This window comes from Loxodonta africana, chromosome 8 (assembly GCF_030014295.1).
Source record: "Loxodonta africana isolate mLoxAfr1 chromosome 8, mLoxAfr1.hap2, whole genome shotgun sequence".
Classification (NCBI taxonomy): domain Eukaryota; kingdom Metazoa; phylum Chordata; class Mammalia; order Proboscidea; family Elephantidae; genus Loxodonta; species Loxodonta africana.
Window position 1 is genome coordinate 103,134,270 of NC_087349.1, and position 576,716 is coordinate 103,710,985.

Sequence of the window (576,716 nt, forward strand, 5' to 3'; positions counted from 1 at the left end):
AATGCAAATCAAAACTACAATGAGATTCCATCTCACTTCAACAAGGCTGGCATTAATCCAATAAACACAAAATAATAAATATTGGAGAGGTTGTGGAGAGACTGGAACACTTATACATTGCTGGTGGGAATGTAAAATGGTACAACCACTTTGGAAATCGACGTGGCACTTCCTTAAAAAGCTAGAAATAGAAGTACCATATAATCCAGCAATCCCACTCCTTGGAATATATCCTAGAGAAATAAGAGCCTTTACATAAACAGATATATGCACACCCATGTTCATCGCAGCACTGTTTACAATAGCAAAAAGATGGAAGCAACCAAGGTGCTCATCAATGGATGAATGGATAAATTATGGTATATTCACACAATGGGATACTATACATCGATAAAGAACAATGATGAATCCATGAAACATTTCATAACATGGAGGAATTTGGAAGGCATTATGCTGAGTGAAATTAGTCATTTGCAAAAGGACAAATATTATATGAGACTACTATTATAAAATTTTTTTTTTTATAAGAACTCGAAAAATAACTGAAACAGAGAAGAAAATATTCTTTGATCGTGACGAGAGTGGGGAGGGAGGTGGGGAGAGGGGTTTTCACTAATTAGATAGTAGATAAGAACTATTTTAGGTGAAGGGAAAGATAACACACAATACAGGGGAGGTCAGCACAACTGGACTAAACCAAAAGCAAAAAAGTTTCTTGAATAAACTGAACATTTCGAAAGCCAGTGTAGCAGGGGCAGAGGTTTGGGGGCCATGGTTTCAGGGAACATCTAAGACAATTGGCATAACAAAATCTATTAAGAAAACATCCTGCATCCCACTTTGAAGAGTGGTGTCTGGGGTCTTAAATGCTAGCAAGAGGCCATCAATTGGTCTCAACCCACCTGAATCAAAGGAGAATGAAGAACACCAAAGACACACGGTAATTATGAGCCCAAGAGACAGAAAAGACCACAGAAACCAGAGACTGCATCAGCCTGAGACCAGGAGAACTAGATGGTGCCGGGCTACAACCTAACAGAGAACACAACAGAGAACCCCTGAGGGAGCAGGAAAGCAGTGGGATGCAGACCCAAAATTCTGGTAAAAGGACCAGACTTAACAGTCTGACTGAGACTAGAAGTACCCCAGAGGTCATGGTCCCCAGACCTTCTGCTAGCCCAAGACAGGAACCATTCTCAAAGCCATATCTTCAGATAGGGATGGGACTGGACTATGGGTTAGAAAATGATACTGGTGAAGAGTGAGCATCTTGGATCAAGTAGACACATGAGACTATGTGGGTAGCTCCTGTCTGGAGGAGAGATGAGAGGGCAGAGGGGGTCAGAAGCTGGCCAAATGGACATGAAAACAGAGAGTGGAGGGAATGAGTGTGCTGTCTTATTAGGGGGAGAGCAATTTGGAGTATAAAACAAGGTGTATGTAAGTTTTTGTATGAGAGACTGACTTGATTTGTAAACTTTCACTTAAAGCACAATAAAAAAAAAATACCATCCGATAGGCTTATAAAAACTAGTTTCTGCAACTATGGTAAAAACGCTGGCTACTGGAAAAATGAATGATTTATGTTAAAAAATAAACAGAAGGTTTCCACCTCAAAGGGGAAAAAAAAAAGATTGGCAATTTTGAAGCAAGTAGATAGAACCTTCTGGTAACAAAAATGAAACACTCTGTGCTACCCCCTAATATGTTTAAATATTCCCTCCAAGTAATTCTTAAATTTGGAAGAAATATGTAAGGAATACTATTAAGCTTTCTAATCCATGATATGCTATTATATATGGTATAGCAATTCCTACAAGTGGTAAGGGACTTGAAGTGTGTTGGATGTGCACATTACATGTCCTTGCTGGTTTCAGCGTCTGTTTATATTTGTACTGAAATATAGTTCTGGTTTTCTTTTGGATGGTTAAATGTCCTTGAAATTAAAAATAAAATCACAGTGTTCTCTACATGAAAAGAGAAAATAATAAAAATGTGATTTGCCATATTTTCCCACATCTAAACATATTAATTTCCTTTTAAAAAAGAAAATGCATAAGTAAAGGAACAATTTAGAGTCAGATTGTTTAAAATGAATCATTTTATTTGAGGCAAATTCTCATCTAAAATGAAAAAAAGAACATTTAGCTTTACTGCCAGTGTTTTCTGAAATCATCTCCTCCAAAAGAAATTACTCTGAATGGAATAAATATTTTAATTTCTTTTCTTTGAGGATTATAGAAAGACAAAAAAGTGGCTTCAGTATTTATTTTCCCTTGTCCTACTGAATACTGAACTTGGAGTTAGTGTCTCTTAACATAGCAAGGTGATTGCATTTTACCTTTTCCCTTACTCTGTTTAGACTTTCCTGGAGGGTAAACCTTCTGATTCTTCCGCTTTATATCTAGTGGCTATGTATTTTTGTTGTTGTTGTTAGGTGCCATAGAGTTGGTTCCTACACACAGCAACCCTATGTACAACAGAAGGAAACACTGCCCGGTCCTGTGCTATTGTCGTTGTCATGCTTGAGCCCATTGTTGCAGCGGGTGTGTCAATCCATCTTGTTGAGGATCTTCCTCTTTTTTGCTGACCCTCTGCTTTTCCAAGCATGATGTCTGTCTCCAGGGACTGATCCCTCCAGGTAACATGCCCAAGGTGTGTGAGACATAGTCTCACCACCCTTGCTTCCAAGGAGCATTCTGGCTGTACTTTCACACAGTTCATCAAGTTACCAAAACTGAAAAAAAAAAAAAAAAACTCCTTGCCATCAAGTAGATTCCCACTTCCGGCAACGCTATTTAAGTTTTCTGCAAATAAAAGGAAACATATTTAATTCTGATGCTTTGATGGCTCCATCTGAAGATGTTCGCACCCTCTTCTTTGCAAGAGTAATAATATCTCCTAATTCAAGTCGTTCTCCCAACCCAAACAGTCCACACATACACAGATACACGCACATTCACAGTATACGGATAAACATACCCTCATTAACAATGAATTCCCTGAACTATGGAAGCAAACAGCATACCTTATTCCATGTCTCAAAACGTAAGAAGCAATTAACGATAACCCAATTCTTCATCTGCTCTGTGGATCAAAATGTCTACCCAAAGCCTTTCACAAAAAAAATGAAAGAAAAGGGCAGTGCCAGTCTGCGTTTTTACTTTAAGCACATATTCTCATTACCTCTACGTCCCACACCTGTTTCCTTGCTTTGTGATGAGTCTTTTTGCTGGACCTTTTTTTTTTTCTTCTCACAAGATCTTTCATTTCAGCTGACCTCAGTAATTGCGTATGTGTGTCATGAATATATATGTAACAAAAGATTTGTTATTTCAACATTCTTCACACGTACAATCAGTGACCTTAATTGCGCTCCTCACACTGTGCAGCCATCATTTTGCGAAACTGCTGCTAGTGAATTCCAAAACCAGAAACCAAACCTGTTGCCGTCAAGGCGATTCCGATTCAGAGACTCTGTAGGACAGAGTAGAACTCCCCCACAGGGTTTCCAGTGAGAGGCTGGTGGATTCAAACTGATGACCTTTTGGTTAGCAGCTGAAGTTTTAGCCACTGCACCTCCAGGGCTCCACTAGTGAATCAGGGAGTGTAAAATGTGGTATCTTGAGATATGGGACATGAAAAAATTTTTAATTTATGAAGAAAATTCTACAACTTTTATCCATAGTGTTTGAAAATTACCAAATTGGTTTTCTTATTTCTCCTCTGTCTTAATTAAACATCTTCTTGATATAAAATTAATATCTGAACAATATGTATAGTCAGCAGATAGAGATTATTAAGTAGAAAATATCATTTATGATCCCACATAGAAGAGATAATATTTGTAACATTTTCGACAAGTCTCTTATCTGTTTTAGTTGATAACATTGTGTAGAAACAATTTCATAATGTGCTTTGACCCAGTCAGCATTTCGATTCATTAAAAATTGTAAATCTCTGTGGTTTTTCATGTTTTTGATTTAGCTTTTACAAATTATGAAAGAAAAATACAATTAGGAAAAATTTAGATGTAATTATAAAAAAAATAAAATACGCATAATACTACCATTCTGAGGTAACAGCTGTTAGCACATTAGTATATTTTCTTTCAAACTTTTATAAATATATTTTTCTTTTGCATAGCTTGTATATGTTTTTGTATATCATTGAGTTGATTTCTACATATAGCAACCCCATGTGACAGAGTAGAACTGCCCCATAGGGTTTTCTAACTTGTAATCATTACTGGACAGAACAAGGGGATACTGTGTGTTTTAAAATCAGGACAGGTATGCATCAGGGTTATATCCTTTCACCGTACTTATTCAATCTGTATGCTGAGCAAATAATCTGAGAAGCTGGACTATATGAAGAAGAATGCGACATGAGGACTGGAGAGAGATTCATTAACGACCTACAATATGCAGATAACACGACCTTGGTTGCTGAAATCAAAGAGAACCTGAAGTACTTACGGATGAAGATCAAAGATTATAGCCTTCAGTATGGAGTACACATCAAAATAAAAAAGAAAATAAAAATCCTCACAACTGGACCAATAAGCAGCGTCACGATAAATGGAGAAAATTTTGAAGTTGTCAAGGGTTTCATTTTACTAAGATCCACAGTCAATGTCCATGGAAGAAGCAGTCAAGAAATCAAACAATGTATTGCATTGGGCAAATCTGCCTCAAAAGACCTCTTTCAAGTGCTGAAAAGCAAAGATGTCACTTTGAGAACTAAGATGTGCCTGACCCAACCCAGGGTATTTTCAATTGACTTATGTGCATGTGAAAACTGGACAATAAATAAGCAAGACCGAAGAAGAATTGATACATTTGAATTATGGTGTTGGTGAAGAATATTGAATATACCATGGACTGCCAGAAGAATGAATAAATCTGTTTTGGAAGAAGTGCAGCAGAGTGTTCCTTAGAAAGGAGGATGGTGAGACTCCACCTCTTGTATTTTGGACATGTTATCAGGGGGGACCAGTCCCTGGAGAAGGACATTATGCTTGGTATAGGAACAGCGAAAAAGAGGAAGAACCTTAACGAGATGGACTGACATGGTGGCTGCAACAATGGGTTCAAACATAGCAATGATTGTGAGGATGCCACAGGACTGGGCAATGTTTTGTTCCGTTGCACATAGGGTTGCTACGAGTGGAACCAACTCAAGGGTACCTAACGACAACACAACAACAAGCATTACTGGAGCAGATCACCAGGTCTCTCACCCTTATATACTTCTCTGTATATCCTTTATTTTCACTTTAGATTATAAAATTTTCCCATGTTGTTAAAATTTTACATTGTCTCTTCATAAACATTTTTCATGGCTGCATCATAATTTAGTATACCATAATTAGTAAGCCATTTGGAACTTCATTTTTTAATAGTTGATGTTATTTGATACAGGTAAATTTTGAGAGCTTACAGGTAAACCCCTTTCCTTTAACTGTTTAAAATAGGAATTCTTTAAGAGGCAAATGAATAAAGGGTATCCCAGGTAACTGAGAAAACAGGGTAAATTCTCGGTAGAGGGCCAGGCAGTCATGCGTGAAGGGAGGACAGCTGGAGTGAATGCAGGGAAGGTGTTTGTCCATCCAGCACAGTAAACTGCTGCAGGACACCAATCTGTCCTCCCCGAGCTCTTGTGCCAACATGCCGCAGAGAGCTGAGTCAGAGGGCTGGAATTGCTGTATCCATTTTTAAACGCAGTTTTGTAATCTGAAGATTGCACCGTAAAGCTGAAGGGACTGACTGAATCTGCAACACCTTAGCAAATTGTCATGCTGTAGAGGAGAGGAAAAAGTTTTGGAAAGAGAAAATTTTCAAATAAAGGTACCCTAGAGTTATCAACAAAGACATCAACGTGAGATTGCTCGAAGGTCAGCATTGAGCTTGGTTAGTTGTAAAACCAGAGGATGAATTTGGCAGGTTGAAGGGTTTATCTTGGATAGTTAGCATTAGACATACATTAGCGCATTTCTTTTTATTGTAACTTTCTCTTCAAAAAATGTTTTCATATTATGAGGTGCCCAGCCACTGCTTTTATTGGCTGTCAAAGTACTGTCAGAGGTACTGTCAGTTAATCTTTGTGATTTTAACAGTCATGTTGGTGTTTAGATAGCTTCACCGTCTTTTTTCTCTTTCTTCATTCTTCTCTTTCCTTCTCACTCTCTTTCTCCACTTCTTCTATCTTTCTGTCCTCCCTTCTTTTTCTCATTTTTTCTTCTTTCCTTCCATCTTTTTTTCCTTCCTTTCTTTCTTTTTTGGTTCATACTATAAAAAAGCCTTCTCTATTTAAAGCTAATGGGGTTAGAATCTGAAAACTAGTACAAAAATGTAGACTTCTGGTTTGAGATAGTAATTTGAGACCACATGTTTAAAACCCTCCACTTTAATACTGCCATTGAAATGACCAAAAGGGGAAAAAATCAGATTGGGTGCTCAATAACAGAGAAAACCACCAAAAACCCCACTGCTGTCGAGTCGATTCCGACTCACAGTGACCCTATAGGACACAGTAGAACTGCCCCATAGAGTTTCCAAGGAGCGCCTGGCGGATTCAAATAACAGAGAGGATGCCTACTATTTACAAAAGAGAAATCTGGAGGAAATTTAGGAACAAAGGTTCCAGGTGAGACCTAACCTAGGTGAAGAACGATCAGCCTGAATTTACCTTGTGCAAAAGAAAAGCCAATGTGGAACTTAAAAGGAAAAAGACCCACAAACACTCCTAGGATAAGAGAGAGACTGGAGGTAACAGTAGGCCACGGGGAGGCTGACAGGGGTACTTTTAACTTTGCAGTTTCCTATGCTCAGAACTGTGAGTCACAGCCCTCATCCTGGCCTACGCTTTGCCTGAATGGTGTCCCAACCAATGAAAGGACATTGAGATCATTGGTTCCAGTTAAAAGCAGTTGTTTGCAATTAGAGAAAGGGAGCAATGTCCAGCTACTTTGGGAAGTTGCAAGAAATATGACTGCAAAAAAATGAGAGTACATTTTTCCCTTAGCCAAAACCTTGGGAACTGCCAGTCCTGCCTTTCATTTGGTGAGGCAGGCCTGCTGAGTGAACCAGGAGCTTTGCTACAGGGGCTGCTCATTAAGACCATCATGCTAATTAGAGCAGTAGGGTGGTGTCCAGTAACACTAGGTTCCAACCATCAATATGGTGCAATAGTGAGTCCCTCTGGTTATAGTTCCCCTCACTACTAATCACAACTGGAAAATGGACTTCAAATAAAATAAAGCTCTTAAAAGTAACCCTCTCCTCTCTTGTTTGAAACTATAAGTTGTATACTGGGACAATTTCTGGTACAACTCATTTTAACTAACTGACCTGGACATGGGTTGCCATGTTAAGGGTGACTAACCTGCAAGAAGGAAAAAAAAAAAAAAAAAAAAACCTATCATTCTTATGGAAACATTTGTTAGTTCCAAACACAGACACCAATCTAGGGAATTTAGAGCAAATATCTTCCAAAGAAATAAACTTACTAAAAGATTAACAGGAAAATACCTTAAAATATACCCAATTATTTTCTCAGTTGATACTCAACTGAATCAATTAAAACAGATTAAGTTAAACTTGCTTTCAGATTTTTTAAATTTCCCAAATTAAAATGCAATAGAATTAGTGAAGAGTAAATCTGATACTTCAGAAAAACAAATAATGAAATAGAAGTCCAGCTCTCAAAATTTTTCTGTAACGTAGAAGTAAAGAATGAAATAATTACGATGGAGAAAAACTAAGGGACAATGAGGAAATATCTAGGAGATAAACTTATTTATAATAGAAATCCATATTATTCACAAAGCACATGAAAAATTATTAAACCACTAAAAAAAATTTTCTAAGTTGAGAAGTAGATTTTTAGGATATGTCAGAGGTAAAAAAATAATGAAGAGGATTGGACATAGACATACTCAGGGGAAATATTTTAGTTCCTAAGATAATGTAAACATTCTATAAATTTCCAACAGGCAGAAACAGTTGTTACAAAAACAAGAAGGAAAAGTCAGATTAGCGTCAGACATCTCAGTAACAATAACTGCCATTAGGCAGTAGGAGTAGTGCCTGTGGATTTTGTGAAAATAAAGTATTCTGAATCTAGAATTCTATATCGACTGAAATTATCATTTAGCAAGAATTTTCAGATTGAGCTTTAATCTCTTTTCTTATATCAGTTTGAACAGCCTCTTGTTCCTGGATATCCACTACACTCTACCACAGGGAAACAATCAGCCATCTCTTTTCAAAGGTGCTGCCGTGGTTCATAGTCTGTGATTAATATATACAGCTCAGAAAAGCAGGTCAAGATAAGGTGGGTCGGACCAGGGATAGAAGTTGACATGGGCAAGACTGAAGTCAGGGCCAACATCACTTTTAGGTACAAAGTCTCTAAGTGCATTCTCTCATCGAATATTGTTATTATCCAAAACATTCTTCTCAAAAGGGCATGGTCATTATATTATTCTAGGAAAAATTAGTTCCATTTCATACAGAAGTGGACACATTAGGTTTTAGTAATCTCTGGGATAACTCCACACACCAGTTCCTCTTTCTATATTCCTTTCTTTGTGACTGGACCAGCCGTTCATCCAATCCTCACAACAGAAAACTTGAGAGTCTCTTTTTTTTTGGCACACACACACCATGAATCACCAAGGCATATCTCCAAGGTCTCTCTGTGCCCACTGCCCCTCTCCAGCTCTAGGCCACTCGCCCAGATTACTGTTCTTACTTGTAGTTTTGCCCTCACTCCAGTCTATCCTCCGCCCCACAACAAGAGCAGCGTTCTTTTGAAAATTCAAATCAGATCATGTCATTTCCTTACTTAAAATACTATTTGGCTCCCCACTGCCAACATTCAAAAATCTCAACACACTTAAAATCTTGCTGGCTTACCTCTCCAACTTAACCTTTCACTATTCACCCTGTTATACCAGGCCTCACATCTATTTAAATACATTTAGTAACCTGAAGATTCTGGCTTCTCTTAGCCTCTGGGCCTTTGATGTCATTATCTCTGCATGGAACAGAGGGTAAGTGATGGCTAAGTGTTGTCACTTGAATCACAGACCTCAGTACAGAGGTGCCTTAGATTCTTTTGGTTGTATTGAACAAGAACCATTCACACGCATTCAAGTTTAACCCATAAGCTTATTTTATTACCAGCTCCCTCACCCAGAAAGGAAGGAGTTCCCAGGAGCAGAGCCCTGATGAGTTGCTCCAAAGTAAAGCCTGAAATTTTCTTATATCACTGGATGTAGTTCTCATTCTTATTGGTTCCCACTAAATGTCTCCAGCTGGTCTGATTCAACCTCATCAGCTAAACATATACATGTAAAATTTAAGCTAACACATTATCAGAACAAATACTATTTTTAGCTCTAGAAATTTCTAGTAATTCAACCAGTCATCTGTTGACCATATACAAAAGGTCTTAAAAAACCAGTTGCCATTGAGTTGATTCCAGCTCATGGTGACCCTATGTGTCTCAGAGTAAAACTGTGCTCCATAGGGTTTTTGATGGATGATGTTTTGGAAGTAGATCTCCAGGTCTTTCTTCTGAGGCACTGCTGTGTGGACTCATACCTCCAAACTTCTGGTTTGTAGCCGAATGAGTTAAGCCAGGTTCAGACAGAATTTCTCAGGATTTCCTCTGATTTAGCATTCTCCCTTCCCCCACTCCTCACCTGGCTACTAGTCCCTGGAGTCTCAGTTTTGATGTTCCCTTCATCCAGGATGGCTTTCCTGATGCCTCTCATACCCCAGTCCTGTTAGGTTCCCACACTATGTGATATTAAATACCTTTTACTTCTCAGTGACATTCTGTATGCAGATACCCTGCTTCCTGCCTGTGCCCAGAGCTTCTTGAAGGCAGAGGGGGTATTTGTCAGATTCTCTGTATCCACAGAGCCTGGCATATGGTGGCTGCACAATAATAAATATTGCCAAACAAATAGAAGAATTTAATTGTGGTGGGAATAGAGATTGCATTAGAAAGTTTATCTCCCCTTTTCCTCTTTATCCCCAGGAGACCCCATCTTTCAGAATTCAAAGAAGAAAGTTGAACCCTTCTCACATTAAGCCTATCTTAAAGGCTGCATTTAGAAGCTCCAGTGCACACTCACACACCATTATATGTTATTTCAGGCTGGTGTAATAATAAAACTGTCAATCCTATGAATAAGAACTGTTTCTTTACTTGGATTCTTGCTCATGTTCGTGTATATTTATGTATTACTAGAAAAGCAGCATTCTTAAGATTTTTTAGATTGTTTTCATAAGATATGACTCTACTTTTCCCAGCCTTTATTATAAGAATATTTAACAAGCTCTTTAAACAGTTTGCTCATGCTGTCTTACATTGTGATGTGATGCAAAGTTTAGGGAGATCCTTCTAGAAAAAAAAAAAAAGCTTTTCTTCATATAATGTTTATATAATGAAACTATTTCTGCTTATGTAATGCTGTTTGCTCAAATAGACAAGTTGCCAATATTATGCATGGATTACACCATTTCTTTAGTTTCTGGTGAGGAACAATTATCAATAATTAGTATCATAGGACAGGGTTTTTAATTATGTGTGTTTAATTTAAAATACTTCTTGTATTTAGGAGTAGTAACTACAAGATCCTTTTTTTGTTGCTGTTAGCAAAAAAAGGTTATGGTGTTTGCTAATCTAACAATTTACTTAACGTTTAAATTCATGTGGCCTAAAAAAAAAAAAACAGTTTATAGTATTAAGGGAAGACGTGTGGCTCTACAAAGGGCAAAAGTCTTATGTGTAAGACCACAGGGAACAGTTAACTCACTCAGTGACCTGTCTCCATCAGCCCCCATGACCATCTCTGGCTTATTGATCTCAGCTAGAAAACCGGGCAAAAGGTCGCAGTTTGTACTGAGTGATCTAGTAGAAGCCTGCTTAACACAGTGTGATTCAGGGGAAAATAGAAACAAAGTGCTCTTTTTCCATTAAAAAATGAAACAGGATAGGGGAAGAAAAAAAGAAGACAAAGAAAAAAGAACACAGAGAATTTCAGAAAACTGGTTTAGTCTTGGCTCTCCCATCTTCCCCACCCCACTCCTCTATCTCTTTTTTTACCCTTTCCCCTCCTGCTGCTGTTAACATTGAACTTATGCTTTGTAAGTGAGGTTCCATAGGACCATGGAGCACGCAGGTGAGCAGAGGAGTTGTGTGTGTCTGTGGTTCCTTATGCCCATTCGCATATAGCATTTGTGCCCAGCACAGCATAGGGTGGCTGTGGACCCATGACATATGGGAGTTAATGAGACTCGAAGGGAGTACCAGGTAAGTGTGTTATGTTACCAACTGATGTTGTTATGTAAGTAGAGGCTCTGACAGTCCCAAGAAGCCACGCTTTCTGTTCAAACCACAACTTGGCTTGGAATGCAAAAAAAGGCAATGGTGTTCTAGGAATCACAAACAACAGAGGAGCACTATTATATCCTTTTTTACTTGTGTTACTTCCCGGTAGTTAACCAACCACTTATACTGAAAATGATGACATAGAAGGAAAAGAAAAACTAGAGAAATCCATAATTCCTTTCCTTTCAGTTCTTCCTTACTCATCATTTAACCAAAGGTAAGAGAGTGTTGGTAGAATGTGTGCATATCAGTAAGTGAAATAAATACAGTTTAGTTTTGCTCAGGGTTTCTGCTGTTCTGATAAGAATGAAACATGAATTGTGTACTTTCGGTGAGTCTACACACAAGTTAAATACTCTTATATTTGCATCAAAGCTGGCATTGCACAATGGTAAAATTCATGATGACAATTACGATTTTTAATTCAGTTTACTTTTAAGAACGTTAAATAGCAAATAAAAAACACGACAACAAATCAAGGAGACTATGATAGAAAGAAAAAAGCTTTATATTTTAATGGCACATTTTTCACTGCTTTTTGAACAAGGAGTACCACATTCTTATTTTGCACAGAGACCTACAAATCATGTAGTTGGTCCTGCTTGTGAAGAAAGAGGAAGGAAAAGGCAGAGTTCCACTATGGTAGGTCCAGATATGGGCTGTAACCCAATGGCTTCTGTATGGCTTCAGCATTCTCTATGCTGCCATTTTGGCCTTTAACTTTCCAGTCCCCTTCACTCTCAATCTTGATCCCTCAGCAGCTCCTGAGCTCTTTGTCTCCTCTTGGCTGGGGGAGGACATACTTATTTTGATGCTGGAGCACTCCCTCTGTTTCTGATTCTAGTAGCTGACTTAGCAACTTCAAAAGGAGCACAGAGATTTCTGGACATTTTGCATTCATTCATTCACTAAGAATGTGTCGAGAGACTTCAATGTGCCAAGCACTATCCCGTGTGAACAAATGTGGCCCTTGCCTTTATGGGAGAGATAGACATTAACCAAATAAACACAAAATAAAGCTGTGGAAAGTGCTGTTGGAAAAAAAAAAAAAAGTGCCAAAGAAAAATAAGAGTGCGACTTCACTGAGATTGGGGAGTCAGGAAAAGATGGTGACAATTGAGGGAATATTCCTTCAGGCAGAAGGAACAACATGTGTGAAAGTGGGGAAGATTTTAGTGTAGAGAAAACTGGCAGAAAGCCTATGTGTCTGTAAACATAAATACCAGTGAATGCTGGGTGGAATCTTGTTGTCCTTTTTTTTTTCCCTGAAATTCTGTTTGATTTTATAACTTTTAATACCTAGCTGTAGTTGTATATGATAAAGTAAATCTTGGTAGATAAAGTATAGAGTAACCATCATTTCTGAACTCAAATCCAAGGCACAAGATCAGTCAAGTACAAATACCCATAAGGACTGGGGAACTTTGCAAGTGATTGGGGACAAATCATTATTTTACCTGTAACATGTATATAACAATGTTGCTGTTAACTGCCCTTGAGTTGGCCCTTGACTCATGGTGACCCCATGCATACCAATGGGAATACATTGTTGTGACCCACAGAATTTTCATTGGCTGATATTTCAGAAGGAGATCACCCTTGTTTGTCTTCTTTTGGAAGGTCCACTGAAGCCTGTTCAGTATCATTGCAACACTCAAGCCCCCACTAACAGATGGGTGGTAATTGCGCATGAGTGCATTGGCTCCCACATGGAAGGTGAGAATTCTACCACTGTTTAAAATGAGATATGCTACAAATGAAGCTTCTGGCACAGGGGTCCACAAAAAATAAGTGCTCATTAGATGATAGCTAATATTAACATTATGAGGAGGTCAGAACAGAATATTTGAAATCTAAACTATCCTCATAGCTTGCATGTTTAGTATTGAGAAGAGCCAAATCGATTTTAAAATAAAGCTATTTGGAAAGCATGGACATTGCAAATCCAATTTCAAATGCTAACACGAAGTAACAGAATCAGGCCCACCACTCCAAAACTTGGATGCACATTGTGCTTAATATGGTTATGCTGTTATGCACTGAAGACTCTAATGCCAATTAGCCAGTTTATTTTTATAGGTTGAAACACTTACATTATTGAAAGGGATAAAAAATAACTTCCCAAAGTATGTTTTCGTTACTGAGCATCTGCTTAACCTGAGTTAAATTATTTTAGAAGGATATCTTTCCAAATGGAAATAGCCTGGTGTGCTCAATAATACCCACCACAAGCTATGAGAATTGTCCCATCGTATTTCTCAGGTTCTTTATGTGTTAAATACAGACAATGTCCTCCCTTCCTCTTAACTAAACATTGACTGATTCATTCATTCATCTAGTTGCTCAACAAATATTTATTGAATACTATGCGCTGGGCACTACTGTTCTAGGTGCTAGAGGTAGAGCATTACATCATCATTCCAAAAGTCCCTAACTTCTGAACCTATATTGTTCTTAGAAATCAAAGCACTGACTTCCAATAGAAACACAGGTTATGTTTCCAGAAAGCTCGACAATGGAGCTGAAAAGGAAGAAAGCAGAGATCACTATGGGTTAATTTCTGATTCAGTTAAAAAACAAATACATATAATATTCTGATGTCATGCAAGGTTTATTCTTCACATAGCAGTGAAGGCCATGAGCTGAAACAAAATTTATTCTCTATGATATTATTTTATAGTATTTTCTGTAGATGACTGAGATATTCTTCTCCTTTTTGCCTGCTTGGCAAACTTCTTCTTCAAGGCTAATTTTGTTTGTGAGTTGCTCAGCTGAGTCTTTCTCAGTTCCTCTGGATTAAATATCTCTTCTTTTACCCTCCCGTGTCAAACTAGCCACTCTTTCTTTATAAAACTTATCACATTGTATTACTCAGAATAAAAGCCACTTAAAACACTGTTATACCCAGTGCACCCCACTCGGGAAATACTTTAGAAATGTTTGGAGACTCAAGGGATAATAGAAAATTAATGATTGATGAATAAGTTTGCTCAACATTGAGATATACATCCCCAAGTACACAACCTAACCTCCCAAGTAACTTGAACATATAACCAAGCAAGTTGTCCCTGAGACTACTTCACTTTTGCTCAATAAGCTATACCCAGAATTTCCATACGAAAAAGTCAGTGTTATCCTGGAAAAAGGAAAGTCAACAGAGGTCATGTAGCTGTTGGCAAAAACCGCCTCCAAATTTATGCAAGTTAAGATAAATCCACCAAAATAAGAAAATTTTGAAAAGGAACTAGCATGTCTGTTTTATAAACAAAGCTTAAAATGCTTCATAAAATTTTTTAAACAAATTTTTTAAAAGCAATGAATTAAACTGCTTAAGAAAGGTGTGCAAAATGAAAGCATTAAACCAAATTAGCAAGCAGAAGAGTTTTATTTCTCATATTATTAAAAAAATTACATTTGAATGTTTTAGGTAACATCTGTCAATGCACTTACTGCTGCAACCATTTTTTGATTTATCTTCAGCAAAATTTTACTTGCGTGTGATATTAATGACATTGCTTGATAATTTCTACGTTCTGTTGGATCACCTTTCTTTGGAATGGGTACAATATGGATCTCCTCTAATCAGTTGGCCAGGTACCTGTCTTTCAAATTTCTTGGCATGGATGAGTAAGCACTTCCAAAAATGCATTTATTTGTTGAAGCATCTCAATTGGTATTCCATCAATCCCTGGAGCCCTATTTTTCTTCTATGCTTTCAGTGCAGCTTGGACTTCTTCCCTCAGTATCATTGGTTCCTGATCATGTGGTACCTGCTGAAATGGTTGAACATGGTACTGTGACTATGTATATTCCTTCCATCTTCTTCTGATGGTTCCTGTATTGTTCAATATTTTGTCTGTAGAAGCCTTCACTATTGCAACTCGAGGCTCGAGATTTTTCTTCAGTTCTTTCAGCTTTAGAAATGCTGAGTGCATTCTTCTTTTTTATTTTACTAACTTCACTTCTTTGCACTTTTCATTAAAATACTTTGTCTTCCGGAGCCCCACTTTGAAATCTTCTGTTCAGCTCTTTTATTTCATTATTTCTTTCATTCTGTTTAGCTACTGTATGTACAAGAGCAAGTTTCAGAGTCTCTTTCAACATCCGTTTTGGTCTTTTCTTTCTTTCCTGTTTTTTAATGACCTTTGGCTTTCTTCATGTATGATATCCTTGATGTCCTCTCACGACTCTTCTGGTCTTCGGTCATTAGTGTTCAATTCATCAAATCTATTCATGAAAATATCTCTAAATTCAGGTGGGATACACTCAAGTTTGTACTTTGACTCTTGTGTACTTGTTTTAATTTTCTTCAGCTTCAATTTGAACGTGCACATGAGCAACCCTGGTGGCATAGTGGTTAAGAGCTATGGCTGCTAACCAAATGGTTAGTAGTTCAAATCCACCAGGAGCTCCTTAGAAACCCTATGGGGCAGTTCTAGTACGTTCTACAGGGTCACTATGAGTTGGAATCGACTCAGTGGCAAAGGGTTTGTTTTGTTTATGAGCAACTGATGTCTGTTCCACAGTCAGCCTTTGGCCTTGTTCCTACCAATGATACTGAGCTTTTTTTCCAGCATCTTGTTCCGCAGATGTAGTTGATTTGATTCCTGTGTTTTACATCTGGTGAGATCCATGCGTATAGTTGCTGTTTATGTTCTTGAGAAAAAGTATTTGTGATAAATAAGTCTTTGTCTTGCAAAATTCTGTCATGTTATCTTCAGCATCTTTTCTATCACCAAGGCCATATTTTCCAACTACTAATCCATCTTCTTTGTTTCCAACTTTCTCATTCCAATCACCAGCAATTATCAATGCATCTTGATTGCATATTTGGTCAATTTCATACTGCAGAAGTTGTTAAATATCTTCTATTTCTTCATCTTTGGCCTTAGTGGTTAGTGCATAAATTTAAATAATAGTCGTATTACATGGTCTTCCTTGTAGATGTATGGATATTATCCTATCAAAAACAGTTGTAGCAGTGTACCAACAGGGAAATGCCAGAAATTCAAGCCAGATTCAGAAGAGGACATGGGATGAGGGATATCATTGTTGATGTCAGATGAATCTTGACTAAAAGCAGAGAATACCAGAAAGATGTTTACCTGTATTTCATTGACTATGCAAAGGCATTCGACTGTGTGGATCATAACAAATTATGGATAACACTGTGAAGAATGGGAATTCCAAAACACTTAATTGTGCTCATGTGCAACCTGTACATAGACCAAGAGGCAATTATTCCAACAGAACAAGGGGATACAGTGTGGTTTAAAATCAGGAAAAGTGTGCAACAAGGTTGTATACTTTCACCATACTTATTCAATCTGTATGCTGAGCAAATAATCCGAGAAGATGGGCTATATGAAGAACAACAGGGAATCAGGATTTGAGGAAGACTCATTAATAACCTGCAATATGCAGATGACACAACCTTGCTTGCTGGAAGCAAAGAGGATTTGAAGTACTTACTGATGAAAGTCAGAAACTACAACCTTCAGAATGTATTACAATTCAACATAAAGAGAATATAAATCCTCACAACTGGACCAATAAGCAACATCATGATAAACAGAGAAAAGGTTGAAGTTGTCAAGGATTTCATTTTACTTAGATCCACAATCAGTGCCCATGGAAGCAGCAGTCAAGAAATCAAGTGATGTATTTCGTTTGGCAAATCTGCTGCAAAAGATCTCTTTAAAGTGTTAAAAACAAAGACGTTTCTTTAAAGACTAAGGTGTGCCTCACCCAAGCCATGGTATTTTCAATTGTCTCATATCCATGGGAAACCTGGACAGTGAATAAGGAAGACCAAAGAAGAATTGATGCATTTAAATTATGGTGTTCATAAAGAATATTGAATATACTACGGACTGCCAGAAGAATGAACACATCTGTCTTGGAAGAAATACACCCAGAATGCTCCCTAGAAGCAAGAATGGCAAGAGTTCATCTCACATACTTCAGAGATGTTATCAGAACGGACCAGTCTCTGGAGAAGGACATGATGCTTTGTAAAGCAGAGGGTCAGTGAAAAGGAGGAATACGCTCAATGAGATGGATTGACACAGTGACTGCAACAATCGGCTCAAACAAAGCAATGTTTGTGAGGATGGCACAGGGCCCAACACTGTTTTGTTATGTTGTACATAGGGTCACTATGAGTCGGAACTGACTGGATGGCACCTAACAACAACAACAAGGCAGCATCTGAAATCCCTTCCTCTACCATTCCCCATCGCCTTTAACTTTGCCATTTTTGTTGCTGCCTGGACCCTAAAAGCATTTTCACTGGGTCTGGTGCCTTAAACTTCCTGTCTGTCTTAGAGCTAAAAGATGCCCCATTTCATATTGCAAATATAAGGAGAAGTTAGCATTATCCCATAACTTAAAATAAAGCTATACCTAATTAAAGTGGAAAGGACTTCGTGCTTGGTGCAGGACCAAAGAAAATGAGGGAAGCTCTCAATGAGATGAATTGACACAATCGCCACAATCGTGGACTCAAACATACCAGCAGTCATGAAGATGGAGCAGGACCAGGTATCATTTCTTTCTGTTTTTCATAAGGTCTTTGTGAGCTACAGCCAACTTGATGACACCTAGTAACAAAACAAAGTGAAGGAAGTTGGCTTGTTCAGTTTACATCAGGATTTGGAAAGAGAGGACATATACATGAATCCTTTCCCCATAACAAAACATTAAAAAAAAAAAATCTAGGTGTTAAAAGCTTTAATTCTCTAAACTTCTAAAATGTTAATAAAACCACAAGGCTTTGTAATCAATATTTTATCTATAGAACTCCCTACTTCTGAAGTGAAGTCATTTATTAAATCATAACCTCCAGACAGAGCCCTGCTTTGTATCGATGCAGCGGAGATGGGTTTTGGTTTCTGGTTTGTTGGTTAAAGAGATTGCACTGATTAGGAGGTTTGAGAGGCTACATGTACCAGTGGACCTTTACTGCAAGGTCAGTAAAAAAAACAAAAACCAAACCCACTGCCATCGAGTCGATTCCTAAAGGACAGAGTAGAACTGCCCCATAGAGTTTCCAAGGAGTGCCTGGCGGATTTAAACTGCCGACCTCTTGGTTAGCAGCTGTAGCACTTAACCACTACGCCACCAGGGTTTCCAGGTCAGTAAAAGGTGTGTGCAAATGGAAGTCCCAGCAGCAGCCCACTGTCCAAACCTCAAAATGCTGCCCTCTCACCTGTGTTGAACGATCCCCTCATCTTGTTCTCCCACCAGCCCCAGGAAAGTCCCTGGGCCCAGTGTGCCTTCCCACCAGGTAATGACACCACCAAATTTGCAGGTATTTAGCCGTTCATGGTCAAACAGCCTGGACTCTGATTCACCTCCCTTTTCCCCCTACCCCGTGCAGGTTTTGTTTTGGCTACCCATGATACTCAGCTGATTCCTGGTCTTAGTCCGTCTTCCAGTTTTAGCCCAGTTTTTTTTTTTTTTCTGCCCATACAGGCACCCTGCTAACTGGCATATGTTTCCACTTCTTTTTTTTTTTTTCCTTCTGACTCCTGGTTTGTTTTACAATTATATTTTTATGCTTTGGAAAACCAGTGTAGTTAGTTATTTTGTTCCTAGCTGTCAGAAAGCTCCTAGATGGGAAAGCTTCTTCTCGAGAGACTGATACTACAACATTTCAGAAACGTGACAGGGTGCCCCTGGATTGTAAAACACACAAAAGTGAGATAGAACCAAGAGAGGTCTATTTTATACATTTATTCAGGTATAACTACTAGCACCATTTAAAGGTTGGGGGTAGTAATGTATACCTAGTTCACTGCACCTGTGACATTCAATTTTTACAAATTTTACATGGGCTTTCATAGAATTGAACCTAACTGGTTTGAACATAAAGGACTTATTCACTTATTGGGACCAACCAGTGGGCCTTCCACCACCTGAGGCAGTGCGAAGGGCAAAGATTTTCTGCAGGGACAGAAGTTCAGGTGAGGTAATGAGTAAAAATAACAGTACAGCCATGACTCTACCATATAATTATATTTTCTTGAGCATGGTACTGGCTATTATGCCGGTCTCAGTTTCCTAGTGTTGCTGTAACAGAAGTACCACAAGTGAGCGGCTTTAAAGGACAGAAATTATTTTCTCACAGCTCAAGAGGCTAGACATCCAAATTCAGGATGCAGCTCTAGGGGGAGGTCCTTCTTTGTCTATTTCAGCTTCTAAACAAACCAAAACCAAACCCACTGCCACTGAGTCAACTCCAACATATAGTGATCCTATAGTACAGAGTAGAATAGCCCCATAGGGTTTCCAAGGAGCACCTGCCAGATTTGAACTGGTGACCTTTTGGATCTTAACCACTACACCACCAGGGTTTCCCTTCAGCTTTTAGTAGCCAATAATCCTTGTAGTTCCTGGGCTTATAGATTTATTTGCCTCCATTGCCGTCAGATAGTGTCTAACTTCCACTTGTGTGTCTTTACTTTCGTGTCTAATGTGTTCTTTCTGTAAGTCAGAAGTGATTAGGTTTAGGGCATACCCTACACTGGTATGGTCTCATTAACATAACATTAGATTGCATTATGGAACGTGATTACATCAAATTATATTACTTTACATTACATCCATAGGTATAGAGGTTAGGATTCTAACACTTAATGTTGGGAGAACACAATTCAATCCATAACAGTGTCTAAAGTCTAAAAGTAATTGAGAACAATGACTTAGGAAAGCCTGAATCTAACACCATGTAGGAAAAGTCAGGCATAATAATAATAATAATTGCAATTATAATAATAGCTGCCACTGTTTACTAAGCACTTACTACATATTAGGAATTATACTAGGCATTTTTTGTATTTCATTTTCTGAACATCATCAAAATGCTACGGAATCGAGATTACTGTCATTGTTTTACAGAAAAGGAGACTTCCACCACATAGCAAAGCCGAGATTCATGTACAGGTCTCCTTGGCATCAGAATCCATGTGCCTTCAACTTCACTGGGCTGCCCCATTTCTATTTACAATTTAAAAATCGTGGTACTGGGAGCTGGGGAAGGAAAACATTCAATTGATTGTGATCCAAACACCAGAAAGTCTAGAAAAATGAAGAGGAAGGAGGAAGGCAGAATAGAGGGCAGGCTAGGCATTGGGGAAAATCACAAAAATAGAAGCAAGACTAAACTGATATCTTCCAAAATGATCTGGACTCACACACACCTACAGCCTGGGCAGCTCTGTTTTATCTCATTAAATGTCTGGTTATGGATGGGCAGGTTTGCCATCTGTTTAAATAATAGTTTTCTGTTCTCTGTGAACTGAGGGACAGTGTGGAGGACAATTAGAGCATCATTTCCACAGCCATCTCACTCTCGGCTGGAACTCGGATATTGCAGGACCATCATGCTACCGACACACTTGGCATCTGCTCCCAGCTACAATTTTACTGCTTCCTCACCCAACATTCCCGCCAGAGACAGACCTTCCTGGCCAGGATGCCGAGTGCACAAGTGTGAATGCTCACTTAGGAAGAGCAGGGTACAGATTAGGAATAGGTCCAGCACTCTTCTTTTTGGCAGTTCCAGAGTGATGGACGTGACTTCCTATAAATCTGGTGATAAGCTATTTTCAAAATTAACTTTAAAATTAATGGGCAACCACGGGCTTTGTTTCAAAAGAACTGCTTAGAACTGGAACTGGGAGTGAAGCCAGGTGGCAGCACCTCTGACAAAGGAAAGATCGAGATCAAAATTCCTTTGGGGGACAAGCCAAGAGAGTGACTGAGAGGGTGGCTGCACGTGGAGGGGATGAGAAGATGGACATCTCAGGATGTGGCTTTTCTTCAGGAAGATGGGCTCTTGTGCCACCTGTTTTAAATCATGAAAACATCACATGGTGATAATAAAAATAATGTTTAATATTTATTTGTCACTGCGTACCAAGCACTGTGCTAAGTACTTTTTCTAAGTTAAAGGTATAGAATCTTCACAAAAACCCTGGGGTATTAAAAAAAAAAAAAACATTGCCATCGAGTAGATTCCAACTCATGGCAAACCTATAGGACAGAGTAGAACTGCTCCATAGAGTTTTCAAGGAGCACCTAGTGGATTCAAACTGCCAATCTTTTGGTTAGCAGCCATAGCACTTAACCACTACACCACCAGGAGTATAGGTATTATTATTATTGAGGTATAGGTATTACTATTGTTGTTGTTGTTATTTCTATTTTTCTCATGAGGAAACTGAGGTTTAGTGTGTAATTGACCTATCTGATGAGTGGAGAAAGTGGAATATAGGCTCTAGCAGTTTGTCTTCAGATCCTCTATCAGTTAGGTAGCCATATAGTTCATTGTCCAAACCAGGATACTTTTAAAAGTAAAGTGGAATGCTATTAATAATAGTCTGGTGGTACGGTGATTAGGACCTATGGCTGCTAAGAAAAGGGTGACAGTTTGAATCTACCAGCGATTCCTCGGAAACCCTATAGGGCAGTTCTACTCTGTCCTATAGGGTTGCCATGAGATGGAATCAACTCAATGGCAATGGGTCATTAGTAATTACGCCAGGATAACAAGCATAAACTGGAATCGCCCTTGGCAAAGTGGAATCAGAGGTTAAGTATTGTTACAGATTGAATCGTGTCACCCAAAAATATACCTGTGGTTATCCCATTTGGGAATGGATTTTCTCTCTTATGCTAAAGACGCAGTATTAGTGTAGGGTGTGCCTTAAGTCAATCTCTTTTGAGGTATAAAAAGATCAGATTGAGCAAGCAATCAAGAAATAGAGCAGAGAAGGGGGAGGACAGATCTCTTGCCACATGAAGCTCACCAAGGAACCCAGGAACAGGAGCTGAAAAGAGACAAGGACCTTCCCCTAGAACGGACAGAGAAAGAGAGCCTTCTCTGAATTTGGATGTCCAGCCACCTAAACTGTGAGAAAATAAAGCTCAGTTTGTTAAAGCCACCTGCTTGTGGCATTTCTGACATAGCAGCAGTAGACAACTCAGACAAGTAGGTAACGAGACACCAATACCTCACAAAAGTTCACATTTACTCTTGCCTGGTGAATTGCTGTATTCTCAATTAATTTTTAGTAAGTAAATTCTTCTCAAGGATCCAGACCCCTTAAAGTTGCATGCCTTAGCCCACAGCCCTCCTCCAGAAAAGCATCTCACTCCATTCAACCCTGGAAGCAGGCAAGGAAGTTCTGACAACACTAGGAAATTTAAGAATAATCTGTGTCCCCATTTGCATGTTTTCTGAGACTTGGCACCCCAATCCTTTGGATTAGTTTATATGTGTTTATATGTATGTGTATATATATTATACATAAAAAAATAAATATATATTCATATATACATACCTGTACATATATGCATGCAAACATACATATACACCTACATATTATATACATATTATACATGATTTACGTATAAATGTATATATTTATACATATATATTTTATATATTTGTGTGTGTATACATATTTGGAGGCACACTTTTTACAAAGTTTACCATATTAATAACTCTAATTTCCACTATATTTTAAACATGATTTGGGCTATTCAGACATCTTTCAACAAATTATTAAATGGGGGCTCTACTCACTTGTTTAATTTAGTGCAGATTTCTTTCTGTTTTGTTTGTGTACCTAGTACATTCTCCCAAATACTTCTAAGATCTATATACAAAGTTCCAGTGTTCCAGAGTGAGCACCCACTAATGTTCGTACCACAAGAAACTCATTGTCAACGAGACCCAATGGAAAAAAATACATCGGAGGGGAAAAAAATGACAATGCCATAAGTACCAATATCATTATAATTTGTATCAGCTGGGTATTCTTTAAGTTTATTTTCTTTGTCACCAAAATTCCTTTTTAAAAGTCTGAATTCATTTACAAATTGATCAATCTGTCTTTTTCCATGGGGCACTGATATCCAGTCATTTATTTTACTTTGAAACTATTTTGTCCTGATTCACCTTCTGGCTTGATTTTTTTTCTGTTTGGAGGTTCATCACATTCTCAGTGATTTCTTTTCAACATTATATCCACTGGCAGTAATGTTGAGTTGATGCAAAAGTCATACAAAAAAACAAGAAATGAGGAATTAAAAGGAAACTTGTAGTAATATGTTTTCTTTGCAATAAAATACAAACTAGTGCATCAACCGAATTGTCTGTTTTATTAAGTAGAGATGACAGGCAATACATGAACTCACGATCAAGAAAATAACTGTGCCGTCATTCCAGGCATCCCCATGGCCCTTCAGGGCATCTTCACACTGTTTGCTCATGGGAACAGTGGAGCATCCACAAGTTGAGTGGTGTTCATTTTGAGAACCTCGAACTACACGAATTGTTTATAAGATAAGATGCTTGCAATGATTCTGTTGTTGTTGTTAGGTGCCATCCGCTTGGCACCAACTCGTAGCAACCTATGAAACGTTGCCCAGTCCTGCACCAACTCACAATTTAAGTATATTTGACCCCATTTTGCAGCCCCTGTGTCAACCTATCTCATTGCAGATCTTCCTCTTTTTGTTGACCCTCCACTTTACCAAGCATGATGTTCAGTCTATAAATCTTGATAGTGATATTGCTTATCTGTGATGGACAAGCTGAAGTAGGTTGCTAATCGTTCTTGCTGCTCTCTACTCAGTCATTGATTACTATCCTGTCCTCCCATAACCTACATACTAATCACTGGCCATGATTGTGTTATGTGATATCATTATTATCCTCATCAGCACTTCCAACCCATTCTAAACCCGTTGCTGTTGAATTGATTCTGACTCTTAACAACTCTACAGGACAAAGTAGAGCTGCCCCATAGGGTTTCCAAGAAGCAACTGGTGGATTCAAACTGCCAACTTTTTGGTTAGCAGCCAGCTCTTTACAGTGCACCATCAGGGCTACGTACCAACCCATTTTAGATGATGGCCAATGGTGCTAGTCTTAGATTTCTAGATGGGAAGGGGAGATTTTAAGCAAAATATCTGTAATGCCTGCCTGATGAATTATGTCAGAAAGTAGGTTCTAAGAAAGCAAAATCAGAAAGGAAAATTTTTTTTTCCTATTAAAAACCGTTAGGATAAATATCTTCAATAAACAAACAAAATGTGGCTTCCAAGAGCTTTCTCATTATGATATTAAATAAGACCAGTTTACCCTAAGCTCTGAATGCAATAATAAAAAAGCGAAAAAGAAGATATATTTGCTTAGTATTTTTTTTTTTTTTTTGCTTTGCTCCAAGCTTAGCACACCTGTTTGTATCTACCATATTTTGCTAGGTTGAAAGATTTTTAAACAATCTGGTGTTGAGCGGAATATATAACAAAAAGATATTTCTCCCTGTGTGTTTGCCTTATATTATGATTCTAAGCTCAAGCATGATATTATATGATTATTACATAACCGATTCAAGCCATGCTAGGCTTAGTCAGCAAACCCTAATTGTTCATTTCATAAAGAGCTAGGAACGATATAGAGAGCCCCAGTGGCGCAATGGTTAAGTGCTTGGCCAAAGTTCCAACTCACCAGCCACTCCGCAGGAGAAAAGACCTGGCCAATGTCTGCTCCCATAAAGATTACAACTAGAAAACCCTGTGGGGCAGTTCTATTCTGTCCTATAGGATCACTATGAGTCAGGAACAACTCAATTGCACACAACAGCAACAACAACAAGGAATGATATAACAGACACCTGAGTATCTGAGACCTGTCTATGATTCAAAGTGTAAGGCAGCACCTGTGATCAACAGGGCACTCCTTATCCCTTGCCTCTTGTGCCCAGAAAAACTATTTTTAAAAATCCAACTTACCGTGTAAAATAAAAACTCTGATAAGATAACATAAGAGTGTAATTCAAGAACAGTCATGTGTGTGTGGTGGTGCGGTGGAAATACCAGGAAAAGAATTGCATTTGACATAAGCAGATTTCTGTGACCTCTGGGGTTGTTATAATTTGACACAAGACAAGACAATATATTAAATGGTCTTTACCTGGCTTCCCCTGGCTGAGACTAGACAAAGGTTTAGGCACAAGTAGTTTACTTTCGGGAAGTCATCCCAGGGATCATTAGTGAGGAACATGGAAGAGTAAAACAGGGAAGAAGGTAAAATGAGTACAAGGGGTTATTTTCAAATTGGTTACTGGTGAGATCAGCTAGGGCTGGGTCTTGCCAGGACTTTCTGAGATCATTGAAATGTGACTCAGAACTGTCTGCTGAAGAGACAGAAGAATGGAACATTTATCCGCTGGTTGTTATTTCCCATTAACTAAGGGTTGTCCATGATGCATTACCACCATCATCACCAGTTGCCATAGTGTCAGTTCTGGCTCATGGCAACCCCATGTTTTGCAGAATAAAACTGTGCTCCATAGAGTTTTCAAGGCTGTGACTTTTTGAAAGCAGATTTCGAGGCCTTTCCTCCTAAGTGGTTCTGGGTGTGTTTGAACTGCAAACCGTTCAGTTAGTAGTCAAGTATTTAATTGTATGTGCCACCCAGAAAATTCTAGGCGGTGTATATATGAGTCCCAAGGAGATCCCCCAGGTGTCTTACATCACAGAAAAAAAGGAGCTCCAGGGAAGAAAGCTAGGAGGACAACGTGCAACTGAGGTGGCATGTTATCAAGTTGTGCTTGAGTGAAGTTGGTTGCCATAGCAATGGTGGGAGTAAATGATGGACCTTGAAGATAGGAAGCGTGGGATTCAAGAGGTGTCCAGTGCTGGCCACAATCCCCCTGCTCAGATCCACTCGTACTCTCCATAAAGTCTATTTATCTCTAAGTCTTCAAGGTGGAAGCCAGCCGCATTTTGTAAAAAGCCCTACTGCAGGAAGGTTAATGCAACAAGCTACAATTCCATCTGCTACAACTAATCTTGAAATTTTAATTGATAGTCACATCACCCTACACTGCTGCTCATTCTAGATTTCCTTCATTCTTGGCCAACACTTCATCTGATCTAGGCTGCTTTCCAGCTGGGGAGACACGGACCTTCATCCCTAAATGTTTTAATCTTTTGCCATGACAGTGCCTGGCTATGCTTGCTACAGTTGTCCCTTTCTAGTTACCTTTAGGCCCGGAAAAAGCAAGAAACACCCAAGAAAATTCCCTGGGTTCCATATGTGCTGTTTTATCCTTAACTGTGTCATAGCATCTCTAGCTTTTCATGGCAACAAAGGTCAATTACCCCACTAATACAACAATTCTTTTCTTGGCCTGAAGCCAGCCCCCTCCACAATCCTTGTAATTATCTTTGCTCAGGTATAACTAAAGTGGCATAGCTACCACATAATCCAATGTGGTGAGCCCCAAATGATCATTGTATATACTTGCAGCATCATGGTTCTCAAGGGACTGAGCTTTCTCTTAAGTCAGTGGGCTCTGGATCTATGGACTTCCTTAGAATTGGAAATTGGGCAAGAGCTCATAAATTCTCAGTGTAGCACATGATATCAGCCTTCTGCCCTCTAACTCTCAATATTTCAGTAATACTATTCAGCTGCCCATCTACCTCATTGCTTGCAACACCGTGGTCCAAGAATCATCACCACTCTGCATATGAACACCTTTGTGCCCACTATGGTAATTATAAACATCTTACTAGCTGGCCTCATGTCTTTCCAGAATCCTATCATCCCCATTGATACTACTGCTGCGGCTCTGTGATTACATTTCCTGTCATCAATTCTGGCCTACAAAACAGCCATCATTGAGTTTCTCAGCAAAGGCAGGATGGCTTCTCTAGTTTCACATAACAGCATTTTAATATTCTCCTATCCCTGAGCTTTCTGACCCTTTCGTCATGATCTACAAGACAGTTCCATTTTCTCTAGGCTGTAAATGTGCCAAAACTTTAGGAAGCTATCTCAGCAGTGTATTGGAAGTAACTCCTGGTGTCCTTGCTAGGACATTAAATCCCAAATCATGGGAGAGCATTCCCATGTCATAAATTCTTTCCTAGCCAGCATTATAGATGGCCCTCCCTTTTCCAGCACCCTCAAGACACCAAAAAAAAAAAAAAAATTTTTTTTTTCAAGACACCTTCCCATATGTATTTCCTTACCATACCATACCCACACCCATTGCCGTCGAGTTGGTCCTGACTCATAGTGACCCTATAGGACAGAGTAGAACTGGCCCTTAGAGTTTCCAAGGAGTGCCTAGTGGATTCGAACTGTTGACCTTTTGGTTAGCAGCCGTAGCACTTAACCACTATGCCACCAGGGTTTCCATGTATTTCCTTAGTTCCTCTTAAAAACCAAAAACCAGATCCATTGCCGTAGAGTCAATTCTGACTCATAGCTATCCTATAGGACAGAACAGAACTGCCTCATAGGGCTTCCAAGGAGCGGCAGGTAGATTTGAAATGATGACCTTTTGGTTAGCAGCCAAACAGTTAAACACTATGCCACCAGGGCTCCAGTTCCTATTACTAAACATTAATTGTGTCTTGCAGTCCTTCGGGTGTATATGCAAGTTCTGGTCAGAGAAAGAACTTTATTTCTCAGTTACAACTGCACTGCAACCTAGGAGAACCATTGAGAGGAATCAGGAGCAGAAGGAGGACAAGCATCTGCTCCAGGTGAGGTTTTAACAGAATTTCCAGGTAAGAGAGTGCTGCTGTTCCCCAGGTAGAGAGAAAGGCTGCTTCTGCCAGCCTAGAAGGTACAGGGGAATTTGGAAGGTCATTTTTTTTTTTTTTTTCCAGCATATCCACTAAATGTCTCCATCCTAGGCCTCAGGGTGCCACTCTTCCACACAGGGCCCCTAAAACTCAAACCAAACTCACTGCCGTTGAGTCTAGTTCAACTTATAGTGACCTTGTAGGACAGAGTAGAACTGCCCCACTGGGTTACCAAGGCTGTAAATCATTACAGAAGCAGACCGATACATCTTTATGCTGCAGAGTGGCTGGTGGGTTTGAACCGCTAATCTTTCAGTTAGAAGCTGAGTGCTTAACCACCACTCTGCTAGACTCCTTAAATTCTGGTTCTGGCATAGGCAACCTACTGAGGAGGTATATTCAGTCCTTCTTTTGTTTTCTTTCTTTTTCAGTTCTACTACTCTTATAATTAAATTCTAAGCCCACTTTGCAGCTACAACAATTAAGATATTTTAAAATGGTGCTATGGATCCCTTCTGATTTGATAGCTTGTTTCGAGTTAATTGTTCACTATTGTCTTAGTTATCTAGTGCTACTATAACAGAAATACCGAAAGTGAATTGCTTTAACAAACAAATTTATTCTCTCACACTTTAGGAGGCTAGAAGTCCAAATTCACAGTGTTAACTCCAGGCTTCCTCTCTCTGTTGGCTCTGGGGGAAAGTCCTTGTCATCAATCTTCTCCAGTCAAAGAGCTTCTCAGCACAGGGACCCCAGGTCCAAAGGATGCACTCTTCTTCTGGCTCTTGTTTCTTGGTGGTATGAGGTACCACATCTCTCTGCTCACATCTCTCATTTATGTCTCAAAAGAGATTGACTTAAGGCACAACCTTATCTTGTAGATTGAGGCCTGCCTCACTAACATAAGTGCCTCTAATCCTGCGTCATTAACATCATAGAGGTAGGATTTACAACACATAGGAAAATCACATCAGATGACAAAATGGTGACTGGGAATCAGGGCCTAGCCAAGTTGAAGTGTATTTTGGGGGGACACAATTCAATCCATAACACCTATCATGAACCATTTTATTTATTTGTTCTTTAAAATTTTCAAAGCAGTTAAAGAAGCCAGCCCCCTCCACAATCCTTGTAATTATCTTTCTCAGGTATAATTAAAGTGGCATAGCTACCACATAATCCAAGGTTTCACTTTTTTAATGTACTTCATCCTCGTCCCCACCACTGACCTGTCAGTTTATCATGCTGTGGTGGTTTGCATGCTGCTATGATGCCAAAAGCTATGCCACTGGTATTTCAAATATCAGCAGGGTCACCCATGGTAGACAGGTTTAAGTGGAGATTCCGGACTACAACAGATTAGGAAGAAAAGCCTGGAAATCTACTTCAGAAAATTAACCAATAGAAACCTTATGGATTGTAATAGAACATTGCCTGACTCACTTTCTTTGGACATATCGTCAGGAGGGATCAATTGCTAGTGGAAGACATAGTATTTGGTGAAGTAGAGGGCCAGGGAGGGCAAGGAGGTCCTTGGCGGAATGGATTGGCATAGTAGCCACAACAGTGAACACAAACATGCTAGCAGTTGTGAAGATAATGCAGGACTGGGTAATGTTTCATTTTGTTGTACATAAGGTCACCATGAATTGAAGTTGACTTGATGGCAGCTAACAACTGCAACATCCCCTTCCCCACTCCTGAGAGATTTAGTGATTGTGTTCCTACTGCAGGCCAGGATTTACTCCCACTCCACCAACACCAGCAATGTAGCCACTGTCACCACCTAACTGGGAGGATATCCCAATCCAGAGTCCCATCCTGAGGGTCTTTGCCTGAGTTTGCCCAAAAAGCAGAGCTGGGGTGAAGGGATATGTGTGTATAGTTTGTTTTAGGAAATGAACCCAGGGAGCAATAGTGGAGACTGAACGCAGAGTAGTTCAAGCAAGAGTGTTCTCGAATTGATCATTGCTGAGTGCTGCTGAGGCTCCCTTCCTTAGGACCTCCAAAGGAGCCTTACAGAATTAACCTCAGAATTGCCACTGGAAGAATGAAAGAGGGGAACATTTGTCCACAGGCTCTGTTCACCCACTGGCCAAGGGCATTGATCGCTGCATTTCCAAGCTGCCTACTTGTGAGTGCAAGGTAGGTTCCCACACACACCCCATCCTATGATAAAAAAATAAAAATAAAAAAATTCCCAGGGCAAAAAGTGAGAAGTTGATGGTGTTGCTGAGACCAGTTTGAAGCTGGTTGCCATAGCCACGGCTGGAGAAAAGCTGGACTGAAAGAATGTAAAGCAAGCACAACAATTGTCCGTTATAGATGGCGACCCCACTTTTAGGGGCTATGTGTTAATCTCTAGGCCATCAAAAAAAGAAGGAAACAATTCCAGGAAATTGCTACCGGTATTTTATAGAGCAGGTTTTGTTTTTATATGTAAACCTATCAGCTGTTACTAAGATTAAATTTTATTGTCTTTTGCTAAAATGAAACCTACATATTATTCTTTTTTTTTACATAATTTTTATTGTGCTTTTTAAGTGAAAGTTTACAAATAAGTCAGTCTCTTACACAAAAACCCATATACACCACGCTATACACTCCCAATTACTCTCCCCCTAATGAGACAGCCCTGCTCCCTCCCTCCACTCTCTCTTTTCGTGTCCTTTTCTCCAGCTTCTAACCCCCTCCACCCTCTCATCTCCCCTCCAGGCAGGAGATGCCAACATAGTCTTAAGTGTCCACCTGATCCAAGAAGTTCACTCCTCACCAGCATCCCTCGCCAATCTATTGTCCAGTCCAATCCATGTCTGGAGAGTTGGCTTCGGGAATGGTTCCTGTCCTGGGCCAGCAGAAGGTCTGGGGGCCATGACCATCAGGGTCCTTCCAGTCTCAGTCGGACCATTAAGTCTGGTCTCTTTATGAGAATTTGGGATCTGCATCCCACTGGCCTCCTGCTCCCTCAGCGGTTTCCTGTCAGGGCAGTCATCAGTTGTAGCCAGGCACCATCTAGTTCTTCTGGTCTCAGGATGATGTAGTCGCTGGTTCATGTGGCCCTTTCTGTCTCTTAGGCTCATAATCACCTTGTGTTCCTGGTGTTCTTCATTTTCCTTTGATCCAGGTGGGTTGAGACCAATTGATGCATCTCAGATGGCTGCTTGCTAGCGTTTAAGACCCCAGAAGCCACTCTTCAAAGTGGGATGCAGAATGTTTTCTTAATAGATTTTATTATGCCAATTGACTTAGATGTCCCCTGAAACCATGGTCCCCAGGCCCCTGCCCCTGCTACGCTGGCCTTCGAACCATTCAGTTTATTCAGGAAACATCTTTGCTTTTGGTTTAGTCCAATTGTGCTGACCTCCCCTGCATTGTGTGCTGTGTTTCCCTTCACCTAAAGTAGTTCTTATCTTTTATCTAATTAGTGAATACCCCTCTCCCACCTTGCCTCCCTCCCCTTCTCATAACCACAAAAGGATGTTTTCTTCTCAGTTGAAACTATTTCTCAAGTTCTTATAATAGTGGTCTTATACAATATTTGTCCTTTTGCAACTGACTAATTTCACTCAGCATAATGCCTTCCAGGTTCCTCCATGTTATGAAATGTTTCACAGATTCCTCACCTTTCTTTATCAATGCATAGTATTCCATTGTGTGAATGTACCATAATTTATCGATGCATTCATCCGTTGATGGGCAACTTGGTTGCTTCCATCTTTTTCCTATTGTAAACAGTGCTGCAATAAACATAGGTGTGCATATATCTGTTCGTGTAAAGGCTGTTATTTCTCTAGGATATATTCCAAGGAGTGGGATTGCTGGATCATATGATAGTTCTATTTCTAGCTTTATAAGGAAGCTGCAAATAAATTTCCAAAGTGGTTGCACCATTTGACATTCCCACCAGCAGTGTGGAAGTATTCCAATCTCTCCACAGCCCCTTCAACATTTATTATTTTGTGTGTTTTGGATTAATGCCAGCCCTTTTTTTTTTGTTGGAGTGAGATGAAATCTCATTGTAGTTTTGATCTGCATTTCTCTAATGGCTAATGATCATGAACATTTCCTCATATATCTGTTAGGTACCTGAATGTCTTCTTTAGTGAAGTGTCTATTCATATCTTTTGCCCATTTTTTAATTGGGTTATTTGTCCTTTTGCAGTTGAGTTTTTGCAGTATCATGTAGATTTTAGAGATCAGGGGCTGATCAGAAATGTCATAGCTAAAAACTTTTTCCCAGTCTGTAGGCTGTCTTTTTACTCTTTTGGTGAAGTCTTTGGATGAGCATAAGTGTTTGATTTTTAGGAGCTCCCAGTTACCTAGTTTTTCTTCTACATTGTTTATAATGTTTTGTATACTGTTTATGCCATGTATTAGGGCTCCTAACATTGTCCCTATTTTTTCTTCCATGATCTTCATCATTTTAGATTTTATATTTAGGTCTTTGATCCATTTTGAGTTAGTTTTTGTGCATGGAGTGAGGTATGGGTCTTGTTTCATTTTTTTGCAGACGGATATCCAGTTATGCCAGCACCGTTTGTTAAAAAGACTGTCTTTTCCCCATTTAACTGTTTTGGGGCCTTTGTCAAATATCAACTGCTCATATGTGGATGGATTTATGTCTGGATTCTCAATTCTGTTCCATTGGTCCATGTATCTGTTGTTGTACCAGTACCAGGGTGTTTTGACTACTGTGGCGGTATAACAGATTCTAAAATCAGGTAAAGTAAGGCCTCCCACTTTGTTCTTCTTTTTCAGTGATGCCTTATTTATCCGGGACCTCTTTCCCTTCCATATGAAATTGGTGATTTGTTTCTCCATCTCATTAAAGAATGTCATTGGGATTTGGATCGGAATTGCATTAAATGTATAGATCGTTTTTGGTAGAATAGGCATTTATATAATGTTAAGTCTTCCTATCCACGAGCAAGGTATGGTCTTCCACTTACGTAAGTCTCTTTTGGTTTCTTGCAGAAGTATACTGTAGTTTTCTTTGTATAAGTCTTTTACATCTCTGGTAAGATTTATTCCTAAGTATTTTATCTTCTTGGGGGCTACTGTAAATGACATTGATTTGGTGATTTCCTCTTTGATGTTCTTTTTGTTGGTGTAGAGGAATCCAACTGATTTTTGTATGTTTATCTTGTATCCCGATACTCTGCTGAACTCTTCTATTAGTTTCAGTAGTTTTCTGGAGGATTCCTTAGGGTTTTCTGTATATAAGATCATGTCATCTGCAAATAGAGATACTTTGACTTCTTCCTTGCCAAACTGGATGCCCTTTGTTTCTTTATCTAGCCTAATTGCTCTGGTTAGGACTTCCAACACAATGTTGAATAAGAGTGGTGATAAAGGGCATCCTTGTCTGGTTCCCGATCTCAATAGGAATGTTTTCAGGCTCTCTCCATTTGGGGTAATGTTGGCTGTTGGGTTTGTATAAATGCCCTTTATTATGTTGAGAAATTTTCCTTCTATTCCTATTTTGCTGAGAGTTTTTATCATGAATGAGTGTTGAACTTTGTCAAATGTCTTTTCTGCATCAATTGATAAAATCATGTGATTCTTGTCTTGTTTTATTTATGTGATGAGTAACATTAATTGTTTTTCTAATGTTGAACCATCCCTGCATGCCTGGTATGAATCCCACTTGGTCATGGTGAATTATTTTTTTGATATGTTGTTGAATTCTATTGGCTAGAATTTTGTTGAGGATTTTTGCATCTACATTGATGAGTCATATAGGTCTATAATTTTCTTTTCTTGTGGTATCTTTACCTGGTTTTGGTATCAGGGATATGGTGGCTTCATAGAATGAGTTTGGTAGTATTCCGTCCTTTTCTATGCTCTGAAATACCTTTAGTAGTACTGGCGTTAACTCTTCTCTGAAAGTTTGGTAGAACTCTGCAGAGAAGCCACCCAGACCAGGGCTTGTTTTTTGTTGGGAGTTTTTTTTATTACCTTTTCAATCTCTTCTTTCGTTATGGGTCTATTTAGTTGTTCTACCTCTGTTTGTGTTAGTTTAGGCAGGTAGTGTGTTTCTAGGAATTCATTAATTTCTTCTAGGTTTTCCAATTGGAGTATACTTTTTCATAGTAATCTGATATGATTCTTTTAATTTCAGTTGGGCCTGCTGTAATATCGCCCATCTCATTTCTTATTTAGGTTATTTGTTTCCTCTCCTGTTTTTTTTTAATCAGTTTGGCCAGTGATTTATCAATTTTTTTGAGTTTTTCAAAAAACCAGCTTTTGGTCTTATTAACTCTTTCAATTGTTTTTCTGTTTTTTTATTTCATCTAGTTCAGCTCAATTTTTATTATTTGTTTTCTTCTGGTGCTTGTGGGTTTCTTTTGTTGCTCTCTTTCTATTTGTTCAAGTTTTAGGGATAATTCTTTGATTTTGGCCCTTCCTTCTTTTTGTATGTGTGCATTAATTGATATAAATTGGTCTCTGAGCACCGCTTTTGCTGTGTCCCAAGGGTTCTGGTAAAGATTCTATGAGTTTCTTTATCCCATCCTTAATGTCTTCTATAATCCAGTCTTTTTTGAGCAGGGTATTGTTCAGTTTCCAAGTGTTTGATTTCTTTTCCCTGCTTTTCCTGTTATTGATTTCCACTTTTATGGCCTTATGGTCATAGAAGATGCTTTGTAATATTTCAATGTTTTGGATTCTGCTAAGGCTTGCTTTATGACCTAATACGTGGTCTATTCTAGAGAATGTTCCATGTGCACTAGAAAAGAAAGTATAGTTGGTTGCTGTTGAGTGGAGTGTTCTGTATATGTCTATGAGGTCAAGTTGGTTGATTGTGGCATTTAGATCTTCCGTGTCTTTATTGAGCTTCTTTCTGGATGTCCTGTCCTTCACCGAAAGTGGTGTGTTGAAGTCTCCTACTATTATTGTGGAGCTGTCTATCTCACTTTTCAATGCTGATTGAGTGTGTTTTATGTATCTTGCAACCCTGTCATGGGGTGCTTAAATATTTAACATGGTTATATCTTCTTGGTATATTGTCCCTTTAATCATTGTATAGTGTCCTTCCTTATCCTTTCTGATGGATTTAACTTTAAAGACTATTTTGTCAGAAATTAATATTGCCACTCTTGCTCTTTTTTGATTGTTGTTTGCTTCATATATTTTTTTCCATCCTTTGAGTTTTAGTTTGTTTGTGTCTCTAAGTCTAAGGTGTGTCTCTTGTAGGCAGCATATAGACAGATCTTGTTTTTTAATCCATTCTGCCACTTTTCTGTCTCTTTATTGATGCATTTAGTCCATTTACATTCAGGGTAATTATGGATAGATATGAATTTAGTGCTATCACCTTTTTTTGTGTGTTGACAGTTTCTTTTTCCCACTGGAATTTATGTGCTGAGTAGATTTTCTTTATATACTGTCCTTTCCTCATATTTGTTGTTGTTAATTTTGTTTCTGCCGAGTCTGTATTTTTCCCTTGTATTTTATTTTGATGAGTAGGATAGTTTGTCTCCTTTGTGGTTACCTTATTATTTACCCCTATTTTTCTGAATTCAAAATTAACTTTTATTTCTTTGTATCGCCATATCTTCCTCTCCGTATAGAAGGTGTATGATTACATTCCTTACTTCCTCTTTGTTATTTTAATGTTGTCTTCTTTTATATAATAACATCACCGTTACCCTGTGTTGGGCTTTTTTGTTTGTTTGTTTGTTTGTTTGGATTTCCCTGTCTGGGTTGTCTTCTGGTTGCTCTGCCCAGTGCTCTAGTCTTGGACTGATACCTGATATTATTGATTTCCTAGCCAAAGAACTCCCTTTAGTATTTCTTGTAGTTTTGGTTTGGTTTTTACGAATTCCCTCAACTTGTGTTTATCTGGAAATGTCTTAATTTCACCTTCATGTTTAAGAGACAGTTTTGCTGGATATATGATTCTTTGAAGGCAATTTTTTCCTTCAATTTTTTAAATATGTCATCCCATTGCCTTCTTGCCTGCATGGTTTCTGCTGAGTAATTCGAGCTTATTCTTATTGGCTCTCCTTCGTAGGTGACTTTTCTTTTATCCCTCACTGCTCTTATAACTATCGCTTTATCTTTGGTTTGGGCAAGCTTGATTATAATATGTCTTGATGACTTTAACATCTACCTTATGTGGAGTTCGATGAGCATCTTGGAAGGGTATCTTCTCATCTTTCACAATATCAGGGAAGTTTTCTGCCAACAAATCCTCAACAATTTTCTCTGTATTTTCTGTTATCTCTCCCTATTCTGGTAGTCCAATCACTATTAGGTTATTTCTCTTGATAGAGTCCCACATGATTCTTAAGGTTTCTTCATTTTTTTTAATTCTTTCATCTGATTTTTCTTCAAATATATTAGTGCCAAGTGATTTATCTTCGAGTTTAAAAATTCTGGTTTCTACTTGCTCAATTCTGCTCCTCTGACTTTCTATTGAGTTATCTAATTCTGTAATTTTATTGTTAATCTTCTGAATTTCTAATTGCTGTCTGTCTATGGATTTTTCCAGCTTATTAAACTTTTCATTATGTTCCTGAATAATCTTTCTAATTTCTTCAGTTGCTTTATCTGTGTGTTCCTTGGTTTGTTCTGCGTATTGCCTCATTTGCTTCCTCATGTCTTGAAGAGTTCTGTATATTAAATTTTCATATTCTGCATCTGGTAATTCCAGGAATGCACTCCCATCTAAAAGATCCCTGGATTCTTTGTTTTGAGAGACTGTTTAGGTGATCATGGCCTGTTTCTTTATGTGACTTGATATTGACTGTTGTCTCCGAGCCATCTATGTTATTGTATTAGTTTATGCTTGCTTACTGTATCGTAGCTGCTTGCTTTGTTTTGTTTTGGTATACCACTATGGGTTGCTTGAGTGAGCTAGCTTGATTATTTTTGCCTTTGGAGTTCTGGTGTCCTGTCCCCAGCTGGCTAGAGCTGTTATCAGGTATATCAGTCTAGGAGTCCATTCAGTTTTCTTGTATGAATTCAGCTCAGGTTTCCAGGTAGCTGATCATCAAGTGTGCGGTATAGGTTCTGTCCTACAGTCTTAGAGGGGCAGGGGTGATTGGCGTATATACCAGTATCTGATTGCAGCAGGGGGTCATGCTATGAACAAGACAGGGGGCTGTGAACCAACCCCCAAGTGTCTCTGAGGAAAACGCGTCTCTGTTCCCTAGAGTGTGCTGGTGGGTGGGTTCTGCAGAGGGACCATGGGCACCCAACGTTTTTGGTCATAAGGACTGGGAGGTACCATTTATCTTTAGACTCCTGTCACCGGTGGCTGGATGAACTGAGTGGAGCTACCAGTCCTTAGGTCCCTGTTGTGGGTAGGTGAGGACCTTGTTTAATACGCAAAGCAATACCAAACATCAAACACCCTCCTCTCCACCTCACAGCTGAAATGGTTGCAGTTTGCCAACAAGGGCCTATTCTCCCAAAATAGGCCCACACAGGTCTATGCAGAAGGGAAAGTTGCTCAAGGTCCATGGGCAGTTTATGCCTGTACAGGAGCTGCTTCTGTCCTGAGCTCCCCCAGTTAAGGGGCTAGCAAATTATCTTTACCCCCCAGTTGCAAATTTTTTCCTTTCCCAAGGCTGGGAGGACGGCTGTAGGTGCTCTCCAGGGTCTATCTCAGGCCCAGAGATTCAGCCGCTGAAACTGGCTTGGGGATGGGGGGTGCAGTAAAATACATGCAAGTACTTAGCTTTTTCTGGGAGCGCACAGTTCTCCTCAGGTTCCGGAGGTGTGAGTAGGCTGTGTGGCTGGTGCTTCCCCCCGAGGAAACTGTGACCGAACGCTAGTACCAGCCCGCTGCCGCCGCCGCCACCGCCACTCCAGGAATGGTGCCTGAGGGCTCCCCGCGATGCAGGTCCAGTAACTCCTCTCCATTTCTGAACAGCCTCTTCCTCCCCCTGCCCCTCAGTTCATTGTCTAAGCTTGCCTTTGATGTTCAGGTGTCCCAGTTTGTCACAAATATACTCGTTTCACTTGTTTTTTTGGGTCTTTGTTGTAAACAGGGCTAGACGGAAGCATCTGCTTATTCCGCCATCTTGGCTCCCACATTATTCTTCAATATATACTTTGCTTAGAACCAACTGAACTAGACACAAAAAGGAACAAAAGAACACCAATCTTCTGCAAACTGACTCAAGCTAAAAGCCAACTGTACTTTCCCGTGGCACTAAATCGGTAAAGGATGAGATGCTTTCTCTTTCTTTGCAATGTGTTTGAATCAGAGAAACAAGATCAGCCTATTTCATTATTTGAAATAATACTGCTTTCCCCTAGTCAGGATCCATTTTCTCCTTTCTAGGCCTAAGGGGGCCCACCTGCTTCTCCCGTGTCTCTATCTAGCATTTCACACAATCTAACATAAAGTCTCTCAATTCCAGAACCGTGAAGGTGATAACTTTGCACAACACCAAAGGAAGTTATTTGTAAATACAAAAAAAAAAATCTGTGAAGTTTTTTTTTTTTTGAATATGCTTCATGTTATTTAGTTAATTAATGTAAGTGAAGCATTTAGAGCAGTTCTGAGCACATAAGAGCTCAATAAATGTTAGCTGCTTAATCATCCTCATCATCGCAGCAAAATCTCAGAAATTAAGCATTAGTTTAGGAGTTCTGTTTTATAGTTTTGGCTTCCTGAGACTCCGTACGCTTATCTCTGGAAGAGGGGTATTAAATTCCATTTCACAGCTTTGTTATTATGATGAAACAGGATAAATGATAGGTGCTCTACCAGGATGGAAATTTGCAACACGTGTTAGGTCTGATCAGTGCTCTTTCTAGTGTCAGTGGAGGTGGCCAAGAGCAGGGCCTGGATTCTGAAAAACTCCAAATATCTCTGTTGTATGAAGTGACTTTTTTTTCCTTCTCACTCTTAATTTTTTGTGTGTGTGCAATATATACTTTATCCATTTAGTTATTTGGTTCCTCCTCCCAGCCCCCAAATATGCACAGATTATTCTTTATCTCCCAGAATTCTCTCTTTCTCGTTGAAGGAATCTAATGCTAAATTTAAGGAGCCCTGGTAGTGCAGTGGTTCAGAGCTCTGGTGCTCACCAAAAAGGTCACCACTTCTAATCCAGCAGCCGCTCCTTGGAAACCTCATAGAGCAGTTCTACTATACTACTATAGGGTCGTTATGAGTCGGAATCAACTTGAAAGCAATGAGTTTTGTTTCTTTTTGTACTTCTTTATTCTATTTGGGACATTTCAGATTCTCCAGAATGAGAATGCAATATTTTTATAATCAGAAAAAAAAATATTTAATGAAAAAAAATTAAAGGTCAATAGGCATTTTATTTACATATACGGATCATTTCTAACAAGAAACTTCAGGAGTAACTGCTCTGAAATAAAAATCTGCAGATGAGACAGAGTATAGTTTTTGAACAGCAAGTCTATAGAACATCCAATAAGAAGATAATACAGGCCCACTTAGCTGAACCCCCAAATTTCCCCTTCTGACTTCTTCTTTGCCTTCTGACTCTTCTTATCCTTTTACTTCTGTGAATGAAAGAAATTACTTTTTTAAAGTTAAATTACAAAAGACATTTGGTTTATATTCTCCATGCAATGCGTAACTAAATCAGGCAGCTTACCACCCCAGTGGTAGTATTTTTTCCCTAAGTTTTCTCAGTTTTTAGATTGAATTGTTCAGGAATAACTCCTTTTATAAACTTCTGAGATTAATGAATTTTTTTTTTTCCTAATTTTGTAAAGACTGACCCTTTTGGATTTCAGCTGTCAACACAGGGAATATAATAAATGGCTAATTAGAAAGAGGATGAGAAGACGGCTCTAGGTTTCACTCAGAAATATTGCATTTGTTATTGCCTGTTGTGTGACCTTCCTACAAGACAACAAATTACCTCCCAATCAACTGAAATCATGTTAAGCAGAAGTCCAGACTCCAAGTGAGAGCAAGTAAAGACAAGATGGGATCCTGGAAAATCTGAGAAGACCAGTGGTCCAATTCAATTTATAGCAATTATTAATAAAGTATCCAAATATATAGCTTGAAGGACCATTTCCATTCAAATCCTATGGGATGAACACAAGCAAAACTTATAAAATAATATTCTTCTCTCTCTATCCTTTGCTGTTTATACATGGGATATGGATTTATTTGGTTTTATTCTTCTTTTGCCTTTCCTAGCTGACCTTTAAAAAGAGGATGATAAAGGCAATTGACTTTCTATGATTATTTAAAAAAAAATGTTTTGAAGAATATGAATAATAATTTGTTTTCCAGAGTTTTCATAAAAGCACTTTAAAGGGTATTCTTAGTGATTTAAGTAACTGTTATAGATTGGATTTTGTCCCCCCAAATTATGTGTTGGAATCCTAACCCTTATACCAGTAAACTTAATTCCATTTGGGAATAGGGTTTTCTTTGTTATGTTAGTGAGACCTCATCAGTGTAGAATGTGTCTTAAACCTATTGACTTTTGAGGCATAAAAAGAGCAGATTAGACACTGAGAAAAGTAAGCACCAGTAGGGGGAAAATAGGTACCACATGGAGATCTCCAAGCAACTCAGGAATACCAAGGCTATAGTAGCTGAGATGAGGATTTTTTCCCAGAGTGGACAGAGAGAAAGACTTCCCTAGAGCCAGTGCCCACAATTAGGACTTCTAGCCTCTTACACTGTGGGAAAATCAATTTCTGTTTGTTAAAACCACCCACGTGAGGTATTTCTGTTACAGCAGCACTAGGAAGCTAAGACAGGGATCCTGGGCTCTGGAGTCAGACATGGGAGAAGTAATCAAGTCAACATTTTAAATCACAATTTCTTTTCCCATAAAATAAGATACTAAAAGTACATACCTTGTAGTTCTGCAGTGTTTTAAATTGAATAAGATAAAATACTCAAAATGCCCAGTTGTTTGTATTTTTATTTACTTAGTCAATAACTTATATTCACTGGCCATCATTTCCAGGCACCATAATAGAAATTGGAGATAGAAAGTCAAATAATATACAGTCCCTGTCTTTAAGGTGCTTGCTGCCTGATAGATCAGAATACAGAGTTATTCTGTGGATGTATTTGTGGTAGTTTTGAATTATTTTTACAGAGTAGTCATATGTTTCTGAAATAAATTCACACCTTTATTTGTCAATCTCTGTGACACTATATGTCAAAAGGTAGGAACTGTAACCCCTTAGTTCCTCTCAAATTTCCCTTGCCATTTGAAAATTAGACCTTTTTAATGAAGAACTTCCATATTTCTGCACTTTGTTATTTTGCAGCAAAAAACACACTACTACCCATTTTCTTTTTTTACCAATTCATCTTGGACTCTTTAAACAATGACCCCTTCTATGAGGTCATTCCTCATAGAATCCCATTTGAAAAATTAAATCAAGCCTTGACAATGGAAAGGATTATTTCAGTACCTTAGGAGGAGGTGTTTATTGAACACCACCACCAGCATTGAGAGGGGCTTGACCTTAAGCAACCTGAAAATTGGCTGGAAGGAAAAAAAAATGTGCCTTCTACTAAGGATCTGTGAAATAGCAATTACTGTGAATACTAATCAAGGTGCTACTATACTGATTCTAGTAGATGGTGTCAAATGACTAAGACAGATCGTATGCAAGGGTGTAGGTGGACGGAGGGCGGGTGCAAAGAATTAATTGGGAAGTGAGCAAATGGCAGTTACAGAAGAAGCAAGAGAGATACTATGCCTGAGTTAATTCTGCAGGCTTCAGGTATTCCTGGTATTTTCTCTTGAGAATAATTTGAAATGAGAACCAAATCGAGAACCCTTTCAAAGGATCAAGTATCACACGGAGTGAATGCCTGTGAGAAGAATTGCTACCGTGTAGATTTACTGCAAGTAGGAAGAAACATACCTGAATCTATTTTTAGGGACTCTGTGATTTCACTTATTTCAGTAACCATTGTTCATGTATAATCTTGCAAAGTTAATGAATATGGCCTCCCAGTAGGAAGCAGAGCTCTGTGGCAATGTGTCTCTCTCTGTGACTGTCATTAAAAACTCAGATACATACTTAGCTCATAGTTGAATAAAATAGATGAATTCTTGCGACAAAATAAGAGGGCTAAATAGTGAACCATACATGCAAATAAAGCCATTATAAGGATTTTTCCATATAAATGCAAAGGTATGTAGTTTATCTCAATGTCATGTTCTATTCTTAGCATTAAACCTGCTACAGAGTTGGAAATTAAGGGAAGGTACTCAAGTTTCAAATATCTCTTTAAAGATGTCAATCAACTTAACAGATATATGATTAAATTGTAACATGGGGCTTATAAGGGTCAAATCACAGAAAGGAAGGTTTCTTAGTGATTTTCTTGAATATCTCCCTAAAAGTCACACAGCAAGAGAAAAAAAAAAAAAAAAAAACAGTTCACTAAGCACCTGTCTGGCTCACATCCTCAGCACTAAACAGTATGAACCCACATCTCACTGTGCCTGGTCTTATGTTCAGCACAATCCATATTGCTTGCTGACTGGCTCCTAAAGTCTAGTAGATTCTACTCCAAGTACTCATGTCACCAAAACCACACGGATTGTTCAATCTGAATGATGTCAGAGTTATCAATCACGTTATCTATAAATTTTACTCTCTTTACTTCAGTTAAAAAAAGAAACTAGTTGCCATTGAGTCAATTCCAACTCCTGGTGACCGTGTGTATATCAGAGTAGGGCTTTCAATGGCTGACCTTTTGAATGTCAATCTCTCAGCCTTTCTTCTGAGGTAAATCTGGGTGGACTCTAACTTCAAACCTTTAGGTTAGCAACAAGTGCATGAAATGTGTGACCACCCAGGGACTCCTTCTTTACTCCAAGACACCCTTTTTTTCAAGAAAGAAATCATTTATATATTTATATTTAATAAATATATTTATATATAATAAATATATTCATATAAAACTTGGAGAACTATTTTGCTAATTTTGAAAGCTTTATTAGTAATAGTTAACCAGGGTTCTCAAATCTTTTGTGGAAAGAAAACCAAAAAGAAAAACCAAGAAGCAAGGCATAAATACATAATTTACTTAAACATTTAACTGAACTTGACTAATAACTGTATATGAGTAGCTACTTTCAGGTGATACTGGCACTTCAATTCCACCACAGCCATAATTTGCTGTAATCAAATGTGCAGTGAGAATCACGAAATCATGAGCTGCCTTGCTAAAATGTGTCACATATTAAAGCCATTAGAAGGGCCAGAGGAGGGGATGGCTTCCTGGGATAGTGACACCTCAGCCAAGATGGAAAACCAGACATGATGACTTTGCTCCATCTCACAGGCCAGCTCTGATTGGCGATGACTGCTGGGTGTTGTGATAAGAATGATTCTCAGAGCAGGGAAGAATTCCTCATGAATTCAAAATGGAGGGATTGAATGTGGCCTCTATAGAGACAGCAAAGACAGGGCATTGTGGTAAGAGAAAGGAGAACTGTCCCTTGAGGCAGAGTTCTATGATGTGTAAAGGACAACACTTCCACTCTTCTGAGAAGTAGCCAGGAGCCAGAGAATTTAGATGAGAAAGAAATAGATAATGACCTTAAATAAATAAGTGGAAGTTCTGACATGAATCAGTCCATACAAAATTCTTCCCTCCCTCTTTTCCTTCTCTTTTCCTCCTTCCCTCCCTCCTTCCTTCTCCCTTCTTTCCTTCCCATCCATCCATCCATCCATCCACCCATCCACCCACCCATCCATCCACCCATCCATCCATCCATCCATCTACCCATCCATCCATCCATCTACCTACACACTCAGCCACCTTTACCCAGCCACTCATCCGTCCATCCATCCATCCATCCATCCATCCATCCATCCATCCATCCATCCATCATCCATCCATCCACCCACCCACCCGTCCGTCCGTCCATCCATCCATCCATCCATCCATGATCTACCTACCTATCTATCTAGCTATCTATCAATCATCGATTATCTATCTATCTATCTATCATTTATCATATATCTATCTATCATAAGTATGTTTCGCTATCACCATCTTGTTCTCAAAGGGTATGATGTAGCTTATACAGATAAAAATTAAGTAACTGGGAAAATTGGGCACCTAGGTTGGTCAGGGGGAAGACTGGGAGATGGAAGATAAACAATAAAAGTGTAATAGAAACAAAGATAATGATATGGCCAACACGTACTAAAGGTTTACAGTCTTGCAGGCAATAAATGATGTATATGTATTAATTCCTTTAATCTTCATAACAACCCTGTGAAGGAAGTTCTATTATTACTCTCATTTATAGGTGAAGAAACTGAGGCACAAAGAAGTCTCATAGCTAATAAGTGGCAGAACTGAGATTTGAACCAGCCATTCGTTGGAGCCTGCCCTCTTTTCCACCTGCTCTCTCTCTTGAAACAGGGACAGATTGTAGCCACAATACATGGTAGAAAGTCTGTAGTCTTATACAGGTAGACATCAAATTTTACTCTCAGAAGTCAGGGCAAAGAGAAACACAGTCTTTAAGACTATACACCAGAGAGCCTCCATGCCTTTGTTTACACATGGGGCCAGATGCAGAGCTCTCATAAACAGGCACTCAGGAGTATAGGTGCTCCTGCTGTGGGTGGCCAAGCCCTTCCGTGGCCACTCCTGAGGGTCATGCCAGTCCACGGCTCTGAGAAAGCCTGTGAGTCAGCACCTCTCAGGTCGCTTTCCCTCCATCCCACTGAAGGATCTGCACAGATAAACTCAGCGTGTAGGCTGTTTGAAAAAGTCATGCATGATTCAAGCAGATGACAAAGAATATAAATGACACAAATTGTACTTACACCTTTTGGGTAACCTTATGACAAAATCCAGATTACACACTAAAGCATTGATTTCTTGCTATTTAAAAAGTTATAAGAAGAAAATGTTCTACATTCTACTTTGGTGAGTAGTGTCTGGGGTCTTAAAAGCCTGTGAGCAGCCATCTAAGATATTCCACTGATCTCACTCCTTCAGGAGCAAGGGAGAATGAAGAAAACTAAAGATACAAGGGAAAGATTAGTCCAAAGGACTAATGGACCACAATTACCATGGCCTCCACCAGACTGAGTTAAGCACAGCTAGATGGTGCCTGGCTACCACCACTGACTGCTCTGACAGACACTGAAAAAAAGAGGGTTCTGGACAGACCTGGAGAAAAATGTAGAAAAAAAATTCTAACTTACCAAAAAAAGGCCAGACTTATTGGTCTGACAGAGACTGGAGAAACCTCAGAGTATGACCCCTAGACACCCTTTTAGCTTGGTAAGGAAGTCACTTCTGAGGTTCACCTTTCAGCCAAAGATTAGACAGGCCCCTAATACAAAATAGGACTAAAGGAGCAAGGACTGGAAGGCAGGAGGGGACAGGAAAGCTGATAATAGAAAATCTAAGGTCAAGAAGGGAGAGTGTTGACATGCCGTGTGGTTATCAACCAATGTCATAAAACAATATGTGTGTTAACTCTTTAATGAGAAGCTAGTTTGTTCTGTAAACATCATCTAAAGTACAAGTAAAAAAAAATTATGAGGTAATCAGGTAGGAATAACTATGAACCTTTGACTGAGAATTTAGAATGCTGTGGGATTATTAAAAAAAAAAGGCACATTTGAAAATGCATACTATAGAGTTTATGGTCTAAAAGAGAAAGACAAAAAAACTACACATTTAAAAGCAAATTAAAAAAAAAAAAACTAAGAAATAGAGAGCTTAGATACAGGTTTACCAATTACCATTGAGTTGATACCAACTAATGGTATCCCCACGGGTGTCAGAGTAGAGCTGTGCTCCAAAGAGTTTTCAATGGCTGATTTTTTTGGAAGTAGATCACCAGATATTTCTTCCCAGGTGCCTCTGGGTGGACTCAAACCTCCAACCTTTCAGTTAGCAGCTGAATGCTGTAACTGTTCTTACCATCTAGGAATTGCTGCAAATTTGAATGCCTTTTTTTTTTTTTTTCTAAGGGTTGTGTCATCTGCATATTGCAGGTTGTTAAGGAATCTTCCTCCAATTCTGGTGCTGTGTTCTTCATATAATCCAACTTATCAAATTATTTTTTCAGCACAACCCTGACACACACCTTTCCTGACTGAACCACACAGTATCCCCTTGTTCTGTTTGAATGACTGCCTCTTGGTGTATGTGCAGTTTCCTTATGAGCACAAGTAAGTATTCTGGATTTCTCATTCTGTGCAACGTTATCCACAATTTGTTATGATTCACACACTCAAATGCCTTTGCATAGTCAATGAAACACAGGTAAACATCTTTCTTGTATTCTCTGCTTTCAGCCAGGATCCATCTGACATTAACAATGAGATCTCTCATTTTATGTCCTTTTCTGAATTTGGCTTGAAGTTCTGGCAGTTCCCTGTCCATATATTGCTGCAACCATTTTTGAATGCTCTTCAGCAAAATTTTACTTGTGTGACTTTAATATTGTTCTATAATTTCCACTTTCCACTGGATCACCTTTATTTGGAAAGGGCACATAATATGGATCTCTTCCAGCCTATATGCTGAACAAATAATCCAAGCAGCTGGACTATGTGAAGAAGAAGGTGTCATCAGGATTGGAGGAAGACTCATTAACAGCTTCCAACGTGTAGATGACACAACCTTGCTTGCTGAAAGTGAAGAGGACATGAAGCAGTTACTGATGAAGATCAAAGACCACAGCCTTCAGTATGAATTGCACCTCAGCATAAAGAAATAAAAAATCCTCACAACTGGGCCAATAAAGCAACATCATAAAAGATGGAGAAATTACTTGGATCCACAGTTAACGCCCATGGAAGCAGCATTCAAGCAACCAAACAACATATTACATTGGACAAATCTGCTGCAAAAGACTTCTTTAAAGTGTTAAAAAGCAAAGATGTACTTTAAGGACTAAGATGTGCCTGGCCCAAGCCATGGTATTTCCGATTGCCTCATATGCATGTGAAAGTTGGACAGTGAATAAGAAGACTGAAGAAGAAATGATTATGTGTTAGTCAAGGATGTCGAATATATCATGGACTGCCAGAAGAAGAAACACATCTGTCTTGGAAGAATTGCAGCCAGAATGCTCCTTAGAAATGTATCTTCTGTACATTGGACATGTTATCAGGTAGGACCGGTCCCTGGAGAAGGACATCATACTCAGTAGAGGGTCAGCGAAAAAGAGGAAGACCCTCAATGAGATGGACTGACACAGTGGCCGCAACAATGGGCTTAAGCATAACAATGATTGTGAATATTGTTAGGATGGACCGGGCGGTGCTTTGTTCTGTTGTACATAGGGTCGCTATGAGTTGGAAGTGACTCAATGGCACCTAACAGGTTCTGAGAGAAGATGGGGCAATAGGCGACTGAAGCCACACAGGTGTATAGCCTGAATTTGTGAGTTGGGTGCCTGGAATATAACCATCCTTCTCTGGCCTTCATCAGACCTAAAACCTTAGAGCTTTCACCTAAGTTCTCTTGGGACTGACTTTTGTGACCTTGTTCAACACCTCTAAGGAATTTGTGGGGGCTCTGATGAAAGAAGAGCCCTGTTTGCACAGTGGCTAAGAGCTCAGCTGCTAACCAAAAGGTCGGCAGTTTGAATTCACCAGCTACTCCTTGGAAACCCCGTGGGTAGCAATATTAAAATCAGAAAAAATATAATTCAATGATCAATTGAAACAAGTAAATTCTGCCAGCTAAAATACAAGAAACTCAAAACTTCTTAAAATACCATAAAACTCATATTTATTCTGGAAGACTTTTAACAAATTTCCTTTTTTTTTTTTTTTTTTTGCCCTACCAAGCAGACCCCCATGTGTCTGTCAGTTTGTCCTACTGTGGGGGCTTGCATGTTGCTGTGATGCTGGAAGCTATGGCACTGTTGTTCAAAGACTAGCAGGGTCAACCAGAGAACAGGTTTCAGCTGAGCTTCCAGACTAAGACAGACTAGAAAGAAGGACCCAGAAGTCTAATTCTGAAGAGATTTAGCCAGTAAAAACCTTATGAATAGCAGTGGAACATTGTTTGATATAGTGCCAGAAGAAGAGCCCCTCAAGTTGGAAGGCACTCAAAAGATGACTGGGGAAGAGCTGCCTTCTCAAAGTAGAGCCGACCTTAATGACATGGATGGAATCAAGCTTTCTGGACCTTCATTTGCTGATGTGGCACAACTCAAAATGAGAAGAAATAGCAGCAAACATCTATTAACACTCAGAAAGTTGAATATATGAAGTATGAACCTAGGAAAATTGGAAGTAGTCAAAAAAATGAAATGGAACACATTAACATTGATATCCTAGGCATCAGTGAGCTGAAATGGACTGCTCTCAATCACTTTGATTCCGACAATCATATGATTTACTACGATGGGAATAACAGATTGAAGGGGACTGGCATTGCATTCATTGTCAAAAAAAATTCCAAGATCTATCCTGAAGTACAACACTGTCAGTGATAGGATAATATCTATATGCCTACAAGGAAGACCAGTTAAAACAATTATTATTCAAATTTACACACCAACTACTAAGGCCAAAGATGAAGAAATTGAAGATTTTTACCACTTTCTGCATTCTGAAATTGATTGAACATGCAATCAGGATGCATTGATAATTACTGGTGATTGGAATGCAAAAGTTGGAAACAAGGAAGGATCGGTAGTAGGAAAATATGGCCTTGGTGATAGAAACAATGCTGGAGATCCCATGATAGAATTTTGCAAGACCAACGACTTCATTACAAATACCTTTTTTCACCAACATAAATGGCGACTCTTTTTTTTTTCTACATGTGGACCTCACCAGATAGGATACACAGGAATCAAATCGACTTATCTGTGGGAACAGACTATGGAAAAGCTCAATACCAGCAGTCAGAACATGGCCAGGGGCCGACTGCAGAATAGATCATCAATCGCTCATTTGCAAGTTCAAGCTGAAACTGAAGAAAACTAGAACAATTCCACAACAGTCAAAGTATGACCTAGAGTATATCCCACCTGAATTTAGAGACCATCTCAAGATCAGATTTGACACGTTGAACACTAATGACTGAAGACCAGACGAGTTGTGGAATAATATCAAGGTAATCACACATGAAGGAAGCAAGAGGTCATTAAAAAGACAGGAAAGAAAGAAAAGACTAAAATGGATGTCAGGAGAGACTCTGAAACTTGCTCTTGAACATCAAGTAGCTAAAGCAAGAGGAAGAAATGAAGTAAAACAGTTAAAAAGAAGATTTCAAAGGGCAGCTCTAGAAGACAAAGTATTATAACGACATGTGCAGAGACCTGGAGATGGAAAACTAAACGGGAAGAACACACTCTGCATTTCTTAAGCTGAAAGAACTGAAGGAAAAAAACAAGCCTCGAGTTGCAATACTGAAGGTTTCTATGGTGAAAATATTAAATGACTCAGGAAGCTTCAAAAGAAGATGGAAGGAATATATAGAGTCATTACAGCAAAAAGAATTTGTCAAAATTCAACCATTTTAGGAGGTACCATATGATCAGGAACCAATGGTACTAAAGGACGAAGTCCAAGCTGCACTGAAGGCATTGGTGAAAAACAAGGCACCAGGAATTGACAGAATAACAACTGAGATGTTTCAACAAATGGATGAAGCTCTGGAAATGCTTACTCGTCTATGCCAAGAAATTTGGAAGAAGCTACCTGGCCAACTGACTGGAAGAGATCTATATTTATGCCTATTCCCAAGAAAGGTGATCCCACCAAATGCAGAAATTATCGAACAATATCATTAATATCACATACAAGAGAAATTTTGCTGAAGATTATTCAAAAGCAGCTGCCGGAATATATCTACAGGGAGTTGCCAGAAATTCAGGCTGGATTCAGAAGAGGACGTGGAACCAGGGATATCATTGCTGATGTCAGATGGATCTTGCCTGAAAGCAGAGGTTCCCAGAAAGATGTTTACTAGTGCTTTATTGACTATGCAAAAGCATTCGACTCTGTAGATCATAACAAATCATGGATAACATTGTAAAGAATGGGAATTCCAGAACATTCAATCGCACTCTTGAGGAACCTCTATATAGATCAGGAGGCAGTCATTTTAACAGAACAAGGAGAAACTCCATGGTTTAAAGTTGAAAAGGTGTACATCAGGGTTGTATCCTTTCATCATACCTACTCAATACGTATGCTGAGCAAATAATCCGAGAAGCTGGACTATATGAAGAAGAACAGGGCATCAGGATTGGAGGAAGACTCATTAACAACCTTCGTTTTGCAGATGACACAACTTTGATTCCTGAAAATGAAGAGGACTTGAAACACATGCTGATGAAGATCAAAGATCACAGCCTTCAGTATGGATTACACCTCAGCATAAAGAAAACAACATTCCTCACAACTGGACCAATAAGCAACATCATGATAAACAGGGAAAAGATTGAAGTTGTCAAGGATTTCACTTTACCTGGATCCACAATCAACATCCACGGAAGTAGCAGTCAAAAAATGAAAAGACACATTGCGTTGGGCAAATCTGCTGCAAACGACCTCTTTAGAGCATTGAAAAAGCAGAGATGTCACCTTGAAGACTAAGATGCACCTGACTCAAACCATGGTGTTTTCAATCACCTTCTATACTTATGAAATCCAGACAATGAATAAAGAAGACCGAAGAAGAATTGATGACTGAATTGTGGTATTGGAGAAGAATATTGAATATGCTATGGACTGCCAAAACAATGAACAAATCTCTCTTGGAAAAAGTACAGCCACAACGCCCCTTAGAAGCAAGGATGGCGAGACTACGTCTCACATACTTTGGACATGTTGTCAGGAGGGATCAGTCCCTGGAGAAGGACATCATGCTTGATAAAGCAGAGGGTCAGCGAAAAAGAGGAAGACCATGAAGGAGATGGATTGACACAGTGACTGCAACAATGGGCTTAAGCATAACAATGATTGTGCGAGTGGCACAGGACCAGGCAGTGTTTTGTTCTGGTGTACATAGGGTCGCTATGAGTCAGAACCGACTTGATGGCACCTAACAATGACAACAAAGTAGAACTAAAATATATATGGTTATATCTAATTTAAGTAATATAATTAGTACTTGTTGCATTTGGGGCCCTGGTGGCACAGTGGTTAAGAGCTTGGATGCTAATCAAAAGTTTGAATCCACCAGCTACTCCTTGAAAACCCTATGGGGCACTTTTACTCTGGCCTATAGGCCGCTATTAGTCAGAATCAACTCGAAGGCAAAGGGTTTGGTTTTGTTTACTCGGGAATTCTTAACTTTTCCTGTAAAGAACCAGATAGCAAATAGTTTAGACAGCAACTTTTAAGGCTTTACAGGCCACATGTCATCTCTGTAGCATATTCTTCTTTGTTTTCTTATAATCTGTTAAAAATGTAAAGACCATAATTAGCTCAAGGGCCATACCATGGGCCAGCATGCCATAGTCTGCTAACTTCTATATTATGTGTATAATCTATGAAAATATCTATATATTTCATATTACATTTAAATAATTAATATTATATTTACGTTGATAAGTTACAGATATAATTCTCTATGAACACCTTTTTTCTTTTCAAGGGCACCTGGGACATTAACAAAACTTGACTAAATAGTATACCAAAAAGAAATACTACATTTTTCCTAGAGCATTGGTTTTCAATATGTGGTCTGGGAGTCCCTAGGGACCCCCAAGATCCTTTCATGGAGTAAGGTCAAATCTAGTTTCATACAAATATAATATGTTATATGCCTTTTTCACTCTCAATCTCTCGCACAAGTACGTTGGGTTTTTCCAGACATTACATCAATATGCCATCTCGACTGACTGAATTCAGAAGCAGATATGAGAATCCAGCTGTGTTCTACTGAGCCAGACATTAAAGAGATTTCCAAAATGTAAAAAATGCTACTTTTTTTTTTTGGAAAATATGGTCATTTTTTCCTCAAAATGTGTTGTACCTTTTGTGCTAAGAGGTAATGGGTGTATTACTGATACTTTTAAAAGAATTAATAAATATATATTTTAAAAATCTTTCCATTTATTTTTAATATGGTAAATATTAATGAATATAACCATCATAAACCAAAGTTCCTTGGTGGTCTTCTATAATGTTTAAGAGTGTGAGAAGGTTTTGAGACCCCAAAGTTTGAGAACCACAGTCCTAGAGATAAGTGTACAGGCCATACTCTTTTACTACAATACGTTGTTGTTTTTAATTGCCATCAAGTAGGCTCTGAGTCGTGGGGATCTTACGTTTAACAGAATGAAACATTGACCAGTCCTGAGACATTTTCATGATTGTTGATATGGTCAAGTCTATTCTTGTGGCCACTGTGTATTTTGAATGCCTTCCAACCTAGAGGGCTCATCTTCCAGCACAATATCAGATAATATTCTGTTGTGACTCATAAAAATTTTATTTGCTAACTTTTGGAAGTAGATCACCAGTCTTTCTTTCTATTCTGTCTTAGCCTGGAAGTGCCTCTGAAACGTGTCCACTATGGGTGACCCTGCCAGTATTTAAAATAACAGTGGCATAGATTCCAGCATCACAGCAAAGTGCAAGTCACCACAGCATGAAAAACTAACCAATGCGGGTGGACAACACAATATATCTACACATTAATTAGATATGTTCCATTTTTTTTTTAATCGATAAATTTTTAGGCCTCTTTTCACACCAAACCTTTGGCATGTACAGATACAAAAACAAAGATAGTAATTACCCTCAAGGAACTCACAATCTAATTGGAGAAGAAAGACGTATTTTGTTTGTTTTGTTGTGCTTTAGGTGAAAGTTTACATACCAGGTTAATTTCTCATTCAAAAGTTCATACGCGTGTTGTTTTTGACACTAATTGCAAACCCCACAACGTGACAGCAAGCTGCTCCATTCCACCAAGGGTTACCTGTTTCCACTTGACCAGTTCCTATCACTTCCTGCCTTCTAATCCTGCTTTTGGACAGAAGCTGTCTACTTGGTCTCATCGTATATCTGGTTAAACTAAGAAGCATATTCCTCACATACTTTTTGTTTTGTTTTACAGTACTGTCTAATCTTTGTCTGGAGAGTGGGCTTCAGAAATTGTTTCAATTCTGGGTTAATAGTGCGTTCGGGGGCCATAGTTTCTCGGGTTCCTCAGGTCTCTGTCAGACATTAAGTCTGGTCTTTTTACATGAATTTCAGTTCTGTTCTACCTTTCTCTCCTGCTGTGTTTGGGACTGTCTGTGTGTTCCCTGTCAGGGCAGTCATTGGCGGTTGCCCAGCACTGTCTAGTTCTTCTAGGCTCAGGCTAGTAGAGCCTCTGATTCATTTAGTCCTTTAGTCCTTTGGGCTAATATTTTCCCTGTGTCTGGTTTTCTTCATTCTCCTTTGCTCCAAGTAGGATGGGACCAATTGATATGTCTTAGATGGCCACTCACAAACTTTTAAGACCCCAGGCACCACTCACCAAAGTGAGATGTAGAATATTTTCTTTATAAACTATGTTATGCCAATTGATCTGGATGTCTCCTAAAACTATGGTCCCCAGGCCCCAACCCCAGCTACTCTGACCCTTGAAGCATTTGGTTGTATCCAGCAAACTTCTTTGTTTTTGCTTTGGTCCAGTTGTGCTGACTTCCCCTGTACTGTGTGTTGTCCTTCCCTTCACTGAAGTTGATTCTTATCTACCATCTACTGATTTCCTTTCCCCCTCCCTCCCCATCCTTGAAACCATCAAATAATGCTTTTTTCTATGTTTAAGCCTTTTCTGGAGTCCTTATAGTAGTGGTCTCGTATAATATTTGCCCTTCTGTAACTGACTTATTTCACTAAGCATAATGCCTTCCAGATTCATCCATGTTGTGACATGTTTCAAGGATACATCATTGTTCTTTACAGTTACATAGTATTCCATTGTGTGTATGTACTATAATTTGTTTATCCATTCATCTGTTGATGGGTCTTTAGGTGGTTTCCATCTTTTTGCCACTGTGAATAATGTTGCAGTGAACATTGGTATACATATATCTATTCGTGTGATGGCTCTAATTTCTCTTGGGTATTTTCCTAGCAGTGGGGTTGCTGGATCATATGGTATTTCTATTTTTTGCTTTTTAAGAAAATGCCATACCATTTTCTGAAGTGCTTGTACCATTTTACATTCCCACCAGCAAGACATAAGAGTTCCAATCTCTCTACAACCTCTCCAACATTTCTTATTTTGTGCTTTTTGGATTAGTGCCAGCCTTGCTGGGGTGAGGTGGTATCTCATTGTAGTTTTGATTTGCATTTCTCTAATGGGTAGTGAGCAAGAGCATTTCCTCATGTGTCTGTTAGCCATCTGAAAGTCTTCTTCCATGAAGTGGCTGTTCATATTCTTTCCCCTTTTTTTTAATTGGGTTATTTGTCTTTTTGTTGTTGAGGTGTTGCAGTATCTTATAGATTTTAGAGATTAGACCCTTTTTGGAAATGCCATAGCCAAAATTTTTTTCCCAGTCTGTGGGTTCTCTTTTTACTCTTTTGGTGAAGTCTTTTGATGAGCATAAGTGTTTGATTTTTAGGAGCTCCCAGTTATTAGTTTATCTTCTGGTGTTTTAGCATTGTTAGTTATGGTTTGTATAATATTTATGCCATGTATTAGGGCCACTAGCATTTTCCCTGTTTTTTCTTCCATGATGTTTTTTTGTTTTAAATTTTCTATTTATGTCTTTGATCCATTTTGAGTTAGTTTTTGCATATGGTATGAGGTATGGCTCCTGTTTCTTTTCTTCTTTTTTTTTTTTTAACAGATGAATATCCATTTATGCTGGCATCATTTGTTAAAGAGACTGCCTTTTCTTCATTTAACAGAATTTGGGACTTTGTCAAATATCAGATGCTTATAGATGGTTGGATTTATGTCTGAGTTCTCAATTCTGTTCCATTGGTCTATGTGTCTGTTGTTGTCTCACTATCAGGCTATTTTGACTACTGTGACAGTATAATAGGTTCTAAGATATGTTTAATCTTTAAATAATGAACTATCACAGACCTGAAATTTCCTCAAAAAGAACCGTCCTCTATCACCATCAGTAACAAACCCTGGGCAAAAATCATCACCTCCCAGTATCCTTTTCCAAAGATTTCTGACATATTCAGTAGAGTTAGTCCATGTGGAATGAGGCAGAGTCTAAAATTCAAGTAAAAGGAAAACACGTAACTAGGATGTAGAGACAGAGAATAGGGAGAATAGGGAGTAGCTAACAAAGGATAAACCATGGGAGTTATATTAATTCAAGATGGGAAAGTGAAACCAAATGAGAAATCTTGATTTCATTTTTAATTGGATTAACTATCCTTCAACAGCCTTGCAAACGTTCACTTTCATTTTCAAAGCTCAAGGAAGTGATATTCATCTTAAGACCTAAGGCAGCTTTTAAAATAATCAATTGGAAAAGAAAAGAAAAGAAAAAGCCCCTAGATCTAATCAACTGCTAGCAGTTTAATGGCTTAGAAAACTGGTTGTTGTCATTGTTGAAAAATATAAAAATAAACGCATTATTTGTGGATTTAACTTCTTATTTTGTAAGTGAACCTTTCATCGAAGTATGAAATATACTCAGGAATGTATACAACTTAATGTGTGCAACTTGTGAATTTTTACAAAGTGAACAAAGCTGAATAACCGCCACCCAGAGCAAGAAACAGAATGCTACCATCACCCGTGAAAACCTCCTAGTCACTAGACTCTCTTTTCTCCCTAATAATCATTATTTCCACTTTTAACACCACGTATTAGTTGTCTCCCTTTTAGAAATTTATATAAATGGAATCATTCGTTATGTATTCCTTTGCTTCTGACATACTTTGCTCAACGTTATGTTTGTGAAATTCATCCGTGTCATTAGGTAATTATTGATTTTCATTATTGTTAAGTATTTGATGTACAAATATTTCACAATTTATTTATTCATTTTAGTTATTCATAGTAAGTTTTTTCCAAGCTTTCAGCTGTTACAGATAGTTCTGCCAAGAACATTCTTGAACATTTTTGTTTTCTTTTTTGGTGTACATTAGGCATATCTAGGAATGAAATTGCTGGGTCATGTGACTAGTATAAGTGGTAGATACTTCTAGTTCCCTAAGTGGTTACAATAATTTACACTCCACACAGAACTTTATGAGAATTCTAGTTGTTCCATTCTTCTCAACATTTCAGATTATCAGCTTTTTTAATTTTAGCCACTCTAGTTGGGATTTCATGGCATCTTCTTCTTGTTTTATTTTCCATTTCCCCTATGTTTGAGGTCAAGCACCTTTTTCCAGATTTTATTGGCAAATTAGATATCTTTTTTTGTGATGTTGTTGTTCATTACTGCATTTTTTAATTGAGTTGTCTGTATTTTTTTAATTGATTTATAGTTCTTCATATATGTTCTAAATATGAGTCTTTCATTAGATATATTCATTGCAGATATTGTCTTCACATCTGTGGGTTGCTTTTTTATTCTCTCAAGCATATCTTTTGATAAATAATTTTTTTTCTTTTAATGCAATCCAGCTAATACATCTTTTACATTTCACTTTGTATATTTTATTTAAAAACTCTTTGTCTCTCCAGAAATTACAAAGATAATCTCCTGTTTCCCAGAAATTGTATCATTTTACCTTTCATATTTAGATAACAATCTATTTGGAGTTGATTTTTTGTTTGTTTATGGTTTGAGGAAGGGTTCAAGAATCATTTTTTCCTATTTAGAAATTCAACTGATGAGTATCATTTATTGAAAAGACTGTTCATTCACTCTGAAGTGCCATATTTATAATAAAATAGGTGTCCATATGTAGGTGTATCTTCTGAATTCTTTATTCTGTTTCATTTATCTAAACTTGAACCACTGCCACATGTATTAAATGTTCTCCCATTATATTAATTTTTAATGTGTTGGTATAAGTCTTTTCACTTTATTCTTCTTCTAGTTTATCTAAGATAATCTTATTCTTTTGCATTGTCGTATGAATATTAACTGTGACTCTGAGTATTCCTTCCATCTCCTTTGTATGCTTCCTGCATTTCAGATGGTAGCATATGATTAAGAAACAACGGTACCGAAAAAAGAAGTCCAATCTGCACTGAAGACATTGGCAAACAACAAGCCTCCAGGAATTGACAGAATATCGATTGAGATGTTTCAACAAAAGGATGCAGCACTGGGAGTGCTCACTCAACTATGCCAAGAAATTTGGAAGATAGTTGACCAACCAGCTGGAAGAGATCCATATTTATGCTTATTCTGAAGAAAGGTTATCCAACAGAATGCAGAAATTATTGAACAATATCATCAATATCACATTCAAGGAAAATTGTGCCGAAGATAATTTAAAAGCGGTTGCAGCAGTACATCAACAAAGAACTGCCAGAATTTCAAGCTAGATTCAGAAGAGAACATACAAGGAGGGAGATCATTGCTGATGTCAGATGGATCCTGACTGAAAGCAGAGAATACAAGAAAGATGTTTACCTGTGTTTTATTGAGTATGCAAAGGCATTCAACTGTGTTTATCATAACAAACTATGGGTAACATTGCAAAGAATAGGAATTTCAGAACACTTAATTGTGCTCATGAGGAATCTGTATATAGACTAAGAGGCAGTCCTTCAAACAGAACAAGGAGATAATGCCTGGTTTAAAGTCAGGAAAGCCGTACATCAGGGTTGTACTTTTTCAGTATACTTATTCAATCTGTACTCTGAGCAAATAATCCAAGAACCTGAACTGTACGAAGAAGAACGGGGCATCAGGATTGGAGGAAGACTCATTAACAACCTTTGATACCCAGATGATACAACCTTTCTTAATGAAAGTGAAGAGGACTTGAAACACTTACTGATGAAGATCAAAGACTACAACCTTCAGTATGGATCACACCTCAACATGAAGAAAACAAAAATCCTCGCAACTGGACCAATAAGCAACATCATGATAAACAGAGAAATGATTGAAGCTGTCAAGGATTTCATTTTACTAGAATCCACAATCAACATCCATGAAAGCAGAAGTCAAGAAATCAAAAGATGCGTTGCATTGGGCGAACCTGCTGTAAAGACCTCTTTAAAGTGTTCAAAACAAAGACATCACTTTGAGGACTAAGGTGTGCCTTACTCAAGCCATGGTGTTTTCAATCACCTCATACACATTGGAAAGCCAGAAAAGGAAAATAGAAGAAGAACTGACACCTTTGAATTATAGTGTTGGCAAAGAATATTGAATATCCCATGGATTGCCAAAAGAATAAGCAAATCTGTCTTAGAAGAAGCACAGCCAGAGGCTCCTTAGAAGCAAGGATGGCGAGACTTCATCTCCTGTATTTTGGATATTTTACTGGGAGGGATCAGTCCCTGGAGAAGGACATCATGCTTGGTAAAGTAGAGGGTCAGCGAAAAAGAAGAAGAGCCTCAATGTGATGGATTGACACAGTGGATGCAACAGTGGGCTCAAGCATAACAACGATTATGAGGACAGAGCAGTGTTTCATTCTGTTGTGCATAGGGTCACTATGAGTTGGAACTGACTAGACAGCACCTAACAACAACAACATGAATGTTTGGATTAATTTGTCAACTTTCACTAAAGTAAAAAAGCTGCTGAGATCCTGATTGGGATTACATTGAATCTGTAGGTCGATTTGGGGAAATTGGCATTTTAAAAACAATACCCAGAATAGCTCTTCTAATTCATGAGGAGTGTTTATTATTCCATTTATTTAGGTGTTCCTTTTATAGCTCTCAGTAATGTTTTGTGATTTACTACATAGATTTTATGCATCTTTTGTTAAATTTATCCCTAAATATTTGATGTTTGGTGATGGCAGCATAAATGTTAACTTTATCATTAAATTTTATTTTCTAATTCTTTATTTGGGAATTGTTTATCAAGAAATATCATTGATTTTTGTATATTTTATTCACAAGCTTGCTGTATTCATTTAGTAAATATGATATTTTATCACAGAAAAACTGGCACCTAATTTGATTTCACTATATTCAGAGAATATTTTATAGATGAGTTCAATATTTTGCAATTTTTTTGAGCACTACTTATGGCCCTGCAATTCACTGATTTTGGTGAACATTCCAACATTTAGATAAACAACCTATTTCAAGTCCATTTGAAGAAAATCAGCATAGTACATAGTTGTAGTATTAGATTTTACAGTGCTGGACAAGAAAATGTGCAAATTAACACTTAGCTTTAATAATTTCTATAAATTGAGCACTCGTGCCACTTAAAATATTAATCCCCTCTAAGTGGTTTTAGAAGCCCTGGTGGCACAGTGGTTAAGAGCAAGACTGCTAACCAAAAGGTCGGCAGTTTGAATTCACCAGCAGCTCTTTGGAAACCTTATGGTGCAATTCTACTGTATCCTATAGGGTTGCTATGAGTCAGAATCGACTCAGTGGCAATGGATTTGGTTTTGGTAAGTGGCTTTAACAGAGAAAATAAATCACATATGTTCAAACAGTGTTCTTTTCAAGCCTGTGGTTGTTATTTCATAATCTTCAAAGTCTTTTTCAGTTGTATGACTTTGACCTAAAACTCTGTTTCTGATATGAATCCATTTTAATTAAATCCTAAATATAAATGGACATGATGAACTATAGAAATCAGACAGTCCTACCCCTTAGATGGAGCCAGGCCATCTGTCTCTCGTAGTACAAATTCTTCATTCAAAATACTTATTTTTTATGTTTTCTGGAGTTGTAAATGCATTTGTCAAATACCTGTAAATTTCAAATAAGAATGGCCTTAGGGTAGCATCTGATGTAGTTCTCTTATCCAACTAGATTCTTTTTTTTTTTTTGGCCAAGCTCTTTTAAATAAAATGAGATGTAATACAAGCGTATGAGACTAATCTTTTAAATTCATATCCACTGAAATATTCAACTATGTGTTTCTGTGTAAAATGAGAGTGTAACTGACATCATCTTTATGTGATAGTCATCCTCTATTTGTCTGAACCTTGAACAATCTCCCTCTATTTTCACTGCCTTCTTTACACCTTGCCTCTTCCCTGACTTTCCAATGACATGAAGTCTTCCATAGTTTTTTCTTAGTCTGGCTGGTGTCCCATAGAGAGAGTGAGTTACTTGCAATGGGTCTTAGAAAGGCAAGGATTTGTTTAGATGCCCCCTTAGCTTTCCCCTCATGCCTCTGTGATTTTTCCCATAGGAGAAATTTCAATTATACAAATGTTCTTGGATCTCTAAAAGGAATTTATCAATCATCTCATTTCTTCACAGATACAGAACTACATTCGTAGGACCTCAACAGGTTGCTATAAAAGAAGATTGGTACACATTGAAGGTCACATGGAGCTAAGGAGCTCAGGAATCTTTCTCTTACCAACTCTCTTCGTGGTAAGAATTTCTGCCATTTTGATTAGGGAGCACTTTGCCTCTGCAAATGCATATTTTTAGTTCCTTGCCCTATTATTTAATTTGATTGGAAGAAAAGGTTTTGTAAGGACTCAATCTTTCAATAAACTCTTAGGTGAATTGACTGGCCTTCCTAGTTTTTTTTTTTTTTTTTTTTTTAGAATTCCCTTTTTGTGACTACAGGGAAGGGTATAAAATCCACTGGCTATCCCAAGCTTTTTCAATACAGTCAGCATGGGAGTGGGTATGCAATTTCAGCCTGACCTCTGGATTTCCTGACCAGTTCTTTTCCAATTGACTCCAAAAGTTAGTTTTCCAAGGAGGGCCCCAAATTTCATAGGAATAATTTCCTCAGATATTTTAAAAGTAGAAGTGATTCATAGTTTTTTTTATATTTCAGATTTAACATGGGAAATTGCTTTCTACAACTTTCTCTGTAGCTTTGCTCCATTTTGTCTATAATAACCCAGTGTTCTAAGGCATTGATACCAAGTTAGAAGTTTCTTTAAAAAAAATTTTTTTGTGTGTGTGATATATATCACTAAATCAACTTCATACAAAACATTTTGAACATCTATGGAGAACAGACAGCCCTATAAAATTAGGAGCTTAAATGAAAATATTCTTGTAATGTAAACACCACCTCCTTTATTGCTCTCTCTTCGAATTTGGGTTCTTAAGCAAATATGCTTTATTAGATCCATATCTCAAGAGTAAATAGCCTACTTGTTACACATATTGTAAGTTACTGTTTCCTCAGCTTTCTTCCAAAAAGGAACTTCAATACCCAAGACTAACATTCATCAACCAACCCGGTTTTATAGGAATATAATCTATCAGTAGTGTGGAAGTTTCCTCTTGTGGTTAGACTATTAACATGTTAGAAGTATGGCCACCAATGAATTATTTTGACCTGGGGCTGACTTAATCCTACAGTATCAGGAAACCAGTGACTAATGAACCATTTCTTCTCACAATTTGCTGATTATGGGAGAAACAGGGCCTCATTTTCTTGCAACTTGGCAAAGCCCATTGCTTCAGTTTGGTTTGGATTTATTTGGTCATTGACATTGACTTGTGGACCACTGGGAATTTACATAAGATTGGCAAAAAAAAGTTTGCTCATATGAAAGAAACTTAACTTTTTTTAATTGTTCAGGGAGGGAGAAGGAGGCCTAATAGAACTCACTGAAGGTGGGAGGGTTGGAGGGTCCAATGACTAAAGCTCTCCCCAAAAGTCATTCCTCTCTTCTGACATTGAATCTGTGGAGCTTAAGTTTTTTTCATATAAAATACATGGAAGAAGAAGTACATATTAAATACTAATGGGCTCTCAATGTATCATGATGGCATGTTACATTTAAAATGGTGCCATGGGAGAGTGAAATGAGAAAGCCAGTTAAAATGCAGCTCCCAGGGAAAATTAACCGCTAATACCTTAGAGTATGTATTGTATGTAATAAATTAACTTCTCTTCCATGATACAGAATTGTACTAGCGCATACCATCCTTGGGAGACTTGAAAAAAAATGTCACTCAAATAATTTTCTGTGTTCTGTGGTACACATGAGGAACCCCAGTTGAAAAAGATGACCTAAGCTATTAACCGTTTTTCAAGCTTTTAAAATTCAAAACATATTACCAGGAAATGAAAAGTTCAACATGATTGTTTTGTTTCATTAAATACTAAATAGAAAGCTCTCTATTAACTGTTTTTTTCATGCCTCTAAAGACGTTAAAATCAATTAAAGACATATTATATCTTCAAAGACTTCTGATTTTATTTTATTCTATTACAATTCATTATATTTGTGCCTAAGTGTTTTAAATTATTTAAAAAAAAAAATCATGATGGTATTTTAGAAAAGTCCAGACCAGTGTATTTTGAAAGGCTGTTTTTTTGGAGTTGACGAAGGAAAGGTGGATTCCTAAGAATTTTGGAAAAAGTTAAAAGAGTCTTAAATCTGATTTTAAGCTCCTCTTTGGGAAAGACAAGTTATTTTATATTAGGTAGCTTTTCTTTTTCAAGTGAAGCCACAGACATTTTTCCCAGAAAGTAAAATGTAATACTGATATCTTTTTTTCTACCTTTGAGGGCTTTTTCATTTTACCAGAACTTTAGAATACCTGGTAAAATTCAACCTTTTTGGGTTAAGAAACTTAAGCTGACATTGCTCTCCCAGTACCACTGAGAGCAGCAAGACTGGTAGTCATGGTTCTTTAGAGAAATGCTATTATCTTCTTTATTAAACCACCAGCTCTCCCAGTCTCACTCAGAAATAATATCTGGGAGCATCCTTCACCAGGACACTAGTTACTGCAATGGCTCACCCTCCAATGTGTTCATAAACTTTAATTTGTTTGGAAAGGTTAAAATGAATATGAAATATGAAAAAGATACTTAATCCTCTTGATGGTTCTATGTATTACAGTAATGTCTTATAAACTCTCTGAAAATAATGGGGCCTCCAATTTATTTCTTTTGGTTTCCAAGCCAAATTGTGAAACTCTTGGATTGGTGACATACAATCTCCTATTAGCTACCTTCAACAGCCTGCTGCTAAAATGTAATCAAACGCAGGAAACTTAGTGGAAACCAAGGAAGGCCACTTGGGTGGTCTTACACTGCACTGGCGAGGTGGACTGTTCTAATTCAGATTACTGATCCATTATAAACCCATAGAAAGTGACTCTAATGTTAACTATAACACCCTTCTCTCCTGAAGAAAACACATTCAATTTACAAAGTAGTCCCACAGACACACACGTATACAAAACTTGGAATTCTTATGAAAATAAGCAACGCAATTTCACTTAGTTGGACCATCAGCAAGTTAGTGATTTTGTGGTTTGACCTTCGTATGGTACATCAATCATGGCAAATCTCTTTCTCTCTCCTTTCCAAGTAAAACCACTACTTCCCACGCAACATGTCATTACCATCACAATAGGATCTGCTGGGTAATAGAGTTTGGATTCTATCCTTAACTTTAAAGCCTTATTTGAAATCACAGCTTCCTTCCTGTTGCAAGTCAGCTTTAAAACAGATTTCTAGTGATCTTGGCTGATCACTCTTTCTTTTCCTTTCAGTTTTTGGTTCTATTACCTTGCAAGTCAGTTTGGATTTGCTGTTTTCCCACAAGAGACGAGTACCATCATTTTTCTATGTCTTTCTTAAGATAAGGAAAGAAGAATCAGGAGAATGGAAATAAAGTGCCCATGGTTCCATGGGACAGGCATTTAAGTGCTCGATCTAACAGAAGCATAATTTGTATTTACCCAACTTGATGACAATCTAACCCCAGTAAATGTACTAAATCATACGAATAAGCATTAAACCATCAGAAACACTTTAAAATAATGTTTGTCATCAAATTGAAAATATAAATTTTTATATTGAAGATAAGTAAAGGTGATTCTACACAATGCAGAAATGATCAAACAATGTCATTGATATCACATGCAAGTAAAATTATGCTAAAGATCATCCAGAATCAGCTGCAGCAGTACATTGACAGGGAGCTGCCAGAAAGTCAAGCCAGATTCAGAAGACACGGAACAGAGGAATATTATTGTTGATGTCAGATGGATCTTGGCTGAAAGCAGAGAAAATACCAGAAAAATGTTTACTTGTATTTTATTGACTATGCTAAGGTATTTAACTGTGTGGATCATAAAGAATTAACATTGCAGAGAATGGGAATTCCAGAAAACTTAATGGTCCTCATGAGGCAACTGTATATAGATCAAGAGGTAGTTGTTTGAACAGAACAAGGGGATACTACGTTTTTTAAGTCAGGATAGGTGTATATCAGGGTGGTATCCTTTCACTGTACCTATTCAATCTGTATACTAAGCAAATAATCTGAGAAGCTGGACTATATGAAGAAGAACATGGATCAGGACTGGAGGAAGACTCATAAACTACCTGCAATACGCAGATGACACAACATTGCTCACTGAAGTACTTCAAAAGGACTTTAAAAGTAGTTAGTTGTAGTATTAGATTTTACAGGAGTGTTTATTATTCCATTTATTTAGGTGTACTTCAAGTACTCCAAGAGGACTTGAAGTACTTATTGATGAAGATAAAATACTACAGGCTTCAGTATGGATTACACCTTAACATAAAGGAAGCAAAAGTCCTCACAACTGGACCAATAAGCAACATCATGAAAAATGGAGAAAAGATTGAAGTTGTCAAGGATTTCATTTTACTTGGATCCACAATCAATGCCCATGGAAGCAGCAGTCAAGAAATCAAATGACATATTGCATTGGGCAAATCTGCTCTAAATGACCTCTTTAAAGTGTTAAAAAGCTAAGATGTCACCTTGAAGACTAAGGTGTGCTTGACCCAAGCCATGGTGTTTGCAATCTCCTCATATGCATGTGAAAGCTGGACAATGAATAAAGAAGACCCAAGAAGAATTGATGCCTTTGAATTATGGTATTGGTGAAGAATATTGAATATACCATGGACTACCAGAAGAATGAACGTATCTGTCTTAGAAGAAGTACAGCCAGAATGCTCCTTAGAAGCAAGGATGGCAAGACTTCATCTCGCATACTTTGGACATATTATCAGGAGAGACCAGTTCCTGGAGAAGGACATTATGCCTGGTAAAGTAGAGGGACATCAAAAAAGAGGAAGACCCTCAAGGAGATGGACTGAAACAGTGACTGCAACAATGGGCTCAAGCATAACTGATTGTGAGAATGGCACAGGACAGGGCAGTGTTTTGTTCTGGTATACACAGGGTCGCTATGAGTGGGAACTGACTTGATGGACCTAACCACAAAATATCTTATATTTAATATGACTATTCAGACAGTTGATTTTAAATTTAAATCCAAATCCAACATACTCTTGAGGGTTCCAACTATTTTCATACACATTAACAGACATTGGCAGGTACCATTATTTCAATTTTTGCAAGGAGAAATTAAGTGACCAGTTTTATACTTCTTGGCAGGATTCCAATGAGTAAAAATACCTTCTCCTCTAACTTCTTTTTTCCACTTCGTTTGATTTTACTCCTAAAATTCAATTAATTAGATATATATTCTGGTTTCGAAACATCTTTTAAATGAAACTAATCTGTGTCTTACAGCCTTTCAAGGAGGTTCTTTAGAAATTCATAAATTTAGATAATTTAGTTTAAGCAGATTTTTTTTCTTAATACAACATGAGATAATGACATTAACAATATTAAGTTTTGTATCTTAGCGGTTTCCACCTTGAAATTCACTTTTATATCAATTTTCTCATTAAGTTTCCAGCCTCATCCTGTGATATAAAAACTATTCACAACATTGTTTTTGATGTGTGTCTTAGTTTCCTCCCTCTGCTGTGACAGAAATACCACAAGTGGGTGATTTTAAACAACAGGCATTTATTTTCTCAACCATGGTGATTCTTTCCATGTAGGTAGTCCTGGGTGTTCCTTAGTTCCTTTGTAGACGGTCTTCACATGGCATCCATCTTCCCCCATGTGTGGTTCTTTGCCTTTTCTGGTCTTTTTATAACTCAGAAGTGATTAGATTTAGAACGCAGCCTATTTGAGTCTGATCTAATTTGCATAACAAAGGATATAATCCAAACATGATTATATCCACAGGTATAGGGGTAGGATTTCAAAATATATTGGAGGGGGTGGGGCACTACTTAATCCATAACAATATGGCACTGAAATTCTAAATTTGGTATAAGATGCGTTCGCTAGTTGAATCCAGGTCTTCTGGTTTCAAATACCATGTGCTTTCAGCTCTACCACAGAGCCTCAGTTCTGTCTCTTGCTGGGAAGAAAGGAGTTGTGGACAGGTGCAGAGAAGGTGATGATGTCTAAACCTGTTGCAACAAACAAATGGGAAGTGCAGACTTGGATGTGGCCACATAGTCTTGGGGCTGCTCCTGGCTATTCGTATGGCCTATGGAGAGTGGCCCTGTAAACTGAGATGGTTCCATTTTTTTTTTTTTTCTTCTCTATTTCACCTAGGAAAGCAAACAGACGCTTAATTTCCTCTGTCTTTTCCTCCTTGCCTGCCTCGTCTTTCCCAGGGAGTCTTGCACCACGGAACCTGACTTCAGTTTCACAGTAAACTAGATCAACTGTTTTTAAAGGAGATTTTTGTTGAATAGCCTGGAAATCTAACCAGCATTAGATTTAAAAAAAAAAAAAAAAAAATCCCCTTGGAAAGATGACTCTTAAATTCTAAATAATTGACTTACATGTATCTATAAGAATTTATTTTATTTCATCACAGAAAGAACCCTGCATATTAGTTACTTTCACTTTTTACTTAAAAGTATCTCAGCAAGGATCAGGGAAAACTAAAATTTCCAAGTAATTTTTCTGTAAAATATTTGCTTCCCAGCCATCCCCCCCCTCCTCTTTTTTCCTTTTTTTTTTTTCTTCTACTTGCTGGCTGACCTAGGATGTTTCCATGGCACCTGGTCCCATCTGCTCTATGCTGAACTCTTTCAAATGCAGGTATAAATTACTTTTTCAACACATTTCTGCTACTCATTCTATGACGTGCCCCAACCAAATATAAGTTTCTGTTGCCCTAAAAATAGATCTCCTACCATCTGGAGTCCTAAGTTTCTGCATTTTCTCTTTCACCTCGGAGCAACTCCAGCAGTCATAAAAGAACTTCACCTGATGTAATTGTGTCTGCTTCCAACTGCTTCTACCGCATTCTGGAGCTTTCGTTCTGAGTGAATAATTCTCTCGTGCTATCACCAGGCTTCCTGAAGGGATCAGATGCTCATTCATTTGGATATTTTCAAATCATCAAGAAAAAACTTAACAAATCCTGGGGCTGGATTTTCACTTTAGTCTTACCAGTTTATTAAGCTTCTTATAATATACATATGTAAACTAGCTCAAAAAGCTCTCAAATTAAAACCTCCACACTCCCTACAATTCTTAAAAGTAAAGTATGTGAAAGAGGCCAAGTAATTTTTTAAAGTTTTCATTCTACTAAAATGCATGAAAACCGAAGTGCATACTTAAGACCATGCTGGAATTTGCCTGTTTGCTAACAAAATGCATTATAGAAATTCCACAAAACATATAACATGTTTGCATTCAACAGGGCAAAGGGCAGCAAGGATACTGATACCAGATTTCAGAAAATTTCCCAAATTTCATGAATAACAAGGATGGGAAAATATATTTCAGAATGTTGAGTGTAGGTATTTTTCAACACTTGGCAAGTTCCAAGGTTGGCAAATTCCCCTTGATTCTTTTTGAGTAGTCCTCAGCTTTTCTTCCTGTGTCCTCTCTTCTTGTTCACAATATTTTTTGGGGAAACCTGATCCTCTCCACCAAATTCCCTCATTTCTGGAGTGTATATCCCTCAAATCTCATCTTCCAACTCTTCTGAATTCCAGACACAAATTTTCAGATAACTCCTCAGCCCCTGTCCTTGGGAGTACTGTGGCTTGTCAAAGGAAACTCCAATACATTTGCAGTCCCCGCCCTTTACCCCACCCCTACTGTCCCAGAAGTGCACTTGCTCCTGTGGCTCTGAACCAAGTGTATGGTCACACCCCCACATAAGCCACCACAGCTAAGGCCCACATAAGCAACTCTCTTCCTCCCATTTTCCAAAATCAAGAGATCAGGAGGCCCTATCAGCTGTATGTCCTTGATGGCTCCCTCATCTAATCTCTTTTTATCAACTAGGCGGGCTTCATTTCAATGGCTTCCAGCCTCTTCTGGCTTCAAGTTTCCATTCTGAAATATGGATTCAACTTTGCTTTTTTTCCCCTCTAACTAAAACAAACTAAAAATTCCTGAGCTTGGATTTCCCATATATTTTATAATTTGGCTACAATCTTTTTTTGTTACCTGGTCTTTTAAAACTCTCCAACCAATATCAACTTTCATATATAGTCCTGTGGTTGTCAAAATAGCCATGTTAGCATCACCTGGGAACTATAGGGTCGCTATGAGTCAAAAGAGACTCAATGGGAATGGGTTTGGTTTGGGGTTTTGGGTGAGGGGGAACTTCTTAGAAACCAAATTCTTGAACTCCACCCCGGATCTATCCATCAGCCCTCTGGCAGTGGGACCCAGCTATCTGTTGGGGTCGGGGGTAGTGAATAAACCTGCCAGGTGATCCTTATGCAGGCTAATGTTTTCAAACTACTGCTCTAGGCATAGAAGTTTATCATTTCTACAAGCCAGGGCTTCCAATCAGTTCATTTCATTCCAACAAGTTCCCAGGAAATTATACATAAGAATCACCTGGGGGGTTGATAAAATGTAGATTCTGATTCAGTATATCTGGGGTGGAAATACAATTTATTAGCAAGGAACTTGTTAGAAATGCAAATTCTCAACAGGGGTTCCAACCAGAATGAACCAGTTCAAAGTCCTGCTACAAACCTGCCACTTCCTTTCATACCGTCATACCTTACCCATTGCCGTGGAGCCGATTCCCACTCATAGTCACCCAATAGAACAGAGTAGAAATGCCCCACAGGGTTTCCAAAAACCAGCTGGTGGATTCAAACTGCTGACTTTTTGGTTAGCAGCTGACCTCTTAACCACTGCACCACCGGGGCTTCCTTCATACCTTAGTTTTAGGTATTTCCTTTTTTTTTTTTTTCTTTATCTGGAATGCCATTCTTCTGCTTAACTGTTTATGAATGCCTACTCGTTCTTCAGGAATCAGTTTAAAAATACCCACTTCTTAAGACTTCTCCAATTTCCCCAGGAAGAGCTAATTTTTTTTTTTCCCCCTCCAAGGTACTTTATATCTTTTCTATAGTATAATCTGACTTACAGTTAGTTAAAAATAGATTTGTTTCTTTTAATAAATTATGAACCCCATGAGAGCTCCAAAGTTGATTTTCCTTAGTAAATGCTAGCAGGGAAGGAGTTGAATCTTACTTAACAACCATCATAAGTACTCAATAAATAAAAATCAAATTAATTTGATTATTAATATAATCCTTTACTCTGTATTCTGTGATAAAAAAAATAAGGCACTTACTAATCCAATACCATTTATATAATTTTGGTTTTAAATATTTGTTTCATAAGACATTTTAATGGGAATACATGAAAAATATTACATTCAAAGACTGTAGTGGTATGCGCAAGCAACCGGTTCATACAAAGGTTGAACAGAATAATTTGCAAAATTTCTGAACTAGAATTTATGACCCATTAAATTTAAACTCTTAAGAATTATTCTCAAGATAATCACATTATAAAATAAATAAATATGATTTGGTAAACATAAAATTTATTCCTTCCAGAGTTTTGATTCTAATAGCTTTAGATATTTTCTTAAATTTGAAGAAAATTGATTTTTTTTCTGACAAAATCTATGATCTTTTTTACCATCTCTTATTAAAGAAAAACAATTGTTAATGATTCACATATGGGATTGTTTCTGCTATTATTTTTAGGGTATAGCTTCCAGATTAATAACCAATAAACATCCAAAAGAAACATAAATTGGAAAGTTTATTATTGAATAATTCTATGGCTAGCTTTATAACTACTTGGCTATGTAGCCTCATAATTCAAAGATCTGAAAATAATGCAAAAAAAAAAAAAAAAATAGTATCTTCCATGAAGGCAAATAGCATTTAATTGTGCTACTCAGAAGCCATTTTCATATCATTTAACTGATTTAATTATTGTAATAACACTTTTAGTCTCAGAAAGTATTTATTTTTCCTGTTTTACAGATAACTGAACTCTGGTCTGAATTCAAAGTTCTGGGCCAAAGACATGCAGCTAGTAAGTTCATTTATTTACTTGTCTGTTCGTGGTCTTCAAAGTGTATACTGAATGTTGACTACAAAAGAGACATCGTTCTTTGTACTGAACATTCCCTAACTCCAAGGAGCTTACCGTCCAGAAAGGCGTATGGGTCATGAGCATGGAGTGATGAGCACTTTGATGGACAGAAGGATAGCTTCCTAAGAAAACTAAAAAAAGAGACACATGATCTAAACCAAACCCATTTTTCTCGAGTTGATTCTGACTCATACAAGCATTTAACGAAAGCTTATTGGACATAGGAGCTACTCAGAAGGAAGGGAGGGGAATAAGGAGGAAGAGGTTCTAGATAGACTAACCAGCATGTGTGTGGGCATGGGCTGTCTATTCAAGTAGGTTAGTACTGTTGGAGCAAAGAGTGAGATGGAAAGGTTTAGGCCTGAAATAGACATTTGGAAATTATCAAAGTAAAAATGGTAACTAGAACTATGGGGTTGGGGGAGGTTAAATTACCCAGGCAAAGTGTGTTGAGTGGGAGGAGAAGCTGTTCAGGAATGGAACCCTGGGAAGCACTGACAATGAAGGAATTAGAGAGGACGACTAGACAGAGAAAGATGCTAGGGAGTGGCCAGAGGGGTGGGAAGAAACTGAAACCAGAAGAACACTTTAAAGAACAGGATCATCACTGCCAAATGCTGTGGAGAGGTTAAGTGAGGACTAAAGAGTATGCTACGATGGAAGAAGAGATGGCTATCCCTCCGCAGGTGAATGTGCAGACGGGAGGGAAAGAAGCTGATGGAGTTCCCAACCGAAGCTTCTATTTTCTCAGCAAAGTAGGAGGCAAGACCATCTGCTGAAAGTGAGGGGCTGTGGGTGGGGTGAGAGGGCTGAGGAGGTGAGAGGTTGGAAATAACCACTGTGAAAAATGGTAGCATGAACTCACCACACACTTGGAATTGGGGACAACAGTGAGGACTTAGTTTGAGGTGGAAATTGTGAATATTTAATGCATCTGATCTGTGAAACTGTAAGATTTATCTCCAGCATGACATAGAAGCAGCAAAGGTGAACGGTTTATTGTCATGGACTTAGGCTTTTGCACAGAGGGTGTAAAAAAAGGATAACAGGCCAACAATCCAGATGAAATAGAATCATGGCCTGAACTACAGTGAAGTGGGTGAAGCAAATACAGTACACAAAATGTTAGGAGTCACTTACTCTCAGGGTGCTACAAGTGACTAGAATAAATGTGTTGAAAATAATGAAGGAAGACAGCTGTAAGAGTGGAGGATTACAGTCAGAGAAAGGAGCTTCAGATGACAACAGAGACTCTAGTTCTGTCAAGGAGAGGGTGATTGGATGAGGATGAAAATATTTCAAATTACGGACATAAAAGAGGTGGATGTGTTGACTTTGCAGGCCCTGAAGCCACCTGAGTTGATGGCAGGAATGGAGAAGAGGAAGGCTGTGAACCTGGCCTCAAAGACTGCAGTGGATAAGGACAAGAACTAGGAAGTCTGTCCACAATGGTAAGAAGCTTCTACCTGGACAACAGGATCTCAAGTGAACAGGGACAGTATATAATAGAAGAGTGATGGGTGCAGTAGCAGAAAGGAAAGGGAAGCTGATTGATACCATCACTTAATTGAGTTTTATGTGGGTCATGGGAATCTGAGCTGTTTTGAAGGTCATGGCGCCTCCAAAGCCAAGTCAACATGCTTGAAGCAGGGAGTTAGTGGGACAAGCAGTAAAGAGATTACCAGGTCAAAGAGAACTGGTTACCACGAAACTGTGGTTCCAAGGGCACAGTGGCAAGGAATGGAAATCAGTGAAAGGATGAAGAGCAAAGCGGTAAGGGTGATATTGTGGAAGAGGGTCCATGACCAGATAGATAGAGGTCCTCACAGTTTAGTGACTAAATCCAACAAGTGAATAATTAAATATGCTACAGTGGTGTGTGTATTTGGGTTTATAATGCTTCAGATGAAGTCAGAAAAATCATAGTTGTTCCCAAAGGGCAAAGACAGAGCCATGGTAATAGGAAACACTGTATATATTTAGAATGTCTTATCTGCAAGAAAAATTCACTCTTTTGAAAGGGTGGTGACTTCAGTGGTTACTTAGTCAAGAAACTGAAACCCACAGAAATCAGGGAATGAACAGAGCCTGAACAAGAACTGTAGAATCTACACATAAGTATTCTGACGATTAGATCCTCTCCCCCCACCCCTCCCAAGACACTGAGCTGTCAGGAAAGAAAATACACCATTAGCCATCTGACAGAGGCTCGGGGACAAATAAATGCAGAAAGGAACCAAGAAGATGGAACCTCATCCTGTGGAAAGGGGTGAGGCCCTCCTGCGGGAGGAGGTGGAGTTGCTGAACCTGAAGACAGATTCATGTGCTATATGGGGTGGACTGAGACAGGCCAAGAGTGGAAGCCCTGTCCTGAATTTATACCTTCTCGTAAGGGCCACTAGAAATTACTTTCCCTTGGGTTTTGCCTAAATGAGTTAGAACATTAATTTCTGTTCCTCTTACTTTAGAACGTCCTGTGTCCTTTAAGAATAGTCCGTTTCTAGCCTTTTAAGAAAGAGATTTTCATATGAAATGGAACCATAAATTTACTTTCATTTTACTCGGATGTGCCCCCCCCCCCCCCAAAAGGATCTCCTTTTCTTTTCAGTCTTTGAAAGGCGGGGGCGGGGAGGGGGATGGGGAGCATCTAAATTTCAATTCAAAGCCATGCAAAACAATAGATTTAACCCAATGCAATAGTTAAGCAGTCCCTTTAACATGGATAAATGCAGCACCCCTTTCGGTAAAATGCATAGTCTCTCAGGTTCTCTCTCCTTACCCTGTTTTCTCTCCAAAATGGTATCTGGGTTTTCAGCGTGGCTTAAATTGACCCCTAATGATGGAATTAAAGAAGTTTTCAGATCTGCATTGGATGCCCATGGACTCTTCTGGGTGTTTGCACAGTCCTGTTCTAAAGGGAATGGCTTAAGTAACAACCAGATTGGTGACCTCTCAGGAAGGACTGGTCCCTCTGAGTTTCAGGATAACGATCTGGCATCTATTGCCAAGATGCATAGTCATAGCCATTCACCTCTACTCTGGAGTTCCCACCACTGGCATCTGCTTTAGCCAGATTTCTAAGCTCTGCATATTCCCTGGCACTTCCAGCAACTCCATGTCTTCTCAGAGCACACAAAACCTCTGACTTCTTTCTGTCCTTTGTAGACCTTGGAACCCAGGAGAACTGCCTTAGACTCACCTGTCTACCCATCCTCTACACCTGTAGAAATGGCTGTTTTCAGGGCTTCAGAGTTAACACTGGTCAGACCTTAGAAAACATGCCACTATCACAGAAGCCCTTTTACTCCTTCAAAGCTAACTTGTTTCTAACAGCCTAGATTAGTTTTCTGGCTTTTGTACCTTATATGAACTACATCATACACACACCCTTTGGGGTATGGCGTGTTTCACTCAACATTATTTGTTAGATTCGTCTGTATTGCTAGATGTAGATAGTTAATTATCATTGCTATAAGTGTACATTGTGTATAATTTAGAGTTTTAAATCTGAGGTCCAGGAATTGAGCAATGGGTTTGGAAGAATACAAAATCAGCCAGACCCATTTTTTCTGCTCCAGAGTCGATAAAAATTTCTTTGGCCTAGGAGTTGGGGGTGGGTCAAGAAAGAGTTTGATTCTAATATGGACCCCTGAGAAGAGGGCTGAGTCCCAAGTAAGGAAGTTGGAGGAAGTGGGTGGAAATATTAGAACTACAGATAGATTTGGCAACAAGCATGCCTGGGGCCTCTTTCCTTGGCATGACCCCAGTGTTCACCACATCGTGGGTTTCACTGTACCTTAGTGTTGCAATCTTTCATAATGTGGAAAATCTAACTGTAGAGCTCGCATTTTTATGCTGTGTTCTTATTTCTCACTGTAGCACAAGAATATCTTTATGATTACCTCAGCCTCTCTTTATCCATTTGAAAATACTGGTTGTGAACCCTTTTGGCCAAGTGGATTTAACTACAATAATTCTTTCCTCAAAAGCTTCCAACCATCTTCTCTACCAAACACAAATCTAATTCTTAGATTTAAGAATATTGCTATATGAACCCCTGAATAAGTAAATCATTATTGAAAAAGAAGAACAAAGTAGGAGGCCTCAGACTTCCTGATCTCAGAACCTATAACACAGCCACAGTAGTCAAAACAGCCTGGTACTGGTACAAAGACAGACACATAGACCAAAGGAACAGAATCAAGAACCCAGATGTAAATCCATCCACCTATGGATACCTTCTCTTCTACAAAGAGTCAAGATCCATTTAATGGGGAAAAGAAAAATCCCTTCAACAGTGTTGATGAAACTGGATATACATTTACAGAAAAATTAAACAGGATCCATACCTCTCAACATACACAAAAACCAACTCAAAATGGATCAAAGACTTAGATGTAAAACCTAAAACGTAAAGATCATGAAAGACAACGTAGGGACAATGCTAGGGGCCCTAATCTACGGCATAAGTAGAATACCAAGCATGACTGAAAATGTACGGACTCGAGAAGATAAACTAGATAATTGGGACCTCCTAAAAATTAAAGATTTATGCTCATGAAAAGACTTTACCAAGAGAGTAGAAAGAGAACCTACAGACTGGGAAAAATATCTTTGGCAATGATACATCTGATAAAGGCTTAATCTCTAAAATATATAGAAAACTTTTAACAACTCAGCAACAAAAAGACAACCCAATCACAAAGTCGGCAAAGTACATGAACAGACAGTTTACCAAAGAGGACATTTAGGAGGCCAAAAAATACATGAAAAGGTGTTTGCAATCATAAGTTATCACCAAAAAAAAAAAAAAAAACCCAAACCTGATTGCTGTCAATTCTGACTTATAGTGACACTATAGTGACCCTATAGGACAGAGTAGAACTGCTCCCATAGAGTTTCCAAGGAGTGCCTGGTGGATTCAAATTGCCAACCTTTTGGTTAGCAGCTGTAGCACTTAACCACTATGCCACATTAGTCATTAGGGAGATACAAATCAAAACTACGATGAAATAGCATCTTACCCCTGCAAGAATGACCCAGATCAAATAAATAAGTGCTGATGAGGTTGTGGTGAGACTGGAACTCTTATATAGTGCTGGTGGGAATGAAAAATGGTAACCACTGTGAAAAACGATATGGAGAGCTTCCTTAAAAAGCTAGAAATAAAAATACCATATGATCCAGCAATCCCACTCCTAGGAATACATCCTAGAGAAATAAGAGCTCTCACACGAATAGACAAATGCATACCCATGTTCACTGCAGCATTATTCACAATAGCAAAAAGATGGAAACAACTTGCGTGCCCATCAACCAACAAAGTGATGAGCTATGGTACATACAATGGAATACCACATGACAATAAAGCACAATGATGAATCTGTGAAACATCTCACAGCGTGGATGAATCTGGAGATATTATGGTTAGTGAAATAAGTCAATCACAAAAGGACAAATTTTGTATGAAACCTCTATTACAAAAAGTCAAGAAAAGGTTTACACACAGAAACAAACAATCTTTGATGGTTACCAGGGAGGGAAGGGGTGGGGAAATCACTATATAGTAGACATGTGGTAACTTTGGTAAAAAGAAAGGCAATACCCAATATAGGGGTAGTCAACACAACTTGACCAAGGCAAAGGAAGACCAAGGCAAAAGCAACAACAGTAAATACTTAACATATATAACCCTAAAACAACAGTAAAAACAAACAATAATTTACAGGCACATACACAGGTAGACATGTATGCTGAATAGGAGTAGAAGGGAGTATAGAGTATACATATACAAAAAGAATATATATATATACACACACACACATATAGATTTGGCTGTGGATAGTTTTGCCCACATATTTGTATGTGCAGTATGCATATTCATATATATAGTAGAGCACACAGTGGGCACAATCATAGGAGCTTTCTAGACACAACCAAACACCTCACAGCACCAAGTTGCTGAGGATGACACCATTCCTCCCAATTTTCCATTCCTGGCATAGTAAACCGTATGATTATTTGATTCAAAATGGCCAATAGCAGTCCATTTCATCTCATTAATGCCTAGAGTATTGACGTTTATGTGTTCCATTTCATTTTTGATGATTTCCAATTTTCCTACATTTGTAGTTCATACCTTCCACATTCTGATTATTAATGGACGTTTGCAGCTGTTTCTTCTTATTTTGAATTGTGCCACATCAGCAGATAAAGGTCCTGAAAGCTTCATTCCATCCACATTAAGGTCAACTCATCTTTGAGGAGGCAGCTCTTCCTCAGTCATATGCTGAGTGCCTTCCAACCTGAGGGGCTCATATTCCGGCACTATATCAAACAATGTCCTGCTGCTATACCTAAGGATTTCACTGCCTAATTTTTTCAGAAGCAGACCACCAGGTCCTTCTTCCTACTGTATCTTAGTTTGGAGGCTCGGCTCAAACCTGTCCACTATGGGTGACCCTGCTGGTATTTGAAATACCGGTGGCATAGCTTCCAGTATCACAGCAACAAGCGAGCCACCACAGTGTGACAAACTGACAGACACATGGGGTCAAGGGGACCTAAAGTGTGTAATTTTTATTTCTTCAAGTTCTCATTAGAACCGTTTGAATGCAGGAGTTAGTCTGCAAAATCTTTGGAATGGTAATCAGAAATTTTAAAGTAAGGGTATGTTTTCCTTTAAGCAAATATGAGTAAGGGTAGGGTACATGAGAATAGAGCAGTGTGAAAAGAATTGTCTCAAGAAGAGAGATTGATGATGAAAGCTAAAGAATTTAATTTCTTTAAATTAAATATTTTTATTCATAGATGGAAGTGGGAAACTCTAAATTGTAATCAACCCATCAACTAATTAGTATGTCAACACCCTTCCTAAATAATCAAAGACTTGAAGCCTTTCAATCAGATCACCACATCTTAATTCTGCTGTCCTTTTTTTTTTTAATTAATCACATGAATTTAACATTACCTTTATATTATCTTACACAGACAATATATGGTTAGATTTGCCTGTATTTTTCCTCATCATTATTTCTTATATCTCAGATCATTCTGGGAATTTTTTTTTTCTTTCTGTAATGCAATCTTCAGCAGTTCCTTAGTGTAGGTTTATTGGTGTTAAGTTCTCTTATTTTTTAATTCATCAGAAAATGTCTATGTCATGGCCATTATTGAAAATTCATTTTTGTCTGAGTATAGACCAACAGGTATTTTCCCTCAACATATTTTATACAGATAAAAATATGATTGCACTATTTCCAAAGTAGCTGTCAATCTAAATGTCATTTCTTATTGATGACCTATCCATTTACCCCTTCCCACAGCCTGTTTGTTACTGTTATACTATAGTAATACAATGATATGTGTAGGTACGGATGGATACCCTTTTACTTATACCTTGTGCTTTCTATAAACATGAATTTATCTTTCACCAGGTTTGGAAAAAAAAAAAAAACTCAGCCATTTTTCCTTCAAATATTGCTCCTCCTCCATTCTCTTCTTTTGGGGCCTCAATCGAAAAAGTATCAGACCTTATCATTCTTGTTCAATGCCTCTTAATATTTCTCACGTAGTTGACCTTGCCTCTCTGTGCTACATTCTATATAATCTATTCAAGATTTAACTAACAGCTTTTTTTAATTCTCTCTTTATCTGTGTCTAACCAGCTGTTTAATTCAGCAGTTGGGTTTTTTAATTTGGATTTATGTTTCAGTTCTAAAACTCCTTTTTGGTTATTTTCCCACCCAGTTTGGATGTTTGTTAATAGTCTCTTGTCCCTTGCTTATTTGTTAAATCTTAAATTGCATTTCATTAAACATTTCTTCATAATAATTGTGTAATATTTTATTTTACAGTATGATATTTTATCATAGTTTCAAGTTTTTCATCTGGTAATTCAGAACATTTGGAGATTTAGATGTATTGTTCGCAATTTCTGGTAGCCTCAATCATAGCGTCTTGTTTCATTCTCTGTGTGTTACATATAATTTAACGTGTCAGAATCCACAACATGGCCCTCAAGTTTCTCACAGGTTATATTACATTCAACATACATACAATGAAACAAGACACTATGATCACGACTAGCAGAAATTGTATGAGAATCTTGAGGCTGAACTTGTAGATAAAGAGCCCTGGCGGCACGATGGTTAAGTGCTTGGCTGCTAAGGAAAGGTGGACAGCTTGAACCCACCCAGCGGCTCTGCGGGAGAAAGACCTGGCAATTGGCTCTCAAAAAGATTACAGCCTACAAAACTCTGGTGGGGCAATTTCATTCTTTCACATGGGGTCTCTATGAGTTGGAACTGACTAGACAGCAGCCAGCAATGACAGCAACTGAAGATCTGGGCTTAATGGGGAATATTTGGGTTTAGCTTTTCCTCTCCAGATCAACAGAAGGCTTAGTCTTAAGATGCATTTCTGATGGAAGAATGTGTTTTCAGGGCAATCATGCATTTCTTGCTCACTGTTCACTACGTACCACTACCTGCTTACAGCTATCTACTCTGATTTCAGTTTTCTGGGTTTGCGTGTGTGCGTGTTTGGCTCTTGGAGGTTTACTTCATTTTCCAATGAGCCCAGAAATACACTTTAAATTATATGTGCAGTAATTTATGCAGAATCTTTTGGAGGGAGAGGCATGTCAGCATTACCTGGTATGTATTACCTATGAGTCCTGCACCCCCCGGTTTCCATCTCTGTAGGAATCATTCTCATGATGACCACCAAGCCTGTGATTATATCTTATCTTCTAAGTATGCTGGGAGGAAAATGAAAACACGGAATACAAGAGGATTCTTTATATACCGTAAGTTCAAGAACCTTCACCATCCTTGGTATTACGCCCTACATAAACTTTGAAAATACGGTAAACATATAGCCTTTGTGTGTGTTGTGTGCGTGAGGTGGGGAGGTGACATATCTTGTCTTTTATTTGTATCTATTTATTTATTTTTGCCATATGTTTTGACCGGAACATGCTATAAGTATGTGTATGTAACTTCAGATTATACTGAGCTGTGCCCCTCACCCCCATTAGCTTATATGGAGCTAGCAGAGATCTAAAAGTCCAGGATTTAAAATATTTTAACCACAGTTATTTTGCTATTGACTATAAGCAGTTTTGCTTCTTTTGTTAGTTTAAATCCATCGCTTTAGGCCTTCTATACCTTTTGAATCCCAATTCTGCCATATATATTATTATATTTGCACTACTTGCAAATATAATGAGAATGTCTTTTCGAGTTATTAGTAAAAATTTTGAACAATAGATGACCGAATTTAGAACTCTGCAACTCACCACATCAATGAATTGATCAAAGCCCTCTCCATCCTTCAAATGGTTGCAGTTAACACTGCTGTCAACCAGCCCACCAGCCACCATCTTATTGATAAGTGTAGCGTGTTAAATGTCATGCTGAATATTAAGACACAGAGCATTCAAGTCATTTCCTTTATCTAATCTGAAATCCACATAGAAAAGGGAGATGAAACTAAGTTTGCAGAAGATGTTGCTGGGAATCGGCGTTCATCCTCAGGAGTCAATGTCTCCTTTTCTTATTGCACAAAAACTGCATATTCTGGGTATAAGAACAAGCATACAAATTTGTTGTTTCTACACTCTAAAGTCTTTTTTTCACACAGAGGACCCCAGGGAAAGATTAAGTTTGATATCCTAGAAAATGACAATATTTCCATAGAATCAGTACACCATACACCACTTACTTTAATATTAAAAAAGTTCATTCTAATAATTCTTTTATCCACTAACTAAACATTATTGTAGTTCACTGAAGTAATAAACAATAATACTTAATGATCATTTTGACCTCAGGCTGTGTTAGCTATTAATTTTAAAATGTTCAACTAAACTCTTAATAATTAAATAAAATGTCAGAACATCTTTAAATTAAGCAAACAATATAAAATTTCTTAAAGTGCTTTCTCTGAACTTAAATTTAAAAGTGGTATATAATTTGCTTTGAAGAATAGGTAATATTCCAGATTGTTGGGCTAGTGAAGAAAAAGAAAAGAAGTTTGAGCTTGTTTAAAAAAATAATCATAATCCTATTTTTGCGAATTAAGAAATAAATCCATATTGGAGCCCTGGTGGCATAATGGTTAAGAGCTATGACTGCTAACCAAAAGGTCAGCAGTTTGAATCCACCAGCAGATCCTTGGAAACTCTACAGGGCAGTTCTACTCAGTCCTATAGGGTCACTTTTAGCAATTATTAGAGAGGAAACTCACCCCTATTGCCACAACCCATGTCTCCCCAAAGGTAATCCCAGCTTTAATAGCAATGGAAAGTGACAAGGCCCTGCCCAGTTCCCTTGTATCATGTATAGTTACACACCAGTTACTTGCCCTCAATAGATCCAAATATTGTTGGAAGTCAAGGTCAACACTGAAAGTTTTAACTAGTGTTGGCTAAACAGTATGGACAGAAAGTATCTAAATAACTTGTTGTTGTCAGTTGCAGTCAAATAAATTCTGACTTGTGGTGACCCCCTGTGCACGGAGCAGAACTGCTCCAGAGGGTTTTCAAGGCTGGGACCTTTCAGAAGCAGATCCCCAGGCCTGCCTTTTGAGGTGTCCCTTGGTGTGTTTGAACTGTCAACCTTTCAGCTAGTAGTAGAGCACTTAACCCTTTGCACCATGGAGGAGATTATAATTGAATGCTGGATACTACAGTACCAGAAGGCACCAAGATATGGAGGCACTAGATGCATGAGAAGATATTCTAAGACTCCCCTCCTGTGTTCATCTTTCTCTAACCACTCATCTCTAAGGCACTTAGAAGATAGATGAAACCTGCAGAACTAGGGACCAGCATCTTGGAAAAAATGAGATCTCGTCTTCCAGATAGAGAGTAGAATGAAAGTCTGATTTTTTAAATAGCTTGTAACTTTCTTAAGCAAACCTGCTCATTTATAGTCCCAAACAGAAAGAGATAGTCCGACTTTATAATTCTCTGTAACTTGGCATTAGAGACATCAAGATGGGAGACATAAGGCTGTTATTTTAACTGAGGTTGGATTATAGCAAGATGTTTGAGCAGAATTGAAAGTGCTTCACTGGAGCCAACCAAAAGAAGATGTTTTGCACCTGCTTGTCATCTTATTTGTCGGAATTGACTGGACAGCACTAGGTTTGGTTTGGTTTTTGTCATCCTACTGTGTGCACAGTGTATGTTGTGCCCTTACTCTGCTGGAAGGCTAACAGGCCTCAGAACAGCAGGCTGAGATTTTTCTTTTCTGCCTATAAAGACATCTCTATCATTTTAACAGACACGTAATTTTTCTTTGTACCTCAGTTTTCTTACTTGGTGTTTGTAGATAATAAGGATATGCTACTGAACTACACTGCCTCTCATAGTGGGGAAATGGATAAGTCAGCTCATACCTCTATTTCTCTTCCTCCCTCCCTCCCTCCCTCTCTCCCTTCCTTCTTTCCTCCCTTTCTCTTTCTCTTCTTCCTCCCTTCCTCCTTTCTTTTCCTTTTTCTTTTACACATAAATCTTTCTCAGGAATAATATAGGGTTTCTGATTTCAAATGAAATTGTGGAATGTAAGGAATTCTATAAGGACAACTTTTAATTATTCAAGAAGCACAAATTCAAGGCACCACTCAGAAGTTAATGGATCACTGATTGCAATTAGTTAAAGAAAATATAAGGATAAGCAATCTCTTACTCTATTTTCTCACTACATGTTATAGCAGAACTGCTAAAGCTATTTAATCAAAGTTCCTTGCTATGATTTTCCAAGCTTGGTCCTGGGAGCACCTGCACCAGAATCCACCTGGGTTGTTTGTTTAAAACAGAGGTTTCTGACTCCTCCCCCAGGGCCACAGTATCTGATCTCTGTAGGTACTGGGGATAGGGGAGTAGGAAATAGGAGAACCTACATTGTTAACAAGATCGTGGGTGATTTTTAAGAACGAACATGTCTATGGTCTCTACAATTTATAGCTCATCTTTTCATCACTTTGAAATAATGAGTGGGTAAGAAAGGAAAGAAAAAAAAGCTATCCACAAAATGAATAATTAGCCCTTAGATATTATATAATTGGCCACATACACTTTTCTGGAAAATCTTTTACAAAGTTAATAGCTCAATTTGTTACAAGTGAATAACAATTAAAAGGTATGACTCCTAGGAGACTTTAGCATTATATGTAAGCATGAGAGGGAGCAGATTTGTAATAATTAGAGTTGTTTGATAAATAGTCTCCAGGTCCTAATAATGCAGTGAACTTACAGTTGCCTCCAGCAAATCTGGGTTTGTACTCTTGCTTTCCTATCACATAATCTACTCAATTAACTCCATTGACATCATCACCATCTCCGTTTATTTAGACTTCTCTTGAGTTTATCTTTCTGGGTTCCCAGGACTCTCAAGACACAATGGGATGGCCTTATAATTCATATCAGTGCTGTTTATTTGCTACATGTGTAACCTGGTTGCCTCATGTTATACCACGGGGTACAAAATATGACCTCCTCATAGTGACCAGCGTAAACACCAGAGAGCTCCCATTTATCTGCCCAGATTGGCAGCAATCCAAGCACATTCTGGCTTCTTTCCTCCACACTCCAGTAATTTAGGAATAGTACCCTTGGTATTTAAAAATATCCAAAGAGCTATCCTGTTTCTCCTTGCCACTCTGGGAAATCTGAAAGTCATTCTCACTTGCTCCCACTTGAAATTAACTCCTTAACCACTATTTGCTACAACCATTGATGATGCATACTTCTGAGTATGAGTGTTTGGGGCAGGGCTCTTGTGCCTGCTGCTGCCACAACAGCCCCAGAGTTGCTCCCTCTCAAGGCCACAATGACTCTTGCAGGTGTGAGGGCTAAGGAGCCCTCCTCCCTGAAATTCCCCTCAGCCAAGGGTGCTCATCAGCAAATTGGCCAGGGCCACCTATATGACAGCTCTCCAGATCCTCTCACCCAGCCCATTCCTCAGGGGCAAAGCAGCTCCTAGGAGCATGGGGGTCATGATCTATTCCAAAACCCTCCCTCTCAAAACATATAGCTATGTGTCTAACTGGGTTGCCTCATGTTATGCCACAGGATACAAAATATGACCTCCTCATAGTGACTGGTGTAAACACCAGAGCCTTCGCATCTATCTGCCTAGATTGGCAGCAATCCAAACTCACTCTCACTCCTTTCCTCCCCACTCCAATAATTTAGGAATAGTACCCATGATATTTAAGAATATCCAAAAAGTATTCCTATTTCTCCTTGCCACGCTGGGGAATCTGAAAGCCATTCTCACTCTGCCCCCTGATCACAAACTCAGGCCCAATGCAGGCTGTGCCTAGGCCTCTATCTATTTTATGATTTAATTTTAGGATCTTTATTTGTCTTCCTATTTATAATTATTTAATATCAGAGGGTCAGAGGGTAGAAATCTTATTCTTTCCCAAATCAGAAAACTTGACAGCTTCTCTAACCATACTCCCCCTCATTCCCAGCAACCTTTAAATTCTCCATATCAAAAGTAATTTCTTTGTATTAACCTCTCCACACCAAGAAAAAAATAAATAAAATTCAACTTATTCCTAAACACACTATACTTAAACTACCTTACTACTATGCATCATGGGATCAAAAATATACATCAGATATTTTTAGCAGTATCGAAATCATACAATTATAAATATTTCTGCAGCCTATATACTCTATCAGAGTAAGGAAAAAATATATATTAAGAGAATTCTATTTTTTTTTTTTTTTTTATGCCTAAGGCTCTGTGCCTGGCCTGGTGAAATAGATTATAAATGTAGCTGAACAGTTCTTAGGCCAGTTCTTTCTTTTTAATTACTTTCTTAGCTTCCCAGAAATCATGCAAAGCCCACTCTAGCTTGAAGGTAGAAGAGTCTTCATTTGGAAGAGCCAGAGGCACGTTGGTCTTAGGCCAGCTCTAGCAGTTTACCCAATAAACCAACCAACTTAATGCGGAAGGACAAGAGAGCTTACAGTTTATTCACGTAGAAGTTCTCTTCAGGATTCTGTAAACAAACAAACAAAAAAACAGTTGTTGTCAAGTTGACTGTTACTCGTGGGTACACACGTGTGTCAAAGTAGAACCGTGCTCCATAGGTTTTCAATGGCTGAATTTTCAGAAGTATATTGCCAGGCCTTTCTTTCAAGGCACCTCTGGGTAGACTCAAACCACCAACCTTTCAGTAAGCAGACGAGCACATTAACAATTTGCACCTCTCAGGGACTCCATATTCCTTCCCACTACAAGACTAAATTCATATAACTATCTTTCAATAACCCTCACAATCTGTACTCCTCCTAAATTCCACTGTGATTTCATAAGATACTTATAGTTCAAATGTTTTGCCATGCTGGGTTGTCTTCTCACCACTCAACATTCTTATAAGACCTAATTCCACTGCTTTGCCTTCTCCGAGAACACTCTCTCTCTGTCAGTACAAACCATGCCCTCCTTTGTCGGCTTACTTAATGCTTCCTCAGTGAAGGTTTCTGCACAACCATAAATCACTCTGTCCACTAATGAATATAATTTATTCAGCACAATTTAGTGCTAAATAGGCACACATTTGGGACAGTATTTAATAATTTGTACAATACAATGCTGATTTTATTTGGGATATGATAGACCCTTGGGATTCAAAGATTCTGCATACTAAATTTTATGGTACTCATGAGTGATCATCAGTCCTCACCAAGTAGGGGTTCCTGCTTTGCTGCAGCAAAAGCAGCAGTTATGGTGCTGTATACTGAGGGTCAGAGGATCTCTAGTGCAGGGAGAGAGCAGAGCAGGACAGCGCAGCCTCCAAGCCTCCCCAGGTCTTCACAGTTCTCTTCCTGTGATTGCTCACATAACAGTAACTTAAATGACTTAAGCCGTTTTTGTTCCTCTTTGAAAAAATGTTAATAACAGTTGTGGATTGAATTGTGTCCCCCAAAAATATGCGTTTTAAATCCTAACCTCTATGCCTGTGGTTATAATCCCATTTGGGAATGCATAGTCTTTGTTATGCTAATAATGCAGGCTTAGTGTAGGGTGTTTTTGAGTCAATTTCTTTTAAGATAAAAGAGACATTAAACAAACAAGCAGAGATAGGGGTAAGAGAGATACCAGCCCACATGAAGATTGCCCAGGAGCAAAAGCTCAAAGAGACCAGAACCTTTCTACGGAACTGACAGAGAAAGCCTTCCCCTATAGCTGGCCTCCTGACTTTGAATTTCTAGCCCCCTAAACTGTGAGAAAATGAGTTTCTGTTTGTTAAAGCCACCTATATGTAATGTTTCTGTTATAGCTGCACTAGAAAAACCAAACGAGAATTTAGTACCAGGAGTGGGGTGCTGCTCCAACAAATAACTAAAATGTAGAAGTGCTTTTGGAATTGGACAATTGGTAGAGGCTGGAAGAATTTTAAAGTGCCTGATACTAAAAGTCTAGATTGTCTTGAAGAGACTGTTAGTAGAATTACAGACATCAAAGGCAATTCTGGTGAGGACTCAAAAGGAAGTGAGGAGAACTATAGAGAAAGCCTCTATCATCTTAAAAGAATATATATGGCACCAACAACAGAATGTTGCTAGAAATGTGGACATTAAATGTGCTTCTAGTGAGACTCTAAAAGAAAATGATGAATGTGTGATTGGACAATGCAGGAAGGGTAAAGCTTTTTATGCAGTGACAAAGATCTTGCTTGAGTTATGTTCAAATGTTTGGTGGAAGGTAGAACATGTAAGTGATGAACTTGGCTGAGATGATTTTTAAGCAAAATCTGAAAGGGGCCATGTGCTTTTTCCTTGCTGCTTATAGCAAAAGGCAAGAGGAAAGAGATGGACTGTGCAAAATGGAAACAGAATTTAAAGATTTGGGAAATTCTGTTGTACAAACTAAGGGCACATGTCCTGGAATGTTCACCAAGGGTGTGGCTATATAATCTTTTATTAAAGAGATTAAATCTGTGACTGACTGATGGATCTAAACAACTACCACAGCAGAAAAACCATCAGCTTAGAATGAACAGGACAGAGAAAGAATGAAAGGAAAGAACACTGTCTACCTCCTGGAATTCTACAGGCAGAAAATAGGCAAGGGTACTACATTTGTTGTCCTCCAAGAAAATAAAAGAACCATTCCTGAAGCAGCTCAGAGATCAGCAGAACTGTCAGAAGGAGTACAGGAAGCCAGGCCTTCTTGGTTTCAAAGGGTGGGGCCACAGTATCTTTGATCTCAGAAGATGGGGCCATGGCCTCTTAGGTTTCAAAGAGTCAGTCGAATCTTCACCAACTTTGTTCTGGAATCTGAGATTCCAGGAGAATAGGGCCACTGCTCAAAGTTGAGGGGGTGGGATGGTCAAGACCAAGGGGTGGAAGAATGGAGCCTGCCAGGGCCAAAGGGGCGGGGTTGCCACTCAGATGGACTAGGATAATGGGGCTGCCCTAAGCTGAGAGAGTAAATTTGCCATGCCAGTGAGCCTGGAAGGTGGAGCTGAAGTCCAAGGCCAAGGGGCCTCCAATCAGAATCCAGAGAGTGTGGCCAACAGAGTCTGGGGCTCAGGGCCATTGCCCAGATGGTTTCAGAGAATGAAGGATTATTTTCAAGCCTTGAGAGATAATGTAAATTGTTCTGCTGATTTTGAACTTTCTTAGTGTCCATTAGCTCTTTTTTCCCTCCAATTTCTCCCACTTGTAGTGGAAATGTCTACTTTGTTCCTGTTCTTCCATTTTACCTTGGAAGCAGATAACTTGAAGTCTAGATTTCCCAGGTTCACAAATGAAGAGAAATTTTGTCACAGGATGAAACATGCCTAAAGTCTCACCCATATTTGATTTAGATGATTGAGAAGATGAAAGTTTGGACTTGAAATTGATTAAGACTTTGGGGATAATATTATGGGATGAATGTATTTTGCATATGGCAAAGACATGAATTTTGGGGGGCCAAAGGGTAGAATGTTATGGATTAATTGTGTTCCCCTAAAATATGTGTAGTAAATCCTGACTTCCATGGCTGTGATTATAATCCCATTTGAGAATGGGTTGTCTTTGTTATATTCATGAGACAGATTAGTGTAAGGAGTGTCTTAAATCAATCTTTTTTGAGGTCTTGTGGTGCAGTGAACTATTTAATATGGTCTTTCTAGCCATAGACTTTGAAACTTTCACCAAATGACTGCATGAGACTATACAAATGAGGTACTTATGGTCCACCAATGGGATTAGATAACTTGCTATTATTATAAATAATGTAGGGATGGGGCTATGCAAATAAGGTGTATGGAACCCTAATGAGGGAATTGGTCAGTTTTGCCATCCCACTAGCCTTAAAATGAGCCATCTCAGAGGCGGGAAGGGAGGATCTCACCACTATCAAGAAAGAAAAGCCAGGAGTGGAGCATATCCTTTGTACCAAGGATACCAGCGCTGAGAAGCTCCTGGGACCAGGAGACCAAGAGAGAGAGCTGTAGCACCAAAGACGGTGAAAAGCATTGGCAGAGAAATGGCAGCAGCAGAGGCAGAAGACCAGCAGGAAACTGGCTTCCAGCCCACAGAGAGAGAAAGCTGACTGTCTTTGGGCAGAAGGTTTACTGGTAGAGCGGAATGCCTCTGAGCACTTACTGGCAGAACTAAAAGAGCTCTGCCCAAGCAGGGCAGAGGCCGGGCTGGCCCAAGAGGTTTCACAGGGTGTCAAGGGCCAGAGAGAGGCCTACCTGTGGCACAGCTAAGAAGAAGCTGCCCTGATCAAAGAATTGTATACTGAGTGTTCCTGAACCTGAATTATAACCCGTTACTTCCCTAATAAAATCCAGTTGGTCTGTGAGTATGGTCTATGAGTTCTGTGTGCCCACTGGAATGGATTATTGAAGCAGAGAAGTACAAAGTGTCATGGTTGATGTCAGAAATGGTAAAGATGGTGGAGAGAGGAGGTATGTCTGACCTCTGTCTTGTAGGAATGAGGCTTGGGCCAATGCTGATGGTGATCCTCTCTTTCCCTCATGAAGTTAGAGTAGGTTAGATATATATACATATATATTGCCATTTTTACAGATATAAAAGAGATTAAACAAGCAAGCAGAGATGGGGAAGAGAGATGCCAAGCCACATGAAGATCACCCAGGAGCAGAGGCTCAAGGAAGCAAGGATATTCCTCCAGAGTCGACAGAGAGAGAAAACCTTCCTTTAGAGCCGGCACCCTGAATTCATACTTCGAGCCTTCTAAACTGTGCGAAAATAAATTTCAGTTTATGCCATTTGTGGTATTTCTGTTAGAGTAGCACTAGATAACTAACAATAACTTTAATCCTGTATTAGCAAAATCATTAAGATTCTAAAGGGGTTGATTGAATTGTTCATTTATTCTCTACAAAATGTTATAGGGCAAGTTATGTGTACTTTTTTATAGTGATAAAAATATATATAACAGAAATGTAAATGCAGGAGGCGGGGCCAAGATGGCTGACTAGGTAGAAGCTACCTCGGACCCCTCTTGCAACAAAGACTCAGAAAAACAAGTGAATCGATCACATACATGACAATCTACAAACCCTGACCATCAAACACAGATCTAAAGAGTTGACCTGAGTGACAGGTGAGTGAAAAGCTGCGTCCTGAAGCAGCAACTGCCTCTGAAGCTGGTCACTGGCACCACAGCCTTGAGCCCTTGCGGTTACCTGGTGCTGAGTGACCAGGCTGATAGCGGCTTTCTGAGGTGGGGCAGGCACGGGACACAGCCCTAACCCCAGCCCCCTGGGGTAACCTCCATAGAGACTCAGCCAGTGCAAGCAGGCTGCACACTGACGTGGCTAACAAGAGAACGAGCAACCACGGGGAAGCAGCGACTGTTTTCGGAGCCTGGAGCCAGCATCCCAGTCAGAAAACCTTGGTGCCGGGCTTTGGACTGGGCGCAGGGGAGCTGAGCACAGCATCCTGAGACGGCACAAACATGGGATGCAGCCCTAGCCCCCAGAAGTGACCTCAGGGGAAGCCCAGCCAGTGCATGCAGGCAGCGCAGCGATGCAGCTGAGAGGAGGAGAAGTCACCGGGAGGCTGCAACTGGTTTTGGAGCCTGGAGTGCAGCGTCCCCAGCCGGGGAAACTTGGCGCTGGGCTTTGGACTGGGAGTGGAGGTACTGACCACGACTTCTGTGACAGCACAAGCACAGGACATGGGCCTGACCCTCGGGGGAAGTCTCGACCTAGCCAATGCACACAGGCTACACACCCCTCCTCCTCGGGAATCTCAGATAAAACAGTCATCACCAAGCAAGATAAGTTACTTTGTCTATATTCCTGGGTGCTACTCTCTCCTATCTATCTGATCCCTTCCCTCCCCTTCCCAGGCAGCTTCATTAACAGTGGAATTTCCTGGGTCAGAGAGTGAAGTGCTCTGAGGTTTTTTTTTTTTTTTCTGTCTTTTCCTAACTGATTCTCCTGGCCTGAGAGAAGCAGCTACAAAAAACGCAGGGACCAAGAATCCTTCCTTGACTTCCCAAAATTGGACTAAAAATACAGAACCAGCTCTAGCCAAGCATATGAGGTCCACAGTCTTGGGCTTTCATCCCTACAGGCAACAAGGTGGCTATTATAATGCAAAGGCAATTCTTATAGTGATCTGACTGTAATTGTTTTAGCAGATTACTGGAAAGACAAGTTCCCAGGTCTGATAACTCTACCTATTAAACAGAGCCCTCAGTGACCCACAACGGGGAACAGAGGGCTGAAGCTCCACCCAAACCACCTAACCTCCTGCCATAGGGGTCTGAGGATAGTGACATCTACCAATCTGTAGAGATACATGCATTGGGTGCCTAAGGTACAGTGCAGAGCCCACCCACCAAAGTGCTTTAGGAATAGAGACACACCTACCTCACTGGCACTTGGGGGAAGCCTGTCAGCATCCTGCCCCCCCCCCCGGAATGTGACCCCTTGCTGCTACTAGAATCTGGTGCACACAACTATCACCACTACTCCTCTAAGTGAATGGGTGACGGTCCACCCCACAGACTTGGTGACCTAAAATCAGATTCTACTCAAGAATAGTGAATGGACTCTTAGGCTTATATATCTGGTAACAGCCCAAACCAGTTGGTAAGAGGACATAAGTGATTCAAAGGCTACAACAATCAAGACAGTGCAATCTAGTAGCTCATCTAAGTATATTGAAAGAAAACAAAACGAGATAAGACTCAGTGAGCAAATATGAAATAAATCATTACAATACCTTATAGATGGCTCAGAGACAGCAGCCGATATCAAACCACATAAAGAGGCAGACCATGATTGCTTCTACAACTCCCCAAATTAAAGAATCAAAAACTTTCCCAAACGAAGATACAATCCTGGAATTGCCAGATGCAGAATATAAAAAACTAGTTTACAGAATACTTCAAGGCATCAGGGATGGCCTCAAAAATGAAATCAGGCAATCTACAAAAAAGACAAGGAACACACTGAAAAAACAGTTGAAGAAATCAAAAAGATTATTCAAGAACATAATGGAAAAATTAATAATTGCAAGAACCCACAGAGAGACAGCATTCAGAAATCCAAAAGATTAACAGTAAAATTACAGAATTAGACAAGTCAATAGGAATTCAGAGAAGTAGAATTGAGCAATTGGAATGCAGAGTGGGGGAGTTAGAGGATAAAGCAATTGACCAATAGAGTTGAAGAAAAATCAGATAAAGGAATTAAAAAAAATGAAGAAACCCTAAGAATCATGTGGGACTCTATCAAGAAGAATAACTTGCATGTGATTGGAGTTCCAGAACAAGGAGGGATAACAGAAAAGACAGAGAGAATAGTTGAAGATCTGTTGGCAGAAAACTTCCCTGATATCATGAAAGATGAAAGGATATCTATCCAAGATGTTCATCGAACCCCACATAAGACTGATCCAAAAAGAAAATCACCAAGACATATTATCATCAAACTTGCCAAAACCAGAGATAAAAAGAAAATTTTAAAAGCAGCCAGGGATAAAAGAAAGGTCTCCTACAAAGGAGAATCAATAAGTTCAGACTACTCAGCAGAAACCATGCAGTCAAGAAGGCAATGGGATGACATATATAGAGCACTGAAGGAGAAAAACTGCCAACCAAGGATCATATATCCAGCAAAACTCTCTCTCAAATATGAAGGTGAAATTAAAACATTTACAGATAAACACAAGCTTAGAGAATTTGCAAAAACCAAGTCAAAGCTACAAGAAATACTAAAGGAAATTGTTTGGTCAGAAAATCAATAACATCAGATACCAACACAACACAAAGTCACAGAACAGAACATCCTGATATCAACTCAAATAAGGAAATCACAAAAAACAAATCAAGATTAATTTTAAAAAGAAAAAAATGCTCAAAACAGGGAATCATTGAAGTCATGATGTAAAAGATCACAATAATCAAAAAGAGGGACTAAATACAGGAGGCATAGAACTGCCATATGGAGGGGAAAACAAGGTGATATAGGGCAATACAAGTTAGGTTTTAACTTAGAAAAATAGGGGTAAATATTAAGGTAACCACAAAGAGGTCTAACAATTCCATAACTCAAAATAAAAAGCAAGAAAAACATAAAGACTCAGCAAACATAAATTCAACTACTATGAAAATGAGGAACACACAATTTACAAAGATTAACTTCTCAGCACAAAAAAGTAAGTGGGAAAATGAAATTGTCAACAACACACACGAAAAAGCATCACAATGACAGCACTAAACACATACTTATCTATAATTATACTGAATGTAAATGGACTAAATGCACCAATAAAGAGACAGAGAGGCTCAGACTGGATAAAGAAACACGATCCGTCTATATGCTGCCTACAAGAGACACACCTTAGACTTAGAGACACAAACAAACTAAAACTCAAAGGATGGAAAAAAAATATATCTAGCAAACAACAATCAAAAAAAAAGCAGGAGTAGCAATATTAATTTCTGAAAAAATAGACTTTAAAGTTAAATCCACCACAAAGGATAAAGAAGGACACTACATAATGATTAAAGGAACAATTGACCAGGAAGACACAACCATATTAAATATTTACGCACCCAATGACAGGGGTGCAAGATACATAAAACTAACTTTAACAGAACTGAAAAGTGAGATAGACACTTCCACAATTATAGTAGGAGACTTCAACACACCACATTCGGAGAAGGATAAGACTTCCAATAAGAAGCTCAATAGAGACACAGAAGACCTAATTGCTACAATCAACCAACTTGACCTCATAGACTTATGCAGGACACTCCACCCAACAGCTGCAAAGTATACTTTTTTTTCTAGTGCACATGGAACATTCTCTAGAACAGATCACATATTAGGTCATAAAACAAACCTCTGCAGAATCCAAAACATCGAAATATTACAAAGCATCTTCCCGGACCGCAAGGCCATAAAAGTAGAAATCAATGAGAGAAAAATCAGGGAAAAGAAATCAAATACTTGGAAACTGAACAATACCCTGGTCAAAAAAGACTGGGTTATACAAGATATTAAGGAGGGAATAGATAAATTGATAGAATGCAAAGAGAATGAAAACACTTCCTATCAAAACCTCTGGGGCATAGCAAAAGCAGTGCTCAGAGGTCAATTTATAGCAACAAATGCACATACACATAAAGAAGAAAGAGCCAAAATCAGAGAACTGTCTCTACAACTTGAACAAATAGAAAGAGAGTAACAAAAGAATCCATCAGGCACCAGAAGAAAACAAATAATAAAAATTAGAGCTGAACTAAATGAATTAGAGAACAGAAAAACAATTGAAAGAATTAACAAAGCCAAAAGCAGCTTCTTTGAAAAAATTAACAAAATTGATAAATCATTGGCAAGACTGACTAAAGAAATACAGGAAAGGAAACAAATAACCTGAATAAGAAACGAAATAGGCCATATCACAACAGACCAAACTGAAATTAAAAGAATCATATCAGATTATTATGAAAAATTGTACTCTAACAAATTTGTAAACCTAGAAGAAATGGATGAATTCTTGGAAAAACACTACCTACCTAAACTAACACAATCAGAGGTAGAACAACTAAATAGACCCATAACAAAAAAAGAGATTGAAAAGGTAATCAAAAAACTCCCAACAAAAAAAAAAGCCCTGGCCCGGACGGCTTCACTGGAGAGTTCTACCAAACTTTCAAAGAAGAGTTAACACCACTACTACTAAAGGTATTTCAAAGCATAGAAAATGACGGAATACTACCCAACTCATTCTATGAAGCCACCATATCCCTGATATCAAAACCAGGTAAAGACACCACAAAAAAAGAAAATTACAGACCTATATCCCTCATGAACATAGATGCAAAAATCCTCAACAAAATTCTAGCCAATAGAATTCAACAACATATCAAAAAAATAATCCACCATGACCAAGTGGGATTTTTTTATGCAAGGCTGGTTTAATATTAGAAAAACCATTAATGTAATCCACCATATAAATAAAACAAAAGACAAAAACCACATGATCTTATCAATTGATGCAGAAAAGGCATTTGACAAAGTCCAACACCCATTCATGATAAAAACTTTCAGCAAAATAGGAATTGAAGGAAAATACCTCAACATAATAAAGGGCATCTATACAAAGCCAGCAGCCAACATCATTCTAAATGAAGAGAGCCTGAAAGCATTTTCCTTGAGGACGGGAACCAGACAATGATGCCCTTTATCACTGCTCTTATTAAACATTGTGCTAGAGGTCCTAGCCAGGCCAATTAGCCTAGACAAACAAATAAAGGGCACCCGGATTGGCAAGGAAGAAGTAAAATTATCTCTATTTGCAGATGACATGATCTTACACAGGAAACCCTAAGGAATCCTCCAGAAAACTACTGAAACTAATAGAAGAGTTTGGCAGAGTCTCAGGTTATAAGATAAACATACAAAAATCACTTGGATTCCTCTACATCAACAAAAAGAACATCGAAGAGGAAATCACCAAATCAATACCATTCACAGTAGCCCCCAAGAAGATAAAGTACTTAGGAATAAATCTTACCAAAGATGTAAAAGACCTACACAAAGAAAACTACAAAGTACTACTGCAAGAAACTAAAAGGGACCTACATAAGTGGAAAAACATACCTTGCTCATGGATGGGAAGACTTAACATAGTAAAAATGTCTATTCTACCAAAAGCCATCTATGCATACAATGCACTTCCGATCCAAATTCTAATGACATTTTTTAATGTGATGGAGAAACAAATCACTAACTTCATACAGAAGGGAAAGAAGCCCCAGATAAGTAAAGCATTACTGAAAAAGAAGAAGAAAGTGGGAGGCCTCACTCTATCTGATTTTAGAACCTATTATACAGCCACAGTACTCAAAACAGCCTGGTACTGGTACAACAACAGGCACATAGACCAGTCGAACAGAATTGAGAACCCAAATATAAATCCATCCACATATGAGCAGCTGATATTTGACAAAGGCCCAGTGTCAGTTAATTGGGGAAAAGATAGTCTTTTTAACAAATGGTGCTGGCATAACTGGATATCCATTTGCAAAAACATGAAACAGGACCCATACCTCACACCATGCACAAAAACTAACTCCAAGTGGATCAAAGACCTAAACATAAAGACTAAAACGATAAGATCATGGAAGAAAAAATAGGGACAATGTTAGGAGCCCTAATACAAGGCATAAACAGAATACAAAACATTACCAAAAATGACAAAGAGAAACCAGATAACTGGGAGCTCCTAAAAATCAAACACCTATGCTCATCTAAAGACTTCACCAAAAGAGTAAAAAGACCACCTACAGACTGGGAAAAAAATTTTAGCTATGACATCTCTGACCAGTGCCTGATCTCTAAAATCTATATGATTCTGTTAAAACTCAACCACAAAAAGACAAACAACCCAATCAAAAATTGGGCAAAAGATATGAACACGCACTTCACTAAAGAAGATATTCAGGCAGCTAACAGATACATGAGAAAATGCTCTCGATCATTAGTCATTAGAGAAATGCAAATTAAAACTACGATGAAATTCCATCTCACTCCAACAAGGCTGGCATTAATCCAAAAAACACAAAATAATAAATGTTGGAGAGGCTGTGGAGAGATTGGAACTCTTATACACTGCTGGCGGGAATGTCAAATGGTACAACCACTTTGGAAATCTATCTGGCGTTTTCTTAAAAAGTTAGAAATAGAACTACCATACAACCCAGAAATCCCACTCCTTGGAATATACCCTAGAGACATAAGAGTCTTTACACTAACAGATATACGCACACCCATGTTTATTGCAGCACTGTTTACAATAGCAAAAAGCTGGAAGCAACCAAGATGTCCATCAATGGATGAATGGTTAAATAAATTATGGTATATTCATACAATGGAATACTAGGCATTGATAAAGAACAGTGACGAATCTGTGAAACATTTCATAACATGGAGGAACCTGGAAGGCATTATGCTGAGTGAAATTAGTCAGAGGCAAAAAGACCAATACTGTATAAGACCACTATTATAAGATCTTGAGAAATAGTATAAACTGAGAACAACACATTCTTTTGTGGTTACGAGAGGGGGGAGGGAGGGAGGGTTGGAGAGGGTTATTTACTGATTAATTAGTAGATAAGAACTACTTTAGGTGAAGGGAAGGACAATGCTCAATACATGGAAGGTCAGCTCAAGTGGACTGGACCAAAAGCAAAGAAGTTTCTGGGATAAACTGAATGCTTCGAAGGTCAGTGGAGCAAGGGCGGGGGTTTGGGGACTATGGCTTAAGGGGACTTCTAAACCAGTTGGCAGAATAAATTCTATTATGAAAACATTCTGCATCCCACTTTGAAGTGTGGCATCTGGGGTCTTAAATGCTAACAAGCGGCCATCTAAGATGCATCAATTGGTCTCATCCCACCTGGATCAAAGGAGAATGAAGAACACCAAGGTCACACGATAACTATGAGCCCAGGAGACAGAAAGGGCCACATAAACTAGAGACTTACATCATCCTGAGACCAGAAGAACTAGATGGTGCCCGGCCACAACCGATGACTGCCCTGACAGGGAACACAACAGAGAACCCCTGAGGGAGCAGGAGATCAGTGGGATGCAGACCCCAAATTCTCATAAAAAAAACATACTTAATGGTCTGACTGAGACTAGACGAATCCTGGCGGTCGTGGACCCCAAACCTTCTGTTGGCCCAGGACAGGAACCATTCCCAAAGACAACTCATCAGACATAGAAGGGACTGGACAATGGGCTGGAGAGAGATGCTGATGAAGAGTGAGCTACTTGTATCCGGTGGACACTTTAGACTGTGTTGGTGTCTCCTGTCTGGAGGGGAGATGGGAGGGTAGAGTGGATTAGAAACTGGCAAAACAGTCATGAAAGGAGAGACTGGAAGAAGGGAGCAGGCAGACCCATTAGGGGAGAGTAAATGGGAGTATGTAGTAAGGTGTATATAAGCTTATATGTGACAGACTGATTTGGTTTGTAAACTTTCACTTAAAGCACAATAAAATTATTTAAAAAAATATGTATATATAACAAAACATTTGCCAATTTAATCAATTTTTCATGAACAATTCAGTGACATTATGTTCATCATGTTTTGCAACTATCACCACTAAACCTTTTCAAATTATTTCACCACCAGTAATAGAAATTCAGTGCCTCGTGAACAATGACTCCTTTCCCCTTCTTCCCTCATACCCCTGATAACCACTAATAATCTTTGGTCTCTGTGTATTTGTTTATTTCATGTAAGTGGCATCATAAAATATTTATTCTTTTGTGACCAACTTGTTTCATGTTCATGTTTCAGGTTTATCTATTTTGTAGCATGCATCAGGACTTAATTTCTCTATATGACTGAGAAATATTCCATTGTATGTGTATACCACATTTTGTTTATCCATTCATCTGTTGTTGGATATGGAGGTTGTTTCCACCTCTTGGCTGTTGTGAATAGTCTGCAGTGAACATTGGTGTACAAATTTCTGCTTGCATCCTCGCTTTCAGTTCTTTTGGGTATATACCAAGGATTAAGATTTATGTATAGTATTTTAATACGCTCACCAATTCGAAATCTCAACTTTGATTATGTCCTGAATATTTTACTAGTTGGTTTGCTGATTGGTTTGTGTGTGTTTGACTATATAATCATGTAGAAAGGGGCTTCAAAAATGTTATTCTCGTGTAACAATAGCAGATTTTCTGTCAAAATAATTCAAATTGGACCGCTGAACTGGTAGCAAGAGGAGAAGCAGGTAAAAACGGAAGTAAGGAAATACCCAGGGAACTAGCTATCTTTCACAGAAGAATGCTAGAAAATTATCAACAATGTCCTGCCACTGAGGACAGCAGAAGCTAGCCTGGTCCTCATGCTGCCTGAGGCTCAAAAGACTTTTATGCCTCAATCCAGGAGGTCCCACTCCCCTGTGACCTCTGTTTTCCTGTAAATCCTGAATGCTTGCCTTTCCAGGCCTGGGCTCCACATGAAGGAGAGCTCTGATATCTTACTTCCTTCCTTAGGCATATAAGAAACATCCCCTTTCTAAGACATATCAGCGATTCTCTTTTTTTGGCATCAAAAAAGCCCAAAACAAGAGTCATTCTGCGATCATCTGTCTTAAAGGATGACTTTAGGACGATGAGAAGAATTTTCTCATTTATACTTATTTTGAAATAGTTAACAATGTTGCCATGATCCAGAGTAATTGTTGTTGTAATTGTTGTTGTTGTTAGGTGCCATGGAATCATGTCCGACTCATAGTGACGCCACGTATAACAGAACGAAACTCTGCCTGGTCCTGCGCCATCCTCATGACTGTTGTTATGCTTGAGCCCATTGTTTGAGCCACTGTGCCAATTCATCTTGTTAAGGGTCTTCCTCTTTAGCTGACCCTGTACTTTAAGAAGCATGATGTTCTTCTCAAGGGACTGATCTCTCCTGATAACACGTCTGAAGTATGTGAGACGAAGTCTCGCCATTCTTGCTTTTAAAGAACATTCTGGCTGTACTTCTTTCAACAGAGATTAGTTCATTGTCTTGGCAGTCCATGGTATATTCAATATTCTTTGTCAACACCGTAAATCAAAGGTGTCGATTCTTCTTCAGTCTTCCCTATTCAATGCCCAGTTTTCACATGCATATGAGGTTATTGAGAACACCTTGGCTTCATTCGGGTGCACCTTAGCCCTCAAAGTGACATTTTTGTTTTTTAACACTTTAAAGAGGTCTTTTGCAGCAGATTTGCCCAATGCAATGCATCATTTGATTTCTTGACTGCTGCTCCAATGGATGTTGATGGTTGTGTAAAATGAAGTCCTTGAAAACTTCAATCTTTTCTCCATTTATCATGATATTGCTTATTGGTCCAGTTGTGACAATTTTTGTTTTATTTATGTTGAGGTATAATTCATACTGAGGGCTGTAGTCTTTGCTCTTGATCAGTAAGTGCTTCAAGTCCTCTTTACTTTCAGCAAGCAACATTGTTATCTGCATATCACAGATTGTTAATGAAACTTCCTCCAATCCTGGTGCCCTGTTCTTCTTCATGTAGTCCAACTTCTCAGATTATTTGCTCAGCATATAGATTGAATAACTATGGTGAAAGGTTACAAGCCTGATGTGCACCTTTCTGAAGTTAAACCACGCAGTATCCCTTTCTTCTGTTAGAACGACTGACTCTTGATCTGTGTAGTTTCCTCATGAGCACAATTAAGCATTCTGAAATTACCACTCTTCACAATGTTATTCATAATTTCTTATGATTCATATTGTGGATGCCTTTACATAGTCAATAAGACACAGGTTAACATCTTTCTGGCATTTTCTGCTGTCAGCCAGGATCCATCTGATATCAGCAGTGATTTCCCTTATTCTACACTCTCTTCTAAATCTGGCTTGAATTTCTGAAAGTTACCTGTCAATGCACTGCTGCAACTGCTTTTGAATTATCTTTAGTAAAATTTGATTTGCATGTGGTGCTAATGATATTGTTTGACAATTTCTACATTCGGTTGGATCACTTTTCTTTGGAATAGGCATAAATACGGGTATCTTCCAGTAGGTTGGCCAGGTGGCTGTCTTCCAAATTTCCTGTCGCAGAGAACTAAGCACTTCCAGTGCTGCATCTGTATGTTGAAACACCTCAACTAGTATTCCATCAATTGCTGCAGCCTTATTTTTCACCAATGTCTTCAGTGCAACTTGGTCTTCTTCCTTCATTACAATCGGTTCTTAATCATATGCTACCTCCTGAAATGATTGAAGGTCAACTAATTCTTTTTGATACAGCGACTGTGTGTATTCCTTCCATCTTCTTTTGATACTTCCTACATCGTTCAGTATTTTGCGAATTGAATCCTTCCATATTGCTACTGGAGGCTTGAATTTTTTTCAAACTGAAAGAACCGAAGGAAAAAAAAAAATCAGGGCAGAGTAATTAGTCTTCTGAAAATCATGTCTATGCTTAAAGGGATTTACAAAAAAAAATTTCCTGTTAACGTGTCACTTCCTTCTTGGCTCAAAGGAATTTGGTGGAGGATAGCAAGTTCCTAAATACAATGATAACCAATAACTACGATAACTTTTCCCCACTGACTTAACAGTGGAATTCTATTGAATATTACAGGCACAGAAAGTCTTTTGGGATGAGACCCTTTGATTCCTTACGACATTTGTGGATTTAACTTAAACCCTGGGGTGTGGGAAGGAATGCCCTGTTGAACTCTATTCTGTTGGGATTATAGAATATGTCCAAAGGTTATGCTTATGTTGACAAATCCACTCCTTCAAGTTCTCACGCCAACATCTTCAATATTTAAAACACACATATATAGACTTTCTCTCTTTCTTTTCTGCCTCTCCTCGTCTCCTCTTTCTTCCCCTCTCCTTCCTTTAACTCCTTTCTTTTATTCTCCTTCCCTTTCCTTCCTGCCCTTCTCTTCCCTTCTTTCACTTTTTCTTTATTTCCCTAACCCTCTTTGTTGCAAAAAGTGCTTACTGAAAACATGTGCTGTTTTTACTTTCTGCTGAAAGATAATTCCTCTAGATGAATTATTGTTGTATTTTATAGTGAGATCATTGCTCTAAAGCCATAAGATTAATATGTGTTGCTTGGCCATATTTGAACTAGCTTTCATCTCTGGAATTTCCTCAATTCAGAGAAAGGGTTTTGAAGCTCTTTAAGTGAAGCAACTTCAGAGCTTCCTTTGGTAAGTCTTAATATAGACCCTCGAAACACAGTAAGAATTTTTTCCCCCATGGAAATCTCCTCCCCACAAGGCACCTGGAGCCCTGGTGGTGCAGTAGTTAAGAGCTCAGGTTGTTAATCAAAAGGTCAGTAATTCAAATCCACTAGCCACTCTTTGAAAACCCTATGGGGCAGCTCTACTCTGTCCTATAGGTTCACCATGAGTCAGAATCAACTCAATGACAATGGGTTTGGTTTTAGTTTATGGCACCAAGGCCAGGGTTCAAGTTCACCTCTTGTCCTTCTGGCTTATTCCTCAAGACAATTCACTAGGTTATTGTAGAACTTCAGAGTGACTTACAAGGTGTCAAACCTGTACCACTATGTTGTTACCTGCTGTTACGTCAGCTCCTGACTCATGGAGACCCCATGCACAACAGGAGAAAACACCACTCATCATTGGTTGTGGCTCAGACCATTGGGATCCACAGGGCTTTCATTGGCTGGGTTCCTGAAGTAGATCCCTAGACCTTTCTTCATAGTCCATCTTAGTCTGGACTTTCTGCTGAAACCTGTTCAGCATCCTAGAAATACATTAGTCTCCACTGCCAAATGGGTGGTGGCTGCATATGGGAGGCAAGAATTCAACCACTGAGCCACCAGTGCCCCCATCTAAAGCACTATTCTTTGGCTTGTATGTGCATCACTCCAATCTCTGCCTCTGGCTACACATGGCCTCTATGTCTGTCTTTTCTCCTTTTTTTTATAAGGGTATACTGAGATTAGGACTCACCCTACTTTAGTGTGACATTATGTTAACTTAACTGCTAACAGTCTCTGTTAATTTTTTCCAAAGGCTCTAGTCCCAAACAAGTACCAAGGGTACCAAGGCTTAGGACTTCAACATATAATTTGTGGAACACAATTCAATCTATAACAATACTACCCAAAGTAATCTACATATTGAATGCAATCCCTATCAAAATTCTGACGATGTTTTTTGCAGAAATAGAAAAACCCATCCTTAAATCCATATGAAATTTCAAAGGACCCCTAAATAGCAAAAGCAACCTGGAGTAAGAACAAAGGTGGAAGACAGACAGTTCCTGATTTCAGAACTTATTACAAAAGCTACAGTAATCAAAAGAGTGTGGTATTGGCATAGGTATAGACATAAAAACCAATGGAATAGAATAGGGAGCCCTCCAATAAAACCAGACATCTATGGTCAATTGATTTTCAACAAAGGTATCAGTACCATTTGTGATGGTTAAAATTGTGTGTCAACTTGGCTAAGCCATGATTCTCAGTGTTGGTATGTGATCACTCCCATGATGGAATCTGCTGTGAGTAGCCAATCAGTTGAAAGGGTGTTTCATTGGGGGTGTGGCCTGCATCCAAACACAAGCACATATTCTGGCTTTTTACGCACTCTGGATCCTGTGGCCGCCTCCTGTTCGTCTTAACCTCTGGTTCTTGCGACTTGAGCTATCAGCTTACCTGCCAATCTTGGAATTCCTTGATCTCCAGCCTGAGCAAGAGCCCTGTTTTCTAGTCTGCTAATCTTAGGTTCACCAGCCCCTGCAGCTATGTGAATTGGGAGAAGCCTTTATTCTGATCCATGGACTTGGGATGTTCCAGCCTCTACAATCACGTGAGCCATTTACTTATATAAATCTCTCTCTGTATATATTTATACACTTACTGGTTTTGCTTCTCTAGAGAACCAGCCTAAGACACCATTTGATAAAAAGAGGACAATCTCTTCAACAAATGGTGGTAGGAAAACATGATTTCCACATGCAAAAAAATTAAGTTGGATCCTTACCTTACACCATACACAAAAATTAATTCAAAACGGATCAAATACCTGAATTTAAGAATCAAAGCTATACAATTCTTATAAGAAAACATAGGAAAAAATCTTTAAGACCTTGAATTTGGCAATAGTTTCTTAAATACGAGACCAGGAGCACAGGCAACAAAAGAAAAAAAAAATTAGACAATCAAAATTAAAAATTTTTGTACTTCAAAGGACACTTTTAATTTAGTGAAAAGACAACCTGCAGAATGGGAGAAAGTAATTACAAATCCTGTATCTGAAAGGGGTTTAATATCCAAACTATATAAAGGATTCCTACAACTCAACAACAAAAACAAACAAACAAACAAAACAATTAAAAAATGGACAAAAGACTTTAATAGACGTTTCTTTGGAGATGTACAAATGGCCAATAAGAGCATGAAAAGATGCTTATTGTTCTTAGTCATCGCCAAACCAAAAACCAAACCAGTTGCTGTGGAATCAATCGGACTCATTAGGGAAATATAAATAAAAGCCACAATAAGATACTACCTCACGCCCACTAGGATGACTATTTTCAGAAAAATTAAAAAGATGTGTTGGCAAAGCAAGGATATGGAGAAATTGGAAACTGTGCATTTCTGGTAGAAATTAAAATGGTGTAGCCACTCCACTGCAGAAAACAGTTTGGCAGTTCCTAAAAAAGTTAAACACAGAATTACCATATGATAAGCAATCCCAGTCATAGTAATACCCAAAAGACTTGAAAACAGGGACTCAGACACTTGTACACCAATATTCATTGCAGTATTATTCACATTAGCTAAAAGTTGGAAAAACCCGAGTCTCCATCAACAGATAAATAGATAAAATGTGGTCTATGCACACAATGGAATATTTTTTAGTCGTATAAAGGTATGAAGTTCTGATTCATGCTACAATATTGATAAACCTTGAAAGTATTATGTTAAGTGAAATAATCTAGACAGAAAATGATAAGTATTATATAATTACCTCATAAGAAAAATGTATGCTAGGCAAATTCAGAGAGACAGAAAATAGATTAGAGGTTACCAGAGATGGGGAGGAGGAGAAATGAGGAGTTATTGCCTCATGGGTATAGACTTTCTATTTGAGATGATGAAAAACTTCTGGAAAATGATAAAAGCAATGGTTACATCATGAATGTACTTAATGCTAATAAATCGTACACTTAAATATAGTTAAAATGGTAAATTTTATGTTACTTACATTATACCATAATAAAAAAAGTTAGATTTGAACAATAAAATACATTGGGTGAAATTTTGTCTTGTTTTGGTAAAAAATAAAATCAGTAAACTATAAAGAAAAAACTTGGATGGATTCAATTACATAAATATAATTGCTTGCGCGTCAACAGCACTATATCAAGATTGTTGTTTTTAGGTGCCTTCGAGCTGGTCCCATCAAGAGAACTAAACACTGCCTGGTCCTACTCCATCCTTACCCACTGTTGCACCCACTGTATCAGTCCATCTTGTTGAGGGTCTTCCTCTTCTTCACTTACTCTCTACTTTATCAAGCATGATGACCTTCTCCAAGAACTGGTCCCTCCTCATAACATGTCCAAAGTATACAAGACTAAGTCTTGCCATCCTTGCTTCAAAGGAACATTCTGGCTATATTTCTTCCTAGACAGATTAGTTCATGCTTCTGGCAGTCTACGGTATATTCAATATTCTTTGCCAATACCAGGAAACCCTGGTAGCGTAGTGGTTAACTGCTACAGCTGTTAACCAAAGGGTCAGCCGTTTGAATCTACCAGGCGCTCCTTGGAAACTCTATGGGGCAGTTCTACCCTGTCCTAAAGGGTCATTATGAGTCGGAATCAGCTCGATGGCTCTGGGTTTGGTTTTTGTCTGGTTTTGCCAACACCATAATTCAAATGTGTCAATTCTACTTTGGGCTTCCTTATTATACAGCTTTCGCATGTGTATGAGGTGCTTGAAAGTACCATGGCTTGGGTCAGGTGCACGTAGTCCCCAGTACTCAAAACAACATCTTTGCTTTTTAACACTTTATAGAGGTCTTTTGCAGCAGATTTGCCCAATGCAATGCTTCCTTTGATTTCTTGACTGCTGCTTCCATGGGCGTTGATTATGAATTCAAGAAAAAAGAAATCCTTGACAATTTTGATATTTTCTCTGTTTATCATGATGTTGGTTATTGATCCAGTTGTAGAGATTTTTGTTTTCTTTATGTTGAGGTGTAATCCATGCTGAAGACTTTAGTTGTTGATCTTCATCAGTAAGTGCTTCACATCCTCTGCTTTCAGCAAACAAGGTTCTGTCATCTGCATATCACAGGTTGTTAATAAGTCTTCCTCCTGTCCTGATGCTGTGTTCTTCTTCATATGGCCCAGCTTCTTGTGTTATTTGCTCAGCAAACAGAGTGAATGAGTATGGTGAAAGGATACAACCCTGATGCATACCTTTCCTGATTTTAAACCACAAGGCATCCCCTTGTTCTGTTAGAATGACTGCCTCTTGGTCTAGTTACAGGTTTTGCATAAGTACAATTATGTATTCTGGAATTCCCATTCTTCACAATGTTATCCATAATCTGTTACTATCCACACAGTTGTTTGCCTTTGCACAGTCAATAAAACACAGGAAAACATCTTTCTGGTATTCTCTGCTTTCATTCAAGAGCCATCTGATATCAGCAATGATAAAACTTGTTCTATTCCTCTTCTGAATCTGGCTTGAATTTCTGGCAGTTCATTGTTGATGTACTGCTGCAGCTGTTTTTGAATTATCTTCAGCAAAATTTTACTTGCATGTGATATTAATGATATCGTTTGATAGTTTCTGCATTCTATTGGATTGCCTTTTTTTGGAATGGATACAATTTCTTGGCATAGATGAGTGAGTGCTTCCAGAGTTGCATCCCTTTGTTGAAACATCTCCATTGGTCTAACATTAATGCCTGGAGCCATGCTTTTCACCAATGCCTTCAGTGCAGCTTGGACTTCTTCCCTCACTACCATCAGTTCTTGATCATAAGCTACCACCTGAAATGGCTGAATGCTGACCGGTTATTTTTGGTACAGTGGCTCTGTGTATTCCTTCCATCTTCTTTTGATGCTTCCTGTGTCATTCAGTGGAAAACTCTGGTGGCATAGTAGTTAAGAGCTAAGGCGGCTAACCAAAAGGTTGGCAGTTCAAATCCACAAGGTGCTTCTTGGAAACTCTATGGGGCATTTCTACTCTGTCCCATAGAGTCGCTATGAGTCCGAATTGACTTGATGGCAACAGATTTGGATTTTTTGGTTTTGGGTGTCATTCAATATCTTCCCTGTAGAATTCTTCAGTATTGGAACTTGAGGTTTGAATTTTTTTTCATCAGTTCTTTCAGCTTGAGAAATGCCAAATGTGTTCTTACCTTCTGGTTTTCTAACTGTAGGTCTTCGCATATTTCATTGTAATACTTTATTTTGTCTTCACTAGCACCCTTTGAGATTTTCTGTTCAAATTTTTTATGTCATCATTTCTTCCATTCACTTTTGATACTCTACATTCCATAACATGTTTCAGAGTCTCTTCTGACATCCATTTTGGTCTTTACTTTCTTTCCTGTCCTTTTAATAACTTTTGCCTTTTTGATGTCCTTGATGTCATTCCACAACTCCTCTGGTCTTTGGTCATTAGTGTTCAATGAACCAAGTCTATTCTTTAGATGATCTCTAAATTCAGGTGGGATATGCTCAAAGTCATACTTTGGCTCTAGTGAACTTGTATTAATTTTCTTCAGGTTCAATTTCAACTTCCATAAGAACAATTGATGTTTTGTTCTGCAGTCAGCCCCTGCCTTGTTCAGACTTATGATATTGAGCTTCTCCATTGTCTCCTCCCATAGATGTAATCAGTCCAATTCCTGTGTATTCCATATGGTGAGATCCACATGTATAGTTGCCACTTATGCTGTTGAAAAATTGTATTTCCAATGAGTAGGTCATTGCAAAATTTTATCATGCAATCTCTGGCATTGCTTCTTTTACCAAAATTAAAACAAAATTAATAGATATTTTTTGCAACATAGTAACAGAGCTTTTCCAAGTCCATAAGAAAAGAGGATCAGCACAATAGAAAAATATGACAAGAGAAGAAACAAACACTAATACAGATATAAAAAAAAAATACAGATATAGGTATATCTATTTTTTTTATATAGATATATTTTAAATTGCCTCATTAATGATCAAAGAAATGTAAAGTAAAACAATAAGATATTATTTTCAGTTCTTGTCTTGGTAAATATTTTAAATGTGATAACACAGTTTGGGCAAAGATATGAGGAAACAGGCACTTTCTGATACCTCCGTTGTAATGAATCTGGCATTTTATTGGATAATATTATTTTTTTTATTGCCTTTAGGAAACCCATCGCCATATGATACTATCTCTGTTGGTATGATGCCTTGCTGATTATCATTTTACTAAAAAGTAAGCACCACCAGAGCAGGGACCCTGATAGTCTTACTTACCACTCTGTCTTTTCTCTTTCTGGGTGGCAGTATGGATTTGTCTGTCTGTTCTTTACCCTGAAACATTGCTGGTATATCTGGAGAGTTATTGGACAATATGTATTTAGAATTAAAACACATGAAATGGGCCTATAAAGTACCCTGACCAGAAATTCAACATCTAGAATTTGCTTTTAATGAAATGATCAGTTTTCAATACAGTATAATGTATAATAGCAAAATTTGAAAAAAAAAAATAGCTAAATGCTTATCAATAAGAAGTTGGATAAATAAATATTTGTAGGCAGAATTTCAAAAAATCATTAAAATATGAATATATAAATACATGGAGAAATGATTAGATTAAATTACTCAGCTATAAAGTTCTGTGTACAGTGTTATCCAGATTCTGTAAAATAACAGCAAAAATAAAAAAGCTATTTTGTATAATACATACATGTGTTAGCTATGTAATAAGGAAAAAAAAAACAAGAAATATATATGTTTCTTTAAAAAAAACTCATGAATGCAGCCTCACACAAGTATTTTACTTCTTTTTTTTTTTCTGTTTTCTTCACACATCAATTATGCTTTCGTGGTCTAACGTTGGAAAGAAGCTTGCCCATTTTTACCTTCCCATTTTCCGTTCCCACCCCTAACATCTCCCTCCTGAATTTTCCAAATGGTCGTTGTGAACCTGCCCATTTTATTCATGATGACAGTCCCAGCCAAGAGTCCAAATGGAGTCCTTGTGATGTGCAAGTAACAGCAGCCAAAAGGGAGCCTCTCTTGGATAAAGCAACTTAAAGAATCAGGCTGGCAGGCAGTAGCTAAAAGCATCCCTGCATAACTCGCCATCTCAAGAGTTTCAGCCAGGTAAATGAAATGGGGCATTTCAAAATGTATTTTACCAAATAAGCCTTATTTTTAAAATACGTCCTTCTCTTTGCAGTTTCCCTGAGTGGTTCCATTGTGATGAATGCTACTATTTTCAATATCCGATAGAAAGTTCTTCTCCAAATAAATTGAGAAATCTCAGCTTACATGTGTAACTTTTTCCTATTGCTAATATGGGAGCTAGGTACTTGCCTTAAAGCAATTTCCATTACCCCTTTTATGGACTGGACCTCATGCATTTAATATTTATCTCAACAAAGATTGCCATGAAACACTATCTAGGGAGCTGGATGACTGCATGTGAATATATTCTATAAGAGCAGCAGTTCATGCACAGCTCCAGACATGTTAAAATGCTTAGAGTGATTAGGTGGTATGAAAAGATGGAATAGCCCATTTTGGGGGCGGGGAGGAATACACTTACTGGACTGTTTGGCATGTCTGTCAAGAATCTCAACTGAAGGAGTGTTCCAGAAATGTCCCCAAGAGATGTAGTGAGAGAAACATTTTAATGGAATGAGTTATGGATATAGAAGGAAATATCCTTATAGGATTAGATAAATAATAATTAAATAATAAGGAATATCAAAGTGAATATGGATCTCCAAACTTCTTGCCAATTTCTATATGGCCCTCTGTGATGTTTCCCTAATACTATTCCCCCTCATTCATCACACTTAAGTTACTCCAGTCATATTTTGGAATCCAGAACCTTTGACTCTGCCTGTCATCCTTTACTATCTGCCCAGAAAGCTCTTCCTCCAGATAGCCCCATAATGGTTTCTTCTCTGCCTTTGAGTCTCTGCTCAGAAGACACTAACTTCTGAGATCTTCCCTGGTTATACTACCTAAAGTAGCTTCTTTTCCCTTCACCTAGCCACAACCAACCACCAACAACAGTCTATCATTGCCCTTGGTATTGACTTCAGGGCAGTTATCACCATTGTTTGCTGATGTGTTTCTTTTTGACTATTTATGTCATTTCACCCAATTGCAAGCCCCAGCCAGAGCGGGGTCCTAGCCTATCTTTCTTACCTCTCTATCCTCAGTACTTACAACAGAGTCTAGAACATTGTAGACACTTTTAATTATATCTTGAATAAATAAATCAATAAACCATATCTCATACCTGGTACTATTTCAGCATTAAATGGTGATGGATTATATCATGTGTCAACAAGTAATTTTGAAATTCCAGTGTTAAAATTTAAAAACAGTTCTTTACTACAGGGTTTACTACCTTCAGTCATTAATGCATATTTTATTGACAATTTCCTTTTCCCTAGCTTCCCCTTTTTTCTTCCAACAAACGTCTATTTAATGCTAGTCTCATGTCAGATGCTACAAATGGTTCAGCACTGGGCTACTTACCAAAAGATTGGCAGTTCGAACCCACCCTGAGGCACCTCAGAATAAGGACTTGGCCATCTACTCCCAAAGACACTGAAAATCCTATGGAACACAGTTCTACTCTGAAACATATGGAGTTGCCATAAGTTGGAATCAACTTCAAGGCAACTGGCTTGGTTTTGGCTTAGTTTAGTGTCATGTTAGGGTTGAGGATGCAAAGGTAAACATGAAATAAATCCTACATTCCAGTGTTAATAGTTTAGTGGAGGACTCATTTAAAAAGTAAATAAATAAGTACAAATAAAAAGAAAAGTACAATAAGAGCACAGTGATAGAACAATGGAAGTTAAGAATTGCACTGAAACACAGACACACAGACACGCACACACACACACACCGGTAGCTCCATTCAGAAATTGTTACACTAGGCAACAAATACCTTTACTAGATCAACATGGAACAACTTCAGCAGTGTAGAGGGTGGTAAAAGACAACAAACCACATTTCTCACACATTCTTAGTGAGTACAAGGACGTATACAAAGACAACTTCATCTCAACTCAGCCACAGCACCTCTAGGCTGATTGTACATCCTAAACAAATGTCTTGAGAGTGGATGAGAAGAAAGGCTATTAAGGCTAGTGGGTGGCTGGAGGGTAGATGCACTCTTTGATGAGATTCTTTGGACAAAAGATTGTATTAATACTTTCGATTTTATTTGCATGTTCTACCACTTCTTTCCATCACCCATCTGTCACTTTGTCATACTGTGGCAGCTGGCATGTTGCAAGATGCTGAGAGCTATGCCAACAGTATCTCAGATACCAGTAGGGTCTCTCATGGTGGACAGGTTTCAGCAGGGCTCCTATACTAAGAGAGACTAGAAAAATATCTGATGATCTACTTCTGAAAGTTAGCCAATGAAAACCTTATGGATAACAAAAGGACATTATCCAATATAGTGCTGGATGATGAGCATGTTAGAAGGCACTCAAAATATGACTGAGGAAGATCTGCCTCCTCAGAGTAGAGTTGAACTTAATGACATGGTGGAGTAAAGCCTTCTGGGCCTTTATCTGATGATGTGGCATGACTCAAAATGAGAATCAACAGCTATAAACATTCGTTAATAATCAGAACATGGAACGTATGAAGTATGAATCAAGAAAAGTTAACAGTTGTCAGAAATGAAATGGAACTTTTTGAAAATTGATATCGTAGGCATCAGGGAGCTGAAATGGACTGCTATCTGCCATTTTGATTCTGACAATCATATGGTCTACTATGCTGAGAACAACAAATTGAAAAGGACTGGAATTGCATTCATTGTCAAAAAGAACATTTCAAGATCTATCCTGAAGTACAATGCTGTCAGGGACAGATTAATATTCATATGCCTACAAGGAGACCAGTTAGTAGAACTATTATTCAAATTTACACATCAACCACGAACGCTAAAGATTAAAAAAATTGAAGATTTTTATGAACAGCTGGAGTCCAAATTTGATCAAATATGAAATATGCGTTGATAATTGGAATGCAAAAGTTGGAAAGAAGAGAGGATGAGTAGTTAGAAATGCGGCCTTGGTGATGAGAACGATGCTGGAGATGCATGACAAAATTATGCAAGATCAATGATTTATTCATCAGAAATACTTTTTTTCAACAACACAAACTATGACTATACACAGGACCTCAACAAATGGTTTACACAGGAACCAAATTGCTAAATCTGTGAAAAGAGATGGTAAGGAAGGTCAGCCTTAACAGTTAAGACAAAGCTAGGGGCCAACCACAGGATAGACCATCATTTGCTCATATGCAAGTTGAAGTTGAAGAAAATCAAAGCAAGTCCAAGAAAGCCAAAGTATTACCTGAATATATCCGGCTTGAATTCAGAGAAAATCTCAAGAATAGATTTGATACACTGAACATTAATGCCTGAAGACCATAGTAATCGTGGGATGACATCAATGACATCATACGTGAAGAAAGCAAAAGATCATTAAAAAAGACAGGAAAGAAAGAAAAGATGAAAATGGATGTCAGAAGAGTCTCTGAAACTTGCTCTTATGCACAGAACAGCTAAACTGAACAGAAGAAGTGAAGAAGTAAAGACCTGAACAGAAGATTTCCAAGAGTGTCTGAGAAGACAAGGTAGAGTACTATGATTAAACATGCAAAGACCTAAAATTAAAAAATCAAAAAGGAAGAACATGATTGGTATTTCTCAAGCTAAAAGAACTGAGGAGAAAATTCAAGCCTTGAGTTCAATATTGAAGGGTTCTACGGGGAAAAAAAAAATTGAATGATACAGACAGCATCAAAATAAAGTGGAAAGAATACACAGAGTCACTGCACCAAAAAGAACTGGTTAATGTTTCAATATATAGCCTATGATTAAGAACTGCTGGTGCCAAAAGAAGAAGTCCAAGCCCCACTTAAAACACTGATGAATAACAAGACTCCAGGAATTGACTGAATACCAACTGAAATGTTTCAATACATCCAAACTGGTAAGAAAGATGTAAAACCGTCCCTATTTGTGCATGACATGATACTATAAATAGAAAACCCAAATGACTCCACAAGAAAACTACTGTAACTAATAGATTCAGCAGAGTGGCAGGATACAAGATATACATACAAAAATCAGTTGCATTCGGATACACCAATAAAGAGAACTATGAAAAGGAAATCAGGAAAATAATACCATTTATAAAAACACACAAAAAATAAAATACTTAGAAATAAATCTAACCAGGGATATAAAAGACCTATGCAAAGAAAACTACAAAACACTACAGCAAGAAATCAAAAGAGACATACGTAAAAGGAAAAATATACCATGCTCATGGATAGGAAGACAACATCATGAAAATGTCAATTCTACCCAAAGCGATCTACAAATACAATGCAATCCCAATCCAAATACCAAAAGCATTCTTTAAAAAGTTGGAAAAACTAATCATTAACTTTATATGGAAAGGCAAGAGGACCGGGGTGAGTAAAGCACTACAGAAAAAGAAGAATAAAGTAGGAGGACTCGCACCACCTAACCTCAGAACCTAATATACTGCTACGGTAGTCAAAAGAGCCTGGTACTGGTACAACGATAGACACACTGACCAATGGGAACAGTGTTGAGAACCCATATGTAAAACCATCCACCTACGGTCACCTGATCTTCAACAAATGCTTGAAGTCCATCAAATGGGGAAAACCATCCACCTACGGTCACCTGATCTTCAACAAATGCTTGAAGTCCATCAAATGGGGAAAAGATGGTCTTTTTAACAAATCGTGCTGGCAAAACTGGATGTCCATCTGCCAAAAAATGATACAGGACCCATACCTCACACCAGACACAAAAACTAATTCAAAATGGATCAAAGACCTAAATATAAAATCAAAAACTATAAAGATCATAGAAAAATAAAATCGGTTCAAGGCTAGAGGCCATAATACACAGCATAAACAGGATACAAACCATAACTAACAATACCCAAACACCAGAAGATAAGCTAAATAAATGGGATCTTCTAAAAATTAAACATTTCACCAAAAGAATAATAAAAGAACCTACAGACTGGGAAAAAAAAATTTGGCTATGACAAATCTAATAAAGGTTTAAATTCTAAAATCTACAAGAAAATCAAACACCTCTACAACAAGAATACAAATAATCCAATTAAAAAATGGGTGAAGAATATGAACAGACACTTCACCAAAGACGATACTCAGGCAGATAGCAGACACAGTGCTTATTCCCCAATGTCAAGAATTTGGAAGAGAGCTACTTGGCCAATTGAAAGGAACAGATCCATATTCAAACCCATTCAAAAGAGGGGCAATCAAGCAGAATGCAGATATTATCAAATAATACTAATATCACATGATAGCAAAATTTTCCTAAAGGTAATTCAAAAAATGCTATAGCCATACATCTACAGGGAACCGTCAGAAGTTCAATCTGGATTTAGTAGAGGACCTATAAGAATAGATATCATTGTGATTATCATGCGGAACTTGGCCAAAAGTAGAGAATACCAAAAGTGTGTTTGCCTATGTTTTATCAACTATGTGAAGGCATTCGACTCTGTGTATCATAACAAATTATGGATAACATTGTGAAGAATGGGAATTCCAGAACACTTAATTGTGCTCTCATAGAACCTGTACATAGATGGCAGTCTTTCAAACAGAACAAGGGCATTCTGTGTGGTTTAAAATTGGAAAAGGTGTGAGGAAGGATTATATTCTTTCACCAGAAATTAGGCAGTTTGAATCAACCAGCCACCCCCTGGGAAACCCTATGCGACAGTTCTACTCTGTCTATAGGGTCGATATAAACCGAAATGGCAATGGGTTTTTATATTGTATTTTTACGCAAATAAAGCACACCTTCTACATTTGTTTGCCAACCTCGCCCTTCCCCCTGAAGGTATTCTCATAAGCACTGCTATGCCAATTTTTTTTTACATGTTGCTGGAAAAAAAAAAAAAAAAAAACTAGCACAGAGGAGCTTACAGAAAGCCCTCACAGGGGGAGGGCACCACTGGCAAATGAGCTTAAAGGAGCATGTTATTTGCATAAAAATACAGTACATTGAACAAATAATCTGAGAAACTAGGCTATATAAAGAAATATGGGGCATCAGGATTGACAGAAGACTCATTAACAACCTTCAATATGCATATGACACAATCTTGCTTGCCTAAAGTGAAGACAACCTGAAGTATTTACAGATGAAGGTAAAAGACTACAGTCTTCAGAAGAGATTACACCTAAATATAAAGAAAACTAAAATTTTTACAATTGGACCAACAAACTAAATCATGATAAATGGCAAAGAATATTGAAGTTGTCAAGGATTTCATTCTTCTTAGATCAATAATCAATGACCAGGGAAGCAGCAATCAAAAAATCGGAAGACATATTGCATTGGACAAATCTGCTACAAAAGACGTCTTTAAAGTGTTAAAAGTAAAGACATCCCTTTGATGAACAAAGTGTGCATGCCCAAACCATGGTCTTTTCAATCGCCTCCTATACAAATTAAGGGAGAAATGAAAAAGGAAGACTGAAGAAGAACTGACACATTTGAATTACGGTGTTGGCAAAGAATATCAAACAGACATTGAAGTGCCAGAAGAAAGAACATATCTGTCTTGGTGGAAGTATAGCCAGAATGCTCCTTAGAAACTAGGATGGTGAAACTTGTCTCACATCCTTTCAACATAAAAAGGGATGAATTGCTAGAGAAAGGCATTATACTTGGAAAAACAGAGGGCCAGTGTAAAAGAGGGAGATGGATTGGCACAATGGCTGCAACAATGAACTCAAACATAGCAGCAATTGTAAGAATGCCACAAGACTAGGCAACGTTTTGTTTTGTTATACCTAAGACTGCTATGAAATGACTGACACAATGGCTGCAACAATGGACTCAAACATAACAACAATTGTAAGGATGGTACAAAATCAGCCAATGTTTTGTCCTGTTATACATAAGGCTGCTGTGAGTAGATTGGCTGGAGGGCTTCTAACGACAACGACAATACTTCTTTATCATTATGTAGAATGAGGAGATTAGTTTGGCTGACTTAGTTTGGTGTCCTTTTGTCATCTTTTTTTTTTTTTATTAACTTTTATTGAGCTTCAAGTGAACGTTTACAAATCAAGTCAGTCTGTCACATATAAGTTTACATACATCTTACTCCCTACTCCCACTTGCTCTCCCCCTAATGAGTCAGCCCTTCCAGTCTCTCCTTTCATGACAGTTTTGCCAGCTTCCAACTCTCTCTATCCTCCCATCCCCCCTCCAGACAGGAGATGCCAGCACAATCTCAAGTGTCCACCTGATATAATTAGCTCACTCTTCATCAGCGTCTCTCTCCCATCCGCTGACCAGTCCCTTTCATGTCTGATGAGTTGTCTTCGGGGATGGTTCCTGTCCTGTGCCAACAGAAGGTCTGGGGACCATGGCCGCCGGGATTCCTCTAGTCTCAGTCAGACCATTAAGTATGGTCTTTTCATGAGAATTTGGGGTCTGCATCCCACTGATCTCCTGCTCCCTCAGGGGTTCTCTGTTGTGCTCCCTGTCAGGGCAGTCATCGATTGTGGCCAGGCACCAACTAGTTCTTCTGGTCTCAGGATGATGTAGGTCTCTGGTTCATGTAGCCCTTTCTGTCTCTTGGGCTCTTAGTTGTTGTGTGACCTTGGTGTTCTTCATTCTCCTTTGATCCAGGTGGGTTGAGACCAATTGATGCATCTTAGATGGCCGCTTGTTAGCATTTAAGACCCCAGACGCCACATTTCAAAGTGGGATGCAGAATGTTTTCATAATAGAATTATTTTGCCAATTGACTTAGAAGTCCCCTTAAACCATGGTCCCCAAACCCCCGCCCTTACTCCACTGACCTTTGAAGCATTCATTTTATCCCGGAAACTTCTTTGCTTTTGGTCCAGTCCAATTGAGCTGACCTTCCATGTATTGAGTGTTGTCCTTCCCTTCACCTAAAGCAGTTCTTATCTACTAATTAATCAGTAAAAAACCCTCTCCCTCCTTCCCTCCCTCCCCGCCTCGTATCCACAAAAGTATGTGTTCTTCTCAGTTCTTACTATTTCTCAAGGTCTTATAATAGTGGTCTTATACAATATTTGTCCTTTTGCCTCTGACCAATTTCACTCAGCATAATGCCTTCCAGGTTCCTCCATGTTATGAAATGTTTCACAGATTCGTCACTGTTCTTTATCGATGCGTAGTATTCCATTGTGTGAATATACCACAATTTATTTAGCCATTCATCCGTTGATGGACACCTTGGTTGCTTCCAGCTTTTTGCTATTGTAAACAGAGCTGCAATAAACATGGGTGTGCATATATCTGTTTGTGTGAAGGCTCTTGTTTCTCTAGGGTATATTCCGAGGAGTGGGATTTCTGGGTTGTATGGTAGTTCTATTTCTAACTGTTTAAGATAATGCCAGATAGATTTCCAAAGTGGTTGTACCATTTGACATTCCCACCAGCAGTGTATAAGAGTTCCAATCTCTCCACAGCCTCTCCAACATTTATTATTTTGTGTTTTTTGGATTAATGCCAGCCTTGTTGGAGTGAGATGGAATCTCATCGTAGTTTTAATTTGCGTTTCTCTAATGGCTAATGATCGAGAGCATTTTCTCATGTATCTGTTAGCTGCCTGAATATCTTCTTTAGTGAAGTGCGTGTTCATATCCTTTGCCCACTTCTTGATTGGGTTGTTTGTCTTTTTGTGGTTGAGTTTTGACAGAATCATGTAGATTTTAGAGATCAGGTGCTGGTCGGAGATGTCATAGCTAAAAATTTTTTCCCAGTCTGTAGGTGGTCTTTTTACTTTTTTGGTGAAGTCTTTAGATGAGCATAGGTGTTTGATTTTTAGGAGCTCCCAGTTATCGGGTTTCTCTTCGTCATTTTTGGTAATGTTTTGTATTCTGTTTATGCCTTGTATTAGGGCTCCTAACGTTGTCCCTATTTTTTCTTCCATGATCTTTATCGTTTTAGTCTTTATGTTTAGGTCTTTGATCCACTTGGAGTTAGTTTTTGTGCATGGTGTGAGGTATGGGTCCTGTTTCATGTTTTTGCAAATGGATATCCAGTTATGCCAGCACCATTTGTTAAAAAGACTATCTTTTCCCCAATTAACTGACATTGGTCCTTTGTCAAATATCAGCTGCTCATACGTGGATGGATTTATATCTGGGTTCTCAATTCTGTTCCATTGGTCTATGTGCCTGTTGTTGTACCAGTACCAGGCTGTTTTGACTACTGTGGCTGTATAATAGCTTCTGAAATCAGGTAGAGTGAGGCCTCCCACTTTCTTCTTCTTTTTCAGTAATGCTTTGCTTATCCGAAGCTTTTTTCCATTCCATATGAAATTGGTGATTTGTTTCTCTATCACCTTAAAAAATGTCATTGGAATTTGGATCGGAAGTGCGTTATATGTATAGATGGCTTTTGGTAGAATAGACATTTTTACTATGTAGAGTCTTCCTATCCATGAGCAAGGTATATTTTTCCACTTAAGTATGTCCTTTTGAATTTCTTGTGGTAGAGCTTTGTAGTTTTCTTTGTATAGGTCTTTTACATCCTTGGTAAGATTTATTCCTAAGTATTTTATCTTCTTGGGGGCTACTGTGAATGGTATTGATTTGGTTATTTCCTCTTCGGTGTTCTTTTTGTTGATGTAGAGGAATCCAAGTGATTTTTGTATGTTTATCTTATAACTTGAGACTCTGCCAAACTCTTCTATTAGTTTCAGTAGTTTTCTGGAGGATTCCTTAGGGTTTTCTGTGTATAAGATCATGTCATCTGCAAATAGAGATAATTTTACTTCCTCCTTGCCAATCCGGATGCCTTTTATTTCTTTGTCTAGCCTAATTGCCCTGGCTAGGACTTCTAGCACGACGTTGAATAAGAGCGGTGATAAAGGGCATCCTTGTCTGGTTCCCGTTCTGAAGGGAAATGCTTTCAGGTTCTCTCCATTTAGAGTGATATTGGCTGTTGGCTTTGCATAGATGCCCTTTATTATGTTGAGGAATTTTCCTTCAATTCCTATTTTGGTGAGAGTTTTTATCATAAATGGGTGTTGGAATTTTTCGAATGCCTTTTCTGCATCAATTGATAAGATCATGTGGTTTTTGTCTTTTGTTTTATTTATGTGATGGATTACATTAATGGTTTTTCTGATATTAAACCAGCCTTGCATACCTGGTATAAATCCCACTTGATCGTGGTGAATTATTTTTTTGATGTGTTGTTGGATTCTATTGGCTAGAATTTTGTTGAGGATTTTTGCATCTATGTTCATGAGGGATATAGGTCTGTAATTTTCTTTTTTTGTAATGTCTTTACCTGGTTTTGGTATCAGGGAAATGGTGGCTTCATAGAATGAGTTGGGTAGTATTCTGTCATTTTCTATGCTCTGAAATACCTTCAGTAGTAGTGGTGTTAACTCTTCTCTGAAAGTTTGGTAGAACTCTGCAGTGAAGCCGTCCGGGCCAGGGCTTTTTTTTGTTGGGAGTTTTTTGATTACCTTTTCAATCTCTTTTTTTGTTATGGGTCTATTTAGTTGTTCTACTTCTGAATGTGTTAGTTTAGGTAGGTAGTGTTTTTCCAGGAATTCATCCATTTCTTCTAGGTTTACAAATTTGTTAGAGTACGATTTTTCGTAATAATCTGATATGATTCTTTTAATTTCAGTTGGTTCTGTTGTGATGTGGTCCTTCTCATTTCTTATTCGGGTTATTTGTTTCCTTTCCTGTATTTCTTTAGTCAGTCTAGCCAATGGTTTATCAATTTTGTTAATTTTTTCCAAGAACCAGCTTTTGGCTTTGTTAATTCTTTCAATTGGTTTTCTGTTCTCTAATTCATTTAGTTCAGCTCTAATTTTTATTATTTGTTTTCTTCGGGTGCCTGATGGATTCTTTTGTTGCTCACTTTCTATTTGTTCAAGTTGTAGGGACAGTTCTCTGATTTGGGCTCTTTCTTCTTTTTGTATGTGTGCATTTATCGATATAAATTGGCCTCTGAGCACTGCTTTTGCTGTGTCCCAGAGGTTTTCATAGGAAGTATTTTCATTCTCATTGCATTCTATGAATTTCCTTATTCCCTCCTTGATGTCTTCTATAACCCAGTCTTTTTTCAGGAGGGTATTGTTCATTTTCCAAGTATTTGATTTCTTTTCCCTAGTTTTTCTGTTATTGATTTCTAGTTTTATTGCCTTGTGGTCTGAGAAGATGCTTTGTAATATTTCGATGTTTTGGACTCTGCAAAGGTTTGTTTTATGACCTAATATGTGGTCTATTCTAGAGAATGTTCCATGTGTGCTAGAGAAAAAAGTATACTTTGCAGCAGTTGGGTGGAGAGTTCTGTATAAGTCAATGAGGTCAAGTTGGTTGATTGTTGTAATTAGGTCTTCCGTGTCTCTATTGAGCTTCTTACTGGATGTCCTGTCCTTCTCCGAAAGTGGTGTGTTGAAGTCTCCTACTATAATTGTGGAGGTGTCTATCTCACTTTTCAATTCTGTTAAAATTTGATTTATGTGTCTTGCGGCCCTGTCATTGGGTGCATAAATATTTAATATGGTTATGTCTTCCTGATCAATTGTCCCTTTTATCATTATATAGTGTCCTTCTTTATCCTTTGTGGTGGATTTAAGTCTAAAGTCTATTTTGTCAGAAATTAATATTGCTACTCCTCTTCTTTTTTGCTTATTGTTTGCTTGATATATTTTTTTCCATCCTTTGAGTTTTAGTTTGTTTGTGTCTCTAAGTCTAAGGTGTGTCTCTTGTAGGCAGCATATAGATGGATCGTGTTTCTTTATCCAGTCCGAGACTCTCTGTCTCTTTATTGGTGCATTTAGTCCATTTACATTCAGCGTAATTATAGATAAATTAGTGTTTAGTGCTGTCATTTTGATGCCTTTTTATGTGTGTTGTTGACAATTTCATTTTTCCACATACTTTTTTGTGCTGAGACGTTTTTCTTAGTAAATTGTGAGATCCTCATTTTTGTAGTGTTTGACTTTATGTTTGTTGAGTTGTTATGTTTTTCTTGGCTTTTATCTTGAGTTATGGAGTTGTTATACCTCTTTGTGGTTACCTTATTATTTACCCCTATTTTTCTAAGTAAAAACCTAACTTGTATTGTTCTATATTACCTTGTATCACTCTCCATATGGCAGTTCTATGCCTCCTGTATTTAGTCCCTCTTTTTGATTATTGTGATCTTTTACATATTGACTTCCATGATTCCCTGTTATGAGTATTTTTTTTTTAATTAATCTTAATTTGTTTTTGTGATTTCCCTATTTGAGTTGATATCAGGATGTTCTGTTTTGTGACCTTGTGTTGTGCTGATATCTGTTATTATTGTTTTTCTGACCAAACAATGTCCTTTAGTATTTGTTGTAGCTTTGGTTTGGTTTTTGCGAATTCTCTAAACTTGTGTTTATCTGTAAATATCTTAATTTCACCTTCATATTTCAGAGAGAGTTTTGCTGGATATATGATCCTTGGCTGGCAGTTTTTCTCCTTCAGTGCTCTGTATATGTCGTCCCATTCCCTTCTTGCCTGCGTGGTTTCTGCTGAGTAGTCTGAACTTATTCTTATTGATTCTCCCTTGAAGGAAACCTTTCTTTTCTGCCTGGCTGCTTTTAAAATTTTCTCTTTATCTTTGGTTTTGGCAAGTTTGATGATAATATGTCTTGGTGTTTTTCTTTTTGGATCAATCTTAAATGGGGTTCGATGAGCATCTTGGATAGATATCCTTTAGTCTTTCATGATGTCAGGGAAGTTTTCTGTCAGTAGTTCTTCAAGTATTTTCTCTGTGTTTTCTGTCCCCCCTCCCTGTTCTGGGACTCCAATCACACGCAAGTTATCCTTCTTGATAGAGTCCCACATGATTCTTAGGGTTTCTTCATTTTTTTTAATTCTTTTATCTGATTTTTTTTCAGCTATGTTGGTGTTAATTCCCTGGTCCTCCAGATGTCCCAGTCTGCATTCTAATTGCTCGAGTCTGCTCCTCTGACTTCCTATTGCGTTGTCTAATTCTGTAATTTTATTGTTAATCTTTTGGATTTCTACATGCTGTCTCTCTATGGATTCTTGCAACTTATTAATTTTTCCACTATGTTCTTGAATAATCTTTTTGAGTTCTTCAACTGTTTTATGAGTGTGTTCCTTGGCTTTTTCTGCAGTTTGCCTTATGTTGTTTCTGATGTCTTGAAGCATTCTTTAAATTAGTTTTTTATATTCCGTATCTGATAATTCCAGGATTGTATCTTCATTTGGGAAAGATTTTGATTCTTTTGTTTGGGGGGTTATAGAAGCTGTCGTGGTCTGCTTCTTTATGTGGTTTGATATGGACTGCTGTCTCCGAGCCATCACTGGGAAACTAGTTTTTCCAGAATATCCGCTGACTGGGACGCTGGCTCCAGGCTCTGAAAACAATCGCTGCTTCCCCGTATTTGTTTGTTTTCCTTCTCTAAATCTGTGTTTGTTGTTCAGGGTTCGTAGATTGTTATGTACTTGATCGATTCACTTGTTTTTCCGAGTCTTTGTTGCAAGAGGGATCCGAGGTAGCGTCTACCTAGTCCGCCATCTTGGCCCTGCCTCCCTTTTGTCATCTTTAAATTGTTGCTCTTTATCTGAAAGGACCCCTGGCAGCTCAGTGGTTAAGAGCTATGATGAGATGAGCTATGGCTGCTAACCAAAAGGTCAGCAGCTCAAATCCATCAGTTGCTCCTTGGAAACCCTACGGAGCAGTTTTCCTCTGTCCTTTAAGGTCGCTATGAGTTGGAATTGATTCGATGGCAATGGGTTTTTTTTGGCTTATCTGGAATTCTATTTGGAAACAATGAAGGAAGAGAGCAAAAATGAGTCGTTGAAGCTATACATTCAGAATCCCACATTTCTACCATAATCTCCCATTCTGCTGTAGACATGCTTCCTGATAGTACCAAAGAGATGAAGAATAAAGTATTTTACATGGATTCTTTCCTCCAAGATTTTCGCTTATCTTTCTCAAATCCTTTGTAGAATAAAAAAAAAAAAAATTGTCATCAAGTAGTTCCCAAATGATAGCAACCCTATAGTATAGGACAGAGTGGAACTGTCCCATATGGTTTCCAAGGCTATAATCTTTATGAAAGCAGACTGCCACATCTTTCTCCTGCATAGCGGCTGATGGATTCAAACTGCCAACCATTCATTTTTAGCAGCTGAAAGCTTAACCGCTAAAACACCAGAGCTCCATTTCATAGAATAGATAGAGTACAAAAATATAATTATACGTAGCAGGTAATCTTGACAGAATTGATGTAACTGCAAAAATACTGGGACATTATTAGCAATGTGAGCTTGGGCAAGTTCCAGGCTTTCTCTTACATCCAGTTTCTCCATTTGTAAAGTAAGGATAACAAATACCAACCTTAAGGGGTGTGCAAAAATTAAAGGAGAGAATGATTTTGAAAAGTGCTAGAACGGTTTATAAATTGAACTGTGTCCCCCACGAATGTGTGTCAACTAAGCTAGGCCGTGATTCCCGGTATTGTGTGGTTGTCCACCATTTTGTGATCTGATGTGATTTTCCTATGTGTTGTAAATCCTACCTTTATGATGCTAATTAGGCAGAATTAGAGGCAGTTATGTTAATGAGACAGGACTTAATTTATAGGATTAGGTTGTATGTTGACTTAATCTCTTTTGAGATATAAAAGAGAATCCAGTAGAGAGGAAAGAGAACTCATACCACCAAGAAAGAAGTGCTAGGAGTAGAGCGTGTCCTTTGGGCCCAGGGTCCCCACACTGAGAAGCCCCTCAGTCAGAGGAAGATTGCTGACAAGGACCTTTCCCTAGAACCAACAGAGGGAAAAAGCTTTTCGCTAGAGCTGGAGTACTGAATTCAGACGTCCAGCCCTAAGAATAAATTTCTGTTAAAGCCATCCACGTGAGGTATTTGTGTTACAGCAGCACTAGATAACTAAGACAAATGTTCACTATGCAAAGAAGGAGGAACACAGCAGGAGGTAATTCCAACCTCTTGCTTGTCTATAGAGCCCTCTGTGAAGACTTGAAAATTGGTGTGACCCATAGAGTCATCAGCTTCTCACTTTAGGGAAACACTAACTGGAAACAGTCCAGGGTAAGTTAATTCACTCCTCTTTGGGTAGTTTGTGTTCCCATGTGTTTAAGGGGTTGTTGTTGTTGTTAGTTGCCATCAAATCAATTCCGACTCATGGCAATGCCATATGTGCAGAGTATTACAGCACTTGATAGGGTTTTCAAGGCTGTGACATTTCAGAAGCAGATGGCCAGGCCAGTCTTCTGAGGCAGCTCTGGATAGATTCAAACCACTGAACTTTTGGCTAATAGTCAAATGCTTAACCATTTGTTCTATTACAGAGTCCTATATTTTTTGTCTACAGAAGATCAAGATTAATTTGGAAAGATGCAGTCTGGAAGGAACTCTGCCTCTGCCACTCATGCTATTAGGATGGCAAATCACATTTTACTTTAACATTAGAACCATAGGGATGCTAAGCTCCTCTCCACTAGTCTAGTGGTGTTTACGGTTTGAAAAAATAAAAATTGCCTTTATGAAGACTGAATTTGCCCATAGTACTCTTGTCTTTTTCTATGTAACTATTGGTAAACAAGCTTTACAGATTTTTTTTTTAATTTTAATTAACCCACAAATTTTTGGAAAATCATTTATAAAATTTATATTTTAAATGGTTTTTGAGAGTGAAAAGCCATTTATAGGCAGAATCTGTAATAATGGAGATTAGATAGTACCAGAGGTTCAGCATGCTTTCTTGAAATACCTGGAAGGTGGCCCTCAAACCCCTCTCTTGGGAAAACTCAGAATGGCATTCTTCCTGAGAGATGGACCTTATTCAATGTAAATGTACCTTCTGACCTGAGTTCTTAGATGTGTTAATTGTTATCAGCTTGGGACCTTGTTTTGGTAGCTTTGGATTTTTTTCCAGAAGTGTAACAACAATCAACTTCCTCCACTCCCAAATCCTTTATTCTTTGACACTGATTTGTGTTCATTTCAGTGCCTCCCACCCAGTGGTAATGAATGTGTGTTTTTGTTTTGTTTAAGGATATGACTTACTCATTCTAGATACAGCACACTGTTTTATCATGCACTTTTCTAAAACATATTCTTTTAGACAAGAAAAAACCTGTGTCCATTCCAACACACACAGCAGTAAATATCTATGCATCTCTGTCACTTTATCTTTATAAATATGACTCATATTAGCTTACTGAAGCAAAGAAGATAAATATTAATTATAAAACAGAAAAATTCTGATAATCTCAAGGCAAGGAAGAGAAATTGTTTGCCCAAGTGACTGTTAAAAATTTTGCTTCAATTTTGCATATGGTGGAAACTAAAAGCTTCCTAACTTTTTCCTGCTAAACCTTTCACCTCCATTTCTTCTCCTGCCAGCAAAAGTAAAGCAAATGCTGACATCCCATGCTTAAGTGGGCTTTTGAAGCTCCAGGCAATTATTGGGAACTTGATAGTGAATGTGTCTTATAGGAAATATTAAAACACCTTACATTCTAATAGAAGGAATTGGTGACTTGCTTTCTAGAAAGGTCAAAGGCCCTGGAAAGGATTGTAGCTATGTTCAAAGGTAAAAGAAGCATCTTGGGAAGGGGAAAGCCCAAAATGATAAGGTCAATGTCACCTGTTTTAAGGTTCCTGGATAACCCAAATGGTTTGCACTAGACTACTAACCTAAAGGTTGCTGGCTAGAACTTACCCCGTGGCACCAGGAAAGAAAGGCCTGGTGATCTGCTTCCGTAAAAATTATAGACAAGAAAATCCTGTGGAGCACAGTTCTACTCTGTAATATATGGGGTTGCCATGAGTCAAAATTGACTCAAAGGCAACTAAACAAGACTGATTTCTCACTGTGACAAGGTTTAACTCATACCCACTCAATGTTACCAGTTTAACTGTGGCCCAATGGGTAAGTTCTGTGAACTGAGTCTGCTTGCTTTTTTTTTTTTTTTCCCCAGTTACACAGCCCATAAGATAGACTTGAACCAGCAGTCTTGAGCACTGGGGTTTCCAAGGAGCAACTAGTGGATTTGAACTGCCGACCCTTTGTTTAGCAGCCAAGCTCTTAACCACTGTACCACCAGGGCTCCATTGTAGAATGTAAGTAACCTGCAAATTAACTATACTTCATTTCTGTATTTATTATTTGTGTTAACAGTTTTAAGTATTAAAGCACATACTTCCACATGCCAACATTCACATAGATGTACAATATTTAAACAGAGAAAAGCGGTGACAGGGGACACCTACCTGTTTACCACTCTGATGATTCTTAAGCAAATTGAGTGTTTAAAGTGGCACCTCTCAAATTTGCCTAAGTGGCAGACAACTGTTTTATAGGAAATGTGTATCTGGATACTGTGTCACCTAGGTGGATCCTGCCCACCATGGGTGACCCCACCGGTATTCAAAAGACCTATGGCATAGCTTCCAGCATCACAGGAACACACAAGCCACCACTGCATGACAAACCGGCAGGTGGGTGGTGGGTTAAACAGGTAAAGCTGACCTTATCACTTTGGGCTTCTGCCTCCCTAAAATACCTCTCCCATCTTCTCACATAATTACAGTTCTTTCCAACTTCTTCTGAGAGTTGCTTCAGATTCATTGTGAGGAATTTTTACTGGGCTATGACGGCAGTGGGATGGGGGCTGTGTGAAGAAATAGCAAGAAAAGGTATTTCCTTGGAGATCAATGATGAAGATAATTAAGATTTTTCTTATGGATGATGGTTGACAGCAATGTATGTTGTGAAATATCTTTCAGGCCGTTTCCAAAAAAAAAACTATACCATGATTTTAAAGGAGAAGATACCATTTTTTTCCCTTCCTCAATTCTTGAAATTTTCATGCCATTGATGAGTGTTTGGGGATGTATATAATCCAAGCAAGTTTGAGAAAGGGATTGGAGTATTTCAATTAGCAATTGGTAAAGTATTGGGGGGATAGGCAATTGTGGAAGGATCAGTTAATGTTTCTTTAGGCAGATAACCGAAGAGTTGTGACTTTGTAGAAAATGTAAATATGTATGAAGCTCCCCCTCGAGAATCAGGACTAAGCTCAAAAAAAAAAAAAAGCTCAAGGAAGTGTCATATTTCAGTATCACATCTTACCCTTTCAATAAAGTCAAAATGCAGAGTTTGATAATAATCTATCAATATATAACAATAATCATAGTATGTTGTCTTATCTGGGTTACTTTTAGTAACATTTTGGAGCCTTTATATTTTATTGAATGTCATATTTTAGCATCATTGAGCCCTATATTTCCTTGCCTCTGAGACGAATTTTTTTAAAACATTATTCTTTCCAAAATTGGGTCATCTCCTACAAAGACTGTCAAAAGAAGCTGCCTGGGCACCAGAGAAGGAGAAGGGTGAGATATAGTTAGTATTGCCTGAATATGTTCAAACTCATCTGTGTAGAGACAAGCTCTGATCACCTGACTGTAACTTTGGTGGAGTTAGTTGCACTAGTAGAGCAACATGTTGGGTTTTAACTCATACTTTTGTTACTCATTGTCATTTAAAATATTTTCCTAGAGATTGCACTGTAATGAGCTGCAGTATACCTCTGGAGCTAGGCTCTGGAGCTAGCCTTCCTGAGTCAGAGCTCAGGCCCACTCCCAACCAGGCCCGTGACCTCTCTAAAATAGGAAATAGGATATCTACCTCATTGAGTGCTGTGAAGATCAACTAACCAGTTGCCATCAAGTTGACTCCCACTCATGGGAACCTCATATGTGCCAGGGTAGAACTGTGCTCTGTAGCGTTTTCAATGGCTGTGACTTTTAGGAAGTAGATCACCAGACCTTTCTCCCGAGGTGCATCTGGGTGGACTCAACCTTTTGGCTTACAATTGAGGGTGTTAACTGTTTGTACCACCCAGGGACTTCTGCTGCGAAAATCAGAATGAGTTAATCTATGTGAAGCATTTTTCACAGTTCCCAGTACTCCAATTACTCATTTGTTCAACAGATATACAGAGTTCCTACTATACCTGCTGGAGATAGAGAGATGAATTAAGTAGATAAGATTGTGTTGGCACTCATGTTTCATTGTCTACCAAGTAAAGGTCATTTCTGATGCTGATGAGTGCTACAAAGACAAAAAGGAGAGTGGGAGGTGACTGGATGGGAGCTGCTTCCATTGGGGGTGACTAGGGAACAATTCTGTGAGGAGATGACATTGGGCTGAGAACTCATCTTGAGAAGGAGCTGGCTATGAGTAGAGAGGAGAAGTGCTTTCCAAACACAAGACACGGAGCTCAAAGGGTCACAGTAGAAAGTGAGGTCAGAGACTCCGGTAGACAGCCCAGTCAGGTAGAACATGGGGTCAGGTCATGGGGTTGGGATTTTATTCTGAGGGCAGAGTAAAGTCTTTGGAGAGGTGTAAGTAGGAGAATGATATACATTTTACACAACCATTTTGGATGCTATTGTGGAAAACTGACAAATATAGAATAGGAAGCTGGAAAGGCACAAGGAGGGAGAACTTTGAGGAGGCTACTGGGGTAATCCAAAGAGAACTGAAGGTGGCTTGGACCAAGGTGGTAGCAATGAAGATGGAAAGAAGCAGATGGCAAAAGAAACCTCTGTATGTTTGAGTAACAAAAACAAATTCAGGATGGCTGGGTCCATGGAAAGGGTAACTTGTAGATGACAATAACGACATCATCACACTTCTACAACATTTGTCTTATTTACATCCAGGGCTTCATGAAAGAAAATTTGCTATCTGGTCAAACAAAACAAAATATATCATCGGGTATCTGCTCAAAGTCAATAAGGAACTTAGAAAACATTTGTTTATGCATGTGTAGCGGCAGGGGAATTTAATGTGGGAGAAGTTGAGATGCCCTAGAGATTAGCAGCAGTCAAAAGTACACGAGACAAAGTCTTGCTACTGAACTTTCTGAGGAGCATTCTGGCCATACTTCTTCCAAGACAGATTTGTTCATTCTTCTGGCAGTCCTTGATGTATTCAGTATTCTTTACCAATGTCGTAATTCAAAGGCATCAATTCTTAGGTCTTCCTTATTCATTGTCCAGCTTTCATCTCATGTACCTTGAACACGTTATCAGGAAGGACCAGTCCCTGAAGGACATCATGCTTGGTAAAGTAGAGAGTCAGCAAAAAAGAGAAAGACCCTCAATGAGATGGATTGACACAGTGGCTGCAACAGTGGGCTCAAAAGTAGCAACTATTTTGAGGGTGACGCAGGACTGGGTGGTGTTTTGTTCTATTGTACATAGCATCTTTATGAGTCAGAACTGACTGGAGGGCACCTAAAAACAACTACAACATACAGATTGAGTAAGCGTGGTGAAAGTATACAACTCTGACGCACACCTTTCTTGGCTGTAAACCTGTAGTATCCCCTGTTCTGTTCAAATGACTGTCTCTTGGTCTATGTACAGGCTCTGCATGAGCACAAATCAGTGTTCTGGAATTCCCATTCTTTGAAATGTTATCCACAGTTTGTTATGATCCATCCAGTCAAACTCCTTTGCATAGTCAACAAAACACAGGTGAACATCTTTCTGATATTCTCGGCTTTCAGAAAAGATCCATCTGACATCAGCAATGATATCCCTGGTTCCATGTCCTCTTCTGAATCTGGCTGCAAACCAAGAGGTTGGTTCAAAACCACCCAGCAGCTCCTTGCAAGAAAGACCTGAAGATCTGCCCCTGTAAAGATTATAGCCAAGAAAATCCTATGGGGAATTTCTACTCTGTCACCTGGGGTCGTTATGAGTCAAAATCAACTAACAGCACATACCAACAATAACAGTAGAAGAGGAAATGTAATCTCTCCAAGTCCTTCATTTTTGCCTCCTATTGCCTTGTTTCTCCAGCGGTCTTTATCCTACTCACCCACTCTGCCCAACCTTGCAGCATGCATCTATTTGCAGGTTGCCGAGAGAGAGGGTATCAGCCTACTTTCTCCACATGAAAACAAAAACATATCACCTCTCCCCACTTAGAACACACAATTTCAGCAGAACAAGTCTGTGTGATAAGACTTGAAAATATAAACACTTCAGCCTGAGGGCCTGATGGGGGAATTCCGGGCTCAGACTCATTAGCCACTTATACTACATCACTTCAACCGTTACTTTTAAAAAAAAGGTATCGCCTGTTGAATGAGATTCTTGAGCACATTAGCATCTAATTTTCTCAATGATAATACGATGTGCTAGCGTTTTAGGCTGAGTCTACAATAGGCAATATGTGGTGTACACTTAAAGCAATTTTTAGTGCAGAGAAAAAGAGTCTGGACTGAGGATTGGGAACTTGGGGGGTTAGTCCCAGGTGTAACTGCCCAGCTGCATGGTCTTATACACAAGACTTACCCTTCCAGGATTTGGTTATTTTATCTCTAAAATAGTGATTTTTGACTTTTGATTCCATAGTCCAAAGAAATCAGATTATACTAGTCCAGCCTTTAACTGAAGATAAAAAAATGGAGCTGAATAAATTCACATTGGTAAATTTGTACTTGGAAATTTGAAGAGAATTATGCAGATCTATTGGTGAGATCTAATGTGAGGCATAGGGAGTCTATCATGCAGATCAGGACAGTTTTGCAAGTTGAAAAGACCCACTATTAGTAATTACACCTGACAACAGGCCTAAATAGAGACTCTCATGGGCAAGCTGGGACATATGGTCCCTCCAGCTACCAACCTCATTTTGCAGAGGAGAAAACTGGGAAGGGAGAAGCAAAGTCACTTTCCTGAGGCCATTTCCCAATACAAGGATTAGATTTGATTCAGGCTTCTCCAACTTCAAGACCTAGCATTTATCCACAATACCCCAAGATAGACCAGTTCCTGGTACTCAAGCACCTGTTCTCAAACATCCTTCCCCTGCTTTGGGAATGACCTAACTGTTCTTGCTCCTGCTTTGGCTGAAGATACTGAAATTATTTTCTAGTTTGTGTCAGTCAATCAGTATGCCCTTTAAAGGCGAATTCCCCTGTATTTGATCATTGTACTACTATCAGTCACTTTAGAGATAAGCGGATGCTAAAGATCTGTGAAAGGAGGGCTATACTTCACTGGCAGTGCTCACAATAGCAGTTTTTTTTTTTTTTTTTTTGCAAGAAGGAGAGTGTAATTACCTTTCGAAATTCCAAAAATGTCAAACTGATTACGGTGTATGCTTTTTTTATAACATCGCATGCACTGAAGTTATTTTGGGATAATGAGCAATTTTAATCTTGCTTAATAAAAGCTATTCACAGGGCGCTTTAGAAGGGGATCTGCATATAAGTAGTTTTACTAAACCACTTTCCCCTCTTCCTTGGCATTTATTCAAGAGTGTGCAAATACTTCTAAAACCAGTAACTAAATTTAGAAATGAGAAGGGCAGAGCTATGGACTTAATTGAATAGTAAATTTTGTTTTTATTTTATTTTTTAAGAAAATATCTGATAAAGAGAAAGTAAAAGTGAATCTTGAATTTCATATCTCATAAAAACAGAGATGTGTTGAGTTTTGAATTAAACTGTGGTCTACAAGCCTTGAATTAAAAAAAAAAAGATTTCTTTAAGTCATTTTGCTCAATATAATGGAATAAGAATCACCAAAACATAATTTAAAAAGGAAAAAAAATGCTTAGAAAACTTTTAAAAAATAATTTCAACTTAGCTTTTCAGCAAAAAGGAATTGGAAATTTTTATGCCAATACTCTAATCACAAAAATCAAGTTGAAAATGAGCATTTTAAATTGTGAGAGATTCCCCTTGCTGGTCAAGTAATAAGAACCTAGGGAACAATAGCAATAAGTAAAGTTTGATCCAGTAGCCACTGAGCTGATTCTGAATCATGGTGACCCCACGTGTGTCAGAGTAGAACTGTGTTCCATAGGGTTTTCAATGGTTGATTTTTGGGAAGTAGATTGCCAGGCTTTTCTTCTGAAGCACCTTTGGGTAGACTTGAACTTCCAACTTTTTGGTTTAGCAGCTCAATGTATTAACCATTTGTACCACCCAGAGAGACAAGCTAAGTAACAAGATAAGCGATAAGATCATTCAAGCTCTAACCAGTGCTAGCAAAGACAGCAGCAGATCGACCTGTCCATGACTTGGTCTTTGAGTTGGAGAGGAGAAATGGGCTCACTTCAAAGTTCCCATGGCTCACACAAGTTTTCTACTGATATCCTCTGCCTACTCTTTGCTCTATCTCTTCATTCCTTGGAATTATACCAATACCAGTGCCCAACTCTGACCAATAGAGACAGGTTTGAGAAAATGAAAACCATGATGGTTCAGTTCAGATCTATGTGGTCTGATGGAGGTAGCATGGAGCATGATTTTGTCATGAAACCTTGATGTTCTACCAAAGATTTCTGCCTCAAACAATAATAGATAAGTCCAAGCAACTGACAAAGGAAAGTGATGGGATATTTCTGTGACTTCTTATCCCGCCGTATTTCTGTTTTCAGGGAACTTAATATAATTGCTGATCTGATCATTTAAGGTGTTCTCATCATTTTCTTCCTTCCTTCTCCCAATTATTTTTTCTGTTTTTATAGCTATCTTTATTTCAAGACAAGATTATTTTCTTTTTTTAAGGAGTCATGCTTACACTCACTGCCCATGGTGTCCCCTCTTCCACCTTTATTCATTAAAAAGAATTTATTTATGTCTGCTATGATAGAGGCTCTTTGACCCCAAGAAGCTATGGTGAACAGAAAATAGACCCTGCCCTTAGTAAATTACAGTTAGGATTTTCCACATCTTGCTTTCTAAAGGCATATTCCTTGTTTCCTTCCTTTCAATATGCACAGGGTTACCAGAGTACCTGGATTATACAAGTGGTTAACACGCTTTGCTGCTAACCCAAAGATCGAATGTGAGTCCACTCAGAGGTGCTTTGAAAGAAAGGCCTGGTGATCTATTTCCAAAAATCAGCCATTGACAACCTTATGGAGCAGAGTTCTATTCTGACACTCATGGAATCCTCATAAGTGGAGTCAACTCAAAGCAATTGGTATTACTGCATGTATAAAAATCATCCTGTGAAAAGAGGCCCTGGATAAGCAAAGCGTTGTTGAAGAAAAAGAACTGAGTAGGAGGCCTCACACTACCTGATCTCAGAACCTACTATATAGTCACAGTAGTAGAAACAGGCAGGTACTGGTACAACAGACACATAGACCAATGGAATGGAATCAAGAACCCAGATGTAAATTCATCCACCTATGGTTAGTTGATTTTGACAAAGGACCAAACCAAAGTTCATTAAGTGGAGAAAATACAGTCTTTTTAACAAATGGTGCTGGCAAGACTGAATGGCCCTCTGTAAAAAAAATGAAACCGGACCCGGACTTCATAGCATACACAAAAACTTATCAAAATGAATCAAAGGCCTAAATACAAAATAATAAAAAAAAAAGGCCATGGAAGAAAATTAGGGTCAATGCTAGGGGCCCTAATACATGGCATAAATACAATACAAAATATAACTAACAATGCACAAACACCAGAAGATAGACTAGATAACTGGTAGCTCCTAAGAATTAAACACTTAAGCTCATCAAAAGACTCCACCAAAAGAGTAAAAAGAGAACCTACAGACTAGGAAAAAATTTTGACTACAATATATCCAAGAAGGGCCCAATCTCTGAAATCTATGGAATACTTCGACACCTCAGTAACGAGAAGAGAAATAATCCAGTCGAAAAATGGGCAAAGGATACGAACAGACACTTCACCAAAGAAAACATTCTGTTAGCTAACAGACACGAGGAAACATTCTCGAGCATTAGACATTAGAGAAATGCAAGTCAAAACTGCCTACCCTCACCCCTACATTACTGGCACTAATCAAAAAACAGAAAATAATAAATGTTGGAGAGGTTTCAGGGAGATTGGAGCTGTTACACATTACTCGTGTGAATGCAAAATGGTACAACCACTATGGAAAATGACATGGTGCCTCCTTAAAAAGCTAGAAATGAAAGAACCATACAATCCAGCAATCCCATTCCTTGGAATATATCCTAGAGAAATAAGAGCCATCACATGGATAGACATATGTACACCATGTTCACTGCAGCATTATTCACTATAGGAAAAAGATGTAAGCAATCTAAGGGCCCATCAACAGATGAGTGAGTAAACGCATTATGGTACATACATGCAATGATAAAGAACAAGGATGAATCTGCAAAACATCTCACTACATGGATGAATCTGGTTGGCATTATACTGAATGAAATAAGTCAATATCACAAAAGGACAAATATTATACGAGACCACTATTATAAAAACCCAAGAAAAGGTTTAAGCACAGCAAACGAAACAATCTTTGATGGTTTCAAGGGACAGAAGGGGTGAGGATGGGAAATTACTAACTAGATAGCAGACAAGTGTTAACTTTGGTGAAGGGAAAGACAACACACGAAATAGGGGAATTCAGCACAACTTGACAACGCAAAGTTATAGAAGCTTCCTAGACACATCCAAACAACTTGAGGAACCACATTACTAGGACGTTGCAACGGCTGTGGACCATGGTCTTGGGGGGACATCTAGGTCAATTGGCATAACATAGTTCACAAAGAAAGTGTTATACATCCTACTCTGGTGAACAGCATCTGGGGTCTTAAAAGCTTGCTAGCAACCATCTAAGATACAACTATTGGTCCCATCACATTTGGAGCAAAGAAGAAGGAAGAAAACCAAAGACATAAGGGAAATAGAAGTTCAAAGGACTAATTGACCACATAAACCTCAGCCTCCATCAGCCTAAGTCCAGAAGATCTAGATGTTGCCTGTCTACAACCACCAACCCCACTGACACGGATCACAATAGAGGGTCCTGGACAGAGTATGAGAAAAATGTAGAACAAATTCAAATTCACAAAAATAGACCAGACTTACTGGTCTGACAGAGACTGGAGGAATCCCTGAGACTATGGCCTCCAGAAATTCTGCTAACTCAAAACTAAAGCCACTCTCAAAGTACATCTTTCAGGCAAAGATTAGACAGTCCTATAAAATAAATGATAACAAATGTGAGGAACGTGTTTCTTAGTTTAATCAAGTATACGTGACCAGATGGTCAACACCTGCACAAAAGCAAAATCAAGAAGGCAGGAAAGGACAGGAAAACAGGACGAATAGACAGAGAGAACCCAAGGTAGGAAGGGAAAGGTGGAGAGTGTTGACATCTTGCAGGGATTGTAACCAATGTCACAAAACAATTTCTGTGTAAATTTTTGAATGAGATACTAATTTGTGCTGTCTACTTTCACCTAAACCACAATAAAATTAAAAATATGTATATTCCCTCGACCTTCATTCTGTCCTATGGTCAAAATAAAATTTTTCTCTTTTCATTTCCCCTCAATGACTGCCTCTGTTTAAGGACCTGGAGTATTTGTCCCACCTATTTTACCCCCTCAGTTCTGTTTATGATCAGTGACTTCCTTCTTGCCAAAAAGCGCACACTAAAAGTAATTTTAGGTTAGTAGAATCTCCAGAGGTCATTGGATTTTCAAAATGTTCCACAGGAGGAAAGTAAGTTCATAACTTTACCCATGCAACTAATTAGTGGAAGAAGATCAGCAGTGTTAGAAAGCGCTTCCAACCATGCCCTGGATATTTTTTATTGATCGTCTCGTAACATTATTGAACAACAACTTTCAGAAAGGCAAGCATGACAAAACACTGGGGCCTTAGATCAGCAAAGTGATTTTTGCCCAAAGTCTCACAGCATTATAGTGGGAAGAGGTGAACTTGTCTCCAGATTTCCTGGTTGAAGGGCCTCCTTCCTCTTTGATTTATATCCAGTTCTCTGTCTTGGTTCTTCCTTGGACAGGTTTCCTGAAAGCCACTGAAAATATGGCATATGTCTTCTTGGTCCACTGTTTTTCCCTCAAAGGCTTTTTACAAAGAGAGTTCTCCCCAAGCAATGAAACACACTGTTCTTGATCTCAATATTCCTGCTGATGCTCCCTCCCTCAGAGAACTCACATACTCACACTTGTTTTCACCAGGACCATTATCTGTACACATTTGCACTAGACATCTTATTACCACTGAGTCCTAAATTTTTAGACCACTGGTGAGATGAGTAGGATATTAGCTGGTGATGGAATCACCACCAGCTCTTCTTACCATCTTCACTCGTAGTGACCGCAGAAAGGCCTTTCCTTGTATTCCTTCGTGTGAGCTTCTAAAGAACCTTGTATGAGAATCAAAGTCCAGAAAGATTAGGACCTTGCCAAAGATTACACAACTAGTAAGAAATGAGCTGGAATTTGAACCACGTCTTCAGTTCTGGCTCTTTCAACAATATCAGTAGCAAACTTTGTCCAAAATTTATTTCAAACAATTATTGTGCCTCCCTTGATTCCCTCTATGGGAAACAACACCTTTCATTCCCATATGTCACTTATAACAAGTGAGGCTTCTTAGTCCATCTTTCCCTCAAATCTCACTCTTTTCACATGGACTCCCACACTTAATCAATTGCCAAGTTATCCAGAGCTAAAATGAAGGACCTAAAATGAAGAATCAGGCAAGCAAACACACTTACCTGTGAGCCTGGCATGTAGCTAGTCCTCGGTGAGGATTCATTTGGCCATAGTCCAAAAAGAAAGTCTTTAAAGAAAAAGAAAAGTGGGGAGGGAGGAATCCTCTAATTTACTAAAGTGAACAACACCACCCATCATTGCAAAATGTATAGACTAGATATCAATATACCTTGATGGGGAAATCTAACAGGTCAAGTTTCATTTTTTTTATTTCAATAGAATTGTTTTTATTACTATCATTTTTATTTGTAAAAGCAAGCATGTTCATCGGAAACGAAATTGGAAAATTCTGGATAAATACATAATATCCTTCCCCTCAAACAAAACAAAAAGAAATTGTTGCTGTTTGGTAGACTCATTACAGACTCTTTCTCACTCTCTGTAGATAACAGAGAGGCTGCCATGCTCAGCTTTGCAAGTTGTGCACCACGAGACCCAGGAAGTATCATCCGCATAAACTGATCTGGGATTGGCACCCTCTGGAGTTGTGCAGTATTACGCACCATGTATTACACGTGAGATATATCTGTATACATGTGCATTGTCATCTTTTTTTTATAGTTGTAAAAACTGTTCAAATGATACTGCATTTTTCTAATTTCGCTTAACATGATAGTTCAAGTGTTTGACGTCCTATAAGAACTGATTCAAGAACATTTTTTAAGACCAAATAATATCCCTTTAAGTAGTCACATGATTTACTTGTTACATAATTTTTAGAACTTTAGCATGATTTTAAATTTCTGCTGCGAGCAATACCACAATGATAAACATCATTGCATAGAAAGCTTTTCCCCTATATTTTAATAGGGGCTTCTTTAGTACACGTTACTGTGGATCCAGGGCATACATTTGTTACAGCATGTAAGACATAGTACCAGATAGCTTTTCAAAGGAGTCATACCTATTTATACTCCTGGCAGAGGGGTACATGGAGGCCTCATATCAGTAAATTCCAATGTCTCCTTGAGTCAATAACTACTTTAGCTTTGGAATAATTTTTTTTAAAGCAAACTTGGCTTGTCATACTAGAACAAAGAGGGAAAAACTGCCCAGAAAAATAGTGTGTCATAGTATATTGGACTTGAAGTCAAAACCTAAAGGACTTAAAAATCCTGGTAAAAAGATGTTAGCTCACTTGACCAATGCAAACCTTCCTCTGTACTTGAAGGGCAAATATTTTCAGATACAAAGAGAAAAATAAATTAATAACAGTCCCCTCCCTGCCCAATGTTAATATTATCAAGATGTATTTATAAACACAAGCCTGCCTAGGTTTGAGAAAGATTTATTTGCTGTTTTGGAGATTTAGGGACAAATTCTAGGAGAGGCTGAAATAGCAGGCACAAACCAATAGTGCAGTTCTCACCCTTACTACTCAGAGTAGGGTCCTGGACCAGCAGCATCGGCGTCACTTGGCAGCTGGCTGGAAATACAGAATCTCAGGCCCCATTCCCAACTTACAGAATCAGAGTCTGCATTTTAACAAGATCCCCAATGACTCATATACACATTAAATCTTAAGGAACACTGGTTTATACGTCCAAGAGGAATTACGCACAAATTGAGTAACGACAAAGTGCCTGTTTGGAGATGACCCGGATGTTCAAGTTCTCACTTTGCTCTGGGTTAGATGCCCCTTCTTGAGAATCTCACAGCACGAGGTACAATTATAGGGGAAAAAAAAATCATGTTTTGCAGAGTAGAATTGGGCTCCATAAGGTTTTCAAGGGTGTGACCTTTTGGAAACAAATAGCCAGGCCTTTCTTTAGAGAGTTTGATCTGACTCTGGATGGGTTTGATCTGCCAACCTTTCAGTTAGCAGCCAAGTGCTTAATTGTTTGTGCCATTCAGGGACTCCACAATTATAGGAGCCTGTCTCATGTGCGTGATTGTTTTCTTGGTATTGCAGGAGTATTTTTTCTTGCTTTGCACTCAGTAACCGTTGAAGGGTGGTACTAAACCAGAGTACTACAAATTGAACACTCTTTTTGCTGAGCAATAAGCTATTTCCTTTTCTTTATTTCCAAAGGCTGCTTGAGAGAGAAAGTAAAGTGAAAATTTCAAGTGGTAAAACTTTTTTATTGGGTGAGTCTTTACTTCTCCAACAAAAACAGGTCTGCCTTCACCTTCTTTTCAGTTTTAACACAGTTAAATCTTACGCTTAATCACCAGCAAAATCAACTTTTGTTAATATTCTATTTCATATTTTAACATCTTATTTGACAGGTGTGGTTGAGTTCCCGGCAAGCCTCTAATTTGTGTCAAATCTAATATTACTTCTTAGAGTAGAAGCTTTTCCAGTCTTACAGCAATCCTAATGTAATACATATATTTTTTCTTTTCTTTTTAGGAAGAAGACAGATTGTGAAAGCAAAGTTGAATAACATATATTAAAAGTTGTTGTGAGGAAGCAAAATGTATCACACTTATTCAAAAACACTTGTAAAGGATACATATAGGCACATGTATCTCCTAGGGATAACTTAGAAATGGCTGAACAGTGACTAAACATTAAATATAAAACAATTTCCAAGTGTCTGATTTTAACCAAAACCAAATCTTCTAAGTAATTTGAGACGGGGGAGAAAATGGAGATGGAAGTTTTTGCAGGAGGTTATTTTTGCTCAGGCCCAGTTCAAATTTGTCACCTCATTTAGTTGTATTGCTATTTCTACAACCCTAAAGCCTCAGGAACATACCCAGTTCTTCTTGCTGGATCCCCTTAGATAGAGTATCTAGCCATGGTGGTAGACAACAGTGTTGTTAAAATGGAAGGCTAAGTATTTCAGGAAATCAAAGAAAGCAGCAGGTGTTAGTTGATCACCTACTAGATGCTGGGCAACGCATAGCCGTGTCGTGCGTCATATGCTTAATGTCATCAGAATAGTCCCCTATTGTGTTTTATTGTCTCCCTTTTCACAGATAAAATAACTGATGATCAGAGCAGTAAGTTTCCATAAACTTATACATTTTAAGTGGGAGAAACAAGAATTTAAAAAACAGATATATTTGTTTAATTCTAAAGGCTCATGTGTCTCTACCACAAGGGTGCAAACATTATGCCATCCCTAACATCAAATGTCTCTGGCATTTCTGTTGGTAAATTGAGAATGAAGGTTCTTATTTACATAGGGAGTTAGTTAGGGGATTCATTATTTGACTTGTCCCTTCGAGGTTTCTTTGGCCACAAGTGAAAAATCTTCAGGCTTAGCGCTATCATTCAGGATTTCCACGTGCTAGGGACTCCAGAAAGCTTCTACTCTACCTGAACTTAACCAAATTATTATTATTTACTATTTTCTTTGACTAGTCTTACTTTTCAAAAGGATTCACTATTGTTAGGAAGCTGCCTATAAATTTTAACTCCTATATGCTTTCTGAAGAGAATTATTACAAATATTCAATGACCATGCTCATGTTGCCAAATCCCAACCCTGGAGGCTGGCTTTCACGACCACTGTGGCTCATGACCTGTACGCTAGAGAATGTTGGAATACCCCAGGGACTGACACACAAGTATTAAGGGGTCACCATTATATTTGTCAGTGCTTGGGAATTTAGTCTTCAGTAAACAAGCACGTATTTCTCTCCAGTTGCCATCAAGTTCATTCAAACTCATGACAACTTCATGGATGTCAGAGTAGAACTATGCTGCACAGAGTTTTCAAGGCTGTGAACTTTTGAAATTACATCACCAGGCCTTTCTTCCAAGGCACCTCTGGGTGGACTGAAACCACCAATCTTTTGGTTAGCAGCCAAACTTGTTAACTGTACCTCCTAGGGACTCCAAGGAGCCCTAGTGGCATAGTGGTTAAACATTCAGCTGCTAACCAAAAGGTCAACAGTTTGAATCCACCAGCTGCTCCTTGGAAACCCTATGGGGACGTTCTACTTTGTCCTGTAGGGTTGCTGTGACTCTTTGGCTCCATGGCAACAGGTTTTTGTTGTCATTGTGTGTTTGTTTTTAGGGACTCCAAGCACACATTTAGCCTTTTACAAACAAAAGGCTTGATGGTATTAATAAAACCCAAACCCACTGTTGTCGAATCAATTCTGACTCATAGCAATCCTATAGGACAGAGTAGAACTGTCCCATAGTTTCCCAGTCTATAATCTTTATGGAAGCAGACTGCCACATCCTTCTCCCACAGAGCAGCCAGTGGGTTCAAACTACCTACCTTTTGGTTAGCAACCTAGTGTTTAACCACTGTCCCGTTGGGGCTTCTTGGTGGTATTAATACTCACTTTATTTACAGCTTCACAGATTTTGGGCTACATTAGGGAGGCATCCAAGATAATCCTCCCCAAGAACCCTTCTCAACTAAGAAATAATTTTCTCAAGCCTTTAGCACCCACTTGAATCTGACAAACACTTGCTGAACTAGGGATTGGTTGTACTACCTTTTTAAAAGTCATCTAAACAACAATTTCAAAGTTTGATTATCTAGCAAGTCCTCCAAACTGGGGCACTGTTTTGCTTCTTTTACTTTAATTTAAGCCAGAGATGTTCATGGATTAAATTTACATGCATTCAGACCAGGTTTTTGCACAAATGTCTTCCAAACACCTAAAAGCATACCCTCCCATCCTCTGAGCTGACTCAAGTAGGCAAGCATATCCCAAAGAATGAGATGCCCATTAGCACCTACTTTGTAGCAGTTAGTTGCCATTGAGCCAGCTCTAACTCTTGGCGACCCTATGTATAATGGAATGAAGCATTGTCCAGGCCCGCACCATTTTCGTGACTGTTGGTATGTTTGAATCCATTGACGTAGTTAATCCACCTCATTAAGGGTTTCCCTTAACACCCACTTTAGAGATGGAGAAATCAAAACGTAAGTTAGATCAAATAACTGTTGTCAGAAGCTTATGTAGAAAACCACAAGACTGATAGAAAAGTCAGTCTCAATTTAATACAGGCAGAATACTTTACTAGAATCCTTTCAGGTTTATTGATAATTGATTAACAATTAACCTTGGTCAAATTACTTAATTTCTCTAAGCCCTGGTATCACCGTCGGTAAAAGAGGGATACTAACTGTAGTTCCTCAGAAATTCATCTTCTTGATTAAATGATGTAATCCACGCCAAGTGCTAAGCTCAGTGCCTCAAGCAAAGGAAGCAGCTGAGAGATGTCAGCTATTGCATTCCTCTCTGATACTGTTGGTCATGCTAAGGTGAAGAAAACTTAAAAAAAAAAAACATCAGTGAAGTCAAGATTATTCTCCTTTAGTCCTCAGGGATACACTTTACAAACTTGGCTGGGTATCAGAATCAGGGTATTCTTATTAAGAATGTATGTTCCCAGGCCCTAACCCCAGACCTCCAGATTCAGAGCCTGAGAATCTGTATTTTTAATTCCTCAGGTGATGCCAGTGTATCTGACTGGCAGGGCTGACACCCACTTCCCTACTGTTCTGTAGAGCAGGGCAGGGGCAGGGAGCTCTTCAGGTAGGAACAAAGGAAAGTTTAAGCATCCTCTCTCCCTACCTTTAAAGTTCTTGGGTGCCAGGAACAGTTTGCGCTCGCTCATCTTACTAACATAAAGGTTGATGGTTCAAACCCACACAACTGCAACACACACACACACACACACCCACACAAAAGTCCTGAGAATCTGCTTTGGTAAAAATAACAGCCAAGAAAGCCCTATGGAGCTGTTCTACCCTGTAAGACATGGGGTGGCCATGAGTTGGAATTGACTTGATGGCAACAGGTTTTCCCTACCTCTGGAGTCCCTGGGAGGTGCATATGGAACGCACTTGGCTGCTAACTGAAAGGTTGGGGGCTCAAGTAACCCGAAGTGCCTCAGAATAAAGGCCTGGATGTCTACTTCCAAAAATTAGCCATTAAAAATCCTATGGAGCCCAGTTCTACTCTGACACACATAGGGTCACCATGAGTCAGAGTTGGCTCAACAGCAATTGGTTTTCCCTTTCTCTACTTGAAACTGATGATTCTTTTACCCAGAATTACCCAACTGAGGTTAGCCACTCCCTTCCCTGAATATAACCTTGTTGTGTGAGGCCCCTAAAAGACAATGAACCAGACCCATAGATTCTGAAGTTGGGCTGGGTCCAGAGCCTCATCCTCTGACCTTCAGTTTTCTGGGGCTTTGAATAGTATCAACTTACCTGAAGTGCCACAGAGAGAGATGACTGTGAATTCTTTCTTTGTGATTCTCGATGGTCTGCTCTGGCAAGACCAAAACTTATTTTACATCTGGAAAATGAGGGTCAGTAAGACCCAGGCTCACAGGGCTGTCTTGAATATTAAAGCAGTTAATACATGTCAAGCACTCAGCACCGTGCCCAGGCTTGGAGAACTCCCATTCAGCACCGGGAACCATTAAAACTACAAAATTTTACCTAAAACTAATTTTGGCTTGTTGATATAAACATGATAGATTGTTTTTAATATAAATAACCTACAACTTAGACATGTTTATTTACTTTGCTTTGTTTTGTACTCTTCACTCTAGGGAACCCCAACCAGTGAAGGGTTCTCCTTTCACGATCAGTCACATCCTTCCCAGAGGCCTTGCTGCTCTCTCTTCCCTTTCTACAATGCCAGTTCTCTCGTTTGTCTTCTCAGTCTTCCTTAACCCCCTGGACAGACTCCCCCAGGCATGGCCCCAGCCCCAGCCCTCCTATGCTCCTCTCAATGTGACAGCTTGGCTGGCCTTCAACTCCTTCAAGGGTTGCCTCTGGTCTCCTGACCAGAGAAAACAGAGGAAGGGGTACGAGATCCTGCAACCCCAAAGGGACTCTTTCTACGAAGTTAGCTGAGTCTTAAGGTTTAAGGGAAAGAGGCTTTTTTCCAGGTGTTAAACTTTGACTTTTTTTTTTTTTCTGTAAGAACTGATATTCCTTTTTATTTTGCCACTGCCTTCAAAATACTATGAAGGTTTTCTCTCTGGCCTTGGAGTTGCCTTAGTTATTAATTCTAAAATTATAAATTTCTTGATCACCTGTTGTGGCAAGAACATAACTTATTTTGCATCTGTCTCCTTTCCTCCCTGGGGACACCATATGTCCATTTTTGGCTTCTATCCTCTTTTATAAACACAAGAGTGGAAAGAGTTGGCTTTATTCAGTGAGGGTCTTTGATATTAGTAAATTATATGTGTCCCTCTGTTGCAATCTTGGTTGTCTTTCCTTAAGCCATATATCTTCCATATTTGAAATGTCTCATTTATCCTGTTTATGCAACTGAGCTTTTACTGAACACCTTGCGTTCTTAAAAAATAAATTTGCTGTTTCTAATCTTTCTAAGATTTTGCTCTTTTACTAGCTCTCAAGAGGTTATTTGTTTATTAGGAGCCCTGGTGGCATAGTGGTTAAGAGCTCAGCTGCTAACTAAAAGGTCAGCAGTTTGAATCCACCAGCCGATCCTTTGAGACCCTATAGAGCAGTTCTACTCTGTCCTATAGGGTTGTATGAGTCGGAACCGACTCAACGCAAATGGGTCTTTTTTTTTTTTTTTTTTTTGGTATTGTGTTCATTCTGTATTCAAACAAAGAAGTGGCATTGTGTAAATTTAAAATGACATATGTGGCTCATTTATGGCTCACAATCTATTACTCGGTGCTGTTATAGGTACTAAACGTTCAGAGGTGGAATAAGGAATGCCTATGGTTTTTTTAATGGTTTAGGAAAGGTCCCTGAGTGGCACAAACAGTTAAGCACTCAACCATTAACCTAAAGTTTGGCAGTTTGAACCCATGCAGCACCACCATGGAAGAAAAGCTTGGTTATCTGTTTCCATAAAAATTACAGCCAAGAAAATCCTATGGAACAGTTCTACTCTGTAACACACAATGTCATGTGGAGTCTAATTCAACTCGATGGCAATGAGTTGTTTTTTGTTTTTGTTTTTTGTATTTTGGTGATGTAGGAGGCAAACAAGAAGGGTGGGTGCCACAGAAACCAAGGTAAACCCTGGTCCCCATCTTCTTCCAGGTAATCGCCTATGTGAAAGTGGGCATAATAAATAGTTATAAACAGGAGATACACAATGGGATGCTAAATGTTTGATGATGAGGGTATTCATTTCTGAACAGGGTAGTCACGGAAGGTTAAGGCAAAGAAGGACACTTTTGAATTGGACCATGAAGATTGCCCAGAATTTTGTTGGGTAAGACCAGGTGGGAGAGGTCTCCTGCCTTCCTGGCAATTGCCCGTGTGTGAGAGGATCATTTCTAAATTTGTTTGATAGGCCATTGCTATAATGCCATAAATCAGGATCTCCTTTGGAAATTCCCTGCCTTTAGGGAAAAAAAAGATGATGACATCATCTATAGTCTAGAGAAGGAAAAAAAAAAAAATCACCGCAATCAAGACAACACTTAGAGCTCTTTTGACATAAAAAAAAAAAGAAACATATCTACTGTTAATTAAAGAGATAAAATCTATTACCAATTAAAACAGAAGGTGTTAAAGTTTGAAAGGATATTATCTTACAGGGAAGAAAACAGAGTCCCAGAAGAAATGGGAAAAGGGGGGAAAATGATCTCTATGTGGCAAGCCCTGTGCAAGAAGCTTTATACGTTCATGTAATTCCTCCCTGTGAAGTACGTAGCTGTAGGTGGGAAACTGAGGAATACTTAATGATGTCATCAGGGCAAACACTGGTTAGTCAGAACAGGTGGTGACTTCTTTTATTTTAATTCCCAACAATCTTTCCACCATACCTTTTAGGGGCACATTCAACTTTATCTTAAGTTGGTCATGATTTATGTCTTCGGAATCTGCAGCTAAGGCATTAGTTGGCTAATCCTACGTATAGGCAGGTGTTGCCTTGATTTTGAATACAGTGAGGAAGGTCTGATTTATCTTCAATGGCAGGAGGGAAGAATCGCCAGAATCTCTGAGTTCAAGCGACCTGGGCTACTTTCATTTGTTAAAACTCCAGGTATGTTTAAACATGAAGGTACACCAGAAGGGTAGTGTAAGGATTGTGGTGCATTTTACATGTTTACATTGAACAAATTACATTTGCAAAAAAAAATAAATAAAACAAAATACATTATACTGTTCACAAGATAACCAGGACTTATGAAAATATTGACCTTTCCTGCACTACAGGAAAGATCTGTAGTCTTAGGAATAGGATAAGTTTTAAAGAACATCTTCAGTCAACATGGCCACTGTATCTCACTGGCTAAATAAATAAGCTCATTTGGAGATAAAATCAAAAGTCTAGATTTGAGTGCTAGACTAAATTAGCCTCCCCGCCCTCTCGGAGAGGCCCCTTATCTGCATTTCTTCAAGTCCCTGCCCTTTCTGGGAAACCCCCATCCTAGCTGGCAGCCTCTGCACTCTCCAGCGGGCAACTGCTCTGACCACATGGCTTGACATTGCCCCTCTTTCTGGCTTTGCGCTGAGCCCATTCTGGCTGTTATCAGTTCTTACCAGGGCATGCTCACACCTCTGCATAATTCTTCATGACCCTAACGTCCTTGCTTTCCTATCAGCAGATTGCTTGTCCTCTCTCCAGTATCTCTTATGCAAAGCAAGGCTGATAAACGAGGAAGAGAAAGAGCTTCGTGGGGCAGAGGAACACCCGGGGGGCGGCAGCAAGCCAGATGTCAGGCATTCTCTGGCTTGCAGTCTATCCCTGGGCAGGGCTGGCTCTGGTCTGTGGAGTCTCCCCACTTCCAATCTCATGGCTGTGTTCAGGTGTCCATGCAGGGGGTCCCCATCACCAAAGTCACTGTTCCCCTGGACTCTGAGACATGTTAGATCTGGAATACCAGCTCCTCCAAGGAAGACTCATGTGCATCAAGAATTTAAGTATCTCCATCCCAAACACCCCAGCTCCCAAACAGGTTGTAGTGTAGGCATTCAGAACTACTTCCCAACACGTCCCTTGGGGATGCTCTAACAGGACAGCCAGACCTTCTCCCCACCCATGACTGGGAACTACCTGGAGTCCAGCCGAGTCCGGTGGAGGCTGGAGTCCAATCCACAGTGGCTGCCATCTGCCCTCTATTTATACCCAGAAAGCCCATGCAAGTGGATGACAGAGTGCTAACTGTGTGTTAATAAGCAGTTATTAAAGATGAAAGCATTCCACTCTGCCTCTAATAACTCACAGACCCAGGCTTTATGGGAAGAAGCTGCGTGTTCAGAGGCTCCACTCTGCCCACCAACACTTCAGCCATGCTGATATTCAGGAGTACATTACAAAGTGGCCAAACATCAAGTTTCTTTTAATACCCATCTTTTTCATGGCAAGCTGATGTGATCTGTGTCTCTGTTTAAACATTTTCAGATTTAGGTGGACTTGCCTTTTCCAGGCTCATATGAATAGCCAGGACAACTCGGCTTGCATCATCCGTGCGTGAGATGCGCTTGTATGCAGAGGCTCCTGTCTAAGGCTGAGTTCTCGCTCTTCCTACGTGTCGCCCCCTAGGGAGACAAAGTAACTGCAGATTCCCTGCAACCAGCACACCTCGGTGCAGAGGAACAAGGAGGGGATGTAAGGTCGGGTCCAATCAACCTGCCAACCCCAGTCCCACAGTGGGCACAGCTGCCATCCAACCTGAGGGCGGCCCCCTCTGCCTGAGTCACCAGGCTGCCTTTGTTTTCATCGTGATTCTTGCACGCTCATCCTTACATGATGCCCCAGTGGCGTTGGACTGGGTCTCTGGCAGAAAGAAGTGGCATCTGCCATCTGCCTCCCCAAGACTCCACCTCAGAACCAGCCCCTGGCATACACTTCCCTCATCATGTTTATTCCTGCTGGCTGGCTGGGTTATGGATCACACTGTTCTGTGCCATGGGGTGGGTTACACTCAGTCGCTCCCCAGGCAGTTCTGCATAACCCATCTCCTGGAGCCAAGCTGAATTCCTCAGTAGTGTAAAACAAATTTGAATATTCATAGAAGAAAACAGTCAAAACACACTAGCAGTCATCCACTGGAAGATACTGAAAAGGTTAAAGGTAAATGGTTACGATAGCAGCAAGTTTTAGGGTCTCTACATGTGGTTAAAGGACCCTCCCGTCCAATACCATCCACAAACCAGGAAGACGCTAAGGGAAGAACCACGGTCTAGAGGAAATATCTTATGTGTTGGTGTTGAACCCGGATCTGCACAATTCAAGTGGGCACAACTTGCTTGCTCTCAAATGTTCTTCATCATGATCCTACCTCCACCCACTTCTCCACAGCCATTACCCTAGGGTCGGTCTCTCTAATGCTAATCCATCCCAAGTGCTGCTGTTAAATTATTCTCCTAAAATGCAATTCCAATGCTAATGTCATGAAAGTCTGATTATATTGCTTCCTAACACACACACACATTCCCTGCACTTAAAACCCTTCAATAACTTCTCACCACCCTTAGCATGTGGTCAAATACCTTGAATTGAGTTACAAAGCCATCCTTGACCAGCCATTGTCAATTTTTCTTGCCTCAGCTTCGCTTGCTCGCTTTCCCACTTTGTACCACCTGTTTTTCTTGTTGTTGTTAGTGGTGGTAATGGTTTGTGTGTGTTTCCAGGTTGTAATTTTGTTTGTATCTCCAGTTTGTTTTTAAACTGAGACATATTGAACCCTTTCAATTCCCACTCACACTTCTGGGCCTCCTCTTGCTCTTCTTGCTCCTCTGTATTTCTGGAATATCTCTGCTTCTCTTCACCTAGTGAACTACTGTTGATCCTCTGGATTTTAAGTGCTACTTACTTCCTCTTTCAATCTCTGTGTTCTATGCTCAGACATCTCATTTTGCTGTAATTATTTAACAATACTCTTCCCCACTACAGGAGCTGTTAGGTCAGGGATTGTTTCTATCTTGTTGCCACTGTATTTCCATTGCTCAGCACAGTGCCTGGCAAGCTGTGGGGGCACCAAGAGCATTTGGCCGGATGGCTGGTTGAATAACAGAATGGATGGGCCTTTGTTTCCCAGCTATACAGGCAATCACTTGGCTTTAGTGTTCTGCCACAGAATTTTTTAACGCTTTTACTTTTCTCCTTTCCTTTCTGCTTAAAACTATCATTTTTCAGAGTTAAGGCTGCTAACAAAATGGTCAGCAGTTCAAATCTACCAGCCACTCTTTGGAAATCCTATAGGGCAGTTCTACTCTGTCCCATAGGGTTGCTGTGAGTTGGACTTGACTCAATGGCAATGGTTTTGTTTTTGTTTTGGGGGAGGGGGGAGATTAGCACATCAAAAACAGCTGCTCAAACGTTTAACCACCTATCTAGCAAGTATGCTGAAACTGCCTTCTTATGTGCTGATGGACTGACTACATGTCAGCTTCATCATTCTCTGAGCAGATAGTGCACGGTCCTTTCAGTATGGCTAACCACAGAGATATGAAATAATTTTAGGATATGAGGCTATCGTTTTTGTTTGTTTGTTTTTAAGATATGAGGTCATTGTTTTTTTGTTTTTTGTTTGTGTTTTTTAGTATTCTGTCACCTGAAAAGTGGTGGCATGGATGCAATTTTCAATCTTTGATAATTCTATATTTATCTCATAGGTAGAAGAGAAATCTGTTTAAATGATATATATCATCTCTGTTTACATAGCCCAACTGAACTGCTACCAAATATTGGAAATTCACCTTCTCTGTTTTCTAGAACAGTGGCAACCACTTTAAAACATGGAGGGAAAACATAATTATTTTCCATTGACTTGTTCACATTAAGAGTCAGGTCTGATTCAGCATCAATCACAAGAAAACCAAAGCTGCTAGAGACATATTAACTCATTTTTATGTTTCGTCTTAAACCAAATCAAACCAGTTGCTGTCAAGTTGATTCTGGCCCATGGCGACCCCATGAGTTGCAGAGTAAAACTGCTCCATAAGGTTTTTAAGATTGTGACCTTTTAGAAGCAGATCACTAGGCCTTTCTTTCGAGATACCTCTAGTTGGGTTCAAACCACCAATCTTTTGGTTAGTAACGAGGTTAACCATTTGCACCACCCACACTTAACTTTTTCCCCCCTCTCAGAGAAATAGCCCAAGGCTATTCTTCCTTCTTCCCGAGGCTAATATCTCCTATACACACTAGACCTCTTCTCATTATCACAGAGCGCTCCCACCTTGCCATCAGTGGGGTTTTTCCACCAGTTACCATCTATATCTTCAACCTCTCCCTTTCCACTCTATCCTTTCCTCAGTCTACAAGAAACATAAAATATCCATTATTTTTAAAAACTAAGTGTTAAATATTCACACTGTATACCATCCAATTTGCTTCCTCAACTTCCTAACTCTTCAACCCTCTTTGCTCTAGCTTTGGTATCAAGTACACCCGAAATGCAAAAATACAGAAACTGCTCCTGCCAATATTATCAGTGACTTGATGATTGCCAAAGGCAATGACCTGATTTCAGGCCTCTTCCCTCTTGACCGGTACTGATGTTCAGCCCCCTGAAGCTCTCTCCTGCTTCTCCTAATTCCTCTTTATCTTAAACTAACTCTTCTTTTATTTCACCTACCACCCTTATAAATGCAGTGTCTTACTAGTGTTCTAGTTTTGGGCTTATTATTCTGCATTTCCCTTGGAGAGAACTTTTTTTAGGCACTTGAACTCTCTTATACCATGCATAGATGGACCTCAGCTGTTATCTCCAGACCAAATAACTTCTCTGAGAAACACAGCCTGATTTCCTTTAGCCAATGGGTATCTATCCTTCAACACCTACACTTCACCGAACACCTGGAATGCTGTATCTGGTGAGTCACCTGAAATCACATCTTTGCTTGGCTTCTTCTTCTATTTGATCCCCCTTCCCTCACTTTCTCATAAGTTTCTTCTAAACAAATAATTTGTTCAAGAATACTCACCTTAGGGTCTGCTTCTAGAGAAGCTGACCTAAGACAAACACTTGCTTGAGTAATTTTCCACACAGCTTTTTCTCTTTAACATAGATGGGCATCTTTTGGATAATGCATGTCTTCATTTGGGCTGTAAAGCTTATCTAGGTGGTTGTTGTTAGTTACTGTCAAGTGGATTCTGACTCCTAGTGACCTAGGTGACAGGGTAGAACTGCCCCATAGGGTTTTGTAGGTTGTAATCTTTACGGCAACAGATTGCCAAGGTCTTTCTCCCATGGAGTCACTGAGTGGGTTCAAACAGCCAGCCCTTCAGTTAGTAGTCAAGCACTTCACTGTTGTAAGACCAGGGCTCCTTTTATCTAGGTTAGTGGTCGTGACTGTGCTTTTTTTCTCCCCCTCTGGTCTCAAGACTCACAGTCTTTGCAAAACATCATTAGCCTTATTGTAGGGGTCTTTTTTAGTTAAAGCATCCTTTTCATTAAAGGACCTCAGGGAATATTATTTGTTAATGTCTGTGAAATTGAAACTTGGATGGCATGCAATATCAAGATTTTTTTATTAGATGTACATATTGATATATGCAGAATGGAAGTCTTTATTTCAGCAAGACAGCTTAGATTTGGGCATTGTTGTTCAGTATCCTCAACACTTTGCTTTTGAGTGGAGTGGGCGATAGTAGATGAAAATTTGAATCCACGACCTGAAGTATGTCATTTGGTGGCATAGAGAAAGCTAATATCTACCTGCTTGCTACATCTTATTCTTGAGTACAGCTATAAGCAGAAGCTTGTGACTTATTTGAAACAAAGAGGATCATAGTTTCAGAAGCTAAGATAGTCTGGTCACTTTCCCCTGCCTGATTGTCAGTATGTGAATTCAGATTCCCCATGACAATTCCTCTCCTGGTTTTGCCAAAACTATGACATCATTTCAGATCACCATTAGATTCTTTTTCCACATCCTTGATTGCCACTATGCATTCAAGCCTATTGGTTGTAGTCAGGAGATGCTTTAGGGGAGGATATACAGTACTCATGGAAGTATAAATTGAGAACATCTTTTGTTGAGGAAATTAGTCAATACTAAAATTTTACATGTGCTGCCTTTTTATTTAGCAAGATCCATTGCAGAAATCTATATAAAGGAGATACTCGGACAAATATAAAGGTGTATATACAAGACTAGATGTCATCCCATCAGTATTTATAATATGAAAAATGGAAGAATTTCATTGTTCATCAATAAGAAACTGGTTAAATGTATTGTGATAACCCACACAATAGATTACTATATGGCTCTTAAAAAAGATTTTGTGTGTGTGTACGTGTGTCACTACACTGTCTTAAAAAATCTTTTTGGCATATTGTTGAAAGAAAAAACAGCTTGTAAAACAGCATGTATATTATGATCACATTTATGTACAAATTACATACATATATGGTCATACATATATATCCATATATTATAAACTTTGGAAGTGTGTCCATCAAAGTATTGATAGTAGCTACCTCTTAGTGGTTAGAATCTTGGAATTTTTTTTTTTTTTTTTTTTTTGTATTTTGTCAATGAAAACAAAAACTAGCACATTTTGTCTTTGTAAGTGGTAAAACAGTAAACATAATTGCTTTGAGGTCAACATATAGTTATTTGTGATTTTAAGTCGGTTTGAGAACTTGGAAGCAAATAATTTACTCATTACAAATATGTATTTTTAATGTAATTATTTATAATTTAGCACAATATATATTCAATAAATTTATATATACGTGTCACTTAGCATCCATGATACAGTTTGTAAAATGGGATGTTGTTACATGATTGGACGTTGTGCAAACACCATATTATATACTTAGCAAAGCTATATGGGGTACCTTTTGTTTCACTTCCAAAACAATACTTCTCCTTTGCTTCTTCCTGCTGCTATCACTAGCACTGGTTTTGCTGCATTTGGGAGCCATGGCGCATTTCATGGTAATATTTTGAAAGAAAATTAAACAGAGAGATAACGCTACAACACTCAAGAGATATGCAAGACATGAGATTGGATGCTGCTCCTAAGAGTCAAGGAATACACTGTCATACGGTAAATGCTTTATTTGTAAGTGGGGAAAGTTCACATTAAAATAATGATAGAAAGTACAGTACCGTACATATATAAACCAGTAACATAGGCATTTATCGTGACTATGAGTACATACCTGTTATAAGTTATATATGTGCTGTACCATTATACACCTGGCAGTGCAGTCACTTTGTGTACAACAGACTTGAGATACATGTGTTCACTACGTCTGGTTATGTCTACTATGTCCTGAACGACGGACATTATGTGGCACATGGCTGCGTGTGTGTGTGTGTATGTATGTGTATATTTAAAAAAGGATTTTCCAAAGTTTCTTAATGAATCTTCACATAAGTCCTGTGATGTGGGTCCTATTATCTCAATTAATAAAGCTGAGAGAATAGTGGTTGTGATGTTGGCCTCATAGACATCTAAGTTTATCTATCTGGTTTCTGCAAGAGGAAGAAGGTTGGCCCTGGGAATGGTTGATATTCACAGGACCATAATTCTTTGGTTGAGTGCTGAATGCCCAACCCATTGTTTGATAGCCCTTTGCAACTGATAGGATTTCTTCTTGATTCTAGCCAGAGACACCTGCCTCCCCCGTGATGTTCTTGCAAATGTCATTTATTGTTTTGACTTTGGATAGGCCAAATATTGACTAGATTGGTCATTTTATAGTTTTGGATTTGGATTATTGGCAGCTTCAGACTTTCTGGATGGAGGTGAACCCTCCACATAGACCCTTATTGTTAGTTGCTGTCAAGTTGGCTCCAGCTAGTGAAGACCTTATATATAATGGAACAAAACATCGTCCGGTCCCGTTCCATCTTCACGACTATTGGTATGTTTGAGTCCATTGTTGTGGCTATGTCATCAACTGTACAACTTTATGGCACCCCAGCATTCCCCCAACACATGAGCACACCACACATTTATCTCATGCCTGCCATTTTCCACACCACCAATCGCCCAACCCATGTCCCTAGTTTCTTCCTACCACTTTTCTTTCTGTGTGTCCTAACCTTCTCTTGAACATCATGTGTAGGTTAGGGAGGGTGGGGAGGGGCCTCCTCTGTACACACCCTCTGCCTGTTTGCCATGCATGCACATATTAGTCCAGCAAAAAGTTTACCTGCTTGTGATTTTGTTTACATGCAATTTACCTAATTTTCAAAGTAATTCAAGTCTCTTGGAGAAAAAAGAGACATAAACAATTCTGCCTCATTACATAGAGGCTCTGGTGGGGCCTGGACCATGCTCCGTTTTTAGCTTATTATCTAAAGCATTCAGAGTCCCTTGTAACTCTATAGGAAAAATAGATCCCATGCTCCTTGCAGCTGCTTGAGGGTTACTCCAACATTTTAAAGTCTTTCTGACATCCTTGTAGAAGTAAACTAAAGTCTTTGCTTAGCATTATTTATGTATATACAATCACCCTAAGGTATTAGCATAGCAAGTTCCATTTTGCTCTGTTAAAATAGGACCAAGGAGACCTGGTGGCACAGATGGTTAAGCACTGGGCTGCTAACTGAAAGGTTGGCAGCTCTAACCCACCCAGTCATTCCACAGGACAAAGATCTGGCAATCTGTCTATTTAAACATTACAGCCAAGAAAATCCTATAGGGCAGTTCTACTCTGTCATCTGGGGTCTCAGTGAGGCAGATATGACTCAATGGCATCTAACAACAACAACAATGACAGCGAAATAGGACCAGAGTTTGGCTTATTTGACTGCTTATAGCAGTCGGCACTCATAAATGATGAATAAATATCATTATTTAGATAGACTATCAATGCTGCTCTCAGCAGAGTCTCAAACTTCTGGTTCAGTTGGCCAAGCTACAAACTGTTATTCTTGAAATCTCTTCCTACTTACCTTCCATAAATTTAGAAAATTTTGAAGTGACACACTAATTATTTCTCTTGGGAACCTGTGAAAACCTTTATGTTCATTGTTTCTAATAAGTTGCTTGGAATTGGAAAGAACACATACTGTGAAGGAATTTTTCAGGTAACATTTCTTAACGTCTTCATCACCTTTTAAAATGCAACTCAGATGGTTTCAAGACCATGAGAAATCACATTATCAAAATATAACTAGATGATGTTACATTCATTTTGCATATCATTTATGCAATTTTCATGTCAAGACCTGAGCCTAATCCTAATTGAGCTTTTAAAATAGCATCTGACTAGCAGTCCCTGATACAACTGCTTTCGATGTATCTCACTATAATAGCTCTGAAGACACAGAAAAATCACAAATCTGAAAACAAAGACTGGCCAATGTAATATCAAAATCTGGGCAGAACTCTCCCTATCAATAAAATCAAAGAAACTAGATAGGGAAGAAAAAAAAAAAAATCAATGGATTGCCTACATTTTTGTGTAATAAACCAAACCTTCCAGAGTGAAACAAGCAAAAAATTTTACCCATTATCTACTAACTCAGACACCCAGGTTTAGTAAGAGCCAAAAATTAGAGCAACTCCATAGAGATCTTTATTGAGGTAAAACAACCAACCAGTGGCCTTCAAGTCAATTCTGACTCCTGGTGACCCCATGTGTATCAGAGCAGAACTGTGCTCCATAGGGTTTTCAATGGCTGATTTTTCAGAAGTCGATCTCCAAGCCTTTCTTCCGCAGCACCTCTGGATGGACTCGAACTTCCAACCTTTTGGCTAGCAGCTGAGCATGTTAAATGTTTGTACCACCCCGGGATTCCTTACTGAGGTAGCTATCTTTTTCTTCCTTTATCTCTCCTATTTATTTTATATTATTTATTAATATGCAAAAAATAATTTGATGGGCGTGGACTTCTCATATACACAGAAACAAAAAATACGCTGCAATATTAATTTCAAGCGAAATTGTTTTAAGCAGAAGAAATAAGGACTGAAGACTATTCTGTTTTGCTGAGTATAATTTAAAATTGATATATTATGAAATGTGTGCTTTAAAATATAGCAACAAATATCTAAAATGGTGTATTTGACAGATTCATGATCATTAATTATGTTCTCACACAGATCTCCCAGCCTTAGAAAAATCAACTAAGACATTCTGAACATTATAATTAATAAGTTTGAATGAACATTGAAGAGATATTTCTCCGTTTTCAGTCACCCATGAAATATTTACAACAGTTCATCATATATTCAGGCACAAAGTAAAAATTCTGAAATTTTCCAACACTAGAATATTTTTTTATTAGAATATGGTATGCCAACTTTTCTGAGCATAATGCAATAAAACTAACAATTGGTAACACAAGTTTAAGCAAACAAAGAGTCACACCCAGTAGAATTCTAACCACATTAAAAGGAGGAAGTTTCTTTAATATTCACTATTCTAAGAAAAAATTATAATTACAGTTTTAGCTCCCTCCACCCATAGGAGAAGACAATGCTTAGCACATGGGTGTCAAATGAAGTCACTTAATGAATGATGATTATTTAAAAACATAATGAAAATAAAAATCCTTTTCTATCAACACACTGGGCTCAAATTTATAGCCTTCTCTGTGTTTACTTATACATGAAAGACTAAATAAAAATGAATAAGCATTCAACCCCAACATTGGAGAAATGAGAAGAAATTAAATAAATAAATCAGAGGAAGGAAATAATGTTAAAAAGAGAAATCAATACCTCTGTGGGAAGAGAGAAGAAATAAAAAGACACACCTCTAGTAATTTTAATTAAAAAAAAAAAAAGAAAATACTCTGAAAGCAGAGACGTGAACACAGACACATGTACACCAACGTTCCTTGCAACGCTACTCAAAAAAACCAAGATGGAAACAACCGAAATGTCCATCGACTGATGAATGGATAAGCAAAATGTGGTTTATCCATACAATGGAATATTACTCAGCCATATTTTTATAATGAGGAATGAAGTCTTGACATGGATGAACCTTCAGGACACTATGCTGAGTGAAGTAAGTGAGACACAAAAGGACAAATACTGTATGATATTACTTATACGAAATAAGTAATAGATAGAAACCAAGAGTGATTAGTGGTTGCCAGGTATGGGAGGGATGAGGAGGGAGTTTTTTGTTTGGAGTGCTTTGTAGGTATATTAAGGGTAGTGGGATAGTTCAGAAAAAGAGGGAAAAATGGATGCATAACTTGAAGGACGTAATCAATGTCACTGAAGTAAACACGTAGAAATTGAAGATGTGTTGTATATGTTCTAGTGTGTATATTACAATAAAAAATAGAAAATACAATGGGAAAGAATTAAAACTGAGATAGGCCCTATACGCAAAAGACACATGATTTTTTTTTAAATACAGAAGAGCACAATATGCTATTATCTAACAGTATGATGATCAATTTGAGAATTTCAGTAGAAAAGACAATCTATAAAAAAAAAATAAGTGGGGAACATTGACTAGTGAACAATTAGAAAACCAGAATATATGGAATAACCAGAGAGAACATGAAGAAAAATAAAAGATATGAAAGCATTATTTCCACAAAAGACTCCAGTGCTTGTTGATCAGGCTTTCAAGGATTAGGCTTTGTAAATTGTTCCAGGTCATAGATAGAGTTTGAAAGCTAACCAGGTCTTTTTATAAAATAAAATAAAAGCAAAACTAGACAGAAATAGCACAAGAAAATTATAGACCAATAAAATATTAGCAAATTAAATCCAACTATATACAATAAAAGAAAAATCCACCTATATCAAAGAGTGTTCATGCTAGGAATAGATGGAAGCTAAACATTAGGACATCTCTTCATGTAGCCCAATCAGAAAAACCACATTTAGAATCTAGATAGAGGCTTTAAAGGTATTTAATAAATCTAAATATCCATCACAGATTTAAAAAAAAAAAGTCACTTTAGCAATTAGGACTAGAAAGATGCTTCCCTAGTGTGATAGAGACCGTCTATGTTAAGCAATCAACATCATATCCTCAGTGAAATACTAGAAATACTCCTTTTTAAACAAAGAGTGGGACAAGGGAGTCTGCTAGTCCCGTTATTACTAAACACTGTCTTGAATTCTGGCCAATCAATGGAGGTATAAAGCAAAACAGGAGAAAAAGGAAAAGACAACATTTTTAATAATATCCCTGAAAATCCAAGATACTTTACAGCAACGTTCTTAAATCTTCATGAATGTAGCTGGTTTAAGGGAAAAAAAGAAATATCAAAAAGAACATTCTTTTCCACACACCAGTGGTTACTGAGTGGAAGGTACATTAGGGGGAAATAGTCTCATAAATAAAAATAAAATAATGCAAGAGAAATAATAATCTTAACAAAAAATGTGAACAATCATGATCAACTGCTAGGCACATGTACACGTTTAAGTACATACACACATACCTAATACATATATTTTAAAACTACACATACAGGTTGTGTGATTTCAGTTCAGTCTTTAAATGTTTCTGAAGTCCAACGTTTTTTACCTGTAAAATGAGTAGATTAGACAAGATGCCAGATATGGTCTTTGAGTAAATAAAATATCGATGTGATTTTCTGTTGTGTGCCTGTGGTATATATCTCTGCATGTATCTATCTCTGTATACATATATATGCCCATACAAGCACCCACATCTTTATGAAGTTGAAAGTGTCTGTGTCCCTGTGTACTTGTATGCAAATCCAAGTGGCAGCATCCTGCCTTTCTTGGCCACACTAGGTGTGTCTGTATATCAGGAAAATTTGTCACCAGCCCGTGTTAGTTCAGTAGCATTACAGCACCTAGACAGTTGTCAATGGCAGTAGTTACACATTATGAACAAAAACATTCCATATTGAGTTACATGCATTAAAAAAAAAAAAAAGCTGACTCTCAGCCGAAATGTTGTGCCACTTGTAATTATAAAGAGCCAACTGTACTTGGTTCCTGTGCGTTGTCGCTGCCGGCTCCACGCGGCGCCATGCTGCGCGCTCCACGTTTTGTGTTCCAAATTCCGCGTTCTGATTTGGAGCTCCAAGACCTGAATGCCGGGTGTGCTGTGTGCACGGTAAATGTGGTGCATTTTATTAACTTGCTTTTTTTTTTTTTTTTTTTGGAAGCTTCAGCTAAAAGAGCAAGCTAATTTATATGGAAACAGATCATTTAGCACGCTGAAATTGACTAAAGCTATTACATAAAAAAGAAAAAAAAAGTTTTTTAAATTTTTTTTTGCTTGATTTTGATCATAGCTCCTGGGCTAACTTTTCCACTGGGGCTTAACTAAATTCCTTCTGTTTTTCTTTTCCTTTTTTTTTTTTTCTCCCCACTTTTGAACTCTGTGTCCAAGTTTGAAAATGACTATGTTATTTCTTTTCAGTGGAAGAGGATGCTGGTTTGAGCATAAAGAATCATCTTCAGCTTCTACTTTGTACCGTAGCCACGTTTATACCGAACCTAGTGAGATCACACTACACAGACTTGGTACGATGGTTCTCCTGGGAGCCAGCACTTACCCGCCCTCATATTGCCAAGAACAATGCAATAATGCTTATGAACAAGGGTTATTCGCTAGCGACGCCAGTAATTGCAGTAACTTCTCCAGTGGGATAGCTGCTCAGCTGCGGCCAGAAAAGTACAGGCAGGTATCGCTAAGGTGCCCACGCGACGTCTTGTAAAATGAAGGCGACTTCTCATTTGAGCTCCTCCCCCTGTCAGGGTAAGTGTTAGGGTTAGTTGCCTGGCACACGAAAGACCCAGAACAACTTCTTCCGCTTTTCCTCCTCCAGGCTTCCTCGCCATCTTTTTCAGTGTCATTCACTTTTTTCATCACCAGACAGTTCACCTTAGAGAAAGGATACAGTTCTACTTAGCTTTTTGATCGTCCAAACGGCAACATACTCACAGAACAAAGGTAATATTAGAGATCAAAGATATCTAGGAAGTCATTTAGTCCCGTGTCTCATGGCCTAGTAGTGGTTAAGTGCTATGGCTGCCAAGCCAAAAGATCGGCAGTTCGAATACCGTCAGCCGCTCCTTGGAAAAACCCTATGGATCAGTTCTACTCTGTCCTGTAGGGTCACTAAGACTGGAAATAAACTCGATGGCAACGGATTTGGTTTTTTGGTTCTCGTGCCGCCAGGAAGGAATGCAATCTTACCCAGTGAATAGTCATTTAGACTGATTTAGACTGCTGACACTCTAAACTAGCTTCCATTCTAACTCCTCTTGGAGGCTTATTGAAAATTCCATTTGCCCATTTTACAAGCTTGAGGTTGTGCCTAGCCCTCCACATGGCAGAATTGCTCCTTGGTTTACTCTCGTTTGTTCACACCAGTTACCATCAAGTTAATTCTGACTCATGGCGACCCCATGTGTATCAGAGTAGAATTGTGCTCCATGGGGTTTTCAAAAAGCTGACTTTTTGGAAGTAGATCACCAGGCTAGACTTGAACCTCCAACCTTTCAGGTAGCAGTGAAGCACTTTAACCGTTTGCATCACTCAGGAATTTCCATTTTTTCCTCATAGTTTAACGTATGGCACCTGAGGATGGGGGCCACACTCACAGGTAAGGAGTCATCCAGAGGTCACACCCATGGGCAAAAAAGAGGTGAGGATGACACAGTGAGAGAAATACAGCATCAGATGAGGTCTTGTGAGAACTTTCACGTAACAACTGTACATGCATTTGCCCATTTCCCTTTTGTATAGAATCAGCTTTTCCTTAAAAACATAATCTCTTTTTTTTTTTAAATTGAATTTTAGATCATGGCTTACAGAACAAACTAGTTTCTCATTAAACAGTACACATATTCTTTTATGACACTGGTTAACAACCCCACCATATGTCAACGCTCTCCCTTCTCAACCTTGGGTTCCCTGTTACCAGCTTCCCTGTTCCCTCCTGCCTTCCAGTCCTTGCCCCAGGACTGGTGTGTCCCTTTAGTCTGTTTTGTTTTATAGGCCTGTCCAATCTTTGGCTTAAACATAACCTCTTTGAGAATAAATCAGACCTTGTCATGATGGCATAATTCTTGGATAAATGTTTAAAAGGAAATCATCTATCTTCCAACTTTAGGGTAAAATACAGTGAGCTTTGTAGCCAGCCCTGGCAAAACTGTTTTCTTCAGCACTAAGTTAAAGTGAAAATGTAATTATTGTGACTTCCAGATCTTTCTATTCCTACTGCAATCTGCTTTTCTTACTGGCTTCCTTTCATACTTTTTGGTACTTCTGGTGTTTTCATCGGCTCATCTTGGCTACATAAGGTCTTTGCAGAAGGAAGAGACATGGTCAATTAAAGGTTGAGTGGTAGGGGATAAGAGGAATACAATAATTTGAATTTACTGGCTCCTTTTTATGCTATCACTAAGCCAAGTGTTAATAGTGGAAAATAATTTGAAAAATTACATTTATTCTACAAATTAAAAATATTTAATATTTAAAAAATATTATATAAATATTTAAAAATATTTATAGTAAACTGATGTTAAATACAATGACCTCACTATACATTTCACAAAAATAAATGAGCATAATTATAGTTATTCAGTATGCAAGCATGATATATTTGCCTATTTACCTGGCTGGACTATTTGGAAATCAAATCCAGAATCAAATGTAAGATTCATTATGATACATAACCCAGCCAACAGTGTAAATTTAGAGTTAGATGAAACATTTCACCTTTATTAAATTTGGAAGTCTAAATGTTTTTTCCCACCCCAAAAGACCGTCTTCACATGTTTAGCAACTGGATGTTAACACTAGTTTTCTAAAAAGTATTAGAGATATTCCCAGAGGCGCGCTCACACCTTTGTGAACTCCTGTAAATGCGCCTGGAAGAGTATGCAGGAGTGTTTGTGTCAGGATAGCCAGCCTAAAGCCAGGATAAGAATTGGCGAATTGAATTTTTTTTTTTTTTTTGATCTTGGGCAGATGGTGCAGTGGATGGAAACCCTGTCTATAAGACCTGTGCTGTAGTCACTGGTGTGGTGGTAAGTGTTTAACGACTGGAGGAGAAAAAAAAAAGGTGGGGGGGAGCACTAATTTGTCATGTTTGCCCATTTCCATATTGTCTTAGTCATCTAGTGCTGCTATAACAGAAATACCACAAGTGGATGGCTTTAACAAAGAGAAGTTTATTCTCTCACTGTCCAGTAGGGTACAAGTCTGAATTCAGGGTACTGGCTCCAGGGGAAGGCTTTCTCTCTGTCTGCTCTGGAGGAAGGTCCTTGTCATCAGTCTTCCCTTGGTCTGGGAGCATCTCCGTGCAGGAACCTCAGGTCCCAAGGACATGCTCTGCTCCCAGCACTGCTTTCTTGATGGTATGATGTCCCTGTTTCTCTCTGCTCACTTCTCTCTTTTATATCTCAAAAGAGTTTGGCTTAAGACACTATCTAATCTTGTAGATCTCATCAATATAACTGCCACTTTTTAATCCATCTTATTGCATCATAGTGATAGGATTTACGACACATAGGGAAATCAGATCAGAAGATAAAATGGTAGACAATCGTACAAGGAAATCATGACCTAGCCAAGTGGACAGATATTTTGGGGGAACACAATCCAATCCGTGATACATGCATAAATATTTCCACTGTGTCCAGTCCTAAGCCACCAAGCTGACGCCACTGAACGTGAAGTTGAGAGGAGATGTATACACTTGCTTCTCAGGGGCCTGCACACCACTGTGCTGTCCTTTGCTATGCCTTGTAGGTAGCTGAGAAGCCTCAAGAAAGTCATACACTCTTTGATATTTGGGTTTCCCACCTCTAAAATGAAGACAATCCTATCCATCCCTTCCTCATGTCATTTTTTGTAAGGATAAGATGAGGTAGTGGATGTGAAATCACTTCCTAAGTTCTTCGGTAAGGGTTATAGGATTTCATGAGCCACTTGACTGTTAAAGTCTCTGTTATGGTGGAGACTGAGTCCAAAGATGCAGGTTCATTTGTCCGTTTATTCACCAGCCCAGGCTAGCCCTGTGATTCTCCTCTCATTACAAAGGAACATATATTTGGAAAATAGTTCTAAGAAATGTTTTCTTTTATTAACCCCATTTATATACCACAGAACACCCACCGATGGGTCTTCTAAGAATATTTATTCATTTGTGTTCTTTTCTGTATTCTGAAAAGTTTTATGTATATTATACAAATTTTGTAGATCTTGCCCCTTTTATGTTTCATTATCAATCTTTATATGATTATCTGTCTTCGCATTAACACTTTGCACCATTCCCAATGCCTAGGATTCTTTCGCTATCTAAAGTTGCTCTGACTTGACAGTAATGTTTTTGTTTTATGGGCCAGGAAACTAGATTTAATTTTCACATTTTTCTCCATGGTATTAAATGCACTTACTTTGTCATTAGATTTTTAACCCTATAAGTCCCAAGAAGAACTTCCCACTCCCTATAAAATGACCTTCTCTGGATTCCTTAGTATGCCAAAATCTCCCAATTTTTTTACATTTGTTTAGTACTTATAAACTGCACACCTCATCTTGCAATTATTACATAAATTGCATGAAATCTAAAAATTAGAATGAACTTAAACAGACATTTCTTCTGTCTGGCTACATTAGCATTTCAAATGGAAAAAACTTCACTGGTAAGTTGGAATAACGCCAGGAGAGGTTGGGTAACTACCGATAGGTCTCCCCAGGTGGATTTTACCTTAATCTGGTCACTTACTTTTTATGTCTCTAAAATTTGAATTTGTTAGCACACAGAAAGAAGGTGTGCTTTTCAAAGTCAGACTCACATTGACCAAACTTACAGGCTAATGTATAAACCAAAATGCCAGTATGTTAATATGTACTGATAACTATCACTTGGACCTGAGCACTCAAATTGGCATAACTCATTTTTCTTCCTATTGGCAGGTGCTCAGGAGAAGCTGCCTCATAATCAGGAGGATGAGGGATGCTTGGTGAGCCCCGAACCAGGCCAAGGGGTATTGGTAGTATATTTCATTTGTTAAGGTCATTCCAAGGTGTGATATCAATGTGCATTAATCTTCAATGAAGATTCATTTTTTAAAGAGATTGTGGCCCATGGATTGAATCTCTCTGCCTTTGACTATGCTGGGATAAAGCCTGCAGACTGATGCCTCTACGAATGATTTTCTAGGTGCTTTCATATTTGGAGGATCAGCTCCATTCATAAAGCAGTATCTGGTCTAAAACCCATTCTTTCCATTAGGGTAGCTTTACATGTTTCTGCTCTATTCTAATCTGTGTTGGTTTTGTAGTTGCAGTAGATAACAGTCCTATTTCTGTTATTTCAAAATTTCCCCTGATTGCACCTCCAAAGGCTATTGTTATAAAGCCAACCACCCCAAAACGTCATGGTTTTATACAGAAATTGTGTATTCTCACTCATGTGAGGCTAGACAGCTTTGTTTCAAGCTGTGGCTCCAGCTGGCCTTATCTCTTTCCTGTTGGCTGGCCTCCGGTCAGTTTCATGTGTGCCTACTCTGGGGCTTATGCTGAAGGAACAGAAAACTCCCGGGAAGCTCTTCATGTGGCAAGGGGACAAGCCCAACCACAAAAGCGCATTTCAATTCTCTTTTGGTAACGCATCTGCTAAAGCCCCATTAGTCGAGCCAAGTCAAACGGCGAAGCCAAAGTCAAAGTTCAGGGAAGTACACTCTGCCCATCAATAGACCAAAGCATATCACGTGGCTAAGTGTCAATGGGCAGGGAGATATGCTTCTTTCGTGGAAGTAGAGGGATTACTGTTCAAAAATAATAAGCGAATCTACTACCCACCGCCCATCTGTTGCTTTGTTGTACTGTACAGGCTTGCATGTTGCTGTGATGCTGGAAGCTATATCACCAGTATTTCAGTTACCAGCAAGGTTATTCATGGTGGTCATGTTTTAGTGGCACATCCAGACTAAGACAGACTAGGAAGAAAGGCCTGATGGTCTCCTTCTGAAAATTAGCCAATGAAAACCCTATGGATCATAACAGAATATTGTCCAATATAGTCCTGGAAGATGAGCCTGCTAGGTTAGATGGCAATATATAACATCTCCAAACCAAAAACAAACAAAGAAACAAACAAACCCATTGCCACCAAGTCGATTCTGACTCATAGTGACCCTATAGGACAGGGTAGAACTGTCCCATAGCATTTCTAAGGAGCATCTGGTGGCTTCAAACTGCTGACCTTTTGCTTAGCAGCCATAGCTCTTAACCACCGCGGCACCAGGGTTTATGATTGCCATCTGCTATTTGAACAGTTTTAGGTGTTTTGTTAATTTGTTTTATTTGTTTAACTAGAGTACAACATCCCTGAAGATTCAGGTTTTATAGAACAAAACAAAACCATATAAGAATTAAATCCTATAAGAATTAAAATTGAGGTGATATAAGAATTAAAACCCAAGAATCACATGATCTAGGTATGTGACATTTAATAAGTTATTTAGTATTTGTGACTCAAGGTCTATAGCTACATGGTTTCACATATAGGCTTGACACAGTGTCTATGCCTAATAAATGCTGTTTATTTCATGTTGCATCATCTGTAATTCTAAAGTAATGTCTTGTTCATACATCTTTTCAGTACATACAGACTCATTAGCTGTACCATCTCTGTTATGCAAAGTCACATCACAGCGTCTGGAACAATTTTGGGGCCATAGGGCTTATTAACTTTTAATTATATAAACCAAATGTTTTTTCTAATTTTAAACATCATATCATTGTCCCATCCATTTTGAATTATGCAGAGCAATTGTTCTCAGCTCTTCCGTCTGCAGATGACTTTGGTCTTGCAAAATATCTTGTGGATTACCTACTCCGTCTGCTTCCATTCACTCCAGCAAGAACAATCCAACCAGAATTAATGGGCAATGGGGCCTCACTCTTATTGGGAGCATCTGTTTCTTATTAAATATCATAAGTAATTTATTAATTCTTGCCAGAAACAAAAGTAAAGACATTGTCATACTAAAAAGCATTACCAGCACAAAAGACCAGCCGGCAGAACACCTGGAGGACTCTCCCAGACAGCCCTCAGGGTATCATTAATCTGGGGACACAAAATGTCAGCTTTCTTCTGTTTTCTCACTGAGGAAGACAGAGCCAGAGTCTGTCTGAACTGCAGAGTCTACTCTTCAGTAGTTGATTTGTGTGGTTGGGCTGTAATAGGGATGGATGGGTTAGTAGCTAGTGGGATGACCACACAAACCCACTGCAGATTGTGACAGAGCTCATAAAATGTGCACACTGGAAAGGACATGAGAGAGGACTGGGGCTAGTTCAACAATGTACAGATTTGCACTCAGGTCCAGAAAGGTGAAACCACTACTTCAATGTCATCTACCCAGTGGTGGCAAAGCTAGGCCAAGAATCCAGATCCCCTAATGCCTGTGTATTCTGTGCACAAAGTCACTCAAAAATGGATCCTTTTCCATTGATATCCAGTTTAAGATGATTGAATTATCAGCGATTCATATACACTGTTTTAGAGTGTTTTACAAAGTGTGTACTTTCCCTGTGGCTTGGAATTTGGAATGATATCAGTATATGACTTCTATAATTACCATTATAAAGTAATAATGGTTAATATCTTTTGAGCCACCAAGGGGATACTACATGGCTTAACATCAGGGAAGCTGGATTGTATCCTTTCACCATATTTATTCAATCTGTATGCTGTATGCTGAGCAAATAATTCAAGAAACCAGACTATTAAAGAACGAGGCATCAGGGCACCAGGACTGGAGGAAGGCTCATTAGCAACCTGCAATATGCAGATGACACAAGCTTGCTTGCTGAAAGTGAAGAGGACTTGAAGCACTTACTGATGAAGATCAATGACTACAGCCTTCAGTATGGATTGCATCTCAACATAAAGAACACAAAAATCCTCACAAGTGGACCAATAAGCAACATGTGATAAACGAAGAAAAGATTGAAATTGTCAAAGATTTCATTTTACTTGGATCCACAATCAACGCCCATGGAAGCAAGAGTCGAGAAATCAAATGACACATTTTATTGGGCAAATCTGCTGCAAAAGACCTCTTTAAGTTAGGTCTTTTAAAGCAAAGATGTCACCTTGAAGACTAAGGTATACCTGATCTGAACCCTGGTGTTTTCAATCACCTCATATGCATGCGAAAGCTGGGCAATGAATAAGGAAGATAGAAGAAGAACTGACACATTTGAATTATGGTGTTGGCAAAGAATATTGTGTATACCATGCTTTGTCAAAAGAATGAACAAATTTGTCTTGGAAGAAATACAACCAGAATGCTCCTCAGAACCTAGGATGGCAAGCTTTCGTCTTACATACTTTGGACATGTTATAAGGAAGGACCAGTCCCTGGAGAAGGACATCATGCTTGGTAAAGTAGAAGTTCAGCAAAAAAAGAGGAAGATCCTCAATGAGATAGATTGATACAGTGGTTGCAACAATAGGCTGAAGCATAACAACAATCACGGGGATGGTGTCGGACGGGGCAGTGTTTTGTTCCGTTGCACATAGGGTTGCTATGACTCAGAACTGACTCAGCACCTAACAACAACAACGACATCTTTTTAGTCCTTGTTATGTGCCAGAAGCTATTTTAAGCATTTTGCATGCATTTTCTTGTTTAACCCCCCAAAACCAAATTAAGTAGATACTTTAATATCCCATTTTGTGGATGAGAAAAGTGCTGCTCAAAGTGATTAAGTAATTTTCACAGATTATACAGTAAGTAAGTATTAGAGCCAGGATATAAACCAGGTTGCTTGTAACTTTTATGCCAGCTAGTTTGTCAGTTTCTGCCTGAAAATGTTTTCTTCCTTAGTGCATATGAGACACTTTTATGCAAATGAATTAATTTAATATATTTATTTATTCCCTAAAGATATATCTAAAGTATTTTGTATCTCTTAGTTTATCTTCAAACTTTGGCAAGATAAAATCTACGAGGGTTCATATGTATTGTTCTTCTCTATGGATCGATGCCTTGATAAGGAGCCCTGGGATAATTATCTCCCTGGTACCCTGCCTTTCCCTACTGCCTCTCCCCAAGCACATCACTTTGAACTTTTACATTTTTATCTGTGAAAATAGGTTGAAGCACAATAGCTGTGTATATGAGGAGAGCTGAAACAACCCGTTCTGAATGCACCACCCTGAATTCCAGCACCCATGCCTTGACTAAAATATAGGATGTGATGAACATTTAGTTCTAGGTTTTAAACATGAGTGGATTACTTTTTTTATGAGTAGTTCCTAAATTCCTGTGCACTTTCAATAAACGTCAGTATTGCATCCAGCTGGGTCCAAAGGAGGCAAGACTTCACAACCCATACCATTTCTCTGCTCAGTGCCCATTGAAACCTGCTGATGGCAATGCTGCTGCTTTGACAAGTTAAAGTAAAACCCCATTTCCTTCCCATTCGTCTGCCCTTAGTCCAATGTGCTTCGTCTTTTCAATTTTACATCTTCTAATAGTTGTGTGTAGTGGTATGCCATCATAATTTAATTTGCATTTTCTCAACAACTCATGTTGTTGAACATCTTGTCATATGCTTATTTGTTGCCATCTTTGGTGAAGTATCTGTCCAAGTCTTTTATCCATTTTTTAAATGTGTTGCTTGTTTTCTTATTGTTAAATTTGTGCCTTCTAGATACAAGTGCTTTGCAAAATATTTGATGTGCAAGTGTTTTCTCCTGGTCTGTAACTTTTTTTTTCTTCGCTTAAGAAATATTTTTCACACAACAAAAGTGTGTTGTAAAGAGTGGAATTTGTACAAAGTTCAATTTGTCATTTTTTTTTTTTTTTTCTCTGATGGAACATGCTTTTGATGTCAAGTCTAAGAGCTCCAGGTCCCAAAGATTTTCTCCCAAATTTTTTCTAAAATGTTTAGAGCTTTTTGTTTTGCATTTAGATCTATAATCTACTTTGAGTTAATTTTTGTATAAGGTGTGAGGTAAGTATCAAGTTTCATTATTTTATTTGTAGATATAAGCAGAGAGACTAACGGGCTTATTTAGGTATTTTCTTTATTCCCTGTTAGGAAACCCTGGTGCCTTAGTGGTTAAGAGCTACAGCTGCTAACCAAAATCGACAGTTGAAATCTTACATTGTTGTTGTTAGTTGCCGTTAAGTTGATTCCAACTCATGGCAACCAATGTGTGCAGAGTAGAACTGTTTCATAGGATTTCCAAGATGGTGAACTTTTGGAAGCAGATCACCAGACCTGTCTTCGGAAATGCCTCCAGGTGGGTTCGAACTGCCCATTTCAGCTAGTAGTTGAGTACTTTGCACAATCCCAGGACTCTTTCTTATGTTATAGTTGTCATATATTACATTTACATACATTGTAAACCCCAGTAGTCAATGGTATAATTTTTGCTTTAACTGTCAAACATGTTCTAAAGAATTCAAGAGGAGAATAATAGTCTGATATTTACCATTTTTATTGCTTTTCCCCGTTTCTGATCATCTAAATTTCCTTCTCACATCATTTCCCTTCTGTCTGAAGGATTTCCTTTAACAATTCTTTAAGAGCAAATGTGCTGACAATGAATTATTTTAGTTTTCCTTCATCAGGAAATGTCTTTATTTAATCTTCATTCCTGAAGCCAATTTTCTCTGGATATAGAACTTTGGAGTGGCGGCTATTTACTTACAACACTTGAAAACTATCGTGCCACTTCTGGCCTCCAGAATTTAGGATGAGAAATTCAGTTATTCAAATCATTGCTCACCTATAGATAAAGTATTGTTTTTCTCTGTCCACTTTCAAGATATATTTCCTTGTCTTAAGTTTTCAGGAGTTTGATTATGACATGTCTTAGCATGGATTTCATTGAATTTATTCTTTTTGAGGCTCACACAACTTCTTGAATCTGCAAGTTTATGTCTTGACTAAACTTGGGAAGTTTTCTTCCATCATAGTTTCAAGTATTTTTTCATCACTGTGTTCTTTCTTCTTTCCTTCTGGATGACACAAATGTTAGACCTTTTGTTTTGAGCCACAAGTCCCTGAGGTTTTGTTCATTTTTATTTAATTCTTTTGTGTCTGTTATTCAGATTGGATAATTTCTATTGCTCTGTCATCAAGTTTACTGATCCTTTCTTCTTCATCTCCTTTCTGCAGTTGAGCCTATCTAGTGAGTTCCCCCCTTCCCCCCCTCACCCCTCCCCCCAAGTTATGGGTTTTCCAGCTCTAATTTTATTTTTTCAGTTTGTTCTTTATATCTTCATTTATTTGCTAAGACTTTTAATTATTCCATTGGTTTTAAGAGTGTTTGCCATTGCTCACTGGGTCATTTTTATATCTGCTTTAAAGTCATTGATATATAATTCCAATATCTGTGCCATCATGGCATTGGTATCTGTTGACCATCTTTTCCCCATGCAAGTTGAGATTTTTCATGGCTCTGTGTATCCTGAGAAATTTTGGATTGTGTCCTGAGCATTTTGAATATTATGTGATCCTAGGTGTTGTTTATATCCTATGTTGTAGGTTCAGGCTGAAAGTTCCAACATGCATTCTGTGGGCTGTGGTTCCACTATTAGCTTGGTTATGAAAGCCTTTGCAGTATCAAATCTATTTCATGTGTGTGCCACCTAGTAACCAGTTTGAGCCCTGGCCTATAGTCTCAGTCTTTGATATGCTTAATTAGATTAGATCCGTGTATGTGAATTATGGTGTTGGCAAAGAATATTGAATATACCATGGACTGCCAAAAGAATGAACAAATCTGTCTTGGGAGAAGTACAGCCAGAATGCTCCTTAGAAGCAAAGATGGCAAGGCCACATCTCACATACTTTGGGCGTGTTATCAGGAGGGATCAATCCCTGGAGAAGGACATCGTGCTTAGTAAAGTAGAGGATCAATGAAAAAGAGGAAGACCTTCATTGAGATGGATTGACACAGTGGCTGCAACAATGGGCTCAAGCATAATAAGGATTGTGAGGATGGTGCAGGAATGGGCCGTGTTTCATTCTGGTGCACACAGAGTCACTATGAATCAGAACCAACTTGATGGCACTTAACAACAACAACAACATGTGAAGCTCAGGTGGTGAGTCCGGAAGTTCATAAACACCTTTATGTGCTGCTTTTATGATTTTTTTTTCTCTCTCTCCAAAATCTTTCCACTACTTTTAGGTCCCTGGGGTTTCTCTGCTATTCACTTCTGCAACTGTGTCCTCATCCAGGGTCAAGTGGTAGGAGGACAGAGAAAGAATAAAAGCAATGGGGGTTGACCTTACACTCTCGGAACCACAGTTCCACTCAATGGTTAAGAAGGTGGCCCTACCTCAGAGTTTTGCCTCCTGTAGACTTGCACTGCAGCAGGCTGCTGCTGCCAACACGTGATTGCTTGGGGTCTAGGGCATAGGAGAGCAGAGAAGAGAGAGAGAAAGAGAGAGTTCCTGCTCTCACCCTGAGTGTTAGGATTTCCATCTCCTTCTTGAGCCAAGGAGCCCTGATTAAGTACTTGGCTACTAACTGAAAGGTTGGCAGTTCAAACTCAGCAGCTCAGGGGAAGAAAGACCTGGCAATATACTCTCATAAAGGTTACGGCCTAGAAAATCCTATAAGGCAGTTCTGCTTTGTCACATGGGGTCATTAGGAGTCAAAACCAACCCGAAAGTACCTAGCCACCACTCCTTGAGCCAGAACTACAAAACAAGAGGGTTTCTCTGAAGATTTCTGTTTCTGAACCCTGGTACTCACTTCTGATGCATTAAGTTAAGGCCAGGGGATGCTGGAGGAAATACAAATTGTAATATCGTTATAGTTTTGGTGGTATTTTGAATTTTGGTCTTTTCCCTGATCTTTATGTTACATTGTGCTTTTCAGAGTCTTCAAAGGTGACATGTGCTTATTCCTTCTTACCTGGAACCAGAAACCCCCCAATTCTATTTTAATACATCTACCAGTCATGCAAGTGTATTAAACTGCTCTATTAGTGTCACTCTTAAGAAATGTCTCCTTAATGATTTAGTTTGGACTCCAAATCATATACCACATGCAAAGCCCTACCCTAGACTCTAGAGATATAGATGAAGAATAGCCCCTGCCTTGGAGGAGCTCGCGGCATTCAGTTCCACTTCCCTATTTCCTTCTAGGGAATCAACTCATCCCCACTGTGGACATTTTGGCTGGGATAGAACATTAGCTGCTTGCCTTTCTCCAACAAAGAGCTGTGCACATGAATTAGGCTGAGCCAACCGAATGCCTTCAGCCCTAAATCTTGAGGCTAACGACACAAGAATGGAAAAGAACAGTTGAAACCACTCATTTTCCATGGTAGTGCCTGCATGTCTGGAGCTGCCCAGGTTCTAGTCTTGGTTCTCTAACCTTCCATCCACTATTGGTGATACCCAGTATACCCTCAATAAATTCCCTATTTCATTTTTATTTTGCGATAGTTGGTTTCTGTTTTTTGCCACCAAAAATCCTAAAAATATCTAGTCTACAGAGAAGTAAAATCTCTGCATATGTTACTGCAACCAATCGTCAGTACTGCAACAGTGGCAGCTACCAAGAGTTCTAAGAATATGGAGGTCTACTGATTTCTTAGAAGAGGGTGGTAAAAGGTCTTGCAGAAAAGATGTCATTTAACTGGAAATAGCATCACTGTTTTAAGGAAGGCTGTTTTATTCCTCACATGGCTGGTGATAGTGTCCTCTGACAAGCCACTCTCATGTAGCAATAAGAGAAAAGTTTGGAGAAGTTGCAAGACATTTGAAGTTGGTGATTTCTGACTTGAAACTGAGATTAAGTCTCCAGTGGTTGAACTTCTGCTCACTGCTGGCAAGAAGCAACTTCATGGTTTGGAAAAAAGAAAAAAAGAGAGAGACTTATACAAAATGCTCATACGGCATCTTAGACATCAAATAGCTCTTACAAAACAGCATTTTGATGATTTAAGTGTAAATGAATCAGAAACATACGGATTAAATTTCCCTTGAAATACACAGGGGCTTAAAAATTAAGGGAAAAAGTGCCTGGCAAAACATGTTTTGAATTTTGCCAAGTCCTAAAGGTTTAAAAAGCAGTTCAAGATGTTTTGCCAGTCCTCTGAAAACATCACTATTCTCCCATTCCTTCAAGAGCTGGTCTAGATAGTTTATTCCTTCTGGCTGTCTGTCCTCCAGTCCTAAAGAACGGAGAGAGGATGGAGGTTGTCACATGTGCTTACTGCAGGCTGCTTTTGTTCCCTACTGCTTACAATTCTGGAGCTCTGGTGGCACGGTAGTTAAGAGCTCAGCTACTAACCAAAAGGTCAGCAGTTTGAGTCCACCAGCCACTCCTTGGGAACCCTATGGGGCAGTTCTACTCTGTCCTATAGGGTCACTATGAGCCGGTTACATCTTAACAGGGGCCAATATATGTTCCCTCCCCTATCTCTTTCTGCGTGAGGTCTCTTCTGAAATCAGGGAAGATAATTTGGAAAAACATTTACCTAATGTCCACTAACATCATTAGTCTATCAAAACCGTGAAAAATGCAGGAGACAGAGCCAAAACGGCACTATATACAGAAGCACCATCCCACTCCTCCACAGCAAAGACTCGTAAAACAGAGACAGACTTCAATCCTGGAACCCTAAGCATCAAATGAAGGGATAAAGAACTCAGCCAAACACTGAGTGGAATAAGAAACTGACAAAGAACAGAGAGAAAGAAGATATACAGAGTGGAGGTCCTCTATAAGACTAAGCTCTGATTACTTGGTAGAAACCATGTAGCCAAGAAGGCAGTGGGATGACATATATAAAATCTTGAAAAAAAAAAATTGCCAACCAAGTATAATATATCCTATGAGACTCTCACTCAAATATGATGGTGAAATGAGGACATTTCCAGATAAACAGAAATTAAGGAAATATGTAAAAAAAAAAAAAACTAAACCAAACTTACAAGAATTACTAAAGGGAGTCCTTCAGTTAGAGAACAAACAACATCAGATGACAGCCTGAATCTAGGACATAAGACCTCATCAGCCAGATACCAACCTAGGTAATGAAGCCTCAAGGATTAATCAAAACTAAAAGGTTTACAACAGGGAACCAGAGAGGTTAATCTGTAAATGACAACAGCATCAAACAATAAAAGAAAGAATAAACAGTGCAGGTATAGAACTTTCAAATGGAGAGGAAGTCAAGGTGATACTAAGTAATAAAAGACAGGTTTAAACTTAGGAAGATAAGGGTAAATTTTAAGATAACCGCAAAGAAAGTTAAACTTGCTCATGAAAATAATGAAGAAAAAGATAAAGTCTCAGTAAACACGAACTCTACAAAAACAAAATCAAAAACAAAAGGGATTCAGCACAGGAGAGTAAGAGGAACAAAGAAAATGTCAGCACCACACACACACAAAAAAAATCAGTACAAAATGACAGCAATAAACTCACACCTATCAATAATTACACTGAATGTAAATGGCCTAAATATATCCATAAAGAGACAGAGAGTGACAAAATAGATTAAAAAAACAAGACCAATCAATATGCTGTTCAAAAAGACACATCTTAGAAACAAACACATAAATTTGTTAAAAATCAAAGGATGAAAAAATACATATATCAAGCAAACAGCTACCAAAATAGACCACAAGTTACAATTTTAATCTCAGATAAAACAGACTTTAAAACAAAATTCACCACAAAAGACAAAGAAGGGCCTTATATAATGATTAAAGGGGCAGTCCATCATGAAGGCATAACAAAAATAAATATCTACACACCCAATGATGGGGCTCCAAAATACATAAAATGAACTTTAACAGCACTTAAAAGAGAAATTGAGAATTACACGATAATAGTAGGAGACTTCAACAGACCACTCTCGGTAAAGAGCAGAATGTCTAGAGAGAAACTCAGCAAAGATACAGAAGACCTAAAGGCCACAATCAGCCAACTTGACCTCACGTGTATATAAAACACTCCGCCCAACAGCTGCAAAGTACACATTCTTTTCCAATGCACATGGAACATTCCCCAGAACAGACCAAGTCTTAGGTCACAAAGTGACCTTCAACAAAATCCAAAACACTGAGATAACACAAAGCATCTTTTCTGATCACAAAACCATCAAAGTAGAAATTAACAACAGGAAGAGCAAGGAAAAAAAATCAAACACATGGAAACTGAATAACACTCTGCTTGAAAACCACTGGGTAATAGAAGGAATCAAAGATGGAATCAAAAAATTCCTAGAATCAAACAAGAATGAAAACACATCAACCCACAGCCACTAAAAGAAAGAAAGAAAGATCAGAACAGAAATAAATGAAATAACCCAAAACCACCAAAAACCCAGTGCCGTCATAAATGAAATAGAGAATAGAAAAACAATTGAAAGAACCAACAAAACCAAAAGTTGGTTCTTTGAAAGGATCAACAAAATCAACAAACCAGTAGCTGAATTGACAAAAAAAAAAAGGAAAGAAAGAAAAGGAAAGGACGCAAATAACCCAGATAAGAAAGGTAATGGGGGACATTACAACAGACTCAACTGAAATAACAAGGATCATGATGGAGTACTACAAAAAACTATACTCCAACAAATTAGAAAACCTAGAGAAAATGAACAAATTTCTAGAAACACACTATCTACTCAAACTAACACATACAGATGTTGAAAACCTGAACAGATCCATAACAGAAAAGAGATTGAAAAGGTAATTAAAAAAAACTCCCAATAATAAAAGGCCCTGGCCCAGATGGCTTCACTGGATAATTCTACCAAACATTCAGAGAAGAGCTTACACCAGTACTGCTCAAACTATTTCAGAACATAGAAAACAAAGCCATACTTCCGAATTCGTTCTTTGAAGACAGCATAACCTTAATACCAAAACAAAGGCACCACAAAAAAGAAAATCGTGGATCAATATCTCTCATGAATATAAATGTAAAAATTCTAGCCAATAGAGGTCAACATCATATCCAAAAAAAAAAAGAAAAAAGCACCACAACCATGTGGGATTCATATCAGGAATGAAAGGATGGTTCAACATTAGAAAATCAATCAACATAATCTACCACATAAATAAAATTTAAAAATCACATGATCATCTCAATGGACTCAGAAAAAGCATTCAACAAAGTTCAGTACCCGTTCCTGGTAAAAAAACTCAATAAAATATATACAGAAGAGGAATTCCTCAACATAATAAAGGGCACCTGTACAAAACCAACAGCCAACATCAATCTTAATGGAGAGAGGCTGAAAACATTCTGCTCGAGAACAGGAAGAAGACAAGGATGACCTTTATCACTACTCCTATTTAACATTGTGCTGAAAGTTCTAGCTAGAGCAATAAGGCAAGAAAAAGAAATGAAGGTCATCCCAGTTGGTAAGGAAGAAGTAAAATTATCCCCATTTGCAGATGATATGATAATATATACACTCCACAAGAAAACTACTGGAACTAATAGAAAGATTCAGCAAAGAAGCAGGATATGAGATTAAACACACAAAAATCAGTTGGATTCCTAAACACCAATAAAGAGAATGACTAAAAGGAAATCATGAAAACAATACCATTTATAATAGCCCCTAAAAAAATAAAATACATGGGAATAAGTCAAGCCAGGGATGTAAAAGACCTATACAAAGAAAACTATAAAACACTGCTGCAAGAGACCAAAAGAGATCTACATAAATGGAAAAATGTATGATGCTCACAGATAGGTAGACTCGACAATGTGAAAATGTGAATTCTACTCAAAGCAATCTACAAATACAATGCAATCCCAATCCAAATACCAACTTCATTCTTTAAAGAGATAGAAAAACTAATCATTAACTTTATATGGAAAGGGAAGAGGCCCCTGAGAAGTAAAGCACTATTGAAGAAGAATAAAGTAGGAGAACTCATACTACCTGACCTCAGATCCTACTATATAACTACGGTAATCAAAACAGCCTGGTACTGGTACAATGACAGATACATTGACAATAGATCAGAATTGAGAACCCAGGTGTAAATCCATCCACCTATGGTCACATGATCTTCAACAAGGGCCCAACGTCTATCAAATGGGGAAAAGACAGTCTTTTTTAACAAATCATGCTGGCAAAACTGGATGTCCATCTGTAAAAAGATGAAGCAGGAACCGTACTTCACAGCATACACAAAAACTAATTCAAAATGGGTCAAAGATGTAAATATAAAATCTAAAACTATAAACATCATAGAAGAAAAAATAGGATCAACACTAGAGGCCCCAATACATGGCATTAACAGGATACAAATCATAATTAACAAGAAACAAACTCCAGAAGATAAACAAATAGCTGAAATCTTCTAAAAATTAAACACTTATGCTCATCAAAAGACTTCACCAAAAGTCTAAAAAGAGGACCTACAGACTGGGAAAAAAAAAATTGTCTATTACAAATCAGGCAAAGTTCTAATCTCTAAAATCTACAAGAAAACCCAACACCTCTACAACAAAAAGACAAATAATTCAGTTAAAAAATGGGCAAAGGAAATGAACAGACACTTCACCAAAGAAGAAATTCAAGCAGCTAACAGACACATGAGAAAATGCTCGGGATAGCCAGTAGAGAAATGCAAATCAAAACCACAATGAGATACCATCTCAACCTGGCATTAATGGCATGAATTAAAAAAAACAGAAAATAATAAATGATGGAGAGGTTGCAGGGAGATTGGAACACTTATGCACTGCTGATGGGAATGCAAAAATGGCACCACCATTTTGGAAAAGGAAGATAGAAATAGAAATAACCTATGATCCAGCAATCCTACTCCTAGGAATATACCCTAGAGAAATAAGAGTTGTCACAGGAATAGACATATTCATACCCATGTTCATTGCAGCTTGTTCACAGTAGCAAAAAGATGGAAACAGCCTAGATTCCCGTCAATAGATAAATGGATAAACAAACTCTGGTACATACACACAATGGAGCACTACTCAATGATGAAGAACAATGATGAGTCTTGGAAGCATCTCATAACATGAATGAATCTGGGCAGCATTATCCTGACTGAAATAAGTCAATCACAAAAGGACAAATATTGTATGAGACTACTACTATAAAAACTCATGAAAAGGTTTACACATGATGATTGTGAGGGAAGTGAGCAGTGGGGAGAGAAGAACACTGAATGGACAATAGATAAGTGGTAACTTTGGTGAAGGGTAAGACAGTACACAATACTGGGCAAGCCAGCACAACTTGTACAGAGCAAGGCCATGGAAGGTCCATAGACACATCCAAACTCCCTGAGCGACTGAATGACTGAGCTGAGGGCTGTGGGGACCATGGTTTTAGGGAACATCTAGCTCAATTGGTATAACATAGATTATAAAGAATATGTCCTACTTCTACTTTGGGGAGTAGCATCCGTGGTTTTAAAAGCTTGCGAGCGGCCGTCTAAGATAATTCACTAGTCTAACCCTGCCTGGAGCAAGGGAGAATGAAGAAAACCAAAGCACAACGTAAAGATTAGTCCAAATGACTGATGGACCACAAGTACTACAGCCTCCACCGGACTAAGTCCAGCACAACTAGATGGTGCCTGTCTACCACCACTGACTGCTCTGACAGGGATCACAGTAGAGAGTGCCAGACAGAGCTGGAGAAAAATGTAGAGTCAGAATTCTAATTCAAAAATAAAAAACAAAAACGACCAGACGCTTACCGGTCTACACAGACTGGAGAAACCCCGAGAGCATGGCCCCCAGACACCGTTTTAGCTCAGTAATGAAGTCACTCCTGAGGTTCACCCTTCAGCCAAAGATTAGACAGGCCCATAAACAAAATGAGACTAAAGGGGCACACCAGCCCACAGGCAAGGACTAGAAGGCAGAAGGGGACGGGAAAGGTCGAGAAGGGGACCCAAGGTTGAGAAGGGGAGAGTGTTGACATGTGGGGTTGGTAACCAATGTCACAAAACAATATGTTACTAATTGTTTAATGAGAAGCTAGTTCGTTCTGTAAACCTTCATCTAAACACAATGATAAAAAAAGAAATGTCCAGAATAGGAAAATCCAGAGAGACAGAAAGTACTTAGACTTAGTGGTTGCCAGGGAATAGGGAGAAGAGGAATAGTGAATGTCTGCTAATGGCTATGGGGTTTCTTTTTGTGTCAATGAAAAGCGTTCTAGAGTTAGGGAGTGGTGATGCTTGTGCGACTTTGTGAACACACTACAAAAAAAAAAAACCTTGGCACATTTTTAAAAAGTGAATTATAGCTCAATCAAGTTGTTATTAAAAAAAATATGGAAGGAGGCCTGCTGGCCCTAAATAAGTAATCCGAGTTATATTTGATATACAATTTAATTTATATACCAATTTATATATCAACATGTAAATCTGCATATTAATAACCAAGTCTGGAGGAAGATTAAAAATACTCAAACTACACTGAATATTTTGAAAATTATTTTAAAACAATTAGTATGCCCTTAGTGATATATTTTATTATCATATTTTATTTTTATCCATGGAAGTTTTTTTTATGCACATTTTCAGCAAACACAAAAATTAAAAGATTGGTATAATGCACCCCATGCATCCCTTGCCCAGCTTCAACAATTACCAACATTCTGCCAAAAAGAGATTTTTAAATCTTGGGATTGGCAATATGGTTTTTATTGAGTCAATGAGCAATAAAGAAATAAGAATGCTATCTGTTCTGTATGAGAATGAATTAGGTGCTGGGATATAAAGAAAATTATGCCCATATCTCCAGTGCCTGCATTCTAGGTCGGCAGATGCAGAAAAGATAAGTATTAGTACAAAGAATGAGTGTGTTAAGAATATGATACAGACCATAGATGTAAGAAACCAACACCAAGGAAGGTGAATTTAATTTCTGAGCCCATGTGTACTGAGTCCCAGGAACTGAGATGAGAAAAGGAAAAATAAGAGATGAAAATCCATGCCTCTCAGAGACTTGATGTACTGGACAAGGCAAATAGGTAACTTATTTTAATAGTATTAGTGCCCTAAGAGAGCTATTTCAAAGACTGACTTAAAAAAGACTGATATTTCAAGATATTTCAAAGACTGACTTATATTAAATCATTCCTACTGAACTGAGTTATGCCCTTGGGTAATTGCTTTCACTCTTGCACAGAATTTAGTTGCCGTTTTATCACCGTGAAACATACTCTAAAGATCTGAGTGAGTTATTGGGAGCACTTGGATTTGGGGAGAGAAAGCCATCTTAAGATATCCTTGCCATCAGGGTAGTGTGAGTCTGCCCAGCAGAGGAAAGGCCAAATTCACCTTGACTATCTCAAGAGCTTACCTGTCTTTGTCACAGGCACAAAGTAAGCTATCCTAAACTCTGCCCTCTGGGAGAAAATGTTCTGTGAGTTGGCGGGGTTAGGAGCGCAAGATTCCACAGTTTGGTCTATATGGTATCGAATAGCCAATCAGAAGGATTCCCTGGGAGGCTTAACCAGTTAAGTGCTTGACTACTAACTGAAAGGGTGGTGGTTCAAACCCACCCAGAGGCATCTAGGAAGACAGGCCTGATGATCTGTTTCCAAAAGGTCATATCATTGAAAACTCTATGGAAAAGTTCTGCTCTGCACACATGGGATCACCATGAGTCAGAGTCTACTTGACAACAACGAACAAGCCAATGAAACTGTTAGCTTGTTGGATTTCATATGCCCTACTTAACTGAAGTCCTTGGGCCAAGATAATTAATAATCTGAGTATTTGGAGAACATGTAGACAACTTGAATTAAAAATCCCTCCCTGTACAAAGTAGCACCTAAAGTACATGGTGTTTAGCATTTTTCCTGAAAAAATGAGAATAACAATTGAATAAAGGTATTGACAAAATGTGTAGCTTAACCAAATGAGAATTGTCAGAGCGCTCCAGCTTGTTACACACAGAGTGATCAAGGATGACAAGTCATGGTCCTAGATTAAGAGTTTTACCTGGTTTCATCTACTCTGATAACATTCTAGCCAAATAAACAGATAGAGTTGAACCCAATTAAGTATATTCAATATTTGGATTTGAATATTTGGATTAAGAAAATAATGTATAAAGAACCTATCAGCCTACCAGGCACTGTTGACATAAAAAATACCTTTTTGACAAACATGCCCGGCCTGCCAAAGTACTATAGTATATTTTAAAACATGAGCTTAATGCTGTCTCATGTACAGTGAATTAGTCCTGAGAAAGTTTTCATTACAACCCTTTCCTGGAAAGCACATTTTTATTTTAAATCTCATCTATTGTGTTATGGGTATTCTCTCCATTCTCTTTATTAAAAGATAGGGGATTTTTAATCTTATGAAACTAATCACAGGAAGCATGTTGTTGCAATGTGTGTGTGTGTGTGTGTGTGTGTGTGTAGCTGCCATGTATGAAAGGCATTAATAATTGTTTACTGTAGGTTAAAAATAAAGCACTTCATTTCACTGGGATAATTTTAACCTTAGTGTAGAGTGTATAGATGGCAAGATTCACTTGATGAAGTTGCAAGTTCTTTAAAAAAAAAAAATTTAGTTGCATGTCAGAAAACGACTTCTTGTTCTGTGAATACAAAATTCATGTGATGATCTTTAACTTTATGCCTATGAAAATGTGTAATAATATTCAACAGGAAACAATATACAGCTTTATCATATATTACAACCCTAGCTTTCACTCAATGCAGATTTTTCCCAATTGCACAGAAGAAATATTAAATGAAAATATATTTTTAAAATGTTAAGTGCAATACAAATATTTGATTATTGTAATTTTACATATTTTAAATAATGCTGTGCTTTACAATAGGGATTATTCCAAGAGTTTTAGTCCCTGAATGGAGGAAGTTACAAGTTCCCATTAGAATTTAACAATGGAAGAATTGCAACACTTTATTTGGATCTCAGAACCGAAATTTGCTTTAGTGACCCTTAATTTCTATCCTAAATCAAGAAATCCCCCCATTCCACCTCATTAAAAAAGATCCAAAACCTTAGAGAACAATAAAAATTCAAGTTGAGAGAAAGCAATGACTCCCACTTCCCATTGATAGTTTTGTGTTCATGAAACTGAATCTTGAAATTAAAGTCAGAATTCAACCAGAATGGTCTAGTCTTGACCTGACTGGAGAAAGGGGAGCTGATGGGCACCAGCTGGGGGTGAAAACCCCATTTCTGGGATTTAATGAAATTCTTGAAACGATGAAGCAAGCCTCGAGTCTAGTTCTGGTGTTCATTTTTCCATGGATAGACTCTGGCATCTAGGAAAAGGAGGATTTGCCAACTCCATTAAACCTGTTGTGTGAAAAAAGATATTCGCCTCCGTTCTCTAAGATCACCAGGTATAAATTTGTTGATATGCCTGGGATACCGGGGATTCTCCTTTCCCCCACCCACAAAAGCAGTTATAACCAAAGAAGCCTAGAATGACATATGAAGACCCTCATTGAATGAGTGAGTCCTCAGGCCATTGTTTCAGCCTCCTCTTGTCTTGCAAGCTCTCTTGTTAGGTGGGAGTAAAGAGGCAAGTGAGCCCAGAAGCAAAGTCAATAGTAAAATATTCAGGGTGAGTAGAATCCCAGGGAAGTGAAAGGATTCTCCAACAGATAGCTCTAGTGCTGTAATTCAACTAAAATTAGAAAAAGAAATTATGATTGATTCATTGGTGAAGATTTTGAATAGAACTTTGGAGATAGATTTTTATAAAGACATGGAATAGAGCCAAGGATGATTTGACAGGTCTAACCCTGAGGGTAATCAGCCCCCTAGAGTCATTAAGAAAGACAGGAGTGGGAGGTGAAACATCTGGAGAAATGTGAGCAGATAACAAATTGGGTGGGTTTTATAAAAGCTAAATGATCTCTGTATGAAGTTAAGTTATAAAAAATCTTGAGGCAATAATCCTGAGGTCATCCCAGGGTGAAAAGGAGAGTCTGATCCCTGAGCAATTCTTTCGAGGGGACTGGCTACTGAAGGCCCTAATTTCCACAACTATATTCATGCTGTGGTCAAACTTAGGTAATCAAAACACTCTATGCAAAATGGGTCTTGTTAGGTGCTGGATCAACCTGAAATACTGGGTTCCTCCCAGCTAAATCATGATACCCTTAGCTGGACACTATGGATCATGATGACTGGGGAGGGGCTAATGGTGCAACAAAGACAGCACAGACTTAGAGTCATGGATGCTCAGTTAAAAAGATGCCACTGTCATCCATATATAACCCAAGGCAAGACATTTCACCTCTATGAGCCTCATTTTCCTCATAATAATCTGGATAATCACTCCCACTTTGCATATTTTCATGGAGATTAAATAACATATCTGCCTTAGTTACCTAGTGCTGCTGTAACATAAAGACCACAAGTGGGTGGCTGTATAGACAGAAGTTAATTTTCTGCCAGTTCTGGAGGCTAAAAATTCAAATCAGGGTCTCAGCCATGTTGACTCCTTCCTTGTAGGTACTCCTGGGGGTTCCATGCCTTCTTCGCTTGTAGATGATCCTCACATGGGGTCTGTCTTCCCCCATGTGTGCCTGCCTCTGTGTCTAATCTATTCTTTTGATAACTCAGAAATGATTAGATTTAGAACTCAACCTACTCACGTGTGATGTAATTAACATAACAGAGAAAACCCTTTTCCCAAACTGAACAACATCCACAGGTACAAAACGAAAAAAACCAAACCCGCTGTGGTCGAGTCGATTCCAACTCATAGTGACTCTATACAAGGGCCAGGAATTCAACCTACATTTTTAGGGGTTGCAATTCAGTCCATAACAACATCTGACATAGTGTCTTGCAAATAGAAGATGACAACTAAATATTGGTTCTCATTTCCTCTTTTCATTCACCCACTCACTCGGCAATCGTTGACCAGATGCTTACTATGTGGTAGGTCCCATGCTAGGAGCTGAGGTACCAAGATGAAAAATACACAGACATAAGCTGGTGATGATAATGTAGTATGATTAACTGTGAGGGATCAAGATTAGCACAAGGCACTATGGGAGCAGGGAGGAGTCTTTAACTCAGCCTGGGATAAGGGGAGATTGGAAAGACTTCCTGGAAGAGGTGGAACCTGTGTTTGGTCCTACAGGATTAGTTAGGGTTAGAAGAAGGCAAGTCAAACAGCACAAGCAATGGTGGTTGCGCAGGGAGTAACAAGGTTCAAGTGGGGAAACTCCCACACTGGGATGTTGTGGGAACCTAGAGTGTAAAGCAGAGAGTGGCAAGAGAAAAGAGTGTGAGGACAGGCAGGGACTTAGATCACACGGTGCTCTGTATGCCAGGACGAGGAGCATGATTTCATCCCTACCCTGGGCTCCTTAGCCCCACTGGTCTCTCCCTCCATTTATCTTGCAGGATGCATTCAGACTTAGAAAAATCAAGTGCCATGAATTACAGTATATGAGAGAACGAAAAGGTGAAATAGGGTAGCTGGATAATAAAGACCTGAATTGTATCTAATGATCTTACCTCCAATGACTTCTGCAGTTATTCCTAGCATGCTGTTCTAGCCCACGACGCTATGCAGCTAGGTGAACTTGCAAATAGTTTTGCAAGAAAAAGGCCAGGATCCAGGGCAGCACAAACCCAGCCAGTTATGCCTATGTATAGGCTGGTATTTCCATGCAGAGCCCATAGCCATCTTGGCAAGCACAGCCTGTAATGATGACATGACCATGACACACCCTGCCAGATAAAACAACGCTCCGTAGTCTCTCCCCACCCTGTGAGTGGTGGAGGGGACCTGAGGAGAATCAGCGTCACTTCTCAACTGAGCCACTGCTTCTTCCAAGGAAGGAACATTCCCAAACAACCTTTAGCCATAGGCCTTGCACCATCCCTGACCATTTCAGCTAAATTACTGAAGCTCTTTTACAAACCCTCAACCTATGGCCCCATAAAACAACTGACCCACACAGCTCAGCATCACTCTCCACAGCTTTTCTAAAGCTATCCTTTTGGGTTCTGAACCATAGCCTTGAGAGACAGCCTCTAAGTCCAGCTTCAGTTCATGAAACTAGACCTTAATGTGGCCATTTCTCTTCTTTTTCATCTGAAAAAATATATTGTGGTTGAAAATAAGAAAATAAGTAGAATCACTTCGTAAGGTCCTGTTCTTAGTTTCAGGAATCAGTCAAGGGGCCTTCAAACTCCAGTCCCGATGCGGCCATCCAGAGAATTTAAATGTGTGCACTGGGACAGATACAAGACAATAGGAAGTACTGAATCTTTGGTTGATGGAAGAATACATGCCCCACCAGAAAAATTTCAACTTTTTTTAACAAAAGTATCTAAATTTGATCTAAAACAGTTCTATCCTGGTCCTAAATTGTTACTATATGGATTTAGTCCCTGTTGTCCCCCAGTTTGTGACCCCTGGTAGCACATGAATTATATAGACTTGATCAATCTCCTTTTTGTCATTCCTCTGGCATCACTTTAGAACACCATCTGTGTTCCTTGACTTTTTGGTGACAAGCTATATTCATCACCTTAGTCCATGTTTTTCAGATTAAGTCACTTAAATAAATTATATTGATGCCTAAGGTTTCCTCCTCCATACTCCTTCCTTCCCATTCTAGAAATATTTCCCCCAAGAAGGCCCAGAACATGTTTTCAGTCAGTGATCCACCTTGGAGCTCTGATTCACTCAAAAAATAATTGTGAAAGGGACTATAGGGCAAGACTAAATTGGAAATGTAAAAGTAGCCATTTTAAGCTTGAGATGATGATGTTTTGGATAGAGTTTTCAAGAGGCACAAATGTGAAGCACAATACTTTGAGGGGAAGCCTCAGGGATCGTAGATATTAATGAGGTGACCGAGCTGTTTTTGTAAGGAAGCAGAAGTTTTTGCAGATAAGGTTTATCACTAAGTGATAACCATCATCAATCTTTAACATTATTGAGCAAAACACTGACCAATGTCCTAAAAGTTCTTATTAGGAAAGAAAGATGATACATCCTTCTCTCCACAAAGGAGGATGTCCTGGTTAACCTCTTGAGTTCTTAAAATAGCAGTTCTTCACAAAAGAATGGTATAAAGTACTCACCTGTGAAATGAAACCAATTGCCGCCAAGTCAACCCTGACTTACGGCTGCCCGTGTCTGTCAGAGACTGTGCTCCATAGGGTTTTCAGTCGCTGATTTTTTCAGAAGTAGATTGCCAGACACCTTTCTTCCAAGGTGGCTCTGGTTGGGCTCCAACTTCTAAACTTTGGGTTAGCAGCCAAGCGCATTAACTGTTTGCACCCATAGGGACTCTTCCCAGCTGGGAATAGGGGCAGAAATAGAGAAACGACTCTCTTTATTTCATATGCTGTTTATAGGTTGATATTGATGACAGTGAAGATATTTTGAGGAACCACGTGTACATATTAAGAATCAATTTAGATCCTAAAAGTTTAAATCAGTTGTTCTCTCGAGTGATGGTACCTGAGGCTTTGAGAGGTGAAGTGATTTGCCCAGGGTCACAGAACTAATTCACGGTGGATTGCAGTTGGTTCTCTTTCTCCCAGTCGTGCAGGTTGACCTTTCTTGAATCAATTTATGAACAGACTTGAGTCATCACTTCTAACTCCTAATCATTTTAAGGATTGAAACCATCAGTCAATTTAGATTATCACCAATATTTGTGTTTATCAATACGTTGTTGCTGTTAGCTGCCATTTAGTCAACTTTGACTCATGTCGACCTTACATACAACAGAATGAAATGTTGCCTGGTCCTGTGCCATCTTCATAATCATCAGCATGTTCAAGTCTATTATTGTGGCTGTAGTATCAATCCATCTCACCGAGGGACTTCCTCTCCCTTGTAGGCCCTCTACTTCACCAAATTGATGCCCTCCTCTAGAGATTGATCCCTCCTGATAACGTGTCCAAAACAAGTAAGTTGAATAATGTTCTGTTGCTCTCCATAAGGTTTTCAGGGCTAATTTTCTCAAAATCACCAGACCTTTCCTCCTAATTTGTCTTAGTCTAGACCTCTGCTGAAACCTGTCCACTATGAGTAACCTTGCTGGTATTTAAAGTACCAAGGGGCATAGCTTCCAGCACTAAAGCAACATACAAGTCACCACAGTAGGTCAAAGTGACAAAAAGGTAGTGGGTTTATTAACATAAACGAAACAAATTTCTCAGCTGTTATTAATTACTCAGCACTTATATTCCATATTGACCAAAACACTTACCTCTGATCTACATTTGCACATTAAAAATAATGGAGTTTTATACTTTAAAAATTCTTATTATTTTGATTATTCTCATTTTAGAAAACTACCCTTTATTTAGACAAACTATCAAATGGTACCTCAATCTTAAAAGCCCAACTCTTTACAGCAGTGTAAATCACATCCAGATCTTATTAGGCATTATTTATATGCATTTTGTTTTAGTGATCATTGGCATATTACTTTATATTTTTAATTAATGAAAAATAAGTGAAATAAGACTTGAGAGTTTTTCTAGAACTTTCCAGAAAGGATCCCTGTCAAGCTAATTTTTTTTTTTTAATCCAGTAGAAACAAGTCCAGAATGAGAGCTGCCTGGCGGAGGCCATAGTGCAAACCCTAACCCACCAAACAATCATGCTCTGTAATGCAGGGCCTCATCTCTGTCACTTTCACAGCAGTATGACCAGTGTGTGAACCAAAGTAGGCACAGACAAGGCATGGGCACAGAAGCAAAAATGAACAAAATCAACCCTCACCTTGTAGTTGGTCTGCCCTAATATTAAAACCATGATCATGATGTCAATAATCCATAATAAAATTAATAATAAAAACAACTCTGATTTATTATACCAGGGATCCCCCTAAGCTCTTCCTCTGCAAGTCTTTTCTACATTATTCCTCACAGCAGTGGTCTGTAGGTGAGGAAGAGGAGGCTCAGGGAAGCTATCACCATGACATTTTTAACTCAGTCCTCTTGTTCCTAGTTGAACAGCAACATTCTAAACAAATGCTTTGTTTGGGTGGTTTAAAATAACATCCAAAAAAGACATAGTGTGGCTTAGGTCTGGAGTCATGAACCGTGGTAACTCCAAAGGTGTTAATGGGTTTTCTTCTAAGAATCACACCCCCAGTGCCAGCTTACCATCTCATCGATTCTGACTGATGGCAACCCCCTGTGTGTCAGACTAGAACTATGCTTCATAAGGTCTTCAGAAGCTGATTTTTTAGAAGTAGTTCTTCAGGCCTTTCTTCCAAGGTGCTTCCGGATGAACTTAAACCTCCAACTTTTTGGTTAACAGCCAACATGTTTATAACTGTTTTACCACCCAGAGACTCTGTAAGAACCACACAGGTCTCTTTATTTTAAATGGACTTACTGGCTGAATATTTTGTAGACTCTAGTGTCAGAACAGAAGCCCTGGTTAAGGTCAGCCATTCCAACCCCCCAGCCTCTCCATGGGAGAAAGCCGTGGCAGTCTGGTTCCATAAATATTTATAGCCTTGGAAACCCTATGGGGCAGTTCTACTTTGTCTTATACGATCAGTATGAGTTGGAATTGACTCAACAGCAATGGGTTTTTTGGAGCATTAGAGGAAAACAAACAAACAAACTAAACTCCACCAGCTCTTAGCAGAGGGGGTTCTTTTACCTCTTTCCTTCCATTCTTAACTGTTAATGAATAGACTTCCAATCCCACTTGAGGAGAAGATCTGCACCCCCCCCCCCCACCTTCCAGGCTGTGCCATGTGTGAATGCACCTTGCCAGCTGGGGAAGAGGGTTGCATGTCCTTACTATTGCTCAGCCTGCACAAGCCACTTGTCTGGTAGAGTGGACATAACTGCAATATGTGGGATCTAAGGACCCCTGCCATAGTGTCCTGTATCCACAGAGTAAAGCTCTGGAACCGACTGTCAGGGTCCCAATCCTGCTCTCTACAAGCCTGTGCAAGTTACTTAACCTCTCTGGGCCACCCATTAGTCAAAAAAACAAAAAAACCTGTAGCCTTCAAGTCAGTTCTGACTCATAGCAACCCTATAGACAGAGTAGAACTGCCCCATCATGCTTCCAAGGAGTGCCTGGTGGATTCGAACTGGCAATCTTTTGGTTAGCAGCTGTAGCTCTTCATCATTACACCAGCAGGGTTTCCATTAGTAAAATGGACCTAATAATAATAACAGAATAATAGTAAAAGTAATAACAACAACACCTTTTTCAAAGGGCTATTGTGAGGATTAATAAAATATTGTGTTCAAAGCCCTTACAACACAGCCTGCTATATAGCATGTGTTCAATAAACATTAGCTATTTTTATAAATATTCAAAGGCAAGTTTTGTAAAGCATTTAGCAGAGCTCCTGGCTCATCATAAGCATTGCGTAAGTGTTGGATGTTACTCTGGTTGGGTTGGTGTTATTTTCTCTGGCCCGCTGTCCTTCTCCTTAGTTATTATGAGAAAGGGTGGAGTAATGTAAATAGCATGGACTTTGAAGTCAGACCAACCTGAGTTCAAATTCCAGTTAAGCCTCTCACTACCTATGTGAACTGTGGAAGTTACATAATGCTGGGGAGCTTCAGTATTATCTTCTATGGAATGCAGGTATGGCTTCTGATTTCAGTCTTTTTTTTTTTTCTTTTATTGTAAAAGAATACAAATAACGTAGCATTTGCCAGTTGAAAGTCTCTTACATGTACAGTTCAGTGGCACCAATTGTACCAATCATGTTGTGCAACCACCACCGATTTCTGTTGCCAAAATTCTCATCAGTGTAAGCAGAAATGCAATGCTTCCTAAACAATGATTCTCCGTCTCCACCTCCCTCAGAACCTTTTTAAAGAGAAAAACCACAGAGCCTGACACCTGGAAAGCACCCAACAATGTTAGTGCCCACTCAGCATCTGCAGCACCTTTACCTCAGCCGTTTCTCTCGTGAGGACACACTGGGGCAGAGACACACAAATACAGGGTGTCTCTTCCTTCCAAACATATGTTGTCTCATCTCATCCTCACAATCACAGTATGATGAGGTTAAGAGAACCCCCATTTTATACACTTGGAAACTGAAGCGCAAAAAAGTTAAATCACTTATCCTTTGCAGTCCAGCCCAGCTAAAAAGCAACAGAGATGGATTCCAGCTTAACTTTGCTTGACTCCCAAACCTCTGGCTTCTCACTAGCTCACACTGTCTCCTTGAGTTAAGAAAATCTCCCTTTTCAATACCCAATTGCAGCTTTGCATCCTGCCCCAGTCCAGCCTCACCAAGGCCATCTGTGGCCCTTCTCATAGAAGAGCAATAACTCATTCTTGGGATGTGATATATCCACCCAGAATCCAGTGCATTAGAATCAGGGAGCACCTTCAGAATGTGTCACCAAAGGGAAGCAAATTTTCTGAATCCTACACAGTGCCATAGAATCCTGCAGGTATTTCTCCTGCTCTAAACAGTGAGGATGGTTCTCCTAATAGAAAATACTGTTTTTGTTCTATTATATTTGTAAGGACTCTTTGGGATATGAATAACAAAAAACCCAATTCAAACCAACATGGGGAGGGGTCTCTTGGCTTACAAAACAGGACCTCCCAGAGATAGGGGTTTTTCAGGCACAGCCTGATGCGGGACATCATGTGAGTGACCAGTCCCAAGCTTTCTTTCCCTGCTTCTTGGTCCAGCTTCTTCTGGATTGGCTGCATTATCAGGACAGGGTTTTCCTCCATGGTGACTGTAGTAGATTGAATGGTGGTCCCCAAAATAGAAGCCCGTGACAAAATCCCTGCAACCTGTGGTTTGGAAAATGGGCCTTTGCAAATGTAATTAAATAAGGAATCTTAACATGACATCATCTAGCTTACCCAGGTGGACCCCAAATCCAGTGACAAGTATCCTTATAAGAGATGGGAAAGGAGAAGACACAGATCGAAGAGATAGCCTTGTGAAGACAGAGGCAGAGATATTGGAGTGATGTAGCCACAAGCCAAAGAATACCAAAAGCTACCAGAAGTTGAAAGAGATAAGGAAGGATTCTCTCACGGAGCCTTTGGAGGGAGTATGGCCCTGCCAACACTTTGATTTTGGACTTCCAGCTTCCAGAACTGTGAGATGATAAATTTTTGTTGTTTTAAGTCACCCAGCTTTTGGTTATTTGTTACAGCATCCATAGGACACAAGTACTGTGGTGTAGGACTACAGTAGACCCAAGCTCATCCTCTCATGACTCCAAGCAAAAAGTTGGAGAGAGTCTTCTGGGTGTTTCCACCAATGTTCTCAGACTAACTATGAATGAGTCAAATTAATCATGTGCCCATCCCTTGACAGCCTCCGTGGCCAGGGTAATGCCAATTACAAGTTCTACCTCTTGTCATTATACCAAAAAAGCACTGGTTGATGTTCAGCCATTTCAAGAGGTAGCATATGATCAGTAACCGATGGTACTGAAGGAAGAAGTCCAAGCTGCACTGAAGCACTGGTGAAAAACAAGGCTCCAGGAATTGATGGAATATCAACTGAGATGTTTCTACAAATGGGTGCAGCACTGAAAATGCTCACTCGTCTATGCCAACAAATTTGGAAGACAGCTACTTCACCAACTGACCGAAAGAGATCCATGTTTATGCCTGTTCTCAAGAAAGGTGATCCAACCAAATGCAGAAATTATAAAAAAATATTAATATCACATGCAAGTAAATTTTGCTGAAGATCATTCAAAAGTGGCTGCAGCAGTATATCTACAGGGAACTGCCAGAAATTCAAGCTGGTTTCAGAAGAGGACATGGAAGCAGGGATATCATTGCTGATGTCAGATGGATTCTGGCTGAAAGTAGAGAGTACCAGAAGGCTGTTTACCTGTGTTTTATTGACTATGCAAAGGTATTTGACTGTGTGGATCTTAACAAACTATGGATAACATTGCAAAGAATGGGAATTCCAGAACACTTAATTGTGCTCGTGAGGAACCTGTACAAAGATCAAGAGACAGTTGTTCTGACAGAACAAGAGGAAACTGCGTGGTTTAAAGCCAGGAAAGGTGTGCGTCAGGGTTGTATCCTTTCACCATACCTGTTCAATCTGTATGCTGAGCAAATAATCTGAAAACCTGGACTATATGAAGCAGAATGGGGCATCAGGATTGGCAGAAGACTCATTAACAACCTGCAGTAAGCAGATGACATAACCTTGCCTGACGAAAATGAAGAGGGCTTGAAGCACTTACAGATGAAGATCAAAGACCACAGCCTTCAGTATGGATTGCACGTCAACATAAAGAAAACAAAACTTCTCACAACTGGACCAGTAAGCACCACCATGACAAATGGAGAAAAGACTGAAGTTGTCAAGGATTTCATTTTACTTGGATCCACAATCAACACTCATGGAAACAGCAGTCAAGAAATTAAAAGACACATTACATTGGGCAAATCTGCTGCAAAAAACCTCTTTAAAGCAAAGATGTCACCTAGAAGACTAAGGTGCACGATGGCTTGCCATGGTATTTTCAATCGCCTCATATACATACCAAAGCTGGACAATGAATAAGAAAGACAGAAGAAGAATTGACACCTTTGAATTGTGGTGTTGGAGAAGAATATTGAATATGCCATGAACTGCCAAAAGGATGAACAAATCTGTCTTGGAATAAGTACAACCAGAATGCTCCTTAGAAGCAAGGATGGTGAGACTACATCTTATGTACTTTGGACATGTTGTCAGGAGAGATCTGTCCCTGGAGAAGGACATTATGCTTGGTAAAGTACAGGGTCAACAAGGAAAAGGAAAGCCCTCAACAAGATGGATTGACACAGTGGCTGCAACAATGGGCTGAAGCATAACAATGATTGTGGGCATGGAGCAGGACGGGGCACTGTTTTGTTCTGTTGTACATAGGGTTGTTATGAGTTGGAACTGACTCAATGGCACCTAACAACAACAACGACAACAACACCTCTTACCCAGCCTGAAGTCTCTCCCAGGTAACATGGACAGAGGGAAGAAAGATGGATCCCCAAACCAGAGCAGTGGCTGCTGCCTGCTGAAGGAGGAATAATACAGGAATGAGAAAAAAACAAATGTTCACCACACACCTGCACCATAAAAAAAACAAAACCAAACCCATTGCCGACGAGTCGATTCGACTTATAGCGACTCAATAGTACAGAGTAGAATTGCCCCATATGGTTTCCAAAGATTGCCTGGTGGATTTGAACTGCTGGTATTTTGGTAAGTAGCCATAGCTTTTAACCACTATGCCACCAGGGTTTCCACCTGCATCCATACACCCTTTTTTTTTTTTTTCACTTTTCATGTGGTGATTATTACTGTAAATAGATTATAGGAACATTTTCGATGCTTTGTGACTATTTGTCGAAACTTAAATTTTTGACATCCTTCTTGAACTTCAGACATGTTTTTTCCTTGGAAAACCCCTCCTCTATCTCCCTTTGTATCGCCTCACTCACCAATAATTGATGTTAAGGTAGAGAATTCCACTTCATTTTTAAATTTAAGTTTGCTTGGGTCAAACTCAAGGAGTCCTGGTAGTTCAATGGTTACATGCTTGGCTTCTGACCAAAGGTTTGGCAGTATGAATGCATCCAGGGGCTCTGCTGGAGAAAGACCTGACAATTTGCTCCTGTAAAGATCACAGTCTAGAAAACGCTATGGGGGCAGTCTACTCTTTTACATGGGGTCACTGCAATCTGCAAGCTGCAATTGACTCGACGGCACCTGAACAATAACAGGGTCAAACCATGTGACTCTTTTTAGTGCCAGTGATCTGTTTTCATCTTCCATTCAGGGAATTTTCCTGGTGACATGAAGTTTAACTGTGCTCAAAGTGGGCTTGATGGTTGGATAGCTCCTCCAAGTACAAAAAGGATCTAGAGAGATGCTCTTAGTAAGTTGAGGGTGGAATGGGTTAAGGATTTGATGAGTGTTCCCTGGGAATTTTCAGGAATCCCATATTATAACTGGGGCCACGTAAGGTTAAGGTCAGGATAGGAATCTGAGTGTGAATTATTTTCTGAGTATTAGCCTTCCCAGCAGCCCTCTCTCCTCACCAAACCCTGAGATGTGACATTTGATACATGTATGTTTTTCTGGGCACAGATGGTATATGTGTGTATCTGTATGTAAAGAGACAAAAAGAAAGATGTTGGAGCACTTTCAATATGTTAGCTTCTATATTAAATATTTAGCAGAAAACCTGGAAAAAGTATGCATTCTGGGTGTTATTAATATCAGTATTGGAATCCCTGGGTGGTGCAAACAATTAATGTGCTCAGTGGCTAACTGAAAGGTCACACTGAAAACCCTGTGGAGCACAGATCTACTCTGTAGCACACAGGAACGTCATGAGTCAGAATTGACTCAACAGGAACTGTTTTTTCTTATGTTAATAGTATTAATTACTGTTACTGGTTAATTCAATATTCATAGAAATCTTAAAATATAGGTGTTGTTCAGCCTCATCTTACACATAAGAAAACTGAATGAAACTCAGGTAGGTTAAAGCTATGTAGTTGGAGATACATATCTAATCAGAGGTAGATCTAGTCAGGATTTGAACTCAGGTGAGCCTGATTGTTAAGCTCCAAGCCTTTTCCTGCCCTCTGGCTCTCTCTCTGCATTCTGCTTTCTGTAATTGTTTTGCAAATTACTGCACAGAGAAAAGCATTTGGAATTCCAGATTTTTTTTTTTTAATCACGAATAAACTATTACAACTAATAAAAAGCTTCAGTAAGTGTCTTAGTTAACTAGTGCTGCCATAACACAAATATCACAGTTCGGTGGTTTTAAAAAACAGAAAATTATTTTCTCAAGTTTAGGAGGCTGGAAGTCTGAATTCAGGGTGTCATAGATTGAATTGTCTGTCAGCTTGGCTAGGTCATGATTCCCAGTATTGATTGTCCACCATTTTGTCACCTGATATGATTTCCCTATCTATTATAACTCCTCTCACTATGACGTGATAAGATGGATTAGTGGCAGTTATATTGATGAGATCTACAAGATTAGATAGAGTCTTAAGCCAATCTCTTTTGAGATATAAAAGAGAAAAGCAAGCAGAGAGACATGGGAACCTCATACCACCAAGAAAGCAGTGCCGGGATCAGAACTCATCCTTTGGACCTGGGGTGCCTACATGGAGAAGCTCCCAGACCAAGGGAAGATTCATGACAAGGACCTTCTTCCCAAGCTGACAGAGAAAACCTTCCCCTGGAGATGACACCCTGAATTTAAGCTTGTAGCCTACCAGACAATGAGAGAATAAATTTCTCTTTGTTAAAGCCATCCACTTGTGGTATTTCTGTTATAGCAGCACTAGATGACAAAGACACAGGGCATGGCTCTAGGGGAGTGTCCTTCTTTGTCTCTTTCAGCTTCTAGGAGATGCCTGCAAGCCTTGGTGTTCCTAGATTTAGAGATGCAGCTGCCATGTATGTCTATGTTCTGTTCTTTTTATAAGACATCACTCAGAAGAGATTAGGTTTAGGACTCACTCTACTCCTGTATGACCTCATTAACATAATTAAAGAAACCTCTATCTCCAAACAGTGTCATAGTCACAGGTAGTAAAGGTTAGGGCAGAAACCCTGGTTGCATAGTGGTTAGGGGCTACAGCTTCTAACCAAATGGCCACAGTTCAAATCCACAAGGTGCTCCTTGGAAACTCTATGGGTTAGTTCTACTCTGTCCTATATGGTTGCTATGAGTTGGAATTGACTCAACGGCATTGGGTTTAGGGGTTAGGACATCAACATAACTTTTTGGGGGGACACAATTCAATAGATAGCAGTAAGCTTTTGGGGTATAATATCAGTACACAAAAATGGTTAGGTTTCACAGACATCAGCAATAACCAATTAGAAAGGGCAATTAATAAAAATAGCTATATGCAAATAACCACAAAATCTTTAAAGTTTATAGGAATAGATCTAACAAAACATATGCAGGACCAATAGGAAAACGTACATACAAAACTTTGTTAAAGATCAACAGAAGAAAATAAATTGAGTAACAGGCACATTTATGGATAGGAAGACTCAGTATCATAAAGACGCCAATTGGTTTTAAACTAATAGATAATAGACTTAATTCTATTAAAGCTTATGATAGAGTTTTAACAGTAGTTTGACAATCTCAACCTCAAATTTATATTGTAAAGGGATAAGAATAGTCAAGATAGTTTTGGAAAAATAATCATAATAGGGGAAAACTCACTATGCAGAAATTAAGATTTTTATAAAGCTAGCGTAATAACTTTATAGTATAGAAATAGACAAATAGACCAATGGAAAGAATAGAAAGCCAAGAAAAAGGCCTTTCTATACACGGAGACTTAGTTAATGAGAGAGATGACATCACAAATCACTGTAGAAAAAATTCAATAAATGATACTGGGGAAAGTAAATGATACTGGGGAAAGTAACTATATAGAGAAGACTAAATTAGATTCCTACTTCATATCATATCATATACAAAAATAAATTCTGAATAGTTTCAAGACTCAATTAAAAATAGAAAATCTTTAAAATTTTAGGTAAATATAGGAGACTATCTTTTTTACTTCTGGTTGGGAAATATTTATTGAACAAGGGACGAGGCACATGATCTATTGCAGAAACATGATAAATTTGACAACATTAAAAAACAGAAATAAACATCTCTATTAGAAAAAACACACGTTAAGATAAATGACTTAAATAGGAGAAGCAATTTATGATCGGTCTTCAGGTTATTCAAAAAGCAAGTAAAAATGGCAAAGTGTATGAGTGGGCATTTTACAGAAGTGGAAACTCAAATGTCTCCAAACATACGAAAAGATTCTTAGCAACACTAGTATTTAGATCACTGTGAAGTAAAACAGTAATGATAGATCAGTTCTCACCTATTTGATTGGCAAACAACTAAAAGTCTGATATGACCAAATGTGGATGAGAATATGGAGCAGAGAAACTCACAAACACTGCTGGTAGGGGCGTGTGAGTTGCTGTAACCATTTCAGAGGGTCACTTGGCATCATCTGGTAAAGTTTCAGATGTGCATATGATGTATTCAGCAATTCCACTTCCCAGGAAGTTCTGGCGCATACCCAAAAAGGGTATGTTTAAGGTCAATTTTGTACAACTTTGTATATAGTGAGCAAAATTAGAAACAACTAAATATTCACTCATAATGACATGGGAAAAATCAATGATCTCTTCAAAAAAGCTGATCTATAATATTTAAAATGAAAAACTAAATCTACGTATAACAAAAAACCAAACTCATTGCCTTTAAGTCATTTCTGACTGATAGTGACCTTATAGGACAGAGGAGAACTGTCCTATAGGGTTTCCAAGGAGTGGCTGGTGGATTTGAAATTCTGACCTTTTGGCTAGCAGCCAAATGCTTAAATAATATCCACCTTAATGAATCTTGAAAATATAGTTATAGTACATGAACAAAAAGTTGATAGGCTACTTACTGTGTACCATTTATATAGAGTTTTTAAAAATCATAAAAACAGTGTTACATACTATGAATGACCACAGAATATGTCATAAACTTTTAAGACTATAGAGAAGAAGAGCACATGCCAACCTCTGGATAATCGTTTCCTCTAGTGGGGAGGAAGATAGGTTGGGTGTGGTGGAGGGTGTTTTAAAACATTTTGTTGTTTTTAAAAAATTTTTTGAAGCAAAAAAAAAAAATACACTTGTGGTGTTGGCTAGAGAGTGTATCTTAGAATATATCCAAGAAAAAAGGAAGTCATATTTAGTTTATGCAAAGTCAGTGTCTTAAGAACTACTTTACTCCTTAGTGCCCAACAGTATGATCATGCCCATCATATGAATTTCTAATTTATTTTCCCCATCTATCTGCTTTTTCTTTGACTTTTTTGTCCTTAAGTTTCCTTCTAGTGAGTTCTTGGACAGTAATTTCTCCCTGGGTGGCACACAGAAGAAAGGTCTAGCGATTGATCTGAAAAATCAACCATTAAAAATCCTATGGAGCACAGTTCTACTCTGACACACATGTGGGTGCCATGAGTCAGTCAACTTGATGGCAATTGGTTTAGCCTTGTGGGCGAGCTGGAAAGAAATGTAAATTTCAAGACACCTTTAACATATCATCCTCTATGTCAAGTATTTAAAGTTTTTTTACTTTTTTTTTTGGCTCAGAGGATGGTCTTATTGTTGTTATTGGGCACTCTCAAGTTTGTTCTGACTCATAGTGACTCTATGAGGGTCCTGCACCATGCTCACAATCGTTATCCTTGAGCCCATTGTTGCAGCCATTATGTCAATCCATCTCATTGAGGGTCTTCCTCTTTTTCGCTGACCCTCCATCTTACCAAGCATGAAGTCCTTCTCCAGGGCCTGGTCCCTCCTGATAGCATGTCCAAAGTACATGAGAAGTCTCACCATCCTTGCTTCTAAGGAGCATTCTGGCTGTACTTGGTCTTGTTAGTTGTTGTTAGGTGCCGTCCAGTCGGTTCCAACTCATAGCGACCCTATGCACAACAGAACAAAACACTGCCCGGTCCTGTGCCATCCTTACAATTGTTGTTATGCTTGAGCTCATTGCTGCAGCCACTGTGTCAATCCACCTTGTTGAGGGTCTTCCTCTTTTCCGCTGACCCTGTACTCTGCCAAGCATGATGTCCTTCTCCAGGGATAGATCCCACCTGACAACATGTCCAAAGTATGTAAGACGCAGTCTCGCGATCCTTGCCTCTAAAGAGCTTTCTGGCCGTACTTCTTCCAAGAGAGATTTGTTCATTCTTTTGGCAGTCCATGGTATATTCAATATTCTTTGCCAACACCATAATTCAAAGGCATCAGTTCATCTTCGGTCTCCCTTATTCATTGTCCAGCTTTCACATGGTATGATGTGACTGAAAATACCATGGCTTGAGTCAGGTGCACTTTAGTCTTCAGGGTGACATCTTTGCTCTTCCACACTTTGAAGAGGTCCTTTGCAGCAGATTTGCCCAATGCAATGTGTCTTTTGATTTCTTGACTGCTGCTTCCAGGGCTGTTGATTGTGGATCCAAGTAAAATGAAATCCTTGACAACTTCAATCTTTTCTCCATTTATCATGATTTTGCTCATTGGTCCAGTAGTGAGGATTTTTGTTTTCTTCATGTTGAGGTATAATCCATACTGAAGGCTGTGGTCTTTGATCTTCATCAGTAAGTGCTTCAAGTCCTCTTCACTTTCAGCAAGCAAGGTTGTGTCATCTGCATTACAAAGGTTGTTAATGAGTCTTCGTCCAATCCTGATGCCCCATTCTTCTTCATATAGTCCAGCTTCTTGAATTATTTGTTCAGCGTACAGATTAAATAGGTATGGTGAAAGAATACAACCCTGATGCACACCTTTCCTGACTTTAAACCAATCAGTATCCCCTTGTTCTGCCAAAACAACTGCTTCTTGATCTATGTAAAGGTTCCTCACGAGCACAATGAAGTGTTCTGGAATTCCCATTCTTCACAGTGTTATCCATAGTTTGTTATGATCCACACAGTTGAATGCCTTTGCGTAGTCAATAAAACACAGGTAAACAGCCTTTTGGTATTCTCTGCTTTCAGCCAGGATCCATCTGACATCAGCAACGATATCCCTGCTTCCACGTCCTCTTCTGAATCCAGGCTGAATTTCTGGCAGTTCCCTGTTGATATACTGCTGCAGCCGTTTTTGAATGATCTTCAGCAGAATTTTGCTTGCATGTGATATTAATGATATTGTTCTATAATTTCCACATTCAGTTGGATCACCTTTCTTGGGAATAGGCATGAATATGGATCTCTTCCAGTCAGTTGGCCAGGAGGCTGTCTTCCATATTTCTTGGTATAGATGAGTGAGCACCTCCAGTGCTGCATCTGTTTGTTGAAACATCTCAATTGATATTCCATCAATTCCCGGAGCCTTGTTTTTTGCCAGTGCCTTCAGAGTAGCTTGGACTTCTTCCTTTAGTACCATCGGTTCCTGATCATATGCCACCTCTTGAAATGGTTGAATATCAACTAATTCTTTTTGGTATAATGGCTCAGAGTCATTATACCAAAAAGAATTAGTACTTGGTCTTAGATGTTATTAATCAATCTTGTAATTTACTTCTTAATTTAATACAAAACCCCTATGAGATCGATACTGTGTAGGCCCATTTTACACATAAGAAAACTGAGTCTCAGAGAAGTTAAGCAAGGTCTTCAAGGTTAAATATCTAATCAGAGGCAGCGCTAGGAAGGATTTGAACCCAGGTCTGTCTGACTGTTAAAGGGCTCCAAGACCTTTCCTACCCTCTGCCTCTCTCTGCATTTGGTAATCTTTCTTGGTGGCTGTGTCTTCCCATTAGGTTCATAAACTGCATGGGAGACTAGCCAGGGGCTAATTATTACTTAAAGCATTTGCATGGCACTTCATGTTTGCAATGTGTTTTACAGTTGTTTTTATTACTTATTCCTATTTTATAGTTGGTCTCAGTTTATGGCATGCTTTCTGCAATAACAGTTGTAAAGAAAAACAAACAAGGAAGCTGTCTCTGCTTTGCTGGGCAGGAGTACTCGGAATATTCATGTGAGCGTCAGCCATATTGGAAGACAGTTTTCAGGCTCAATTCTGTGTTTTGCACACCCACAAATGGCTGGCACAATTCTATTCCCACTAGACAGGTCCTTAATACTCTCGACATTTGAAATGGAGACAGAACCCACAATACCATCTTTAGAATAAGAAAAGCTCATTCACTTTTTACCAAGCGTTAGGTCAGACCAGGTGACTTAGAGCATTTTCAGTCCCTTTAACAAGGAACTTGTGTTCATTATAAATGTTTTAACGATTATCCTGGTGTCGCGTGGCATGGTGGGAGTCCACATAATATCATTACTTAGTTGCCTGAGGATTTTTTTTTTCCTTTAGAGCATTCCAGCCCCAGGTCTTTCTTCACAGAGGTAAGAATGAAGGAGAACATGGAATCACCCTGATGATATTGTCTTTAAATGGCAGCCAGGAAAATTAATAGAATGATCATTTGTCCACCTGGGAGGATCAACACGCTCTGGAGGTTGTTGGAACCTTGTCCACAGTCACGGCTGGGTTCCATTTGGGAGAAAACTCAGAGATTTTGTTTTTTTCTCAAGATAGAAAGGTGGAGGGTAGTGGGGGTTCTCCGTTTCTTCCAATGTGATCAACTTTCTCATCTTTGCCTCATTATTCACCTACATGTGTATCATTATTCCAATGACTAGAATTTGGGCAGGAGCCCTGGTGATGCAGTGGTTGATCACTCAGTTGCTAACCAAAATGTCATCTGTTTGAACCAGCCACTGCATGGGATTAAGATGTGGCAGTCTGCTTCTGCAAAGATTACGACCTTGGAAACCCTATGAGGCTCTTGTACTCTGTCCTATAGGGTTACTTTGAGCCAGAATGGACTTCATGGCAACTTTTTTTTTTTTTTAATAGTATGGGCATTTAATTTGCATTTAATTTAATAGCAGGTGTCTCAGAAAGGGCCACATGAAGCGGAGACAACATCATCCTGAGACCAGAAGAACTAGATGGTGTCCGGCTACAACGTATAACTGCTCTGACAGGGAACACAACAGAGAACCCCTGAGGGAACAGGAAGCCAGTGGGATGCAGACCCCAAATTCTCATAAAGAGACCAGACTTAATGGTCCGATTGAGACTGGAAGGACCCCGGTGGTCATGGCCCCCAGACCTTCTGTTGGCCCAGGACAGGAACCATTCCTGAAGCCAACTCTTCAGACATGGATTGGACTAGACAATGGGTTGGAGAGGGATGCTGGTGAGAAGTGAGCTTCTTGGCTCAGGTGGACACTTGAGACTATGTTGCCATCTCCTGCCTGGAGGGGAGATGAGAGGGTAGAGGGGGTTAGAAACTGGTAAAATGGACACGAAAAGAGAGAGTGGAGGGAGAGTGCTGGCGGTCTCATTAGGGGGAAAGTAATTGGGAGTGTGTAGCAAGGTGTATATGGGTTTTTGTGTGAGAGACTGACTTGATTTGTAAACTTTCACTTAAAGCACAATAAAAATTATAAATAATAATAATAAAATTGCAGGCATCTCTATTTAGATCTTTCACCTTCCCTTGGGATTTGTCTACACCACTGGTTCTTTGAAGTCAAAGATCATGATAGTGTTTGACAAATACAACGCATTGATAACACCAAACGCTGATGATGATGTGGAGCGATAAGAACTGTCATTCATTGCTGATGGAATCTAAAATGGTACAACCACTTTGGAAGACATTTTGGAAGTTTCTCACAAAGCTAAGGGTCAACTTAGCGTATAATCCAGCAATTACTCTCCTAGGTATCTAGCCAAATAAACTTTGGTCCACCCAAAAACCTGCATATAAAAGTTTATACCAGCTTTATTCATCATTGCCAAAAAAAGGAAGCAGCCGAGACTTCCATCAATAGGTGAATGGATAAGCAAACTGTGGTACATCCATACAACGGAATATTATTTAATGATAAAAAGAAATGACCTGTCAAGCCACAAAAAGATATGGAGGAAACATAAATGCATGTTGCTAAGTGAAAGAAGCCAGTCTGAAAAAAGCTACACACTATGATTCCAACTGTATGATGTTCTGAAAAAGACAAAACTATAGAGACAGTAAAAAGTCAATAATTGTCAAGGGTGCAGAGGGGAGGCAGGAGGGATAAATAGGTGGAGCACAGGGCATTTTTAGGGCAGTTAAACTATTTTGCATGATACTGTGATGGCGGACACATGATATTTTACATTCGTCAAAACTCAAGAATTGAATCCTGATTTAAACCATGGGTTTTAGTTAATAATTATGTACCAATATTCATCAGTTGTAAGAAATATACCACACTATGGAAGACGTTAATAGGAAAAACTGAGAGCATATATGGGGACTGTCTATACTTCCTGTGCAATTTTTCTGTAAACATAAAACTGCACTTTGAAAAAATATTCTATTAAGGTGCTCGTCTGGAAGTTAGGATACAGGTCACATAGTGAAATTAAGACCACTGTGTGCATCTCTGGGTTACGGTGTTTCTTTCACTAGTATTTGTCTTATATTTACTATGATAATTATTTTGTATACAAATGTAATCTTGTGGCCATTTGTTATTATACTTTTCAATAGTGAAATTTATGGATCATAATCTGAACCATATTATGTGATCTTTTAACATGACATGTACTGGAATATTTCTCAACAATCCCTTCCCTGAAAAACTTTTAGTGCCAAAAAAAAAAAAAAAGCTCATTTACCAATGTTGTCTAGGTTTCTTTGAAGAATATATCCAAGGTCAAGAGGAATTGAGGCAGAAGCCAAGACCACATGGGAGCAGAGAAAAATATAATTCGTTTTCTACGCTTACAGAGAAGAACCAGGGAGGGGGGAGGGAGGGAATTGACAACACAGTGAGAATGCTATATCTGGAGTTTATCCTGAGTTTTTCTTTCCTCATCTTAAATCAGATGCTGTAATGGCACTGGAAGGAGTCCTCGGTGGTGCAAACAGTTAAGTGCTCCACTACTAACTGAAAGGCTGTCAGTCTGCTTCTAAAAGATCACAGCCTTAAAAACCCTACAGAGCACAGTTCTGCTCTGCACATATGGGATCACCATGGATTAGAATCAACTCGATGGCAACTGGTTTGGCTTTTATTTTGTTTTGTGTTTTTAATGGTACTGGAAAAGCAGTCTTTGGGAATGATCTGGGGGCCAAGATGTCAAGTTCAAAGACGTTTCTCTCTCCCTACCATGCAACTCCAGGCAAAGCCCATCTTTTCAGTGGGAATAAATATCTCCTCCTCCTACTTTCCCTTCCCCTGCTGTGCCTCTATGATTGCAATTCTCCTGTTTGTCTGACAAGTGTTATTGCTTCCTGAACAAGTAGATTGTTGATGGGCAGGGATTTTGCTTCATCCTGTTTGTGGAGCTAAAAGATGATCACTTTGTGGGATTTAAGGGAACTCATTATGGATGATATCAATATGGGACAAAGACTCTTACCAGTTGGATGTTTTCTTAGATTTCTGCTATTGAAACTAGTTCAAATGATCCTTGAGAACAGACAACGGTCATCTACATTCTGCTACTCACTATAGGAACTCACCGAATGCTTTAACCTCTTCATTCTTTCTCACTGACTCGTCTTAAAAATCAATTATCATAACAGAATAGACAGAGTATTGCCCATAGCTCCAGGAGACTTTGCCTCTAGTTTTTATTCTTCACTAAGCAGCTGTGTCATTTTGGGCAACCACTTCCCCTCTCCAGCCCCAGGTTTCCTTCTTAGCAACTAAATTAAATATGCACGTAAGTCAGTTGCTCTTCATTTTTAAGTTTTTGGAGATACAAACTCCTTTGAGAGTTATTTATAGAAATAAATAATTAAAAAAAAAATGCCACAGCTCCTAGCCTATATGGTCTTGATAGTCCTTTTCTGTTCTGACAAGTATTGTCATGTCAGATACTAGTCATTGTGTTAATTGCTTTTCATATATCTATCATCTCATTTCCTGTTCACAATATACCTAGAAATTAAGTGTATATATTTTTAAATTACCTCTATTTTGGAGAAGCAAAAACTGAGGTTCAGGCAAGTTAAGTAACTAGCCCAGAGTCAGCCAGCTAGTTATGGACAGAATTGGACCCAGCTAACTGTGCACTTTCAACCTTTTGTATGTAAGATATTGTACCAGGCTTAAGACCCAGGAAATTATAGCAAATTATGTATTAAGTTACAAAAGAGGACAGTGTAAACACTCCATTATCTATTTTAGTAATTCCAGCAAAACTTAGGCTGGTTGGATGGTATTAGTACTTGGCTTGTTTTATACATCTTCAATCATTGAGCCAACATCTCACAGCCAGATTACCCAGAGCTTGCTGGATACTTCAAATGGCATTTTCAGGGGTATTTTCCTAAAATGATAATACAGATTGATGGGTTTTTATGACATATACAAGGAACAAAAGGAGAATGGAATAAATGCAGTAAAAACAGTCATCCTTCCCAGCATTTTTTCTGCTGAGATTCACTCCGGATTGCATTTATGTAATCACATATTTTAGAGCAATTTAAAATCAAAATAGCAATTGCTTTATTCCTGAATAATCCCATCAACTGAGAGATGGGCAGGGTCATAAAAGGAACGTTCTTACCCCTCTAGTGAACAAAAATCTTTGTTTGACTTTTCACTCAGTTTTATGTTTCTCTTTGAGAAGTTACTAAAACTTGTGATAACTAAAACATTTCCAGATGTCTGAATTCTTTTCTATTTGCATGTTTCTCTACCAGGGACGGAAAGAGCAAAGACAGTGGCCAAAGGGAGAGATAATTATGGGAGGCTCCTTTTTGTGGAGTGGGCTGAGTAGACAGTGGCAGTTCCCTTCTATTATTGCCTCCAATATTTGTCCCCAAGGAACTGTTGTTGTTGTTTGCTTCTTTGTTTTGTGTTTCATTTTTTGTTCTTTACTGAAGATCTCAGCCTGGATTATCCTAAAGTGTGGTGGTAACCCCAGAATTATGGTAGCAGAGAGTATTCCTTGGAGGCCTGAGATTAAAAGCTAGATCTTATTAAGTCAGTGGCTTGGACTCCTCAACTACTGTTATGCCTTTTCCTTTTCCACTTTGCTCATTTGCCTCTTGCCACCTCATTCTGTGAATTCCCAATTATTACATGCAGAATCCTGGACCATCATCAAATTTGAAGTTAGAATACACAAATCTAGAACGTAATGACTAGATGAGTGTTCAATTAGCAACATCAGTTAAAGTCTGAAAAATGGGTTTTTTACCAATGGCTTCTGCATCAAGCCAAGCTGTCAGAAAAACATAACCAAAAGGATCTTGATACATAGACAGGTGATAGATACACAATTTTAAGGGATTGGCTCATTTGGTTGTGGGGGTTGGCAAGACTGAAGATTGCCAGAAACTCTGGTAAGATTTCTATGTTATAGTCTTGAGGTAGAATTTCTTCTTTTCTGGGAAATCTCAGTTTTTACTCTGAAGACCTTCAACTGATTGGATGAGGCCACCCAATTATCAAAGGTAATCTTTTCTACTTAGAGCCAACTGATTGCGTATGTTAATTTCATCTACAAAATACCTTCACTGCAACATCTAGACTAATGCTTCACCAAACCACTGGGTACCATAGCTTAGCCAAGTGACCCATAAAATTAACCATCACAGCTACCAATAACCCTAACTCCTTGATTTGGGTTTACAGATGGGGAAATACATCTGCCTGGATTTAGAGAACCAAGAGACAAAATTGGGGAGACTCACGGAAGCAGAGAACAAAGATGTATGTATTTTCGTGACATTCCTTAGTGATCTTGGGCCATTTCTGTCATAGCAATTAGTCTTTTATGTGTCTATCATAAAGAAGTTGGACATCACCCTAAATGGAGAGAGCCTGAAAGCATCTCCCTTGAGAACGGGAACCAGACAAGGATGCCCTTTATCACTGCTCTTATTCAACATTGTGCTAGAGGTCCTAGCCAGACCAATTAGGCTAGACAAAGAAATAAAGGGCATCCAGATGGGCAAGGAAGAAGTAAAATTATCTCTATTTGCAGATGACATGATCTTATACACAGAAAACCCTAAGGAATCCTCCAGAAAACTACTGAAACTAATAGAAGAGTTTGGCAGAGTCTCAGGTTATAAAATAAACATACAAAAATTTGGATTCCTCTACATCGACAAAAAGAACATCGAAGAGGAAATCACCAAATCAATACCATTCACAGTAGCCCCCAAGAAGATAAAATACTTAGGAATAAATCTTACCAAGGATGTAAAAGACCTATACAAAGAAAACTACAAAGTACTACTGCAAGAATCTAAAAAGGACCTATTTAAGTGGAAAAACATACCTTGCTCATGGATAGGAAGACTTAACAGAGTAAAAATGTCTATTCTACCAAAAGCCATCTATGCATACAATGCACTGCCAATCCAAATTCCAATGACATTTTTTAATGTGATGGACAAACAAATCACCAACTTCGTATGGAAGGGAAAGAAGCCTCGGATAAGCAAAGCATTATTGAAAAAGAAGAAGAAAGTGGGAGGCCTCACTCTACCTGACTTTAGAACCTATTATACAGCCACAGTAGTCAAAACAGCCTGGTACTGGTACAACAACAGGCACATAGATCAATGGAACAGAATTGAGAACCCAGATATAAATCCACCCACATATGAGCAGCTGATATTTGACAAAGGCCCAGTGTCAGTTAATTAGGGAAAAGATAGTCTTTTTAACAAATGGTGCTGGCATAACTGGATATCCATTTGCAAAAACATGAAACAGGACCCATACCTCACACCAGGCACAAAAACTGACTCCAAGTGGATCGAAGACCTAAACATAAAGACTAAAATGATAAAGGTCATGGAAGAAAAAATAGGGACAACGTTAGGAGCCCTAATACAAGGCATAAACAGAATACAAAACATTACCAAAAATGATGAAGAGAAACCAGATAACTGGGAGCTCCTAAAAATCAAACACCTGTGCTCATCTAAAGACTTCACCAAAAGAGTAAAAAGACCACCTACAGACTGGGAAAGAATTTTCAGCTATGACATCTCCGACCAGCGCCTGATCTCTAAAATCTACATGATTCTGTCAAAACTCAACCACAAAAAGACAAACAACCCAATCAAGAAGTGGGCAAAGGATATGAACACACACTTCACTAAAGAAGATATTCAGGCAGCTAACAGATACATGAGAAAATGCTCTCGATCATTAGCCATTAGAGAAATGCAAATTTAAAACTACGATGAGATTCCATCTCACTCCAAGGAGGCTGGCATTAATCCAAAAATCACAAAATAATAAATGTTGGAGAGGCTGCGGAGAGATTGGAACTCTTATACACTGCTGGTGGGAAATGGTACAACCACTTTGGAAATCTATCTGGCGTTTTCTTAAAAAGTTAGAAATAGAACTACCATACAACCCAGAAATCCCACTCCTCGGAATATACCCTAGAAAAATAAGAGCCTTTACACGAAGAGATATATGTACACCCATGTTTATTGCAGCACTGTTTATAATAGCAAAAAGCTGGAAGCAACCAATATGCCCATCAATGGATGAATGGTTAAATGAATTATGATATATTCACACAATGGAATACTAAGCATCGATAAAGAACAGTGAGGAATCTGTGAAACATTTCATGACATGGAGGAACCTGGAAGGCATTATGCTGAGTGAAATTAGTCAGATGCAAAAGGACAAATATTGTATAAGACCACTATTATAAGATCTTGAGAAACAGTATAAACTGAGAAGAACACATACTTTTGTGGTTACAAGGGGGGAGGGAGGGAGGGTGGGAGAGGGTTATTTACTGATTAGTAGATAAGAACTACTTTAGATGAAGGGAAGGACAATACTCAATACACGGAAGGCCAGCTCAACTGGACTGGACCAAAAGCAAAGAAGTTTCCGGGATAAACTGAATGTTCCAAGGTCAGTGGAGCAAAGGCGGGGGGTTTGGGGACTATGGCTTAAGGGGACCTCCAAGTCAATTGGCAATATAATTCTATTATGAAAATATTCTGCATCCCACTTTGAAATGTGGAGTTTGGGGTCTTAAATGCTAACAAGCGGCCATCTAAGATGCATCAATTGGTCTCAACCCACCTGGATCAAAGGAGAATGAAGAACTCCAAGGTCACGTGATAACTATGAGCCCAAGAGACAGAAAGGGCCACATGAACCAGAGATTTACATCATCCTGAGTCCAGAAGAACTAGGTGGTGCCCAGCCGCAACCGATGACTGCCCTGACAGGCAGCACAACAGAGAACCCCTAAGGGAGCAGGAGAACAGTGAGATGCAGACCCCAAATTCTCATAAAAAGACCAGACTTAATGGTCTGACTGAGACTAGAGGAATCCCGGTTGTCACTGCCCCCAAACCTTCTGTTGGCCCAGGACAGGAACCATTCCCGAAGACAAGTCATCAGACATGGAAGGGACTGGACAATGGGTTGGAGAGAGATGCTAACGAAGAGTGAGCTACTTGTATCAGGTGGACACTTGAGACTGAGTTGGTGTCTCCTGTCTGGAGGGGAGATAGGAGGGTAGAGAGGGTTAGAAACTGGCAAAATCGTCACGAAAGGAGAGACTGGAAGGAGGGAGCGGGCTGACTCATTAGGGGGAGAGTAAGTGGGTGTATGGGGTAAGGTGTATATAAGCTTATATGTGACAGACTGACTTGATTTGTAAACTTTCACTTAAAGCACAATAAAAATTATTAAAAAGAAAGAAGTTGGAGCCCCTTTTCCTGCAGCCAAAATACCTTGTCATCCAGTGATGACATGGGGAGGGAGGGTAAGAAAGGGAGAGTGTGATTGATTAATTTCCCCCAATTCTAGTTCCAAAGAGACTCAGGAAACAGGGAGAACTGTTTTGACAGATCCTGTCAGACAGAAAAACAACAATAGGTAGAGTTGGACTACAATGTGAACCTCAGAACTACCTACCTAGAAGATAAATTAGATATGATCCTCAATCATAGTGGTTGTCTTCTTTGCTACATTCTCAGATATTTTTAATCACATTACAGTAACATAATAATTGTCTGTATTTTTGTATGCATTCAAAAAAGTACCAAAAAGCAAGTATAGCTGTGCCTGTTGCTAGGGATACAAAAATGCATAAGAGACCATCCCTGCTCTCAAAGGGTTCTCAATTCATCAGGGTAGTAGGTAACTTAAGCGATGATCATGTTCTCCATATGATATTTGTTACAATGGAGTTTTGAAAAGGATACAGCATGAACACAGAATAACACCTCACCTAGTCTAGGGAAAGAATGGGTAGAGATGTAAGCATAGCTAATAGAATAAAAGTATACTTAGGTCCACTGTAGAGTCATTTTCATAATCGTATTAGCAGATTTGGAAGAAAACCTGGATAAATATTTATGAACAGGAGGCCTTAAAATGGAAAAGATTCAACTGAAAATCACGGTATTAATCTATTAATCAGGGGCATTTCAAACACAATTCTAGAAGAACACTGGGGCATGAGGAGGGAACTCAATGAGCTAATTTTAAATTTAACTTGGAAGAATAAGGTCTAAGTATAGTTGAAAACAAAGAACAGAATTAGATGTTACTGCCTGCCAGATATTAAAATATATCCTAAAATCAGATAATAAATAAAAGGTGTGATGTCGGCCATGGTGTATAGAGGGAGACCATTGGGACCATAATTAGGTAACTGAGTAGGCTGAATCTGCTAGAACACTCTCAGGAAACAGCAATCTATACATTTATTCCATCTTTACCTTCAAACACACACCATCGTTATCCCCCTTGATGATATCTCAAATAGATCTCCATTTTCTGGTTATTGACAGCCATATTTCAGGTATTAAGTAGTCTGTTCTGCTGCATATTAATTAAAGTATCTGTTTCTCATCCATCTGTTCTCTTTCCATCCAACTCAGATATGAAAAACTCAGACCCAAGGGCTCACATGACTCAGGAAACTCACTTCTGCATCTATACTCTGGATAAGTGTTCACCAAGGTCCTCAGGGTCCTTGTACATGTCCTTTGTCACAGCTGTGTTGGCACCTGCATCCTGGATGTCCATCCTAGGGAATGGATAAGTGAATGTGGTGCAGCAGGAAGAATGAACAAACTACACACACAGCACCTGCAACAAACTTAAAAACATAGGAATCCGTGAAAGGTAAGAGATTTAGACGTGTACACAATGCCATTTATGCACATTAGCAGTGTTGCTGTAGTTGTTACTTGCCACTGAGCTGGCTCCCACTCAAGGCTACCTTATGTGTAACAGACCAAAATGCTGCCTGGTCCTGCACCATCTTCATGATCATTGGTATGTCTGAGTCAATTGGTGTGGCTATTGTGTCAATTCATCTCATTGAGGATTTCCCTATTTTTTGTTGGCCTTCTACTTCACCAAACATGATGTCCTTTTCTAGGAATTAGTCTTTCCAAAGCAACTAAAGCAAAACAAACGAACACATGTGTTGGCATCAAGTCAATTCCAACTCATAGTGACCATACAGGACAGAGTGGAACTGCCCTATTGGATTTCCAAGGAGCGGCTGGGGGATTTAACTGCCAACCTTTTGGTTAGCAGCTGAACCCTTGACCACTGTGCCACCAGGGCTCAAAAAAAAAAAAAAAAAAAAACCGTTGCTGTGGAGTCGATTCCAACTCATAGGGACCCTGTAAGTATAAAGCAAGCAAGTTAAAATCTCACCCTTGTTTCTAAGGAGCATTCTGGTTGTATTGCATCTAAGACTAATTTGTTCATGCTCCTGCAGTCTACAGTGTACTCAGTGTTCCTCACCGCAACCACAGTTCAAACACATCAATTCTCCTTCTGTCTTCCTTTTTCGCTTCCCAGATTGTGCATGCATGTGAGGTGATTAAAAAGACCGTGGCTTGGGTCAGACACACAGTCCTCAAAGTGACATCTTTATAATAAGTATGTGAAAAGGAATGCTATCTATTTTTCAAGACCATACGTTATGTTTAAGCACTGAAACACCATGTGCTAGAGAAGGTGGCTAAGTAGGGGTCTGTGAGTAGGGCAGTGGAAGAATGGAAGTGGCTGGCGACTAAAAAGAGAAAGTAATATAGTAAAACAAAAAGGGCCTAGCACAGACAGGAAGTAAGGAATATGATATACTCCGCTCTGTGAGGGCACGTGTGAGGCCTGACCTCAGACATAGAAACGAAAAGAGAAAAATGGCTATGGGAGGAGGAAGAAGGCAGAGGCAACAGTGAGTGTATATTTTTATATATTCTGAAAGACTGAGAATGAATATTCACATTAGAACTGCTGTGGTCTAGAGAAGCTTCCGAGAAGGATTGCACCGGTCTCCTCATGGATCTCTGTCATGTTCATGGCATAAATAAACTGTATCTCAAACTTATTTGATCTCCAAACCACCCCCACTACTTTTCCCCCAGGAAGTTTCATGGCACTAGTGTTCTTTAAAATACGCTTCAGGAAAAATTCTGTCTCATGAGACTTCAAAGCACTTCTTGAAAAGCCACTTTCTTTTCCAGCCTTGCCTCTTGGCCCAATTCTCTGTCCTGCCAGACAATGCGTAGGCCCCCCTGAAGAAGCCATATTTCTATGGCTTCCCACTCCTTTTTTTAATGCTGTCTGTGATGTCTAAGGCTATATGTCAACTTGGCTAGGCCATGATTCTCAGTGGTTTGACTGATATTACATAACCATCCTCCATTTTGTGATCTGATGTGAGCAGCCAATCCATTGAAAAGGGAGTTTCCTGTGGACATGTCCTGCATCTAATCTATATGGATGTTCTGGCAAAACTTGCTTTCTTCTGTTTCCACATCCAGCTCACCATCCTCTGACCTCTGGCTTTTGGGACATGAGCCAGCGGCCTGACATCTGACCTGAAAATTTTGGGTTTGTCAGTGCCTGCAACCATGTGAGTCAGGAGCAGCCTCCAGCCTCCAGCCTGACCCAGGGATTTGGGACTTGCCAGCCTCCATAACTGCGTAAGGCACTTCCTTGAAATAAATCTGTATATTTATTTATTGATGTATGTATTTATTTATATATACATATATGTATACATATACATACATTTTATATATATATATATATGCTCAGAAACCCTGGTGGCGTAGCGGTTAAGTGCTACAGCTGCTAACCAAGAGGTCAGCAGTTCAAATGTACCAGGCGCTCCTTGGAAACTCTATGGGGCAGTTCTACTCTGTCCTATAGGGTTGCTATGAGTCGGCATCGACTCGACGGCAGTGGGTTTGGTTTGGTTTTTTTGGTATATGCTTCACTGGTTTTACTCCTCTAGAGAACCCAGCCTAAGACATTTGGTACTGAGAGTGGTTCCAAAGAAATAAAATCATAAGGATGAGTTTTATAAACTGGTTCTTAAGTTTGGCTAATCTTAAAGGAGCTGTTGACGCTACCTCTAACAGTAAAGAGTGCACATTCATGGTGTGAGGTATCGATAGAAATATACAAAATATCACCACAAATGGATCAAATGTTTGTGAGAGACAAAGTTCTGAATGACTGCATATTGGATACTTTTCTACAATTTTGTCAGAATGAGAACAATAAGGATGCTGGTTAGTGGGTCTTACTTTCACTAGACAAAGTGGTCAAAGAAAGAAATAAGCTCAAAACTTGACACAACTCAAGCACCTTATACAAGACCTGAAACTTGCCACTTGTGCCTTAAATAAAGCCTTATTTCTTGTGACAGAGCTGATATTGCTGAAACCAAACACAGAGTTTTATCGTCAAAGTGGCTGAATTACAATGCCAATTGAATTTCCAACATCAAATCGTGTCTGAAGTTAAAGTGAGGGCATTGATTGGAAAGAAAAGGCATCCTGAAACTTGGGTTGGGGACATACGGGCAGATAATCAGAAAGATGGGGACTTGAGCCCCTAAATTCTGTTGAATAACTCCTGCCAACAGAACTAGCCGATTTACTCCCATCTGAAGAGATTACCCCAACTTTGTCTGTTAATCCACCCTCCCCAGTAAAATCATTATCTCTTCTACTCTCATGTGATGCAATTAACCCTGCTTTTTCCTAAAGAGTGTTTATCTGAGATATTGCCTGGAGGGGAACCTGGGGCATTGCCTGGGGCATTGTCTGAGGCAGATGCCTTACTAAAATAAAGCCAAATCCATTGTCATAGAGTCGATTTCAACTCAAAGTGACCCTATAGGACAGGGTAGAACTGCCCCATATGGTTTCCAAAGAGGGCCTGGTGGATTCGAACTGTCAGCCTCTTGGTTAGCAGCCATAGCACTTAACCACTACACCATTAGGGCTTCTGATACCATACTAGACATTATTTAATATCCCCAGGACCCACCCCCATGAACCATTTTTGCTTCTAGACCTATAACTAGACTTAAGTCCAGCTAGCCCTAAGAAGTGAAGTACAAAGTTTAACCAAGGAGGAGGTATGCTACAATCCAAAAGATGCTTGAGTTTCCTAATATATACATAGAAAAACCTAGAGAATATGTGTGTAAATGGCTATTAAGGATGTGGGATAATGGTGCAAGGAACATAAAGTTGATTAGTCTGAGGTTATCGATATGCGTCCACTAAGCACAGATTCTTCATTCAGTATTTCAGATCGAGGGGTTAGAAAAGGATCTAAGAGTTTATTTGGTTGTTTCACTAAAGTATGGATCAAGTGGTGGCCTACCCTATAGGGTCACTATGAGCCAGAATTGACTCAATGGCAATGAGTTTTTTGGTTTACGCCAAATCAAGTTGAAATCCCAGACCTGCCTTGGTATACTGTAGATGAAGGCATCCAAAGACTTAGGGAAACTGGTACATTAGAATGGAATTATCAAGTTAGACCCACAGAGTCACACATGGAGTGCCCAGAGGACACACCTTTTACCACAACACTGAGGAACAAATTTGTGAAGGGAACCCCAGCAACCTTGAAGGCTGCTGTGATTGCTATTTTATGTAAGTCACATTTGACAGTAGGAACTGCCCTAACTAATTTGAGACACCTAACTACAATGGGGAGCTCTGATGGTGCAGTGGTTAAGAGCTCGGCTGTTACCCAAAAGCTCAGCAGTTCAAATCTACCAGCCACTCCTTGGAAACACAATGGGGCAGTTCTACTCTGTCCTATAGAGTCGTTATGAGTCAATAGGAGTGGACTTGGTTTTTTGGTTTGTAACTACAATGAGGTTGATTGGACTTCACGGTTGTCAGGGCCAATTGGAAGAACTTAACAGGTAAAAACAAGGTGGGCACGATTACTGTAATGGACAGTGGAGTCAAAGCAATAATTAGAATAGTTTGCCACATATGGACTTATGGCATTGACTACTTAGTCAAGGTGTCCCTAGGAGTGAAATAGATGGGAGATCTACTAAATATTTACTTGATCTATATAAGCAGAAGAATTCTAGTACAAGTGAACAGAAGTCTAACTTGAATCACCAGAATAGAGAGTCAATTCCTAGACTTGAGACAGTTTACAGAATCACAATCCCTTGAATGAAAGAGAGGCCAGGTCCTCCTTAGGAAGGACTCCATAGCTCTGTCAAAAATTTATCCTGTTAATCTTTCTCCTAGCCTTCCCCAAAAGTGATTGCTCATTAAGGAAAAGGAAATAATCACACGTTTGGGTGATTACTGAATACTGGCTATGACCCAAAATTTCTCTGTAGCCCACTAGTCAGAGTAGAGATGTATGAGGTTAGGTAATTAATGGAGTCTTAGCTAAGGTTCATCTCACAGTGGGTGCAGTGGGTCCCTGAAATCATCCTGTTGTAATTTCCCCAGTTTCAGAATGAATAATTGGAATAGATATACTCAGCAACTGGCAAAACCCCTACATTGAATCACTGAAATGTGGAGTAAGGGCTACTGTGGTAGGAAAAGCCAAGTGGAAGCCATTAGATCTGCCCCTACCTAGGAAAATTGTAAATCAGAAGCAATATCACATTCCTGGAGGGATTGCAGAGATTACTGCAACCATCAAGGAGTTGAGGGATGGGGGGTTGGTGATTCCCAACACATTCCCATTCAACTCACCTATTTGGCCTGTTCAAGAAACAGATGGATCTTGGAGAATGACAGATCACTATAAATTGAACCAGGTTGTGATACCAATTGCAGCTGCTGTTCCAAATGTTGTTTCGTTGCTTTAGCAAATTAATACACCTCTTAGTACCTGGTGTGCAGCTATTTATGTGGCCGTTGCCTTTTTCTCAATTCTTGTTTTGAAGAACACCAGAAGCATTTTGCCTTCATCTGGCTAGGCCAGCAATACACTCTTCTGTCCTAACTCAGAGCTACGTCAACACTCTAGGCCTATGTCATAATTTAGTCCACAGGGACCTCAATCACCTTTCCCTTCCATGAGAAGTCACACTGGTCCGTTACATTGACGGCATTATGCTGATTGGACCCAGTAAGGAAGAAGTGTTAATGACTCTAGACTTATTGGTAAGAAATTTGTGTGCTAGTGGGTGGGAAATTAATCTGACAAAAATTCAGGCACCTTCCACATCAGTGAAATTTCTAGGGGTCCAGTGGTATGGGATATGTTAAGATATTCCTTTTAAAGTGAAGGATAAGTCATTACATCTAGCTCCTCTTACAACTAAAAAGGAGACACAATGCCTGGTAGGCCCTTTGGATTTTGGATCCAACATATCCTTCATCTGGATGTGCTACTCTGCCCTATTTATCAAATAACTTGAAAAGCTGCTAGTTTTGAGTGGGGCCCAGAAGAGAAGGGTCTGCAACAGGTGTGCGCTGCTGTACAAACCACTCTACCACCTGGACCATATGTTCTGGCTGATCCAATGGTTCTTCAAGTATCACTGGCAGATAGAGATGGTGTTTGGAGTCTTTGGCAGACACGCATTGGTGAATCATAATGCAGACCCTTAGGATTTTGGAGCAAAGGTCTGCTGTCCTTTGCAGAGAACTACTTTCCTTTTGAGAAACAGATTTTTGATTGTTACTGGGCCTTAGTGTAGACTGAACATTTGACCATGAACCACCAAGTCACCATGAGGCCTGAGCTGCCTGTCATGACCTCGGTGTTGTCTGACCCACTGAGTCATAAAGTTGGACAAGCACAGTAGCTATCTACTATTAAATAGAAGTGGTGTATATGAGATCAGTCTCAATAGGACCTGAAGGCAAAGTAAGTTGCATGAGGAAGTGGCCCAAATGCCCATGATCCCCGCTCCTGCCACATTACCTTCCTTCTCCCAGTCTGCATCTATGGCCTCATGGGGAGTTTCTTATGATTAGTTGACTGAGGAAGAGAAAACTTGTGCCTGGTTATCAGATGTTTCTGCATGATATGTGGGCAATGCTCAGGACCTCCCTGAAGAATGGTGGGGAAGGGAAATCTTCCCAGTGGGCAGAACTTTGAGCAGTACGCCTTGGTTTTCACTTTGCTTGGAAGGAGAGACAGCCAGGTGTATGACTGTATACTGTCTCATGGGCTGTGGCCAATGGTTTGGCTGTATGGTCAGGAAATTGGAATGAACATAATTGGAAAATTGGGGATTAGGAGGTATGGGGAAGAGGTATGTGGATAGATTTCTCTGAAGAGGCCAAAGAAGTGAAAATATTTGTGTTTCATGTGAATGCTCACCATAGGATGACCTTGACAGAAGAGGATTTTAACAATCAAATGAATAGGATGATGCCTTCTATGGATACCAGTCACCCTCTTTCCCCAGCCTCTCCTCTCATTGACTAATGGGCTCATGAACAAAGTGGCCATGGTGGCAGGGATGGGCATTATGCATGGGCACAACAACTTGGACTTCCACTCACCAAAGCTGACTTGGCTATAGCCACTGCTGAGTGCTCAGTCTGCCAGCAGCAGAGACCAACACTGAGTCCCTGATATGACATCATTGATAGGTGCTATCAGCCATTGGACCACTTCCTTCGTGGAAAGGTCAGCATTTTGTTCTTACTGGAATAGGCACTTACTGTAAATATGGATTTGATTTCCTTGCACACAATACTTCTGCCAAAACTACCATTTGTAGACCTACAGAATGCCTTCTTCACTGTCATGTTATTCCACACAGCATTGCCTCCGATCAAGTGACTCACTTCACAGCAAATGAAGTGCATCAATGGGCCCATACTTATGGAGCTCATTGGTCTTACCATGTTCCCCATCATCCTGAAGCAGCTGGCTTGGTAGAATGATGGAATGGCCTTCTGAAGACATAATTACAGCACCAGCTAGGTTGCAATATCTTGCAGAGTTGAGGCAATGTTCTTCAAGAGGCTGTATATGCTCTAAACCAGTGACCAATATATGGTGCTGCTTCTCCAATAGCCAGAATTCATGGGTCCAGGAGCTAAGGTGTGGAAATGGGAGTGGCACCACACACTGTTATCCCTAGTGACCCACTCACAGAATTTTTGCTTCTTGTTCCCATGAACCTGTGCTCTGTGGATCTAGAGGTCTTAGTTCCAAAGTGAAGAATGGTCCCACCAGAAGACACAACACTGATTCCGCTGAACTATAAGTTAAGAATGCCACCCATCTACTTAGGTCTCCTCATGCTTCTGGATCAACAGGCAAAGAAAGGAGTTGCCGTATTGCCTGGTGTGAGTGATTCTGATTACCAAGGGGAAACCAGATTGATATTATATAATAGAGGTAAAGAATATTATGTCTGGAATACAGGAGATCCCTTAGGATGTCTCTTAGTACTACCATTAAAGTCAGTGGAAAACTATAGAAGCCCAATTCCAACATGACTACTAATGGCTCAGATCCTTAGGAATGAAGGTTTGGGTTACTCCACTAGGCAGAGAATCACGACCAGCTGAGGAGCTTGCTGAGAGCAAAGGGTATACAGAGTGGGTAGTGGAAGAAGATAGTTCTAAATACCAGCTATAACCAAGTGAATAGTTGCAGAAATGAAGACTGTAATCATTTTAAGTACTTTGTTTTTTATACGTGTATGTGTGTGTGTGTTCCATTACTTATTATGTATACTATAAGTAAATGAGGCTAATGCATTTTCAGTGGCACGCATGTTAGTTGTATCATGTTAGGTGTAAATATGACTTTATAATTGTCTATATTTAGAGATTATGTGTGTTTTAGGGAGATGTGTACAGGAGCCAAGTTGACAAAGGATGGACTGTGATGGTTAAGGTTATGTGTCAAATTGGCTAGACCACAGTTCTCAGTGATTTGGCAGATATTATATAATCATCTCCATTTTGTGATCTGATGTGAACAACCAATCAGTTTAAAATGGAGTTTTCTGGGGGCATGGCCTGCATCCAATATGTATGAATGTTCTTGCAAAACTTGCTCTCTCTTGATCCCCCATCTGACTTGTCATCCTCTGACCTCTAGTTCTTCAAATGTGAGCCAGTAGCCTCCCATCTAACCTGCCAATTTTGAGCTTGTCAGCCTCTGCAACCACATGAGTCAGGAGGAGCCTTCAGCCTGACACCTGACCCACAGATTGGGGACTTGCCAGACTCCACAACTGCATGAGACATTTCCTTCAAATAATCCCTCTGGTGACACAGCGGTTAGGAGCTCAGCTGCTATTCAAAAGGCCAGCAGTTGGATTCCACTAACCACTCCTTGGAAACCGTATGGGGCAGTTCTACCCTGTCCTATGGGGTCACTATGAGTCAGAATCAACTCGATCGGCAAAGGATTTGGTTTGGTTTTTGGTATCTACATATTTATATATAAACATTTCACTGGTGTTACTCCTCTAAAGAACCCAGTCTAAGGAGCTGCCCTTTCATTCTCGTGTGTGGTAAATACATGAGTAACAAATCATTTTTTCCTTTTCAAAATTCTTCACATGTATAATTCAGTAACATTGTTGTTGTTGTTGTTAGGTGCTATCGAGTCAGTTCCAACTCATAGTGATTCTGTGTACCACAGAACGAAACACTGCCTGGTCCCACGCCATGCTCACAATAGTTGTTATGTTTGAGCCCATTGTTGCAGCCACTGTGTCAGTCCATCTCGTTGAGGGCTCCTCTGTTCCACTGACACTGTACTTTGCAAAGCATGATATCCTTCTCCAAGGATTGATCCCTCCTGATAACACATTCAAAGTATGTAAGACGCAGTCTCGCCATCCTTGCTTCCGAGGAGCACTCTGGTTGTACTTCTTCCAAGACAGATTTGTTCATTCTTTTGGCAGTCCATGGTATATTCAATATTCTTCACTGATACCACAATTCAAAGGTATCATTTCTTCTTCAGTCTTCCTTATTCATTGTCCAGCTTTCACATGCATATGATGCAACTGAAAGTACCATGGCTTGGGTCAGGCGCACCTTAGTCTTCAAGGCGACATCTTTGCTTTTCAACACTTTAAAGAGGGCCTTTGTAGCTGATTTGCCCAATGCAACACGTCTTTTGATTTCTTGACTGCTGTTTCTCTGGGCGTTGGTAGTGGATCCAAGTAAAATGAAATCCTTAATTTCAATCTTTTCTCCATTTATCATGATGCGGCTTATTGGTTCAGTTGTGGGGATTTTTGTTTTCTTTAGGTTGAGGCGTAATCCATACTGAAGGCTGTGGTCCTTGATCTTCATCAGTAAGTGCTTCTTGTCCACTTCACTTTCAGTAAGCAAGGTTGTGTCATCTGCAAAATGCAGGTTGCTAATGAGTCTGCCTCCAATCCTGATGCCCCATTCTTCTTCATATAGTCCAGCTTCTTGGATTATTAGCTGTGTAACATTAGCTATGTTTATCATGTTTTTCAACTGTTACCATTATCCGTTTCTGAATTTTCCTGTCACCCTTAACAAATACTCAGTATCCCTTAAGCAGCGAGTCCCCTATTCCCCTCCCTCCTGCCTGCCCCTGGTAACAACTAGTGAACTTTGGTCTCTATACACTTGCCTATCTTAGATGTTTAATAGAAGTGGAATCATACAATATTTGTCCCTTTGTGACTGCCTTATTTCACTCAGCATGATGTTTTCAAGCTTCATTCATGTTGTAGCACTTATCAGGAGTCATTTCTAGTTATAGCTCAGTAATATTCTGTTGTAAGTGTATCCCACCCTTTATCCATTCATAATGCTGAGGCACAGCTTAAATGTCCACTCACTCTTCATTTTCTACTTTGTCTTACCACTACCACTCTTCACAACCCCTGGCTACCACCCTGTACCATGTCTCACCAATTTTTGTACTTCTCTGACTGTCCACAGAATCCTGTGCCTTCTTCTCTACTAGTTCCTATCACAGGTATTTACATGACTACTGCCCCCTGGAGAAGTTTATGTAATGACAGGCCAGTTACAGAGCAAGTGACCATGAACTTCAAAACAATTTTTCAATTGAATGTGGTGATGCCTACATAAGCACATTAGTTAAAGGTATAAAATAAAGAAATAGTTAACAAGGAATATAGTTAATCAGAAAATATTTAATAACAGATGTGTTTTGACTGTGCTCTTTAAGGAGCTGGCTATGGCAGCCCTGGTATGAGCAGCCTGCAATATGAAGAAATTCACTCTTCCAGGAGCTAGGGATCTGGGTGGTAATTCCCCATCACCCCTGCCACTAACCAGCTGAGTGACTTTGGATAAGTCACCTTCTCTTTAGCATCCTTTCTATTCTCAGCAGATCCAAGTCTTCATGATTTCATAGATCTATTTTTTAAAAATTGGGTAAACTAATGTTGTTGTTGTTAGGTATCATCGAGTCTGTTCTGATTTTTAGCAACCTCCAATGTAACTGAGTAGAACTGCCCCATAGGATTTCCAGGCTGTAATTTTTACGGGAGCAGATAGCCGGATCTCTCTTTCCACAGAATGGCTGATGAGTTAAAACTGCCAACCTTTCAGTTAGTAGCCAAGTGCTTAACTATTGCACCAACAGGGCTCCTTAAACTAAAACATAAAAAAAAAAAAAATTACCTTTTATTGCCAAGCAAGGACATTAAGAAAATTACAATCTGGAGGTGGAGCCAAGATGGCAGAAGAGACAGATGCTTCTGGCGAGCCCTTTTTACAACAAAGACCTGAAAAAACAACTGAAACGAGTATATTTGTGACAAGCTGGGAGCCCTGAGCTTCAAAGGCAAGCTTAGAAAATGAACTGAGGGGCAGGGGAAGGAAGAGACTGCTCAGAAGCGGAGAGGAGTTACCGGACCTGAATCACGGGAAGTCCTCAGGCACCATTCATGGAGTGGCGGCAGCAGGCTGGTACTAGCGTTCCGCCGCAGTTTCCTCAGGGAGAAGCAGCCAGCCACACAGCCTATTGACACCTCCGGAACCTGAGAAGAATGGCGCTCTAGGCAAAAGCTAAGTACTTTTGTATATTTTACCACCCCCCCCCCCCCACCGCCCCCAAGCCAGCTTCAGCGACTGAATTCCCTGGGCCTGAGATAGGCACTGTTGAGCACCTAGAGCCATCCTACTGGCCTTGGGAAAGGAAAAAAATTGCAATTGGGGGAAAAGATAATTTGCTAGCTCCACTAACAGGGGAAGCTCAGGACAGAAGTGGCTCCTGTCCAGGCATAAATAGTCCGTGGACCTTGAGCACCTTTCCCTTCCGCATAGACCTGTGTGGGCCTATTTTGGGAGAATAGGCCCTTGTTGGCAGATTCCAACCATTTCAGCTGTGCGGTCTAGAGGTGGGTGTTTGAAGTTTGACATTGCTTTCACTATTAAACAAGGTCCTCACCTACCCACACCAGGGACCTAAGGACTGGCAGCTCCACTCAGGTGACCCAGCCACCTGTGACAGGGATGCAAGGATAACTGGTACCTCCCAGTCCTTATGACCAAAAACTTTGGGTGCCCATGGTCTGTCTGCAGAACCCACCCACCTGCATGCTCTAGGGAACAGGGACGCGCTTTCCGCAGAGACACTCGAGGGTTGGTTCTCAGCACTCTGCCTTGTTCAGTGTGTGACCACCTGCTTCAATCAGATACTGGTATATACACCAATACCCCTGCCCCTCTAAGACTGTAGGACAGAGCCTATACCACACACTTGATGATCAGCTACCTGGAAACCTGAATTGAATTTATACAAAAAAACTGAATGAACTCCTAGACTGATATACCTGGTAACAGCTCTAGTCATCTGGGGACAGGACACCAGAGCTCCAAAGGCAAAAATAATCAAGCTAGCTCACTCAAGCAACCCATAGGGGTATACTAAAATAAAACAAAGCAAGCAACTACTACACAGCAAGCAAGCATAAACTAATACAATAACTTAGAGATGGCTCAGAGACAAGAGTCAATATCAAGTCACATAAAGAAACAGACCATGATCACCTCAGCAAGCTCTCAAAACAAAGAATCCAGGCATCTTCTAGGTGAAAGTGCATTCCTGGAAATACTAGAGCCAGAATACAAAAGTTTAATTTACAGAACCCTTCAAGACATCAGGAATGAAATGAGGCAATATGCAGAACAAGCCCAGGGACACAAAGATAAAGCAATAGAAGAAATTAGAAAGATTATTCAGGAACATAATGAAAAGTTTAATAAGCTGGAAAAATCCATAGACAGACAGTAATCAGAAATTCAGAAGATTAACAATAAAATTACAGAATTAGACAACGTAATAGAAAGTCAGAGGAGCAGAACTGAGCAAGTAGAACCCAGAATTTCTGAACTCGAAGATAAATCTTGTGGCACTAATATATTTGAAAAAAATCAGATGAAATAATTAAAAAAATGAAGAAACCTTAAGAATCATGTGGGACTCTATCAAGAGAAATAACCTACAAGTGACTGGAGTACTAGAACAGGGAGGGATAACAGAAAATACAGAGAGAATTGTTGAAGATTTGTTGGCAGAAAACTTCCCTGATATCACAAAAGATGAGAAGATATCAATCCAAGATGGTCTTCGAACTCCACATAAGGTAGATCTTAAAAGAAAGTCACCAAGACATGTGAAAATCAAACTTGCCAAAAACAAAGATAAGGAGAGAATTATAAAAGCAGTGAGGGGTAAACGAAGTCACCTACAAAGGAGAGCCAATAAGAATAAGCTCAGACTACTCGGCAGAAACCATGCAGGCAAGAAGGCAATGGGATGACATATTTAAAAAATTGAAGGAAAAAATTGTCTTCAAAGAATCATATATCCAGCAAAACTGTCTCTTAAATATGAAGGTGAAATTAAGACATTTCCAGATAAATGCAAGTATAGGGAATTCATAAAAACCAAACCAAAACTACAAGGAATACTAAAGGCAGTACTTTGGTTGGAAAATCAATAATATCAGGTATCAACCCAAGACTAGAACACTGGACAGAGCAACCAGAAGTCAACCCAGACAGGGAAATACAAAAAAACAAAGCAAGATTATAAAGTAAATAAATAAATAAAAAGCTCAAAACAGGGTAACAGCAATGTTATTATATAAAAGAAGACAACATTAAAATAATAAAAAGGGACTAAGAAATGTAATCATACACCTTCCATATGGAGAGGAAGATACGGCGACACAAAGAAATAAAAGTTAGTTTTAAATTTAGAGAAATAAGGGTAAAGAATACTTTAACCACAAAGGAGACAAACTATCCTATTCAACAAAATAAAACACAAGAAAAAAATAGAGACTCAGCAGAAACAAAATCAACAACAACAAATATGAGGAAAGGACAATGTATAAAGAAAATCTACTCAGCACATAAAATTAAGTGGGAAAAAGAAACTGTCAACAACACGCAAAAAAAGACATCAAAATGACAGCACTAAATTCATACCTATCCATAATTACCCTGAATGTAAATGGACTAAATGCACCAACAAAGAGACAGAGATTGTCAGAATGGATTAAAAAACAAGGTCCGTCTATATGCTGCCTTCAAGAGACACACCTTAGACTTAGAGACACAAACAAACTGAAACTCAAAGGATGAAAAAATTATATCAAGCAAACAACAATCAAAAAAGAGCAGGAGTGGCAATACTAATTTCTGACAAATAGACTTTAAAGTAAAATCCATCATAAAGGGTAAGTAAGGACACTATATAATGATTAAAGGGACAATAAACCAAGAAGATATAACCATATTAAATATTTATGCACCCAGTGACAGGGCTGCAAGATACATAAAACACACTCTATCAGCATTGAAAAGTGAGAGAGTCAGCCTCACAATAATAGTAGGAGACTTCAACACAGCACTTTCTGTGAAGGACAGGACATCCAGAAAGAAGCTCAATGAAGACACGGAAGATCTAAATGCCACGATCAAGCAACTTGACCTCATAGGCAGATACAGAACACTCCATCCAACACCAACCAAGTATACTTTCTTTTCTAGTGCACATGGAACATTCTCTAGAATAGACCACTTATTAGGTCATAAAGCAAGCCTTAGCAGAATCCAAAACATTCAAATATTAGAAAGCATCCTCTCTGACCATAAGGCCATAAAAGTGGAAATCAATAACAGAAAAAGCAGGGAAAAGAAATCAAACACTTGGAAACTGAACAATAACCTCCTCAAAAAAGACTGGATTAGAGAAGACATGAAGGAGGGAATAAAGAAATTCAGAGAATCCAATGAGAATGAAAACACTTCCTATCAGAACCTTTGGGACACAGCAAAAGCAGTGCTCAGAGCCAATTTATATCAATAAATGCACACATCCAAAAAGAAGAAAGGGCCAAAATTAAAGAATTATCCCTACAACTTGAACAAATAGAAAGAGAGCAACAAAAGAAACCCAAAGGCACCAGAAGAAAACAAATAATAAAAATTAGAGCTGAAATAAATGAAATAGAAAACAGAAAAACAATTCAAAGAACTAACAAGACCAAAAGCTGGTTCTTTGAAAAAATCAACAAAATTGATAAACCACTAGCCAAATTGACAAAAGAAAAACAGGAGAGGAAGCAAATAACACAAATAAGAAATGAGATGGGTGATATTACAATAGACCCAGCTGAAATTAAAAGAATCATATCAGAATACTATGAAAAATTGTTCTCTAACAAATTTGAAAACCTAGAAGAAATGGATGAATTCCTAGAAACAAACTAGCTACCTAAACTAACACAAACAGAGGTAGAACAACTAAATAGACCCATAACAAAAGAAGAGATTGAAAAGGTAATCAAAAAACTCTCAACGAAAAAAAAAAAAAAAGTCCGGGTCCGGACGGCTTCACTGCACAGTTCTACCAAACTTTCAGAGAAGAGTTAACACCACTACTACTAAAGGTATTTCAGAGCATAGACAAAGACGGAATACTACCAAACTCATTCTATGAAGCCACCATATCCCTGATACCAAAACCAGGTAAAGACACCACAAAAAAAAAATTACAGACCAATATCCCTCATGAACGTAGATGCAAAAATCCTCAACAAAATTCTAGCCAACAGAATTCAACAACATAACAAAAAAATTATTCACCATGAGCAAGTGGGATTCATACCAGGTATGCAAGGATGGTGCAACATTAGAAAAACAACTAATTTAATCCATCACATAAATAAAACAAAAGACAAGAATCACATGATTTTATCGATTGATTCAGAAAAGGCATTTGAGAAAGTTCAACACCATTCATGATAAAAACTCTCAGCAAAACAGGAATAGAAGGAAAATTCCTCAACATAATAAAGGACATTTATATAAAGCCAACAGCCAAGGTCACCCTAAACTGAGAGAGCCTGAAAGCTTTCCCATTGAGATCAGGAGCCAGACAAGGATGTCCTTTATCATTGCTATTATTCAACATTGTGTTGGAGGTCCTTGCCACAGCAATTAGGCTAGATAAAGAAATAAAGGGCATCCAGATTGGCAAGGAAGAAGTAAAATTATCTCTGTTTGTAGATGACATGATCTTATACACAGAAAACCCTAGGAATCCTCCAGAAAACTACTGAAACTAATAGAAGAGTTCAGCAGAGTATCGGGATTCAAGATAAACACACAAAAATCAGTTGGATTCCTCTACACCAACAAAAAGAACATCAAAGAGGAAATCACGAAATCAATGCCATTTACAGTAGCCCCCAAGAAGATAAAACACTTAGGAATAAATCTTAACCAGAGATGTAAAAGACTTATACAAAGAAAACTACAATACACTTCTACAAGACACCAAAAGAGACTTACATAAGTGGAAAAACATACCTTGCACATGGATAGGAAGACTTAACTTTATAAAAACGTCTATTCTACCAAAAGTGATGTATACATTTAATGCAATTCCGATCCAAATCCCAATGACATTCTTTAATGAGATGGAGAAACAAATCACCAACTTCATGTAGAAGGGAAAGTGGCCCTGGATAAATAAGGCATTACTGAAAAAGAAGAACAAAGCGGGAGGCCTTACTTTACCTGGTTTTAGAAACTATTATACCGCCACAGTAGTCAAAACAGCCTGGTACTGGTACAACAACAGACACATGGACCAATGGAACAGAATTGAGAATCCAGACCTGAATCCAGACCTAAATCCATCCACATATGAGCAGTTGATATTTGACAAAGGCTACAAAACAGTTAAATGGGGGAAAAGACAGTCTTTTTAACAAATGGTGCTGGTATAACTCGATAACTCGATCTCTACCTGCAAAAAAATGAAACAAGACCCATACCTCACTCCATGCACAAAAGTGAGCTCAAAGTGGATCAAAGACCTAAATATAAAATCTAAAATGATAAAGATCATGAAAGAAAAAACAGGGACAACATTAGGAGCCCAAATATATAGCATAAACAGTACATAAAACGTTACTAAGAATGCAGAATAAAAACTGGATAACTGGGAGCTCCTAAAAATCAAACACCTATGCTCATCCGAAGACTTCACCAGGAGAGTAAAAAGACTCCCTACAGACTGGAAAAAGTTTTTAGCTACGACATTTCCAATCAGCGCCTGATCTCTAAAATCTACATGATACTGCAAAAACTCAACTACAAAAAGACAAATAACCCAATCAAAAAAATGGGCAAAAGATTGAATAGACACTTCACTAAAGAAGACATTCAGGTAGCTAACAGATACATGAGGAAATGTTTATGATTATTAGCCATTAGAGAAATGCAAATCAAAACTACAATGAGATTTCATCTCACTCCAACAAGGCTGGCATTAATCCAAAAAACACAAAATAATAAATGTTGGAGAGGCTGTGGAGAGGTTGGAACACTTATACACTGCTGATGGGAATGTCAAATGGTATGCCCATTTTGGAAATTTGATTTGGCACTTCCTTAAAAAGCTAGAAATAGAACTACCTTATGATCCAGCAATCCCACACCTCAGAATATATCCTAGAGAAATAAGCATCTTTACACAAACAGATATATGCACACCCATGTTTATTGCAGCACTGTTTACAATAGCAAAAACATGGAAGCAACCAAGGTGCCCATCAACAGATGAATGGATAAATAAATTATGGTATATTCACTCGATGGAATACTACGCATCAGTAAAGAACACCGATGAACCTGTGAAACATTTCATAACATGGAGGAACCTGGAAGGCATTATGCTGAGTGAAATTAGTCAGTTGCAAAAGAACAAATATTGTATAAGACCACTATTATAAGAACTTGAGAAATGGTTTAAACTGAGAAGAAAACATTCTTTTGTGGTTACGAGAGGGGGGAGAGGAGGGGGTGGGAGAGGGGTATTCACTAATTAGATAGTAGATAAGAACTACTTCAAGTGAAGGGAAAGACAACACACAATGCAGGGGAGGTCAGCACAAATGGACTAAACCAAAAGCAAAGAAGTTTCCTGAATAAACTGAATGCTTCAAAGGCCAACATAGCTGGGGCAGGGGTTTGGGGACCATGGTTTCAGGGGACATCTAAGTCAATTGGCATAATAAAATCTATTAAGAAAATGTTCTGCATCCCACTTCGAAGAGTGGCGTCTGGGGTCTTAAATGCTAGCAAGTGGCCATCTAAGATGCATCAGTGAGTCTCAACCCACGTAGATCAAAGGAGAATGAAGTACACCAAGGACACAATGTGATTACAAGCTCGAGAGACAGAAAGGGCCACATGAACCAGAGACTACATCATCCTGAGACCAGAAGAACTAGATGGTGCCCGGCTACAACCGATGACTGCCCTGACAGGGAACACAACAGAGAACCCCTGAGGGAGCAGGAGGCCAGTGGGATGCAGATCCCAAATTCTCATAAAGAGACCAGACTTAATGGTCTGACTGAGACTAGAAGGACCCCGGTGGTCGTGGCCCGCAGATCCTCTGTTGGCCCAGGACAGGAACCACTCCAGAAGCCAACTCTTCAGACATGGATTGGACTGGACAGTGGGTTGGAGAGGGATGCTGGTGAGGAGTGAGCTTCTTGGATCATGCGGAAAGTTGAAACTATGTTGGTATCTCCTTCCTGTAGGGGAGATGAGAGGGTAGAGGGGGTTAGAAGCTGGTGAAATGTATATGAAAAGAGAGAGTGGAGGGAGGGAGTGGGCTGTCTCATTAGGAGTAATTGGGAGTATGTAGCAAGGTATACATGTTTTTGTGTGAGAGACTGGATAGATTTGTAAACTTTCACTTAAAGCACAATAAAGACTATAAAGAAAGAAAATTACAATCTATGATTATTAATTTTTTATTAATAAAGGGCATTTTAATACCTACCCTAAAATTAAGTTATTCCTGTTGTTAGTTGCCATCAAATTGATTGCAACTCTTGGCGACCCCATGCATGCAGAGTGGAACTGTGCTCCACAGGGTGTTCAAGGCTGTGACCTTTTGGAAGCAGATTGTCAGGCCTGTCTCCTGAGGCCCTTCTGGGTGGATTCGAACTGCCACCCTTTTGGCTAGTAATTGAGCACTTAACCATTTGTGCCATCCAGAGAAAAAAAAAATTTTCTTTTTTTTTTTTTTTTAGACTTCCCTAAAATTAAGTAGGAGAAGCTTCTTTTAAAATAAATGAGCAGCTAACAGTTTGTATTAAATATGTAGGTTAGTCTACATAGATACAGCCCCTTATGTAGCAATTTTATTTTTTTCTAATTTTGCTGCAGACCAGTGGGCATGTTGTCCTAACACAAGGGGAGTCAGTGATTAGAAAGTAACAGTGACGATGAGGGTTGGAGGGCAATCCAGGGGCACAGGGTCAAGGCCCAGGATAGGGAGTGAGTCACACTTCAGGACTTCAGTGAGACATTTGGGGTCTCTTTGTGAGGCACTCGTCACGTGACTTGGAATAAACTTCTAAACATTTTAGTGAAACAGAGAAACACTTTTCCTATTAATTAGGCTTTCTCTATGAGTTTAACACTATTTATTTACAGAATCTTTAGGTTACACTTTAATTTAGTTCTGTTCTATAATACAGTACTCTATGGAGTTTCAGGAAGCAGTGATGATTTGTATCAATTTAATTGCCTCTTTTGAGACTTGATATTCCTGGCAAACATCTTGTTCTGCTTTGTTCTTGATGGTTAGTGTTACTGTATACATCCCATATGGGAGTAAGACTGATCTTGTGGGTGGATGAATGAATGAAAAAGCATTCGAACTGATCTCAGGGGACTGAAATAGTGAAGGAATGAATCACGAGAGATTTGAAGGATTTCACAGGATTTGGAAAGGAACCAAATCTATGGGGTGAATCTTCAAATTTTTTGATTCCCACAAAATTGTAAGGCACTTGGCTTTTCCCTGAAAATTGTGACATATTTGATGAAGATGAGAAAGGTGATTTTTTTTTTCCATATACACAAAACACATTCTTGATTTGAGGAGTTGAGTGACTAACTTGATCTTGAACTTGTATCTTGCTCCAAAATAATGGCTTCCTGTTTTTGACAAGGGAGCATCATAAAAAAAAAAAAAAAAAAAAAAATCATAAACCAAAACCAAAAATGTTTCTTGGACAGCAAATACTCTGCATTATTTTTGTGAATTGGTTCTAAGTGAATCTGAAAAGAGAATAAGTGCCCCCTGAAAGACACAAGGGCTCGGTAACTAATATGAAAACAGTTTAATGAATGGCAATTTGGCCTAAATGGAGCCTTCAAAAGAAGGCTAAGAATGTTCCCCAATAGCCAACTTTATTCTTTCTGCTTCAACTTTCAGGGTACACAAGGTATAAGAACAGACAGTTTCCCCACGACAATCACTGTCTTAACAAAAATTTACCACCGACATTCTAAGGCAGGTTTCATTAAAGGGAAGATAAATGATAATATTGGCTTAAGATTCAGGTAGAGATTTGGCATTTAGTGAATCTTTATATTCACTAAATTATCAATTTAGGGACTGCTATATATAATTCATAAAACAGGCAGCAGGTGGGATTTAGCCCATAGGCTATAGTTTGCCAAGTATTTGACTAGTGTTACAGATAGCTATGCAAAGAGGCAATTGCAACACAGGGTGCGATGGTTAAGATTGTGGGTCAACTTGGCTGGGCCATGATTCTTAGTGTTTACATGTGATCACTCCCGTGATGGGATCTGCTGTGAGTAGCCAATCAATGGAAAGAGAGTTTCCTTGGGTGTGGAGCCTGCATCCAAATATAAGTGTGAACATTCTGGTCTTTGCCCTGTCTGGATCCTGCAGTTGCTTCCTGTTCGTCTGACCTCCAGTTCTTGGGACTTGAGCTAGCAGCTTACCTGCCAATCTTGGGATTCATCACTCTTCACAGCCTGTGAGCAACACTCCTGCTCTCCGACCTGCCGATCTTGATTTCACCAGCCCCTGCACCTACATGAATCAGGAGAAGCCTTGCAGTCTTGCCTGCTGATCTTGGGATTCATCGATCTTCACAGCCTGTGAGCAAGAGCCCTGCTCTCCAACCTACCAATCTTGGGTTCACTAGCCCCTGTGGCTATGTGAATCAGGAGAAGCCCCTATTCTGATCCACGGACTTGGGATGTTTCAGCCTCTACAATTGCGTGAGCTGTTTCCTTGATATAAATCTCTCTCTATATATGTATATATTTATATGCTTTACTGGATGCTTCTCTAGAGAACCCAGCCTAAGACACAGGGTAAGAAGTTTTATAGTTAAGGTACTCTGTAAACCCCAGTTCTGCCTGGGAGAGACATGGAAAGTACATTCAAAAGTAGATACCATTAAACTGGGTCTTTAATGTCAAGTGAAGTCCCTGGGTGGTGTAAATGGTTAGTGCACTTGACTTCTAACCCAAAGGCTTGCAGTTGGGTTCCAAGCAGTGGCCACAAGTCAAGGACCTATGTCCTTATAAGAAGAAAAGAGACACAGCATAAGACACACTCAGAAGAATACCATGTGACCACAGAGGCAGAGACTGGAGTGATGCTGCATGAACCAAGGGCTACCAGAAGCTGAAAGAGATAAGAAGGGATCTCCCCTAGAGCCTGTGTAGATAACATGGCCCTGACAGTATCCTGAGTTTGGATTTCTAGCCTCCAGAACTGTGAGAGAGTAGATTTCTGTTGTTTTAAGCCACTTGGTTTGTGGTTATTTGTTTCGGCGGCCCTACGACACTTACATACCCTTTGACTAAGGGTCCCGGCTTGCTGCTGGCTCTTGGCTAAAGGCTGCCCTCAGCTCCTTGAGGCCACTTGCAGTTGCTAGAGGCTGTTTAGCAGTTCCTTGCCATGGCATTTCTCCAACATGGCCACTCACTTCATCAGGCCTGCAAGGAAAGTATCTAGCTCCAGTTAACCGAAAGTCTAAAAGAACATAACCAAATCATGAGAGTAATATCCCTTCTTCCTTGCCATGTTTCGTTGGTTAGAAACAAATTGCAGGTGTTGTTTGCACTCGAGGGGGAAAAAAAGAGCTACACAAAGGTGAACACCAGGAAGTGAAAACTGTGAAGTCACTTAGGGCCTGTCTGCCACAGTGAGCTTACTATTTTTTGTGTACTATGTATGGTTTTTCCGTGTGAGCAGAGGCTTCGTTTTGGGAGCAGGTATAGCCTATGACTATAGAGTGGTCAATAGTGACAGCCCACACCATATGCCAAACACTGAAATGTGGCATTTCCTTTTTACAGAAGCAACAATCGGAGTTTATAGAGGTTAAGCAAAGTTGTGGAAGATAACAAAGTCACAAAGTGCTCTGATTTGAACTTGGCGAGGCTGACTTCTAAGCCTGTCCTTTTAATCAAGCTTAGTATGAAGCTAACTTGCCCTTAGATGCAATCATTTTCTCATTACCACAACATTCCTAAATTTAAATGGAAATTCTCATATGTGTGCTACTTCACTCAATTAGGACAAATACTGAGGAATGGGCTGGCCCCTTCTATGGACTAGCTCACATAGCTACGGCCTGAAGCTACAGGTTAGCCTTGTCTCTGTGCCCAGTTGCCATACTGAAAGGTACCACTGCTCACAAAGGACCCAGGGAAAGAATATGGATATTTATCATCACTACTCAAAATGAATTGTTACCATACACAGGTAAAGTATCATCCTGGTTTATTGCAGGTGATAGCCTATAACTGAACTGCTCTACTTTTCTATCTCTACATAAAAATATGACAACGTGGTATATCACACGGATTAGACACTCATCCAGTTTCCATGACCCTATCCTCCTTTTGGGAAGAAATAAAATTAAAAAAAAGGCTTAACTTGGGAAGTTCTGGGTGAGTTATGAGTTATATCAAGATTGACTATGCCATGCTATCACAGTATCAAAAAATCTCAAACTTTCATTGGCTTGTATCCAAAATTTATTTCTTGCTCATAGTATATGCTCCTCGAGGTTAATAGGGGCTCTGCTTCTTATCCTCCCTCTAAGGTGCGCCAAGCTGAAAGAGCAGCCACTGTCTGAGATACTCCTGTCCACTACAGCAGAGGGTCTATGCCAGCAATTGACTGTTCAGCAGAGAAGTGACACATTGGCATTTATGTTCATGACTCATTAGCTAAAACTAGTCACTCGGCCCCACCCAACCACAAGGGGCCAGAAGGTACAATCCTATGTTGGGCCCAGAAAGGAAAAAGCTGGGAATGTTCCACACACTAATGACTAACACTTGTCCATCCGTATTTTCTGTCTTCCAAGCTAGACATTCAGACAATGGCTGTCCTCACCCACTATTTTATAGATAAAGAATCTGAGTCACAGAACAATTGGTACATGTCCACAGTTAAATTAACACAAGTGAAATAAAATGCTGATTCTCAGGTTTCTTTTATTAAATCAAGAATTAAAAACAACCGTGCTGTCGTTGATGTTAATTGCCCTAGAGTCAGCTCCGGATTCATGGTAACCTCATGAACAACTGAACATAAAGTTGCCCGGTTTTGCGCCATCCCCATAATTAGTTGCAATTGGACCATTGTGATCCATAGGATTTCAGTGGCTGATTTTTGGAAGTAGATCACGAAGCCTTTCTTCACAGCCTGTCTTACTTCAGGAGCTTTGGTGAAACTTGTGCAGCATCGTAGCAATACGAAAGCCTCCTCCCAGGGATGGGGTTTAGCAAGGTCTCCTGCATGGAAGGTGAGAAGTCTACCACTGAGCCGCCAATGCTTCATTAAAAGCAAATATGGATTCTGGAAATTAATCCAGTTGATTTTTGTAGCAATGGTCTGTGCAACCTGAATGCAATTTTTCTTAAGCTTGGAAGGGCAAACAAATGTGATCCGAAACATTAAAGAAGAAATAAATGCATAGAATGACTCAGGACTCTAAAAGTTTTCTCCGAAATGAAAATCAGACATATTCACAAATAACAAGAGTGAAATATTCGGGCCCAAATCCCAGAGGTGCTCCAGAGATGCAAGGTATTCATACTTAAAATGGAAGTGATTTTTGGTATCAATCAACACTAAGATGGTTTTGTTAGGCTCTGGCTTCTGAAATAATGCTCTTAAATTGCACTGGCTAATAACTAGAGAGTGAGCCTGAAAACAATAACATATCCTGTTAATAAAAGTTATGTATGACTACTTTAATGAATTGTTTCAGTATCCAGAACTTTCAAAGAGAGCCAAATTGGTGGTTGGAAACAAAATAGGCTTCAGTCTTTACTGAGAAACCCAATCCTCACAACCGGTGCAAGAATTGAAACGAAGAAAGGGGTCTGTCTTACACACTCACAATTTTGGAAGCTGTTCGTTTTAGACACTACGTTTTAGTATTTGCAGGCATCTGTCTGTTGCTAGAATACCTACACACTTTGCGGAAGCTTTATTTGAAAATGCTGTGTACCTTGTCTAAAGGGCCAGCTGGGATGCCAGAAATAGTATCGGCTCTATTTATGTCTTTGGAGTAATTACAGTGGAATTTAAAGACTTAGTTTATAGATCCAAGAAGAAGATCTTCTGTGTACACTAAAACGATGAATCCTTTCCAGACAACTTCTCATTTGGCTGAAGAAGCACTTGAGGAAGCATTTCATAACTTCAGCCAAAGCCGTTTTTAGCAAGACCTGGGTGGGATTCTTGCTGTTGATATCCAAAATTAAAAAAAAAAAAAAGTCTTGATTTTAATCTGTCCAAGGTTACTTTGTTGTAGTTATGAAACCATGAATCAACTTTAAAGCTTTCAGGGATAAAAGGAGATATTGAGACAAGTGCCTGCTATCTTTTGTTGAATGGGGGAAAATATGTTAACCAATTTCCTGATGGCTTTGCCTGGTGGACTTGACTTTTGTTTAGCTAATGTCTTTTTGGAATGCATCTCTGTTTTTTTCCTTTTCATGCCCTGCCTCTTACCAGAGGCCAGTGTGTGTATGTGCTCAAGGAGAGAGCAGTGTGTGTGGTCAGCATGCTGGCCTTCACTTACTGGACGTCAGCTGAATTCTGCTCAGAAGTGGGATGCTGAATGATGATGGACCTTGAGGGAGATCACAGGACTGTATACTTTTTGGACAAAGAATGAATGATCAATTACTTATAGCTATGTTATGCTGCCTCCCAATCTTCTTAACTATGGGAATAAAACCCAATTTTTTCAAATGTGTCCTGGTTTACAAAAACCTTTTGAGGGAATTCATTTTCAACGGCCTTCAGAAAGATCAGGAAAAACCTCATTGGCTGTTCAGTCCCTCCATCCTTCCTCCATCCTCATAAATTTCCACACGTGTTCAAGAGGCCCTCTTGCTATGAAATCAAACCAAACCCATTGCCGCTGAGTTGATTCCAACTCGTAGTGACCCTATAGGACAGAGTAGAGCTGCTCCATAGGGTTTTCAAGGAGCAGCTGGTGGATTTGAATTGCTGACCTTTCGGTGAGCAGCTGAGCTCTTCACCACTATACCACCAGGGTTCTGTTATAATAAACGATAATCATAGTGACTTTTAAAAATCTCATGCTTACTCTTGTGTCAGATCCTTTGATCCCAGAGATTGCAGCAGTGAATAAGCTAAACATAGTCTTGGTCCCACTATATACTTTACCAACATTGTATTGAATCATTATGACAACACTTTAATATTGGTATTATTAGCCCCACTTTATTGATGGAGAAATTGTTTATCAGAGAGGTTGCTCTCTTTCCTAAGGGCGTAAAGCAAACAGGTCATCAAGATTCAAAGCCAAGTCTATCGAATTTCCTAGCCCCCACCCCATTTTTTTCCATCGTGCTTCCTCTATAACACAGAAATCAAAATGACTTTGGAAATGTTCCAGGCTAAAATTCTCATGGTCTATTTTGTAGAAATTAAAGACTTGATATGCACTGTGCTGGTTCTTTTTATTGCCAGTCTACCTGAGGTAGGAAAGACACTTCCCAGAATCCCCTTTTCTCTATTGCTCTGGGTTAGAGCTAGTCAGAAGGGAAAAAAAAAAAAAAAAGTGGCCATCAAGTTGGCCTCGACTTGTGGCAGCCTGTGTGTGTTAGAGTAGAATTGTGCTCCATAGGATTTTCAATGGCTGCTTTTTCAGAAGTAGGTTACTAGGCCTTCCTTCTAAAGAATCTTTGAGTGGGTTCAAATCTCCAGGTTATCAGTCAGCAGCTGAGTTTGTTACCACTTGCACCACCCAGGGACTCCTGGACAGAAGAGAAACTGGTGTGAAATTTGAAAGACAGAGGTGAGGCAGAAGCCATTATACTCTGAAGGACTTTCCCTGGTCAGATATGGTACAAAAATGCAGAGGTACCTAGGGGGGTCCAGCTTGACCTGCTACCTACCACTCTACAGGCAATTTTCTTCCTGAATTCAGAGTTGACCAAGAGAGGCTAAGGCCCATCAACAGGTGCTTGCCTGTGGATCCACAGAGGTGGTGTCTGTGCATTGACAAAAGCCTCCTGGACCTCTCAATGAGCAGCCTTCTACTGGTGGGATGTGCTTAGCTCCTCAGGTTTCCTTAAAAGATTCCACTTGTCTCCTGTGCCAATGCCTCCAGTGGATTGGCACGAACTTTCCCTGTGATCTTCCAACAGCCATTTCCACACCATCCCTCCCTAGGTCCTCCTACAGTTCCTTTAAAAATCTCTTATCCCATGATGCATAGCGTGGTTCTACTTCCCTGGCTAAATTCTGACTGATATATATACTTCTTCATTTGTTGACACATACCCAGTGTTCACTGAAGGAAAACACTTGTTCAACCTACAGATACAATCTCAGCTTAGTTTTATTTGGAAATGGTTCATCTAGGTTCAGGAAAGTCCTGGTGCCATTTTGGTTTTCACAAAGGAAAGTCCTTTTACCAGGAAACTTCTGGTGCCATTTTGGTTTGTCAAATTAGTTGTCAGTTTGATTAATCAGCAACAGTATACTGAAATCTTTACCAGAGAATATAACTCTCACTAGTACCCAGCTTTTATTAAAAGCTCTATTAAGAGAATTCTCTATTAAGAGGTTTGCCATCTCCTCAGAGGGTTTTAAATTGCCTTCCTCTGATGAGAGTTTTAAATTAAGCGTTTCAGTTCATAGAGAACTGCACTGCCTTGAAGAAGATTTCAAATATATTTGAGTTCGTAACTAATGTTAAAAAATTGGGAGATTTCACTTAGAAGTCTGGATTTCCAATTTCTTTGGAAAGAAAACGATTCTGTGTCACTGGGTGCACATTCCTAAATTGCAAAGATATGCTTCATTTTTGTTACTTGCTTGGCCCCTCAGGCATTTGAATGGCTGAGCCACTGGATGGTTTCAGTTTTGCCACTGGAACAAGGGTCTTTAAACTATAAACCGAGATGTGGTCTAAGAAAGAGCTATATAAAAAATCCCATTGATTTATTCCAAAGATATCGAGGATGCTATCACCTTATCACTAAGCCCCAGGAGGTCAAATTTGGAACAGAGAAGTTCATTATTTGAATTTCTTGTCAAGGTCATATCCAGTCTTCTCTACCTTTTGTTAGCATTTTAACACAGCTAATAGGCTAGGGTTTCTCCTTGCTTCCTGAAGGTCTACTCTGCATGTTACAGTACTCCTTGGCTGCTTGCACACCAGGTCAAGTTCACCTGGCACTTCAGCATGCAACATTACACTAGAATATTCTCCAGTTCAAGTTCACATTGTCTGTCTTGCGGGTTTAAGTTCCAGGCTTGGCTGCAGGGCTGGAGTGCTTCCTCCCATAAATGTATGATTTGCAACACTGTTGACTTTTGTTTAGCTTTCCTGTTTGTCATATCTTGCAATGCTTCCTTTCAGTTAAGAATATTTGGCAACTTTGTTGAAACAGGCTGGCTGCCTGAAATCAAGAATTTAAAAGTTTAATTTAGGTTGATTATCCTCTAAAGAAAAAACAAAGGGGTGGAGGGATGCTTTTCAGCATAAATTTTCACTTCCTCATTGTAGAAGATCTTTTAATCAGCTGTTTTAGTTAATAGATTTAGCTCTGTAGAACCTGAGACCTTCAAACATTCAAATAGTTATATGTAAAGGACACTTACATACAGTGTCTACCACAAAGTTAAAACACAATAAATATTAACTATTATTATTTAATATGTGATAAAGTGATCATATTTCCTGCTTTACTTTAACCTCCAGGAAACTCCAAGGAAAATTTATGGCTGAATTCTATCTATCTTTTGTGAGTTACACTGACGTATAATTGATACGGGTGTAGTGATGGTTCAGTGGCAGAATTTTCACCTCCTGCATGGGAGGCCCAGGTTCAATCGCTGACCGACGCTCCTCATGCGCAGCCAACATTCGGCTATCAATGGAGGCTTGTGTGTTGCTACGAGGCTGAACGGGTTTCAGTGGAGCTTCCAGACTAAGGCTGACTAGGAAGAAAGGTCTTCCGAAAATCGCCCACTGAAAACCCTGTGGATCACAACAGTGTGTTATGCAATTGATTATGGGCGCAGGACCAGGCAGCATTTTGTTCAGTTGTGCATGGAATCATCGTGAGTCAAGGGCCGGCTTGGCTCATACTGTTGTGATTCATAGGATTTTCAATGGCAGCTAACAACAACAACATAATTCATGTATCACCTCTTCCCCCTGTAATTTTTCTATCTCTACTCCCTGATTCTGATCATTTATTGTCTTTTTCCATTTTACTGTATTTATTTCATTTTTGTATAATTCATTGTGAAATAAGATAGAGATAAATAGAATAATTCAAAGTTTTATAACCTGAAACTAGGCTTAGAAGTATAGTCTACTAATTGGTTTCTTTATATTTAATATTTGAAAAATGCAAATTCAATTTTTAATCTAGAATCAGAACAATTTTTTTCCAAAAATACAGATTTGATATATAATACTAATATGTTTTTAAAACATTATCTCCTAAAAGGGAAAATTCAAACATCTTAGCATGTCATTGAGGACCTTCCTCAAAGTGTCTTTGATTTCCTTCTTCCGTTATATGTTCTCCTCTCTAAAATTTCCGCTTTGACCAGATTGTCCTGTTAAGACAGCTCTTTTGCATCACTCAAAAAATGCAGTGCATACAGGAGGCAAAAGGAAACTGGTAAACCAGTTGCTATCAAGTCGACTCCAACTTATGGAGACCCCATGGGTGTCAGAGCAGAACTATGTTCCCTATGATTTCAACAGCTGATTTTTGGAAGCAGATTGCCAGGGCTTTTTTCTAAGCTGCTTCTCAGGGGACTCAAACCTCCAACCTTTCAGTTAGCAGCTGAGGTCACTAACCATTTGCACCACTCAGAGACTCAAGGCAAAAGTAAGAAGAGGCCAAATATAAGATCCTACAATTATAGGGCTGAATTTGGCAGTAGCCCTCCTGAATCTTCATACCATTGGCTCAGGGAGGGCTTTGATTCTTCTAGCTTTCAACACCATTTGGGGGCAGACATGTACAATGAGGACATGATTCCAAATAAAAAAGAGAAAGTTTGAAAACTTAAAAAAAAAAAAGAAAAGAAAAGAAAGCTAGATTCGTTTGGCTCTGCTTCTTGTAAACAACACAAAGCTCACTTAAGCTCTTTGCTGACCCAAGAGCACATCTGTGTTGAAATGTTTTTTCTTTTTTACAGTGAAGTCAGTTTCCAAGCCTACTGACTTTTTAGCCTGCTCTCACTGTTTCATTTTACCTCTGGATAAGCTCAGTCCTCCTCTAAATGATGTTCCCTTCACCTATTCATTCATTTTATTCATTTGATAAATATTTATTGAGACCCTTCTATGTGCCCGCCATAGCAATAGGAATTGAGAACACAGCAAAGAACAAAATAGATAAGGACTTGCCTTGATGAGGTGGGGAAAAGAAAAAAAAAATCAGAAAATAAAAAATTGCAAGTTCAAATAGTCACAAATACTATGTGGAAATCTAGTAACTATTAAATAGGGAAATTTGCAACATTAAAAGTATAAATTTAAGGGTAGGGTTAGAATAAGGATTAGGAAATAAATGTGGTGATACTACGTTAAGGTAGACACGGGAGACTTCTGTGAGGCAATAACATTTTGAAAGCGAAAGAGAAGAAATTAACTTCAACCAAAGGAAAGAGTCCTCCATATTGAATCACTTATGGAAATTAAGAAGTACTTGTGAAAAGAATGAGTGTGTATATATGTGTCTGTGTATATATGTGTCTGTGTATGTGCTTGCACAGATATTAATCAAAATATCTATATATGTGTATAGATATACACATATATGTTGTTGTTGTTAGGTACCATCAGGTGGGTTCTGACTCATAGCGGCCCTATAGTACACAGTAGAGCTGCCCCATAGGTTTCTAAGGAGTGCCTGGTAGATATGAACTGCTGACCTTTTGGTTAGCTGCTGAGCTCTTAACCACTACGTCCCCAGGACTCTCTCTCTCTCTCTCTCTCTATATATATATACATACATATGTGTGTACGTCCCCAGGACTCTCTCTCTCTCTCTCTCTATATATATACATACATATGTGTGTGCTTAAAAAATCAATTAATAATATAAACTGATACTTCCTAAAAAAAAGAAAGAAAAAAAAATTGACTGTCTGAATATCTACAAAGTACCAAGCTCAGCACTCTGTGCTAGGATTATGATGATTCCTAAGATACTTACTGCCCTACAGGGGCACAGAGTGGTGAGAAAGGAGATGCCAGACCAAATGATTTCCATAACAGTTGGGAATAGTTGAGAGAGAAGTACAGCGAAGGGGCTGAGGAGCGCTGAAGAGGGTTACTAGTGTTTCAGGAAAAGCTTCCTGGAAGAGAAGAAGTCTCATATTTGAAGGATTATTAAGAGTGAAACAGGAGAATGGAGACTAGCATGAGGAGAGGCAGAGAAGTGAGCAATAGCATGGATAAGTGAGAATAAAGGATGGGATAGGTCAGAAGAAATGGAATTGCATGTTGTCATCAGGTAGATGATAGTTAAATCCAAATGTGACAACGCAAGAAGCATATATCTGGAGGAAAGTAGCAAACAACCACAGATTCAGCAAAGTAGGAGAATCCCAGGAATGGGAAGGGGAGGAATAGTCACTAAAGAGCAAGGAGAGGGCACCATCAAGGAACCACAGCCAAGTAAGTGACTTAAAGCACAATGGATGTTCCATAGTATCAAATTCAGCCAGGAGGTCCAGCAAGAACAGCACTAATGTAGTATCGTTGACTTTAAAAATAGGAAGGTTCTTGATGACCTTCTCCAAAGTAGTAAGGGCTGAAGGACAAAGTCAGTTTAGGAGATTTTGGAGTGAGAGAATGGGAATGGATGAAGTGGAGAGTCCTGCCATGACTTCAATGAGAAGTTTCACTACAAAGGGAAGGATATTGGACACGTGAGCCAAAGGACATTATTCTGTGGCTGTTGCTTTGATTTTTAAGTATGCAAATATTTGAACATTTGTTTAGGCCGTGGGAAAGAAGCCAAGACATGAAGGGATAGTTGAAGATAAAGCAGTAATATTATATTTGATTGATCATGGTCTTGAAGGTAAACAGATGGGACCAAGGGCAATGCTGAAGATGTTGGCAGTGACCAAGAGACAGGGCATCTTATCCTCTGACCATGGGGACAAGGAAATAGAGGAGGAACAGATGGAAATTAATGTCTATGTGGGGACAAGAGGAAGGAGATAGAGGTGTTTCGCACTCGATGATGTGAATTTGGCCAGTGAAGCAGGAGACAAGACAATGTCCTCAGAGGGAGGCTGTGGGGTCAGATAAAAGACTCAGGAGTCATGAAGCTGTGAATTATAATGGAAACCAGCTCAGGCCAAATTTAAAGATTTGTGAAGAGAATTAAAGGCAGCCAGGTTGCAACTGGAGACCATTATTGAGGTGAGGTGGCAGTCTTTCCCGTAATGAGATTATCTTCAGCAGTTTGCAGCAATTTAGGGAGAGAAAATAAAATGTGGAACTGAAATTTCTCCTGAAAGACACATCAGGAAGTGGGAGGAAGACTGGGACTAAGGGTAGGAAGGTTGAACATGTTGGCAAAATAGTGGTTCCGGATGTCACCATTTCATTTGATTTGGGTCAGGAAAGGGAGAAGACTGGAGGGTTGGATGGCCAGTGAGAAGTGAGAGATATACTTACTGGGGTTCCCTGTGAGATGAAAAGCAGTATAGTAGAAGCAGGACATCAAATATTTATGATGTGTCTAATAATGAAAACAGGTGGTCTGCTGCTAATATTTCATGTGTTTCCATAAATATTGCTGAAACTAAATCAATTGAGTTGGGAACCCACTAAGGGCCAAAGATGTTTCCTGAACTAATAAAAGGCCGTGCTAAGTGTTCAGATGGTTTCATTGTCTAACGCTGGTGGCAAGTGCTGAATTCTGAGGTAATAAACAATGCTAGCTAAAGACTGATTCTATAGCAGGCTTGTTTATTCCATTGTCCTCCTAATAATGAAAACACAAGAGCAGTAAGTCTGTAGACTACTCCAAGAGTGAACGTATCTCCCTCTGGTAACCACCGTGCCTGGGCAAGAAAAGAAGGTCATATTAAGCTTAAGTGGGGATGGTGGTGGTTCAGTGGTAGAATTCTTGCCTGCCATGTGGGAGACCCAGGTTTGATTCCTGGCCAATGCACCTCATGTATGGTCAACACTCGTATGTCACTGCGTTACTACGATGCTGAACGGGTTTCATCGAAGCTTCCAGACTAAGATGAACTAGGAAGACAGGCCTGACAATGTACTTATGAAAATCAGTCACTGAAGTCCTATGGATCTCAATAGTCTGATCTGCAGCCCATCATGGGGATGGCACAGGACTGGACAGCACTTTGTTCCATCGTTGCCATGAGTGGAGGCTGACTCAGTGGCAACTAACAACAGCAGTTAAGCTTAAACTTGGGAGGGGGATTTCTTTTTGATAGGTGATCAAACCCTGTGGATATAATTGTGACTAATCAATAATGACCACACGTTTGAAGGGTTGATTATCCCAAGGGGGAGGGGTTATGACGCCAGCTTGCTTTGGTGGCTCAAATTGCTTGAGCTGCTGTAGAAAAGGAAATACTTTCTTTCACAACTTCCTGGGCTGGATATTAACTTCTCATGAAGACAGTAAGTCAGCATCAAAGTATATTTATCATGTATTATTTACTCACACCTCAGAAGACACATTTAACTCTCACTGTTTTGCGTACTAAGGAAAGAAAGCAAACAATGAAAACAAATTACCTCAAGCAGAAAATAAAATACATATTTTGATAATGTCTCCTTATTTTGAAGTTTTAAGAGCTTGCGAATATGGAAGGTGCACCATGCTTATGTGACCAAGACTTCCTGTAAGCCCCATTCCTCCACCAGGTGGTTAGATATTTCATTATATCTATAACCACTTCCTCTCCCAATGCTAGTTTGCAGTTGGATGTTAGATTTCCAAACAGCTGGAAGTTTGAAAACACAACCTCTGTTCTTTCAGTTACAGCCCCTCAGACATGCTCCCCAGGTCCAATGTCAGAGTACACATTGTGTGAGAGGTGGCCAGGTGTTGTCCTTGTCATGCTGTGGGTGTGTGGTCAGCCGACGCACAGGGCTTCTGATGGGGGAGACTCCGGTCACCGGAATGCCCATCCTTCAGTAAGCATGAGGATCCCAAATGTGACTGAGGCATCGCAGACTTTTCCAGCTATTTTCTAAAATGTTTTTCTGCTCCACCAAATCTAAAACATTCTCTGCCATTTACTTTTCCCCTTAATTTTGTGAACCCAAGGGTCTTTTAAGAGGAAATGTTATCCACATGTTTTTGATTCATTTACACTTAAATCATTAAAAGCCTGTTTTGTAAGAGCTTTTTGATGTCAAAATTTTTTTTTTCTGTGTCCTTTTAATAAGGCATTTAAAGTTGGTTTCTCTTTTCTTTTCCTCCTTCCCTGTCCCTCACTTGGGAAAGAGAAAAAAACAAAAAACAAAAAACAGAATGTTGAATTTTGTTACAAGCAGATGATTTTTAACCCCAAAAGGATGAGGTTTGGTAAACTTACAGCTCATATATAGCAATTTATTCTAAACTGGGTTGCGTCCACACTCTGCCCAGAATTCAGATACCAGGTAGTTAAAATATGATGCCTTTCCATGCTCGTATAAGTTTGTGAAGTTATGCCTCATTTTGTTTGCAATTTTCCAGCCAAAATAACTGATACTATTCAAAGTCTATTTACAGTTCTCTCATTCCACACACTTCACACTCACTATCACGTGTCACGCGGCCTCCTTAACGTCTCTCCTACTCCGGGCCTCTCCAAGAGTAGCCTTTCATGCGCAGGTTTCAAAGTACCCTTCTTAGGTGTCCGATGTTTGAATAAACTCATTGCCATCGAGTCAATTCCGACTCATAGGAACCCTATTGGACAGAGTAGAACTGCCCCATAGGGTTTCAATATCTGAATACTGGTTCTAAAGTCAACATAACTCAGTTTATCTAGATCACTAAAATTATGCCTGGGAGGCACTGGCAAGTGGAAAGAAGAATAGCATGCAGATACTTGGAGTTTCAAAATGATTTTCTTAAATGCTAGAAAAAATAAGCTTTGAAGGATATTAATTATGTGGACAGTGTTATTGGTTCTAACCCTTTCCTTTGTAAACAGTTGCCACAAAAGGTTTTCATGCTGAGTTTTCTCTTTTATCTTTCCATAGCAAGGTTGGACATCTTCTTTGGAGTCCATTGCCCTTTGGAAGATTCCACATTGTGGTATTGAAAATTTAAGGAGCAGTTTTTTGTTTTGTTTGTTTTTCTTTCTGAGTATTTTAAGCCAACCAAAATTCATAAGCAAAATATTAATAGTGACACTAATGGGAAAATGAGTTCTCAAGCTATTCACAAATTAAACATTTGCAAATATAATACACTATAACAAAAACAAAGGAAATCTGCCTACCGTTAGATTTACCAATTCAATGTTTTAATCACAGAAATTTATGCAAAGGGAATAATGATAGATTAGTATAATTTTGTTTCTAGTGGAAAAAAAAGTTCAAATAATATAGAAAATTAACCCAATGTACAAAATTAGGAGATTGAATGAAAGTAAAGTGTTTCACAAAAAGTAACAAAATATAACCATTAGTAACATGGTTTTAGGAGAACATATAATGATACAGGAAGTTTTTTGCAGTCTGTTGAGTGTAAAATCTAAATTTCATAAAAGAATTATCATATGATTCTACGTGAAACCTAAATATTAAGACAAAAAGAACTGAAATGAAAATTAATGCATTTAAGAAAATTTTTATTTTCTTTTTCACTATATGTATTTTAAACATTTTCTACAATGTACATGTAATGTACTTCTGTATTTTTTTTTTTTTTACATTTAAAAAATCTAGTGTCTTCTTGATGTCAAGAAACAAAGGGCAAGAAAGATTTTAAGCTCTAAATTTCTGATCTAGAAAATAAATGCATTTTTTTCTAAGAGAGTTCAATGTACAAATACCTTCTGGTTTTATAAGGGTGCCCAAATCTCTATACTGAATGTTAAACCTTTCACTTCCCCTGACTTCTGCTGAGGAGTAACTAAAAAAAAAAAAAAAACTATATGTCAATAATTTCATCTTTTTGTAATCTAAAAATATAATGTCTTTACATAGTTATCATCAGATGGCAACATCTCTTGAGTAGTTCATATTTCTATTTGGACTATCTTACAGTTAATAATACTCATATAATGACACAAGATTTCATTACTGGTAACATGAATGAGAACTAGGGCCTTCTTACCACCTAAGAGTCTTAGTATGGTCCATGAATTAGTGAGCAGGTAAAATTCCACTCAGCAAATGTTCTATTAAGTAGAGTTCTCTAGAGCAGACTTGTGTTTTTGCTCCTAGTGATTTTCTCCCTAAATTTCATTATAATTTTAACCAATTTTCTAAATTATATAATCCTGGTCAATAAATCCTTTCTCTGGTCCTTGTTCATACAAAAAAAAAAAAAAACCTGTTGCTATTGAGCTTATTCCAACTCACGAAGAACCCCAGGTGTTATGGAGAACTGCTCCTTAGGGCTTTCTTGACTGTAATCTTTACAGAAGCAAATTGCCAGGCCTTTCTTCTTCTGCACTGCTGACCACCAACCTTTAGTAGTTGAGCACAAATGATCTCTGCCACCCATGCATAGAAACAATTTTTTGTAGAGAAAAACTGAAACCCATTGCGGTCGAGTGGATTCAGACTCATAGCGACCCAATAGGATGGAGTTGAATTGCCCTGAAGGGTTTCCAAGGAGTAGCTGGTGGATTCAAACCACTGACCTTTTGGTTAGCAGACAAATGCTTAACCACTCTGCCACCAGGGCTTCTTCATAGAGAAAGCACCTTACTGTATACCATTTACATTGTCATTTTGTCCTATTATCAAGTTATCCTCTCCCTTTATTTTTTCTTGCTACCATGAATCTTAAAAAATATTAATCACTATCACAAGGGGGAAAAAAAAAGTTAAGCACAACTAATTTTGTCAAATTGCACTGATCTCATTGAGTCCTCAGAAGAACTGTGTGAGGTAGACACTGTTATTATCCCCATCTTACAGACGAGGAAACTGAGGTCCGCAGACATTAGGTAATATGCCCAAGGGGGCAGAGATAGTAATTAGCAATCGAAGAATTCTACTTCAATGCTCTCTGAATCCAAAGTCCATGTTCTCAGCCAATATGCCAGCTTCCTTTTCATTTTAAAAGTGATAAGCCATTTAAAACACTTATCCCAGTCACTGGCAAATACTCACCCAGCCAAATGGAATGTACCATAGCTAAGGAACATAAAGGAGGAGAAGGGTAAGAACTCTCTTTCTCTCACAGTTTTCAGAGCATCCCTATTCCCTTCTTCAATAATTATACAAGCTAGGGTATCAGCTCCATTTCATCCTACACCTATAATTTGATATATTCTTCCTGACAATATAATCATCATGATAAAATTCAATTGCTATAAAACAATTTGGAGATCCTGTAATCCATTATAATGCACTCTGGTCAACAAGGAGGAAAATATATCTGAATGACTAGTTCTTCTACTGAAACTGACTGAGGCATTAATTACATCATTTAAACTATCTGCTTTTGTTGGTGTATTTAAATTATTTCAGTTTACCTCAGAAAGGTTAATTTTGATAATTGTTTTAGCCTATTTCCCATTCCATGACATGAGAGTTTACATTAAAATTAAATAAAAACATTTAATGGTACAGGTACACTCCCTGTTGGGTGGGGGGGGGTCCATATTTTACAGTCCTTTCTTTACAAAAATATAGGAAGTGAAGGAGAAAAAAGTAGAAAGTTAAACTACCTTGTGTGACTGACAGTTGAATTCTGAATCACATGTGTGCTCTTCTTACCTCTAAAAAAAAATTTTTTTTTTTTTTTTAAGTACATCAGAATTAGTAACGGATCCACCTGAGGTTCTTTTAGAACTTAGGATGGATGTGGCATAGGTTTTAAAACCCATTTCTGTCGAGCCGATTCCAATTCATAACGACCCTGTAGGGCAGAGTAGAACTGCCCCTTACAGTTTCCAAGGAGGACCTGGTAGGTTCGAACTGCCGACCTTTTGGTTAGCAGCCATAGCTCTTAACCACTCTACCACCAGGATTTCCGCATATGTTTTAGGTTATGGCAATTATTAAGAATAACAGCAAAAACAAAATTCTTTCTTACCATCATTTCAACAATGTACATCAAATCCATTAGGAGAACAAATGTCCTGAGTAACACTAAGCTAGGAATCTTGCATTTTCAGAAGTCGTTATACATGTTTGCAGATTTTAGAGTTGTCCCTTGCAGAGTGCAAATGTTTCAAGTGGATAGGCACCCAAGTTTGTTCCATGAATGATTTCATTTTTTCTGTCTCACAAAACCCTTTAAGCTTAGAAGCCAATCAAAGCCAAACAACTGTTGACCACAGACAGCCGCTCAGCAGCAATTAAAAGAAAAAAAAAAAGAAAAAGTATCTACAAAAAGTACAAGGCTACACTTCCTTTGATTGACAACCAAATATAAAGTAAACAGCCACATTATGTTATATAAACTTCATAATTAAAAAATGCAAATCTTAGATGCCTTTTCACACCCTTTGTTTTGAATCTAGGTTAATGATTCTGTGGCTGCAAACCATTCACTACCCTACAACTCCTGTCAACCGACCCTTGTCTAAAGATGTGTTACATAGATGCAATGGTACTTAGCCTCCTAAGGGTTAAAGAAGTCAGCTCACTCACAAATCAGGAGGAAAAGGCACAAAGGAATCCTGTTAGGGTCTGTTGAAGATTAACAGACCACCACACAAAAGCCCCAAAGCATCCTTCAACCTTCTGAAAAAATGTACTAAAAATGTTACCATGGGAACAACCAATTAAATAAACCAATAAAAGAGGACAACTATCTACACCTCAACCAAACTACACAAACAAACAATAAAAAAAAGCACTATAAATCAATCAAGTTTTAAATGTAACCAGATAGGTTGAAGTTGGGGAAAGGCATAGGAGAGAAAGGAAAATAAAAAACCTTTGTCTATGACAATTAAAACAATGATAAAACAGTAAAAATAAAATGAACGACAGGGTTGAAGATTCAACATAGTATCCCCAGTGTTAATATAAATGCACTTTCTATTTTGTGCTTCTAATGGGCTATTGTGATATTATCCTAAAATCGTGGGTTTAAATTAGCAAAATTGAGAAAAGCCTACAGACTGTTTAGGCCCTGCTGACTGATGTGTAGTCTGCAGGAAATAAATCAAAAAGGCTCATGGGCACACCATGGAGCCCTCTTTATGTTTTAAGATACTGTCTGATGGGCCAAGAGATTTTATTGTAAGTCAGGGACAATTCCAGCCCTTTTTTATCTCAGGGAGCAGAGACCCAAGGGTAGGGTTGCACCTAATTCAGGGAAACCAGTGATCAATAGGCCAAGAAAGTTCCATCCTCTTGACCCAAAATTTAAGGCATAGAATCGTACTGGATCAAGGAGACAAATAGTTTTAGAGATGACTGCCCTGGTGGCACAGTAGTTAAGCGCTTAGCTGATAACCAAAAGGTCTGCAGTTCAGATCTACCAGCTCCTCCTTAGAAACTCTATGGGACAGTTCTACTCCATCCTGCAGGATCAATATAAGTCAGAATCAACTCGATGGCAACAAGTTTGGTTTGGATTTTTTTGAAGAGGAGAAATTGATGGGGCAGTTGATTGCTTGTATGGCTGATTAATTTAAGGGAATTCCACATGGAAAGGTTCACCTTGCCTCTTTGGTGTTTTTCAAATGTCAACTCTGTCTCTAAAGGTTGTCCATAGAACTAATAAAAAAAAAAATTAAATGCATAAAAATTGCTTCCAAATTAAATTTGAGAATAGAAACACTAACAGAGAACAGCAACTGTCAAGGACCTCTGGGGAGCTATGCCTATTGTGAGAACATGGGAAATACTTCTTTGCTAACAGCCACCTCTTAAGCTTTTTGAAGATAAAATGGAGCTCTGAAACATCAAAAGGCATGTGATAACAGCTGGTTACAACACAAGAGAACTTATTCCCCATTTGCTTCCAGGGGGTTTTCTATAATTGGCCTACAGGAGAGAAAGCCAGTTTAAGTGTATTTTAATTTGGATTAGCACACATTTTTGAATTTCAGGAATCATAATTAAGATTTTCTGGACATAAATGATACCTTGATTGTACAATTTCACATCATCAGGATTCATATTGGAAGTATGGTTTAATTATTCCATACACTTCCTCCCTTCCTGCTTTCCTTCCTTCCTGCCTTCCTTCCTTCCGTTCCTTCCTTCCTGTCTTTCTCCCCCCCTCCCTCTCTCCTTTCCTCCCTCCTTCCTTCTTTCTTTCTCTCTTACTCTCTCTCTCTTTTTGCCACATTCTCTGCTTGTTCTTTTGCACTTAGAGATAATGTAAAATTATGGTATTTAATGAGTGAAATTTTCCTTTGTGTTTTGGGTCCATTGGAAGATTTTAGAGAAACACAAAAATGTTCCAATGGCCTAATGTGCTTGGAATGGAATGTTATGTATTTAGCGTTGTTGTCATTTGCCATTTCTGCGTTCTCTTAATTTCTGGAACAACGGCCGTTTTCTCAGCTGTCTAGACTGAGCCACGGTTGAAGGAGGGGACTTGATGCACGTATTACTGTTTTTGTGGAGATACCAAAGGAAGAGAGTCTTAAGTATTTAATTGTTAGCCACCTGTGGTTCCTAAAAAGATGCTGTTCTAAGGTTCTGAAGCTTGCAGCATTTTTGGTATGAGGCAAAACCATTCTCTAAAAGGGTGGAGTCCACTTCTTTGTCTTTGTTTACCCATTGTGGGATTGGAAACATTACTGAGGCACTGTTCAATTTGAAATAATGGAAAACCTTATTTAGTTAGAAGGACATTAAGCATGCTTCCAGAAAGGATAGGAGAACTAGTTTGGCTAATTTTAGTTGCAGCTCAAATTTCAAAATCGAATCTGAATTCTTCGGGGTTTTAGCTTTCTTGCCACTGACGAAATACAGCTTCTTGCTTTTTTTAAAGAAAGATATTATTAAAATTTAAAAAGTGTTCTGAGATCAAATGGTTATTAAGTGATTATATGTTGGCGATTTAAGTGGAAATTAATCAGAAGAATATGATACATTGCGAGTTTTAAAATTAAGGTAGAAATTGTTCAGAGAAACATATATTTTGTTCAACTACGCAACATGCATAATAATTTACATGTTGAAAAGATTATAAACTTGGTGTAAACGGGTCTATACAAGATTAAGTAATTCATAGATTGTTTCAGAACGTGAACTTTTTCCAAAGTACAAAGGCAATGATCCAGATGCATCTAAAGTAGCAAATAAAGAATGTGATGGATTGAATGGTGTCACCCCAAAGAATCTGCTGAAGTCCTAACCTCTGAACTTATGAATGTGACCCCCTTTGGAAATAGGGTTTTTATTTTTATGTTCATGGCATCGTATCAGTCTAGGTTGGATCTTAAACCTGATCCTTTCTGAGTGGTGTCTTTTTAAAAGGAAAAAAAAAACCCAGAAACTGGGAGTCACAGGCACAATCAGGAAGACTCTTGTGAGTATCCCTTTACCACTCAAGGAAAGCTAAGACATGCCCAGGACTGCCAGAAGCTGAAAGAGACAAATAACCTCCTACAGTGGACAGAGCAAAGCCCTGTCAATGTCCTGAATTTGGACTCCTAGCCTCCAAAACTGTGCGACAATAAATTTGTGTTCCCTAAACCCACCCACTCATGGTATTTTTGTTACAGCAACACTAAGTAACTAAAATAAAGTAAAAGAATTAATTTTCCTGACAACAAGATGAGGCATGGTGAACATAAACATCATCTTTGGTCTAATGACACCCAGCAGGGATCTAGGTAGTAGCTGGGTGAATTGCTTCTACATCCCCTTTCACAAGCACACCTGCAAAGTTCTGCCCTGCTGCCATATTCTGCACACATTCCATCCAGCAGGAGGAACACCAAGTACTGTGGAAAGGAATGAGTCGGGATTAAAAAAAACGTGAGCAAAAAATGTGTACATTAATTCACCAATAAAACTATAAAAGACTTTGACTATCATCATATAATTAGAGTGTCATTAATTTGGTTTCAGTTAGAGCAGTGTGTTTCAATTAAACAATGAAAAAAAAACATTTTCCTACCTCAGTGCCACTTCCAAATATGTCAATCTGTCTCCCCTGGCCCCTTATGCTTAGCATTGTAAATTGCATCTCAAATACTCTCATACTATTCATACTTTTTTTTTTTCTTTTCCCTATATCCCTGGGTCCTACAGTACAGAATATACATTAATGCATATTAATGTTAAAACTATGATACTTTAGTCTAAAGTACACAGGAGTAGAGTATTTGTCCTTTTCTACAACACCCACAGTTATAGAAAAGGACAGTTCTGTGCAGTGCCTGGCACAGAACAGGAACTCAAGAAGTGCATAATGAATAAACTTGTCATGAACAACAAGACCAGTGATCTTGCTGAATATAGGTCTGAAGGTAGTTCCTTATAATTTTCTAAGTTATGCCTGTGCAACCAATTCCATATTAGAGAATTGTCTCTTCAGTAGTTTCATTTGTTCTATACGTAAGATGTGACCATGACCGTCAGGTTATATTTGATGTATCTAGTAAACTTCCCCCACACTTGCCTTGTAGCAGACTGTAAAAATACATACAGCAGAACACATGGGAGGAAATTTTGGCTACAAAAGTGAAGGCACATAGAAGAATCATAAAATGTTTGATAAAAAGTTAATCCGTTGAAGAAAAGCCCTAATATAAGAAAGGGAAGAGCATGCATTTCAGAAAACAGAAAGGAATTAGTTTTAGGATAATTATAACATTGTCATGCAGATATAGGAATATTCTTTTAAAAAAGCTACTAGACAACAGGGAAATTAATTTTGCCATAGAAATAGTTTAATAGAGTGAATGACTACACCTCATCAAATACGTAAATAGGGAGTCAGGTAATCTCCAAAGAATGGGCCTAAAATAATAAATAAGTAAAATATATAAGAGGAAAATCGACACACATGGCAGATAAATCCAGATGTTCTTGCTCAGAAAGGAAGCATTATATGAAGAAATCAACAAAAATAATTACCTAGAATTTAAGAAAACCTTAATTCCTCAGACAAAGGAGAATACCAAGTCCCCAGCAAAAGAAAATAATTAGAAAGATAGATATACAGGTAAATACTCAAAATAAATTTATTTTTATTTTATTATTTTATAATAAAACAAATGATAAAACTTTAGTAAAACTAGTATAGAGAGGAAGTCCTAAAAACTCCCAGAGAGAGAAAGAGAGAACAATTATTATAAATAATAAGAAAGCCAAATGGACACCATAATTCTTATCAGCACAATTGAATGTGAGAAAACAGAAGAATAATGTTTGTAAAAGGTTGAGGAAAATGAGCTTTGAACTTAACAGTTTCTTCCAAGGTAAGCAGTCCTTTAAATGTTGGTGTGAACTCAAGATTATTATTACTATTATTATTTTCTTATCAAGAATTCAGAAAGTGAACAAGGTATAAACCATTTCTGGAAGAATTACTTTAGGATATGCTCCATCAAGGAGAAAAAGTAATTCATGAGAAGGAAGCTGTTATGGATTGATCTGTGTCCCCCAAAGTATATGTTGTAAATCCTAACCTCTATGCCTATGGTTATAATACCAGTTGGGAATGGGTTGTCTTTGTTATGTTAATGAAGTAAGATTAATGCAGGATGTGTTTTGAGTCAATCTTTTCTGATATATAAAAGAAATTAAGCAAGCAAGTGAACAGAGGAGAGATGGGGAAAGAGAGATGCCAAGCCATGTGAAGATTGCCCAGGAGCAGAAGTTCAGAAGAGACAAGGACCTTCCTCCAGAGTCAACAGAGAGAAAAAGCCTTCCCCTAGAGCCAGCACCATCAATTTGGACTTCTACCCTCCTTAACTGTGAGAAAATAAATTTCTGTTTGTTAAAGCCATCCGCCTGTGGTATTTTTGTTATAGTAGCACTAGATAACTAAAACAGCGAGTATAGCCAAGAATAAAAATGGAAAAGTTACAAATGAACATGGTAACACTGAAATGAGTTAAATTACACATACAGAAAGAATTTTGTTACATGTTACAGAAAAGTGGAGAAGCAAATATAAAATCCAGATAAACATATTTGATTACATAAAATTAAAGATATCTGCATGGAAAAAGATACCATAAGCAAAAACAACCTGGGAAAAGTGAAAAAACTGGAGAGAGTGTTTATAATACACGTATCAAACAAAGGGCTAATAGCCGTAGATAAATGTGTGAAGGGCTCCTTCAAACTATTTAGAAAAAGATCAACAATCAATTAGGAAAATGATCCAAGGGCATTGAGCTGAGAAGTAATTCTGAAAGAAATACAAATAACTTTAATCCGTATGAACAAAATGCTCAATTTAACTTGTAATTAAAAAAATACAAACTATTTTTCTGCCATCTGTTTGGCAAAAAATAAAAAATCAAGGAGTTTAATAATACACTGTGTTTTTCAAGGGATACTCTCACAATTTGTTGGTGGAATATAAATTGATACTTTCACTTTAATTAGAAATATCTACCAAAATTAAAAATGATTGTATACCCTTTGACTCAACATTTTGCTCAAGCTACTCAACATTTAGAGATGCTTCCTACAGCACTGCTCACACATGTCCACAAGGACATTTGTATGAGGATTTTAATTACTGAACCAAAGAATAAAAATAACCTACATTTTTTATGAAAGGGGACAGGCTGAGTAAATCATAATATGTCAGTCAAATGCCATACTTTATCTCCATTAAAAAGTGCAGTTCTATAAATACTGATACGTAGCTATCTTTAAAAAAATACTGTTAAGTGAAAACAAGGTGAACAACGTATGTAATATGCTCACATTCATATTTTAAAAAAGAGTATATTCACAAGTGTGTCTGTGCATACAAACTTAAACACACTCATACACACACACTTGTAGATGTATAAAATATCTCTGCCAGGGGATTGGACCTGCCTGTAAAAGTGACAGCCTGTAAGTGATAGAAAGGCAACTGGGACCTGTGAACAGGCGTAGGGCAGAGATTTATTGCTTACTATATACCCCCCCCATTTGTGACAATTTGATTTTATGAAGTGCATATATTACTTCTTCAAAATAACATTTTTAAATTTTAACATAAAGTACAACTTTATAACAATACATTTGAAAATGTGCTAGAATAAGTAGTTTTCTAAGAACAGGAAGATTACAAAATTACCTGATGTTGAAGTAGCAGGCTTAAACATACCAGTATACAAGATATTAAAATGCTCTCAAAAAGCACCAGGCCCAGATAGTTTTGCATAAGCTAACAAACCTTCAGGGACAGGTGTCTCCATATGATTTTTTTTTTTTTTTTAGTTCCAGAGGATAATAGGAATTCACTTTGCTTGATTTTATGTGGCTTTATATGGGCTTTACAACAAATTGGGCAAAAACAACACAAGACAGTAAATCTATAGATTGGTACTAACAGCATAGATAAAACACTCCTAAATGAAAAATTAGTAAAATTAACCCATTGGTATATGAAAAAATAATACTAATAAATGTCCACCACTCCTCTGTCAGTTTGTCATAGTGTGGTAACTTCCGTGTTGCTGAGATGCTGGAAACTATGCTACTTGTATTTCAAATAGCATCGGGTCCCCCATGGTGGACAGGTTTCAGTGGAGCTTCCAGACTAAGACAGTCTAGGAAGGAGGATCTGGTGATCGGTTTTTGAAAAAATTGGTCAGTAAAAACCTTATGAATTGCACTGGGACATTGTCTGATATAGTGGCAGAATATGAGCCCCTCAGGTTGGAAGACACTCAAAAGATGACTACGGAAGTGGTACCTCCTCAAAATAGAGTTGACCTCAATGATGTGGATGAAATAAAGCTTTCAGGACCTTCAGATGCTGATGTGGCACAATTCAAAATGCAAAGAAACAGCTGCAAACATCCATTAGTAATTGGCACGTGGAATGTAAGAATTATGAATCTAGGAAAACTGGAAGTCATCAAAAATGAAATGGAACGTGTGCAGATTGAGATCCTAGGCATTAGTGAGCTGAAATAGACTGGTACTGGCCATTTTGAATAGCACAATCCTGTAGTCTACCATGCTGGGAATGACAAATTGAAGAGGAATGGCATCAATTCATGCCAAAAAGAACATTTCGAGATTTATTCTAAAGTTCAGTGCTGTCAATGATAGGATAAATATCCATATGCCTACAGGGAAGACCAGTTAATAGGATTATTATTCAAATTTATGCACCAAACACTAATGCCAAAGATGAAGAAATTGAAGATTTTTTCCAATTTCTGCACGGTCATTAAGAGTCAGAACTGACTTGATGGCAATGGGCTCTGCAGTCTGAAATTGATCAAACATGTAATCAAGATGCATTGATAATTACTGGTGATTGGAGTGCAAAAGTTGGAAACAAAGATGGATCATTAGTTGGAAATCATGGCCTTAGTGATAGAAACAACATAGGAGATTGCATGAAAGGATTTTGCAAGACCAATGACCTATTCATTAGAAAATTTTTTTTAACAAAATAAATGGTATTTTTACATGAATACTGTACACCTTCGGTGCAACTGTGCCCTCCCCCCACCAAGGTATTTTCGTAAGTGCAGCTATGCCAATTTGTTTTCACATGTCGCTGTAAAAAAAAAAAAAAAAAAATTAGAGTAGTGCCCTTACAAAAATATCTTGCAGTGGCGGCCCCCCCCCCCCCGGCATGATTGGCAAACAAACATAGAAGGTACGTATTATTTGTGTAAAAATACATATACACTTGGACTTTGCCTGATGAAATACACAAGAATCAAATGACCACATCTGTGGAAAGAGATGATGGAGAAGCTCAATATTATTAGTTAGAACAACGCCAGGCACCAACTACGGAACAGACCATCAATTGCTCTTATGCAAGTTCAAGCTGAAGCTAAAGAAAACTAGAACAAGTCTATGGGAACCAAAATATGACCTTAAGTATATCCCATCTGAATTTAAAGACTATCTCAAGAATAGATTTGATGCATTGAACACTAATGACCAAAGACCAGATGAGTTGTGGAATGACATCACGGACATTATACATGAAGAAAGCAAGAGGTCATCAAAAAGACAGGAAAGAAAGAAAAGACCAAAATGGATGTCAGAAGAGACTCTGAAACTTACTCTTGAACGTAGAGTAGCTAAAGAGAAAGAAAGACGTAATAAAGTGAAAGAACTCAACAGAAGATTTCAAAGGGTGGCTCGAGAAGACAAAGTGTTATAATGAAATATGCAAAGACCTGGAGTTAGAAAACCAAAAGAGAAGAACACACTTGGCATTCCTCAAGTTGAAACCACTAAAGAAAAAATTCAAGTCTCAAGTTGCAATATTGAAAGATTCTATGGGCAAAATATTAAATGATGCAAGAAGCATCATAAAAGATGGAAGGAATACACAGAGTCACTGTACCAAAAAGAACTGGTAAATATTCAGCCATTTCAGGAGATAGCATGTGATCAAGAACTGATGGTACTGAAGGAAGAAGTCCAGGTTTCCCTGATGGCATTGGCATAAAAAAAAAAAAAAAAAAAAAACACTCCAGGAATTGATGGAATACCAATTGAGATGTTTCAACAAATGGATGCAGTGCTAGAAGTGCTCACTTGTTTACGCCAAGAAATTTGAAAGACAGCACCCTGGCCAAGTAACTGGAAAAGATCCACATTTGGACCCATTCCAAAGGAAGGTGCTCCAACAGAATGAGGAAATTATGGAAAAATATCAGTAATAACACATGTTAAGTAAAGTTCTGCTGACAATAATTCAGAAATGGTTGCTGCAGCACGTTGACAGGGAACTGCCAGAAATTCAAGCCAGATTCAGAAGAGGATGTGGAACAAGAATTATCATGGTGATGTCAGATGGCTCTTGGCTAAAAGCAGAAAATACCAGAAAGATATCTACCTGTGTTTTATTGACTATGTAAAGGCACCTATCAATAACAACACATTAAAAATAATAATAACTCATTTTCATTAATTAGTTTACCAAGGAATACAGTTTCATAGTAGAAAATCAGTTATTATAATTCACAGATTAAAGGGAAAGTTGTTGCCTCAATAAATGTTCAAAAAACTTTTGCTGTATTTATACGTGTATTTAAGATTAAAATAATAATAATTTTAAAAAACCTGTGAAAAAGGACTTATACCAAAACCGTAAGCGAAAAATAAGAACAGGTTAGATCTTTCCATTAAATGGTATTGGAACAACTTGTGATTAACAAGCCAAACTCTTACAAAGGTAGAATCAATGGGAATTTCCAGACATTGAGAATGTGTACACCATGTCTGAAAGACCCTGTGTCAACTGTCCAGAGCCCATGCTGTGACTCCAGAAATCAACAGTGTTTGCAGAAACAGGAGGAGAGAGAGGAAACAGACTGGGCAAGGGGAAAGTGTAAGGCAGCACTTCCTTGACTAATGTGTGTTTACAAGTCCCTACCATGCTTTTCCCTCCAAATTTTCTTCTGAACTTTACTTCCAAGAGATGTTAAAATTTTCTTTTAAGAAAAAAGTTCCCTTTGGTTAAATGCGTTTGGAAAAAGCAGCATGTTACATTCCTTCTTTAGATATTCATAAAATACAATAGCATATTAAAGGCTCTTGGAAATAATGTAATAACCAAAACTTCCTGACAATTTTTAGCCAAAATTTTCTCCAAATAATTTAGCCGTGGGACACTTTGTTGTTAATCCTTAGTATTTCTAGTAATAACTCCAGACACTTGTTCCATGATATGTGTGTCTGGAAAACACTGTCTTAGCATAGAAAATATTTATCAGACAAATCATGTGGACAAGTCAGTCAATGGCCAAACCTTGGAGTTTCTTAGTATCGTGATCTCCAAGACTTTTGCACTTGCTTCTCCACAGCAAGAAGCTGTAATAGCCATGGTTTGAACCTTGCCACCATCAGGGACTGTCCTGCCTCTGAAGTCCTCACCTTCAATTCCTAAATTTCTTATGGGAAATTTCTAAATTTCTTCCTTACCTCTTTGCTCCCACTATTCCTGCTTTTTAATTTTGAGTCTTCCAATGTTTAATCTAAGCTGTTTTAGGAGGCAGTAGTGATTCAGTGGTAGAATTCTTGCCTTCCAAGCAGAAGATATGGATTTGATTCCAGCCAACATATATCATGCACAACCACCACCCATCTGTCAGTAGAAGCTTTCGTGTTGCTATGATACTGAACAGGCTTTAGCGGAGTTTCCAGACTAAAATGGAATAGGGCAGCATTTTATTCCATTGCACAGGAGGGTGCCACAACCTGGGGACAGACTAACAACAACGAAGTTTCTTAAAACATGGCCCATAGATTCCCTGACTAATGTATTAAAAATGCGGTTTGCTGGAGTCCACCGATAACGTATCTGGGGATTTGGCCCGTGACTCTTCATTTTAACAGCTCCCATGCAAGAATCTGATGGCCACGAGAGTCTGAGACCTCTCCTCTAATTTTCCCCAGTCTCCACTCCCCTCACCTTCTAATCTGATTTCACTTCTTTTCTAGCTGGCAGAAACCTGTGCATATCTCTGTAATCATGTCTCTGCCAGCACCTGAATCACACCTGCATATTGCAATCCTTTGCCTCAACCAGCTAACCAGCAAACTCTAATCGCACTGACGCCTTCTCAGTTTTCCACTGGTGCCAGTGACCACCCTGGGAGAAAAGCATATGACCCTAGAATAATGCTGTGACAAATTTATGATCTCTACTCACTTTTTTTTTTTTAATCTCAGCCTGAGGTCCCTGGGTGGTGCCAACGTTTAACAAGTTCAGCTGCTAACTGAAAGTTTGAAGGTTTGAGTGCAACCAAAGGCACCTCAGAAAGGCCTGATGATCTACTTCTGAAAAATGAGCCATTGAAAACCCTATGGAGTGAAGGATTCTGCAACTTTGCAGCGTACAAGATCCGCACACAAAAATCAGTTGGGTTCATTTACACTAAAAAGGAGAGTTTTGAAAAGGAAATCAAGAAAACTATGCTATTTATAATAGTGCCCAAAATGATAAAATACCTAGGAATAAATCTAACCAGGGACATAAAAGCCTTATATGATGAAAACTATAAAACATTACTACTAGAGAATAAATGAGACCTAAAACCCAATGAGACCTACATAAATCAAAAGATATTTCATACTAATGAGTTGGAAGACTTAATATTGTGAAAATGTCCATACTACCCAAAGTGATCTATAGATAGACTGCAATACTGATCTAAAACCCAACAACGTTCTCTAGTGAAATGGAAACACTAGTCGCCAGCTTCACATGGAAAGGAAAGAAGCCCTGGATAGCCAAAGCAATATTAAAGAAGAACAAAGTAGGAGGCCTCACACTCCCTCATCTCAAAACATACTATATAGCTACAGTAATCAAAATGTCCTGATTCTCGCTCAATGATAGACACATAAACCACTGGAATAGAATTGAGAACTCAGAAATAAATCCATTCATCTATGGACAAAGGATTTTCAACAAGGGGTCAAAGCCCATTCAAAGGGAAAGAAACAGTCTCTTCAGCAAACGATGCTGGCAAAATTGGATATCCACTCACAGAAAAATGAAACAGAATGCATACCTCACATCATACACAAAAACTAACTCAAAATGGATCATGACCTAAAACTATAAAGTTCTTGGAAAAAAAAAAAGAAAGAAACAAAATTATGGGACCTAATTTAAAAAAAAATAGATTATCACAACTACAAATGCACAAACAGCAGAAGACAAATTGGATGACTGGCATCTCCAATTAAATACTTATGCACATCAAAAGGCTTTATCAAAAGAGTGAAAAGACAACCTACAGGCTGAGAAAAAAATTTGCGAATGACATCTGATAAGGGTCTAATCTCTAAAATATATAGGAAACTTCAACAGCTCAAGAACAAAAAGACAAACAACTCATTTAAAAAATGAGCAAAGGCCATGGACAGACACTTCACCAAAGATGACATTTAAGCGATTAGCAAACACAGGAAAAGATGTTCCCTATCATTGGCCACTGAAAAAACCAAACTCACTGCTGTCGAGTCAATTCCAACTCATAACAACCCTACAAGACAGAGTAGAACTGCCCCATAGAGTTTCCAGGGAGTGCCTGGTGGATTCGAACTGCCGATCTTTTGGTTAGCAGCTATAGCACTTCACCACCACAGCATCAGGGTTTCCATAGCCCATTAGGAAGATGCATATCAAAGGTACAATAAGATACCATCTCACCTCTGCCAAAATAGCACTGATTAAAAAAAAAAAAAAAAACACAGAAAACAAATGCTGATTATTACAATCTCCTCACTGCTGGTGGGAATTTAAAATTCTGCAACCACTGTGGAAAACACTGTGGTGCTTCCTCAAAAAACTAGAAATAGAATCACCTTGTGATCCAACAAACCCACTCCTAAGTATATGCCCTAAAGATCTAATAGAAGAGACATGAACAGATATACACACACCTATGTTCGTTGCAGCACAATCCACAATAGCAAAGATAGAAACATTCTGAGTGCCCACCGACAGATGAATGGGTAAACAAAATGTGGTACATACATTCAATGAAATACCGTGCAGCCATAAATAATGATGAGTTCTCAAAACATAACATGGGTAAATCTGGAGGACATTATACTGTGTGAAACAAGTCAATCACAGAAGGACAAATATTGTATGATTGCATTATAAAAAATCAAGAATAAGTATAGAAAGAAACCAACATACATTGGTGGTTACTAGGAATAGGGGATGGGGGGAAGAAGAATTGCACTCTAGGTAGCAGACACTTATTATTTTTGATGATGGGAAAGGTAACGCCAAATGTTGGTGAAGTGTGCACAACTTGAACAAGGTAAATGATGTCACTAAGAAATACACAAGAAAAAAGGACATTGAAAACCACAGCTGCTAACCAAAAGCTTGGCAGTTCGAATCCACCAGCTGCTCCTCGGAAACCCTATGGGGCAGTTCTGCTCTGCCCTGATTTCGACTATCAGTAGAAATCAACTTGACAGCAATGTGTTTAGTTTTGGTTTTATGACATATCCAAAAAGTACATTACCTATGTATGTATGCCTATATGTGTTCAGGTATGCATATGTGTGTACATATGTGTGCATATATAGATGTATTTATATGTATATACATGAAGCACATAGGGGGCACATTATGTATATTTCTTAGATATACCCGAACACCTCATGGAATAGATTTTTGGGGTTTGAAGTCTTAGTCCCCTAGTCTTGTGGGACAACTCAGTCAACTGGCATAACATAGCTCATAAAGTTTATGTTCTACATTTTAGTTTGGCGAGTACTGTCTGGGGTCTTAAAAGCCTGCAAGTGGCCATCCAAGACCCAAACATTGGTCTCTACTCATCAGGAGCAAAATAAAAAGAAGGAAACCAAAGAGTCAGAGAAGAAAGTAGTCTACACCCTGACACCGAAGAATTAGATGGTGTCTGGGTACCACTACCAACTGTTCTGAACAGAATTCAAATTCTTAAAAAGTTCAGGTTTCCTGAACCATTTGAGACTAGAGGATTCCCCGAGACCATCACTCTAAGATATGCTTTAAGTCTTGAACCAAAATTATTCCCTAAGGCCACCTTTTAGCTAAATAACAGATTAGCTCACAAAATAAACCATATCACCCATGAGTTCTGCACTCCTTTAAAAAATCATTGGTAAGAGACCAAATGGTCAACAATTACTCTAAAGCAAAGATGAGAATGTAAGGGGGTGGGGAAACTAGATTACTGGAAATGGAACAACCAGAGCAGAAATAACGAGAATGTTGACAGTTTGTGAAAAAATGTAACCGATGGCACTGAACAATTTGTGTAGAAATTGTTAAATGGGAACCGAATCTGCTGTGTAAACTTTCACCAAAAATATCATAAAATAGTATTTCAAAAAAAACAAAAACCCTATGGAGCACAGTTCTATTCTGACAAACATATGGTCACCATGAATTGGAATTGACTCGGCAGCAACTGGTTTTTTAATCATGGCCTGGTTCTCTGTCCCTCCTGAAATCTCTGGCCAGCTCTATCTCCCGTTCTGGATGATGGCTGTTCCAAAACTTCAGCCGCTGACCTCAAAGCCTCTCTTGGTAGATGACGCCTCTTCCTGCTTCACTGAGGATATCTAGGCCATTAGACAAGCACATCCTCCACGTTTTACCTTTATTAAAAGTTTCTACGTCCCTGGATACCCTCAGCTCTTTCTATCTTCAAGGATAATCCCTCTAGTGTGGAACATAATTCCATCCCCTTCTTTCTATTAAAATTTCAGGATTTATCTTTTGATGAATCCCATTCTTTGCCGTGTTTTTAGAACGCTCCACTCTGTTAGCTCATACCTCAGTCTTTCTTACCTAAAACACACATGCACACCAAACAAAAAAGCCACCCTCTTGATCCATATCTCCTTTCCCATTAACAGCAAAGTTCTTCAAAACTGAAGTGAATGTTCACTCTTGTTTAAAACCCCTATGTCTCTCTTACAGAAAACAAATGGAAAAAAATCAGAAAATTAAAAACAATAGAAGTAATCACTAAATTCAAAACCCAAATAAAAACATGTTACTTTTTATTTTGTCTATGTATAGTTTATTTAGTTGAAACCATAGTGCATGTAACATATTTCAAACAAAACATTATATCTTTTAAAAAGTATAACATTATTTTAATACCTGCAAAGAGTCTATAAAATGTATGTGCTATATTTTATTTAACAATCCTGCTTTTGTTTAACATGTAATTTGTTCCCAATTTCATACTTTTATAAATAATAATGTAATTTATCTTGAAAATAAATCTTTTTTTGCATTAACAATCATTTCCTTATGAGAGTTTCCTAGAAGTGGAATTCTGGGGCAGAATATGAATTTATTTAAAGTTCTTGTTATGTACTGCCAAAATACATTCTAGCATGTATGTACCAATTTATAACTTAACATCTGTTTCTGCGACTGCCCATTGCACAATGGTTTAATATTATGATTCTTAAACAATGCTACCTCAGTCATTTATGCTACTAATTCAGTTGCAACTACAATTAAAACTGTGGCCATTACATCTTCTAATTAGTCATTTATGACATACAAGAAAATTCTAGGGTTGTGGATACAATGATATGAAATTTATAAGTGACCATGTTCAGCCTATCAGCTCCTGGGAAACTTAGAACAACATCTACACTGTTTTGCTCTGTTCTCACTGCCAAACTCATCTAAATTGTCTTATAATTTTTTTCTTTACCCTTTTCTTAATTTCAAATTATTTTGTTTTGTTATAGGAAACCCTGGTGGCATAGTGGTTAAGTGCTTCAGCAGTTTGAATCTGCCAGGCGCTCCTTGGAAACTCTATGGGGCAGTTCTACTCTGTCCTATAGGGTCGCTATGAGTCGGAATCAACATGACCGCACTGAGTTTATAGTGTATGTATGTTCATATCAAACCAAACCAAACCCGTTGCCCTCGGGTGGATTCCAACTTATAGTGACCCTATAGGACAGAGTAGAACTGCCCCATAGAGTTTCCAAGGAGCAGCTGGTGGATTTGAACTGCTGACCTTCTGGTTAGCAGCCAAGTTCTTAACCACTGAGCCTCCAGGGCTCCACATATCTTCATAAACTAAGTAAAACCTAACTTTTTGGAAAGAAATGCTACATGAACAAATCAGTATCAAATTTGACATATTGCATATTTATTCAGGCCTTTTAAAAAAAAGAAAAAAAGAAAAAAAAAGTTTTTTTTTATTATATACTAAATTCCTTTATCTTCATTCACTCTTTATCACATAACACAGCACCCTTCTTGATTTCAATACCCCCTACCATCTCAGTCCCTGCTCCCCACAACAAATTGCACCGAAATTGCTCTGTTAATGACCGAAGACGGAATTAGTCTATATTTTCTTTTAATAGTGAATTTTTAATCTATTCGGAATATATTTTGGCTTGATATATAAGAGAATAATCTTATTTCTGTTGCTTTAAAAAATGACCCATTTTGTCCACATGATTTTAAAATTATTTATCTCCTTCTCACTGATGAGTGATCCTTCTTGTATTTTATACTAAAATCACAGACATGCATATTATAATACTTTCTAAGGAAATCTTACCACATTACTCTTTAAAAACTAGCAACAAATATTATTTCTGCCTCATTATTATCCAGGCCAAAATTTAGATTCGATTAGCCATATATTTGTATTTGTGTATATATGTATATAAAAAAAATATGTATACATATTTTAAAAAAAGAAGGATAAAGCCTATTAAAGATCAAAATTAAAAAAAAATTGACTTCGAGTCCATTCTGATTCATAACGACCTCATAGGACAGCGTAGAACTGTCCCATAGGATTTCCAAGGAATGCCTGGTAGATTCGTACTGCAGACTGGTTAGCAGCCATAGATCTTAAGCACTACTCCACCAGGATTTCCATGTATACATACACATATACATACACATATACATACATACACACACACATACATATACATATGTACGTATATTTACAAACTGAGTGCTCAAGGCTTTATGGGAACTGCAATAATATTCTATTTATAAATTTAGGGGGGAATATTTGATAGCATTAAACCAGTGCTTTCTATATCATTATATCATGTTCTTGATTGTTGCCATAGCAATGTCTAACTGTACTGTTACTTAGTTAATATTTCAATTATCCATGCTAATGAATCGAGTGAGTTAAGAAAGGAAGAAAAAGAGAGGAAAAGGAAGGAAGGAATTTTAGTACCAGGGCATAGTTAGCTCTTCGATAGCTGCTTTTCCCACTGGTGACAAATTGAGTTCCTTTCCTTTGCTTAAAATTGCTGGCATCTCCTAGAACTTATTCCTGACAACTAGCTGTTGTTAAGCCCAGGGCTAACTCACAACACAGCCATCCCTGACTCCTATTTACACACCACCATCACAGAGTCTTGTGTGTCCCTGAACACCTTCCAACTTAGATCATGTATGAAGCCAGAGTTTGCCTTAAGCCATTATTATGGCACTTTTTGAGTTATGTTATATGTTTGATCAACTTGTGTTTAATGAGATGTTAATGAATTTTGAGGGTTATTGTTTTCTTCTTGGAGCTTCATATTAATGGTTAAGAGAAAGGGAAGATTTAACTAATGGTCCTTAGTGCTGCCTTTAAACTCAGGTTGCATACACAATTGCAGAAAGAATAATGGGAAGTTGGTGTCTCAGCAAGCAGTTTAGTATCCAGAACCAATCAGTTCATCTCGCAGTAACAAAATTTATAGAAGCTTGGTCCAGGAACTCCTTTTACCTTTAAAACATAGTAAAAATGAAAGTGAATATCAACAGCATTCGTTTACTTGGTGTGGGGAATAAAGCATTTAAGATACCTCATAAAGATATGCAGAAATAATATTTAACTACAATTAGTCTCTATTATAATTTTTGCCATTGATTCGATTCCAACTCAGTGACATGGTGATGCAGTGGTTAAGAGCTCAGCTGTTATGCAAAGGGTCAGCAGTTCAAATCCACCAGCCACTCCTTGGAAACACTATGAGGCAGTTCTCTGTCCTATAGGGCTGCTATGAGTTGGCATTGAGTCGATGACAATGTGTTTTCTTTTTTTTCCTAAATAATTTATACAGATCAAGAACTCTCTTTAATCTGCTATTTAGCTTGTCACTAAGTTTTTAGAGGTTTTATTTTACCTTTAAATATTGCCATCAAGTCAATGTCGACTTGTAGCGACCCTACAGGACAGTGTAGAACTGCCCCACACGGTTTTCAAGAAGAGGCTGGTGCATTCAAACTGCCGATCTTTTGGTTAGCAACCAAGGTCTTAACCACTGTCCCACCAGGGCTCCAGGGTTTTCATTTTATTTTACTTAATTTTTTGAATTATAAATATCTACTTCTTTTTTTCCTAAAACTGTCCATTCCTCATAGTGTCATATTTCTCTTCATATTTTTACATCGTTTAAAGTCATTCTTATTTTATTATATCTTTTAATCTCTTTTAGATTGTTCTATTAAGTTCTTGGGGTTCTTATACTCGTAGATACTATGTCTATTGATTCTTCCCCTAGTATAGTTTTTAATATTTTTTATGAATTCACCGTGTGTGTGTGTATGTGTGTGCGGGAAACCCTGGTGGGGTAGTGGTTAAGTCCTACGATTGCTAACCAAGAGGTCAGCAGTTCGAATCTGCCAGGCGCTCCTTGGAAACTCTATGGGGCAGTTCTACTCTGTCCTATAGGGTCGCTATGAGTCGGAATCGATGACGGCAGTGGGTTTGGTTTTTTGGCTTTTGGTGTGTGTGCGAGTGTGTGCAGTGTGGAAGCGATGCTACAGAAAATTTTTGTATATATTAGGTCAAGGCACTTCAGAAGTAGCACTTCTCTGGGATTTTTTTTTTTTTTTTGACAATTTTTTTAAAACTACATAGAAAATAAAAATTGGCACTTTACACCTGTGCAAACAATGTCAAGCTTGGTGTCATGTTTTCACATGTCTTCCCTGGGCCACTGAGCAGGCTTTTTCTGATGTCGGCCGTACTTATTTCATTCTATAGTGTTTCAGTCACTCTCAGCTAAATTTCAGGTTACTAGCCTCTTGCTCAGAAACTGACAAGAGGTGCTCGAACCTAACCAAAATTTATAACAATTATTCTAGTATCTTAAGGTGAATATCAGTGAAATCTTTAGATTTCATCCATGTAGAAAGGTGCTGGAATAGGGTTCATTTCCATCTGAAAGTACTTCTTACCAACCAGTACTCCAAAAAAGTGACTAATTTTAGTAGTTTGGTCCTAAGTACTTAAGACCTGATTTGAATAAAATCGATTTGAAATATCACAGAGGTTGCCAAATGTATAGGCTTGCCACACGAAAACCAGAAGTTTTGCATAACATCTCAGTCACAAAGGGGCTTTTTTTGTTTGTTTGTTTTGGCAGCATCATTAGAACTTAAAGGGAAAATATTGAAATTAAAAATTGCACGCAAGAAAAAATAAAATAATTTTAAGTGAAGTTAAATACGTCGTCAACCTTGACCATATCTACAAAATGTGTAACTTAAGACCTTGTCCTAAAAGCAGAAAATGAGAGATGTGTTTGGTCAATTACACCGTGTCTAAGAAATACTATGTATCAGTTAAAGAAAAAGATTTTTTTAAAAACTAGTGATAAGCGATCAGTTGAAGAAGAAAGCTCTGAGAAATGTTAATTTTCTTACAAACACTAAATATTCCAGAAAGGTCTTTGAAATTTTGATGACCTAAATTAATTTTTGTTTACAGGAATAGCTGCTGTTAGGATTAGCTTGCTTTATGAGGGGGCAAAAACTGGTGGGCCAACTGCTAGATATTGCTAGTATTGAGTTTTCCCAGAAAATAAAAACTGCACTCTAGTATTTTCATCTCAGCTGCCCAAGCACAGGAAAAGTATTGCAAGATGACATTGACATTGTTTCTATAGGAGATAAAAGAAGCGGGTTGTTAGCAAATCTATTCAACTTAACACTTAGCTCATGGGAAAGACACCAACTGAACAGGAATTGAGTGCTAGAGAATTCTGAAAAAAGCCCGTGGTGTTGTGTCAAATGCCACAGAACTGAAGATTCTATCCTTACAGATAAATCAGGATGTCAGAAGGGCAGCCTCTCTCTGTGTAAGTAGATTATATGTCAAATGTTAGAAGCTGGTTGAGGACTGACTAGACAAGATCAAGACTTCCGTGTGAAGTTCAGCTAGAGATATTTCCAGAGATTCCTTCTAGTATAACAAAGCTTGAGGGAATACACTCTGAAATGTTTCTATTCCAAGCAGTTCTGTAAAAACAAAGTAATAGGAATCTACAAGACCGGAAAGCTGCCCTCAGATACAGAACAACTACAATGCCATCCAACAGCTGGGTAGTCCTGCAACCTACCATTTAACCAGTCAAGACTCTGGGAGTATAGAAAGCCCTAGAGAAAAAGGGAGGAAGGCAAAGTACTAACTGTTGATCTAGTTTAAAACCCTGAGCCGGAGCAGCAGGTGAGCGAGACAGCAGGGACTCTAGCTGTCAAAACTAGGACTCAAACAAGAGCAGAAGGTAAGACCTCAGACTTGGAATCAAAGTTTAAAACCCCAGCTTCTCCTTGTGAGGCGTTTGGTGATATATGTAACACAACAAAAACCAGTCAAGAGCCAACATTTATTTATCACTTGCTGTGTGCCAGGCCCTGTCCTACGTTTCTCTCATGTAGCAATCACAACAAGCCTACAACTGGTAAATGAACAAATTCACGGTTTTCTTCCAAGAAGTCTGGCTTTAGGAAGCTCAGTGTTACCTCTTTGTAACTTGGCCCTTGTGTAACTACTAAGAGAGCAGCTGGAGGCCTGTGTGACCCTGGGAAAGTCGCTGAACCTCTCTGTGCCTTATTTTAAAATGAGAATGGACAGTAATAGTACTTACCTCATAAAATTTCTATGAGGTTCAAATAAAACCAGGCACGCATTCTCTTAGCGCAATATCTGACACACAATAATCAACAAAAAGGTCACCATTACTACTCACTAGACACACCTTTCGGCTCTAACAGCACCATGTATGGTTCAGATTTCTTTACTCCCCCAAAAAGACCTGTTGCTGTCGAGCCGATTCTGACTCACAGTGACCCTATAGGATGGAGTAGAACTGCCACATAGGGTTTCCAAGGAGCGACTGGTGGATTCAAACTGCCAACCATTTGGTTAGCAGCCTGAGCTCTTAACCGGTGTGCCACCAGGGCTCCTCAAAGTTTTTAGGCCTCTGCAATTTATAATTACTGATGGTATCACATTAGCCATAATAACGAAATCTCACAGAATTATGACTTTACCTCCTTTGCTTTTCACCTTGACCTCCTCAGGGTTTCTCTTCTTCCCCGTCTAGTTGCCTCTAGGAGTCACAGGGACATCTCACAGGTACTCACCAACAGACCTCTGGTGTTTTCCATTTGGTCCCATAGGCGATGCCCAGTGTCCACCAAGCCCTGCTGCCTGGCTCTTTCTGGATGAAAACATGGCCCCTGGTGGTGTCTTCCAGGGCTCACAGAACTACAGACTGTTGAAGGCCAGGTGGTTCCTTCTGAATAGAAAGAAAATTTGTTTGTTCTCTCTCCGAACCTTACTTTGTCACCTTGGCTCTTAATTGGTCACATCCAGTTCTTGGTATAAAAACATCTCCTTCAGCCTCTGTCTGCAGTGTCTCTCTGTGGGGTTTAGGCCAAGTCCTTGTCGCTGGCCAGGGGAACAGGCGCCATCTGCTAGGCTGGGATCTTGGCTAAACAAGTCCGGGGGAAGCAAATGCTAATCTTAAAGATGATTGCTGAAATACTGCCCTAAACCAGTGAGTTTAAAATAGGATGGCCAACTCACCCAATTTGCCTGGGACTTTCCTGGCTTTAGTTCTGACAGCCCTGTGTCATGGGAAACCCCCTCTGTCCCAGGCAAGCAGGGATGATTGGTCACCTTCCTTTAAAAACACCCAAACAATTTTGGGTGGCATCGATGAAATGATCCACCAGCCTTGAGGAGCAGGCTAGCTCGGCTGGACGAGCGGCTGGTGGGAGAGCTGCCTGTGTGCTGGATACAGTCCCGAGACTTGGCCCCGGTGTATTCCCTACCAAAAGGTTTGTTGTGGCCTAGGCATGTGCTTTGTCTCAACTTGCTGTGTTGGAGCAGTAACGCTATTCCATCTGGTTCACATGAGTTAAACTTACTTGAAATGTCTTTTTCAACTCCCCCCTGCTCCCCCAAATTGCACACACATACACATTCCTGTCTCTATCTATTTTCTGAGAATTCCCAATTCTTGGCTTCCTTTAACGTTGTCCAGAGAGCTGCCTTGCGTGTGTGTGGCCTGACAGTGTCCCACACTGCTGTTAATTGGGGGCCTGTGGTTTATTCGCTCTGTATCATTTCAGCAGAGTTCTTCTTTTTGGCAAGGAAGCCTTTCTACATCCCACACTTCCGATTACATGAATCTTAGGCTGGATACATAGAGTCTTCCTCACCTCCCCCCCTTATTTATTTTTTTTAATTCTTGAGAAATCAGCATCGTTATGAAGTCAAAACACATCTTGTTTAGACTCAAGGTTAGCTGTCCAAAAAAGGACTCTTCAGATCTCCTAAGAGGTTTAAGAGACAGACCTAATGGTTTTGATTTCTTAAAATCAAATTAGCACATTATGCCATGAGAGTATCCCTCTGCACAGTTGGAGATGCAACTCACCACACCATCAACCAAGTTTGCTGATTCCTTGGCACCCCTCGTCGCAGTCCTCCCAGTGTCCATACCAGCAGGTAGCCTATATAGTTCAAGCTATACTCCATATGGTCTACTCCGCACCATCTTCCCCACTGCCAAAATCAGAGGTGGTAGCTCTGCCCTCCCAGAGTTCTGTTCACTGGGGAATCCAGGCCAATGGGCAGATCTTGGGAGTATAAACTTTTCTGATCCTTCATGGCATCCCTGGCCTCAGGCAGTACAGGTTACCAGGGCCTCACTCCTCAGGTAAAAGGTGGCTGAGGGACCCTGGCAAGTTGTGTCTCTTGACCTGCAGATACAAGGTGCTCAGACAGAGGTGGAAAGGCTGGGTCAGGCCACGGGAAGGCAAGATACCTGACGGTTAAATAGGGTCTTGTGATTTAGCATCTTGACACTGATGGGGCAGCAGACCTGTTCCGAGCAGTTATTTGGAGGATCAAACCAAGCCTTAGTGGCGCCATCAACCACAGAGCATCCACACCCTCCAGGGCCTGAGTCCCAAACCATGACAGAGCTTTGAATTGCTCATAGACAATCACTTCTCAGGCATAGACTCTCAGGATGGGATTAATTCAGAAGGTTGTTATCTCCGAATTCACTTCCTGACAGGGGTTCTTCTTTCATCTCAAGAATTCCACTACTCCGACCCTGCAGTTATGAGTGGAAGGGAGGTCATCACCAAGAATTTCAAAGTAGCCCAACCACCCTGGTAAAGAAAGCTGCCCTTGGTGATTACACAGTGAGGAGGGGGAGGATCTTGGAAGTTTCTGCCCTGCCATCAGCAGCCCCAACGTTCTCTAACGGGAACACTGATACCTCTCTCCATCTCATGTGAAGTGCTCTGCAAAAGCAGCTTCCAGATGCTCCCTCTTCTACCCTGATTCCAGCCTTAACTTCCTCTTTTATTCAAATTCTGAGATTGTCACTGTCCCCAGGTGAGTCCCTGTCCCCATCTTCCCTGTGACCTTGGTGGCAGTTCTTCTCACTGCAGAAGACCAGAGCATGCAATTTCAGGCCCAGGAGGAGATGGTTGGATTCTAACTCAATCCATTATGTTTTTGTCTCCCAAGGTATTTTTTTTTTTACTTAAAATCTTATTTTTTCTGATATTTATTAATTTCTCATGTATCAGTAACATTTCTGTTTTAATCTACATTATCTTTTTATGGTCCTTATCTTCACAATAGGAGTCCCTGGGTGGCACAAACCATTGCGTGCTCAGCTGCTAAGCAAAAGGTCAGTGGTTTGAGTCCCCAAGAGGCACCTCAGAAGAAAGGTCTGGTGATTTACTTCTAAAAAACCAGACATTGAAAATCCTATGGAACATAATTCTACCTGGACACACAGGTTGTTATGAGTTGAGATCTACTTGACAGCAACTGGTTCGGTTTGGTTTGGTTATTGTCTTAGTCATCTGGTGCTTCTATACAGACATGCCACAAGTCGATGGATTTAATAAAAAGAAGTTTATCATCTCACAGCCTAGGAGGCTAGAAGTCCGAATGCAGGATGCCAGCTCCAGGGGAAGGCTTTCTCTTTCTGTTGGGTCTGGGGGAAGTCCCCGTCATCAACCTTCCCTAGTTGCATGCTGAGCTTCTCAGCACTGGGACCCCGATGCAAAGGACTCATTATTTTCCTTGATCTTTTTCTTGGTGGTAAGGGGCCTCCTTGTCTCTCTGCTAGCTTCTCTCTTTAAAATCTCAAAAGAGATTGATTTAAGGTGCAACCTAATTTTGTAGATTGAGTCCTGCCTCATTAATATAACTGCCTCTAATCCTGCCTCGTTAACACCACAGAGGCAGGATTTACAGCACAGGGGAAAATCACATCAGATGACAAAATGGGGGACAATCACATAATACTGGAGATCATGGCCTAAACAAATTGATACACATTTGGGGCGGGGTGGGCGGGGGAACAATTCAATCCATTACAGTTATCTTCACAAAAAGATTTTCACAATTAGTAGTCTGAATGTTTATTTCATGTTTCCTTGTTCCACTACATTTTCATGATGATTAGGGTAGGGGGCAAATGCATTTTGTCCATTGTGGTAACCTTAGCTCTTTTACACATTGTTCAGAGCACAGTTTTTTTCAATAAATACTTGTTGGATGACTTTAAAAAATAATAATAATAAAATGATAATATGATTTTACTACAGAAGAAATGGCTTTTAAATGAAAACCACATCACACAATTAATTGACAGTTGCTGAAGGATATAAGAGAATGTTTTCTCTTCTGGAGAACTGCAGATGTTGAGACGAACACAAAGAGCAGCCAACATGTAGTTGTTGGACCCACTCGGGTCAGACAGGCATGGATTTTGCTACAGTGCATATAAAACAGAGACCAATCATAGATTTACATCTGTAATTAGACCCTTGACTTATTCTCTGTCTACTTCAATTCCACTCTCAGCAAAATGAGAAGTAGTAACGTCAACTCTTCATTTAAACAATAACATTTTTGATGCAGCTGGAAATAACAAAGGAATGAAGAACAAATTTGTAGAGGAAGTGCCCATGGGTTTCCAAATTGGGAAGTTTGGAAATCACTTTGCTTGAACTCCACTGGTCTGTTTGCTGTTCCTCCAATATGCCAGGTATGCTCCTGCCTCAAGACTTTTGCACACGCTGTTTCCTTGGCCTGGAAAACTCTTTTCCAATATTTCTGTCTGGCTTACTTTCTTTTTTCTATCAGTCTCTTCTTCATTCGGACTTTGCTTTAAAAAAAAACCAAAAAACCTGTTGTCCCTGAGTCAATTCCAACTCATATTGACCCTATATGACAGAGTAGAACTGTCTCATATAATTTGCAATCATGTATCATCTTTACTGGAGCAGACTGTCACATTTTCCTCCTGTGGAACATCTGGTGGGTTCGAACCACCAACCTTTTGGTTAGCACCTGAGCACTTTAACCACTGTGCCACCAGGGTTTCTTGGGCCTTGCTTAAACCCTCTGTAAAAAACAGAAGCTTCTCCCCTACCTTTCCCCAAAGAGGGTCTCTAATCCTCTTACCACTCTTCATTTTTTTCTCCATAGCATTTATCACCAAATGATATATGATCTATTTATTTAATTTTTTTTAATTGTCTGTCTTTGCCTACTAGAATATGAGTTATATCATGATGTATGAAGACAAGAACTTTATCTGCTGTACTCTTAGTCTCTAGAATGGTGCATGGTACAAAGTAGGTGTTCAATAAATACTCAAGCAATAAATACTTGAATGAGGCTCTAGTAACTGAGGCTGTCCTGTACAAACTATTAGTTTAGCCTAAATGCTGATGATAGTGTCCCCATGGGGTCTGGAACTGTCTCATGGTAGCTCAGGAAAGTTGACTGTGTGCATTTCTTCCCAACTCTTCATTCAGCGACATCATTTGGTAACTTAACATTGTCCACAGTGGGAGTATTTACACCACAGAAATTGGAAAATGCTACACATCAGAACTTTTTTTTTTTGTTTCATTTTTAACCTGGAGAGCAATTTGTTAAGCATTTTTCAGCATACCACTGACATGTATAGAAAACAGTAGTGTAAACATCACTTATACTAAGTGTTCTAACCTGATTGCTGTCTCAAATTCCACTTTTATTCTGCTCAAATTTGGTGCTGAAATGGATATACATACAAAACATATTAACTTTTCAATGCACCCAAGGGGAAGAAGAGTTTTTGGAGGACACCAGGCTGGAAGGCAAGCTTAATAAAATTGGTGACAAGCACAAAATTGGGATCTAAGGAAAACTGAATTCACATGATTATGAAGAAGGGTAGAATGGATTAAAAGTGTAGAAAGCCATTGTCCACAAGTGATGGGAAATTGTGTATTGCAGAAAAATATTGTTCTAAGTAAAGGATTTAAAATATCTAAGAGCACAAGGAAGACTGTGTGCATGGCAGATGTGGCAGTCTGCTCCAGCAAAGCCTAGTCTATCCTTGCAATTTCTCTACAGGGTCTTGATATAGAGTGTTTTATCAAGAAAACAGGATGGGAAACTTATGTAAAATCAGATTTGTTCTTTTCACTTACAGGCTAAGAATCCTCAGTGCCCCTCCCTATGTGATAGAAAAACATCCAACTCCTTGGAGTTGGAATGCCAGAAAAGCATCTCATCTTCTCCCCTAATCAGACTTTCATCATCTCCCTTTATCTCACTGATCTCACGCATTCAGAGATTTTGATCATACACAAATGCCACTGCTCTCTAGCAGGGGAGCGTGCCTTGTTTTATGTTTTATGGCAAATTAGAAGGAGTGCTGGCTTTGAGTTGGAATCCAGTGCAAATTCTGGCTCTGCCCCTTGGTGCTGTGACTCTGTACTGTATTTGACTTCTCTCAGTCTCAAACCTCAACCTCGAAAGGGATAGAAGTCCCTGGGTGGTGCAAAAACATTCTCTACTAACTGAAAGGTTCAAGTCCACCCAGAGGTGCCTTAGAAGAAAAGCTTGGTGATCTACTTCTAGAAAATTAGTCATTGAAAATCCTATGGAGCATAGTTCTACTCTAACACGCACAGGGCTGACACGAATCAAGTTGGAATTGACTTGACATCTACTGATTAGTTTTTTATGGTGGCATCTATTAATATGGCTACTAACACACATTCCATTCCCTCGGCCTAGACTGCCAATTCCTCCTCCATCCATTTCCAAACTCCTCATTCTTCAAGATTCATTTCAAATATGGCCTCCATTTTGAATTCTTCCTTAACTTTCAGTACTTCAAGGATCAAAAAGAAGTACTGTTTCCCATTCTTAAAACACGGTCTATTTATAAATAGGGAAAAAAAAAAAAAAAGAAAGAAAGAAAACGAGAGAAATAAATGATGTAGAGAAATGCATTTATAGTATCTGGTGTCCATAAAGTATTTCAAAACTGCCCCCTTCCTATGGAAACATGACGATAGTGGTGGAATAGTCTCCTTTGCTTTGTACCTATTTCATCTCATGCCTATTGCTCCACTAATCTTAAAAATATATGAGACTGGTCAGATGTTTCTTATTTTTAATTGTGAAATCAGGCCATAAATACAGCTAATTATAAAAAAAATTAAAAGCACAGAAACATCGAATGGATTTCTGTTCTTCCAATTCCATTTCACGTTCAATAGGTAACCTCTTAAAATAAGTTTAATGCAGCCTTCAGGCAAGCGTTTGTGCACGTGCATGTGTGTGTATGTGAGTGTTTTCATAAAGGCCTCCTTTTTTGTTTGTTTGTTATATGTTCTTGTAGTTTCTAGCTGCCATGGAGTCAGCCCCTGACATGGAGATCCCATGCACAGTGGAACAAAAGGCTGTCCTGTCCTGGGCCATAAATTATGATTGTTTGCAGATTGGACTGTTGGTTGATTTTTGGAAGTAAATTGCCAGCCCTTTCTTTCTAGTCTGTCTTAATCTGGAAGCTCCACAGAAGCCTGTGGAACATCACAGCAACATACAAACCTCCACTGACGGATGGTGTCTACGCTTAAGATGCATTGATCAGAATTCCAATCCAGCTCTCCCGCATGGAAGCAGAGAATCCTACTACAAACCATCACTGCCCTCAGTGTTTGTTATATAATGGAATTATGTTACACAAATGTATTGCTCTGTGAGCTCTGTTTTACCCCATAAGTTACCTTGGCTATTTTTCTATGTCAGTACATAAAGCACATTTTCAATTTTGGGAAGTATTGTCAATCTTCTGTGCAAGTAGTTTGGCCCAAATTACATTTCCACCATCAGTGTGTGAGAAACCCAATTCCCCTCACCCTTGCTAACAAACAGTGGATGGTATCAACTTTTAAAAGCAGTAGAATGAGTTTAAGAAGAGGCCACTCAATTGCTCTGTGTTTGAGGCTATAAATCGAATTCTTTGGAGTTTCAAGGTTTTTTTTTTTTTTTTTTTTTTAATGTGTATGTGTATTTGCATGTGTGTGACACATACTTTCTGTGCACCTACAGTTGTTTTCCGCTCCGCATCTGGTGGTATCTACTGCTCTTTAAATAGACCACTACTCCGAAATGGGGCTTACCAAGGTTATCACTCAGAGCTCTGTTGAGTCTGTGTCCTAGTGACTCACATCATGCCTTCAGGAACTTTCCCTCACAAGCCGCACATCAAGCATCAAGATCAGCAGGGGTCATTGCAGGAAGTGGAGCCACTGATCGGGTCAGAAAAGCAGCTGATGGAGGCACCCTGGGCCCCTCCCAGCCAGCCTGGCTTATTTAGTCTGGGTGAACGTGGAGGATAGACACAGACACATCAGCCACACCCAGGGCCCTTTGCATTTCCCTAGCAAACTCATTTATCAGAACTGGGGCAGATGAAATATAGATGACACGGTTGGGTGCTTCCTTTCACCTCTGAGGGGTGAGGGTCAAGTGTCAACCCTGGACACTCTCCAAGTGCCTGCTCAAGACGGTTGAGGGGCCTTCTTATTTGGGAATAGAGATCTTTTGTTAAAACACACACACAGAATGTCCAGTAAGTTCCAATCTACTAGGGCAGGGTGACCCCTGCATAAAAGTGCTTAGGATGTGTGTGTGTGTATGTATGCTTATATATACCTACATACATATATGTATATCTCTCTCTCCTTCTCTTTCATATATAGATTTTTGTATATGTATATATATACATATATAAACATGAAATATATGTACATACATATGTATATGTATACATGTATAATACATATATACATACATACATACAAATATGTGCTATGAGTAATATTTATAGATATAGGCACTCATATACAGAACCTGTATAGATACTGATTTTCAGATATTCATCATATTCATGGGAGTCATATACTGAGGGAGGGCACAGGCACTCTGCAATGGAAGACCAACATAAAGGAGTATCCAATTCATGAATGTAGTTTAAAGTCTCTGTTTATTTTACATTTTCAAAGGCACTTTTCTTCATATAAATGAAAGGCTAATCTCATAGTGACTTGTCTCACCTTGTATCTTTCTCTATGAACGAAATGTGAGAAATGTATAAGTGGAATGTATGATTGTAAAGAAAAGAGATTTTTCTTTTTCCTCCAAATATGGTTTATGGACTCCAAATGTTATCTGTACTATTTTTGTGGGGAGTAGGGGTGGGGATATGTTATCACAGGGATTCTGCCCTTAGCTAAGGAAGTCAGTTCATTAAGAAGAAGGTACATTTTTATTTAAGAGCTCAGTGTTTCTTAATATCTATGCTTGTTGTTATTTAAGCTAGAACCATTACCACTTTTTGTAAAAGTAGGATGACTTTCATTCACGACTGTAGGAGGGGGACTCCACTCTCAACAGCTGTCCTAGTATCAAAATCTAGGGTGTTGCCGTTTCCATTATGGACTTTTCAACACTGTTAAAGAAACTAAAAATTGGAAAAAAAAGCACATCTCATAATTTTTTAGTAAGAGTACACACATTGAATGTCATTTATTCAGGCTGGATTGTCACACTGAAATCAATTGCACAGAAGTGTGCGTGTATATTTCCCCCCACACCCAATGGTGAAGCAGAAGCTAGAAAGAGAGAAGTAGGATTGATAGCCTGAAGCGGTGGAGGTATTGAAGATCTTGCTTATTCTTTGAATTTTGATGCCCTTGTTTGTTTCATCTTTATCTAGGTCAAAAGTACAAAAGACATTAGTCTGGATTTTTGTGGAGACCCATTTTCTTTTTCACTGGTAGACAAAGTAAGGACCTATTTCTACACACCATGTTAAAGAGAGCTTTATCCCATTCGAGTCAGTTCAAGGGATCCCAAGTAAGAGAAATGATCACTTAGAAGCAGAGAAGTTTGCAGGGGCTGAGGTCCTACTGGGTCCACTGCTGCCCCCACCCACATCATATTTTCCTAATCACTCTCCTTGCCATTATTACCCTATGCATTCTCCACTCCCTCGCCAGTATTATCTTCTCAGAAAAGACAAATGCATCATGTAACTCCCGTTTTTGTTATCAATAGCATAAAATCCAGTTGACTCCCTTTCATCTTATAAGATGAAATCCAAATTTCCCGATGGACAGGCCCTTCATCGTCTGTCACTCCCCTTCCTGCTCCCCATACTGCCACCACACTGAATTACACTGTTGCTCAGTGAGACCAGGCCAAACCTTTCAATGAATTGATTTCTTTGTACATTTGCTTTCCATCCAGTGCCATCTCCTCCAGAAAACTTGTAACTCTGTGTCCTCCTTACTGAACCTTCACTCAATTGTTCACGGAGAGCTGGTTATGCTGCCTTCTGTACGACTTCTGCACCACTGCACTCCTCTCTTTGACCCAAAGAGCCCTCCTCACTCTTTCTACTTTTTTTGCTACTACAAGTGACTATAAGCTTTTAATGGCAGGCGTCACTATTTTTTTTTTTTTGTCCACATAACCCCATCCTCTAGACATCAGCACATGGTAGGAGTTTGACAAATAGCTCCAGCTATAAATTATGGTGGAGCAGTGATGGTTCAATGATAGAATTCTCACCTTCCATGCAGGAGACCTAAGTTCAATTCCCAGCCAACGCATCTCAGGCATAGCCACCTCTCATCAGTCAGTGGAGGCTTGTATGTTGCTATGATGCTGGACAGGTTTCAGTGGTGTTCCAGGCTAAGATGGACTAGGAAGACAGGCCTGACGAGGCAACCTACTTCCAAAAATCAGCCAGTGAAAACCCTATGGATCACAACAATGTGACCCACAACTGATCATAAGGATGGTACCAAAAAAAAACTAAACCCGTTGCTGTTGAGTCCGACTCATAGCGACCCTAGAGAATATAATAGAACTGCCCCGTAGAGTTTCCAGGGAGAGCCTGGCAGATTCGAACTGCTGACCTTTTGGTTAGCAGCTGTAGCACTTAACCACTACGCCACCAGGGTTTCTGGAGATGGTACAGGACTGGGCAATGTCTGGTTCCATGATTTGGGGGCTGAATGGTTGGCAGCTAACAACAATATCAATATATTTCAGATTCTGGGTATCCTGGAAACAGTTTTGGAGGCAGGGGTGGGGAGGAGTTGAGGCAGTGGGAGAGATGGCAACTAAGGCTGTGAGGATGTTGGGTCATGAGGATAGCCTGTTAGTACTACACAAAGACGAGAAGGGCTGAAGAAAAAGGCAAATTGCTTCAACCTCCCAGTGTAGACTAGAATCCTAACTATGAGGTAGTGTAGAGATATAAAACAAACCCTTTTAGTTTAATGTTTAACTTTTGAGCAGGAAAAGACATCTCTCTGAAACCCTAGAACTATACCTTCCACTATAGCAAAGTAGAATCTTACATCTCAGAGAAACTTCTGACATGTCTCTTTCCCAGGTACCGGAGAACCAAGTACACCATTTTGTCCAGTCAAGGATAGCAGAGCCAAGACAGCCCTCAGATAATGGGGTCTAGTCTCTTAGAGTTTAATGAGTGAAACTGGAGTCAATCTTTCTTTCAAGAAGTGTCTATTAAAACATCTAGCATATGTCCAAAATTTCAGTTGTGTGGTATCTTCTTAACTATTACTTAATAACATTTTGAGTTTGTGTCTTACAGAGGTGCTACCCACATGGAATTATTGGGTCACAGCTTAGATCTTAAGTTTTGTTCACTCATCTCTTTGTTGTCATGAATTTAAATGGTATTCTTTTACCATTTAGAAAAATAAAAGAATTTTGATCATTATCCCAGGGAAAAGGAAAGAAAGAATCCTTAATGAGTCTATATATATAAAGGCCAATTCTTACAGAATCCATGCACACTGCTCTAGTATGGTCATGCTGCCCTGGGCTTGTGGAGGTCATGTTGACCAAAGGGAAGTGCATAATGGAACAAAAATGAGAGCAACTACATCACGGAGCTTGAAGTGGAAGCTGATGCAATGGCCTTGATCTTGGTGAAAGCAGGCATTTGGTGTAATTTGAGGGCCATGATGGATTTGAATGCACCATTATTACACAAGAATTCTGGTATAATGCAAAGGCTGCTGAAAGAGATAATCCAGCAGAATGTTTGTTCAGATTTTGAGCTTTCATTTAACTGATAAAGGAAGTTCCAAAGAAAGCAACCATTGACATAGATAAATTCTAATGGTAGATTATGTAGATAGGCAAACCTTAGGAATTCGGATTATGGTTTGGGTGGAAGGGGTGAAGGATGGGTTTTTTTCTGGGCAGCCAGGATGTAGCCTCAGCCTCAGTGCTCTAGGTTCCAGAGAGTGGGAACCAAGATCGTGGAGGGATTCTCAGCAGGAGAAGCCAGCTGCCTTGGATGATTCAAAACAAGCAGTATCATCTGATTGTTTTACGTAGACAGCCTTTAGGAAGGTATAATGAAAATTTTTGACCAATCAGCAGTTTAAAAACAAAAGCTTGGAATAACAAGCTTTTCATAATTGATAGTTTAAATAGGGACCGGACAACCCTCTCTGAACTATTTAGGAAAATATGTGATGCCATTGAACAAAATGGCTCCCAGAGTTACTTTATAACTAATTTTCTATGCCACCATGCGTTTGTCAGTTTGTCGTACTGTGGTGGCTTGTGTGTTGCTATGATACTGGAAGTTACACCACCAGTATTTCAAATGCCAGCAGGGTCACCAGTGGTGGAAAGTTTTTAGCAGAATTGCCAGACTAAGACAGACTAGAAAAAGAACATGGTAGTCTACTTCTGAAAAAAAAAAAAAAAATGGCCAGTGAAAACCTTACGAATAGCAGCAGAACATTGGTATACCACTTGAAAATGAGTCCCTCGGGTTAGAAGGCATTCAAAACACGGCTGGAGAAGAGCTGCCTCCTCAGAGTTGATCCTAATGACATGGATGGAGCCAAATTTTTGGGACCTTCATTTGCTGATGTGGCAGGACTCATAATGAGAAGAAACACCTGCAAACATCCATTAATAATAAGAACATGGAATGTACAAAGTATGAATCTAGAATATTTGGAAGTCATTAAAAAATGAAATGGAATGGGTAAAGATTGATATCCTAGGCATTAATGAGCTCAAATGGACTGGTATTGGCCATTTTGAGTCAGACAATCACAGGGTCTACTATACAAATTGAATGACAAATTGTAGAGGAGTGGCCTCACATTCATTTCCAAAAAGAATATTTCAAGATCTATTCTGAAGTACAACACTGTCAGTGATAGGATAATATCCACAAGCCTACAAGCAAGACCAGTTAATACAATTATTATTCAAATTTACACACCAACAATGGAAGATTTTTACCAACTTCTGAAGTCTGAAATTGATCAAACATGCAATTAAGATGCATTGATAATTACTGATAATTGGAATGTGAAAGTTAGAAACAAAGAAGGATCTGTACTTGGAAAATATGGCCTCAGTGATAGAAAGGATGGCTGAGATTGCATGACAGAATTTTGCAAGACCAATGACTTCTTCATTGCAAACATCTTTTTTTTTCGATAACAAACAGTGTCTACACACGTAGACTTCACCAGATGGAAAATATAGTAATCAAATTGACTGCATCTGTGGAAAGAGAAGATGGAAAAGCTCAATGTTGTCTCTCGGAACAAGACAAGGGGCGGACTGCAAAACAGACCATCAATTGGCAACATGCAAGTTCAAATTGAAGCTGAAGGAATTAAAACAAGTTCATGAGAACCAAAACATGACCTCGATTATATCCCACCTGAAATTGGAGACCATCTCAAGAATAGATTTGATGCTTTGTACACTAACGACCAAAAACTGGACGAAGTGTGGGATGACATCAAGGACATCATACATGAAGAAGGCAAAAGGTAATTAAAAAGACAAGAGAGAAAGAAAAGACTAAAATCAATGTCAGAAGAGAATCTGAAGCTTGCTCTTGAACGTAGAGTAGCTAAAGCAAACAGAAGAAATGATCACAGAAAAGAGTTGAACTGAGGATTTCAAAGGACAGCTTGAGGAGAAAAAGTTATCTACAGCTGCTATAACAGAAATACCACAAGTGGATGACTTCGACAAACTGAAGTTTTTTCTTTCACAGTTTAGGAGGCTAGAAGTCTGAATTCAGGTTGCCTGCTCTAGGGGAAGTCTTTCTCTCTCTGTCCACTTTAGGGGAAGGTTCTTGTCATCAGACCAGGAACCCCAGGTCCAAAGGACTCAACCCCCTCCTAGCTCTTTCTTTCTTGGTGGCATGAGGTCCCACTCCTCTCTGCTTGTTTCTCTCCTTTGTATCTCCAAAGAGATTAACTCAAGATACAACCTTTCCTGTAGATTTCATCCTGCCTTATTAACATAACTGCCTCTAATCCGGTCTCATTAACATCATAAAAGTTAGGGTTACAACACATGGAATAATCACATCAGATCACAAAATGGTAGGAATACTTAGGAATCATGACCAAGCAAGTTTACACACATTTGGGGGGACGCAATTCAATCCATAACAGTATTACAATGAAATGTGCAAAAACCTGGAGTTAGAAAACCAAAAGGGAAGAATACATTTAGCATTTCTCAAGCTTAAAGAATTGAAGAAAAATTCCAAGCCTTGGGTCATAACGTTGAAGGAGCCTATGGGCAAAATACTGAACAATGCAAGAAGCATTCAAGGAAGACAGAAGGAATACACGGAGTCACTGTATCAAAAAGAATGTATTAATATAAGGATCCCTGGTCTTGCAGGGGTTAAAGCGATCAACTGCTAACCAAAAGGCCAGGCGTTCAAAACCACCATTGCCTCCTCGGGAGGAAGGTGTGGCATTCTGCTTCAGTAGAGATTTATAGCCTTGGAAACACTATGGGGTCTCTATGAGTGGGAATTGACTCGACAGCAGTAGGTTTGTTTTTTTGGTTTTTTGGTTTATGGGCAAAATAGTGAATGTCATGGATTGAATTGTGTCCCCCCAAAAAATCTGTTAGCTTAGCTGGGCCATGAGTCCCAGCATTGTGTGACTGTCCACCATTTTACGTGATTTCCCTGTGTGTTTTAAATCCTATCACTATGATGAAATAAGATGGATTAGTGGCAGTTTTATTGAAGAGATACACAAGATTATAAACCAATCTCTTTGAGATATTAAAAAAAAAAAAGAAGGGCGCAGAGAGAGAGGGGACCTCATACCACCAAAAAAGCAGCACTGGGAGCAGAGTGCTTACTTTGGACCCAAGGTTCCTTCCTTTGGACCTGAGGTTCCTGCGCTGAGATGCTCCCCGGCCAAGGGAAGACTGAATGCAAAGGCCTTTCTCCAGAGTCAACAGAGAGAGAAAGACTTTCCCTGAAGCCAGCACCCTGAATTCAAACTTCCAGCCTACTGGACTGTGAGAGAATAACTTCTCTTTGTTAAAGCCATCCACTTGTGGTATTTCTGTTACAGCAGCACTAAATGACTAAGACAGTGAACAACACAGGAAGCATCAAAAGAAAATGGAAGGAATACAGAGAAGAATATATTAATATATCAATATAAGGATCCCTGGTTGCCCAGTGGTTAATTCAGATCTTACAGATCAAACAGGTACTTGTTAAATAATTGATATCTTCCCCAATATTCAAATCAGAAAACCAATGAACCAGGCTGTTAAATAATGTGCTTCAATCTGATACCAGAGCCCAGGTTCCTGTTCCATCACAGTACTTCTCACATTTCTTCTTCACTGAGATTATTTGTAATCAGTCGAAATTATGTTTTCAAACCCTGCCTAATAAGGTTGGAAAGCAACCTGGTGAAGTGGTTCAGAGCACAGACACTGGAGTCAGGCTGCTTTGGTTTAAATTCCAGCCCTGTCACTTACCACCTGGGTGATCTTGCAGTAACAGTAGAATATCTCTAAGCCTCGACATTAGTATAGAATTGTAAGATAGTAGTTGCTACATCAATTATAGTGGCTGTTAGGTGAGGCAATGCTTGTAGAGAATTTAGCACGATGCCTGGAATGAAATAAACCTCCAGGAAGTGTTAGTTTTGGCCATCGAGGTGCCATAATTTTCTGCCACATACCGTGGAATCCTTCTTTCGCTTTTACTTTTTCATCTGTTTTTTTCACAGCCTAAATCATGTCTCAGTACGTTCAATTTTTCTTCTTCCCTGGCTATCAAAATTTCAGATATGCAGATGCTTTTTCTAGTTTGCATCCTTTTCACTTTATAAAACCCCCTTCCTGAGTTCCAGGGAGCAGTTCTTCCTCTATCTAGAAGGTACAAACAAAAGCAAAGAAAGCCAGGATATGTCGGATGCTGCGCTTTCACACACAACCCAGAGAGAAAGAGCACCTACATCCCTACTCTACCTTTAATCTGTATCTTTTGTGTCTGCACAAGAACAAATCATTCGTTGCCTTCTATAGTTGTCACCTATCATGGAGTCTCACAAGGATACATGTTCTTCTTTATTTAAATCCGTTAGATCTTTCCAACATGAAATTTTAATCTTGAAATTCATCCCACCCTGATCCAAACCTGTAAAGAATGCTGCAGGGGAATTTTACAGTGAGTACATTCCTGCCCAACTTCTTAGACTCTCACTCCTGTATCTCTTACTGCTGAGTCCCACCTATTGTTGAGACATTGCCCAAAATAGGCCATTTTCCCTCCCACCTGGGTAAATATCTCTCATCAGAGAGGACCACCCTAAGCATCCTTCTCACATTAACTTATTTCTCTACTCCTAATGGACCTGAGAGAGGAATGAATTGCACATCCTTGAAAATGTACAAGCATAGATAGACTCATCTTTAGATATTTAAGATGGAACAAGCTTATAAACTCATCCCATATAGTTGCAAAGGGGTCAATTAATTGCCTCACTTGCTTGTTCATTCATTTATTCAACAAAAAAATACTACCTTCCTATAATGGCTGACCACAAAATGTCTATCAGTGTGTTATACTGTGGTGGCTTGCTAGAAAGTATGCCACCGATATTTCAAATACTAGCAGGGTCACCCATGATGAACAGGTTTTAATGGAGCTTTCAGACTAAGACAGACTAGGAAAAAAGGCCTGGTAACATACTTCGGAAAATTAGCCAATGGAAACCGTATGGAGCACAACAGAATACCGTCCAAAATAGTGTTGTAAGATTAGCCCTCGAGGTTAGAAGGGACTGAAAATTTACGGTGGCCACAACAATGGATTTGAGCACACCAATGATGGTGCAGATGGCACAGATCAGTGCAACACTTCATTTAGGGGTTCGCCATGAGTCAGAGCCAACTTGATGGCAACTTCCATCAAGATCAACAATGCCAGACATGTAGCTGAGTAGGAACTGCCACAGGGAGCATGATACAACCACTGCCCTCTAGACACAGCTTAACGAAGAGTTGGATAAGTCAAGAGAATATTATAATATTAACAACAACTGACATCCTTGGGGATTAGTATAAAGTGTTTGAGGTTCACACAGAATGGGCTTTAAAAATACTTCCTGAAGAAAGGTTGTATTGGAGCTATCTACGGAGGATGAGCAGATGTTAGCCAGACATTGGGGTTGAGGTGGGAGGACAGTTCCAGGTAAAGTGAAAGCACATGCAAGCACCCAGATGCAAGAGAGGTAATAGTTGTTGGAGAAACTAACAGGTGGGAATCTAAAATTCCAAAGCTGTTAGTGGTGAAATCTGGTGCTTGAGGACAAAGTAGAGGCCATGGGTTGAAGAGAAGATGTTCATTCTACATTAACTATTTAGAGTAACCTCTTTAGTACTCTGCCTCCCTCTCCACTTACCATTTACCACTTACCACTTTGGGGGGTTCAATTGCCCGTAAAACAGAATGGCTGAAAATTTGAAATCTTTTTTTTTTTTTTTTTTGTATTTTCAAAGATGCAGCTCAAAATTAAAAGTCATAAAACTAGGTTCTAAAAACTGAAATGCTCTTGAGGATGATCTAGTCAATGTACAGAAATGGAAAGCCCAGCTTTGCAGCATGATACAAATTCATTTAATATGTTTTTGGGAATGATACAGATTGGGAGTTTGGAGTCTTGTGGGCATCTGGGTATTTCTTTTGTCTTTAAAAATCAATTTATCAATTTAATCAAGTTTTCACTGAGTTTGTTTTTATTCATGTAAAGGTGGTTGAGTGCAGGGAAGGACACTGAGTTTGTGGGCAATGCATCTCATTGAATTGTGTCCCTCTCCCTCTTCAGGGAAATCTTTTGCTTTTAAAACACACCATGAGTGTTTTTTTTGATCTGTCAGATGAAGGGGTGGCTGTCAGGGAGGGTCCCTTTGGAGGTACATGGTACATGAGAGGCGAACAGTCAGATGTGCCTGAAAGCTTGCAGAAGAGAGACGAGTGTTCATTGGGGGAAGAGAGAATTGCTAAAGAAGAGCCAGTCATCAGTCAAATGACAAAACCCATTCCCAGTCTTTGGTTAAATCCAAACCAGTTGCGCCTTGTCGAGAAAAATAACCAATTATCTGGTTCTTTACAAGAGCAGGCAGAAGAGCCTTCAGGCCACATTCTGATGTTCTTAGGCATGTCCTTGTCTAAAGGGAGGACCCTATGGAAATCATACATCAACAAATTTCATGGCTAGAAATGTCTGATTTCATGCCTACTTACATTTATAGAAATGTCATATTGAAACTATGAAGCATATGCTATAGCTGGGACAACCAGAGGCTCCCCTGAAAATTCTCCTTTGTGCTGTTGGCTTCTCCATAATTTCTCAGGCTGCTTAAGTGGCAGCCCTGGGAAAATGCTGCTCCAAAATACGCCTAGGCTTTTTCAACTTTGTAGTACAGGTTTAAATATTTTAAAAATAACACCGGTATTGCTCGCTTTGCGAAACTCTGACGGGACCAAAAGGGCTGCTCTTTAGTCTCTCCAGTTGAATCCCCTTAGCCCAGAGCCTCTTGGGATCCATTTCTTGTGAGTCGAGGGGCTCCATGGGATTTCCTACACACCTGGATGAATGTCCAGAATATGCTGGTATATTTCTTCCATTGGGAGTCTCCAAATGGCACAAACAGTTAAAGCACTCCACTACTAGCCAAAGGGTTGGTGGTTCAAACCCACTCAAAGGCAGCTCAGAAGAAAGGCTTGGCAATCTGCTTCTAAAAAATCAGCCTTGAAAACTCTGAGGAGCAGTTCTATTCTGCACACCTGAGGTGATCATGAGTTGGAATCGACTTGATGGCAACTAAAAAGAATAATTCTTTCCACCCTTGGTATCTACCATTTTCTTTACCTAGACAAGTATATGACCCTTCAGACCCTATTTGTCTCCTATTGAGAGCCACTGCTTCTATTCCTTTGGTTTCTGGGGTCTCAGGACACTGAATGATGAACTAACTCCATTTATTATGTGTTGTTGGCCTGGCTGCCATTTTGCTCTGCTACAAATATTACAACCATGAAGTGGGGTTGAACCTCACCTTCTGCCATGCATTATAGTGCTAACGACAAAAGGTACAGCTTTCTGTCCTGACCCACATCTCCATTTCTTACAGAGACTTCTTCTTTTTATAGGGCAGGATTGCAAGGTAATCAAAGTTCATAGTGTTCCATAGCATCTAATTATCCCTCTTCTCCTATACTTAACCATTGAAACTGTCTTTCTTCTAGGTAGAGATCCTTCCATATTAGGAATGCTATTGGGGAAATTAAGAGATTGCTCAATCCCCTGTGCCCTCTTGAAATAGGTTCTGAGGAGAAGCACAGGAGTCTTTTCCAAGAGGCTGGCTTTTAGGTCAATATTGCTGGTTAGCTCTAGACTTAACCTAGTCTGCCAAATATTCCAGGATAGGCCTATATGGTCATGATTTAGAGTACTCAGCCTGACTCTCTGATTGAATTTTGCCCATCCCAATACAATTTCTTGGGCATGGATGATGCTTATTTATTTTTTTAAACTATACTTGAATGTTTTTCAATTATATTTGAATTAGCTGGAGTATAACTCGCCACTCTGCCATAGGCCCCACTATTTCCTATTGTTTACACCTTGTCTTTATCTGGCATGACCTACTCATTGACATTATTTCTCTGGATCTTGAAGGCATTCCACTTCCACAGCTGGCTTAGATCTCTGCCTTGAGACTCTACTTCAGCATAACAAATTTAGGCCACTGAAATTGCACAATATTCGACTCACAGCAGGTAGTCAATGAATATTAATCTGTTCACTTAATTCATAAATAAATAAGAGTTTTATTCTGTTAGGACATATCTGTGTATCTATATACATATGTTTTTGTTGTTGGTAGGTGCAGTCAAGTTGGTTCCAACTCATAGCTACCTTATGTACAACAGAACGAAACACTGCCTGGTCCTGCACCATCTTCATTATCATTGTTAGGGTTGAGCCCATTGTTGTAGCCACTGTGTCAATCCAACTTGTTGAAAGTCTTCCTCCTTTTTGCTTACCCTCTACTTTACCAAGCATGATGTCCTTCTCCAGGAACTGGTCCATGCCAGTAACATGTCTAAAGTACATGAGACAAAGCCTCGTCATCCTTGCTTCAAAGGTGCATTCTGGCTGTACTTCTGAAACAGATTTGTTCTTTCTTCTGGCAGTCCATGGTATAGTCAATATTCTTCACCAATATCATAATTCAAAGGCATCATTTCTTCTTTGGTCTTCCTTATTCATTGTTCAGCTTTCAAATGTATGAGGAGATTGAAAATATCATGGCTTGGGTCAGGCTCACCTTAGTCCTTAAAGTCACATCTTTGCTTTTCAACACTTAAAGAGATCTTTGGCAGCAAATTTGCCCAATGCAATGCATTGTTTGATTTCTTGACTGCTGCTTCCAAGGGCGTTGATTATGGATCCAAGTAAAATGAAACCCTCGACAACTTCAATTTTTTTCCGTTTGTCATGATGTTGCTTGCTGGTCCATTTATGAGGATTTTTGCTTTCCTTATGTAGAGGCGCATTCCATAGTGAAGGTTGTAGTCTTTGGTCTTCATCAGTAAGGCTTCAACTCCTCCTTACTTCCAGCAAACAAGGCTGTGTCATCTGATTATCACAGGTTGTTAATGAGTCTTCCTCCAATCCTGATGCCCTGTTCTTCTTTATACAGTTCAGTTTCTCAGATATCTGCTCAGCATAGAGATTGAATACGGATGGTGAAAGGATATAACCTTGATGTTCACCTTTCCTGACTTAAAACCATGCAATATCCCCTTGTTCTGTTTGAACTACAGCCTCTTGGTCTATGTACAGGTTCCTCATGAGAACAATTAAGTGTTCTGGAAGTCCCATTCTCTGTAATGTTATCCATAATTTGTTATGACCCACACAGTCAAACGCCTTGGCATAGTCAATAAAACACAGATAAACATATTTCTGGTATTTTCTGTTTTCAGCCAAGATCCATCTGACATCAGCAATGACATCCCTGGTTCCACGTCCTCTTTTGAATCTGGCCTGAACTTCTGGAAGTTTTCTGTTGATGTACTACTGTAACCACTTTTGAATAATCTTCAGCAAAATTGTACTTGTATGTGATATCATTTATAGTGTTTGATAATGTCTGCATTCTGTTGGATCATCTTTCTTTGGAATGGGCACAAATATGGATCTCTTCTGGTTAGTTGATCAGGTAGCTGTTTTCCAAATTAGCTTCTCCTCCGTTGTTGGCTGGGGGGCAGGGTGCCACTATTTAAGTACCAAGGTGTAAACACTTATATTAGAAATATTTCTGGAACACTCCAGGGAGAAAATTGGATTAAAAATTATGGAAATTGGATTCTAGCACCTACTCTGCCTCTAACCAGCTTTGTGACCTTTGGAAAACCATAACCTCTCTGGGCTGGTGTTTTTTTGTCTGTAAGGAGAAGATCCTGCACTAGCATAGCACAAAGTTCCCTTAGAGTTCAGATATTCATGATTCTATGGTATAAACAAGCCAAATATTTTAGCAAATCTTCTAAAAGTGTTGATAAAACAACTTAAGTTGACTGTGTTAATTTTCACTCCATGCATTTCAGAAACAAGATCTTTTCACATTTTTGTTTTCACTCTTGTTTTGGGTTTATATAAATATTCCTATTTGCTACCACAGAGAGGTAAGAAAGCCTTCATATTGCATGACCAGGTTTTCCTTTATTTTATTATTTTATCACATTTTGAATGTCATAATACAGATCAGAATAACCCAAAATAGTGCGAAGCCTGTCAGAATTTTTTGAGGAAATTCACAGGAACTTCCTGTATTTTCACAACCATTTAGCATATGCCAGATGGAGAAAATAATGCATTGCTTCCTGAGGAAATGGGACATTTAGTAAGGCGGTTTTTCAAACATAAAAAACACTGTCTTTTATCTCTGAACCACAAATGGATCTATGAAGGAAAAAAATCACCAGGAATCCACAAAACTTTTGCGGTAAAAAGAACTTGCTATATAAATCAGAGAACGAACTTAATCACTTTTACATATAAACACTCTTATAGGTATTGTGGTGATTTGAAGAAGCAAAGGCTGCTGCACTTGCTTAAAGAGATTAGGCTTCTAGCAAAGGCATAAATGAATACTTGTGTTAAACTCTGTGGTGATAGAGAAAGTGAGAGTGTGAGGTGGTGTCCAGGCCAAATCGGTAGCTTTAAAGGCTCCTAAGAGGCCTGTGTCTAAAGCCACTGGCACCTTATAAAAGACCAGGAACCAGACTTCTTGGCTCAGAGAAATCCTGGGGGATTTGGTTCCCACTTTCTGTTCGGTCTCTGATGTTCTTGTTATTATCTCGCTGCATCATGCCTGCATTCTGCCTCCCTGTCCAGTTTGTCTGCGTAGGGGCCACCTGAGGGCTGCCAGGCCTTGATGTGGAGACCCCGAGGCTCTGTTTCTGGGATGGTCTTTCCTCAGCCCAACATCAAGTGGTGCCTTTTGGTCATCCTTGTCTCTTCTTTCTCTCATACCTCACATCCAAGCTGTCAGAAAAGCTTCTGCCTTCAAAACGCATGAAAAATCTAACTACTTCTCTTCACCTCCATTTCTTCTACTCAGACCAAAGCTGCCTCCATCCCCAGGCTGGATTACTACAGCCTCTCACCTGGCTTTCCTCCTTCTGCCCTTGCTCCCATCTCAGTTATCAGTTGCTATGTAACAAGCTCACACATGTCCCGGCTATGGTCCTCTGCTCTGCCAGCTGCGCTATCAAGGGTGTCCTGGTGGTGTAGTGGTTAAAAGCTATGGCCACTAACTGAAATGTCGCAGTTAGAATCCACCAATTTCTCCTTGGAAACCCTGTGGAACAGTTCTACTCTGCTCTATAAGTTTACTACGAGTCGGAATCAACTGAAAGTCAAACGGTTATGCAACAAGTCACCCCTAAACCTAGAAGCTTAAGGTAAATAAAAAAAAAAAAAAAGGCAACAACCGTTTAATTGTTTCTCATGACTCCCTGGGTTTGACTGGGGCTCAGCTAGATGGTTTTTCTGTTGGTTTCTCTTAGGGTCTTTCATGGGGCTGCATCAGATGTAGGCTAGGATGGAACCTCCAAGATGGCTTCACTCATGTGTCTGGCTCCTCAGCAAGGTCAGTTTGTCCAGGTTCAGTGAAACTCAGCTGGGATATTTTGGCCTCTGTTTTTGTCCACATAATCTCGTGGTCTTTTGGTCTCTTCACATGATCTCTCCAACATAGTAATGAACTTCTAACATGGAGGCTCGGGGCTCCTAAAATTGCCAAAGTAGAAGCTACTACACTTTCTTAAGCATAGCATTATCCTTTTACCAAATTATTTGGTTAAAAGACAGTTACAGTAGCAACCCAGGTTCAGTGTGGGAGGGGACAATAAAAAGAGGTGAATACTGAGAAGTTGTGGTTCATTGGGGTCACCGTGGATTCTATAGACTATATTCCTATGACTGAGAGATCTCGTTAAATATCTGTGAGACGCACCACTTTGATCAAAACTCCCCAATGGTCTCTCAGGTCATGCAGAGTAAAAGCCAAAATCTTGACAATGGCCTCCAAGCCTACAAACCATTTACCCCCCACCCCATCTCTCTCACCTCATGCCTTCCCATTCTTCTCCTCTCTCACTCTGCCCCAGCCACACTGGACACCTTGATTTTTCTAGAATTTGCCAGGTGCTGGCTCAGGGACTTTGTTGTTGCTATTTTCTCTGCATAAAATTCTGTTTCTCCAGTAATCTGTACGACTTCCTTCTATACCCCCTTTAAGTCTTTACTCAAACATCGCCTTCTCAATAGTGTCTTCCCTGACTCCCTTCCAAAATTGTGATGATATGCTCCCTATACTCTATACCATTTTGTAACTGAATTTTTCTCTTATGGACCATCATAGTCATTGGATAAATTGTATATTTTACTTTTTAATCTCATTCTTCTGTTGTTCTTGTCACAATAGCATAGTAGGTGAAGAAAATAACCCCATAACCTTGGCAGAGTTTATTGCCTGATTTATTCATGGATTACCTTGAACAGTGCCTGCAAATAGTAGAGATTCAACAAATAGGTTTTGAATGAATAAATGAATGTTTCCACCTCCACCTGGGGATCCTTCTTGTTTTGCTTCTCTGAGCTCCTTGGTCCTGTCACCTAAGAGGGTGTAGATACTGCTCAGGTGAAACAACCTGAAACGGGCTTTGAAAGACGGGGTTTCTGGAAATGGAGAGGTGAGAGGAAGGACATCCCAGGTGTGCTTTGGAGCTGTACTGTAAAATGTATGAGCAAAATGGGCAGAGAATCATCTTGGACTCATGAGCTTTGCCTGACAGGAACTCAGGATTCCACTTGGGAAGATGCAGGAAGTCATCCTGCCTACCTAGGTCAGGCATTTCCACGTTATGGAGGGACATGAAAACCGCAGTTTCTGACACAGGAGAAAAACACACTAAAAGTGTGAGTTCAGGAAGGCTAGACATTCAGGGGATGATCATCTACAATAATAAGTATTAGATGCCTGTGAACCAGGCTTTGGGTAGATATTTTCCACGGGTCATCACTCATCCTCACCGCAATACTCCAGGGAGGTGTTACTACTCCCAGTTTCCAGATGAGAAAACTGAGGCTCAGAAAATTTAAGTTACATAACTCACTCGAGATTCAGGAATTGAGTAGAACTGGAATTTAACTCATATCTGCCAAGCCAAAAAAAAACAAAACCAAACCCAGTGCCGTTGAGTTGATTCTGACTCAGCCACCCTATAGGACAGAGTAGAACTGCCCCACAGAGTTTCCAAGGAGCACCTGGCGGATTCAAACTGCCAACCCTTTGGTTAGCAGCCATAGCACTTAACCACTATGCCACTAGGGTTTCCTCATATCTGCCAGGGTTCTTTATTCTACACAATCTGTACATGCAGCCTAATGACCTCTTTGTCTTTGGCAATAGAGATATCCGTCCTCATCATTTGAGGTCAGGGAGAGAGCACAAAACATGACTTCTGGATGAAATAATGAAAGAATCTAGCATCCCTTAATTCATATGTGCATTAAGTTTCAGAAAATTATTTGAAGGTAAATTTAGTCCAAAGATATCAATAGAATAGAGTTTATTTTCCACATAACGTTACACCTTTGCTGTTTTACCCATTACCGACTTTCGAGCGCTTTTAAAATTGCAATTTCCAGTTTGTAAATGCTGCATTTGACAAAGAGGGGAATCAGTTTTTCGTACAATAGCAAGACATCAATATTTTACTCCCTTTGGTCTGCCTGCTTTTATCTTTACGAGGGTAGGCGCATGGATTCCCTGGGAAGTGCTAAGCTCTGTGTAAGCAAAAGTATTCATCAAAAGAGCTGAGTGTGTGAAGAATTCCTACGTTCCAAGGGAGGTCAGGCGTGTGGATCTCCATTGTCTCTTCCAACTTTAAAATTTCATGTTTCTTTCTCTCTCAAGTGTGCAGGGTTTGAAAGGAAATCATAAATTATTTACTTATTTAGAATATAAACATGAAATGCAGTTGTAAAAAAAGTTAAAAAAGTAAAAAAAAAATAGAAGGGAGATTAAAATGGTTCATCTTATATACTTAAGCAAAGTTATTGACATCTTTGTTATTTTTAAGCAGTAGAAAGTCTCAAGAATAAGGGAGATATAATAGGATTTGGGTTTAGAAAGATGGCTAGAAATATGTGATACACAGCAAAGAGGAGTTGAAACCTGGTAATTTGGGATTTAATTTTATCAGATTTCTTAATCTACTTTAAATATGGGATTACATGAGAAAACTTTAGGCCATATTGCGTTATTAAGACTGTAAGATCACATATTAAATGTGCTTCTAAGAAGATATAATGCCCCAGTCACACTTTCAAAGTATCTTTTCCTGTTCCATAAAATAAGACCTCATATGGCCTGAAAAGGAAGAGATGAGGGGGGTTAAACTAATTTTTCACCCTCACATAAAGAATGCAGATGGTTAGCAAAAATACCCTGTTACACACCAAAGCTGAAGTTCTACTATGTGTTTCACCATTTCTTTTTTTTTAACCAGCAATTGATACATTAGAAAATTCATCCATTTTAGGTATACAGTTCAAGAATCTTAGTAAATTATACAGTTGTGCAACCATTACCACAACTCAGTTTGGAAAAATTTCCATCTCCCCAAAAATTGCCTTGTGCCCATGCAAGATCCTCTCCTTTGTTCACTATGGGCCAATAATTTCATCACAATCTTTTTTCATATATTTGCAGATAATCTCTGCTTTACCTCCTCAGAAGATTGATCATATCCATTATTAGGGCATTTGATTTAAGCATACTTCCCTAATTTGTCAATTCAGGTACTGTTGTAGTTACTTACCAATGAGTCGGTTCTGACTCATGGTGACTCCACGTGTGCAGAGTAGAGAGGTTCCATAAGGTTTTCAAGGCTGTGACCTTCCCAAAGCAGATCATCAGGCCTGTCTTCCAGGTGGCCTCTCGGATGGGTTTGAACCACATACCTTTTGGCTGGTAGTCAAGTACTTAACCATTTGGGAGCTATCCAGAGACTTTCTTTCAAGTACTACTAACATGATATTTAATCTCTCTTAGAGTACACACACACAAACATACTCACATATGTATGATTGTGACTGCCTCTTTGGTGTATATTGAGGTGATTGTGAAATTTTTCTTCTTTGACATGTTGATGTGATATATTTTATTAATTGATTAAATAATACTCTAACATTCTTGTTTTTTGGCATAAACTCCTCTTGGTCACAGGTAGCTTTTTAATTATTATTTAATTCATTATTAAACTTTATTTCTTATCATTTTAAGTACTATGTATCAATATTCATGTTGATATTGTTCTGTTACATTTGTTTTGGGGATGTATATTGTCACAGATTGAATTAGTCCCCCCAAAATATCTGTCAACTTAGCTGGGCCGTGGGTCCCAGCATTATGTGAATGTCCATAATTTTATGTGATTTTCCCGTATGTTGTAAATCCTATCACTATGATGTAATAAGATGGATTGGCAGCAATTATATTGATGAGGTCTACAAGATTAGGTAGTGTCTTAAGCCAATCTCTTTTGAGATATAAAAGAGAGAAGTGAGCAGTGAGACATGGGGACCTCATACCACCAAGAAAGCAGTGCCAGGAGCAAAGAGCTTCCTTTGGACCTGAGGTTTCTGTGATGAGATGCTCCCAGACCAAGGGAAGGCTGATGACAAGGACCTTCCTCCAGAGCTGACAGAGAGAAAGACTTCCCCTGGACCGAGCACCCTGAATTTAGACTTCTAGCCTACTGGACTGTGAGAGAATAATTTTCTCTTTTTTAAAGCCATCACTTGTGGTATTTCTGTTATAGCAGCACTAGATGAATAAGACATGTGTGTTCTCAGAGTTCAGTTATCAGAACTCAGAGGTTATGCTCACCAAAAACTGGAAAGCTTTCTCGTATTTTATCAAGGAAAGGTCAAAATGTGTGGGAATCATCTCTTCCTTGAAAGTCTGAAAGAATGCCTGTGTGTGATGGTTAAGGTTGTGTGTCATCTTGGCTGGGCCATGATTCTCATGATTTGGTAGGTATATAATGATGTAGTTGGGCAGTTATGTAATGATTAATTTGGCGGTCATGTAATGGAGTCATCCTTCACAATGTGATCTGATGTGATTAGCCAATCAGTTGTAAGAATAATATCCTCAAGGGTGTAACCTGTATCCAAAATATATATGGACATTCTACCAATTCTACCAAATTGCTTACTTGCTCTGGATTCTACATTCTACTCGTTATCATCTTACCTCCAGTTCTTAGGACTTGAGCCAGCAGCTTGACGTCTTGCTTCCCAGTCTTGGAATTTGTCAGCCTCCATATCCCGTGAGTTAGTGGCCTTTCATCTGACCCGCTGATTCTGGGTTCATCAGCCCCCACAGATACATGAGTCGGGAGAATCCTCCAGCCTGACACCTAACTTAGGACTTGTCAGCCTCCACAACAACATGAGCCATTTCCTTGAGATAATTCTCTTTTAAAAAAAAAAAATATGTATATACACACACACACACACACACACACACACATAGAGAGAGAGACAGGGAGTTGTGGAATGATATCAAGGACATCACACATGAAGAAAGCAAGAGGTCATTAAAAAGACAGAAAATAAGAAAAAGACCAAAATTGATGTCAGAAGAGACTCTGAAACTTGCTCTTGAATGTTGAGTAGCTAAAGTAAAAGGAAGAAATGATTAAGTAAAAGAGCTGAACAGAAGATTTCAAAGGGCAGCTCAAGAAGACAAAGTAAACTATTGTAACAACAAGTGCAAAGAGCTGGAGACAGAAAACCAAAAGGGAAGAACACACTCTGTATTTCACAAGCTGAAAGAACTGAAGAAAAAAATCAAGCCTCAAGTTTCAATGGTGAAAGATTCTACCAAGAAAATATTAAACAATGCAGGAAGTATCAAAAGAAGATGGAAGCAATACAGAGTAATTATATCAAAAAGAATTGATTGCCGTTCAACCATTTCAGAGGTAGCATATGATCACGGGCCAATGGTACTGAAGGAAGAAATCCAAGCTGCACTGAAGGCATTGGTGAAAAACAAGGCTCCAGGAATTGAGGGAATATCACCTAGATGTTTCAACAAATAGACACTGTACTGGAAGTGCTCAGTCGTCTATGCCAAGAAATTTGGAAGAGAGCTACCCGGCCAACTGACTGGAAGAGATCCATATTTATGGCTATTCCAAAGAAATGTGATCCAATCAAATGTAAGAATTATCAAACAAAATCATTAATATCACACACAACCAAAATTTTGCTGAAGGGCATTCAAAAGTGGCTGCAGCGGTACATCAACAGGAAACTGCCAGAAATTCAGGCCAGGTTCAGAAGAGGATGTGCAGCCAGGGGTATCATCCTGATGTCAGATGGATCCTGGCTGGAAGAAGAGAATACCAGAAAGATGTTTACCTGTGTTTTATTGACTATGCCAAGGCATTTGGCTGTGTGGAAACAAATTATGGATAACATTGCAGAGAATGGGAATTCCAGAACACGTAATTGTTCCCATGAGGAACCTGTATGTAGGTCAAGAGGCAGTTGTTCGAACACAACAAGGGGATACTGCATGGCTTAAAGTCAGGAATGGTGTGCATCAAGGTTGTATCCTTTCACCGTACCTATTCAATCTGTATGCTGAGCAAATATTTCGAGAAGCTGGACTTTATGAAAAGGATGGGGGCATTAAATGGGAGGAAGACTCATTAACAACCTGCGTTATATGAGATATGGGAGTGTGCAGAGATGAGAGTGTGAGCATTCTCTACCTGTTTCACATCACGCTACCTTATGTTTTTTCTTTCAAAGGTAACACGTGTCTATTTCAGAAATTTTCTCAATGCCGTCCATCACTAGTGGATGAAGAAAACTTATAAATGAGCTTTCTCAGAACCTCTGCTTAGCCAACTTTTATCTCCCCATAGGTTTCATGGACATTTTGATGAATAGTGAAGGGAGAGTAAATTAGAACAATTAGCTCATTGGCACTACAACCCTAAAGTCATAAAGAGTCTTCAAATGTCTGTATTTAGCTTGATAAACACTTGAAGCAGTTTTATAGCTTTTATGCCCTTGGTGGTAACTCACATCATATTTCCAGAGGATCTAAATGCCTGGATTAATAGTGATTCTGCCAAAGCCTCCTCCTTAGAAATTCTGAACTCTTGACATTGTATTCCCATTGGCTTCTTCTTAAAAGAGTGGTTCCTTCATTAAAGAGAAATGCTTGGGTTAGTATTATTAACTCGTAGTCTCTGAAGCAAATGTTTGGTTGTTGTTGCTGTTGTTTTCCTCTTCTTTTTTAATCTATCGCTGATAAGGGAAACATTTATTGACATGTCAGCTCTTCAGTTATTTTGTAGTCATACTTCAAATCGCATGCTGGAGTAAAATGCATCACTCCCTTTTAATTTTAAATCTTTATCTTCAACATAATCATTCCCAAACATTTACCTGAAAGTAGAATGTTGACATTTCAGAGATTCAATTAGATTGTTTATATTGATATAAACAATATTTAAACTGACTACAGTCAACTCTAGAGCAAGAAATCAAAAACAGACTAAAACTATCCAGTCTGCCTCATCGTTTAAACATCCAGCGTTCTAAGCAATCTAATTCTTACAGTAACAGTGAATGGATAGAGGTGGATACTTATTCGTATGAGTAGAATATGGGCCCAGGTTGTTCACTCTTGTTCGTTTTCCATTCATTCCTCAATCCCTTACAGTAGGTCTTCTCTTGCTTTACCCAATGTGGACTTCGATATTCTAAATATAGTAGCCAGAATGATTGCTGCTGATAAAATTTTAGCCCGATTAAATCTTTCTTCTACTGAAAACACTCTAGTGGCACCCCATCTCACTCAGGTGAATCCTGAATTCCTTACAAACTCTAGTCCCTCCCATGTAACTGTATTCATTCTGTACTAACGTCCCTGTCACTGGCTCCACTCCAGCTACACAGGCCCTTGTTCACAGTAAGCAGACACTGCTTTAGAGCCTTTGTACTTCTTTGTCCTCCAACTGAAAAGCTCTTCTCACAGGGATTAACTGGCTTTACTTCCTTACCAACTTTGGGCCTTCATTCACTGTTTCTTTCCCACTAAGTTCGTTTCTGAGCATACAATTTATAATCGCGCCCTTCCATCCTCAGCAACATTCCCCTTTCCTGCTTTTTCTCTATAGCACTCACCCCCATCTGCTGTGCTATGCACTTTAGTTATTTTAGTGGTTTGATTTGTGTCTCCCACAGATATGTGTTGTAAATCCTAATCCTTATATATGTGAAACCTGGACGATGAATAAGAAAGACCAAAGAAGAATTGATATCGTTGAATCATGGTGTTGGTGAAGAATACTGAATATACCATGGACAGCCAGAAGAATGAACAGCTCTGTCTTGGAAGAAATATAGCCAGGATGCTCCTTGGAAGCAAGGATCGTTAAGACTTCATCTCATGTACTTTGGACATGTTATCAGGTGGGACCAGTTCCTGGAGGAGGACGTCATGCTTGGTAAAGTAGAGAGTCAGCAAAAAAGAAGACCCTCAAGGGTATGGACTGACACGTAGGCTGCAACAATGGGTTCAAACAGAACAACAATTACGAGGATGGCTCAGGATTGGGCAGTGTTTCGTTCTGTTGTATATAGGGTAGCTATGAGTCAGAACGGACTGGAAGGCACCTAACAGCAACAACATACTTGTGAATATAATCTCATTTGGGAATAGGGTTTTCTTTCTTAAGTTAATGAGGCTTTATCAGTGTAGGGAGTGTCTTAATTCAATCACCTCTGAGATATAAACTAAGCTGCTAATTAGGCACAGAGAAGGAAGCAGAGGTGGGAGAAAATACATACCACATGATCATCAAGGAACCTAGGAATAGAAACTGAAAAGAGACAAGGATTTCCCCCAGAGCAGAAAGAGAGAAGGCCTTCCCATAGAGCTGGTAAGCCCAAAATTCAGGCTTCCAGTCTCCTGAGCTGTGAGAAAATAAATTTCTGTTTGTTAAAGCCACCCACTTGTGGTATTTCTATCATAGTAGCACTTAGATAAAACTAAGTCAGTTATTTACCTTATTTATTATGTACCTTTTCCTTCTTGAATACAAACTCTGTTTGGAAAGGGGTTTTTGTGTGTTTCTACCCTCTGTGCCTAGAAAACAGCATGTTATTTATAAGTGCTCAATAAAAATTTGTTATATGTTGAGTAAATAAAGCCCACAAAACTCTTAAATAATAGACAATAGCATTGAAAACAATTCATAACTTTATTTATGGTTCCCTTTCTTATTTTCATTTAAATAGTTCCTCACAGAATTTTTTTATTTACAAGTATATCACTCTTTATCCCATCACCCCTTAAAAAGCAGAAACATGGATGAATGATTTATCCTAAACTCTGAGAGTCAGAAACCAAGCTTTACCATGTATTCAAAACAAAACAAAACATTGCCATTGAGTTGATTCAGACTCATCAAAGATTGCCTTAGATAACATAGCTCTCTCTTACAACATAGCTCTCATTCAACCAACTGGTCCCTCTTAGGGAATGTCAAAGGAATTCCCAACCTTTAAGGACCTTTGAGATGATGTGTCCATCATTTATGAATCCATATGAGATCACTACAAAATAGCATATTATTATTAAAATATGTTCTATAAATGTTTCCCACCTAAATGTCACAAAATATTGATAAAATATCTAAATTCCTGCCCATGAAATCCTGGTGTGAAGGTGAAGATGAGAGATACGGGGAGAGGTGAGATAAACCCTAATAATTGTCCTTGGGGTTAGGGACAGAACTGTTAGTTACTATGAGTCAGTAAAAAATTGCTCTTCTTGCCTGCTAATTAACCATTGGCAAACACCAGTATGGGTTCCCAATGCTACAGGAATTAAGGAGAAGAGGAAAGGACAATGGGGGAGAGCTGTTGCAAATGTTTTCCAGGAAAAGTCAGACTTTGCTTGGGTGTTTCAGAATAAGTAGAGTTTGCATGTTGTTTTTGTTATGCGCTGTGGTGTCGATTCTGACTCATAGTGACCCTATAGGACAGAGTAGAACTTGCCCATAGGGTTTCCAAGCAGCAGCTGGTGGATTCCAACTGCTGACCTTTTGGCTACCAGCCAAGCTCTTAACCACTTCGCCACAAGGGCTCCCAATCATTTGCATAAAGAGAAGGAAAAAAGTATATTTTGGGTAGAAAGTTACAACACTGAAAAACACCTCAAAAAAGGATGCAAAGCAGGTTTTATTTAGGCAACAGTGAGGATGTTAATTTGACTTAAGTTAAAAGTGGGTGTTAGGTAGTATATTGGAATAATTTTGGAAAGAGAGTTTGGGATTGCTGCAGGTGCAATGATAAAATATGAAAACAAAAAACCTGTTGCTTTCTAGTCAATTCTGACTCATAGCAACCCTACAGGACAGAGTAGAATTGCCCCCACAGAGTTTCTAGGGAGCAGCTGGTGGATCCACACTGCTAACCTTTTGGTTAACTGCCACAGCTCTTAACCACTGCGCCATCAGGGCTCCTGGTGCAATGATAGGTCCTTTAAAATTAAAAAAAAAAAAAAAAATTGCCTTTGAGTGGATTCTGACTCATAGCCACCCTATAAAACAGAGTAGAACTGCCCCATAGAGTTTCCAGGGAGCACCTGGTGGATTCAAACTGCTGACTTTTTGGTAGATAGTCCTAGCACCTAACCACTATGCCACCAGGGTTTCCCCTTTAAAATAGGCAGTTAAATTAATAGATAAGAAAGAGCCCTGCAGAAACTCAGCAAAGGAATATCACAGTTTATACTCCACCGAAGGAAAATTCTCCACCATCACGGTAATGACTGGAATGAAGAAGGAGAATAAAGTGGAGGATCAAGTCAGAGACAACACAGAAGTCGATAGGCTAGACATGAGATTACCTTACTTAAAGATTTAAAAAAAAAAAAAAAAACTATAGAAATTTTGAAATGACAAAAACAGAGTAGAATTTCTAAAACGTAGGAGATTTTGGATGATATTTGGAGTTTTGTAAATTTGAACTCCTTCCTTTATTTTAGTAAGACAACATGTATTTAACATGACTTAGTTTGCTCTCCAATGATCGTTTGTTGCACGTAAAATCTGAGAGCGTTTTTCTTATTCAGAAGCTATTTTAAAATGTACCCACTGAATTTGCTTTTACATGATTTTAATTGTTTTGCAAATGGACATGCGTGCTGCTGAACTCATTTCTCCTTAACCAGTTTATGGGAAACAGACGTGCACTGAACAGAGTAAACCACCCCCATTATTAGTAACAGAGGGAAAGTTATTTTGTTTTCTAGTTGTGTTTGCGGCTATGTCAAGCAGATACAGGACGCACTGGCTTTCAGGGAAAATTCCAGGTGAAAAAGGAAGGGAAGCAAGCCATCGGGCTGAATAAAGCTTGGGAAACATAGAACTTTGTCTGATGAGCCTTGTTTGTTGAGCAATCACTATCATCATTGCCTGCTTCTTCTTCGTGAACTTGTAGAAAGTCAAAGTTCACTTCAACACTAGTTCTTTTTCGGATATTAGCTTATTTCTTAATTTGGTGTGAAATTTCCAGACACAGACCAAGATCTTTTATCTGTCATAAGAAATGGAGGAATTCAGAGAGAAGCTGGAGGCTCTGTGATTTGTACACTGGCTGCTAAGTTTATACGGTACAAAATTTGAGTGTCATGTGATGCTGGTTAAGAGAGAAGCCTGGATTCCAGCCTGAGTGAGAATTCTGTCTGCTCTGTGATTTTTATCTCCCTACCCATCTTTTGGTTTATCACACTGCGGTCACTTCTGTGCTACTGTGTTGCCGGAAGGTATGCTACCGGCATTTCAAATAACAGCAGGATCTTCCATGGTGAACAGGTTTCAACTTCCAAAAGTTAGCCAACGAAAACCCTACAGATCACGAAGCATTGTCTGAGACTTCCACTCCCTTGTTTTGGACACATTGTCAGGAGGGATCAATCAGCAGAGAAGGACATTCTGTTTAATAAAGTGAAGGGCCAGTGAAGGTGAGGGAAACCCTCAACGAGATGAACTGGCACAATAACCACTACGATGGACTCAAACACGCCCAACAATCATAAAGATGGCACTAGACAGGGCAACGTTTTGTCCTTTTACACACGGGTCACCGTGAGTCAGAGCCAACTCGACAGCAGCTAACAGCAACAACCAGGTACAATTTTCTCGACTGTCAAATAAAAATCAGACATCATGCCTATCTCCTAGGGTTCTTGTGAGAATTCATTGAGATAATCTACCTACATCCCTGGTACAGCGTCTGATGTGTTTCAGCAGCCACAGTTGTGTGCTCAGGAGAACCCCAGGCTGCACCAAATTCCATACCTGGAGGCGGTCGCAATTTGGTAACAAAGCCATAACTTGTCCAAAGCAGTATCTAAGTGTACTTCTTACTCTGCCATCAGCTAAGTGAAGAAAAATGTTATCTTTCTTTGCATTCCTGCGTTTGAATCTATTCAGCAGAGTGAAGCAGCTCACAGCAAATTTCTTGCCAGGTATTAATACAATCTTCTTCCTCAGTTTCTTCTTCATTCATACATTAAAATATAGGTTATATCTAAAACAACCAAACCCAGAGGCAAGATGATCACTTTGTTTTATTAGGGCTATTAGTAAAGAATGTCTTCTAAAGAGGGCTACCTGGTGTTCAGATGATAGATGCAATTTGGCTTTTGCTAGTTTTTCGTTTGGATTATATTCTTTCTGCTTCAAAAAGGAGGGAGATGTTACCACAGGAGTAGATTTCATCTAGTTTTGATAACTTTTTCCCTTTTCTGTAGATATATCGGGAAATCAGCCCCTTGTAAAGTCCTGGAGAAGTTTCTATTGCCTTACCAAGACGTGTGGCTTCTCATCTCCTGCTATCTCCTATGTGGCTGAATGCTAGTCTTTCATCAGTAAACAAACCCAGATTTTTTTATGATCTCCATCTTCCACTGGTGGATAGATATACCCTATAATGGGTTCACTGTCCCATTTCATTTTTCTATGAAAAAAATGAGTTAAAGTCTCATTTTTATAAGTTGATAATTCTGGTCCTCTGGAACATGGTCTGTCTAACCATAAATTTGGCCTTTCCAGTGGTGCTGTTTCCACTCTTCCTTTTACCAAAATCATCACCCATTCATGTTGAAACGTTCAAACAGACTCACTCCAAATGCCCTGCGGGAAATACAGTTTCCTTCCCTCTGCACTGCAATGCTCCCTGCTAAAATGCCCAGCCAGCCTTGCCAAAGACAAGCCCAAGGAAGCAAGACCTCTTGCAAGAAGTTGCTTGCCTGCTTTGTCCTGCTCCTCAGGTATCATCTTGTCTACAAACGTAGTTACTGCAGTTCTTTTTTTTCTGGCATACAGCTGTTTGCAACATGTGGTTATTTGAGGATAATTGAGCAACCCTTTGTGATGAGGCTGATGATACAGAAGCAGCAGCTAAAAGGTCTTCTCGTCTGTCTGGAGCAAGGACTCCGGGAAGAGCTTCTTGCACTTTTTCATTCTTCTCATTTGCAGCCAAGAAGGATTTTTTTTTTTCCATTCAACATCTGTAGGACACTTCTGACACACAAGGATATGTCTGAACATCGTAGTAGCATTTGGAAAGGACTGTTTCATTTGACAGAATTTGCAAATCACATTTTTCCTCCTCAGAATAACTTGCAGTGTGGAAATGCTTCCATATGCTACAAGTTGTTCTCATCATTTTGCTCAAGGGGAAACAAAAAGAAGAGAAGCGTGGCTGAGTTTGTGACTTGCACAAAACACCAAACTACAGCAGGCTTCGGCTTAGCGACGGCCTCACAGCAAACCCGTTGAGCTCTTAGAGGTCTGGCTCTCTGCTGAGTCCTGGTAGGTAGTTTCTCTATTTAAGAGGTTATGTTAATATAAATTCATTAATCACTTACAAGTTATTGTTGTTGTCAGCTGCCTTCGAGTTGATTCCAACTGATGGAGACCCCATGTAGGTCAGAGTAGAACTGTGCTCCACAGGGTTTTCAAGGCTGTGACCTTTCAGACGTAGTTCACCAGGCCTGTCTTCTGAGGTGCCTCTTGATGGGTTTCAACTGTCATCCTTTCAGTTAGTAGCCCAGTGCTTAACCATTTGTTACACAGATGTTCATCCATTCATTTAATCAGTGAAAAAATAAATTGTGTAGTTTTTCTGTGTGTCCAACAGTCACGTGGCTCCATGTTCCAGTGGTCTTGTTTTTATAAAGCTGGTGGAGAAGTATTATTATTATTATTATTTTACATACTCATGCCAGCATCCATCCCACTAGTCAGCATGGTAGGAATATAGCGTCATCTAGGTCCAGAGTCACAAAGAACCTCAGTTAAATGGAGTCTCTCTTCCTCCTTCCTTTCTCTTCAGAAAAGAACCATGATCCATTGAGGCAGAGTTGCAGAAAGGGTTATACCACAGATACTAAGGATGAAGAATTGTAAGTGTAGAAGACTATTTAAAGGCTAGATAAAGGATTAAAATCATAAAAAGTGGTTAATTCTGCCCTCAGCGTTCAGGGTTTCAAAGTATCAATGTCCATTCGTTTACTATTTCAACAAATATTTTTTGAGCTCCTACTATGTGCTAGGTTAGAGACACCAGATGAAGTCATGGTGCCTGAAGAGCAAATAGATAATGACAATTCATATTAAAAGCAGTAACCTCTCTGTAACAGAGAGGACAGAAAGGCTCATTCTGCTTGGGGGCACTTTTCCATGTACAACATTGAGGGTGGGTGTTTTGGTCAGAGGGAAGAGCACATCTTTGCGAGGCGTGGTGTTTTCAGGGAGCAGTGAGATGGCCTCTGCCCTACAGCACTAGCCCGGTGGGAGAGTGGTTGTGGGAGGTGCAACTGTGACGACTGGTATATGCCAAGCTCAGGACTGTCAGTGGAGAAGGAGAGGTGGAGATCATTATTCAGAAAAATGATTGGGACTTTTATTGTAGAAAAGTGACCATAAATGCAATGTGAAAGATGAAACAGGAGGGAGAGACAGAGGTGGCTGGTCAGTTAGGAGGCTGATGTGAATTTGCACTAATCTCCTGAAGATCAGCATATCCCAGCCGCGTGCGGTATTTGTTCTTGAAGAGCATGGTACTGCTCGCTGGCAAGTGATCTATGTTCTCCATTACAAGCCATCAAGCTGAAAAACGAGAATACACAAATATTCTTCAGCTGAAGTTAAGAATCCATTATTTGTATTCAGTTCTCATCCACTGCAGAAAAACACAGATTTTGAAATTATATTTTGAAATAGTATCTGTATATTAATAAATAAATATTTAGTAGATCCACCTTTTTGTTAATTTTATCTTATTTTTTAAATGCTGTGAACCAGCAGCTGGGAATTTAGAAAACACCTCCCTAGAAAGTTGGGGATCCAGTTCTGGAACCCGACATTTAGCCCTCAAGATTCAATTCACTGGCTGAGTCATAGGTTTCTTTGTAGCCCTCGGGTAATACAAAAGGCTTTCTTTTAGGTTTTGGCCTATCATTTATTCCTTTTTGGAGCCTTGCATCTTTCCTACATGTCTTGTTCTTTTTGACTTTGTAAGATAGATCAAGACTTTGAGAAAATTTTATAGAGAAGAAGGAAGAAGCAATTGAAGCTTTTATTTCTTAATCACATTTCATGAATCTCACCTGGAACATTGGATGTGGGGACAAATAAAATAAGGTCTCTATCGCAGAGCATTTTTGCATTTGAATAATGTGTCTTCTGACTGTTGCCCCAACTTGTGCTAGAAACAAAACAAAAACCAAAGAGAAACCTTGGCTATAACTTCTGAAACTGAGGTGAACTTGATGGGGAAAAGAAAAGCCCTTCAGATACTGAGAGGGAATTTTCTACTTCTGTTTGAGCCAGGTCCCAGCGTTAGCGATTCGATTAAATTCTCTGAAACTTGGTGAGCTATTGAGAGGGGCCTTTCCCCATTGTTGCTCACGGGGTGTGCCCACTTGAGAAGTGCAACATGAGGCATCAGAATGATGGATGAGAGATACAGACTTCAAGGGAAAGAGCGAGAGCTAAATAGTGCTCTTTGTTTGCAAAGCACATGGTACCAAGATAAGCCATTTTATACTCGCTATCCTATGGGCCCTCTCAGGGCCCTGACAGAGGAGGGCACAGTTCTTTGCTTTATCCCCAAGCTGAGAATGAAGACTCAAAGTGGAAGGTGTGGTTTATTGAGTGCAGAGAGCTCTCACGCCTCCTTCAAGCCTCCTTATGATGGGCTCTTTGACATGGGCTATGTTCTCATGAAAAATTTAGTTCAGACTTTGAAAACAATATTAACTTAACTCCATAAGACCTTTGAACCCCAAGAAACTAAACCAGTTACCATCAAGTCGATTCCAATTCACAGTGATCTCATGTGTATGGAGTAGAATTGTACTTCATTGAGTTTTCAAGGCTGTGAGCTTTTGGAAGCAGACCTCTGAGGTGCCTCTGGATGGGTTTGAACCACCAATTTTTGGTTAGTAGTTGAGTGCTTAACTGATTGTGTTACCCAGGAACTACCCATAAGACCATGTGAGGCCCCATTTAAATGGGTCTTCCCACGAAAGACAGCATCAAACTCGTGGCGATGGGTGTGTGATGAAGGTAATATTCAGCATTAACTTAATTTCCTTTCCTGCCTGTTGCTCTTCCTACTTGTGGCCCAGGACTAATCTGAGCCAGATAAAAGGAAAAATGCATGTTGCAATGGATTAGACAGGAAGAAAATGGACAACTACGTGGCACCTTGAAAAAAGCACGTCAACTCATCAATACGCTGTTTGTGGGCTCCTGAAGCTTGCGTAATGAGAACACTCCAAGCTAAGTTCTCAGCAGATGTGACAGGATTTGGCCACACGATTCTCATTAACCGTCCTGGGAATCCTGCAGTGGAAACTTCAGTCCTGTATTGAGAATTCTCTCCATTGTTTTATATCTCCCAAGGTCATAAATGGTTGTTATGTAAATGTCACGTTGCTGAATTCCCAATGCGCCTTTATTCCTTCTGATTTTCTGGTAGACATACGTATCCATCCAACTTGTCCAAATCTTGCTTACAGATAAAGCACAAAAGCAGTGCTGAGGGACATAAAAAGAGAGGGACATAGTACGATCAATATCTTTATTGGCTTCCCTTGTGCTGTGTGGAGGTGAAGGAGGCAGGTTGTGCTGTGAGTGGTTGTGCTTGTTGCTGTGGCAGGGATGGCCCTCCAGGTTTCATTGTACAGGCCCATGCTGCTCAGAATTGCCTTTCTAATAAAACCATCATTGAAATGGGCAGAGGGAGAGAAATAGAAACCAGTTCATGAAACTCTTTCAATGCACTATGGCAAAAAATATATGGCACTATGGCAAGGAAATGAATATGCCATTGCTAAACAAGGATGCCATTAAGAAAAATGAAACTGGTCTACTGCAAGCTATCCTATTCTTAAATTGAGATTTCCCAGCAAAGGTCCAAGTCCTGATCACTATTTCCAGATCACAGTACAGATGAGTGCCTGGGCATTCGCCATGAGCTGCCTTTGACTTCTTCACGTACACAAAAGGGCATTATCGAATAGGCAAAGACACATACCCTGGAAGTGTCAGCTGAGCTACCTGGGAAACCAGACATCTGTTGATGAGGATAGGGAGCCCTGGTGACACAATGGTGAAAGCATTCAGCCGCTAACTGGAAGGTCAGTGGTATGAACCCACCAATCACTCCACAGGAGAAAGATGTGGCAGTCTGCTTCTGTAAAGATTTCAGCCTTGAAAATTCTTTGGGGAAGTTCTACTCTGTCCTATAGTTGCCCTGAGTCGGAATCGACTCAGCCACAGTGGGTTTAAGTAAGATTTTACATTGTTGGGGAAAGATGTACAAAATCCATCCTTCCTCCTGCAAGGATATAGAGTAACAAATATAGAATAATATATCGTGAATAGTAAACCTAACAAGATCCGGTCCCTGGATTTAAATGTATAAGTAGGAAGGAATCCTAATGATCAGATAGTTGCACATTTTACAGATGGGAAATGGAATCCCAGATGTGGTAAATGACCTACAGGAAGTTATACAGCATTAGGGGCAGAGTCAGGAATGTAATCATGGTTTCTTGGCTCACTGTTGTTAGCTGCCAATGGAGTCAGCCCCCAAACCATGGTGACCTCAAGCACAGAACTGTGGTCATTTGTGCCTTGAACCATTATGATCCACAGGGTTTTCACCGGCTAATTTTCAAATGTAGATTGCCAGGCTTATTGTAGATTGTCTGTCTTATTCTGGAAGCACTGCTGAAACACGTTCAGCATCTTTTTCCAATAACCTGGGCCCAAGGGACTTTTAAAAAGACTTAATCAGAAAAAAAAAAAAAAAAAATCTGCTGCCACTGAGTGGATTCTGACTCATAGTGACCCTATAGCGAAAGCTTAATATTAACCCATAACTGATCAATTTGATTCTCAAGTTTGGATACCCAGCTCCTTTGGTAAAACCATAATTTTATTTTTTTATCATTAAATTGGTGAATTTTATTTTTGTTTCTTTGGGATTTCTTTTGCTCTTTGACTTTTTATTTATCCTCATTTTTGAACACTTCTTCAAAATGTAATAATTTATTTTTGTGTAGAGCATACTCCCGTTTGTCAAGAGGTAGTCTAAACAATTCTAGAAAGAAACTAAAGAAACTTAATTCTATTACTCTGAAATCATTTTAACTTCCTGCGATGTGAGTTGTTGCAGAATTTGGCCTGAATGAGCAGTGGGAAGCCATACTTGAAAGACAGGGTTTTAGAGTCCGATGAACTTAGATTCAAATCTGTGACCTGTCATTACTAAATGGCATGAGCTTCACTGAGTTGTTTAATTACTTGAAGTTTCTGTGGCTTTCTCTCTAAAGTGAAAATATTAATATCACTTCTGTCTCAAGCTATTGTGAATAACAAAAATGTTAGAGTATATAAAAAAAAAATAGGTGCTCAAAATTGTTGGTCCCATTCTAGTCTTGGTAGAAATCAGCTAAGTGGTCATACTTGGAAAAAGACAAGATTTGTTTCAAGAGGGTTCCAATTTGGATCAATTTATCATAAATTAGCCACTTTCATACCCGTTGCCTCAAGTCGATTCCAAATCATAGCTATTCTCTTACCATTCTGTATACATTCAGACACACAAACACACACACGCACTTACACAAATAAACACAAACACACACATTACCTTTAGAATTAACACATTTTCCCCAGGGTCTACCAGGAGTAGCACCACAACAGCCCTCCTCTCAGGAGCAAAGCGAAGGCGAGGGGAGAGGAACTGCAGGACGACTAACCCGGAGGACCTTTCCCATTGGATTTGCCTTTTGTATTTTCCCATGTGCAACCCAGGAGGTGAATGGCCATCTTTCTCCCTGAAGCTAAAGGAGAGACACATCGTGACTCATGCATAAGTGGTACAACAAAGTCCAGATCAGAGAGTATTCTGGGGACCTTCTGGGGTTTTTCAGGCAGGAGAGCAAACACTGCATTCATCACAATGCCTTGCAATTGTTAACGCATATTTGCTTGTGTGCTTGCTGTTTAGCTTTAGCCAGGTCATTGCTTTCTCCCGAGGCATGCCATGCTCCAGGCATGCCATGCTCCATGGGAAAGGTAATGTCCACATGATAGGTAGGGGAGGTGTCGTTTTGCCTGGCATAGGTTCCCTTCTCTCGACTCAGAATTGACTGGATGGCACACTACAACAGCAACTTTCGAATCTCACACTTGGCAAGAGCTGTAGCCCAAAATACAAGTAGAGTCTTGTTCTAGGATTAGGATGCCCTTCATTCCTGAAATAACATATTTTGTTGCTGTTGTTATAATCGATCCTTTCAGAATTTCCTTCCCCCCGTGTGACGCCCACCCTCTGATTCAAGGACAGCCAACACTTAAAGCAGATTGCTGAATTTGTCACTACTGGGGGTGGGGGGGAAGGGGTAAAAGATTTGAATAGACATTTCACCAACGAAGATAAAAAAAATGACAAGCAAGCACTTGACAAATGTTCAACATCATTATTCATTAGGGAAATGCAAATTAAAACCAAAATGAAATTCCATTACATAACTATTAAAAAAAAAAATCTGTTGCCATCGATTTTATTTCAACTCATGATGACCCTATGTGTTACAGAGAAGAACTTTTCCATAGGATCCTCTTTGTTATAATCTTTATGAAAGCAGATTGCTAGGCCTTTCTTCCAGGGCACCAGTGGGTGGGTTCAAAACACCAACCTTTAGGTTAGTGGTTAAGTCCAAACTATCTGTGATGCCCTGCTGGGGGGACCTTACACATCTATTAGAACAGCTGAAATTAAAAAAGACCACACCAAGTTGCGAGAGTATGAAGCAACTGGAACGCTCATATCCTGCTGATGGAAAAGTAAGATGGGAAATTGTTTGGCAGTTTCTTAAAAACTTAAATATACACCTGCTGTATGATCCAGCTATTTCACTTCTAGGAATTTATCCAAGAGAAATGAAATATGTGTCTATTCAAAAATTTGTATAGGAACGTTTATAGTAGCCTTATGGGAAATAGCCCCAAACTGGACACAACCCGATGTTCACCAACAGGTGAATGGATAAATAAATTGTGGTATAATCCATACAATGAATACTACTCAGCAATTGAAAGGAATGGTTCGTTGATACACACAACAGTGTAAATGAAACTCAAAGTAACGAGTCTTTGCGAAAGGTGTCAGAGGAAAAAATTATAGTGTATAATTGCATTTACATAAAATTCTAGAAAATGCAAACTAATTTATATTGACAGAAAACAGGTCAGTGGTAGTTTCGAGGCAGGGGTGGTGAGGAAGGGTGGGAGGAAGGACTACAAAGAGGTACGGGGAAATTGTCTTAACTGCGATAATGATTTCGTAAGTGTATATGCATGTCAAAACTTAAAAAGTTGCACCATGTAAATGAGGGTAATGTGTTGTATGTCAATTATATCCCAATACCCAATATAGTTGTCAAAAAATAAAAGCAAAGCAAAAGGAAAGAAAGAAAGAAAAACTGTATCAGCTTTGGAGATGACTCTGATAAAAGATTGGTGTAGAAATCCTACCCTAGAGCATGTGGCTGTCCCTGTGACTTAGGGAGGCCATGCATGACTCTGATACAGACAACCAAAAATCAGAGAAAGTAGGAGACTTGTCCCAGGTTCCTCATCCACTAAGTGTCCAAACTCTTACTGGAACCCCTTGACTCCATGTCCAGGGAAGACTCGAATGCTCCAAAAAATTGTTTGGATGGTGGACAAAGTGTAAAATTATAAAGTGGACTATTTTTTCCCCCACTATTCTTTGTGGCTCATCCGTTGGCCTAAGCCAATGGCCTTTTCTGGGACTGCTCTGACACTTTCATTCTGCCGGAGTTTCTTTCATCACTGTGGATTGGCTATCTCTAGATCAGTCCGTATCAGGTTAACGAGCAAAAAAAAAAAAAAAAGCCTCTCCTTTGGCTCTGGAGTGCTTGCTGGCCTTCCTTATCTTTAAAAGCCTTTTAAACTTCATGTAGACACACAATCCTGAGGCAAGAGGGAAACGTTTTGGATTAAACAATCCAGCACAGTTTGTAAACATTCGCCTTATATAGTCCCCGGTATTATGCATGGGGTACAGCTTGCCCCTTTCTCTGATACAAAAGGACACACAATACCTCTGAGTTTAGAAGAGCTTTAAAAGTTCATCAGTTTCTCAGTTGTTACTCTTTTTTTTGTTTGCTTGTTTTTTAAAGCATAGCCAATGTTTCTTTAGGGTAAGTTTGATTTTTCCCCTCTGTTGACTTTGAAAAATAAGTTTTTCTATTTTCACGTAATTTTTATTTTCCTTATCATCTACCCCAGATGAGATATATTTTACAATGAAAACCTTTTCCATAACCTTGAAGGGAAAAATGACACCCTAAATGGTACCCGAGTATTAAGGTTGCTACTGAAAGGTGTGAAAAAATTTTTTTCTTTTCCTTTCTGCTGGGGACAAAGCAATCAGCAACCTCTGTTGTTGCCTCAGGAGGAAAGCGTTACATGCTCTTAGGTCCAAGAGTGACAGAAAAACTTTGGAATTGAGACAGCTATCATGCTACACCTTGTGTATAACTGCAGTGCTGCTGGCTCACGATTCGAGCAAATATCATTTTCCAGCAGTAGGAGTAACTCAGCTCCCAGTAACCATGACCCCCATCCCTGATACGACCAGAGCATTCAGGATGCTAATTGACCCACAATGGCTCAGACCTCTGATCCTGACCTCATTAGCCAGCAAGAAACTTTAAGCACTTGAACTAACCATCTACCAACAGACTGAAGCAAGATGAGATGGGCTAAAACTTTGCCCTTACAGTTAACAACAGTGCATGGGAATAAGCTGTGTCGTTGACAGTAGCATGCATGCGAGCTTTCTGACTGTAACTATTGGTTTGACTCGTATTGTGCTTGATGCAATCAGAAATGCAATATTTTTATACATTCAGCCGATCCAAATCGGAAGTAATGAAGTGATACCACGAAGATGGCCATTTTTATCTTATGATTTTCTAAAGCATTCTTACCAGGGATGAGGTTTGGGGACAATTTGATTAGCCAGCATCTGGCATTCACCAGCAGTTCTGTGGGTCTAGACCAATCTCAGATTTTTCTGGGTGCGGCTTTCCAATGAGCGATGGCTTTACACTGAGTCTTTCTTGTGAAACAGTAGGATTTGGGCTCCATTCCAGGTATATACAACTATTTATTATTGGTTCTCATAATCATAATCACTATAAACATTAATGCATTTTAACAATCTGGCAGCCAGTATCTTAAATCCCCAGGAATCTTAGTTAAATCCCAAAGAAAACTTTGTAACAGTTGTTTGGGGACATTAGGGGAACGTTTACAAGCCGGGAAAGACCAGTTTTCCAATTTTCAGAAAGACCTGATTGATGGTTCAGCATTGAATAAGCATTTTGGTTTCCTTGGCCTTTGGACTGTTGCATCGTATGAGCACACGGAGAAGATGTAATTGGGGCACGAGTAATCCAAACACCTCACAGCCAGATTTTTGATGAAGGGCCATAACCTGGAAAAGAGACATGTGATTACACCAGAGTCAACGTGTTGGAGTTTATTTCTGGGCTTGCCAAGTTCACAGCCATTTGAATTTCATGGATTCATAGTATTAGGCCTTCCTGACTTCTCTGCTGTTAGAGGGTCATTCCCTCTCAATTCGATCAACTTCCTGTTGACCAAAAAATAATAATAATAATTAAATTCAAAAGCCCCAAAGGCTTCTTGGACCTTAACAGCTCTTACAAAACAAATTATGATGATTTAAGTAAGAATGATTCAGAAACATATGGATTAAATTTCCTTTCACATACGTGTGAGTCCAAATACTAAAGGGGAAAATGCCTTGGAAACCTATGTTTGAGGTTTTATCCAGTCTCATGTGTTTGAATGGTAGTTTTAAACATTGGATAGAAGGAGTATGGTTGAGCCCACTGGGCAGGGGCTCCTTCTCAGTTTCCACAACACCCTGAGATACTTCATAATAACAATTAGCATAGCATGTGTAATTGACTTTTTTTTTCCCCCCAGGGATCTGATTTTTTATCTTTGGATCCCTAGCACACAAAATAGTGCCTGCTATGTATTGTTGTTGTTGTTAGCTGCTGTCAAGTCAGCCTCCAACTCATGGTGACCCCATGCACAACTAAACTGAGTGCTGCCTTGTTGTGTACCATCCCTATGATAGTTTGCAGACAGGACTGTTGTGATCCATAGAATTTTCACTGGCTGATTATTGGCAATAGATTGGCTGGCCTTTCTTCCTAGTCTATGTTAGTCTGGAAGTTCTGCTGAAACCTGTTCAGCATTATAGCAACAAGTAAGCCTTCACCGACAGATGGGTACTGGCTGCAGATAAGGAGCGTTGGCCAGGAATTGAACTGGGCCTTCCTGCGTGGAAGACGAGATTCTACCACTGAACCATTGCTGGCTCTGCTACGTATTACGAAAGCAATAAATATTTGTGATAAGGATGAATTAAAAAAATGGATTAATTAATTAATCACCTTGAGCCCACTTAACCCTTTTGCAGCCTGGCTTTTCAGTTTGTGAGACTTTGTTACAGGCTAGCTCAGGCTCAATAAGCTGTAGGTGGCCAGAGGCACTGACTCATCACTGGCATTACCTCAAGGGTTTCAAAACTTTTAATAACCCACAGTTAGGATTGAATTCTGGGTGGATGACTCTCAGTAGGTTTTTGGTTGTCAACTGTCTGAGGCTATTTTTTTTCACCCCAAAGTTTGTGTTTGGTAAAACTCAGAACATATTTTCCCAAGAACATCCCCCCACAATCTAAACCCATGTATATTTTAGGGGAAATTTAATCTATGTGCCCCTCAGTTCATTCACACAGATCATCAACAAGCTCTTTGGTGAGAGCTAGCATGAGATTTTTGTGTAAACATTTTTTTATCATATAGCTATAAAATGGCATTTTACCAGTGATACTTGGGGTGGCCTATATACAGAGGTTAAGAGCTCAGCTGCTAACCAAAAGGTCAAATCCACCAGCTGATATTGGAAACTCTATGGGGCACTTCTACTCTGTTCTGTAGGTCACTATGAGTCAGAATTGACTTGATGTCAAAGCGGTTCTTTTTTTTTTTTTTTTTTGTATTGATGGTCTACCCAATAGCTCCCATTCTTCCTTCTGCCCCAATATTGGGTAGCCATGTGTTTCAAGGGCCTCCTTCTCAACCTCAGAAGGGAGGGAGAATACTTATTCCTTCCTTGCTTAGGTGCTGTTGAGTCTATTTCGACTCATAGCTTCCCCAAGCGACAGAGTAGAACTGCCCCATAGGTTTTTCTAGCTGTAATCTTTAGGGGAGCAGATACCAGGTCTTTCTCCTACAGAGCTGCTGGGTAGGTTCAAACTGCCATCCTTTTAGTTAATAGCCAAGCACTTAACCATTACACCACTAAAGCAATTCATCTCTTCCAAGTGATTAGTTTCACCATGGGCTTGTGGTCTTACCCTGACCAGTGAGTTCTACCAGACAGATTTCAGAAGGTCTTCTAGCCCTTCTTAAAAAAATGACCCATTACAGGTACTCTGCTCTTCCTGCCTTTGGATGTTGTCTACAAGGACACAGTTCTTGGACCTGCTGTAGCCACCAGGGAAGACTAAGGTGCACCTGACCCAAGCCATGGTATTTTCAATCGCATCATATGCATGTGAAAGCTGGACAATGAATAAGAAGACCGAAGAAGAATTGACGCCTTTGAATTGTGGTGTTGGCGAAGAATATTGAATATACCATGGACTGCCAAAAGAACAAACAAATCCATCTTGGAAGAAGTGCAGTCAGAATGCTCCATAGAGGCAAGGATGGCGAGGCTGCGTCTTACATACTTTGGACATGTTGTCAGGAGGAATCAGTCCTTGGAGAAGGACATCATGCTTGGCACAGTACAGGGTCAGCGGAAAAGAGGAAGACCCTCAATGAGGCGGACTGACACAGTGGCTGCAACAATGAGCTCAAGCACAACAGCGATTGTAAGGATGGCGCAGGACCGGGCAGTGTTCCATTCTGTTGCACATAGGGTCGCTACGAGTCGGAAACGGCTGGACGGCACCTAACAACAACAACAACAATGTGTATGTTAACAACCTGGAGATCTTGTTAAAAGGCAGATTCTGATTTAGTAGTTCTGGGTGGGGGCCAAGACTCTGCATTTCTAATAAGCTCCGAGCAAGGGCTATGCTTCTGGATCATGGACTCCTTGGTTAGGCTTTAGGCCATTGTTGCAGACTTAATTTCAGGTCAGAAATTAGAAATGCTCTTAAATTAAAGATGACCATGGAAAAGGACAAGAAAAGGGACCAGAGAATAGTATTTCTAAAAAATGATAATCATTTTTCCGAAATTAATAGCTTTTTACATTTTCCTGGCATGAATTTGTGTTGTGTGCTATGTAGTTGAAGACACGCGTAGTCCAGGATTTGAAACTTATTTTCTGCTCTTTTCCACCTCAGTGCTTGACATTTTGCTTATCTACTTATTGAGGCTAGTTTTATCATTGTGTGGCTGTTAGGATGATAATATCGATTTATATAAAATAAAATGTGTATCACAGTGTCTATTGTCTAATAGGCACCACACCAAATAGTTTGTTATTGCTATTATTGTAACTGCTGTTGCTGCTATTGTTATTTATTAATCCTGTGAATCACATGGAAACCCTGGTGGAGTAGTGGTTAAGAGCTCAGCTACTAACCAAAAGGTCGGCAGTTGGAATCCACCAGGCACTCCTTGGAAACCCTGTGGGGCAGTTCTACTGTGTCCTATAAGGTCACTATCAGTCAGAATCAACTCAACAGCAATGGATTTGTTTTGGTTTTATGAATCACATGAAAAGCAATTCTAGGTATCCAGAAAAAGAGTATGCATCTGCAGCCTTCAAGATACCTGTATTTCCTATCAGAAGCAGATTAGCCTCTGCCGATCATCTTGAGGAAACTATTGGGTGATGCTATCAAACAGGGTTTCCTTATGACTAGAAGACTCTAATTACTTCCATGTGTAGGTCTGATGAGGTGAAAAAAAAAAAACATTTATGTCTGTGAACCACTTGCTAATGGTCAGGGGTGTAATAATAATTCCCACCAGTAAATACATGGCATAAAACTTAGAAGTGATGAGCCTTAAGTAAGTTAGGAAGGTCCCAGTGCTTACAAGGGACGTAAATGTGTTTTAACAGTCATTTTGATAGGTTATTAAATTCCATTTTTTCTTTCTTTGGAGACTATTTTCTTCTCCATACATCCTCGTAATTCCATAACCACTGTGAACGCTCCCATCACACACATACACACTCAAGGCATTTGTACACCAAATAAATGGAATCGTAGAGTTCAGAAATTATTGTTGCCATAACTTCATTTCATAAGTGAAAAAATGGAAGCAGTTAAAGTGTTCACTTAAATCACACAGAGGGTTACTGGTATCCTCGTGTTCCTTCGGAGGAGTAGTATAATGAAAGGAAGTCATGCCATCTTTTATAGTTCCTCTTAGGAGAATTTTTTTCTTAGGAGAATTATGTTTCTGGGTTTTTTGGTCATATGAGCAGGGAGGCAGTCTGGGACAATGGCTAATGGTATGAATTCTGGCTGAGGCTGCCTGATTTCAAATCCCAGTTCTGCCTCTTAGTAGCTGCATAAACCAGGACAAGCTATTTAGCCATTGGACCTCAACTTCCTCATCTTTAAAATGGGATTGATTATAATAGCCCCTACTTTACAAGATTGTTGTTCCAATTAAATTGGTTCATACATACAGAGTTCTTGAGATATCTGGCGCATAATAAGTGCTCAGTAAATTTTAGGCATTGCTATTACTATCACAGCCTTTATTCCTGAACCCAGGTGTTTCTCTAGTTCAAGCAACCTGAACACACTTTTTCACTGAGGCCTGGCTATCACTGCAGTGATTCTTACTCATTTGGTCCACTACGTCGTTGAAATAACAAGGTGATCACATAATAGATCTCCATGGAGCATTTTTCAAATGACAAAAAAATCAAAATGTAACCATAATGTAAATAATGAGCCAATTTTTTTTTTTTTTTAATTGGGAAACATTTGGCAGAGGCTAGACCTTTAAAAGGTAAATATTACATTTAAGGAAATGATTCGAAGTGAAAATGTTTTTTAGATACTATCAACAAAACCAACTTGTATAATCCCACTTGCCTGTTTCATTATATTCCAATTGTTAGTCTTACATCAAATGCTAGATCTAATCTAGATTTAAAAAAAAAAGCCAACCAAAAAAACAAGTGTTTCCCAAGTCTGCTTTCCATTATCCCCAGCAAAATCTGTTTCGATATTCAAAACTCATGAAAACAGTGAAAAGAAAAATGTCAGCATAATCCACGCTAGCTAAAAGTGCTTGAAGAGTTTGTGGCAAACCCTTCTTGAGAAAATCACACAGGCACTACGGGCCTCTGTTTTGCATTTTAACCACCTAAAAAGTATCCTGCACTCTACTTTGGAGCCCGTCCTGGACTGGGCGAATTTCCACAAAGGGAGAATTCCAGAGCTGAGTTCTCTTGCCGCTACCCCTCCTACTCGTGATAACCACCATGTTGTGGTAGGTGGGGAGGAGGGCAAAAAGTTAAGTTGATAACTATGAAAGCTGGCGATCAAAAGGCTGAATGATTATTCACAAATACTTTCTTCTTCATAAGTTTCTACCATCTGGCATTCAGTACAGTAGGATGCAAACACTTTCCTCCTGATATTAGAGTAAAAACTGAATAAATAGCAAAGAAAAACTCCCTCCCTCACCCTGAGATTAGTGGAGAAAGCTCCAAAGGATTAATTCTAATTTTCTTGCAAAGGTTACCCTGCTTCACTTGGATTTCAGTTTAGTTTCTGATAAACCAAAAACCAACCAGTTGCCCTGGAGTCAATTCTCACCCACGCCCCTGTGTGTCAGGATAGAACTGTGCTCCATAGGGTTTTCAATGGATGATTTTTGGGAAGTAGATTGCCAGGCCTTTCTTCCAAGGTACCTCTGGGTGGACTTGAGAACCTCAACCATTTGTGCCACTAGCTCCTAAATTAGATTGTTAAATGCTGTTCAATAAAATCTGAAGAGTTTATAAAAAAAACAAATGAAGACTGCTCTAGTCATTTAATCTTTTCTAAACCCCAAAGCTGCAGCCCAGGGCTAGGAACCAATCTTGCAAGGTTATTCCCATATTAATTCCAAGAATCCAGCCAAGACCTAGGACATGAGAATTGAGAAATTTGGGGGAAAGCCTCATGGCAAAAAATTCTGTCGCTTCTCTCCTAAGCCAAGAATCTAATACTTCTTAGTAAGAAAGACCATTTTTAAACTTTCCTTGATCATTAATTCTTGTTCTGCTCTGAGGCTAAAACAAGAACAGGAGACATCACCTCTCAGCCTAATCCTTTCCAGGCTAAAATTGCCCAGCCCCTTTACCCTTGGTTGCCGGAAAAGAGATGCTCCATTCATTCATGCATTCATTCATTCATTTACTCTGAGCAAAGCAAACATCATTTCTACCCCATGATATTTCTAGCCTATTGGGAAAATGATCATAATCGCAAAATACACAAAAACATTATTTAATCATAATTGTGCTAAGAGCTACAAAAGGAGAAACACAGCCTGATACAAGAATTTTAAGCAGTGTGATTTAACTTAGTAGATGTGGCAGACAGAGGTATTGAAGAAAATGCTTACTCACACAAAACTACTCACAAAACTTTTTGTAATGTGTCTATTCTCTTTTTAAGAACACTATAGAAATACTCCTTATAAATATGTATTGCCTTGTGTAACTTATAAAACAGGAAGGTTATTTAATAGATATTTACTCATTCAACATTTTTTTTTAACATCTCCTATTTTCCAAAAATCATTCTAAATGCCAGAAATATAGCAATGACCAAAATAGACAAAAATCCTTACCTCCATGGAGCTTACGTTCAGATAGCGGAGATAGAAAATGAATAAGATAAAAGATAAAAGGTAAAACATGTTAGATGGTGAAATATACCAAGCAGAAAAGCAAATAGGGAAGGACAGTGGGCAGTGAGTGTGTGTGTTGGGAGGGAGTGGTGCCACAGCTTTAGGAGAGACGGCCAGGGAGGACCTCTCTGAGCAGGTGACATTTAAGTAAAGACTGAAAAGTAGGAATGGGAGCCTTATCTGCATCTGGGAGGGACGGCATGATATAAGGCTAGTTTTTGGTTAAGACAAGGTTAGGGAAGGTCTGCTGGGACACATTCAGGTTCTTAAATTCAAACAGTTTGTGCTTGCCTACTAACTTAAAGGTTGGTGGTTCAAACCCACCCAGTGGCCCCACAGAAAAAAGGCCTGGAGATCTGCCTGTGTAAAGATTATAGCCAAGAAAACCCTATGGAACAGTTCTACTCTACAATGCATGGTGTCACGATGAGTCAGAACTGACTCCATGGCAATGGGTTCTTTTTAAGGGGAAAGACATAATCAGATTTACATTGTTCAAAGATTGCTCTGGCCGTTGTGTAAGGAATTGCTAGGAAAACTGTTGTTGATTTGTTGTTGTGTGCCATCAAGTCGATTCTAACTCCTAGCAACCCTATAGGATAGAGTAGAATTGCCCCATAGGGTTTCCTAGGCTGCTATCTTCACAGGAGCAGATTGCCAGGTTTTGTATCCCACCAAATGGCTGGTGAGTTCAGACCACCAACCTTTCGGTTAGCAGCTGAGCGCTTAACCATTATGCCACCTGGGCTCCTTGCTAGGAGGGCCAAACCAAAAAACCAAACCCATTGCCATCGAGTTGATTCTGACTTACAGTGACCATGTAGGACAGAATAGAACCGCCCCATAGAGTTTCCAAAGAGTGCTTGGTGGATTCAAACTGCCAACCTTTTGGTTAGCAGCCATAGCACTTAACCATTAGGTCACCAAGGGCAGCAGAAGGAAATTCAGAGAGATCAATCCTGGAGCTTCGAAATAGTACAGACAAGATGAGATAGTAACTTGGACTAGGTAGGATTGTGGCAGTGGAGATAAACATGCAAGAATGAGTTAGAGCTATTTGAAAGGGAGAATCCTTAGAACTTGGTAGCTGTATGGATTTGGGGGCTGATGGGCAGAACACACTGGCTTCTCACTCATGGTCCAGCCTAGCATAGGATTGCCCTCCATGGCCTTAATTCCTTTCCACGTAGTATGGTATTTACCACGGGGTAATGTGTATATTACTACATTTTAGCTTAAAAGTTATTGGAAATGTCAGCAAGCCTGGCCTGGATCCCTGACTCAGTTGGAGGAGGCATAAATGTACATGTAGAGAAGCCCGCCAATGCTTTATTGGAATTAAAGGAATGCAGCTTTCCCTTGCTCCAAATGGACCTGTTAATGCAGCAGTCCCTTCCTGCAGTGGTAGAGTGTGTGTTAGTAAGCCTCACAAAAACAAAAAGGGAGGTTTAAGCTATTTGGTTGGGACAAAAACTGTAGCCTTAGGAACCCAAAGAATGGCTATAGCCCACATGAACTAGGATTGAATAATGTCAGAAAGGCCCTTTCTGTTGGGACAGTGGCAGTTTGAATAAAGGTTTAGCTTTTGTTGTTAAACTCAGATGGATGAACTCTTGTTCAATCCCCAAAGGAAAATGCATAAAAGAATCCTGGCATCCAGCGTGAGACTTCGGGGCCCATTGCAGCCCACCTGCAAAATCTGAAGAAATCCATGGTCTTGTTCATGGATGAGGTCGGTATGTGCTGGCTATGGGTCTTTGGGGTATAGAGGGCCTTTGCTGGGAAGTCTGGTCACGCAGCTGACACTAAAGCCAAAGAGTAGTCTTTATGCAATACGTGCCACTCAAAATTAAGCCGACTAAATTTAAGAGAATAAAAAAAAAAAAAAAAGAGAATAGAACGAATAAATTGTGATATATTTGTGAGATGGAATTTAAGATTACCATTTAAAATAAGTAAAAAGAAAATATTTAATGACCTGGAAAACAGGTCAGGTTAGCATCTATGGTTTCAGCCCATGTAAATAAAATCATATACCCACTCACACATACTCATACACATTCACACTACACAATCATACAGAGAAAAAATGAATAGAAGAATATGCTACCAGGTAGTTATTCCTGTTTTGAAGGGTTTAGGTGAATTTTCTTCTTTTTAATAATTTATATTTCCTGAAGTTTCTACATTGAACTTCTTTACTTTATAATAAGAATACACAAAATTACACCATAAAATGGGGCATTAGAAAGGATAACTACAAAAGTAAAAAGAAATATGGGTCTGTTTCTTGACCCATTCAACAGTCAGACCCCAAGCATGAACTCCATTAGCTCATCCTTTCTGTTAATAAAACATCGACATGGTCCATTCATCATGGTTCTCTGTTCATGAGGCCTACCACTTAAACGCCCCTCCCACAGGAAAGGGATCTACTGCTCCCTCAGGGTCAGGTTCCCCAGCGCTTTGCCCAGAAGTTATGATTTTTCATCTAAAGCCATGGGGAAAAGTTTGCTGAGATCATAAAACTCTGAAGATCAGTGAAGAATATCTCAGATGGGCAAATCTATGACACGTGAAAGTCAGCATATACACATTACAGCTTTGCATAAGTGAAACCTGTCACAGAGGACTGTACCCAGATGGGAAGGGCTTCTAGGGAGATTGTGGTCCCTTACACTGGAAAGGTGCCAGGACAGGCAGGGCAGTCACTCAGCCAGAGATGTTATAGAGGAGATTCAACATTTGGAAGCATGGACAGACAAGATTCTACTTAAGACTCCTTAAAACTCTGAAATGTATCTATGTACGTAATATAACTGTCAAGACCAAATCAGAGAAGAGATCATGAAAACGGTCTAGTCAGACTTCCTTGTCTTAAAGATGAGAGCCATGCCAGAAAGACCCATTGTGTGATATTTTGTGATCACCTTGTGATACCAACTAACCTCAGAGGGTAGGGGCTAGAGTTTGTATTATGTAATGAGACTCCCAGTAAAAGCTTTGGATACTGAATCTCCAGGGGCTTCCTGTTTGGTAAAACATATCAATGCACATGGAAGGCTAGTGCGTCCCTTTGGAACATGGAAGTGTGATACTGGGGACTCTCCTAGGCCTTGCCATATGCATCTGTTCATTTGTATCCTTTTTTGCGATAATAAAGCTGTAATTTTAAGTATAGCACTTTCTGTGAGTTTTGTGTGTCATTTCAGTGAATTACCAAACCTGAGGGAGTAACGACACCCAGCAGGTCAGGAGTAAGGGGGGCCAGGAACCCCTAAGCTTATGGCTGATAGCCTGAGGAGATAGGAGCAACTCCTGAATTTGCAGCCAGCAGGTCAGAAGTGAACAGATTTCCAGGGACTCCCAAGCTTGCAGCCGGCATCTGAAGTCTTGAGCCTGTTTGGCAGTCCGAAGGACAGGATCCTTTCAGCTTGTGAGCTCTGACCTACCTCTGGGTGGCTAGGATCGGAGAAGGGAGTACTACATTCTGGTGGTACCCACCCATCCCACTGCCATTGAGTCGATTCTGACTCATAAATGGTGTTAAAACTGAGCAGGCAAGTGAAAAGTGAGATCTGGATTTTCACTTGATGGTTATTGATCAGGACACTTACTCATTCTTAGAATAAGCCCTAATAATCAGCATCCAAGGGCAGGAATCCCTATTGGATCATACCTAGTAGATGGAGAAGTCTCCTGGAGCCTTTCTGTGAGGTGCAGCATGGCTGCCTTCTGAGAATCCATCTTTCTTTCAACCTGAAGCTTGACATCAGTGGGATCGTGTTTGTTTTGTTGGGTATTGCCTCCATTCCTCTTCTTTTTCTATGTCTTTTTTGTTCTCTTTTTTTTTTTTTTCAGATGTCGTTTCCAAGTAGCCCCTGGTAGATTCGAACTGCTGACCTTTTGGTTAGGAGCCTTAACTCTTAACCACTGTGCCACCAGGGCTCCTCAGCTGTCGTTAGTGAACCTTATTTATTTTATCACTAAAGAGCCAATTCAGAATTTCTTAAGGTTTCTCTATTCCACTCACCCCCAATCCTGGTTCTTCAAGGATTTCTTTCTTTCGTACATTCCTCAGTGAAAGGTATTTCACACTCCTAGATTATAAGCTTTATGAAGGCAGAGACAACCTTTTACTGGGGACCATGCTCACTCCAGTGCAGAACAGAGCATTGGAGTATATTTGATTACAATTCATATTTCTTCAACTAATTGCCTGAGTTTGAATGTTGATGTGAAGATTAAATGGAATAAAATATGCAAAGTGCTGAGCCCAATAGAGGTCAAGAAGTAAACAACAAATGGTATCTAATAAACCCACAGCATTGGCCGTTGCCTACCCTTCCTATCCTACAAAGCGAGCATATTGATCCAAATGTCTTGCTCTTCTCTTTCTGGTGGCTTAAATTAAAAGCCAACCCTTTGATGTCCTTGATTTCATGTCCTAGGCTTTCTGATGACTTTAGTTGCACACACTCACCAGCAGACCTGTCGCTTGTGGGGAGGCATGGCAGCTCTGTAAGGGAACAGACTAACAGGACACAGCTTGAGTTACTGCTACGTACAGCTTGGACTGTGCCGAATGCACAGGGGCTGGGCAGACAGAGTTGAATGTCATTATAGACAATATGTAAAGGAGTTGCCTAAGGAAGCCAAATATTTTGTATTCACTATTGTCAGACATGCTTTTGGATAAAACTTTTAAGAAGAGCTTACTCCTTTCCAAGAAGTAAATCCTGTAAGTACTAGTGTTATGTATGCTGGCTCTTTCGTATGTGGTTTTGATTTTAACTAACTAAGAGAGATGATTATTTGCCCTTAGAAACTTTGCATTCTATATAAATTTGGAAAATCAGGCAGCTGCTGGCAGAAGGATTTTGAATTTCCATCCCCCAAAATTATCACGGGGGGAGTATTCAGAATTCAGGATTTGAACAAATTTATTTTTTATTACCGATTAAAATGTGAAGCCAGAATATACATTTCTTCAATGACTTTACAAGAGCATGTTAACACCAAACGCTGGCTTTTAAATAGAATGATACCAACCACATTAAAATCTTTTGGGTTCAGTTATCTCCAGAGAACGTAACACTCACAATCGAAAAAGAAATAAAAAAGGGAAAATTTCAAATGTAGTGGTGTTGCATTTAGCCTTATAATATAATACTCAATATATTTTTGTAGAAAATCTCCATTCACCATGAATTATAGCTTCAGCTGGCTCAGTGTCCTTTTATTGCAATGATGACACCTTTATCTGACCAGAAACCAAAGAGTTAAACGGCATGGTGGTTTAGAGCATGGACTCCGAATGTGATCTGCCACCAATCAATGCTCAACCTGGATCTCTACTACTCATAGGAGCCCATCAGGATACTCAATGTCTCTGTCCTTCTTCTTCCTCCTCCATAAACTAAGGATGACGATGTCTTTATCTCGAAGGTTGTTATGTGATAACCATCCTTGTTAGTTGCTGTCAGGTCAGCTCTGACTCAGGGCGACCCCGTGTATAACAGAACAAAACAGTGCTAGTCCTGCTCCATCTTCATGATCATGGGTATGCCCAAGTCTCTTGTCGCTGCTACTGTGTATTTTGAGTGCTTTCCAAATTAGGGGCTCATCTTCTAGCACTATGTGGATCAAAACACTGTTAAAAAAAAAGTGTAGATTCTTAAGGGTTTTTTTTTTTAATAATATTTTATTGTGGTTTTTGGTGGAAGTTTACACAGCAAATTAGTTTCCCATTTGACAATTTCTACACAAATTGTTCAGTGACATTAGTTACATTTTTCACAACGTGTCAACGTTCTGTTTAATGGCATCATAAGGTTTTAATTGGCTAATTGGCAGAAGTAGGTTGCCAGGCTTTTCTTCCTAATCTGTTTTAGTCTAGAAACTCTGCTTGAAACCTGTCCAACATGGATGACCTGTTGGTATTTGAAATATCAGTGGCATAACTTCCAGCATCATAGTAACATGCAAGCCATCACAGAGCAACAAGCTGACAGATGACTGGTGGGTAATAAATATTAAGATGGAGTTATTCACAACAATCCCTAAGTTTGCACAAGAGGCACCTAACCCACTGAGGGCTTTCCAGAGAAGTCCCCCTGAGGAAGCAGTGCCAGAGCTAAGTCTTATAGGAGTACTTTAGGTAGAAAGGTGTTACAAATAGAGAACCTCAGGTACCGAGACAGCAGCACTTGGAGAAACTGCTAGAGAAAAAAAAAAAAGAGTGTGAGTTGGTAAGTATTAAGGGACCACAAAAGAGATGCTCTAGCAATGTCTTAAAGATCCTTGTCAGCCATATTATTGACCTTTAATAGTTTTCTGAAGATGACAGGGCCGTAGGAGTGTTCTGAGTGGAATAAGTAAAACCTAGTCATTGTAACTGGTCTCATTTGTAATTCACGACCGTGAACCTCAAATGAAGCCTTAACTTTCCCTTGCAGGCGCACCATGTTCCCAAATATACCTACTCTTCCACTATAGTAGCCTACTCTTTTGTATTATCTCCTCAATCCTCAAACTTCCAATCCCTTCTCCTCCACCCTCACTCTCAGCTGATTACTTGCTTTCTACTTCACTGGAATAATGGAAGCAATGAGAGAGAACTTCCATTAGCTCCCCCTCCACATCTTCTCACCTACAATGTTTGTAGCCTTAGTGTCCATTTCCCTCCTGTTACCGTAGACAAACTGTCCATGAAGCCGAGTAGACCGCCCTTCCGTTTGTGTACAAGATACTGTCCTCTGCCGCCTACTCAGAGACATTTCTCTGGCACTTCTCTCCCATCTCTTCTGCTTTAGCAATCTTTCCCTCTCAACCACACTCTTCCAGAGCGTAAAAACTGCCCCATTCCCATCCTTCCTTTCACAGAGAAACTCCTTGGAAGAGCTGTCTATTGCCGTCTCCAATTTCTCTCCTCACATCCTTTTTTAGGAAACCCTGGTGGTGTAGTGGTTAAGTGCTACAGCTGCTAACCCAAAGATCGGGAGTTCAAATCCACCAGGAGCTCCTTGGAAACTCTGGGGACAGTTCTCTGTCCTATAGGGTTGCTATGACTTGGAATTGACTTGACAGCAACTGGTTATCTTTTTTTAAACCAAGTCCAATTGGGCTATCATCTAACTGCTCCTCTGAAACTTCTTTTTCATCTGAAATTTCTTTTATCAAGATGACTTCCATTCTGCTAAATACAATCAATGTTTCTATCATCCTTATCTCACTTGACCTATAAACAACATTTGACACAGTTGATGAACTCTTTTTTCCTTGAAACTCTACCTTTGCATGGCTTCTAGAACACAAAAATTGCCTGATTTTTCTCCTGCCACTTCTTACCAGGCTCCTTTGCTGATTTCTCCTTATCTTGCTGCCATCTTTATGGTGGAGTGTCCAGGGTTCAATTCTTGGACTTCTCTATGTACACTACACTCTTGGTAATGTCACCAATGTGCTTATTACTCCAAAATTTGAACCTTTAGCTCAGGCCTCTCCCCTGAATTCTAGGTTCATACCTGACATCTTCTTTGTTTAACAAATTTCAAACTCAACCTATCCTACAGTGAGATTCTCTTCCAAGCCTGCTCCTTCTCTAGATCTAGCCATGTCAATAAAAGATAACTCCATTCTCCCAGTTTCTTAGCCCAAATGTTTAAAGTCTTCCTAATTCCTCTCTTTGCCCACACCTTATATCAAATATGTCAGCACTTCTCTTTGATTCTATTTTTTTAAAATTCCTGGAATCTGACCTCTTCATGCCTCCCCCCCATCCCTTCATTTTCTAAGCATTTAACACCTTCTCACAGAGCATACAACACTTATTTTGTTTACTGACTTTCTCCCCAACTAGTCCTAATTTGTTGTGTTCTCTTCTCATACAGAGGGTGATCTTTGCTTCTTTGTTGCACTTTCTTACTTCGATGGCCTGTCCCTATAGAGGGGCACCTTGCGTAGCATAGGCAGTCACTAAATGTTGGTTGAATGACTGTGCAGAAAATGCAAGCTTTTCCATTTATTTTTCTGTGCCCTTTCATGTGATGCCCAGAATTGTGCTAACCTTTGTGTGTGACTTTAATACACAAGCCAGTGAATTTAGGAAAGAAGTCAGTTTTTCCTACATGCTTTCCCTGGTTTGTAACTGAGAACTTGGTATCCATTATTTTATGAGTCAAGTCTAGATGCCTGTTCTCTAAATGCATTTCTTTTTACTTGTTCACATTGAAGCCTCTCCTTACCACCCACATATATTTCTAGTGTATCCTTCACTGGCTTGGCACGATGCATGAACTCAATGTCATTTCCAGATCCAGAAATTGTGTTGTATGTTCCATCATCAAGATCTCATACTAACAGACACTGATTTCAGCTCTCGAGAACTCAGCCACTTACGTTGTTATTTTAAAACAAACGAACAAACAAAATCTGTATTTTCTTACCATTGTTTTCTCCAAGAGAGCTCTCTATCCAGAATAAAACATGTCTCTCTATATTTACTGAAGTTTGTAGATCTATAAGGCCTTAAGTATAGGTTTTGGTGTTCTATAAGTTTTGTTACTACTGCAAATGAGACTGTTCTCCCCACTACATTGTTCGCTGATCCAGGAACTGGAGAAAAATCTACAGGCTGGCAGTAGCTTATGATGAGGCGTACATTGGAAGAGCTATTGAATCAGACTGGTTTCAAACCACTAAAACAACCAATAAACAACGTAGTAGTTGTGGTAAAGACAGGCTGCTCTTTAATACACACTGATGTATCTTTACAAAAATCCCTAGACCTGAGGTAACTGGAGGATAACTCTTTTCCTCAAAGAATCTAACAGAAAAATAACTGGCCACCTCATTTACTTGTCTTAACCATGCTAATGTTCGTTCTGTTTGTTTTTAATTTTATTCTATTAGGTTTTCTGTATAGACTACCATGCTCTCTGGGGATAATAATACATTTGCCTTAACCTTTCCAATATTTATAATTTTATTTGAGTTTGTTGTCAAATCAAAGTGGGGTGAATGATCATCTTTTTCCCCCCAACTTTAATGGTAGTATCTTGAATATTTCATTACTAATTTTTACATTGGCAGTGTGTTTGGGATATACTTCATAATCTTATTATAGATGTATTCTTGTATTCCTATTTAACTTTTTCTATCAAAAATTGATGTTAAGTTTAACCAAATGTCTTTTCGGTGCCAAGATAATCATATGATTTTCCTCTGTTGGCTAAGTAATATGATTAATTAATCAAGTTCTTGATATTAAATTCCCTTTTCCTCTTGGTTTGGTGTATTATCCTTTTAATACACATTGTTGGATTTGGATAATAAACTTAGTCTCTGAGTTCGTAAGCAAAATTGCCTTCAGCTTTTTTTTTTTTTTTTTGTGCCTGTTACTTTTTCAGGTGTTTGTATCACGTCTCTGCTACTATGAAAAAATGAGTCGTGAAAAACAGCATGAGAATTATTTCCCCTTAGCTATGTAAGAGGACTCACCTATGACTCCATCAAGTACGGGTAAACAGAGTACTTTCTGAGGGCAGAAGGGGCAACATTATGTAATTTTAACATTTTATTCATCTTATTGGTCTCCTAGGCTTTCCACTTCTTGTATGCCATCGGTCTTTTATATTGTCATTTTTCAACTTCATTAATTACCATTGAATTGAAAATTACAACAGAAGTCATGTCTACAAAATTAGCATACGATCAATACCATGACTTTTGTAGATGAGGGTTGTGTGAACTGCTGCGGGGGCGGGGGGTGTTAATTTTTATGGTTTTTCTGAAAAGGATTTTTTATTTTTTGCAATTTTATCAATAACCTGAAAACAATCAATTCTCTGACCAAGGAACTCTATATTCTAGACTATACGCCAAAGAAATTATTCAGAAAGAGTAGAGAGAGATTAATGGATGATTGTTTTCATCACCAAACCAAAAAAATAAAACAAACCCGTTGCCATTGAGTTGATTCTGACTCATAGTGACCCTATGAACTGCCCCATTGAGTTTCCAAGGAGCGGATAGTGGATTCAAACTGCTGACATTTTGCTTAGCAGCCAAGCTCTTAACCACTACACTACACGCCTAGAAACAACACAAATATCCAACAGAGAAACAATGAGGTAAATTATGCCCTGTTTTGAAATAACATTTTTGAAGAGTTTTTGATGACACAAGAAAATGCCAATAATACAATGTTAAGCAGGAAAACAATAAGATAGGAAATTGTATATGCAATATGATCTCAACCTTAGAAATTTTTTAATGTTAATTGTGTTACTCTCAGGTGGAAAGGTATAGCAATTTTTTCCTCCTAGTTCGTATACCTTTTTCAAAGTTTTGAAGAAAAAAAATAATGAGCAACCGTACTTTTTATTTTGAAAGTTTTTTTTTTTTTTTTTTTTTTTTTTTTAACTCTTTTCTATATTGACTTGGCAGTGGGTTTGGTTTTTGGTACTTTTTATTTTGAAAGTTTTTTTTTTTTTTTTTTAACTCTTCTCTGTGAGCATTTTTGTATTTGGAAACAGTGGTGATGCCTCTCCCACATCTTCTGTCTTGCAGAACAAATAGTATGAAATTCCTTCCACTCTTCTTCACACTCCTCGTGTCTCCAGCCCTCCCCTCTCCTGGTCACCCCTCTGCAGGTGCTAACAAGGTTGAAGCTTTGCCCCCAGGGAGTTTCCTAAAGATGTGCACTCCACTGCTTTATTTCAGTCATGAGTGCCTTCCAAAGGTTCTTTGTGGTTATCAAGTTGACGTCCATCTCCAATTCACTCCATTCATCACCCATGTGCCATGCTCTGCACAGCAGCCCTTCTCAGTCATCCTTAGCTGGATGTAAGTCTTGTTGTTTCCCAGGGCCACAGAAAGCTCGTCTGTAAAATGGAAGTGTTGGCCTGTCACCTTGCCTCTGACAACTACCGCTGCCATTTTCCTCTAGCAGTCCTGGATCCCTCCTCACTTGCTAGTCTTCTTTCTAGGTGAAATACAGTGTGTCAGGGTGACCACATGTACCAAACTTTTTCTGATCCTAGTCATCCACGCCCTCATTTCCATGCATACGCCTTGTGAATCAGATCGGTCTCTGATCCATCCATCCTCCCAGCCTGTGCGATCTCTACTCCCTTGGAGGAGACCATTATTCTACTGGAGTAAGCTTTATTCTTGGTGGCTTCAGAAATCGAGCTGAGATTTTTCACATTTTGTATTATCGTATGGAAGAACCTTCTAAAGTTCAAAGCAGTGGAAAATGAAAAGAACCATTCAGTGTACCAGACTTGGGGGCGGGGGGTTGGGCAGGAGATGCGGGAGAGGGAATTTCTGCATTGGATGGGAAGACAGAATTAACACAACCTGAGGTTCATACCCTAAGTGAGTTCCCTCACCTGCCTACATCAGGAATTCAAGGGGATCAGGTGTGGGGACTTATACCAAAAAGGAATTGTCAACGTGGTCAATAGCTTTTACTGAGTGGGACGGCAAAGCCTGAAGGAGATTTTATAAAGACATGGAATGTAGAAAGAGAGGATCCTTGATTTTTCCCTGTCCAGTACCATCACGAAAAGGAAGAGAGGGGGAGGCGGAGCCAAGATGGAGGAGTAGACAGACGCTTCTGTCGAGCCCTCGTTACAACAAAGACCCAAAAAAACAAGTGAAACCAGTATATTTGTGACAAGCTGGGAGCCCTGAGCATCAAAGGCAAGCTTAGACAATGAACTGAGGGGCAGGGGGAAGAAGAGGCCTTTCAGAAGTAGAGGATTTACCGGACCTGAATCACAGGGAGCCCTCAGGCATCATTCCAGGAGCGGTGGTGGTGGGGGTGGTGGCGATGGGCTGGTCCTAGGGTTCGGCCTCAGTTTCCTCAGGGAGAAGCAGCCAGCCACGCAGCCCACTCACACCTCCAGAACCTGAGGAGAAGGGTGCTCTGGGCAAAAGCTAAGCACTTTTGGATATTTTACCCCACCCCACCCCCACCCCCAAGCCAGCTTCAGCAGCTGAATCACTGGGCCTGAGATAGACTCCGGTGAGCACCTAGAGCCATCCTCCCTGCCTTGGGGGAGGAAAAAATTTGCAACTGGAGGGAAAAGATAATTTGCTAGCTCCATTAACTGAGGGAGCTCAGGACAGAAGTGGCTCCTATCCAGGCATAAACCGTCTGTGGACATTGAGCACCTTTCCTTTCTGCATGGACCTGTGTGGGCTTATTTTGGGAGAATAGGCCCTTGTTAGCAAACTCCAACCGTTTCTGCTGTGCAGTGGAGAGGTGGGTGTTTGATGTTTGACATTGCTTTGCCTATTAAAACAAGGTCCTCACCTACCCACAACAGGGACCTAAGGACTGGTGGCTCCACTTGGGTCACCCAGGCACCCGCAACAAGGGCCCAGGGATAACTGGTACCTCCCAGTCCTTACAACAAAATCCTTGGGTGCCCATGGTCCCTCTGCAGAGCCCACCCACCAGCACGCTCTAGGGAATAGAGACGCGTTTTCCTCAGAGACACTTGGGGATCAGTTCTCAGCTCCCTGCCTTGTTCAGAGCGTGACCCCCTGCTGCAATCAGATACAGGTATATACGCCAATCACTCCTGCCCCTCTAAGACTGTAGGACAGAGCCTATACCACACACTTGATGATCAGCTACCTGGGAACCTGAGCTGAATTCATACAAGAAAACTGAATGGAATCCTAGACCAATATACCTGATAATAGCTCTAGCCAGCTGGGGACTAGACACCAGAGCTCCAAAGGCAAAAATAATCAAGCTAGCTCACTCAAGCAACCCATAGGGGTATACCAAAAAAAAAAAAAAAAAAAAAAGCAAGTATCTACTACACAGTAAGCAAGCATAAACAAATACAATAACTTATACATGGCTCAGAGACAACAGTCAATATCAAGTCACATAAAGAAACAGACCATGATCACCTCAACAGGCTCTCAAAACAAAGAATCCAGGGATCTTCTAGATGAAAGTGCATTCCTGGAATTACCAGATGCAGAATACAAAAGTTTAATTTACAGAACCCTTTAAGACTTCAGGAAGGAAATGAGGCAATATGCAGAACAAGCTAAGAAACACACAGATAAAGCAACTGAAGAAATTAGAAAGATCATGCAGGAACACAATGAAAAGTTTAATAAGCTGGAAAATTCCATAGACAGCAATCACAAATTCAGAAGATTAACAATACAATTACAGAATTAGACAACTCAATAGAAAGTCAGAGGAGAAGAATTGAGCAAGTAGAAGCTAGAATTTCTGAACTCAAAGATAAATTATTTGGCACTAATATATTTGAATAAAAATCACATAAAAGAATTTAAAAAAATGAAGAAATCTTAAGAATCGTGTGGGACTCTATCAAGAGAAATAGCCTACGAGTGATTGGAATACCAGAGCAGGGAGGGATAACAGAAAATACGGAGAGAATTGTTGAAGATTTGTTGGCAGAAAACTTCCCTGATATCGTGAAACCTGAGAAGATATCTATCCAAGTTGTTCATTGAACTCCACATAAGGTAGATCTGAAAAGAAAGTCACCAAGACATATTATGATCAAGCTTGCCAAAACCAAAGATAAAGAGACAATTATAAGAGCAACAAAGGATAAAAGAAAAGTCACCTACAAAGGAGAACCAATAAGAATAAGCTCGGACTACTCGGTGGAAACCATGCAGGCAAGAAGTCAATGGGGTGACATATTTAAAAAAATTGAAGGAAAAAAATTGCCTGCCGAGAATCATATATCCATCAAAACTGTCTCTTAAATATGAAGGTGAAATTAGGACATTTCCAGGTAAACTCAAGTTGAGGGAATCTGTAAAAAACAAACCAAAACTACAAGAAATACTAAAGGGAGCTCTTTGGTTAGAAAATCCATAATATCAGGTATCAACCCAAGACTAGAACACTGGGCAGAGCAACTAGAAGTCAACCCAGACAGGGAAATCCAAAAAAAAACAAAGCAAGATTAAAAAAAAAAAAAAGCCCAACACAGGGTAATTGCAATGTTATTATATAAAAGAAGACAACATTAAAATAATAAAGAGGGACTAAGAAATGTAATCATACACCTTCCATATGGAGAGGAAGATACGGCGATACAAAGAAATAAAAGTTAGCTTTAAATTTAGAAAAATAGGGGTAAATAATAAGGTAACCACAAAGGAGACAAACTATCCTACTCATCAAAAGAAAATACAGGGGAAAAATACAGACTCAGCAGAAACAAAATCAACGACAACAAATACGAGGAAAGGATAATATATAAAGAAAATCTACTCAGCACATAAAATCAAGTGGGAAAAAAACTGTCAACACACAAATAATGACATCAAAATGATAGCACTAAATTCATACCTATCCATAATTATCCCGAATGTCAATGGACTAAATGCAACAGTAAAGAGGCAGAGAGTGGCAGAATGGATTAAACAACAAGATCCATCTATATGCTGCCTACAAGAGACACACCTTAGACTAAGACACAAACAAACTAAAACTCAAAGGATGGAAAAAAATATATCAAGCAAACAACAATCAAAAAAGAGCAGGTGTAGCAATATTAATTTCTGACAAAATAGACTTTAAAGGATAAGAAGGACACTATGTAATGATTAAAGGGACAATACACCAAGAAGGTATAACCATATTAAATATTTATGCACCCAATGACAGGGCTGCAAGATACATAAAACAAACTCCATCAGCTTTGAAAAGTGAGATAGATGGCTCCACAATAATAGGAGGAGACTTCAACACACCACTTTCAGTGAAGGACAGGACATCCAGAAAGAAGCTCAATAAAGACACGGAAGATCTAAATGCCACGATCAACCAACTTGACCTTGTAGACATATACAGAACACTCCCCCCAACAGCATCCAACTATATTTCCTTTTCTAGTGCACATGGAACATTCTCTAGAATAGACCACATATTAGGTCATAAAGCAAGCCTTAGCAGAATCCAAAACATTGAAATATTACAAAGCATCTTCTCTGATCATAAGGCCATAAAAGTGGAAGTCAGTAACAGGAAAAGCAGGGAAAAGAAATCAAACACTTGGAAACTGAACAATACCCTGCTCAAAAAAGACTGGATTAGAGAAGACATTAAGGATGGAATAAAGAAATTCAGAGAATCCAATGAGAATGAAAACACTTCCTATCCGAACCTTTGGGACACAGCAAAAGCGGTGCTCAGAGGCCAAATTAAATCAATAAATGCACACATCCAAAAAGAAGAAAGGGCCAAAATCGAAGAACTGTCCCTACAATTTGAACAAATAGAAAGAGAGCAACAAAAGAGACCCACAGGCACCAGAAGAAAACAAATAATAAAAATTAAAGCTGAACTAAGTGAAATTAAAAAAAAAAAATAGAAAACAGAAAAACAATTGAAAGAATTAACAAGACCAAAAGCTGGTTTTTTGAAAAACTCAACAAAATTGATAAACCACTGGCCAAACTGACAAAAGAAAAACAGGAGAGAAAGCAAATAACCTGAATAAGAAATGAGATGGGTGATAGTACAACAGACCCAAATGAAATTAAAAGAATCATATCAGATTACTATGAAAAACCATACTCAAATTTGAAAACTTAGAAGAAATGGAGGAATTCCTAGAAACACACTACCTACCTAAACTAACACAAACACAGGTAGAACAACTAAATAGACCCGTAACAACAGAAGAGATTGAAAAGGTAATCAAAAAACTCCCCCCCAAAAAACCTTGGTCCAGATGGCTTCACTGTAGAGTTCTACCAAACTTTCTGAGAAGAGTTAACACCACTACTGCTAAAGGTATTTCAGAGCATAGTAAAGGACGGAATACTACCAAACTCATTCTATGAAGCCACCATATCCTGATACCAAAACCAGGTAAAGACACCACAAGAAAAGAAAATTATGGACCTATATCCCTCATCAATGTAGATGCAAAAATCCTCAATAAAATTCTAGCCAATAGAATTCAACAACATATTAAAAAAATAATTCACCATGAGCAAGTGGAATTCATACCAGGTATGCAGGGATGGTTCAACATTAGAAAAACAATTAATGAAATTCATCACATAAATAAAACAAAACACAAGAATCACATGATTTTATCAATTGATGCACAAAAAACATTTGACAAAGTTCAACACTCTTTCATGATAAAAACTCTCAGTAAAATAGGAATAGAAGGAAAATTCCTCAACATAATAAAGGACATTTATACAAAGCCAACAGCCAACATCACCCTAAATGGAGAGAGCCTGAAAACATTCTCACTGAGATCAGGAAACAGACAAGGATACCCTTTATCACCGCTTTTATTCAACATTGTGCTGGATGTCCTTGCCAGAGCAATTAGGCTAGATAAAGAAATAAAGGGCATCCAGATTGGCAAGGAAGAAGTTAAAATATCTCTAGTTGCAGATGATGTGATCTTATACACAGAAAACCCTAAGGAATCCTCCAGAAAACTACTGAAACTAATAGAAGAGTTCAGCAGAGCATCGGGATACAAGATAAACATACAAAAATCAGTTGGATTCCTCTACACCAACAAAAAGAACATCGAAGAGGAAATCACCAAATCAATGCCATTTACAGTAGCCCCCAAGAAGATAAAATACTTAGGAATAAATCTTACAGAAATGTGAAAAACTCATACAAAGAAAACTACAGTACACTTCTGCAAGAAACTAAAAGAGACTTTCATAAGTGGAAGAACATACCTTGCTCATGGATAGGAAGACTTAACATTATAAAAACGTCTATTTTACCAAAAACAATCTATACATTTAATGCAATTCCAATCAAAATCCCAACGACCTTCTTTAATGAGATGGAGAAACAAATCACCAATTTCATATGGAAGGGAAAGAGGCCCCGGATAAATAAGGCATTACTGAAAATGAAGAACAAAGTGGGAGGCCTTACTTTACCTGGCCATTATACTGCCACAGTAGTCAAAACAGCCTGTACTGGTACAACAACAGATACATGGACCGATGGATCAGAATTGAGAATCCAGACATAAATCCATCCACATATGAGCAGTTGATACTTGACCAAGACCCCAAAATAGTTAAATGGGGAAAAGACAGTCTTTTTAACGAATGGTGCTGGCATAATTGGATTTAAAAAAAAAAAAATTTTTTTTTTTTACCTATCTGCAAAAAAATGAAACAAGACCCATACCTCACTCCATGCACAAAAACTAACTCAAAATGGATTAAAGACCTAAATATAAAATCTAAAACGATACAGATCATAGAAGAAAAAATAGGGACAACGTTAGAAGCCCTAATCCATGGCATAAACAGTATACAAAACATTATAAACAACGTAGAAGAAAAACTAGACAACTGGGAGCTCCTAAAAATCAAACACCTATACTCATCCAAAGACTTCACCAAAAGAGTAAAAAGACTACCTACAGACTGGGAAAAAATTTTTAGCTATAACATTTCTGATCAGCGCCTGATCTCTAAAATCTACATGATATTGCAAAAACTCAACAGCAAAAAGACAAATAGCCCAATTAAAAAATGGGCAAAAGATATGAATAGACACTTCACTACAGAAGGCACTCAAGTAGCTAACAGATATATGAGGAAATGTTCACGATCATTAGCCATTAGAGAAATGCAGATCAAAACTACAATGAGATTTCATCTCACTCCAACAAGGCTGGCATTAATCCAAAAAACACAAAATAATAAATGTTGGAGAGGCTGTGGAGAGATTGGAACACTTCTACACTGCTGGTGGGAATGTCAAATGATACAACCACTTTGGAAATCAATTTGGTGCTTCCTTAAAAAGCTAGAAATAGAACTACCATATGATCCAGTAATCCCACTCCTTGGAATATATCCTAGAGAAATAAGAGCCTTTAGACGAACAGATATATGCACACCCATGTTTATTGCAGCACTGTTTCCAATAGCAAAAAGATGGAAGCAACCAAGGTGCCCATCTACGGATGAATGGATAAATTATGGTATATTCACACTATGGAATAATATGCATCGATAAAGAACAATGAGGAATCTGTGAAACATTTCATAACATGGAGGAACCTGGAAGGCATTATGCTGAGTGAAATGAGTCAGTTGCAAAAGGATAAATATTGTATAAAACCACTATTATAAAAAACTTTTTTTTTTTTTTTTATAATAGTGGTCTTATAAGAACTTGAGAAATAGTTTAAACTGAGAAAAAAACATTCTTTTGTGGTTACGAGGCGGGGAGGGAGGGAGAGGGGCATTCAGTAATCAGATAGTAGATAAGAAATACTTTAGGTGAAGGGAAAGACAGCACACAATACAGGGAGGTCAGCACAATTGGACTAAACCAAAAGCAAAGAAGTTTCCAGAATAAACTGAATGCTTCAAAGGCCAGCATAGCAGGGGCAGGGGACTGGTGACCATGGTTTCAGGGGACATCAAAGTCAATTGGTGTAGTAAAATCTATTAAGAAAACATTCTGCATCCCACTTTGAAGAGTGGCATCTGGGGTCTTAAAAGCTAGCAAGCAGCCATCTAAGATACATTAATTGGTCTCAACCCACCCGGATCAGAGAATGAAGAACACCAAGGACACAAGGCAATTATGAGCCCAAGAGACAGAGAGCCACATGAACCAGAGACTACATCATCCTGAGACCAGAAGAACTAGATGGTGCCCGGCTACAACTGATGATTGCCCTGACAGGGAATACAACAGAGAACCCCTGAGGGAGCAGGAGAGCAGTGGGATGCAGACCCCAAATTCTCATAAGACCAGACTTAATGGTTTGACTGAGACTAGAAGGACCCCGGTGGTCATGGCCCCCAGACCTTCTGTTGGCCCAGGACAGGAACCATTCCTGAAGCCAACTCTTCAGACATGGATTGGACTGGACAATGGGTTGGAGAAGGATGCTGGTGAGGAGTGAGCTTCTTAGATCAGGTGGACACTTGAGACTATGTTGGCATCTCCTGCCCAGAGAGGAGATAAGAGGGTGGAGTGGGTTAGAAGCTGGCGAAATGGACACGACAAGAGAGAGTAGAGGGAGAGAGCGGGCTGTCTCATTAGGGGGAGAGTAATTGGGATTGTATAGCAAGGTGTATATAGGTTTTTGTGTTAGAGACTGACTTGATTTGTAAACTTTCACTTAAAGCACAATAAAAATTATAAAAAATAAAAAAAAGAAAAGGAAGAGAGATAAGCGGATTCAAGAGGGGGAATTTGCAAAGGAGTCTAGCAGTCATAAGCGCGGATGCATGCTAATCAGGCTTTTTAAGGCTACAAAGACAGACAGACAGGCTTTTCTAATTAGCAGGGTCCTGTTGTTAGAAGGAGGGGAGCCATGGTGGTGTAGCAGTTAAGAGCTCGCTTGATAACCAAAAAGCCTACAGTTCAAATCCACCAGCCGCTCTTTGGAAACCCTATGGGGGCAGTTCTACCCTGTCCTATAGGGTCGTTATGAGTCAGAATTGACTCAATGGCAATGGCTTTTGTCAGGAGGAGGAGCTCTGGTGGCTCAGTGGTTAAGAGCTTGGCTGCTAATCAAAAGGTCAGCAGTTCGAATCCACCAGCTGCTCCCTGGAAACCATATGGGGCAGTTCTACTCTGTCACGTAAGGTCACTATGAGTCAGAATCAGCTCTACAGCAGTGAGGTTTTGTTTGTTTGTTTGTTTTGTTTTTTGTCATGAGGAGTGAGTAGCACTGAAGAAGACCTGAATCCAACCCTCAAGGGACTTACAGAGCTGAAAGTGCTGAGCAAACTCAGGTTGTGGGTCACCTACCCAGGCTGGGAGTAGGAACAGAGGAACAGTAGCTAAAAAACAGACAATGGTTTAGGAACCTGAATGATATTCTGGATCTACTGACTGGGGTTATCTGGTCACCCTCTCCCCAGTCACTTTCCGCTGGCTTTACCCACACACATACATTCCATTGTGGGGCAGTAGGGTATCATGGTAAGTACTTGGGCTCTGTAGCCAGACTATTTAGGCTTATATCCCAGCTCTGCTCCTTCCTGTTAGTGTCATGCTGGGCAAGTTAATTGGCCTTTCTGTCCCTCCATCTCCTCATATGAAAGATAAAGAAAATAATTGTACCTACGTCTTTTGTTGTGAGGATTAATTGAGTTAATCTATATAAAAAAGAGCACTTAGAATAGTGTCTGGCATATAATATGCACTCAATGAATTTCAGTTATTATTAATTCCTTTTTTACATTCTACCATTATTTTGTCTCTGCTAATCTCTGCATCTCTTCTTCTTAAGTGTCCTTCAGCCTCTGACCTTGATGTCAATAGTCAACTCTCTCTACAGATCAAACTCCTATTGAGTTAATCATTTCCATCTCTGTTGGGCAGAGTTTTGGCACCAGGCCATCTCATAGGGCAGCTTCTCAGTCCATAGATAGGGCACACTTTTTGCCCAGTGAGAATTGTTAATAATAGCCAAAACTTATAATACATACTAGCAAGAGTAGCGGGGTCAGATGGTACCAGATATATGACATCAATTTTGTACAGTGAGTCTGTATGGCATTACATTTGAAATTAAGAGAAAGGTTATTTTAAAAATAGGTTATTTTAAAAATAATGTGGGTCAACCATGACCCTGCCTATTATGAAACCCTAGGTTCAGGAACTTCACAAGCCATGCCCTCTGTCCCTGGAAAAGGCCAGTGTGTCCTGGAAGCAGAAGTGAGAGCCTGTTGATCCAGGGCAATCTCATTTATCTTTATGTCCACAGTGCCCAGAACAAAGCCTGACATGTGGGAGGCACGTGATACCTAGGTGTCCACAAATAACTGAATCACAAGGTCCCTGGAGGTATTTTCAATTTCGTCCTTTCTAAACCTTCAATTTACAAATGCATTCATTCAATCATTCATTCAGTGTTATTTCTATGTGTTCATTCCTCGTAGAATTCTCTCCTTCCATGACGGAGACTTAGGTTCAGTTCCTGGCCAACGTACCTCATGCAGTTACCACTTGTCTGCTAGTGGAGGCTTGCGTATTGCTATGATGCTGAACAGGTTTCCGTGAAGCTTCCAGACTAAGAGGGGCTAGGAAGAAAGGCCTGTCAATCTACTTCCAAAAATCCATCAATGAAAACCCTGTGAATCACAATGGTTTGATCCATGGCCAGTCGTGGGATGGTGTAATACAGAGCCCATTTCATTCCATTGTGCATAGAATCACCATGAATCTGGGTCGACTGGATGGCTAGTAACCACAATAAAAACATTCCTGGGTATATAAAAGGGCCTTGGACTTTGCACTCAAGGAGTTTGTTGTTTATATACCTGGAAACCTAATGCAAAAAGCAAACAAACAAAAAAGATCAAAACCCAAGAAATTATTCTCCCTATCATTTTTTTTTTATCAACTACCCCCTAAGCACTATATCCAGCTGTCATGGATGATAGATATGATTGTAAATGTACAGAGCTGGGACTTTAAAGTAAAAAAAAATTCAGACTGAACCCTAGAAAATATTACCCATTGCAACTGAGAGGCTGTAAGAGAAGGGAGCTGGGTGGCTGGGGTGGGTGGGCACTGGCAGAGACACCCAAGCTTCATTAGATTTTCAGCTGGGTAGTAACCCCACTCAGAACTCAGTGGGAGTTTAATCGGTACTGAAACTTGATTGGCTACGACCAAAGTTTAGTTCTACCATTTAATTACAGCAGAATTTCCCTAATAAGTTAATTGACACTTTATCCCTTAGCTGCTTGTCCATTGAAACTACTGTGCTAAGAGCAAAAAAAAAAAAAAAACTATTAACAAAAGAAAAAAAAAATTGGCATTGTCCTTATTAAGCCTTTGGGACAAATATTTACACTGCATTTTACTTTTTTTTTTTTTTTTTTTTACTCCCTTTATTCTGGAAGGGATTTTATAGTTTTTTCTGACATATGCCAAAGCAGGTTTTTACATTTTGCAAGTATGCAAATAGCAAATGGAATAAGAAATTCATGCAGATACTTTCCCAGATTTTCAAATGCAGAACATCGTGTTATGCTGGTTCCACAAGTTATAATTGCACTTAAAAGTCCTGCCTTGACATGGCATTTGGGGACTTTGGGGACTGCACACTATTTCATGTCTGACTTTTACAGCTTTGTAATCAGCCCTATTCATAAGAACGGGCTTATAGAAAACACATTTCTTCTTCAGAAGGAGAAAGAGTGATTAATGAGGACTTCAAGAGCGCCTTCTGGGCCCTGGAGAAGCCCAGCAAAGAGAAGGCACTTCATTGGAATTTCTGCTGCAGTCTAGATTCCCCCTTTTGCTCTCTGAGAACACTTTCCCGCTGCTAAGGTGCAGAAGACAACGTCTCCTCTGGTTAGTACCTTATTGTCCCTGCCTCCTTCTCTCCCCAGAATCTCTTAGTAATCTATCCGAAGAGGAAAACTTTCAGGAATGTCCTCTTTGGGAGTCTTACAAAATGTGTAAGCTTGTATCATTCCTTACTTCTTAGGAATAAAGGAAAGCTCTTCATAGAACTGGAAACATTTTCTTTGAAACAAAAGCAATCAAGGACTCTCCAGGGCTGGGCCAGAGAGATTCATTCCTCATCCTCCTGAGATCAAAATGGTGAAAGGCCTAAGTGTCTCTCCTTCAAATAGTCCCAAGAACCTTACTCTGGAAGGACGCTCCCTCCAGAATGTCTGCACACAACCAGGGCAGACAGTAGCTGCAGCTCCTGTGTCATTCTGGTTAATCCAGGACATCTGGCCACCCCGTGTGGGAAACCATGTTCTGTGTATCCTTAGTGTAAGCAAGAGGGAACGTCCTGTGCATGGGAGATCTGGCTACCATGGAAATAAAACCAACTAGAAAAGACCGTAGTGGTAAATCCCTTTCATGGGGTGTGCTTTCTTTATAAACATGTTAGAAATATATTACTATAAATTTATTTTCAAATAATCTTCAGCCTGCATAATGTAATTTTCAAGACAGGCAAGCACTCATCTTAAACTTCTAGATGTTTCTTTTCTTGCTTTATTCTTTAACCCAGCGGTTCTGCAAAACCTGTTGTGCTGACTGACAATTACTGCAGTGGTACTTTGGGGAAGAAAGACATGCGTTGCTGAAGTCTTGGAGAAAACAGGTGAGTACCAGGAATCATCAGCTCTTGGACTCACTTTTGGGTCCAAGGACAACGTGAGTTCTGTCAAAATGCTTATTTATGGCATTAGTTGTAAAAGCAGCTAACCTGAAACAGAGAAGACCTGAATTCTCGTTCTTCTCCACATTAACTGGCTCTGCCATTTTAAGCAAGACACTTAACTTCTCAATTTCCTTAATCTTAAAATAAAATCATGGAATTTTCAAAACTAGAAGAGACCCTGGGGAAAAAACCTATTTCAGCTTCAGCTACTTCATTTTAAAGATGAAAACACTAATACCTGTCTCATCTAACTCCCAGGCTAGCTGAGAATGTCAACCGAAAATTCAGCATCCTTTAGAAAGTTTAAAGTTGTACAAACTGTTATGCAAATGGAAAAAATAATAACTACTGCTCACAATAAAATTACAAAGTCCTTCAAGGTTCAGTCCAAATACCTATCATCAAATAATATTATTTTTATTAGCACTAGTAAAACCCATGCTTAGCTACAGGTAGATCCTTTTATTTCCCCCAAATTTCCAAAAGTTTGGTAAAGGGATGGTATTCTTTCCTCTCTGCCTTGCAAATCTGTTACATGCCCTCTCAAACCAAAACTGAATTTCCTCAACACTGCTCTGAACTTGTCCAGGTAATTACTTCCAAAACTTTCAAACCACTTAAGTCACAGAATACAAATCATGTGGTTAAAACGAGCATATTTACCTCTACTGAGCATTCATTCATCTGTAGTTTGGCTTTGCAATGCACTTGGGTCTATCACATAACTTCTGCAGGCAAACTCTTCAATACAACTTTGTGCTTTGGGTTAAGTCTTTACTGGTTTCCCCCAAAAGCTTCGACATAGGTTTGCAGGTGGGGTGGTATATCTGAGAGTATGGTTCCAAGCAACAAGAGTGAGGGTCTGGAAGTGAAATGGGAAGGAGGGAAAGTCATTTCCAGGATGTGTTAACAAGTTGGCCACCTCTAGAGACTGGTGCTTAGTCTCAGAGGAGCTTCTCAGGAACCTCATGAATTGCGTGTTAGAGGACAAAAGAGGAAGTATCTGGATCCTGCACTTCAGAGGCATGAGTACAGAGTGACATTCTGCAGGTGCCCCTTACCATAGTGTCAGCGAAGCTCTGGGGCAGGAAGCAAGAAGGAGTTGTCCCAGATGAAGCGACAAGCTGTCAAATAGCATCTGGAACAAAGCTGGTTGAAGTTTGCACACACCTGGTCACTGTACTGGTGCCTGGATTAAGAAGTGGAGCTGAGAGGATTTAAGTAGAGGGTTAGTGAAAATGAAGGAAATCCTCGGGGAGATGTATTTACACAATAGCCCCAACAATGGATTCAAATGTACCATTGATCATGAAGATGGCACAGGATCAGGCGACATTTTGTTCTGTTATACATAAGATCTCCCTGAGTTGGAGCTGAGTTGATGGCAACTAATAATAACACGTGATGTATCTGATACATATTAAATGTCAACCAACCTATACACTATTGAATATTCCTTTATTCACTGAAAACTTGTCTTTGGAAATCTCCAATTCATGGGTGGTCAGGGTTCTCTTAATAACTCAAACAACACAGAGATTGGCTCTGGGTGCCTCTGTGTGCAACCTGAAACATAGAAAAAAAAAAAAATGTGTATTTGTCCAGGCTTGGCCATGGAGTGTTTCAGTGCAATGTACATGGGGGAACTTTAAAAAGAGCTTTTTCCTAAAGTAGGTAAATTTCACTTAGGTATGTGTTTGCATCTCTTTTAGGCACCAGAAGAGGCTGCCCACATGGATATTTGGTGCCACACTGTGAGATCAAGCTGTCTTTGCACAGTTCCATTTAGTTTCGATTTGGAGTATTTCCAAGTGTTAGATCTGAACTGATAGCCATAGGGTAGAGGTGAATGGAGAATGAGACCGATTTGGTTGAGAAATTTCCTAGGGCAGTAGTTCTCAGTGCGGTGTCCTTGGACCAACAGGCTCAGCACTGCCTGAGAGCTTGTTAGAAATGCAAATTCTCAGTGCTCACTTCAGACCTACTGAATTAGAAACTACAGGTGTGGGACCCAGAAATCTGCATTTTAAGGAGCCCTCCAGGTGATTCTGATGCATGCTAATGTTTGAGAACCACAATCCAAGAGGAATCTTCTAGTGTATTTCTTTCAGAGCACTAGACTACATCAGGGAGGGGAAAAAAAAAAAAATCAGCCAGAGAGTAAATCAGTAAGTCAACCTGTTAGTGCATATGCATTAAGTACTTACTAGGGTCCAGTTACTGTTATGGATTCTGGGGCTATGAAGGTAAATGAATCACATAACCTCTAATCTCAGGGATTTTACAATTCAGTGGAAGAGGTAGACAAGTTGACCAACACCAATAACACATGGTAAAAAGGAACACTTAACTGAGAGCCCTCATCCAACCTCAGGGAAGGAATCAGAAAAGTGGTGGCTTCTAATTTAAACCGTGAAACTAAAGGTACGTTGGAGAGGGCGGGAAGGACACTTCCAACAGAAGACACAGGTCATTCGAAGACTTAGGTGCAAAACTGAGTAGCTCAGTTTTAGGGAGCTAGATGAGTCTGGAATATAGGGTGAAAAGAGATAGAAGGGGTAACAAGGGATAGACCAAACCAACCAAAACCCAGTGCCATCGAGTTGATTCCGACTCATAGCGACCCTATAGGACCCAGTAGAACTGCCCCATTGGGTTTCCAAGGAGCGCCTGGTGGATTCGAGCTGCCGACCTTTGGTTAGCAGGAGTAGCATTTAACCACTACGCCACCAGGGTTTCCAGGGATAGACCATGAGTTGTTTAATATATGCAGAAGCTTGGATTTTATTCCCAGAGCCAGGAGGAGCCATTGGAATGTCTAAAAGACATTTCAAACTCAACTTGACAAGAATAGAGCACGTGATTTTTTTTTTTTCCCTGTCTTGTGTCCCATTCAATCTTTCCTCGGCTCAGGAAATGGCAACACCAACTACTCAATTTTTAGCCAAAAATGTATCCAAGATTCCTCCCCTCTTTCATCACCTACAGCCAAGCCTTAAGCTTACCCTGTCAGCTCAGCAAGTTTTGTTGGCTCTGCCTCCAGAAATTATCCCGAAACTTTCCACTTCTTACTGTCTTCTCTATTTCCTTCTTGATGGCAAAGTGGCTTCCCAACAGCACAAAGCCCATATGACCAATTCTCTTAGCATCATTTTGTTTGTCCCCCAGGAGTCCTATGCTGGGTTTTGTGTGCTTTGACTGGGTCTCATGCTCATTCATGAACCTATGACTATGAAACCAGTGGGAAAAATACTGCTCAGTCCTTTGCCAGGCTCCCATCTTTGCAGCCAGGGGTGGAGATAGTTTCACTCAAACTACAGAGTGGCTTAGGGTGGAAGGGGCTATGGAGAGAACTGTGAGGAGGAAAGTGGGAGCAGAGTCCCTTAAGGAAATATGAGGAGTTACCTAAAGAAGGGTAATGATACTGGGCAAGCAGACTTCCACTGAGGCGGCAAACCAGGAAACTTGAATATCACATCTTCTCTAAATATTGGCATTTCATTTCTGAAGGTTTAAATGCAAATCTAAATCATTTCACATGCCCTGGGTACTCATTCGCTAACATTATAAATTAGTGCCTGGCTGTTTTTGACATTAAGCTAGACAGTGCTCACTGCTGGGTACTGCCAAAGGCTATGATTTCTACCTTCTAGCCAAATCCAAGTCTCAAGCAAAATATTTAAGTGTCTGAACTAACACTGGTCCAGTTCATACAATAGAGTCAAGGGTTTATTTATTTTCAATTCAACATATGACCCTACAGGGCATATATATAGTGTATAATGACCATATAATGGATATATGGTATACAACGGCCGGCCATACAGTGCATATATAGTATATAATGATCACATAGGGCATATGTAGTGTATAAAGACTGTACAGGGCATGAAGCCCTAGTGACACAGTGGTTAAGACCTAGCTGCTAACAAAAAGGTTAGTAGTTCAAATCTATCAGCCACTCCTTGGAAACCCTATGAAGCAGTTCTGCTTTGTCCTATAGGGTCACTGTGAGTTGGGATCAACTCAACAGCAACAGGTTTGATTTTTGGTTTTGATATAAGGTATATATACTATGGAAACCCTGGTGGCATAGTGGTTAAGAGCTACAGTTGCCAATCAAAATGTTGGCAGTTTGAGTCTACCAGGCGCTTCCACTTGGTAGAGTGGAACTGTATGAGGCAGTTCCACTCTGTCCTATAGGGTTGCTGTGAGTAAGAATCTCCTTGATGGCAATGGGTCGGGTCATATATATCACATAATGACCATACAGCGCATATATAGTATCCAGTGACCATATATAGTATATAATGACCTTATAGGGCATATATGGTATATAAGGACTATACAGGGCATGTATGGTATAACAACAGCCATAGAGCAGATAAGGAGCAACTATATAGTAGAAGGGCCACAGAATCCTTCCCATTACTACACTGGAGAACCAGTGTCACGACCATACAGGGCATACACGATGACAATTTTTAAAGGCAGTTTTATAGGGATATGCCCATGGTACGAAGGCAAAGCCAAAGGCTTAAAATTGTAGTCCATACAGAAATTGAAATCAGCAGCATAGAAATGGAAACTCTGGTGGCGTAGTGGTTAGGAACTATGGCTGCTTACTGAAAGGTCGGCAGTTCAAATAGAAACACACAAATCCATTTTTTTTTTTTTTTCTCTTTAAAGATTTTGATAGCCCTGAGGAAAAGACTGTCATGATCCCGGCATCCTGTAAGTATATTAGCAGGCCATGAGTGCCTTCCTCTATAAGCAACCAATAGGTGTAGCCACATGTACTTTTTAAATGGAAGAATTAGGCACATCTCTTTTTTTTTTTCTTATAAACAAAGAGAAGAAAAAGTCTTTCCCCAAAGGACTGTCTTCTTTTTCCATATCCTTCAGCTCTGTCCCCAAATAAAGGCTTGTGCTTTTTAGATCTCCTCTTTCTCATTTGTTAGCATCGTGGGATTTGATCCCTGCCTTCCCGATCTGGCATCTTCCCTCATTTTGGTGTGCCAGCTGCAATTGGCAGGCAAGCGTATTCACCTGTATGGTGAGATTTAAGTTAGGGGAAAAAGAAAATCTTATTTTAAGAAGTATCCATTGCTCTCCACAAAAAAAAAAAAAAAGGCTGGTTGCTGTGTTCCCAATCTGCAATACTTTTTGGGGGGAACTGAAAGGTTAGAGTTTCAAGCTGAGGAGAGAGGTAAGTGAAGACAATGAGTAATATCTTCCCGGCTGATCTTTACCTGCAGAAATGTGTAGAAACTATAACTGTTCCCTTTGCTTAAATAATGAAAAAAAAAAAAGGCTCTATTTATGCAAAAACGAAATTATCACAACAACAACAACAAAAAAGGGCAGAGAAGTGACTGAAGGCATAAACTAATCCAAAAGCAAACAAATTGATATCTCCCCAACCACACAAAGCACTTAATACTGAAGCCCTTTGACAGCTTTCTTGAATTTTCCTACAAAGATCACAATAGTTACGCTTGCAATTAGCTTTTGAAGTTAACTCGGAGCACTCTACATTAGAAGTTGGCTTAGTAAGCCAGTATCATGTTTTTCTTTTTGTTATCCCCACTCTCTGCCTTTTACCTTGTTTTGATTTCTGCTTTCTTTTGAAGATTTCAAACACACTACTTTGTCATTTCTCACAGTCTCTGAATCCAAAACTCTGTGGAAGATTCTATTGACAGCAGAGTTCACTAATACGACAAAGCCATCAATGCTAGCAAGTTGTCGAGGACGCAAAAGAATTCCAGTAGATAAATGCTTAAGACTCTCTTTTCTTTTGTTTTGCTACTTTTCCAAGGCAAGATGCCTGGGCTCTTCTTTCAGGAAAAGTGCAAGTGAAGCTGACTTGACCTTTGCAGACTGTCTTAAATTTTAGGCTCTGTTTGTCAGCTGCTGGAGACCTCACCAAAGCAATGAACTGGGAAACAAAGAGAGTGAAGCTGCAAATGCCTCCGAGAAGGAAGCATTTACCCTATCACAATAGTTCTTTGTCTTTCCTGAGTTTGGATTGGGTATCTGGTTTACTGTCCAGAGACACTAACCACGAACACCTGACTTTCCCAAGAACCAAATGGAAAGAGGAAAAAAACAAAAAAAACAAAAAAACGCAAAGGTGTTTTAGAGTCTAAGCATGGTCGGATAAAATTGCTAAGATGACTTTTTGCCAGAGGAATCTAGGTTAGCAAGGGCTAGTGGCTCTTCATCCAGAAAGCTTGTACTCTGAAGATGACTCGGCCCCCCTTCCAATCGCATGAAAACTTTCTTTAACCTAAATACATACAGCAATAGGCGTTCCCAAACAACCCATGAAAAGGTGCATTGTGTTGCGCAAGGGCCTTGGGGGAAAAAAATAGTTTGTACTCAAGATTCATAGTAAAAGAAACAGGAGTTGTTCTCATTTGTCTTTTTCATTTACAGCCCCCTGAAACTGCGAAATTGAAACAATTAGCGGCCTCCTGTTTATCATTACTGAGCACCTCCATAACCGTCTGGCCGTGGCATGGTTGGTTTCTGGAGCAGTCTATAACTGAGCGAGGCCAACTACTGGACAGCAGGGCAGAGATCTGAAAACGACTTGGAATACCATTTCAGGGCTTCACTGCGGCTGGAGCTGTTCCTTTTTAGCCTGTCCTAGAAACACGGAGGCCCTGCGGCATTGTTAAGTGGGGAGGTGGGGAGAGATCACATCTAAATTCCTCATGTATCTCAGAAATCTAAATTAAAACATTGAGGACGCAGTTACTAGGTTGTTCCGACAAAGATAACAAGGCTGCGAGGATTGGATTTAGAAACGAACAGTGCAGGGTTCTCTCAGTTGTCTGCAATCTGGAATGTCACACTCCGACATGCAAGTATTTAGGATGAACTTAAATAGCCAGACACCATAAAAGAAAAAAATATATATATATAACATTGCACATTATTACGGGCTGTAGGACTTGGTACCATTATTGTAGAATGCAGTTTTGTTTCAATTAAGGAATACAAATAAATCACAATAAAAAATTGTTCAATAGGTTTGGAAGCACTCTATGGAGTCATAACAAAGCTACCACACTGTTTAAGTTGCCCGTTGAGAACCATCATTTGGTAATGACTAACAGAGAAAGGGGACTCGGGGCTTCCTTCCCAAAGTTCTGGAAACCACTTGGAGCCCTGTCCTCTCCGGATCCCCCCTACCAGTTGTGAGGACTGATTGAGAACGAACAGAGGGAGCCCAGTGTCACAGACAGAGACATGCAGCAGATATTGGGTGACCAAGGCTGTAAGACCCTTCCCATTGCCACGCTGGAGAACCAGTGTCAAGATAAGCAAATCTCAGTCCTTATGGCCTAGTGGCTTTAGTCCACTGCCCTATCTTACTGTGATTTCCGTATTTCTTGGTCTGCAGGGACCTTCATCCCAGCCGGGTGTAGTAGGTTGGTTAGCGCACAAAGGCCTCAAGTGCTAGAAATTCTCTTTGCTTTGGAAAGAACAGCCAGGGTACCCCCTGGAAACCATCCAATGCTGTTTCAGCAGAGCTGATCAGACATCTCCTGAAATTTCCATTACATCAATATAATAGTTGTTAGAACAAAGCAAGGAACACTCATCAGTTTTACAGAATGTATTCGCACCACTCAGTCTGCCTGTCTTAAGCAGGCAGCCTGGAAAGGGTGAGCATATTCCCAGGAAACAGTTCCCTGATAACACGGGAGCCTTCCAGTCTGCCGGCTGTTGCTCTAATTTTCCTTAACAAAGAAGTGAGTGTTGGCTCCTCCAATAAAAGTTATTTTTTGCCCTCCTCTAATTGAGGTTGAGTGAATTTCCAATAAATTTCTGTTTGTTTTTCTTTTTTTAAGAAGGTGGTTTTTAGTTCATGTTCTTCTCTCTATTGTAACCGTCCAAAAGTTCGGCAGGATTCCCCTTGTTCACTTTTCTTTCTACCTTCCCATGCAGAAGATTATAAAACCCCAGATTCATTTTACTACTCCAAGCATAAAGAGCAGCAAGTTTGCATTTTGAGCAGAGCTGAGATTAAGGCATTGGCAGCCTTGAAATAGCTCTTTCTCAACTTTCATTCCCATGAGGTTATCCACATAAAGTTGCTGTTAGTACAGGGCCCGTGTGATGAAATGTATTTGTTGAGTCTCTTTGGTGCCAAAGCTTTTGCCAACAATCTGATCTACCTGATAGTGGTACTATTTCAGAAATGTCTCGTCAGTCGAGCAGATACCGTGCCTGTGGGTTTTCAAGCACAGCAGTCATAACTGAAACTATAGTGAGCAAGAAATTTAAAGGCCCTCTTTTCGGCCTCTAGAAATAGACATGCGAGAATGGGCAAAAAATCAGAGTTTATTGAGGGGGAATTGTTATTTTAATATTAAGCCCTAAGTTCACCTAAATTTAAAATACTACCGGAGTATAATCTCTACTGAAGCAGACTGCCACATCTTTCTCCCGAGGAGCTGCTGGTGGATTTGAACCACCAATCTTTCTGGTAGCAGCTCAGCACTTAACCACTGCATCACCAGGGCACCTTACTAGGATTACACAGCTATAGGTTTGCATTGTGATATTCCTGTCACGATTCTTTAGTCTTCTCGAAGATCTGTACATCAGGGATCACTTCAAGGGTTTTTTAATGAACATATAATACACAAAAAGGTTTAAAATAGGGGGTGTTAGGTAAACAAGTGATTTTAAAATGGGGCATCAAGAAAAAATTTCCTGTTAGAGCATGAAAAACAACAACAAAAATAAAATGACCAAAATGCAAATGTTAAGACAGTAATAAGATTATTTTAAAAATAGTTGCTATATTAGAAAAAGGGGAAAATGATGTGTTTGCTACCGCTTAATTCCCCAACTTAAAATACGCAGAGTCGAAGTTTCACTATCAGTCCAAAATGTTCAGAAATAAAATCAGCATTTATTTAGATTGCTAGGCTCATGGCAGCCTCACTCAGCTCTCATGCTCACCCTGTTGCAGAAAGTCTTCGGTCGAAATGACAGGTGTGGAAGGTAGGTTGAAAAGCTGATGATGGGCCTTCTTAACCTTCCAGATTAAAGCTGAGAGAGAATAGCCAATTACTCATTGATAGGGTCACAAAGATTGTGTGTGTGTGTGTGTGTGTGTGTGTAAGTGGACCAGGTCTTATTACGTGGCTATTGTGCCTTTCCCAGCTACAAACTTTGAATTAAGTGTCAAGTGTTAAAAGAATTCACAGAAGCCCAAACAAATAATGCCCCTCTACAGTTTTCCTTCTGTCTCAAATACAAAAGAAGCCTTAAAAGAATTCACACATGTAGAAGAGGTGTTATTGTTAGCTGCTGCCCAATCAGCTCTAACTCAGGACGGCCCCACATACAGCGGAATGAAACACTGCCTGGTTCTGTATCATCTTCACAATCATTGGTGTATGTCAGTCCATTGTTGTGGTTATTGTGGTGCCTTCCAACCTAAAAGGCTTATCTTCCAACACTGTACTGGACAATCTTCTGTCGTGATCCATAGGGTTTTCATTGAATGATTTTCAGAAGTAGATAGCCAGGTCTTTCTTTTTAGTCTGTCTTGGTCTGGAAGCTCCTCTGAAACCTGTCCACCATAGGAGACCCTGCTAGAATTTGAAATATCAGTGGCATAACTTCTAGCGTCATAGCAACATACAAGCCACCACAGTATGGCAAACTAACAGATGGATGATGGAAAAGAGGTAAAATAGGGTGAAAAATATTGAGCTTGATAATGATGCTCTGATTTTTTGGCCAACAAACTGCAGAGCTCAGAATTTCACCCAGTTTCATGTAACCTTGAGGGTAATTCCAGCGTATAGGCCTGTTAGCTCATCTCCCGCCCTATTGAAAATGGAGAAAAGATCAGTGGGTAGGATGGAAGGGTAGTTAAGGCATGTAGTAGAGAGAGAAGGTATCAGGAATGGAAAAAATTTGCACATCACAAAGGAAGGTGAACTCTGCTATCAGGTAGACGTGTACGGAGCATGCTTATTTGATAGGCACTGTTGAGAGTTTTAAATGTGATGTTATTTCCTTTTTTAAGACTGAAAGCTGAAGCTCAGAGAGTTATTTGCTTACATTCACACATATGTAAGTAGAAAATCTGGAACTTGAAATAGATTTTGGTGTTATGGTTTATAATGTTCACCCCCACAGGAAGAGGAACCCCAGCAGGCACAAGGTAAATGGTCTGGTGGCTGGTACCGAAAGGAAAAGCAACTCTCATTTATTGAACGTAAACTCTTTCCTGGACGCTTTACAGGGCGTTTCATTTCATTTTCATCATGACTCTATGGATTATGGATTATCATCCCTATTCTAAAACCAAATGTCTTCTAGTTGACTCCGACTCATGGCAACCCCATGTGTATCAGAGTAGAACTCTGCTCCACAGGGTTTTCAATGGCTGATTTTCTGGAAGTAGATCAGGAGGCCTTTCTTCCAAAGAGTCTCTAGGAGGACTTGGACTTCCAACCTTTCAGTTAGCAGCTGAGCACATTAACTGTATCACCCAAGGACTCATCCCTATTCTAGAGATGGATTATTAAGGATTTCAAAATGTTTCATTAATTTATTTATTCATTCATTGAAAAAAACAGTTACTGGACACCTACATACAATATCATATGAACAGGTGGTGGGCACAGAATAATGAGCAAAAAGATTGTCTTATTTTCAAGTGGGAAAAGGGGAACACTAATCAAACAATCACACCAGATACTGTCCAATGACAAACTTAGAGGACTCTAAGAAGGAAACAGCCCATTTCTAGAAGAGCAGGCCACAGATGAACCTGACCTGTACTGGACAGGTGAGGGCTGGACAGGTGGTCGTCATGGAGGCTTCACTGGAGATGTGATCTGGAGGAGGACCTAGAAGATCAGAAGGATCTAACTAAGCAAAAGGATTTGTATGCATATGTGCAGGTACACAGTGGAGGTGGCACAAAGATTTCAGGCAGAATGAACAGCAGAGGCAGAGGCCCTGTGGCTCCAGGGAATACCTTATTAGCGGAACTGGGATGTGGAAGTCAAAAGGCCTATGAGACGAAGCTGGAGACGCAGTGATCTTACAAATGTGGAATAGTTGTGTTTCTGTGCTATGTTTCATGATCATCTTCTCACATCAAATTGTGTAGATTGAAGAGCCTGGGCTGTTGCCTTTCACATCTGTTTCTAAGTGTGGGCTCAAAAGTCCGTTCCCTCATCTCAGCTGGCTCTACACACACTCTTCTTCCTTGCATCTCTGATAATGCCATTCAGGTGAGGCATGAAAGGCACCCCTTGTTTGCTGCCACTTTCCCCAAGTGCAGGGTAGCAAAGTGGAGTGACTAAGAGCTCTGGTTTTGGAGTCCGACAGGTCGAAAATCAAATCCTCATTAGGCTGTTTCACAGGTCTGTGGACTTAAGCAAATCCTTTTAAAGCTTTGGTTACATGGCATATAAAAAGTTTGATGGGAGGAATAAAGATGATGCCTCTAAAGGACTCACCCAGCATCTAGCACATAGTGAGGTGCTGAAGAAATGCCAGCCCTACCGTGCATTAAGAAGGTGTCAGACACACCTGACAGGAAGTCATTGGCTGGTGCTTAATGGACTTCTGCCCTGCCAGGGGAGCCCTGACGGTGCAGTGGTTAAGAGTCTGGCTGCTGGCCAAAAAGTTTGGCTGTTCAAAGCCACCAGCTGCTCCTTGGAAACTCTATGGGGACGTTCTACACTGTCCTACAGGATGGCTATGAGTCAGAATCAACTTGAAGGCAACAGGTTTATGGTATTCAACTTTATAAATATACCAGAATTAACCAGTTTTCTACTGATGTGTAGTTGGGTAGTGTCATGGACTGAATTGTGCTCCCCAAAAATATGTGTCAACTTGTCTGGGCCATTATTTCCCGTATTGTATGGTTGTCCCCAATTCCGTACTGTAATTTTATGTTAAACAGGATTAAGGTGGAATTGAAACACCCTTACTAAGATCACATCCCTGGGCCAATGTAAAGGGAGCTTCCCTGGAGTATGGCCTGTACCACCTTTTATCTTGCAAGAGATAAACGGAAAGGGGAGCAAGCAGAGAGTAAGGACCTCATACCATCAAGAAAGCAGCACTGGGAGCAAAGTGCATCCTTTGAACCCAGAGTCCCTGCACCTGAGAAGCTCCTTGACTAGGGGAAGATTGATGACAAAGACCTTCCTCCAGAGCTGTCAGAGAGAGAAAGCCTTCCCCTGGAGCTGATCCCCTGAATTTGGACTTGTAGCCTACTAGACTGTGAGAGAAGACATTTCTCTTTGTTAAAGCCATCCACTTGTGGTATTTCTGTACGGCAGCACTAGATGACTAAGACAGGTAGTTTCTAGCCTTTTGATGTCATATACAATGCTATACTGTATATTCTAGCTCAGACATAATGGAAATGTATACAGGGATGCCTTTAGAACAAATTCTCCTAAGTAGGATCACTGAGTCAAAGGGTAAGTGCTGTTGTAATTTTAGTATGTATTGACAATTTTCCTTCCATAGTGGTTATTATCTTTTGCACTTCCATCTGCAATGTATACTCTCATTTGTTCTTCTGGGTGTTTAAATTGAAATAGGTGTTTCAGGGGAAATGGTGTGGTCATCTAAACAAATGAAAATGTCTATAGTATTTCAACTCCTAAATATATAATCCAAAAAATATATTTGAGAAAATATAACTACAAGAAGATACGTAAAATACTTTTCACTGAATCAGAACTCGTTATAATGTTCTTCTATCTGGAATAAGCCTATTAAAATTCTGACTCATAGCTACCCTTTAGGACAGAGTAGAACTGTCCCACAAGTTTTCCAAGGAGTGGCTGTTGGATTCGAACTGCCGACCTTTGGTTAGCAGCCAAACACTTAACTAGTACACCACATATGGGAATAAGTAAATAAAATTTTGTTTATTGATGTGGGGTTGTGTGGAATAACATAGAACAATTAAAAGAAACTTTCCAATTGCCTCATATGCATGAAAAAGTTGGACAATGAAGAAGGCAGAAGAATTGACGTGTCCTAACAGTGATGTTGGTGAAGGATTTTGAATATACTGTGGATTATCAAAATAACAAATCAGCTTTAGACAAAATACAACCAGAATGTTCCTTAGGAGCAAGGATGATGAGACTGTCTTCCATATTTGGACACATCATCAGGAAAGACCAATCACTAGAAAAGGACATCATGGTTGGTAAAGTAGAAGGTGAGCAAAAACAGAGGAAACTCTCAATGAGATGAATTGACACAAAGCTGCAACAATAGACTCAAACATACCAATAATCATGAAGATGGCACAGGACCAGGCAACATTCTCTTCTAGGTTACATAAGGTCTCCATGAGTCAGAAGCAACTCGACAACAACTAACAACAAAATTAACTAATTAGAGCTATTTATATCAGTAAACCTAGACTGACCCATAATGTCAGGTGAAAAATGGAAGCTGTTCAATTGCACAAGCAACATAATATGATCATGAATTTTTTTAAAACACACTCCAAAAAAAAAAATTAGAAATTGTTTGTAAATATGTTTTTACATGTATATGTGCGCATATATGTGTAAGTATTAAAAAAAAAAAGTATAAAAGAACCCACAAATTCCACATCTAAAACTTATGATAGGGTTTCCTCTCTGGAGCAGATGTTGAACAGTTATAGTGGTGAACAGGACTAATACATGGTAAAAAATAAAAGCAAAAACAAAAAAAACCCGTTGCCATTGAGTCAATTTCAATTCACAGTGACCCTATAGGACAGAGTAGAACTGCCCCATTGGGTTTCCAAGCAGTGGCTGGTGGACTTGAACTGCCAACATTTTGGCTAGCTGTAGTACCACTTAACCATTGTGCCATCAGGGCTCCAGTAAATGGTAAACACTCAAAAAATATTATTATGAATATTATGTTGTTAGAAGTGAATAAAACAAAATGTTAGCAGTTGTGTCCTGGTTGTGAGTACGGTAGTTCTTATGTTATTTTTCGTCCTTTTCTGTATTACATATTCTAAACCAAGAAAGATATGAAGAAAAGCCAGAATTCCAATTAAGCTAAGTACTGGTTGCTGTATAACATTGCTTACTTAAGATTCTTTCTTTCTTTCCTCCTTTTCATTTATCTTCCTTTTTTTTTTTTTTTTCTTTTTCTGTGGCCAGTAAATGAGCATGAGAATCTCAAAACACAATAAATTTGCCCAGTGTAAGGCATGCTAGAATCCAAATGTTCAAGTGTTGTTGTTGTTTTAATTTCCCATTGCCCATTCCATTTTAGAGTCAAATATTAGTACCAAACCAAATTCAAGCCAGCTGCCATTGAGTTTGACTCATGGCACCCCCACATGGCGCAGAAAAGAACTGTGCTCCATAGAGTTGTTCAAGGCTGTGACCTTTCCAAAGCAGATTCCCAGGCCTTTCTTCTAAGGTGCCTCTGGGTGGGTTTAAACTTCCAAGATTTGGGTTAGTAGTGGAGCGCTTAGCCATTTGTACCACCCAAGGACTCAAAATATCAGTACTCAAAAACCAAACCCATTGCCGTCAAGTCGATTCTGACTCACAGTGACCCTAGAGGACGGAGTAGGAGTGGCGTATAGGGTTATCAAAGGTGCGCCTGGTGGATTCGAACTGCCAACCTTTTGGTTAGCAGCTGTAGCTCTTAACCCCTACTCCACCAGGGTTGCCAAATATCAGTACAGGAGGGGCTTAAAGAAACAGAATTTCTGCTTTAGTCTCTGGAAGACCATCTATTTTTGAATTGGAATAGGACAATCGAAAAGCTGATCTCTATTCAACGTACAATTTTTCTCTAAAAAAGGGATAACCCAGGATTTCTTTGTGTGAGGAAAATGATGAATAAGTGGTGCTGTGGTTTTTGAACTACTAAATCTTCTGCATTTTGTTTCTGGAAACAGCAGCAATAGCAACAACCACATATGCGGATAGTTAATAATCACAGTGTGCAGACTCTGTGCCCATCACTTCATTTCCTCCACTGTGAGATCCGGGTGATTGTTTCCATCTTCCATCACGAGGAAAGTGAGGCTTGGGTTAATTGATGGCCCCAAGGTCAGGCAGCTAGAAAGAGCAGAGCCAGGTGGGAGCCCAAATGTGGTTGACATCATCCTACCTGCTCTAGGCTCTGCCCCCAACAGAGCAAAAACTGCTCTCTCATCTGAAATGATGCCACCCCAACCCGTATCCAAGGATGGGAATGAAAAGCATTTGAGCAGGCAGCTTTTCTTTCCTTCACACTAGAAATCTGTCCTCTTCCTCCACCTCTTGATACTCTGAAACTGAGGGAATGACTTTTTTTTTTTTTTTTTTTAACACCAAAGACCTAGGTAATCTTAAGGTTTTTCTTTTCTGAAAAGCCACAAGAAGAAAAACAAATCTGGGATCACAGCATCTCCATTGCAGTTTTTTTCCTGGTGCCCACCACTTTGGGACCAGGCCATTGCATGATTTCAGGGAGGCACTGGCTATGCACATGGTAGGTCCTGGCCCCAGGCCAAGGCGGAACCAGCCCCAGCTGCAATGGCCCTCAGGAGAGGGCAGGGCTGTGCAAATGCTCGGCCCCACAGCTGTGGAGCAGGCTGGGGGAATCCCCACCGTCAAGGGAACCCTGGCCTGGCCAGAAGGGCCATAGCAGTATGCAGTTACTTGGCGACCAGGTGCCCTGCCTGGACTCCAGGGAGCAGTGGGAGAGATGCAGCTGTGAAAAGAACAAAGGGCAAAATGACTTGTCTCTGGGAGAATGCTGTGACCATGTTCTCTGCCAGGCTCTTTCAGAAAAGTATTGTCTTGTGAGCACAGGATTTCCAGCTCAGTGCAATGTGATGAAACAGAAAATGAATCTTGAGACAACAAAAACAAGCTCCACAGGCTGGGTGCTTGTTGCTCCCTTTCAACGTTCTTTCCAGTCTTGTACTTTCCGTGTGTGAGCCCTTCCTGAGGGCAGGGGGCATGTCTTCTTCACCACAGAGCCCCGGAGTGACAAGCAGAATGTGTAAAGGCTCTGGGGTGAAGCCTGAATAAAATTAAAGTAAACCTATACTAAGCAGACGTTCCCAAATATTCAGGGGCCAAGGCTATCTAGATGGGAGATGTGCGGTAAATGAATAATTTCTTTTATAAGGATCAGCACAAAACTAGTTCCTACAAGGCAGAGGTTAAAGAAGTCCCCAGTGTCCAACTTTTCCAAATTGCTGTACCACTGCATCATCTCTGAATCAACTCCTCCTCCCCTCAGTACTCTCTCCATCTATGAGTTCCAGAATTCACTGTAACATCTCACAGAACTCGTAAACGATGTCAAGAAAACTGCTCATGCAGTTGTAGAAGCTGGCAAGTCTCAAATTCAAAGGCCGTTCATAAGTTTTTCCTGACCCACATCGTTCAGGCGCTGACAAACCCAAACTAGCAGGTCAGACCATAGGCCACTGGCTCACAAGGCTGTGGAAGCTGGCGAATCAAGTCAGACAGTAGACTGCTGGGCCACAGGGATGCAGAATTTACAGGTCAGATGGAAGGCCACTGGCTCAAGTCCCAAGAACTGGAGGTCAGACAGAGACAAGCCATACACAAAAGAGGGAGGTCCCCGCCAGAGCACCCATATATATACCTTGGATACAGGCCATACCCCAGGGAAGGGCATAACTTGAGTAAGAGTGGGACTTGAGTCGTGCCTTCCTGTAAGGCTATGACTCAAGGTACACCCCCCACTAATCCTGCCTTATTAACATATAAAAAAAAACAAAAAACAAACCCAGGGCCATTGATTCGATTACAGCTCATAGCAACCCTATAGGACAGAGTAGAACTGCCCCATAGAGTTTCCAAGGAGCGCCTAGCAGATTTGAACTGCCATCCCTTTGGTTAGCAGCTGTAGCACTTAACCACTACACCACCAGGGTTTCCTTATTAACATATAGAGCCTAGGATTTATAACACTTAAAATGGAGGATAACTACATCAGATCACAAAATGGAGGACAATCATACAATACTGTGAATCATGGCCTAGCCAAGTTGACATATAACCCCAGTCATCACAAGTTCCATGCACATTATTTGCATAGTCCTACCCAATCATTGTGAGTGAGTCACAAAGACCATGGCTAGAAGGGTTATATTAAGTAATTCATTGTACCACACGCAGTGACTTAGAGAAAATGAGACTAGTGTTTCTCTACATCCCATGAAAAACAGGGTTTGGTTGGTGCAGTAGAACCAAGGACAAAGGCAGGTAGGTGTGAAATTTCCTGATCATCACTCTCTACATGCAATGCACACTTTTATACACATATGGTCTGCATGCCAGTTGGAAGCTAGTAGTGTGTTAAGCCATGTAACTTCAGCGGGAGGGAGAAGAATCAACAGCAGCACAAAGCTGATTTCTATGTGGTGGAGGGCAAACATACCTCCACTCTCCAATGTTTTTATAAATTCTGACAGAAGCCATCATCCCCATGTGTCTTAGACCTAGTGCTGCTATAACAGAAATACCACAAGTGGATGGCTTTAACGAAGGGAAATTTATTTCCTCACAGTAAAGTAGGCTAAAAGCCCAAATTCAGGGCATCACCTCCAGGGGAAGGTTTTTTCTCTCTCTGTCAGCCTTGTCATCAATCTTCCTCCAGACTGGGAGCTTCTCCATGAAGGGACCCCTGGTGCAAAGGATGTGCTCTGCTCCCGACACTGCTTTATTGGTGCCCCCTCTCTGCTCACTTCCCTTTCCTTTTTATCTCTTGAGGGAAAAAAGGTGGTGTAGGTCACACCCCAGGGAAACTCCCTTTATATTGAATCAGGGATGTGATCTGGGTAAGGATATTACAATCCTACCCTAAACCTCTTTAACATAAAATTACAATCACAAAATGGAGGACAAACACACAATACTGGGAATCATGGCCTAACCAAGTTGACACATATTTTTGGAGGACACAATTCAGTCATGAAACCTTGGCACTCTCTATTACTCTTCTGAGTTTGATAATTCATTGTAAAGGCCAAACAGAACTCACCTACCATACTCACAATTATGTGGTTTTTTAGGGAAGTTACAGGCTAGGTTACAACTAGGGATCAGGATCAACTTCATCAATTAGGACAGCATCCAACCGAGATAGCTCTCAGTTCCTTCTCTTCCATGCTAGCTCATGGCCCTTTTCTTAGCTGTGCCCACAGGCTGGGCCCCACTCAAGCCTTTGCTATGTCTGCGCAGCCTGGCATCTGCACTTTGGAGACAAGTGTTACAACTCTTTTGGCTCTGCCAACAAGTGCCTGGAGGCACCCCACTCTTTCAGCAAGCCTCCTGCCCTAGGGGGCTCAGCTCTTTCTGGTTCTGTGGGTCAGCAAGTCCACTACAGCCATCTCATGCCAGTCTCCTTGTTCTCACCACTCATATAGTCTTGCACCGTCTCATGCCATCTCCAGCGTTATAGCTCTCTCTGTCTCCTGGGTCTAGGAGGTTCTCAGCACAGAGACTCCAGGTCCAAAGTAACACTGTACTCCTGACTCTCTTCTTGATGATAATGAGGTCCTCCTTAACCTCTGTGGGATTAGCCTTTTTATAAACCTACCCCTCCCACGAAGACCAGAAATTGACCAATCTTCTTGGCAGGCCACAGTCACTTAATTTGCATAGTAATTGACAAATCCCTGAAAGGGTTTTACTCACCTTATTTGCATAGTTAGCTGTTCAATCCCTTTGCAAGATTGTGGCCTAGCAAATCATCTTGGCAGAACTAAAAACTTAGGGCCAGAAAGGCCATAAGAGAGACCCACTGCACTGCACCAGTGTAGGAAAATATGCATTGCCCAATTTTTAAATCTTCGATAGCTTCACACTGAAGAAATCTTTCATGAAAAGATGACAGCTATAAATGCCTACATTTATATTTGGTATCTGATGAACTCTTTTATGCACTAACGCTTTATATTTATTTATAAGTTGATATATCCATTGTGTCATAAGAGCAAGATTATTTTATTGTGGAGACAATGTGATTTCATTAGATTATTCAATAAATATTAACTGAGCATTTAATATATTCCAAGGACTTTTAGGTGCTGGAGATTTGGCTACAAATTGGCTATATCACAAAGCTTTCATTCCAGTAGGGTAACAGAACCTAAATAATGCCTGTTGAAGGAGTTACATTCAGCAGAGACCTGATGGGATAAAGCTGTAAGCCTCACGAAGCTCTGAGGCAAAATAATTCTAGTCAGAAGGACTAACACCCTCAAAGACCTTGAAATGGGAACACACTTGGCATATTTGAGGAGCAAGAAGAAGGTTAGGCAAGTTGGAGTGAGTGATTGAAGAAATGATGGACAGAAGGTTCATTCTGAAGGGCAGGCTGGGATCATGGAGGTCCTTATAAGTCATGGTAAAGCATTTCAGTTTTATACCAAGAATCATGGGAAGCCATTGGAGGGCGATAAACAGGGAGAGATACCTGGTTTATATTTTAGAATACAGAAGACGGAGGCGGTAGTCAAACATTTGTTCATCATATGTTCTTTCATTAATTTATTCATTAAAAAATATGAATTAAGCCCTTTCTGAGTACTTAGCTGTGAATAGCTAACGATAGGGGAAAATCAAATGACTTCTGTGAACCAAAGACGCAAGGAAAACACTAGTCTAAAGGACTAATGGACCACATGAACCACAGCCTCCACCAGCCTGAGCCCAGAAAAACTAGATGGTGCCCAGGTACCACCACAGACCACAGTTCTGATAAGAATCACAATAGAGGGTTCCAGCCAGAGCAGTGAAAACATGTAGAACAAAATTTAAAATCACAAAAAAGACCAGACTTACTGGTCTGACAGAGACTGGAGGAACCCCCAGGACTATGGCCCCCAGAGACCCTGATAACTCAAAACTGAAGCCACTCCAGAAGTCCACCTTTCAGCCAAAGATTAGACAGGCCTATAAAACAAGCAATAACACACTTGAGTAATGTGCTTCTTAGGTAATCAAGTATACGAGACTAAATAAGCAACACCTGCCCAAAAGCAAAGAGAAGGTAAAAAGGGACAGGAAACCTGGAAGAATGAAAACAGGGAGCCCAGGGTGTAAGAGAGACAGGAGAGCGCTGACACATTGAGGGGATTGCAACCAATGTCATAAAAAAATTTGTGCATAAGTTTCTGAATAAGAAACTGATTTGCTCTTCAAACTTTTACCTAAAACACAATGAAATTAAAAAAGTAAAAAAAAAAAGAGACTTCTGTAGGTCTGTTTCCTAACCTAGAAAATAGCCCCACCTTTCAAGTCTATTTCACATGTAAAACTCCTGTCTCTGAGAAGGGGCAGGCTGACTGGCCTTAGTTATTCCTGCCCAGAGATGCTTGCCTTGGAGTTTCATCACAGCACCAATGTTTTTGAAACCTACCCGTTGTTGGCTTGGGGGTGTACAGGTGTACAAAGCACAACGAGTCCTGGTAATTATATTAGAAACTTAGAGGGCCAGGCCAGCATGGATCTGAAAACAGAATGGGGCAGAATTTTAACACATACAAAGATGAGAGGAGATTGTATATAATGGCAGTGAGATTTGGGAGAATTTTAAATAAAAATAAATATTTAATTTCAGTGAAAAGAGAAAAAGCAGCAAAATCAGAAATTCCACTGGAAAATAGTCATGTTCAAAGCTGAGGTAGGAAATTCCTGATGGCAAATAAATTCCCGTCTAAAGTTGGGATAGAAAAGATAAGACCCATGAACTTCATATGATGTGATATTGCCCTTTGCATTTCCGCTACAAGTAAGTGCACATCGGACAGGAAGGTGACATTTCTTTTGACAGGTGGCTCACTGATGCCCTCTTATGCAGCCATAATGAGCCATGGCAGACACCTACCTATGACATGGTGGAACTCAAGTGGAATTGGACTTGGCCATCACAGAGTAGAACATTCCTCTGGTATAGAGTGGTTTAGCCAAGTAGGTTGACCACAAGCTATATGGTCAACAGCGCCACTTCAACAATACCACTCTGTAACCAAAGAAATAAAAAGGAAAGAGTCATTTTGTAACAGGGAGTCATTAAGCATGTGGGTTCTGGAGAAAGGCAGCTGGTATGTTCAGTTCCTGGCTCCATCGCTGTGTAACTTTGGGAAAATTCTTAACTTTTCTGGGCCCTGGTTTTCTCATTTGTAAAATGGGGTAATGACATGAGTATCTGTCATGACTGTTATAAGGAATATTTGAAATGATATACCTAAAGATCTTTGCACAGTGTTCAGTACATGGCAAATGGTTTTTTGCTATATGCTGTCAAAATGTATAAACAGTCATAATGTTGCAGAAGAAGGATGATTTTCTGCTGAGCCCAGAACTGCAGTCCTATGGTGCCCCCACACTTGTGGCCCCTGTCCCTTAAATGATCATGAAGAAACAATGCTTTAGCACTTCTCTGGGCAAAATTTAACTCTCTGCTCTCAGTGAGGTACAATCCAGTAACAAAAGTCACACGTGAATGCCTTGGCATGGCACATAGTATTTTCCTCTTGAGAGACCAGTAGGCTCTGTCCTAAGAAATCTAGCAGGGAGGCACTTGTTATCTTGGGGAATTTCCCAGGGTCCTGGGGCAGGCCCAAACCTCATAAGCAAAGACACCTGATGTTGTAAACACCCTGATGTACCCCCTTCTCAGGAGCAGAGTCAGATTGAACAAGCTGACAGAACTGACATATGTATCAGAACACCAACATATCAATTGATGTGTGAAGTATTCTTCACAGAAAGAAGTGTTTTTGCAACCTGCATGACTCCTCGCATGTATTATTTACCTCACTGTAATAACATAACCATAAATACATAGCCATAAATGCACAACCATAAATACACATAATAGAAAGACCATGCATTATTTCATAATGCAAATGACTCTGTGAGCAAGTCTATTTTCGAAGTTCACAGGGTCAGTGCACAATCACCCTGTAGCTGAGTTTCACAGAGACTAAAAGCACAGTCAAAGGATATTTTGGGTGAACACATTTGAATGGAATGTGTGAAAGGATCAGGCTAATCCACTGCAACACAGAGCTGGGCTTGCCAAAGGCACGGGAACTCTCAAATTCCATTGGTCACAATACCCTGCGTCTATGCCCACATTAAGTGTAGCCTTGCCAGTAGGACTGGAATCTTTGAAATCCTTTGGCTATGATTCCATCTCCCCACTCAGTCCTCCAGTGGACACTACTAGGTTTCCAGTAACTTATTCTTTGACAGCCAACCCTTCATCATACCCTCTGATGGACTTACTTTCTCCTTACTCAAGTTCAGGTACAGAGTTAAGTTCTGCTGATTGGATGGGGATGGTGAGGAGCCAACATCTTTCTTTTTAAGATATTTGTATAATCTCTGAATCATTCCATGCTCATTTCGTTATTTAGCTTTCTGATGGCAGTTTAATTCCAGTTATTTACAAGTCATGGCAAGATGATCTGTAGACATCCTCCAGGACACACAATAAAAACTAATCTATCTGGAGTCTTCCTTCATTTTTCTTCCCCTTCTTTCATTCTCCTCTTGGATCCTCATGACACTCCTTACTCTTCCTCCAAATCCCATGTAGCGCAAAGTCATAGTTCTGAGCAAACATCTTTGGTCTAAAGGTGGGAAAGAAATCTTTGCCCCTCCCGTAAGTTCTTTTTTACTACACACTCAGCAATAACCCCTGCAGAGACTCTGCCATAGAGACAGCGGATAATACTCCTCAACCCAGAGGCGTCAGCGAGGCAGGCCTCTTTACCAGAATGTGTCATTTAGAGTTCGGTTGTAGACAAGGAAAGTAATTCAGGTCTGAGACACGTCTTTATGTTAGCAATTTTTTTTTTTTAATTTTATCATAATAAATGAATTAGCCATGCAGGAGTGAAGGAGTGCAGCAAAGGTAACTGGACATGCCAGGAAGGGCTCCATTGACTGAAAGACAATGAGGCTCACATTGGAGGACATGCAAAGTCATCACAAATACAATTTGCACTTGTGTTTCCAGCTTAATTGCTCAGGGTTAAACGGAAAATAATAGAAATGAGGTTGTGTTTACATAAAGCCTGAAACTTTGTCCTGAGAACGTTTGTCCTCCTGATAATTCTCAGCCATGTGGACATTGGAAGGTGGCTGACTGCGTGGAGTTTTTAACAGAAAGAGCAAACAGAACCAATTTAGAAGTTAGGAATATTTCACAATGCAAGTGGACATTTTTTAAGTGGACATTAATGATTTTCTCTTTTCAGTATCAACACAACACTGCAGGAGAGGCAATTGCTGGGTGAGGAAATAGTGACCCTTTCTACTCCGTCAGCTGCTTTTCAATTGGAGGTAGCGGGGATTTATTCCTTGGGTAACTCCAGTCAAAGATTCTGCTGATTTAGGACTACAGGGCTGGCGAACACTTTGCTACTAAAAAACACAAGGTCTTCTGGTAAACTCCATGTCACAGCACTGCACTATACTGCTGTTTTTGGAAAATTGTGCAAGAAAATTTGCTGAAATAACACCCTCTGTCAATACAATTGTGCCTATAAAATCTTCTCACCACTACGTTTTTAGTAAATGAGGCTGAAGTTTGAGTGATATTCATTAACGGCAAGGCTGTTGTTAGATGCCATAGAACTCACCCCGAAGTCATGCCGACGCCACGCACAATGGAATGAAAAGCTGCCCTGTTCTGCGCCATCCCCGTGGTCAATTGTGAATTGGACCATTGTGATTCATAGTTCCAATCCACGTTTCACTGGCTGATTTTTGGAAGTAGATCTACAGTCCTTTCCTCCTAGTCCATCTCAGTCTGGAAGTTCCGCTGAAACCTGTTCAGCATCGTAGCGACGTGCGAGCCTCTGCTGACAGCCTGGTATTGGCTGCGCAAGAGGTGCATCGGCCAGGAATAGAACCTGGGTCTCCTGTGAGGGAGGTGAGAATTCTACCTCTGAACTACCAAGTGGTCCCATTAAAAAAAAAAAACAAAAAACGAACCCATTGACATCTAGTCGATTCCAACTCATAGAGACCCTATAGGACTGAGTAGAACTGCCCCATAGCTTTTCCGAGGAGCTCCTGGTGGATTTCAACTGCCTACTTTTTCGTTAGCTGCTGTATTAAAAAAAAAAATTTTTTTTTTTTTTAGCTGGTGGTATTTCAGAGATGCTCCCCCCCCCCCCCCGCAAACCCCATGGTTGCTTTTTCTTGTCATTTTCCTCTGACACACTTGATCACTCTCTCTCCCATTGACACCCTTCACTTTTTTGGACCTCTTCTGCTCAGTTCAGCTTTCAGTTTTAACTGGGCTTAGGACACTTTGCATTTTCTGTCTTTCTGTAGTAGATTATTTCATAAAGCATTCCTAAATTCCACTTTTTCTCACTCCTTTTCTCTTTCAGGAGTCCCTGGGTGGCACAAAAGGTTAAGTGCTTGACTATTAACCAAAAGATTGGAGATTTGAACCCACCCAGAAGTGCCTTGGAAGAAAGGCCCAGCAAACCCTATGAAACACATTTCTACTGTGTACATGTGGGGTCCCCATGAGTTGGAATCAACTGGTTTGGTCCTCTCTTTCAACCCTTTGACCATTTTTCCCCTTCATCAATAATTGCAAAAGTTTCCGCCCTCTGACTAACCCAACTCACCCATATGCTAATCTTTGGGGGCACACAATGTTTTCTCCTGAATGTTGCCAGAGAATCAGCTTAATTCTTTATTTTTTTCCTTATGTCTCACATGCAGCCCACACCCCTAGACCCAGAATCCACAAACAGGGTTTCAAAAGGAGACATTTAGGTAATTGGTACAATAGAATGTGCAAGAGGCATGGGATCTGTCAGGGGTTTGTGAATCTTCCATGAATCTCTTCCTTTGTCAAACGCAAAAACAAATAAGCAAAAACAATGGATTTGGCAATGACCTCAGAATAGTTGTGAAGGTTAAATATTACATATGTTACCTCACGTGGGATGTGCCTGGCACGCAGCAAGTGCTCAGCAAGTATTTGCCTTCTCCTCTTTAATGTCAGTCACTAAACTTGTAAGCATTGCTTTGTTAACTCTCATTTCCTTTACACTTACACCTTTTTCTCCCCCTCCTCCGGTGTATCCACTTGCCGTATGCCAAATCTTTCTTTTTTCTCTCTTAATAACAGTTTCGTACCCCACATCTTATTCTCCTCCCATCCCTCAAGTATTCACTCAACATGTGTTCAGCAAATACCTTTTATATCCGGATGGTACAAACCGTTAATGGGCTTGGCTGCTAAACGGAAGGTTGGAAGTTCAAGTTCACCCAGAGGCACCTCAGAAGAGAGGCCTTGTGATCTACTTTCAAAAAAATCATCCATTGAGAACCCTATGGAGCACAGCTTTACTCTGACACACATGGGGTCGCTACGGGTAGAAGTCGACTCAGCCACCACTGGTTCAGTATATGATTCACAAGCCCTATTTTTTTAATTTTGGGGGACCAATTCCAGAACTCATAATATTCCAAAGCATGCTGCAACTTCATGGGAGAAAGCAGCAAGGGAAACTAGGTCTGCGGTAGATAGGAATACGTCTGGTAAGACCTCTGTTCTCATCCTTATCCTCATCTTTAGATTCCACTGCATCTTGCTCTTTATTTGTGTGTAGAAGTAGATTAGGCTTCAAACAGTTAATATTACAGCCAGCACTGCTGAGCTCTTACTTATGCCAGGCCCCCTTCTACTCCTTTAATGGTGTGTTTCATCCTTGAACCATCACCATCACCCCATGAAGAGGTAGCTACTCTTACTACCACCCCCTCCCCACCCGTTAGGTAAGGCATGGATGAGGAAACCAAGGCAGGTTGTATAAAGCACCCAAAATCATGTGGTGGAAAATCTGGGACTTGAACTCAGGCAGTCTGATTAAGAGCTTGTGTGCCTCTCTGCTTACCTGCATTGCACACGCAGTCAGGCTGTGCCTCAGTCTTCCAGGCAGCCATTAGACTGCTAGGAATGAGGCACGTACACCCACTGGCAGCAACCATTCCATGGGAGCTATGTTCATCTGTGATGGCGCTGGATGTATGAGGCTCTTACACAGTGTTGGCAAAATGAAAGCCATTATTTTTTATTTATAGAAAGCAAACAGTAAACAATAACAAAAGATTCTTAAAGGGGGAAAAATTTATCCTTCCCCAAATTACCTATATCCATTCTTTTGTCCCTGGGCAGACACCCCATGATTCAGGTCAGATTTTGTCTTCATGTTACCAATTCCTCTGGCTACCACCAAGCAACCAGGGCCTGTGCTACCTGAGGGCCCACGTGACTCTGTCATGCTTCCCAGGGTGGAGGCATGCAACCTCTGCAGGGGCATACTCAGGCTTCTGCCCTGCTTGGGCAAGTGTTATAACTCTGCCATCAAGCCTCCTGTCTGAAGATGCTCAACTCCTGCTCTGTAGGCTGGCAAGCTCACTGCAGCTGCTTCTCTCCGTGGGCCAGCAAACCCACCATTCTTCTCCCTGTCTTCAGTGTGACAGCTCTCTCTTCTGGATTTAGAAGTTTCTCAGTGCAGGGGCCCCAGATCCAAAAGACAAGCTCTGCCCCAGACTCTTCTTGATGGTAATGAGGTCCCCCTGAGCCTCTGTGGGATTGGCCCATATGTATAAGCCTAGCAGAATAGCAAAACTGACCAAACCCTTGGCTGGATTGCAACGGGCTCAACCCTGTTGTGTGGATTTTCAAGCCACTAGTTTTTTTTTTTTTTTTTTTGAGTAGTAGAGCCATGGTGGCACAGTGGTTAAGCATTGGGCTGCTAACCAAAAGGTCAGCAGTTCAATCCACCAGCCACACCTTGGAAACCTTATGGGACAGTTCTGCTCTGTCCTATAGGATAGCTATGAGTCAGAATTGACTTGACAAGAATGAGTTTGTTTTTTTCAGTTTTATTTGCATAGTAAATCAACCAATCCCTTGCAAGAGTGTGGCCCAGACAATCATTTTGTAGTAGTTACAAAACCATGGCTAGAAAGGCCATATAAAAGTGATTCATTGCACCACAGAGCTCATGCCTCACTTTTTTGAACAGGTGAGGGAAGGAGTTGTAGTTAGGGTGAAAGAAGGAATCCTGATGGAATCTAGAGAAAAATCCTACCCTGGGGGAGAAGGAATGAGGGTGACTGATCAACTATAGCCAGCAACAGGGCCTGAGGGTTGGAAAGATGCAGAGTAGTGCTTAGTCATTTGGTATTTACCTCCAGGCTGATCCAGCCCCCAGTCTGACCTTCCTACCAGAAGCGCAAGGGCCCTGGGCATAGGGGAAGAACACAATTAGAGGAGCTGTGACTCTTCAGCCAAGGAACATGGTGGTGGTGGGAGCGGGCTTGCTCGGCCACTGAGTATCATATTTCTAAATGTAGTGGATTATTACATTGGGCTCCTACCAGCAGTGTAGGGGGAAATCAGCTTCCTCGTACCTTGCCCATACTTGGTATCATCACGCTCTCAGTTCTGTTAAATCAGTGCATGAAAAATGTTCTTTTACTTTTAGACTGTATCTCTCTGTTTGTTAGTAAGGGTGAACTGTTTTCTGTATGTTTATTGGCCATTTTTATTTCCTCTTCTGTGAATTGCCTGTTTAAACCCTCTGCACCTTTTTTCATTTTTTTTTTTCTCGTCTTTTTTTTTTTTTTGTCTTTTCCTTACTGATCTGTAGGAGGTCTTTATATGATTCCAGCTCAGAACCCAGAATTGAAATATGTTACAGCTTCTTGTATTTATTGCAAATATTTTCTCCCTGTTGCTACCTATATTTCAACTTAGTCCAAGATGTTCTGTGCTGTACAGAAGTTTACTAAAGATACTCATGTGAGCCATGATATTTATTGGCAGTACTACTTGTAATAGCGTAAATTGAAACAAACTAAATTTCCTTAGGTGCTGGAAAGTCTAATTAAATTACATTATATCCATTTTCATGACCTGCTTCACAACAGTTTAAAGGAATAAAGTAGATCTGTTTGTATTACTATAGAAATATCCCCAGGATGATGTAACATTGAGTGAAAAAGGTTTACAGAATAATAGCTCAACACTGACCACATATTAAAAACACATACAGGGAGCCAAGATGGCAGAAAAGACAGACGCTTCCGTGGAGCCCTCTTTACAACAAAGACCCCAAAAAACAAGTGAAACGAGTATATTTGTGACAAGCTGGGAGCCCTGAGCAACAAAGGCAAGCTTAGACAATGAACCGAGGGGCAGGGAGAAGAAGAGACCTTTCAGAAGTGGAGAGGAATTGCCTGACCTGAATCACAGGGAGCCCTCAGGCACAATTCCCGGAGCAGCGGCAGTGGCGGCAGAGGCAGCAGGCTGGTCCGAGCATCCGGCCGCAGTTTCCTCAGGGAGAAGCAGCCAGCCACACAGCCCACTCACACCTCCAGAACCTGAGGAGAATGGCGCGCTCTTGGCAAAAGCTAAGTACTTGCGTATATTTTACCGCGTCCACCCCCACCCCCAACCCAGCTTCAGGGGCTGAATCCCTAGGCCTGAGATAGACCCTGGTGAGCACCTGGAGCCGTCCTCCTGGCCTTGGGGAAGGAAAAAATTTCCAACTGGGGGGAAAAGATAATTTGCTAGCTCCATTAACTGCGGGAGCTCAGGACAGAAGCAGCTCCTATCCAGGCATAAACCGTCTGTGGACCTTGAGCACCTTTCCCTTCTGCACGGACCTGTGTGGGCCTATATCAGGAGAACAGGCCCTTGTTGGCAAACTCCAACCATTTCAGCTGTGCAGTGGAGAGGTGGGTGTTTGATGTTTGACATTGCTTTGCCTATTAAACAAGGTCCTCACCTACCCACAACAGGGACCTAAGGACTGGTGGCTCCACTTGGTCGCTCAGGCACCCGCAACAGGGGCCCAGGGATAACTGGTACCTCCCAGTCCTTACAACAAAATCCTTGGGTGCCCATGGTCCCTCTGCAGAGCCCACCCACCAGCACGCTCTAGGGAATAGAGATGCGTTTTCCTCAGAGACACTTGGGGGTCAGTTCTCAGCTCCCTGCCTTGTTCAGAGTGTGACCCCCTGCTGCAATCAGATACAGGTATATACGCCAATCACCCCTGCCCCTCTAAGACTGTAGGACAGAGCCTATACCACACACTTGATGATCAGCTACGTGGGAACCTGAGCTGAATTCATACAAGAAAACTGAATGGACTCCTAGACTGATATACCTGATAACAGCTCTAGCCACCTGGGGACAGGACACTAGAGCTCCAAAGGCAAAAAATAATCAAGCTAGCTCACTCAAGCAACCCATAGGGTTATACCAAAACAAAACAAAGCAAGCAGCTACTACACAGTAAGCAAGCACAAACTAATACAATAACTTATAGATGGCTCGGAGACAGCAGTCAATACCAAGTCACGTAAAGAAACAGGCCATGATCGCCTCAACAGGCTCTCAAAACAAAGAATCCAGGGATCTTCTAGATGAAAGTGCATTCCTGGAATTACCAGATGCAGAATACAAAAGTTTAATTTACAGAACCCTTTAAGACATCAGGAAGGAAATGAGGCAATACGCAGAACAAGCCAAGAAACACACAGATAAAGCAACTGAAGAACTCAGAAAGATTATTCAGGTACGTAATGAGAAGTTTAATAAGCTGGAAAAATCCATACACAGACAGCAATCAGAAATTCAGAAGATTAACAATAAAATTACAGAATTAGACAACTCAATAGAAAGTCAGCGGAGAAGAATTGAGCAAGTAGAAGCTGGAATTTCTGAACTCAAAGATAAATCACTTGGCACTAATATATTTGAAGAAAAATCAGATAAAAGAATTTTAAAAAATGAAGAAACCTTAAGAATCATGTGGGACTCTATCAAGAGAAATAACCTACGAGTGATTGGAGTACCAGAATAGGGAGAATTAACAGAAAATACAGAGAAAATTGTTGAGGATTTGTTGGCAGAAAACTTCCCTGATATTGTGAAAGATGAGAAGATATCTATCCAAGATGCTCATCGAACTCTACATATGGTAGATCTTAAAAGAAAGTCACCAAGACATATTATAATCAAGCTTGCCAAAACCAAAGATAAGGAGACAATTATAAGAGCAACGAGGGATAAAAGAAAAGTCACCTACAAGGGAGAGCCAATAGGAATAAGCTCGGACTACTCAGCAGAAACCATGCAGGCAAGAAGTCAATGGGATGACATATTCAAAAAATTGGAAGAAAAAAATTGCCTGCCTTTTGTGTCCATCAAAACTGTCACTTAAATATGAAGGTGAAATTAAGACATTTCCAGATAAACGCAAGTTGAGGGGATTTGTAAAAACCAAACCAAAACTACAAGAAATACTAAAGGGAGTTCTTTGGTTAGAAAATCAATAACATCAGGTATAGACCCAAGACTAGAACACTGGGCAGAGCAACCACAAGTCAACCCAGACAGGGAAATACAAAAAAACAAACAAAAAAAAGCGTGATTAAAAAAAAAAAAAAAAAAGCCCAACATAGGGTAATGGCAATGTTATTATATAAAAGAAGACAACATTAAAATAATAAAGAGGGACTAAGAAATGTGATCATACACCTTCCATATGGAGAGGAAGATACGGTGATACAAAGAAATAAAAGTTAGTTATAAAATTAGAAAAATAGGGGTAAATAATAAGGTAACTACAAAGGAGACAAACTATCCTAATCATCAAAATAAAATACAAGGGAAAAATACAGACTCAGCAGAAACAAAATCAACGACAACAAATATGAGGAAAGGACAATATATAAAGAAAATCTACTCAGCACATAAAATCAAGTGGGAAAAAGAAGCTGTCAACACACAAAAAAAGACATCAAAATAATAGCACTAAATTCATACCTACCCATAATTACCCTGAATGTAAATGGACTAAATGCACCAATAAAGAGACAGAGAGTGGCAGAATGGATTAAACAACAAGATCCGTCTGTATGCTGCCTACAAGAGACACACCTTAGACATACAGACATAAACAAACTAAAACTCAAAGGATGGAAAAAAATATATCAAGCAAACAACAATCAAAAAAGAGCAAGAGTGGCAATATTAATTTCCCACAAAATAGACTTTAAAGTTAAATCCATCAGAAAGGATAAGGAAGGACACTATGTAATGATTAAAGGGATAATAAACCAAGAAGATATAACCATATTAAATATTTACGGACCCAGTGACAGGGCTGCAAGATACATAAAACAATCTCTATCAGCATTGTTTTTCATTTTTATCAGCATTGAAAAATGAGATAGACAGCTCCACAATAATAGTAGGAGACTTCAACATACCGCTTTCGCTGAAGGACAGGATATCCAGAAAGAAGCTCAACAGAGACACGGAAGATCTAAACACCACAATCAACCAACTTGACCTCGTAGACATATACAGAACACTCCACCCAACAGCAACCAACTATATTTTCTTTTCTAGTGCACATGGAACATTCTCTAGAATAGACCACATATTAGGTCATAAAGCAAGCCTTAGCAGAATCCAAAACATTAAAATATTACAAAGCATCTTCTCTGATCATAAGGCCATAAAAGTGGAAATCAGTAACAGGAAAAGCAGGGAAAAGAAATCAAACACTTGGAAACTGAACAATACCCTGCTCAAAAAAGACTGGATTAGAGAAGACATTAAGGATGGAATAAAGAAATTCTAAGAATCCAAAGAGAATGAAAACACTTCCTATCCGAACCTTTGGGATACAGCAAAAGCGGTGCTCAGAGGCCAAATTATATCAATAAATGCACACATCCAAAAAGAAGAAAGGGCCAAAATCGAGGAACTATCCCTACAATTTGAACAAATAGAAAGAGAGCAACAAAAGAGACCCACAGGCACCAGAAGAAAACAAATAATAAAAATTAGAGCTGAACTAAATGAAATAGAAAACAGAAAAACAATTGAAAGAATTAACAAGACCAAAAGCTGGTTTTCTGAAAAACTCAACAAAATTGATAAACCATTGGCCAAACTCACAAAAGAAAAGCAGGAGAGGAAGCAAATAACCAGGATAAGAAATGAGATGGACGATATTACAACAGACCCAACTGAAATTAAGAGAATCATATCAGATTACTATGAAAAACTATACTCAAACAATTTTGAAAACCTAGAAGAAATGGATGAATTCCTAGAAACACACTACCTACCTAAACTAACACAAACACAGGTAGAACAACTAAATAGGCCCATGACAAAAGAAGAGATTGAAAAGGTAATCAAAAAAACTCCCAACAAAAAAAAGCCCTGGTCCAGACAGGTTCACTGCAGAGTTCTACCAAACTTTCAGAGAAGAGTTAACACCACTACTACTAAAGGTATTTCAGAGCATAGGAAAGGATGGAATACTACCAAACGCATTCTATGAAGCCACCATATCCCTGATACCAAAACCAGGTAAAGACACCACAAGAGAAGAAAATTATAGACCTATATCCCTTATCAACGTAGATGCAAAAATCCTCAACAAAATCCTAGCCAATAGAATTCAACAACATATCAAAAAAATAATTCACCATGAGCAAGTGGGATTCATACCAGGTATGCAGGGATGGTTCAACATTAGAAAAACAATTAATGTAATCCACCACATAAATAAAACAAAAGACAAGAATCACATGATTTTATCAATTGATGCAGAAAAGGCATTTGACAAACTTCAATACTCATTCATGATAAAAACTCTCAGCAAAATAGGAATAGAAGGAAAGTTTCTCAACATAATAAAGGGCATTTATACTAAGCCAACAGCCATCATCACCGTAAAAAATGGAGAGACCCTGAAAACATTCCCATTGACATCAGGAACCAGACAAGGATGCCCTTTATCACCACTCTTATTCACCATTGTGCTGGAATTCCTTAGGCTAGGTAAAGAAATAAAGGGCATCCAGATTGGCAAGGAAGAAGTCAAAGTATCTCTATTTGCAGATGACATGATCTTATACACAAAAAACCCTAAGGAATCCACCAGAAAACTAATAGAAGAGTTCAGCAGAGTATCGGGATACAAGATAAACATACAAAAATCAGTTGGATTCCTCTACACCAACAAAAAAAATATTGAAGAGGAAATCACCAAATCAATGCCATTTACAGTAGCCCCCAAGATAAAATACTTAGAAATAAAGCTTACCAGAGATGTAAAAGACTTATACAAAGAAAACTACAGTACACTTCTGCAGGAAACAAAAAGAGACTTGCATAAGTGGAAGAACATACCTTGCTCGTGGATAGGAAGACTTAATATTATAAAAATGTCTATTCTACCAAAAGTGATCTATACATTTAATGCAATTCCAATCAAAATCCCAACAACATTCTTCAGTGAGATGGAGAAACAAATCACCAATTTCATATGGAAGGGAAAGAGGCCCCGGATAAATAAGGCATTACTGAAAAACAAGAACAAGGTAGGAGGCCTTTACCTGATTTTAGAACCTATTATACCGCCACAGTAGTCAAAACAGCCTGGTACTGGTACAACAACATATACATGGACCAATGGAACAGAATTGAGAATCCAGACTTAAATCCATCCACATATGAGCAGCTGATATTTGACAAAGGCCCCAAGCCAGTTAAATGGGGAAAAGGCAGTCTTTTTAACAAATGGTACTGGCATAACTGGACATCCATTTGCAAAAAAATGAAACAAGACCAATACCTCACTCCATGCACAAAAAAACTAACTCAAAATGGATCAAAGACCTAAACATAAAATCTAAAACGATAAAGATCATGGAAGAAAATATAAGGACAATGTTAGGAGTCCTAATACATGGCATAAACAGTATAGAAAACATTATAAAAAACATAGAAGAAAAGCTAGATAACTGGGAGCTCCTAAAAATCAAACACCTATGCTCATCCAAAGACTTCACCAAAAGAGTAAAAAGACTACCTACAGACTGAGAAAAAGTTTTTAGCTATGACATTTATCAGCATCTGATCTCTGAAGTTTACATGGTACTGCAAAAACTCAACTGCAAAAACAAATAACCCAATTAAAAAATGGGCAAAAGATATGAACAGACACTTCACTAAAGAAGACATTCTGGTAGCTAACAGATATATGAGGAAATGTTCACAATCATTAGCCATTAGAGAAATGCAGATCAAAACTACTACGAGATTTCATCTCACTCCACCAAGGCTGGCGTTAATCCAAAAAACACAAAACAATAAATGTTGGAGAGGCTGTAGAGAGATTGGAACACTTATACACTGCTGGTGGGAATGTCAAATGGTACAACCACTTTGGAAATCGATTTGGCTCTTCCTTAAAAAGCTAGAAATAGAACTACCATAGGATCCAGCAATCCCACTCCTTGAAATATATCCTAGAGAAATAAGAGCCTTTACACGAACAGATATATGCACACCCATGTTTATTGCAGCACTGTTTCCAATAGCAAAAAGATGGAAGCAACCAAGTTGCTCATCAATGGATGAATGGATAAATAAATTACGGTATATTCACACAATGGAATAATATGCATCGATAAAGAACAATGAGGAATCTGTGAAACACTTCATAACATGGCAGAACCTGGAATGTATTATGCTGAGTGAAATGAGTCAGTTGCAAAAGGATAAATATTGTATAAGACCACTATTATAAGAACTTGAGAAATAGTTTAAACTGAGAAGAAAACATTCTTTCGTGGTTATGAGAGGGGGAGGGATGGAGGGTGGGAGAGGTGTATTCACTAATTAGATAGTAGATAAGAACTACTTTAGGTGAAGGGAAAGACAGCACACAGTACAGGGGAGGTCAGCACAATTGGACTAAACCAAAAGCAAAGAAGTTTCCTGAATAAACTGAATGCTTCAAAGGCCAGCATAGCAGGGGCAGGGGTCTGGGGACCATGGTTTCAGGGGACATCTAAGTCAATTGGCATAATAAAATCTATTAAGAAAACATTCTGCATCCCACTTTGAAGAGTGGCGTCTGGGGTCTTAAACGCTAGCAAGCAGCCATCTAAGATGCATCAATTGGTCTCAACCCACCTGGATCAAAGGAGAATGAAGAACGCCAAGGACACAAGGTGATTACGAGCCCAAGAGACAGAAAGGGCCACATGAACCAGCGACTACATCATCCTGAGACCAGAAGAACTAGATGGTGCCTGGCTACAACCAATGATTGCCCTGACAGGGAACACAACAGAGAACCCCTGAGGGAGCAGGAGAGCAGTGGGATGCAGACCCCAAATTCTCATAAGACCAGACTTAATGGTCTGACAGAGGCTGGAAGGACCCCAGTGGTCATGACCCCCAGACCTTCTGTTGGCCCAGGACAGGAACCATTCCCGAGGCCAACTCTTCAGACATGGATTGGACTGGACAATGGGTTGGAGAGGGATGTTGGTGAGGAGTGATCTTCTTGGTCAGGTGGACACTTGAGACTATGTTGGCATCTCCTGCCTGGAGGGGAGATGAGAGGGTGGAGGGGGTTAGAAGCTGGCAAAAAGGACACGAAAAGACAGAGTGGAGGGAGAGAGCAGGCTGTCTCATTAGGGGGAGAGTAATTGGGAGTGTGTAGCAAGGTGTATATGGGTTTTTGTGTGAGAGACTGACTTGATTTGTAAACTTTCTGTTAAAGGACAATAAAAATTATTTTAAAAAATATATACACAAGTAATAATTACATATATTTCCTATGGGTGTATATATATATATGTTGTTGTTAGGTGTCATCAAGTTGGTTCTGACTCATAGTCAGAGTACAACTGTCCCATAGGGTTTCCAGGGAGTGTTGTGGATTTGAACTGACAACCTTTTGGTTAGCAGCTGAGCTCTTAACCAGTAGAGCACAAGGCTCATATATGTATATACATATATATATGTACAAATTTCTTTATTTATAGGAGTATAGATATATTCCTATATTTTTGGATACACAAATTGAAAATAATGGTTACTTCTTAGACATGGGAGATGTATAAGACAGGGAGTAGTAAGAATTTCTGTCTTACCAATTTAAAAAAAATTAAAGGAGATTGTTTAAGAACTTTATATAATTTAAATTAACTTAAAAAAAATGAAAACAGAAAAGGGGAAGACATGTCCATATCAGTCATAGAGAAATTAGAAAAAGAGACCTAGAAAACTGGGAACACAAGTCAATGGCTAAGGGTGATAATGATAACAATAACATCAATAGTAACAACAGCTAGCAGACACAGAACACTTACTATGGTGCTGGCACTGTTCTGAGCACTGTACATGTATTGTCTGGTTTAATCATCACACAAGTGTTATTATTCCCAACAGACACACACCCAGGCCCTGTATCCTACATTCTACCATGAACCCTCATCAAAGAGTTTTCTCTTAGGGATAGTGTCTCCTCAGAGGAATCTGATAGACAAACTTTCCTGAGGAGTAGCCATTGTTTGATGCTTCTGGGAGCCTTTAAGCTCCCTTTAAGCCACCTGACTGACAGCTGAGAGGACTGGAGAGGGTGCTAGAGACTCTACTCTTTCTACTTAGACTGGGACTACCCCTCCTACGTCAGACACATCCAGGAGACGTCTGTTCTTTGTGTCGGCTCCATCACCTGGAGTGCCCACTCCTGGCCCTTGAAGGGAGGAATTCAACCCCAATGCACAATTTCTTTCAAGTTTCTGTGCATCCTGGAGGAGGAGTAAGAGGAGGAGGAGGAGTAAGAGGAGGAATAGCAGACAGCAAATCACAAGCCCTTGCATGAGGCAAGCTGGCACACTCTAGGTTAATTTTCTATTACTTCTGCAGTCCCAGCAGGAAATGTGTTTATTCTGGGCACATCCACAGTGTCAATGGTATCAGACTAGATGGGACTGACCATAGGCTAGCCCGTGGCCATTAGCTGCTATTATAAAAAAATATATAAATCTGAATAGGCTCTTCTTCACTCTACAAGGAGCCCTGGTGGCTCAGTAGTTAAGAGCTATTGGCGCTAACAAAAAGGTCAGCAGTTGGAACCCGCTAGCTGCTCCGTGGGAGAAAATGTAGCAGTCTGCTTCTGTAAGATTTAAAACCAAGGAAAACTCACTGCCGTCGAGTCAATTCTGACTCATAGCGACCCTATAGGACAGAGTAGAACTGCTCCATAGAGTTTCCAAGGAGCGCCTGGCAGATTCAAACTGCCAACCTCTTGGTTAACAGCCGTAGCACTTAACCAGCTGTACCACTTAACCGCTACGCCACCAGGGTTTCCCTGTAAGGATTAACAGCCTTGGAAACCTTATGCGGCAGTTCTACTCTGTCCTGTAAGGTCTCTATGAGTTCGAATTGACTGGACGGTGATGGGTTTTTAGGCCTTGTAGGCACTCCCTGATGTGAAGCAGCCACCAGGGAAGCCCCAGGGAAGGTAACTTTCTGTAGGAAAGTTACCTCCATACCTGAGTAGACCTACTTTTTCCAGGGTTTGTAGGGATCAGGTAAGGGCTTTGGGGCACATATTTGCTGCATGAGGCCTAGGGCTATTTTCTCTGATTGAAGAAGTATTTTTTATCCTAATTTTGTTCACAACTCTTATTTATTTCACTTAAGCCCTCTGTAAAACTAAAAAAAAAAAAAAAACCTTGCTGTTGAGTTCATTCTGATTCATAACAACCCAGTGGGACAGAGTAGAACTGCCCCATAAGGTTTCCAAGCTGTAAATCCTTGCAGAAGTAGACTGCCACTTCTTCTCTCAGGGAGCAGCTAGTGGGTTCCAACTGCTGACCTTTCGGTTAGCAGCACAGTACTTAATCACTGCAATACCAAGGCTTCTTGAAAACCTCTCCGGGCCGATGGAAATACCGTAGCAACCATTTGGAGGAGAGGAAGGAGAAGCAGTTAGCATTACATGAGCCCTTACTATGTACTAGACATTTTTGGTCGTGTTGTTTAAGTTACAATGCTATGAGCTAATGGAAATCTTTACTCCTGGTCAACAGATGAGGTAGTTAGAGAAAAATAATTCAAGTTCCTTTCCCACAATTAAATATGGTGTCTCTCATTTTGCAGACCCTTGCCCATTCCAGTTGAAAAGTATCATTGTTGAGCTTGCTGAGGGTTCGAGTTTCAGAATTCCCTTTCTAGAACTTCTTTGGTCCACAGAGCAAAGTGGCTGCAGAGGAATGTGAGGCAGCCTCGTTTCCAATGAGAGTTTTCTTGCGCGTGTTCTCAAAATCTTCGCAGGCAGAATTCATGGGACAGCCACAGGGACCTGGACAGAAGATAGTTTTTGAAGTAAGGAAGGCATGCCTTCAGGTCACTATCTCTATTATTAACTGTCTCAATGTCCTTGGGCAAGTTATCTAACCTCTCTGAGCTTCTTTTTCTTCATGAGAAAAATGGAGATAATATTTACTCCCAAATGTGGGTTTATAAAAATTTTACATGAAGTATTGTGTATGAAGGAGACCATAGTTGGTACAAATGGCTAACGTGTTTGGCTGCTAACTGAAAGGCTGGAAGTGCCAGCCACCCTAAAGTGCTTGGGAAGAAAAGTCTGGTGATCTGCTTCCAAAAATTAGCCATTGAAAACCCTATGGCGCACAGTTTTATTTGACATACATGAGGTTGCCATGAATTGGAATTGACTCGATGGCAACTAGTTTATTATGTATGAAAACACTTGCTGGAATGTAAGATAATATAGTGAATCCCCTTGGTTTATCCTGCCAGGAAGAAGGATCTCAGTGAATACCTCCCTGCTAAGGTTTTAACATTGATAAGATTCATTATAAATGAAGTGATGATATAATTTATCATCCAAACCAGAATATATTTTGAGGCTGAAAGGGGCCATTATTAATAGTTACATCAGGGCAACACAGATAAATCAGGATTGCCCCAGGAGAACAGGTCACCCTGCTTACAGACACAGCTAAGAAATTTCTGGTTGGGGGAAACCAGAGTGCCTTACTGTCAAAGCTGTCCAGAGGTTTTAAGAGTAAATACGGATGGGAAATCAAGTCCACAGACCTAAGAACAACAGGTAGGTTTCCTTCGTCATCAACGGGTACTGAGAAAGAGAACCATTTCATTTGGGCCAGGGAAATAATCGAGTTAATATTAGGAAGAGAAACTGGAAGACAGGAACAAAGACAGAATAGCCTGAGGGATTCAGATCTTGAAAGGGAACTAAAAAAAAAAAAAACATTCCCATCGAGTCGATTCCGACTTACAGCAACCCTATAGGACAGAGTAGAGCTGCCCTATAGGGTCTCCGAGGAATGGCTGGTGGATTTGAACTGCTGACCTTTTGGTTAGCAGCTGAATTCTTAACCACTGTGCCACCAGGGCTCCTAAAATTAAAAAAATATATATAATATATATATATATATTACATACCTATAATTTGCCTCTCTGCATTTTGGAATTCATTATATTATAATAACTCAAGTTTTAACACTCCAAACAGCTGGGTATATTTTTTTTTTTTACAATGATGACTCATTTTTAAAGGGGAGCATGAAGAAGAAATATTAAGAGAGAAGATTTACAAACCCAGGATGACAAATTCAAGAAGCCCTACTTATTCAACCTCACTTGTGGAAGTAGGCATGGATCCACTGGGATTTTGTCAGAGAGGCTCTTCATGATATAATCAGTTGCCATCAAGTTGATTCTGACTCATGGGGATCCCATGTGTGTTAGAGTAGAACTGTGTTCCCCAGGGTTTTTACTGGATGATTTTTCAGAAGTAGATCACATGGGCCTTTCTTTCGAGGCACCTCTGGGTGGACTTGAACATCCAACCTTTTGGTTAGCAGCTGAGCATATTAACCATTTGTACCACCCACCAACTCCCTTCATGGTATAGCACAAAGACCATGGGCAGTGAGGGACCAAGGCATTTCCTTGAAATTGTAGTATGAAAACCTCTATCAACAGTGGTTTTTCCCCTGGTAATCTGAGGTATAGCAGTTTTACATTTGTGTGCTCTGTGTATAATGTTGGTGTAATGATATTCAGCCTCCTTAACCAAAAGGTGCGCTCACTCTCACTTCCCCTGCTGTGTACCTGGGGGCAGATCTGGGGGTGAGAGCAGGGAGATGAAAGCAGTATAGGCTCTGCCCTCTCAGTGCATCCTGAGAAGTTCAGACTCAGTACAATGGGTCCTTAAGCACAGAGATAATTTGTGAAAAGGCCAGCAAGACAGAACTCACTTTATATGCAACCATTTTTCCAAGGCTAGCAAATATGGAAAAAGGGAGCGTACAAGTCAAAAGCATGATACATTTCAAGGCAGGGAAGGCTTGTTTAAACACTTAATGTGTGTGTGAATAATATGTGTGTGAATACACATACATGCATCTGCAAAGTCTACAAACACATATAACTTTTTTTCCACAAATTTAGTATGTCTTTGACCACATCATGCATATTCACCTATGTTTCTAGACTGCATGGACACCCTGTAGATACAACGCCATTTTACTATTTTTATTTAGACTTCCTATTTTCTATTAGACCTCAGTCTTGGCATCTGTAGCCTTGTCAGGCACGGTTGCTTTTCTGGAAAGAAATCCTTTTCATGTAGTCAAAGCATTACATCAGAATTGTTAAAGTAAACCTATAATTTCGATGTTGATTCCTTTATTGTGCTGTTTTTCATTAGCTTGTGACACATGCACACACACAAATATCCTTCTTTTTACTAATTCTTATTGACTGTTTGATTTCTTTCTTTATCTTTATTTACAGCTACAATTCACTGATTCCTGTCATGCCAGGCAGTGTGCTAGGAACTTCACACACACCATCTCTAGTTTTTATAAGGACACAGAAAGATAGATATTATAAGCCATTTTCTAGTTGAAGAAACTGAATTTTGGAGATTTTCTCCAAGTTTACACAGCTGCTAAGTTTTACAATGAACTCAGACACATCAATGGTCATGAAGATGGCACAGAACCAGGCAACATTTTGTTCTGTTATACACAAGGTTGCCTTAAGTTGGAGCCAACTTGTCAGCAACTAACAAATTTTTCTTCTCCATACTGCTGATCCATTCAGTCACCAAATCCTGTTGTTTCTTCCTCCAAACAATTTTGTAAATACATCCTACCCTCTGTGTCACTGCCACCTCTACCCCTGTTGGAAGCAACATCTATGCCTGGGTAAATGTAATGACCTTCTAACTGGTCTCTGAGCCTTTGGTGTTGCCTTCCTTCAAGCTATTCTCCACCACAGCCAGAGAGATATTCTTACAACATAATTGTTATAGTTTGACCAACTTACTTAACATCCCCTAGATTCTTATTGGCTACAAGATAAAATCCTAGAGTGTGGCATTCAAAATCCTTCATGCTTTGGCCCTGGATTACCAGTTTTCCAATGTCTTTCCCCACTTGGAAATTTACAATGAGTCTTCTGTGATGATGAACTGCCCCAAGCGTGCCATCCCCTTTCTTTCTCTTTATATTGTGTATAATAGTCCCTCATCTTGATGTTCTCACCCACCTATTCCATGTGCACTAGGTTTGTTCAAAAGAGGTAAGAGTTCAGTAAGGTGGGGAGATGGGTGGAGACAAGGATGAATCTCTGCACGTACCTTTTCTACTTCAAAACCTTCCAGATCTCCATCTTGGGAAGTGTCCCTGAGGCCTGACAACTTTAAGAACCCTTTCTACCAAAGCTTGGTGTTTTTTCTTTCTTTCTAAATTCCAATTCATCCAGGATGGCCACCTGGTTTGTTTCCAAAAGAAGGATCCCTGAGGGTGAGATGAAAGAACTGAGTCTATGAAAATCAAAACTAGAAAGCATAATACAGGGCCATCTAAAGCTAGACCCACAAAAACAGGAAATAGTAATGTTTTTTCTACAAGTGCAGTTTGGCGTTGGTTAAGTTACTCAAGACAAGCAGTCATCTGTTGATAATTGACCAAGCAAGAAATGTTTCAACATACCTTCAGAACCTTCCAATATGTTCTCCCAAAACCTGTTTTTCACTGCTTTTGTTCTTTCTGCTATATTGTATTTTTATGTTGAAAAGTTCTAGATTTGACCTACTGAAACTTGATGTGTATTCTAAATGTTGACATAATCACCCATGAGAGCTAAAGCCTGTGTCCCTTTGCGACTTCTGCTTCAATGAGGTAGCTTCTGGGGTGTCAGGAAGGAGAGCCTTTATGGAGGGATGCATATTCGGATCCACGAGAAGACTCTGACATGAGCCAAGGTAGCAGGCAGGCATTCCATTCTTGGAGTCCTTATTTAGCGACATGGGCTCTAACTCTGCCAATCATGTGATTGTTGATTTAGAATTATGAAAACAAGATGGGAAGCTGAAGGTGTTACTGATGACTTAAGGGATTACTGAACAACCTCAAAGGATGGCAACAATTTCCAGTAAGAGGTTTTAAAATGACCACATGTCATGATCCCAGAAACAAGAGACAGTTGCAAAAGCAAGATGGTTTAACTGAAGTTTCACCCACTGCAGGTTCTCAGTTAAAAGACTTCCATTATCACCCCGGGGGGAAAGACTGTTGCTGGTTCAGAATTGTCAGCTTTTGAAATGCTGTAGAAACTCTTTACTTCTCTTTTCCTCCCTTTGTGTCTCAAAACTCACAAATTCCATCGAGATCCAGGAAAGAATGCTTAAAATGAGAGGAAATATTTTTACACATGTGGGCCTTTGGAAGAAAAAATGCAATACCCTGTAGTACTGCTACGGTACTTGTAGACTCTTCTAAACTGTTTAATGCAACTCCGGTGTTTGATTAGTTCAAAATATCCCCATTTGAGATGCTAAAAGAGCATTTAATGGTTATATTTTGAAAGGCAAGAATCCTTTGAAAATTCTAAAATACACTGAATTTATTTATGTATTTGATAAAACTCATAACTGTGAGAAGCTAAAACTTTCGACAAGTTCAAGATCTTTCCACAGTTCTAGCTTGGTTACCCAGTATTAGGGCCTAAGGTAGGCCCATCAGTCAGTGAAACATTTAGTGATAAAATCTATTCCCCTATCTGATTACCACAGACTGAAGGCTGCCAAGATGTGGCAAGTCTCCTCAATAATTATTAGGAGAAATAATAGGCTGTTCAGTAATGATCAAAATAGAAAGAAAGCACAAGAAGGAAAAAAGGAACCCCAGTAAAAAAAACGAAAGTGGAAGGGTAAGAAATTTGATAGTATCACCCCTAGTAACATGCCCCAATAATAATAGAAGGATTCCCAGATTTTGTAACAAACCATAGTCCAGTGTATTGTGTACTAAACCGTTTTCAAATCATAAGCTGACTCTAAGCAATATTATGTTGCCTCTGTAGATGGGGTATAACCTCCATGGGTAGCAATGCTTCCTTCCATGGTACATGTCCTGAGAAGACCAGGTCTGCAGGGTTGGGTTTAACTCTAAGTCTCAAATTTTGAGAAGAATCTTGACAAATAAATATGGATTTCCTGGAAGGTTCTAGGATAATGAGGAAATTGGAAAATATGAGGAGACTAGAAATGTTTGCACTAAAGAGAAGATATAGAGGAACCATGGCAGACATCCACAAATACAGAAAAAAACAGCCAATGACAGGGAGCCTGGATCTGAGTTACTCTCAAAGACAGAACTAAGGACAGTGTCCACACTGCAGGGACCCACCTAACGATTTGTTTTTAAGCAACTGGAAATGTTGGACATTAGGCTGTACTGCCTCTTAAAGGAGCAAAAGAAAACAGGACAAAGGATGATGGATAGTCGGAGATGTTGTGAAATAATTCTTGGATTGGATGAAAGATTGAACTAGATCAAAGGTTTCCAGACTGAGCTCCACAGAACTTCTCCCCTCATGGCCACCAAAAACTGGGTGGCGCCAGGTGAAATGAGCCCCAGAATTCTCAACTTGCCTCCCCAGAGCAATGACTCCATTATAGGTTGTCAATATCAGACTTTTATTCAGGTGTAACTAAATACATAAAGTGTTTTGAAGAGTATTATGGCTTCCAAATTGACGCTTTCATAGGAGCTGTGAAAACTGAGCTGTGGGTATCCTGGGCCGGTTGCTTCAGTCAGAGCAACTCTTACATTCTCTGTTTCACATCTTGGCCTCCAGGTAAATCTCATCTGTACAAAGCTTTACACAACTAAAACATGTTTAAACTACTGGCCTGATCATTGTCCAAATCTGGTTTCACTCTTAGATTTAAAGAAATCTGGTGTCGCATGACTTCTTCTAATCTCATTGTTTCTTAACTTCCCCTAGGAATATTTTTTTAAGTTTCTATTTCTGAGATCCATACAAATTCTTTGGGGAAAACTGCCAATTCAAGAAATTGCAGAGTTGAGTTCTAGGCCCACGTGCTGAAATTTGCTATAGGTCATAGTGAGGACTAACAGTAGTGAAATTAAGACTTTCTATTTGTGCAGTTTTTTTTTTTTAATTACAAACTTTTTTTTTATTTGTGTAGTTTTTTTTAATTTCAAACTTTAAAAATGAATTTTTGTTTTTGATTCCCAAACAACCTTGTAAAGAAGGCAAGGGATTTAAAATTATTTCATTGTACAAATGAGTAAACTGAGGCATAAAACCAAACCAAAACCAACCCATTGCCATTGAGTCGATTCTGACTCATAGTGACCCTATAAGACAGAGTAGAACTGCCCCATAGGGTTTTTGAGGAGTGCCTGATGGATTCGAACTGCTGACCTTTTGGTTAGCAGCTGTAGCTCTTAACCTCTATGCACTCTCTCTCTATATATATTTAACAAAAGTAATAATGTATTAGTACAAATCCACTGTCTTTGGTCAATTCTGATTCATAGCAACCCTCAAAATTAGGCTTTTGGATCTTTGGAGGAGTGAATATTCTATAACCACACAACCTTTCCTAGTCAAACTTGTAGGAACATCTGAAAATTCTAGAATTTTTTTCATACACTTGTGCTTTGAAAACCAACAACAACAACAATAAAACTACAGCATAACTTTTTTGCTTAGAAAAGAAATCTTCAGGGAACATTCTCTCTTTTGCAGGTCAGATCTTTTTTGATCATTTTGGAATCTCAGTTTTCACAAGCATGCATCGTGATTTTTAAGAGAGCTGGTATTCAGCAGACTTTTGCTATCAGAATTTCAGCTTTTGCCCTTGAAACCAAGTCCTGTTTTTAAGTCTTAACAATATTCCATTAACTACAACAGTGTGACTAAAAAAAAAACATAAGATTTTCAGGGCTTTTAAAAGAAGGCCAGAAACATTGTGTAAAATTAAACTGCCAATTGACACCTTCAGAAATTTTTAAATCTACCATTCCAAATGGACAGGAGTAAAACAAGGGGTCCTTATGTGTAAGTTCAGTAGATTGTCCAGGGTTAGCCCTTGGGGAAATTCAAACCAAATAACCAGTGACTAGAGTTTACTTTCCACTTGTCATCATAGAGTAATTCATTACAAGTGAGCTGTTGTGAGAAACACATTACAAGAAGCACAGATTTCTAATTAATCTACTTTCAGATGTCTTGGCTGTGACCTTGTCGTCACAATATCAGAGGAGTTAAAAGAAAATATTATACAAAGATCAAATAGATGTCTGCATAATTTAATGCCATGAGAGGAGATATGTGACCCTTTCCCTCCCACCAGCAGACGTCACCAAGGAGCTTTCACAATGGAAGGAAAAGAAAATTCATCATCATCTCAATAAAACTTGCCTCAGCTTTGTAAATTAGGGAAGAGCGCCTCACGGATGATGGAAAATTCCAAGCAATTTCTGCTAGATGTCTTTCACATGGGATGAAATTTTTAAAGGACACCCAGGCTGATATGAAACACCTCCTCAGGCAGCCAAACAATAGAGGAGATCCTGGAACCCTAGTTTAAGACCAAGGGCTGGTATTGGGATCAGGTGCCTAAACACAGCCTTCAGTATGGATTATACCTCAACATAAAGAAAACAAAAATCCTCACAACTGGACCAATGAGCAACATCATGATAAACAGAAAAAACATTGAAGTTGTCAAGGATTTCATTTTACCCGGATCCACGATCAACAGCCATGGAAGCAGCAGTCAAGAAATCAAAAGATGAATTGCATTGGGCAAATCTCCTGCAAAGGACTTCTTCAAAGTGTTGAAGAGCAAAGATGTCACCCTGAAGACTAAGGTGCACCTGACCCAAGCCACGGTATTTTCAATCGCATCATATGCATATGAAAGCTGGACAATGAATAAGGAAGACCGAAGAAGAGTTGACGCCTTTGAATTGTGGTGTTGTCGAAGAATATTGAATATACCATGGACTGCCAAAAGAACGAACAAATCTGTCTTGGAAGAAGTGCAGCCAGAATGCTCCTTACAAGCAAGGATGGCAAGACAGCGTCTTACATACTTTGGACATGTTGTCAGGAGGGATCAATTCCTGGAGAAGGACATCATGCTTGGCAGAGTACAGGGTCAGCAGAAAAGAGGAAAACCCTCAATGAGGTGGATTGAGACAGTGGCTGCAACAATGAGCTTGAGCATAACAATGATTGTAAGGATGGCGCAGGACCAGGCAGTGTTTCGTTCTGTTGTGCCTAGAGTCGCTATGAGTCTGAACTGACTCGACGGCACCTCACAACATAACAACAGCTGAAACTCTATGGAAATATATAGATGTGTTTATGTGATTGTGAATACACACACAGGCACATTTTTAATCTGTAGGATCTGAAGATGACAGTGCCGAAAGCCCAGAGTGTCCACCTACTTCAGGAACAGAAGAATTTTGTCAGCATTGCTTGGGAAGCAGATGAGGAAGCAGGAAAGCCAGTAACTTTCCTTGGAATAAAGGGGAGCATTACTTGGAGAAGAGCCAGCTAGATTTGGCAAGTGACTCTTCTGGGAGGCTTGTGACCTAAATAGATGAATCTACGAGGTAGTGCCTTGCAGTGGCAGTGGAATTGGAAAATATAATAAGTGGTGTGGAGGTCCAGGTTGAGAAACAGAATTCAGAGGGAAAGGAAATGAATCAGAGAGAAGGTATTCACTCAATATGGTAAGCAACAAAGATCCCGTGGGAAAAAACACCAGATGAAATAGAAATGGTAAGAGAAAGAGAAATAGAAGAACACTTTCTTGATCAAAAGAAGAACCTGAATTTCCTCTCTTAAAAACACACTAGTTATCAGCAAACAAATGAATATACCAATGCTTAGAAACCCAAGTCAGATATCTTCACCTTCAAAAATAAAGAGCCCTAGTAATTTCAAGATAGGGAAAAAAAAGTATCTACTAATGATGAAAATTCAACCTGGGTATCAAACACACAATGGTGCTACTCCCATCAGTAAGTAGTAAGGTGGGGTAACGGGAGTGTGTGACATAGGTGTTCTACATGAGGGAAGTTGAGGTTCACAGAAAAAAAAAAGATAGTCAAGAGCTCAGAAAGAGTGCAGTTGTATCCATTTCAAAAGAAAAAGACTGGTGATGAATACTGAAACTATTCACACATTGTAGTTGTTGGGTGCCATTGAGTCAGTTCCGACTCATAGCAACTTTACGTACAGCAGAATGAAATGCTGCCTGGTCCTGTGCCATCCTCACAATTCTTGCTTTGTTCAAGCCCGTTGATTTACACATAAAACCAAATAAATAAATACACCCATTGCCATCCAGTTGATCCTGACTCATAGCGACCCTGTAGGACAGAGTAGAACTGCCTCCTAGGGTCTCCAAGGCTGTAATCTTTAGGAGAGCAGCCTGCCACATCTTTCTGCCATGGAGCGGCTGGTGGGCTTGAACACTGACCTTCCAGTTAGCAGCTGAGCTCTTAATCACCGCACCACCAGGGCTCGTTGATTCACACATAAACTTAGGCAAAGAATTAATATAAAAGAGTTCCTGGGTGTGCAAGCACTTAAAACGCTTGGCTGCTAACTGAAATTTTGGTAGTTTGAATCCACTCAGAGACTCTTCAGAAGAAAGGCCCGATGATCTACCTCCAAAAAAAAACAGGTGCTGAAAACCCTTTGGGGTCAAAATTCTACTGTGACACACATGGGGTCACCATGAGTCAAAATCAACTCAATATCAATTGGTTTTACTGATTTTTATTGCTCTAAATGTGGTTTAAAAGCAGAATGTAAATGTTAATCGTTAAAAGAGGCTATACATTAAATAGGAGTCCCTGGGTGGTACAAACAGTTAAGCGCTCAACTACTAACTGAAAGATTGGTAGTTCAAATCCACCAGGAGGGGTCTAGGAAGAAAGGCCTAGAGATCTGCTTCTGAAAGACCACAGCCTTGAAAACCCTATGGAATGCAGTTCTACTTTACCATGTAGGGTTGCCATGAGTCGGAATCGATGACAATGGATTTGGTTTGATCTATTAAATAAACAGTAATTTACTTACGGTTTACTTTACCCATTGAATAAAACAGAAGTAAAAACTCTATCAAAGATTTTGAAAGGCGAGTGGAGCATGGTAGGGCTGCTAGAAGCCCAGCGAGGGAACTAGGGCACCATTTTAGGAGGTCTGCTTGGTGCACGTTGTCAGAGCCCGATCAAGGTGAGGAGGGCATCCACACTGGGGAAGGAGGGTTAACATGGAGTGAGGAGGGCCTCCATACAAAAGGACTTCTCAGCCTGATTGTCCGAGCTTAAGTGGGGTGAAGAGGGCTTCTGTGCGGTCGTGACAACCCTGTTGGGAGTATCAGAGCATGGACAAGGAGAGGAAGGCACGTGCATAGGGAACAGAGCAGTGACAGAGATGAGAGATTGGTTGCTTAGACTTGAGTTGATCAAATAATAAATACAGTAAGGGTAATGAGAACCAGATTTCTCACTGTCAAAAAAGGGCATCACAAATATTAAAAAAAAAAAAAAAAAAAAATTTTTTAAATATAGAAAGGGAAAAATCTAAGGTGAACTTGCTAGTTCTAGATTCAAATTGGAGGCATGGGTGTGAACTCCTGGTATTTTAATATACATAGATGGATATAGAAATAAATACCATTGTATATGTATGGATACAGTTCTACTTTCCAACATATGGGGTCGCCATAAGTCAGAATCGTCTCGACAGTGACTGGTCGGTTCCCTGGGTGGTGCAAACAATAAGTGCTTGGTTGCTAACTGAAAGGTTGGCAGTTTGAATCAACTCAGAGGGACCTGGGAAGAAAGGCCTGGCAGTCTGCTTACAAAAGTCATAATAATGAAAACCCAATGGAGGGCAATCTTTCTCTGACACACATGGGATCTGTAGGAATCAGAACCGACTCAAAGGCAACTGATGTTTTTACTCTGCTCCCACAGAGCCTATGTATTTGTGGGAAAACGTAGACAATAATAAAGGAAATAATACATGACATAGCAGGTGATGATAAATGCAACAACAAAGAATATAGATGGGTAAGAGGATAAAAATAACGGGGGTGGAGTGGGGATGCTATTTTACACAGAATGGTCAAAGAAGGCTGGAAGTTCAAACACACCCAGAGGTACCTGGGAAGAAAGGCCTGGTGATCTGTTTCTAAAAGGTCAAAGCTTTGAAAACCCTATGGAGAAGTTCTACTCTGCAACATAGAGGGTGGTCATGAGTCAGGTCATATTTCAGCAGAGGCCAGGAGGAAATGAGGGAGCCAGAGAGAGCCACGTGGTGTTCTGAGGGACAAACATTCCAGGCAGGGAGAATTGTACGTGTAAAGTCTAAAAGGGGAGGCCAGTACACTGAGACAAAGGGGCAAGCAGGAAGAAGTCAGGGTAACGGTGGGGATGTTCCTGGCAATCTCTAAATGCTTGCACTTGTTTCCTCACTTACTCCTCATTGTAATCCTATGAAGCAAGTACTGTTACTACCTCCACTTCACAGTTGAGGAAACTATAGCAGAGATGTTAAGTAACTTGCTCAAAGACAGACTCTAATAGATGCCAAGACCAAGAAGATGCAAATAAAGCTTTAATTCACGCAGCAGGGATTGTTACTCAATCAATGCCTTATTTTCTTGAAACCTGAAAAATCTAATTAGCAATTTCTGTTACCTGGAGAATGAGGGCAAAGGAGGATTATCTTCGTGTTCCAAAAAATATAGAATTGAAATATGTAAATACTGTCAGAAGTATTACGAGAAATTCAAATAAATAGAATTATTTTGAGAAAATTTATGTTAATTTTCTCACTTCTTCCCAACAAAACAAATAAAAAACACAAATAATGTAATTAAAAGATTGATTTATAATATGTATATATCAAGTTATTTGCATGGCAGATCTTGCAGCTGTTTTTCTAGCACCCATTGGACAATATATCAAAATATATTAACTATTGTGTTAATAAACATCACTATATCCCAATGACAGAAATTTATTCAGGCCATATTTTCTGATCAGAATGCAACAATACCAACTTAAAAAAAAAAATGAGGTTTCCGTAAATCAAGTTTTTCAATTCATGGAAACCTTATGTGTTACGGAGTAGAACTGCTTCATAATTTTCTTGGCTGTGATCTATATGGACGTAGATCCCCAGGCCTTTCTTCCATGGCACAGCTGAATGGATTCCAATCACCAATCTTTAGGTTAGCAGCCAACCACAAACCAAAACAGAATTAAAAAAAAATCCAAATCAATACCCACCCCAAATAATGCTTATGTCAAAGAGGAATTTAAAATTGTAATTACTGAGTCCTTAGAAAACAGACACAACAGTAACACAAGGTATCAATGCATACAGAACTCCAAGATGTAACAGAGGGAGAGTCAGCCCACTAAATCCTTCACCTTTAAACAAATGTGAGCTAAGCATTCAATCCAAGAAGTTAAGCAGAAAGCAACAAACCTAAGGAAAGGCTAGGGAAAAAAATTATGATTCACAAATACTATTTCAGAGAATAGACTTACGATACAACTCTAACAGAAAAATTTGAAAATAATAACAACAAAAAGAGAAAGACCACCACAAACCAATGGCACTTATGAAAAATGATTTTAAAAAATCATAAATAAAATATTATAAATCAAATTCTGGAGAATGCTAAAAGACAAATACACCATAATCCATAGGATTTATTCTAGAAATCCTAGGAGAGTTTAATGATAGGTTTTTTTTTTTTTAATTTATTTTAGTGAAAATACACATAACAAAAAATACACCATCTCAACAATTTCTAAAGGTACAGTTCGGTAACATCGATTACATGCTTCCAGTTGTGCGACCATTCTCCCTATGCTTTTGCTTCACTGCAAAGGCTTAAGTGCTTGGCTGGTAACTAAGTAATACCACTAACATAAACTTAAAGTGCCCTGAACAAAAACTCCCCTTTCCCCTCCTTCCTACCCTTGGAAACCACTAATAATCTCTGTTTTCTCTAACCTACTGAAAAACCAAACCCACTGGCTTCGAGTAGATTCCGACTCATAACAACCCCATAGGGTTTCCAAGGCTATAAACTTCTACGAAAGCAGACGGCCACATCTTTCTCCCTTGGAGCCACTAGTGGTTTGGAAATGCTGACCTTTGGGTTAGCAGTCAATCGCTTTTACCACTGCACCACTAGCTCTGCCACTTGGTTTCTTTATGTTTGCTTATTTCATATGAATGGGATCATACAATATTCGTCTTTTCTTGATTGACTTATTTCGCTGAGGATGATGTTTTCCAGGCTCATTCATGTTGTGGCATGCATAAGCACTTCGATTCTCTTTGTGGCTGAGCAGTACTCCGTTGTGTGTTTATACCATATTTTGGTTGTTTCCACCTTTTGGCTATTGTTAAAAGTGCTGGTGTACAGATTTCTGTTTGCATGTTTGCCTTCACTACAAAGGGTTAATAAGCTGCCCTAATACACTATGGTAAACCCTGGTGGTGTAGTGGTTAAGTGCTACAGCTGCTAACCAAAAGGTCAGTAGTTCGAATCCACCAGCCGCTCCTTGGAAACTCTATGGAGCAGTTCTACTCTGTCCTATAGGGTTGCTACGAGTCAGAATCGACTCGATGGCAATGGGTTAATACGCAGTGAGACAGATACACCTGGACTTGAATCCTGATCCTACCACTTACCAGCTGTGCAATTTTGTACAATCATTTAACCTCTCTAAGTTTCATTTTTATATTTTATCAAGAGGGTAATTGCAATCATAATAGCGAGCATGCACTGAGTGCTTACTGTAGATCAGGCACTTGGCTACGCATTTAATTTGACTTATATTTTTTAATCTTGACCAAATCCTTTGAGGTAGATGTTATTTAATCTCCATTTTACAGATGACAAAACCAAGGCTTCACCTGGAGCCTCTGATTACAAATAACCATTGTGAGAATCAGAGGAGATTACATCATACACAGTGCCTGTCATATGGGCGCTCATTCAGTGGAATACTGGCCATCATCATTATGTCATCCATATTTAAGAAATATCCGATACAATTCAGCATACGTTCCTGAATTAAAAGAAAAAAAAAAAAAGAACCTTAATGAAAAGAATACTTCCTAACCATGATAAATAATATTTATCTCAAGCCAGCTCAGTAGCAGATGTCCCCACTAAAATTGGGAATGTCATAAGTAGGATCTTTGTCAATCCTTCTATCTTCTGATTTTCAAAGTATTCAAGCAAACTTAATATGATCAGGATAACAAGAATAATGTAAAAGAATATAACAAATGTAGATAAAAATATGTGCCTATAATGATTTTCCTAATATGTAACTGTATGTATTATTCTAAAACACTGCGATACCCAATAAGAGAGTTTATTATGACTTCTCATTACAAATAAACATGTGAACATTAATAGCGTTCTTATATACCAGCAACAATAATGTGTTTATATGTGTGAATGTATAATGTGTTTGCGTGTCTGTGTATATAAGATTCTCTTGACAATTGTGAAAAAAAAGCACAAAATATCTAGGGATTTATCAAGAAATGTGCATGACCTGTGACACATTTGCAGAAATTTAATGAGGAACGTAAAAATATATTTGAAGAACTAGAAATACATACCACACTCCTTGAAAGAAGGGAAGGCTTAATATTATAAAGATGTCAATTCTTCCCAAGTTACTTCATAAATTTAATAAAGTTGAAGTGAAAACCCCAAAGAGGTATTTGGGGGCAGGGTAGATCTTGATGAAAAGATCAAAAGCTGAACTGGAAAAACAAATATCCTTAAATAGCCAAGGAAATCTTTAACAAAGAAGCAGAATTCAATGTTGGTAGAGCCAGATATCATTTGCTCTATGAAATGTGATAAAATATTTTAAGGCTGCAATTATTAGAACTCTGTAGTATTGGTTCTAGAAGCAATCAGTGGGAGAGAATTGAAAGTTTAGAACTCAAACTCTCCACACACACACACACACACACACACACACGGTGAAATCTGTGAGAGCTGGAACTCAGCGGGACTGCCTTGTTTTCCTGGGTCTAGCAGGTTTTCTGCTTTAACAGGGTGCAGTCTTACCACTCTCCTTTTGCTCACTTTAGTGGAAAATATTTGAGTTTTCCTTCTTCAACAAGATTCCACCTTACACAGATTCCAGCTTTCACAGGTTTTACTATACATACATGTATGTACATATACACACCATATAGATTTACATATCCGCACTTCATACATAGATATCAAAATTCTTTTTCCAGAATGGCTGAAACTTGATGTGTTCCAGATTTAATAATATTTCTGAAAATTAGCTATCTTAACTCCAAAAGACTACAATGTTTCAGAAAAGGTATTTTGTCATATTAAGTGTGGCGTGTAGCAGCAGTTTTCAAACTTTTTGTTCTGAGGACCTTTTGAGGACCCTAAGAGCTTTTGTTTAGGTGTGTTATGTCTATTGATATTTAGTATATTAGAAATTATGATAGAGAATTCCAAAAATTTTGTTATTAATTTTAAAATAATAGTAATAAACTCATTTTTAGGTTTTTTAATAAACTCATTTTTAGTTTACATAAGTATTTTATGAAAAATAACTGTATTTTATGAAATAAAAAATGTAGTGAGAAAACAAATCATTTTAAATTTATGTAAATCTCTTCCATATATGATTTAATAGAAGACAACTGACTCATTATATAAGCTTCTGCATTGTATCTTTTTTGGTATCAAACATCAGAAGTCTCTTTATGGTAGAAAAACATGGAAAAGAAATATCATGTCTTCGGAGGCTTATGAAAAAAGTTTTCACATCTTCAGACTACCACCTCCAGAGAACCATTGGTATAAAAATATATATATATATAGTGTGGTAAATAAACTACAGTAAGAAGTACACTGAAGTGCACATTTCTTGAAAACCTCTTGCTTATTATATATTGCATGTATCAGCTGAAGATTGCATTAAGCATTGTTATAATTTTTCAATAACCCTAAATAGTTAATTATGTAAAAGTCCTAAATATTTACTGATCTTAACAAAATAAGACCTTCTTACTCATCCATTCTTTTACGGAACATTGAATTTACAATGAGCCTCTGTTCCTTAAAAAATAGTTACAGGACAAAAGCATTATAATTTACATATAAAAATTTTATTTATTTACTCAGAAGTCCTTCTGGAAGTGGACCAAAGAAAAAGATAACAGAAGCTGTTTTGAAGGGAAACTAATGGTATAGCTACTCAATCTTCCTATAACATTTTTTCAGTTTCTTTGTTTTGAACTATACATTTGGAGTATCTCTTGCTCAGGACCCAAAGATCTTTGTCCATTAAAATTCTGAGATTTTTTTTTTCTTTTTTTGTAGCCTGAACTAAGCTAAGCTTTGAATGAGGTCTCTTTAGGACCAGCACATTTTGTGTTTGCCAAAGGACCCTGAGATGGCACTAACTGTCCTGCATAGCTTAGCGGAGAATGTCATTACCACACATATAAAATGCATGAAGTTATTTTTCAAATATTAAAGCTGAGTAATGCTTAAACCTATAATTATTAAATAATTACATTGGAACAATTAAGCTGTTTGAATGCTTCTGGAGTTTAGAGGCCCAGATAAATTATCTCCCAATTCATGCACTTGATTAATGCCAAAAGTAGCATTTGAAATTCAGGAAGAAAACAGATTTTCAATGAACTATGCCTGGTGTTTTAGTTTTCTATCGCTGCATGATAAATTATTGCAAACTTAGCAGCTTAAGGAAACCCTGGTGGCTTAGTGGTTAAGAGCTATGGCTGCTAATCAAAAATTCAGCAGTTCGAATCCAACCAGGCGCTCCTTGGAAACTCTATGGGGCAGTTCTACTCTGTCCTATAGGGTTGCTGAGTCGGAATCAACTCAATGGCAATGGGTTGAGTTTGGTTTAGTTTAGTTTTAGCAGCTTAAAACTACACACACTTACCTCACAGTTTTGGTGGGTCAGGGGTCTGGGCACAGCTCAGCTAGGCCCTCTGCCTGGGGACTCACAAGGCTGCAATCAAGTTGTCGGCCAGCCTGTCTTCTCATCTGGAGGCTCTAAAAAAGCTCTACAGGGGTAGAATTCATTTTAAAGCCTACTCAGTTTGTTGGCAGGACTCATTTCCTTGTGGTGGTAAAACTGAGGGCCTAGGCTTCTTGCTGGCTGTGGTCTGGAGATCGCCCTTAGCTCCTAAAGGCCGCCCTCATCTCCTAGGGGTTATTCACAGTTCCTGACCACATAATCCTCCCAGTAGAGCCACTCACTTCATCAAGCTCAAAAGTGTCTCTAGAGTAAGCCCACTGGCATGATGGAGTCTTATATAACATAACATAACCATAGGCGTGGCAGCCCCTGGTCTTTGCATGTAATGCAATCATTGGGGTGACAGCCATCGCATTTGCCATAGTCCATCAGTTAGATCAAGTCACAGGTACCACCCACACTTAAGGGACAGAAATTACACGAAGGGCGAATACCCAACCAAAAAAAAAACCACTGCCGTCGAGTCAATTCCGACTCATAGCAACCCTATAGGACAGAGTAGAACTGCCCCATAGAGTTTCCAAGGAGTGTCTGGTGGACTTGAACTGCCAACCTTTTGGTTAGCAGCTGTAGCACTTAACTACTGTGCCACCAGGGTTTCCAGGGTGAATACCAGGAAATGTAAACCATGAGGCCCACCTTTGAGCCTGCCATACTCAGTGGGTTTCTGGAGGGGCTGTTGCATGTCCAGTTCCTAAATAAGAGTGGCATAAACTGTGCTTACTAACATAAAAGTTGGTGGTTCAAACCCGCCCAGCAGCACCCCAGAAGAAAATCCTGGTGATCTGCTCCCATTACAGCCAAGAAAACATTATGGAGCAGTTTTGCCCTGTAACGCATGGCATCCCCCTGAGTCAGAATAGATTTTGATGGCAAAGGGTTTTGTTTGGCTTCACTAAACGCCAAACACATTGGCTGAGTAATTGCTGAATTAATTAACCGATTTAAATTGTATGCTTAATATACCACTCACCAAAACAAACAAAAAACAAAACAAATGTGACCAAGTATTAATATCTTAAAATACCAAGGACACCTACAAACCAATGAGAAGTAAATATATCAGCAAAAATGCAAACACAAGTCATGTACAAGTAAATCACAAAGAACTACACATGACTAGGAAACAGGATTCACATTCAAACTCACTAGTGTCAAGGAGAGGCAGGTTAAATCAAGGACATACACTTTTCTGCCTGTAGGATGAACAAAGATTAAAAAGACCAGTGATGCCCCATTTTGGCTTGAGGGTGGAAAAGTCAGTCTTATGGTCTCTCAGAAGAGAGGTCATTGCTATTAACATTCATTCCTCAAATGGTTACCCTTACCAGCTTTATGCCAGCCCGTTTCTTAGGGAGCTACTTGTCAATGTATATCAAGAAAATAATGTGCACATACTTTGACCCAGAAATTACTTTTGGGAACTTACTCAAAGGTTAAAAATTAGAACTAGCCTTAGAACATGTTCATCTCAACATGGTTTTTCGTAGCTAAATATTGGAAACTATCTAAAGGGTGGTGATTAAATGCATTAGGGTTATCCATACAATGGAAAGTCAGGCCATGATCAGTGATGTAGTAACATTAAGTGTAATGATTTAGAAATATGTTTGCAATATACTAACTGAAAAACTCAAGGCACAAAATAGTATTTACCATATTTATACATTGTCTATTGGCATCCCCCCACCAAAAAAAACCCATTGCTGTCAAGTCGATTCCAAGTCATAACCACCCTATAGAACAGAGTAGAACTGCCCCATAGAGTTTCCAAGGAGCACCTGGTGAATTTGAACTGCTGACCTTTTGGCTAGCAAACATAGCTCTTAACCGCTATACCACCAGGGTTTTACAAAGACTGAGCTGCATTGGCCAGGAATTGAACCTGTGCCTCCCGTGTGGCAGGTGAGAATTCTGCCCCTGAACTACCAATGCCAGCGCTGTCTATAGGCATAGACACCAAAATGTTAAAGGTTGTTATTTCTCAGTGGTAAGGTTCCAGGGGATTTTTGTTTTCAACATTTTGCTTATCTGTATTTTCTAAATTTTCCATGAAAGTGCATTACTTATAACAAAGTATCATGCATTGAGAACAAACTATGCATATAATAATAGGGATAACTACATTTTCATTTTCCAGATAGATCCATAAATGAATATCATTTTGTTTACTTCTGGATTGAGTTATGTGATTGGTCAACACCTGATTGGTGAATCTTTGAAATAGGCTTAACTAAGATTTAATTATTTGTCTCAAGTGATAAAAGCAAGCTAATTATAAGAGCTACCCAAATCAAAATGAGACTTAGCATTTATGTGTTTAAGTGATCAAATCTATTTGGGGCATGTGTCTCCTGTGATGAGATTCAAATGTAAGTTTCCTGCATCAGCAATTTACTGATTAACCAATTAGAAGTTTTTTAGAATCGACTATCTATAGCAAAATAAGAAGAGTGATTGGAAATGCTGATTAAGGCATGACTTATCTTCGGAAATAATTATTCTTTATTTCAATGTATCTTTTCTGGCAGTACTGTGGAGAACTTGCGAAGTGCAAATCCAAAGTTACACCACTGTTTAACGATCTTTGGTGCTACGTCGATGCCTAACTTTTATTGCATTGTCAGACAGTAACAGAACAACAGTGTCTGAGAACATTTTGAACTTGCTCTTTTAGCCTTTGGAAAGCTTTCTGTACTGCAGACGCCATTTATAGGGTTTTCTTTTGTAAGTCTTGGTTTAGTTCATTTTCAAACCACAAGGAAGGAGGAATTTTTAGTAATAATGCAATATAAATGGCCTGCCTTATGTTCTCTATTTCAATACGGTAGGAACTAGACGTGGGTCAGGCCAGACTCGTCCTTGGATCTCTCGAATGTCTTGAACTGCTGCTCAGATGTGTTGGGTTTGGCACAACCTGCAAGACCCCGGGCCAGGCACTGTTTCCTTTTTGATTTTTAAGCCCCTGTGTATTTCAAGAGAAACTTAATCCATATGTTTCTGATTCATTTACACTTAACTCATCAAAATGTTGTCTTGAAGGAGCTATTTGATATCCAACAAATCTTTGGAGCCCTTTTCTAGAGGACTTTGAAAATCTTTATTTTGATCCCCACAGAACAGAAATTTAGAAAGTTTCACTTTTCGTATGTGCATGTGTGTGTGCATGTGTGTGTTTCATTAAGCAAATTCAGTCACCCCAAGGCATGAGTTCAATCTAAAACTAACAAGTAGAATGTCAGCCTGGCTTTTTAACATGGTCTAATGTACTGTCCTATGTACTAATTAGAGCTGCTAGAAGAGGGGCATTCTCACTCAGATCTAAACTAGTCCCAAATCCATGAAAATGTTCACCATCTGTTAACAATATAGGACCTAGATGTGGCTGACAGTCATTGCCTCGATTCTTAGGTTCCAATCCACACTGAAGTATTTAGAATGATTTAATTCTTTTTTTTTTTTTTTACCTATTATATTTTGGGTTAAAAAATTATATTCTAGCCTTAGAGAAGAATGAAGAAGTGTAACTTCCAGAGTCAGATAATTGTTTTGTCAATATCCTGGGTTAAGGCTGCTTAACCAGCTTAATTTATACCCCAGAATCAACCAGATTGTTGGCTTGAAGTTCTCTTTCATTAAACCCTTTCACTGTTCATGGAAGTGGTTCATTTTTCCTTTCTCTAAAAATATACAGTATGACAAGCTGAGATGGTATTTTCTGCCATTCAAATCAGTGGAAGGGAAGCTGATGTCAGAAAGGAAAAAGCACTTATGTTATTGAGTTCTCCTAAGTGACAAGCACTTTATGTATTTATTCATTCAATATTCAACAAGATTTTATTAAGCACCCATTAAATCCCAGGGTTGTAGGTACTATAAGGCAGAAAAATAGAAAGTAAACAAGATAAAAGGCCTCTATGTGTCATGGAGTAATGAGAGTAACTAGTTGCTGATAATCTACAAAGTAAAGGAAAAGATAAAAAGTGGAGTCACCTGGTAATGATAATAAAAGCTAACAATTATTGGATACTAACCACATCTTTTATTAACCACATGTCAGATACTGTACTAAGTACTTTACAAGTATGCACTCATTTGATCCTTAGTAAATACTCTTGTTACACCGGCTTTTAAAGATTGGAAAACTTAAGCTACAAGAGGTTAATTAATTTGCCACTGATATAGGGTCGCTATGAGTTGGAATCAATTCAACGGCAGTGGGTATGTAGCTAGTAACTGGCCAAACTAGCCTTTGGATACAGGCAGTATGACTCCAGAGCCTACCCTCTGGGCCACCATAACATACTCAACTGCTTAGCTTATGTTCGCTTATTGAATTGACTGCTTTAAGCCAATCACTGTCCTCTTCCATTTTCACTCATGGTACTCATACATTATTATAACTTTACAATCACTTTTGAGTTGGGCATTTTAACCTCCCACTTATAGATGAAGAGGCTGAGATTCAGAGGTTAAGAAACTTGCTCAAGTTCAGGCAGCTAGTAGGGCAGAGCTAAGAGTTTAACCCTAATCTCTCTGGCCATAAAGCTGTGAGACTTTTCCCAAAGCATCATGCTATCTTGCACCCTGTACTCAAATCACCTTAAAATATATGAATTTTGCTCTCAAAAGGCATGAATTCAAGCCAGAATGGGCTGAGAAACATGTCTTCCCCTTTGCTGCCTCTTTCACAATTCACAAAATAAAAGATGAGCTGTTGCAAACATTTTCATCTTTTGTTTTCACTTAACTCACTTGCCAAGATCTCAAGATGTACTTGCACAGCCCTTTTCAGGACCCGTTCTTTCTGCGGTTGTTAGTCATCTGTCTGGTGTCCCTGGTCACCCGTGTTTGGATTGGGAGGTGTCTTTTTCGGTTCATTTCATTTTGCATTCCTATCACCTGAACACAGAACTTTCCAAAGTCCCTCGAAAAATGCACAATGGGTGAGTTTTGAGACCTCATGGAGGTTATTAAATAGCACAGGCAGAATTCTGCCTTTTCAATATGGGGTATGGAAAGGGAAGTCTGTAGGGGAAAAATGGTAAACCTAGATACCTGAGCAAGGGTGATGACAAGCCCTGGGGAAGAGCCAAGCATTTCATTCCATCTACTCTTGAGTAATACTGGAGAGCCTTGACATATTCCTGGCACAGCTCAGGGAGCCTTCCCCCCTACCTTGACATGCTTATGTGCAAATAAATGCAAGAATTGCCCAAGTATAATAATCACAGAGAGTTCTCTGTAATGATGAAAATTGCCTGTAAATATCTGACAACTGATTTAGGCTCCATTTGAAGTGGTATGAAAACCAACATGTTCCATGAACATACCCTTGCATCAGAGTCTCCTAGAGTAAAAGCTATTCCCTAGTTACAAACAAGGCACATTTGGAAACTCTTTTAACCACTTCAGGGCCCAGATATGAATGAAAGACAGCTGGTTAAATGGCATTCTGGTGGCTACCACCAACGGCACCTGTTAAGACATCACTCTATTGCTTCCCCCTTTTACACTAAGGTCACAAACCAAAATCCAAACCCGATGCCACTTAGTTGATTCCAACTCATAGTGACTCTTACAGAACAGAGTAGAACTACCCCATAGGGTTTTCAAGGAGTGGCTGGTAGATCAGAACGGCCAACCTTTTGGTTAAGAGCCAGAGTTCCAAACAGAGTCAATAACAAAAATTGAGATTTCTTAATTAACACATTTGGCAGTAGGATTGAGTCAAATGCAGCCTTTTCCTTTTTCTCCATAAGACACTACTTGGGCCTCTAACTCAGGTCTAGAAGCGATAGTTGTGGTCCACGTCTTCACTTTCTTGTTGTCTTTGAGTCTCTGGCACTTAAACCCTTTCTGAGAAGGTTTCAGAAAAAGACCAGAGGAAATTGCTCCTTGTCTTGCCCCATTGCCCTTTCCCACTATCTTGCACACACTCATCCTACTCCCCTTCCGTCTCATCTCTATGAAAGAGGTGCTCTTTCTGTTCAACCTCAGCCTTCATCTGTGTACGGTACTCATCCTTCTAAAGCTTCAATCTTCTTGGGGACCTTACTTAAGCTATTCGTTCCTCACTTCTTTCACCTCCCTCACTGAAAAACAACAATAATAATCATTTCTCTGTCTTTTCATTCCCTGCAGCTATTCTTGCTCTTAGCTTATCTTACTCTTTTATTTCACTCAAGCTTCTTAAAAGGGTCAGGATAGTAAATGCCTTCTCTGCTCCTCATTCCCCAACCCCCTCCCACTGCAGTCTGCCCTCCACCCTCTCAACCCAACCAAATCGGAGCTTGCCAAAGTCACCATGAATCTCCCTTTTTCTGAACCCAAGTGTTATAAATTGAACTGTGTCTCTAAAAAAAAAAAAAGCTGTTGAAGTCCTAACCCTTCTACCTATGAATGTGATCCTGTTTGGAAATAGGGTCTTTGAAGATGTTATCACTTAGGTTAACAGTGTAAAAGGGATGGGAACTCAAGTGCCAGCCAGAGTTCCTCCAACCCATCAGACATGACTATAGCGACAGCAGCAAAGGCCACCAAGCAGCAGGACCAGAGTTGACCTTGGTAGCTGAACTACTCCTGAAATCAACATGGCCAACACCCTGATTTCAGACTCTGCCTCCAGACCTGTGAGAGAATACATTTCTGTTTTTAAAGCCATCCACTTTGTGGTATTTTTTTCCAGCAGCCCTAAGAAACAAATACACCAAGGAGCGGTTTTTATTTCCAGTCTTGTTTGACATCTTTGGGGCATGTGATCCTCTGGCCAATTTCTTTGAGAAAGGTCTTATTCTGTGACTCCTGCCACATGTACTGTCTCCATTTTTCTGTCATCATCTAGCTACTCTTGCCCAGTCTCTTCTGTGGACTTACATCCTCATACTAAGGGACCTCAACCATTGGTGCACTTCAGAATCACCTGGGTGCTTGGAAAACATGAAGATTCCTCATCCCTCCCTCAGACACTTACTTGGTAGGTCTGAATCTAAGCATTATATATACAATCAGATGTATATTTAGAAAGAATAAATATACCCACACTATTTTGGAGGTTTGCCCAGGACTATGCTTTTAAAACAAACACTCCAGTTGATTGTGATGCTAGTGGTCTGAGGCCCACATTTCAGAAACTCTGCCTTAAAAACTGATGATCCCGCATTTTAAACTTTGCTCCTTGGTCCTCCTAGGGGCAACCCTTTTCATACCCACGACTTCACTGCCTACCTACTCACTGACATCTTCCCAATCTTTATTTCTAACTCAGGAGCCTCTATCTCCTCTGTCTCTGTCTCTCTTCTTCTGGAAGCCTGGATTTATCATTTCAACTTCTCACTTGTTATCTCCAAATGGATGTATCTCACTTGATATCTCCCTAACCAAATATAATCTTACTTCTCTCATCCAAAACAACCAACCCTGGTAGCAGATAAACTAATTGTCACACTGATGATGAAAGATGGTAAACAATCTGAAGGGCAGAGATATAATATCCACAATGGCCACTGTGACTCTGGCACCTAGTTAGCATTCAATAACTATCCCTTAAGGCAATGAGCATGGGATGATCCTCTAAACAAAGGAAATCGTATGGTCAGTGTAAAATGGATGGAAACTCAAGTGCCAGCCAGGGTTTTTCCAACCCATCAGATGTGATTATAGCAACAGCAGCAAAGGCCACCAAGCAGCAGAGCTGACCTTGGTAGCTGAACTGCCCCTGTTTCACCGAAATTCATTGTTAGTCTTTGGCCAACTCCCACACAATTTTTATCCTCACTCTCTAATTTGTTTTGAAGAACTATAATGTTAAGTATACAGAAGAAGCTTCAAAAATGAATTTAAATGTGAGTTATGGAATAGAATAGGCTCAGACCCTTTCTCAGTCAGAGGTTAGGTACAGCTCTATGGTACCTGACAAAAGTGGTTTCACTAAATAGGTGCTAGTTTCCTCACATAGCAAGCAGTTTGGAGATTGGCATTCCAGGGCTGGTACAACGGCTTGATGGTGTTATCAGGGTCTCCAGCTCCTTTCATCATTCTGTACCCTTATTCTCAGCATGTGTTTTTTTTTTTAACCTCATGATTGTTGCCCTTTGTTTGCATAATTCGGCTCCATATCCAGCTTCACTTTGGGCAGGAAAAAGAAGAGAAAACAAAGAAAGAACGGGCAACCTTTTTAGAGAGAGCAAAAACTTTCCCAGAACTCTATTAGACTTTAGCTTATGTCTTATTGACCAAAATTGTGTTAAGTGATCACCCTAGCAGCAATGAACTCTGAGAAGTTATATTTTATCTGAGCAAGTTCCCTACCCAAATAAGATTGAGTTTCTGTGACTAAAAAATAATAGATTTTTTTAAAGACATTACCAAATTTTGGATACTACTAAAAACAGTAACTATAAAGAAGGCAGTGAAAGAATTTATTCATTTATTAAATGCAGGGATATAAACATAAGCTAAAAGAGAAATCACCTTTGCTTTCAAGATACTTATACCTACCTAATGGAGAAAACGAAGTACATAAATGAATACAGAATAGTGTGCTGAAATACGTGTCCAAAGAGAAAGAATATGGTCCTATGAGTGTATATAATAAAACAACCTCAGTTAGATTGGAACACTGAGGAATGTTGTCACAGAAGAATAAACGAGTTGAAATGAGAAAAACTAGTAATGATTAAATATACAGCAAAATATATGGGGCATATGCATATGTGTGTGGGGAGAACTTTCCAGGAAAGGAGAGGATATGTGAAAAAATCCTGAAATGGGAAAAGTGGCAAATCTAAGAAATTGTTATATATCTCAGTATATGGTTATAAATTTGTCATTCCTGACATAGTAGACTATGAAAGAACTGAAGAAAAAATCAAGCCTCAAGTTGCAATACTGAAGGATTCTATAGGGAAAATCTTAAACAATGCAGGAAGCATCAAAAGAAGAGTGAAGGAATACACAGAGGCACTACACCAAAAAGAATTGGTCAGCGTTCAATCATTTCAGGAGGTAACACATGATCAGGAACCAAGGGTACTGAAGGAAGAAGTCCAAGTTGTACTGAAGGCACTGGCAAAAAACAAGGCTCCGGGAATTAACAGAATACCAACTGATGTTTCAACAAACGGATACAGCACAGGAAGTGCCCACTCATCTATGCCAAGAAATTTGGAAGACAGCTATCTGGCCAACCAACAGGAAGAGATCCATATTTACGCCTATTCCCAAGAAAGGTGATCCAACCAAATGTGGAAATTATTGAACAATATCATTAATATTACACGCAAGCAAAATTATGCTGAAGATCATTCAAAAGCGACTACAGCAGTATATTGACAGGGAACTCCCAGAAATTCAAGCCAGATTTAGAAGAGGAGATGGAACCAGGGATATCATTGCTGATGTCAGATAGATCCTGGCTGAAATCAGAGAATACCAGAAAGATGTTTATGTGTGTTTTATTGACTATGCTAAGGCATTTGACTGTATGGATCATAACAAATTATGGATAACATTGTGGAGAATAGGAATTCCAGAACACTTCATTGTGCCTATGAAGAATCTGTACGTGGATCAAGAGGCAGTTGTTTGAACAGAACAAGGTGATACTGTGTGGTTTAAAGTCAGGAAAGGTGTGCATCAGGGTTGTATCCTTTCACCATACCTAGTTAATCTGTATGCTGACCAAATAATCCCATAAGCTGGACTATATGAAGAAGAACAGGGCATCAGGATTAAGGAGGACTCATTAATAACCTGTGTTATGCAGATGACACAACCTTGCTTGCTGAAAGTGAAGAGGACTTGAAGCACTTACTGATTAAGATCAAAGGCCACAGCCTTCAGTGTGGATTATACCTCAACATAAAGAAAACAAAATCCTCACAACTGGACCAATAAGCTACATCATGATAAACGGAGAAAAGGCTGAGGTTGTCAAGGATTTCATTTTACTAGGATCCACAAGTAAAATGGAAGCAACAGTCAAGAAATCAAAAGACGCATTGCATTGGGCAAATTGGCTGCAAGAGATCTCTTTAAAGTGCTGAAAAACAAAGATGTCACCCTGAGGACTAAGGTCCACCTAACCCAAGCCACAGTGTTTTCAATCACCTAATATGCCTGTGAAAGCTGGACAATGAATAAGGAAGACCGTGTGAAAGCTGGACAATGAATAAGGAAGACCAAAGAAGTATTAGCACCTTTCAATTGTGGTGTTCATGAAGAATATTGACTATACCATGAACTGCCAAAACAGCAAACAAATCTGTCCTGGAAGAAGTACAACCAGAATGTTCCTTGGAATCAAAGATAGTGAAACTGCGTTTCAAATACTTTGGACATGTTGTCAGGAAGGATCAGTCCCTGGAGAAGGACATCATGCTTGGTAGAGGAGAGGGTCAGCAAAAAAAAAAAAAGGAAGACCTCAAGAAGATGGATTGACACAGTGGCTGCAGCAATGGGCTCAAACATCTCACTAATTGTGAAGATGGTGCAGGACCAGGCAGTGTTCCATTTTGTTGTGCATGGGGTTGCTATGAGTTGGAACCAACTCAACAACACCTAATAACATGGTTACAAAACAGAGGAGTGGCCAGTGGTATGGGAAGGGGTTGAGGAAGCATTGCAAAGCCTTTTAGAGAAAACTACCTAAGAAGTCCACCACCTGTCTGTCAGTTTGTCATATTATGGTGTCTTAAGTGTTGCTATGATGTTACGCCACTGATATTTCAAATACCAACAGGATCACCCATGGTAGACAGGTTTCAGTGGAGCTTCCAGACTAAGACAGACTAGGAAGAAATTCTGGAGATCTACTTCTGAAAATTAGATAATGAAAACCTTATGGGGAACAACAAGAGCTTGTCCAACTAGCTCGCTTTGGACACATCATAAAAAAAAAAAACATCATAGGAGGGGTCAATTGCTGGAGGAGGACATCATTTTTGGTGAGGAAGAGGCCCAGCAAGTATTTGGGAGACCCTTGGTGAGATGGATTAGCACAATAGCCACAACAATGGACTTGGACATTCTGGTGATTGTGGGGATGACACAGAACTGGGCAGCATTTCATTCTATTGTACATAAGGTTACCGTGAGTTGACTCACAGCAGCTATCCACCTAAGAAGTAAGATTCAAGCATATTTGCCTGCAGTGCGGAGTAGGGTTCATGAGATGCATGGATAATGAATGGTCAGAGTGGTCCAGGTGAGAGGAAATGGTAGTTTAGAGTAGGAAGTTGGCAGAGGAAATAGAGAGAAAGTACATAGATCATCATATCAGGAGGTAAAATGAATGAAACCTGTTAAAAAATTACAGAAGAAAACTTCAAATGAAAGAAATCAATAACATAGAAGATACTGAATCATGGAACAAGAACGGGGTTTATTTTTTAAGGAAAGAAAGAAATAAAAGATTTAGGAAACATGAAGGAGCTCTCAAGACTTTAAAAAAATTTTTTGAAGGAGGTGTAGAAGATATAATTGACAAGTTAGAACAAAAAAGACGTAGAAAGCAAGAGAGAAAAGACAAAACAAGGTAGAAACCATAGCTACATCATCAGAAATAACAGGTGTTCCAGAAAGAAAGAATACAGAAAGAGAAGTGTCTTAGTTATCTAGTGCTGCTATAACAGAAATACCACAAGTGGGTGGCTTTAACAAACAGAAATTTATTTTCTCATAGTTCAGGAGGCTAGAAGTTCAAATTCAGGGTGCTGGCTCTAGGGGAAGTCTTTCTCTGCCAGCTCTGGAGGAAGAACTTCGTCTCTTCTGAGCTTCTGCTCCAGGGAGGTCTTCATGTGGCTTGGCATCTCTCTTCCCCTGTCTCTGCTTACTAACTTGCCTGTTCAATCTCTTCCCATATCTCAGAAGAGACTGACTCAAAACACACCCCACACTAAGTCTGCCTCACTAACACAAGATTCGACGGCACTGGGTTTTTGGGTTAACTCAACAAAGACAACCCACAACCACAGGTATAGAGGTCAGGATCTGCAACACACAATTTTGGGGAACACAACTTAATCCATAACAAGAAAGGAGGAAAATTGTCAAAGAAAAACGTAAGAAAATTTCCTGGGAACTAAATATGAATTTCTAAATTAAAAGGATCAGAAAGTGCCCAACAAAATGAAGAACACTAGAACCACACCAAGACCTTCTGAAAAAGCTCAGGACACTGAGGTAAAGGTCTTAAAGCATCCACAGAGGAGGGAGGAGAAAAACAACAGCAACAAACAGGCCACACACAAAGAATCCAGGATCAAAATATGCCAGGCTCCTCAAAAGTCACAGTGGAAACTAGAAGGCATTGAACCTATGCCTCTAAATGTGAAGGAATGGGCATTGCTTTGTAATATGACTCTACATTTTAAACTCAAAACAGAAATTGCTTTGAGAAAATATTTTCTTTAAATAAATAAATTGAAACAATTATATCTTTATTCAAATTAGGAACATGGATGCCACAGTTATCCTCAGCAAGAGCTGTTTTGCAGTGTTGGGGCGAAAGTCAGCTTAGAACGAGTAGAGGAGAGAGTGGAGGTGAGAAAATGTAGTTCTAGTCAAACCAGACCACAAACCAAATCCACTGCCATCAGCTTGATTCTGACTCATAGCAACCATATAGGACAGAGTAGAACTTCCCAACAGGGTTTCCAAGGAGCAGCTGGTAGATTCGAACTGCTGACCTTTTGGTTAACAGCAGATCTCTTAACCACTGTGTTGCCAGAGCTCCAGTTACAGAGAAGGGAGGGCTAATTAATTAACTACCATTTGCCCTTGAGTTGATTTCAACTCATGCTGACCCCATGTGTTACAGACTAGAACTGTACTCCATAGGGTTTTCAATGGCTGATTTTCCAGAAATAGATCCCCAGGCATTTCTTCTGAGGCCTCTCTGGGTGGACTCAAACTTTCAACCATTCAGTTACCAGTAAAGCACTCTAATTGTTTGTACCACCATTAGCAATAGGTAAATGCAGACAGATAAATACCCCTAAGAATTTAAGACAGAGATGTCCAGTACACAGACTTTGTAAAAAGAGATTCCTCTTCCGCACCAAATATGTAGCAGACACACTGGCCATGTTGAGTTTGCTCCAGTTTATCTGGTTTTCAGTTAAGCAGGGAAACAATACTTATTGCAAAGGCTAAAGATTTAGCAAACTGAGTCAGCTCACGGATTTTCAGGCAATAGAGGAAACCAGTAATCAAAAACAAAAAGATAATTTATATTTAAAAAATTCAATTATATTCTGATTTAGAATTTCTCTCAAAGTATGCTATTTACTTCCATGTTAAAATTAGCCTGTATTTTCTCATTGACTGAAAGTATATTGGGTGTCAAGAAGTAGCCAGACTTTAGAGAGATATATCTTTTGAAATACATATTGTGGGATTCCAAAGTTGTAACCTTAGATAAATCATTCCAAAAGTCCAAATAATCCAGTTCAGTTTTTCTTTCATAATCCAATTTTCTACAACAAATTATTGGAACTGTCTGAGCTGAAACAAGTTGGAGTTTAGATTCCTTGGTCACAAAAGGAAATATCTTTCAAAAGTTGTAACGAAAATTGAGAAAATGATGTGGGGGCATGGAGAGGGGTAAGAAGGAAGGTGGATGAACAGGGAAGAACTCATATCTCTTCAAAGCCTGCCAAACAAATGGGGAAAGCCCTGGGGAGTATCTACACAAGGTAAGTAGAGAATGAGCAGAAATACACTCCAGCATGGTGGCTATTTGTGTGATACAAAAGTATTGGTTAAACCTGGAAAATCTCCTAGGATATTCTAACTGGGAATGACATCATGGAGGGGTGGGTACTGAATAGAGCCTAGGCGATGTAATGGTTAAGCATTTGGCTGTTAACCAAAAGGTCGGCAGTTGGAATTCACCAGCTGTTCCTTGGAAACCCTATGTGGCAGTTCCACTCTGTCCTATAGGATTGCTAAGAGTCAGAATTGGCTCTACAGCAAGGGGTTTGGGTACTGAAATCCCAGGGCCTGGTGTTGACATCAGAGTGAGGCTAATGTTGCGGTATGATGTGAGCGGGTGAAGCTGATATGAAAGGGAACAGTATCTAGGAGCATGATCGTCCAGTTACTAACGCTGGGACTAGTCCATGGAATGCAAGACAGGTGGTCACAATAAGCCAAAATTAAAGAGACTCCAAAACATTAAAAGGAAGGAGAGGTCCTGGCAGGTCTGAAACCCACGTTGTCACATTCACCCCCTGGCATCAATTACTCTCAAACAGTCGTGTTTGCAATAGTAGTAATAGTTTCACACTTTCCACATTTAGCACATCTCCTGAGTCAAACATGCAGTTCTCTAACCATCAGTGGTGGGACCGAGGCTCTGAGGGAGATTGTTCTCCAAGACCCGGAGCTTTCATGTTCTTTGCTTTATTTCTTGCCAACGTAGGAGTGAAAATGTGTTTAAGATGACTGCCTCACTAAGGAAAAGTGACTCCATGAAGAGGAATTCAGCATTCTTGGCCAAACCAAGGAGGCCATTAATTTATACCATAAAATGAACAGCCAGAGAATGCAAGAAGTGGCACTGCTCTGCTCAGAAGCTTCTTGCAAGTGTAAACAAAAACCTTGGTTGTTGCTGGTGACTGGCTGGTTTTCAGAATCTGATCAAGCTCTAGAATGGAAACAATCAGGCAGTGATGTCAATGTCCCCATGGGGTCTGAACATCTTTTCTAACCTTATTTTTACCCATCACTTGGCTCTATCTATACAATGTAGCATAGCTTGAATCCTGAGAAAACAAGACAGAGTTCAAAGGCATTTGCACCCTAATTAACAAACAATTGATTAAATATTTGCATGTGTGTGTCTCTCTCAACTCTTTCAACTGCTGAAAAGGCCCACACTTTGGTGGAGACTTCTCATTATTAATCCTTACTTTGTGTTCCATAGTCTCACAAAGGTCCTCCAGAGCCACCAACATACTCATAAAGCTTTAAGGCCCATAAACATGTGGTTTACTTCCCAGAGTTCTCCACCCTGGTCTTATTATCACTGACAGTGAAGCCTGTGTTACCGAAGCCTAAACATTAGAGAGAAAATTGAAAAATATCACTTGACCTTTAAATAGGCATTATACACATAAACATAAAAAAGATGAAAATAATGGAAATATTCTTTAAAGGGGTGGTATTATCCTAGAAACCAATAATAGCTTCAAGAGACACCAAAAAGGGCAACTTATTACAACCAAATTCACTTAACTTTCAAAGACTGCCAATGACTACTTTCTTCTTGATGGTTGCACTCTTCAGGGTGATGGCTTTTGTTTAGCCACACACAGGTATCTAGTGGAAGCAGAAAACATGCTGGACACATGAACAAACATACAACCCTATATTCCATATTCAGCAAATGCAATTTGTCATAGTGTTACCAGATATCTCAGTTTGTCTGGTACAGCCCAGTTTATACCTGTTGTCCCAGTACCCCATCCAACTGGAGCCCCAATTCACTCTTAAAAGTATCCCAGTTTAGATGATAAATCATATGCTCACCTTCCTCAGTTATCTCATTGATTTTCTCCCAGATCCTCAAGTCTCCATGTTCTAGAGACGTTGGCACAAGAGGAAGACAACGTGGGCTGATGCAGATAGCTCTCCTCAAACACCTGAAAGTTATACAGTCACTTCAGAGGGCCATGAGAAACAGATGTCAGCTCATTATCAGGGGGACAAAAAAAAAAAAGTTCTATCATTAGGACTTGACTCATATGATGAAAAAGTCTACCCAAGGAAAAGGGCTATCCTGATAGGTTAATAAGTGTCTCATACCTGAAAGCATTCAAGCAGATGGCTAGAAGAAGCAGGTAATAGTTTCCTTTGGGCCATTGGCTACCAAACTATTTTAAAGTGCTTAAGAATCTTCTGGGAAGATTGAATGGCCAAGACTTACCTCCTAGATACACCTCTGGGGAGGACTCAGATGTGTATTCTACCCATGAATATTGTAAAAATAAAATAAAATATGAAAAATTTAAGACAGTTGAAATCTCACCACCCTGAGATAACCATTAACCATCAACATTCACTGGCCACCTTTTCATACATTACTATACATCTATCTTGCATATAAAGAGGTTTTTTTTTTTTTTTTTTTTAACCTTCCCACTCCCCCTCTCACTCATTCCTTGGTAACCACTAATCTTTTGTCTTGATTGATTTACCTGTCCTAGCTATATCATATAGGTGGGATCATACAATATTTGTCTTTTTGTGTCTGGCTTATTTCACTCAGCATTATGTTTTCAAGGTTCATCCAAGTCATAGCATATATCAAAATTTAATTTCTCTTTATGACTAATATTCCATTGTATGTATGTATGTACCATATTTTGTTTATGTCCATTCATCTGTGGATGGACACTTGGGTTGTTTCTACCTTTTGGCTTTTGTGAATACTGTTGCAGCAAATACTGGTGTACATGTGCCTGTTTGAGTCACTGCTCTCAATTCTTTGGGGTATGTTATAGATAGAATTGTGTCCTCCAAAAATATGTGTTGAAAATCCTAACCCCTATACCTTGGTTATGATCTCATTTAGGAATGGGTTTTCTTTGCTATGTTAATAAGACAATATTAGTGTAGGGTGTGCCTTAAATCAATCTCTTTTGAAACTATAAACTGAGCAGATTAGGTACAGGGAAACAAGTAGAGATGCAGGATGACAGATACCACACCACATGAAGATCATTGAGGAATCAAGAAATAAGGACATTCCCCCAAAACCAACAGAGAGAGAAAGTCTTCCCCTAGAGTCAGTACTCTGAATTCAGACTTCTAGCCTTTTAAACTGTGAGAAAATAAATTACTGTTTGTTAAAATCACCAACTTGTGGTATTTCTGTTATAGCAGCACTAGATAACTGAGACAGAATTTAGTACTACTAAAGTGTGAGGCGATGCTCTAGCAAATATCTAAATTGTGGAAGAAGATTTGGGCTTGGGTAATGGGTGGAGGCTGGAAGAATTGTGTCAGTCGGAATCGACTCCACAGTAACAGGGTTTTTCACAGTAAAGCCTAGATTGCCTTAAAAAGACTATAGGTAGAATTATGGACATCAAAGGCAATTCTAGTGAGGGCTCAGAAGAAAGTGAGCAGAGTCATAGAGAAAGCGTCTATCATCTTAGAGAATACATACAGTGCTGTCAAAAGAATGTTGGTGGACAAAATGGCATTAAATGTGCTTCTGGTGAGGCTTTAACATGATCAGCATGTGATTGGACAATGGAGGAAAGGTGATGCATTTTATATAGTGGCAAAGGACTTGCCTGAATTATATGCAAAAGTGTGGTGGAAGGTAGAATTTGTAAGCAATGAATTTGGATATTTGTCTTGAGGAGACTTCTAAGCAAGATCTTAAAAGGGCTGCACGGTTTCTCCTTGCCACTTATAGTAAAATGTGAGAGGAAAGAGATGGACTTAAAAATGAGCTGTGTAAAATGCAAACAAAACTTAAAGATTTGGAAAATTCTGTTGAATGAACTCAGGACATGTATTCTAGAGTTTTCACCAAGAACATGGCTATACAATCTTTTGTTAAAGAGATTAACCTTGTGACTGATAGATCTAAACAAAAGCAGAAAACACATCAGCTTAGACTGAAGGAGACAGAGAGAGGACAAAAGGAGGGAAAGCTGTCTTCCTCTTGGAATTTTACAAGCAGGAAACAGGCCGAAGGAGCTACTTCTGTTGTCCTCTTAGAAAAGAGCCAGCCCTAATGTAGTTCGGAGATCATCAGAACTGTTGGAAGGAGCAGGGGATGCACAGGGCTGCCTCAGTTTCAAAGAGCGGAGCCACTCCTTCCTAGGTTTTAAAGGGTTTTAAAGGTTTTAAAGGGTGGAGTCTCTTAGATCTCCAAGGGTAGATAGAGCCACAGCCTCTTGGCTTTCAAAGGATAGAGAAATGGCTTTCTATGTTTCGAAAGGTGGAATCAAGCTCTCCTAGGCTTCAAAGAGTTAGATCTCTACCAACTTGGTTCTGGAGTGTGAGGCTGCCATGCCCAAAAGTCAGGAGGATGGGACTGCGGCCTAAAGCTAAGGGGTGGGGCTGCCATGTCCAAGGGGCAGGAGCCCTCACCAGAATTGCCCTCAAGGTCCGTAATTTTGCTAGGGCCTAGGGGGTGAGGTTTCCACTCAGACGGACTAGGAGAATGGGGCCAAAGGAGCAGACTTGCTTCCCAGTGGGTCTGGAAAATGGGGCTGAAACCTAGAGCCAAGGGGCCACCATCCAGAATCCAGAGGGCTTATTATCCTAATAGACATTTCTAGATTGTTCTTCTATCTACCAGCAGTGTATGAATGGACCCCTTTCTCCACATGCCAGTCAGTAGAAATGGATTGCCACTCTTTTTGTGTTTGCCAATTTAAAAAAAAAAAAATCATTTTAGTGGGTGGGAAATGATATTTATTGTTATCAATGAAAATGTAAAACTTTCATTTTTCCGATCTGCAATAGAAATTGAGCATCTTTTCATATATTTATTGACTTTTGAATTTAATTTTTGTGAAGAGCCTATTCATACCTTTGCCCACTTGTCTTTTGAGTTGTTTCTATATTTCTTATTAATTTATTAGAGTTCTTTGTATATTATAGCCATGAGCCCTTTATCTGCCATATGTATTGAAAACATTTTTCTCAGTTCATAGTTTGTATTTTAACTTTGGTTATGGTTTTTCTTTGTACCGTTTAAAAAAGTATTTATATTTAGCTATGCTTATTTTTTTCTTTTATGGATTTTTGGTTAGCTCTTTTGTCATGACTCACCAATGAGTGTTGTCACTATGGTAGAGAACCACTTGTCTAGAAGATCTCCAAGTTTCCTTTACGCTTTTGATTTTATGATTTTAGGTTTAGAATATCACAAAGAATTTTCCCATCTCTCAAATTCAAATGCCATTAATTGAGATTTTGCTGTCATATTTTAAAGTAGATAACCAGAGAGTCAAATGAGGAGATGGACAACTCATAATCAAGTGGGCTATCTATAGAACTTAAATACAACCTCAAGAAACCTAGCCCTGTGCCATATTATCAGAATTCTATAGGTACTTCATCAAAATTCTGTGAAAGATTATCCTCTAGAGGGAGAAAAACCACCACCACCACTGGCTACGGAGCTGGCACCTTGTTCTTGGGGGCAGGTACTCATGACCAAGAACTCCTTTCCAGCACCTTCTTCAAGCTTGCTGGCACCAAAAATATTTCCTTTTTGCTCACAATGCCCAACACTCAGCATAAAACCATTTGCCTCAAAAGAAAAGGCTGATGTGAACAAAAACCAGCAAACAGAATCCTAGCTCTGGGTGTTATTTTTTCTTAAAGAAGTCTATCGTCAGATTGTAATCTGGTGAAAAACATGCAGGGCTTAATTGATTCCTGCAGAATCTCCTAAACTGATGAAAGGATATGTCTCAGTGAAACTTACTTTTCAGCTGTTTTACATGCATGTGCACACGCACAGACCCATCACTGTCCTGAGATTTTTGCAGCCAGACTCCTGAGCTTGCCCATTTACCAAACCAAGTGTGAGTCATTAGCTTTCCAGACCCCTGTGCCTCAGGATAATTGAGACACCAGCTGGCCTCCTCCTTAGCCATCTATCTAACCTATTCTTAAAGTGATCTGTTTACATTAACAAGTGCAATGAAATAAAAAAGCAAGACCCATCTGCTAAAGTTATTTAGAGGTTTGCTTTGGGAACCTGATTTTCTCTATCAAAAAAAAAAAGAAATGTAAATTTGGCTATGGGGACTTATACTGGGGTAAAGGTATTGTAACAACCACATCAACGTCTACTGCTAGTTATGGCAGTTTTGCCTAAGGCCGTCTCCTTGTATTTAAACATGCATTCCCTACAAACGGATAGTGAGAGCTCAGCATGGCTTGGTGAAGTGATAGTTCCAGGTACGCCAATGTCTTAGTTTCCTTGGGCTGCCATACCAAAATACCAAAACAATGGGCAGCTTTAAAGAGCAGAAATTTATATTCTTACAGTTCCAGAGAATAGATGTCCAAATCAGGGTCTTACCTGTGTCAATTCTTTCTGGGGGCTTTGAGAAGATTCCGTGCCTGTCTTCTAGTTTCTGGTGGCTACTGGCAATCACTGGCATTCCTTTGTTGCTTATATGTTCATCTGCTTCCATTGTTGCATGATGTCTGTCTTCCCCCTGTGTTTGTTTGGCTCTCTGCTTCCATTGTTGCATGATGTCTATCTTCCCCTTTCATAAAACACCACTCAGAAAGGATTATCACTAGGACCCAGCCTATTCTGGTATGACATAACTGATAATATCTTCAAAGAAAGACCTTATTTCTCCAAATAAGGTCACATTCACAGGTACAGGAATTAGGACTTCAACATATATTTGTGGGGGACACAATTCAATGCATATCACCCAATTTCAGAGTTCCTGGATACAGAGGGATTTTCACCCAACCTACCTTTGAGCTGATTCCAACTATAGGATTGAACTGCCCCATAGGGTTTCAAAGGAGCAGCTGGTGGATTTGAACTGCTCACCTTTTGGTTAACAGCCATAACTCTCAACCACTGTGCCACCAGGACTCCCTCACCCAACCTAGGATAGTCTAAATACCTGCCTTTCCTGTTCTTACAGGAAGCAGCTAAGTAAGACCTTAGGGATTCTCAGCCCACACTGATTAGCGCCACCACAGCTGCAGCGTCCCAGCCTCAAATGGGGCTGCACTCCTCCTCAGCCATCCTCTTCCATGTTCAGCTTCTTCTTTCATTCCCTCTACCACCCTTTCCAAGGTTCCAGCACCGTCCTCAAACGTTCAACCCACTCCTCAGACATGGACGCCCGCATAAATCATAAGTAGATCTATACCACCAATGAACCCTCTCCATGCTGCCTCAGAGAGGAAACTGCCCCCACTTTTCACCAAATCTCTTGCCTACACCTGTGCTTTGAACATCTTATTTCCTCTATTACCTGCACCTACTAATTATGCTGGGAGTCCCTGGGTGGTGCAAACGGTTAAAATGCTTGGCTGCTATCTAAAAGGTTGGAGGTTGGAGTCCACACAAAGGTACCTCAGAAGAAAAGCTGGGTGATCTACTTCCAAAAAAATCATCTATTGAAAGTCCTATGGGGCACAGTTCTACTCTGACACACATGGGATCACCATGAGTCAGAATCGACTTGATAGCAGCTGATTTACTGATTATTAATTATGTTAATATTTTTCCACTCATATCTTGAATCTATCCAGTCCTCTATCATTTCTTTCCCATTAGCTGATCAGCATGGTCTGGTCTCTTTCTAGTGGAAACAAAACAAAACAAACAAACAAAAAATTCACCTTGTCTCCCTCTTGTACCTGCTATTTCTTTTTCTTAAAAAAAAAAAATTTCTCTAGCTGTCTTCCTTTTATCCTCCAATTATAAAACTCCTTATTGATTTTTGTTCCCACCAGAGTAATTTGTGAATCCCAAAGAACTTCGGCCATATCTGAAGGATATTTCCTTGTAACTGACCTCTCCACCACTTCCTTCATGAGATATTTTCCTATGTTGTTTCCAGGACGTCCTTCTCTCCCTGGGTTCTCTTGCTTCTCCTGTTTAGTCTTCTGCATAGCCTCTTCTTTCCTTAATGACCCTAAAGGAGAGCATCCCACAGAATTCTGTGGTTCTTCGTAGGTTGTCTCTGGGTAACTTAATTCAATATACATGATTTCAACTGTCACCTATATATGATTGCTTTCCAAATATATGCTACTTAATAAACATAGTTTACTTTAAAAAGTTCTGTCCAGAGAGGAATTCATCATTATCCACTTTGTCAAATCTATACCTCCCTAGACGATGAATAAGGAAGAATGAAGAAGAATTAGTCCTTTTGAGTTGTGGTGTTGGCAAAGAATATTGAGTATACCATGAACTGCCAAAAGAACAAACAAATCTGTCTTGGAAGAAGTACAACCAGAATGCTCCTTAGAAGCAAGAATGGTGAGACTACGACTCACATACTTTGGACATGTTATCAGGAGGTATCAGTCCCTGAAGAAGGACATCATACTTGGTAAAGTAGAGGCTCAGTGAAAAAGAGGAAGACCATCAATGAGATAGATTGACACAGTAGATGCAACAATGGGCTCAAACATAACAATGATTGTGAGGATGGCACAGAACTGGGTGCTGTTTCATTCTGTTGTGCATAGAGTCGCTATGAGTCAGAACCAACATGACAGCACCAGACAACAATGATACCTCCCTATACTTTCCTCATCTTGACAAATGCTGTCATAGTTTACCTGGTTATCACCTAGTTGTCCAGGAGGCATCTTGGGCAACTCCTGTTTCCTCAGCCATAGGACTTCCATGGCCCTCACTCTCACTACTCAACCTTCGTTTAATCACTATGTCCAGATCTCCTGCCCACTGTTGTCGTCTTGGTTAAGATCAAGTTATCTGTCACTGATTCTTGCAACAACCCTGTAAATGATCTTCCTATTTCCATGATCATCTCTCTTCAAGGATGCTCAGCTCCTTTGATGGAATGATGGTCCTAAAATAGCAGTATGATCATGTGATCTCATTGCTTAAATCCTTTTAAGAGGACCGTGTCACCACAGATGCAATCTAAACATCTTTCCAGGTAGGACTAAACTTGAGACAAAGAAGGCTCTGCTCACCTCTGGGGCCTTACTCCTTGCCACTCCAGCCATGAAGAGTTTTTTGCAGCTCCCTACAGGTCATGATCTTTCTCTTCTTTATGACTTTGAACATGATATTTTAAAGTGTGAAATATTCTTAAAAATTGTTTTAATAATTGGTCTCAACCCACCTGGATCAAAGGAGAATGAAGAACACCAAGGTCACACGATAACTATGAGCCCAAGAGACAGAAAGGGCCACATGAACCAGAGACTTACATCATCCTGAGACCAGAAGAGCTAGATGGTGCCTGGCCACAACCGATGACTGCCCTGACAGGGAGCACAACAGAGAACCCCTGAGGGAGCAGGAGAACAGTGGAATGCAGACCCCATATTCTCATAAAAAGACCGGACTTAATGGTCTGACTGAGACTAGAGGAATCCCGGCAGTCATGGTCCCCAAACCTTTTGTTGGCCCAGGACAGGAACCATTCCCGAAGAGAACTCATCAGACATGGAAGGGACTGGACAATGGGTTGGAGAGAGATGCTGACGAAGAGTGAGCTGCTTGTATCAGCTCACATGGACACTTGAGACTGTGTTGGCATCTCCTGTCTGGAGGGGAGATAGGAGGGTAGAAAGGGTTAGAAACTGGCAAAATCGTCACAAAAGGAGAGACTGGAAGGAGGGAGAGGGCTGACTCATTAGGGGGAGAGTAAGTGGGAGTATGGAGTAAAGTGTATATAAGCTTATATGTGACAGACTGACTTGATTTGTAAACTTTCACTTAAAGCACAATAAAAATTATTTTAAAAAATTGTTTTAATGAATGAATGCTTATATATGTAAATATATATTTTTTTAATGCAAAAAACATTTTTTTTTTCCGTCCAAGACTTAGTTGTGTGTCTTCTTATGGACAGAAAAATGTTTTCAGGACCTCTGGGCTCCTTGAAGTCTGGTCAGGCATTTGAATTACTGAAAGTGCCATTGAAGCAGCTTTTTAAAGAAAGTTTAAGGAGTTGTACAAGAAGGAGAGTTAGAGTGAGTCATTTGGAGACATTTTAAAATTATTGATGGTCTAGCTAACTCATATCCCTTCTCCTACTCCCTGTGTCATCCTCTCTCCCTGTTTGGGTTTCTGTCTTCCTCTTTCCTTTTCTCTCTTCTGCATACTTCCTCCTGTTCAGTCTCAGCAAAAGTACTAGAAGATGCACTAGTTTTTAAAGTAAATTAACTGTCTCATATTTTCCAAATAAACTTAAGTGATTTTTTTTCTGTACTGTCATGAAGAGATGCCCTTTAAAAATAACTGTTGAGTTGCACAATGCCTCCATCTTTAGCACGACTGCTTACCTACCCCGCCCTTTGGAATTTTCCCTACTGCCTTTGCCTACTCAGCCACCCCTACCACACAGCTCCTCACTCATCCTCCAAAACATGAATGGAAAGATGCCCTGTTCCTGATCATGAGGTAAGGAAATTGCAAGGTTCTAATTTACTCTATGAATTGAAGTTTGAGAAAGAGTCCAGTGTCAACCTGGGAAGCTGATAATTCCACTCATCTCCCCAGGAAGCTGAGCCCCAGCCAGGTACACTCTGCAAGATGGTTGGATAAGCTCAATCATGGCTTAGAGCCAGAACCGCCTTTGGTTTAAAGCTTTGGTCTTTCTGACAAGATGATTGGCCTACAAGATGACCTAGAACAGCTCTAAAACCATGTACCCTTGTGGTAACTAATGTAAGTGCCACTATGTGTGGCGTGATCCTGCTGTGCCAGATGATGAGTTCAGCAGGTTGCATACACTATAGAATTTAACATTTTGGCTTTCTTGCAAATAAAATAAAATAAAACAGAAAGTAAACAAACAAAAACAACTAAGATCTAAGAAAGAAGGTGAAGATGGTTGCAAATCCCTTCAACGGGTACCCATCATCTACAGAATAAAAGGCAAATTCTCCTCTCTTACTTCCCACTTCCAGAAATCCTACATTCTGATCACAGTGAATTAATGTGTGTGCTCATCTCATACCTCTGGGTTTTTCATACTGTTCCCTCTGCCTGAAGACTATTTTACCAAGTTCTATTCATCCTTCAAGACAAAGCAGTAGTCCCTTATTTTGAAGCATTCATTGGATCCCCAGGTGAACTTAGGTCCTCCTTTCCTATGGACTTCACTTTGTTCACAGTTTCATTACATCTGTGATCCTATTGCATAGTACTCATCTGACTGCCTTCAAATCTTCCAAGCCAGGCCACATGCTTGTTAAGGTCAGGAATGTATCCCTTTACCTAGTAGGCAAGTGTCCAATAAATATTTATTGAAAGAATGAGCAAACAAGTGAATAAACAGATGTTTCTTGAAGGCAGAGGGAAGCCCTCCCTTCTTCTGGCACTCAATTCTCCTCATCTACCTGTCACAGACCAGGAGTCCCATTGTGGTTGCTTCCTGGTGGGAGGTCTCCAGCTGGACCTGGCCTGAGTAAACCTGGGGTATCATGACCATCTTGGCATTGAGCATGCTGTCAACACATAGAACTATGTCAGCTTGCTCCAGGCTCAACAGCAAGAGGTACTGGGATTTATTTATGTGCTGTTAAAGGGAAGCTGCTGAAGGCCACAGGCTTGACCAGTATGAACTTTTGCCTATAATCAAAAATTCAATTACATTTCATTTGTTGGAGAGAGCCAACTCCCACAGACACCAAATGGAAAATGAGACTATATCTTGCAAATTTAATACTACAGATCATATACATAGATAACCCACTCAACCCACTGCTGTTGACTAATTCTTAGTTTCATGTGGAAACCACTCTAGACAATTTCAAGAAAAAATTTTACTACATATTTGCATATTATGTACCTCCATGAAACACTGGAAGCACAGGAGAACCAGACCCTAAAACTAGACACTGAGAAAGAGCAGCTAGGCACTGGAACCAGAACCAAAATCAGGCCACTAAGCCATTACAGGGTCTCCTACTGTTGCTTCCTCTGAACATGTAAAGCTGCAACTGGTACCATTCACAGCCCTGACAGCTGCCCCCAGACTTCACTGCAGGTTTCTGGAATGTGGAAGTGACTGCTGACACCAGAACAACTTTTGAATCATTGCTCCCTTATTGTGTCAGTAGCTCCAGATCCAAAAAGCTGCACTGGTATGCCTGAATTGTATACCCACATCCTAACTGGAAGATGGAGTGGGAAAGGGCTATGCTACCTCTTCAGCTTCTATAATGGAATGTGGGTTCAGATTTATAAGGCAAGAAGTCCTCAACACAAGACCAAAAGCCAAAATAATGACATTATCTGCTACATACTTCAAGTCTGTCTTCACATGTTGCTGGCTACGTGAAGGAAGTAGAAGTGTTTTCTGTTTACATTTTTGAATGTCACTTCACATTCTAAAAAAAAAAAAGAGAGAGAGGAAAGAAAATCAAACCATTTAAACAAATTCTTGATAAATTTCACAAAGTAGCTCGTGGGTTCATTACTACGAAGCATTGTGCTTAACTCAAATTTTTAATAGGCTTTATAGCAGTCTGTTCTTAAGTACAAATTGTCCATAAATCAGACATTGATAACCCAAGGATTGCCTGTACAGTTAATAATTCTCCAAATGTTCTTTTCTGAAAAGAGTGGAAGAGACCTGCTGAGCAGTGGAGCCAAGATGGCGGAATAGACAGACACTTCTGGTGAGCCCTCTTTACAATAAAGACCCGAAAACACAAGTGAAACGACTATATTTGTGACAAACTGGGAGCTCTGAGTTTCAAAGGCAAGCTTAAAAAACGAACTGAGGGGCAGGGAGAGGAAGAGACCATTCAGGAATGGAGAGGAATTACCGGACAGGAATCACAGGGACCCCTCAGGCACCATTTCCGGAAGCCGCAGTAGCGGTGAGCTGCTACTAGTGTTCCGCCGCAGGTTCCTCATGGAGAAGCAGCCAGCTACACAGCCTACTCACACCTCTGGAACCAGAGAAGAATGGCGCTCTCAGCAAAAGCTAAGTACTTCTGTATATTTTACCCTGCCCCCCAACCCCCAAGTCGGCTTCAGAAGCTGAATTCCCTGGGCCTGAGATAGGTCCTGTTGAGCACCTAGAGCCAACCCCCCGGCCTTGGAGAAGGAAAAAATTTGCAAGTGGAGGAAAGCATAATTTGCCAGCTCCACTAACTGGGGGAGCTCAGGACAGAAGCGGCTCCTGTCCAGACATAAAAGGTCCGTGGACTTTGAGCACCATTCCCTTCTGCATGGACCTGTGTGGGCCTATTTTGGGAGAACAGGCCCTTGTTGGCAGACTCCAACCATTTCAGTTGCGCGGTGGAGAGGTGGGTGTTTGATGTTTGACATTGCTTTACATATTAAACAAGGTTATCATCTATCCACATCGGGGACCTAAGGACTGGTAGCTTCACTCAGGTCACCCAGCCACCCACTACGGGGTCCAAAGATAACTGGCACCTCCCAGTCCTTACAACCAAAAACTTCACATGTCCATGGTCTGTCTGCAGAACTCATTCAACTGCACACTCTGTGAAACAGGGATGTGCTTTCCTCAGAGACACTCAGGGTTCGGTTCTCTGCCCCCTGCGTTGTTCAGAGCGTGAACCCTGCTGCAATCAGATACCAGTACATACACCAATCACCCCTGACCCTCTAAGACTGTATGACAGAGCCTGTACCACACACTTGATGATCAGCTACCTGGAAACCTGAGCTGAATTCATGCAAGAAAAGTGAATGGAATCTTAGACTGATATACCTGATAACAGCTCTAACCATCTGGGGACAGGACATCCGAGCTCCAAAGGCAAAAATAATCAAGCTAGCTCACTAAAGCAACCATTTTGGGTATATCAAAAACAAAACAAAGCAAGAAGCTACAACACAATAAGCAAACATAAACAAAGACAATAACATAGATGACTCAGAGACAACAGTCAATATCAAGTCACATAAAAAAACAGACCATGATCGACTCAACAAGCTCTCAAAAAAAAGAATCCAAGGATCTTCTAGATGAAAGTGCATACCTGGAATTACCAGAGCCAGAATACAAAAGATTAACATACAGAACCCTTCAAGATATCAGGAAGGAAATGAGGCAATATGCAGAACAAGCCAAGGAACAAACAGATTAAGCAATAGAAGAAATTAGAAAGATTATTCAGGAACATAAAGAAAAATTTAATAAGCTGGAAAAATCCATAGACAGAAATCACAAATTCAGAAGATTAACAATGAAATTACAGAAGTAGACAGCTCAACAGAAAGTCAGAGGAGCAGAACTGAGCAAGTAGAAGCCAGAATTTCTGAACTGGAAAATAAATCACTTGGCATTAATATATTTGAAGAAAAATCAGATAAAAGAATTTTAAAAAATGGAGAAACCTTAAGAATCATGTGGGACTCCATCAAGAGAAATAACCTATGAGTGATTGGAGTACCAGAACAGGGAGGAATAAGAGAAAACACAGAGAGAATTATTGAAGATTTGTTGGCAGAAAACTTCCCTGATATCGTGAAAGATGAGAAGATACCTATCCAAGACGCTCATCGAACTCCAAATAAGGTAGATGTTAAAAGAGAGTCACCAAGACATATTATAATCAAACTTGCCAAAACCAAAGATAAAGAGAGGATTTTAAGAGCAGCAAAGGATAAACAAAAAGCCACCTACAAAGGAGAGCCAATAAGAATAAGCTCAGACTACTTGGAAGAAACCGTGCAGATAAGAAGGCAATGGGATGATATATTTAAAATATTGAAGGAAAAAAATTGCCAGCCAAGAATCATATCCAGCAAAACTGTCTCTTAAATATGAAGGTGAAATTAGGACATTTCCAGAAAAACAGAAGTTTAGGGAATTTGTAAAAAACCAAACCAAAACTATAAGAAATACTTAAGGGAGTTCTTTGGTTAGAAAATCCATAATATCAGGTCTCAACCCAAGACTAGAACACTGGGCAGAGCAATCAGAAGTCAACCCAGACAGGGAAATCCAAAAAAACAAAGATTTTTTTTAAAAAAGAAAAGCTCAAAACAGGGTAACAGTGATGATACTTTATAAAAGAAGACAAGATCAAAACAATAAAGAGTGACTAAGAAATGTAATCACAGATCTTCCATATGGAGAGGAAGATACGGCAATACAAAGAAATAAAAGTTGGGTTTAAATTTAGAAAAATAGGGCTAAATAATAAAGTAACCACAAAAGAAACAAACTATCCTACTCATCAAAATAAAATACAAGACAAAAATAGAGACTCAGCAGAAACAAAATCAACAACAACAAATACAAGGAGAGGACAATATATTAAGAATCTACTCAGCACATAAAATTAAATGGGGAAAAAGAAACTGCCAACAGCACACAAAAAAAGACATTAAAATGATAGCACTAAATTCATACCTATCCATAATTACCCTGAATGTAAATGGCCTAAATGCACCAATAAAGAGGCAGAGAGTGGCAGAATGGATTAAAAAACAAGATTCGTCTATATGCTGCCTACAAGAGGCACACCTCAGACTTAGAGATACAAACAAACTAAAACTCAAAGGATGGAAAAAATATATCAAACAACAATCAAAAAAGAGCAGGTATAGCAATATTAATTTCTGAAAAAATAGACTTGAAAGTTATATCCATCATAAAGGATAAGGAAGGACACTATATAATGATTAAAAGGACAATATACCAAGAAGATATAACCATATTAAATATATGCACCCAATGACAGGGCTGCAAGATACATTAAACAAACTCTATCAGCATTGAAAAGTGAGATGGACAGCTCTACAATAATAGTAGGAGACTTCAACACACCACTTTCAGTGAAGGACAAGACATCCAGAAAGAAGCTCAATAAAGACATGGAAGATCTAAATGCCACAATTAACCAACTTGACCTTGTAGACATATACAGAACACTCCCCCTAACAGCAACCAAGTATACTTTCCTTTCTAGTGCACACGGAACATTCTCTAGAATAGACCACATATTAGGTCATAAAGCAAGCCTTAGCAGAATCCAAAACATTGAAATATTACAAAGCATCTTCTCTGATCATAAGGCCATAAAAGTGGAAATCAATAACAGGAAAATCAGGGAAAAGAAATCAAACACTTGGAAACTGAACAATACCCTACTCAAAAAAGACTGGATTATAGAAGACATTAAGGATGGACTAAAGAAATTCATAGAATCCAATGAGAATGAAAACACTTCCTATCAGAACCTTTGGGACACAGCAAAAGCAGTGCTCAGAGACCAATTAATATCAATAAATGCACACATCCAAAAAGAAAAAAGGGCCAAAATCAAAGAATTATCCCTACAACTTGAACAAATAGAAAGAGAGCAACAAAAGAAACCCACAGGCACCGAAAGAGAACAAATAATAAAAATTAGAGCGGAACTAAATGAAATAGAAAACAGAAAAACAATTAAAAGAATTAACAAGACCAATAGCTGTGTTCTTTGAAAAAAATCAACAAAACTAATAAACCATTGGCCAAACTGACAAAAGAAAAACAGGAGAGGAAGCAAATAACCCGAATAAGAAATGAGATGGGCGATATTACACCAGACCCAACTGAAATTAAAAGCAACATATCAGATTACTATGAAAAATTGTACTCTAACAAATTTGAAAACCTAGAAGAAATGGATGAATTCCTAGAAACACAGTACCTACCTAAATGAACACAAACGGAGGTTTGTTGTTGTTAAGTGCCGTTGAGTCGGTTCCAACTCATAGAGACCCTATGCACAACAGAATGAAACACTGCCCGGTCCGGCACCATCCTTACAATCGTTGTTATGCTTGAGCTCATTGTTGCAGCCACTGTGTCAATCCATCTCGTTGAGGGTCTTCCTCTTTTCCGATGACCCTGTACTCTGCCAAGCATGATGTCCTTCTCCAGGGACTCATTCCTCCTGACAACATGTCCAAAGTATGTAAGATGCAGTCTCACCATCCTTGCTTCTAAGGAGCATTCTGGTTGTACTTCTTCCAAGACAGATTTGTTAGTTCTTTTGGCAGTCCATGGCATATTCAGTATTCTTCGCCAACACCACAATTCAAAGCTGTCAACTCTTCTTCTGTCTTCCTTATTCATTGTCCAGCTTTCACATGCATATGATGGGATTGAAAATACCATGGCTTGGGTCAGGTGCACCTTAGTCTTCAGGGTGACATCTTTGCTCTTCAACACTTTGAAGAGGCCCTTTGCAGCAGATTTGCCCAATGCAATGCATCTTTTGATTTCTTGACTGCTGCTTCCATGGCTGTTGATTGTGGATCCAAGTAAAATGAAATCCTTGACAACTTCAATCTTTTCTCCATTTATCATGATGTTGCTCATTGGACAAGTTGTGAGGATTTTTGTTTTCTTTATATTGAGGTGCAATCCATACTGAAGGCTGTGGTCTTTGACCTTCATTAGTAAGTGCTTCAAGCCCTCTTCATTTTCAGCAAGCAAGGTTGTGTCATCTGCATAACTGAGGTTGTTAATGAGTCTTCCTCCAGTCTTGATGCCTGTGCTTCTTCATATAGTCCAGCTTCTCGTATTATTTGTTCAGCATACACATTAAATAGGTATGGTCAAAGAATACAACCCTGATGCACACCTTTCCTGACTTTAAACCAATCAGTATCCCCTTGTTCTGTCTGAACAGCTGCCTCTTGATCTATGTAAATGTTCCTCATGAGCACAATTAAGTGTTCAGGAATTCCCATTCTTCACAGTGTTATCCATAGTTTGTTATGATTCATACAGTCAAATGCCCTTGCATAATCAATAAAACACAGGCAAACATCCTTCTGGTATTCTCTGCTTTCAGCCAGGATCCATCTGACATCGGCAATGATGTCCCTGCTTCCACATCCTCTTCTGAAACTGGCCTGAATTTCTGGTAGTTCCCTGTTGATATACTGCTGCAGCCATTTTTGAATGATCTTCAGCAGAATTTTGCCTGCATGTGATATTAATGATATTGTTCTATAACTTCCTCATTCAGTTGGATCACCTTTCTTGGGAATAGGCATACATATGGATCTCTTCCAATCAGTTGGTCAGGAAGCTGTCTTCCATACTTCTTGGCATAGACGAGTGAGCACCTCCAGCGCTGCATCTGTTTGTTGAAATATCTCAATTGATATTCCATCAATTCCTGGAGCCTTGTTTTTCGCCAATGCCTTCAGAGCAGCTTGGACTTCTTCCTTCAGTACCATGGGTTCCTGATCATATGCCACCGCTTGAAATGGTTAAATATTGACTAATTCTTTTTGGTATAATGACTCTGTGAATTTCTTCCATCTTCTTTTGAGGCTTCCTGCATCATTTAATATTTTCCCCATGGAATCCTTCACTATTGCAACTTGAGGCTTGAATTTTTTCTTCAGTTCTTTCAGCTTGAGAAACGCGGAGTGTGTTCTTCCCTTTTGGTTTTCCATCTCCAGCTCTTTGCACGTGTCATTATAATACTTTATTTTGTCTTCTCGAGAGGCCCTTTGAAATCTTCTGTTCAGTTCTTATACTTCGTGAATTCTTCCTTTTGCTTTAGCTGCTCGACGCTCAAGAGCAAGTTTCAGAGTCTCCTCTGACATCCATCTTGGTCTTTTCTTTCTTTCCTGTCTCTTCAGTGACCTCTTGCTTTCTTCATGGATGATGTCCTTCATGTCATTCCACAACTCTTCTGGTCTGTAGTCACTAGTGTTCAATGCATCAAATCTATTCTTGAGATGGTCTCTAAATTCAGGTGGGATATACCCAAGGTCATATTTTGGCTCTCGTGGACTTGCTCTGATTTTCTTCAGTTTCAGCTTGAACTTGCATAGGAGCAATTGATGGCCTGTTCCACAGTCAGCCCCTGGCCTTGTTCTCACTGATGATATTGAGCTTTTCCATCGTCTCTTTACACAGATGTAGTCAATTTGATTTCTGTGTGTTCCATCTGGTGAGGTCCATGTGTATAATCGCTGTTTATGTAGGTGAAGGAAGGTATTTGCAAGGAAGAAGTCGTTGGTCTTGCAAAATTCTATCATTTGATCTCTGGCATTGTTTCTATCACCAAGGTCATATTTTCCAACTACTGATCCTTCTTCTTTGTTTCCAACTTTTGCATTCCAATGGCCAGTAATTATCAATGCATCTTGATTGCATGTTCTATCAATTTCATACTGCAGCAGCTGATAAAAATCTTCTATTTCTTCATCTTTGGCCCTAGTGGTTGGTGTGTAAGTTTGAATAATAGTCATATTAACTGCTCTTCCTTGTAGGCATATGGATATTATCCTATCACTGACAGCGTTGTACTTCAAGATAGATCTTGAAACGTTCTTTTTGACGATGAATGCAACACCATTCCTCTTCGAGTTGTCATTCCCAGCATAGTAGACTATATGATTGTCTGATTCAAAATGGCCAATACCAGTCCATTTCAGCTCACTAATGCCTAGGATATCAATGTGTATGCATTCCATCCCAATTTGATGATTTCCAATTTTCCTAGATTCATACTTTGTACATTCCCAGTTCTGATTATTAATGGATTTTTGCAGCTGCTTCTTCTCATTTTGAGTCATGCCACATCAGCAAATGGAGGTTCCGAAAGCTTTACTCCATCCACATCATTAAGGTCGACTCTACTTTGAGGCAGCAGCTCTTCCCCACTCAACTTTTGAGTGCCTTCCAACCTGGGGGGCTCATCTTCCAGCACTATATCAGGCAATATTCCGTTGCTATTCATAAGGTTTTCACTAGCTAATGCTTTTCAGAAGTAGACTGAGGGGTCCCCCTTCCTAGTCTGTCTTAGTCTGGAAGCTCAGCTGAAACCTGTCCTCCATGGGCAACCCTGCTGGTATCTGAATACTGGTGGCATAGCTTCCAGCATCACAGCGATGCACAAGCCTCCACAGTATGACAAACTGACAGACATGTGGGGGCAAACAGAGGTAGAACAACTAAATAGACCCATAACAAAAGAAGAGATTGAAAAGGTAATCAAAAAACTCCCAACAAAAAGAAGCCCTGGTCCGAATGGCTTCACTGCAGAGTTCTACAAAAGTTTCAGAGAAGAGTTAACATCACTACTACTGCTACAGGTATTTCAGAGCATACAAAAAGGACAGAATATGCCCGAACTCATTCTATGAAGCCGGCATATCCCTGATACTTAAACCAGGTAAAGACCCCACGAAAAAAGAAAATTACAGACCAATATCCCTCATGAACATAGATGCAAAAATTCTCAACAAAATTGTAGCCAATAGAATTCAACAACATATCAAAAAAGTAATTCAAGACCAAGTGGGATACATACCAGGTATGCAGGAATGGTTCAACATCAGAAAAACAATTAATGTAATCCATCACATAAATAAAACAAAAGACAAGAATCACATGATTTTATCAAATGATGCAGAAAAGGCATTTGACAAAGTTCAACACCCGTTCATGATAAAAACTCTCAGCAAAATAGGAATAGAAGGAAAATTCCTCAACATAACAAAGGGCGTTTATACAAAGCCAATAGCCAACATCATCCTAGAGAGAGCCTGAAAGCATTTTCCTTGAGAACGGGAACCAGACAAGGATGTCTTTTATTAATGCTCTTATTCAACATTTTGCTGGAGGTCCTAGCCAGAGCAATTAGCCTAGACAAAGAAATAAAGGACATCCAGACTGGCAAAGAAGAAGTAAAATTGTCTGTATTTGCAGACAACATGACCTTATACACAGAAAACCCTAAAAAATCCTCAAGAAAACTACTGAAACTAATAGAAGAGTTCAGCAGAGTATCGGGATTCAAGATAAACACACAAAAATCAGTTGGATTCCTCTACACCAACAAAAAGAACATCGAAGAGGAAATCACCAAATCAATGCCATTTACAGTAGCCCCCAAGAAGATAAAATACTTAGGAATAAATCTTACCAGAGATATAAAAGACTTATACAAAGAAAACTACAATACGCTTCTGCAAGAAACCAAAAGAGACCTACAAAAGTGGAAAAACATACCTTGCTCGTGGATAGGAAGACTTAACATTATAAAAATGTCTCTTCAACCAAAAGCGATCTATATATTTAATGCAATTTCGATCTGCATCCCAATGACATTCTTTAATGAGATGGAGAAACAAATCACCAACTTCCTATGGAAGGGAAAGAGGCCCCGGATAAATAAGGCATTACTGAAAAAGAAGAACAAAGTGGGAGGCCTTACTTTACCTGATTTTAGAACCTATTATACCGCCACAGTAGTCAAAACAGCCTGGTACTGGTATAACAACAGATACATAGACCAATGGAACAGAATTGAGAATCCAGGCATAAATACATCCACCTAGGAGCAGCTGATATTTGACAAAGGCCCCAAAACAGTTAAATGGGGGAAAAGAGAGTCTTTTTAACAAATGGTGCTGGCATAACTGGATATCCACCTCAAAAAAATGAAACAAGACCCATACCTCACTCCATGCACAAAAACAAGCTCAAAATGGATCAAAGACCTGAATATAAAATCTAAAACAATAGAGATCATGGAAGAAAAAATAGGGACAATGTTAGGAGCCATAATACATGGCATAAACAGTATACAAAACATTATTAAGAATGCAAAAGAAAAACTGGATAACTGGGGGCTTCTAAAAATCAAAGACCTATGCTCATGCAAAGACTTCATCAAAAGAGTAAAAAGACTACCTACAGACTGGGAAAAAGTTTTTAGCTATGACATTTCCGATCAGCACCTGATCTCTGAAGTTTACATGATACTGCAAAAACTCAACTACAAAAAGACAACCCAATTAAAAAATGGGTAAAAGATATGAACAGACACTTCACTAAAGAAGACATTCAGGTAGCTAACAGATATATGAGGAAATGCTCATGATCATTAGCCATTAGAGAAATACAAATAAAAACTAGAATGAGATTTCATCTCACACCAACAAGGCTGGCATTAATGCAAAAAACACAAAATGATAAATGTTGGAGAGGCTGTGGAGAGATTGGAACACTTCTACACTGCTGGTGGGAATGTCAAATGGTACAACCACTTTGGAAATTGATTTGGCACTTCCTTAAAAGCTAGAAATAGAACTTCCATATGATCTAGCAATCCCACTCCTCAGAATGTATCCTAGAGAAATAAGAGCCTTTATATGAACAGGTATATGCACACCTATGTTTATTGCAGCACTGTTTACAATAGCAAAAAGATGGAAGTAACCAAGATGCCCATCAACAGATGAATGGATAAATAAATTACAGTATATTCACACAATGGAATTCTATGCATCGATAATGAACAATGAGGAATCTGTGAAACATTTCATAACATGGCGGAACCTGGAACGCATTATGCTGAGTGAAATTAGTCAGTTGCAAAAGGATAAATATTGTATAAGACTACTATTATAAGAACTTGAGAAATAGTTTCAACTGAGAAGAAAACATTCTTTTGTGGTTACGAGACGGGGGAGGGAGGGAGGGTGGGAGAGGGGTATTCACTAATTAGGTAGTAGGTAAGGACTACTTTAGTTGAAGGGAAAGACAACACACAATACAGGCGAGGTCAGCACAACTGGACTAAACCAAAAGCAAAGAAGTTTCCTGAATAAACTGAATGCTTTGTAGGCAGTGTAGCGGGGGCAGGAGTTTGGTTTCAGGGGACATCTAAGTCATTTGGCATAATAAAATCTATTATGAAAACTTTCTGCATCTCACTTTGAAGAGTGGTGTCTGGGATCTTAAACGCTAGCAAGTGGCCATCTAAGATGCATCAATGAGTCTCAACTCACCTGGATCAAAGGAGAATGAAGAACACCAAGGACACAAGGTAATTACGAGCCCAAGAGACAGAAAGGGCCACATGAACCAGCGACTACATAATCCTGAGACCAGAAGAACTAGATGGTGCCTGGCTACAACCAATGACTGCCCTGATAGGGAACACAACAGAGAACCCCTGAGGGAGCAGAAGAGCAGTGGGATGCAGACCCCAAATTCTCATAAAAAGACCAGACTTAATGGTCTGACTGAGACTAGAAGGACCCTGGTGTTCATGGCCCCCAGACCTTCTGTTGGCCCAGGACAGGAACCATTCCCGAGGCCAACTCTTCAGACATGGATTGGACTGGATAATGGGTTGGAGAGAGATGCTGGTGAGGAGGGAGCTTCTTGGATCAGGTGGACACTTGAGACTATGTTGGCATCTCCTGCCTGGAGGGGAGATGAGAGGGTGGAGGGGGTTAGAAGCTGGCAAAATGGATATGAAAAGAGAGATTAGAGGGAGGGGGCGGGCTGTCTCATTAGGGGGAGAGTAATTGGGAGTATGCAGCAAGGTGTATATAAGTTTTTGTGTGAGAGGCTGACTTGATTTGTAAACTTTCGCTTAAAGCACCATAAAAAGTATTTTAAAAAACCCAAAAAATAAATTCTTAATAACTTATTTCCTAATTATTTGTATATACACCTAATTTCCATTTCTAGATTCCACAGAAATGCATAAAAATGTGATATCCAGAAGACATCACAAAAGAAAGTAGTAATAATATTTAGCTGGATTTCTGGTCTCGCCCCACTATTATCCCATACTCATCCTCCTTGTTTTATGACTTTCAGATCTTTGCTAATCTGACCACTATACTGGAAATAGTCTTGCCTGTCCTCTTTATCTAAATTCTAAGAATTGTTTAAAGCTGGTCTACAGGAAAAAAAAAAAAGTAAGTGTGTGTGTGCGTGTGTTGTGTTAGAAAGCAGGCACAGTAAGATCGTGATGCAAAACAAAGTGAATTCAACTTGAAAAGGAAAGGATTCAATTTTGTCTGTATTTGCTATCGGGTGATGGTAAACACACCCTATAACACACCACTTCTAACTGTGTCCAAAATTACAATTCTATGATTCCAATGAATTACTGTATATCTTAAATTGTATTTCCTTAAACTCGTGACACCGTATTCATCATCTCCCTTGCCTGGAAACTTCCTGTTAATAGAAACTCCTATCTTTAGTCTTAAAAACTTTAAATTAGGCTTGACTTACTCTGTTCATCTATCCCCCCGAAATCAGCAAATTAGCATAGTCTGCTGTTTTGCTTTCTTTGAAGTGCCTCATGTTCTTCCCTTCTTCTGTCCTCTCTCCATTATACCTTCAGAATCCGCCCTAGGTTACTCATGTTGATCTCCAGTGGCTTCCTTGACACCAGCCTAGCTTCTCTAGTACACACCCCACACTGTTGCCAGGGTTAATCATCCCCAAATATTTTTTTTTTTCAAAGCCTTGGTCTTCAGCTCAAGAGAACTCATTGGCTTGTTATTTCCTGCCTCATTAGGCTAAACTTCTTTGCCATGTGTCCAGAGATTATTGTGAAAGCATGCGAAATCTTCAGTGCCATGTCCTAGAACTTCCCAAATGCAGATCTGACATAGTTCTGTAGGCTCTCGTTTAATTTTCCTTCCTGGATTGAAAATACTTGAACAAAAAAATCCACTGTGTATCACATTTCTACTCATCGAGGTCATTCTCATCCTCCAAGTCTTGTCACAGAGTCCTATCTCTGGGTACTTCCCTAAAGTCTATCCATCTCTCAGGGTCCCACACCAACTACTCCATTGACCATCCTACTTTGGATGTCTATACCACTGACATTTCATACTACACAATTTAATATTTAAATAATTGTTCTATTTTATCAATCTGGTCATTGATTCAAACATGTTAGTCTTTACTCTCTACCTAGAGCTGATGCATCTTGAGTTTAGGAATTATGCTTTTTGCTTGAATGTATCTTCTAATGTCCAACTTAGTACTTTGAATAACCAGTAACTACTAATTGATGTCAGATCCTACATAGAGTCCAGATTTTCTTATGGAAACCTTAGTTCTAAGACACCAAATCAATTTACCTTTTTAATGATCATACTAGAATTGCAGTGTGCTTAAACAAATTTCTTGTATATTCCTGGTTTTTGTGTTTAATGTTTTAAAAAGCCACAATTCAGGTCAGAGAAAGGAATAGCCTTCTGATTTCAGCAACCTGAAGTTCTGGGCCCTATGACTCAAGGAGGGTTTTGAATTTCTGGCTCCCTGACAACCCCATCAACTTGGCAATTACTCAAAATACCTTTTATTACGAATTCATCCCTTTTTTTTTTTTAATACAAGCAGTCACATCACAGAATCTTTAAAGTACCCAGGTGTTCCCAAAAGACCAAAACAACAAACCTGTTGCCATTAAGTTGATTGCAACTCATAGCGACCCTATAGGACAGAGTAGACTGCCCCATACGGTTTCCAAGGAGCACCTGGTAGCTTCGAACTGTTGATATTTTAACCACTATGCCACCAGGACTTCCAGATGTTCCCAGCATTCCAAATATCTGCTCTGGAATGTTCCTCTGAGGCTCCATCGTATAATTGCTCTGGCCCCTTGGCTGGGGCAGACCTGTCAACAAGTATGAACTTGATGCAATCAGCCAGGTTTCATACTCCTTACACAACTCACACACTCACCTTGGGCTTTCTTTCTTCGAAGTCATCTGCTTTCGGTAAAACACACATTTCTCTTCAACTGATCTTTTTGTTTCTTAGCAAATGAGATGGTTTTCCCAGACTTATGTGACTCTACTGGCCTCTGACTTCCTCAGAGAAGAAGTCAGGAAGCTGGAAACTGGTCCAAGCTCATTTTTTTTTCTGTCGGGTGACCAGAGAGTAATTGGGATGATTGCAAATGATGAAGTGAGCAAGCAATCACTGGCGTTTGTAGGATAACTTTCCTTGTTAAGGTGATTTCTCATGTTATTTAATAGAACTACTTAAAGTGAGAAAAACACGTGTAAAACCTCAAAATCGTTTTAATGCAGTTATTTATTTCTATTGAATTTTTAAAAAACATATGAATTATTTAATTTCTTATTACCTGTTTTTTATCATTAGAGGAATTCGTTATTTTAGCTTTCACAGACAAATTTCAGCACCCCTATATTTGGTGGAGTCCTGATGGTGTAGTGGTTAAATGCTACAGATTCTAAACAAAAGGTTGACAGTTTGAGTCCATTAGCTACTTATTGAAAACCTTATGGAGCAGTTCTACTCTGTCCTATAGGGTTGCTATGAATCGGGATCAACTTGATGGTAAGGTTTGTTTTCTTTTTTTATATTTGGTAGCAGTCATTTAAATTGCTTGAAAAATGTCTGGAGAAAAAAAGTCAACTGATACTCTTTCTTAGCAGTTTTATAATAAAATCAAACCAAACCTGTTGCTGTCTAATCAATTCTGACTCATAGCAATCCTACAGAACAGAGTAGAACTGCCCCATAGGATTTCATAATAGTTACTGAAAAACAGTATATATATATATATATATATATATATATATATATATATGATTTTATGCTGTACTAGTTAGAATTTGAGGAGCCCCAGTGGCACAATGGTTAAGCTCTGAGCTGCTCACCAAAAGATTGACAGCTTGAATCCACCAGCAGCTCTGTGGGAGAAAAGAGCTGGTGATCTGCTCCTGTAAAGACCACAACTGTGGAAACCCAGTGGGGCAGTTCTACTCTGTCCTATAGGGTTGCTATGAGTAGTAATCAATTCGACAGCACACAACCAAAACAGAAACTGAAGTTTATTAGATATATAGAGAGGCCATGATTTCAATGGATTCAGCAGTGGTCAGATTTGAAGTTCTAACCTTCAGTTCCTGCTCTAAGTCCTAGGAACAGTTACAAAGTGGGAGAAGGGGAGGGGCTGGATGATAGAATTTTAAGGCATTGGATGAGGCACGAAGAAAGGACCTTGATGGAGAAGATGGAAAAAGGCCAAAGAAGATTTTCTATCAAAGATGATTTCAAAGTCTTTCATAGGGAAGTGGGGCTAGATTTTCCCTATGTTGGTCCAAATAGCAGAGCTAGGACCAGAGGAGAGAGATTCTAGGGAGCTAGACACCCGCTGAGAGTAACAAGACTTTTTTAAAATAAAAATTACTGGTGGCCAATACTGGAATAGACTATATGAACCAGAGAGTTTCCCATCACCAAACAATTTCAAGGGGAAGTTGAACCTGTCTTCAGCAGTGGCATGGCAGAAAAGGTTACTGCACTGATTGTGTGGTGGGCAACATGGACGACTGGTTACTGTCAGTTAAATTCTTCTTCGGAAGGAGGATTTTGCAAAGCTATGAGTAGCTGGCAAAAGTTACTTCTTATCATGGTGTTATGGGTTGAATTGTGTCCCCCCAAAAAGAGATATATTGGAGTTCTAACTCTTGGCACCTTTAACCAGGGCCTTGTTTGGACATGAGATCATACTGGACTAGGGTGGGGCTTAATAAGTGTTGTCCTTATGAGAAAGGAGAGGAGACACAGAGACGGACACGCAGGGGAAGACAGCCATGTGAGGACGTGAAGGAATGCCAAGAAACACCTGGGTCTACCAGAAGCTGGAAGAGGCGAGAAAGACTCGTCCTACAGAGCCCTGGAAGAGAGCATAGCCCTGCTGACAAACTGAATTTGGACTCCTAGCCTCCAGAGCTGTGAGGAAATAAATTTCTGTTATTTAACCTACCTACTTGTTGCCATCGAGTCAAATCCAACTCAGAGATCCTATATAACAGGGTAAAACTGCCCCATAGCATTTCCAAGGAGTAGCTGGTGAATTCAAACTGCCAACCTTTTGGTTAGCAGCCAAGCTCTTAACCACTGCACCACCAGGGCTATTATTTAAGGTCACCCACAATTTGCAATATTTTGTTATGGCAGCCCCAAGAATGGTAACATAGTAAATAGCTTTTGCAAATACCCTCCTTACTTTGAAACTCTGGGTGGAAGAGTTTCACGTTCTCTAGGTCATCAATCCCCTTCTCCAAAGACAAAGCCTAAGTGCTGGAGAGCAGCATGGCAAAGAAAGGAGTCCTGGGTGGGCCAAAAAAGAGAAAAGAATGTTCCAATGTAGCAGGGATGTGTCGCTTTTCCTTAAGTATCGCGATAACGGTGATTTCATTTCCTAGACAGTTGTATGTTTTCATGAGATTTCTGAAAAGCACAAATGGTTATGCTCCACATGGTTGTCCTGTTCAGTTCGATAACCAGATTAATAAGAGAATACTAGCCCGATGCTTACTGTAGCAATAACAACACAAAAGCTCTTCTAGGCACCTTACATGTGCTATAAATTCAATAAAACTTAGTGCTTTTTAGCAGACAAGAAAACCAAAAAAGAGCAAATATTAATGAGATAACTTGATTCAGCCACCTTAAAATAGGAAAATTTAAATATAAAAACCTTATATTTCTTTTATCAAGTAATATAAAGAAGTAATCTCCAACTGTTTCTCTCTTGTGCATGTTCCTTGGTAATAAAAATGAAGTAACATTTAACTTGTCTTTTTTTTTTTTTTGAATATTTTACTGTTTTTGGTGAAAGCTGGCACAGGAAACTAGACTCTCTAACAATTTCTACACATAATGTTCAGTGGCATTGGTTACGTTCTTCACAATATATCAGCATTCTCACTATTTCCATTTTGGTTATTCTGTTTCGATTAATCTAGCTTTCCTATCCCCCTTGCCTTCTCATCTTTGGTCTAGGGTAAATGTTTGAAACCATTTAATTTCATCTAGATGATTTTTTTGAGGAGCACAGTACTCACAGGTGATATTTATTTTATAGAGCAATCTGTCATTTAGCTGAAAGGTGACCTCAGGGAGTGGTTTGAGTTCCCAGTTTAAAGAGTATTTCAAGGCAATAGTCTAGGGAGGGTGATCTAATCTCTACTGGGCCACTAAGTTTGGACTTTTATTAAGAATTTGAGTTTTGTTATGCATTTTTCATAATGCATTCTTACCCTCTCTTCCTCTTTTCCCTGGTAACCACCAGCTGCTCCCTGGAAGTCCTACAGGGCAGTTCTACTTTGTCCTATAGGGTTACTACGAGTCCGATTCTATTCAAGAGGCAACGAGTTTGGTTTTTGGATCCTCAGGCATGGGATATCCTTCCATTTTTGTAGGTCTCTTTTAGTCTCTTGTAGCAGTGTTTTATAATTCTTATTGTATAAGTTTTTTTATATCCCTGGTTAGGTGCATCTCCTAGGTATTTTATTGATTTGGAGGCTATAGTAAATGGTATTGTTTTCTTAATTTCTTTTTCAGAGTAGTCCTTCTAAGTGCAGAGAAACCCAGCTGGCTTTTGGGTGTTGATCTTGTATCCTGCAACATTGCTAAAATTTTCTTAGTCCCAGCAGTTTTCTTGTGGAATCTTTTGGGTCTTCTGTACATAAAATCATGACATCTGATAATTTTACTTTCCCTTTTCTAATCTGGATACCTTTTTTTCCTCTTTCTTGTCTTATTGCCCTGGCTAGAACTTCCAGTACAATAAGACTGGTGATAATGGGCATCCTTATCTCATTCCCATTCTCAGAGAGAAGGTTCTCAGCCTTCCTCTGTTGAATATGATGCTGGCTGTTGGTTTTTATGTTAGGAATTTCCCTTCTATTCCTATTTTGCTGAGACTTTTTGTCAGGAAAGAAAACTGTGTTGAATTTTAAGGAATGCATCAATTAGTGTGATCCTGTGGTTCTTTTCTCTTGTTTTATTTGTGTGGTGGATTACATTGACTGATTTTCTGATATTGAACCATCCTTGCAATCTTGGTATGACTCTCACTTGATTATGGTGTATGATTTTTTTTTTTTTAATATGTTGCTATAGTCTGTTGGCTAAAATCTTGTTGAGAAATTTTGCATTTATGTTCATAAGGGATATTGGTCTGTTGTTTTTTTGTGATCTGTTTGCCTGGTTTCAGTATCAGGGTTATGCTGGCTCCGTAGAATTTCGGTAGTGTTCCTTCCTCTTCTGTGTTTTTGAAGAGATCGAGTAGGATTGATGTCAGCTCTTCTCTAAATGTTTGGTAGAATTCTCCAGTGTAGCCATCTGGTCCCAGGTTTTTGTTGTCATTGGCAATTTTTGATGACACCTACAATCTCTTTTGTGATGGGTCTGTTTAAATTTTCTACCTTTGTTTATGATACATGGGGTAGGCAGTGTGTTTATAGGAATTTGTCCATTTCCTCTAGGTTTTCAAATTTGTTGGAGTATAATTTTTCATAGTAATCAGTTATGATCTCTATCTCTGGTAGCTGTATTATATTGTCACCAATTTCATTTCTTAATTTGGCTATTTGCCTCTTCTAGATCTTTTTCTTTTCTCATTCTAGCCAGTGGTTTGTCGTTTTGTTGATCCTTCCAAATAACCAACTTCTGGTTTTGTTAATTCTTTCGATTGTGTTTCTATTTTCTAATTCATTTATTTCTGCCCTGATTTTTATTCTTTCTTTCTTTTTCTGCTTGCTTTTGGCTTCTTTTGCTCTTTCCTTTCTATTTGTTCAAGTTGTCAGTTTAAGTTACTGATTTTGAATCTTTCTTCTTTTTAATGTAAGCGTTTATTGCTATAAATTTCCCTTTGAGTACTGCTTGTGCTGTGTTCCAAAGGTTTTGATATGCTGTGTTTTCATTTTCATTTGATTCTAGGAATTTTTCTATTTCACTTTTGATTTCTAGTATGACCCAATAATTTTTGTAATGTATCATTTAGTTTCCATGTAATTATACTTTCCTTATTTAGCCTCTTCTTAATTTCTAGTTTCATACCGTTGTGGCTCAAGAAGATGCTTTGTATGATTTCAGTCTTTTAAAATTTGTTGAGACTTGTTTTGTGACCTTTTATATGGTCTGTTCTGGAAATTGACCCATACGTGCAGGAGAAGAATGTACATCATTCTGATGCTGGGTTGAATATTCTATGTATGTTTGCTAGGTTCAATTGGTTTATGGTTTTATTTAAGTTCTAGATACTGTAGTCATTCTCTTTTTAGGTGCCCTGTCTGTAGTTGTCTATACTTGAAAGTGTTGTGTTGAAGTTATTGTGGAGTTGTTTATTTCTCTTTTTATATTAGTCAGATTTAGTTTCATGTATTTTGGTTATAATCTGAGGAGATGCTTCATATGATTTCAATTTTAAAATTTGTTGAGACTTTTTTGTAACCTAGCGTATGGTCTATTTTGAAAATTAATCCATATGCGCAGATGAAGAACGTATATTGTTCTGATGTTGGGTTGAATGTTCTATATATGTCTGCTAGGTCCAATTGGCTTATGGTTTTAAGTTCTCAATACTTTAGTGATTTTCTTTTTAGATGTCCTGTCTATAGTTGTCTATAACTGAAAGTGCTGTGTTGAAGTTCCCTACTGTTATTGTGGAGTTGTCTATTTGTCCTTTTGTATTAGTCAGAATTAGTTTCATGTATTTTGGTACATTGCTGTTAGTTGCATATATACTTATAATCACTATGTCCTCTTGTTGAATTGGCTCTTTTATTATTATGTAATGTTCTTCTTTATCTTTTGTAATAGATTTTGACTCAAAGTCTATTTTATCTGATATCAGTATAGCCACCCCTGCTTTTTTTATTTACTGGTTATATGGACTATTTTTCTCCATCCTTTTATTTTCAGCCTGCTTGTGTCCTTGTGTCTAAGGCATGTTTCTTGTAGACAGCAAAAGGATGGGTCAGTTTTTTTTTTTTTTAATCCATTTTACCACTCTCTGCTTTTTGCAAAGGGCATTTAGCCCCTTTACATTTAAGATTATTACTGAAAATGAATTGTCTACCTCACTCATTTTGTTATTTGTTTTTTCAGTTTTTCATATCTTATTCATTATACAGCTTTTTCTGTTTTTGTCTGTGTTTGGGTGCTTTCTTATGATGAGCCTTTTTGTTAAGTTGCTTCTTTTTTCTTGAATGCTTCTTCTTCATGACTTCTTAGTGGTTACCACATATGTTACATTACATGACTTACAAGTACTGCAGCATCTAGTGTAAGAATAACTGTTAACATAAAAACTTTACATAATTAATCTATTCCTGATATGCCCCTCCCTCCCCCATTTCTGTTAGTATGTCTCCATTAACATCAATATACAACCTATATTCCATAGGTTTAGTTTGTACTTCTATCTTAATGTTCTTGTCTTCCCATTTGGAGTATTCTCTTGCATAATACTTGCAAAAGTGGTCTGGTAGTGGCAAATTCCCTGAGCTTCTGTTTGTTTGGTAATGTCTTGATTACCCTTCATTTTCAAATGACAACTGTTCTGCGTAAAGTATTCTTGTTTGGCAATTGTTTTGGTTCAGTATTTTATATATGTCACTCCATTGTCTTCTGGCCTTTAGAGTTTCTGGGGAAAAATGCGTGTTGATTCTTATGAAAGACCCTTGGTATGTTAAATTGTGTTTTTCTTTTGCTGCTTTGGTTTTCAGGAATTTTATTTGGATATGTGGCAGAGCTGAACTTTTTATGTCTTTTTGGATTGGGATTTGTGTAGCTTCCTGTATTTGCAGGCTTGTTGCTCTGCTCAGGTCTGGGAAATTCTCTCTGATTATCTCTCGGAAAATTTTTTCTGTCTTTATTGTTGTTCTGGCGTTCAGGGATTTTAATAATTCTAATAGATTTCTAAATTGAATCCACATTTCTTTTGGGGTTTGTTCGCTTTTCTTTGTTCTTTTTTCTTGTTTCTCTCGAGACTAGAGAAGTTCAGATATTTTGTCTTCTAATTCAGATATTCTATCTTCTGCTTATTTGACTCTATTGTTGAGTATTTCTCTTGCTTTTTTCTAATTCATATGCTTTATTCTCAGTTCCAGTAGTTCTTTTGCAGTTTCTTTTACGTTTTCAAATTCCTTGTTGAATCTCTAATTTGTTTCTCCATTTGCTTTCTAAAATCTGCTAGTTTGTTTTTTGTGCTTTTTGCTTTTATTAAACATATTTAGCACCATAATCTGAAAACTATCAATTCTTTGCATTACTCTGGCCTCCATAGGAGAGGTTTTCTCTTCTTCATGTTGTCCTTTTGAGTGTTCCTTCTTCTCTTGTGCTTTTGTGTTTTTTTACTAGTTTTTATTGAACTTGAGCCTTTTTTTGTCTTTTCTTTAAATTTATAATTCTGTTTATTGTGAGAGGAGCCTGGGTGGCACAGTGGTGAAAGCACTCAGCTGCTAACTGAAAGATCAGTGCTTTGAACCCATTAGTTGGTTTGTGGGAGAAAGATGTGGCAGTCTGCTTCTGTAAAGATTACAGCTTTGGAAACCCTTTGGGGTGGTTCTACTGTGTCTTGTTCAAGAGACCTGTATGTTTGGTCCCTAGGATTCAATATGCATTCACGGGAGGGGATGTTACGCTGGCCTCCACTGCTAGTGTGCGTGGTGGGGATTGAATTTATTGTGGCAACAATGAGGGTTTATTTTTCAGTCTTTTCCTCACCACTGCCCCTGCACTGGCACACCCACTACCCCTGGTGTCCCGCAGGGGGCACCTCCTGTTTGCCTTTTGATCTGGACCATTCCCCTCCCTCTGTTGCACTTGCAGCTCTTCCCATTCCTAGTGCCCATTAGTTTCAGGCCTTAGCAAGGTTCATCAGTACTCTCACCCAGTATTAAGGTCTTCCTTCACCCCCTCCCACTTGCGCAGCCTACAAAATTCCCACAGCCAATTTGAGCCACCTTAAAAAAATCTGGCTAGAGCTTTTTCAGAGAAGCTCCCTTTTTGTGTTCCCTGCTTGAGGTGTTACTCAGCCCCATCCCAAAATGGCTGTGATGAGCTCACAACCTCAATGTTGGTGGTAGGATCTCTCAGTTTCTCTGCAGATTCCATTCCACCTCTTTCCTGCTTCTGGACTCACCCCAGTTCTTCAGTTCCTCAGATGTTGTCTGGAGTTCCAAGATCTCAGTCTGAGCTAGTTTGTAGTCATTATTCAGTGTGTTAGTTGCTGGGGGAGTAGAAGGGACTGTGTCCCCTCACTTTGCCATCCTGCTAACCCCCCCGACTTGTCATTTTAGACTTGGCCTCTCTGCTATATATCTAAGGAACTAGGATTTTTAGTTAGGATCAAAGGGATATCTTGTTTGGTAAAGTGGTGTGTCAGTGAAAATGAGGAAAACCCTCAATGAGATGGATCGACACAGAAGCCTCAGGAATGGGCTCAAATACACCAAAGATCATGCAGATAGTGCAGGACTAGGCAATGTTTCATTCTGTTATATGTAAGGTCATCACATGTCAGAGCTGACTCTATGCTCTATGGGGACTAAAAACAACAGAGTCAAAGAGGTCAAAGGGTTCACCCAAGGTTACGTCATTCTGAGGTCAGGGATGGACTCTAAGCCCATTTCTGCTGCTCTCTCACCCCACCTTCACCACCTTCCATGTTTCTTTTGAGGGCAGCTCAATGCACATAGCCGTGATGAAGAATGAATGTAAAAAAAGGAATTCCATGTGCTTAGCATGCTGCTGAGGAAGGGTGTCATGAGACAGCTTCGAGAAGATACCCAAAGATGTGTGTGAATAGGTGCACGTCCTTATATGCTGGAGATGAAGGTGTCTTCCTTCCACCCAGTGAGGAGGAATGCCACCGTGGCTCTTCATATTTTGTTAGTAGAGTGGCCATAGAATTGATTGTCCAAACCAGCACACTTGTGAGAGTGAAAGAGGACACTGCTAATAATTGTGCAGGTATAAACACAAAACCCTATTGGGTAAATCAAAATGTCCAGTCACCATCTCCACTGGCTTTGATTCTATCCTCACACTGCTGAGGTCTTCTTTTCTTCAGATCTTTGCTTGGATATAAACACAAAAGAGCTTCTGTTAGTATACCAGTTCTCTTTGGCTTCCCAATTTTATTAAAAAACAAAAAATGATTGCTCTTACTCTACCTCTAATTTCCCTTTAAAATATTCTGTTTCCATAGTAATCACTCACATTTTTTTCCTGAATAGAGGTTAATAGATCTTGCTAACATATTGATTTATCAGGGATTTAAGCATTAAGATTCTCCACTTCTCTTCTTTAATCAAAAATAATTTTTTTTTAATTGGAGGAAATTTGTGTAATCAAAAAAAAATCATTCTGTATCTGCTTTCAGTGTGCAGGTGGCTTCTGAGATTCTCAATTTGAATACAACTCCTATGGCTTGATTTTCTTAAAGGATTGTCACTCTGACCTTCCCATCAGATTCTGAGTTTCACTTTGGACATCATCGTACTGCAAAGTGGTGAAAATGAAAATAACGTGTAGGGAAAAATCATTGTGAGAGACGGAATCACATATGGAGCTGTGGGACATATACTGGAGAGCCAATTAGAGTGGATTGAATGAATACCGTGGTGGTAGGTGCTACAGTTACCTCCTGGCACCCACACCCCTTTATCCTTCTCACCCTGTAGCTACTCAAATTCACATAATTTAAAAGTAAATAAAATGAAAATTTTGATTCCTCACTAGCACTAGCCATGTTTCAGTGCTTGGTAGTTACATGTGCCTGGTGGCTACCAAATTGGACAGCACAGGTCTAGACCATTTCCTTCACTGCAGAAAGTTCTACTGGACAGGGCTGTTTTAACTGAACCCTGATTTTGGTTCATTATCTCACCTCCCCTTCATTGTCCACATTAGTCAATGGAAGCTGCATCCTAATAAATCTTAACCAATGATATTAAGCAACCCTATTCTGTCTTGCCAGGGACTAATTGAAGAACCCAAGCTAAAGCTAACCAATGCATACTATCCCCTGGTCATAACTATTTGTCCAGACATTGAGCACATGTGTTAGCCCAATCAGACTGGGGTGAATATATTCCCTCTCCCTTAATGGATAGAAACAGGAAAGAATTTTTTCTCTGTTGTTGCTGGCAGCCAAGTTGTGGCCATGTGGCTAGCTAGCCTGAGGACAAAGCTGACAAAGAGAGGAAGGCAGAGCAAGAGAGAGGCGGAGAAGTGGGGTAGGAGCCCTGATAGCATCACACCAGGAGCCAGCCCTACCTCTGGATTTCTCCTTTAGTAAGATGATAAATGTCGTTGCATAAGTCCATTTGAAACCAGGACTTCTTCACTTGCAACTCAAAGCCCGTTAACCTATACATCTGGATTCTGGTCCTGCCTCTGCCACAGAGTAATCACATGACCTTGAATGACTCTTGGAACCTCTCTGGGCCTTCACATCTTAACGTATCAAATGGCAGAAGCAGAGGTCTGCAAGATCCCTTAATAAGATCCTTAAAACTGTAAAGACCCACTTGAGGTAAGAACCAGCAATAGGAAATGGTGACAGCAATATTGCTCACCAGAAGTCCTTGGTGGTCCTGATGAGCCCAGGGCACAAAGGCATGACTAACCCCTGCTGCTCATCACAGAGCTTTGGGAGTCCTCAAGAGGAGATGATCTCTCCTTTGCCCACGTGGATGCTGAATACATCTTGCATCTTGCTTTAGGGGGTGTTAATTTAAATGCTGGTGACTCATGGCCCCCTGCTGTCTCTCTGAGATGTAGGCATGATGTTAGCACAGCTCAATGTAATGCTTTTCAATATGCTCAGTTCAGCGCCTTCTCTTCCTTTTTGTCACTGTAATAATTATACATTCCCAGCGATTTATAAAACATTTAATACCCTTGATTTTTCTTTCTAAGAAGTGGAGTTGACTATGATCTAGCTCTTTTGAGACTCTTTCTCTTTCTTTCTCCACTCTACTTCCAATGTGTTCATTCCTCTGGCTCTATACTCTAATTGTCCATTTAGTCATCAGTGCCAAAAACCAGTTGCTGTCCAGTAGACTCTGACTCATGGAGATGCCATGGATGTCAGAGCAGAACTTCGGTCTACAGGGCTGTCAATGGCTTATTTTTTCAGAAGTAGGTTGGTAGGTCTTTCTTCACAGGCACCCTTGGGGGGACTGGAACCTTCAACCATTTGGTAAGTAATCGAGTACATTAACCATTTGGACTTTGATTCCTCTGTCCCGATCATCCCTGCATGTGATGAGTGATTAATATTGTCCTGTTTACTTTCTAAATATCTCGTACATCCATTGTTTTCCTCCAACCTTTCTGCTACTGTTTATCTAGATTATCTTGTTTGTCAGGATTATCGCATCACCCCTTAAAGGGTCTCACTACCAAACGCATAGGTCCCCCACACTGCCCCCAGAACATGCCCTGTAAAACCTATATTTCATTATGTAATCTCCCATCTCAAATCCTCCAATAGCTCCATATTAGCTTTATGACCCATTCTAGCAGAGCCCAGAAAGTCCTCTCTCACTTTACTCTTCTTGCATCTCCAGACCCCTTTCCCACTGCCCTAGCCACGTGTAACTCTGAGGTGTGCTCGTTCTTGCAGGTCACCATGTTTCTGTACCTACTATTCGCTCCTCTTGGAATTGCCTTCTTTTCTTGACCATCCACATGGCTGTTCCCACATGTCCATCAAGAGCCAGCTGAAGCACCAAGTCCTCTCCAAATTGCCACCACCTATTTTTTATCCCAGGTAGAGCCAAGCACGCCCTCGTTATGATTCCATCTCATTTCATGAGTGAACTTGTCAACCTCTCTACCAAGGCAAGGGTCATGTAGTAGAAGCCCACCCCTGACCACCTTATTTAAATCTGTTACTTGCACCTGGTCTTCCTTTTCCTTTTCTTATATTGTTTTGTATCATCTCACATCCTATATAAATTTATTATTCAGGATGCTTTTTCTTTTTTTTTATGGTTTGCTTCCTCTTTCACAAGGACAGGGATCTTTGTTTCATTCACCGAAATATCCCGAGTGCCTAGAATGGTGTCTGTTATATCGTAGGCATTCAATAAACATTTGTTGAATAAATGGTCTCATTTTTGTACCTTTGGAACCTGGCATAGTTTCTAGAAAATATTAAGTTCTCCAATAAATATTTGGTGTTATCACATTTTTATAACATCCATAACAATAATAGCCAATATTTACCAAACTCTCACCATGCGCCAAATGCTTGATACACATCATCTCACTAAACCCTCATGAAAAATGTATGAGGTAGGTTACTCATTTACGAATAAGAAATTTGAGGCTTTGAGAAATGAAGAAACTTGCCCAAGGTAAATAAGCACTGGAACCGAGATTCAAACAAGAAGTCTGACTCCAATGCCTACAATTTAATAAATATATTGTTCTACCTACAATGATCAATTATTTGTTCTTCTTGTTATTAAATATTCCTTTCACACTATATTTTTAACATCATTTATAAATCAATAGGAGCCCTGATTTCTGGAAATGAGACAAAGTGATCGGGCAATTTGTGTTGGAAATGGGTAGTTAGATATGTTTTGCAGTTAAATAATTTGGAAGAAAGTCAAAACAATAAGCAATGCTTGTAGATTGCTGGGTGATTACTCTGAAAGAAACACAGGTATTAGGCTGGCATTGACCTCACAGGGCCAGAACCATCCCGAAAACAGGTCAGCCCTGAACACAAGCTTCAGAGGACGTCAACAGAAGACACACTTGATGTCCCCTTGCCTTTGTTCTAGCTTGTCTCACCAAGAACGAGGTATCCCTGCCTGAGCATATATCAATTACACGTCAGCAGTTGGAGGAGTCACCTTCACCTACAGTCTTAGCTCACCTACATGCATGCGCATACACGCTCGCGCGCGTGCACACACACACACACACACACACACACTGCAGAACCAGACACTTACTGCTTCTGGGCTTCAGATCCTGGCCCAGAAAATCCTGGAGGAATTTGCTCCAACAGCCTGCCAATTTTTTTTTTTTAGCATCACTACAATTATTTTAATGCAGTAATTTTCATTCTGAGGTTCATTGGGTCACAGTGCAGCAGTCTAAGTTCAGGGCATCGGTTCCAGGAGAAGTCATTCTTTCTCTGTTGCCTCTGGGGTAATGTCCTTGTCTCCTTTCACCTTCTGTCCATTGCTTCCTTGGCAATCTTCATGTGGTATGGCATCTGTCCTCCCCTACTTATGCTTCCTTGCTTCTGTGCCTAATCTGATTTCAAAACTGATTGGGTTTAAGACATGCTCTACCCTAACATGGTTTCATTAACATAATAAAGAAAACCCTGTTCCCAAATGGGATTGATTGCATCTACAGGTACAGAGGTTAGTGTTCCAACACATGTTCTGAAGGGGCATAATTTAATCCGTAACAGAATCCCTGAGTGGTGTAGACAGTTAAGCGCTTGATAAATAAGAGAAAGTTGGCAGTTTGAATCTACCCAGAGGCACCTCAGAAGAAAGGTCTAGGGATCTGCTTCCAAAAGGTCACAGCCATGAAAACCCAATGGAACATACATTCTATTCTGCACACGTGGGATCACCATGTGTCAGAATCAACTCTACAGCAATTGGTGGCAGTTTATCTTGTGAGTGGCATTGACTAATGAAGAGGTGAGAAGGAGTTTGCCCATCTTGGCGAGTCAACATCTGTCAGGAGGAAGAGCTGGGCACCGAGGCTGGTGTCTGTAGGCTTCACATTCTGACCAATGACACAGCTGATAGAGGACTCTCCCCAGTATGAATAAAATCCCTCCCCTGAGAGTCAGGGAAAATAGTGCACCCCTTTTGAGATTAATAGGAAACCTTTGTTGCTAGATTTCTCATAAACCTTTGAACTGGGCACTCTGTCCTGAACTCTGAGCTCCTGAGGGAATTCCCATGTCTATAGGCTAGAGACACATCAGAGGGCAGGGCTTATCCCATCAGCTCAAGAGAGTGTTACTGAAGGACAAGGAAGGGAAGAATCAAGGTACTATGAATTAATTGTGGTCCCAAAATGTGTTTTGGAATCCTAACCCCTATACCTGTGGATATACTGATATAAATATAGAGAGAGCAGTATATCTAAAGGGAACTTCCAGAAATTCAAGCTGGATTCAGAAAAGGACTTGGAACCAGTGATATCATTGCTAATGTCAAATGGATCTTGGCTGAAAGCAGAGAATACCAGAAAGATGCTTACCTGTGTTTTATTGACTATGCAAAGGCATTTGACTGTGTGGATCATAACAAATTATGGATAACATTGTGAAGAATGGGCACTCCGGAACACTTAATTGTGCTCATGAGGAATCTGTACATAGACCAAGAGGCAGTTGTTTGAACAGAAAAAGGGGACACTGTGTGGTTTAAAGTCAGGAAAGCTATGTATCAGGGTTGTACCCTTTCACCATACCTAGTCAATCCGTATGCTGAATAAATAATTCCAGAAGCTGGACTATATGAAGAAGAACAAGACATCAGGATTGGAGGAAGACTCCTTAACAACCTATGTTACGCAGATGACACAACCTTGCTTGCTGAAAATGAAGAGGACTTGAAACACTGATGAAGACCAAAGACCACAGCCTTCAGTATGGATTACACCTCAACATAAAGAAAACAAAATCTTCACAACTGAACCAATAAGCAAAGTCATGATAAACAGAGAAAAGATTGAAGTTGTCCAGGATTTCATTTTACTTGGATCCATAATCAACACCCACGGAAGCAGCAGTAAAGAAACCAAGCAACATATTGCATTGGGCAAATCTGCTGCAAAAGACTTCTTTAAAGTGTTGAAAAGCAAAGATGCCACCTTGAAGTCTAAGATGCTTCTGGCCCAAGCCATGGTGTTTTCAATCGCCTCCTATGCATGTGAAAGATGGATGATGAATAAGGAAGACCAAAGAAGAATTGATGCCTTTGAATTGTGGTGTTGGTGAAGAGTATTGAATATACCATGGACTGCCAAAAGAAGGAACAAATCTGTCCTGGAAGAAGTACAACCCGAATGTTCCTTAGAGGCAAGGATGGTGAGACTATATCTCACATACTTTGGACATGTTATCAGGAGGGATCAGTCCTTGGAGAAGGACATCTTGCTTGGTAAATTAGAGGGTCAGTGAAAAAGAGAAAGACCCTCAGTGAGGTGGATTGACGTAGTGGCTACAACAATGGGCTCAAGCATAACAAGGATTTTGAGGATTGCTCAGGACTGGGCAGTGTTTCGTTCTGTAGTACATAGGATTACTGTGAGTTGGAACTGACTCAAAGGCACCTAACAACAACAACATACCTGAAGATGTAATCCTGCTTCGAAATAAAGTTTTCTATGATGTGTTAATTAGATCATACCAAACAGGGTGGATTCTAAATCTAATCACTTATGAGTTATAAAAAGTGCAGATTTGACACAGAGATAGGCACTTTGGTGGGATGGATTGCTTTTGGGTGACATTTCTCACCATGGTCTTCTAACTCCCACCCAAGTGATTAGGTGGTACTGTGCAAATTAGGTAATTGTGGCCTACCAAGGGGATTGGTCAGTTTTGCCATCCTAGTAGGCTTAAAAGAGAGCCATTTCCAGATCAGAAGGAGGACCTCATCACCACCATGGAAGAAGAGCCAGGAACAGGGTGCATCTTTTGGACCTGGGATTGCTGCACTGAGACAGAGGGAGAGAGAGCTGTAACAATGAAGATGGCAAGATGGAGAGAAGCAGAGGCAGAGAAACGGCAACAGCAGAGGCAGCAGACCCAGGAGACAGGCTGGAGACTGACAGGAGACAAGCAGGAGATGGCCTGGTGGGCTTCCCAGCCCACAGAGTGAGAAAGCTGAGTGCCTTCAGTCAGGAAGCTTGCTGGCAGAGTGGGGTGCCTCTGGGCACTTATTGACAGAGCTAAATGAGGTTTGTAACGCTTGAGCAGGACAGAGGCTGAGGGTCCAGAGAGAGGTATGTTTGTGGGCACAGCTGAGAACAGGCTGTCCTGATAGAACTGTATCTTGAGTGTTAGTGAACCTGAACTGTAACCTGTTACGTCCTTAATAAACCCCATAACTGTGAGTATGGTCTCTGAGTTCTGAGTGACCATTACAATGAATTATTGAACCCAGCAGGGAAATACAGAGTGCCGTGGGAGGGATGATTAGTGTCAGAATTTTTAAAAATGGCAGAGAGAGAAGGCATCTTACCTCTGCCTCATAGGAATCAGCCTTGGGTTGTTGATCTTGATTCTCCTTCCCTCTTGTGAAGCTAGAGAAGGTCAGTTGTGGCCTCACTGTTTTTACAGACACAGAGATGGGCACACACAGGAGAAGACAGATATCATGTAAGAATCGCTAAGAAATGCCAGAGGCTACTGAGAAGGAAGGAATTGACATGCTGAGACCTTGATTTGGACTTTTAGCTTCCAAAACTGTGAGAAAATACATTTCTTTGAAGCCACTTGTTTGCGGGAGTTGTGCAACACCAGCACTAGGAAACGAAGACACGGGTAAGGAGGAAGAGGGAAAAGGGGAATAGGGAGAAGAGGAAGGGAGGGAGGGTAAGAGGAGGGGAGGGACAAAAGGAAGGAAGGAAGGAAAACAGGAAGGAAGGAAGGGAGGGATGGAGGCAAGAAGGAAGAAGGCAGGTAGGTGGAAGGGAAGGAGAAAAAGACCTGCTTTCTGAAAGCGTGATACCTAATCTCAAGAACAGGTTTATAGTAAAATGAAGCAGAAGTAGCAACAAAATTGACTGAATTCTGTAATAAACCCCTAAACTTCTTATTAAAACAGAACTTGTCCCAGGATCTGAGTGGGTAAATGTCAAGAATCTCCAGTTTCAGAAAAGGTGGGATGTGAGGATAGAAAAAAAAAAATCATAGCTAGGTAATTAGGAGAGAGATGTCTCTTGTACAAGCAATTTGAACTCAGCAAGTTAAAAAAAAAAAATGGATTATTCCCCCACCCCCAAAACCTGTAATTCTTGTTACATCTCCCATTTTGGCAAACGTCATTTCAATATAACCCATTTTCTAGTTGTGTTCTTTTAGTTTGTTTATATCCCTTTAATCTCTAAACTGGGCCGTTCTCCATTGCCTTACAAATATTTCTCCCATCCACGGCTTGGGTGGTGGAGCAGTGCCACAGAAGAAGAGGATGCTAGAAGGGAAGGCGAAATCACACTCAAGGGAGGGGAAAAGGAGTAAAGAAAGTGTAGAAGGCCTTCTCTGAAGAAGGCACCCTAGGAGAGCCCTGTTTCCTTCACCTCAGCAGGTTCCCACCAAGCATGGTCACCATAGCTTAGCAGCATTGTTAGCTATGGGCCTTTCAACAAGAATCTCTCCAAGGATGCTGTGAATGAATAGCTCCACAGGATAATCTTAGACAGTATTGAACTCATAGCAAATGCTCAATAAACAGTTACAATGGGATTACTTTAGAGGCATGCTTCTCCCATCCTCCTCAGTTACTTAAACCCTACCTTGTCAGAGGGAAGCACAGGATAGTGACTGAGTCAGTGGGTATTACAGATGGAATTGCGTCCCCCCAAAATATCTGTCAACTTGTCCAGTCCACGATTCTCAGTATTGTGTGATTTACCACCATTTTGTCATCTGATGTGATTTTCCTATGTGTTGCAAATTCTATATCTATGATGTTAATGAGGTGGGATTAGTGGCAGCTATGTTAATGAGGGGAAACCCTGGTGGTATAGTGGTTAAGAACTATGGCTGCTAACCAAAAGGCTGGCAGTTTGAATCCACCAGACACTCCTTGGAAACCCTATGGGGCAGTTCTACTCGGTCCTATAGGGTCACTATAAGTCAGAATTGGCTCGATGGTAGAGTTTGTTTTTTGGTATGTTAATGAGGCAGGACTCAAGAAAATAAATTTCTGTTTGTTAAAGCCATTTGCTTGTGGTATTTCTGTTATAGCAGCACTAGATAACTAAGACAGTGTGTAGGCATCCAGCCCGAATCTTGGCTTTGCAGTTTACCAGCTACAAAATTCCTGGTCAATTACTTACTTTCTTGAAACCTTAGGATGCTCATCTAGAAAATGGGCTGCTAATTGCATTTACCTCATGGGTTCAGCCTCGAGTGTCATCTGAGACCAGGCGGCCAGGCCCTTAGCACATCAGGCCCTGGCTCCATCATGACCCTTCCTTTGAGCCACCCAAATCTCTCCCCTCCCTTCCTCAGTGTCACGGTTTGACTCCATGCCACCTACTCTCCCATTGACTTCTTCCTGGCTTTGTGACCCAGGGACGAGGTCATAGCTGCTCTTAGAGCCCTGATGATACTAATATTGGGTCCACAGCAGGCATTTCACAGAATCGTTTAAGTGTGTCTGCCCTCCTCCACCACTGTCACCTCCAGGTCCTCTATTGTTGTTGCGTGCTATTGAGTCAATTTCAACTCACAGTGACCCTATATGACAGAGAAGAACTGCCCCATAAGGTTTCCTAGGTTTTTTGTTTTTTTTTTTTAATCATTATGGAAGCAGATCACCAGGGCTTTCTCCCTCAGAGCCACTGGTAGGTTTCGAACCACCAACCTTTTTGTGAGTAGCTGAGTGCTCAATTATTGTGCCACCAGAGCTCCTTCTAACTCCTCTAGCACGAAGCGAATCCTCTCCCACAGAGTCCTTTTTACCAAAACCGAGATTTTCCTATGAGGATTTTTGTGACAGTTATGGCTTCCTCCCCCACACTTTTTTTTTTTTTTCCAGTTATTGTCAGAATTGTTCAGGATAGAGTGGGCCACCCTGCTCTCTCCATTGTATTGTTTCAATCATGGTATGATTTGAGGGTGGACCAATTTAAGAAAATTGTTCCTTTTTCTACCCCAAAGCCTCTGAAACACTAATGTAAACAAGGGGTTTTATTTATGTACAAAAATACCAATGTCAAAAGAACAAAGGACAGTATAAAAACACAAGGGGAGATGCATTCAGAACAATTTATATACAGGAAACATGACGCAAATATTATTTTTGCCGTAGCAGAAAATTAACCCTGCAGCTGCCCTTTGGTGGAAATACATCATTACATTTTCTTATAAGGTTGTTTCAACAGATTTTTTGCTTTTCCTATTTGTGGTTCTGATACATCATGGGTTTCCCCAGGCCGGGTTTCTCTGCTCAGTTCTTCTCTTTACATGTCATGCAAACTGAAGCAGCAAACATCAGGCAGAGATGTCCTGAGTCTATTTAGCTTGGCAACCTACCTCAGTAGCTAGAAAAATTATAGCCTCCAATTCTGTTATAACATTAGGAGGAAAAAAAACAATAGGTTCTAATATCTTTGCAATGCATCCCTGTGATGGGTAGAAGTGCAGCCCATGTGTTACAGAGGAGAATGGATCTATAGGCTTTCCTTGGCTATGATATTCAGGGAAGCAGATTGCCAGGCCTTTCTTCAGTGATGTCACTAGCTGAGTTCAAACCAACTTTTCCGGCAGTAGCCATGCGCAAACTGTGCCACCCAGAGACCTTAGAGAAGGAAGTTTTAAGTTCAAGTCCAAGATTGCCACCATGCCTCCTCAGATGGGAGACCCTGGGAAGTATATCTATCTCTCTGAGTTTTGGTTTCTTCATCTACACAAGGAATACGATAATGCCTACCTTGATGAGTTTTATGGAGATTTAAACATATGATATATAAAAAAACATTGAGCTTGAGTCCTAGTGCATAATTACCATAAAATGACTACAAGCTATTGTTTTTAATTCTGACCAATGCATTTGTAACCACAGACTGTCCAGTGAAAGCCTTGGTAAGTGAGAATAAGAAAATGGACATTATCTTAAGTTTGATGAGCATTCTTTCACATCTGGAGATATTCATCTCCACATTAAATGGATTTACTCACTTTTACTTTGAAGTATAAAAGCACACTTTCCACAGGGGGAAAGGAGACTTTATCTTAATTTACAAACACGCCCAGGAAACCTTGGGCTCTGCTTCATGGAGTATGTGTCCACAGCTCAGTCCTCCAGGAGCATCTGGGGCAGTCTGCCTCCGGGGAAAGCAGGTATCTCATGCCTGCCTGCCCCTCCAGTCTATGTCTAATGTTATGTTAATGAGGCAGGATTAGTGTAGGGTGTGTCTTGAGTCAATCTCTTTTGAGATATAAAAGAGCTTAAATAAGCAAGCTAAGAAGCAGAGAGGGGGAAGAGAGATGCCAAGCCACATGAATATTGCCAAGGAGTTGAAGCTTAAAAGAGACAGGACCTTCCTCCAAAGCCTACAGAGAGAGAAAGCCTCTTTGTTGCCATCTTCCTCCTGGAGTTTTACGCGGATGTTGCTTTGTAGGTGATGCTACATCCATCCACACCCCATCTCAGTCTTGGCCTGGCATGATCTAGTTAATGAAGGGGCAGGCTACAATAGGTCAGGACAAAGTCCCTGGGCTTAGGCTGGCTCTGAAGCTGAAGCCCCAGTTACAGATGTTGGGAGGAAGTCCCATCTAGTAGGGAGAACAAAGTATCTAAATGGCATCGCTATAGCAGTCAGACAGTGTCTTATTGTTATCTAGAGCTGCTATAACAGAAATACCACAAGCAGGTGGCTTTAACAATCTAATTTGTTTTCTCACAGTTTAGGAGGCTAGAAGTCTGAATTCAGGGTGCCAGCTGTAGAGGAAGGCTTTCTCTGTTGGCTTTGGAGGAAGGTTTTGTCTTCTAAGCTTCTACTCTTTGGCAATCTTCCTGTGGCGTAGCATCTCTCCTCCCCCTCTGTGTTTCTTAGCTCGCTTGTTCAATCTCTTTTATATCTCAAAAGAGATTGACTCAAGATACGCCCTACACTACTCTTGCCTCATTAACATAAAAAAGACAACCCATTTCCAAATGGGATTATAACCGAAGGCATGTTGTTGTTATTGACGTTAGGTGCCATTGGGTTTGTTCCGACTCATAGCGACCCTATGCACAACAGAACGAAACACTGCCTGGTCCTGCGCCATCCTTACGACCGTTGTTATGCTTGAGCTCATTGTTGCAGCCACTGTGTCAATCCACCCCATTGAGGATCTTCCTCTTTTCCGCTGTCTCTGTACTCTGCCAAGCACGATGTCCTTCTCCAGGGACTGATCTCTCCTGACAACATGTCCAAAGTATGTAAGATGCAGTCTCGCCATCCTCTCCTCTAAGGAGCATTCTGGCTGTACTTCTTCTAAGACAGATTTGTTAGTTCTTTTGGCAAACCACAGGCATAGAGGTTAGGATTTATAACACATATTTTGGGGGGACACAATTCAATCCATAACAGGAAGTGAGCAGTGTTATCAAGCCTACTGGAGGACAGGGGTACCCTCACAGGTGAGGTGGACACAAATATCAGGAGTCCAGGGGTGGCTGATATTCAGGAGCATGGGCAGTCTCAGGAAGTTCTATAATCAGAGAGCCCAGCCCCAAGCATAGCAGTGGGCACTTGGGGGCAGAACTCCATTCTTAGGAAAAACCTAGCAGGGACAATGGTGTTTCCTACTCAGGAAGGACTAGAATCATCATCAGGTCCCAAGAGAAAGATGGCCTCACTCAGAAAATAAGGAGGATACTTACTGCCAGAACTGGGAAAGAATATGGTGCCTGGGTTTCAAGACCAAGATGAATTCAATGTAGAGCTAAATATCAGAGGCTGGCTCAGGTTCTCTAAATCCATTTTGCTGAAGGTCAGGTTTGGCCTTATAGGTATGGATGAGGTTGAGCTTTCAGGTTGAATGTCCTCACTAGGCAGAGAGGAAGATGATAACTGGAGAAATGCCATATCTGGTAAGAATGGAGTCTTTGGGCATCAAACCATGCTGTATTGGTGCATGACTGATTCAACACGTAAAATGAAATCAATATCAAAGTAATTATTCAATAAGATATTTCAGGTGGGATTTACGTTCTGAATACTCCCTAACCCAAAACGTTATTCTCTCATGCTACAGGCCAATGGCAAGGTCTAAGGAGGGAATCTCTGTTCAAACTGTGCAGCTGTTAGGAACCACACTTTTTGGTGATTCTGTTGGGAATTTCACCTTGAATGGAATTACCCACAGCTTCCTGGTGTCCCCTCTTACGTAAAGGGACAGCAGGACTCCCTGGTTTTCAGGAAGTCTTCCAGCCCACAGCCTCTAAGACACCTAAAAACCACAAAGCTTCATGAAAGGTATAGATGCTTTCTCCTAAGGGCTTTCCTGCCTGGCATTGTTTCATTTTGTTTGCTTGTCTTTTTGGCCACATTATGGAATTTAACCTTTTTTTTTTTTTTTTTTTGAGAAATCTTTCACAAAATAAGAAAATGCAGTAAATTGAACCACCAACAGTGATAATGAAATCCGTCCTCATGAAATTTTATTGTCTCACACATTTTGTTGACCACAAAACCTCTTGATGAATGGGACAGAAAAAGTCCTTTTCTGAGTGAGTGGCTAGCTAAATAGAATGCCAGTTAACCTAGGTAGCACATCTGGATGTTCATCTTTTGGGTGATGTTTTGATATTCCCCTCTGGGGTCGGGGAGGGTTGAGGACAGGAGGATGTTCCCTTGAGCTAACCGCTGTCACTCACCTCTGGTTCAGCTGGGGGTGATTATCATTTCAAAACCTACACAGATGGCAGAGTTGAATGCTTGCCTGCGTCTTATTTTGCCCTCTATCAGGAAAAGTGGATGTTGTGCAGGGAAAAAAAGAAGAAGAAAAAGAAGCAGCAAAAGAAGCAGCCAGGGGCTGCTGGGAAATGAGGAATCTCTTTCATTTAGGATGGGTGAATGGAATAAAGTATGAGCAATTAGTAAGTTGTGATGAGCAAAAATGTTTCTGAAAAGTTCCTGCAAGTCTATATGTAAAAAGAAAGCAACTTAACACTACTGAGCTAAACGTGCCCACGTGAATTGTAATTCAGCAATAAACAGAGTCACACAACATACTATTCTGCTCGGTTTATAAGACACAGTCTCCACAAAAAGTAGCACAAATTACCATGATTTCTATTCTACCAGGCCCTTGGGTGGGTAAGTTATGAGGAGAGCTTAATACATAGCACTACTAAGCAAAGCATTGAACAAGGCTGATTGAACTTTACTCAGGCTTCCTAGGTTGGGGATAATTCTTTCCTTTAAGAGAAAATGAATGGGTATGTTCTGAATCTTTTGCCTGGAGCTGGAAAAGAGGACATTATTTGGGGATTTCACCAACCCTCCAGTCCTTAGCCCCTATGCATCTGCCTTCTGCCGTCAGTCCCAAACCACAAGCTTTTAATTTTCTCATAAGATTAAACCAATATTTACCAGTAAGCCTGCACTTATCCTAAAAGCAGTTTACTGGAAACTATTGGTTTTGAGTAAATGTTAGATCTTATTCAAGAATAGTTACCCCTCCTTGGTGAGGCAAGCAACAGGAAAAAACACTACATTTCTGATACCAGACCTGAGAAGAAAACTTTCTATCATTTCTATCAAATGAGCAGATTTTCTTCAGTTTATTCACCTGGCATTTGTTTTCTAGGAGTTCTCATTAACTGTCCAATGGCAAAATCCTTAGATGTTGGCGAAGAATCACTTCCTGTGGAGTTCTTTAGTAGAGTTAGATGTAAAGACCCAGGGAGTTCAATATAAGTTTAAAAAGAAATCTGGCTCTGATATAGACATGCTTATAAATCTGATATCTAATAGAAAGTATCTGTAGTATTAAAAAGGACGTAGTTTCCAAAATTACCTGAAACAAGCCTTGTGTTTGCCTCCCTACTGTTAGTCATTGGAGTAAATGGTTTCATCTATTTATAGCCAGGAGGATTTAACTTCCAGTAACAGAAATGTTGCAAAATAGTCTCACAAATTCTAATGAGGTTCCATCTCTTGTTTGTTTGCTGTTGTTGCTGTCAAATTGGCTCCAACTCCTAGCAACCCCATACACAACAGAACAAAAGTTGCCATGACCCGCACCATTTCACAACCGTTCATATATTCAATTCCACTGTTGCAGCCACTGTGTATTTTGAGTAACTTCAAACATACAGGGCTCATCTTCCAGCATTGTATTGGACAGTATTCTATTGTGATACATAGGGCTTTCATCAGTTGATTTTCAGAAGTAGATTGCCAAGCCTTTCTTCCCAGTCTGTCTTAGTCTGGAATCTCCCCTGAAACCTGCCCACCATGGGTCTCCTTGCTGCTACACCACCGGAATATGATGCTACCGGCATCATACCAAAACCATCATAGTACAACACCCTGACAGATGAGTGGTTGTATCTCTTACTAGGTTTGAAATTTTTGCCATCAGTGAAGACATCCACTGACAGAATCCCAAAATTTCAATAGGAATTGAGACAAATATTATTCAAGATCTTTATGAAAATAGAGCAACATATCACACATGATCTATACAGATATCCCCAAGGAAGCCCAAAGGAATTCCTATGAGATCATTAAAGATCCTTTAGCATTTCTTAGAAGTGATGGAGCATAAACCTCAACACCTTGGCCAAATTTCAGGTGAGCAGCTTACCGATGACCTACCTAAATTATTACCATAATTGAGGAAAACAAGCCTTGGTCTTTCCTCAGCCGCCATGGTCTGTTGTTGGGTATATGTGAATCAGCTGCTGTATCTTCACTCTTAAGCATCTGCAAAAAAAAAAAAAGTCTTGAGAATAAGAAATCACAGAGTGGATCAATTCTCTTTCCTGATTCCTTTATATAGTTCTAAAACTTAGCTGGCATTAAAGATCAATTATGGGGCACAGGGAATGGTGCAAAAGACTAACACACTTGGCTGCTAACCAAAAGATTAGAGGTGTGATGCACAAAACATAACTCAAAATGTATCAAAGACCTAAATATAAAATCTAAAACGATCAACATCTTGGAAGAAAAATATGGACAACACTAGGAGCCCTAAGGCATAGCATAAACAGCATAAAAAACATTACTAGCAATGCACAAACACCAGAAGAGAAACTAGATAACTGGGAGCTCCTAAAAATTAAACATCTATGCTCACCCAAAGACTTCACCAAAAGAGTAAAAAGATTACCTACAGACTGGGAAAAAGTTTTTAGCTATGACATTTCCGATCAACATCCGATCTCTAAAATCTACATGGTACTGCAAAAACTCAACTACAAAAAGACAAATAACACAATTAAAAAACAGGCAAAGGGTATGAACAGGCACTTCACTAAAGATGACATTCAGGTAGCTGAGAGGTACATGAGGAAATGTTCACGACCATTAGCCATTAGAAAAATGCAAATCAAAACTACAGTGAGATTCCATCTTACCCCAGCAAGGTTGGCATTAATCCAAAAAAAGACCCACAAAATAATAAATGTTGGAGAGGTTGTGGAGAGACTGGAACACTTATACACTGCTGGTGGGAAATTAAAACGGTACAACCACTTTGGAAATTGATTTGGCACTTCCTTAAAAAGCTAGAAATAGAACTACCATATGATCCTGGAATATATCCTAGAGAAATAAGAGCCTTTACACAAACAGATATATGCACACCCATGTTCACTGCAACACTTTACAATATCAAAAAGATGGAAGCAACCAAGGTGCCCATCAATGGATGAATGGATAAATAAGTTATGGTATATTCACACAATGGAATACTATGCATCAATAAAGAACAATGATGAATCTGTGAAACATTTCATAACAAGGAGGAACCTGGAAGGCATTATGCTGAGTGAAATTAGTCAGCTGCAAAAGGACAAATATTGTATGAGACTACTATTATAAGAACTTGAGAAATAGTTTAAACAGAGAAGAAAATATTCTTTGATGGTTTATAAAAGTGGGGAGGGAATGAGGGAGGGGGTATTCACTAATTAGATAGTAGACAAGAACTATTTTAGGTGAAGGGAAAGACAGCACACAATACAGGCGAGGTCAGTGTGCCGGACTAAACCAAAAGCAAAGAAGTTTCCTGAATAAACTGAACATTTCAAAGGCCAGCATAGCAGGTGTGGGGGTTTGGGGACCATGGTTTCAGGGGACATCTAGACCAATTGGCATAAAGAAATCTATTAAGAATACATTCTGCACCCCACTTTGGACAGTGGCGTCTGGGGTCTTAAACGCTAGCAAGCGGCCGTCTGAAATGCGCATCAATTGGTCTCAATCCACTTGGAGCAAAGGAGGATGAAGAACACCAAAGACACAAGGTAATTATGAGCCCAAGAGACAGAAAGGGCCACATAAATCAGAGACTACATCAGCTTAAGACCAGAAGAACTAGATAGTGCCCGGCTACAACCGATGACTGCCCTGACAGGGAACACAACAGAGAACCCCTGAGGGAGCAAGAGAGCAGTGGGATGCAGACCTCAAATCCTTGTAAAAAGACCAGACCTAATGGTCTGATTGAGACTAGAAGGACCCCGTAGGTCATGGTCCCCAGACCTTCTGTTAGCCCAAGACAGGAACCATTCCCAAAGCCAACTCTTCAGACAGGGATTGGACTGGATTATAAGATAGAAAACGATACTGATGAGGAATGAGCTTCTTGGATCAAATAGACACATGAGACTATGTGGGCAGCTCCTGTCTGGAGGGGAAATGAGAGGGCAGAGGGGGTCAGAAGCTATCTAAATGGATATGGAAATAGAAGGTGGAGAGAAGGAGTATGCTGACTCATTAGGGGAAGAGCAACTAGGAATATATAGCAAGGTAAGTTTTTGTATGAGAGACTGACTTGATTTGTAAACTTTCACTTAAAGCACAATAAAAATTTAAAAAGAAAAAAGATTAGAGGTGTGAATCCACCCAGAGGTACCGTGAAAGAAATGCCTGGGGTTCTAATTTGAAACAATCAGCAGTTGAAAACCATACAGAGCTACTCTGACACACATGGGGTCATTATAAGTCAAAATCGGCTTGATGGTAACTGGTATGGAGCACAGAGAAGCCCACGGAAAGAGTTCTTTGTTGAAAGGCTACTCCACTAAGGAAATAGAGCCCACCCCATGCTTCCAAGGAGGCATGACTCTAGCTCTCCATATTCCTCCCACCAGTCTGTGTATCTTTCTTCAGAAGACACAGTTGAGTGAGTGCATCCTGGACCACAAAATGCAGACTTCAGGGGCTACCATGACATTCTCCCTCCAACCAGATTTAAGCGTCTAGACTGAGGCAAAGGGTACATAGGAGGCACAAACCATCACTTCTATCATGAAGCCCCGTTATCTGGAAGCATAAAGGTGAAAGAAAAAAAAAAAAAAAACAGGTAGGCCAGTGTAGTGAGGGCTGGGTATCAGGAGATCTGAGTTCTAGTCCTGCTCCACACACATGCAGCGTTTCTTCATCTCTGAAACTGGGGAATTGAATACGTGGTTTTTGAATTGTGTGATTGTGTTGCTTTGTTTGTTTTCTAACGATTGAATTCTTCCCCCAAATAAAATTTTAGGAAGATCCACATGATACAACATAGATAAAATCAATACAGCTTTGGATGAAATTGAAGAAGTACCCTGAGTCCCATCCACTCTTATGTTTCCTGTGTTCCTGGTCAATTGACTAGAAATGATTTATTTCCAAACAAGGTCATATTTACAGGTACTGGGGGTCAAAGCTTGCACGTATCTTTTTGGGAGACCAATTCAACCCATCATAGTCAACCTTTGTTACAAATCCATACCAGATTATCAAAGGGCCCTGACTCCACGTATTAGTATTTTTTTAATGACCTATCCCTAGAGCTAGGACTCTTCACAAAAATTGGCTTTGTTTTCAGGGACTAATTCATATGAAAGCTAATTGTCTGCCATCAAACATTTAATCAGTTTTTGAGTGTTTATTGAACAAAAACAAATAAAGGAGAAACACTGAGATAATCCAGGGAAATACAGAAAAGAATAAAACATGATCTTTTATTATCCAGAAGCTTAAATTACAACTGAGAAACAACATTAATATAACATGAGTACATGAGATACCAAAATGAGAGACCAGTACAAGCTTCTACATGAGAATGATTCAGAATATCAGAGCAAGAGAAGATCAGGGGAGCAAAGATCAGAATGACTAGAGTCCTTGGGAATGTTTTGTGGAAAATGTGAGATAGAATAGGGCCTTACAGGGCAGGTGTCTGGGATGGTTGGGGCTGGACTGGTCTACAACTTGCATATAACAGAAGGGCCGTGGACGTTGCTGAATTACTGAAACATTTTCATATGGTTGATGCCCTTCTTCCAACTCTGCCCTTACCCGGGCACACACTTCTGCCCTCAACACACACACATACTCTCTATCATCCACCAACTACAGAGGTAACGCTCAGCATCATAGCAGTCTTAAGAACCCTGCTCGCCTCATTTATCCTCTTGGGTTTTTGCTAATGATACAACCCATTGCAGTCAAGTCGATTCCAACTCACAGTGACCCTATAGGACAGAGCAGAACTGCCCCATAGAATATCCAAGATTGTAAACCTTAACAGAAACAGACTGCCATATCCTTCTCCCATAGAGCAACTGGTGGGTTTGAACAGCCGACATTTCGGTTAGCAGCTGAGCACTTAACCATTGCACCACCAGGGCTCCTCGCTGGTGGTATAGTGGTTATTCAATATTTTGAATATCACTGCTATTAGGTGGAGATGGTTTTCTAGGCAGACCACCAGCTTAAGCTGAAGCTTAGAGATACATTACTAGCTTACTGGAGGCTGAACAGAGCATGTGACTTTCAGGAGTAAAGAAGAATCATCTCTGTTTCCATAACGCTTTCTTCAAGATGCCGGGCCTGATGACCATCTGGTCATAACATAGGTTACCCTTGACTTCAGGTGTGTCTAGGTGTAGATTAGAATTACCCATCTAATGGGTCTGCCAGCCATAAGCAGCCTGTTATATGCTAGGCTTAGCAGTGAGCAGACATGGTTCCTGCCCTCTTGGTACTTACAGTTTAGCAGGGAAGACATATTCTGCCATGCTGTATTACAGTCCTAGAGCTACTGTAACGATTTCCACAAACCTGATGGCTTAAAACAACAGAAATTTATTTTCTCACAGTTGGGAGGCCAGAAGTCTGATATCAAGATGTCAGCAGGGCTGTACTCCCCTGAAGGTTCCAGGGGAGAATCGTTCCTTGCCTCTACCAGCTTCTGGTGTCTCTAGACATTCCTTGGCCTGGGGTTGTATAACTCCAGTCTCTGCGTTTGTCTTCACGTGGCCTTCCTCTGAAAATGTTTTCATATTAAATCCTTCTATCTTTCTTTTATAAGGACACCTGTCATTGGATTTAGGGCTCTTTCTAAGTCCAGGATGATCTCATCTCATGATCCTTGACTTAACTGTACTAGCAAAGAATCTTTTTCCAAATACGGTCACATTCACAGGCTCCAGGGCTTAGGATATGGATATATCCTTTTGAGGCCACATTCAACCCGTTCCTCTTGTCTTGAAACAACTAGCTACAGGTATGATAAGTGTTAGAGTGGAATGTGGAGCACGCACCTCAGGAGGAGGCTAGCCTAGAGTTGGGGATCTGGGAAGGCTATCCTGAGGTCACATTGGTGAAGACTTGAAAGATGATGTATAGAGGTAGGTGGAGTGAAGAGCACTCTGGGCTAAAGGAGGAGAATAGGCACACGCTAGAGTGGAGACAGGAATGGGGCAAGAGAACATTTAGAAGAACCCAGTATAGAAAGAACAGAGAGAGTAGGGGTGGCCCATGGTAAGGCCAAAGAGTGAGTAGATTCTGGACTTGGTCCTAAGAGCAATGTGAGTTCAGTGAAACATCTATAACAGAGGAGTAAAAAGATGACACTTGCATCTTTAAAGTATCATTCCAGCTGCAGTGTGGGGAGAAATGTTTGGCAGGAGGCAAGGGAAGATTTGAGGAGATTCATCACAAAGGATTGCACTATTCCAGGGGAGAGATTGCAATGGCCCATGTCAAAATGGAGTCAATGGAAATAGAGATAAGTGGGTTGCTTGGATAGATATGCAAGAAGTAAAAGGAGCAGGATTTGGTCATAACTGAATGCGGGAATTGGAGGAAAAGAAAATGTCAAGAAGGACAATCAAGTTTCCCACTTGAACTCTTAGGTACAAGGTATTGCCATTCACTGACATGGGAAACACTGGAAGCATGGCCATTTGTTTCTTTGTTTTGGCCAGTGAAGAGAACATCTAGTTTTCTGATTTTACAATGAAGCTATGGAGGTGCTCAGAGGTTATATGATTTAACTGAGTTAAATTAAAAGTTAGTAGCAGGGCCCAGACTAGAACCGAGCACTCCTAATCCTCCCTCTTAACCTTTATCGGAATCTATTCTCTTTTTTGTTTTTATTTTAGGTTCAAGGGTTTCTCTAAGGACGTGAAGCAATGTTTGTTCTGTGTAAAGGATACCTCCATTTGTTATATTCAGAGGTCTTGCTCTTTTAGAATTTCAAGTCTCTTTAGCTTGTCACCCCTACTCAGAAAGAGTTCTACTTTAATACAAGACTGGATAAAAGGACCTGTAGGAACTATTTCTTCTTATTATTTCCAATCAGACCTAGAGCTTAGTGCAACATGTGGATATCTGTTCCTCGGGATGCTCTTTTGTTAAACTGTTTCTACGTCACATGTCATTTCTCATATTATCTGCTTTTTCAGCTGTATCTGTTTCCCATTCCACTTCCTCAATATATTTTAAAGACTGAAACTGTGGTCATCAGTTTATGAAAACTCACTTGATATTTCATGATTCCCCTCTCTCAAAAACATTTTTTCTTTAAAGAGAATTAACATTATTCACAAAAAGAGAAATAATATAATATACTCGATCCTCAAAAGACGTGGGGCCCTGTGCCCATTAAACATCATGTTTGGGTTGATTCTTTGTCAGTGAAAATGGATCCATCTATTTCTAACCATTTCTAGTCTTACCGTGATTTCCAACCATTATCTCATCCTAAGTAGCAAAAGCTCTGAAAAATATTGTTATTCTGTGTTCTTTTCTCAACATTCTATAATTCTTCTTACACTCCAGTGATTTTAATAACAAAGGATGTGTTTATCCCCTTGGATTGAGTCATAAATAATACCCTATTTGAAAAATCCTATTGGAATTAGGAAAAGGATAGTGTCAGAGGGCTAAGAAAATTTATGAGACAAAATTTAAGGAAGTATTACTTTATCTTTGGAAAGAGGTTTTATTACTTAGCTAAATATTGTCACCATGATTTAAAATAATCCATCCTGCTACTAGGTTGCTGTTGGTGTTATGCTTTAAATGGGCTCAATCAAGAATCTGGGAGGTAGTAATTCTGTCCAGAACATCAAGATTTGTAGTTTTGTAAATTCCTGAACCCACTGCTATATAAAAATACATATCTCTTATTTATATTCATATCTGGATGGCCTTTATAACATTAGTATTGCTGTAGCTTGGTTTCCATTATATAAGGCCAACAGAAAGTAAGATGACCACGTTACTGCTTTTAAACAAAGTTGTTTGGATTGCCAGATCATTACGAAAAATGCAGAAAGATTTGAAAATTACATAGAGCCTTGCAAAGCTGTGGGACATGAGCTCCGCCCCATCTGCACCGTCAGAGAGCATTATTCATACGCAAACCAGGCTTGGGTATGCTTTGGGCCGTAAATTCTCCTCAGATCCAGTCAGCCTGAGCATGGTGGGAGAAGAACACTAGAATGAAGGAAAGAGAATTACCACTCAACTCTCTAGTTTCGAAATAAACCCACTTCTATTCACATAATATTCTTCCACCCAAAATAAAACAAACCAACCAAAGGTCTTGAGGAGAGAATGAAGTGGAATCTTCTGTTTTGGGTTTACAATAGAAAAAGCAGAATTCCCATAAGCTGCATATGGCAAAGGGATATGGTTTTTTTTTTTTTTTTTGAGTAACTATACCAAGTAATATTAAAGATTACAGATAGAAATATTCTCTTACCTAATGCCAATTATATCTATGTCTTGACAACTTACATGTTTGTTGAACTAGAGTAAAATAGTACTAGGGATACTTCAAATATACTCCAACAAATGATCAACTCCTAAATGGCACCAATAAGATCCTGCAGGGTCTTTGGTTCTGTGGAACTGTCATGACATTTTGCCAAATTTCTCTTCATTACTATGTATCTAGTTTCGGTCATAATGATATAGTGTCCACTTTGTGCTGTACATCCTGGTAGTTACAAGTACCTCTTGCTTGTTGTTTGTTTCTGTCCAGTCAGCTCCAACTTAGGGCAACCCCATGTACAGCAGAACAAAAGGTTGCCCAGTCTTGTGTCATTTTCATGATCGTCAGGTGTTGCAGCCACTGCGTATTTTGAGTGTCTTCCAACCTGGAGGTTTATCTTCCAATACTATGTCAGACAATATGCTGTTATGACACACAGGCTTTTTATTGGCTAATTTGAGGAAATAATTTGCCAGGCCTTCCTTTCTAGCCTGTCTCAGTCTGGAAGCTCTTATGAAACCTCTCCACCATGGGTGACCCTGCTGGTATTTAAAATACTGGTAGCATAGCTTTCAGCATCATAGCAACACATAGGCCACCACAGTACAACAAGCTGACAATGGCTGGTGAGCAAGTAAAACAGGTCATTAAAATGCAGTCCTGGCCCCTGAGAAACTGAGAATCTAGTAGAGGAGACTTGATGGGAACACAGTGAACTATGGCATCAAGCTGCAAAGTAGAACTGCCATGGCATTCAGAGAAACACCAGGGAATCTTTACGTCAGAGGCACCAGGAAAATGTTTATGGAGAAAGTAGGACTTGAAAGCATCTTAAAAGATAGAAATGGTCATTCAGTAGGTGAATGGGTAAACAAACTGTGGCATGTCCATACAATGGAGTATCATTCAGTGATAAAAAGAAATGAGCGATCCAGCTGCAAAAAGACGTGGATGAATCTGAAATGCATGTTGCTGAGTGAAAGAAGCCAGTCTGAAAAAGCCTTGTGATGTATGATTCCAACTAGATGACATTCCAGAAAAGGCAAAACTACAGATAGCAATCAGATAAGTGGTTGCCAGGGTTCAAGGTGAGAGGAAAGGAGGCAAAAATAGGTGGAGCACGGGGCATTTTTATGGCACTGAAACTATTCTGCATGATATTGTAATGGTGGACACATGGCATTGTGCATTTGTAAAACCCAAGAAGTGAGCCCTAATTTAAACTATGGAGTCTTGTTAATAATTATGTATGTTTACATATGTAGATACACACACACGTATGTTCATCAATTGTAACAAATGTGCCACAGGAATGCAAGATATTAATAATAGGAGAAAGAGTTGGCAGGGAGTGACAGAGTATATAGGAACTCTGTACTTTCTATGTCATTTTTTCTGTATATCTAAAACTGCTGTGAAAAACGAAGCCTACTGAAAAAGCTTTAAAAGATGGAACAGATTTCTCTAAGTGGACATTGTAGGGAGAAATGGTAATTCCATACTCATGGAATGTGATGAGGCAAGGGCATGGTTGCGTGGAGATTTCAGACATTTCAAGGCTATTTAGTCATCAGGGTGCAATAGTGTGCAAAGGGATGCAGCTGTGGCTTCAAAATCTGGAAGGGTCCTGGGATCACACATTGTTGGGGGAGTGTTTGACACTGCTGTCCACTGGTGCTTGGACAGCAGTGTCAAACGGTCAAGTGCGAGGGGCTAGAACGGTGTTTGTTGGCATACGAACAGGGAGGCGAGCTGGGATCTTTAGCACTTGACAACTCATGACAGCCAAGGAAAGGTAGGCTAGTTATTTTGACTCTCTGGCTTTGGAGCCAGGAAGAAGGGAAGTTACTTTTGGATGAGGGCCTGATATTTTGAGCTTCCGTAACCTAATGAATTTTGTTTCCATTAACATAGAGAGGAAAATCTAAGGCAGGGATTGGTTTGGACCTAGGCAATGATGAATATTGTTTTAGACATTAAGTTTGAAGTCCTGGTGTTATACTCAGGTGGAAATGTTCAAGAGGCAGTTGGAAATATGGGAAAAAATATCTGGATAGAGATCAAGAATAGAGACATAAATTTGGGATAAATGTTTATGTAGATTATGACTGAAGCCAAGAGTGTGTACGGTGGAAAAAAAAAAAAAAAGACTACCTACATCCCTGTATGTAGAAGAAAGAGAGCTAGTGAAGGAGGCAAAAGAAGAGAGGAGAAGAGGTGGAAGAAGAACCAAAAGGCTAAAACATCACAGAGGCCAGAGCAGAAAGGAGGAGCAAATCATCAGAAATAGGAAATGCCACAGACATTCAAGGGTTTGCTCTTTCTACTGCACCCCCCTTGCCAGCCCCAGTGCCAAGGTCCTCCTTGCCCCTTGCGAGTGACCAAATAGACCAAGCCCGTTGCTGTAGAGTCCATTCCAACTCATAGTGGCCTTATAGGACAGAGTGGAACTGCCCCACAGAGCTTCCAAAGCCGTAGTCTTTATGGAAGCAGACTGCCACATCTTTCTCCCATGAAGAGACTGTGGGTTCGAACTGCCAAACTTTCGCTTAGCTCCTGAGTGAAGAGGGCTATAACTCACCACCACCACCAGCTGCTGTCAAGTCGATTCTGACTCTTGGCAACCCCATGTCTGTCAAAGTAGAACTGTGCTCCACTTGGTTTTCAGAAATAAATCACCAGACCTTTCTTCTGAGTTGTCTCTAGGTGGGCCCGAAACACCAACCTTTCAATTAGCAGCCTAGCACATTAACAATTTGCACCAACCAGACACTGCACAGGATAGCAGTAGGCCTCTGTTTTCTCCGTTTTGATCTTGCCATTTCCTGGCTGAAAAATCTATAGTAGTTCCCTCTTGCCTATGAAACAAAATCCCATAATGGACTCTGGTGTTCAGAATCAAGTATTCAGACTCCATTAATTAACACCATCTTATCTGCCTGGCTTTCTCTTTCATTCATCTCCAATAGTTTGTTAGAGCCAGGCCTGAATTCTCACAATACAAGCCACACATATTTTGACTGCAATGCCTATGTATTTTCCAGTTTCCCCTGCTTCCAATTCCCATTTCCTTCCTTCCTGCCAAGTCAGATATAATGCCAACATGGAAATTGAAATAAAGCCTCTCTGTTTCATTCTCTTCTTTTATAGTAAAGACCACACAGCAGTTAACATACATGTAGATTGGGAATATTTTGACTATCTGTCTCCCATGAATATGTGGTCTAACGTGTTGGTAATTGCCTAAGAAATTAGCTGAGGTAACTCCACTGCAAAACACCAGCCCCACCACCTGCTGTGACACCTTTTGTAGATGTACTTATTTAGGTCATAAAGGCTTTTCTGATGCACTGTCCAATACTGTAGTCACTAGCCACATGTGGCTACCATATAGAACGGTGCAGGTATAGAATATTTCTATTGTCCTAGAATGTTCTACTAGACAGTGCCATTTTTCTGTGTTCAGTAGTTCCCTGTACAATGCAAAAGCTCTTGAAAGAAAATTAGCCTTATTAACTACCCTATGACTCAAAAGAACCCATAAAAAAAAAAATCCAAAATAAGAGTGAAAAACGGAGAGGCTGAGGATAAAGAGGAACAGTTGGAAAGAAGTAGCTGAGGCTACCTAAAAACCAAGCTGACATGCTTTGCAATTATGTCTCCCATTGACCTGGAGCCCTTTTGCTCCAAGGGCAAGTAGCCATGTGGCAAAACTGAAGTATTCATTTTTCTTTTTAATTCCCCTACCACGCACCCTTGGAGAGCAATACTGCCCCTAAATTTTCTTTGGAAAAAAAAAAATGGCTTCCACCTCTAAACTGGGATGTTCAGTTTCTTAGTCAGGGTTCTCTAGAGAAGCAGAATCATATATATATATGAAAACACAACAAAACCCACTGCCGTCGAGTCGATTCCAACTCATAGAGACCCTATAGAACAGAATAGAACTCCCCCTGGAGTTTCCAATGAGCACCTGGTGGTGCTTTTGATTAGCAGCCATAGCACTTAATCGCTACACCACCAGGGTTTCCATATAAATATGTGTGTGTGTTTGTGTGTCTCTGTGTATATGTATGCGCCTATGTGTATATATATATCATCTCACCAGTCCCCACAAAGCCTATGAAAAATTTGGGGTACATACAACGGCTTGTAATAATAAATGGGCACTATTTTGTGATGCACTTCAAAACATTATTATTATTATTATGACTGTATTATTCTGTTAAAGATGTTTTAGTGTATCTGGAAGTGTTTCTTACATAGGTACACTATATACTATATATTTTCATATACTATATACTATGTACTATATACTAAGACAAACATTTGACTAACTGACATTAGATACAAATCGTACCTAACTGTTCCAATTTACATACAGATTTGACTTAAAGACAGATTTAGAATGGTATTCATTCATAATCTGGAGGCTGCCTGTATATACACACCCACATATATATACATGTATATGTGTGTATAGAGAGCGATGTCGTGTATATGTATCTATATGTATATATAAAGATGTACTTCAAGGAATAGTCTCATGGGTTTGTAGGGGGCTGGCAGGTCCAAAATCCATAGGTTGGGGGACAGGCTGGAGACTCTTGTAGGCTTGTGTCCCAAAATCCATTGGTCAGGCTATGGGAAGAATGCAGAGAGTAAAATTCTGCCAAGAATATTGATTTCTATTCTAGAGGTGAAACACACCCTAGGGGAACTCCTTTTTCAACTGATTGATTGACTACATTAGTTTATGCTATGGAAGATAATTACAATTTACATTGGATTACAGTATGAAACAGCAACTGGACTAATGTTTGACCAAACAACTAAGAACCGTAACCTAGCTGAGATGGCACATAAAATTAACCATCACATTCATGTAAGCCCATAGGTATAACCCCAAGGAAAATCAGGACTAAGATGAGGCTAGAGGTAAGCAGTACCTCCTGAACGTTCTAGGCTGTGACCAACATTTGGTCCCTACACATGGCCCATGTAAAGAGTGGTGACACCCTTGTATAGGACATCCGTCAAAAGTCATAGCTCCCCTTACAGGCTTCCTAATGACTGGAATTCAGTGTGAGTAAGCTCTTGTTAAAACTAGAAATTATTTAGTCAGTATTGACTTTGCTAGGCTGGTAAAGGCCCTTTGCAGAGAACAGTCTTAGGTACATGAGACAAGGAAAGAATATGGTAGAGATTTAATCACACACTCTTTGCATGGCTTTGTTCTTCCCTCCATTTCCTTCCTGCTACAAATTTCTACATAGAGGTCATGGAATAAAAGACAAGTTGAAAAGATTTCTGTCAGTATTGGGGAAAAAACTGAGCCCTTTATTTAGCCCTAAGATACATAAGCAACGAGAGCAAGGTTACAGAATTCCCTCACTTGCAATAGCTCGGAATCATGGAGGTGGGACCAGATCTTAGTTCAAAATGTGCAGACAAAATCTGAAACTCCAGAAAAAGAAAAGAAACCCTACAGATCTATGAGAACAATCAGATCCAGCCTGGCTTTGGTGAGTAAATTCAAGTTTTGGGTTTTTTTAAAATAATTTTTATTGTGCTTTAAGTGAAAGTTTACAAATCATGTCAACCTCTCACACAAAAAACCCATAAACGCCTTGCTACACACTCCCAATTACTCTCCCCCTAAAGAGACAGCTTGCTCTCTCCCTCCACTCTCTCTTTTCGTGTCCCTTTCACCAGCTTCTAACCCCCTCCAGCCTCTGAGTAAATTCAAATTTGAGAAGGGCAACATTCACAGCAAATTGTTGAAGTGGTACTTGGAGAGGCTCCAGGACCATAGATCATTCCGAGGTGATCACAGCCAAGACTCATCTTTCTCAGAGATCCTCTATTTGCATTTTAACAAGAAACCAAGCTCTTTGAGTCTAGGGCTTCAGAGCCAGAGGAGAATAGGGAGCTTCTGGAAAAGGATCTGCCCAGAGATCATTTTCTACGGCCTACTTGGTTTAGGTTTAAGACTACCACTACCAACCTGAGCAATTTCCTAGGCTTGTGTGGTCTCAAAGTGTGGACCTTGACCAGCAGCAGCAGCACTTAGAAACTTGTTAGAAATACAAACATTTGGCCCCATCCCAGACACACATGGAAGCAGGAACTGGGACGGTAAAACCCAGTGATCTATGTTTTAACAAACCCTCCATGTGGTTCTGATGCACACCTGAGTTTGGGACCGTCTCACCTACACAATTATATTAGGATACCTGCCTTTGTCTTTCTTTCTACCTCCCTCTCGTACTTCGCCAATCACCTTCCAAATCCCAACATCTAGAACTTCTACAGCTCAAATGGGAACTAGTATTGGCAGAAGGAAAGGGATCTTAGAATTTGTCAGATAATCAAATAACTGCTGATGAATAAAGGAGAAATCAAACTGGAAAAACATCCTTTCCAACAATCACCAGGTATAGCTATATTCTGTTCACTCTACAGTGTAGTGGTTACAAACACAGGCTTTGGCTCCAGAAGGTCTAGAGTCAAATCTCACCTCTGCCACCTACTAGTTTTGTGACATCAGGCAAGGCATCTTACCTCTCTGCATACACATTCTCGTCTGTAAAATGGGGAGAAAAATACACCATCCCATGGGATTGTCATAAGGATTAAATGAGCAAATATGTAAAGCATAATACATAGCAAGCACAATCCAATTGTGGATATTAAGACCTAAGAGCCTTATCATTTAAAATCAGGCAGCATCATTCACTTCGCCTGACTTTGTCCATTCAACAAACCCTTGGGTAAAATTTAAGATTGTGAAATAGCTGGCTCCTAGAAGTAAAACATTAAATAAAGAGTCTGAATGTTACTTCGCATCCAAACCAGTTGTGGTTGAGTTGTCTCTAACTCATGGCAACCCCTTGTGGGTTGGAGTAGAACTGTGCTCTATAGGGTTTTCAAGGGCTGATTTTTTCAGAAACAGATTGCCAGGCCTTTCTTTTGAGGCTCCTCTTGGTTGACTTGCACCACCAAACTTTCAGTTCCCAGCTAAGTGTGTTAGCCACTTGCACCACCCAGGGCCTTCAAATATCTAAGACTTTTCTTAAAAATGATGGCTACTTCCTCTATCCTGTCTGCCCAGGGTCAAGTCCAGAGAGCAGGAACACAAGCTCCACAGAGGTGCCTCAGGGGAAGTGGAAATTGCATGACAGCCACAGCCATTGGGGGGAGGTGGGTGATCTATGTCTGTCTGTGTGGCACTGCAAGGCCCACTGTGAGGTTTGACAGGATTCTAGTGTTTTACTCAAGAAACTCAGAAGGGGAGGGCTGAAGAAGAAACAGGAGACTGGAGAGCCCAGTAGACAGGAGGAGGTGGCACTGCTCCAGGCTGTCTTCAGAGAGAAGCCATGGCTCCTTTGTCTCCATAATACAGACTGCAGGACTGTAATCTAAGTGGGGCCAGGGCAGGGGACTGAGCTACACAATCAAAGGGCTCCCTACACGGTCAGTTTTCTTCAGGACTCCCTGGGGTCCCCACCAGAGGAATCAGATGGAAGCAAAAGAGGGAACGGAGGCAAGTTTTTGGAGACTTTGGTTTCTAATCAATTGTTCTGAGAACTACCTGACTATGACTCAGAAAACGCCCCTGACTTCATAAGTTTTCTTAAAAATGCAAGACCACGTTCTCAATGGAGATTTCTTCTTTGTCCCACACTTCCTGCTCTTCTTTCTGGTGGCATTGTCCTAGGATTTGGGTTTTGGGACTCAGTCCCATTTTACACAAACATCAACAAATGCTCTTGGTTTCTTCTCTATAAGGATATATATTACAGAAATATTTTATTTTACTCTTTCTTGAACCTCATACCACTTAGAATAGAGTTTCTTTCAAACTTCTTTGAAAGGCATTCTAATTATATGGGAGCAAATAGTCAAACTTGGAATAAAGAACCTTGTGAATGGCTATGGACAGGAATTCAGGCCTTAACAGAAGAGTTCCGGGCAAGCCACTTGCACGCTGTCTTAGCTGGCAACCGTTTTCTTAATATTTCATATGGGATTCCTTTGTATCAGCTGTTCTTTGTGTATATACCAATCTGTACCTTCTCAGCAAAGCTGCCAGGATAAAAAGATGGGACGTGGGTTCCCCCTCTTTCCAATTCCCTACTAAATATAAATTTTCTAGCCCATCTAATCCCATTCATTTTTTTATGGTTCTGGCAGGGACATTAGTGTCTAGAAACATAAATTATTTAAAATCCAGTTTGAAACTAAGTCCACACGCATCAAAACCACCTATAAACATGTCACTATGTTGTACAGTTTAAACCATTTCCTTAGAATTGTGTAAGCCAAACAAACAACTTAATTTCCTCTTACTTCTATGCATTGATGGGCAGATCAATTAAACTCGTATCATCCCGGTTATGAAAAGTAATACCATGAAACCTCTTCAGCCTATTAGAAGTTCCTAGGACATCTTTGATTTGGTGTAGCAGCCCCCCTCTCCCACACCAAATGGAAACATCTTAGAAGTTTGTGGCCATACCATTCATTCCATACCCAAGCTGCAAACCGTTTCTCGTTATCGAGTATTCCATCTGCCTTATCTTCCAGATGCCTTCAACTGACAAGGCAGATGAATTTTACTGCCTAAATTTCTCCATAATCCATTCACTTATTTCCAATCTTACCATTGTCTTCTCTTCCCAAAATGGTGCCCCTGGGTGGTGTAAATGATTAAGATACTTGGCTGCTAGCCAAAATAATGGAGGTTCAAGTCCACCCAATGGTGCCATGGAAGAAAGGCCTGGTGATCTACTTCTGAAAAATCAGCCGTTGAAAACCTATGAATCACAGTTCTACAGTGACACACATGGAGTTACCATTGTTGAGTCAGAATCGACTCCACGGAAACTGTTTTTTTGTTTTGTTTAGCTGCAGCAAGCGGGTGTCTTCATTTGCCCATGATGATTCTAGTGTGTTGCCAGTAGAACTGTTAATAGCATGCTCTGCAGTCTCAGAAGGGTCCTGGGTCCGATGATAAATTATAAGGTCGCCATTGTCATGTCTCCAATCCATTCTTCTAACATTCAGGCAAGTTTCAAACTTCCCACAAATCAGAGATATGGGGAAAACATTAAGGAGTTAATATCTTTTGTGTTAATTCATTTTCTAGGCAACAAAGTGCCTCCCGAAAGATGTTTATTATAATGCTGTAGTTGTTAGGTGTCGTTAAGTCGGTTCTGACTCATAGTGACCCTATGCACAACAGAACAAAACCCTGTCCTGTCCCGCGCCATCCTTGTATTTTCAAAAGCCTTGGGTCTTTTTTAAGAACATAGAATAAAACGGAGACACAGGTATAGAGTCAGCTGGATACACAGAGCAAATCTACATAGGCAAGAGACTCCAGAATTTTCTTAACATGCAGGACATTATATTTACCTTTGATACAGTCCAAGAGATGTTTGTTTTTTCCTCTTCCTGGTGCATGTCTGTGTGTGTGTGTATTTTGTTGTTGTTTATTGTTTTGTTTTCTTGTTCCATCTCCCTTGACACTACCACCATAGTCCTACACCCTTGGCCCCAACCTACGCCCCACATCCATGTGCAGCTATTGAGGTAAAAAATCTTTTAAAACAATTATCAAGATTGGCTACCTACTGTGATCAAATTCATTAGATAATAGCTAAACTCTACACTTCCTTTGGTGCACAATGTTTTACTTTTTTTCTCTTTCCCTTTCTGTCTCCATTATTCACATGGAAATAATGCCATAGTTGTCTGGGGGTAAATCTGGAGTATTTTGGTAAGCACAGGTAGAGGGCAAGTGGGTATCTCAGGAAGTGCCCAGATGGAGAAGGAGATGGGAAAGGAGAAGTCAGCAACCTCTCTAAAAATATCTTCTTAAAAACTGATTGTCACTACTGGGGATTAGCCCTAAGGAATGCTGATAAAGAAAATTTGAAAATACCAAAAAAATATAAAGAAGAACATTCAAAATTGTTCGTGAAGCCAGGATCCAGGGGGGAAAAAATCACAGTTAAAATTTTGGTGTATCTCTTTTCTATTTTTTTATGAATATACAAATATACACACACACTTGTTGTTGTTGTTGTTAGGTGCCGTTGAGTCGGTTCAGACTCATAGCCACCCTACACACAACAGAACGAAACACTGCCCGGTCCTGCGCCATCCTTACAATCGTTGTTATGCTTGAGCTCATTGTTGCAGCCACTGTGTCAATCCACCTCATTGAGGGTCTTTCTCTTTTCCGCTGATCCTTTACTCTGCCAAGCATGATGTCCTTCTCCAGGGACTGATCCCTCATGACAACATGTCCAAAGCATGTAAGACGCAGTCTCACCATCCTTGCTTCTAAGGAGCATTCTGGTTGTACATCTTCCAAGACAGATTTGTTCATTCTTTTGGCAGTCCATGGTATATTCAATATTCTTCACCAACACCACAATTCAAAGGCGTCAACTCTTCTTCTGTCTTCTTATTCATTGTCCAGCTTTCATGTGCATATGATGTGATTGAAAATACCATGGCTTGGGTCAGGTGCACCTTAGTCTTCAGGGTGACATCTTTGCTCTTCAACACTTTCAAGAGGTCCTTTGCAGCAGATTTACCCAATGCAATGCGTCTTTTGATTTCTTGACTGCTGCTTCCATGGCTGTTGATTGTGGATCCAAGGAAAATGAAATCCTTGACAACTTCAATCTTTTTTCTGTTTATCATGATGTTGCTTATTGGTCTAGTTGTGAGGATTTTTGTTTTATGTTGAGGTGTAATCCATACTGAAGGCTGTGGTCTTTGATCATCATTAGTAAGTGCTTCAAGTCCTCTTCACTTTCAGCAAGCAAGGTTGTGTCATCTGCATAACGCAGGTTGTTAATGAGTCTTCCTTCAATCCTGATGCCTGTTCTTCTTCATATAGTCCAGTTTCTTGTATTATTTTTTCAGCGTACAGATTAAATAGGTATGGTGAAAGAATACAACCCTGATGCACTCCTTTCCTGACTTTAAACCACACACACTATTATACCCTATATACTCTAAAATTGACATCATACCAAGTCAATACACGGGTATTTTTTTAATTTCACTTTATACTGAGAAGAATTCCCAATGCTATTGAGTATTATTGTAGAAGAGTGTTTTCCAAGAGGGTTTGTGTCAGATTCTATTGGACATCTATGTAAATAAGAGACTTCCAAATCCTGCACCAGAACCAGAAAATCAGAAACAGGGTGTGTGAGGAGGCGGTAGGGAGGCATGAAGAAGTATGTATTTTTGAAGAACATCTTGGGTAATTCCAATTTACAACCCCGTGCCTTATTTTAAGAACTGCTGTTAGAAACCATGTCTAATAATGGCATATCATTCCAGGGACAGGATCAGAGTTTACTTTATCATAGAGTTTATTTTATTCAATATAACCAGTTCCCTATTATTACACATTTGATTGTTGGATTAACTAGACCTGAAGATTTAAGCGTTTTTAAATCTACTGATAGCCATTGCCTCACTGCATTCTAGGAGGTTGCAGCAGCTATGATAGTAGGCTAGAATGTCCGTCGCATTAACTCATTTGTACTTTTGAAATATGAAAAACGTTGTCAATCCAACAGATGAATAACGGATTTCCACTATATAGTAAGTTACATTATTTTGTTTTCTGGTAGGTTTTAAAATTTCTGTGTGGTTTTAAAATTTCTGTGTACTTACTGACTATATTTTTCACCCTTTTATTCTGTTGAAGAGCTCGTCTTTTCTCTTATTAGTCTGTAAGATCTCTATATTTGTTCAGGATATTAACATTTTTTTTCCTGCTATTGTGACACGTATTATCCCTCCCCCGCCCCTTTTTTTTTTGCCTTTTAATTTTGTTTCCATGTAAAGAATTATGATTATATATAATCAAACGTAGCAGTATTATTGCTTATTATTTCTTCCTCATGAAGACCCTTCTCTTGCTACAAACCAAAAAAACCAAACCCATTGCCCTTGAGTTGATTCCAACTCACAGCAACCCTGTAGGGCCGAACAGAACTGTTCCATAGGGTTTCCAAGGAATGTCTGGTGGATTCGAACTGCTGACCTTTTGGTTAGCAGCTGAACTCTTAACCGCTGTGCCACCAGGGTCTCTTGTTACAGTCAGCTAAATAATCCTTTTTTTTTTTTCTAGTTCTTCATAGATTATTTCTATAATTTATCTGGAAACTATTTTCAGGTATGATTTAAGGTAAGAGATCTTGTCTCTTTTTTCCCAAATGGTTTATCAAGTTCTCCAGAACCATTTTACTAAATAATTCACTTTATCTCCTCTAATTTCAAATGCCACATTTATCTTAGAGAATGTTTAGATATAGAAGAGTATTTTTCATTTTTTCCTCTTCTGTTCCACTGATTATCTTCTGGCATCAATATCATACTTTATTAAATAATTGTAGTTTCATACATTTTAATATGAAAGATGTACTCTACCCTCATTTGTTTTCTTTCTCAAATTTTTCTAATTTAGAATCACTGTACCAACTTTCAAATTATATTTTGATTGCAAATTTCATAGACATTGCATTACATTTATAAGAAATTTGAAGAAAAATTACATATATTTGATAACTGGGTTTCCTATAGAGGATAATATCGTATCTTTTCATTTAATCAAATCTTGTTTTATATCACTAAGCAGAGTTTCCTTTTTTTTTACTTTTCAAATGGGTACTAAATAATTAATTTTACTGATATATGGTTTATATTTTTGCTAATACTCTTGAGTTTATCATATTCAATATAATTTTGAACTGGGGGATAGAAAAACAATTGATTTTTGTACGTTTATTTTGTAACTCAACACCTTTCTAAATGATCATAAATTGCAACACTTTTCAGTAGATTCACTTAAGTTTTATATGTAGTGAACTGTTATCTATAAATAACAATAATTTATCTCCTCCTTCCTAAACTTTGTATTTCTTATTATTTTTCTTGTCTTTTGGCAACAAGCAGAATTTTTATAAGAATCGAGTGTAATAGTGGTTATGAAAGGCATTCTTTGCTGGACTTTAATAAGAATGTCTGGTATTTCACCATTAACATGAGATTGGCCTTTGTTTGTAATCCAAAAACCACCAAACCCAGTGCCGTCCAGTCGATTCCGACTCATAGCAGCACTATAGGACAGAGTAGAACTGCCCCATAGAGTTTCCAAGGAGCGCCTGGTGGATTTGAACTGCCGACCCTTTGGTTAGCAGCCATAGCACTTAACCACTATGCCACCAGGGTTTCCTGCTTTGTGATAGTTATCATATTTTTAAAATTATATTATGGATATCTTTCTCATCATGCTGATGAAATCAAGTCCTAGTTTGATATATATATATGTATATACATATGTAAATATATATATACACCCATTGCCGTTGAGTTGATTGATTCTGACTCATAGCAAGCGTATAGGATAGGGTAGAACTGCCACATAGGGTTTCCAAGTAGCAGCTGGTGGATTCAAACTGCAGACCTTTTAGTTAGCGGCTGAACACTTAACAACTGTGTCACGAGGGACATGTATTTATGTTTAATATATATGTTTAATAATGGCATTTATTTAATCTTTATTTTGAACTACTTTTAGACTTATAAAAAAGTTGAAAAATAGTACAAAGTGTTTCCATATATCATTTACCTAGCCTCTAGGGTTGTTACGAGTTGGAATCGACCCTACAGCAGTGGGTTGGTTTTTTGTTGGTTAGCTTCTTCAGTGTTAATATCTTACATAACTATAGTACATTTATCAGAACCAGGGAATTAATATGGATACAATGCCAGTTACCAAATTACAGACTTTATTCAAATTTCACCAGTTTTTTTTTTTTTTTTAACATCAATGTCTTTGTTTTTGTCGTCCCAGGATCCTATCGATGATCCCATCTTTCATTTAATTGTCATTTCTCCTTAACAGTTCCTCAGTCTTTCCTTGTTTTTCATGCCCATGACAGCTTTAAAGAGTATTAATAGGGTACAAGCAGTCCCCACATCATGAATAAGTTCCGTTCCTAAGTTTATCTTTAAGTCAAATCTGTACATAAGTCAGAACAGTTAAATTATGGTTCATTATCTAACACTGGGCAATGTTTGTCTTAGTTTATAGTGTAACATATAGTATATGGTGCACCTCTTGGAAACCCTGGTGGCGTAGTGGTTAAGTGCTACAGCTGCTAACCAAAGGGACAGCAGTTCAAATCCGCCAGGTGCTCCTTAGAAACTCTATGGGGCAGTTCTACTCTGTCCTATAGGGTCGCTATGAGTCAGAATCGACTCGACAGCACTGGGTTTGGTTTTTTGGTTTGGTGCACCTCTCTATGCATAAAAACATTAAAGAAACCCTTCCAGATACACTAAAATATCTGTAACATAATAATTTAGTAATAATAACAATAGTGTTTTGACGCACATGGAAAAGTAGCAGCCATTTGTTATTGTATATATAATTTTTAGTATAACAGGCCTTGTGGGGGTTGGTTTGTAACCAGGGGTTGTACATAAGTCAGACGTGCATAATCTAGGGACTTCCTGTATTTTACCAAATGACCCTCTAGTTCGTTTGTCTGGGGTTTTCACATGATTGAGATTATATATTTCTGATAAGAAAACCACAGGAATGTTGCTTCATCCTTCTCTGTGCATCATATCACATCAAATCACAAGATTCCTGATGGTTAAGGTGGCCTCTGCCAGATTTCTCCAACACAAATTATCTGTCCCACAGTAGCTAACAGATAACTTGGGGGAGAGAGTTTGAGACAGTTGTTAAAAATAAAATTTTCACAATATTAAATTTGCGTATGAAGTCGTAAGCTTTATTTCACAGTTCATGGACCAGGAACATCTGGTCTGAGAGTCAAACCAGATTTCTGAAGAGCAGTGCAGGTGGAAAGCCATTTGTAATGGCAGGCAGCCCTGATTGGTTAGCCTAGGTTTCTATTTACGGGAGGGTCAATTGACTTGGATTTCAGCTCCTGTGAAAGCTAGGCATTTACATGACATGGCAACTTAGGTTTGGGTTTGCTGGCATGGGACTCAGCACAGGCAACTCAGTTTGGGGCCTAGTTTAGTCAGATTATCACCGTGCAAATTCTGCTTCTCGTCAAACTTTTGTCTACTGATTTTAGCAACCATCAGTGGATCTTGACTAAGAATATTTTTAACTAGAAATAGGTTTTAAAGTTTACCAAATGTTTTTTGGATATTTATCAAGATAATGATATGCTTTGTTAAGTTTAAAATATGTTGTCTTTGAGATTCTTGTTGGGATTGCATTACATTTTTAAGAAGCTGTCCTGTTAATTTGATGATTTTTTATAATAGATTTCTCAGTCTTAAAATATTCTTTAAATAAACTCTACTATCATTTTTGCTTTAATATACATTTGGGTCTATTTTGCTACCACGCAACTAGGGACTTTTACAACTGGAATTTTTAATGAGACTAATCTGTAAAATTATTATTATCATTATTATTATTATTTTGACTACTAAATTCTTCATTCTCAGTGGACTATCCCATAAGCCAAAAGCCCCAAAATTGGATAAGATCTTGATACTTCTGGTGGTATGTGGAGATTTCTCAAGAGTTGCCTGGGCATAGATTTTTTTTTTTTTTTTTTTTAATGAACTCAATTGCCACATTTTTACCTTCCCTGTGTCTTTCCCAAAATTAGTCAGTCTGAAAATGGTCCTGTAGTCAAGACTAAGCATAGGGCTGAGTCCTTCCTCATCTCCTTTTCACAATTGCCCTTCCACTAATTTACATAAGAAAGGCACAGCTCTCACCCATCTGGAATCTTACTAGTTACATTGCCTCAAGAAATAAAAATAACTACAGAGATAATGGAGGCCCTGGTAGCATAGTGGTTGAAGGTTCTGGTTCAAATCCACCAGGTGCTCCTTGGAAACTGTACAGGACGGTTCTACCCTGTCCAATAGGGTTGCTATGAGTCAGAATCAACTTGATAGCAATGGGTTTAGCTTTTTTGTTTAGGGAAATAATGGTATCACCAAAATTATTGCTGTAGGCATCAAAAAAGTGAATGATGCTGATAACTAGGTAACAAATCCCTGTGCTTGTTAGGTGATTTCCAAATAGAATTTCAACAAAATTGAAGGAAGACCTGTCATAATGATCTGGTGTTAGAACATTAAAAATATAACTTGGAAGGGGTTCAAAGAATTAAGTGACATTTCCACAACAAAATTTCTTCAATCCCGAAGTACTATTTATGTGAAAGAAGTTCCTCAGAGATTATAAACTGTCAAAAAGAAAAACAGGAATAGAACCCTTGTCACATTCTAATAATAAGTATTAGTCATCAACAGCTACAGGAACTCAGCTCCATCCAATTTCTTAAGAGATGCAGTTGCAATAATATTTTGATTTTTGTATTTAATCACTATAAAAATGTATAATATTATCTTTGAAAACCCTGGTGGCGTAGTGGTTAAGAGTTACAGCTGCTAACAAAAAGGTCAGCAGTTCGAATCCACCAGGCACTCCTTGGAAACTCTACGGGGCAGTTCTACTCTGTCCTATAGGGTCGCCATGAGTTGGAATCAACCCTACTGCAGTGGGTTTTTTAAAAATATTTATCTTCATGATCAATTGTCTACTATTAATTGTATTAATAATTATAGGAAATTTTTATATTTCAATTAAGATTTTTTTTTAATTTTAAATGGACTTTTTGCAGAAATACATGATAGGTGATTAATAAAGACTTTCAAACATTAAAAATTTTATATTAGAATAAAATAAGTGGGGAAAGTGGAATGGAAATACACATTTAGAAGGGAAAAGGAAATATGTAAAATTTCCCAATTCTCAGGGTCAAGAATCTAAATTGTTCAGAGAAATCCCAAAAATTAGTGTAACAAAATATATTTATTGCTAGCAGATACTGTTCAAATCCGAAAGTGTCCCCTGAACAGGGGACAGTGAAAGCAGGTTATATAGGTCATTGTTATGTTAATTTCTCAAGAGATAGCATCAAAGCACAGGGCAGGTTGCAGAAACAGTCACCAAGGACATGCAGTACATCCTAAAACAGCCTCTAGTCAGACCCTGGAGTTCCTGCTTCTTAAAGCTGGCTACACATAATTTTCCAAAAAAAAAATCCAATAACTAAGGTAAAGTGTTCTCCACTAAGTTGCTTACTAAGCTATTGTTTGACCTGAAGCTGACTCCAGGGAAGCAGTTCCTTGGAGGTTCAAACAGACACTAAAGGGCAGCTGGTCTGGGTGGGACAGCCTAATTACAGGAACCCAGAAATGTGGATTCCAGGAGAATCAAAATGATTTTTTCATTAGTAAGAGCTATTTTTATATATTTTTAAATTGGTGATGTTGTTGTTATGTGTCATCCTGTCAGTTTCAACTCAGAACGACCCTATGTACAACAGCATGAAACACTGCCTGGTCCTGCACCATCCTCACAATCATTGTTATGTTTGAGCCCATTGTTGCAGTCACTGTGTCAGTCCATCTCCTTGAAGGTCTTTCTCTTTTTCGTTGACCATTTACCTTCTCCAGGGACAGGTCCTTCCTGATAACATGGCCAAAGTACATAAGATGATGTCTCCCTAGCCTCACTTCCAAGGAGCCTTCTGGCTGTACTTCTTCCAAGATAGATTTATTCATTCTTCTGGCAGTCCATGGTATATTCAATATTCTTCACCAACACCATAATTCAAAGACATCAATTCTTCTTTGGTCTTCCTTGCTCATTATCCAGCTTTGTCATGCATGTGAGGTAATTGAAAATAGAAAGGCTTCGGTCTGGCACACTTTAGTCCTCAAAGTGACGTCTTCGCTTTACGAGAATTTGAAGAGGTCTTTTGCGGTAGATTTGCCTGATGCAATATGTTGTTGGATTTCTTGACTCCTGCTTCCATGGGCATTGATTGTGAATCCAAGTAAAATGAAATTCTTGACAACTTCAGTCTTTTCTCCATTTATCATGATGTTGCTTATTGATCCAGTTGTGAGGATTTTTGTTTCTTTTATGTTGAGGTGTAATCCATACTGAAGGCTGTGGTCTTTGATCTTCGTCAGTAAATGCTTCAAATCCTCTTCATTTTCGGTAAGCCATGTTGTGTCATCTGTGTATCTTGGGTTGTTAATATGTCTGTCTCTAATCCTGATGCCATGTACTTCTTCATATTGCCTGGCTTCTAGGATTATTTAATCCACCTACAGACTGAATAAGTATGGTGAAAGGATACAGCCCTGACACACATCTTCCCTGATTTTAAACCACGGAGCATCTCCTTATTCTGTTCGAATGACTGTCTCTTGGTCTATGTACAGGCTCCTCATGAGAACAATTAAGTCTTCTGGAATTCCCATTCTTCACAATGTTATCCATAATTTGTTATGGTACACACAGTCAAAGGCCTTTGCATAGTCAATAAAATACAGGTAAATACCTTTCTGGTATTCTCTTCTTTCAACCAAGATCCATCTGACGTCAGCAATAATATCCCTCTTTCCACATCCTCTTGTAAATCCGTTTCGACTTTCTGACAGTTCTCTGCCAATGTACTGCTGCAACCACTTTTGAATGACCTTCAGCAAAGTTTTACTCCTGTTCGATGTTAACAATACTGTTCAATAATTTCCACATTCTGTTTGGATCACCTTTCTTTGCATTGGGCATGAATATGGCTTTCTTCTAGTTGGTTGATCAGGTAGCCGTCTTCCAAATTTGTTGGCATAGACCAGTGAGCACCTCCAGTGCTGTATGCCTTTGTTGAAATATCTCAGTCGGTATTCCATCAATTCCTGGATCCTTGTTTTTTGCCAGTGCCTTCAGTGCAGCTTGAACTTCTCCCTTCAATACCATTGGTTCTTTTTTTTTTTTTTTTAATTGTGCTTTAGGTAAAAGTTTACAGCTCAAGTGAATTTCTCCTTCTCATATACACATATCATTTTCTGATATTGACTGCAACTCCCCAATGTTACAGCATGTTCCGTCTTTCCATCCCAGGTTCCCTGTATCCACTAGTCCAGTTCCTATCCCTTCCTGCCTTCTCATCCTGCTTTTGGCAAGAGTTGCCCATTTGGTCTGGTATTTTTGGTTGAGCTAAGAAGCACGTTCCACACGTGTTACTGTTTGTTTTATAGGCATGTCTAATCTTTGTCTGTAAAGTGGGCTTCAGGAATGGTTTCAACTCTAGGTTAACAGAATGTCCAGGGGCCATAGCCTTGAAGTTTCTCCAGTCTCTGTCAGACCAGTATGCTACCTCCCAAAATGGCTGAATGTTGACCAATCTTTTTGTTACAGCGCCTCCGTGAATTCTTTCCATCTTCTTTTGATGCTTCCTGCATCATTTAATATTTTGCCCATAGAATCCTTCAGAATTGCAACTTGAGCCTCGAATTTTTCCTTCAGTTCTTTCAGCTGAAGAAATGCCAAGCTTGTTCTTCCCTTTTGGTTTTATAACTCCAGATTCTTGCACATGTCATCATAATACTTTAATTTGTCTTCTCAAAACACCCTTTGAAATCTTCTGTTTAGTTCTTTTACATCATCATTTCTTCCATTAGCTTTAGGTGCTTGCTATATGTTCAAGAGCAATTTTTAAAGTCTCTTCTGACACCATGTACACCATTTTGGTCTTTATTTCCCGATTTTTTAAGGACTTTTTGCTTTCTGTATGTATGATATCCTTGATGTCATTCCACAACTCACCTGATCTTCCATTGTTAGTGTTCGGTGGGTCAAATCTATTCTTAAGATGGTCTCCAAATTCAGGTGGGATATACTCAACATCATATCTTGGTTCTCGTGGACTTGTTTTAATTTTCTTCAACTTCACCTTGAGCTTACTTATGAGCAATTGATGGTCTGTTCCACAGTCAACACCTAGCCTTGTTCTAACTGAAGATTTTGGACTTTTCCATAGTCTTTTTCCACAGATGGAATCAATTTGATTCCTGTGAATTCCATCCTGTGAGGTCCACATGTATAGTCATGGTTTAGGTTGTTGAAAAAAGGTGTGTGCAGTGCATAAGTCGGTGATCTTACAAAATTCTATCATGTGTTCTCTAGTCTTATTTCTGTCACCAAGACCATATTTTCCAACAACAGATCCTTCTTCTTTGTCCAACTTTCACATTCCAGTCACCAGTAATTATCAGTGCATCTTGATTGCATGTTTGATCAATTTCAGACTGCAGAAGTTGATAAAAATCTTTAATTTCTTCATCTATGGCATTAGTGTTTGGTGCGTAAATTCAAATAACAGTTGTATTAACTGGTCTTCCTTGTAGGCATATTGGTATTCTCCTATCACTGACAAGGTTGTACTTCAAGGTAGATCTTGAAATGTTCTTTTTGACCATGGATGCAATGCCATTCCTCTTCATGTTGTCATTGCCAGCATAGTATACCATATGATTGTCTGATTCAAAATGGCCAATACCAGCCCATTTCAGCTCACTAATGCCTAGGATATCAACCTTTATTCATTCTATTTCATTTTTGATGACTTCCAATTTTTCTGCATTCATATTGCTTACATGAAATATTTACTTATGAATGTTGCAGCTGTTTATTCTCATTTTGAGTCTTGACACTTCAGCAAATGAAGGTCCTAAAAGCTCTACTCCATCCACGTTATTGGCATCAACTCTACTTTGAGGAGGCAGTTCTTCCCCAGTCATATTTTGAGTGCCTTCCAACCTGCAGGGCTCATCTTCTGCCACTATATCAGACAATGTTCCACTAGTATTCATAAGGTTTTCACTGACTAATTTTTTTCAAAAGTAGCCCTCCAGTTTCTTCTTCTTAGTCTTTCTTAGTCTAGAAGCTCCCCTGAAACCTGTCCATCATGAGTGACGCTGCTGGTATTTGAAGTACCGGTGGCAAAGCTTCCAGTATCGCAGCAACATGCAAGTTGATAAACTGACAGACTTGTGGTGGAAATTGGTGATAGTGGTTATCAAATTGCTATGGTATTTCACTGGATAATATTAAAGGGCAATTTTATTTTTAAATTTTAATATTTATAATATTCCAGAAATTATACTCTTTTCAGTGATTTAAAACTTGATAAAATCATTGAATTTGAAGTTAAATGTCAACTTTGAAATGTCTAAAGATATATATATACTTGTATAATATTTTTCTTATTACACAAGCAAAAATTTAATAAGCACTGCTTTCATCTGCTATGAAGATTCAACTTCATTCAAATGGCCAGGTGAAGTATCCCATGGGTTCATCACAAACATTAATCAAGTGAGCTATTTGTAAAGATTAATTGTCTATTCAGGGGAAATTTATCCATAGCCCATGCCATTAATTCTAATTTGCCTGAACTATCATTTAGGCTGCCTGTGTATAAACCATGGCTCATATTGCATAAACTTTACTTAATGCTTCTAATTATGTAGACTATCAACTCTGATTATTGTTTTATATACTTTTTTTTTCTTTCAACAACCATGGAAGCAGTAGTCAAGAAATCAAAAGATGCATTGCATTGGGCAAATCTGCTTCAAAAGACCTCTTAAAAGTGTTGAAAAGCAAAGATGTCACCTTAAATACTAACGTGTGCCTGACCCAAGCCATGGTGTTTTCAATCACTTCATATGAGTGTGACAGCTGGACGATGAATAAGGAAGACTGAAGAAGAATTGAAGTCTTTGAATTGTGGTGTTGCCGAAGAATACTGAGTATACTGCCAGAAGAACGAACAAGTCTGTCCTGGAAGAAATACAACCAGAATGCTCCGTAGAGGCAAGGATGGTGAGACTACGTTATCAGGAGGGGTCAGTCCCTAGAGGAGGACATCATGCTTGGTAAAGCAGAAGGCCAGTGAAAAAGAGGAAGACCCTCTACAAGATGGATTGACACAGTGGCTGCAACAATGGGCTCAAGCATAACAACCATTTTGAGCATGGCGCAGGACCTGGCAATGTTTCATTCTGTTATACATAGGGTTGCTATGGGTCAGAACCAACTCACAGGTACCTAACAACAACAACATTTTTTCTTCTTTCTTGATTATAAGGTGATGGGTAACCTTGGGTTTTTACAACTTAAAAATAAAATATTGATTTGTGTTACAAATTTTAAATCACTAATAAGAAAGCTTGAATCTATTTTTGCTCACAAAAAGAGGAAGATATTGGCTCTTAAACAAGAATCTTAAAAAAAAAGTTGTATTAAAAATACAGTTATTTAAGTTTCATTTAAAATTTTTAAAGTTAAAAGAAATAAAACATTAATTTAAACACACACGCACAGTAGGTACGTTTGGAAGTCTCCTAAGACTGGTAACATCCAGGCTAAGCAGTGTTATCTAAGCAATTATTTCTTCATAAAATATCACCTGCAAGAAGTGGGCCCTTCTCAAGGATGTCTGCACTCCATGGAAATCTGAATAGCTAAAAGGAAGCTGCTGGAACAGAGCTCTCTCTGCAAGGTAGTTTGGGCTTGAAGGCACAGGGGTAGGCTGACAAGAACAGGTAAAGCAAAATGAAAATGTTAACTGCTCTGAGAAAATGAGCCAGGGAATTCCTAGGGGTAGAAATGGCGTGCTAGCATGCTGACTTAGTCGCCTCTCCTGACACAGGTTTTTCTTCTGCTTATTTTCTGTTTATTATTTTCTGGATTGACATAGTGGCTGCAACAATGGGCTCAAACCTAACAGTGAATGAGTATGTCACTGCACTGGGCAACACTTTTTCTGTTATACTGAAGCTTGCCATGAGCCACAGTCAACTCAACTGTACCTAACAACAACATCAATTTTCTAGCAAAGTTGGCTGAGGTGTGATTCAGTCCCATGTCATCACTGGTCATTTCCCTTTCTCTGTTTCAAGGGAAATTGTGTTAAAATGAACAGGCCTACTTTTCAACCTGAACTTGTATTTTTCATATTTTAAAAGTTCAGTTTTTATGTAAGATACAACAATTAAAGAGAGTATATAAAAAATATATGAAGGAGGCAACACAACAAGGGCTTTGGAATCAGACTTGACTTCTAACCACAGTTCCCCGATGACAACCCAAATGACTCGGCATATTACTTTGTCTCTCTGTGCTGAGCTCTCCTCAGTTTGCCCCCTTCCCATCCATTCTCCACCCTTGTCTGTGCTGTGCTGGGCCATGGGGAGTCGACTTCTACAAACTGCACCTTTTGAACTCTCTTGCCCTCTGGGTTTTTAATTGGGTTGGTGAAGCATGGGAACACCAACAGGAGATTGGATGACTGATGGAAGGAGAGAGCTGTAGGAGTATTTATTCCTTCCGTTCCCTCCCTGCCTGGCCAAGGTTTCAGCAGTGGCTGAGTTTGGAAGCTCCAGTTCCAGGTGGCCGCCCCTTACTTAGCTCACTGCACTCAAGCAGCACTCTCTGATTGCCCCTGGAAAACTAGGGGTGGAAGTGGCTTCTCACAACAGCTCATCCCTAGGTACTGCCCCATACCTTGGCGGTTTCCTTCTCTATATCCAACTTACAGTTGATCAAACTGGGCTTCAGAGGAGTTAAGTAGCCTACTCAAGAGCACACAGTTAATAGGAGCTTACATTCAAATACATTCCAGTTTGATTCTAGAGCCCTGCTTATTTTGTTATATTACTTCTTAGTTTTTTTTGGAGACTGTCAATCTGTAGTAAAAATCTGAAAGCTTTCAGACTTTTCCTATTCCTATTATTTTAGCTACAAGCAAAAGTGAGAAAATAAAAATTCTAAAGCCAAATTATTTTCAATTTATCTTGGCCTTTTCACAGTAGATTATTTAGTTCATTCATTTGTTTCCCTCATCACATCCAACATTTTTGATCCCCCAGGGTTTTACACTTTTGGATTATCTATCAGTGTTGCCAGGAACTCTGAAATCTGCTCAGTGCAACTCCATCCAGGGCCAAAAAGACAGAGACCAAGTTGGGGGGAATGAAAGGCAAATTTATTGTTTGGCCAAGCAAGGAGACAGTCAGGGCTCCGTACCTTCTGAGACTGCCTCACAGGCAGCTCGTTGAGGCTGGTTTATATAGGCAGAATCCACTTCAGAATACAAAATGGCGTGCACTCAGGCACAGAACATTTCAGGTTGGGTAAGCATTTTCTAAGACCCGGATTCAATTCCTTGTGCAGAAGGAACTTACTCCTTTTTGTTCATTAGCATGTCAGCTCTCCACCCAGGGGCAGAGAATTTATCATGCATGAAGCATGAAGGTCATCTGGAATGCCAGGATGGAGGAGAGGACCTGCTTCAGTCAATCCTAGCTAGCCTGTGGCTGTTTCTCTTTAAGGAGGTTCTGAGGAGGAAAAGAAAGAACTCCAGGAAATGGGCTGGGTGAGAGGCTGTCTTGAAGTTAAGAAAAATGGCTCTATGGCTCTAGCCCCATCTTGTCAGTATTTAAAATTCAATGTTTAGAATGTTACAGAATGTTATAACTCTGTGATATATGTTAGGAAAGCATCCCTGGGTGGCACACCAAAAGGTTGGCAGTTTGAATGCACCCAGAGGCACCTGAGAAGAAAAATCTGAAAATCTTCTTCTATAAAATCAGTCTTTGAAAACTCTATGGAGCACAGTTTTACATTGACCCACGTGGGGTCACCATGAGTCAGAATTGTCTCAATGGCAACCAGTTTACATGTTAAGGAGATATCTATCTGATAGGAGGATGGTCAAGACCAGGAAGGTAAGTGACCAGATAAATTAAGTGAAGCCTGACCAATAATATGGTACAATTTCCTGCTGTAAATTTCTTGAGCCAGTAAATGTATTAACTAGAAAGTCCTTCTCCCCTTTTTTAAACAAAAGATAAAATTTACACTAATTCCATATTAAAAAATAGAGCTTTTTATTTTGGGGGGTACATTTTATTCATCGAGGGCTCAGATTTGATTGAGAGAAACAGTTTTTGCTTTCCCAGCTTAATTAAGCTAGCTCATGAGAGGACAGCAGTTTACCAACGGGGGGAAGTTAGCTGCTGGTAACTCACCCAGGCCTCCTGGGCTTCCTCGTTAGTATGTAATTTGGTTTCCCTGTACAAGATGGACAAAGAAGATGTAGATTCTCCTCTGAGTTCAGAAAACTATCCTTCATGACTCAAGCTTCATTTACCATATGGACAATTTAGAATGGATGGTCCCTGACTTTTAAGTTTGGAAATGAGTCTCTCAAAGTCATGTGTAAATACTTAGGGTTTGGCAAAATCCAATATCAAACAAATTCTCCTTTGATTTTTGATACATGAGTATTTTGATAGAAATAAAATAATTATAATCTGTGTTCTTTCAATTAATTTAAAAATAATTCATCCAAATGCTATTCACAAGACAGATTTTAGGTCCAAGAAATCTATTTGGTCTTTTTTTTTTTTTTTGGTTGCTGGACCAAAAAGTTGGCCAAGGCCAAAAGACTAAACGTAACTCTAACTTCAAAGGGTTGGAATTCTGTTTAAAACCCAGATACTTAGAAACATTTTCTCTCTTGTCTGAATTGTAGTGTCCATCCTGCTTTTTGCTACAATGTCAGATCCTGGCCATGGTGGCGACCAGCGAGCCTTTGATCTTCTCATGCTGTGGTGTTGGATGCTGGGCCTGCCCTTCCTCCCCTGAATTTCATACATGGCACGGTTTCTGAGCAAAGAGCTAAGCCTAAGAACATGATCAAGAGGACAGAGAACAGTAAAGCTGAGGCAGTTCTTTTCCCCCCTCAGCTGTTAATGCTAATGATAAAGATTATTTCTTCCCTTACACGCTAAGCCTCAATTAGCAGTGGATGACTTTCGATTAAAAAAAAAAAAAAAAAAAGCATAATTATTTTCATCAATGAAGCGACTGACAAGGTTCTAGATAGAGTCTATTTAGGGATGTTCTTCATGGTCCTTCACCAGGGGGCTCCCACAGCATTGAAAAGGCTAGGCTCCCTCCCACTCTGGGATTTACCATCCCTTTTCTCAATTTGTAGTCTATAAAAACCACCTCAGCATTTTTTTCTTGGTTCAAGGAGTACTTCCTCCTTGAAACAGTTGTACCTTCTTCTTTCTCTGAGCTGTAATTAGTATATGCCCCCCATAACAGTTATCCACCACTGATTTGTCATTTTTTCTTACTGTGGTAGCTTGCATGTTCCTCTGATGCTGAAAGCTATGTCACAGGTATTTCAAATACCAGCAGGGTCACCTATGGAGAACAAGTTTCAGAGGAGCTTCCAGACTAAGCAGACTAGGAAGAAGAGCCTGGCAATCTACTTCTGAATACAGAACATTGCTCAACTCACTTGCTTTGGACGTGTCATCAGGAGGAACCAATCACTAGAGAAGGACATCATGTTTGGTGAAGTAGAATGCCAAAGAGGGCAAGGAAGACCCTCAGTAAGATAAATTAGCACAGTAACTGAAACGATGGACTTGAGCAATTTTTATTTCCCCAGGGCCTTTCAACACATTTGGCATATATATGAAAGCAATGTTTTGAATATAATAAAAAAAAAAAAAATCAAATGAAGATTTATGCCTTTCAAAGCTAATTATCTTCTTTGCAAAAGATCTTGAGAGTGGCTACCAAAATCTCCTACTATCTTTCTTCTTAAACTATATCAAGGAACTGATCATTTATCCACCGAACAATATTTATTGAGAACCTACCCTGGGACGTACCATGGGCCAGGTTCTGGTGATTCTATGCTATAGAGGGCAGGTATGGCCCTGTTGTCAAGGACTCTAGCCCAGTGTAAAGCCCACAGTCTTGGCCACATCTTCCTGGGAAACTATGGTGTTTGGAATTCTCATGATAAAAATGTCTCCTCTAACTTTCTTTCTGTCACTCTATGAGAGTTTATATATATATAATTGTTTCTATCAAGTCAATTCCGACTCATAGCAACCCTATAGGACAGAGTAGAACTGCCCCATAGGGTTTCCAAGGAGCAGCTGGTGGATTCGAGCTGCCAACCTTTTGGTTAGCAGCCAAACTCTTAACCACTGTACCTCCAAGACGCTCTCTCTCCCTTCCTCCCTCCCTCCCTCCCTCTCCTCTCTCTCTCTCTCCCTCTCTCTCTCTCCCTCTCTCTATTTGCTGGTATTCTTGATGTAATATTAGCACTGTCTTGATTTTCCTGGCCACAGCATAGTATTGATATTTTCATGGCAAGGCTGAGGACCCACCAACTCAAGAATGAAAAGTTGGGGAGATTCTTAGCTGGTCATAAGCTAGAAAATCTCTGCCAGTGGTTTTTCACTTTGCTGGCACGTAATTGCCACTTCCTTCCCTGAAACCACAGATTGGTCTCTTCCAGTGCTATTCTGCGCTACTTGGAGGAGAAAAGAAGATAGTGTCTAAGAGGGCAAATCTCAGCTCCTCTGTTGTTGTTTCGTCCAATTTCAGTCAGGAAGTGAGTCCAGTGGCTCACAAAATGGTGGTGCAGAGACAGCCAAGTAGGAGGTGTATGGTTTTTGGACATTACAACAGGTTGTGGAATGATACGTTTCCTCTTGTCTGGGAATTTTAACTAAAGCCTCAAGCTTAGCCTAATGGCTTTTTAAGTACCATCACATTCCAAAGGGAGGCACTAGATTATATACTCCCCTACAAGGTCTGCTAAGCAGTATCTAAACCATCCTTAATCACCCCACTAGTCTATAAAAGAGAACAGTAGGGATTCATTAGAGAGAAGTCATTTCTTTGAAGAGCCTCCAAAAGAATGCAAAGCACTGTGGCATTCTCCTTCACCCCCTGCCTCCCCCACACTCTGTTCCAGCAAGGGGCTCCAGGAGATATATTCACAGCCATTGAGGTAAAGATTTGTATCTGCCTGCCTGGCTGGATGCTGGATGTGTCCCCAGGGACCAGGAGTATATGTGAGGATAAAGACTGGACTCTCCCACTTCTGGAGAAGCCTAAGAGACTGAGGTAGGTTGAATAGTTCACAGAAGCAGTGAATAGCAGCAGGGCAGCCAGAACTTCCAGAGCTTGGAGGGGTAAGGATGCTCAAATCATCTTGAAAAATGCTCAAGAGGACTTTATGCTTTATGCTGCAACAAGAGGAACACAGGCAGAGACATCCTGAAAAAGATACTACTTGAGGTTCAGAAGTCACCAGCAGCTGGTGACACTTTACTCAACCAAGGTTGTTCATTTCTATCTCCAAAAAGTATTTGTTTTTCTGTGGAACGTTAACCCCATAGACATCAGTACACACACATGTACACACAGGTGCACACACACAAGCCGATTAACGATCAAAAATGCAGGGAACTTTCTGGTTAAACAAAGCACTTAGCCTCTTTACAGTCATTTCTCTTAGAACTTTTCAATCTTCAACTTGGTTTTTGAATCTGAGGGATAATATGCAGAGTTATCCGAACTTATTTGGCCACAGAACCCTTTTTGTTTTTTTGTTTGTTTGTTTGTTTTCAGAGAGTATCTGAGGATAGTCCAGGATACTATTGGTCATATTTTGGGAAATTCTGTATTAGGGAATGTGGGTAGGGGGATAGATTCTTACCCAGGAGACCCTTGAGTACTCCCTTTCTCCTTTCAGAAGGCTGCCCTTACTCAGCTACAACTATTTTCTGCCTAGTAATATTACAGATGTCCTGAAGAGGAATAAGCCATGGCTCTGAGAGGTGAAATGAAGTCCCCCAAGTCACAAAGCTGGTTAGTTGCATAATTAGAAGTAGAACCCCATCCCTGAATTCTCTTCCATCATATCTTGCTGCCTATGTATGCATAAGAGTTTTTGATATGTATTCCAGACATTCAATTCTACAAGTGAATTGAACCAAAGTAAAGACTTATAGCTGAACTTAGAGTGTGGATTGTTCAAAGTATAGTCAATATACGAAATAAAGACTGGTTAATTGGTGACTGAGAAGACATTTGTGTTAAATATGGAATTAAAAAAAATAAGATTAAATTTGTTTCAAGTACTTGAGATCAACCCATGTTTGGCTTCCTCCATAGGCTGGATTTAGTGCTGTAAACTGAAGAGCAATGGGCAGCTCGAGCTCAACCAGAAGGTTATTAAGGACTAAAGTGGTTTAAACTACTGATCAGGATTGAAATCTCAGCCCTGCCACTTACTAGATGTATGGACTTTGACAGGTCATTTAAAGTCTCTCGGACCCTCTTTCATGAACTGTACAGTGGGGAAAATGACGGTATGCATATCACAACATTATTATGAGGAATAAATAATGCCAGGTAAGTCACAATATCTACCTCAATAAAGTTAGTTGTGCTGGTGTTCGTATTTTTTAAATAAAAAAAAAAAAAGTTTCATGTAGAAAAGCAAATATTTCTTTTCAAAGTGACCGTGAAACTATCATTTATTTAAAACCAACATGTGAATTAATCCATCAAAGCCTATCCATATAGTTGGAATACCCAACAAATATAATTTTTTTTTTCATTTGGGGAAGAGGAGTGTCTTGGTCTGGGTTCTCTAGAGAAGAAAAACCAGTAAAACATATATAGATACATACAGAGTGATTTACTTCAAGGAAATGGCTCATTCAATTGTGAGAAAATGGCTCACACAATTGTGGGGGGTGGCAAGTCCCAAATTCGTGGGTCAAATGACAGGTTGACAACCTCCACTGGCTCGAGTTGTTACCAAAACCAAACCACACCCATCGCTGTCGAGTCGATTCTGACTCATTGCAACTCTGTAGGACAGAGTAGAACTGCCCCATACAGTTTCCAAGGAGCACCTGGTGGATTCAAACTACTGGCCTTTTGGTTAGCAGCCGTAGCTCTTGACCACTATGCCACCAGGGTTTCCAAGTGGTTACAGGAGCTGACAAACCCAAAACCTGCAGGTCAGGTGACAGGCTGGAGGCTTTGCTGGCTCATGGAGTTTCAGGGGTTGGCAAATCCAAAATATACAGGTCAGGCAACAGTTTGGGGGCCCCTGATGGCTTATGTCCCCAGAACTAGGGTTAGACACCGAGAAGATTGCAATACTGGAAAGAGAATGAACTTTGCCAGAACACTCGTTTATATCATGGATGAAGGCTACACCCCCAACAAAAATCCTCTTCCAACTGATTGACTGCTCACATCAGATCACAAAATGGAGGACGATTACATAATATCTGCCAAACCATTGAGAATTACAGCCTAGCCAAGTTGACACTTAACATTAACCATCAAGGAGGGATTAATAAGGAGAAACAACATATCCATATGTGAAAACAGAGTTCACCTGGATAGTACCTGAGGTATATTTTAAGAGTAAGTTTTTCCAGACAGTGCTCTGATGAACTCCTGTTGTTGGAGTTGTTGGAAGGTAAAGGTTTCACTGGAATCTTCAGCGCAAAGATGACAGAGGAGTGGTTATCAGTTTATGGTGTTGAAGACAGCAGAAGTATAAGAAAGAGGGTGGAAAATTGTCTCAAGTACTAGTAGAAGGAAGATCTTCAGAAAACGTATTAATAGAGATTGGGGGTGGGAGGCTGGAAAACAAAATGGAGAGAAATCCAGCTGAAGTTACTTTCAGGAAGTTTCCAGAATTCAGTCACAAGCTCTAGAAGCAGAGAGTTATGAAGGTAAAAGGGGGTGCACATGAAAGGAGCCAATGGATTCACGGTAGACATATTAGAATGGAAATCACTTGGAAACTTGAGCATGACAGCGGTTGAGAAGAAGACTTGAACACAGTGAAACGTTAAATACAAAGCTGAGAAGGAATGTAAACTTGAGAAAGAAAGAAAAACAATGATTCCAGCTCCAAGAAAATAGATGAAAAGACAGTTGAAGTGGAGAAGAGTGAGTTGTTTTTGTTTTTTTATTTTCTAAAAAATAACATTTCAGGTGAAAATGAATGTAATCTATTTTATTTTAAAGAAAGACAACAATATTAGTTCTTCCAAGAGAGATGGAAAAGGAGGTGATATCGGAATGACATGAGGAAGTACTATAACTAAGACTACTGAGAGTTGATGAGAAAGAAATAATGAAATTATTTTCAATATTCAAATACCCTTTCTATCTGACAGAGCTCAAAGTTGTTCATCTCAAAGTTCTCTTCTCTATCAAATGTTCAGAACATCAAGACTGGTCGTTCTGCTCTCATTTGATGGTTGTTTATATTGTTAGATAAATAGAACAAAAGGTAAGGTGGTCAGAAGAAATTTCTATCTGGTTCTAATATAAAAAAGCCACATGGACATACCATTCAAATCACAGTCATCTGTGGGGAAGACCAATCCCTGTACTTTGAACAATTGATTTGCTTGATTCTGTTTGACACTACCAACCTACTAGAAAAAGGGTGGCTATTTCATTATAGAGCCCACTAGCCAGCTGTGATTCTTATAACGTGTTCAGAAAAAGACAATGAACTCTAATGTTTTTAGATCACCGGTATACTGATAATAATAAATGGCAGAGATTTGCCATTCTTTCTCCTTCGTTATTACATCAGCTTTTAAGTATTCATTTGTGTTTTCAAGTAAAATTATGACAGTCTTAAAAATAAAGTATTTCTCATAGCAAATGAAAATAAATTTAATGAAGTGAAGAAAGCAGTTCTCTCATTTTTTTTTGTAATTTCTTTCATAGAGACTAAATTTATACCAGCTTTTACCTTGTTATTAAATACATAATTTCAGCAATAAAACAGGGTCCAAACAGATTACAAATCTTAAAAATGTTTTGAAATTGCAGCAAAATCTAGCATATTAAATAAAATGCGATTATTGAATTTGGACTAATTTTTTTCTTAGAAACTATATGCAGTGCATATAAAATCATGTCATGGGGCTTTCACCTTAAGGCCTATGCAATGATGTATTTTGTTAATAATTCATAAGGTGGTGACTTGGAGCCTTAGAAGAACTGATTTATCTTTCAGAACATAAAACACAATCTGAGCAGTAACTTGGCAATGACTGATCACTAATCTGCCAAATTGTTATGTTTAGTAGCCATGATATCCTCCCTTACGCCCCTCATTATCTCACAGATTCAGAGGAGCTAAATGGTCATCCTTTTAATTATTCCTTCACTCAACAAACATGTATCTGGCACCTACTGAATGCCAGACACTGGTGGAGGCATTAGTGACACCCCAAAACAAAAAATTGAATATGCTGATTGACTTGAAGCATTTACCATTTAATTAGGAACGGCAATACAGTCTGTACTATCAGGAGCCAGAAATCAGTTGCCATCCAGTTGACTCCGTGGAATTTTTATGGCTGTGACCTTTTGGAAGCAAATCATTAGGCTTTTCTCTTGAGGTGCCTCTGAGTGATTTGAACCTCCAACTTTTTGGTTAGTAGCCAAGAGCTTAACTGTCTGTGCCGCTCAGGAACTCTAAAAAAGGAGTAATTAACTCTATGTAGAAGAGCCTAGGAACATTGCACTGAGGAGGGGCAGCTTTTAAATTGGATGGGGAAGAAATTCACCAGTCAGAGAACAGGGCAGAAGGCATTTGTTCCAAGCAATGATATCTAACTATGTAATGCCCCTAAGCATGAAGAGCCGAACATATTTCAGAGTGGATGGAAGCAGAGTGTGCTTGAGAGGAGGAGGAAGGTGGGGACACAGGAAAAGAAGGTGGTGGATAGATTCCAAATGATTTGTAACAGATTTCCACTGGAGGATTTTAAGCTAGGAAATGATAAGATTAAATTTGTCTTTTGGAAAGATAATGGTGGAAGGAAGTTGAAGTACAAACTAACACAGTAGCAAGTGGAAACAGGAAGACAAAGAGGCTGTTGTAATATTCTCGAAATAAGATAGAAAGTCTTGCAAACTAAGGCACTGGAAGAGGGAGTGTATTTGGTGGCTTTAGGAAATTCAGTTATAGGTCTGAATGAGCTATTGGATGGGGGGATGGATAAAGGGAATATCATTTTGGCAGCTGTTAAGATATTAATGCCTTCAACTACAGAAATTCTATAAAAAGAGTAGATTGGGGAGAGTCAAAGAGCAACGTCAGAGTGTTTTACTGGACTTGTTGAGTTTCAGATGATAAACTAGTACCCATATCTAGTAGACATGTGTGGTAATCAGGGATAGAAAGAAGTTAAAGATACAGATTTAGGAATTAATAGCATATACATGGCACTCAATATAGTAAACATTGATATAGTAAATGAAGTCATCAATAAAAAACAAACGATGCTTAAAGAAAGCAGGAGGAGCCCTGGTGGCACAGTGGTTAAGCACTTGGCTGCTAACTAAAAGTTTGGCAGTTCAAACTCACCAGCCACTGTTCAGGAGAAAGATATGGCAGTCTGTTTTCAGCTTTGGAAACTCTATGGGGGCAGTTCTACTCCATTCTGTAGGGTCGCTGCGAGTCGGAATTGACTCCACAGCAATGGGTTAGTTTGTTTGTTTGTTTGTTTGTTTCAAGAATGTAGAGGTAGGACCAAAGATGGAACTCTAGTACATTCCAAAATCTGGGCCATCCTGGTTTACAATCATTAGTTAGACCTTTGGACCAAATTAAAGTTCAGTGGTCCAAAATAGCGCCCTTGTGTAGGCAATGATTAACACTTGATGCTTTTAGTAATAAAATTGATATTATGCGTAGTAGTAAAGTATGACCATAATAGGTTCATAAAAGAAAATCCAAAAATCTTGTTTTATTAAGAGCCAGATTCTTAACATCTGTCCAATTTCCAAGTTATTTCTTAATTTTCAGAAACAGTAAAATCTAGCAAAATTAACACAGAACTAGATATGGGTATATAGATGTAGATATAAATACAGATATAACAATGTCTGTATCCATCAAGTGTTGTCTCTTCCAAAGTCTTAGTTTCCACTATTCAAACTTTGTGGTTTCAGTCCTCAAAGAACTGGTCTAACGCTAACAGGTAACTTCCAGTTCATACTTCCCTCAATATTTCTAGCTTTGTTTATCCAGCGAGAGTGACTCATGCTGTTGACAGGATTTTTACTTGCAATTGTGTGTAGGCGCTGTAGCAATGTCATCCTGACACGATGTGCTGAGAATGATCCATAGCGGAATTCCCAAATGTGTCTGAGAATGGAAAGGGTAAGGCCTTTTCAGCACCATCCTTTGGGTAGACTTATGCAAAATCAGAGTTAACTCAGGTCTCCTCAGTCAATGGTCCAGCAATTTCCATTAACTGGGCCATTTTGGATGATTGTATTCTTGTGACCATGAACTGGAACTAGAAGAGATTTTATTTAACTCTTCTTTGCCCTACGGAACAGTACAAGTTCATGCAACTACATTGCCAAGCACATAGCCTGGGCAGATGTATATATGAGTCGTCACATCAAATCCCTGCACATTTACACAGTGTATTTGGACAACAGACACAGATAATAAAGCTTTCCATAGATACTGTTTCATTCTATGTTCTTCTAAGAGAAATGAAAATCAACGTGCGATCACCAGATGACATTATTGTCATGTGAGCCATACCATAATTCATACATTAATATGTAAAAATGACATTTTTTTAATAAAATGTGTCACTTTAATTTAGAGCTGAAGGAGAAGACATGAGAAAATATTTTCCAATTCATTAGGCCACAGGCCCAAAGAAATAAATCCTTCTGATGAATCCTGTCATCACATCGTAATTCCAACACTTCAATATTCTGAAATTAACCAGACCCATGCCACCCTGTACTCCACTATTTCAGCCTAAAATGCTTCCAGAAAGTTCCCCAAGCGCTAGCTGTGAAATTACATTGTGTACTAATGGGAGTCACCAGGCAGGGGGTAAAAGAGGGTGTTTTGCAGTGTGTAACTGATTTTAGATATGCAGTGAGCTCATGTATCAGGAAAATGGTTTGTTTCCTGTTCACATTTTACACAGTAGAGCAGCCAAGGTAATTTTACAAGCGAAGACTTTGCTGCGGCTGTTGCAATTGTGGTTGTGCCTAAGTCAAAGCTCACTGCTACAGCCCTGAAGCCTTTTGGGGTGGCACTCATTTACACTACACCTCTCATGGTGCCATCTGGCACAGGGTTTTATGGAAGTTGTTGATCCAGTCTCCCTTGCAAGAGAAAAAAAAAAATGAATTGGCCAGTTGGCTGCCATTGCTCTTCTGATTCCTCAGCACTTTAGATCACACCTGCCTCTGGCCAGCAAAATGCCCTAGGAGACTTTGGGGATTTTTCTTCTAGGCATTAATCTCTCAGAACCTGCCTGCTGACTATTTTCAAAAAACAGAGTCAGCCCCTTAAAAGCAAAGGGTCTCCAATCCTCCTATGTGTCAGAGAACGTTCACTATTGACTTTGACTATGTTCCTTCAAACATGTTATGAAAAGGGGGCTGGATGAGAAATTTAATTCATTTAGAAAGCTTTGGTTTCTAAAGAAAATCAAAGTCAGCACAAACTTCAATTTCCCAAGCACTCTCCAAATATGTACATCCTGAATGCATTTTACCATACTTACTGTGCTAGCGCTTAGGATAGATCAGTGAACAAAACTAATCCTACCCTCAAATGTTACCACCATGAGGTAAGTTTGAGAATTCCTGTGTTAAATAAAACTCTTAGAAATATTTCTTCCCTGTGGGGATTTACCAGAGCTATTAATTTGCCAGTGACTATTGGGAAACTCTAAAAGGGAAGAAAAATCTGCAGCTTTTCCCAAACTTATTTTATGAAGAGCTTTTTTTTTTTTAGCATGGCCCATTCCTCACGGCTAGTTTTTTGGAATATACTGCTCCATATTGATAAAATTTTTATTCCTATGTATCCCTGGAAACCCTGATGGCATAGTGGTTAAGTGCTACAGCTGCTAACCAAAGGGTCGGCAGTTCAAATCCGCCAGGCACTCCTTGGAAACTCTATGGGGCAGTTCTACTCTGTCCTATAGGGTCGCTATGAGTCGAAATCAACTCGATGGCCCTGGGTCTGGTTTGGTTTTTTATATATCCCTAGCTCTTTACAATGTTCATTTATTGATTATTCTAAATTTAAGATCATCAGAGCTCTGGTGGGGCAGCGGTTAAGAGCTTGGCTGCTAATCAAAAGGTCGGTAGTTCAAATCCACCAGCCACTCCTTGGAAAGCCTATGGGGCAGTCCTATTCTGTCATATAGGGTTGCTATGAATCGGAATCAGCTGGACAGCAAAAGGTTTGATTTTGTTTTATTTTTACTGAGGGGTTGGAGTCCCTGAGTGGCAGAAATGGGTAATGTGCTCAGCTGCTAACCAAAAGATTGGTAATTCAAATGTACCCAGAAGCACCTAGGAAGAAAGGCTTGGCATATTACTTCAAAAATAGCCACTGAAATCCCAATGGAGCACTGTTCTACTCAGACATTCATGGGGTCGCTATGGGTCAGAATCAATTCAATAACAGCTGTGTTTTGTTTGTATGCTTGAAGTTAAGAGGTCTAATTTGCTGTGGGCATTCCCTGAATTTTAAATAGCATAATATTGACTCACACTGTTATTTACATTTTCAATGCTTCAATAATATAAAAATAATAAATAGGGCAGTATTGAGTGCTTTTTAAACACATGTGTTAGGCACTGTGCTAAGTGCTTCGTGGGGATGGCCAGATACAAATCTTAAGCAACTATATGAGGCAGCAACTATTATTGTCTTCATTTTCAGATAAGGAAAATGAGACACAGCTAAGTAACCTGCCGAAAGCTACTGGAAAGTGGAGCTGAGATTTGCCCACAGGCAGGCTGTCTCCAGATGCAGGGCGCTCACCTTGAGGAAAGTCACCTTTCCAATCGTTGCATTTGTTCTGTTAATTGGATATGATTGTAGATGACGCTATAACCAATTAAGTCATTCTAAAGTGCTCAAAAAACAGTAGCTGTCTCTTAGAAGGGAGTCCCTCAATTGTGCAGATGGTTAAGGCACTCAGCTGCTAATCGAAATGTTGCAGGTGCCTCAGAAGTGCCTCAGAAGAAAGGTCTGACAGTCTATTTCTGAAAAATCAGCTGTTGAAAACCTGACGGAGCACAAGTCTATCCTGACGCTAATAGGTTGCCATGAGTTGGAGAAGACTACACGGCAGCTGGCTTTGGCCTCTGCAAGATGGCCCTTGTTAAATTTGTTTTTCTAATATTAATTTGTTGAATGTGTAAAATGAAATTCTTACAGTTTTTCTAACCATTGATTTATATACTTTTATGTTTATCAAGTATTTGTCTCACGCAGATTGCACCATCCTGGACTTTCTCTCCTGTTGGCATTAAGTCAATTCTGACTCACAGTGACACTCTAGGACAGGGTAGAACTGCCTCCAGACTGGAGTCTTTACGGAAGCAGACTGCCACATCTTTCTCCCACAGAGCTGCTGGTGGGTTCCAGCCACTGACCTTTCAGTTAGCAGCCGAGCACTTAACCACCGCACTGCCAGATCTCCTTCAGACTTTTTCTACATCCTTTTATTTACTTTACCTGAGGGAGTAGAGAGGTGGGCGTAAAAGGTGGTAGTAGCCAGGGCAGAGAAAGAAGAAAGGAGAGCTGACGGATAAAATTCTGTTCTTGTTAAAAAAAAAAATAAAATAGCCATAAAGATTGGAAATGGAATGTACAGATAAATTGACTGGACCAGGGCAGTGGAAGGAGAATCCCAGGGAGCACAAGAAAGGTAGAAAAGAAAATACTCCCGTGATGTGTTCTAAAATTCCTAGGGGGAAAAAAAAATCCACTGCAACAGTTTATTTGAAAGAGGAAAGGGAATAACCATGTGAAAAAATAATCACAGGGCTACTGTTGGTTTAAAACATTAAATGTGGGTGACAGAAAAACACACATACGTATGCATGTGTGTGTATGTATAAAATTATCAATACGTTCACACGGATTAATAAACATATAACCAAAAAAACCAAACCCAGTGCCGTCAAGTCAATTCCAACTCATAGCGACCCTACAGGACAGAGAAGAGCTGCCCCACAGAGTTTCCAAGGAGCAGCTTGCAGATTCCAACTGCCGACTTTTTGGTTAGCAGCCGTAGCACTTAACCACTACGCCACCAATATATAGGAACAACAAAAATCGACAGAGAATAATAATTACTTGAAAGTACTAAATCACATGATTAGACTTAATAGGTCTTTATCATATTGATTTTTGGTCTGCATCTTTCAAACATAAAAGACTATTGAAAGACTCTATACCTCAGGGTGTCAGTCCCATCAGCATTTAATCACAGTCCCCTTCCCTCCTGAATCAAATGCTTATTGAACATCTACTCTTTGTTTATTCAACAAATATTTATTAAGGCCTTACCATATGCTGGGCATGGCGTGATATATACAAAGATGAATCCATTAAGAAAGGCAATTTAAGAGGTATGCAGGGTATGGAAATAAAAGGAAATTGAGTCCCTGGGTAGTGCAAACGGTTAACATGATAGGCTGCTAACCAAAATGTTGGTGGTTCAAGTCTACCCAAAGGCACCTAGAAAGAAAAGCCTGGCTATCTACTTCTAAAAAATGAACCACTGAAAACCCTATGGAGCACTCTTCTACTCTGATGCCCATAGGGTCACCATAAGTCAGAATCAACTTGATGGCAGCTGTTATTTTATTTATTCATTTATTAATGCAGAGAGGAGCAAAATAATCTCAGGCTTTGAAGGTAGGTTTGATGTAGAAGAAAACAGGGGGCTATTGAAGGCTTTTGTACTCTATTATAACATTGTGAACGTAGTGTTGAGTGAAGGTGAATCTGGCAATGGTGTGCAGGGGAGATTGGAACTGGACTCTGGAAGGATTTTGGAATAATCTGTAAGTAAGGTGCTGGGGGCTTGATCTAGGAATGGGAAGAAAAAGTAGAGAAAAAGGAAAAATTAAGGAGATATTCCATTAAAAAAAAATCCAATGACCAAATAAACCAACTAGAACAGAAATAGGACTTGGAGATTTACTTGCTGAGAGGGAAGATGAGTGGGATTAGTCTAAAACATTTTGAGCGTTAAGGCTGAATGAGTAACTCATGGTGTCCCCAAAAACTGAGACCAACAGTTGGGAGGGAGTCATTCTGGTGAGTGAGATACTAAGTTCTGGTTTAGCCATTTTAGTTTGAGGTAACAACAAGACATTGAAGCAAACAAGCACATTAGACAACCGCAGATGCAGGTACAGAGCCCAGATGAGAGGGTGGGATGAGAAGTCTTAAACCTCACACCAGGATGGGCTGAAGAGAGGGAAAAAATAACTGAAATTTAGTTACTTTCTTTGACCTGAAAACTGTGTCCTTGAACCCCAGCTCCCACACATTTCTTGTGCCTTTTACTTTGGCTTTCACGGATGGGCACTCTTCTCTGTTCATTTGGTTTATATTTCTGCTGCCTAATCTCTCTACCCCACCCTTGCTTGCAGAATTTGGTAACCTTTCCCTAATTTCAGCTGCCATCCTAGCTGATGGGGTACTCATTCATGGCACTTTTGCAACAGCAGAAAAATAAAACTAAGAGACACCAAGTTGGTAAAGACCTAGTGCTCATGAACATTTCATGTGCTCACCTATCCTTCCCAGAATCCCTTGTGGTTAAGTTAGAGCCATGTGATCAGCACTGGCAAACGGACTGTGAGAAGAAATAAGGAGTGTCCCTTTCAGGCCAAGGTTGCTAAGAGCCAGTGTGTCTCCTCTATGCTTTTACCCCCCTGTGTGACAACCTTGGAGGCCACATGCTACAGATGGTATCACTATAAGAGAAGGCAAATCCACAGGACCCACGTTGAACTTTGTGTAAGGAATGATCCTTTGTTGGGCTAAGTCACTGAAACTTGGGGGCAGCCTGTTGAGATCACTAGCATTATTTATGGCAACTAACGTTAATGACCTAGAGAATCCTGATATTTGAGAATGGGTGAGCTATTTCTGAGAAAGAAGTTAAGAGAGAAATGAGGAACAGGACAAACCCTCTTTAGGGAGGACGACCTGTACTGCTGTATCCCGAATTTGCCTCCCTCCCCAAAAAATCAGTGTCTTGTTTATTTTTCCCCCAAAGTCAAGGAGATTTAAAAAACTGTAATAAATAAGAAGTTTTCTTAAGGAATGTTGTCTACTGGAAAAAATGTACAGCGTTCTACACAGGAAGCAAAGATTATCCTTAATTCATGCATAGTTGTTCCTCAACTTGTATGAACCCATAAGATATTCATTATTACATGTGCTGTGGTGCTTAAGGAAACCCTGGCTGCATAGTGGTTAAGTGCTATGGCTGCTAACCAAGAAGTCGGCAGTTCGACTCCACCAGGTGCTTCTTGGAAATCCTACGGGGCAGTTCTACTCTGTCCTATAGGGTTGCTATGAGTTGGAATCAACAGCAACGGGTGGTGGTGGTGGTCGTGGTGGTGGTGATTGTGCTCAAATGTTCTACAAACAACACGTAACAATAATGAAGAACTCTGACCAGTGAACATTGTTTTGAGGATCTCATGTTGAGCTAAAATGTATGTACACACTGTAATTTCATGTAATAACAATTATTTTTCCTCTCTCTTATGGACATTGGGTACTTCTCAGATAATATTCAGTTACTTAATTGTGCATTAAGTGGTGGATTTAATTTGTTGTAAGTACAACTTTTATTTTTTGGTGGACAGTTCTTGATGGAGGCTGCTTTGTGTGTTACATGTGTTTTCCATAGAAACAGTTTTTTTTTAAGGGGAGTAAATTTTGAGAATAGGGGAATCATTTTGAGGTTTGAAGCCAGAAATGTCTGCTTAGAGTTAATCATATTTTCCTTCCCAACCCCCATAAATAGTTGAGGTTGCATAAGTGATGTGCAGGGTGATTAGGGTTTACTGAGCACAAGGCAAAAGATATTCACAAAGTTTTGGCATGAAACACACTGTATGCTAACACTCTATACTTTTTCCCACACGAATCTGGGGAAAAGGGCATCTAGTTCTTTGTTTTGTTTGTGGACCCTGGATCTTCACTAGTCTGTGGAATTCCTACTTTGTCACAGGCCAAAATCTGAAGATACAACACACAAAATCTCAATTCTGTCTATATTTAAGATCAACCATGACACCATAGCTACACAATCATACAGTTAGAGTGGTTGAGTTGGTTTTTCAGTTCTCAGAATGAGCTAATAAAATCATCCTTGTGGTTTAGATGGTTGAGAAACCTCGTTTGAGAAGAGAGCTTTACACAAGGGTCACCCAAGAGACAGTTGATTTAGTTCCCAAAGGTAAATATCAGCAAGAATTCGGTGACTTTAGAAGCTGGTAAGTTTGTTGAGATACAATAATTGTGGAGGGGAATAGGCTGCCAGAAACGTGATGGTCTTCCAGCAGCAAACAAGCATTCTGAAGCATAAACTGTGTTTTAAAAAGAAATGGTTTGTTGTAAAAACTGTTAAAGATTATCAAAGCAGTTGTTTTTGTTAGGTTGCCATTGAATCGGTTCAGACTCATAGTGACCCGTTCCACAACAGAATGAAACACTGCCCTGTCCTGAGCCATCCTTACAATCGTTGTTATGCTTGAGCTCATTGTTGCAGCCACTGCGTCAATCCACCTCACTGAGGGTCTTCCTCTTTTCCCCTGACCCTGTACTCTGCCAAGCATGATGTCCTTCTCCAGGGACTGATCCCTCCTGACAACGTGTCCAAAGTATGTAAGACACAGTTTTGCCATCCTTGCTTCTAAGAAGGGTTCTGGTTGTACTTCTTCTAAGACAGATGTGTTCGTTCTTTTGGCAGTCCATGGTATATTCAATATTCTTCACCAATGCCACAATTCAAAGGCGTCAACTCTCCTTCGGTCTTCCTTATTCATTGTCCAGCTTTCCCATGCATACGATGTGACTGAAAATACCACGGCTTGGGTCAGGCGCACCTTAGTCTTCAAGGCGACATCTTTGCTCTTCAACACTTTCAAGATGTCCTTTGTAGCAGATTCACCTAATGCAATGTGTCTTTTGATTTCTTGACTGCTGCTTCCATGGCTGTTGATTGTGGACCCAAGGAAAATGAAATCCTTGACAACTTCAATCTTTTCTCCACTTATTGTGATGTTGCTCATTGGTCCAGTTGTGAGGATTTTTGTTTTCTTTATGTTGAGGTGCAATCCATACTGAAGGCTGTGGTCTTTGATCTTCATTAGTAAGCGCTTCAAGTCCTCTTCACTTTCAGCAAGCAAGGTTGTGTCATCTGCATAATGCGGGTTGTTAATGTGTCTTCCTCCAATCCTGATGCCCTGTTTTTCTTCATATAGTCCAGCTTCTCTGATTATTTGCTCAGCTTACAGATTGAATAGGTATGGTGAAAGACTACAACCCTGATGCACACCTTTCCTGACTTTAAATCAATCAGTATCCCCTTGTTCTGTCCGAACAACTGCCTCTCGATCTATCAAAGCAGGGCAAGGTTCAAATCTAACACTTAATGGTAGCCTAGTTTAGCTTTAGCTTTAATTAGAGGGGGAAAAATGAATAAAAGCATCTAAAAATGTTTGACTAAAGGAGGAGTAAAAGGGATTTTACTTCCTAGTTTCCGATGGTAAAATATGGATTTCAAACACTCATACCCTCCTCACTCTTCTGCAGAGCAATGATCTGGCCCCCTTTGTTTCACCATCTTTTCAGCCATCTTGAGTAGCTTTCTAGAACCATATGTATGTTTAGAGGCCTCTCTCAACTCCTGGGCTAATACTACTGGTGACAGAAGTGATATGAGCTAAGTCCCACCATTCAGCTCAAGATAAAATCCCACAGATAAGCACAGGTTGGTGGGGGGAGTGGCAAAAAGAGAGAAACTAAAGTTGAGACTCAGTACGTGCCAGGCAAAATATTAATACTGTATAAATCTTAGCCTTTAACTCCACAAAACAGTCATGAAGAAGCCATTTTTTGTTGTTCCTTTTTTACTAACGATGATCTGAGGCCTTTCAGGGTTAAGTAACTTCCTCTTTCAGTAGAGGTGACAGGATAGGACCAGATCCATCAGGCTCCAAATCTTGTACTCTTTCTACCACCTTGCTTCCCTGGCACACTTCTAAGCACTTGCTTGCCAATTCTTCCCACCACTTCTCACCTTCCATCCAACCCTTCAACCACCTACACACACACACCCACAATTTCTCAAAGACTCAGAATCTAGGCAAGTCTCTATACCTGTGTGTTTCCGTGATTTCTTACTGATTTGGGGCCTGGCTTACTGACAGGGTAGCTCCAGTATTCTCCAAGAGTGGGACCGGGCCAGTAACTCTAAACAGTAAACAGGTCCCTGCTACCCAGGTATGAGTCATGTTACTTATCCTTCACCAGCAATTCATCCTTTCCAACAACACTTAATACCCTCACATGACTTTGGATTTATACCCTTGTCTGAGATTTCCCCTCTCATGTCCTGTCTGTCACCTTAGGCTCTCAGGTATCACTAATGGCCAGAACCATTAATGAGCTATCATGCATTAGGTCACCACGAATTGGAGTCAACTTGATGATAGCTAACAATAACAACCTCCCATCTTTGGAGCAGTTTCAGGACAGTGGCTAAGATAGATTACAGGTCAGGGCTGGCATGTGCTTCATTTTTGGAAGTGGGGATGGGAAGAAGTGACTTTCAAGCCAGTTCCCTATGGAAAACTGCCTACTCAGGATTAAGTTCCAGAGTAAAGCCACCTCTAAGTTTTTAATCTAATGGCCTAACACTATGTTCTGTCTGACATAATATGTACGAGCCAGGTAATTCCCTTAATCAGTTGCTTGCCTTCAAATATTCATTGAAATTCCACAGCGGCCTGGCACGACTTGAGTTTGGCAGGGACTTTAGCTGGTGGTTAACATTCCTCATTCTACACTCCATGGATTAGGCTATAGATTTCAACACAAAGTACAAATATTTTCCTGGAAGGATATTAAGAAAAAAAACCTCCAAATAAGATATTTACATTTGTTTTCAGCAAGACAACCAACAGTCATGTTTTATACTGCCTTTTCATTTGTGGAAGGTCTTCATTAAAAGCTGTATTTGCTCTGCTCTATTTTGAACCAGCAAAAACTCCTCTGTGGGAACATTAGTGAGGACTTAAATAGTTCTTTCAGGTCACCAGAAAGCTTTCGGATAAATTGCTAAGTCACTATTCAGTGTATGATGGTTTGATTGCCCAGAGATCATTTGTGTCCCTATAGGTAGACAGCTGTTAACTATCCCTGAGCTCCTCTGGCTCCTGGAAATAAACTGAAGATGAAGCTGTTTGCAGCTGCAGTTGACAGAGCTGCCATCTGCTTAGCTCCCTGGAAGCTCTGAGCCAAGGACTTTTTGTCTAACTGCTTCACAGCAGAGCGGGCACTTTCTGTAGGGAGCTGGTTTGAAGGTCACCTCTTCCTGTCTCCAGAAGGTACTTCAAGAAAGAAGCACATGGTCAGCCCTGACCCTTTGTAAGATATCTCAGCCACTGTTCTGAAATTGCTCCAAGGACAGAGAAGGGAGGCCAATTAGAGAATTCCAGAGACCTTCCCCTAGTGGTACTCACCTTGGCGTTTTGGTAGTGTGGACCACTTACACTTCCTGAATCTCTCTCTCCCTTGAAGTTTACCCATTGTCTACCCTCCTTTTGGGCTCCTTCTTTTGGAAACCCTCCTCTCTTAGCAACACAGATTTTCTAACTCTCATCACAGGGCTGAGTCTTCCATTCTGCTTTTTCCTTCTGAATTCTCATTGTTTGTGTTGTCTCTATCACTCCTCTCTACTCTATCTATATCCCCAGTAAAGCAAATACACCTATATTTCAGTTCCATGTCTCCAACTTCCAACTAGATGTCTCCTCCTGGACTTCTCACCTTTTGAAAGCAAAATCAATCTTAGTTTTACCCAAATGTTGGTAGGTTCTGAACATCCCTACCCCACTGACTCATGTTTTTGAGTTGTGACCTTGGAAGCATCCTTGAATTCTCTCTCTTCCTCTCTTTTACTCTCCCCACTGGACAACCTATAGGTTATTGACCTACTTACTTCCTATACCTAACATGGCAAACATAGACTAAGAACTTCACCACCTAAAGTCTCCACACAAGTTATAAATTCACATAAATCTGATGCAGGTCTAGTGATCTCCAGAAGACTCTCCTCCATGTGGTGACTCAGGATCGATTCTCCTTCCATATTGTGACTCTGTCATCAAATAGTTTTCTGGTTCTTCTACCAATCTCTCTTATTTTGACCATCTTTTTTTTATACACTGCTCCTGGAGGAATCTTCTTAATGCAGTTCTTCCTGTTTTACCTTTCTGTTCATAAACCTCTAATTGTTCCTTATTGCCTCATCATAAATGCATTCAAGGCCTTTTACAATATAGTCTCTGTTCACCTATCTGGGCTCATCTTCAGGCCATGTCTAGTGTTTATATGAATGCCAGACTGAACCACTGTGTTGAACAATTCTAGAGGGCATGTTTACATGAACCACAATGTGACTATTACTCTGTGGTGTTATGCACTGCAAAGGACCTGGTTGGAACATACAACACACATTTCTACTTGCAGACCTTTGCCTCTTTTAGGTTTTTGCCTACTCTGTGCCTTCCTACCTTTCGTTTTTCCTTTATTTTGTCATACTCTAGCTCAAGTATCATCTCCTTTGGGAAGACTTCTCCAATCTGCTCAAGTCTTTAGCCCGGAGTCCTGGAGCAATTTATTGCTTAAATCATTCTTTTGGCACTTAACTTCCACTAGGCACTTGTATCAATTTGATCATTCTTCATGTGTGTGCTCTATTTCAAGAACTAGAATAAAAGTTTCCAGATAGCAGGAACTGCCTCTGAAATTATGTGTAGCTTCAGGGTTTGTTGATAATGATATTTATGATGACAGTTTCAAATGTTTTTCTCACACGCAAACCATAGCTTGAACTAAGAAATCTTTTTTTTTTTTTTTTTTTTGTAATATCTGGGCAGGAAGATTTGAAGAAAGAGAATGAATATTGCTATCCCCACAACCAGATACCCACTTTCTCATTACTCTTAATATCTACTTTTACATTCCAATAAATTGATTCACACATCAATCATGATGCAAATGGTAATATCAGCTAACCAGTTCAGGGCCAGTACTTACCTTGTGGAAAATATTGCTAATGGCATATGGTATTGCTGTCCAATTCCAGGTTGAAATTCTCCTCTTGGCACTGCCATTACACTGTCCTTTCTTTCCATCCCTCCCTCTTCATCTCCTTATTTGGGTAACCTTACTTTTCCTGTCTCTTATCTCTAGAACTTGCCTTTGGCCCTCTTCTTTTCTCACCCCACTTGCTCAAGGAGGCTGACTCCCCGACCTGTCTCTGGCAGTGACTCCTTTCCTGAGTACCAGACACGCATTTTCTACTGCCAGTTGGAAACTTCCCCTGGGAAGTTCTACAGACACTTCAAACTCAACGCCTTATATATTTTTTTCCCTTCCCCTCTGTCTGTCTTGGTTAATGGCATTGCCATTCTCTCAGGTTAAAAGATCGGGGTCATCATTCACTTCTCCTTATGAGAAGTGTCAGTGCTAGTCTCTGTCTCCTGTAGTTTTCATCTCTTAAATATTTTTTCTCCTCCCAAATCCTGCTGTTGTGTCCTGGTTCCAGCCCTTCGTATTCATTAGAATAATTAACACTAGCTGCTACAGCTGTCACACTTGGAAATCTTAGTAGTTTAAAACAAGAAAGACTTGTCACAGATTCACACAAATCTAATGCAGGCCTGGCAATCTCTGGGAGGCTCTCCTCTATGTGGTGACTCAGAATCAATTCTGCTTCCATCTTGTGACTTTGCCATTTCAATACATGCCTCCATGGACAAGAGAGATAAGAGGAGACAGAATAACTCTACTACCTCAAGCAGGAAATGACACAAGAAGTGTCTAGAAGAGCCAGGAAGTACCAGAAAGTTAGAAGTAGCAGTAGAAGTGCAGACTGTTGGCCAGTACTTGTCGTATAAGCCAATCTAACTGCAAGAAAGACTAGAAAATATGAAGACACATGAGATATATGGTGAGCACTAAGTGTATGCTGCGTCCTTTTCGCCTCTCACCTGGACTACAGCTACTTCCCCTAACTGGTTTCCCTAGTTTCCATTTTCAGTTCTACCCTATATACTTAAACTAAAGAGAACTAGAATGTTCCTTAGAAGAGAGGAAAGCAAGATTTCTGCTAGCTTACTTTTGATACATCATCAAGAAAGACCAATCACTAGAAAAGGACATCATGTTTGGTAAAGTAGAGGGTTGACAAAAATGAGGGAAACCCTCAATAAGATGGATTAACACAATTGCTAAAACAGTGGACTCAAACAGACCAACAATCGTGATGATGACACAGGACTGGGCAAAGTTTTGTTCTATTACATATACAGTCACCATGAGTTGGAGCTGAGTTGATAGCAACTAACAACAGCAACAACACAACATTTTATTATTATTCTTTTATTTTGTAAAACATAAAATTGAGCATGTCACTCCCCATTCAGAGTCTATCAATGGTTCTTCGCTACTTATAGAATAAAGTTTATAGTTCAAAATATGACTTCAATCTACTTTTCCAACTGTACCTCCACACTTACAAATCCTTAGCTAGAGCCACACCAGACGAAATGTTCCTCGAACAATTCCTTCATTCTATCGCTTTCATATCTTAGAGTATATGGTACCCTCCTTGTGGAATATTTGGAAAATGTAATTTAAATATGTTCTTACTTACACTGAACTGTTATGTTAACGTATACATTGAATGTGGATCCATATTAAGTTAAAAAAAAAAGGGGGAGAGCAAAGTCAATTCTCATAGCTCCCTTTATCTTAGAAAAAACAAGCCTGGGCTTAGTTTACTTTTTCTTCTCCTTAAATTAAGAATATAACTGCAGCTGGCTGCAATTCCTATTCTATGTATACTTTAATCCCTCAAAAATCCAGTGGTGAATGATGCTGTCTCTTGAAGAAAGGTTCCAGATCCCTAATGAGACTATTAGATGAAAATTTGGAGATACTTAACAGCTGATGAATTTCATACAAGATTTGGAGAATTTCCCTTCTGGTCCAATCCATGACTACACCAGCCAGCTTTCTCTGCCAGGAATTACCCCTGGGACTGAGTTTGTATCTGGATGTAAAGGAAGACGAGATCTTTACTGCTGACAGCCTAAGCCACTAGGAGCTAAGATTATTCAAACACAGAATAAGGAAAGCTCCCTTAGGAAGCCAGGCTGCTTTAGCAATAGGCCTAAGAATTAGTGTGGTGGCAGTGTAGCCTAGTGGAAGCAGCAAAGAGTCTGAAGACTGACAAACTCAAGGTCAAGAAGACAACCGCTAAGGAGTTTTGTGACATCTGAGGGTCGTTTAACCCCTCTAAACCTTGGTTTCCTTATTGTTATAGATTGAATTATGTCCCCCTAAAATATATGGGGACAATCCCTGTACCTGTGGATATAATCCCATTTGGGAGTAGGGTTTTCTTTGTAATGTTAAGGAGGCCATATCAGTGTAGAGTGTCCTAAACCTAATAACTTCTGAGTGTTAGAAAGAGCAACATAGATGCAGAGACACACAAGCACAAACAGGGGAAGAAAATGCCATGAAAAGACCACCAAGGAACCAAAGACTGCTGGCTACCAGAAGTTGAAATAGACACAGAAGGACTTCCCCCTAGAACCACACTCTGAATCCTGACTTCTAGCCTGAACTGTGAGACAATAAATTTATGTTCTTTAAAGCCATCCACATGCGGTATTTTTGTTATAGCAGCACTAGGAAACTAAGCCACTATCCCTTTCAGGAATGGAATGGTGATTACATAAAGCAAAAAATGTGTGACAGCTGAATTTTTAAGAGAATAATTTTTATTTTCTCTCTGCACACACACACATACACACTCCAATCTTTGCATTTCCTTAAGTCAAAACTCTAGTGTGCCTGAAGGAGAACTCATGGCATCAGTGGAAAAACTCCCTCTCCTGTTCTTTTTCACGGGCAAAGTTCAAAGAAGAGAGTGAGAGGAAGGAGCACAGGAGAAAGGGAACTGGAGGCTGGAAGGTGAAAGAGAAATCCATTGACTTTAGTACGGCAGAGCCCGTGAGAAGTAACAGGAACTCAGAGGGCACCCGGAACAAGGCTGTACAAAAGACAGCGGGGAGCTCAGCCTAGGCAAGCATCCTTGGGCCCCAGGCATATCTCTGAACATCCAGAGCAGCAGGGTTTGTGGACAGGGATGTGGAGGGCTCAGCAGACACCAGTGTGGCCTGAAGACTGAGGGCAGGAGGTGTCTTTTATGAAGGAGGGTAACTACAGCAATGACTGAGAATGAGTTTTCCTACCAGGAAGTTAGGATAGAGTCTGGGAATCGAATTTAAGTTGACTTAAAGAAAATTCTGAAATACAGTGTTTCTTGCACTTCCATGTTTTGGGTGATGAGGCTTGTTCCCTGTGAGTGTAAAGCCCCTTGCGTTTGATAAGCCTGCAGTAGATGTTAATGCCTCTCCTCCTTTTCAGTGCCTTTTTTCTGCCACTGTGAACATGACGGCAAGTAGCCAAGCCCAGATCTATTCTCTGGGAATAAAAGTTCTTTATCACAGGCAGCATCACTCTATCCAAAATCACGGTGAAAGCCTATAATGCAAATTTCCTAAGACGGCACAACTCGAAAATCTCAGGAAGATAAAAAGACAAGAATACACAGCCATTCCCAGGTTGAGTATTTCAGGGAACATGCATGCCTCTTTAGAGAAGAGAGACTACCTAGGCATTTGGCCCAAGTTTTGTTGTCTTCAAGGCAGCTCTTGTGAAGCCAAAACTTGGAGGAGGTGGCAAATAGCTACCAGGCTGGCATTGCTTACTCTGTCCCTTTTAGTTCTAGATCAGGGATCGATGAATGACAACCCTTCAGCCAAATCCAGTCACTGGCTTGTTTTGTAAATAGCATTGATTAGAACACAGTGACAGTCATCATTTACAGATAGTCTACAGCAGCAGAATTGAGTAGTTGTGACAGGCACAGAATGACTGCAAAATCAAAAACATTCACTACCTGTCCCTTTTCCAAAATTGAATAGGGTGGGACTGGTCATAAAAAAAGGAGAAATGTGTTCCCAACAGATGTTCAGGAGTGTCACAGTTTGCCAGTTTTCAAATAGGACACATTTTGCTGTGAGTAAACCAGTTGCCATCAAGTCAATTCTGGCTCATGGCAACCCCAAGTGTGTCACACTAGAACTGTGGTCCATAGGATTTTCGATGGGTGATTTCTCCGAAGTAGATAGCCAGGCCTCTATTCCAAGATGCCTCTGGGTGGCCTTGAACCTCTAACCTTTTGGTTAGGAGCTGAGCGTGTTAACAGTTTACACCACCCAAGGACTCCTTTTAGAGTTATAGGACACTAGAAATATTCCCTTTCTATCCCTCTCTATAATACCCACATCCACACCTCTACCCTCCTTAATTCATTCCCCTGCAATTATGGTAATCCCCCCCTCAATCAAGCTTCCTCAATATTCTACTATTACATACTACATGCAGGTCCTATGCTAGGTACAGTTGATACTGAAGTGAACAAGTATCAGACAGGCCCTGTCCTCAACGAATTTGCAGCCTAGTTTCAGAAGATAAACATTAAAGAGATAATGACTGTGGTGCAGTGAATTACTTAATATGGCCCTTCTAGCCATGCATGGTCTTATGACTCACACAAAATGATTAGGTGCAGCTATGCAAATAAGGTGCTTGTGGCCCACTAAGCAGATTGGACAGTCTGCTAATAATGCAAATAGGGTAACATGAAACCCTTGTGTGGGTGGGACCACACAAATAAGGTGTATGGAACCCTAATAAGGTGATTGGTCAGTTTTGCTATCCTGCTAGGCTTCAAGCAAGCCAATTCCAGAAGCAGAGAGAGAGTCTCACTACCATTAACAGGAGCCAGGAGAAGAGGGCGTCCTTTGGCTCCGTGGTCTCTATGCTGAGACAAAAAGAGAGCCGTAACACCAGAGAAGGCTCAAGACAGTGAGAAACAGCAGTAAGAGCAGTGGAGAAATAGCAGCAGCAGAGCCAGGAGACTGGTGCAAGATGGCATGGTGGGCTTTCCGGAGCAAGACCGACAGAACTAAAAACATTCAGGCAACAGGCTTCCTGGTAGAGTGGGGTCCTCTGGGCACTTATTGGCTGAGCTAAAAAAGCTGTGTAACACTTGCCTGAGCAGGGCAGAGGCCAAGGGGCCGAAGGATCGAGAGAGAGGCGTGCCTGAGGGCATGGCTGAGAAGAACCTGTCCTGATGGAAGAACTGTGCCGAGTTGTACATGTTATTTCCCTAATAAGCCCCATAATCCTGAGTACGGTGCAAGTTGTGTGTGGCCATTGCAACAAATTATCGCACCCAGCAGAAAAGTAGAGAGTGTCATGGGAAGGATGGCTGGTGCCATAATTGGTGAAAAGATTAGAGAAAGAAGGTATGTCTGACCTCCAACTCACAGTAATCAGCTTTGATCTTGATTCTCTCTCCTCCTCCTTGTGAAGTTAGAGGAGGCCTGATGTCAACGTGCAATTTTTACAATGACCAATGTTGTGTTTAAGGGCATTGGACCACCTGACCACAGTTTTTATTAGCCTGGACAGTCTACACTTTCGTTCTTCTCCAAGTAGAATGTAGAGGAACCCATAAAGTAGACAGCTCCATGGTGTGAGCTAATGACTCTCTCCTAATATAGATGATGTGGAGAGAAGAAAATAACTTTTCTCTTGTCTCTTTGATGAGACATCTATTTCTTGCTGTGACATGAATAAATCTGAAAATATAAGAGGCTCCATTCACACTTGGAGTTCGTGGTGGAGACTTAAAGAATTTTAAGTATGGCCAAAAGGCCTGCCACCCAGGACAGACCTGTTTTATGCCTTTTGTCCCCCATAATATTATTAATTGTTGTTGTTAGTTGCCATCAAGTCAATTCTGACTCATGGTAACACCATGTGTGCAGAGTAGAACTGTTTCTTAGGGTTTCCAAGACTGTGACCTTTCAGAAGCAGATTGCCAGGCCTGTCCTTCAAGGCACCTCTGGGTGAGTTTGAACCACCAGACTTTCAGCTAGTAAGTGAGCACTTAACCGTTAGCACCATCCTGAGACTCCTACTCCCCAAAGAGTTCTGCCTTGAACATTAAATCATCTGGTCCCTTTACCTACAATCCAAACCTTCAGTTTAGCTACCCATAAGAAATTTATTAATCCACCGCCCATCTGTCAGTTTGTCATACAGTGGTAGCTTGCATGTTATTATGATGCTGGAAGCTATACCACCAGTATTTCAAATACCAGTGAGATTAGTTTCAGCAGAGCTTCCAGATTAAGACAGACTAGGAAGTCAAACCTGGCAATCTAGTCCTAAAAATTCACCAGTGAAAACCCTAGGATCAGAACAGAATATTGTCCTATATCGTGCTGAAAGAGGAGCCCTGTAGGTTGGAAGGCACTCAAAATACACAGTGGCCACCACGGTAGACTTGAACACACAATGATCACGAAGATGGCACAGGACCAGGCAACATTGTGTTCTGCTGTACATGGAGTCATCCTGAGTCAGAGCTATCTCAACAGCAACTAACAGCATTAACAAAGACATTAATAAATGAAGTTTTCTCCTTAGTTAAAAACTTCTTTTAGGTTATTCTTCAGCATCTGCACCAAATTCAACATCTGACAATTCTTTCTTCACAGAAGAAAGCCATATTCTACTTGTTTCATTGACTGCACAGATACATAATCAAATAACCCCAAAAATGCCTAAAGTGATCCCTTGGAGTACATGAGACTACTTGTTAATCGACAGAATGAAGACCCAAGAAACTAGTATTTGCTTTAAGACCTGCAGTTAATGAGTTGAAGGCGGACCCTTCTTTGGGAAGCCTTGCCCGACCTTTTCAGTGCTCCCATCCCCAATAGCCTTGCATGCAAGTCTTTCAGGATTTGTTACATTTTACTGACTTAATTGTTTCTTGTCTGTTTCCAGTGGGAGACCTTGAACTTCTGGTTAGCTATAATAACCCCACGATTTAGTACATTGTTTCACTCACAGTAGGTTCAGTAAAATTTCTGCATAAAGTATTAACTATCTGTTGACATATTCCAGAGATATAAATAGCAATAATATCTCAAAAATTCTCCAGAGTGAGGAGCAACCTATCACTGACATTGTGATTATTGCTTTAATTTTTTCTTTCTTAAACGGGATTTGTTGGTCCATAAGAAGGGCTCCCTAGCAAAAACTTAAATCATGATTTGAATCAGCCAGAAACCATACACTTTACAAACAGGAAGAGAGTCAGACCTAACTTTCTCTTAGAAAGGAAAATGGCACCAATCATCTGGTCCCTTATTATTAAGTAGACAGGATGGGGCAAAGAGCTAAGTGTTGAAATTTCAGTTGCAGCTCCTTGGCCTGCTCCTAACACCCCACCCAATCCTAGATCCTGTTACTCGACATTTTCTGAATGAGAGCCATTTAGGAGACAGTTCTTGTTTAGGGTAGTAAGGAGGCTCCCTTAGTAGGATTGAGTGTGAAACATTCAGCTGTCTCCTCTGAACAGGCACTGCGAAGTATAAACTGGGAGCCAGTAGACCTTCTTCCCCTGAAGAAGAAACTCTGTCAGAACAGAGAACATGTCAGAGGAATTTGGGAGAAGGTTGGCTCATGTCCTACTGAAAGGCATATAGCATATAGAATGGCTCCCCTTCCAGAATTTATTTCCTTAACCAGAAATGGCTGTAGATGGGAGGAAAATGGTCCATCCAGGCTTACTTGATGGGATGGTGGTCATAGCTGCAAAGGCATTTGCTAGAAACTCAGAATTAGGTATGAAGTAGAGGGGAGAATACAAGTTGTTACAGAGAATGTAGTAGGGAAAGAGCTAATTCTCAAAAACCTATAAAGCCAGTTTGGGGCAGAGAAGGAATAGCTTTTACAAAGAGGACTGAGAGAAAACTGAAATAAAGCTTGAGTGGACAGAAAGTGCCAACTCAGGAGACATTCAGTGAAGGAAGTTCTCTACCCTGACTGAGTTAGCAAAGAAAAGCTTACAGTGAATGATCCCTCTCAGGCCCAAGAGATGTTTCCTACATGTATGACTACCAGCCTCAGACACGAAGCCCAGAGACCTATGTTGAAATAGTGGCTTAATAAGGGTAACACAACCATTTCTCAAAGGCCATGCATTTCAAACTCATTGTATTCATCAGGGCTGGGTTCAACAGCAATTAGAGAAACATATGGTGGCTTAAGAGAATTAGAAGTATATTTCTTTTGGACACATACAAAAAAAAAAAAAAAAAACCATGAAACAGGCCAGAGATGGTATGGCCACTCTGCCCCACAAAGCCCTAAGGGATCTAGGGTCCTTCCAGCTTATCCTTTCACCATCTTTAGGATATGGTTCCTATCCTCATCAACTAAGATGGCAGCTAGAGACACATTCTCAGCAACAGAATGAGAGAAAAGAGGAAAAATAAGCAATTGTACTGTCTGATGTCTCTTAAGGAAGATTCCCAAGACTGCTTTAGAAATATTTTTCTTAATATTGTTGACCAGAATTTAGTCAAGCCAGCCATGAGGGAGGATGAAAAATGCATTCTATTACTATTACTATGGAAGGAGAGGATAAAATATATTGGAAGAATGTTAGCAGTCTTTGCCACATTCTTGTATGTTATTGACTTGTAAGAATTGTAAGGAGATACAAGTTCAAATCTATGCACTCCCAATATATTACATTTGCTTATTGATTATAAGATCTCTGGTGGCACAGTGGTCAAGCACTCAGATTCTAACCAAAAGATCTATGGTTCAAACCCACCAGCTGCTCCAAGGGAGAAAGATGCGGCAGTCTGCTTCCGTAAAGAAAAAATAGCCTTGGAAACCCTATGGGGCAGTCCTACTGTGTCCTATAGGGTCTCTATGAGTTAGAATTGACTCAACAACAATTGGTTTGGTTTGGTTTTATTCCTTTATTAAAGCAGGTGGCTTTGGGTAGCTCTGCGTTAATTTACACCGCCAAATGGAATGCTTAATTTTTAGACTGCCTCTAAGGCAGCCTAAAGTATTATACTTTTGTATATTATATGTAGTCATGCTATTTTAAAGAACAGAAAAGGGCCTAAAGATTTGTGTGTATATTTGCCATTCACTTCTCATATCTATAGATAAGGGCCAAGATAGGATTCATCATAGGGGAGGCCAGCCATTAAAGTTGTATATATTTTGAGCTGCTCTCAAGATGATTAAACCATTTATTTGCCTGATCTCTCACCTTAGTGGAGTGGCATTCACTTGCAAATTGTAATTGAATACCCTCCAGTTAAAGAGGAGGCAACACAGATTGCCAACCCAGCATCTATCTGAGATAATGCAATACTGAACTCTGAGATGACTCTAGTAGATATGGAATTCAGACTTCAGAAGACACAGACGCTAAATGAAATACAGAAAATGTAACCCTTTACAAAGGATAATTCATTAAGTAAGCAAAGATGGAAAGATGATGTGAAAACTTTCTTATCCACAGCGTACTATGAAATCATTTCCGGGAGGAGTTCTCACATTAAAATTTATTCGTGAACTTTAACTAGACAAGATGTTAATTTAAACGACATGAAAAGTCTTTGCACCATTAAGACATGTGCCTTGAATTATCCTGTTCTATTCTGCCATCTTCAATCAAAAAGTTTTGGTAGAGTTTACTGCAGATGTTCGTCTGTAACCTTCTATTCTTCTGTAAATGAAAAGGAAGACTGATTCTCAAAGTCACGGTTTATAAACAAGACATCGGGAAATACATTCGTAAAACAAATTTCGACTAAATTCTGGGAATCTTGGATGATTCAAAACACAACTTAAAACACAACTTAAAATTTATAACTCCCCAAATTTTATCATGCCAGCTTTGTAGTTTGTTCTGTTTTGTTGTAAACAATGAAACTGTCAATATTCATTAGGTACTGTCTTAGCTATCTAGTGTCGTGGTAGCAAAAAAATAACACACGTGGGTCACTTTAAAGAACAGAAATGTGTTTTCTCACAGTCCGAAGGTCCATATCAGGGCCTCGGTTGTGTCAGTTCCTTCTGAGCCTCTCTCTTAGTTTCTGGCCTCTGTGGGCAATCCTTGGCTTTGCCTGTAGACAGGTCTACACATGGCACCTGTCTTTCCCCTGTGTGTATGTCCACGTCTATTCTTCTCTATTTATAAGACACCACTCAGAAGTGATTATGTTTAGGACCCACCCTATTCCAGCATAACCTTATTGACGTAACGAAAGGAAATATTTCCAAACAGGGTTATACGTACAGATACAAGGGTCATAACTTCCACAGTTCTTTTTGAGGGTCACAATTCAATCTATAACAGCCACCAGTAATCTTGTGACCTTGGACAAGTCATTTAACTTTGCCTCAGTTTCCTCATTGTAGCCCAAGTATCTTGTACCAGATCAATGAGTGTCAGTGAGGAAGGCTATCAGGAGATCCAGGGACAATGCATACACCTTAAACCTCCTCTTTCCCAAGATTCTGTTATGCAGCCCTCAGCCCAGCCACACCCCCAACACAGGTTAAGAATCGTCATTTGAGATGGACAAAACCCCTTACAATCTGAACTGCTATATGCAAATTTTCATGTAATGTGAAGGTGATTTATCACAGCTCTATCATGTTGTTTCTCATGTAATGTTGATCTACTGATTTTTATTTATTGATGACTTATTACATGCCAGGTTCTCTGCTAAACACTGCAGATACGATGGTGAAAAATAGAGATATGTTGTTGTTGTTCACTGCCGATGAGTAGACCCCGACTCATGGACCCTGTGCGCAAGGAAACAAAATGCCACCCAGTTCTGTGCCATCACCACGATTGCTTGGGAACAGACTATGGTGATCTATAGGGTTTTCACTGGCTGATTTTTGGAAGTAGATCACCAGGCCTTTCTTCCTAGTCTTCTTTAGCCTGAAGCTCCACTGAAACCTGTTCAGTGCCATAGTAACATGCAAGCCTCCACTGACAGATGGGTGGTGGCTGCGCGTGAGGTGCCTTGGCCTGAAATTGAACCCCAGTCTTGCATGAAAGGTGAGAATTCTGCTCTTGTCCCCCAATAAAACTAAACCGAATCTGTTGTTGTTGAGTCAATTCTGACTAATAGTGACCCTACAGGACACAGCAGAACTGCCCCATAGGGTTTCCAAGGAATGGCTGGTGAATTTGAACTGACCTTTTGATTAGCAGCCATCTTAACCACTATGTCACCAGAGCTCCGTCCCTCAGTGAAGGTATTAAAAAAAAAAAAAATTGACATCAAGTGGATTCTGATTCATAGCGACCTTATGGGACAGACTAGAGCTCCGCACAGGGTTTCCCAGGCTGTAATCCTTATACTGTACAGACTGCCACATCTTTCCCCTGTGGAGCAGCTGATGGGTTTGAACCAGTTTAGCAGCTGAGCATTTCATCACTGCGTAACCAAGTTTCCTACAATAGAGGTGGTGGTGTTAGGTGCCTACGAGTCACTTCCAATTCATAGAGACCCTTTGTACAACACAACGAAACACTACCCAGTCCTATGCTATCCTCAAAATGGTTGCTATGTTTGAGTTCAGCTTTTCAGCTTATTTGCTCAGCATACAGATAAACTAAGTGTGGTGAAAGAATACTACCCTGACGCACACCTTTCCTGTCTTTAAACTGTGCAGTATCTCCTTGTTCTGTCTGAATGACTGCTTCTTGGTCTATATACAGGCTCTGTATGAGTACAGTTAAGTATTCTGGAATTCCCGTTTTTTGCAATGTTACCCATAATTTGTTATGATTCACACAGTCAAATGCCTTTGCATAGTCAATAAAAGACAGGTAAACATCTTTCTGGTGTTCTCTGCTTTCAGCCAAAATTCATCTGACATCAGCAATGATATCCCTCATTCCAAGTCCTCTTCTGAATCCAGCATGAATTTCTGGCAGTTTCCTGTCCACGTATTGCTATAACCACTTTTTAATTACCTTTAACAAAATTTTACTTGAGTATGATATTAACAATATTGTTCAATAATTTCTGCATTTGGTTGGACCACATTTCTTTGGAATGTGCTCTAATATGGACCTCTTCTGGTAGATTGGAAACATAGCTATCTTCCAAATTTCTTGGTATGGGTGAGGGAGCACTTCCGGCATTGTGTCCGTTTGTTGAAACATCTCTATTGGCATTTCATCAATTCCTGGAGTCTTGTTTTTCACCAATGCCTTAAGTGCAGCTTGGACTTCTTCCTTCAGTACTGTCAGTTCTTGGTCATACGCTGCCTCATGAAATGGTTGAACTCTGTGTACTCCTTCCAACTCCTTTGGATGCTTTTGTGTTGTTCAATATTTTGCCCCTAGAATCCTTCAATATTGCAACTCAAGGCTTGAATTTTTTCTTCAGTTCTTTCAGCTTGAGAAATGCCTAGCGTGTTCTTCCCTTTTGGTTTTCTAACTCAAGGTCTTTGCATATTTCATTATAATACTTTGTCTTCTCAAGCGATCCTTTGAAATCTTCCGTTCAGTTCTTTTACTTCATCATTTCTTCTGTTTGCTTTAGGTGCTCTACATTCAAGAATAAGTTTCAAAAGTCTCTTCTAACATCCATTCTGGTCTTTTCTTTATTTCCTGTGTTTTTAATGATCTTTTGCTTTCTTCATATATGATGTCCTTGATGTCATCCCACAATTCATCTAGTCTTCAGTCTTTGGTGTTAAATGAATCAAATCTATTCCTCAGATGGTATGCAAATTCAGGTGAGATTTACTCGAGGTAGTACTTTGGCTTTCGTGGACTTGTTTAATTTTCTTCAGCTTCAACTCGAATTTACATACAGGTAACTGATGGTGTATTCTATAGTCGGCCCCTGGACTTGTTCTGACTGATGACATTGAGCTTCCCCATTGTCTCTTTCCACAGATTTAGTCAATTTGATTTCTATGTATTTCATTTGGTGAAGTCCACATGTATAGTTGCCATTTATGTTGTTGAAAAAAAAAGTATTTGCAATGAATAAGCTATTGGTCTTTCAAAATTCTATCATGTGATTTCTAACATCATTTCTATCACCAAGGCCATGTTTCCCAACTACTGATACTTCTCCTTTGTTCCCAACAGATGTATAACCAAACACCAAACCGGTTGCTGTTGAGTCAATTCTTACTCATAGTGACCCTACAGGGCAGAGTAGAACTGCCCCATAGGGTCTCCAAGGAGCACTGGTCCATTTGAACTGCAAGCCTTGTGGTTAGCAGCAGAGCTCTTAACCACTGTGCCACCAAGACTCGTCCCTGTTTATTTCAGGCATTCTTGTGCAGTTTAACACAAGTCCTTTCTACTTGTTAGTTATGTATTAAGGACCTACTATATGAAAATCATTGAGTGGAATACAAAAGCACTAAGACAGTGCTTCCTGCTCTCTATGAAAACAACTCTCAAAGCTGAACTGACAAGCTAGAGCACGCGGGAGCCTCAGAGGCTCTCTGCTGTTAGAAGTTCCCCACCTGCCCTGGCACCAAAGGGCGAACCTTCCAGTGACCTGTGACTAGGATGTGGTCTGGGTGGGCCTGGGGCTCCACTCCCTCTGTGGTCAGCTCCACCTTAGAAGCCTCCTAGGGAAGCTCCCAAAGCCACAACAAGAACGGTGTAGGCTCCACAGTTATCCCTACAGAAATCCCTGCAAAATCCACCAACATCCAGGGCATGGGAGGGGCAGGCTAACTTGGGAAATTTTCACTCTAAGCTTGGAAACACCACAGGACAGAAAACAGTTTATTCCACCTGTGAGGTAAGAAGCCTGACTCTTTAGAGACAACATACTAATTTCTCCCTCCGAAGGCAGGCCACTGAGCCTGTAAAATCAAACCTTCTGCCATTGACTCAATTCTGACTCTCAATGACCCTCTAGACCTTCATAGCAGGTCACTAGATACAAATTTTCAGTGTATAGATAAAAATAAATACAGGCATGTTGATTATAATCAGTACAATTAAGAAAGTAGAACTAATGGATTTATCCAGCATCTGTATGTCCATTTTTACTTAGCCTCTGCCCTACAGTCATCCATAAGCAGCTATTGGTGACCCTGGATGTGGTCTTGGTTTGCAAAGATCTCCCCTGTGTGAAGAATCACAGGAGCAGGGTGGCAGCAGGCACTGGTAATTGCCTTAGTCAAGTTGCAACTATATCAGACTTTTGCCTTATCATGAGGCATTAGTAGCAGCACAATCGATTCAGCTGCCAATTTTTGGATAAATTACTCTTCTTCAATTTTTGTCCCTAGGTAAAAATAATTATGTATTTCCATCTTTCAAATGAATTGGTCCCTAGAGAAAGACACATGATCTTCCTAGAAAAGTGTAGTTACTCAGAAAAGACCTTGAGAAATCTGCATGAAGCTGAACTTTTATTATAAAGAACTACTTAGGACACCAGGTCTTATAAATAGAATTTTAGCGAACATCAAATGGATGATTGCTGTCATTCTAAAAATTGCCCGGTGGAACTTCAGTGAATGAACCCTGGGAAGCAAGGTGACTGTCATCTAATTTGTACACAGGATTAAGCCAAAATGGGGCATGGTTTTAAAATGCACAAGTTTCAATTAACACAGTACTGTGCAAACTGAGAACTGCGTGTATATACATACGTATACTTAGGAGTGGGATTACTACATCAAAGGAATTCATATCCTTAATGTCATTAAATATTACCAAGCTCTTTCCAAAGTCTACTATCCAACTGGAAACCCTGGTGGCATAGTGGTTAAATGCTATGGCTGCTAACCAAAGGAACAGCAGTTCGAATCCACCAGGCGCTCCTTGGAAACTCTGTGGAGGCAGTTCTACTCTGTCCTATAGGGTTGCTAAGAGTCAGAATCGACTCTACAGCACAGGGTTTGTTTTTTTGTTGTTGTTTTTGCTATCTAACTGTCAGTTTGTCGTACTGTGATGGCTTGCATGTTGCTGTGATACTGGAAGCTATGCCACCAATATTTCAAATACCAGCATGGTCACCCATGGTACACAGTTTTCAGTGGAGCTTTTCAGACTAAAACAGACTAGGAAGAAAGGCCTGGTGATCTACTTCCAAATATCAGCCATGAAAACCTTATGGATCATGACAGAACATTGTCTGACTCTCTTGCTTTGAACACATCACTGGAAAGACCAGTCACTGGAGGAGGACATCATGTTTGATGAAGTAGAGAGACAGCAAGGGTGAGGAAGACCTTCAGTGAGATTGACTGGCACAATAGCTACAACGGGGTATTCAAATATGTCAGCGATTGTGAGGATAACACAGGACTGGGTAGCATTTCGTTCCCTTGTACGGGAGGTCACCATGATTCAGAGTTGACTCAATGGCAGCTAACCGTAACAACAATAGGTTTATACCTAAGTTTAGATCACAAAACAGGGAGGATTCATTATTTCCAAGAATCAATGCTATTTACAAAAATTCAGACTATATTTGGCCACAAGAAAAGTCTGAATAAATTTTAAAAAGCATATAGTTTGCCTAACCATGGATTCTATAACCAATTCTAAGTTAATTTAATTTTTTTAATTACTTTGAAATAAACAGATGTGTCCTAAAGAACAACATGCTTAAGTGAAGATATAAAGGGCACAGTAACTGAGTATGTGGAAAAAATAATTCAAATGTAATGTTTATACAATCAAAAATTATAAGGAATTACCACAGCAGTTCTCTTTTGGTGTGTTTATTTTCAAAAAAGAAAAATAAAGAAATTAAATATCTACTTTAAAATCTTAAGAAAAAAATGGGAAAATATCCCAAGGCTAAATAGAAGGAAAGATTTAATAAAGGATAAAGGCCATAACAAATAAACAAAAAACATGATAGTAGCATAACCAATAAGGACATCTATGAATTTGTTCTTTCTAAATCCTGATGAAGAAAACAGCCCACTTGTGAGTAAATTGTGTATCAGTAAAATAAGACCTAAAAAAGTGTATATAGCAACTCATATTAAAGAGAAAAAGAAAATCCCATTCACATTTGTCCAACATATTTGAGACCCTTAAACAAATGGCTTTCTTCAAGAATTAAGAAGCAAAATTCACAAATAAGTGGTAGAAAAACTGAATAGGCTAACTGATGAAGATCTTGGAGAAATGTATTAAAGAAGGTATGTGTGCTTTGTTCTTCACAAACCTGAGAAATAAACACTCGGAAAGAAGAGACCACGTTGATAAATGAACCTGAATTAGAAAATCTAAAATAGAAATCTGTAAATGATAATTTAGATATGCATTAAAAGATTTTATTTCAGCAATACAAGGAAGCCTCAAATAGGATAGACCAAAAAAAGTCTTGTTTGTAAAAAGATACAATTCACAATGAGAGTTTGACACCTGAACCTCTACGTGCTACACAACATAGAGTCAAAGTATATAAAGCGGAATCTGTGATAAGTACTAGGAATTGGCAGAAGCCCAGAAGTAGACCAATATTTTTAATACACCTCTCTCAGCTTCTGGTATATAAAGTTATCTAAAATAAATAGGAATTTAAAGAATATCAAAGATATAATTAATAGGGCTGAGTTAGACAAACATCTTTGCATACTGAAAAATAGAGAAAAAAATTTTTATTTTAAAAGCATTTTTTATATATACACAGGCAGTTTACTTTCCCAGATGATATTAAATAAGCTGTCAAATTTCATGAAAAGTTCTACTGGAATTTTTTTTGTTATTGCATTAAATTTATAAATTATTTTGGGGATGTTTAATGTATTTACATACAGAAACATGGGCTAGATTTCCATTTATTTAAATTGTTTCTATGACCATATAAGTTTTATAAGTCTTGAAGATTTTTATATTTACTACTAATATTTTTATAGTTTTTATTGTCATTAACAGCCTGAGATATGCAGATGATACAGCCTTGCTTGCTGAAGTCAAAAAGGATTTGAAGCACTTACTGATGAAGATCAAAGACCACAGCCTTCAGTATGGATTGCACCTTTACAAAAAGAAAACAAAAATCCTCACAACTGGACCAATGAGCAAAATTATGATAAATGGAGAAAAGATTGAAGTTGTTAGGGGTTTCATTTTACTTAGATCCACAATCAACAGCCATGGAACAAATCAAACGACCTATTACATTGGGCAAACTTGCTCCAAAAGATCTCTTCAAAGTGTTAAGAAGCAAAGACGTCACTTTGAGGACTAAGTTTCATCTGACCCAAGCCATGGTATTTTCAACTGCCTTATTTGCATGTGAAAGCTGAACAATGAAGAAGAATCGAATCGACATCTTTGAATTATGGTGTTGGCAAAGAATATTGACTATACCATGGACTTTCAGAAGAGTAAACAAATCTGTCTTGGAAGATATACAGCCAGAATGCTCCTTAGAGGCAAGGATGGCAAGACTTCGCATCTCATGTACCTTGGACGTGTTAACAGGAGGATCCAGTCACTGGAGAAGGACATTATGCTTGGTAAAGTACAGGGTCAGCGAAAAAGAGGGAGATCTTCAACGAGATGGATTGACACAGTGGCTGCAACAATGGACTCAAGCATAACAAGGATTATGAGGATGGCACAGGACCCGGCAGAATTTTGTTCTGTTGCACTTAGGGTTATGAGTTGGAACCGACTTGATGACACCTAACGACAACAACAACTATTATTATTATGCAGTGGTCATTTTTATTATATTTCCTATCGACTTTTTTTGTTTGCTTGTTTTTTTAATATTCATGAATTTGTCCTACAGATGAATAAATAAATACCAGAACAAAGCGATTCTACAAGAAGACCCAGAATATTGATATGTTCCAGTCTGTTTTAAGCTGTTAGTTCAAAAAAGTAGGATAAAGAGGCCATTCCTCAGGGAAAAGATGTTGCTTCACAAGAGATAGGAAGAGGTTTAATGTAATGTAAACTTTTTTAATTTTTATTTTTGTGATCTATAAGACTTTGTTCTTCTGTTGTGGTGTCGTTCAGAGGTGTACTCGAGTCTATTCTGACTCATAGCGACCCTACGCACAACAGAACGAAACACTGCCCGGTCCTGCGCCATCCTTACAATCGTTGTTATGCTTGAGCTCATTGTTGCAGCCACTCTGTCAATCCACCTCATTGAGGGTCTTCCTCTTTTCCGCTGACCCTGTACTCTGCCAAGCATGATGTCCTTCTCCAGGGACTGATCCCTCATGACAATATGTCCAAAGCATGTAAGACGCATTCTCGCCATCCTTGCTTCTAAGGAGCATTCTGGTTGTACTTCTTCTAAGACAGGTTTGTTCCTTCTTTTGGCAGTCCATGGTATATTCAATATTCTTCACCAACATCACAATTCAAAGGCGTCGATTCTTCTTTGGTCTTCCTTATTCATTGTCCAGCTTTCACATGCATATGATGGGATTGAAAATACCATGGCTTGGGTCAGGCGCACCTTAGTCTTCAAGGTGACGTCTTTGCTCTTCAACACTTTCAAGAGGTCCTTTGAAGCAGATTTACCCAATGCAATGCATTTTTTTATTTCTTGGCTGCTGCTTTCATGGCTGTCAATTGTGGATCCAAGTAAAACAAAATCCTTGACAGCTTCTATCTTTTCTCTGTTTATCATGATGTTGCTCATTGGTCCAGTTGTGAGGATTTTTGTTTTCTTTTTGTAAAGGTGCAATCCATACTGAAGGCTGTGGTCTTTGATCTTCATTAGTAAGTGCTTCAAGTCCTCTTCACTTTCAGCAAGCAAGGTTGTGTCATCTGCATAAGTGAGGTTGTTAATGAGTCTTCCTCCAATCCCGATGCCCCATTCTTCTTCACATAGTCTAGCTTCTTGTATTATTTGCGCAGCATACAGATTGAATAGGTATGGTGAAAGAACCAACCAGTACCCCCTTGTTCTCTCCAAACAACTGCCTCTTGATCTATGTAAAGGTTCCTCATGAGCACAATTAAGTGTTCTGGAATTCCCATTCTTTGCAATATTATCCATAATTTGTTATGATCCACACAGTCGAATGCCTATGCATAGTCAATAAAACACAGGTAAACATCCTTCTTGTATTCTCTGCTTTCAGCCAGGATCCATCTGACATCAGCAATGATATCCCTGGTTCCACGTCCTCTTCTAAAACCGGCCTGAATTTCTGGTAGTTCCCTGTCGATATACTGCTGCAGCCGTTTTTGAGTGATCTTCAGCAAAATTTTCCTTGTGTGTGATATTAATGATATTGTTCTATAATTTCCACATTCAGCTGAATCACCTTTCTTGGGAGTAGGAATAAATATGGGTCTCTTCCAGGCAGTTGGCCAGGAAGCCGTCTTCCATATTTCTTGGCATAGACAAGTGAACACCTCCAGCGCTGCATCTGTTTGTTGAAACATCTCAATTGATATTCCACCAATTCCCGGAGCCTTGTTTTTTGCCAGTGCCTTCAGAGCAGCTTGGACTTCTTCCTTCAGTGCCATCAGTTCCTGATCATATTCTATCTCTTGAAATGGTTGAACGTCGACTAATTCTTTTTGGTATAATGACTCTGTGTATTCCTTCCATCTTCTTTTTTTTAAATAATTTTTATCGTGCTTTAAGTGAAAGTTTTGTAAATCAAGTCAGTCTCTCACACAAAAACCCATACACATCTTGCTACACACTCCCAATTACTTCCATCTTCTTTTGATGCTTCCTGCATCATTTAATGGTTTCCCCATAGAATCCTTCACTATTGCAACTCGAGGCTTGAAATTTTTCTTCAGGTCTTTCAGCTTGATTTCTCACACTGAGCGTGTTCTTCCCTTTTGGTTTTCCATCTCCAGCTCTGTTGTCCTGTGAGTGTTTCTTATTTTCTTAAGTTTATTTTTTAAGTGAACTACTAAATTCAATTGTCTGAAGTCTATAAACATGATCTCTAGGTATCATTCGGTATGCCTCTATGCCCTCAGGTCAAGCATAGATGCTTCAGTGTTTTGTTTTTTCTCATTGTTTTATAGCAGTTCTTTATATTTTACAAATATGCTGTCTCTATATTTATATACAATGTATCAGTAATACTTATTACAAAAATCTCTCTGTTTGCCACTTGTCTTTTCACTCTTTTTAGGTCTTTTGGTAAATGTAAGTTATTTATTATGGTAGAATTTGTCAATCTTTATTTTTTTATTGTTTAAAAGTTAGTTTCTTCTTTAAGAAATGTTTCCCCTATATGGTAAAGGTCTTAAAGATACTCTTCTATGTTTTCTCCTAAAACTTTACACATGTTGTGTTTTACATGTAAGTAGTTAATAAACCTGGAGTTGTCTTTTGTGAACAGTCGCAGACATCCTTCCTATTTTCCATACTGATGATGCTTATTCATTCACAACGCAGCCGCAGTCATGTCTTGAGGATGTCTCAGCTTCATTCATTGAATAGTTTATTCTTTCCTTATCATGTATGTAGGAGTCTTCTTTTCCACTTCTATTCTTTTTATGCATCTGTTCGTCCATCCCCGAACCAATGCGACACTTGTATTTAATACACGTGTAAAATAAGTTTTGATAGTTAAGAAGGCAAATCTCCATACCTTATGTTTCTCTCTAAGAAGGTCATGGTTATTCTTGGCCCTTTGCTTTTTCACTTAAATTTTAGAATCAGGCTGCTGAGTTCAAAATAATAAAACAAAAAAATAAAGACAGAAACCCTATAGGTATTTTCAGTTGCTATTTCATTCTGTTAAATCCATAGAGCAATTTGGGTGAGAATGAACAGCTTCATAATTTTGAGCCTGCCTTTATAAACATGGTGAGCTCTCCATTTATTGTGCCTTTCTTCCATTTTGTCCTTAGATTCTAATTTTTGTGTTATATGAATTATTAGAGTATATGAAAAATGATGCCTAGGCACTTGATATTTTTGCTGCTATTTTAAATGTTGTCTTTTGACAATTACATTTTCTCATCATTGCTGGTAGGTATACAGACAATTCACTTTTGTCAATCCTTGTAGCTTTTTTTTTCCTTGACTTTTTGAATTGACTAGGATTTTCACTACAGTGTTCAACAGAAGACATGGCATTGGATATTTGTGTTAAAAATATTTTACTTAAAAAATTTTGGACTTAAAACGTGCTTTTGATATTTTCTCATCTAATACATGGTTTTTAAAAGTATTTTTGTACATATTCCTTATTTTGTTAAGGATATTCATTTTTGTTTCTTAGTCAATATATTTTGTGATGAATAGGTGTTCATATTATCAAATGCTGTTTTATTGGCTAATCAAATAAGTACATGGCTTTTCTCCTTTAGTTTGTTAATATGTAAATTATATCAATATGTTTTTTAATGTTGAGCCATTAAAAATACAAGTTAAGGCAAAAAGTGTTATGCAGATGAAGAGGGATATTCACGAAGATTTAACATTCAATCTATCAGAAAAATGAAATAATTTAAAGTATCTATGGACCTAATCCCATAGCTTCAAGCCATATGAATCAAAAAATGAGGAAACTAAATGGAAAACAACATCGACTGTATAAAACAATGACAGGGAGTGAAGTTAAAAAAAAAATCAGGCTATAATTAAAATTCAGGGGACCAGTGAATATTTAAATCTGGAAAGGAATGATTAGAGTTACTGCGTTCTAAAGTTTGTGTATGGTTTGTAGAAGAAGATAAATTGATATACTTCGTATCTTTATACATGCTAAAATTTCTAGAGTGACCTCGAAGAATAAAAATAAGTTGTGTACAACTTCCCAACAAGGAAAGGGAAAAAATGGAAAGGGGAGGGGATCTCAATCAATCTGAAAAGAAAACAATAGGAAAAAAGTGGAGAGAGGAAGAAGTATAAAATGAGGTGAAAAAAAATTAATCCAAATGTACTGGTAATCATAATCAAATCAATGGGTGAATGGTTAAACACTTACAGTCAGACATTCTGATTTCAAGTATTTCCTCTGGCATCCTCCAACTATGTCGCCTTGGGCTATTAATCTCCAAAGGCCTCAGTTTCTGCATCAATAAATTGGGACCATTAACAGTACTCCTCTCCTAGAACTGTAGTCATTAAATGAGCTAAATGCTTGTAAGGTGTTGATACAATATCTAACAGTTTGTATAAGCACTCTGACACCACACATAATAGGGAATAAGTTAGTTAGTTACTATTATAATTGCCCAGAATGCCATTTGCTTGGATGTGTGCTTACTGGATTCCTATTCTCCTTTAACACCCAATACATATTCTACCTCCTTCAATAATCCATTCTGATTTCCCAAGTCAGCATTAAACGATTTAACCTTCTACTCCCATAGCACATTCATTGCTTATAAATCTCTTAAAGTATTTTCCCTCAGACCTGCTGGCCCTGAATTATGTAAGTGTTCACACATCTGTCCCTTCCACAAGTTTGTGAGCTCCTAGAGCACAAGAGTTTCCATGGTGAAGCCTAACACCTTTCCCATAGAAGATTCCCAGTGATGTGTGTTGGATTCACTGAATTCATTTTCGCCCTGAATTCCTAGAAAGGTTCTGCAATGAGGCAGGTGGCACACCTGTGAGAAGAAAGGCAGTAAAGAGCAACAACAACAACAAAATTTGGGTACAGTTTTTGTCTGCAAAGCTGTTTCACATATATTATTTCATAAAGTCCTTACAACTAACTCCAGCTGAGGCTTTCATGGAGAGTATCCTGGTGTCTCTTTTTTAGATAGGAAGGTATACATATCCATGATTTAAGAGAGTTTTCAAAATGTACCAGAGTACAGATTTCCTTATATCATACATACATACAGACAGACCTACACACACACATACATACATACGTACATACGTACATACACACATACATACATTGCGGTGATGAAACGAGAATGAAAGTGGAAGTATCTTAATACAGGAAATTTTAGGTGAATGTACTAGAACTAACCTCACAGGAAGGTCAATTTCCGGATAGAAATAGGAAGGGGAGAATGGAGTGGGGAATAGGAGAAGGATTGAAGACATTCATGACTCAGAGAAGACTTATTCACTCACAGATTCAATTCCTTAAATTGTTTCTTCTTTCGCTTAATTATGTTCTTTCTCAAATCTCACTCTTCCTAAATATAGCTCTACTAACCAAGTCTCTAAATTTTCCACCTGCATTCTCGAAGATAGCTGAGCTGAGCGCTTTCCAGGAAGACCTTGAATCAAACTCATAACACCACTTCCCCCTTTCTCTAACATCTCCTTTTCTTCTTTTCTTTTCGATTTTGCAAGAGAAGATGTTCTTATGTATTACCTTGGAATATAACAGATTTTTTGTGATTAACATGTAGAGCAGTAGAACGAAGAAGGTAGAGTAGAAAGAAAAGAGATCGAAGTGGTGACTCAGAGAACTAACAGGACATTTGAAAGTGGAAGATTTGTAGATCTAAGAACGTCCACACCAGAGTCTTTCCTAGCCAGCACTAGCTTTGGAAATGGTTTGAAAGCCTCAGTGGACACTGGTGACAGCGAAGTTCACATGTGAGAACTTTCAATACTTTGATGAAAAGAGCAGTACTCGGGATTCTGCAATGAGACTTTGGCAAGGCTGAGAGAATTGTTTACCATTACAATAGTAGAGAGTGCTTGCCATTTAACCAGCTTCTCTTCCTCTATATTTAAATGGTAAGGTTTCAATCAGCTCTGCTAAGGACCTGGCTCCCTGTGAATTCACCGTCTCCATTTTCGCAGTAAGTAACAACAAGAGCCACACAAGACCAAGCGAATCTTTCAAAATTCCCTGGACCTTAATATTTTCACTTATTTACTTGGAAAATTTTCAGTATTGTATTAGGGGCTTGTAATATATTTTTTTATATAATATAGCTTATTTCCGAGATACAGACATACTACCCAATGCATCAATCTTGCCCCTATGAAAAATTAATTAAGTCTGATATAATAATTACTTCTCACCATAGCTTTTGCCATCACACTAGAGGTTGTAATGTATCTACATGTTTTTCACTGTTTCATTGCATTTTATAATATTTTGTATCCAGTTGTGCCTTAATTTACTTGCAAATGTCTCCATTGACGGGAAACCCACTTTTGACGCAGCCCATCTGAATTTTAGATGACTTCTTTATATTGAACTGGAATCTGTCTACTTGCGGTTTCCAGTCACTTATCCTAGTTCCACTGTCTAAATTCACTTATAATAAATCAGATGCTTTTGGCTAATAAGTCCTTAGAATACTTGAAGAAAACTATCGTTCCCCTTTTGCCCTTAATTTGGAGTTGTGTCTTCTTCAAAGTAAAACTGAAACAAACCAAACTCACTGTCACATTGATTCCAACTTACAACCACCTGACAGGACAGAGTAGAACTGCCCCATAGGGTCTCCAAGGCTGTAAATCTTTACGGAAGCAGACTGCCACATCTTTCCCCAATGGCTGGTAGGTTCCAACTCTTGGCCTTTCAATTAGCAGCCAAATGGTTAACCACTGTGCACCCTTGAGATCTTCAACCATTTTTTATTACCTAGCGTCTAGCACTTTTGAGTTACTGATTTCTTGCTTATAACAGATCAAAAACTAGATAACTACCTTATATGATCTGACCAGCCACAATGGTGGGAAAAATTTTGAACTGTTTAACACTTCTATTACCCTATCATAATATCTCTTTTAAGTTTTCTGTTTATTAAAACTCAACAGTCACTTCATGACATGCTGCTAAGCTACATCATTTCCAACTACATTTGGGCAGTTGGTTTTTTGGACCCAAGTGTAGGAGCTTATGTTAATCCCTGTTAATTTCGATCTTTTTAGAGATTCATCCCATTGCTACAGACTGACAAGATTTTTTTTTTTTTTTCTTGTTTCAATTCTGGTTCTGACATACAATGTGTTCCTTCTCTTGCCAGGCTTCATGCCATCTACATATTTGATAAGCACGCCTTCTGTAGCTTCATACAATTCAATCTATAGGATTATACAGTCATAATTACATCTTTTGAGAACTTTCCAATCTTCTAAAGTTATGTTTCTTTTCCAAACTTTATGTCCTGTCATAATGTAAACCCTTCACTAAACTTTCAGAAGTTCTACTTTCTAAGCCATGGAGTGTACCCTTTCCTTCTTTGGATATATTCTGAAAAGACAATCTCTCAGGTCTCCAACTATTATTCAACTCATTAATCCTTAACCCCACTATCATAATCGTTAACTAGGCCTAGCTTTGTTCCACTGACAGTGCAGGTTTGTTTAACATTATATTCATTTTCTAATTTTGCTATAACAAATTATCACAAGCTTAGTGCCTTAAAACAATACAAATTTACTAACAATACAGTTTTGGAGGTCAGAAGTCTGAAATGGGTCTCGCTGTGCTAAAATCAAAGTGTTGACAGAGTTATGTTTCTTCTGGAGGCTTTAAGGGAAAATCTGTTTTCTCGTTTTTTTCCACCTTGTAGAGACTGTCTGCATTCCTTGGTTTGTGGCCCCTTCCTCCATCTTCAAAGCCAGCAGCGTAGCATCTTCAAATCTCTGTAATATTGACCTTCTCTTCTGCCTCCTTCTTCCACTTTCAAGGGCCTTCATGATTATATTGGGCACATCCAGATAAGCCAGGGTAATTTTCTTATTCTAAGGTCAACTGATTAGCACTTTATTTCCATTTGCAAACTTAATCTCCTTTCCCATGTAACACATTTATAGGCTCCAGGGATTATGACATGGATATTGTCAGGGCACAATTATTCTGCCTATATTGAAAATGTGAGTTAATAACTTATTAGATACTTTGTTTTTTAATCAAATAAATCATTCAGCTTATGTGCAAACAGTCAAAGTCACTAGTCACAACTGTGTTTTGTTTTAGGACTAAACTCTCCTTATTTGGCTAAATGGCCTGAAGTGTGCCCTTAGAATAATACCACTTCTTTCCCTTCTCTCCTTTTTACTATGTCAACATGAGCCTCTAACTGAAGGTTTGTGAATGTTCCTGAAGATATACATTTTTCTGGTAAGTGTAACATTTACCGTAGAGAGAGATTCTTTTTCCATTCCCCTGTCTCTACTACTAGTCCTTTTACCAATTCATAACAGATTGTTTCCGTTTACTATCCGAATGGGAAGTACCTGTGATTTTTTTTTTTTAAATAAAATGCAATATAAATGAAAGGAACAATATAAATCATAAATCATTGGAGCAACGTAAAAGACACTGGCCCGAAAGTAAGCTATGTGAAGACGGCAAGTTACAAAATGAGCAAACAAAGTATACATGTATTCACAAACACACAGAGAACATGAACCCTAGGTCTTGTTCTGCCACTGAGATGAAAATTCTACTTTGGATTTGGTTAGATCACCTCAATGATAAGACCTAGTATGTAAAATTGAGTTCATCAGCGTTGGAAGGATGGCAGGAAAATCATTACATAGTATTAATCTGTGTCTGGGCACAGAGATGTCTGAATGTATCTCTAAAGTGGAAATTCTTTTTGTAGTAAAGAATTTGATTTTTTTTTTTTTCTGTGAAGATCTTAATACTACGACTTCACATTGAAAACCTTTAGAACAAATGGGCCTGCCCTTGAGGAATATAGGATGTAGTTCGCCAAATATAACACAGCAAATGATCAGGGGGGAAAATACGTCCTTGACATTTTTAATAAAACAAACTTTAAAGTATTTTCTTTGAAGGGTAACTGAAAGGTTTGGGGGACCCACACAGAGTATGAGATACAGTTTCAATGCTTGGTCCATCTATGTACATCGTTCTGCAATTAAATTTCTACTTTAAAATACTAGTTGTCCTAGCTAGTGTTGCTATAACAGAAATACCACAAGTGGATGGTTTTAACAAAAAGAAATTTATTCTCTCACAGCCCAGGAGGCTAGAAGTCTGAATTCAAGGTGCCAGCTCACTCTCTCTGTTAGCTCTAGGGGAAAGTCCTTGTCATCAATCTTCCCCGGCCTAGGAGCTTCTCAGAGCAGGGACCCTGGATCTAAAGGACGAGTTCTTCTCCTGGCTCTTGTTTCTTGGTGGTTTGAGATCCCCAAGTCTCTCTGCTGGCTTCCCTTTTTTATATCTTAGAAGAGATTGACTTAAAACACAATCTAATCTTCTAGATTGAGGCCTAATTTATTAGCATAACTGCCTCTAATCCTACCTTATTAACATCGTAGAGGTAGGATTTACAGCACATAGGATAATCACATCAGATCACAAAATGGTGGATAATCACACAATGCTGAGAATCATGGCCTAACAAAGTTGACACACATTTCTGGGGAACACAATTCAACCCATAACACTAGCCATGAGGCAGTTTATTTCATGTTCATTGAGTTTTCTTTGTTCATTTTCTAATTTTGATTCTGCCCATTTTAGCTCACATTTGTCAGCTTCACTCTCTCCAAACTTTTAGAATCTGAGACAGACCTGTCTTCTTCAAGTGTGGTATAGCGAAAGGACATACAAGTGGGTTCTAGAAGCAGACTTCTGTTCCCAGCTTAGCCATGGACTGGCTCTCTAAGCTTGGAGAACTTACAGAATTCGCAGTACTGGTTTTCTTATCTGTAAAATAAGGGAATTGGACAACTTAAGTGTCCATCATTTATAAATACTGTTATGTAGATTCTTAGGTCCATAGGGATGCCTCAGGCTCTGTTGGGGTGGAGTAGAGCGGGTGAGGGAGAAAGATTGAGAAAATGAGGTGACTTGCAACTCATTCTGTAATATAAGCTCCAGAGATTTGTTTATATGTACACATATATAAATGTTTAATATGTATATGTATACATATGTATATAATATGACATGACATATATGAGATAATATATATTGTCATAGTTATAGCTCTAGAAAATGAGGTTATTGTGATGATTGAGGTTATGTGTCAACTTGGCTAGACCATGATTTTCAGTGGTTTGGCAGATATTATGTAATCATCCTCCCTGTTGTGATCTGATGTGAGCAGCCAATCGGTTAAATGGGTAGTTTCCTTGGGGATGTGGCCTGCACCCAATATACATGGATGTTCTGGCATAGCTCACTCTCTCTTGATCCTGCATCCCACTAGTCATCCTCTGACCTCTTGTTCTTGGGACATGAGCCAGCAGCCTGCCATCCGACCTGCAGATTTGGGGATTTACTAGTTCCCACAACCCTGTGAGTCAGCAGCCTTCCACCTGACCTGCTGATTTTGGGTTCGTCAGCCCCTGCAAACAAGTGAGTCAGTAGAAGCCTCCAGCCTGATGCCTGACCCACGAATTTGGGACTTGCCAGCCTCCATAACTGCATGAGCCATGTTCTTGAACGAAATCTCTCTATGTATATTTAGGAAACCCTGTGGCTGCTAACCAAAGGGTCGGCAGTTTGAATCCACCAGGCGCTCCTTGGAAACTCTATGGGGCAGTTCTACGCTGTCCTATAGGGTCGCTATGAGTCGGAATCCACTCGACGGCACTGGGTTTGGTTTTTTTATGTATATTTATATATATGTTTCGCTGGTTTTGCTCCCTTTAGAGAACCCAGTCTAAGGCAGTTATAGTAGATTTTAATTTTATTTCCTCTGCTTTTCTATATATTAAATTTTTCTGTAATAAGATACATTGCTTTTATAATCTTAAAAATGTTATGAAAATTATTTACGATATGCTAATAAATTCTTACTATTTAGAAGGTATAATGATAAAAGGTTCTACTCACAAATATTAAAATAATAACAGACCTTGTAATACTTTTTACAAGAAATATGAAAAACCCAATAAGGAAAACTGCAAAACTTCTCTGATAGGTTTAAAATATGATTTGAATTACTGTTGTGGGAAAAAAAAATTTTCTTATAGTAGAACACTGACTATTGTAATATGCTCAGTACTTCTCTAGTTGATACTGATATTCAACACATTTTCATTCAAAATTTAATAGTATATTTTAGAACTTTGCTAAGAGAATTAAATTTGAATAGAGAATTATAAGTGGTTTTTTTCTGTCCAATATTAAATCACATCATAAAACTGTAATGAATAAGACAGTATCCTAAAGACATATACTATGGACTTCCAGAAAAATAAGCAAATCTGTCTTGGAGAAATACAGCCAGAATTCTCCTTCGAAGTAGATATGGGGAGACTCCCTCGTGCTTACTTTGGACATGTTATATTACCAGGAGAAACCAGTCCCTGGAGACGGATATCATGCTTGGTAAAATAGAGGGTCAGCAAAAAAGAGGAAGGCCCTCAATGAGATGGATTGACATAGTGATTGCAACAATAGGCTCAAACATTGCAAATGATTGTGAGGATGGCACAGAACCAGGCAGTATTTTGTTCTGTTGTACATGGGGTCACTATGAGTTGGAACTGACTCAATGGCACCTAACAACAAATATCTATTAATAGAAAGGGGGAAGGCATATAAAATAAGTTCATAAATCAATAAGAATTGGGTGAATTAGCCAATAAATTTGACACAGAAAATTGTTCTTTAGAAAATATTTCTTTAGATTTACAATTCATGTAAGCAATCAATATTTAAAGCAAAAACTAAAACTTTAAAATATGTGCAGAAAATATAGGTGTCTTTAAGAGGTGTTTGGATCAGGAAGGGCTTTCCAGTAAAAGGCAGAATTAGCTGCATAAAAATTAATTATTGCTCCACATAAAAATACCATAAAGAATTAGAAGTCAAACATCAAACTGGGGAAGTGTTTGCAATAAATGTAACAATAGGAGCATAATATCTAAAAACTCATGCAAAGCCATTCATTCATGCATTCACTCAGCAAATATTTATTCAACACCTGTTGTGTGCCACCTATGGCGTGGGATATAGCAGCAAATGAAATGAAGTTGCTCTCTGCATGAAGTTTGCATTCTAGTGGGGTGGGTTTCGGGTGGGGGATGAACATAAACCAATAAATATACAATAGGTAAGCCCATGGTAGTAACATAAAGTAAAATGAATCTGGCTGAGGGGGCTAGGAAGTGTAGGGTAGGGGAAAGTTATTTTGTGTCAGGTGGACAGGAAAGGCTCTGATGCCCTGGTGTTTGAGCAAAGACCTGAAGGAAGAGAGGGAGAAAGCTAGGCAGATGTCTACAGAAGAAGCTTTCCTGGTGGCAGGAGAAAAGGGCTCAGGCTCAGGGGGGAGTTGCTTGGCTTGCTCAAAGATGGACAATGAGTCCAGGTGGTTAGAGATGAATGTACAAGGGAGAGGGAAGTAGTGAGGGCCTTGGGGGTGGAGAGGTAGATCAAGTAGCGCTTTAGGTGCCATTAGAAGGACTTTAGCTTTCCTACTGGATGAAATGGAAAGTCTCTTGAGGTTAGAAAAACCATTTTTGTTTTTTCAACAAATATTTATTAAATGACTACTTTGTGCTAGGTACTCTTCTGAATGCTGGTGATACAGCAGTAAATAAATCCCTAATAGTAGATTCATATGGTTTATATTCTGTAAGGAGCTTTGATGGTGCTGTGGTTAAGCACTCAGTTGCTAACCGAAAGGTCAGCAGTTCTAACCCAACAGCTGCTCTGAGGGAGAAAGATGTGGCAGTCTGCTTCCTCAAAGATTACAGCCAAATATCAGTAATCTGCTTTCACTGTTGAGGAAACTGAGGGACAGGCAACCATGTGACATTTAGAAGGTTATCCAGGTAAGCAGACCAGGGCACCAGGAACAGAATCACGTAGCTTCCTGGGACCTCTTCCAACTAGACCCTTGTCTCTTCAGAATAGGTCTAAATGGGAGGAACGGGAAAATTGCAAGTAGAGAAAATGAGAACCAATAAGTGTCTTTGAAAATGTGATTTTTGTCTTAGCTCAGCCATTTAGTATATTGCTTTCTGCCCGTGTTCTGTTTTTCTTTCATTTTCCTTTCTTCTTCTCCCTCTCTCCCTCCTTCCCTTCAGTCCTTTCATTTTTTTTTTTTTTTCTTTTAAATCACATAAGGGGTTTGTGCCAGAAGACACTAATATTCTAGTGGTTCACCATAAGTATTCAGGTAAGGAAAGCAAGAATGATGGGAAAGAGAATCCATTAGTTTTTTTTGTTTGTTTCATTCTTCAGGCCGAGATTTGTTCTTGTGTTATGGAGTAATGAAAGGAAGAATTTTTTTCAGATTTTGAAGGAAACTTTGTCCTTATGAAAATACCATCTTCAGACATATATGATGTTGTGTATATTTAATCACACTAATGCTTAACCTCATAGGGTGACGAAACCATCCTGGTTTTCCCTGGGTCATTCTATTTTTAGCTCTGAGAATGTCATATTAAAAAAAAAAGTCTTTAGTCCTGGGAACTGGGGAAGGTAGTCACCCCTAACTACTTGTCACTTGCCAACACTTTAAAAAGAAATGAAGGGAGGAAGAAAAAAAAAAAGAAGTTTTTTTCTTTAAATTAGAAAGCATATCAGCTAAGATCCTTCTTGCTCATTTAATAGACCTTAAATCAAGTTGACTTAAATAAGAAAATTTATTATCTCACATAATGTAGGGTAAGTTGCAGGATGAGATAGACCAGTCTCTAGACAACATATTGTTTCCTTCTGATTCTTATCTCTGATCTTTGAGGCACCAGCTTCATCTGTCAGCAAAGTGCTTTCTTGTACATATGACAGTGGAGAGGGGTAGACAACGGAATCACTTTCCTAACCTCCCTTTACATCTCACTGTCCCAAATAGCCTTGTAGCAATAACTGACAGAGAATGAAATGTCCCTGATGGCTTGGGCCAATCACATGCAGTGAAGGGACCGTGACCCTCATGTCTACTAAGAAGGGACAGGAAATAGAACATGGAACATGAGGAGAGCATAGGATAAACCCTAAAGTAGTGGAAGGCTGAAGCTGAAGGTCGAGAGCAATGAGGGCACCTCAGGGCAGTCAGCTGATAAAATGAAAAACTGAGTTTTCATCATTCAAAAAGTGACCAATATAATAATGTCTTTGTGGTCAGTTGTTGAATCTTTTGTTTAAATATGCACCATATTTCAGGAAAGTTAAGGATGAATGGGTTGATTTAAACAATTGATACTAAAGACAGCTCCCTATCTTGAAGCAGCATTTCTATTCTAAAAGTAACCAGACCCTGCAGCCCTGTTACTTTGAAAGTGTCATTTCACTTCAAATGAAAAGTTTTGATTATATCACAGTATTTTTTTGTTATGGATCATTTTAGAGTTAAAAATCTAATCCAAAGAAAGCAAAACTGAATTAATTTCTATGTGATATTCAAGTCTCAAGAACAACTTTTAGAATGCAAACCTCCATAGGGTAACATATCTTAAAAATCCTTACACAATCTGATATGACAGAATTCCATTTATCTTCTGTATCTGGAAAAGATATGGGAACTTTAGATGCTGGAAATATGTAAAGCCAATAGCTACGTAATTGTATCTCTCTCTTTTCATAGATTTGTTTGGCTGCGGGTACACACAGTTGATCATTCCATCAGTGGAAAAAGGCTTAGAGAGGTTTCGTTCTTGGTCCTTTCTAGTGGTATTGAGTTTAGTTCTTTAAATTTTCATCTAAAATAGCTGCAGTGGTCTTTGTCCTTGAGAATTCTCATATGAGATGGTGTGGTCTGATGGGGACAGGGGAATGAGAAAGGATAAGAAAGCCAAGAAAGACAGGCTAAAAGGAAGGAGGGGGGAAGGAGAGAAGGAGGGAGAAAGGAAGGAGAGATTTAAAAAAGCAGAAAAGAAGGAAGAGGGAAGGAGAGAGAACCAGCAACAGAAAAAAATGCCCCTAGTGTTCTTCTCAGACTAGTGAAAAGTAGAGATCCAAGAGGAGGAGACAGTCCAGGCCTTCACATCGGTTGTCAGCAGCATTCCAGATGAATGAGCAGTTATAAATTTATAGTGTCTAACTCTAAAATCCACCACCCATCTGTCAGTTTGCTGTAATGTGGTGGCTTGAATGCTACTATTTTCCTGGAAGCTATGCTATTGGTATTTAAAGTACCAACAGGGTCACCCATAGTGGACAGGTTTCAGTGGAGTTTCTAGACTAAGATAGACTAGGAAGAAAGAAGTGATGATCTACTTTAGAAAACCAGCCAGTGAAAACCTTATGGAACACAACAGAATATTGTCCAGTACAGTGCTGCAAGATGAGCCCCCTAGATTGGAAGGCATTCAACATCCACTGTGGCCACAGCGGTGAACTCAAGGATACCAACAATCATGAGGATGGTGCAGGACCGGGCAACGGGCACGGGACCATTTTATTCTCTTGCAATGGTGTCGCCAACTCAACAGCAGCTAACAATGACAACAACTCTAACATGGAAGCTTACTTTTGTCTTCTCTAGGTTGAAATGAGAAGCAACTCTCTATTTTCTAAAGTATAATCTCTGGGGCAGTTCTACTCTGTCCTACAGAGTTGCTATGAGTTGGAATCGACTCCATGGCAGTGGGTTTTTTGTAATCTCCTGAAACACACACAGTGAATTTCTGGGACTTCTTGGGGTTCCAGAGATTGGTGGTAGATTGCAATTGTGTTCTGTCTCAGAAGGGTCTCTGTGCAAGGGAGCCGCTTAAGAAAAGCTTGGAAACCTCCCCAACACAGGGAGCTGCATGGATGGGGGCTTGTTGGAAAGATTTAACATGGGAAGTGTTGTATGCCAACTCTAATGCAGACAAGAATACTTTAATGTCTGTTATAAATTGGTTTCAAATGATTAAAATCTACAACGATATTAAAAGGGACTACGTTTTTCAGAGCTTTGAGGGATTTCAGACACACAACTCCCATTTGTTTGTGGGAGGAGGTTAACTTGTTTCCTTTGAACCCCTCTGAAAATGAACCTCTGTGTGTTAATACAATGTTGAGATGGAGAGAATTCATAACCGATTTTATCATACAAGAGACTTGGCACTAAGATTTCTGCCCCACAACAACAACACAAACTGCTCTCATATTGCATTCTCTTTTGGGGCTTAGCTCATATTTCTCCTTTAATTTCCAGTGGCACTTCCTCTCATCAGAATTCTAGGACCTGTAGTTTAGATCACTTTCAAATAATATATATGTACATACGTATATATATATTTGCTATTTCTCTTTTGAGATCTTTTTTTTTTTTTTTTTTTTTGGTCTTTTTTCCTTCAGTGATCCTGTTGTCCTTATCTTTCTCTCCCTTCTGGCTCCCTACCACCACTAGATTGCTGCTCACATGAGTGTCATGAAGTCTTGATTTCTACGTCAGGTAAGGCCCCTGCTTTACACCCAGATACTTCCCTTTTTTGTTTATTCTAGGAAAATGTGAAAACAGACATTTCTTTTCAAGAAAAACAGAAAAGAAAAGCTGGGCACTGTTCACGTCTGACCATGCTGGAGGCAGAGCTCAGAGAACCATTTCTGCTGTATTAGGAAGAAGCAGTGACTATTCTCATATAGTAACAGCTTTACTTGGCAATTTCAAATTTCCATACTTCCCAAAACTAGCTCTATCGAGAAATAGACTTTGCCTCTTCTTTGTGTGAGCTTCCACCACCTGTGAGTTTATTTCTATTGTAGCTCTCAGCGCTCATGGTTGAATTTACTTGCTTATACAGCCGTCTTTTCCACAGGACAGAAATTCCCCCAGGAGCTTGTCTTCTAGCTATTATTATTATTTTTTTTAATCCTAAATATATGGCATAGTGCCAGGCACGCAGTGGGTATTCAATAAATATCTGTTGAACTAATGAGTGATTTAATCAAGTTAAGTAAAAAGAAATAGGGCTGAGAGACGAAAATGAGGTACCTCTCCTGAGAAACTTTATAAAGGTCTACAACTCAAAACTTTTTGCTCTTGCCTTGTCGCTCTTACTGCAGGACCTGGTATAATTACAGACAACCTTGAACAATTCATGCTACAATTTACACAAATCATTTTTTCTACTATATTCTCCATGATGTTTCTTCCTTGAATTATAACTATTTTTATTTGTACATTATAAAGTCTAAGCTTTATATTTTATATACATGTATAATTATGTACATATTACCAATGTAATTGTTTAGTATGCTACATATGCATGTATGTACATATATAACATGCTAAATAATTACATAGGTGATATATTATGTGCATAATTATAAATAAATATAATTTTCTAAAGGAATGGAGAAAGTCTTAGGTCCTCCCAGCTAAGCTCCTTCATGTATTTAAAATTGTGATACTTTCTCCGATGAGAGGGCATTTCTTTCTAAGCAGAGAGAACTTTGAAACTATAATCCTACCATTAACCATAGGACTTATCTCAAATCTTATACATATTAATACATATTAATATTATCAATCTGTGTCATTGATTCTACCATAAACAAACCAACAAAAACCCCACAGAGCTCTTTAATTTTAGGGAAAAATTAGCGAAATGACTATTGTGACTCCACAGAACAAACAAGGTGGTCAAAATGTTCATGGCATTAAACTACCTGGAAGTAACTTTATTCTTTCTGCATCTGTCAGTCCCATAAGGGGGAATAAAAGGAATCTCTACATACAATCAAAAAAAAAAAAAAGATGTTGAGGAGTTATTTGCTTGGTTTTTGTTTGGTTGGTTTTGTTTCTTTGCATGAATATTTACTACACAGAAAACAAGCCATAGCTGAATCATCAAGATGGCAAAATAGGTTGTTACACTTTACAGACCACGCAAAGGCTGACTGACAGAATGATTTTATAACTTCAGAAATGGTTGTTTTGATGGCACATCTTTAAAAGATAAAATAATACATTAATATGCCCTTAGGGAGTCATTTGGCTAAGGATTAAGGTTCTCACTGAGCAATTATTTGAAAATTGAAAGCCTGACTGAATTAACTAATTGCTTTTGTGTCCACAAAACTCATTTTCTCATTCCTTTTTCTTCTTTCTCCCCCTCTCTCTCTTTCATCACACCACGCCACTGAGGTCCTTCAGTGACCAAATGTAACACAAGCGAGCACAGGTTCTTTCCCTTAAAGCTTATTTGTGCTCACGCTCCAGGCTTCAACATGACAACATCTCCACCCACTTTCAGCAAGTCACCAGCCCAATTTTTCATTGCCTTGGGTATGCCCCACCCTCACCCCTGCCCATATCCAGAAACAGTGACAGGAGTATCTTGCAAACGAAGTAGCTGCCAGATACTGTCAAAATTTCCAGAACTTGAAAAACTGCATCTTCTCTCCAGATTGTACATTTGCTCAACAGAAGCCACCATGTGACCACTTCCATGTGCGCATGGGAGTTTTTGAGACATCTGGACGATGGCTGTAAGTTTTGGTGCTAACCGCTCATGTATTCATCACAAAAGCAAATTTACCATGTTATAAACTGAAATCAGAGCTCTCCTTTACTTTCAGACCTCAGACAATAAATTAAAGGATGAGCCTTAACCTCCCCAGGTGTCAGTCTGGTCCAAGGGCCTGGTGGACCACAGCAAGGTGAATTAAAAGCTGCAGATATACTGAAATAAAGAACCTGAGGCTTTGAGACAAAGGGGTAAAATGGTTCCAGTTGCTTCCTGTAATATGTTCATTTTCCCTTGTGGAAAATGATGATTTCCAAACAGAACACTCTCTTAAACCAAGAACCTGACTGAATATTTGTTCAACTGTTGTCTGAAGCCAGTTTGGCTTTCACACATCACTTACCACCCATGGATTCAGGAGAGACTAAACAGGCTCTTCAAACATATTCCAGGTTACGAAGGGATAGGTTTCAACTCGGTGACTTTCAGTCTCTCTTCTCCCCTGTAACAGTTGATAGTCCACAAGTAAAAACCCAAAAGTCAAACCTGTTGCCATCAAGTCGATTCTGACTCTTAGTGACCCAAGTAGCTTTGCCGAAAGTATATTCACTTTCTAAAACTTCAAAACAGGTTCCTACATAATTTGGTATAACCACAGCTACATTAATACGCAGAGTATTTTCAATCTTTACTCTGAAGAAAAAGAAAACTTGCAGCTTTTCTCTGATTTGATAATTTGTGACACTGCTGCTATATCCAATTATTGTGGGCCATATCATGTGCTACAGAGAGGACAATGTTCGGAATAGCTAGCCTAGAAGTGGCTCTTACATCCAGTGGTCATTCTGGAAGCTGGAAATTAAAGAAAAGAAATAAACATTTATTCTGCCTTGATTAAAGAAAACTCTTTTCTTAATAGAAGGTTTCTAGCTAATTAGTGGAGATTATGGAATTTGAAAAGCACGTTCATAATTTGAATCTTCTGCAAACTCCAATGATTCAGAAAATAAGCATCAGGTGAAACTTATGGAGGACTAAAGTACACACAAGGTGCTAAAGAAGCATACCAAAGAGGACCTGCTAATTGCAAAGGGTGAAATCCGCCCTAAAATGGAGAGGCCTAGTGGCCGCCAGCTAAACTACATGATCAAATTTAACAACACTAGAAACAAATTTTTTTTCAATAGAGGAGAAGAGTCCTGGCGGTGCAGCGGTTAAAGTGCTCGGCTGCTAACTGGAAGACTGCCAGTTCCAACCCATCAGCCACTCTGGGAGAAAGATGTGGCAGTCTGTTTCCATAAAGATTTACAGCTTTGGAAACCCTATGGGGCAATTCTGTTCTGTCCGATAAGGTTTCTATGAGTCAGAATGGACTCAACGGCAGTTTTTGGTTTGTGTGTGTGTGTGTGTGTGTGCTTAAGAGAGAAGAAACCAGAAATTATGCAATCCCTGCTATGATATGATATAAGGTCCATAGCGTAACCCTAAGTACTCTAGCCAAAAATATTGAATTCCAGTCTAATCAGGCCCTTATTCCCATCTAACATTTATAGGAAATACAAGGGATGGAGAAACAAGTTACATCCAAACAATGAAAGAAGAGGAAACAATAAAATCTAAAATTTGTGACAGCCGGGTTGACCTTTTAAAAAAATTCAAAGAAGTTGGAAGAACTGTTTTAGATTTTAAAAGACTAAAGAAATAAATGCAGAATCTCAGACCCCATCCTAGATCTGTTTAATCAGAACTCACATCAGGATGATCCTGTGTGCGCTCAGGTTTGAGAAGTACCAGGTAACATACCCAGGGATTGTGGAGCCAATTGTGTCTTTAAGTAGTTACATTACAAAGAATAAAAGTAAAAGTCATACAACCAGTTAAGAGGTTAAACCAAAACAAAACAAAAAGTCAAATAAAAAACAGCGGTGCATAAAGTCTAATTAATTGATAATTCTGGTATTGTATAGAACCTGATCACAAACCTGATACTCTCTTTCTCTGGAATGTCCATTTATCCCTCTTTGGATAGCCCTTTTCTCTTGACCAAAGGTACACTTAATCACATTCATTGTCAAAACTTCATGAGTGCTAATCTTTTATGTCCCATAAAAAATATTTCCACTGATTATCAATAAACTAAGCAATCACTGCTTATGTGTTATTTGCTTTCCTTTGAGTTAGAGGTAGAAATACTAAAGACGTAATCATGGAAACTAAGTAGCAGAAAAAGTCAAGAATTTTGGGGTCTTGCTATGTAGGCATAGTAATAAGACTGATCCCCACAGCTTCACATCTGAAGATTTGATGTGATGATACAGTGCACGGTCTCAGGGTTGGGAAATGCCTTCTCAGTGCTGCCTGTCTCTCTACCTACTAGTTGAGGCAGGAATAAAGACCAGAAAGATGTATGATCCTTCCTCTATACACGGCAGAAAATAGTTATAAGATATACTCAGTATTCCTGCATCCCTTTCTCTGTTAAATGTTTCAAGAGATGAAATATTCATTGCATCCCTTTGACTACTTCAGAGCACAACAGGCTTCTCGTTAGGAAATATTTTTGGTAACGCTAACAAATTTTTTCCGTGTACAATTCCGTCTAATTATCCTGTACTACAACCATTTAGAGTACCCAAGCCAGCCCTTCTCCTTCTCTGTTGCTACGCCCTCCAAATATAACTCTTGTAGTCAGCTATCACATCTTCTCTTAGTCATCGCCCAGGTGCTGAAGACGAGTAGAATGCATCCGTCAAAATGAATCGACAATAGGAATACTGAGTAGGTGAAATACTCTTCTTTTCTCTGTACCTCCTACATACCATTTGAAAGAAGAGGGGGAGAAGAATTCTGTGTGATTTCTCAAGTAGGGAAGGAACTCACCTTTTCCATTGCCCCACACTGACTCAATAGCTAATCTGTTTTTCCTTCTTAGGGATTTAAAGAATTTTCTTTATAAAAGCAGCATTATTTGAAACGAGATTTTGATCTCTTCTTTCCTTCCTTCCCAAGGAATACTGTCTATTGCATATATAAAAACCAAAATAAATCAATAAAAACATTGTCGTCAACTCTGACTCATAGCGACACATAAGACAGAGTGGAACAGCTCCATAGGGTTTCCCAGACTGTAATCTTTATGGAAGAAGGCTGCCACATTTTTCTCCTGCAGAGTGGCTGGTGGGTTCAAACCACCAACCTTTAGGTTAGCGGCAGAGGGCTTAACTACTTTGCCACCAGGGCTCCTTATCATACTATTCCAATGTTATCATTCAAAATACTGGCCATCTGGTGTTGTTGGGCACGAATGTGTTCAAATGCCCATCTCTTGAAGAGCTTCATTTTGTAATTTTTTTTTCCCGAATCTGTCATCTTTTTCTTTAAAATGATGCCTTCCTAGGTCTAAGGGGTTCATTGTTTTTTAGATTCAAAAGAAATGACGCAAAGCAAACAGAAGTAAACATTTAAATCTTCTGGTTGGAAAAGGCTGTGTCATTAATTAAAAAAAAAAAAAAAAAAAGAGGAAGCCACCACTGGTTTGCATGAGAATTTGTGGGCCGGCTGGCCATTGTTAAATTGGGATCATCCATTCATTGCTGAATTTGATTTCACCACGCTTCTTGCTTTAGTTCTCAAGTGGGAGCTAAGCCAGTTTTGTGATTTACAGTCTTCCCCATCTGCCTGTGCCAACACATGGATCTTAGGAAGGTGTTCCATGATGTTTAAGATGTTTTCAATAAGAAAAACCTGTCTATGGGCTAAGTTCACTCTTTGTCCCCTCCTTTCAACTTTCATTTGCCTATGAACTTGGCGTCTTTGTTCTTTCATGACTAATATTACCATCTGTGACATTACATATCAACATAGCAATGTAACATACTAAGCACAGGAAAACACGGAATGCTTGAGTTCATCCAAACCATTTGTTACTTAAAGTTCCAGGCCTGCTTTCTAGCCACCTGAAGTGTTTCCCAAGTTTCTAGCGATATATATTAATCAAAGCATTTTCGTCGCATTAGGAATAGAAACCATAAAAACTCCGACATAGTAATCTTCTGATAAACCATCTTTAACAGCAACACCTAACTAGCAAAAGCTTTTGCCATAATTGGCTGCCTCGGCAGGAAGGACTTCCTAGAGTTTTACAGACTTCCATGAGAAGTGGCTACCAGCAGCATCATCCTGATTCTCTTTTACAAGGGAAACTAAAGTTCCAAAAATCATTGCGGATCATGAGCCAGAATCCATGACATCATTCTCCATGGATAATGTTGTGGTTGTTGTCGTTGAGTTGATTTCCACTTAGAGCTACTCTATAAGACAGAGTGGAACTGCATCATAGGATTTCCTAGGCTGTAATCTTTTTTTTTTTTTTTTTCAATCTTTACGGCAGCAGGTTGCCACATCTTTCTCCTGCAGAGCCACTGGGAGGTTTAGAACCACCAACCTGTCAGTTGGCAGCCAAATACTTACCTGTTGCCCCCAGGACTCCCCATGGATAATGGGGGTCAACAGGGAACATTATGCTCCGTGAGGAAGGAACATTATGCTACTTAGGGAAGCTTTAAGAGAAAAGAACATGAACAATTAATTTATTAGAGTGACTGGTCTTCAAGAATATAATCAAAATGGATAACTCAACTTGTGCTTAGCCAAGCACCTATCTTTCAAATTAATGTCATTATCTTATGCTTTTTTTTAAGTGAATTAAACCAATGAAGAAATAATTAGCAAGTTTTCTTTCTCATGTCATATATTTCCATAAACTTGAAATATGCCCTAATTTCTGTCGAGTTTTCCAAAGCCAGTGTAGTTCAGGAGGGCTGCCAGGTAGCCAGGCAGGATGAAAATACAGATTGCACCATTGTTTCTGTGTTCTTATACTCATGAGTCCCAGTTTTGGTTTTGATTTATACTTGTAGGTAGAAACATGATGAAAAAATTTGGTTGGAGCTAGGAGAGTCCCCCTGAATGGAAACTCACTGATGCTTCTTACTTTAAAAGCAAGTGGGTGACATATAAGATGAGACAGAGTCCTAACAACATCAACACTAGCATTTTACAATGCACTCACTAAAACTACTAGGTCTGGAATGTCCCTGAGCATGACAGGGACTCCTCATCAAGAATTCCCACATCGGAAAATATGAGAATTGCATCGATATTAGTGACTGGCTAACATTCTCTACTACTAGACCGAATATTTCCAGTGTTTTAGGTTTTATCATTTGTTTCAGGAATACGTGTTTTTATACATTTAATTCCTTCGATGAACTTTTTTTTACTGTTTAGATCAATGTGATATGTCTGAAGAAATGATGTAAGTGATATTTTCTCATCCCACTAGAAGAGCGTTTTCCAGTCTGTGAGTTTTGACTCATAAAATTAATTTAGAGAGCCTTGAAAAGCATTTTGTGATGAAATCGAATAACAATATTCACCTGCACTGCACATAATAGAGGTTAATAATACGTTATTCAGAGCCCTGGTGGCACAGTGGTCAGAAGCGTGGCTGCTAACCAAAAGGTCGACAGCTCAAATCCACCAAGCACTCCTTGGAAACCCAATGGGGCAGTTCTACTTTGTCCTATAGGGTTGCTATGAGTTGGAATCAATGCTACGGCAACAGGTTTTCAGCGACAGGTAATATATGAATTTTGTTTTGTTTTTATATATACATACACACATATATGCATATGCATACACATACTGAGTCATGCTAAAAAATGTATTTCTTATGGTGGTTATTGGTCAAAATTTCAAAAGACAAGGCTCTGAATTGTACTTCTCATTTTTCTTTACTTGTTATGAGAAATTTATTTCAATGTATGTATGAATGACCTGGCACTTTGTGGAAAACTAATGACAACCCAAATTGAGAGATTGAGTAGGAGGCCATGCAGATCCTATTTATTCTGTTCTACTAAGTAGCCCTGGTGGTGCAATGGTTAAGCACTCAACTGCTAACCAAAAGGTTATGGTTTCGATCCCACCAGCCTCTCCAAAGGAGAAAAAACCTGGAGCTCTGCTCCCATAAAACCGAGGAAGTCCTATAGAGGGTAGAAATAACATGATTGAACCATCTTTTATTATTTACATAATTAAAACAAGCAAAAAAACAATTGCCATGAGTCAATTCTGACTTACGGCAGCCCCCTGTGTGGCAGAGTAGGAATGTACGCCATAGGATTTTCAAAGGCTGTGACTTTTTGGAAGCAGAGATTGTCAGGCCTTTCTTTTGAGTCACCTCCGAGTGGGTTCAAACCACCAGTCTTTCAGTTAGTAGTAGAATGCTTAGCCATTTCTGCCACCCAGGGACTCCCAATCAGGTAATTACTGAGGGCTTACTTTGTGCTTGGCGGTGGACCTTGAGCCAAAAATGTTGAGATTGATACCTGAATCCTTGTCCACTGTTTTCAGTACTCAGTTTCTCATTGGAAGGAGAAGCCTCAACATCCTATTCAATCACCTGATTTCAGACTATCCATGACTTCCATACTCTACCCAGGCACCAGGAAGGGTCTTTCTAAAAGGTCCTTTCATTCCTATCTTAAAATTCTTCAAATTTCCACTCAGAGAGGAAAAATGCCCAGAATGACAAGGCAAACCAGTAGTGAGGTGAGGTCTCTTCACTCTCAGCTTTTTACTTTCCACCCCACTATCTCCTCGTCCCAAAATGCCAACTCCCTAGTCTGTTATACTTAAAAATTAAAAACAAACAAACTCACTGCCATCTAGTCAATTCCAACTCATAGCAACGCTGTGGGACAGAGTAGAACCACCCCACAGGTTTTCCAAGGAGCAGCTGATAGATTAGAACTGCCAGCCTTTTGGTTAGCACCCAAACACTTAACCACTGTGCCACCAGGGCTACTATATCCTTCTACTAAGGCCTTTTTTCTCCCATCACAGGAAAAGCTTTCCTCTTTGAGAACACTGGACTACTTAGGATAAAGCCGCATTTCACTGCCTTATTGGTATGTTTGGCTTAAGAATGGGGGCCTTGGCCTACGGGTTCCAAACCAACAAAGTCAGCATGTTTTCCACCTTGTTTGGTAGCAATGTGGAGGAGGTTTTCTAGGTTATGCTAAAATAATTATTACCACAGGGGTGCTGGCAAATGTTTTTAAAAAGGTGGCAGAGGGTGAGCAGAGGGGAGAAAGGTAGAATTCATTGGTAACATTTGCAGATTTCCATGGTGTAAATACTCCCACCATGGCCAAATTTAAGCTGCCAACACGATGTTATGGAATGTAGAGTTGGGAAGACAGCTCACTGTTATATAGTGTGTCCACCATGCAGATACAGTAGACATAAATAATCTCAAGAGCATGGATGTAAAATGTAATGAAATAATTAGGCAGTAATGAGTATGGAGTACTTATTACCTTTGCCTTTAATGTAATTTATTTAATTGTAAGTTTGCATAGTTTAATTTTTAATAATGGCTGTGTTTAAACAACTGACTCATGAAAATCCTTAAAGTTTAACAAGCAGGGTCCAGTGCACCAAAGGATGATCGTCACAGTTAATACCATTCTGCATTGCTTAAGAATTTCCCTATAGAAATAGAAGTGTCCTTGAAGATAGTCATTTAGAACACTGGTCCCTTCCAATTTATTTTTTTCATAAATCCATGCATAGCAAGACTTTTAGATCCTCTGAGGGTGGGGGGGCAGGAATCTGGCTTCCTTTAGGACAAATTTTGCCCCATTTTGGTCTCCCCTCTTCTTCCTCCACCCCACAATCACAAATGCACACTTTGTATTTTACTTGTTTTGGTGTAAGGACATGGGTGCTTAGAACAAATTTTTTTTAGTATCGGAGAAATGGAAATCTTTATGCGAATAGATACACATCAAGTTAATTTGAATATTTTAAATTAAATAGGCACATCATTCTTGCATTTTAGATCCTCTTCTAATGTGTGATGAAATTTTAAAGGCAATTATAACTCCCCAGAGTGATGTTTCTCTGCTGCTGCCAAGCAGAGATAGAAAGGAGCCATGAGAAGTGCTTTGCATACTCTGAGTTCGAAGTATTGGATTAATGAATGAACAAGGCTGTTTGTTAATTCTACCCCAGATAAACACATGTCAAAATATAAGCAGATGAAAAACCTGTGCAGGTTAAATTCAGAGATGAAACATTCAAGATCCCTCAAGGAGCTAAGAAGTGTTTCTAGATGCCTGCTGTCTCCCAGGCTTTCAGTTCCTGTATATACCAGCATTCAGATCCCAGAGAAAGCAGCATTCAAGAAACCACTTATCGTCAGTGAATAAATAATTGCTAAGAATGAATTGGACTGGAATTCTAATTTCACACTTTATGCTGAAATGTTTTACAAAACATTTCTAGCAGACTTTTGTAGTTCCACATGTGCTTGCTATACTCAAACTCTGACTAAATTCTTAGAGTGCAGGGAAGATGCTTCCTCTCCTCCCCCAGCTGACATACTCGTTTTCTCATCTGGGTGGGGAAAGAGCACTGCACAAGTGTGGGAATCTATCCTTCCTTGATGTTTCTCCTAAATAATTTGTTTATTCCTGTGTTTCCTCTATTCTCCGAAGGCAGAATTTCTCAACGTCGAAGGTTTACGTCTTCATTGTCGGGGGCTGTCTTGTGCATTGTAGAAGGTTGAGGAGGATCTCTGGCCTCTACCCACTAGATGCCAGTAGCACCCTCACCTGCACTTGTGGCAACCAAACCCTTCATCCTTTACCCCCTTCCCAGTTGAAAACCACCATCCTAAGGGCTTGGGCTTTGGGATCCCAAAGCGTGAGAGGACTCTGTCCTACCCAGTCTGCCCACCAGGGCAACAAGCACAGGATCAACAATTTCTCAAAAAAAAAAAAAAGAGGGGACTTGAAAAGGACTGTGTACAAATAAAGAATTATTGATTACATTTCTAAAATTTTATTGTGTTATTCATTTTATCATTCTATTTAGAACAGGGCACATAAAATCAATATTTGGCCTTTTCGACCTACAAAAATGATAATTTCCTATGGTCAAAACCAACATTTAATAAGATGACACGATTATGGATACATGTCTACTCTACCTCCTTCACAAAGCTGTCCCTGGGGGTTGAATGCTGAGGAAAAAAAAAAATAGAAAAAAAATCATGCAAGATGGAATCTTCAGAGATAATAAGTTACAAAAATCAAAAAGCCAATAAAATACAATTAAATTCCACAAATGAATGTTTGGGAAGGTCACCATACCTGCCCCCACCTTTTAAATCTAGACTTTGTGTGAATAGTGAGGGTAGCAGCGATATTGGTGGGGACAGAGAAAGAAGCTTTGTGGCCACTTCTTAGACAGATCCTAGGAGTAGGTGGTGGCAAGTCGACGGCAAGGTCTCATGTCGTTTTACTAATGCTTAATGGATTTATACTCTGAAGGGTGGAAAGCTGTGACACTGGGATCTCTATGAGGCTGTCTATGCCCACCTCCAAGCCCCCAACAATCCATCCGGTCTTTGTGTTTCTGCCAGCTTCCAGCAGAGCACCAGGGCCCTTTCCAAGGATCTACCACTTTTCAGCAATCTTGCTTCCCAGTGACTCCTAGGAAAAGTCCAGAAGGTAGGGGGTGGGGTCCCTACTCCACCCCCAAGTACTGTCAGCCCAGTTCATGCCTAATGTACACCACCCAAGGGCTCTAGCTTCAGAAGTGCATGGGGTTGTAATTCAGCCCCTGATCTGCCTGTCACACTGTGGCTCTCTACTCATGTTTTTTTTAAATGGACACGGTTGTTGTTGTTGGATGCTGTGAAGTTGGTTCCAGTTCACAGTGACCCAATGTGACACAGTAGAACTGTCCTTAGGGTTTTCTTGGCTGTAATCTTTACAGAAGTAGATCACCAGTTGTTTTTCCCTTGGAGTCTCTGGGAGGGTTCAAACTGCCAACCTTTTGGTTCGTAACAAGCACTTAAGCATTGCACCACCAGGGCTCCTAAACAGAAGCAGGTTATATAATAATATGATCCCAATTGTTTTAAAGTGATATACACGTGTGAATAGAGAAAAGACTGGAAGGAAACAGATCCAAATAACATTAACCATCATCTGAGTTATAAAGGGTGAGTTTTCTTTTTTTTAAGAGTTTCTTTATATACCCACTCCTCACTTATCGACATGGTTTGGTTCCAAAGACCAGGTCATTATGTGAAAACAGGTATTATACGAAAATGGAGGATGACCATCTCAGATCACAAAATGGAGGGTGACTACATCATTACATAACTTCCAAATTACGTCATTACATAACACCCAAACCACTGAGAATCATAGCCCAGCCAAGATGACACATAACCTCAGCCATCACAGCCAGTGTTACTCTCGCCTCATACCTTGGTATTCGTTACCGCCAGGCATACGTTGTTAATGTGAAAATTGTCAGATAGCAGATTTTTTACTGTTGTCATAAATGCAAAATGTGAGATAACACGATAGTCAATAAGCAAGGAGTAAGTGTATGTTTAGAAAATTTTGTACAATAAGAAAACCGGAATTGATAATATATGTTAATTAATGAAATCACATTCATAAAAGATTACAGAATCATGAAAATAGTTACAAGCAAATTTGAGAGATCATCTGGTTCTGTATGCTTATGAAGAAGGTTTTACATAGTAATAATATATCCTTTTTTGAATGCTTATAATGTGCCATAACCTATGCTCATTTGACTTTGGTGGTAGGTCCATGAGTTCACCCATTTTTATATACCAATTGCTGTTGAGCTGACTCTGACTCATGGTAAGCCCATATGTGTTAGAGTAGAACTGTGCTCCATAGAGTTTTCAGTGGCTGATTTTCTCAGAAGTAGGTGCTTTCAAAGCACCGCTGGGTGATCTCAAACCTCCAACCTTTTGGTTAGCAGCCAAACACTTTAACTGTTTGTACCACCCAAAGACTCCCATTTTTATACAGAAGGAAATTAAGTAAGTAGTCCACTAACATGGTCAGTTTTTAAGTGACAGGACCAGGCTATCTCCCTCCAGATCCCAATCTCCTCACTGATGTTATGTTTTTCTGAACCAGGAGACCACCATTCTCATCTTAGTTCTAGAATGACCTCATTGAGGATTTAACCCAAGTTACTTAACTAAAGTGCCAAATCAGAATCAGAAGAAGCCAGAATATCTAGTCTAATTCCTTCTTACAAATAAGGATATCAACAGCAAGAAAGTTTTTACTGCCAGTTTTCAAAGTGAGCAAGAACAGACTCAATCCAAGGTCTCTCCCATTTTATGTCAGTTATTTAACCTTCTCTTGATCATCCTCTGGACTGGCCCCAGCCAGTGCTCCGGAGTGCAAAAATTCACACTCTGGGTTACAGAAATGAAGTTTTGAAGTTAAAACAGCACAGACTATGAGCTAAATTTTCTCTGTTCCAGGACCAAGTTGCCTTTCTTGAATGAATCTCGGGTTTGGGAACAAGCCCATCCTTTCTCTAGATGCTCAGGCAAATTCATTGGAGGTCACCCTTTCCAAACATTCTCTGCTGTAAATGTTCGGCTAGCTCCTTACAGTGCGGATTTCCCCTGAGTAACTCCCCACTTACCTATCTTCCTAGCAATCGCTTCAGCACCACCAGACCAGGCTGTGTCTCCTTGATGCAGATCAGGGGCAGGTTTGAAAATGAAATCAAATCTCAAATCATGAATCTTAGATAAGAAGAACAATTAGAACATATGAGAATATATATATATATATATATAATATACAATTTTCCACTTAAACCACTTTTAAATGTACAATTCAGTGACATTAATTACATTCACAATATTGTACAGCCATCACCACTATCTATTTCCAAAACATTTTCATCAAACTAAATAGAAACTCCGGACCTCTTAAGCAATATCTCCCATTCTCCTCTCCCTCCACACTCTGGTAACCACTAATCTACACTGAGATAGACCATTCCCTTATTGTGTATGTATGTATAAATTAGGTTGGGTGGTAAAGGAGAAGATTTATTTTAACGTGCTTTTTAGCTGCACGATGGTCAAATGATAGTGGAGATAGATTATCTCCTTTGCCAAGAAGTTACAGGCTATCAGGGTTTCCTACATTAACATTTTCCTGAAGTTGGTTGTGGATAGCAGGGCTTATTGAGCTCCTCCTGCTGCAAGATGAATAGGTCCATAGGCCTAACAGCCTAATCATGTAATAAATCTGTTAAACTGTGTGTGGGGGGCCATACCTCCTCCCACTGGGGTGTGTAACATAACCTTAGTGTGGTATGGTAGCTGTTAGCAGAAAAATGGTGAAAAAGCCACAAAAAGTGATTTACACCTTATTACGTTTTCTACCCAAGCAACTAATAACTACTGGTTGAGTGGGAAGGCTGGGAGGGATGGTGGTAAGGGAAGAGTGAAAACAAGATAAGTGTGAGGTACAACAAACACATACATTCATGAAATATGGGAACTATGCAATGTTGAACCTGACATTAGACATCTGTTAATAAAGAGTAATTGGCGATGATAGTTGTGGGCAATCCGAATTTCCTAAATGCCACATCACCTTAAGCGAAAGTATCAAAAGGGCATCGAAGAAAGTGTGTAATGAGTTTTCACATTTCTCTTCCCCTTGCTAACTAACACAGTTCTTGCTTTAAATAAAAGTTGGCAGAAGAATGGTTCACTGGTTGGGAAAGACTGGAGGTCAATTGTTATCCTTCCACAGCTCAGATGCCAAAAAAGGAGTTGCCTTAAACAGAGAGTCCATTGCTGTTGATTCTATTGTTCACTACATATAAATTAGCAGGAATTTTAGAATGGTTATACTACTTTCTTTACTAAATTCATATATTCATGACTTTCAGTCTTCAGTTTTTCTTAGATAGCAGGGTGATGTTACTTGCCACGAAGTTGATTCCAACTCATGTCAACCCCTAAACTCATTATCTGCACACTCAGTTTTCTTCTTCTCCATCTCTGTCTCCATCTCAATCCCCTCTTCCTTCTTCTGTCACCTGTCTCCTTTAAATGTGTTCCTTCTCCACTTTTCCCTTTGCATTGCCTCCACAGGTACAGACTTAATGTCCATGATGTAAGCCATCAATTTGGGAAATGAGAAGAAATCCCAACTTCAACAGATGACAACCACAGTACTCAAGGTCTGGACCAAGGTCTGGGCTGTGAGATCACAACTATTTCCAAAATAACAGTAAGATGTTATTTGCAGAAGCAGTGGTGAATAAAACTATTGGTGCTGTAGTATGAATCAAGGCACTGGCATCAAACTATATCAGTAGTCATTGCATTTTTTTGCCACCAGACACAATTTTAAAAATGTCAGTATAAAATGTTCTTGGTGAAGCAATAAAAATTATCAATTTTATTACATCTCAGCATTTGAGTGCATAACTTTTTAATATTCTGTATGATGAAATAAGGAGGCATACAGCCCTTTACTAAATGTTGTAGTGTGGTGGTTGTCTGAGGAAAAGTACTTTTGCAACTGGGCTGAAGTAGCTACTTTTTTCATGGGACACCATTTTCTTTTTAATTTTTTTTTTTAGTTGTAATAAGGTACACATAACAAAAAATTTGCCATTTCAATCATTTTTACGTGTACAATTCAGTGACATTAATTACATTTCCCATGTTGTGCAACTATTACTACTATCTCTTTTCAAAGATTTCATCACTCTCAACAGTAACTCAGTACCCTTTAAGAAATAGTTACGTTTCCTCCCCTCCATCAGCCACTGGTAACCACTAATAAACCGTGGTCTCTATGCATTTGCCTGTGCTGGCTATTTCACGTAGGTGGGATCATATATTTGTCCTTTTGTGTCCGATTTATTTCACTCAGTGTAATGTTTTCAAGGTCAGTCTATGTATAGGGACTTCATTTCTCTTTATGGCTGAATAACATTTCATTGTATGTATACACCATATTTTATTTATCCATTTATTTCTTGATGGACTTTGGGCTGTTCCTACATTTTGCCTATTCTGAATAATGCCTTAATGAACATTGGTGTACAAGAGTGTGTTGGAGTCCCTGCTTTCAATTCTTTTGCATATTGATTCCTAGGGGTGAAACTATTGGATCGTATGGTAGTCGTATGTTTAACTTTTTGAGGAACTATCATAATGGCCACTTTTATTTGAAAGAATGCCTACAAGAGAGTAGACAAAAAAAAAAAAAAACCCTTTGCCATCAGGTCAACTCTAAATAGGGGAGACTCCATGTATTACAGAGTAGAGCTGAGTTCCATAGGGTTTTCTTGGCTGTCATCTTTATGGAAACAGACCACCAGGACTTTTTTCCATAGACAAAAGACAAAAAGTGGTCATTCAGACATAGGTATATGGCAGATATTTTCTTAAAAATGAACAAAGTGAGCCTGTTACTTCAAGGAAAACCACTGACAGCATTTACTGTCAATGATAAACTTTGAACTTTCAAGCAAAAATTTGAATTGTGGAAAACACATGTCTGCCACCATAAACTATAAAATTTCTCAACAATTAAAGAATTTTCAGATGAAATTGGCAGTGATATTAACAACTATGTGACTTTTTTGATATTGCTTAATGGAATGTGTCACCATTAACTTAGTAACTACCAATATTTTCCAAATGACCAATGCACGACATTACAAAATTACCCACACTTAAAAATCCATTTAAACTATCAGTTAGACCAAAGGTTCTAATGTAACAGAAAAGGAAAATTTTACTGATATGATTTTAGATTCTGCATTACAACTACCTTTAAAAAACTACCACTTGTCAGGGTTGTGAATAACTTGGAAGAAGAATAACCACAACTATCTGAAAAAGCTGTTAAATACACCTTCCTTTTCAAATAACGTATTTGTGTGAGGCTATATTTTCTTCATGTACTTCGACTAAAACAACATATCACAAAGATTGAATGCAGAAGCAGATATGAGATTCCGGCTGTTTTCTATTAAATCAGACATTAAGGAGATTTGCAAAACCGTAAGACCATGTCACTCTTCTCACTAAACTTTTCGTGTGGTAAAATGGTTATGTTTTATAAAAGTATGTGATTTCTGTTAACATGTAATGAGCTTCTCGCTGTCACATTAACTGAATTAATAAATATTTTTAAATGTTGCCATTTTGATTTCTAATACGGTAAATGTTGACAGCCATAGTCCATGTAAACATAGTTCATGTTTAAGTCCATGTTTAAGAGTGTAAGGGGGTCCTGCGACTAAAAAGTTTGAAAACCATTAGATTTGATTAATAAAAGATGAAAAATAGCTTGTTTTTTTTTTAAATCACCACTTACAGATCAGAAAACTAAAGCTGTGAAAGATTAAGTGACTTAAGCCATGAATAACACAGCTGTAAAGGGTGGAGCAATTATTTGGGTTTTTTTGTGTGTTTTTGTACCTCAATTACAGAGATCTGAGTTAATCTTACTGCTCAGTTTGTGGTACACTATCAGTTTGGCAAGACCCTTTAAGCTTTACTTCAAGTTTTTACATAGCATTACCCCATCCTAACAGCTATTAACTTCCCCCACAAAGCCACCACCCTATGGTGTTTCACATATGTCCCTGGACATATTCATTTCCTCAAAAATAATTTTTAATGTATGTTTTTAATTTAAGTACTGTTTTCTTAAGGATACAATTTTTTTTAACTCTTTTAATCCCACAATATTTTTGTGATCTATCCACAAAGCTGTAATATAGTTTACTACTTCTCGTTGCTGCATAGTACTCCATCATAAGTGTCAACTCCACTGTAGAGGCATACCTCAGAGATGTTGCGAATTTTGTTCCAGACCACTGGAATAAAGCGAATATGGCAATAAAGTGTGTCGCATGAATTTTTGGGTTTACCAGTGCATATAAAAGTTATGTTTACACTATACTGCAGTCTATTAAGTGTGCAATAACATTATGTCTAAAAAAAAGTACACACCTTAATTTAAAAATGCTTTATTACTAAAACAAAAAAAAAAACTAACCATCATCTAAGCCTTCAGTGAGTTGTAATCTTTTTGCTGGCAGAGGGTCTTGCCTTGGCGTTGATAGCTGCTGACTGATCAGGGTGGCAGTTGCTGAAGGCTGGGTGTCTGTGGCAAGTTCTTAAAACAGGACCGCAGTGAAGATTGCCTCATCGATTGACTCTTTCTTTCACAAAAGATTTCTCTGCAGCACAGGGTGCTGTTTGATAGCATTTTACTCACAGTAGAACTTCTTTCAAAACTGGAGTCTATCCTCTCAAACCATGTTGCTGCTTTATCAACTAAGTTTATGTAATACTCTGACTCCTTTGCTGTCATTTCAACAATGTTCACGGCATCTTCACCAGGAATAGATTCCATCTCAAGAAACCACTTTTTTGTTCAACTGTCAGAAGCAACACCTCATCCATAAAGCTTTATCACGAGATTGCAGCAATTTAGTCACATCTTCAAGGTCAACTTATAATTCTAGTTCTTTTGCTATTTCCACCTCATCTGCAGATGCTTTCTCCACTAAAGTCTTGAACCCCTCAAAGTCATTCATGAGGATTGGAATCAACTTTTTCCAAACCCTTGTTAATGTTGATGTTTTGACCTCCTCCCAAGAATTACAAATTTCTTAAGGGTATCTAGAAGGGTAAATCCTTTCTGAAAGGTTTTCAATTTACTTTGCCCAGATCCATCAAAGGAATTACTTTCTATGGCAACTATAAAAAAAATAGCCTTACAAAATGTATTCTTTAAATAATAAGATTTGAAAGTTGAGATTACTCCTTGATCTATGGCCTGCAAAATGGATGTTGTGTTGGCAGGCATGAAAACAACATTAATCTCCATCACATCTCTCGGGTGACCCAGTTCACTGTCCATAACCAGTAACATTTTGAAAGGAATCTTTTATTATGAGCAGTAGGTCTCAACAGTGGGCTTAAAATATTCAGTAAAACATGTTGGAAAGAGATGTGTTGTCATCCAGACCTTGTTGTTCCATTTACAGAGCATAGGCAGAGTGGATTCAGGATAATTCCAAAAGGCCCTAGGATTTCCAGAATGGTAAATGAGCACTGGTTTCAACCTAAAGTCACCAGCTGCATCAGACCCTGACAAGAAAGCCTGTCCTTTGAAGCCAGGCGTTGACTGCTCCTCTCTAGCTGTGAAAGTCCTGGATGGCATCTTCTTCCAATCTAGGGCAGTTTCATCTACAGTGAAAATCTGTTCTTTAGTGTAGCCGCCTGCATCAATTATCTCAGCTAGATCCTCTGGATGACTTGCTGCAGCTTCTACATCTGCACTTGCTGTTTCACCTCTCACTTTTATGTTATAGAGATGGCCTCTTTTCTTAAACTTCATAAACAAACCTCTGCTAGCTTCAAATTTCTCTTCTGCAGCTTCCTTACCTCTCTCAGCCTTCATAGAGCTGAAGAGAGTTAGGGCCTTGCTCTGGATTAGGCTTTGGCTTAAGGAAATGTTGTGGCTGGTTTGATCTTCCATCCAGGCCACTAAAACTTTCTCCATACCAGCAATAAGGCTGTTTCACTTTCTTGTCATTTGTGTGCTCACTGGAGTAGCACTTTAACTTCCTTCAAGAACTTTTCCTTTGTACTCATAACTTGGCTAACTCTTTGGCACAAGAGGCCTAGCTTTCAGCCTGTCTCGGCTTTCAACACGCCTTCCTCACTAACCTTAACCATCTCTAGCTTTTGATTTTAAGCGAGAGACATGTGACTCTTCCTTTCACTTGAACACTTAGAGGCTTTGTAGGGTTATTGCTACTACCAAACCCGTGGCAGTTGAGTCAATTCCAACTCATAGTGACCCTATAGGACAAAGTAGAACTGCCCCATAGGGTTTCCAAGGAGTGGCCAGGGGATTCAAACTGCCAGCCTTTGGTTAGCAGACAAGCTCTTAACCACTGTGCCAACAGGGCTCCATAGGGTTATTAATTGGCCTATTTTCAGTATTGTCTTATCTCAGGGAACAGGGAGGCCCGAGGAGAGGGAGTGAGATGGGGGAACAGCCAGTTGGTGGAGCGGTGGAGCAGTCAGAACACAAGCAACACTTATCAATTAAGTTTGCTGTCTTATACTGTAAACAATTACAATAGTAACATCAAAGATCACAGATCACCATAACAGATATAGTAATGAAAAAGTTCAAAATATTGTGAGAATTACCAAAACGTGACACAGAGACATGAAATAAGCACATGCTGTTGGAAAAATGGCATCGATAGACACAGGGTTGCCATAAATGTAGTATCTGCGAAACAATAAAATGAGGCATGCCTGTACTATATATTTTTAGGTTTCTCCAAGTCACTGCTGGTATAATGAAGCAAAAAACAACCCCAAACATAAACTTTTCCGAAACACAAATTTTAAGGGTCTCTTCTCAGGAGAGCCTCTCTGTATCCATTTTATTAAGTACTGTCAGAGAGTTTCTAGAACGGCTATAAATGTGTAGACTCTCACCAATAGATCTTGAGGATTAATCTTTTGCCCATTCCTTACCAATATTTGGTGCTGGACAACTTTCTAATTTTTGCCATTGTGATGGACATGAGGTAGTATATAACGGTTAGTTTAAATTGCATTTTACTAATTGTTACAGAGATTGAGTATATCTTCATTCACCTGCTAGCCATTTGAATTTATCTTTCTTTTCATTGCCTGTTTTGAAATTGTATCTCTTTTTCTAACGAGTTTTCTTGTTGATTTCCAAATGCTGTTTTTATGTCACATCTTAAATCTTTTATTTGGATCTGATATAAATATCTTCTCTTAATTTGTTATCCATTTGTTACCTTTGTCTAAGATTCCTTGCTTAAAGAATAATCCTTACCTTAAATATAGTAAAATTCATGGATTTTTCCTTTTATGGTTCATGATTTTTGGATCTGGCTTACAAATTTTCTTTCAAAACTTGTAAAGGTATTCTTTTGCACTTTATTCTACAAAGCTTTGTATTTTTTTAATCCACCTGAAATTCACCTTTATATGTCATGGATTTTTTTTTTTTTTCCACATAGTGAGCCAGTTTTCCTAACACTTTCTACTAAGCAATCCATTTTTTATTTGCTGATTTTTGCTGTCACTTTTATACAAATTCCCGTAAATACTGGTCTCTCTATTTTACTGCATTGGCTTTGTATGTCCTTGTGCCAATAATACCTTATTTTTAATCATTTTGACTGCACAGTAAGTCTTAATAAATTGTTCACCCCCATCTACAAATCCTGGTGAAATTTTGCTTTTCTTTTTCAGAATTTGGTTAAGATACCTAGCATATTTATATTTCCATATCCATTTTAGCATCAGTTTGACAAGTTCCTAAAAAAAAAAAATCTGCTTAAATTTTAATTACAATTGTGTTGAATATATGGATTATTTTGGAAAGAACTGATGTCACAACAATGTTAGGTTGTCATATCCATGAACATGGTCTATAGCTCTTCACTTAATCAGGTCTTCTTTTAAGTCCTTTAGTAATGCTTTAAATTTGTCATCATTGTTTTTAATTTGTCCAGTGCATTTTAAATAGATTAATTTCTAGGTATATTATTGCTGTTGCTTTTGTGAAATGGGTCTTATTTTCTATTACATTTTCTACTCAGTTGTCAGTGTAAAAAGTGGTTATAGGTTTTTATAAGTTTATATTTAGCAACCTTGATTTACTATCTTATAATATTTAATAGTTTGTTCTTTAATCCTGCTGCATTTTCTATATAGATGATTATAATTACTGCAAATAATAAAGTACACCTGTCTCTTTCTCCTCAGTCTTTAAGCCCCTTACTTCTTTTTCATGTCTTATTGCTTTGTCAAGGACCTCCAGCATCCACAGTAAGAGTGAATTCATTGTTGTGTTACTCATTATCTAAAAGGAATGTATCTAATATTTATTAACCAAAATTGGTGTTCATTGTAGCTTTTTTGAGAAATAGATTTTATCAGGTTAGGGAATTTCCTTCTAGTACTTTTTTGGTAATGTTATCATAAATAATTATTAAACTTTAACAGTTTTTTTCTAAAATTATTGAGATAATAATGCAATTCCCCCTCTCCCCATTGGTCCATTATTATCCATTTTTCCACCTTTCGTAAGTGAATTAAATTGTGCGTGCTTGGGGTAAACCCTTCTTGATTATAATACTCTTTTTTTTTTTTTTGGTTTCAACTGGTTAGTATTTTTTTTTTTAACAGAAACTTAAAACTAAAGCTTTCAATCTAAAGTAAAGCATTATCCCAAGATGCAAAATTTTGTGAGGTAGTTTTCCAAGAGCCAGCTAGAAAATTAAAACAGTCCTTATCAAAATACCTGTGGTAAGAAACACAGCATTCTTTTTTTTTTTTTTTTAGTTTCATCTATTATACACTAATACCTTTGATCCGTACTCTGTTTATACGGCAAGTCCACTGATTATGTGCTTAGATGTCACAGCAATGTCAAATTTCTATAAAAGTTTCTAAATACTCTCAATTTCTATATAAATTTTATTGAGATTTGGCTCTAAAGCACTGGCAGGTATCAAAGTTATAAAAAAAAGTTGGGAGTTAGGAGATAGAGTCTAAGGAAGGATTTATGAAGTTTTTGTTTGTTCAATGAGAAAACTATTGATACACTGAGAAGTTTACACCCTTAAGGGAAAATGATGTTATGGTGTTTGCCTCTCACCTCCAACTGAGTTAGAAGGGGTAATGGAACCACTCAGAGAAATTGAAGTCTGTCTCTAGCAGTTCAAGTACACAGTTTACTTATATTGGGTCCTATGGAAAACTGACTATAAGACAGAGAACTGTATGCAGAAACTTTTTCTAAGAAGTCTCTAGAAGAGTACCTGAAAAGGAGCAAAGGAAGCAGGATAGGGTAGAGGGGAATGTTGAACTGAAATGCAGTGTCAACAAACATTCAAGCTGATCTGATGGCGATCTCTGGAGCTGGGATAGTCCTTCGAATTGTCATAAATTAAGGCAACAGGGCCACATCTTTGTTCCTCACACTGACAAGGCTTTAGGTGTGGGATCCCTCAGGTAGTAGTGTAGCCACAGCAGGGTAGCTTCCCTTGGGTGAGCAATTCCCCAGGAAGGACCCAGCTAGGAGCTGACAGCAATCAACACTCTTGGTCTTACAGGGGGCATCTTATCATTATGCCACTTCATCCCCTATGGTGGACTAGTGTCTGCCTCCTTCCAAAGGCATGATACAAGCTAAAGGGTGGTTGACGGGTAATGGGAAGGAGAAGTGGATTACCAGATGGCTCTAGTCCTAGAGATGTCGGGACAAGCGAATGCGTGAACGTTTCCCATGAATCAGATAGGCCATGTGCACAAAAAAAGACAGGATAGGACAACTTGGGCTCTGTCCAAGAATTCATCTGAAAGTGAGACAGATCTCAGTATGGAGAAGTTCCAGTAATGTGTGATTCCAATAATGCGTGATTCCGACAGACTACCAGATGAGTGGGAGACCAGCTGAAACAGAGGAACATTCTTTCACATTAAGAGATGGAATAGGTCTTCAAAGAACCCATAGAAGTCCTTAGTAAAAGAATAAGCTTTAAACTGAAACCATACAAAAAGAGAGAGGTGGTAGATCACAATATCCAAAAGCAAACCAAACTCATTAATGTCAAGGCGATGCCTACTCATAGAGACCCTACAGGACAGAGGGGAGCCACCCCATAGGGCTTCCAATGAGCGGCTCATGGGTTCAAACTGATAACCTTTTGGTTAGCAACTGAGCTCTTAGCCACGGTGCCACAAGAGTCACAGTAAATTAGGATCTTTCCTGCTTCCTTTCATCCATACTCTTGCTACCCCTCTACCTCAAATCTGACTCTGGAGAGGTCTGAAATTGAGGTTCTCAAAATGAGAGAGAAGGAGCAGAGAGCTAGGTGGAGAGAGAGGGAAGAGGCCAGATTATCCCTTCCTCAACTACAATAGGCCCAACCTGAGTCAGGGTGGAAAATTTCCATCTTAAATCATGTGTGTTGGCACATTGAGTGATGATAGACATTTCAGTTTTTGAAGTCAGCATTTTGCAACTGAAAAATAATCAGAAACGTGTGGGATCTAAGAATGTGGGACATAAGGAAAACTGCCCCATGGAAATACTTAAAAGGACAATGGGAAGCAAAATAAAATTGCTTTAAAAGTCAGACACCATGACTTGTGCTCATTAAATAGACCACTTACATTTGATTTAGGGTTTGATATTTGTGTTCTTTAAGTGAATTAAACCAAAAAATTTATTTTCTGTATTGTCTTTATTTGGTTTGGCAATCAAGATTATCGTAGTTTCCTAAAATGATGTGGAGAACTTTTATTTTTCAATATTCTGGAACAATTTTTAAATTAGAGACATTATTCCTTTATAGTTTGAGAGTTTATAAAATTATCTGGTATTGCAGTTTTGAGGGAGAGAAGTCCCTTGATTATAATTCCTGTTCCCCAATATCCAATGGATTATTCAATTTTCTATTCTTCTTTGAGCCAGTTTTGTTATTTTATGGATTTTATTCAGATTTTAAAATATACTGTTTAGATGCTCTTAAATGTATATAAGCTGTATATCTATGCTTATTTCTGATCCTTCATCCTATATTTTATTTGCATCTTTTTTCCTGACCATTCTTGTGAGAAATCTATTTTTTAGATGTTGGCAAAGAATGAGTATTTGGCTTGATTAATTTAATTATTTATTAATTCATTATACCTTTAATATTTTACTTAAATGGTGTTCCTTTGAGTTTACTCTCTTGTTCTTTTTCTGCCTTAGGTTTAATTATTAGCTCTTCATTTTCAGATTTTCTCTTTTCTATCAAATAAATCCAAAGCTATAATTTCTATCTGAGAATGGTTTTAGCTGTGAGCCACAAATTTAGAAATGTAGAATTTTCATTGTCATTTGCGTCTATGCATTTTGCAATTTCTCATTTTTTTTTTAATCCTAGGTTAAATTTTGTCAAATCTTTATTTTTAAACTTTCTCTTCTATTTAAAACCATCATCCTATCATCTTAAATATGTTTCGTATATGACACACAGATGGGTCTCTGTTCAGCCACTCTGAGACTGATTGTTTACATTTATTGTAGCCACTGTTATATTAAAATGTATTTCTGCCATCTCACATTGTGGCATACTTTTTTTTTTTCCACTTCTTTTATTAATTTCCAATAAGTAGATCCATTATGTGTTTATTATTTTCTATACATTTGTTAAGTTTATGAATATTTACATCTTCCCCTCACATAAGACAAGGAACTTTCTCTTCTCTGGTTTAATCTCTCCATTCATCCTCTTTCCACCATTTTTGCATGGTCTTGAATTTGAGCATAAGATATAAATTTTCTTCTCTCATCCCTATCCTTATCCCCACCTTTGTTTTGGACATAGTTTATGTAAATAACAAGCTTTATTAACTTATTATTCACATTTGATTTATATATGCTGTATTCTCTTCCTGACTGACTTCTTTTCTTGCTCAAATACTTCCACTAAACGTATTTTCAGAGATTTCTTCAAGTGGTAAAATTTCAGAAGCCTGGTATACGTGAGAGTATCTTGATTCCACCTTAATGTTTGAATTTAGTTGGAAATAAAATTCTGTGTTCCAACGTCCTTTTCATCTACATTTTGAAAATAATACTCCGTTGATTTGTTGACTACAGAGTTGCTCTAGAAACATCACAAGTATTGTCCCTGTGGAAATGGTTTATCTCTCTGGAAATTTTTAGAGTTTTCTTTTTGTCTTTGATGGTCTTAAATTTCAATGTAGTGTCTCTAAGTGTGGGTTTTTCAATTTTTTGTGTTTAGCACTCTAAATGTCCTTTCAATCTAAGATCATATCTGTGTTTAATATTTGATATATCTTGGTGGCTCTTTCTTATGACTCTGTGTTTCTGTTTCATATTTTCCGTGATTCCATTTTCTCCTTGAGGATATTTGTTATACTCATTATCTACAGGTTGTTAAGTCATCTCTCTTTTATAGTACTTGCCATTCTCAGATGCTTCAGAAGGATTCCTCGTGAGTTATCAGTTCTCTACACTGTTAGCGTGTCTCCCTAATAAATTTAGGGTTTGGGAGTGTGGTGACGGTGTAGTTCAATTGAAAAACTTATATAGTTAAAATGTAGGCTCATCCTCTCCCCATTTTCCTTATCCCTATGAGCCTCCCTTTACATTTCTCAGCAAGATCTGCCTTCCTCTGTTATAAGATAGAAGGAGTAAGGGAGAGTGCTCAATGGTTGACCTTACTGTCCTTGCTCACACCAGCAGCCAGTGCTGCTGTTTCTGTACCCTTGGAGGTAGAGTTTCCACTATTTTTTCTCCCCTCAAGTATTTGGGCCACTTCAGCTCCTGTCTTGTTTTTGTTTCATCTCCATGATTGCTTTTGGCATCAACAGCCAGCATCTTATATTATTAGCTCACTTCTTGTCAGCCAGAGCAGAGATTTAAACCTCAGTTTGTTTGACTCTAAAACCCAAGCTCTGTGATGCAATAAATAGGGAAAGAGCTTAAGACACTAGAACAACTAGAATTCCAGATGCTATCTGGAAATGCGAAGCAAATAAGCAATCGACTTTCCTAGAGATATTCAAGGGCACGTATTTTTTCTCTGACTACAGACGTAATAAAAATTCATTGCAGAAAATTTTAAAAACACATTATTGTAAAGTATAGATAACCAGTATTTAAATTATGGTGTATTCCCTTCCAGTTTATTTGTAAAATTTTTTTAAGGCAGGAGGAAAAGCAATTGATGAAACCTTTCCTCCAAAAAAACTTAACATAAAGAAAAATCCTGGGACAATTCCAAAGGAATCTAACTTCGACCTCCAGTGCAGAGCTATATCCCACCGACACCTTGGCAAGGGTAGAATCCAGCTCCTCTGAAATGGCCTGTCTCATGCCAGGTGATTGAGCAAGTCATTCATGATCCACGTCCTGTGACAGTTGGAAGTAAGTTTAAAAGAACTCAGAAAGTTTGGCTACTGTTAGAAGTATCCTTTTTTGTTCTAGCTCCCTTGGATTTAAAATCTATAGTTTGTTGCTTTGTAGTCTGGAGATGATCTTTCCAAATAGATATTGACTTAATTTTTTTTTGTACAGTTGGGTCTCCCAGCATTATACTTGGATGCTTAATGGATAAACTC